Source organism: Drosophila persimilis, unplaced genomic scaffold, assembly GCF_003286085.1.
Source record: "Drosophila persimilis strain 14011-0111.01,24,50 unplaced genomic scaffold, DperRS2 tig00000124-arrow-pilon, whole genome shotgun sequence".
NCBI lineage: Eukaryota > Metazoa > Arthropoda > Insecta > Diptera > Drosophilidae > Drosophila > Drosophila persimilis.
Window position 1 is genome coordinate 7,424,597 of NW_020825294.1, and position 563,143 is coordinate 7,987,739.

The following is a 563,143-nucleotide window of genomic DNA, read 5'->3' on the forward strand; positions in this document are numbered from 1 at the left end:
AATACCCAACCAATCATTGGGCTGTATTCAATGTTGTACTTGTTTTTGCTTCTTCTTCTTCGGATGAAGATGATGATGATAAAAGCCGCAGGCAGCTGCCTTGTTTGTGTGGCACTGGCATTCAGGCCTTGGACGTGCTGTCTGGGCATTCAGTGCCGGCGTCAATAGTACAACAAGGGACAGGATCTGTTCCCCCCAGCGGCTGGCTTTCACGCCCCTGATGCTGGTGTGGCTCCTTCCCTTGCTGAAGTCACAGGTGCAGGGAATAATGCTAAGGCTTTGCTATCAGATGTTTGTATCATGTCAGAGGTGTCCAGTGCTGTATAGTGAAGACATTTTCCGTCCTGTCTTGGGCTGCACTGTCCTTCCCTGCACTATCCTTTCCTATTATGTGTCCCCTTTTGTTGTTGTCTACTAAAGTCGAGTGCCTTTTATCATTATGTGACAGATATTAACACGTTAAAGTAAATTACAACTGTCTAAAAGAAATTTTTTAATAATAGAATTTTCATGATATCATGCCATTGACGTATTAGCTAGCCAATGCTGCACCATAAATCTTCGAATCCCATTGAGGCAAATGCATTAGGCGGCATAAATAACTGCTGATGCGAACATAATTCCAGTCATGGACATGCACTAAGTACTCTCACACACACTCGCACGTACCCTCGATTCGTGCTAGGACGTATATAGTATATCCCCCAAACACTTTTGGCATTTGCCTTCCTACCATCACATCCTCTGCCTTTTTAACGGGCCAGAATTTCCGCATATAAGGAAAATGCAGCCCGCTGGCTGGTTGGCTGGGTGGCTGCCATTCAGTCTTCTTACTCGGCAGCGGAAGATGAAATTTTATTATTTTAGCTGGTTGTCATGTTACCCAGAGATAACAAATTCGTTTACGATAATTTCGGTGGGTTTACAGCCGGCAGCCCAGAGCCCCCGAATACCATTCGACAGTCGGAATATCCCTTGTCCCACTACAGATCGTTAGTGCATTATATGGGGCAGTCGTACCATCGCAAACCCGGAAAACCTTAAATACACTTATTTATGTCTCGTCTTAAAGTTGTGGGGAAATTGGGGAATATTTTGAGTCATTGACACTGAAATTTAAGCAAAAATGTTCGTCATTCCCGTTTCTGGTTTTTGTCAATTGTTCACAAATTATGCAAACATTTCGCTGCCTTGCACGTAGTTCGGCCATAAAATTTCAGTCAATTTAATTTCCGGCATTTGTTTTACATACATATTTATGTCGGGGCACGTGCCTGCCTGTCTGACTCTCTATTCGACACTCTCGGCTCTCATCTGCAGACAGTCGGGGGCAGAAAGAAACTAGGATAACACCAAGGGCGACCCTCTGACCGTATTCGAGGTTGTTGTTTGGGGTTTTTCAGTCATGTTTTGGTGGAGAAATTAAAGTAAACATGGGAAAGCCATGTTGGGAATTACAACGAACAGGAAATGGGTATTTTTCGAGTCAGAATTACACTGAGATAAATTAGAGCGGAACTAATTTACATACGTATTTAAGAAATTGTAGATATTTAAGGAATTGTCTAAATGTCTATCAGTTCTGTCTGCTTAGCTGGGAGAAACATTTCTTTCATAATTGCATTAGATTTTAGTGCTTCCTTTTCGTTATTTAAGTCCATATTCTAGTCCATATTTTGAGTATGCGTTTAATTTCATTGGCATGCCAGTTTGTTCTCTTTGGTTGTATTTCAGCAATCATGAGCCGGACTTTGTTGACAGGACGAGCAAAAATTAAGAACGACGTATGAAGGCACGTGGCCTGACTTTAAACAAACTAACGAACGAGTCTTACTAATATGCAAAAGTCACACAAGTTCTTCTGTGGACACGTACATCACCATCTCCATTTCTACATCTCTAGCTTCGGTAGGTCTTTGCCTGTACTCACTCACATATCCTATGTTTAACTTCCGAATCGCGCTTGAATAAACCCAACAAAGTTTCTCTGCTCACCAGCAGCTATTAATGAGGAGAGTGAAATATTGTCAAGGATTCCAAGAGTCCAATTTAGAAAGCGGAAATTGAAGTAGAAATTATATTGTTTGCTTATTTTGGTTAAATGCTGATTGAATAGGTTTATTTCTCTAGAAGGAATTTTAAATAATGGCGGTGTATTAATGTTAATGTTTAAATGTTACCTGACTGTTAATAGAAATTAGCTTAATAATAGACATCAGAAAGACCATCTAGTGGGGAGTGTAAGTACTTCAGTAAGCATATGCACAACGAAAATTGCAACAAAAAATAAAACCGGAAAAACGAGTGTGGAAAACTTTTTCTAGAGCTTCCACTGCAGTCACGGTACACTGGCCACGTACTTTATTAAATTTTTGCAAACATTTTTTACTGCCAGCGAAGCAGTTTTTGTTTGTCTGTTTAAGTATATATTTAAATGGATGCCAAAGTTAAGTAATGTTTAAAATAGTTTAAGTGCAATGCGTTTAAGGTACAAAATTAGTTAAAAGTCTAAGGAAATGTGATTACATAGGACGAAAGACTCACTTGCAGCTTAGAAAATACATATAATTATCGATTTATTCTACATATGCGTTTCGTAATGGAGGCACTAACTAAAAAGGGATTTTAGATATGGATGTTCCAGCCGATTTTGTGGAAAATAGTTCAAGCGAATGCCTTTCACTGAGCTGATGAGCAAATGATTAGTTGAAGGACTGACATAACAAACATATCTGACATATCTGGGTTTTTTATATTTTTAAAATTTGATCATCTCGAATTGAATGCCTGTCCAGACTTTTTGTTTTCTTTCAAAGCAGCTGTCCCTAATTGAAACAAATGAAATAATGAAGGCAATAGAACAACCAACTTTGGCTCGAATTGTTTCATAAACCAACATAGAAAAGTTGTTGTTCCTCCACGGGCTGTCTTTTCCTCCGACAATTCATTTCCGCTCTGATGGTTTCCACACCAAACCAGACCAAGCCAGGAGCAGGACCCGACCAAACCCGACCAAAACCAGAACCAGGACCAGGACCAAAGCCAAACTTAACTGCTTCCCCTCGGGGTCTTGGGTCCTGCCATCCGATCCGTTTGCCCCGTCTGCGGACCGTTGTGAAGTATGCCAAGAGCCATAGAAAGCGCAGCAGGGAGCTTTTCGCTGTTTTCCTTAGTTTTCTTTTGGGTTGTTGTTTTACTATTGCCCTTTTTGCATAATTAAAAGCAATTTAGTGTGCCGCCGCCACTTCATGACAAGCACATGGGGCCACTTGTTGACGAAGGATAGGGCAAAGATCTATCAGTCTTGGCCACTGGCATCGTCTAATTACATTATTTCTGCACAGAGAGTGAGAAGGCAGGGAGGTATAATTAATTAGTAAGAGGCCTTGAGAAGTCAAACAGATTTTGTGAGCACCGGAAACAGAAATGCATTATATAGAATCTGTAGTAATGGAAAAATCATTCTTCAGCAGATGAATATTTATTTACATACGTAACTTTTAACTTTATTTAAATTCTAAATGAAAAGTAATACATTTATCTTTATTTAATTATTAAGGCAAATGAGACATGTTCATAGACAAAGGCAAATTATTTCATGGCCGTCCCATCTGAAAAATATTCTGGCAAAGTGTCGTAAATGTCAAACTTTTGACAGTTTTATGCATTTCGCTTAAATGGAAACACAGCCTTATGGAATTCACAGACACTGCAAATTTAGGGTTAGAGTTTCATACAAGACCGTATAAATTCTGTGCCTAGAATTGCTTATCCTAGACGACCGCAACAATATGGGAATGTAACTAATTTGCAGGTGTGCAGATGACATTTCAATTGTGCTTTGGGCAGAAACACACACACGATACAGCTCTTGGGGCTTGGCCAAGGCAAATAGAAGAGGCCTACCTGCACTGGCACCCAGCCAAATGGCTGCCATAATTGCGGCTACGAAAGTCATTGACGTGCTCTCGGTTTCGTCCCAGTATTTGCTTAAACGTCGCAATATTCATGCCCAGCTGCAGTTCCACATCCACCTCCTATCGTTGCTCTAGTTCCAAATCTTTCTCTGCCTCCAACTGATTCCAACTCTCAGGTATGATTCCTCTTGAATCCTGTGGGGCTGTATGCCTATGGTTGCTGCGGGGCTTTAACAATGCGTGCAAGCCTCTAACAGTGTCCCAAGGAGAGATGAATTAAAAAATGCTGCAGCTCGCAATCGCCAGACTATTAAAAAGGCATATTCCCATGGGGCAGACCCCGCCAATGGCTGGGGAAAAGGAGGCCATCGTAACCAGACAACAGGCGACGCTTAACCATTGTCTAAGCACTGCAGGCAAATTGTCAGGAAACGGCAGCAGAAAGCATTTGCAATGGCAACAGAATGACGCCCCGAGTATTCACAGCAATTCATTGGACCCCGACGAGGGTGCGCCAAGACAAAAAAATTGGGCGGAGAAAGCATCAGAGAAACGATTCCCCGAGCCACGAAGTCTACTTCTATGAAATGATTTTTTGCTTAAAATATTTCTAAACCTGATCCGAGACCCACAATGAAATGTCGACAGCGGGCTATACCTCCAGAATGGACCCCCGTGCCGGCGCTTGTTTAGGCTTCCAATTTTAATTCTATTTGATCCCATCACTTAACAAGCTCAAGCTTCGCAGAGTTTACAGATCATCCAGGATCAGAATATCTCCTCCAATAAGATAGAGCTCTCGTCTTCCATTTGTTACCCACATTTTCCAATTTTCTATGCAATTTTCATTGGTATTTTGTATTGCTTCTCCGTTTCTTTAGACTTTGCAGCCATTTATTTCTACTGTGTTGCGGCTTTTGGTTGCACGCTTTTTTTATTGGTGCAAAAGCCGCACTCTGAAATTAAACTATGACCAACAATGGCTGCGGATACTGAAAGATGTGCAATTTGTTGTCTCGTCTCTGCCATATCCCTGGCAGAGGGTATTCTTTATCAAACTTTTTTTCCCTCAAGTTAAATGCGCTTTGGATGGCACATAAATCAAATCTGAGCGTTGCTTTACGGCATACAATCTTATGAGCCCAGACAAAAGGTAGCCCGTAGAAAACCATTCGAATTCACTTTATTAAAACGCAACCCAAAATGGGGTGCGGCTCAAAGGGAAATATGCAAAAGCAGCGTGTCATGTGTGTGCGTATGATTTGGCCAAAAGAGTGCCATAACACATGAGTTGCCAAGGCAGCACCATCACCAGCACTAGAGTTCAAGAGCTGGGATCTGGTACAACAGCAGGGAACGAAAGTGTCAGAGCCCAACTGAACTGGGCTAGAAACACCACTCTCAGGAAGGAGTTGCGTGTGGGAATCTCTGCTGGATTATCCCAAAAGTCATGGTTTAGACAAATGTTTTATGCTCCACTTGGCTGCATTAACCTCGCCTATTATGCTCAAGTGCCGCTGGCGAACGCTGCGTATGAGTTATTTATTGTTAAGAATTTGCTTAAGCGATTTTCGCTTGATTTTCTGGCTGTCGGGCAAATGCAAAACTTTACAGAAATTCAATTTTCAGCAATTAGAAGATGGGAACTTACGTTTTAAACCGAGTCTCTGTGAATATTGACTTGCATACCTACTAGCTCCGAAATCAATAAATACTCTGTCGAATCCAAAAATTATATAAAAATCGAGAAACCCATACCTTCCAAAGTGCTAACGTATCCGCAATGGTCTTATGTCAATACTGGGAACTACTTTGGCCTTCACTCATTTTTCAAAACCAAAATTTGATGGGTAAAAGCAACCACATTTCCGCCATTCGATTCTTGGGCCATGTGATTCAATTGCAACCGTCTCTGAAACCATCAATTGGATCAATCAAATTTGATGGGGCTATGGTCCATAGTCGCATCATAAGATTTCATCGTTATGGCGGAGTTCGCCATCCAAGCACAGTTGCATCCAAAGTACATCACATGAAAAGAACTTAAATTCATATTAACTGGTTAGAGGAGAAGGCTAACGGAGTGATAAAAGAAGTAGAGTAGCATCTATAGATTGTCACGGCACATAGGCCAAGGACATATCTAAAAGCAGCAGCCAGCAACCCCTACACTTTGCCTCCTCTGTGTCTCTGTGCACTTGCTTACCCAGTCAACTGTTTTGGCATTCCCTTTGGGTGGGAGTTGGGACGCTTAGTTCCCATATCCCAGTCCCAAGATCCCCTTCTCGACGCATTCATTCAAACACGGGTTGTACTTGAATTTCTCTCCTTGCGCATTCAGGCGTTTCATGACCTTCTCTCGCTTCCGCCAACGGCCAACTTTTAGCCAAAGCCTTGCAAAACACAGTGCAGAATGGAGTTTAATGACCTTTAACACTTTTGGTGGTGCCAGTTAACCTTGCCGGAGTGGCGGTGGCGTCCGCCAAAATGTGGCTTTAATATTTGCACGTTCCACCTGGATCAGGTACCGCTTCTCATATCCTTTGTCATTTCTTTTGTATTATTAACAATTCAGCTCCAAGAAATAGCAGCAGCTGCCAGTGCAGATGCAACTGCAGACAAGTTGACTGAATATATTTTTCCTGCCTTATTTATTTGTTGCCATAACTGACATCCCAGCGAGGATATTCCGGCTTTCATTTAAATTTTACCAAAGATTGTCTCCATTTGATTTGCAGATGAAAGTTTCTTTGAGTGGCTAAGCAGCTTAATTGATAGATTAACTCCATAAATATCAATTCCTTGGAATGTTACATAGCTTCTTGTCAGGACTCTTCCTTGCCACCATCCACTTTGAGGTTGAGCGAAGCGTACAACTTTTCTAATAAAATATTCCAACAGCACGGACGCACGGGCATAATCTATTTAGATACACTCGATAGAAGGCTTTATTAAATTGACAATACAAAATTGCTTTATTGGATTCGTAGTGAGAGGGGCAGGAGGGAATTCACTCTTCTGTGATGTAAACGGATGGATGCTTTGCCTAGTCAAACAACATTATCCAAGTTCCGAGAACGAGTATGAAATTACAAAGAAAGTAAGTAAATCTTTGGAAAATTTCTTGTAGCTCTAGAAAGGAGTGAGAAAAAATATTTGCACTTTAATTCACAGGGTTTCGTCCTTTAGGTTAAGTGGGTTAACCTTTAAACGCAGCTTATATTTTCTCCAAGGTAAATATTCTTTCTGCTTAAAATATATGTATGATTCGGTACATTTAGGTCACGTCCACCAGTCGTTTACGTGCTGCCCCACATGATCAATATTCAATCGACACAGTCAAGGGGAAAAAACAAGAAATAAATTACCTACCATCACCACAAAGCTTTCAGCTCATTCCGGCTACTGTAGGTCGTCTGGCAGCGGGGTTAGCATATATATCTGAAAATATATATATCGACAAATACTGTGCGCCACATTTATCTTAAGCGTGACCCATAAACAAATCTGGAAAGCAAACAAACATCAAATATTATTTCAGCAAAATTCGAAATTGATTGCTCATCTGAAGTTGTGTATCAAGAAAAACCCTAATTTAATGAAACTAATTTGAATTTTTTTCTACATTGCATTTGGCGATTCCCTTTGACAGTCTCCGGCTCATTTGCAGTGCCATCTAAGTGCCACGCCTTACGTATAGTCATACTAGTATTCGAATGCGGTTCCACCTCTCCAGCCACCGTCAATGGCACTAATGTGAAAAACGTAAGTTTTCAAAGTCGTGGCTGCGTCGAGCTGTGGCCCGCTGGCCGCTCTGCCTGTTGGCTAGTTTTTGCCACTTTCCGTAGCAGAGTTTTACTCCTAGACGAGTTAATTCACTCACATCTCACATCACACTGGTTGTTTGCATAAATCAACACTGCTTGGTAGTGGGTGGACGAGTATTCATATGAGCACCAGGTATTCCTCCTCCACATACCCACGCGACGTTGGACGTATACGGCTCCAACTTAGAGCCGCAAAAATCAGCATAACTCGTTAGGTGGCAGCGGCTGCTGCTCCTGCTATGTGAACACTTCTGTGTCACTTTCCAGGGATATCATGGATGTCAGAATCTCCACCTGGATAGAGCGTATGTTTCCGCATTTATTACACGGCTCGCTTGTGCACGACTTACAGCTTGTTTCCTGAGCGATTTAATCCTTTTAGCTTAGCAATTTTGAGTGCTACATCGCGCTCTGCTCATATTTGAAATTATAATGTGATTTGCTTTCGAGACTTGGATAAAGAGCCGAGCAAATAGGAAAAAATTAAACCTGGTTCCAAACCTTCGCAGGGATTTGCGGCTGCCTTTTTTCGACCCACTTTTAGTGGCAGCGAAAGAGAAAAGGAGTGATACAATTTGCATATTTAATTGGTAATCGTTTGTCTGTCGACATCTCGAGGGCTTTGAATAGTGGATACGGAATCTGGCGTTTAGTTGCAGATTGCGCAACAATTCTTTCGCCTGATTAGCAGAATATTTAATTTAATCCTTTGTGATTCGAGCAGGGAGAAATCGAGAAAACTATACAGAAGAAAGGAAAGAAAGCGTAACGATGGGCGAAGGACAGAGCTTCCAATAAAGAGCTGACTTTGATTAGCGCATAATCAGACGATGAGTCGAATCCAATGATTGATTAATCACATTCAATGCCTGTGATTGAGCCACGTTTTAATTGGAAATCCGCAGACAGGCAGCAGAAGTTTCTGAATTTGAATGGGGTTCCTCAACTTGATTTGGTTTGTTTTTTTTCGGCTTTCACACGCACCACCTCGGGTGCCTGCAATACTCGTATTGTAATGAAAGCATAACAAAAACGGAACAGAAACAGAACTATAACCAGAACCAGAAACAAATGAAAATCTCTGCATGGGAAATGTCTGCGAAATGGAAAGCATCCAAGGCACCCTCCTGACTCTCCATCACATTGGGGATGGGGCTGTTGTAAAATAGTTTGTAGTTTCCGTTCACGTTTTTGACATGAATAAATTGGTAAATATAACCGGGATCAATATTGTCGCACTCGTGCTCATTCTTCAAGCGAAAATCGCAGACATGGAATTGCAACTCGCGAAACCCATCAGCCGGAAAAAAACAAATAAATAAATAGACGAATACAAGGTATGTACGTAGAGTATGTACCGCAGAGGGGAGCACAAAGTCTGGTAAGAGCACGCATAATCAATGGCTTGAAAACAGCTGGAATTTTGGCCACACTCTGGGCCAATTTCTGCATCATTAAGTGGCAGCAGCATGGCGGGAATATGCTAATAGTCGAGCGCCAACACAGCAGGGGGATGCCATGTGAGATGTGGATGATATTTTGGGCACCATGAACAGCCAGAGCCCCCAACGTCCTTAATCTTCCTGCCTCTTCTGTCTGTGGCTTTGCTCTTTTTCCTTTACTCTTAGCTGTATTAAAGGATCTGTTCCATTCGGAATGCATTATGCCAAGGATTTCTCTTATACTTTAATAGTTGAGAAAAAACTTATGTAAGGCACTTGATCAGATTTTCATATTTATTTGGCGGTGGTATCCAAGAACATTAATCCGCTGGCTGCTTCGATAATTTCCAATGCAATCCGACAGACTATATCCACTCCTTGGAGATCAAAGGGAAAAAACAGGTCTGCGGGTGAACATCCGGAAAACGCAGTCATCGCGTAGTCCACATTTCCCTCTCTCTTTCTAGCTTAGGTGCTCCCGCAGAGCCACATGAGAGTGTTGATAGCCAGTATGGTGAGTATATTCCTACTTTATTCCCTCTTGTGGGAGAAATATTATGCAGCCACTGAGAGGGGCTCACTCCTCTGTGAATGTTAGAGTTTCTATGGGTATGGGTGCACAGTGTGTGGCCTGGCCCATGCTTACTGCCCGTCATTTTTATTCAAGGTGTCAGTTGTATGTGTATGGAAATACTTGCTTAAAAATACTCGTAAAAGTAGCATATGCTAATTAAATATATATTGCATTTTTTCAATCTTAAATTGCTTTGAACATTGGTTGATTGAGTGTACAAGGTGTGATCATAATAATGTCTATTTAGGCAGAAGAAACCCGTTTCTAATACTTATAAGTAGTTGTTGCTCCACTGACTGACTATTAGAATAAGGCCAGATGTAGACGCCCACTAAATTACCCTTGATCGCCACAGGCAAGATTAAAGGGTAAGTGTGTGCTTTCGAAGAAAATTAAAATTAAAACAAAATATGTTCTTTCATTTACTTTATAATTTTCCATGAAAAGAACAATTGTTATTACAAAAGAACAGGGGAATGTCCTGCCAGTCATATTAACAAAGGACAAAAAAAAAACACAGGCCACAAATCGGTCTTTGATGTAACAGAGCTTCTTCTGCGAACAATTTCAAACAATACTCCGGCATTGGTATTAATATTTCGAATGCGAATAAATGAATTGAAGTCCAATAAAGCCCTGCCTTTACATACTCCCGCTCGGTGCTTGACGGCAATTGGCACGGACCCAGTGCTCGATTCATTAGCGGACGGGTGCGGAGTCAAGCTGCGGTAGCCGTTGTTATGGTTTTTATTTTTTCAATTATTTGCTCTGCTTCCCCAGCAATGAGCCATCGACAGATTCCAATGAATTGCGCCACAGAGCAAGCGAAATAAGGAAAAAAACCAGGCCTCCGACCGACAATTCAAATAAAGAAATTGCCATATCCTCATCCCAGGGTCCAATCGAAAAATGTAAATTTCCATAATGCCCCCCGCTCTGGCATTCATGCACTTTTCTCTTTGGCTTCATCGCCATGACAATCTATTGTTAACTTCTGTTCTGCGTACGGCTTAAAACATTCTACACATGCAAAGTGCTGTAGTATCCCTGTAGGACACGTTTATTCATGTAGCTTCAGGATGCTCGTGGAATTATCCGTGTGGCTTTAACTAAATTGAAATTGCCCCAAGCCTCTCTCTTTAAGTGCACTTTGGTGTTTCATGAGAACATTTTGCCAAAATATATAAGTACAAATTCTGAAAATTTGTCCCTTGTTTGTAAAAAACCTTTTTGCTTAGTTACTTTCTCCATAACATACTTCGGTGCTCATAGTTCGCTGATGGCTTGGGAAAACTCCATCTTTGTAGAGTGGTTTCTAAATGTGCAATGAAATGAAAGGGTTTTCTGTCTGAATTTGAAATTTCTTTGGTTCATAAATATTTCAACAATTCACTTTATTTACTGCAAGACGTTGAGGCATGGAAAGAAGCCCTCAGACATGAATGGAGCCATCGAAAGGACTATCTTCCAGACAGTTGAGATAGGTCTGCTTCCTGCTCATGTTTGGCTACAGCACACATAAAATAGTTGTGTTCCCGGGAATTCTCGTGCAGCAACAGACACGTGTCATTTCAACTTTCCAGATGACTTCACCGTTGAATCCCTACTCGAGGAGACATAAAGGACCAAACATAAATGCATTATGATTTAGAAGTTGTTGGCTTTAGCCGTAAGGCTTCAAAGATAAAGATACATTTAAGGTACAGGATGTACCTCCCAAAATGTAGAATAAAGATTAAACAAAAGGCAAAAAGTCTGTCCAGTTTCATGACTACCACGAATCACACACTGTGTACACGACAAAATCAAATCTAATTTCTAGTACCAATTGAAAATGAATTTGTGACAAATTATACGCCGTAAAATGGTGGATAATTGTTTGGCTGTCATCCAAATTAGAAGGATCGCTTGAAAATGTGTCCGCGGCTAAACAAAAACAAATTGTCATGGCACTAGAGCCCACAATTTGCAATTTTAATTAAAACCAAACGATTTAGTGTACGAAAACAACTATTCCACATAGGCCCATTACTAATCTACGCCTCCCACACAGGTCGTCCGTTTTGGTTTCCAAAATTTCACAATATTTCTTTCAACACAGCAGTCTGTAGCAGGGTCACCATATGACCTCATTGGTCAGAACTCTCAATTAGTTGGTCTGGTGGCAGTGGTTGTTCTTGTTGTGTATCGGTTTTGTGGTGCAATGTGGTTTCATTAGTTGTTGTCTGCTCCACGTATATTTGTATCCTCTGGTGTCAACGTTTTGTCTCTCAGTTTCGCTGTTCTTAATTCCTTTGACTAATGATGACGAATGATTCTTGGCGATGGTAGAAGTAGAATGGTTGTAGCCATCTTTATACCATCCCAAAATTGGTGAGCTTTAAGTACCAACCATTACCCAATAGTGCTTCGGGATGGAGTGGTAGATGAACTACACCCATATTCTATTTAAATCCTTTATTTCTTTGTAGTATCCCACTTCCTTGTCTAATTTTCTATCCAGTTTACAAACTTGCATTCCATATCTCTGGGTTTTTGTTGCATTTTCCTTCCAGTCTAATGGCGTACAGAGGCGGCAAAACACTTTGAAAAGTGTTGGGATCAGTACAAAACGAGAGTGCCAACTCGTTTTCAAACGCGTGTCCCTTCTCCTCGAACTAGTATTCGTACTCGTTTTGTGTTCATTTGAATTTCGCCAACTGTCGATGTCTGCGGGTGTACGCGATGGAATATTGGCACAGTCGCCAAAAAGGGCAGCAGTAAGGGCTGCTGTTTTTCGCCTCGTTGCTGAAGGACACAGGCCCGATGATGGTAGTTTCCATGTATTCAGGGAATGCCTTTTGTGGTGAGTTTTTCACTTTGAAAGCTCTCGTTTTTTTTGGGTGGGATAACAACCCTGACCATTGGGCAGTTGTCAAACAACTTGGAAAGAGATAACTGTTGAATGTGGGGCAATTAGTGAGCTATCGCCACACCTCAGAGCCGGCCAATTAGCGCTGTTTATGATCACGGAATCAACAAACCTGAGGACGTCAACCATTGGAACACGCGCTGTATGCCACAGGAGGCTACAGAACACCCTCGAGACGGCCAAACCATATGTAAATGGGTAATTGACGTTTTAGTAAGTGCCACTTGACAGGGTGCAGACGCCACGTGCCTCCTGTCGCACACCGCATACTCGTACTCGGACTCATACACCGTTCGTCATATCGCCCAAGTCTCACTCCAAGAGAAAAGCCTGGCAGTCGGAGAATATGGGTATAAATCCCCCCATATGGACGCAAAGGTGTACAACCACAATTTTATATCTTGGCATTGTCAGCTGGCGTTGCTGGCAAATGAAATTAGGTTGATGCAATATAAAGGCTGGGTATACGTATACGCATTGTTGCACTGTCTCACTTCGCGTATGCGTATACGTAATTTAATAATATAAATGTTGATTCTCTGCTGACAATGCTGCGGCGACGAGCTCATCTCCTGCTATTAGCTGTCCTTCCAGATGGAGGTGTCTCCCGAAGAGAAGCCTTTAAAAATGTATACCGCTTAGCAGAGTGACAGGTCCGTCAACTTTGAGTGACTGACAGTGGCAGTGGCAGTGAGTCAGGGACTTACCCCAGTTGACGATGTGTACAGAAGAACTTGAGAAGATTAAAGACAAGCAAACCTTCAAATAAATCTGCATTGAATCAGTTTTATTGATAGCTTACAAGAGTTCATAGAGCAATCAATAATAATCCCAGAAGCTAGGCATACATTAAAACAGAACTAAAAGGCATCTTAATACCAACATCAAAGAACAATAACCATGATAGAACTTTATTTCAAGTCCACAAATACAATAACTCTACTTTTACAATCAGAATTGAATTTCCATCTACCAATATTTGCAAAATTTCCATAAACATCATTGCATTTTCATTTTAATTAGCCCCAAAACAAATACAAAATTTTTGTTGGCAAACCGTGACCGAGACATTTGTTTGCCAAGTGCCATGCAACGAAAACAACATCATTTTATTAGCAGAGAAACACGCAAATAATAAGCGACATGGTTCTATTTATTCTGACACATTTCCTCAAGTTGGAGCTCATCGATATGGAATGTTTTTGGCAGAGAATCAAAACATATTTGACAGATATTCCGGTTTTGAAAGCACAGATATAGACAGACATCTATGAATGTTCCCATTCATATACAGAGTCCTCGTCGCACTTCAGTAAACTCCTATGGAAACCATAATTTGTTGCTTGCACGGTGGCTATGAGTGGATTCCAAGTAGGCACTGGGAATTAATTGCATATCTTTGATAATTTACTTGGATGAGGAATACGAGCAGGCAGCACACGGCAGTCATCGTACGGCCTGGAAAGAGAGCACAGCATTGTCCTACTGCATCATGGAAATCCATTGTGTGACTCACGGGAGCACCTACTACAGAAGCCTCTGGCATTGTCAACTGGCTTTGGAGTTTTGCCATTTCCACAGCAAGCATCAGTCGGAGATGGAGGAGGAATGAAACCAGGAACAGGACAAGCCTGTGAACAAACAGAAACACGGCCTAACAGGGGATTGCATAAACATTGTTTTAGCCCGAAGTACATTTGTTTGCCATACGAATACCAGTGGGTGCTCCAGGGCAAAGCACAGATGCCTGACACGGTATCGAATTTATTTATTTCTTTCGGAAAGCTCGAGGGAAACAGACCTTTCGAACGTTCCAGCTCGGCGTAGCTGCAGTCAAAAATATGTATTAAAATGCAATTGAACTTTTCCAGAGACGCAGGGCGAGTGGAAGTTGAATTCGAATTTCAATTACTTTAATGCCACCTGGGGAAAAGGCGCCGTCGTATTAAAGTCCGCTCTTATCCCTGTACCCCATAGTATTCGCCAAAACTTGTCACGTTTCGTTGCGGACAGATTGAATGATGATTCTGTGGCCATATGGATGGAATTTTCGTGGCTGGCCAATTGCTCTTTTATAACTTTACGGGGTTGGTTTAATGACTTTGAAATTCTTAGACAACCAACCAGCCATGTGTTTCTGAGATGGAGCGAAAATAATACGTGGCAAGGATGCCGCAATGTTCTGGAAACTACCGCAACAGACACGTGTTCTGTTATTGTTCTCCCCCGCAATGATCTCAATTTACGCGATGGTGACCTTTTCAATACTTTTGTATCGTCTGCTTGATTGCAACAGAGTTTCCTTAACTTTTCTCCATTCAGAGTTCAGCATTACTCAACGGCATTCACACACCGAAGAAACCGCACAAAATGTAGAAGGTGATAGATACGAGCACTCGCGCCCGGATGTGGAAAAGCTTTTGGTGCACCCAAATGACATACATTGAGGCTGAATCTTCATTAGAGCTCCATCTCCCCGATGTGTCGTGTATAACGCATACGCAGTGTGTTACACACTCCTGTAAAAACCCATCAAATCATAATTGAGGCACACAGACTGTCCATCAATAAAGTCACCTTTATGGCTACAAAAAAACAGTAAGAGTACTCGGGAAGCCCAATAAAAACAATTAATGACATCTTTAAAGGAACATCGTCATTGCAAGTATATAGGTTTTCCTTTTCAGGAAAAAATAACGCATCCTAATAAGTGGCTTTAAATTAAATATTTTCTTTCCTATTCGCTTAATTTTGAAGATTGCCTAAAATAATTGTGACTTTATTAATATTTTCATATTGATTTATAATTTTTGTTATACTCATTTTCCTTTGCGAGCATTTTCCCACCAAATGAGCTCCTTCATGTCCTCTGGTCACAATTCACAAGTCTTGTACATGTCTCTTCAGTATTTAATTAAAAATTCCGGATACTGAAAGGCAAAGCCATAATTTTTGTAATAACAAGGAATAAATCGACTTAACAAAGGACTAAGCAACGAAAAAAGATACGAATTTAGGAAATGTTTGGGATAACTTTTGGAAAATGAAATCCGATATATGAAGAATCGTAAAAACCGGAAATTGTATTAGAATGCAGATGAGAGAAGCATTTCACAACATAATTTAAGGTGCGACTGTAAATTCTCGTTAATGAGAGGTTAACGAAACAATTGTTTCGTAAATTCCACCAAAACTACCACCTTCAATCTCCTGAAAGTGTAAAGGCACTTGAAGTAATACTGCTCGTAGGGCACTTAAAGGGCAGCTTGTGTAACTAGAAACCCCAAACAAGCAGAGCAACCTACAGCCACATTGTTCTTAGCAACTGATTCAAGGATACTGCCACTTAGCCACTTGTTTGTGGATTCGCAGGAGAATGTGCTGACAGGAAAATGGTGTCTGCGGCTTCTGAGTAAACATAGCTATCAGTTACAGTAGGGATTCAGTGCGGGGACAGTCCCAGTCTCTGGGCTATTCTTTAGGCATAATGGGATGCGTAATTTGTATTACCTTGAGGCCCCATTTGTGTGTGAAAGGACGGTAGACACCCTCTGGGTGGGTTTCGTAAGGCATTTCTAATTATGCAAAACTTAGCAGCTTTGCGATGCGTTAATGGGACCCTCATAAAACTCACACAAAAAGGGAACACGTGCGAGGGTTACAAGTGGGGAAAAGGGTTAATATTTCCCAATTACATACAATTTTGCTTACTCTAATTAACGTCAAGACTTTAAGGCCGCTCCATATGCGAAATGGAAGCCATTTGCTCTAACGGCTACCAGATTCGTCATTACGCATATTTAATATTTTCTGTTTACTTTCAAAGCCCATCAAATGGTTTGTCTTTCCGAGTATTGCTATGCTGCAGGGATTCAAGGGCCCTCGAGCGGCAAACGGAACATGTTTGATGAGACATCAAATGTTTTTAAGGCTCGAACATGTATGAAGCCTCGAATAGCTCGAATGGCGTACTAAATTAATATTGTTTCCCGAAAATCCTAAGCTGGGGATATTTTATTTAACAGTTCATTGCCCTGCGGGCTGAGGCACGCCACTCAAATTAATGCCAGATTTGAAAAATTGCTTTTCTTATTTGATTAATAACCTCGGAACAATGCCTAGCCCCATGTCTCGCAGAGCCAACGACTTTTCGCAAAAGTGCTCATAATAGTCTTGGCCTTAGGGCTAGTCCTGCGGTGGTGGCAACGAGTTAGGTGGAATGTGAGTGCCGCACTTTAATTGGGGAAAACGCAATAAGAAATTCCCATGCATATACCCGAAAAGGGAGATCTAACTTTAAATTATAAATTTGCACTAGAAAATGTTCCAGTAAACAAGAATTTGAAAAACCAAATCCAGGCGACCTCCTGTCCTACGGCTGGCTCTTGCTTCGAGCTCGTTCTGCTGTGGGTTTCCCAAGGACACGCCACTTTACGTGACTTCCTTAGTGTAAACAATTTGTTTGTTGATCTTCTCTGAATTTCAGCTCAATGCGATGTAGAGGTGGAGGAGTTATACGGCATGTCCCTGTTTAGTTTAAGCCACAGCACACAGGACAACAGCTGACTTCCTGTCCGCCAATGCCGGAGACAACTGAACAATGCCGGAGTTCGGCAAAAAACGAATGAGACCGTTGACAGCTGACGGCCCAATGACAGGGCCGTCTGTGCCTTTGCCGCCCAACAAGCTGATAAAGTTTGGGAATATGTTTCCCCTACTTGGGCACTTGTTACTTGGCCCCGGTCTGGGGTGGGTGATTGGGTAGTAGTGATACTCACAGTACTCGCACTCTGCCACAAAAAACGTTTAAAGCGGAATGTTCGCCGAATGTTGCTGCCGAGCTTGAAGCTTATTAACCCTTGAAGTTATTTGTGCCACTTCCGGCTGGAAGCTTCCGTATTAAGATAACATAGCAACGAGCCAGGCCAGAGAACGCTAGTATCTTTTGTGCATTCTTGGTTCTCAAGGACAAGTTCCACTTAACATTTCCTTTTTGCCACCCAGCACACAGGGCGAAACGCCAATGGCAGATCCTCTTGTCTATAAATGTATCCACGTTAGATGGACTCTCGCTCTTTTAGTTTTTCCCTGCCCTGCCCTGCAGCCATCGTTGTATTTGCCACTAGAACTAACGTCATAATCAAAGTGCCTAAAACTTGAAACAGTCGCACCATAAAAGTAAATGTCTCAAGGTACAAGAACAAGGTATAAAAACCAAGCCAAGCAAGAAAGTAAGCATAGATTCTAAAAGATTCTACTGTAGAACAAAAACGTCGCAAAACAATGTCCTGCCTGGTCGAGAGGAATTGTTTAACTGTGTGACATGCCGCAGCTCGTGTGCTCATAAAAAGAGTATAAACATTTTTATGACTTTTGCCCCTTTTCTGGGGCATGCATGTCCTGCACCATTGAACTGGGGCACCAAAGAGCAGGGATCCATCCAAACATATTAGAGGGCTCTCAAATGTTTGCAAATTATATGTGCCTAATGGAAATCATTAAATGCGCCTTTGATTCCACTTCTAGATTATTGTTTTCAGCAGAGCTCGCTCCTATTTAAGACTTGAAAATGCCGCTGGCTAGTAGTTCAACAAGTAATGTACTACATTAAATAAATATTTTTCTTTTCATGGGAAATGGGGAAAATGCCCCCAGCAAATTCTATCATCAACTTTTCTTTCAAGCAACGAATGGGAGCTTTAAAGATTTCGTTCAGGATTTTATCTGATATAATAACCATTTGATAGAGTTATAGCGAGGCACATCTTTTACCCCGAATGTGTACGTGCCTTTGGATAAATCACATTTTTTCGTTACCCATTTTTGTGGCCATTTTCTTGGCGGGTAATAAATCATATTTTTTGCCATTTTGGATTTGTCTTCATATACAAATAGCAACAAAAGTTTCCTTTATGACAGAGATAGAGAGAGATATCCACTGGATACACAATGACTAAAGCTAACTGAGTGACGGGAAGGAAATTTGGTGTAAGCTTATTAATGTTACGCGAAATAGAACCCAAATAGAACATTACTTATCTGGGGATTTATTCGGATAAGCAAATAACATTAAATTCAGAGTTCAGATAAATGTGTGGTATCAGTGTTCATATCTTTAAGCGTACGCCGGATGCCATAACATTTTATTTGGGAATTTATATTAATATACCTTAAAATTAATAAAATAATGCTGAAGAATCTGTGAAGTGGAGCAGGAACAATCAGCAAATATTTTGTGCTAATGTCTCGGGGATTCATATCCAAGATTCAAAGGAAATACCCAGATATGCTGGTTATCCATTAACCTATCCATCAATTAAGTTAGTTCGTATCATTTAGGTACGACACCTTATGCAATTTGATGGTTGACTCGCCTGGTTTGACCACGCCCAGGAGCCGGAATGACGAATGTGTAACGTTGGCAACTGGCTGAGCCTGAGGAAAGCCCTCGATTCCTGGGCCCTTGATTGATGATTACTCTGTACAAATGCACGCCAAGGGCCAATAATCATACGCACTGGAGCACAATCCTGCGTGTATTTGATTAATAATCATCATATTACCGGGCGCTCTTTCTTCAATATTCAGGAGCTGCCAACTGGGAATCCAGCACATTCGAATGTTCAACATGCATGAAGTTGTCGTTTTCGAGGATATTTAAAGATCATCAAAATAAACACGAAATACTCAGGACCTCAGGACCTAAATAAATTGAAAACCAAACCGAACATGAAATCTTTGTCTTCATGGTGACCACACTAACGTGTCCCATAACCATAGAGAGGGCTTTCCTTGCAAAGAGTGCTGGTAGCTCGCTTGGCATAGTACAAATTGCAATGACCTTAATGGACCTGCGTCATAATGACAATTGTGTCTATTGGCTCACACAACTTCATTTGAATGGCAGCAAATGTATTTTAATAACATCAGTGTCGACGGGAGACACTGGATTGCATTACATTCAATATAAATTTGCATTGAAAATAATGAGTATTACGTATTTACCGGACGCTTTGTGAAAAAAATTTAAAAACATATGGAACATTTTTTACACTACTGCAGTTTACCCATTTAAAAATTGTAATACATCTCAGTCCCCTTCACTGCACCACCTGTACTCCAATTGGATTTCATGAGCCTCAATTGAAGTATGCAAATATTGATTTCTTTCGTTACTATATTTCCGCATATGGAAGCATTTTCACTTTAACTGTTGGGTCTTGTGGCAAAACACGCCCGAAGAAATTACAATAACAAATGTTCAACTATTTTTTAAAGTTCAACAGAATGTCTGAATACGTAGCTCGGCGTTTTTTCATTTCAATCAGTTTTGCTTATCTGCTGGTCGTCGTTTGTGGTTGTAATAACAGACATCAACGCCAGGAAGCGCCAGTGGGTTGGTTGGCCATTCAGCCGAAAAATGAGAGCGATTTTTAAAAATCGGAATCGTTTATGTACTCTGCCTCGACCAGAAGCAGAGCCGGGAGAGCCAAAGCCATCGCCAAGCCTATCTGAGGACATTTTTAGGTCCTATCCTATTCTATCCCTAACTTCCTATCCCTGAAATAGTTTTTAGATCCTCCGTTTCCGTCTCTGTATCTGCAATGAGGCCAAAAATCAATGTGGGTTTTCCCAAACTGCAGTAACATTCTTTCTCTTGTATATTGCTCTTGCTGTTTTTTATCCCCTAATCCCCCCCGTTGTAGTAAAGGTCGATTTTTAAATAAAACTTTCAATTAGTAAATGTATTTTTTTTTCTCTTGTGCCCCCGACAATAAGTTTTGATATATCGCACTGTGCGGCTTTGGTTTTATATATAAAAAAAAAAACCCATTAAAGGGTTCTCCAAAGAGCGTTTGCACTGGTCTCCAAATTCGTGGATGACCAGAGCTATGAGTAAACAAATAGTTAATTAATATTTATAAATTTTAATCCAGAATTTAATAAACCACTTTGTATATTATTAAAAGTTCAAGTGTAAATTATGGTACATCATAATTGAATTTGAATTTTAAATGAAATTAGTTGATTGAATAATTTTATAAATGTACGAATTTATTATGTTTTCATTTCATAAATGAAAAAGAGGAGTGAAAATAAAAGAGGAGTGGACGTATTTTTTTAGCCTCAATAGAGGCATTCTTAAAACACATTCACACCAAAGGATTAAATAAAATAATGCAAAATGTATGTAGGAAGTCAAACAATAGTCTGACTTAATAGTATAAAGCCAAGTATAAATCTGAAAAAATGTTTGCCATATACATACAGACAGACAGATTCGCTCTCCGTCAACAAACACTTTTTAAACTTAACTTCAGAGAAGAGGAAAAGCAGAGAAGTATTGCACAGTGGAATATATTTTCTTGCTAATACTTAGGAGCTCTTCAAATTGATGAAAGATTACACTCCTAATGAGGCTCAACTCAAGACTCAAGGAATAAGAACGGAAGAACGAATGATTCTTGCAAGTAAAGACAGAATTTGCTCTGTGACTCTCATCAAGGGACACAGTTGATGGCAGCCCTCTTGGAATTTGATAGCGTCGCACGTCCCTTTCCGGAAACAATTGTGGGCGGGTTTCCCTTTGTCATTCAGCTGAGTGGAATCCGCAGGACACATTGAATATCCAACTGGAAATGTACTTTTTCAGCCAACACAATGCCGTCAAAGGGTTCCAGCTTCACCACTTTCATTACCAGAAATACAAAACTTCTTTGTGACCAGTCACAGTTCGTCTGGTTTTAAGCTGTCATTGGACCCAAAGAGTTTGGTGTGTGACGCTGCGATCTGCATTGAATAAAGTTGAACAATTTTTGGGCAAACTTTGGCACAGAGTAATCAATTTGTCATAAGATGTCAGGTCAGGAGTGTTTGACCATTTGGACCGATGAAAACAGACCCGCATTTGGCACGTGCTATTGCCGCACTGCCAAACCAAACTCTGATTTCAATGGACCTCGTGGCTGAATGTAAAACTAAAATTGAATTTTTATTTATTTTGGGACCCGACGGCAGGACCCTTCTATTCAGGTGTTTCTTAACACAGACACACACACTCACCTAAGCGCTTATAAAATATTTTGTGACAAGCTCAGCACAAACATAAAAGTTGCTAAAGGGAAGCCGGATGCCTTCCGAAATACGTTCAAACAACGGCCGGAGAGTGTGTCAACACAATCAGCATAATAACCTAGGGTACGTATGGTCGTGACCCCAAAGGGCTTCAATAAAAGTGGATTAAATGTAAACATGTGTGAGATTGCCTCTGCCATGGCAGGTTCTTGAGCCCTCACGCAATTTCCTCAAGAGGGACTCGACCTCGAACTGATCCCTAACCCCATATCCTACCCGTCCCATATCCCATTGGATATGGCCAAGTCAATGCCTAATGACTTTGGTTACATGCCGTATTAGGCAGGACAAATGACAGCCAAGCTCTAGCAATCTCGGGTTCGAAGTTTAAGTGCACATTTATCCATCCTCGACCTTTTGTATGAACAAATGGGCCGCCCCTGAATGGCCTGACTTGGTATTGGTCTATCCTTCTGTGTTGCCGCAAATTAAGTGGAATTAAAATGAATTATTTAAATCTTAATTTAGCGAAGGAAGAAAATAGTTTTATTGAGTGCGGATAAGGGATTCAGAAATCACTTGGGCATTACTTGATTAAATCGAATTTGAATTTCGAAGTATTTGGTGAATATAGTTTATAAGTATCCTCTTCAGTACTTTCCAAAGATACAAAATTTGCCTAAATTCGATAAAAGGCAATATGATCTTTAGCTGCTTCAATCTCAAACAATTAAGTGGAAAAATATAACTTCAAGTGATTATCCATAGCCCATCCAATCGATAATATCAGCCGCAAATAACTTTCATTGCGTTACAGACTATCATGCGGTGCCCAAATATATTGGCAATCATTTGGTGGTAAGCCAGAAGGAGCTCCCTTTTCATCGATTCGATTTTCGTGATTATGTGCCACTGCCACCACCCGAAGGCAATTTTGCCCTAATTTAATTAACACGTCTTTTGTTTTATTCGGTTGTACGAGTATTCATATACCATTCCCTTGCGCACAGCCTTTTTGCCCAGCAAAAAAATGAACAGCCAGCCCACAAAATTCCATGTCAGAGGCAAACGCTAAAGCGCTTTTTATGGCTCTTTTGAATACTTCGCTTAAAGACATTAAAAAGTCTTCAAGATTCTGAAGTTTTTCGTTTGTTCATTGGGATTTCCGTTCTTTGTTTCTGCTTTTCTTCTGCGAATGGAGAAGAAGAGTCGCCAGTTTTTGACTTGAACTCGTCATAAATAATGGTAATTATGGATTGGACTTTGGTCATGACTCAGACACTTGTCCATAATCCGTCGTGGGAAATTCCGTTGCTTAAAACGTTGCTTGCTTAAAAGTTTGCCCACTTAAATTCTCACAACAGGAAATACACACAGTCCAAGGAAGCTTCTTTTTCCATCCTTTTCATTATTGGCGCCATTTGGCGGCCATCTGCGGTTCTCTGGCACTCGTCTGACAGCCACCAGAAATTCCAGCAAAACTTTCTCTTCGTACTTATTCATATACAAATTTTAAGAGTGTACAAAACCTCGTTCTTGAGGCGTGAAATGACTGTCAAAGATGTCAACGGAGGAGTTTGCCGTCGGGCCCCAGTCAAAACTTGAGTGTTTCCCTCACACAGTCGCGGAAGAAATTACTTAATTAAAGTTTTGAGAGTTGAGTAAAATATTGCCGTCTCGTTGAAAATTAAATTTTAATTTGCCCCTCATTATACCTGCCTTGGTTTGCTTTTCGGCCTTTGGAATATCATGTTTCACTAATTAATAAATTTGGTTCAAATTGAAAGTCAGTTTGATTGTATCGCAATATTATTATTTGTTATTAAAAAAGTATCGATTTTATGATTACCTCTAAATAAATAAATTCAAATTTGTGTGGCAATTCTGTCTATGTAAATATGTTGAGCATTTGAAACTATTATTTCAAAAGAAGAAAAAAAAACGATACTCCCATTATTCTGTTTAAGCGGGTTCTTAGAACAAATTAGAAGAATTTTCTTTTCAAAGCAAAATTATATATTTTTCTGTCTTGCAATATCAATTTTTTTTTTGTCTCCTGACTTCTTTTTTCTTGGGGCCCATGCAAAAGTAATTTAGAAAACAATTTTGTCAAGGAGCACACAAACTGTCAGAGAAACTTTCCACTTATCCAATAAAGCGGAAATAAATTCAAATAAATTGTACATTTAATTTAAATGTATAGCAAAATTGTATGCTGTAATTAAACAGAGAAATCGCGACCACATAATGGGGCTTTGTGCCTCTCATTGATTTACTTAAATTGTTTAACAAATTGTAGTGGTAGATATCACATGTGAGGAGGGCTAGGGCAATAACACGGCACAAATTTAATTAAAACAGAACTGGAATGAGAGGCAAGCGTTGTGAGTCGAAGTTTTGATACTCTTGCAGATCTTATGTCCCTGAGGAGCGCTCTACATACGCCTTTTGGTCTAATATGATATAATCAAGCATCATTCATGATATATACTGTAATGATGCACTCCTGACCTTTTTGAGGGACGAATTGTAAGTATGGAAAAAGTACTTTTTGGTTTTGGAAATGAGTACATCATTTTATGCATTGCATAACATCTGATCAGAATAATCATACCCTCTGCAAGAGTACAAAGAATGAACAACTCCACGCACTAGATTCTACTGTCAGTTCGGTCTGCCCTCCCACTCATCCTTTGGGATTAGAAATTCATTTAGACAGTGGGTTAGGCTTTAGAAAAGTGTAGGCCTGAGAGCGTAAATTTTCGAGGCAAACTAAAATGCAATTTTGTGGACGACACGAACTGCATTTTGGGCAACCCGATGGCCGCGCCAGTCGACTCCGCTGTGCCGTTGATGTTTGTTTATGGGCAGCGCCTTTCATTAGTGGCCAACTTGATGGCTGGCTGGCAGGAATAGCTGTCAGTTTAATGTCATTTATATGCCACGATTTGCTGAAGCCAGAAAACTTTCCTGAATCACGACGATTCAGTGCACGTTCTTTGTCTCCTGGGCTACCATTTAGTGGTTGGTTAAAGAGCGTTCCATTCCGATGATTTCCATTTTCTCGGTATTTTATTTTAAGTGATATTTTTGCAATCATTTTCTCAGGGGAAAATAGGAACTGAAACAAAAAAAAAGCTTGTGAATAGAATCGTATTGTTTTGGCCTCAATGAGCCATAGATATCTCCCACAAGGAACTCCCCAAAAATATCCTGCCGCATCGGTTTCTTTTTATAAAAACTGTGACAAACTGTCTTGCCATCTGCATCCATCTGGATGGCTCACTTTGTCCAATCATTTATCTGTCTGAAGATTTTTTTTGCCGTTGAGGGCAATTTCGTGTACAAAATATGGTTTTCATTCATTTTTCCCATGATTTTAAGTTGTCCGTTTATTCATTTCATTTATTTTGTTGGCCAACTTAATGCTTGAAGTGATCTAAAAAGTTCTTAAGGTATGGTTGATGAATAAATTATGGAGCATTTCAGATTGCATTCTTTCAAATGTTGTGTGATTTAAGTAAATATGTAGTTTAATTTAAATATTTTTGTTTTTTCAGATAAGACTCTATCTGCCTACAATATCAGGTAAGAGCATAAGTCATTTCCCTTTGATAAAGTTGCACCTCCTATCCTCACCACCATTCTGATCAATCCCCACCATTCCATTTCCCCGTTTAATTGATTTCGATTGTTTCGTGTCCCATTCATCTTTTTTCCTCGCCATCGACATTACTGAGCATCGGACAAAACTCATAACTGTCATTGTTATTGCTTTCGAGGTGGTCCTATTGTCCGGCAATACTTCGGCTCAAATGAGGCGTAGGCCTCGCCGCCTGATGAACTGCACACAAATGTACCAGAATGCCGGGAAAACCGAAAGAGACGACCGGAAGGAAAAACTGTTTGCAAAAACTATGGTTTTCCGTCTGGCGGTTGCCAGGAAGCCCATTTATCAGGCTGTGCGAAGTCGTTGAATGAAACTGTTTTGCTGGTGAATGCAATTTAGCGTAAAATAATAGTTTTTTTTCTCATTCCTTCTAACAGCTCTAGCCCAGAGCTATATGGGTGCTCCATGAATGCAATTCTTTATGGGAGAGCTCTATGAGTGGAGTGAAGCCAGATAATTGCGGCTTTCTGTGCAATGGAAATTAACTTTCAATTGGGAAAGCTTTACAGTAGAGTAAATAACATGAAAGGAGTCCGGGGCAGGCCCGTTTGGATCCATCACAATGAAATCAGCGAGAATGCCCAAAAGCCTATGCAACAGAAAGTGTTTTTCCGGCCCGGTAAAAAGAAGAAATCCCTGCAAAAAAAGAAGCCGAAACACTAACAGAAATTGGGTCTAATAACAGTATTGAGTAGAAATGGCAGAAGGAAAAAAAGTGGTAGACTGCCGGGAGGAATTAGAAACCAATTTACTTGTGTGTGTGTACGTTCCTATAGAGAAAAAAATAGTCAAAATAAACTGAAATGCTTTCACTGGGATAAAGAGACACCATTCAAACAGAACTCTGAACTCGCACGGTTTTAGTTAAAAATAAATCTTTGTTTTTAATTGGCAGCACCTTTAATGCTTGACTTCCCCGTAAACGGGAGAGCGGGCCGCAAAGGTTGCTACGAGTGACCTTCTCCTTAAAGACCATTCCGATTGGCATCTGTCAAATTAAATTGCATTTAAAGAGCTTAAAGGTCGAGCCGACATCAACAGAATCAGCTCCAGACCAAGGCCCATCTGTCAATGGCAATGATGATGAGGGTTTTACCCCTTTATCGACGTAAATTTATAAGGACTGACAGCTCCCAGGGAGAAATGGGAATTTTTTGTATGGCCAAGTGTGCAAGTTGATTCGCTACCAGACGTCAGATATCCTTGATTATTAGCAACAGATTTTTCACTATATACATATGTACATATTAATATATAGGGAGATAAATACATACTTCGGGCTCAAAGAAAAAAAATTATTGTAAAGTGCCATTTCATACACATTTTCCTTGAAATAATTGTCTGTGCACTTTTATTATGATCATTCAAAGTTTAATTTAAAAGTTTTTTAACGAACAAAGTTCATCCTGTTGATGTCATGTGGGTTGGTTATACTTTACATCCATAGGGATGTATAATTCCATGTAAATGTATAAATTTGTTAATTAATTGTGTTGATGAGAATATATATCTGATAGCTGACCGTTCGAGGATACACTCGGACATTGTGCTCCCGTCATTGGTAGTTCTCCTGTCAGTTTATCTCCTGCATTATTCAAATGAGCCCGCGACAAATTCTATATGAAACTACAACAATCAACATGCTTTATTACATTACACCCTTTCACCTTTCACACCTGTTCCAATAAATTTCGCAATTGCAAAGTACGTGTCAGTATGAATTATTTATACAATTAACGTTGCCTATTTGAAATGCAATTTAATTCCTCGAAAGAGCAATGACAGAGCCCATTCGCACGCACTTTCCTCCACACAGAGGTATCCCGAGATACATTGGTAACAGGCAGAGGGCAAAAGAAAGCACTGGAAAAGATAGAACAGAAAAAGGATTCAAAGAACAGGAGCAAATTATACGGCGTTCTGTGCCGATGCCGTGGCCAAGGATAGTACTGGACCGGACCTGCTGAACATTGCAACGAGAGTCGCATTGCAATTGAATTAATTAATATTTAAATGCTTCCCATTCACCATTTTGCGCCCTTTCGCCTGTCTCTTAAATGCAAATTTATTGGTTTTTTGACGGTGTGGACAGGGCCACAAAAAAAAGAAAGAAAATGGAATAAGGATAAGGAATTACACATTTTGCCACGCAGGTCCGCAAAAGAAGTACTCAAGTAGACTAGGGTTTGGACACACCTGCTGTTACGTATCGAAAGTTTCCAGGGGGATATTAACAGGTTTCCAAGATGTCACCGAACGAAAGTGGTGGCATTAACTGGGATAATGAAAAACTGACTGGATCCCAGGCAAACTTAATGCAAATAGTGGAAAAGACCAAATACAACGAACGTGAAGATAGTTTTAATAGAAACCCAACATTTAAGCTAATCGATTAAATTATTTATTTATTTCGTTAAGTGACAGATTAATTGATCTCGATTTGGGCAATTAGCTTAAATATTTTCCAAAAATTAAGCTGCCAATTAAGGTGTATTAATCACCCAAGGCAAGTCACAAAAAGTGACAGAAATGTTTCTGTGAAATTGAAATTGTAACTCCGGGCGATATTAATGTTTTCTCTCGCTCTCAGTCTCCCCATCTATCCATCAACCTGTAATGTTGGTCTCTGATTTATTTATGAGGCAAACACACAGCTTGAAGCACTCAATCTGAATCTCTGGTGCTCTCTGGCAAAATCTGTGCCTGAGAAATTCCATCTCAGGTGGGTGACGAGGATAATGGGTATTTGCTTGAATACCAAATTTGGAGTGGGTCAATAATATGTTTAATACTTATGCTATACGATACTTAAAGAACATACATATGTATATCAACAAATTTCCATGGATTTCAGCAATGAATAAATAACATTAAGCAGAAATTTTAATGGTAAAAAAATAACCAAATTTAATATTCTGTCTCGTTTCTATTGGAGAGACAAATGTTTATCAAATACATGAAACGACACTCACTAAACTTGTCCAACAGAAATTAATTAAATGTATTTAACAGAGAAAGGGATGTCATATTGAGATGCTCCATAAGTGTCTGGCTCTGGCTGTGGCCCTGGCTTTGGCTCTGTCGAAACTGCGAGTGCAATGCAGATAAACGAAGCTAATTACCAAAAATGTAAAAGTTCTCAAAACGCTGTTCAGCTGCGTTTCCCCACGTTCCAGTGCAGGCGAAACAAACTTTGTATAGTCTACTGCTATTAGACAACGATTGCCTCCCCGGTGTGGGGCTCCATCTCCATCCTTTCACATCCTCGACGGCGCGACAGCACTTAGGGGGGGGGGGGGGGGGTGGGGGGGGGGGAAGTTGTCTATAGAAGGTGATCTTCCCTATCAAGAGAACCCGAATTTTTCACAAATATGCTGAATGTTACGACACCTGTTGAGTTCCGCAAAAGTTTATCAACTCTATTCGAGACATGCAATTTGTATTTTTCATACATCTCAATCCGCACTAATTATGGTCAAAACTTTTGACTCAAGGAAAAGCTCATTAAAATCACCCAAGACTGGCGTTAAGCGGACCTGCTGTTGAAGCCAAAAACTTTCGCACACCTTCTGACGTGACAGGCCTGCTGACATAGAGAAGGGATCAAAACCAGGGCAGGTAAAAAAAGGGACTTGGGCCGATCGGCGACGCGCAGGTAGGAGGCTGGGCTACTGCGTCGACTGCCTGGCTTCCACGCACAGTCTTCAGCAGAGGGAGTCGAAGAAAAGAGAGGCTCGCAGCGGCGACAAGGCCAAGAGCAGCCAGAGCCGATCGAGGACGAGGGAGCTCCACGGAGCTCATCGCCAGACCGTCCGCTGACATGCCTTCCGGAGGCCATACGCAGCTTGGCACGCCTTCAAGCCGTGCTCAAGCCGTAAAAGCCAGTTGGCAAGGGGGTAAACGTAACAAAAGAATTATTTATTCATGTAACCAGTTCTTACAATGTTTTCTAAATAAATGGTTTTTCATCGTCAATTAGCCAAAAATTAAAAAGAACAAAAGTAAAGATTCGATGGAAATTTTACACGAGGCAAACGGACGACCGAACGCTTTTCAGGCATATTTTCTTCAGTTTAACTTAACTTGTGAGTCGCTTTTCTTTTCAGCAACTCCAGCTTCTGGCAGCACCCTCGCCTGATTATTACAAACGTGTCTCTGAGGCCCAGACTTTAGCCTACAATTTTTTTTGCATTGAGGGCAATGGTAACGACCCTCGCCAGTGTGGACACCAGTGTGCCTTAGCAGGTTATCCATGCGAGTAAATTTCTTCACGCAATACGTGCACTGGAAAGGACGTTCGCCAGTGTGAGACCGAACGTGTCTCTCCAGGCTTCTTTTCAACGAAAATACTTTACCGCACTCCTGGCACGGAAAATTCAGATTTCTGGTTTGGGATAAAATACAGGTTAAGAAGAAACCCCATTAGGTGAAAGGATGAACTTACTTTGACAATGATTTGGTCTTCTTGGTGTGACTTGAGATATTAGTGTCAAGGTCGTTGCTGTTGTGAATAAAAAACTATTTAATGTCTATTTAATCATTCGATATGATTGAAAACGTACATCTTTGGCAACGGTGGACTTCTTGAGCGACTAGAGGTATCATGGCTGGAAAGCACTTCCAAATCACTCTCCACCGACTCTGGCTTCCTCTTTTTCGGTAACGGACTACGATCAATTGTGTTCCTAATTCCAAGAGGTTTCGTGTTGCTGATTTGTTGGAAAAACTAGCATTGATTCGGGTTCGCAGGCATATTATGTACTTACAGTTCGGACGTCTGCTTGTTCTTGTGACTGGTTTCACGTCTATTTAGATGGCTCTCAGACATGACTCCTTTGCCACACACATCAGGGAACAGCAACTTGCCACAGTGACGACTGGGGGACAATATTAATTATAGATTATGTATAAGCTCTGCTCAATAATACTTACCTCTGCCTCTTATTGGCTTGTAAATTGTTGTGCATGTGAGCCTCTGCTTTTGCCACCTGGGCCAGCTTGTGCATCTGCTCCATTTTGTTAATGGCATGGGTAAGCATTGAAACGCTCATCTGCGGACGAGTCTGGTCATCAGCGAAGTTCCTTAGAGAATTCCTCAATGTGTAAGTGCCTTCTTCTTCGCTGTCATTTTCAACCGCCTCGTCCGCCGTCTCTTGCAACATAGCATTATTGAGCACCGCCTCAATGGCATGCATTTCCCTTGCACGTATGCGATCCTCCTCTTCATCGCTGCTTTCGATGGTGTACGTTTCTTCATTGATAACATTGTTTGATAACAAGCGTTGTTGATAATTTGCAAAGCTTTTGTCCAATAACAACTTATATCCATATGCAGTCTGGACTCCATGAATGCAGTAGGGACAAATAAACTGCGGCATAGAGTCCCCGCGTACCACAGAATGCTCAGGTGCGAGCTTGCTGATGACACAGGCGGGGCTGCTTTCAGATATGTTCAATCTGAGATCGCAAATTTCGGCGAATATGTCCACCAGAGGAGCGGAACCATCCAGGCACACGCGGCACACGTACTCCATTTTTCACGTTTTTTTAAGTCGCCTCAATCTAATTCTTTGTAAACTTCGGCGTCCATCCACGCGTCGATTTCCGATAAAAAGCCATGTACTTAGCTGTGAGCTTTAAAGGGTTAATCGGCGGTATGTACATTGCAAAAACCTAATGTCACATTTAAGGGGTCAAAGTCTGCAGATTTTGTCCATTCAAATTGTGTAAAGCAACAATTAAGTCTTGTTGATTTTTTTATTAAAGCATAAACTAAGTAACATTTCTGCGCGTTGTTTTATAGTTTTTTGTGGATGATTTTTGTGCCGCTCAAAATCCACGCGCACTTTTCCAACGAAAACCAAACAGGTTGGCAGCACCACGGGAGTCAGCTGATTATAATAATAATAATAGATAGGCGAGTGGAAATGATCTGTCTCATTATTTTGCTGGTCTCAATCGATTTTCGAATCAGTAATTGCATTGCGCTCAAAAAACTTCCCAACGCGGCGGATATTTTCAGCTCATCTGTCAGTCGTCGCCACCAGGTGGAAAATAAATTAGGCGACACTTCAGCCAAGCCTTGTGCTCTGTTGTCGGTTGGAGTGACAGATAGGCTGTGTTGCCGTTGCCGTAGAATTGCCTACTTTCCCATAAATTCACGCAAAACAGGCAACAAGACGTGTTTGTTGGCCCTCTCTTCGCACCGTACCCGGGTTCAGGCCATTTGTCCACTCATTATTGGTTGCCGCTTGCTGCTGCCAAGAAAGTGCTGCTTATTGGAAACGTGTTTCAAGTCCAATCCTCTTTAAGTTTGCCAAAATTGTCTCTCATTATTTTTGGCGGGGGATCACAACCCTGACCGCAGCTTTCTGGTCCATGGTCCATGTCCCTGACCTGTCAGTTTCACTAATTAAACCGCAATGAGCTTCACTCAGCAGGCCCTACAGCGTCCTTTATTGGTGAAAGTGAGCGGAAATACAAAAAACGTGTAACGTAAATGTTCGAATGCTCTGTAAAAATATCAGCTACAATTTTATTAGTATTGTTATTAGTGTTGACTTTCCTCGATTTTCCTATTTTTATTCTCACTGATTTTATGAGAAGAACCCACTCCGGGTCGCGAGAGAACAATGTACATAAAGGGTGCAATTTCATTTAAAATGCATAATCGCACAGATTGATAAGGACCCAACCACAGTTCAGAGACCACTAGGCATGGTGTTCAACTTATCAACTTTATCAGTATCAACTTTCCCTCCTCCTAAATTTGAAATTTCAAATTTCTGTTGGCGCTCAACTCCTACCCGGTTGACCGAACTCCAACAGTCTGGCAGCCCCGGTTCATTTAAGGCGGTCCGGCAGCACAGTCCGCGAAGAAACTCTGCGCGATCACCTGTCTGGCAGCTTTGTGATCAGCTGCTAGAAACGGAGAGCAGAAAAGTTGTTTAACATTTTTTTTCTTCCACAATCAATGGCGCCAAAGCAGAGGTTCACACCTTTCCCATTCCTGCGTGGAGCGCACTGTCTATGCCCCTACAACCGGGCGGGATATCGTCGAGGCCAGCTTTCACACACAGTATGTACCGACGCGGTAGTAACCTGCTCTCAACAGCTTTCCTTTTAGTTTCAGGAGTGGCACGGATTCAGTATACGGAAAACTTGGAGTTTGCAATGAAACACAACCGCAGTTGATAAACCGATCATCTCTCCCTGCATAGGTGTGTACCTGTGTGTGTTCACGAGTTCATATGTGGGTGAGTGCGTAAATTAAAAGCAATTCTAAGTTCTTTGGTGCGTAAAGATGCTGGGCCAACACTCCCCACACAAATTGTATTCCCACAGACAAACCATTCGTCTGCATCCATCTCTTAATTTTGCTCTTAGCATCATTCATGGTAGATTAAGCAATTGGAATTGGATTAGACATAGAATACCCCGCACTACAACTCGAACAACTTTAATTAGCATTTTCTGGAAGTCCTGCAATCTGAGCCAACCCTCTGTAAAGTCCAAGGATTATACAGCTGTAAGCCCCTTTCTGCGGCCCCACCTCAAGTGCATCACTTGGGGTGGAGGGTTAAGTAAATACTCAATCTTTAAACTTTCTTTGGCAGCTGGCAAATAAATGAATGTTGCCTCTTAAGTTCACTTCTCTAAATTACGGCCCATCTCGAAAGTATTTCCAGCTGCAACTGCAACAGCATTCTTTAGAGAGGAGATTCGTATGTATCATACATTTATTCCAAGATGTTGCCGTCCGCAGAAAGAAAAATAAAAAATGTGAGTCAAAACTTGTGCACATCGATTTAGCCGTGGGTATTCCTTACCCTACTGAAACCTAAAACATTCCCAGCCCCTTGAAAGCATTTAAAAAGTTGTGGAACATTTAACTTTTGAACCAAGGAAAAGTAAAAGAAAGAAAAGTTTTTGAAACTGAATTTGAAATGGTAGCCAGCCCACGTATCGATTGCAACCAGAGAGCAAACATTATCGCTGAAGAAGGAGTAGCAATTGGGGAAACTGACTTAGTATTGGGACTGCTTTCTGTTTAAGTTAACAAGAAGCAGAGCAAAGAAAGAACGGTTTAATTTCGGAGGCGAAATGGTATCGAAATAGAAACAATTAAAATGTCCTTTCTTAACAGCACCCCTTCTGTTACTTAGGTTAAAAATGGATGTGCCTCATACTCATGATGGAGAAGTTTAATATCGTCTACAGCCTCATCCATCCGGACAGGCTAAACGCCTATCCGAGGATTTGTCTCAGCTCAACAAGTGCGTGGAAAAATCCATAATTTAGTACATCGATTCACAAATCTATCAAGTTTTTTAGTTTAAAGTTAAAATAGAGAGTAATTCCACTAGATCGAGCCACTTCTGTGTAAATATTTTCCATCATATATCGCACTCATCCGCAACTTTGCAGACTGTTACTTGAACACAGTCTACTAATTGGTGTAGAGACAGGACGCTTACGCCTAACATACACTTGACACGGCAACAGAGGGCCAGTCGGAGCACGAGTATATTTTATAGAAGAATTAAATTTCCGAATTTCTCTCCAAACATTTTAACTTGCCAAACTGCAGCAAAAACAGGCTAAGGCAGCAACCGCTGGATCTAATAAAATTGGGTAGACATAGAAAATTGAAGCTAATACTTAAAACTTTTGCCTTTTGCATGAAAAGTTTTGTTCCAGTCGAAATTCCGAATGACTTCATAAATGCTTGGCCAAGGACCGCTGTGTATGTGGGTCCTTTATGATTGTGCTTTAAATGCTGCTGACCCAAAGGCAAAGTTTCAGAAAGAGCTCAATGAAAATTTTGAATTGATTTCGTTAATTTGTTGTGGGGAGTTTTTCTCCTGACCCTTATTTTTGCATTTAAATACAGATTTTTCGAGCTCGAACCCAAGCACGGGTGTCATTTTCCCAAACATCTAACACAACCCGCAGTCATCAACATTTTTCACAGCGAAAAGGAAAACAAAGGCCGGGCGAGACATTTGACAACGCTACTGGGTAAACAAACATATCTGTTGCCATGGGATAGGGGGTCATTTACCATTCTGAACCTGATATTCCGGCACTCCCCCACATACCCATCAACCAGATGAGCTCTCATTTGTTTGGCATACTTCTAGGTGTCACCCAGCATATGAGGCTGGGTCATTAAAGCAATGCGATGGCGGGGTGCTGTTAACGTGGCAGCAAATTTTTTACGACGCACCCAAAAAGAGTGGTAAACAAGACTTTTTGGCAGATACATCTATGTACGTTGAAGTAGAACGACGTAAGTCGGAACTCTTGTGGAGAATGGGCTGTCTAGTGGTAAACTAATGACAAATGGTTTGGTTTTCGGGGGCACAACTCTCAGCCATTTTAATAGACCGAATTTAATAAAGTTGTAGGAAAAAATATTGTATGTCTGTGTGAAAGTGAAGAATGAGGTTGAGTGGAACGGAGAGTGTAGACTGGCGACATGTCCAATTCACACCATGAGCCCATTAAAATTGTACAATGTTTGGGGAAGCAGCCTCGTTTGGCCGGCGCTTTCGGTCAACAGATGTGCGCTTGACTTGCACACAAAGTGGCATGCCTCTGCAGGCCATCCTCTGTCCTGTGCCCTCTATCCCTGCCTCCCAGTGTGTTTATAGGATTTGTGTTCACATACAGTCCGTATGCTTTGGCACAAAAAAACTAAAAAAAACATCCGCCTGTAACATGCTCCGAAAATTCTCTGCAACTTCTGCCCACAGCACCCCCTACAATGGAACAAATGTTGCCTCTGGTTGTGGAACAAAAACCATGGCTCTGCTTGGAATCAACTTTTTTCCCTTCGCCCATTTTCCCCTTGTTTTGTTTTAATGGAGTCGTGTGTGTCGTGTAAATATTTTCCCTTTTTCTGGGGGCTTAAAGATTTGTGAGGCGGCTCGGTTCAGTTCGGTTCAGTTTTGGAACTTGTTTTTACGGTCTACAAACATCGTGGGGTACCACACCATACCATAGCTGGTAGTGTCTAACGAGCGGTAAAAAGCCTGGGAGCCTAAAAAATATGAGAAATTTAACCTCAAGCTGATTGCAGTTCATGTAGTGTATATACTGGAGAAATTGAACCTTTGGTTTTAAATGTTTGATTGCAGTGGGAATCAAGAAAAAAAAGGATTTCGTTTCTGATACCCTAGCAGATCGATATTTTCCCTATGAAGGATGGAAGGATACCCAAAGGTAATGAAAATATTTCTCTGAAAACGTATGAGAATGTGTTTCGAATATTCTACTATATTTTGCAAATCTATGATTATAAATTTCTTTTTAATCACATAGGGTAAAAATGTTTCCTCCAGCTTATTTTTAGAAATATCATTTTTTCTTAGGTCTCGAGATACAATACATTTTATTTTCTTGCTCAGTGCCACAGCATCCTTCCAAGCACCAAGAACAACAGCCGGCAGCCGTAACTACTGTAAAATTGTTGTTACTCAAAAACAGAATGGAAAGGAACGGGGAAGTGGGAGTGGTGTGTCCGAGAAGAATGACAGACCAGACAGGTGATAGATAACAAGGACAGTCTATGGTCATTTTTCAACACCCACACCCGGGGACACAGTCTCCTTCTCTGAGGCAAGAAAATAAAATGAAATTTGCCCCCAGCTGGCCAATAGCGTGCCGGTGTCAGTCGGCTTTGGGGGTTGATGGTACGAGTAATGGGGCATGCCGTGGGTAGTCACTAAATGCTGCTTATTCGTATATATATGTCTCGACCCAAATGGAATGTCTGAACTGTCGGCCTACTTTTCAGAGCCTTGCCGACGACAATGGCTAAAGCAATAGATATCTGCAGAGTTTCAGGTGCTCAATGGCAACTGTTTGAAAAGGCTTAGAACAATAGAAGTACTGGAAATGGAAGGCGTTGTTTCCAATATCCAATTTGGTTTCAACACATTTGACTGACAATATACGTTGATGTCTTGTTGAATCCCTTAAACTAACTAGGCAAATTGATTGATATTTTTTCCAAGAACAGGATGAAGTTTTTTTACTTAAATTTGCTATAGATCTGAAAACGAGGTATGCGCGTGAGGACTCCAGATGTCGGGTAGATTAAAGTTGTTGGATCGAAGTAAAAACACGCTTTCTCGGTTTCAATCCTGATGTTGATCAATCAGAATTCCTTTTCGGTTGTACGAGGGCTTCCATATTTCAAGAAACCCGCCCGCAGGTTAGATCTACGTAGTATAATCGTACTCAGTATACTCGTACTGTGCTAAGAGGTCTTACGATTTACTCCAGTGAATTTGATTATATATTATTCGTCGATCCAGAAGCTTGTTTCATTCATTAATATTCATTTATATTATTCGAGAGTAATCGAATTTCGAAAATGTGCTTGCGTCTGCCCTTATAACTAATAGAATCACTGCTTGAATTTCCCATGGTTACGGAATTTATAATTTGGTTTTGCAATTAAGTAATGCACACAAAATACTCAGTGCTAGCCAAAGGAGTCTCCCAAGGATGATGTTGTTAATTAGTCAATGCTTCTGCACTGCAATGGAGCTAAAGATAGCTACCCGCTTTTTGTCCAGGCGGAAGTATTCACCTTAATGAATAGTGCATTTGGTTTGACTTCCACTCATTGGATGCTGCCCTAATTACCATATCTAAAGCCTAATGAGCAAAATTGAAATAACACACAGATGCAACGAGCAGACCCACACAAACGGCTGTAAATTATATGCATTTAAATTCCCCATGCCAAGGATCTCTTCAAGGTTTGTGCTAGTGTTGCAGAAGCTTGTGGGAAATTCTTGGGACTTGTTGGCCTTTGCACCGATAGAAGTCGGGTCGTGCATTCAGGCCATTAGCAATTAATGGTAGATGTGAATATAACTTTAGCTCCGTTTTGTGGTCCCAAAACTTGACACTAGGTATGACGATGATTTTACGAGAATCTTTAAAATACTTTAACATCTTCATTTCGAAATTCCCTCAAAAGCAAATATTATCTTTAGCAATTTTCTTCGCACATCTAAATGCAATTTCTGCTCTCAAGTTCTTGTGTCATGCCGGAGCAGACGTGCTCCATCCAATAGGCATGGCTGCGTCGACATGTCGCCCCTTGTAGAGGCGGGGAAGGAAGGACCCCAGCCGGCGCAGGACGAGGCTATTCCCATAGAGACGGGCCGCAATGTCGCCGTCAAGTGGGTGCAGGATTTTCCTTTTTTTCGGATGCATTGCTTCTCCTTTTTTTATTTTCCTTTATTTTTCTACTTTTGCCAGTCATATCATATACTCGCAAAAAGCGAAAGAGGCTGGAGTGTATGGTGTATGGTAGGATTTTCAAAGCAAAATAAATGATATAAAGTGAAAATAAGATGAATAAAACAGAGCAAGAAATATGCAAAGCGAAACGGAAAAACAATTAAATTCTTTCGTGATCCTTTGAGGCGACTTTGAAAGCATTTTTGTTGTGCCTTTAGCCTTTGCTAAATTGTTTGGCAGGGTTTTCAAAGTTTTTGTTTGGCCTTAGTAAGTTCTTATAGTGTTAGATATTTTAAGCTTGAAAAGTCATATAGTCTTAATTCTGCTTTTTGTGAGCCTTGGGAGGACAGTAATTTTTGATGGACTTTGGGGAACATTTTTTGTGAATCCTTTGGCAGGGCGTTTACATTAAACTTACAGCCAATATCAAAATACAACACATTTAGTATCGACATAATCTGCTGTGAAAAAGAGCTATTCTTCACCAAAATAAACACACACATTCCTAAGAGCAAATAAGGCTTCCATCTACGTACGGTTCGCTTTTCAAGAAGTATGCATACCACCAGGGTAAGCAGAGAGACCAGGACAAGCAGCTGTATTAAGGGTTTGTTATTAAAAAATTCCTGCCATGGCGGACGTATTTCTCGGCACAAGTGAGGTTATAACAAAACGAAGAGAAGTGTACATAATTCACCAGGAAGATGTTGCTTTTCGCTTCTTTTATGTCAGGGAAAACGTTCAAGAATACGACCATAAAGGGTACGCGCATAAAAACCAAGAGAAACTGAGAATAAGAACTAGTTTGGTTGTTGATGGGAAAATAGAAACACGAAAGGCTTAAATCAACTGAAAATGCTGTACAAGTGGTCCACCCGGGGCCAAAGGATAACAGACAAAGGAAAAGCAAAGTACAGCGACCGATTATAAAGCCAACATGATGAAGTCCAGCAAGTTGATTGAAGCTCTTAAAGCTGTGCCATTCTTCTTTTCTTTCTGTGGCTCGCTCTCTGTGGGAGTCCGAGCTTATCTATGAGTAGACGTATCTCCTTCTGCTCCTTTTGCGTCTACTAGTGTACATATATCCTTATAGTTCTCAACCAAAGAGCCCTCGGTTTGTTTCCTTTTCCTGCCATGTCCCCAATGGCAGCTACAAGGATTCTCTGTCTGTTGCCAGCAGGTGGCGCTTTGCTACACTTCCGTTTCCGCTGGCTGCTTATAAACATTCTTATGTCAGAGTGGTGTGGTGAGTGAAGTAAAACTTGATAAATAACTCTACTCGCTGAACCGTTGGGGGTTATTCCAGGGTCTCAATTCTGCCAGTATTCATTGCATTAGGAGTAGTTTTGAAAACACTAAAGCTGCTGATACACGAAACGTGTTCAACCGACGACGCGTCCTTATAAAACACCGACGTGAAAACATCGTGAAAATCAATGCAAGTTTTCGGAAACATAACACAGGTTCCAAAAATATTTAATGAAATGAACAATGATAAACCAGTGATAATGTAGCTCTAATAAAAACACACATAGTGAAGCTGCAGCTTCCCAAGGATCAAACTAAGTCTTCCTTCTGAAAGCCCCATTTCTATTGGTCAATATGTTGGCTCAACTGAACATGCATTTACCATAAACCAACATCCAATGGCTTCGAGTGTGGGTGAGCGAGAAGGACTTAGGGGGTACAACGACTGCCGAAAAAGACGAGGACCTAACATTTATTTATACAGTTTTCGAAAGTGCATCAAAACTTTGAAATAAACTTTTATTCGTATCTTTCGCAGGGGCTTCGTTTGCATTTACGTTGCTGACGTTGGCTTAAAGTTCAGCTAAACTTTTCTGAGCTGCTGGACAGTATTTTTCTTTGGCAATATGCTGAGGAAACTGAGTTAGAAGATGCTCGGTTGACTTAGCTAAACAACTACACTAACTGCAAGAGAATGGATGAAAAACGTGAAAAACGTATTTGGCTTTTGTGTGGAAGACACTGAGAAAAACAAGTTTGTCATCGATGCGGCATACAAAACAAATATAACCACAATAAGAGAAACTTTCAACTAAATCTTGGCACAGTCCTAAAACCGTAAACAAATACAATCGGGGACACACCGCAGGTATAGTATTCTTATTTATATTTCTACAATCTTAAAAGCACAATCCCGACCCTGAAATTGATTTCTGGGGTATTTTCTTCATCAAAAATATTATATAAATTAAATCATGATTCCTTAGGGGAACGTTATACCCGTAATTAACACACATGAAGTATACCAGTTATATAGCACAAAAGTTCAAGTCCCTGCTCAGGTGAAATATCCTGCCCATATGAGAAAAAAAGGTTCCCCCAACGAATGTGGTATTCTAAAGGTTTGAATGCCTATTTACGAAGGAATAAGATTCCCCTATTTATGAATATACGGTTGAAATCTTACCAAGGCGTAATGTTCTTAGAAGGAGCATCGTTTTTCCACTAAAAAGTAAATGGGGATTTGCATGGCTTGCATTAAAAATGTTGTCAAGGACCTGGTTTCCTTAAGGGAGTTATATTCCCTCCAAATTTAATTGTGGGCGCTTACTGCATTCTTTCTAGATATGTTTTTCCACTAATTAAATACTTTCCATAAACATTCCCCCCACAAAAGATTGCTCAGAGTAAAAATATTCGTATAGAAGAGCCTTCTCTCCTAAACCAATTTCCCTTACTCCACACTGGTCTTGTGTTTTTTTCCTTGTAAATCTCATTTGCTTGCAACATTATGCATGACATCAGGCACTCAACGATAAAGTTTTCCCGCCTGGGGCTCCGGCCTAGGCTGTGGATGAGGATGCGGCTGCTGAATTACCAGGAATGAAAACACACCACAAAAAATGCTCTCCTCCGGAAGTTTTCATTCATTTTTTTTTTGCTTGCTTCCGGGGCTGTCGATGCGTTTTGCCGCAACACCCAAAGACAACTTCTTCATATGCTTCAGATGTGGGTTTTATACCCTAGCAGAGGGTATTTTGAGTTCGAGAAGATATTCGACCATCATTTATGGAGGATTTCTGGATCATCATTAAAATTCGATTTCACCTCTTTTTCCTGAAGCGCCAATGCATAATACCTAATTTTTGTATAAACCATTAAAAACGATGCTTCAATCTTAGGAAACATAGCTCTGACAGGGTATCTATGGATTCGGCTAACAACCCCAATCTTCTCTATGCTTCTGGATGTTGTTTTTTGTCAGTAGCAAGAGCCTTCAAAAGTTGCCATGCACTGCCTGGGTTTATAATGAGTTCGTGGGTCTCTATGTGTGCTGGGGCCTTTCATCTCTGCACTTTCTTGTTCCTTTTTGGTGTCTTTGCTGCTTTCATGCAACATTTTTCCCCTACTTGACACAACCCCTTCCTTCCTCCTTCTCCCTTTCTGTCTTTAGATATGTTCAGGTCTTTTTGTCATGTGCACATTCCGTGAAAAATATATCAACTTGCTGGGCACTGCTGACAGCTCCAAGACGGATTTAAAAAGGAACAAAATGAGCGAAAGAACTTTTTACATTCTCCGGCAACACAATACGTGGTGCACCTTGTGGCCATTTTTGTTGCATTTGCAACGTAGTTTTTGTTGAATGTTGCCTGTTTTCTGGAGCTGTTTCATTTCTTTGTAGTGCCGTCTGGTGCCTGGAGATATGTGGAGTTTTCCAGCTTATATTTACTCTGCGAATAAAGTCTGTTTTATCTTGGAGGTTGCGAATGCGCGGATTAATTGAAGTTTATGTTGGAGTTTTTCCTGGCCTTTTGGTGGAGAAATTCTTTTTAAATTTCATCCGCCTGTTGCATACTAATTGAAATGAAATTTCGTAAGTTTCTGTTTTCTTGGAAATTTCATGTATGTCTTTCCACGTGTTTTATTAATTTATTTGTAAGAAAAACTGTACATTTTTCATATCGTCATTAACTTTCACTCATACATTTTTCCAGCCAAATTATTCCATGAATTCTACGTGTTTTTAAATATATTATAAAGTTTTTGTTGTTTTTTTTTACATTTTCCAATCAAATATTCAAATTTCTTGGCTAACTTTTTAGACGTCATTTATTAATTTTGCATGCATCAACATTTTTTTCGAAACATAGAAGACTTACAAAATTGCAGGAGCAAAATTTCTACAAATTTATACTAAATAAAAACCATATTTTCTTGTTATTCTACAGACAATAAATAGTAAACGCTAAGGAGCGCAACAGCCCGGAAGTGAATTGTTATAAGTAAGAAGAAGGTTTCCTTGAGGGTTTTGCTATGGAGAGAGGTGGGGCTGGTGATTTTATTCAAGTTGAGGAACAATTTGTGGTCATAAAGTGTCTGCCTGAGGTTTTATTGCGGTTGTTAATTTGAATTAATTAGCGACAAATCTGTGGGAGAAGGGGATTGTGGAAGTCGAATGAGAACGGATGGGTGTTAGACTTTAGGCTGTGATAAATGGAAAGGTCTTCCAGAATTCTAAGATTTGAATAAATGTTACACGAAGAAGAGATACGATGGAAAGGCGGAAACAACTTCGATTTCTTGCCCTTATTTTGTTTTGGCTTTGTCATATTTTTCCTATATATTCCATCGCTAGTTTGCATTTTCCTCTGGCTTATATTTCAGTTGCCGCTCTGGTACAATTACGCTAAAATTGTTCTGTGCTGGTGGCAATGAATTCATTTAATGTTTCCCTCAGGCACTTAAACAATTTAACCAGCCCGCGTACACACTTAAAACAGAGGCGGTTACATGTTCTCCCTCGTTCCCCTCCAGCCAGCAGCCCACTGCACTTAAACTTTACACAAAACTGAGAAAAGCTAGAAAAAACAAGAAACTAAAGCTTGTTGCCGAAGACCGCTGCTGGAAATACACTTTACTGAGGGTAGAGCTGAATATAGAAAATAGTTTTCAAATTAAAAAATATATCTTCTTCTTTGGAGAAAAAAAAGGCTTTTAAAATAGGCTACGAATTTAAGAGTACAACTTTTCCAAAATTCAAGTGAGATTCAAGAGAAGATTCCAAATCGTATATCTAAACATAGTTTAAATGAGTTGAAATAATTAGGGTAAACAGTAATGGTCTTAAGTTAGTATTCTAAATATTACTTTCATACGTTTATAGATGCAAATTTGGGTGGGACTCTATTAGAAATCTCCTGATGAAAAATTAAAATACATATACATGCTCATATGCCTTTAAGTTTACAAGTTCTCCTTTCTATCCATTATAAAACTTGTGCTCAAAATGACCCACATGTAGTGGTATCAAAACTCTTGGCGGCACCGAGTGCCAGTGAAAATGGAAAAATCCAAACACACAACACACACACAAAAGGCAGAGGAGGAGGCCAAAGAAAGTTTTCGACTTTTGCAAACATTACTTACCCGTTTCGCCGAGTGTTGTATTTTGCTGCATATGCTGCAAAGTGCTCGTACTCCCCACTGGATAACGCCTGGGTCGCTTTCATCGGTTGCATGTGCCTCGTGAACGCGCCGACAATGGCCGCCATCCGATCGAAGGCCGCCATATTGATGTGGCCTTTTTTAAAGCTGCACAAACAAAATAAAGAGGAGGGAGAAGGACCGAATTTATAAGTGGAAAGAAGGTTAGAATGAAAGAGTGGAGAAAAGTGTGTTTTGTTCGATGATTAAAAGTCATGGTCCTTAAATGCGATGCAACATGGTGCAGAGCTCAAATGGCAAAGGGGTTATGGGTGGAGGTGGCTTTTAAAGGGAAAGAGGATTGAGAGAGGCTTTTGGGGTACGGGTAGCTGTGCAACTAATCCAGCGACGGCCCCGTTTAATTATCGTATTGAAAAGTCACTGTGAAACTCATTGCGGCATTGAAAATTGCTGAATGATGGGAAAAACTTTATTTCTGTTTTTGTGCGAGGTGTTCGTAAAGCTCAAGGGTATATGGTGTTCGTTTAGATGTTGGTCCCATAAAGTCTATGTCTCTGATATCACGGATATCTTTGAGCGAAGACTTATTTTTTGGCTTTGGGGCCAACACTTTGGACAGGACCTTGATGAAGGCACAAAATCTTTAGGTTCATATCACTCACTTAATATTGTTTCCAGGTTAATCTTGTGCACGAGCTTGTTAAATTTGGAAAGGAAAAGAAGCTCGATCATGGAGAGAATGTCGATTAAATACAGGTTCATATCAAAGCCAACATATCATGGTTCAATGGCGGGCCCAAACGTTCTTCTGCCAGTGGTATCCTTGAGCAACGATTGCTCCGTCCGCATGTAGGATGTATCCCATCTTCATAACGTAATTTAATTAAAATGTTGGTATATCTTAGTCGAAATGCATTTCCAAGCTTTCTTCTTTCTGCGCACAGATTATAATTCAGTATAAATTGCCCATACTACTCTATGGCTGTATAATTACGTCATATGCACATACATAAATACATATATACTATTACTGGTTTGAATGTTTGTGAGAGCTGACTGGTGTGCATGTGTGCCTAATGAGGTCAATTGTGACCACTGTGCCCTGGTTGCCGATGCATACTTTATTGTTTGTTTCTGCTCGGCATCGTTTGGCCCAAAGGACTAATTCATATGGCGGGACTACGGGGGGAATACGAGTATGCGTTGTTTTAGTGGGCATTTACGTGGTTAAGGGCGTCCAGGACAGGAAAACTGCATTTTAATTTAGTTTTCAATAAAATTTCTCTTTTACAGAAAAGTAGCTAAATCGAGAAAAAATATAATAAAAATAAAACCAATAGAATATTTAATTGGAAACTTCAACTTTTACATTATTTTCTCCCAATAATTTCCGATCGAAAGCTTAAAATAAAATATTTACCAAACAAAAAACAAATAGTCGAAGCATTATAATTTTAAGCAAATTAAAAACAGCATTTAGCTGGGATAAAACTTTTTTTTTTTTTTGCATCACACACTTTAAAGTCATTTGACTACAAAAAAAATGTATATGTGTGCAAATTAATGCCAGAGATTCCACTCTTCAACGCGTCCATTAAATTATATAAAAATAAATAATGGTTAAAAGCAAAAACCTATTTATAGTCCCTTTTTTACGAGTTGAGCTGCCATGGAAATGATTTTTATTCTCTTCGTTTGGCTCGTAATCATTTATTTAGCCCCTCTGTAGTTAATTAAATTTAAAACAAACATAATAAAATATAAATATAAATGAGTGCATGAATATATATTTTCAAACGAAACCCGAATGCGAAATCCAATTGCTTATAGAGCAATATATTAACCATAGAAACTTTGCCGAAGATATTAATTTGGTACTGGATTTGAAGCGGCTTCTGTGTTTTATAACTACTGTTAAACTCTGACACCGTTGGTGACATTTTAATCACTCTTTTTATATAAAAGCCAATCGATTAAATGGGATTAGCTATATTAGATTTTTGCATTGGTGTTATATTTTTTAAGCTTATACGATTACGTTCCCTTGTTTATTTCTCTTCGGTAGAAAAGGCATCGTATAGCATCAGGATGAGTAATGATGTAATATCAATCAAATTGGGAGGGTTCCAGGCAAATTCAACTTACCGCTGCAAACAGTTCTCCCTTTCGCCCAATGCCAATTTAACCATATCCGCAAACACAGGAATAACAACCCAATCATTGGGTTTGCCCAGTGCCGCTCCCGTTAATGGTGTGGCATGGAATGATGTTGGTGGCTGCTCCGCATTGCTGTTGCCAGCCACAGGCACTGTCGCTGTTTCCGGTGCCGACTTTGCATTCATACCGGAAGTGCCTGCTATGTCAACTGCTCGCCCACTCGTACTCGCACTTGTCGACGGTCTCTCATCTAAGTCCATTGATGTGGTAGGTTCTCCTCCAGATCAGATGACTTGTACTTGGCCTGCTTATCAGTCTTGAGACTTTGTGGTTGACCCTGTTCATTTAAGACGATTGCCTGTTTCTGCCACAAATGACCATGTCCCTCGGAATGTCGCTGCCTGCAATCCAATTGTTGGCACGTCACTTGCAATTTGCCCCACTGTAATCAAATCGAAATCCATAAAGGAACAAGCTGTAATCTTGATAGGTAATAGCTGTAATCTCCCCTGACTTTCCCACCATTTTATTTGCTTTGTATTTGTTTGTTTACTCCGTCTTTTCTGGTGTACGTTGGTGTGTGTTGTACAAGTTAATGGTTGTTCTTTTTGTGTGAGAAAAGATTTTGATCGAATTTTATGTGCGACATTTGGTCTCTCGCTGATAACATATCAATTAGGATTTCTAAAGCCATCATGGGCCTTATGCAAGGGAACCTTTCCGTGAACCAAAGGCATCCCTTTGGAGTTAAGAAGCAAATTTGTTTTATTTTCTGCAGCATACTTACAAATTTCCCTTGTGGGCAACCACCTTTGTTTGTGGCGGCAGTCAGCAACACTCATAAACATTTCAGCAGCCACTATAGAAATGTATATTTAGATATACATACATCTCTCTCTGGAACACAATGTGCACGGCACAAACTATCCACAGCTATCATTTTGCATAGTTCTGTAAATTTATGCAATTCCCTTGAATTTTTTTCCGCTGCGCATTGTCCGGGGCAGTGCACAGGGCGTTGTACAATTTATGACCAACGAAATGCAACAACAATGAGGACTATAAATAAAAGTCGGGAAAGTTTTTCGAAAACCTGAAGAACATTTAAAGTATTCAAGGTAGGTGTGATAAAAATTTTTAAAGCTAATGATGGAATTCGGTTTGGAAAGACACTTCGCCCTGCTGCCATCTTCCAGCTAATCCAATATAATCGCCACAAAAGTTACTAAGCGTAAAACAGTCCGTGCCAAATCCAATAATACCAGTGCCGTAACAAATATGAAACTGAAAGCCAAAAGCTTCGAAACATCAAAAAGAGCCATTAAGTATTTTTTAACTTCATTTTTTTTCGTCCACATTTTTAAATGGTAAAATGAAGGCAGTGCCTGGCGCGAAAATGTGCCGGCAACAAAGGTAAAAAGTGCGAGAAAAAAGTGTAGGGAAAAAGCGTGGAATCCATTTAATAATTAAAAAGTTTTTTAATGAAAACTAGCTTCATTTGCCGCTGAATGCACGGCAACACGCTGCGTTCTTTTGAAGGAGGGCTGGAAAGATGGCAGCCAGGCAAAAGGTGCGGGCGATGTGCCAAATAAGTGAGTAAATATACTACATAAAACTGATGAAATTGGGCCAACTGCAGCGAAACTGTGGTTGTTTGGGCGTGGTCATCCCCCTTTTCGTCCACCACTCTTCCTTTTTTCGAGAGGTAAACCTTTGTTTAAACAAAAGTAGGGAGAAGGCCATAGAACTTTCGTTTTTATGCCAACATGGAACAGAAAATGTTGCAGAGATAGAGGCCACACTGAATGGCTAATTCAAACTTTTTTAAATTTAATAAAGAACTCCCAAGTGAACCTAACTTTAAGAGCCTTAAACAAAGCCTCAACTTTAATTTCATTCCGAAAAAATACCATTTAGGCAGAGTATATCCATTAAATTTTTCAATATTTGATTAGAAACCGAAGTACCAAAACGCGAAAATGGCACTAAAATGCATTAGGCATCATAAATATCTGCTGACACGAAAAAATATCCTAGGCATCGGGTCCAGCGTCGAGGCAAAAAGATTTCCCACAAACTCACATACACACAGACACACATACATGTGAGAAGACTAAGAGAAAATGATGGCGCAAAAAGGAAAAGCAAAGTTTCTTAAGGCAAAGGACTCTTTTGGCCTGCATTGGATGAGGTGGGTGTGGCAGAATCTTTATGGTTATGTCCTTGCTAAGGAAAGCATGATTTGGGGTGGATGTTTGTAGTCCATAGAAGGAGTATTCCATGATTCTGCTATCAGAAGTACAGTAGGTCAACAGATTCATCCGAAAGGAATGCAAGGGTATTTACATGTTCCACCAGTACAAGCAAACCTTTGATTCTTTATGCATCTAAAATGGCGTCAAGCACTGCTGTCTAACTTTTTACAAAATGCAATGACACTGCATATAGGGACACAGACCCACGCACAAAAGTAGATGCACATGGCATAAGATGCAGTATCGTTATTTCTGGCTTTTGCCATGTCTTCTTTGAGAAAATTATAATACCACGAATATGTACAATGTACATAGATTCCATTACGATAACTTCAGCTGAGTTTCGGTCTTATAATTTTGAGTTGATGGAATGCTAACTTTAAATCATTTATTGAAATGCATTCTTGCCGCTCTATGGAAATGTAATTTGAATTAATGTTTTGCTCATCTGATTTTCCATTTGCCTTGGGGACGAATATTACCCAGAAATCTCAGTGCTGTGCTTCAACTCCAATTAAAGTTTCACAACGCCATTTTCTAGCGAAATTATGAACGAACCGATTTGCCACGTTATTTGCCTATAAAATTGTAGTCTATTTTAATTTCTAGCATTTATTCCCCAAAATAATGTTGGCGCACGTTCCTCTGATTGTTGTTCCTCGACGTCGTTGGGTTTTGTCTCGGTTTGGAACTCAGCGAACTAAATTCTTGCTTTCGCCTTGGTGTGGATTTAATTGGACCTCTGCGCTTGGAAAGTTAAAACTCACCGTGATTTTCAGTCTCGCTATCGCGGGTGATTCCAGAATGGCTGTGGCGGTACTCCACTACGCCACGCCACTCCACCGCTCAACAGTGGAACTTCGGTCCTCGATGGCTCCACACTGGCATGGTGACAGTCCAGGCACAGCGAAGGGATTCGAAATGAACGATTTATTTGATTACGGAAGTTAGTTAGACGTTGCCAATGGTTGGGATGGGATGGTTAGAAGGAGAGATGGATGCATGGACCCACGTGACTTGGCTGAAATTTTAACGAGGCGCCAGCACGGCCAACTGGCAAACCGTCAATGAAATAGTTACGAACGGTATAAATTATAAGCCATCTTGCTGGCTGCCCGTCCGACTGCCTGCCTGGCTCGCTTCCCGCCTCCTGATTTCCCATGCAAAGTCATATGAGGACGCGGACCTGGACACGTAGTGCTCTGCATATTTAGCATGCATGGGAACTTTCATTCAATCCACAGGGTCTAAGGACTCATGCGCTACGTTTAACTTGAGCAACGTGCCCGGTCTGACCCGCCGGTTCGGGCCAGCAATGGACTGGAGCGGATTGGTGAGAGTCCTATACCTAAGTCGGACCAGGAAGATACTATAGCAGATTTTCATAAAGATCTGGATTGCATATATTTTTTTGCGGCCAAAAGTCCTACACTCTGAAGGTTGCATACATTGTCAGTGGGAGGTTACAAGTACAGTAAACAAAATTCAACAACAAAAATCGAGTGAAGCGGAGTGGAGTGGGTGGAGTGGGCGAGGTCCTACGAGTGGGAACATTGTTAATTAAGCTGCTTGTCGTCGTTTTAATTGCATGTCCTTGTAAGTGAGTATAAATATGAGTGTTGGGGTGTTTGACGAAGTGTTTATGAGTGTTCTCCACATAATTTATACAAAAGTGTAGATTGTTCATATGGTAAATGTGGACTTATGAAAATGGAAAATTAACAACTCATTTAAGTTCAAGAATTTTGTATGGCACAAACTGTGCCATAAACACGCAGAGAAAAAGAATACCAATCTCTCAATTTAGCTCGCACATGCTATGAGGAAAACAAAAAGCATGGAGAGAACGAGAGTTCCACGACCTTTACTTCGTTTATCTGCTTACCACCTAAAGAATCTTTTCCGCTACTGTTTTTCATTCCGCTTCATGTGTCTCTCTCTCTCCCTCATCTCACACCAACACGAGCCGTTACATCTTTCGTCGGAGAAAGAGATAGAATTTAGTTGCTCTAACTCTTATAATCTTATAATTTTTTCAAAAAAGGCAGACAGATCGACTCCGCTATTGTTGCTGATGCCCCAAATAAGTGCCATCAATGGTTTGCATAATCCCGATATACGAACTCCTCAACATTTTGTTAGGACCGAAACCGCACTCTTAAAGGGAAATCTCAGAGATACACTCAACCCGAGATGCATGATGGTCGTCAGCTGGGACCCGAAGGGAACTGGGAGCTGAATGGCCCTGGAGCTGTCTCTGGAGCTTAAGCAGAGGATTTGATAGTATAAAAAACAATATTAAATTTTCTTTTTCTTTTATTAAATTATAATTATCTCTGGTAACAAATGTGGACGTCATCCGAGTCGACAACGAGTCGAGCGGTCTAAGAGCATGTTTATGTTGATGTGGATGTATGGCGTCTATACTATATGTGTGTGTGTGTGGAAAGAGTGCCTCGTGGTGATCGTGGTGCTCGTGCTCCTCGTTTTTCTCCTGCTGGTTGCGGATCCATCACATCCGGTGATCAGGTGCTCGCCCTGAGGCTGGAAGCCAAATTCCTGCAAACAAATAAAAGAAAAATAAAACTCTACACAGCATAATAAAAATGAGAGGGAATAATACGTGTAGTTGAGTGAATCAACAATAAGTATGATACCCTGAAATTAGTACTGAATATTAAACTATAGTTAGGCCTTCATTTACTCAGCAACGGTCGATGTTTTGTACGGCCCTTCTCCTCCTCCGACCATTCCTACGACCTTCGTATCGGCCATGGTTATTAGCTATGACTACTTTATATAGCCCAAGTACGTTCCCTTTTATAGCTACTACATCATTGACCTTAAACTTATTTTCTTCCTTTTTTTGGAGCCAAAAACTCTCTTGTTCTCAGCTTGTATATTCTGAATATTCTCTCTTGCCTCTCAAGTTAATTCTTTCATCATCTGAAATAACACATTTCTGAAGGAATTCCTTGAGCTACATAGCACCTGAAATACGCAGTGAGCAGTTTAAATGGCTTACAACAGCATCCTGGACTTTCATAACTAATTTAAGACAACATTGCGACAACTATCTTATGCATACTTTCGACTAGTCCATTTCCCCTAGGTACGCCTTAAACAGATGCGATGTGAAAGCAGCTCCGCCATCGGAAAAGTCGCTCATAACAACTGACAACTTCTTCAACTCTTGTGCTTTGAAAAGGCATCTACAATCACGAAAATGTGAGTATAACGTTTTTGGTCAACCCCATCGGGTTACCATGATCAACATAGATTGTAACCAGCGGATCATCGCGTTTATCGATTGGTGTAAGAAAACCATTTATAAGGGTGCACTCTACAACTTTGTCCCTGAGCTTGGGAATATAGTATGACTTCTCAGTTAAGTCCCAAGAAAAGTGACCTGCCACAAATTATCACCGTAATTTCGCAGAAGCTTGCTCCAAATCCGAATTTTGAAGCATCAGCATGAATCTCCGTTTCAAGCGAAGATCATACATTTTTAGAACTGGTCCACAAATCTTCTTTTATATGCTGAAATATCTATTTAGGGAAAACTCGTGATTGCCCTGTCGTTTATTTGTGAAAATATTTAATTGAATTATGATTTGAAACCCTTGAAATGTGTGTTCTTGCCTGGATGTTTTCCGGTAAATAAATTGTTTCAAAAACTAAAAATAAATATTTAAAAACAAACAAAATCGATTTGATGAACATCCACAATGGCTTTCGAGTTGCTCTTGGGGTGCAGGAGCTTTCCGGAAAACCATTGAATGTCATGAATGAAAAATGATTGGGAATTCGGAATCCACTGTAGTAAACACTCACCTCGATTTGCTGAAACCATATTTTCAAGTCTTATGCACTCAACTTCTCCGCGCTGTGTCGCCGCCTGTAGCGTATTCCCAGGCCCCCGGGGCCAGCGGCAAGGAAAGCTGTCTCCGCTGTCAGATTGCCGGCATCCAGAGAGAAAATGCCACCATTTGCCGCCTCGAGAGATGCAACCGGCTCGTTCTCCAGGCAGCAGTCGTCGCGGTCGGAGTTTCTGCTGCTGCTGGAGTGGCGGCAGCATCGAGGCCGATGATGGCGACATTTGTCGTTGTGTGGGTTGGCTGCTTCGGGGGTGGTGTGTCCTTTGGACGGCCTCCTGTTCCTGCTTAATGCACGTTGGTGACAGTGGGGCTGATTTTCCTCCAATCAAAGGTCAATTTCGTGTAGGATTAGACGTTCGACTGGCGCGCACTGACCCTCGTATGGCACTCGTATTCCATTTTAATCCTTTTGGATAGGCCTAGCTATACCAGCCTGATTAGTTCTTGGGCTTTCCTCTCTTCCTGCAACAAAAAAAGGAAATCAAAAAATGGATTCGCAACCGCAACACATTACTCATACGCCGTGTGGCTCTCGCACAACTGCTAAAATCAATGGTGTCTTCCTACAACTGCGTCCAATGTCAGTGTATCTAAGTTTGTGGGGATGTGGTGGTTATGGCTACGGCAATTATCCCTTTGGGTCCACTTGCTACTCATCAGCCCATAGTCATGTGCGCATCATCAATAAGGGCGTAACCGAAAAGCCATGATGGGCAGGAAGGGGACGGTTGCCTATTGCTTGGGTCGATGGCAATCATTAAATCACTACAGTTGCGTTAAGACCAAACCAGCAACCGAAATCAGAATTGATTTATAGACGCGTTAAGACCGGAAAACCCAAAAAACAATCATCAATGATGTATAGATTGGTTCAGGGTCATCCTTGAATAATCATTTTTGGCCTGGATTTCTTCTTGCCCAGAGTAAAAAGGGCGACTATTTATATTTTGCTTTTGTGGCTATTAAAGATGAACTCTGAACTTAATCCAGAGAAAGTGTACAAATATGTAATCTTTCTGGTCTCTTTGTTTATGCACATTGATTTATGTTGGTTTTCCGTTTTGGGGTCGGAAACACTCAATTATTTTGATATTTATTAAAACAAATTAGATAACTATTGAAAGACTTTAGAGCGTTATGGCTTTTTTTTTAAATCTTAAAATCAAAATTGAGCCCGCGGGCTACTACCAATTAACAATTAACAATTGTATTCTTCCCAAACCCAAACCTTCCCTTTAAACCTTATACCAGACAGAAACGAATTCAAAGTCGACATTGAAAATACGGATATCAACAGGCTGTGCATTAAATAATAAATATATGCAGACACATAAATCGAATAAGGCAGGGTCTGAAGTACGGACGTGGGTTCTGCTTAAAAGGAAGTTCCGGAGTGGCAGCAATTAATGGCAATGCCAGAAGCAGAAATCGTTCGAAAATCAATGTTATTTACATAAGTCATGCATAATAAATCATTTCTGTGTGCAATCTCCATTTTAATGTGGCCAAATCCAGTGACAACAGAGAAGAGATTACAGGCTTAGCGGTTTAGCAAATACGAGAGTATCCTCTCGGCTGTCCGTCTATATGATTTAACGTAGTCGATTGGCAAGTAGTTAAGTGAAGTTATGAATGAGCTGTGAATAGAAATCTCCGGTGGTTGGACCAATAATACTTTAAACAAATTTTTAGGGGAAAACTATAGCTAGCTGAACAAACATATTGGACAAGCCACATTTACATTCGAAATTTCACATATGGTAATGTGTATGTTACAAGGAACCCCCAAAACAACATAATCCAGTCAACAACAGTTGTAAAATTACAATTATGGAAAAAAATAAATGCCCTAACAAGAGTTGGTACAAAAATATGGCTCATGGTGCTTTCATTTGCATTACATTTGAATTTTTATGGGATCTTTGCAGCTAAATAATAAAATCTGACCACCATTTTATATTGCTACTATAGGAAAGACATTCTTAAATTTGTCTATAAACAGATCTGTGGATTGAAGCAACAGAAGTTATAGGATATAAAATCTTTTCCCATTTTTTTTATATACGTGTGGTACATCTGTATGGCTTCTGGTTTATCTATGTGTGCCGTGCTATGTGTTTGTTTGTGTGAGACCGGTTCTTGGCTTATCTGCATGCATACATACAAATACACATTTTGTGTTGCCTACATTTTGGGGCAGCCGTACATTACGAGTACCATGCTCATGTGAGCGCAACAAAGGCGGAACACACCCAAAACTCATGGTATATAGACTCGTATTCGGCAACAACTTGTACACAGTTAACTACAAGTTATGCCTGCCACGCCCACTTCTTTCCCGACAGCCCCACATTGTTGGGTATCCAAGGCTATAGACAAAGAAGAAAAAGAAATACATCTTTCTTCCTTATTCTTTTTTTTGGCAGAGAGCTTATTATAATTCCAATCATGTCGACAGACTGCAGGATCAAATCCATACGGAAGGCTGGCCAATGAAATATTTTCAATTTTAATATTGACAACGCAAGTTTTTCTTTTTTATGAGTACATATATATTGAGTGCCTCAGGAGAAGGGTGGGACATAGTAGATGCAGAGGCAGGAAAAGTGCCTTAGTAGAAGTGAAAGATATGGTAGACAGAGAGGCAGGGAAACATCCATCAGGCTGACACATTTTATTCCGTTTGAATGCCCTTTTTATGCTCAAGAGCAAAAAATAAATGGAATATTTTTACATCACAAAAAAAATTCAATCGACTATATTGAAAACTGTAAAGATATTCGAAAAAGGTCGAGGCTGTGTCTGAGATTTGAATGCCAAAGTACGCATATTGTAAACAAATATTAAATGGAGTACAATTTAAAGGAAAATGGAATGTTCAACCAACAGCAGGGCTACTTGTTCTTATTTTCCTGAATTTGTCCTTCGTTAACTCTGTGGTATGACCGTAGCTGATTGTTGCAATTATTGGTCCTTTCATAGTTATCCTTCCTTGACCGGGCATATCGTCCCCTCCCCCATTCTCAAGCTCCAATATTCATAATATAATTTGAGTAGAATCTGCTGATGGCAGCCTGCTGTTTTTGTTAGTCCACCATAAAAGGATTCATTTGAAATGTGATTGTGTGAGTGGAATTTTAACCACAGTGCACTGTTAATAATTATTTTTAATAATCCAAAATATTTTCTGCTTGATTGTGAAACTCTCGAGTGCTTTCATATTTTAAGACCAATCTGAACTTTGGCTACATTCCAAACAAGTCCCGTTGACAGTGGGTTGGGTACAGGCAGCAGCTGCAGCAAGTGTCCTCAAATATATTAGCATAAAGCTGATAAAAAATAAACTGATGTCGTTGTCGCTGTCACTGTTGTCAACAAGCAGCAGCAACACTGGCAACGAAGGAACCTGTGGTAGGGGCAGAAGTGGAAAAAAAGTAGCCAACAAACAAACAAAGTGGCTACAAATTTCCGTTGTTCTTGGCCAAGCGTTTTTCCCCAAAAAAGTGGACCTCAAATCGAGTTGGAAGAATTTCTTGGTACATGGTATTGGATTGGTTAAAGCTTAAATAATATTTTCTTTGTCAGAAAAATGTATAGCTCTTTTTTGCAATATACCTTTGATATGTATGTTGGTTTTCTCTGCGCTATAAATCATATAAATATATATGAATATTTTCTGATTAATTTTAGATTCCAAAACTCAAGTCAGTGTAAATCCAATAAATCTCCTTCCTGCTCTTTTATTCAACATATTTCCACACATTCTGTGATTAAAGTTCTCTTTAGTTAATCAGATACTTTATGCTCTATTATCAAAAAAAATGTATTCTAATTTATAATTTCGATTCCTCCACTTCACTTCGAATAGATTTGATTGTTTTTCCCGTTTTCCATTAGCATTTAATTTTATCGGCTTGCAGTTTGTTTGCTTTCACTTTGCTCGCTTTTGTGTTTTCTGCAGCTGTTTTCCCTCATTTTCCCCCATCGGATTTAAAAAAAATTTTATTTTTGCTTTTAATTCTACTCTGCAGTTATTTATTGGCGGGGTTTTTCCACTATCAAAAGATATTTACAACAAAATCATTGATTTTTCATATTTATCACTTTATTGCATTTGTCGGGAGGTCGTAAGTTTTATCCAGTAAATGCTGTGTCGGGTATTTATATATTTACTTATAAAAATTGATTTTTTGGGCATTATTTGATGATGAGGGTTGTTAAGAGATGTGCAAAGGGAAACTGATGAGAAAAGTAAAGATCGGTTCGTTTTTGTGTCGAGAGATGGTTCATCGGAATTATTTAATTATTTTTTTATATAACGAACTTTTTCATTGGATTTTCTGTTGTAGGATTTACCGATGTAAAGGAAATGTTTTTACTAGTAGTGTTATATTCCAGTTATCATATACTTTATTTTATAAACAAAACCACTCTTCATTGGCGTGTCTACACATGAGGGAAAAATGTTTGAAGGTATAGGATAGCAAGAGACTAAATGTTTTTTGACCTGTTGATTGTGTATCCGATATGACAGACATTTATAGTTAGAATTTTTTGACGGGGCACCGTTTGACAAAGCCACTACAGAGAGGTGAGGCGAGTGCCGTACTTTGTGTCAAAGATGGGGAAAGAGTTAAGGGAAATGCTAAGGAAATGATTTTTCATTCAAATGTTTGATCTTCAAGCCATGGACTCCAGTAAACTTTTACCAAGTAAACTGCTTGGGACACTAAAAATGTATACAAAAGAAATGAAATAATGCAGAATATCAGCCTTTCTTCTAGCGAAACAATTTATTCCATCATTTCAACACTTTGCACTGTCAAAGTGCTCAAATTAAATACAACTTTTGTGTAATTTTCCTCACTTTCAGTAGATTTTCCTCCTGCTGCGTTGGACAATCAGCATTTACATTAGATTTAATTAGCATTTTTTACGCTTTTGTCTGCGAACTGAGCTGGGGGAAAGTGCGCTAATAAAAGTCCCTTTCAAATTACATTGAAATTGTCTCTGGGCTTGTTAACTTGCCGCCATTTGTAAGGTTTTAATGAAGGCAAAGTTAAAAAAGCACTTTTCACTCGATTTTTCTCCGGCCACCAAGCTCTGGACTCTCGCAGGAGGACACCGACCTATCTATGGCACATTTTCCAGCATGGCTGTCAACTTTTCTGCCTGGCTGACGATTTGTACCAGAAACAGCTTAAAAGTACAACAGAATTGCAGAAAAACGCAAAAGTTGTGGTGAAGTGACTCGACAAAGAGATACTTAATGTTCAGATCCTATTGGGGAACCTGGGAACATGACTTCCTTATTCTGCCTTGTAATGATTATCCGCCATCACATAAAAGCATACCTATTCTTTCTGCCTGTTACATAGACATTCAGAACTACAGTATACCTTTTCAGACCACAAATATAGGGTAAAAAAGTGGAAAAATGAAATAAAAAAGCGCCAAGAAAACTGTCAACGCCATGGCTCTGCGTGTGCCATAAAAGTGGCGCAAAAGAGAAACCAAAATTAAATTACTTTGACTTTCGATTCTGGACCATAAAAAAATGCATTTGGGTCAGCTCTAAATTGTGTGAGCGAGATGTCCGCTTCCTCCAGTATCCCACCCACCCATGAAAGTGAGTCCTCTCGAAATTAATACAATGCCAGCGACAACAAAATTTATTTAATGACTTTTAAATTGTTGTTGTATCAGATAATTTATTAGAATCACCGCATCGAACAGGCCCACGACCAGGCAACCGCAATGAAACCCAAGCCCAAGCCATGCAAATTTCTTATCCGTCACTTTTTATGGCAGCCGTAAAAAAAGTCTAGAAAATCGGCTCAAAGTCTGAAAGTATTTTGGCATCATCATCAATCTCTTTGGCCAGAATGTTGGCAACTGCATTGCCAAGACAATTGACAAATTGATGGTGGGGTTTTTCCGCTCTGGCGGATGTCTTTATGCAAATACATATGGGATCGGTGCAGATGGCTTTCGTGTATGGAAAATAGCTTGTGCTGAGGCACATTTTTTTTATGTTTGCATATCAGCGGCTATTGAGGGTAATCCATGAATAGATTGAGAATTGGGGGTAGAAGGATTATATATAGATATATATATATATTTTTTGATTGTATGAGTTTCAGGGATTTTTTATAAGGTGAAAATGGGTAATTTTATGTTTAGTATTAGTATCTTTTTATATTTTCTTATCTGAAATTTAAACCTCTTGTGATAATACAGATGATTTCCTTCCTCGGAATCTCGCTTGAGAAACATGCCTTTAGGAATTCATTGAAACACTAATTATTCTGCCGCAAATTACATTATCATAAGTCTATTGTCAATCACTCATTGTCTTTAAACAATAGTCTGAGTGACCAAACAATCGAATTATGATTAAGTAAACCATTTAGGCCCTGCAGACACTCCTCCAGTTAGTACTCGAACGTAACTGTATTTCATCAATTATTAATATTCCGTGGCACATTTGTACATGTTATCCAACAACATTTTACTGGAGACACTCGGGCAAATAAACCAATTGAATTCAACTTAATTGATTTCATTAATTGAAAATGCTTTATTGTTTAACAGCCACAAGTAAATGAGACCCAATGTTCGTGTGGCAAATAGACTTCATTGACTCTACCTTATTGGTCGTTATATCCCTTCCAAAAATACTTACAAGATAATCGTTTCATACGCACTGGCGAGTCAGTCAGGTGGCACATGCGATACTAACATTTTCAGTAATTTAAATTTGAATTCATATTTATTATTTTGTTTGTGAAGAATTTGCCGAACTCCGCTACGGCTACTACTTCTGCAATACAAATAGCACTCAAAGGAAATATTCTTGGACAGAACTTTGGGTGTCGTATGCTTGCACATATCCATTGTTTTGCGGGTCATTAGCATTTAAAACTCATTTTCCATTAATATAATGGAGGGAACTCATTGAGATCCAAACAAATCCGATTTTGTGATCATTTCTCTTTCACATTTTGTCACACATAACATATAATTCTCACTTATGGATGCTGTTAAATCATTATTATTTTAGTGTATTTTACGTAAATTTGTTTAATCTACTGAATTAATATTTAATTTCCTATAAAAAGGTTTGCCCATGTATGTTTATTACTACAGCAATTGACGTTTGAAATATTTCACGTAACAAAACCGTTCTGATATATCCGGTCCCTAAGCCGCACTCTTGCAGAATCAACGACAAACTGAAGTACGGACCCTCTTTGGCGGACATGGCAAAAACTGTTTGAATGCTCCAAAGCCGAACAGAGCTCTACAAATGTTATAACAGAGGGAATTTAATTGTGTGTCCTGTTAAAACGAGTTGCCATCGAACATGCTCGAGGCTCCAACAGAAGTTGGCGTTCGGTGGTTCGCTTGTGTGGAACTAACACAACTTCCACATTCCGTTTGTTGATGTATGTATTAAAAAAGGTAATCATAGACAATTCAATTATAGATAATGTGGGCTCCTATTCTATTTCTTACTTAATCTAACTTATCCTTCTGATGCAGGGCGCCACCATATACATACATATGTAAAATATGTTCTCCATTCAGAGCAATATATTTTGACGATACTGATAGATAAACGAGAGTGCCGATATAAAAAATATAAATTTCCATGCACCCTGCTTGGGTAGCCCTTTAAAACCACAGCAAATTTTTGGAAAATAATACCTCACTACGCCTTTCATCTGCCAGAGTACGTACCTGTACCTGCTAGTGGTTTTCTTTTTTCTACTCGCACCCACATTCCTGGTTAGTCGGCGCAACAAATTGGCTGCCACGCTAACAGCACCCCGCCATCGCATTGCTTTAATTAACCAGCCTCATATGCTGGGTGACACCTAGAAGTATGCCAAACAAATGAGAGCTCATCTGGTTGGTGGGTATGTGGGGGAGTACCGGAATAACAGAGCCAGAATGGTAAATGACCCCCCTAGTTTATCTCAGTCCCCGCAATATCCCATGGCAACAAATATGTTTGTTTACCCAGCAGCGTTGTCAAATGTCTGGCAATGCACTCGCCCTGCCTTTGTTTTTCCTTTTCGCTGTGAAAAATATTTATGATTGCGGGTTGTGTTAGATGTTTGGGAAAATGACACCCGTGCTTGGGTTGGAGCTCGAAAAATCTGTATTTAAATGCAAAAATAATGTCAGGAGAAAAAGTCCGCACAACAAATTAACGAAATCAATTTGAAATTTTCATTGAGCTCTTTCTTCAACTTTGCCTTTGGGTCAGCAGCATTTAAAGCACTAGCATAAAGGAGCCACATACACATCGGTCCTTGGCCAATCATTTATGAAGACATTCGGAATTTCGACTGGAAAAAACTTTTCATGCAAAAGGCAAAAGTTTTAAGTATTAGCTTCAATTTTCTATGTCTACCCAATTTTATTAGATCCAGCGGTTGCTGCCTTAGCCTGTTTTTGCTGCAGTTTGGCAAGTTAAAATGTTTGGAGAGAAATTCGGAAATTTAATTCTTCTATAAAATGTACTCTTGCTCCGACTGACCCTCTGTTGCCGTGTCAAGTGTATGTTAGCCGTAAGCGTTCTGTCTCTACACCAATTAGTAGACTATGATGATATATGATGGAAAATATTTACACAGAAGTGGCTCGATCTAGTGGAATTACTCTCTATTCTAACTTTAAACTAAAAACCTTGATAGATTTGTTAACCGATGTACTAAATTATGGATTTTTCCACGCACTCGTTGAGCTGAGACAAATCCTCGGATAGGCGTTTAGCCTGTCCGGATGGATGAGGCTGTAGACGATATTCTCCATCATGAGTATGAGGCACATCCGTTTTTAACCTAAATAACAGAAGGGGTGCTGTTAAGAAAGGATATATTAATTGTTTCTATTTTGATACCATTTTGCCCCCGAAATTGAACCGTTCTTTCTTTGATCTGCTTCTTGTTAACTTAAACAGAATGCAGTCCCAATACTAAGTCAGTTTCCCCAATTGCTACTCCTTCTTCAGCGATAATGTTTGCTCTCTGGTTGCAATCGATACGTGGGCTGGCTACCATTTCAAATTCAGTTTCAAAAACTTTTCTTTCTTTTACTTTTCCTTGGTTCAAAAGTTAAATGTTCCACAACTTTTTAAATGCTTTCAAGGGGCTGGGAATGTTTTAGGTTTCAGTAGGGTAAGGAATACCCACGGCTAAATCGATGTGCACAAGTTTTGACTCACATTTTTTATTTTTCTTTCTGCGGACGGCAACATCTTGGAATAAATGTATGATACATACGAATCTCCTCACTAAAGAATGTGGTTGCAGTTGCAGCTGGAAATACTTTCGAGATGGGCCGTAATTTAGAGAACTGAACTTAAGAGGCAGCTTTAATTTATTTGCCAGCTGCCAAGGAGAGTTGAAAGAGCGAGTATTTACTTAACCCTCCACCCCAAGTGATGCACTTGAGGTGGGGCCGCAGAAAGGGGCTTACAGCTGTATAATCCTTGGAAATGACATGTCAGTGGGATGGCTCAGATACCGGGATTACCAGCACATGCAAATTGAAGTTCTTTGACGGAGGGCGAGCGGTAGTGCGGGTTAGTCTATGTCTAATCCAATTTCAATTGCTTAAGCCACCATGACTGACACTAAGAGCGAGGTTGAAAGATGGATGCAGACGAAGGGCTGGGCTGTGGGAAGTACAATTTGTGTCGGGAGTGTTGGCCCAGCATCTTTACGCACCAGAGCACCTCAAATACTTAGGATTGCTATTAAATTACGCACTCAGCCACACATGACCCGGGAACACAGATACACAACCATTCAAGTGAACATATCATGTTTCACTTCACTTTGTGTGTGTGTGTGTGCTCTTCTGCGCTAAGTAAGATGTAGTTCGATGACCGGAAAGGCAAGTGTAATCAAACGGCTTCCAGGGTTCGACTCCGTTCTTAAAATCACAATGTTGACCCTTTTATTTCGACTGGAAATTTTGATAGCCAAAAAATAAACCATCTTTAGCTGCGTTTGCTCGAGTTTTATGTGTACACCGGGGGAGAACAACAGCTCGTCGAGTACTGGTACATAACTACTCAAGTAACGGCTTAGTTGGCTCTGAACTTTGGTTGGGTCACTCTTGGCGATTGTGGATTACATTTTAAATGACATTCCACCCTTTATGTACATTTCTCTGTAAAGGCAAAAAAAAGAATTTCTTCTTGACAAGCTCGATTTAAAAAAAGAAGAATAAATTAAATTAAATTAAATTCATTAAGAGTCATTTAACGGATAATGGTTTTTCATACCCTTGCTTGGGAATAATGTAGATATCACATTCAGTTCTGGGTACCTAAGGGAGTTCTTGTCATGAAATGAATGAGAACTAAAAAAGGAAAATCGAGGTAAAATAAGCAACGTGAGAAGCTAATTGGTCACATATAAACACTGTTAATGCCTATAAAATATTTTAATAATAATGCAACTCAGAGGACGAGGGCACTCACGGCTGCGGTCAGTAATTTGATCTCCCGCCAAAAAATGAGTTTAAAAATTGGTAAACTTAAAGAGGATTGGTCTTGAAACACGTTTTCACTTTAGCAGCACTTTCTCGACAGGAGCAGCCAGGGACAGTAATGAGTTGACAAATGGATTCTGTCAAGCAAGGGCCGCGTAGAACAAACAAACAAACAAGCCAGATCCGGGACAAAATGCGATGAGAGGGCCAAAAAACACGTCTTGTTGCCCGTTGTGCGTGACTTTGTGGGAATGTAGGCAATTCTACGGCAACGTTAAAACAGCCTATCTGTCACTCCTACCCACACTCCAAAACCACAACAGAATTTTCAACTTACGAGCACAAGGCTTGGCTAAAGTGTCGCGTAATTTATTTTCCACCTTGTGGCGTCGACTGACATGAGCTGATAATTTCCGCTGCGTCCTGCCATTGTCAAGGACTACACCTAAAACAGGCGCCCCTGCGAATTCATGGCCTAGCCACCGAAAAGGTTGTGTCTAGCCGTTGACAGCTGAAATTAATTTGTGTTTGTCTGCGTGTTTGACACGTCCCGACCTATTGATGGGAAGTTCTACGATCTATGATCAATGGGAAGGTGGTGTACTTGTAGATAAACTCATTTTCAATGCTATAGATAGGGTTTACAAAAGAGATTAGCAGACTAAGGATAAATATGAAGTTCAAATAAAGCAAGAGAAAAACGCTAATGGTGTCTAAACAAAAACTGTTCGAGGAGTTTAACGTGTTTGACTACACTAAGTGCTATAATTTAATTATTTTGATAAAGAAATTGATGTAAAAATCCGTAAATAGAGAAAAATTCATAAGCAATGTGCATTAAAAAATTTTAATTTCTAAAAATAAAAGTATTTCCCACTGCGCGTTTCTTCTCCATTTCATTGAAATGTTTTCCCCATAGGAGAAATGTTTACCATGAGGAATATGTTCGTCATGATATTATATTCCAAGGGTCTTTCCCAATAAGTAACTCAACGGATTTATAATTATCTCAAGCCTTCAACGTGTGGTAAGCTTTTAAATGAATATTAATGATAGTCAGACTACGAACGTGGTCCTCATAGCCCCCCACGATGCCGCTGTTAATGGATGTCACTCACAAGATACAAGACGTAGACTACCCCTACATGTACATATGTAAATATATCAAGAGAGTTATAAAAACTTTTTTTTATGTGAATTTATATGACAGTGCGTTTTAGGAGTGTAAGTCAGTGGAGTTGGTATATTGAAATGAATCAATGACCGCTTTTAGTTATAAAGCTTTCGAAATTGTTGTTCATAAAAAATGTCCAATTCGGAGATACATTATACATTGAGTGTAACTCAACGGGTGTATAATTATTCGTTTCATTGCATTACTTTCGAATGATATTTAGAAACCAAGCGTTAAGTCTAGTTTTAATTGATTACTGAAGCCAATCAATAACAACCATTCTCTAAAAACAGTTTAATGTATTTCTTGAAGTAATTCATAATTGTATTATGCTTCGACGTTTGACATATAGAAATATGCCAATGCCAGCTCGACGCTGTGTTAGCGATTTGAAAAAATTGATTTGAATTTGAAAAAACTAAACTTACATCTCTGACACGCACTGTCAATACGAGAAGGTACCATATAAAAATGTATGTATGTTTGCAGCACTGCAATTTGAGTTTAATGCATTTTTAATTTGAGCATGCGTATGTCTGTGCCTTAATCAGTGTCTGTGTGAGTGAGTGTGCAGCTGTGTAGGTGTGAGTGTATGTATGCAAATAGAAAATGAAATTACCGATGCGCTACTTTGTAGCCTCCACCATGGCCAACGGTATCCGGAAGCACCATGCAGCTACAGGCAGTGGCAGAATGCAGAACGTAGAATTGAGCAGGCACCAGAAGGCTGAGCGGATTCCGTTTATGATTATTTTATGCCAACTGAAAATTCTTTTGCACTTTATTTTCGGCGCAGCTTAACATACAAATTATTATTTGCTCTGTCTGTGCCGTGGGGCAACATTGTGAGGGAATTATTTATGTGCTGGCGCCCTACAAAACGGGTTCCGTGTGGCTTCTGCAGCGCCTTTTTATAGTCTACTCGATTCGGCCTCCCATTCCGTTTCCGTTTTTGTTTCTGTAGGTCCCTCTGTTGCACACCTCAATTTTAAATTTCTCTTACGTTTCTTATTTCATTTCCATTCTCACTGCTAATTATTTTACACATTTGTTTGCTGTTACCCCGTCTCCCTGTGTGGCTAATGAAAACCCGTTTGTAACCGACCAAAAAAAGATAGTTGGACAAAAGTTGAGTCCTGCAATTAGAAGATTGTAGACAGAATTCTTTACCAAGGGAAATCCTTTAGATTTGGAAAAATATGAAAGAAATAAAATATAAAATAAAAAATTATGGGCAAAAAAGGTAGCCTCTTATAGCTTCTCATTCAAGCGTTTCTATGTGCGTTTTGGCCTGCTAAATGTCCACTTTGATGGTGGTTATTAGTGCCTCCAGCGAATCGAAACTTTTCTCCGGTCGCAGATAACCATCTATACAGATCTTAAGTAACTGGCCATACAGATCTTAGTTGATTTCATGTAGCATATGCGTCTCCACAATCTTTTCTGCGTTGTAGAGGCGGTTTCGGTGTCAGTCGTCCACATTCTCCCATCCGTAGTAGACGGCCGTGAGTAAGTATCCGGAAGAAGATCCCAGCAAGAAGTTACCTAAAATTTATAGTTGGTTGGGTGTATATTGGAAGCGACTTTCGCAGTCATGGTACTATTCACATCTGCCTGGGTAAAGTCCCCTTACAATCTTGAAGAGAAAGTAGGTGTAGTATTTGATTTCTCTGGCGACCAGCAAAATAATGAAACATTGATCACTGTATCGATCCCTTTGATTGCCGCAACGACACCCGCAAAACTATTATATTATTATAATTAGTTAGTAATTATTCTATGCAAAGCTAGATTTCATATATTTCAATTCATATTTGTTTATTTACCAGCACTTTTTACAACATTTTAAGAGGCATACATTACCGACATCGTCTTCCCTCCTGCTCCAGGCTTTACCTTATAGGCTATGACCGTGTAAGTTTTCCTTGTTCCCCCCCACTCCTATTCTTCTTTTCCATTGACTATTTTTTCTTGGTTCTTCTTTTTTTCAGACTGACCGGCTGACATCGCAAACTCCCTGCCGGCTCCAGCGCACGGGTCCACGATGAAGTGCGACCCTCGGGACATGTATCCTGTCGCGATGAACTGGGGTCCCACGCTCCAGTCCGCTCGCCGCCGGTACCTCCTCCGTGGGTGATTCCACCGTAGCTCCTCGTCCTCGCGGGAAGTCAGGGGCACTGACTGCTGTGTCGCTGCGTCGACAATGTAGCGTCCCATCCGCAGCAGCAGGAACCACTGATCAACGGCGGAATGATTGGTTCACGCCCAACAAGGACTTTGACTATTTCAACCAAGGCAGGGGCTACGCGAGCTACTGGACTCTAGATAGATTTTGTTGTTGTTAGGTTTAAGGATATATGCATCCATATATTTAGATAGTAGCTACAAATATTTTTCACTTGTTTATTTCTTTACACTAAGCTAAGTTATGATGAATAAAACTATTGAAAAATCATCCTTGCTGTATCCTGTAACGGGAAAACTGTCTCGATTACAAAAAGGCGTGGCAGGCCCAGATCGGGTCACGAATAGCGGAGAAAACAAAAAATTTTTGTTGGGGAAAAAGTCCTTGATCGTTGATAAGGACTTCATTAGATCAAGGATGTTGTTCCAAACACAGGAAGCTGCCGCGCTTCCCGATCGCGAAAAAATAGCCAAGGAAAAAAACCGATCCTTGATATCCTTGGTCCTTGAAAAGGACGTCATAAAATCAGGGACATTTTGCCGATCACAGGAAGCCGTCGCACGCCCTGATCGGCCCATAAATATTGGAGAAAATGAATATTTTTGATCCTTGATATCCTTGGTCCTTAATAAGGACTCCACCAAATCAGGGACATTTTGCCGATCACAGGAAGCCGTCGCACGCCCTGATCAGCCCGTAAATGAATATTTGCTCTCCTTGATATCCTTGGTCCTTGGAAAGGACATCATAAAATCAGGGACATTTTACCGATCACAGGAAGCCATCGCACGCCCAGATCGGCCCGTAAAGAGCGGAGAAAATGAATGTTTGCTCTCCTTGATATCCTTTGTCCTTGAAAAGGACTTAATAAAATAAGGGACATTTTACCGATCACACGAAGCCGTCGCACGAACAAATCGGCCCGCAAATAACGGAGAAAACAAAATTGGCTTATAACTGTCTTTAAAAATGTAGTTCCAGTAATCACCGATAGGGGCGCCACCGTACAACACAAAAAAACTCGCGTCAAATGACTAAAATCTGGATGGGATACCAGGCGAACAGAAATCAGCAGAAGGTAACTGAATTTTTTTAAAAAAATTTTTGGTCCCCCAAAAGTATGCACCAATTTTTTGTTGCAATTGCTACAGTTGCTTGCTGCTGATTTCTGTTCGCCTGGTATCCCATCCAGATTTTAGTCATTTGACGCGAGTTTTTTTGTGTTGTACGGTGGCGCCCCTATCGGTGATTACTGGAACTACATTTTTAAAGACAGTTATAAGCCAATTTTGTTTTCTCCGTTATTTGCGGGCCGATTTGTTCGTGCGACGGCTTCGTGTGATCGGTAAAATGTCCCTTATTTTATTAAGTCCTTTTCAAGGACAAAGGATATCAAGGAGAGCAAACATTCATTTTCTCCGCTCTTTACGGGCCGATCTGGGCGTGCGATGGCTTCCTGTGATCGGTAAAATGTCCCTGATTTTATGAAGTCCTTTTCAAGGACAAAGGATATCAAGGAGAGCAAACATTCATTTTCTCCGCTCTTTATTTGCCGATCTGGGCTTGCGATGGCTTCGTGTGATCGGTAAAATGTCCCTTATTTTATGAAGTCCTTTTCAAGGACAAAGGATATCAAGGAGAGCAAACATTCATTTTCTCCGCTCTTTATGGGCCGATCTGGGCTTGCGATGGCTTCCTGTGATCGGTAAAATGTCCCTGATTTGGTGGAGTCCTTATTAAGGACCAAGGATATCAAGGAGAGCAAATATTCATTTTCTCCGCTATTTACGGGCTGATCTGGGCGTGCGACGGCTTCCTATGATCGGCAAAATGTCCCTGATTTTATGAAGTCCTTTCCAAGGACCAAGGATTTCAAGGATCAAAAATATTCATTTTCTACGCTATTTATGGGCCGATCTTCTCATGCAATGGCTTCCTTTGATTGGCGAAATGCTCCTGATTTTATAAAGTCCATTTCAAGGACCAAGGATATCAAGGATCAATAGAATTTATTTTCTCCGCTATTTATCCTCCGATCTGTGCGTCTGACGGCTTCCTGTGATCAGCAATACGTACCTGATTTGATGGAGTCTTTATCAAGGACCAAGGAGTTTTTCCCCCATCAAAAATATGCGCCTTTTTGTAGTCGGGATAGTTTCCCCAATACAGGATACAGCAAAGATTATTATGCAATACTTTTATTCATCATAACTTAGCTTAGTTATATATAGTATATCCTTAAAGCTAACAAGAACGATATCTATCTAGAGTCTAGAAGCCCGCGTATCCCCTCGCATTGGTTAAAATAGTCAAAGTCCTTGTTGTGGATGGCCAGTTCGAAGGATGACGATTGCTTGTTAGGTTCCGTTCTGGCAAGTCGTGCGCATTTGTCCTGATGTCTGTCCTGTTCGTCTGGGATAGGACTCGTTCTGTCTCGAATAGCCTCGATAATGCATGGACAGAACTCCGTCTGGCAGAGCGAAATCGGATACGACTCGGCTTGTGGCGTAGCGTAGTGTAAATAAGTCCTCTGTGGAGGAAGATATATTTTAAAATATATTCAAAATCATTTACTGATCTACTTACGCATCTCGCAGCTGAAGCACAGCGTTTAATTTAGCGGCGTACAGTGGGACATCACCCGAAAAGAGGTGTCAAAAGTTTAACGTTTTTATGAGCGTTCAGGAGCGCGTTTAAAAGCGCATACTGATCTATTTAAGAGACCATGAAAAACAGACAAGTAAGGCCTATCGCAGGTGTAAAGTTCCATATAAAATCATATATCACTTAGAAGCTGAACGTTCAGAAGTTAGTAACTTAGCTAGCTAAAAAGGCTTAATGTCCCACTGGACGCCGTTCGCTGCCCCTTGTCCTCGATCGGCTCAGGAGGCTCTTGGTCTTGTTGTCGTCGCTGCGAGCCTCCATTTTCCTCGACTCCCTCTGGGATGCGGTTGGCCGAGGCTTTGGTTTTGGTGTTGGCTGCTGTTTCTGGTTCGGCACTGGCTTCCTTTTAGGCAAGTTCCGGCTGTGGATGGTCGCAAACTTGTGGCACATGATTTTCGAGTCCTACTAGTGAAGACTGTGCTTGGAAGTAAGGCAGTTGACGCAGTAGCCGCCTCACTGAGCGTGGTAGATCGGGGTTCCCCAGGCTGAGAACCTTCTGGCAGTAGAATCACATTTAGTACTTAAGTCCCATCTGTGGAAAAAAAAAACGAAACTAGTCAATTACTGAAAACTTTTTGGCTGGATGAAAGAGATAGAGGCCGGGATAATTAAATGGAATAAGATGGTTTGCTAGGTACTGGTTAGTAGGACAATGAGCTTGACAATGAGACGAACCAAGGGCCTTGTTTTTAATCTACCGAGATGCCAATAAGTGGGAGAACAGGAGTCGTCCCGGATGAGGAGTACGTCAGATCTTGTATATATGTATTTGTAGCGCAATCTTCTGATAAACTCCTTTTTTTGAGAGTTGTGTTTGCCTCTGCCAACAATTTGTGAGAAGGAGAATCCGTGGGGCCACTGGAAGCGCTCATAAAGGGGCGCGACGTAGGAAATGCCCAGGCGTTAGAGGAAGAAGTTGGTCTTCGGCATAGTCTAAAATACAGAACAGCTTTGTTCTTGGTCAAAATGGTGGAAAATTCACCAATAATAATGTAGTTTTGTCTTAGACTATTTTTTTTATTTCCGCGGCGGCTTACAAATTTTTTCTAGGAAAGCTTTCGAACTGAATTCCGGGTTCCGCTTTATCTAAATTACCTTTACTAATTTACACAAAATTCATATAACTTGACCTGATTAGTCAAAACCATTTAATTTATTAGAAATAAATTAAAGGATATCGAAGATGGAAATTATTTGATCATAAATATTGTTTTTTGTAAACTCAGACATTGGTTGTCAATGAGAAATTGTCCTGTTTTTTGTTTTAGTCGTAACCGAATCCGCACTTCTGCGGAGGTCTCTCAGAACGTAATTAAATTGTAATTGAGAGGAGCAACCTCTTGAAATGAGCGCCTAATACCATCACTACAATTTATTACTGGTTTAATTCACCATTTTCCAAATCTATAAAAAGTGAATACAAGGCATTGCAGTCGGGTCGGCTTTCTTCCTTCCTCAAGCAACATTTCCATTGTATGAAGTTTTAGGTACAGCTTTTACAAGGCAGCTGTAGTGTAGTGCCTGTGAACGGTACCACTTTCGGCGACATCTTGGAAACTTGTGCATATCCCCCTAAAAGCTTAGGATAAGAAAAGCATCGGGTAACAGCAGAATAAGGTGCGTTCAACCCGTAGTCTACTTGAGCACTTCGCTAGCGGACCTGCGTAGCACAATGTGCAATTCCTTATCCATTATCCTTTTTTTTTTTAATTCAATTTGTGTGTGGCCCTGTCCACACGGGCAAAAAACCAATAAATTTGCATGTAAAATACAGAGATAGTGCGCAAAATGGAGAATGGGAAGCATTTAAAAATTAATTCAATTGCCATGCGGCTCTACTTGCAATGTTCAGCAGGTCCAGTCCGGTACGGGAATTGGCCATGGCATCGGCACAGAGCGCCGTATAATTTGGTCCTGTTCTTCGAATCCCTTTTCTGTTCTTTCTTTTTCAGTGCTATCTTTTAGCCTCTGCCTGTTACCAATCTGTCCCCGGATTCCTGTGAGTGGGGGAAAGTGCGTGCAAGGGGCTCTGTTATTGTCCTTGCGAGGAATTAAATTGCATTTTAAATGGGAAACGTTAATTTTATAAATAACTTATACGGACACGTAATTCGCAATTGCGAATTGTGTCGGAACAGGTGTAAAAGGTGAATGGATGTAGAGCTGTATGTAGCGGGGCGTATTTGCGGGATTCGAACGATACTTAAGTCGTAATTTGACGTCAGTGCGATGATTTTTCCAATAATCCAATATACATATATGGCTTCTTGTGTTGTCGTATGTACGTTTGAAATGGAAATATGTTGCAAGGGAATTAAACATTTAAGTTATAGTTTACAAGCGAAGGCCGGCCAGGAGTGGAGTGTGAGAAGAAGTGTGAGCCCGCTCTCAGAGCGCTGTCTGAGGGTGCTGTAACTGGCTGTTAACTGATATTGGAACCCGGAGATGATTACAGTCTTTTAAGCAGCAGCAGCACCTACAGTGGAGAGGGCCAGAGGGGGCGGTAATGGCCCCCTACGTTTCGCAGGACGGGAGGACCGCGGTCCGCCAAGGCACTGTGTGGCACCACCAGACTCTGCACATCACGTGAGCGTCGGGTTCAGCGCCAGGTAAAATTGAGTCGATGGCGGGGGCACGTGTGTGGGAGGAGGCCGTCAGCGGCAGCAACGCACGAGATTTTTTATGCTGCAGCAAAAGCAAGGCTGTAAATAATTTTGACACTATTGCGCATAAATGGATTTATAATTAAGTGTCTGCCGCGTAATGACAGTCATTATTCCAAAGAGAAGGTCGACCAATGAAATTTTTGAATATGTGAGCCAAAAGAATTCATGACATTTAAGTTTTCAAATTATATTTTTTGATTGGAAGTGGGAGTGCTGTCTGTGATTGAAAAAAGAAGAAAGGTCAACCAATCAAGCTGAGATAATTTGTAGTCACATGGCTGACATCAATTTCTGGCTGCCTCCCATCAATCATAGAAGAGGCAGGGCACTGAGGATGGGAAGAACCTTGGGGTGACAGTTTTTTATGGCACGTTTGGGCAGATCAATTGAGCAGTAATTGTGCGGGCGAAATCAGACTGATGTGAAGTCCTTTAAGTGCGATTTTTAGTGAGAAAATGTTATACAGAATATGGCCGGGAACGTTTATTTTGAAATTCCTCAAGGAACTCCATTCAAATGCGTTAATTACCCAGATAATTGATGGTGAGCCTCAAGGCTACCCATGGGGCTCTGGATAACCCGACATTACTGCCGGCAAAGCCTGTCATATGGTATCAAGAATTAGCAGGGGCCTAGGGTGTTTTCGTATGGTAGAATAATAGCATAAGACCGGGGGCTCATTTGCAAAGTGCTGGGGATAAACTGATAGGAGAACTACCAATGACAGGAGCACAATGTACGAATGTATCCTCGAGCGGATAGATATCATATACGATTATGTATATGTATTCGCATAAACGCAATTTAATTAACAAATTCATCCATTTACATGGAAAATATTTATTTAAAGTGACAACATCGACAGGATTAACTTTATTCGTTGAAAAACTTTTAAATTAAACTTTGAATGGTGTATTTTTCCATTGTTTCCTGGGAGCTGTCAGTAACCTTATAAGTTCACATCGATAAAGGGGTTAAACCATCATCATCATTGCCATTGACAGGGAGATGGGCCTTGGTCTGCAGCTGATTCTGTGAACATCGGCTCGACCTTTGAACTGTTTAAATGCACTTTAATTTGACAGATGCCAAGCGTAATGGTCTTCAAGGGGAAGGTTTCTGTTAGCAACCTTTGCGGCCTGCTTTCCCGTTTACGGGGAAGTCAAGCATTAAAAGTGCTGCCAATTAAGCACTGATTTCGGGGATCGAAAGTGAGGAAAGTAATCGGAGGGAAAAACAAAGTTTTCGTTTCTAATTAAAATCGTATTTAAGTGGAAAATAAGGAAATGAAACGTTGCTAAGCCTAAAAGTTCTGGTCGAATGGCTTCTCTTTATTCCAGTGAAAGCAACACAATTGATTTTGATTATTTCTTTCTCCTCCTGCATAGCTCTCTCCATGAACGTACACACACACGAGTAAATTGGGTTCTAATGCCTTCCGGCAGTCGACCACTTTTTTCCCGTCTGCCATTTCTACTCAATAATGTTATTAGTGGGGCCAATATCTGTGAGTGTTTCGGCTCCCTTTGTGGCAGGGCTTTCTCCTTTTTCCCGGGGAAAAATACTTTCTGTTACTTAGGCTTTTGGGCATTCTCGCTGATTTCATTGTGATGGTTCCAATCGGGCTTATCCCGAGACTCTTTTCAAGTCATTTACTCTACTGTAAAGAGGTTTTCCAGATTGAGAGGTAATTTCCATTGCCCAGAGAGCCGCAATTATCTGGCTTCGCTCCACTCATAGAGATCTGCCATAAAGAATTGCATTCATGGAGCACCCATATAGCTCTGGGCTAGAGCTGTTGAAAAAAAAACGAGAGAAAAACTATTATTTTACGCCAAATTGCATTCAGCAGCAAAACAGTTCCATTCAACGACTTCGAACAGCCTGATAAATGGGCTTTCCGACAATCGTCAGACGGATAACCATAGTTTTGGAAAAAAGTTTTTCCTTCCGGTCGTCTCTTTTGGTTTTCCCGGCATTCTCGTAAATTTGTGTTTAGTTCATCAGGCGGCGAGGCCTACGCCTCATTTGAGCCAAAGTATTGCCGGACAATAGGACCACCTCGAAAGCAATAACAATGACAGTTATGAGTTTTGTCCGATGCTCAGGAATGTCGATGCCGAGGAAAAAAGTTGAATGGATGCAATCCGCGGGACACGAAACAATCGAAATCAATTAAACGGGGAAGTGGAATGGTGGGGATTTGTCAGAATGGTGGTGAAGATAGGAGGTGTAACTTTATAGATGGGAAATGACTGATGCTCTTAGCTGATATTGTATGCAGATAGACTCTCATCTGAAAATTAGAATGAAACTTTAAATTAAACATTCGAAAGAACGTAATCCACACCATCTGAAATGTTCAATCATTCATTTGTCAATCACTGAGGGTAATTTAAAATCTGTAAATACTTCAAGCATAAGGGTGGCCACAAAATCAACGCAATGAAAAAATAGCCAACAAAAAACCAAATATGGGATTCCCAGACAAATAAAAAACATTCGCACAGATAAACGATTGGACAGAGTGAACAAACAAGATGGATACGGATAGTGCAATAGTTTGTCTATAGAATTTTTATAATGCGAAACCGAGTTCATTGTGGGAGAGGTCTATGGCTCATTGAGGCCAAAACAATACGACGACAGTGACGAGCCTTTTTTTTGGTATGAGGAATCAGGAAAAAGGAATGACGAATGAATGAAACGCAAAATGGTAGCAAAGGAGATAGAGAACTTGCACTGAATCGTACTCTTGTACTCTTGCAGAGGGAACATAATATCTGTAAGAGTATCTAACACTTCTTCGACCCACAAAGTATTCTCCTAATTTTAATTCAGCACTCATGGTATATTTAGTATTACAATTTGTTAAACACTTCAAGTAATTCAATGTGAGGCGCATAGCACCATTTTGTGGTCGCGATTGCTCCGTTTAATTAAAACATACAATTCTACGAAATATTTAAGTTTAATGTACAATTTATTTGAATTTTTTTCCGTTTTACAAGTGCCTCTTGGAGAAGTTGAAAGTTTCTCTGACAGTTTGTGTGCTCCTTGAAGGAATTGTCTTGTAAATTACTTTTGCATACATTTGCTGAGGTCGAAAAAAAGTGCAGGGACAATTTACACAATTGCATGCTAAAGTTCGTTGGAAGATTTAAAAATTTGCTTGGATATGGTAATATTTATTTGGTCGTTTGTTACATTTACATTCAAATTGTTGTATTTGCCTTAAATTTATTTCATTTATAATCATGATTGAGGTACGATGCCACTTTAGGTTTCTTAACATTTTATTTTGTAGTATACATAAAATGTATTTAAATCGGACACAACAAATAAAATCCCAAAAAATAAAGCAAAGTTCTAGAGTCAGGAATCGCAAAGAGAAATGAAATGGCAAGACAATTGCCATTTGTGGATTGGAGTCCTTAGACTATAGGAATTTTTTTTTTAAAGGTATCCTTTGCTCTAAAAAGAAAACTATTCTGATTTGTTCTAAAAGCTTATTCCCTTTTTATCGTGAGCTGAAAGGAATAAGTTTTATAAGGAGCTTTTATATAAGAAGGCGCTTAAACAGAATAATGAGAGTTTCGTTTATTTTTCTTTTATAAAAAAAGTAAAAGTTAAGTTAGTTTTTAAATAACGAGGATTGCTACACAAATTGTAGTTTATTTATGTAGAGGCAATCATAAAATCGATTCTTATTTAATAGATAATAATTTACCTGTTTTCTGCTAGAAAGAATCCCATTATACTTGTGAATAATTTATATTTTGCGGTTTTCATTTCGGACTACCACAAAATGGCGCTAAATTTGAATCAAATTTAGTACCCAGTGAAACGCTTTATACCAAAGGCGCAGAGGCCAAAAACTTCTTCGACAAAAACAATTAGGGAGAAATAAAAATTTTATTTCAACGAGACAGGGCAATTTTTTACTCAACTCTCAAAACTTGAATTGAGTCCTTTCTCCTGCGGCTGTGTGGGGGAAACACTCAAGTTTCGACTGGGGGGGCCCCAAATGGCAAACTCCTCCTGTGGCAGCTTTGACATGCATTTCGCGCCTCAAGAACGAGGGTTCAGACAGAGTCAGGCCTTTGTACATTAATAAATTTTATATACATATATATGAATAAGTGGGAAGCGGAAAAAGTTTTCCTGATATTTCCGGTGGCTGTCAGAGTGCCAGAGGACCGAAGATGGCCACAGAATGGCGACAATAATGAGGATGATGGGAAAACTCTCAGCGATGCGGAGCCCCCTTGGACTGTGTGTATTTCCTGGTGTGAGAAATTGAGAGGCTACACTGGCTTTAAGCATCGGAATTTCCAACAAGTTCACTGCACCCGACGGATTATGGACAAGTGTCTGAGGCATGACCAAAGTCCAATTCCATTATTACCATTATTCATGACGATTTCAAGCCAAAAAACAGACAACTTCCCTCTGCATTCACAGCAGAAAGACAACTAACAAACGCCAAACTTTTTTACCAACTTGAAGTCTTTTTACTGTCTTAGAACGAAACATTTAAAAGAGCCATAAAAAAGCGTTTTATTGTCTCGACTTGACCGATTTTCCACAGCCATTGTCCCAGTGCATTCGCTTGTGGGCCGAATAAAAAAATGCGTGTTTATTGAATTAGGACCAATTCAGCTTCAGGCGGTGGCACATAATCACAAAAATCAAAAAATGGAGCTACTTCTGGCCACCACCAATTATTTCCAATGATTCCAAAGTAATTAATATACTTGTTGATCCTTACTATCGATTGGATATGCTATGGATAACAATTTGAAGTTCGAAGGTTGAAGATTATTTCGCTCTCGAATTAACATTTATCAACTATCTGTAAGCCAAATAATAAAGAAAAACAAGCCTGAGGAAACTATATTCACCAAGTCAGTAAATACTTAATCAAGTCATGCCTAAGTGTTTTCTGAACCCATGAACTGCTCACGCATGCTGAAACTATTTTATGCCTTGTAAAAATAAAGGTTTAAATTATTTCTTGTAAGTCCATTTAATTTTCTGGCAACACAGGCCAAGTCCAAGCCTTTGCGGAGCGACCCATTTATGCATACAAAAGGTCGAGGATGAATAAATGTGCACTTAAAAATCTAACCCGAAATTTCCAGGCCAGGCTGTCATTTGTGCTGCCTAATTCGGCATGTAACCGAAGTCATTAGGCATTGACAGGGCCACATCCAAAGGTTTATGGAGGGGTAGGATCTGGGGACAAGGCCAATGGCACAGGGATCAATTCGAACCACCCATGGCAGAGGCAATCTCACAAATGTTTACATTTAATCCACTTTTATTGTAGCCCTTAGGAGTCACGGCCTCGGTTATTATGGTGATTGTGTTGACACACTCTCCGTCCGTTGTTTGTACGTACATATTTCAGGAGGGATCCGGCCTGCTCACAGAAATTTGTATGTTTTTACTGAGCTTGTCACTAAATATTCTATTACCTCTAAGGTGAGAGTGAGTGTGTGTGTCTGTCCAAACAACTGGATAAAGAGGTGCTCAAATAAATAAAAGTTCAATTTTAGTTTTACACTCAGCTACGAAGCCCATTGAAATCAGGGCTTGTCTTAGTGTGGCAATAGCACGTGCCAAGTGCGGTCGAACACTACTGACCTGACATCTTATGACAAATTGATTACCCGTGGCAAAGTTTGACCAAAAAGTTTTGAACTTATCCCTACCGACAGCTGTCAAGTGATGGATAGCCAGAAATTATCTCATCCTTTGTGACTTTTTTTTAAATTTAATCAATGCAGATCGCAACGTCACGCAACAAACTCGTTGGGTCCAATGACAGTTTAAAACCAGCCGAGCTGTGAATGGCCACAAAAATAGTTTTGTATGTGTGGTAATGGAAGAGGAGACATTAAACTTCGACCCTTTGACGGCATTGAGTTGACTGAAAGGTGGGTTATCAATTCAGATGAATGTCACAGGGAATGGGGCACTGTTGTTGCCGGAAAGGGTCGTACACAGCTGTCAAATTCAAAAAGGGCTGTCAAAACAATACATCAACTGTGGGAGGCAGACAGTCCAGGGATGAGAGATTGCAAGAGTCATTTCTTCAGTTCTTCTTCCTAGTCATTAGTTGAGCCTCATTAGGAGTACTCTGCTTGCATTGTAACCCACCATCTTCATCAATTTGAAGAGCTCCTCAAACAAAAATAGAAAAGTATATTTATGCTTCAAAGCTGTAATTCTCTGATTTTCCTCTTCTCTGAAGTTAATTTGTACAAAATGTTCTGCTCAATCGCAACAAATATGAACAGTCAATCTGTTTGTCTTTTGCAATATTTATCTGACAACAATTTATTCCGATTTTTAATTCTTTTTATTTTCTTTTTCTTGCCATTCGACTTGTTAGCTTTCGTTTCCGTTTTATGCTTGTTCACAGATGCATTTGAAAGTATTCATACATATATTCACATAATCTTATGCAGATGTATTTGCGATATGCTGTTAAAGTCACATTGTCTTCATTGTGTTAACAAGTCACGAAAATTACAGCTACTATTATGTCAGACTATTATTTTAAAGAGTACTCCAAAAAGGTTAAGATAGTTCTGACAAGCCATTTGTGGTGTAAAGATGTAAAAAAAATTGGCAAATAGTAGTGAATAGGGAGAGTGGGGAATAGAGAGGAAGGAATCAGATCCACAGACCTTATAAACACGCCCTATGATAGGATTTCGAATGGTTCAAAGTAAAATATACTCTTCAAAAATGACATAGGACAACATAACAATAATATAACATAAAGACGGTGAGAGTTTTTGTCCCTTTTTACACTTCTTTTCATATTCAACCTCTAAAGGATATAAAAACTTCAGTGTCCAATTGTATTTACATTTTACTCTCACAAATAACTTTCCTATGCATAGGATAGATACATACAATAGCTATAGTAAAAAAAAACATACTTGATGTTGTCAATTGTTTATTATGCAGAATCCCAAGTCCCGTATTTATTCTGCTGTGCTTTTACTGGCCAAACAATGTAGCAACTATGCCAATACAAAAATGTGAACATTTATTGAATTGATATTCGAATTTAAGCAGAATATCGTAATCTAGTTAATAGTGCGCTATCAAAACGTTTACCTTATTAAATTTACACTTAACAAGACTATCATAGCTACACGAATTAATAACTATTGATTAATAACAAAATAGAGGGCTAATGTCGCCTGCAAATTAAATCATTCCATTATTTTCACCAAATTAAACACAGATGGATGGTCACTGAGCACTTTAGCAAAGTAAAATGGAAACCTCCTCTTAATGGATGTGATAATTTGCACTATTTTAATTAACTGCTTATGTATGGCCCACATAACTAATTAAAGCCAGGAATTTTTCAGAGTCTGAATATACATACCCAATATATGAGAATTAAATCTAATAAATGCGATTAATTATTTGTGTAATTTTTTCAAATCTCAATTCAAATAATTCGTAAATCTTTCAGTACCATTTTTAAATCGCATTAAAAGCATAAAAAATAATAGAATAGTTTGAGGAACTCTAGTACTACTCTTCGGCCTTTAAAGATTTAATTCGATTGTTTTACGCCCATCGATTTTTATGATTATTTTCCTTCAAAGAACTTTGTTATGAAACGATTGAATATTTATAATATAAAAGCCTGAAGCACACGCAGCGACAAAGATTATTTGCAGTGGGCGGATTTAAAATATTTTGGCTATATTTTACATGCAACATTATTTTATTTCATCCTTTGGTGTGAAAGAAGAATTTAAAGAATGTTTTATATAGCACGAGTAAAATTTTTTCTATTGAAGTTCAAAAAATGCGTCCACTCTTCTTTTTTGAAATGAACACATAAAAAATTCGTTGAATTTAAAATTATATTATGATGTACAATTTGTAACACTTGAGCTTTTTACAATATACAGAAGTGTTTTATTAATTGCTGGATTACAATTTATAAATACTAATTAGCTATTTATTTGCTCATAGCTCCGGTCAGCCACGAATCCGAAGACCAGTGAAAACGCCATTTGATTAATGACACCAAAGCCGTAAAATGCGATGTATCCAAAGTTATTGTCGGGGGACACAAGAGAAAAAAAAATCCATTTGCTAACAGCAATTTTTAATTAAAAATCGACCTTTGATGCGATGGAAGAGGCCCAGCGATAGACCCAAAGCCAATTTCTCCAACGCGGACTGACAATTCCTGCAAATGGAATGTCCACGGATAGGTTTGGCGTTGGCGTTGGCTGTGGCTCTTCCGGTTCTGGATCTGGTCGAGGCAGAGTACACAAACATTTCCGCTTTTCAAAAATTGCTCTCATTTTTCGGCTGAACGGCCGAGCGACCCACCGGCGTTTCCTGGCGTTGATGTCTGGCGACCGACGACCAGCTGATAAGCAAAACTGGAAAAAATGCGGTGCTACACCCTCAGACATTCTGTTGAACTATAAAAAATTGTTACAAAGTTTTTGTTGCCATTTTTTCGGGCATGTTTTGTTACAAGTACAACAACAGTTATATAGTAGCGAAAGAAACCAATATTTGCATACTTAAATGGACGCGCATTAAATCCAATAAGAGTACAATGTCTGTCCAGGTGGTGCAATGAAGGGCATTGAGATGTATTCAAATTCTTATCAGGGATTCGATCTGGCGGACTCTATATTTTTTATGATTTTTCTTTATTAATGATTCTACCTTAATTCTGACAGATATTTTGTTCCATTGCTAACCTTAATCCATATGTGCTTTGTTTTGACATCTCACATGGTTTTGACACATTACAGCAGCCACATTTCAAACAAACGAGAAAAGAAGGCGCAAACTGCCGTAGTGTAAAAACAATTCCCATACGTTTTCGCATTTTTTTAACAAAGCGACTGTCCGGTCCGGTAAATATATCTCATTATTTTTAATGCAAATTTATATTGAATGTAATGCAATCAAGTGTCTCACGTTGACATTGATGTAATTAAAAAACTTTCGCGGCCATTAAAATGCAATTTTGTGGGCTTCATATTATTATGCCTCAGGGCCATTAAATTCGTTAAAATTTTGACTTGGCAAGGGACCTACCAGCACTCTCTGTACGTAATGCTGTCTGTATGGTTTCAAGTTCAGTTTGGCTCTCAATTTATCTCAGTCTCAATTGCTGATGTGATAGCAAAATTGATGGCAGCAGCAACAGAAGTCGCAACAGAGGAGAGGCTCCCGACACCCCAGAAACCCCAGTACTGCTAAATCTTGATACTCGTTGGTTTTACGTTTTCAGCTTTTTTCCTTTTTTTGCTCTGGCAATTCAGTTGGAACGCACAGACACTGACAGAGACAGCGACAAAGACAGAGAGAGAGAGAGAGACATATATGTAGCGCCAATCATACAGGCAGCCTTTTGCTGCAATTTGTTCTTCGCTGCCTTTATCCTTTATGCAATTTGTCTTTATGAGCCACGCTTTTTGCTCACTTTGTTCGGTTTTGCTCTCTGCTCTGGAGCTCCGTGGCACGCGGCTTGCAACTTTGAGTGGTTGGCGGCCATGAGATATGCCCGACTTTACATACGTTGCCTGTCTTTTAAGTCTCCACTCTCGTCTTAATTTTGATGGTCTTTAAATTTCCCCGAAACAGAAAGCTTCATGGATGGCTTCATGGATTCGGATGCTCAGTTTCTCATTCGGCAGTTCCTGAATATTGAAAAGACAACGCCCAGTAATTTGAAGATTATAAATCCCAAACATACTCGTGCACCCCCTAGGGGGTGCATTTACCCAAATTATTCATCACTCAAGGGCCCAGGGATCCGGGGCTGTCCTAGCGGCCCTCAGTCAGTTGCCAACGTTACACATTCATCATCCAGTTGGCTGCTCGGATCCGTTGTCATTGTCCTAAATGCAGGTAGCCATCGCCGCGGCAGCTTGGGGTGTGAAAACAATTTCAAGCGGCTTAGCGAGTCAATCATCAAATTGCATACAGGGTCCCACCTGACTTGATGATAACTTAATTGATGGATACGTTAATTGGTCTTCTACTGGTATCCCAGCATATCTGGGTATTTTCTTTGTTAAGTAAAATACATCCCTTCATAGAGACTCTAATTTACTCTCGCGCTACATTTGCTTATCCAAATAGATCCCCAAATAAACAATGTTTTATTTGGGTTACTATTTTCGCGTAACATTCATAATTTTCTTCCCGTCACTCATTTGGCCTTCGTCATTGTGCGTCCCATAGATACATTTTTTTTCTTTTTCTCTTTCATAAAGGAAACTTTTGTTGGCTATTTGTATATGAAGACAAATCGAAAATGGCAAAAAATATGATTTATTACCCGCCAAGAAAATGGCCACGAAAAGGGCAACAGAAATTGGTAACAAAAAAACGTGGTTTATCCAAAGGCACGTAGACATTCGGAATAAAAGATTTGCCTCGCTACAACTCTATTAAATGGTTATTATAAATATGTGAATGACATTCGGAATAAAAGATTTGCCTCGCTACAACTCTATTAAATGGTTAATATAAATATGTGAATGACTTTAAGCCGACCTAATTTATTTTTCAGGAATTACGTCAAATATTTGCTGAGCACTTTCGTTCCTTACAGCCCCCTTCAGTTCCTTGAAACAAAAGTTCATGAAAGTCAATTGCTAGGGGCCGTTTAAAAGTTCCCATGAAAAGGTGAACATTTCTTAACGTTGTAACTACTTGTTGGACTGTTGGCCAGCGGCATTTTCAAGTGTAATATAGGTCGCCCCTGCAGAAATAAATAATCTAGATGTGGAATAAAAAGCTCATTTAATGATTTCCATTAGGCCACTCGTTTTCTAAGCACATCTAATTTGGAACAATTCGAGAGGATCCCTGCTCTTTGGCTCCCCAGTCCAAGGGTGCAGGACATGCATGTCCCTGAAAAAGGGGCAAAAGTTATGCTTTTCTTATGAGCACACAAGCTGCGGCATGTCTCACAGTTAAACAGTTGCTCTCGACCAGCCAGGACATTGTTTTGCCACGCTTTTATTATACACTTTCAGAGGGTATTGCGATTATGCCTAGACTCTAGACTCTGTGGAACGCAGATAACTTAATAGAATTAACAAAAGACTCAATTAAGGCAAATCCTTCTTCTAGTATCTGTGGAGAGGAGGATCCACGTTTTAAGGATCTCCCTCTGAAGTCTCGCAAAGTATATGAAATCGTAAGAAATTCTAGTTCTGAAAGTGTGTTATAAATTTCGGCCAATCCATATACTATGTTTTCGTTGTTGTTGGGCTTGGTTTTTATCCCTTGTGGCTCCTTGGGACATTTACTTTTATTGTGCGACTGGTTCAAGGTTCAGGCACTTTGACTATGACGTTAGTTCTAGTGGCAAATACAACGATGGCTGCAGGCCAGGCCCGGCCAGGCCAGGGCAGAACGAGAGTCCTTCTAACGTGGCTACATTTATGAGCAGAAGGATCTGCAATTGTCGTTTCGCCCTGTGTGCTGGCTGGCAATGGCAGCCAGAAAGGAGATGTTAAGTGGAACCTGTACTACTTGCAAGATACTAGCGCTCTCTAGCCCGGCTCGTTGTTATGTTATCTTAATGCGGAAGCTTCCCAGCCCGGAAGTGGCACAAAGAACTTCAAGCAAGTAGTCGGAGTATTAATTCTTCGTTTTATTCGAATACTACATTCGGCGAACATTCAGCTTTAAACGTTTTATGTGGTAGAGTGCCACCCAACCACCTACCCCAGACCGGAGCCAAGTAAGAAGTGCCCAAGTGGGGGAAACACGTGCCCAAAGTTTATCAGCTTGTAAGGCGGCAAAGGCACAGACGGCCCTGTCATTGGGCCGTCAGCTGTCAACGGTCTCATTCGTTTTTTGCCGAACTCCGCCATTGTTCAGTTGTCTCCGGCATTAGCGGACAGGAAGTCAGCTGTTGGCCTGTGCGCTGTGGCATAAACTAAACAAAGACATGCCGCATGACTCCTCCTCATCGCACTCATTCTAGAAGATGGAGAGTTGCAGGATTTGAGCTGAAATTCAGGGATGACCAACAAACAAACTGTTTATGTTAAGGAAGTCACGTAAAGTGTCGCGTTCCTATGAAACCCACAGGAGAACTAGCTCGAAAAAAAGCCAAGCCGAATAACGACAACCAGCCGTAGGACAGGAGGTCGTCTGTTCCCAACTTAATCATCATCATCTGCCTTTGGCCTTTAAGATTCTTTGTTAGTGGCAGATTTTCTAACCTTAATTTACAATTTAAAGTTAGATTTGATCGTAAATCTCCACTCGACCCTTTCCTGGTATATTCATGGGAATTTCTAATTGCGTTTCCCTAATTAAAGTGCGGCTCTCACACTCCACCTAACTCGTTGGTAACCACCGCGGGACTAAGCCTAAGACCAAGACTATTATGAGCACTTTTGGGAAAAGTCCTCGGCTCGGCGAGGCATGGGGCTTTGGTTCTCCGGCTGGGCATTGTTCCAGGGTTATTTATCAAATGAGAAGAGCCATTTTTGAGACGCTGGCATTATGTTGATTGGCTTGCCTCAGGCCACAGGGCAATGAACTGCTGAAAAAATGGAAATGCGGATAAGGATTTGCGTGAAGCAATACAAAAATCGTACCCTGTGGGTTTTCATTTCTAGCTTAGTAGTTTTTTACTATTTTCCATTAGTACTCCATAATAAAAGTCCATAATCGTCACGGATAACAGCCTTAACGGCCTTAACAGTCTCATCAAACATGTTTTGTTTGTCACTAGAGGGGTCCTCAATCATTGAAGCATAGCAATAGTCGAAAGAAAGGCTTTGAAAGTAAACATAAAATATTAAACATGCATAATGACAAATTTGGTAGCCATTAGGGCAAATGGCTTCCATCTCGCATATGGAGGGCCTTAAAGTCTTGCCGTTAATTAGGGAAAGTAAAATTGTAAGTCACTGGGAAAATGATAACCCCTTATCCACCTTTAACCCTCGCACGTGTTCCCTTTTTTGTGTGGGTTTTACGAGTGTCCCATTAACGCATCGCAAAGCTGCTAAGTTTTGCATAATTAGAAATGTCTTACGACACACACCCTCATAAGTAAATGGTGTCTCTGTCTACCGTCCTTTCACGCACAAAGGTAATACAAATTACACATACCATTATGCCGAAAGAATAGCCCTGGGACTGGGACTGTCCCCGCACTGAATCCCTACTGTAACTGATAGCTATGTTTACTCAGATGCCGCAGACACCATTTCCCTGTCCGGACACTCTCTGGGGCATCCACAAACAAGTGGCTAAGTGGCTGAACCTTGAATCACGTGCTAAGAGCAGTGTGGCTGAAGGTTGCTCTACTTGTTTGGGGTTTTTAGTTACACAAAAGTTGGAACCTTTGTGTAGCTGCCCGGTAATTAAAAGTATTTCAAGTGCCCTTTACACTTTAAGGAGAATAAAGGTTAGTATGTTTATTCGAATTTTTTGAATAATACTTTGATATTTTCCTTCATTAAATTGTTTTCCTAACATCTAATTAACGAGAATTTACAGTGTAACCTTAATTTATTTTGGAAAATGCTTTTCTTCTCTGCATTTGTGTAAAATTTCCTCTTTATACATTTTTTTTTGTTTTTCACAAATTAGCCCAATTATTTCCTACATTCGATTCTTTTTTCGTTGCTAAGCCCGCAGGCAAGTCGATTTTTTTCCCATTATTACGAAAATTATTGTGGCCATAATTTGTTTGCAATTTGTTTGCCAAATTTATTTGTTCTAATTTGCATTTTGGGGAGTATTTACATATTGTTCATTTTTATTACACAAATCGAATTAAATCGGAAGGGCCTGTCTGGAATGGCTATGTCTATGCCTAATGGCTAGCCGTCTTTGTCTGTAAGCCAATATTTGTGGAGTGCGTGTGGGGTAAAGCTCTTAGGAGTGTCTGATGGCGTCTGCCACGACAAAAAGATAATATTTATCCAAGCCCCAGTCTGGCCTTGGCCGTTATTGGCTGGCTGTTTCTATTTGTGTGTTGACCTTGTTAAATCCCAATTTTGCTTGCACATTTTGGAATTGATAATATTTGTATTCTTAATTCGAAGGACAAGGTATGTAATAAGATTATTTTAAGCATTGCTATCAAATGGAATCCTTTTTTTGGGTGGACATTTTCACCCTCCTTTAATGGGACAAGCCATTTTCAGCACAGTCAAATATGTGGCTGGGATTTTAATTAAAATTTATATTAAAATTCTGATTACGTGTCCTCTATGTATGTAAGTACATACATCTATGTATATCTGTGTTTCCAGCTGTCGGCTATATCTAAATGTGTGCCCTGAAAAAGATGACAGCTTTGGGGCTGGTTTCATTTTGTTTTTGCCATGATTTTTTCTATTTTACGTCACTATTTTCCCAGAACCATTTTTAGTAGGTTTTTCATATCCATAACAATTTTCGGCTCATAATGAGAGGTGGGTTTTGTGTAGCTTTTCGCGCAACTAAGTCTTTAATTTTTGGGAACATTTTTATGGAAACAGTCTTACTCTGATGTTCGTTCTTTGACAGAACCTAATAATTTGCCATCCCTGTCTCTGCGTTTTCCTGCCAGTTAAGTTTCGAGCTGCTCTGTGACCTCTTTGGCGCCTATCTGGAATTTGTGTGTTCCTTCTGGTTGCTGTAGTGTTTTTGCCGTTTCCTTTCCGTATCCGGAATCGATTTAAGTTTTGTAGGAAAATTTTTAATTAAATACTGAAGAGACATGTACAAGGCTTGACAACTCTTGTGCGTTATTGAAGCCACCCCTTGTATGAACACTTGAATATTCATACGCCACGTTGACCAGACCACGTCCTGACGCAAAACACCAGACACGCACAGACATCGGTTAAATGTTGTAAAAATAAATAAATAAATGAATGAGTGAGAGGTGGGGAATGCGCGACAGAGAAGGGAGTGTGAAAGTGCCATCGACAGAGATAACGAGAGGGAGAGAGAGGGAGAGAGATAAAACATGGCACGAAGTATTTGTTTTGTGCGCAAATAAACGGAAAGAATAAAATCTCAGAGTGAAACAATAAGCGGAGACAGTGCCATGTGCTGTTTCGTCCCGAATTATATACTCGTAAGTGGGTATTATAATGTGACAATAACGAACCACTTCATATATGTACCATATAATACTTGGCAGAAGGTTCACGCGAAAATCTCTTGAAATTGCGAGCCGAGCGTCAATTAACTCTGACAGATGCCACAGCACAGACATCTGCTCGGACTGGTGTTTGTTTATGAATTATGAAGGAGGTCTTTTGGTGGGGAAAAAGCAAAGAAGAAATATTAAAAGGGAAAATGTGGAAAAATATCAATATAATATAATGTACAATTCTATGGAAAAATATGCATAAAATCAATTGTTTTGAGATTTCTCAATAATGAAATTAAAGAAAATTGGGAAGAAAATGTTAAATTTAAAGCCATTTTTTTGAATGCCGTTCGCGTACTTATGTTCCCAGAAATGTAAGAATTTAAAGATCCTTTTTGTTTATAGGGGGAACTTAAATTTATTTTTACTAAGAATCATGTTTTTTGATATATTTGCAATGCAGATGTTTCTGTAAAAATGTCTTTAAAAGCTTTCATTGCGTCACAAGGAAGATGCCCCACTTTTTGTTGCAGAGATTCACGAGTACTCGTACTATCTGCTTGCCGGCGTAAAGGTGTGTCTGTTGGTTAGGTTTCATCGTTGCCTACTCAATCTCACTTTATTGATGGACAGTCTGTGCGCCTCCATTATGATTTGATGGGTTTTCACTGGTCTGTGTCACACACTGCGTATGCGTATTACTTGACACATGGGGCAGATGGAGCCCTAATGAAGTTTCAGGCTCAATGCATGTCATTTGGGTGCACTAAAAGCTTTTCCACTTCTGGGTAGAAGTGCTCATATCTATCACCCTGACACCACTCCTTGTGTGGTCTCTTCGGTGTGTGAATGCAGTCGAGTAATACTGAACGCTGAATGGTGAATGGTGAGAAGTAAAATGAGAAGTTAATCAAGCAGAACATACCAATATTTCAAAGTGGTAACATAAGACGTGTCTGTTGTCTTATGGCATCCATGCCACGTAGTATTTTCCCTCCACCTCAGACACATATGGCTGGTTGGCCAAGAATTTCAAAGTCATAAGGACAACCCGGTAAAGTTTTAAAGGAAGCATTGGCCTACCCCCTTTTATGGCGGGATCAAACCCACAAAAATTCCTTTGGCAAATACGATGGAGATGGTGGAGATGCAGGAGCGGACTTTAACACGATTTGGTCCCTTTGCCCCATGTGTCGTTGAAGTAATTGAAATGCGAATGCAACTTCCACTCGTCATGCGTCTCTGGAAAAGTTCAATTGCATTTTAATGAACATTTTCGGCTGTCGCTACGCTGCTGTCCGAGCTGGAAAGTTCGAAAGTTCTGTTTCCCTCGAGTTTTCAGAAAGAAATAAATAAATACGATGCCATGTCCGTAACTTTGTCTGTCTAGGCCTCTGTGCTGTGCCCTGGAGTACTGAGTACTTTCTGGCATTGGTATGGCAAACAAATGCACTTCGGGCTAAACCAGTGTTTATGCAAGCCCCCGATAGGCTGTGTGTCAGTTTGTCCACGGGTTAGTCCTATTCCTGACCTCATTCCTCCTCCATCTCCGACTGGTACTTGCTGTGGCAACGGGAAAAATACAAGCCAGTTGACATTGCCAGAGGCTTCTGGAGTAGGTCGTGGTCCTCTGGGTCACATAATGGATTTCCATGCTGCTTCCTACTGTCTGCCGTATGCTGTCTGCCGTCTGCTCGTATGCCTTATCCAAGTCAAGATTGTCCATTATTTCCAAATGCCATTTGGGCAATCAATTTGTGTTAGAACCAATAAACACAATTTAAGCCAGACCAGGTCGAAGGTTGCTTGAAAGGTTTTGCCTGGGGAAAATTAGCTATCTCGTTTTGATCAAATATTCTCTTGCTGGACATGGACAGAATTGTTCATAAATATTTCACACTCAAACTTGGCAAAACTAGAGGTGACAAGAATATTTATTCCACGTAATCGACATTGAAGAGGGAATGGTAGGTTCGATGTGAAATATGTAAGGAGCGTAGAAATACTTGCAATTATAGCGATAATCAAAAGATATCTTCTCAAAGTTGGTGCTAAGAGGCCGTAATAAATTCCCCATGAATATTTCCGAAGGTATGTGGAATTCGAGTCATCTCAACAGCAGTATTTCCTCATGTTTCGTTTATGTCTTCCTGGACAAACTTTCGAGTTAAAGTGAGAATGGTAATTGAATTTGAATTGCATGTATGCAAAGCTACCACAGAAGCCAATGCCAATTAGGAAATTTGCATGACAATCGAAGGCATTCTTTAAATCAAGTCAACATTTTCCTATAGTTTGCGGATATGCAACGGTTTTGCATTGCGGTCCATTAAATATTTCTTTTTGAGAATTCAATGAACTGAAACGATGGCAAACATTGGCAGGTTTATCCAAATTATGAAATATTTTCCAGAAGAGTTGATTTGATGCAATTTTCATCGAAAATTCACAGAGAATGATCCGCCCGAGGCGTTGAAATTACCTCAATTTGCTGTTATTGATGTTTGATTTAGAAGAAATTTTTTATTTTGTTTCGTTTCAAAACTATTTGGCATGGAGTGCGTGTGCAATAGGTAGGACCCCGCCATAGGGGATATGCGTCTATGTGCAGGCGTTGATTTCCCTATATTCTGACATTTTGATATCTCAAATTTGACGCTTTAAACATTGGGTGGAACTAAAATGGCACTTGCCAAAACCTATCATTGTATGCACCTCTCAAATATTGCACCTGCATTTTACAGTTTTATCCGAGCTTCCCAAAATTCGTTGATAGAGTTGTGCTCCCCCATTGTTTCAAGGAAGTTTCAAGTTTCAAAGGAAGTTTTTAAACTGAGCTTGATAAAAAGATCTGTATAGAATCACATTCCGATTATTTCACTTTATCAGGCAGCTGTGTCGATAGTTGTCCCTTAGAACATTAACCAGTTCAACAATCTTATCAGTAAACAAATAAACAAAACTTAGCTCCAATACCCAGTACAACCTTTTATGTTTTCTAAATTATTTAAAAAGTGAAATTAGCCTGCACAAGCTGCTCATAAAATGGCAGGTGGCGGTCATTATTGGCACGGCCATCGGTATTCAAATATAAATTGTCAAGAAATGTACCATCTCCAAGGGGAAGGTCAGCAGTTGCCTCCAAACGAGGGACCCTGGAAATCTGCCAATATTAGTAAGAAAATGTGTGGCATCTGTAGAGCAGGGCGAGGAAGTGGCTCCAAACAAAGAACTGGAGGCATCTGTGGCGACATTTGCGAACCACGACAGCGCCGGTGATAACATAGACATGGAGTATCAACGTTTTGTCGATGTTACCGCTGACTGTGGCATGGAAAAGGAGATCGGGAAACATCACAGGGGTGTGTCCGTCTTCTATCAGAATCGCGGTGTCTTTCACGTGGTGCACAATTGGCCAAAGGTCGAGGAGAACTTTGTCAAGGCGCTGGAGTTCGATTGTCCCAATGGCATGCCCTATTTGAGTCGGGGTCGTGCTCACACCGCCACCGTGGTCCTGAAGGAATTCTTGATCCCCCCATACCATAATCCTTATCAGAGATAAAATAAACATGTCATGCTTAAATATAGGTATTTATACAAATATTCCAGACTGCTGATTTGTCTGAAACATTTTTAAAAGACATTTCCCAGAAGGAACCAACCCACAGAAAAAATACAATATTTTTAAAATTTCAAAATGAAACATTTTCTTATCGCTTTCATTTTGTTGTTTCTATGGTTCGCAATGCCAGACATCGTGGAGATGGTCTTACCATCGTGCAAATGATAATAAATAAGTGCGAAGAGAACTCTGTTTATGAATGGTATATAAATATGAATGAGCTCCTGCATCCAGCATGTCGTATCTAGTTTTCCCCTAAACCGATACGATTCGATTCATTGCATTGGCAAACAAATTTTACTGCCACACTTTGTGACACAATAATTTGTATTTGTTTTGGGGCGCATTAACAAGAAACTGTGTTAAATGTGCCAATGCTTCTGCAATGATGTTTATGGAAATTTTGTAAATTCGGATTATTTAAGTGGATTTTAAATATAATTCTCTCATGGTTATTGTTCTATGAAGTTGCTATTAAGATGCCTTTTAATTTTGTTTTAATACATGCCTACTTTCTAAGCTTATAATGTTATAGATATGGAAAACTAATTGCTTTGTGCGATATATCGTACTATAAATTAAACTGATTCAATGATTTTTGCCTTCAATCATCCTAATTTAGTCTATACAAATCGTTCCTGATTCACTGCCACTGTCAGTCACTCAAAGTTGGCGGACCTGTCACTCTGCTAAGCGGTATACATTTTTAAAGGCTTCTCATCAGGAGACACCTGTATTTGGAAGGACAGCTGAAAGCAGGAGATGAGCTCTTCGCCGCAGCATTGTCAGCAGAGAATCAACATTTATATTAATAAATTACGTATACGCGAAGTGAGACACTGCAAAATGAAATTGAAATTGCATCAACTTTATTTAATTTGCCAGCACCGCCAGCTGGCAATGCCAAGATATAAAATTGTGGCTGTACACCTTTGCGTCCATATGGGGGGACTTATACCCATATTCTCCGACTGCCAGGCTTTTCTCATGGAGTGAGACTTGGGCCATATGACGAACGGTGTGCGAGTACGAGTACGAGTATGCGGTGGGAGACAGGAGGCACGTGGCGCCTGCACCCTGTCAAGTGGCACTTATTAAAACGTCAATTACTCATTCACATATTGTTTGCCCGTCTCGAGAGTGTTCTGCAGCCTCCTGCTCTAGCCAGCGCGTGCCCCAGAGGTTGACAATGGGAGCGCGTGTGTAAAAAGACGTCAACAGGTTTGCTAATTGCGTGAGCATAAACAGCGCTAATTGGCCGGCTTCCAGGCGAGTGACGATAGCTCCCTAATTGCCCCACATTCAACAGTTATCTCAATCCAAGTTGTTTTTGTCAACTGCTCAATGGTTCTCCCACCCAAAAAAAACGAGAGCTTTCAAAGTGAAAAACTCACCACAAAAGGCATTTCCTGAATACATGGGAACTGCAATCGTCCGACCAGTGTCCTCCAGCAACGAGGCTACAAATAGTAGCCATGACAGAAGCCCACTTTGCTGGCGATGCAAATATTCCATCGCGCACATCCACAGACATCGACAGTTGGTAGAAACGAATACAAAACCAATATCAGTCCGAATTCAAGGAGAAAGGACACGCGTTTGAAAACGAGTTGGCACTTTTGTTTTTTACTGATCCCAACAATGTTCAAATCGAATTCAGCGATGTGTTTCGCACTTGCTTAGTTTTCTGCGGCCTCTCCATTTGGTGCTGGCTGTAGGCGGGTTTGTGTCGTGGGCACTACGCCATTGGACTGGAAGGAAAATTCAACAAAAATACAGAGACTTGTTAGCTGAATAGAAAAGAAGAACAGGAAGTCGCATAGTACAAACAGATTTGGAAATCAAGTATTTAAATACAATATGGGTATACTTCATCTACCACTCCATCCTGAAGTACTAATAAAATTGGCTATTTGTACTACCTCCAAGAATCACTCTTCATCGCTTCTGCACTTGCATGCAGTGCAAAGCTCCCTACACATTCCCACAGACCATGCATCGAAGGCAAAACAATCGTTAATCAAAAGTAATTAGAACAGCGAAATGGAGGCACAAAATGTTGACAGTAAAGCCAAGAAAATATACCTAGAGCAGACGACAGATAGCAGACGGAAGCACTCACAAACTCAACCATTAATTAAGGAACAACAGCAAGTAAAACGATACAGAGCAAGAACAACCATAGCTGCATCTCAAAAAACGAAAAAAATTGACAAGAGACCAACTAATTGAGAATTCTGACCAAAATGCGAATGAGGTCACATGGTGACCCTGCCACAGACCCAGTGCTAAGGGACAGCATTGCTCCCACACAAAGACCTGGGTGGCAGGACTAGATTGGGAGTGGGTCTATGTGGAACAGTTGTTTTTGTGCTCCAAATCGTTTAGTTTTAATTAAATTTTCAAAATTTCGCAATGTAATTTGTGGGCTCTTGTGCCGTGACAATTTGTTTTTGTTTAGCTGTGGACACATTTTCAAATGTCTCTTCTAATTTGGATGATAGCCAAGCAATTATCCAGCATTTTACGGCGGATTATTTGCCACAAATTAATTTTGATTTGGCACTGAAATTGTGTACGGAGTGTGTGGTAATCTATCTTTTTGTCTTTTGTTTATATATTATGGTACATTTCAGGAGTGCAGAATGAACTTTGAATACAACAAAATATGATGAATTATATTATCAATGCATCCATGTCTTGTTGTAATGAATTGTTTAAACATTTATGACCCAACAAAATGTCAAATTCAGACGTAAAATCAATTTCATTTAATTTCTAGAACCCATTCTCCAAAGATAGAATCTCCTCAGGCCATCAGCGAACAAGGAGCGCCGAAATCTGTTCTTGAGAAAGTAACTAAAAAAAATGTACATACATATATCTGAAGGCAACATTTTTCAGAATACTTATTCATATATTTTGGAAAAATGTTCTCATGAAACACCAAAGTGCACTTACGGAGAGAGGCTTGTGGCAATATTAATTACATATTTACAGTCACATGGATAATTCCACGAGCATCCAGAAGCCACTAGAATGGGCGTGAATCAGGATCCAACAGCCCTCTGCATTGTAGATTGTCATGGCAATGAAGCCAAAGAGAGAAGTGCATGAATGCCAATGATTCATGGACATTTACAATTTTGATTGGACCCTGGGATGGGTATATGGCAATTTCTTTATTTGATCCGTTGGTTGGAGGCCTGATTTATTCTGGTTTTTTCCTTCATTTTGCTTGCCTCTGTAGCGCAATTTATATGAATCTGTCGATAGCTCATTGCTAGGGAAGCAAATATTTAAAAAAAAAACGAGGCGGAACGTTGTGAGTTGCTGCGGACACCGCAACTCTAAGGTTATACCCGATACTAAGTCAGTATGGCTCTCCTCCGGCAGACGCCGCTAATATTTAACGACACGACAAAGAGTGCGTGCGAGAGAGACAGAAAATCAGTCTGAGCGTGACGTCGGGCGCTGCGTAGCCACTGCAAATTGATTTGTTCCTTTTGGCTATAAAAATGATCTGATCTGATCCAGATTCAGCAATCTAATAGATATGGTCATTATCTATGATTCTGCGTTTTTAGTTTTCTCAAATCTGCAATATTGTGGATGCAACAGATTTTCGTCCTTTGTGGGGGCGGATGGGGGTGGGGCGAAATTCTGAGATATACGTTTTATAGTGACATCTTAAAGGAGTGTGTGCACCAAATTTGGTTACTCTAGCCTTAATAGTCTCTGAGATTTGTGGTTGCCTCAGATTTTCGTCCTTTGCGGGGGCGGAAGGGGGTGTGGCGAAATTTGGACAGGAAACGGTCAAGGTCCGATATCACAGGAGTGTGGATACCAAATTTGGTTGCTCTGGCTTTTATAGGTTCTGAGATCCTTGAACTCATATTTTGCAATTGGCAAAACCGACCATGAAACCTGTGTGTTAGAGTGAGACAGAGCGAGAAAGAGTGAAATTGTTTTCGTGATTCTGGCTGTAATAATTATACGATCTGGTTCAGATTTTGCACTCTGGAAGATATAGTCATCTTCTACGATTCTGCGTTTTTAGTTTTCTCGTATCGTCAAAATTGTGGATGCCACAGATTTTCGCCTTTTGTGGGGGCGGAAGTGGGCGGGGCAAAGTTTTGAAATATTTTTGGAGCAGTGACATATCACAGAAGTCTGGATCCAAAACATCGTTGCTCTAGCTCTTATAGTCTTTGAGCATTAGGCGCTGAAGGGGACGGACAGACGGACAGACGGACGGACGGACAGACGGACAGACGGACAGACAGACATGGCTCAATCGACTCGGCTATTGATGCTGATCAAGAATATATATACTTTATGGGGTCGGAAACGATTCCTTCTGGACGTTACACACATCCACTTTTACCACAAATCTAATATACCCCAATACTCATTTTGAGTATCGGGTATAATTAAAAACCATAGCTACGGCTATAGCAGAAACAAAAACTTGACTCCTCATCCGTCCACTAACGAATCGAGGATTGTGCCGTGCCAATTGCCATCAAGCATCGTCGTCCTTATGATTTTTGGACGGTGTGTTATTATCCGTTAGTAATACGGCTAGCATGACCGCCACCTGTTCTTTTGTAATAAATATTCATTATTCAATGCTAATAAACGAAATGACGCTGTTCATGCACATTTTGTTTCACCTCTAAATTTCACTTCGTATATAATCCTCTCTTCAGTTCTGATTTTACCAATAAACTCCCAAGAGCGAACACTTACCACAGATTTCCATATCACAGAATTAAAAAAAAGTTAAGGAACATATTGTGTGTTTGTTGCTCTTCCTTCGAAGTTCTATTAAGAGGGCTTCTAAGTCTGGCCCTCTTCTTTTTTATCCGCTTTCTTATATAGTCAATCAGTAGAGCCACTACTAATTAAAAGTATTAAAAAGGCATAATTATTCTCATTCCTGGACACTCAATCTAACAATGTTCAAACATTAAATTAAACCCTGAACAAATTCAATATGTATTTAATTAGCATATACATATGTACTCGTAAGCCACCTATTTATTATTTACGAATATCAACATGTCCGTGGCATTTAGGCCACGCCCATTAAACTGTCAAGCTTCGCAATAATTTCAAGGGGTATCGATTTCGCTGGAAGGCAAGCGTTTCCGGTTTTCCTTTGCCTCATTCAGATTTTCCGCTCAATTGCTGATTTAAAAACCAAATGAATTGCAATTGCACTCGACTGAAGGCAGGAGACTGAAACGCTGTCAGTCTCTCATTATTCGCTCTCTGATATTTTTGTCATGGAGTTTTTTTCGACTGTTGAAAATATTTTCTCCAATCAATTTGCAATCAACAAAGATGGAGAAATAAAATTTGAGGTTGAAGATTGTGAACCATAATATGCAATATCTAGTTTAGAGATGAGAAAGTGGGCGTAGTGTAAATTGGAAGAATCATATTAAATGGATCTGTAATATGTTATATATGTATGTAATACAAGTTATTGAAAAAGAATTTTCGAAATTGAACAGATTTCTGGAATTTATGAAAATATAATGAAAGTCTCATTTTTTTTTTAAGGAGTATCATACCGATAATATCCTGCGAAAATTATGGATAAATAATAATAACATATATTCCTGAAAATTATATTAGCCAAGGTAGTAAACATTATTGAAAGACCCAAACGACACTTTTGAAAATTGAAAATTTACAAATTTACAGTTCTTTGAAAATAGAGTTCAAGTCAGAACTGTGTGACCCCGTCATATTTTCTTTGGGACCTGTGAGCGTCTTTCATCTGTCCTTCATATATTTTTAAGCTCTTTCCATTTGTTATACTAAACGTAAAGAAATAATACATCGTAAATATAATGTTTATTCGAATTTGTACTACCTATTTACAAATTCGGTAGCTCTATCAACGGCTGGACTGTTTTACGACTCCTATCAGTGGACACCTTGCCTAACAAAACCTGGCAGTAATTTCTTGGCGCATTGGCCAAAGCACGGGCGGAGCCACATACTGTGCACCCACACCCATACAAACTCTTACATTCACAGAGAAGGGAGTCTGCATCAGAGGGTCTATAATAATTCTATAATAAACTGGCCGTACTTACAGCCACATAAATTTCTGGCTATCAACACTCGCACGTGGCTATGCGGGAGAGAAAGAGAGACTAAACCTTAGGCACACCACATCTATTTCTATAGGTCTTCCAGGTGTTCACCGCACGACCTGTTTTTCTTAGTTGATGTTCAAAGAGTGCGCAGTTGGTGAAGTTGCTTTAGGAATTATCGCAGCAGCCAGGGGAAGAATGTTCTTGGATATTTATAACATTTCCATGAATGCTTTTAAAAAGCCACCTCAGAAAAATATGTATGTAAATCAGCTCAACAAAATGCCAGTATAATATTTTTTGCCAACTATTAAAGCATATTCCAAATCCTTCGCATAAAAATGTAACGCATGCCGAATCTGGCGCAGTGAAATGGAGACCGAACTCAGATCCTTTAATACGGCTAAAGGAAAGTAAAGAAAATAGAGTAAAGTCAGAGAAAGTACAGGCAGGACGATAAAGGACGTTGGCATTGTCTTGCGAAACCTATGTGGGGGTTCATGGTGCACAAAATATCATCCACATCTCATATGGATTCCCCTGCTGCGTTGGGGCTCGACTATTAGCATATTCCCGCCATGCTGCTGCCACTTAATGGTGCAGAAATGTGGCCCGGAGTGTGGCCAAGATCCCGGCTGCTTTCAAGCCATTGGTTATGCGGGCTTGTGTCAGATTTTGTACTCCCCTCTGCGATATATACTGCCTACCTTGCATCTATCTACTCCTATTTATTTATTTTTTCCGGTTTTCAAGAGTTTTAAGTCCATGTCTGCGATTTTCGCTTAACGAATGAACACGAGCATGATCACTAGTGGGAGCATATTGACCATAGTTATATTTACCAATTTATTCATGCCAAAAACGTGACCAAAAACTGGAAACTATTGTACAGCAGCCCCATCCCTGTTCCGGAGGGTGCTTTGGATGCTGTCGATTTTGCTGACATTTCCCATGCAGAGATTTGTTTGCTTCTGGCTTCTGTTTCTGTTTCGTTTTCATTACAATATGAGTATTGAAAGCACCCGCGGTAGTGTGAGATTATGCACATAAATTTCCTTCCTTCAAAACACTAACTCATCCAAAAGGGGCAAAAGTCGAACAAAAAAAAACCGAATCACGTTGAGGAACCAAATTCAGAAACTTCTGCTGCCTGTCTGTAGATTTCCAATTAATACGCGGCTTAATAACAGGAATTGAATGTGATTAATCAATCATTGGATTCGACTATTCGACAAATTATGCGCTAATCAAAGCCAGCACTTTATTGAAAGATTTGTGCTTCGCCCATCATTACGCCTTCTTTCTTTAGTTTTTCTAGATTTTCGAATGCTCAAATTACAAAGAATTATATTGAATTAAGTTTTCTGCTAATCAGGCGAAATAATTGTTGCGCAATCTCCAACTAAACGCCGGATTCCAATTAAATATGCAAATGAATCAGGTTTAATTTGTTCTCTTTTTCTCCAATTCCTTATCGAGGACAGCACTTTTCACATTGAAATTTAATTAGCGCTGGGATTTTGGCTTGAGGCGTTGCATAAACGCAAAGAAAAGGATTTCCGACAGCTGCTTAAATTCGCAGCCAAGTTTTTCTGGATTTTCTGATAATTATACTTAAGCAAAGCGGAAAAAAAGTGTACCAATTATGAGTAATTAAATTCCCGTTTAAAGCCTTAAACGGGGAATTCAGGAAAATTTCTAGTTGGATCTGGAAGGAATATACCCACTGCTTGAGGCTGCCAGCAGTCAGACTTAATCCAAGTTCTAGCCACAAAACGCGTCCTGTTTCTTCCCAACCAGTTGACACACAAGCCCGCACACAGCGAAAGTTTGGTTTGGCCGCACGAATGGCAAGCTGCCTGGAGATACAATTCCTTTGTATCCGCCACCAACCCAACTTCTGAACACTTATTTGGCAACTCGCTTTAGGTGGGGGGATTTTTGGAGGGTTTTTGGGGGAACTACTGGAGAAGGTTACCGTGAATTGAATTGAGTTCTGGCAGTGACCACAAGCCGAGGATACAGCAGATGCTTCAAATTATTGATCCCATCTAAAGTCTTGGTAGCAAAACTCATTATAATTATACAAATAAACAGAGCGTGCCGTAGCACTCAGGACTGCTGAGCTAAAAGGATTAAGACGCTAAGGAAACAAGCTGTGAATCCCGCACAGGCGAGCCGTGTAATAAATGCGGAAACATACGCTCCATCCAGGTGGAGATTCTGCCATCCATGCTATCGCTTAAAAGTGGCACAGAAGGGTTCACATAGCAGGAGCAGCAGCCGCTGCCAAGTAACGAGTTATGCTGATTTTTGCTTTAAGTTGGAGCCTCATACTCATACTGTACTGCCTGGCACTCATACTCGTCCACCCAGTACCAGGCAGCCTTGATTTATGCAAACAGCCAGCGTGATGTGAAATGTGAGTGAATTAACGCGTCTGGGAGTAAAAATCTGCTAATGGGAGTGGCAACAGTTAGCAGCCACCCAACAGCCAGCAGGCAGAGCGGCCAGCGGGCCACAGGGCGAAGCAGCAACTTTTTTCCCATTAATGCTTGTGGCGGCGTCTGGAGTGGCGGAACCACATACGAGTTCCAGTTTTACTATGCATTAGGCGTGGCGTCTGGCGGCACTGGGAATAACGGGGCGTATGCGCAACGCTTTGAGTCAGCTGTAAATGAGCCGGAGACTGTCAAAGGGAATCGCCAGGGACAACTCAAATGCAATGTGGAAACAAATTCAAATTAGTCAAATCATTATAATAAACGAACAGCAATTTGCATGAGTATTTGTTTATAATATTCTATATAACAAGAGTCAAGGCTATAGACGATTGGCTCGAGAATATAATATCGCATTAGTGTTGGAGGGCATTGCAAATTTTCGCCATCTTGTAGTTCACTTTGAGAGTGCAAGAGGTTAGAAAAGAGCTGCTCTTGGGACTCGTTAGTGATTGTAAGTAAATGGTAGCAATAATTTCGATGATAATTTGGAAATTTACTTTAATAGCTCATTGACTTTTTTGATATACAACTCCAGCTACCAGCTTGGATAATTTTGTTCGACTACATTTCCTCCTGCCCCTCTCACTTACTCCGAATCCAATAAAGCAATTTTGTATTGTCAATTTAATAAAGCCTTTTATCAAGTGTACATAACTGGATTATGCCTCTGCCTCCGAGCTGGTGGAATAATTTATTAAAAAAGTTGTACGCTTCGCTCAACCTCAAATTGGATTATTGTGAGGGAACGTCCAGATAAGGGACTATGAAACCATCCATGGATAGGATATCTATGTGGATTATCTATCAATCAAGCTGCTTAGCGTCTGAAAAGTACCTTCAGCTGTAAGTCAAACGGAGACAATGACTGGTTAAATTTAGATTGAAGTCGGACGCCACCAGTGTCCATTATCCTCCTCCGACTCCTGTCGCTGGGATGTCAGTTATGGCAACAATTTTCATCACGTCAACAAGAGAATGTCTTGGCTTTCATCACAGCACAAAGAATAACAAGGCAGTCATAATATTTGCAGACAACTTGTCTGCAGTTGCAGTGGCACTGGCAGCTGCTGCTCCTTCTTACAACTGAATTGTGGACAATACAATGGAAATGATAAAGAATTCGAAAAACAGTCCTTTTTCAGTTTGCAAGCATCCAAACTACCATCCTCCTCTGCAGAACAGATCTAATTGGAACGTGCAATTATGTTACCCACTTTGCGGCGCGCCACCGCCACTCCGGCAATGTTAACTGGCTCCACCAAAAGTGTTAAAGGCCATGGCATGGGCGTAGGCCATCACTGCATTCTGCACTGTGTTTTGCCAAGGCATTGGCTAAAAGTTGGCCGTTGACGGCAGCGAAAGAGGGTCATGAAACGCCTGAATGCGCAATGGGGAAAATTCAAATACAAACCGCGTTTGAATGAATGCGTCGAGAGGTGGAGCTTGGTACTGGGATGTGGGAACTAACCGAACAGTTGACAGGGTAAACAAGTGCAATGAGGCACAGAGGAGGCAAAGTGTAGGGGTTGCTGGCTGCTGCTTTTAGATATGTCCTTGGCCTATGCGCCGTGCCTATTGATAAATGCTTCGACACAAGACTATCCCACTCCCTCCTTCTCACACTCTGTTAGTCTTTTCCTCTATCCAGTTAATGTGAACTTATGTTCTGTTCATTTAATGTACTTTGGATGCAACTGTGCATGGATGGCGAACTCCGCCATAACGATGAAAGCTTATGATGCGACTATGGACCGTAGCCCCATCAAATTTGATGCCAACGCTGCGGAATAGAAGACACTTCTCATAGACTTCCGATTCACTCCATGACGGTTGCAATTGAATTACATGGCCCAAGAATCGATTGGCAAAATGTGGTTGCTTTTACCCATCAAATTTTAGTTTTGCAGCTTCACGAAAACACATTTCGAAAACACATAATTTAATGTTGCAGATTCAAAAAAATTGGTGAAATCTAAAATTAAATCATGATAAAAGGATTTCAGTAGTAAATTAAAGACTTTGGGAGCTATAAGACTTTCTCAATTTGTATATACCACGTTTCTTTAAGTTTATGGATTCGAGAGAGAGTATTTATTGATTTCGGAGCTGGTATGTATGAGACGCAATAATCACTCGGTTAAAAATCTTCTTATTGCTGAAAATTGAGGTTGTGTAAAGTTGTGCATAGTCATGGATTGTATTTTCCTGCAAACATCCAAAAGAATCAACGGAAAATCGCTCAACAATAAATAACTCATACGCAGCGTGTGCCAACGGCACTTGAGCAAAATGCGCGAGGCTAATGCAGCCAAGTGGAGCATAAAACATTTGTCTAAGCCATGACTTTTAGGATAAACCAGCAGAGATTTCGCACAAACAACCCCTCCCTGGGAGTGGTATTTCTACCACAGTTCAGTTGGAAATCCTCTGACACTTTCATTCCCTGTTGTACCAGGACCCAGCTCCTCAACTCTAGTGCTGGTGCTAGTGCTGCCTTGGCAACTCATGTGTTATGGCATTCTTTTGTCTTGCGACAGGCCAAATCATACGCTGACACAGCGGGGACACGCTTTTGCATATTTCCCTTTGAGCCGCACCCCATCGGGGGTTGCGTTTTAATAAAGTGAATTCGAATGGTTTTCTACGGGGCAACCTTTTGTCTGGGTTCTTAAGAGGGTATTCCGTAACGCAACGCTAGGATTTCATTCAAGTACTATCCAAATTGCAATTAATTTAGGGGGAATAGAAATGTTGGTAAAATGCCACTGTTAGGGATATGGCAAAGACGAGACAACAAATTGCACAACGTGCACTAACAGCAGCAATTGTTGGTCGTACTTCAATTTCAGAGTGCGGTTTTGCACCAATAACAAAAAGTGTGCAAACAAAAACCGCAACAAAGTAGAGATAAATGGCTGCAAAATCAAAAGAAACGGAAAAGCAATACAAAATACCAATGAAAATTGCATAGAAAATTTGATAAAAGTGGGAGCTAAAAGGAAGACGAGAGTAATATTTTATTGGAGGAGGAATGGACTTCCTGAATGATCTGTAATCTCTTCGTAATTAGTGCTGTTACGATACATTCTGCGGAACTTAAGTTTGACTTTATCAATGGAATATAAGAACACGATTTGAATATAAAAGGAATGATCCATTACTGCTTAGAGGTTTGTATTTTGGACATACACTGAGCCTTTTTTACAGTTTGAGGGGTAAATATTATATTACTGCCCATCTACCATTTATACATTCGAATGGATAGTCACTGGATGCTGCTGCCACCTTTGAACTGCCTATGGTGTTATGATATACCCAGTTGGAATTTTTCGGACTGGCACTAAAGTTAGGGGTCCGCACACACATGAGTTGAAAAGTTTTGAGACTTTGCAACGCTGATTCACGGTATTCATTAGCATGCAAATTTGACAATTAATCAGATTGACGGTGGCAATCCTTTTTTTTCCCCCCGTGCAAACAGCCGCCGTTGTATAATCCGCACAGATACGCACGTATACGTAAGAATATATGCAAAGTTCGTCACACACTCCCACAGAGCTACAGGCAGGATGAAATGTTTGTACTTTGATCGGAACCATATTTGGCTGGCACTACCCAGAAGTATCCAATTTTAAGTATCTTTTATTGCGGCAGTTTCGAAATAATTCCAGTTAAAGCTAAGTGACACACTTGGAAATAAGAGGCAGTCCAGAGACGTCTATACAAAGTTCACATAACCTCGTACTCGAGCGGACACTCAATCTCTCACTGCAGAAATGTGCGCAACTAATAAACTTAAGGAATAATTCCTCAGAGCACCCCATATCAAGCTTGCCGTACCTTTCCCTTCTACCAATATTTATCTGCCCCAGACAGAACATCAAAGGTGAATCAGGAGGACCCAGAGTAGTGGCTGCAATCAACTGCTGTGACATTACCCGGGGTTTGCTCGGAATGGGAAAGGTGAGATGGGCCTGGTATCTCACTCACATATTTACACAGTGTGGCCAAATAGCATCGGCTAGGAGAGGGTAAATAAATGTGGCCACAACTGCAATCCAATAAGGCACAAGGGGCAGATGCGGGACAGACTCTGACCGCAGGCCGCTGCTGGCTCCATTCCTCCATCCATCCATCCATCCATCCATCCATCCATCCATCCATCCATCCATCCATCTAGCCGAACTGTCAGCTGCACTGTCATTCACCGGCCCGGGGCCCCATACTAGAGGTAGGACCCAACTGTTGACATTTCATTGTTTATGGGTCTCGGATCAGCCTTAAAAATATTTGAAGCAAAAAATCATTTAACAAGAGTAGTTTTCATGGGTTGGGGAATCGTTTCTCTGATGTTTTCTCCGCCCATTTCTTTTGTCTTTGTCGCACCCTCGTCGGGGTCCAATGAATTGCTGTAAACACTCGAGGCGCCATTCTGTTGCCATTGCAAATGCTTTCTGCTGCTGCTTCCTGACATTTTGCCTGCAGTGCTTAGACAATGGTTAAACGTCGCCTGTTGTCTGTTTAGGATGCCCTCCTTTTCCCCAGCCATTTGCGGGATCTGCCCTATGGGAATATGCCTTTTTAATAGTCGGCCGATTGCGAGCTGCAGCCTTTTTTAATTCATCTCTCCTGGGGAACTGCGAAAGACTTGTACGCATTGTTAAGGGCCCTCAGCAACCAGACGCATATACTCCCGCACCAGACAAGAGGAATCGGAGAAAAAGTAAGAATGACAGGTGGAGAAGGAGGTTGAACTGAAGCAACGATATGAGGTGGATGCGGAACTGCAGCTGCGGATGGATACTACGACAAAACCCAAACCACGTCCATGACTTTCGGGGCCGCAATTATGGCATCCTTTTGGCTGTCCACCATTGCAGCCCCAAGAGCCGTATCGTGTGTGTGTTTATGTCCAAAGGTAAGCCTCTAGAGACCCAAGGCACAATTGAAATGTCATCTGCCCGCTTGCACTTGCACTTTATGCACTAGCATAAACATATGTAAGCCCAAAATGTATAAGGTCTTTAATAAAAATCTATCCCTAAAGTTGCAATGTCTGTGAATTCCATGGGATGTCTTTCCATTTGCATGAAATGCATAAAACTGTCAAAAGTCTGACATTATGCAAAATTTACGACACTTTGGCAGATTATATTATGGGGCGGACATCAAAATAATTTTCTTTTGTCTATGGATATTTCTCTTTTTAAATTATGCTTATTACTGAACATATTTTATTGGACGCAAAAATGTTGTTTTAATAAATAAATAAAGATAAATATATTACTTTTGATTTCGAATTTAAATGAATTTAAAGTTGATTTTTCCATTACTACAGATTCTATTAATTGCATTTTCATTTAACCCGTTTACAAACTTTTTTTGACTTCTCTGTCGCACTTATTAATTAACTGTACCTCCCCGGTATTCCAGAAATAATTTCATTAGACGATTCCAGGGGGCAGAACTGACAGATCTTTGCCCTATCCTTCCTCAACAAGTGGCCCCATGTGCTTGTCATCAAATGGCGGCGGCACACTAAATTGCTTTTAATTATGCAAAAAAGTCACAAAATAGAACAAAACCGAAAAGAAAACTAAGGAAAACAGTGAAAAGCTCCCCGCTGTGCGCTCTGTATGGCTTCTGCCATACTTCACAACAGGCCGCAGACGGGGCAGACGGATCGGATGGCAAGACCCCCAGGGCAAGCAGTTAAGTTTGGTTTAGGCCCTGGTTCTGGCTCTGTTTTTTTGTCAGGACTGGTCTGGTGTGGAAAGCATCAGACCGGATATGCATTGTCATAAGAGAAGACAGGGGGTTTCGAGGAGCAACAACTTTTCTTTGTTGGATTATGAAAGAATTCGAGACAAAGTTGGTTGTTCTTGCCGTTATTAAATCATTTGTTTCAATTAGCGACTGCAGTTTAGGGAAAAATGTCAGGGAAGGGATTTAATTAGAGATAATCAAAGTGTGAAAAAATAATAAACCAAACAGAAGTAGTTTTGAATCGATGGTATCGAGACTTAGAAACTGAAATAAAAAAATTAAAATCTAATACAATTTCAATTTTAAGGAAATATTTTTCTCAGCTAAGCGGACAGACCTGATTGATACTTAAATGTCTATAATTTCTTAAATATATGTGTGAATGAGTTCCGTCCTAACTTCTCTCGATGTTATTCAGACTCAATAAATATCCGTTTCCCTTTCGTTGCAATTCCTAACATGATTTTCTCATGTTTACTTTAATTTCTGCAGAGGCTGGTCAGAGGCTCATAGTTTCTTACCCTCGTCTGTATGCCAGATGACAGCCGAAACTGTCGAATAGAGAGACAGACAGGCAGGCACGTGCCCCGACATAAATATGTATGTAAAACAAATGCTGGAAATTAAATTGACTGAAATTTTATCGCCGCACTACGTGCAAGGCAGCGAAATGTTTGCAAAATTTGTGAACAATTGACAGAAACAGAGACAAACATTTTTGCTTAAATTTCAGTGTCACTGATTCAAAATATTCCCCAATTTCCACACAACTTTAAGACGAGACACAAATAAGTGTATTTAAGGTTTTCCGAGTACTCGAGTATGCAGTGGTACGACTGGCCCATAAAATGCACTAACGATCTGTAGTCGGATAAAGGATATTCCGACTGTCGAATGGTATTCGGGGGCTCTGGGCTGCCGGCTGTAAACCCACCGAAATTATCGTAAACGAATTTGTATCTCTGGGTAACATGACAACCAGCTAAAATAATAAAATTTCATCTTCCGCTGCCGAGTAAGAAGACTGAATGGCAGCCACCCAACCAACCAGCCAGCGGGCTGCATTTTCCTTTTATGCGGAAATTTCTGGTGCGCCAAAAAGGCAGAGGATGTGATGGCAGGAAGGCAAAAGCCAAAAGTGTTTGGGGGATATACTATATACGTACTAGCACGAATCGAGGGTACGTGCGAGTGTGTGTGAGAGTACTTAGTGCATGTCCATGACTGGAATTATGTTCGCATCAGCAGTTATTTATGCAGCCTAATGCATTTGGCTCAATGCGATTCGAAGATTTATGGCCGCGTGTGTGTGAATTTTGATGCAGCACTGGCTGGCTAATACGAGAAGTAATACCATTGCCAATCCCATTATTATAAGCTTGTAATTTAGCTTAACGTGTTAATAACTGAATGGCAAACCTCCTATCACATAATGCTAATAGGCACGCGCCTTAATAGACAACAAAAATACAAAAGTGGAAACATAATAGGAAAGGATAGTGCAGGGAAGGACAGTGCAGCCCAAGACAGGACGCAAAATGTCTTCACTATACAGCACTGGACACCTCTGACATGATACAAACATCTGATAGCAAAGCCTTAGCAGTGTTCCCTGCACCTGTGACTTCAGCATGAGAAGGAGCCACATCAGCATCAGGGGCGTGAAAGCCAGCCGCTGCAGCTGCAGGTCCTTGTTGCTCAAATGAAGGTGGCACTGAATGTCCACAGGCCATTTCAAAATCCTGAAAGCCTGTGCTTCACAAGAAAGGCAGCTGCCTGCTGCTTCCATCATTATCATCATCATCATCAGAAGCAATGGAGGAAGCAATGAATGGAGGGAGCCTAATGATTGGTTGGGTATTCCTGTATTTGCAGACATTGTATGAGCATTCCGGAATAACCCAGCCAATCAATAAGAAAATTCCATAACTAACAAAGCCTTGTATAGTTTTCAGTTACCTAACTCAAGATTCCAGTCTTATTCCGACCTGCATATCATGATAGTAGCTTACGTTTCCAATTACCACCATGAGCTAGGAGAAAATTCAGTTTGGGAAACCATTTTCCCAGCATTTTCGTGTCATGTCTTTTGGCTGTGAGGTCCCGCTGACCTCGCGGACCTTTGGCTCAGGAAGTACAGAAGAATGTGTCACGTTCAGGGCTCACATGAGTGGGCGGTGTTTTGTGTGGATGCGGTGTCACCTGGCGACAAGGTGTTGGCTTTCATCTGGATTTTAGTTACCGCGCCGAGCCGCAACGAGCTCATCACATGTCTCCTCCACCCGACGGCACTCCACGGTGGCAGATTAGACCGCCAGCACGTAGAGAGGACTTGGCATCCAGCCAGATGCTGCTCCTCCAATCATATGTCAATTACATGCAGATTACCGGGGAATTGTGGCTCCTTTGTTCCGTCTTTTTACTTTGAGCCTAAGGATTATGAGTGCTTTGGAACCTCTGTTTCTCCATCTATCTTTAGTTTGGAATATACATACACATTTGGTCCTGTCAACAAGTCAATTGCTTAGCATAAATTACTCATACGCCTCGTTGAAACGGTCGCATGCTATCATCCTAATTATGCCATGGGGACCACTTTCCACGGGGCTCAATAAAAGCGTATACATTTCTATGTGCAAGATATATAAGGACACCCGTGGAGGCGACCTTCGAAATGACTCAACATTCGTTATTCTTGGATCGATAAAATCTGCTGACATTGTCCCCAACAAACAAAGTGTTTCTGGAATAATGAGAAACAATTTATTAAATTGCACGCATAAATTCTTTCTGGATTTCCATAGTTTCCCTTCGAACTGTACACATCGCTTTCAAAATGTATTCCCATTATCATACAGCGCAAACAGGACTAGCAACAGCCTGCTGTTTAAAAATCATTGGAAAAAAGATCCCCTTGCAATGAAAATACAATCAATGTTCATAGTCGTATAAATTTCACAGAATATAGACAGCAGCAGGTGGCTTAAATGGAGCTGATCCACATCAATATCCGCTAGCGGAAAGATGCAATCATTTTTGCGTTTCCCTTTGTAAGTATTGATAAATATGTGATCGTCTGTCTATGTGTGTGCTCTGCGATACTCGTATATGGGAGATATATTGACATTTTGCACCTCTTTTTTCGTACCTGCACCTGCTGGCTGCCGGCAAATGTAAATAAGCATAAAATCCAATTTTCCTTTAGCTCCCTGCATGTTTGCCAGGCTTCTTTGCGTTTTTCCTGGTTTTTCCATTCTTGGAGTCTTGTCAGTTTTTTTCGGGGGGCGCTGTCAGGACCACTTAAAGATTCGCAATCAACGCCATCAGCAGAAGGCGGCGGGGAGGTAGGCAGGTGATGGCACTGCTCTTTTCATCGGCTCTACGTTCATTCGGCCTGACAGCCGAAAGCTCACCGAAATTTACCCAATTTCGGTCGCACCATCACGTGTGCTGGTTGGCTTCAACCTTAAAGCGGATGTGGCACATTGCGTAAGGGTTTATGATTGGGACACGACAAATGGGGTCCAACTGCAGACTTTTGCGGCTAATCTGAATAACATAATCAGTTGTGTCGGGCAAAACAAAAACCAGCACAGAACTGACCACCACTCGCATATGTTACACATTTCAAACATCATTTACATATTTGTTTTGACAAAAAAAGGGTTCCAAGAAAGTTGGTAAGCTCGTTTGAGAACAGCTGTGAAAAAATGATACGAAAATATCCGTGAATCTTGAAACTTAATTTTAAAACAAGTTTCAGTGGATAAAATAGTGGTTTCAAAAAGCTAAATGTATATATGTTTATTACCCTCCTGAAAATAAATATTTAGATGGCATATTTTCAAGCTTCCATTGCTGAATTTCGATTAGCCTAAAACTGATAATAAACTAAACTTCTGTTGAGGCTGTTGCTGCTTGTCAACCGGCAGCAGCAGTAGGTACAATTCTATCGGATCTGCTAGAGTTGAACGAATGCCGGCGAAAATTTAACTGCGTGAAAAACAAAAGATAACTGGGGGGACTCGAACAAAAGCAAGCCACCTTTTTTGGTTGTTGCCAGTCAAGGACACTTTCGCCTGTCAAAGTTTATCAGTTCTACTCAAATTATTATGATGGCAATACGGCTGTCAGCCCTCGAGTCCGCCCAGCAAATAACGGCTTGTCCTTGAACAGAGTAGGGAAATGGGGACCAAACGAAAATGAGGACATGGAAATACGTGACTCTATGGTTAACCTTTTGGACACCCTTACAGACCCATTGTTTCTATTACAAGTGGAAATAAGATTTGTAATTAATGTGTATACAAAATAATCTTCAATAAGCTTTCGATTTTTTTCGTAGAAAAAGTTTAAATGAGAGCTACGTAAATGTATGAAATTGTTTAGAAAAATAATCGTCTGTTCCAAGTTTCTGGCAGATAGTTATGGTAATAAAGATTTCAATGCTGATCAGAAAAGCATACTCGTACACACTGTAAAGAATCAGCAAACATCGTCTCATAATCGTCATCAAATATTCTCTGAAAGGGTGTTTCAAAAGGGGGCGTATATAAATTTGCTGTTTCCTCTTCCGCGCTTATCTTCGTATTTGGTTCAATATGGTTCGGGTGTTAGGTTTATGGTCAATTTTAGATTTTCCTTTACTCAGTTTTGGCTTTCTTATTGTTTTTTCTTCTCTTTCACCCTCGCAGTGTTTTCTTTTGCATTTTTTCCCATTTTCCGTCTGATTTTATCCGCTGTGCAAACAACTTGTTTGCTTTCGTCTTGCACCGCCTTTGTTGCAGTTTTATTGGTTGAATTTAAAATCAATTGGGGTTTGTATTTTTGGCATTTCACATCAAATTTCACATCCCCGTACCAGTACGATTTTACTGAGTTCACTGATTCACTCCTTTTGTTACCTTTCAAAATCCTAATTTATACTTGCTTAATTATATACTCGTATCACAGCAGATTGATGATAGCTGATAATTTAAGCTTATTTTTTTCTAGGTTAAGCTTTTTTTGGGTTTGTAAATTTGCAAATGGGTAGCATTTGTCTCTATGGCTATAAATAAGCATCGGTGATTGCGGCTGCCCTACCTATGCGGTAAAAATTAAACAAATTAAATTTTAAAATAATATTAAAAAATTTAATGGTATGCTCATGGGAAGAAATTACCTACAAAAGGATTCGCAAACATATAAAGGGACCTGTTGCCACCTTAAAAGATTAAAGAACCAGCTTTAATTTGTTTTAATTTTCCCTATAAGTAAATATCCATTTTTATAGATCGCTTAAGCAAAATCCCTTCATACTGAAGGTTGCAAATATGCAAATAAAGACGGTTAATTTTAGATGGGGATGGCCCCCACTCAGAGCTAGGTGTCGGAAACATACTATAAAGTTCAATAAACGTAACGATGCCTGATTTTATGGGTCTGGGGATATGGATTGTGGCATTTATGAGGGTATAGTATAATTTATGCGTGCTCTTATACCCCTTTAGCATTCCTGTAAACACGTCTTTGGGCGTTTTGTGTGGTTCCTATAGCCTTTTGCTAGGCGAAACGTTCTTGTGCTGAATGCGTATTCCGCGCACACAATTCAAAAAGTAAATCGCACGTGGCATAAATTCTGGGGCGAAAATAACAGCGTGGTACTCAACAAACTTAGCGCCAAGTGGTAGGCGTAAAGGATTCCTTGGCAGACCATTAAATTCCTTTAAAATCAAGGCTCTACTTTATAGTCAGTATTATTTTTCATCTATTTTAAAAACACATGACAAACTATTGTACACTTTAAAAGTGTGAACAAATTAAGTAAGAGTTGGCAAAAAATAACATAAATATCTATGGATAGTTGAAAAGAACTATCTATGGGTTGAAATTAAATAACTAAGTTCTTAAAGTTCCAACTTTAATCTCTGAGACTCTGTGGATATATATCTTTAAATATAACTTAGATATAACTGTTAGTCACTCAAATTGCTCAACATTCTATGGAGCTGGTCACGCAGCATAAATTAAATCAATTAGTGCGAGACAGGAAGAGCTGCACAGTGTTTCATTGGGCCCAAATTTGTAAATGTCTGGCTGACAATATTCTGGTGGTATCTGTGGCCAGGGCCAAGAGGTCGATAAATTGAGTCGGGCATTTGACATGTCTGAGCAGTTGCCTGTCGTTGCCCGTCCAATCAAAACATTATGCCAGAGGATTACGATTCAATGATGAGCTATTTCCCTTGGCTAAGCGCAGTGTGCTTTGTTGTTGGAGAGTAAGCTCAAATATTACTTTGTTGGGGTGGATGTTCCGATATTCAAAGACCTTATTATTATTATTTATTTAAACAAATTCCCCAATCTGTAAGCGAGTAAGCTAGAGCTAGAAATGGCCAAGTGGCTATTATGTGGAACAAGGAACATGGTGGCACTTAACAGCTCACAAGTCACAGACATAAGCTGTCACCTGGACGAATATGAGAATCCCGGCTCATCAATGCACCGGTTTGGCCAGGACTCGCCATTCTGGTGCAGCCATTAGGGCCACAGCCAGCAGCCTAGAGATGTTCTGGTGAATGCAAACTGTGCTGTAAGCACACATTTCAAATGTGGACAGTATTCTGCTTTCACATGCATTCTTATGTATATATATCGTAAGTGTATATTCCATTCTTATCTTTTCCGGCAATTCGATTCGATTTCCATGGTCCCTGTGTGACGTAAGTAATTTTATTGCTGCCTTTTGACTGCTCACAAAGGCACTTCCCGTACCGTACCCGTTCCCTGCCCTCAAAATGCTTGTCGATTGCATTTTCCATTTAAAAGCTGAACACTGAACCGAGCCAATTTACCCTTACGCAAAAGTTTTTCTCTCCCAATGCAAATCGGAGTTGTGGCAGTTTCATTTTCCTTAGATCTACATAGATAGGCATTTCATTTGACTCGAGGCCAATACTGGCAGCAATTGAATTTCGAGCCAATTGAGCCTTTGATGGAAGTATGAGGCACAGCATGTAAAGTATTTTGGGTGGTTTGTTTACAAGTACTTATATGACTTATGTCATTCATATCCTTTTTGGGGCGGTTGCATTTCCTGCTGCGGTCAAAATCTAATTGAAATCATCCGCTTTCCATGGCTTTAAGGTGTGTCCGAGCCACTACGGTTTTTGTTCAACAGCAAGAGAGCATTGTGTATGTACACAATTAATCAAACAGCAGCCAAACAACGAGATGACAAAAAACCAGAAATATTAAATTATTCATACGCAATTTTGACCAAAATGTGTGGCATAAAACCACAAACAGCCGTCGCCCAATATAATGTTGATAAATTTAAATGTTGGACATGCGAAACAAATAGGAAAAAATAAATCGCTAGAGCGTTGTGACATCAAAATTGAGTGGCAGCGGCCCTGCTGGCCCTGCTTCCGTTGCTCCGAACGATCTCATTTGGAATCATTGGAATTGGGACATTCTTTGTCCACAGTACCAATCAGCAATTTCGGATGGGCGCGTACTCGAATGCAAGATGAATAAACGAATCGTATGTAAGAGCTCGATGTACTTGTTGGCGTTGTCTGACATTTTCTGTGTGAGTGTCAATTACTTACTGGCGTTTGTTCAACACTTGCGTCTTGTGATTAAAATTCTGCTTAACTATTTCGGATGATTCTTGCATTATGCTTTATAGATAGCTGTTGAAAGGTGAAACAGCATTGATAACATTTTCTTATTGTATATTTAATAGAAATTAAACTTTCAAATATTTTAACAATATTTGTTTTACGAGTTGGGTCGTCAAATACTGTTTGGTGAGTCAAATAATTTACGAATGCTAGTCCCAGCAGCCTTTGTAATATCAAAAGTCAACACTAAAACAATTCACACTTTCATACAAATCGTACAAATTGTTGCAAATGTAATTATATTTCTGTAAATTTAAAATGAACCACATCAGCCCCAACCGCTTTGCATCGGTGCTGCCCCATATAATCGGCATATTGCATTCAGAGCCGCATCAGAGTGAGTAAGCTAAGGGAACAGTCCGAGTGGTATATGGGGAAACTGTAATTGACTACTCCTATTACTCGTAGGCGCCACTGTGGATGATCTGTGCCACGCAGTGGAAGCGTGTGCTCTGATGGATGAGGCCATGATGCGCCACATATGTTCCTTCGACACCCTTACGGACGCCGTGTACTATGGGATGGAGCTGGGCAAGAATATGGGCCTACTTGCCCATTCGAATGGGATAATCCGTATTCCTTTCAAATTGGCCAAACGTAGTCCTGGGGACGAGAACCAACGCCATGTCGAGGTTGAGTACGTGGATCTACGGAGCAGTGTCGAGCAGCGGAAGCTTCCGTGCAACAGCGAGGAGTCTGTGTGCAACGCCTCGGATGAAGAGCTTCAGTTCAGCGACGAGAATGGGGAGCCTTGCTACAGCGTCGATGAGCCTCGCATCCCAGGCCGTGTACTCCGATCGGCAATGAATCCAGTGACGGGAACGGTAAGCCTGCTGATTCAACCCACTGACCATGGACCCACTAACAACCATCCATCGTAGAAGGTGGGTAATTCCAGTACCCATGGGGCCAAACACCCTGGCTAAGATCACTCCAGGACACCGGTGGCAAGGAGTGGCGTCGAAACCATGAAATTAAATCGAAAACAATCCACCAACGATATTTAATTTAATCCCAAAATATATCAGTTCAATCATTGACTTCCCGGTTAAATTGATTTATATTTTTCTCTCTCTCCGTATTATAAAACGTAAGATAAAACTTGATTCGTCCTACAGAAAGTGGACCGTGCCTTAAAAGCGTTGATAAAGGATCAGTTTATTAAATGATTTAAGCTATACAAACTATAGTTAATTGTACAGAATAGGACCATTTACTCATGTAGCTGAAATGAATATAATTTACTACTCAGTACCACTTTAATTTTTGCACATATGTTGTTTATTCACTAAATATGAATCGAATACCAAAGGTAGAGCCCTAAACAATATTCAGTGAAATTGCTTCAAACGATTGTATGTGGACTTAAACATTTTCCGCGAAAAAATCCTAATAAATTCACAAATATTTCAAAGAGGATAATTCCATCTCGCCATTCACTGAGTATACAACTGCCTTGGTCACTGTTCCATTTAAAGCCTAAACTTTTCTCGTACAAGAACAATCCAGCTCATTTAAAATTCTATTAACTTTTTGTCTGGCAACGGCACAGAGCATCCAACCTGCACACCAGGCATATGTATGATAGGAAAAAACACTAATGGCACATCTGGGAGGTAGAGGGAATAGATAGCACACCTCGTTGGTGTGCCACAAAAGCAGTACTAGGCGAAAGTGGCGAAAATTTGTTAGTCCTGTGGGCAAAGAAGAAAGTTAATTACTTGCAGAAGCGCCAAATTTGATAGCTATGGGAAAAGTATTTGAATTGAAAGAGCGCCAAATATAATAGACAATTTGATAGCTTTCGAATAAGCATCATAAGCATCATCATCATAAGGGCGTGAAACATCAGATACTGCAGCTCTGGCTGCTCCATAAGCTGAAGCAGCCGGAAATATTACGTACCTTCACTATATACATATTTATAACCAGATATTGAAACTTTACAGATCATTGTTCACTCATCCTTTAAACATTTGTGGTGTTTGCGATGAAATCATTTGTCTTTTTGTGTCAGTTTTCGAAATCAAAGGGCCATTTACCAAATAAATCTTCTAGAGTGACCTATAAAAGGTTCACATTTCCATCTGGCCCATCCATTGTGTACGTGATGCGACCCTTCCATCAAATGTCCATCATTTAATTGCATGGTTTCGCTATCACATCCCCATGAGGTCACAAAGATACAAAAACCCATGCTAGACTAAAACTAAAAGCGTTTTTGGGTTTTTGCATAAATATTTTACCGCTGTTCTCGCTACATTTATCTACAAAAAGAACTTCAGCGAACAACTGACACAAAAATGAGTTATTTCACTTGATTTGTGTGCATCCGTGAATTGTTTAGTTTTCCTTTGATGCCACATAAAATTTATAAGTGATAGGGGCTAGAGTGGATTTTCGCCTGTGGTCAAAGTATATTTTACCGTCATTATTATCTAAGCCTACGAAATTGTTGTTTTATTAGAGTGCTCTCACTATGAAAATAAAAGATAGTGCGTTTCATTATTCATATCGATATTCGAGATTCAGGTAGACTATCCTGCTGTGCAATCGTCCATTCCCCATGTGTCGCACGGAACAAATAAAAATCCGTGACAATGATTGACAGCTTTGCGCATTTCTCGCATCGCAATTGAATAGGCTTGGGAGGAGAACCCATAAAACATTCGTAAAATATGGATACAAAAAATTGCAGTAAATGCAGGTGTGCAGGTCAAAAAAATTGTATATGATATGCTCAAAATCGAAGAAATTGTATCTTTCATTCGTCGCGAAAATAAATTATAAATTCAAGAGTGACCAAATAGGATTGGCGAATTCTCTTGTACATATATCATAAAGTAATGCTAAGCAATGTAAGGCGATTACTGAAGCTTAAGCTGATGTGATTTTTAGCTCAATAATAATAATAATCTGTAGTAATTTTTCGGAATGAAGAAATAAGAAAAAAAACTGTCTCAAAACAGGATGGAATTAAAATTGAAATAGCAAAACTCAGAAATAAATATGCCCTTGATCTTTTTTTTCGAATTTCACCAATGAGTTCTCTAATATTTCTTTATCGAAGCATTCTGATTCTGATCAGTACTTTTCCTCTGATCCAGTAAGGACCACCAACTGTTGACTTCCTTAAATGAAGGGGTTAATTGTTTTGCTCGACTGTCTTTATCCAACCATGTATGTACGCCGCATACTTATTTCGGTTTTAAAAACAGCAGACCGGGGAGTACAGCACTCACGGTCTACCAGGAACACGTTTTGTTTCATTTGTTTCATCAAATCCTATTTATAATCCGCTATGCCGGAAATTAATTTCTTTAAAAATAGAAATTAAATCATAACATAAATCAACATCAAAACAACAGCAAAGCGGATCTTGTCACAACTGAGGAAATATTTCCTTTTGCTGGCGGAAAATTAAATTGGATTGAGCCCAGAGTCAAGAGTCCTCCTCTGGCGCTTGGAAATTTACATTGAATGCAATTTGCTGCTCTCTGGCATTTGGCTGAAAAACAGCAACCACGACCCAACACAAAAACACCACAAATTATAAAAATCTGTATGGGGAGCACTGGGAATGTTGACTCTAAAATATCGTATTATGAGACCCTCTATAATTTTCATAATGTTTAATTTTCTAGTGACTGTTGGGATTACAGTTACCCTGGCGAATGGCAAGAGAAATTGTTGACAGATTGTTGGGTCTGATATAGAATAGATTTATTTTTAATTTAAGCTGCTGCATATTATGAAATTGTAGTGACAGTTGCAAAAGTATTATCTGTGTCCTTCAGTGAATTAAATTCGATTGTTTTTACTCTCTCAAAGAGTTGACAAAGATTTATGACATTTTTCAGTCGTCCTCTAGCAAACAGAACCTCCAACAGAGCATCATCAATTTTAATCAAATCTACTTTGTCTTTCGTTCCAGACCCAGCATCACATGTGCTGTGTGCATTTCAACTTCAAGGAGGAAAAGCGAAGTAGTTTTCTTTGGTCGATATGCTGTTTTTATGGGTGGGCTGTAAAAAAGTACTTAAATTAAATTCCTCATATATTGCTCTTAAAGGGGAATCTAAAAACTATCAAGAAATGATGCCGATATATGGCCAATATGACCGATACCGGAAAAAAACGAAAATCGGAAAATAGCAACATGAAAATTGATGCCCATCTTTGGATTTTCGCAACCAATATTTTTTAATTTTTCCAGCATAGAATGAGATTTCTGGCCCCAACAATGGCTGCAATTATAACCTAACCGCTTTAGTATTTTATGGCCATTCTAAAAGAGTACAACACACACACAAAGTGAAACAAAGGCACTGACAGCTCCAAAACAATTGCACAACTAATCAATGACTGCCATCAATGAACGCCAATAAGAAGAGAGAAGAGTGCAATGAAAGTGGAAGAACGTAAAAACAAAAAAAAAACAAAACAATTAAACTAATTGTCGGCCATTTATACGCAACAAAGACACAGACACACTGTGCAAAAAGGGAAACCAAACACAAAATAAAACGGAAAAGTTCATACAGAAAAACGAAAAAGTTTTAAAGAAAAAATTGGAGCAGCTGGAAAGTTTTGCACAGCATCGAAAAGTAAACCGCTGAAATTACGGCAGTCGGAGGAAATACTCGGTTAGAGCAGGCATCCATTAACTTGTCCACTAATGAAACCACATTGAAAGACTAACCGGCAGCAGCACCACCAACATTTCTACCGCTGGCAACATCTAACTAATTGACACTGTCTTGTCGGTTATAAAATGCGAATTAGTTCGCTGCACAGCAAAATTCTGATTGCATTGCTCATACGACACGCGTGACAGACGTACTCCAATCGTAATTGAATGTACAGATTGCACACATTTGTCAGAAAGTTACAGCCTTTAAAGCTGATTTTGATTAAGATCAAGTTTAGTTGAAGTACACTCCCCGACACTTGAATACGACATACTAAAATGTACACTTTAGGCACCAATATTTCCGGCACAAGCCAAAGAAAACGGTGAATTTGAATTTTCCTCAAATCTCTATTCAATTTAGCATAAATTAAAAAAAAAATAATAGCAATATTCATCAAAGTAGATTGAGAAAAAAAATTTAATTGACATAACTCAAATTTCCGCTCCCAAAAAATGCGACACTTGAATACGACATTCGCATTGAAAAATTTTTTATTTTGGATGTGGTCGCGACCGGACATTGAATAAATTCTCAAAAATCAATTAGGGTGTCCTTATTACGAGAAAAAAATGTGGGTTATGGTAAGTCCGTTTCAAAGGACGAAAGCTCCACAATAAAAGCCTCGAAGGAAGTAGGTCCATCAATAATGAAAATAAGTGATGAAATTGGTAAAACTAGGTGTGTTCTGAGTGATTTCATAAAGAACGGGTCAAATTATGGCAAAAACATAAAAAACCGAACCAAAATTGCTACTTCCGAGACCTCCATAAGATCTCATCTGCGTGCCGCATCTAAAAAACACGACTAAAACTCGATTTAAAAATCGAAAACTGTACTTTTAGCTAGTGCTAAAATAATAAAACATGTTTTTTGGAGGACTCCACACCATAAGGGACTGTAATTAATAAAAAACCCCTCAACTTTGTTGCATATTTGATAAACTCGACTTAATGAAAAATCAACTGGTCCACGCCGTTTTAGGATCTTGCTCACCACAGAATAATAGCGCTCACACTGCTGTGAAAACTATCCAATTGTAATTCTTCTTTACTCCTCACTTCCTTTACTTCCTTGAGTCCTTATAAATATAAAAAAGAAACCCTTATGACTCTTCAAATTAAAATTTTTCTCCCTTTGAAAATGCTATATAGCGACAGTCTCTACTCCACGCCATATGAATATGCAAAAGTACGGGAGTATTCTAAGTTTTCGTCCGTTGGCTGAGGTTTTTTATTAATTACAGTCCCTTATGGTGTGGAGTCCTCCAAAAAACATGTTTTATTATTTTAGCACTAGCTAAAAGTACAGTTTTCGATTTTTAAATCGAGTTTTAGTCGTGTTTTTTAGATGCGGCACGCAGATGAGATCTTATGGAGGTCTCGGAAGTAGCAATTTTGGTTCGGTTTTTTATGTTTTTGCCATAATTTGACCCGTTCTTTATGAAATCACTCAGAACACACCTAGTTTTACCAATTTCATCACTTATTTTCATTATTGATGGACCTACTTCCTTCGAGGCTTTTATTGTGGAGCTTTCGTCCTTTGAAACGGACTTACCATAACCCACATTTTTTTCTCGTAATAAGGACACCCCAATTTATTTTTGAGAATTTATTCAATGTCCGGTCGCGACCACATCCAAAATAAAAAATTTTTCAATGCGAATGTCGTATTCAAGTGTCGCATTTTTTGGGAGCGGAAATTTGAGTTATGTCAATTAAATTTTTTTTCTCAATCTACTTTGATGAATATTGCTATTATTTTTTTTTTAATTTATACTAAATTGAATAGAGATTTGAGGAAAATTCAAATTCGCCGTTTTTATTTGGCTTGTGCCGGAAATATTGGTGCCTAAAGTGTACATTTTAGTATGTCGTATTCAAGTGTCGGGGAGTGTATAGGGTCATTTTATGTTTTAAACTTTAAAAATTAAATTTATGTATCCTTTTAATTAAATTATAGTTAAGAGCAATGTGAAATATTTTGTGGAAGGATAAGTTAAGATAAAAAGAGCTTTAAAATCCTCTCGTTTCTCCTGAGGTATTTGCAATCCCTTGTCAGCAAACAAAAACACAAGTCAAAGTCTTGACCTCCCTGCATCCTTTGTAGTCTTGGCAAAGACAATTTGTACTTTGCAATTTTTCAAGAGGACAAGATAAAGGACAAGTCGTGAGATAAAGTTTAGTAGAGTAAAATGTGCAGGTTCCAATCATTCCTTTCAAATCTTTAGTTAATTAAAAAATTTCTTTAATTTCTGCCAGAAAGAGATCCTTTGTCTCTCTCGTTTCATTTTCCATCATTAAGCGTTAAGTCCAAAGAGAAATGCATTGATTTCGCCATAATTGATTGCAGCAGCAAGCAATGCGAAAAATCTTTTTCATTTCTGACTCATCGCCGACTCAATTGTCAGTCGTTCTGCCTTTTTCATATTTTTTTGATGCACGCTCGGATATTAACATTTGATTACATTTTTAATGCTGTACCATGCCAGAGCTGTTAAATTTCCAATCAAATATGAATATAATACTGTCAAAGATCCCTATCATCATTAAAGTCTTTGGCCTCATCAGACTTATGATTGAGTTGTTAAATTGGGTACTAAAATAGTTAGAGCTAAACGAGAGTCTTGCTTGGGGGAATTTTGTCATTTAACTCTGAATTGGTTGGTGAAACTTCTAAGAGCTGGATAAACATAAGAAGGTCCTGCACTTTCATTCCATCTCTAAAGTAATTCAGACATAAATTCCGACAAACAGCACTCGAGGAGGTCACAAGAAAAAGTCCTTCTCATCTTATGGCAAAAACCCATAACCGACCATTACACTGAGAAAGCTGTTTGCCGTCCGCATTGCGGTTCCCAATTGCATTAGGGAATTTTATAAATACATATATATACAGCATATAATATTTATTACAATTTTGTTTACCGTGCAGCGGGTGTGAAATTTAATACATTTTTAAATCCGTCTTGCCTGCTGTGCGGGATTTATTCTCTTTTCCAAAATTTATGCGGCCATAATAGTTGACTACAAGAGAAAGTATTTCAACAAGATGTGGCAGCCTTAAAGCCATGTGTCTTATCTGCTTATCCCTCCAGAGCCTGGAAATTTATCCACTTAGACCCTGGCCACTGCCGTTGACAACGTGGCGTATGCGCTATGTCCTGCGCCCTGCTGTTTGCTTTATGGCCCCCGAACCCCGAATAACTGCTGACTACCACACATCTATACATTTATTAGCCTTTATGTCGAGTCAAGCAGAGAGAAGGTGCCATATAGAGATTTTGGTGTTCTGCGTGATGCACGATGATGTCGAACACTTTAGAATGCGTATCCGTGCTGACATAAAACGATTATTTACTAATCAAGAACCTACCAGAGGCTAATCTGAAGAGCTCCTCAAAACCTCGTCAAACAGTTTGGATAATATTTCAATTATTTTCCCCATTGAATGGATATCCAAAGCAACAATCCATGCTAACAAGCAGTGTATCGTACGCTTTCTGCTGGAGATACTGCGCGAATTTCCCGGACCCAATTTCTCTGGCTGGCCTGCCACATTCAAGATTGATTTTACAGATTTGTTCGCATTGTTTTTGCATCTCCCGGCAGTATGCATAAATTGCAACTCGCCCACGTGAAATCCCTCTCCAGTTAGGGCACCATCTCCTGTCAAAACACGTTCAGTCATGCAAGGGATTGCACTGAGAGTGAGGCGCTTTACTCCAGCAAGCAGCTGAGTACCAAAACTTTTTCCTCGAACTTTCCTGGACCTGGAGTGGCCAAAGTCTAAAAGCTGAAGCTCCTTCAATAGCTGCATCTCGCTGTTTGTCTGACGCTAAATTGTTTGGCGTGGAGAGAAGCCAGCTCAAATATTTTCGTTTGCCAATAAATATAGAACCAAAAGGATCTTCCAGACCTGTGCTCAACAACTAATCGAATATTTGAATAAAGTTAGTAGAAAGTAGACAGAAAGGTGGACCTTCTCAAGCATCCTTAAGCCTGCCAATGTTACAGTATTAAGTTCCCATTCTATATTATAGCCAATAATTCAATCATAAAGAAACATTCAGACCGAACGTGATTGGTTTTCTGCCCTGTTCCTTGAGCTTTTGAAAGGAAAGCCAAAATGAAGTCAATATATGCGTTTACTTTGGCAAATCCAATTATATCAAATGGGCTTAAGTCTACATACATATAAAAGGCAAATTGAATCCCATATATAGGCTAAAAGAAGAAGAGGCAAGTAAGTAAAGGCATATTCCGTGTTGCAAGCATCTGCTTCCAAAAGCAGTATGTCTATCTTGAAAATTCTTGATACAATGAATATTTCACACCATCAAAATGACAGACGTCTAGGAAAAACTAAATAAACCTGCTCTACTTCTCAACTGTCGCGAACTTTCTTGGGTTGAATAATTGTTTAAATTATCATTCCTCATTTTCTCTTCCCCTGTCAGCTGCATCGCCTTCGATCAGGGTCTGTCCGCGTTCATTAACAAAATTAACGTCTTATTCCAACGGCGGCGTGGGCATAATAAATTAGAAAACTTCATAATGGCCATATGGCCGGAAGGTTTGCACTGCAGCTGCCCTTGCAATGCAGACAAAGTCTCCAGCTAAAAGGTCTCGTCATGGAGTGGAATGCATGAATGCACTCCGAGTGAAACTCAAATAGAATACCATCTGAATGGATGCGTCCTGGAGGGCCACTGGAATGGCGAATGGAGGCCAAAGTAAGTGCGTGAACGGTTGACTGATTCAATGAGTGCTTGAAATACTCAGCGCATAGGCCGTGGCCTCTTGAAATCCCTTTCAGAATATCCCCGGATAAATGCAAAACTGTCACTGCAAAAAAAGACAGATGGGGTTCAGAAGTTCTGTTTCAATAAAATTTACCACCAGCTGGAAAATCCCTACCAAGTAATCTTGCCAAAAGTGTTTGACATCTTTTTGTACACCCCCTAAATGCTGATACGCAATGTGGGGTCTCCTCTGGTGGCCCTATTTGGCACACGTCTGACACTTTCATTAGCCATGGCTCTATTTTGGCAGGTTACCACCGACCAAAGTGGTTCTGGCGTTTTTAGGTCTCTGTGGATTGAATTTTTAAGCTAATGAAGAAAATATAACATCTCTATTAGCTGGCTTGGCAGCAAGCACTTCGTTCCTTGCTTCTGGGCCCATGATGGAAGCCACTCAAAGTTCGACGTGCAATTAATGCATCTCAGCCGGAGAAGGATGCCACATCAACATTTCCATGTCAATGCTTCGGGCCCTGGGATAAATCTCTTTGCATGTTCTACGTGGACAGTAGAGAGTCCACCTACTAACACTCGGCAGCGTTTCAGAGTACTCCTCCACAAGCAAAAGTTAAGAACTTTGCAGCAACAGTTCCATGCCATCCATTAGCATGCAAATTTGAAAATTTATTAGCTCGTGGTCTCTGGCCAGGGTCCTGGATCTAGTTCAGGTCTTGCTCCCGGTTCTATTTTGCGGCAGGACCGCAGCTGGTAGAAGCTTTACTAACTGCCAGAGCTCGCATGACAAAGTTTTGTTGCACAAATTATACACAGATAGAAATCGAGGAGAGCTGCCAAAACCTCCAGAAGTTTGTATGTTGGACGGCTTGGTAGCGCTACCATATGGTCTGGGAACAGTAACTTTATCGCCATGACCTCAAAAAATGCTGGAGTGTGTCGTTTTCCTTGGCAGATGGCTCTGTACAAGGTTGCGATAATTACATTAAGTACGAGGAGTTCGACGAATTGAACTTTTTGAACCCCTCAATGATACATAGGTCTTCATCAATTGAATATTTTCAAGATCTAATCATTTTATAGCCTGGCTGAAAACATATCTCTTTAGTGGTCTTTTAAACGTAGCCCATAGGTATATGTATTGCCATTTTTATACCCGATACTCAAAATGAGTATTGGGGTATATTAGATTTGTGGTAAAAGTGGATGTGTGTAACGTCCAGAAGGAATCGTTTCCGACCCTATAAAGTATATATATTCTTGATCAGCATCAATAGCCGAGTCGATTGAGCCCTGTCTGTCTGTCCGTCCGTCCGTCTGTCCGTCTGTCCGTCCCCTTCAGCGCCTAATGCTCAAAGACTATAAGAGCTAGAGCAACGATGTTTTGGATCCAGACTTCTGTGATATGTCACTGCTCCAAAAATATTTCAAAACTTTGCCCCGCCCACTTCCGCCCCCACCAAGGGCGAAAACCTGTGGCATCCACAATTTCGACGATACGAGAAAACTAAAAGCGCAGAATCGTAGAAGATGACTATATCTTCTAGAGTGCAAAATCTGAACCAGATCGTATAATTATTACAGCCAGAATCACGAAAACAATTTCACTCTTTCTCGCTCTGTCTCACTCTAACACACAGGTTTCATGGTCGGTTTTGCAAATTGCAAAATATGAGTTCAAGGATCTCAGAACCTATAAAAGCCAGAGCAACCAAATTTGGTATCCACACTCCTGTGATATCGGACCTTGACCGTTTCCTGTCCAAATTTCGCCACACCCCCTTCCGCCCCCGCAAAGGACGAAAATCTGAGGCAACCACAAATCTCAGAGACTATTAAGGCTATAGTAACCAAATTTGGTGCACACACTCCTTTAAGATGTCACTATAAAACGTATATCTCAGAATTTCGCCCCACCTCCATCCGCCCCCACAAAGGACGAAAATCTGTTGCATCCACAATATTGCAGATTTGAGAAAACTAAAAACGCAGAATCATAGATAATGACCATATCTATTAGATTGCTGAATCTGGATCAGATCAGATCATTTTTATAGCCAAAAGGAACAAATCAATTTGCAGTGGCTACGCAGCGCCCGACGTCACGCTCAGACTGATTTTCTGTCTCTCTCGCACGCACTCTTTGTCGTGTCGTTAAATATTAGCGGCGTCTGCCGGAGGAGAGCCATACTGACTTAGTATCGGGTATAACCTTAGAGTTGCGGTGTCCGCAGCAACTCACAACGTTCCCCCTCGTTTGTTTGTGTTGAATGTTTTCTTCTCGGCTATCTTGCTTCCAATCTGTTGCCAAAACGCAATCAGCAAAGAACAAAAAAAATACTTTTTGTATTTATTTTACAGACATTCTGAGCTTTCCAAAAAGAGTGGACACCAACCAAAGCCGCTGTCTGTCAGTTTTCTATTTCCTGGTAAAAAATGCTTCTTAGATTACTGCGCCGGAAAGAGATAGTTTCCTGTCACTGTTCACCGATAGCAATCAGGGTAGGAAAGCATAGAAATGGATATTTATGCCCAAACAAATCCCCATCTTTGAACTTTGTTCCACGTATAATAATCTGATGACACACTTCTTCCAACTATCTTCCAATTACCGGGCACTTTTATTTTGGTATAAATGATGAACTTGCCCCCGGACTCTCATTGCTGTCTGGTGATATCTATATATGTATAAAGACAGAGCCGATAAAAATAAGAATGCTTACGAGTACACAAATATTGACAGAAATAATTGATTACAAGCGTAAACAGAAGCGCCGTTTGATATTACTGAACTGATTTTAATGTACTGATACGAGTAGTTCCAATATTTATTCTTCAAAGCATTCTGAGCAAGTGCTTCAGCTAACAATCAGGGCCGGAATGGGGTACTCCACGAACGACAAGGCAACAAAAGGTGTGTGCCTTCAGTCCACACCTGTGCAGGCCAGTGGCTGTGGTTGTCCAACTGTAACCCTTGCTAATATCTGGGCATTAACTAGCCACCAAATTACGTGTACAAGGGCGTGGTCTATGTGTATGTTTGTATTATAAATATTTGGGAGACACCAACAAAGTCTCGCGATAAGAATCGAAGTCTGGTTTCGGCTTCAGTTTTTCGAGAACTGTGTTACCATCTGCACAACATTATTCGAGGGTGCTGTAATTGAGTACTAAATTTAAAATAATGAGTAATCAAGGACAATTTCCAGATTAAATATAGCATATACTGTATAAACATAGTTATATCCGTCAGTATATTTAGAAAAGTGTGCAAAAGAGATACTTGACAATTGAGTGACAAAATTAATGGTGGAACGTAATAGTGCAATTGAATACCAAAGAATGCCTACGGTTACATTCAGGTAAAGATACTCAATTCATTTCATAATTATAATGATAAAATATTGGTAATAAATAAAATTAATAAAAAAAATGTGTTTTAAATGCAACTATAATTTTGTAATAACCTTTATACTATATTACGTGATAAATCGTGTGGAATGTATTTAGAATTTATCGCTTTTAGTTGTTAATCACCTGCACGAGCTGCCTTTCAAACCTAATTTGTACATCGAAACTGTCAAGCAGTTTTTTTCAAGTGTTTGTCGCCCCTGACGAAAGTGCCCTTAAGCATTCTCTATTAAAAATATTCCGGAATATTCTCCCTATTACTATTACTAATAACTTTCACTATACATCTCCGCTCAATCATCGCATGAGTCATTTACCTAGTTTTCCCTTATAATAATCACAAAAGTAATGTTAACAAATCAAAGCAAATAATTTTGTGACGTCACATGAGGCGGATCTTCTGCCAATTAACGCACTCCCAGCAATGGTTGAAAGAGTATTCCATTGACACATGTAGAAAGGCAAATATATGTACCTCCTGAGATCTGCAAGCCAAATTGACCTAGTAAATAGATAATTGTAAAGAACGCCACTCTAGACTGGTCGGGAGAGCCACTTCTATAGAGTATCAGATATCATACATATTACAGTTGTTTACGGCACTCTTTACATGTTAATTAAGAGTATTAACAAGCGGTTGTAATGACGTAAAAGTGTAGCTGGCGGATCGCAATGGAAACAGAGGCAATGCTAATATACAAATAGAGCGCGAAACTGAAGATCTCTATACATAAGATTTGCGTACACACGAGACTTGTATATATACGAGTACTACATATATTCTGCATATATATTCGTACATATGCTTCAAGCCCGGCTGATGATGTGCAAATAGGCTAATAAATTAAGCCAATAATATGAAATAATATGACTGCAATAGATTTATATACACATGCACAAGATCGTAGTCGCTTTGGTAAAAATAGCAAGCTAATGACAACGCTAATCAGTTACTCAAATATCGTCTCGCCGATAGCTTCTCCGGCAATTGAAATAACTGCCTCAAACGGCTGGGAGTCAGTCTCCGAAGTGATACGGGTCTGCTAGGCTGTGAAAAAGCATCCCAGTAGTCGCCAAAATTCGCAGTCTAGTTCCGCCACTAAACGGTTTAAATAGCGCCTGATCTTCTGACCTTTTCGTCAGCAGCAGTCCCCTCTCTGATCTGATCTCGCGGGTGTTTCTGTTTGTTTGTGTTGATCGAATAGAACTGCGCAGCGGCTGAGATATGTCATTATCCAATTTAAAATCAAGCGCCATGTATGATGAGCCCATTAATCTGTGGAAAACCAAGCAGCGCGTTCACTACCACGATGATGTTGTGGCCAAGAAAAAGAAGTGCGTTTCGGCGATACTATTTACTCGTAAAAACAACTGCAGTGGCACATACACTCCTACATATATGGAAAGCTCTCGTTCACTGATACCATTGTGCATTTTTGCTATCATTTTGTCAGTGTGGTGGTCGAATAATCTACTTGGGCTACAGTTTTGGGTGAGACTGTATGTCTTGGTTGATTGCAGAGATTAGATAACATTGCCGTACACATATATCTTATTGGTTTTAAGCGAAAACGAATATATTTTAAAGGGGTATCCCTCATTTAAGTGAGAATACATACTTGAAATGAAAAAGTGTTGAAAAACAACAGTTCAAATATGTCTGCAAAGTTCAAAGTGTTTGCTCCAAAACCATTATCAAATCAAATTTATGGAACTATTTCTGAAGTCAAGTCGAAAAAGGTTAATGTACAGCACTTTTTCTTTTCGTGACACAAAGTCTCGACTTAAAATCCAGACACTGATTGTGGAAAGAAAAGAAAACGTGATCGCTTCATATTTATGTAAACACTAATGGATCGCTTATCTGGCTTTTGATTGATGAGACAACCGTCCTGGGTTCTATCAGAATAAATAGAGGCATTTTGGAGGAAACACGCGCTGCACCGATACCACCCACAGTGATAATATCACAATTTGTGGACAGAAATCGATCAAAAAGCAATCAGAGGCGGAAACCCATCAAAGTCTTGGCTTTCTTCAGGGTCGGGCCAACGACATCAAATCGTTGACCATAGTCAAATGTCCGTGGTAGAATCAGTTGATCGGGGAACATTGAACTTGTCGCAGCTTTTCGCGAGTATTTCAGATCATGTACATGTGCCACTGCAGGAGTTGTCGGTCCTGAATTGCTTCCTAACTGGTTTTTCAATCCTGCGACAGCCGCCAGATACCCACCGATGTCTGTGAATACATATCTATAAGTGCGCCCAAGAAATCGGATTCCTTTTCACGTCTACCGCCCAATTCGTTGCCGTCTTCGGTGCCGGGCACACCGCCGCACTCTGTAGGCACCACCTCGAACCAAGTTATCCGCTACGCCCGCACCTCCTGCGACCATTGTGGTCATCACAGCATACCAGTCATGTCTCCCCATCCGATCTCGCCGCTGGCGAAGTCCCAGACGAATCTGGACGTGGTCGAGCACTCCAGTCAACGGCATGCCCTACTGCCAATGCCCACCATTGGCTTCCACCGCGATGACTCGGCCTGTACCCTACAAGTGTCGCGAAGACCATCGCTGCTGCTCCAGGAGATCCTCACGCAGCGACCACCTATGTTTGGGCGCAAAGATGGCAATGGATTCCTCTCACCGCGTGCCGCCAAAGGGTACAAATTTGATCTACCTTACGATAGTTCCTTCCCTTCTGTAGCGCTCTTTCATCGTTGAAATCGCAGATTATCAATTTATTCTGTCTTTCCAGGAATCTGCAAAGCACTGCCAGTGGAAGTACAGCGACAATTAATCTGCAGAGCGGCACTGCGAGCGCCAGGAATGGATCTACAGCGTTCTTTGACAATGGAGCAAAAAGCTATCAGGCCAAGCAACAAAAGGAAAAGAATCGACGCACGGGAAAGTAATGATCCACTGCAATTTATCTAAATAGAGCGAAAATTATCAAAGTTTTTCCACAGCGATGCCATAAGTTCAGCTCTGTCGGCCACTTACTGCAAACTACTGGTTCTGCTGGGAGTGTGCCTGCCCATCACGGAAGTTATTTCGGAACAGATACCCACCTATGTGTATCAGGGCTTCTACGTCTATCTCTACGTGGGCAGCATACTCTTTGTCATCTTCCTATACATCAGCGCCTTTCGAAATCGATCACTCTTCAATGCTCTCAAAGACTTTCGTAAGCCTAATCATAGTTCTATCTCAAGCCAAGGATAATTTTTCTCATATCTTGATTATTTTCTCAGATGAGAAGAACAGCAATGTACACCTCAAACACAAAGTCACTCACTTTGGGAGCTTTTACCTGCGAGTCGGAGCCATTGCTTTCGCCATAGGCACAATGGTCTACTCAGGCCTGGAGTTCGGTCAGTTCTTCGAACTAAACGGTCATCCAGGCTGCCGTGACGTGTTTGTGGCCATCACACCCATCTGTCGCATGGTTCTGTGCATTGCTCAGGTGCAGTTCATCTTCCTGAACACAACCTACATGGATATGGCTCGCCACAAAGTGACCTCCCGGTTCGGACTTATGCACATGGTGGCCACAAATCTCTGCGAGTGGCTGTACGTCCTGGTTGAGGAAACCAAGCACGAGATCTTTCATATTAGCCACCACGATGTGGACCCAGACAATGACCCCATAATGCACAATGGGACCCATGGCTTACCCAATTGGTCGGCGATGAACGAATCTCTGAATCACCACAAAGCGCATTTGACTGTCAAGGATCCGCTCAACCATACTATTTTGGCCAATGTGAGCTCCATAATAGCCAACGTCACAGCGACTCCATCGTCCACACCTGCGTCCTTCACTGGCTGCTCTCGCACCACAATCATGGGGGCATTGGTGCAACAGCTGTCACCGTTTTTGTTTCCCTGCACGATCGAGTACTCATTGATCTGCGCTGTGATCCTCTACGAGATGTGGAAGACTGTCAAGTCCATACCGGACATCGACAAGACGCGCAAGAACTCAGTCAAGCCTGTGGCCCAGAAGCCGGCCCATCACTTCTCCGTCGATTGCTCGCAGTCGCACAAGGGTCTCTTCTTCGGCATACTGATCATAGTGATGACAATTATCTCCATGATCATGTACTTTGTGCTGTACACCCAGCCTGGCTATGAACTGGTTGCCACCCAGGAGGTTACTCTCTGGGAGACTTTTATGTACTTCATGTGCGCTGCGGCTGTGATTACGGGTAAGGAATTAAACATATGCGCTTTAGGAAAAAGTGATACAACTTCGTCTCTTGCATGTACCTTCAGGCATGTTCCTCATGCGCGATCTGAGATATATTAAGGATACCAGCGACGAGCACCACTCCATGGACCTGGACAATCTGCTCCTAATCGTGGCCCAAACAGGTGTTTACCTGTACGGATTGTTCAGCATATTGGGCAGCTATTTTGCCAAATGGGATACGGTACCCGATCGCGTTGAGGGTATCATCGCTGAGGTGTTCGGGGTGGTCCAGACCTCCCTGCAGACGATGTTCATCCTCCATGCCAGCCATCGACGGTGCAAGGGCGCTAAGCAGGTGCGCCGAAAGCCAGGGCGGGAGATCATTACGTTTCTGCTGGTGGCCAATATTGCCATCTGGTTCGTAAATACCCTCATCAAGGGGCGTGCCGTGTTCCGAGAGTCCCATCTGGAGTTCTTTGGCGTCTGGGGCTGGACGATCATTACGCATATATCCATGCCGCTGGCTATTTTCTATCGCTTCCACTCAACGATCTGCCTCTTCGAGGTTTGGAAAATCACCTACAAAGCCAAGGCTCATTAGTTTTTTATCCAACCCGTTGATCGGTTTCCATTAGCTTTCTCTTTTTAGTTAATTTAAAACTTTAGGTGTTTATTCCTTAATTTATGAGTAAGTGCGAATTTCTGGATCATTTTTCATTGTTAGCACAAATAAAGATTTAATTTATTCAGCGATATAGATGTTATTTTTTTAATTGACGCTAAAGTTTTTATTAATGGATCGTCTACGACTTCTGTATGCATTTTAAACTATTTTATTAGACACAACAAATTAATGTGCAAGTTTTCGAAATTATTTATTGCCAAGTTACGGTTTGTTTTTGCCCCATAAAATGTATCACTTCTGAAATGTTGACAACTGTAAAAACCAAACCAAACTTGAGAAAATAGAGCTGTCTGTCCGGTTTTACGCCTTGGATCTCCGTCCAATTTTGTACACAATTTATTATTATGATGACATAATGTCATAGAAAATAAAGGTTTTTGTTGGAGTGCTTATAAAATCAAATCCCTTTGAAGTACCAGTATCACGTGGCCACAAAGCAAATGGACTTCTATGTATTGCTTCTGATAGATAGTCGGCTTTCTTCAAGCGAACTCTTTGATAAGCCACTACCACTTTCTGTTATCAATGGCACAACAAATGAAATAAAATATTACATATTCTGCAGACTGTTCGTCGACAAAACCTGAACCTTTGGTTCGTTTTCCCTTCGCCAGAAAGTGATGATATGAATAAAATGACGAACAAACTTATTAACTGTGTCTAAGCATTCGGATTGAGCGGAATAGGTATAGAAACAATAAAACCAAACCTAAGCCAAAAAATGCTTCCATTCAAATTGACTTAATCAATAAACAACACAAGTAATCGTGGGCTCCAAAAATGAAATCAGTATTCGTGTATTTGCGTTATCGTGGCTGACGTAAATCTTATGCCAGAAAACGTTGACGCAGACAATTGACAAATCGTCGTTTCCGTTTCCTGTTGCTTATGCTCTCTCCTATAAGGATGTACAGATGGTGGAGCTGGCAGGGGGAGTCGGGAAATAACTGTCACATGGGCATAAATTTGACATGCTCCACGAACACTCGTATTCATGAGGGTGTATGTTTAAGGACTGCGTGTGTGTTTTCAAATAGAAACATTAATGTAAATAAAAAAGTATTGAGCCATGAAGTTGATGAATTGGCGCATATAAATTATGCCCTTTTTTGTGATGCCGGCAATTGTTATTCAGGTGGCACAGCCAACGATAATAAACTGGCAATTTGGGGTTAACAAATCTCATGATGTATGGCCTTATCACATCCATCCGATGAACACATGTGCCGCATATGTAATCAGGTGACAGAAAAACAATCAATTGACTTTGTCAACTTTAAGAAATTTATATCCGTGCATGAAATTGGTCTCCATAATTTAAATTAAAAATCTCCATTCCAGAGTCAATATATTTAATAAATATAAATATAATATATCAAAAATATAATCCACATTTTGTTGGTACCACCATATTACATTCGCGTCACACGCGGCGTATGCGTATTTCAGATGAAATTACCGGCCCAGTAACAGGCTCCTGATACGGGAAGTTCGTGCGTCATTGTTTTGTTTTCATGGCCATGAAATTTGGTTTCTCTCCGATTGAGTGAATTTTTAATACACCAGTATATTTTCTTCACCAAATGTAGCCTCTAAAAATGAATAATCGAAGAAAATATACATAAACAACTATGACTAAGTACCCTCAAAATCTCTTTAATAAGTTTTTACATATATTTTGCGAATTAGTTTCTTATTTAAGCACCACTCCCACTCGATTTCCCCCCAAAATAAAACGTTAACTGCAATTACCAACGAACTGCCGAATTACTTTCGAAAGGATAAGGAAAATGGCATCCTAATTAACGCATTGAAAAGCAAATCCAGAAAGATGCCAGGCATGCAGAAAAGTAATTGTAAATATGGCTTCAGTTGAGTCTAAAAATGAATCAAAAAACTCAATTAAAATGGGTTTATTAAATATAGGAAAAAAATGGCAGTCGATATCAGTTTTTATGAAGCCATCATCAACGTGGCCACCAAGCCAGATGTCAACTGGTGCACAGAGGAGCAAAATTGGAAAAAAAAAAAGCCAGAGAAGCCCTAGAGTTGTAAATGGAAATGACGCGGAAGCGCTAAGGACAATGACGGACGTTGACGATGACAAGGAAGCGTTTGTGTTGCTGTCTGACTCGGGCGAGGTGACTACATGGAGGTGACAGCGACGGCAGCCAAGAGCTTCGAGCGGAAACGGAAATTTAAAGTCCAAGCAAATGGCCGATAAAAATGGACAAACAGCTGACGAATGCTATCCTTGATGGCAAGATGGGAAGTGAGCAAAGTGTGGACCTCTTAAAGCATGACCAAGAAACAGTAAAGCAGCTCTCACTCATAAAACTAGGACAGGTGTTGGTCCCTCAATTATTAAGGAAAAACTCATTACTTTCATCAGAATGATAGTGAAAGAGAAGGAGCCAGCAAATTTATTTGAATCTCAACCAGAAAGTATTTCGAATTGCAAATTTAGCACTTCCATTCCCACAAAACATAAAAATTGCATACAAATCTTACATTTATCATAATTATTTTATTCCATTAATTGCTTTCCCAGATTGTTGTATACCTTTTTTGCACTTCTGTAAACAGTATTACAATGAAACAAAAATTTGCATCGAAATTTCCAACAAAATTAGGTTTTGAGAAATAAAAAATGAAAAAGATAAAGTAGTTATCTTAAACAAATTAAAGGCTTGGAAAATCGGAGAGTACGGGAAGTATACCTCCAATTCTTTAAAGCATTACCCGCTAAAAACTTTTCCAGCTGCATCAAAAAGTAAATAGAAATAAAACAATTTACTCCCCATTAGGTGGAACACTGCCACCGAAGAGGGACGCATTTTTCCTGTCCAGAAAACAGAAAATAAAACAAAACGTGTTCCTGGTGGAAAATCTTTGGTGGCTGTTGTCCTCCACGGTCTGCTGATTTGGCAAACAAAACACGTAATCCACGCACATGGCTGGCCAAAGACATTAGAGTGACACAATTAATCTTTTTAAAGGAAGACGTCAACAGTTGATGGCCCGTGCTGGAGCAGAGTAAAAGTACGGATGCAAATACTAGATGTATTCGGAAGAGGAAAACTTTGGACAGGATGCTATAGTTCGACAGAAAAATTTTAGAGAAAATAGAGGATTATCGGCAATCAATTTCTGAGTTCGACCTGCATTTACTGCATTTTTTTGTATCCATATTTTACGAATATTTTTATGGGTTCTCCCCCAAAGCCTATTCAATTGCGATACAAGAAATGCGCAAAGCTGTCCATCATTGTCACGGATTTTTATTTGTTCCGTGCGACACATGGGGAATGGACGATTGCACAGCAGGTAGACTATATCGATATGAATAATGAAAGGCACTATCTTTTATTTTCATAGTAGGAGCGCTCTAATAAAACAACAGTTTCGTAGGCCTCGAAGAAATAATAAATAACGATAAAATATACTTTGGCTACCGGGGAAAATCCACTCTTGGCCCTGTCGTTTATAAATTTTATGTGGCATCAAAGGAAAACTAAACAATTTGCTTGGCTCCAGCGAAAACCTGTGAAAAATCGACAGCCCCAAGCCCCACACAAATCAAGCGAAATAACTAATTTTTGTGGCAGTTGTTCGCTGAAGTTCTTTTTGTAGATAAATGTAGCGAGAACAGCGGTAAAATATTTATGCAAAAACCCAAAAACGCTTTTAGTTTTAGTCTAGCATGGGTTTTTGTATCTTTGTGACCTCATGGGGATGTGATAGCGAAACCATGCAATTAAATGATGGACATTTGATGGAAGGGTCGCATCACGTACACAATGGATGGGCCAGATGGAAATGTGAACCTTTTGCAGGTCACTCTAAAAGATTTATTCGGTAAATGGCCCTTTGATTTCAAAAACTGACACGAAAAGACAAATGATTTCATCGCAAACACCACAAATGTTTAAAGGATGAGTGAACAATGATCTGTAAAGTTTCAATATCTGGTTATAAATATGTATATAGTGAAGGTACGTAATATTTCCGGCTGCTTCAGCTTATGGAGCAGCCAGAGCTGCAGTATCTGATGTTTCACGCCCTTATGATGATGATGCTTATGATGCTTATTCGAAAGCTATCAAATTGTCTATTATATTTGGCGCTCTTTCAATTCAAATACTTTTCCCATAGCTATCAAATTTGGCGCTTCTGCAAGTAATTAACTTTCTTTTTTTCCCACAGGACTAACAAATTTTCGCCACTTTCGCCTAGTACTGCTTTTGTGGCACACCAACGAGGTGTGCTATCTATTCCCTTACCTCCCAGATGTGCCATTAGTGTTTTTTCCTATCATACATATGCCTGGTGTGCAGTTTGGATTCTCTGTGCCGTTGCCAGACAAAAAGTTAATAGAATTTTAAATGAGCTGGATTGTTCTTGTACGAGAAAAGTTTAAGCTTTAAATTGAACAGTGACCAATGCAATGGAAATATCTACACATTTATTACGATTTTTTCTATTTGCACAAAATATTCAAGTCTATTAATTGTTTTTTTTAGTATTTTCACTTAACGTTTAGTGCACTACTTTGTGTATTAAATTCATAGTTAGTAAGTATATACTATTCTGTATACATCAGAATGATGAAGAAATTTATCTGGTCGTCAACATTGATTAAATTTTAAATTACATTAATTTTAGCTACCTGAGAAAATGGTGATATTCTGTTTAAATAACTATAATTTGTGTAGTTTTAATCATGTAATACTTATTGGACGTTGACATGCAATGACTGCATCTATCAAGAGGCGATGCAATTACTGCACCGTCAAGTGGCCCGTGTGACACCAGCAGAAGGCTGTTACGCGCGGATCCCAGGCAAAACGCAGCCCTCCTCCCGCCCAACCGACCGAGGGGCGCTGCCGCATGACGCGCGGTGCGTAGCCGAACCAAACGCGAGCATGCAAGAAAGATAGATATTAGACTAACATTCGAGGAAAATTAGCACTAAACTTATTAAGAAATTAAGCATGCAATAAAATACAAAATACAAATACCACTACAATTACTAATTACTAGAAAGGTGTGTAAGGATTAGTAATTTAATAAGAGGAAGAGAATTAGTGGAGGATATAATATGGTAGAGGGAATTATAATCCGAGCATAAGACCCTAAACGGTTCATGCAAGGAATAATTCGATCTACAAAGTGGGAGGAACAACGGTATAAAGTTTCTAGTCAGTCTAATAGGAATCGTGAAGTTTATGCGGCTCAACAGATCAGGGCTGTCTATGTCACCCCTGATCAAGTTGTGCATAAATATCACACCAAGCATTTTTCTACGGTTAACTAAGGATGGGAGGTTTACTAATAATAGTCTACTAGAGTACGATGGGAGTCTTACACCCGCATCCCAGTTAAGGCCCCGCAGAGCAAAGAGTAAAAAGTTTTTCTGTACTGATTCTATACGGTCCTGGTGTACTTTGTACTGAGGGCACCATACACAGGAGCCGTATTCTAAGATCGGACGAACAAGCGAGGTATAGAGAGTCTTTGTTATATAGGGGTCGTCAAATTCCTTTGACCACCTCTTTATAAACCCAAGCACGCCCATGGCCTTATTTACCATGGTAGAAATGTGTTCGGAGAACTTTAACTTGGGATCTAACATAACACCCAGATCATCCACCAGGGTAATTCTCTCAAGAGAACCCCCAAATAGGGTGTAGGGAGCCAACAAAGGGTTAGAACGATGAAATGTCATAACTTTGCATTTCGAGGCATTAAGGTGTAACAAGTTTGCACAACACCATGACTGAAAGCTATTGAGATCGGATTGCAAGCGAGAATGAAATGAAATGTCCTTGTACTGGACACAGAGTTTAACATCATCCGCATACATAAGTACTCGAGAGTATGTTATTACTGAAGGCAAGTCATTAATAAAGAGTGTGAAGAGTAAGGGGCCTAGATGGCTGCCCTGTGGTACTCCCGAAGAAACCTTTACTGGTAAAGAGAGGGAGTTTTTGAAGAGGACTCTTTGAGACCTAGAACAAAGATAGCTAGAAATCCATCTCAGGAAGTTGGGCGGAAACCCTAAAAGGTCAAGTTTATGTGCTAAAAGGGAATGGTTTACAGAGTCGAATGCTTTACTAAAGTCGATGTAAATAACATCCGTCTGTAAGTTACCTTGAAAGCCTTTAATAATGAGAGAGGTAAACTCTAACAAGATCGTGGTGGTTGATCGCCGCCTTATAAATCCATGCTGAGTTGGAGATATAAGTGACTTGCAGAGATGTTGCAAGTGCGGAGTTAAAACCTTCTCAAACAATTTGGGAATAGCGGATAACTTTGCTCTATAATTTTTTGCATCAGACTTGCTACCTTTTTTATGGAGAGGAATTATAAACGATTCCTTCCAGATTGGGGGGAAGCAAGAGGAATCAATGGACATGGTGAATAGTTTAAGCAATGGTCCACACAGAGCCTCGGCGCAGTACCTGAGTACACAACCTGGAACCCCGTCTGGACCCGGTGAAAACACCGGCTTAACTAGTCGAAGATCTTGAAGTAGGGAATATTCATTTAACAAGGGACTGAAAATGCCGTTCGACCTCGGTAATCCGTATGGGTACGGTTGACCAGAGTAGCGTTCCTCAGAATAGGTGGTTTGGAAAAACTGGGCAAAAAGATCGGCAATTGCCTGATCATTATTTGCCGACGTATTACAAAATGATAGCGAGGATGGGTGTGCGGACGTTCTACGCTTACTGTTTACGAAGCAGTAAAACTGTTTAGGATCCTGAGAAAAACGTATCCTGCAACGAGATAGGTAGTTCTTATAGCATTGAGCATTAAGAACTGAAAAGTTTGACCGAGCTATTACATAACGAGAGTGAGAAGTAGGAGAACCCACTTCTTGAAATTTTTTATAAAGTCTTGATTTTAAGTTTTTTAGACTGGATAACTCTTTGGTAAACCAAGGGGGTTTTCCAGATCTAATCGGACAAGAAAGCGGGACACAAGAATCAAACGAGGGGGAACGTTGTGAGTTGCTGCGGACACCGCAACTCTACAGTTATACCCGATACTAAGTCAGTATGGCTCTCCTCCGGCAGACGCCGCTAATATTAAACGACACGACAAAGAGTGCGTGCGAGAGAGACAGAAAATCAGTCTGAGCGTGACGTCGGGCGCTGCGTAGCCACTAAAAATTGATTTCTTGCTTTTGGCTACAAAAATGATCCGATCTGATCCAGATTCGGCAACCGGATAGATATGGTCATTCTCTATGATTCTGCGTTTTTAGTTTACTCGAATTTGCAATATTGTGGATGCAACAGATTTTCGTCCTTTGTGTGGGCGGAAGGGGGTGGGGCGAAATTTTGAGATATACGTTTTATAGTGAGATCTAACAGGAGTGCGGATACCAAATTTGGTTACTCTAGCCTTAATAGTCTCTGAGATCTATGAATATCCCCAGATCTGCATCCTTTGCGGGGGCGGAAGGGGGTGTGGCGAAATGTTGAAACAAACTCGTCTCGGTCCGATATATTAGGAGTGTGGATACCAAATTTGGTTGCTCTAGCTTTTATAGTCTCTGAGATCTAGGCGCTAATGTTTTACTCTAAGCAAAGCCGCCTATGCTACGTGTGTGTTAGAGAGAGACAGGGCGAAAAAAAATTAAATTGTTTTCGTGATGCTGGCTATAATAATAATACGATCCAATTCAGATTCTGCAGTCTAAAGGATATGGTCATTCTCTACGATTCTGCGTTTTTGGTTTTCTTGTATCTTTAAATGTGTGGATGCCACAGATTTTCGCCCTTTGTGGGGGCGGAAGTGGGCGGGGCAAAGTTTTGAAATATTTTTGGAGCAGTGACATATCACAGAAGTCTGGATCCAAAACATCGTTGCTCTAGCTCTTATAGTCTTTGAGCATTAGGCGCTGAAGGGGACGGACAGACGGACAGACGGACAGACGGACGGACGGACAGACGGACAGACGGACAGACGGACGGACGGACAGACAGACATGGCTCAATCGACTCGGCTATTGATGCTGATCAAGAATATATATACTTTATGGGGTCGGAAACGATTCCTTCTGGACGTTACACACATACACTTTTACCACAAATCTAATATACCCCAATACTCATTTTGAGTATCGGGTATAAAAATGTGCCAAGAGCATTGTAAAAAATGTTTGTGCCTTTTGTGACATCAGTGCACAAGTACAAAGCGGACCAATCAAAATCCCTAATTAGGTTATTAAGCTTCGCAAACTCGGCTTTACGAAAGCAGCGGACACGTTCAGGTAGTCTACTCGACCGATCCAATACAGTTGGTCCTATGTCTAGCGACACCTCGAAAGTAGGGTGGTAGGCGTCTTCAGGTATAGTGAGCGGAAGGGCTCGGGTTAACAACACTATGGTCGGATCCGATACAAAGCATAGATCAAGCAATCGACCCAAGGAATTTTTCACATGATTGACTTGAGACAGGGACAGGTCAAGCAAGCCGTCAACAAAGTCATGTCGTGACATGGGCACTAGGATACTAGACTCGTTTACCGAAGACCAAACAGTTCCTGGCAATTTGAAGTCACCAAGAACTATCATACGATCTTTATCAGATAGCGAGGAAGCAACAGCGGTTAAAGCGGACAAGTGCTGCTCATAAATTGAAATATCCGAAGAAGGTGGGATATACGAGCAAGTAATGAATATAGCGAAAGCGGGAAGAATCAGTTTTACACACAGGAATTCCAGTTCCTGTTGAACTTGGACTGTGAAGTGTTCTGACGTGAAGTAAGAGTCCACTGCAATTAGAACCCCTCCTGCACGTCGAGACGAACGGTCCTTTCTAAAAGTTGTGTACCGACCTGCCAAAACCTCGGAACTAAGAATGTCCGGCTTTAACCAGGTTTCAGTAAACACAATAACGTGGGAAGCAAATGCAACACTATCCCCACTTAAGCTGAAAAGATTGTTAGGGCACCTGCCACCTGCTGTAGATCGAATCAAGTTGTATCCCATCCATCGCTGTTGCGATGTACAATTTTTCGTAATACGTATATATGTTACTCCCGTCAATTTTGATGTCACAACTGCTCCAACGATTCATTTTTTTACTTTCTGAATTCGGCAGGAAACCCAACGCATGTCCAACATTTGCATGGCCAACATTTACACCTATCAACATTATATTGGGCGACAGCTGTTTGTGGTTGTGTGCCACACATTATGGTTAACGTTGCGTATGAATAATTTAATATTTCTGGTTTTTTGTCCCCTCGTTTTTTGGCTGCTGTTTCAATAATTGTGTACACACACAATGCTCTCTTGCTGTAGTGGCTTTGAAACCATGGACAGCAGATGATTTCAATTGGATTTCGACCGCAGCATGACAGGCAACCGACCCGAAAATGGTGTGACATGGATATCGAATATAAGGACTTGGAAATATACCATCCCAAGTATTGCACATGTGGTAGCTCATGCACGAGCATCAAAGCCACAAATGGCTTGAAAGTCAAGCGCCGCCAATGTTGGCTTCGAGTCAAATGAAATGCCTATCTATGTAGATCTAAGGAAAATGCAGCTGCCACAACTCCGATTTGCATTGGGAGAGAAAAACTTTTCCGTAAAGGCAAATTGGCTCGGTTCAACGTACAATCGACAAGCATTTTGAGGGCAGGGAACAGGTACGGTACGGAAAGTGCCTTTGTGAGCAGTCAAAAGGCTGCAATAAAAACTTACGTCGCACAGGGACCATGGAAATCGAATCGAATTGCAGAAAAATATAAAAAAGGGAGAATACACAAACGATATGCATGTTGCGAAAAAACTATACACTATTAATTTTAACGTTTATAACCAATATTTTCAATATTAAGGGAAATCAGGGAAAAATGTTTGTCTTTTCATATCATATACTGGTAGACGATGCCAATACAGGAAAACAACAATATACATACACCCCGATTGATAACCAACCAATTTGGTGGCTCGATTCTGATTACCTGTAGTTCTACCTCTTTTCAATCTATTTTAATGTTGCCAGATAATGTGTCGACAATAATAGAAATCTTAAAAGAGCGATTTTTTGCCTCTAGTCCTATCATGAGACAACTTATTGTTAAAACTAAGAAAATAAAAGGGGATAAATATAGTGTGATAAATAATTTAGTTCCTACCTTGTTGTCCATCGAAGACTTAGATCATATTCGTAGTCCGTTGTTAGTTGATGAAATGTTTACAAGCGATTCGAGAAGAGGTCTTGTGTATATCTTATCTGCAATGCCAAATAAATAATTTATGTTATAAACATACCAATTTTTTACGCAAAGACAAAACTAACCAGCAAGATAATTATCCGAACTATAATTATCAGTGCAAAATAAACATAGAAAGCAATTGTAATATTCAATTATATATTCATTTCTTCACGAAAATTATTTGTGATGAAAGGACGAGCACGATGAACCCACTATTATAGACCATGGAAAGTCTCTGTCAACGATTTCGGGTCGAAGCGATGATGGGTGACTTTTGTTAGTTTCTTACTAGAGACTAAACATAAAAAAGAAACTCAGTGCCATCTTCTGGGTAACCCCTGGAAAAAGGGAAAGAAAAAAAGACAAAATATATGCAATTTATTAGTTCTTTAACAAAAGATTATTACTAGAACATTGGCTCAGAAAATTATTCATTTGTCTTAACTTTCCCCAAACAACCTGCGTATATTCCACAAGAGATGCATAAACTGTGATTGTCATAAACTGGTTTTACGACCACAAGTGATGGAAGCGCAGTGTGTGAAAGATACATCCCTGCAGATGGGACACACGAGAGTCGGAAAAGTCCCCTTTAGCAAAGTCCCTAACTCTCTAAGTGCAGCAGTAAAACATGAAGTACTCAACGTACCAGGCAAATTTATTCAGCTTTTGAAAGTGTAAAAAATGAATAAAAAATAGTTGCTAGTAAAAAAGTTACAAAGTTATAGTTATATAACGGATAGAATGATTTCCATTATTAATACAACTAAATTTCATTATAAATGTATGCTGAATGCTTAAATATACATATACCACGAGTGGGTCAACATATTTGGATCTTAATTAAACAAATTTCAAATATATTTCCCTTTGTTTGCATTTGTGAAGTGTATTTAATTCAATTAAAATACAGTTTAATGAATAAATTGCGTTCATGTAAATATATCTGACATTTTTTGTTAATGAATTAAGCTATTAAAATGTTCTCGCCTTTATTCCAGTAGCACTTCATTTAAATTTTATTTATTACAAATAGCCTCACATTTTTCGAATTCAAAATGAATGATATAAAATGTTTTTATTGGATTTAAATGATATTCCGAAAGCGTGGTTGGCGAAAAGGAAACCATAAAGATTGACTATTTCCTACTGATTGAAATGCATTTGGTAAATTAAATCATAAAAATACCAATGTATATTTCCTTAGCCATAAAAAGCCAATCAAAATCGAAATAAAGGACTTATGAATAATCAATTTCCCATAAAATGAAGATCTCCATTTGGAAGTCGTATTAAAAATGCTGGAGAAAATGTAACAACAATAAATAATATGTAAATTTTAATGTAAAGCTAATCTGCAAATGTGATCATCATCATCAGCTGCAGGGCGGCTAAGTTCCGTCAATCCTATATCCTTCCTGTAGAGTTCTTTGCAAAATGACACAGACCCTGAGAGATTGGAAAAGATTTTCTTGATCGTATTTTACTTTTTCCTACTTTCTTCCTCAATCCAAGACGTCTGTCAGTCAGCATGAGAATTTTTCCAGATAACTTTTTATTAGTTTCCACCACTTTTCTCCCACGTTTGGAATCGTTCAAGTGCCTGTTGAATTGTTTAATTCCCAATGAAACACTGTGCAGCTCTCATCCTGTCTCGCACTAATTGATTTAATTGATGCTGCGGGACCAGCTCCATAGAATGATGAGGAATTTGAGTGACTTAAAGTTATATCTAAGTTATATTTAAAGATCCATTTCTATATGTGTATAATGCTACAGACACTCAGAGATTAAAGTGGGAAGCTTGAACACTTATTTCAATTTCAATCCATAGATAGTTTTTTTAACTATCCATAGATATTTATTTTAATTTTCGCCAATTCTTACTTAATTTGTTCACACTTTCAGAGAGTTGAATGACTTCGAAGGTGTTTTTAAGAGGACAAATAAAACTGATTCTTTAAAGTATAAAACATGATCAGCCTTGCTTTTAAAGGAATTTAATGGTCTGCCAAACAGTCTATTAATCTTACCACTTTGGGCTAATAGCCTTGACTAAGCGTGAACAATGTTTTGGGTGCCGAATTTGTTGAGTGCCCCGCTGTTATTTTCATGGAAACTTTTCTTTTGACACATGAAAACTGAATTTAAGTCTGCATCGCTCGATGTTTTTCCCGGCACTTAATTAAAGCTGTAGAAAAGTGAGATGGATATGCAGTCAAAAGATTATTTCCATTTTAGGCAGTAGCAAATTTCAAGCACTACTCGTAGAAAGTTGTGAATGGCATGACCTCTTCTCTGGAGACGCAGCGGTAATTTCACTCTACTCACACACACACACTGTTATATTAAATTTCAGTGCCTGCCACATAAGTGGGCCTTCTGCTTTTCCCCACTTAGTTGCACTCTGAGGGCAATGAAAAAGTTTTGCTTAGAAAATGTGCCCGGGCTGGAAGGCTGCTGCTTGTGTGTCAGAGTCATTACCAGCTGGGTTTCTCAGTATCGCCATACCCGTAGGTACATCAAACTAAGGATAGATGCTGGGAGTGCGTCACATTTGAGCAGTCAACACACTTATGCACTAGGTCGGGGATAGTAATTTGCACATCATTTTTAATTTAAAACTTGACGATACAATGACCTAATTGTGGCCTGGTTGGAAAATTTGGATTGTTTTGGGGGCATTTCTTTGAAGATATTTGATAGAGTTGATTTTAGATAATATTGTCGTATACATTTTTTTGTTTTTGGATTTTTTCTTTCCCCCTTGAAGTAACACCCATCCCATCCTTTCAGAAACAGCAAAAGGCTATACAAAACACACAAAACGCCGAAAGCCGTGTTTTCAGGAATGGTAAAGGGGTATAAAAGCACGCATAAATTATACTATACCCTCATAAATGCCACAACCCATATCCCCAGCCATAAAATCAGGCATCGTTAGGTTTATTGAACTTGATAGTATGTTCCCGACACCTAGCCCTGGGTGGGGGCCATCCCCATCTAAAATTAACCGTCTTTATTTTCATATTAAACCTTCATTATGAATGGATTTTGCTTAAGCTATCTTTAAAAAGGGATATTTACATGTAGAAAAAAATATAAAAACGGAGAACAAATTAAAGTTGGTTCTTTAATCTTTGAACATACAATTTGTAAATTTTGAATTAAAAATTAAAAGCAATTTTTTTCCATTCTTATCCCATTATATTTCTGTACTCAATCCCTTATTAAAACTTTACTCGTATTAATAAATAAATAAAACCAATAATAATATATGTATAACACATTTTTGTTAATGAAAAACCGTCATATGCTTTATGCCGAAGCCAAGAACAACAAACTCTTCTATGTACGTATAACGACCTAAGCAATGCCACAAATAAAGACCCCAATTGATTGTAAATCCAACCAATAAAAAAAACCAAACGGAACAAGGTGAAATAAAAGAAGTTGTTTGAACAATGGATAAAATCAGACAAAAAATGGAAAAAAGTGCAAAAAATAAAAGCGTGATTCCACTCAATTGCACGGGGGAAAAGACTGCGAGGGTGAAAGACAAGAAAAAACAATAAGAAAGCAAAAGCTAAAAAAATATAAAATCGAAAATTGACCATAAACCCGAACCAGGGTGCTCCAGATACGTAGATAAGCTCGAAGGAGAAAACAACAATGGGTATAAACTCCCCTTTTGAAACACCCTTTGAGAGATTATTTTATATGTATTATGAGAAGACGTTTGTTACAAAGCAAGGGAATCATATCTGATTCTTTATAGTGTGTACGAGTATGCATTTCTTATGAGAATTTAAATCTTTATGTCCCTAACTATCGGCCTACAACTTGGAGCAGCATCTTCCTGTTCTAGACAATTACATACATTTACGTAGCTCTCATTGAAACTTTCTGTCCGATAAAACGAGACCTCATTTAAGATGATTCTGTATGCACAATCAAACAAAAATGTTATTTCTACCTGTAATAGAAACAATGGAACTGTAAGAGTATCCAAAAACCAGCTATACAGTCACGTTTTTCTCCCTTTCGCTTGGTCCCTACTTCCCTACTCATCTCAATGACAAGCCGGTCTGAATCGAGGGGTGACATTTGTCATCATAATAATTTAAAGTAGAACTGATAATCTTTGACAGGCGAAAGTGTCCTTGACAGGCAACACCCCAAAAAGGTGGCCTGCTTTTGTTCGAGTTCCACAGTTATCTTTTGTTTTTCCCGCAGTTCAATTTTCGCCGGCATTCGTTCAACTCGTGCAGAACCGACAGAATTCATGTCATTTGTGTTTGTTCCTCCTGCCGCTGCCACTGTAAAATCAGCAACAGCCTCAACATAAGTAAAGTTTATTATCCATTTTATGCTAATCGATTTTGAAACACTTGCAACAGATGCTTCAACAATGGAAGCTAGAAAAATCCATTCTGAATTTTTTTTTGCAGGATTGTGGTAAAATTAAGATAAATTAGGCATTTAAACATCATATATCCTATTTTATCCATCAAATCTGTCCTTTAAAATAAATTTTAAGATTCAATATTTTTTACAGCTGTTTCCAAACGAGCTTCCCCTACTGCCTCGAAACCCTTTTCTTTTGTGAATTCAAATATGTAAATGATGTTCGAAATGTGTAACATATGCGATTTCTGGTCATATAGTCAGTTCTGTGCTAGTTTTTTGTTTTGTCCGACACAACTGATTATGTTAGCCAACCTACACACGTGGTGGGGCAAGCCGAATTGGATAGATTTCAGTGCCATCCATTGCCCAGGCTGTTGCTACTCCTGTTGGCGCTGTATGAAATGGGAATACATTTTGAAAGCGATGTGTACAGCTCGAAGGGAAACTATGGAAATCCAGAAACACATTTTTTCAAGAATTTATGCGTGCAATTTAATAAATTGTTTCTCATTACTCCAGAAACACTTTGTTTATTGGGGACAATGTCAGCAGATTTTATCGATCCAAGAATAACGAATGTTGAGTCATTTCGAAGGTCGCCTCTACGGGTGTTCTTATTTATCTTGCACATAGAAATGTACACACTTTTATTGAGACCAGGCTAAAGTGGTCCCCATGGGATAATTAGTATAATACCAGGCCGTTTCAACGAGGCGTATGAGTAATTTATGCTAAGCAATTGACTTGTTGACAGGACCAGATGTACATGTATATTCCAAACTAAAGATAGATGGAGATACAGAGGTTCCAAAGCACTCATAATCCTTAGGCTCAAAGTAAAAAGACGGAACAAAGGAGCCACAAATCCCCGGTAATCTGCATGTAATTGACATATGATTCGAGGAGCAGCATCTGGCTGGATGCCAAGTCCTCTCTACGTGCTGGCGGTCTAATCTGCCACCGTGGAGTGCCGTCGGGCGGAGGAGACATGTGATGAGCTCGTTGCGGCTCGGCGCGGTAACTAAAATCCAGATGAAAGCCAACACCTTGTCGCCAGGTGAGACCGCATCCACACAAAACACCGCCCAATCACGTGAGCCCCGAACGTGACACATTCTGGTGTACTTTCTGACGAGCGAAAAGTCCGCGAGGTCAGCGGGACCTCACAGCCGAAAGAACATGACAAGAAAATTCTAGGAAAATGGTTTCCCAAACTGAATTTTCTCCTAGCGGATGGTCGTAATTGGAAACGTAAGCTACTATCAAGATATGCAGGTCGGAATAAGACTGGAATCTTGAGAAGGAATATAAGGAATCTATTCAAGGCACTGGTAATTATAGAATTTCCTTATTGATTAGTTGGTATTCCGGAATGCTCATACAATTCTCACGTTCCAAGTGCCAGGCACAACAATGTCCGCAAATACAGGAATACCCAACCAATCATTGGGCTCCCTGCATTCAATGTTGTACTTGTTTTTGCTTCTTCGGATGATGAAGATGATGATGATAAAAGCCGCCGGCAGCCTTGTTTGTGTGGCACTGGCATTCAGGCTTTGGACATAGTCTCTGGACATTCAGTGCCGCCGTCAATAGTGCAACAAGGGACAGGATCTGTTTCCCCCAGCGGCTGGCATTCACGCCCCTGATGCTGATGTGGCTCCTTCCGTTGCAGAAGTCACAGGTGCATTGAATAATACTAAGGCTTTGCTATCAGATGTTTGTATCATGTCAGAGGTGTCCAGTGCTGTATACATTTTCCGTCCTGTCTTAGGCTGCACTGCCCTTCCCTGCACTATCCTTTCTTATTATGTTTCCCCTTTTGTATTTTTGTTGTCTATTAAGGCGCGTGCCTATTAGCATTATGTGATAGGAGGTTTGCCATTCAGTTATTAACACGTTAAGCTAAATTACAAGCTTATAATAATGGGATTGGCAATGGTATTACTTCTTGTATTAGCCAGCCAGTGCTGCATCAAAATTCACACACACGCAGCCATAAATCTTCGAATCCCATTGAGCCAAATGCATTAGGCTGCATAAATAACTGCTGATGCGAATATAATTCCAGTCATGGACATGCACTAAGTACTCTCACACACACTCGCACGTACCCTCGATTCGTGCTAGTACGTATATAGTATATCCCCCAAACACTTTTGGCTTTTGCCTTCCTGCCATCACATCCTCTGCCTTTTTGGCGGACCAGAAATTTCCACATAAAAGGAAAATGCAGCCCGCTGGCTGGTTGGTTGGGTGGCTGCCATTCAGTCTTCTTACTCGGCAGCGGAAGATGAAATTTTATTATTTTAGCTGGTTGTCATGTTACCCAGAGATAACAAATTCGTTTACGATAATTTCGGTGGGTTTACAGCCGGCAGCCCAGAACCCCCGAATACCATTCAACAGTCGGAATATCCTTTGTCCGACTACAGATCGTTAGTGCATTTTATGGGCCAGTCGTACGACTGCATACACGAGTACCCGGAAAACCTTAAATACACTTATTTGTGTCTCGTCTTAAAGTTGTGGGGAAATTGGGGAATATTTTGAATCATTGACACTGCAATTTAAGCAAAAATGTTTGTCTCTGTTTCTGTCAATTGTTCACAAATTTTGCAAACATTTCGGTGCCCTGCACGTAGTTCGGCCATAAAAATTCAGTCGATTTAATTTCCAGCATTTGTTTTACATACATATGTATTTATGTCGGGGCACATGCCTGCCTGTCTGTCTCTCTATTCGACACTTTCGGCTGTCATCTGGCATGCAGACGAGGGTAAGAAACTATGAGCCTCTGACCATATTCGCGGTTTTTGTTTACGGATTTTCAGTCATGTTTCTTGGTGGAGAGATTAAAGTTAACATGAGAAAACCATGTTGGGAATTACATCGAAAAGGATATGGATATTTTTTGAATCAGAATACACTGCGATAAATTAGGTCGGAACTAATTTGCATACATATGTATATGTTTAAGAAATTGTAAATATTTAAAGTATATGTCTAAATATCTATCAGTTCTGTCTGCTTAACTGGGAGAATATTTGGTGAATTCTTTTGATTACTTTGGCATGCCAGTTGGCTCTGATTAGTTATATTTCTTGCAATAATGAAACCGGACTCCAGCAACATATTCGTGCGTTGACAGAACGAACAAAAATTAAGTAAGGCGCGTGACCTGACTAAAGACTTAAAACAAACTAACCAACTAGTCTTACTAATATGCAAAAGTCATACAAGTCCTTCTGTGGACACGTACATCTCCATAACCACTTCTACATATTCAGCTTTGGTAGGTCTTTGCCTTCTCTCACTGGTATATACATATCCTATGTTTAACTTCAGAATCGCGCTTGAATAAACCCAACCAAGTTGCTCTTCTATCTTCAGTAGCTCATGAGGTGAGTGAAGTGGAGTCATGGAGTCCAAGAGTCCACTTTAGAAAGCGGAAAACAAATTGTTGTTGACATGAAGAACTATGGCAGCTGTTTGTACTGTTAATGAAGTAGTTTGTGGACCGTAGCATAGCATGTTCTATTGTTTGCTTACTTGAGAGAAGCATGATTAAAAACAGATTGAATAAGTTTATTTCTCTAGAAGGAATTTTAAATAAGTGCAGTGTACTCATGTCCCTATCAATGTTAATGGAATAATAATTTATTTGTGTAATATCGGTGTGCCAATAAGAATGTTCTGAGAAACAAGCAGTCTGCTTCGTCGAATGGTTTGTACTTAGATCACCTCTTCCACTAATATAAAGCGTACTCACCATCCAATACCAGGCCCAAGACCCCTCTGATTTAACATCAGAATGTCCGTCTAGTGGCGAATGGCAGTACTTCAGTAAGCAGTCACCGTGCACTGAAAACTAAAATGAGATATAAGATATGGATGTTCCAGCCTATTATGCTCAAACGGTTTACTTTACAAACAACAAATATCTTAGAAATTATATAATTATCAAAAAATTATTTGGAAGCCTAAATTCATAAAAAACTTTAATTTCAAAAAAAATTAATTCAAAGCTACTTGTGTTTTTTTTATATTTTCGCACGTTGATTATCTCTAATTAAATCCCTTCCCTGACATTTTATTTTCTCTTTAAAGTTTAAACTGCTGTCGCTAATTGAAACGAATGAAATAATGAAGGCAATAAAACAACCAACTTTGACTCGAATTGTTTCACAAGACAACATAGAAAAGTTGTTGCTCCTCGACGGGGCATCTTCTCTGGCGACAAATCACGTCTGATAATTTCCACACCAGACCAGACAAACCAGGGGCAGGATCAGACCAAGGCCGACCAAAACCAGAACCAGGAACAGGACCAGGACAAAAGCCAAAATTAACTGCTTCCCCTCGGGGTCTTGGGTCCTGCCATCCGATCCGTCTGCCCCGTCTGCGGCCTGTTCTGAAGTATGCCAGAAGCCATAGAGAGCACAGCTGGAAGCTTTTCACTGTTGTCCATAGTTTTCTTTTTGGGTTTTGTTTTATTTTTATCTTTTTCATAATTAAAAGCAATTTATTATGCCGCCGCCACTTCATGTTGTTCAGATCTGACAGTACTGGCCCCTGGAATCTTCTAAAAAAATATTTCTACATACTAAAGGTGGAATAGCTGGGAGGAAGACTTAATTAGCAACAGGCCGTGACAAGTAAAACAGATTTTATAATCAGGGGAAACTAAAATTCATTATATACTATCTGTAGTAGGTTAATATTCAGCAAGTGCACTTTTACTTATGGGCGTAATTTATAGGTCTGTTTCAATTGTGAAACATAAGTAAGATTTGAATGGGAAATTATTTATATTAAATAAAACAAATTAATATTTTGACTAATAAATTATGTTCAGTAATATGTATAATATGAAAGATATATAACATTCATTTCATAGACAAAAGCAAAATATTTCATGGCCGTCCCATAAAATAATCTGGCAAAGTGTCGTAAATTTTGACAGGCGTTCTCCACACTTTCTGACAATTTTATTCATTTCATTTAAATGAAAAGACAGCCGGATGGAGTTTCACAAACACTGCAATTTTAGGTTCCGCTTTTCATTAAATACCTTATCGGCCTTATGGGCCTTAAATTGTTTATGCTAGACAACCGCAACGATATGGGAATTGAATGTAACTAATTTGCAGGTGTGCAGATGACATTTTCATTGTGCCTTGGGTCTCCGGAGGCTGACCTCTGGACACACACACACACACCACAGAGCTCTACGGGCTTGGCCAAGGCAAATAGAAGAGGCCTACCTTTCGCCCAGCCAAATGGTTGCCATAATTGTGGATACGAAAAGTCATTAGGGGGTTTAGGGTTCGTCCCAGTATTTGCTGAAATCCTTAGCTTCAGTTCCACATCTACCCCCAATCGTTCTCTAGCTTAAACTCCTTCTCTGACTCCCAGTCATACTCTCATATCCGATTCCTCTTGTATGCTGACTGGTTGCTGCGGGGCTTTAGCAATGCGTACATGTCTTTCGCAGTTTCCCAAGGAGAGATGAATTAAAAAAGGCTGCAGCTTGCAATCGGCCGACTATTAAAAAGGCATATTCCCAAGGGGCAGATCCCGCAAATGGCTGGGGAAAAGGAGAGCATCCTAACCAGACAACAGGCGACGTTTAACCATTGTCTAAGCCCCTGCAGGCAAAATGTCAGGCAGAAAGCATTTGCAATGGCAACAGAATGACGCCCCGAGAGTTCACAGTCATTCATTGGACCCCGACGAGGGGGCGAAAGAAAAAATCACAGAAACAATTCACCGACCCATGGAGAATGCACTTACGAAATTATTTTTTGCTTTAAATATTCTTAAAGCTGATCCGAGACCCATAAACAATGAATGTCAACAGCTTGGCCATACCTCCAGGATGGGTCCCCGTGCCGGAGGATGACAGAGCAGTTGACAGTTCGACAGCCGTTGGATGGATGGATGGTTGTCCCGCATCTGGCCCTTGGCCCTTATTGGATTTCAGTTGTGGCCACATTTATTTACCCTCTTCTAGCCGATGCTATTTGGCCACACTGTGTAAATATGTGAGTGAGATACCAGGCCCATCTCACCTGTCCCATTCCGAGCATCCCCCGAGTCGGCCTCCCGACCACTAGAGTAATGTCCCAGCAGTTGATTGCAGCCACTACTCTGGGTCCTCCTGATTCACCTTTGATGTTCTGTCTGGAGCAGATAAATATTGGTAGAAGGAAAGGTCTGACAAGTTCGATGTGGGGTGCTCTGAGGAATTATTCCTTAAGTTTATTAGTTGTGCACAATTCTGCAGTGCAGTCTAAAAAAAAGAGATTGAGTGTCCGTTCTTTAAATTATAAAAATAATATTTTCAAATAACAAAATACCAAAAGAGGAAGAGGTGGAAATGACTTCTTCTTAGCTAATGTATCACTTCAACTAAACTCGATTTTTCGAAACTGTTTTCAAAATATTTCCATTTTACTCGATATAAAAGATTCTTCAAATTAAATACTTATGGGAAGTGCCTGCCACGTATATTTATCATGGCTCCTAAATACCAAATTGATCCTGTCTGTGGCTGTGTGTGTGTTGTTTCCACTATTTACATATGTATCCTACAACTGCGGTTGTGTGCACGGGAAAACAGTGAAAAGTTCTATTCGTTTGCAAATTTTAATAATTACTATGGAAAATAAAGTTTATGAAACGATGAATAATACATAAAATGTGTTAACAGAAAAAAGTTTTCAGAATCGCTCAGCATAAAAAAGGATTGTTTGCTTGAAATATTTTAGCAATATGCGAAATTAGTTATCAACTATAAGCTGAGAATTAATTTAGTTAAGTGAATATAATTATACATTTTATATTCACTTCGTAGTGAGTGGAATCATAAAGTCAAACCATTAGTCAAACTCAAGTTTCGCAAAATGTTTGCATTGTTTCCATTGTTTTTGTTGTCCGTTGCAATTTTAATTCTATTTTTTCATGACGTTTTCTCTCGTCCCAAAAAAATCACTTAACAAGCTCAAGCTTCGCAGAGTTAACAGATCATCCAGGACCACATTTCCTCCTCCCATTAGTTGTAACTCTCGTCCGCCTTTTGGCTCTTACTTTTTCCAATTTTCTATGCATTGCAATTTTCATTGGTATTTTGTATTGCTTTTCCGTTTCTTTTGATTTTGCAGCCATTTATCTCTACTTTGTTGCGGTTTTTGTTTGCACACTTTTTGTTATTGGTGCAAAACCGCACTCTGAAATTGAAGTACGACCAACAATTGCTGCTGTTAGTGCACGTTGTGCAATTTGTTGTCTCGTCTTTGCCATATCCCTGGCAGTGGGTTTTTACCAACATTTTCACCTCTAAATTAATTGCAATTTGGATAGTACTTGAATAAAATCCTAGCGTTGCGTTACGGAATACCCTCTTAAGAATCCAGACAAAAGGTTGCCCCGTAGAAAACCATTCGAATTCACTTTATTAAAACGCAACCCCCTATGGGGTGCGGCTCAAAGGGAAATATGCAAAAGCAGCGTGTCCCCGCTGTGTCAGCGTATGATTTGGCCTGTCGCAAGACAAAAGAATGCCATAACACATGAGTTGCCAAGGCAGCACTAGCACCAGCACTAGAGTTGAGGAGCTGGGACCTGGTACAACAGGGAATGAAAGTGTCAGAGGATTTCCAACTGAACTGTGGTAGAAATACCACTCCCAGGGAGGTGTTGTTTGTGCGAAATCTCTGCTGGTTTATCCTAAAAGTCATGGCTTAGACAAATGTTTTATGCTCCACTTGGCTGCATTAGCCTCGCGCATTTTGCTCAAGTGCCGTTGGCACACGCTGCGTATGAGTTATTTATTGTTGAGCGATTTTCCGTTGATTCTTTTGGATGTTTGCAGGAAAATACAATCCATGACTATGCACAACTTTACACAACCTCAATTTTCAGCAATAAGAAGATTTTTAACCGAGTGATTATTGCGCCTCATACATACCAGCTCCGAAATCAATAAATACTCTCTCTCGAATCCATAAACTTAAAGAAACGTGGGATATACAAATTGAGAAAGTCTTATAGCTCCCAAAGTCTTTAATTTACTACTGAAATCCTTTTATCATGATTTAATTTTAGATTTCACCAATTTTTTTGAATCTGCAACATTAAATTATGTGTTTTCGAAATGTGTTTTCGAGAAGCTGCAAAACTAAAATTTGATGGGTAAAAGCAACCACATTTTGCCAATCGATTCTTGGGCCATGTAATTCAATTGCAACCGTCATGGAGTGAATCGGAAGTCTATGAGAAGTGTCTTCTATTCCGCAGCGTTGGCATCAAATTTGATGGGGCTACGGTCCATAGTCGCATCATAAGCTTTCATCGTTATGGCGGAGTTCGCCATCTATGCACAGTTGCATCCAAAGTACATTAAATGAACAGAACATAAGTTCACATTAACTGGATAGAGGAAAAGACTAACAGAGTGTGAGAAGGAGGGAGTGGGATAGTCTTGTGTCGAAGCATTTATCAATAGGCACGGCGCATAGGCCAAGGACATATCTAAAAGCAGCAGCCAGCAACTTGTACACTTTACCTCATCTGTGCCTCGTTGCACTTGTTTACCTTGTCAACTGTTCGGTTAGTTCCCCATTCCAGTACCAAGTTCCACCTCTCGACACATTAATTCATACACGGTTTGTATTTGAATTTTCCTCATTGCGCATTCAGGCGTTTCATGACCCTCTCTCCCTTCCGCCAACGGCCAACTTTTAGCGAAAGCCAAGGCAAAACACACTGCAGAGTGCTGAAGGGGAAACAGGGTGGCCTAGGACTGGCCTACGCCCATTCCATGACCTTTGGAGCCACTTAACCTTGCCGGAGTGGCGGTGGCGGCCGCAATGTGGCTTAAATATGTTCATGTTCCAATTGGCTCTATTTGCAGAGAAGGATGGTTTTGTGGATGCTAGGCAACTGGAACAGGTACCGCTTGTCATAGACATTTCTTTTGCGTTGTCAACAATTCAGTTGTAAGAAGGAGCAGCAGCTGCCAGTGCAGATGCAACTGCAGACAAGTTGACTGCAAATATTATGACTGCCTTGTCGTTCTCTATTTTGTGATGAAAGCCAAGACATTCTCTTGTTGACGTGATGAAAATTGTTGCCATAACTGACATCCCAGCGACGAGAGTCGTCAGAGGGTAATGGACACTGTTGGCGTCCGACTTTCATTTAAATTTTACCAACCATTGTCTCCATTTGACTTGCAGCTGAAGGTATCTTTCAGTGACTAAGCAACTTATTTGAAAGATAATCCTCATAGATAGCAATTCATTGGATGGTTTCATAGCTTATTATTAGCACTTTCCCTTGCCACCATCCACTTTGAGGTTGAGCGAAGCGTAAAACTTTTCTAATAAAATATTCCACCAGCACGGAGGCACAGGCATAATCCATTTATGTACACTTGATAAAAGGCTCTATTAAATTGACAATACAAAATTGCTTTATTGGATTCGGAGTAAGTGAGAGGGGCAGGAGGAAATTTACTTTACTTTGATGTAAAAGGATGGATGCTTTGCCTAGTCAAACAAAATTATCCCAGAGCCAAGAATGAGTCTGAATTACAAAAGAAAGTAAGTAATTCTATGGAAAATTCCGTGTAGCTCTTGTGGCAACAATTTTAAAAATGTATACACTTTAATTCACAGGTGTTCGTCCTGAGGGATAAGTGGGTTAACCTTTAAGCACAGTTTATATTTTTTTTCTGCTTAAAATCTGTGATTCGGTAATCCCACCAACATGATCAATATTCAATCGACACAAGCGAGGCGAAAAAAGAAGAAATAAATTACCTACCGTCACCACAAGGAAAAATTCGAAACACCAAAATTATTGCTATCATATAATCACGATCAACTCTTTTATAACTTCTTGAACTCCCAAAGTGAATTTCAGACTACAAGATCGCCAATCGACTATAGCCTTGTCTCTTCTTATATAGAATATTATAAACAAATACTCATGCAAATTGCTGTTCGTTTATTATAATGATTTGACTAATTTGAATTTGTTTCCACATTGCATTTGAGTTGTCCCTGGCGATTCCCTTTGACAGTCTCCGGCTCATTTACAGCTGACTCAAAGCGTTGCGCATACGCCCCGTTATTCCCAGTGCCGCCAGACGCCACGCCTAATGCATAGTAAAACTGGTACTCGTATGTGGTTCCGTCACTCCAGACGCCGCCACTGGCATTAATGGGAAAAAAGTTGCTGCTTCACCCTGTGGCCCGCTGGCCGCTCCGCCTGCTGGCTGTTGGGTGGCTGCTAACTGTTGCCACTCCCATTAGCAGATTTTTACTCCCAGACGCGTTAATTCACTCACATTTCACATCACGCTGGCTGTTTGCATAAATCAAGGCTGCCTGGCACTGGGTGGACGAGTATGAGTGCCAGGCAGTACAGTATGAGTATGAGGCTAAAACTTAAAGCCGCAAAAATCAGCATAGCTCGTTAGGTGGCAGTGGCTGCTGCTCCTGCTATGTGAACCCTTCTGTGCCACTTTCCAGCGATAGCATGGATGGCAGAATCTCCACCTGGATGGAGCGTATGTTTCCGCATTTATTACACGGCTCGCTTGTGCACGACTTACAGCTTGTTTCCTGAGCGATTTAATCTTTTGGGCTTAGAAATTTTGAGTGCTAAGGCCGCTCTCTCATTTGTTAAAATATAATGAGATTTGCTGGTGAGGCTTTAGAAGGGATCAATAATTTGAAGCATCTGCTGTATCCTCGGCTTGTGGTCACTGCCAGAACTCAATTCAATTCACGGTAACCTTCTCCAGTAGTTCCCCCAAAAACACACCTAAAGTGAGTTGCCAAATAAGTGTTCAGAAGTTGGGTTGGTGGCGGATACAAAGGAATTGTATCTCCAGGCAGCTTGCCATTCGTGCGGCCAAACAAAACTTTCGCTGTGTGCGGGCTTATGTGTCAACTGGTTGGGAAGAAACAGGACGAGTTTTGTGGATAGAACTTGGATTAAGTCTGACTGCTGACACCCTCAAGCAGTGGGTATATTCCTTCCAGATCCAACTAGAAATTTTCCTGAATTCCCGTTTAAGGCTTTAAACGGGAATTTAATTACTCATAATTGGTACACTTTTTTTCCGCTTTGCTAAAGTATAATTATCAGAAAATCCAGAAAAACTTGGCTGCGAATTTAAGCAGCTGCCGCAAATCCTTTTCTTTGCGTTTATGCAACGCTTCAAGGCAAAATCCCAGCGCTAATTAAATTTCAATGTGAAAAGTGCTGTCCTCGATTACGAATTGGATAAGAGCCGAGAAAAAGAGAACAAATTGAACCTGATTCAACATCTCCGAGGGGATTTTCAGCTGCCTTTTTTTCGACCCAGTTTTAATGGCAGCGGGAGAGAAAAAGAGACACAATTTGCATATTTAATTGGTAATCATTTGACTGGCGACAGCTCGAGGGCTTTGAAAAGTGGTAACGGAATCCGGCGTTTAGTTGCCGATTGCGCAACAATTCTTTCGCCTGATTAGCAGAACTTTTAATTTAATATAATCCTTTGTGATTCAAACAGGGAAAAATCAAGAAAAACTAAAGGGAACAAAGGAAAGAAAGCGTACCGATGGCAGAAAGAGAGGGTGCATGCAAAGCACCCTCCTGAACCATCATCTCATGGGAGTTTCTGTTCACGTTTTTGACATGAATAAATTGGTAAATATAACCGGGATCAATAAGCGCGAGCTCTCACGCAGACATGGAATTGCAAGTCACAAAAACCGAGAAAAAACATATAAATAAATGGATGGATACAAGGTAGCTGGTATGTATCGGAGAGGAGAGTACCAATGGCTTAAAGTAACCAGGGATTTGGTCACACTCTGAGCCACATTTCTGCATCATTAAGCGGCTTCCGCATGTTGGAAATATGCTAATAAGTAGTCGAGCCCCAACGCAGCAGGGGATTGCCATGTGAGATGTGGATTATGTGGTGTGCACCATGAACCCCCAGACCCCTCAACGTCCTTAATCTTCCAGCCTCTACTGTCTACTGTCTCTGGCTTTGCTCTTTTTCCTTTACTGGCAACCGTATTAAAGGATCTGACTCTGCTTTCCATTTCCCTGCCAGACATTCGGAATGCGTGCCATTTTTATGAGAAGGATTTGGCAAATACTTAAATGTTGACAAAGGATATTCTGTTGGCATAAGTGATTTTGTTGAGCTGATTTTTATATTTCTTTGGCGGTGGCTTTTTAAGCTCATTGCATACTCATAGGAATGCAGCTAGTATACAAAAACTTTCATTCGCTGGCTGCTACGATAATTTCTAATGCTTCCACTCTTTGGACATCAAAGGGGAAAAACAGGTTTTCCGGTGAACACCCGGAAAATCTGGAAAATTAGATGTGGTCCACCTTTCTCTCTCTCTTTCTAGCTTAGGTGCTCCCGCATAGCCACGTGCGAGTGTTGATAGCCAGAAATTTATGTGGCTGTAAGTACGGCCAGTTTATTCCTACTTTATGCCCTCTTGTGGGAGAATTATTATAGACCCTCTGATGCAGTCTCCCTCCTCTGTGAATGTATGAGTTTGTATGGGTGTGAGTGCACAGTATGTGGCCTGGCCCATGCTTTGGCCAATGCGCCAAGAAATTACTGCCCGGTTTTGTTGGCCAAGGTGTCCACTGATAGGGGTCGTAAATAGTCCAGCCGTTGAATTTGTAAATAGGTAGTAATAATTCGAATAAACATTATATTTACGATGTATTATCACGTTATGTTTAGTATAACAAATGGAAAGAGCTTAAAAATATATGAAGGACAGATGAAAGACTCTCACAGGTCCCAAAGAAAATATGACGGGGTCATACAGTTCTGACTTGAACTCTATTTTCATAGAACTGTATGATGTATTGGATTAAATATGGAAATTTTAAATTTTCAAAAGTGTCGTTTGGGTCTTTCAATAATGTTTACTACCTTGAGTAATATAATTTTTACGAATATATGCTATTATTATTTATCCATAATTTTCACAGGATTTTATCGGTATTATTATCTTATCTTATCTTATTATATTTTCATAAATTCTAGAAATCTGTTCAATTTCGAATATAAATGTCTTTTTCAATAATTTGTATTACATACATATGTAAATAGATCCATTTAATATGATTCTTCCCAATTTATACTACAGCCAAGTTATCATATTTTTATACACTCTCTAAACTAGATAGGTAACTAGGTAATATACAATACCTCTGACCCAAATTTTATTTCTCCATCTTTGTTGATTGCAAATTGATTGGAGAAAACATTTCCAACAGTCGGAATGAACTCCATGACAAAAATATCGGAGAGCGAATAATGAGAGACTGACGGCGTTTCAGTCTCCTGCCTTCAGTCGAGTGCAATTGCAATTCATTTGGTTTTTAAATCAGCAATTGAGCGGAAAATCTGAATGAGGCAAAGGAAAAGCGGAAGCGATGATTGAACGTTTGCCTTCCAGCGAAATCGATACCCCTTGAAATTATTGCGAAGCTTGACAGATTAATGGGCGTGGCCTGAATGCCACGGACATGGTGATATTCGTAAATGATAAATATGTGGCTTACGAGTATATGCTAATTAAAAACATATTGAATTTGTTCAGGGTTTAATTTAATGTTTGAAAATTGTTAGATTAGATTAAGTGTCTAAGGTGTGAGAATAATTATAGCTTTTTAAAATTTTTAATTAGTAGTGGCTCTACTGATTGACTATATAAGAAAGCGGATAAAAAAGAAGACGGCCAGACTTAGACGCACACTTAATATAACTTCGAAGGAAGTTTTCAACAAATACAAAATATGTTCCTTAACTGTTTTTTAATTCTGTGATATGGAAAACTGTGGTAAGTGTTCGCTCTTGGGAGTTTATTGGTAAAATCAGAACTGAAGAGAGGATTATATACGAAGTGAAATTTAGAGGTGAAACAAGGAGGCTCACGCTGTTCATGCACATTTTGTTTATTAGCATTGAATAATGAATATTTATTACAAAGGAACAGGTGGCGGTCCTGCCAGCCGTATTACTAACGGATAATATCACACCGACCAAAAATCGTTCTTTGATAGAACAGAGAGGCTTCTCCGAACAAACTCAAACAATACACCTCTGTTGGTATTGAGATTTGCAGTGCGAACGTATTAATCGAATGTCAATAAAGACCTTGCCTTACACACTCCCGCTCGCTCCACATGAGTCCCATAAGGACGACGATGCTTGATGGCAATTGGCACGGCACAATCCTCGAATCGTTAGTGGACGGATGCGGAGTCAAAATTTTGTTTCTGCTATAGCCGTAGCTATGGTTTTTAATTTTTTTTTAAATATTTCCTTCCCTAGCAATGAGCTATCGACAGATTCATATAAATTGCACTACAGAGGCAAGCAAAATAAAGTAAAAAACCAGAATAAATCAGGCCTCCAACCGACGAATCAAATAAAGAAATTGCCATATACCCATCCCAGTTTCCAATCAAAATTGTAAATTTCCATGAATCATTGGCATTCATGCACTTCTCTCTTTGGCTTCATTGCCATGACAATCTACAATTGTTCTGCATACGGCTTCGAATTATCCCACTCATGCAGAGGGCTGTTGGATCCTGATTCACGCCCATTCTAGTGGCTTCTGGCTGCTCGTGGAATTATCCATGTGACTGTAAAAATGTAATTAATATTGCCACAAGCCTCTCTCCGTAAGTGCACTTTGGTGTTTTATGAGAAATTTTTCCAAAATATATAAAAACATATTCTGAAAGGTCATAAATGTTTAAAGAATTCACGTCTATTACAACAAGACATGGAAGCATTGATAATAGATTTCATCATATTTTGTTATATTCAAAGTTCATTCTGCACTCCTGAAATGTACCATAATAAATAAACAAAAGACAAAAAGATAGATTACCACGAATCACACACTCCGTACACATTTTCAGTGCCAAATCAAAATGAATTTGTGGCAAATAATTCGCCGTAAAATGCTGGATAATTGCTTGGATATCATCCAAATTAGAAGAAACATTTGAAAATGTGTCCACAGCTAAACAAAAACAAATTGTCACGGCACAAGAGCCCACAAATTACATTGCGAAATTTTGAAAATTTAATTAAAACTAAACGATTTGGAGCACAAAAACAACTGTTCCACATAGACCCACTCCCAATCTAGTCCTGCCACCATGGTCGTTGTGTGGGAGCAATGCTGTCCCTTAGCACTGGGTCTGTGGCAGGGTCACCATGTGACCACATTCGCATGTTAGTCAGAATTCTCAATTAGTTGGTCTCTTGTCTATTTTTTTCGTGTTTGAGATGCAGCTATGGTTGTTCTTGTTCTGTTTCGTTTTAGTTGCTGTTGTACCTTAATTAGTGGTTGAGTTTGTGAGTGGTTCTGTCTGCTATCTGTGGTCTGCTCTACGTATATTTTCTTGGCTTTACTGTCAACATTTTGTGTCTCCATTTCGCTGTTCTAATTACTTTTGATTAACGATTGTTTTGCCTTCGATTGATTGTCTGTGAAGGGAGCTTTGCACTGCATGCAAGTGTAGAAGCGATGAAGAGTGATTCTTGGAGGTAGTACAAATAGCCAATTTGATTAGTACTTCAGGATGGAGTGGTAGATGAAGTACACCCAAATTGTATTTAAATACTTGATTTCCAAATCAGTTTGTACTATGCCACTTTCTTTTCTTCTTTTCTATTCAGCTAACAAGTCTCTGAATTTTTGTCGAATTTTCCTTCCAGTCGAATGGCGTAGTGCCCACGACACAGAACCCGCCTACAGCCAGCACCAAATGGAGAGGCCGCAGAAAACTAAGCAAGTGCGAAACACATCGCTGAATTCGATTTGAAACTTGTTGGGATCAGTAAAAAACAAAAGTGCCAACTCGTTTTCAAACGCGTGTCCTTTCTCCTTGAACTCGGACTGATATTGGTTTTGTATTCGTTTCTACCAACTGTCGATGTCTGTGGATGTGCGCGATGGAATATTTGCATCGCCAGCAAAGTGGGCTTCTGTCATGGCTACTATTTGTCGCCTCGTTGCTGGAGGACACTGGCCGGACGATTGCAGCTCCCATGTATTCAGGAAATGCCTTTTGTGGTGAGTTTTTCACTTTGAAAGCTCTCGTTTTTTTTGGGTGGGAGAACCATGCTGGCCATTGAGCAGTTGACAAAAACAACTTGGATTGAGATAACTGTTGAATGTGGGGCAATTAGGGAGCTATCGTCACTCTCCTGGAAGCCGGCCAATTAGCGCTGTTTATGCTCACGCAATTAACAAACCTGTTGACGTCTCTTTACACACGCGCTCCCATTGTCAACCTCTGGGGCACGCGCTGGCTAGAGCAGGAGGCTGCAGAACACTCTCGAGACGGGCAAACAATATGTGAATGAGTAATTGACGTTTTAATAAGTGCCACTTGACAGGGTGCAGGCGCCACGTGCCTCCTGTCTCCCACCGCATACCCGTACTCGTACTTGCACACCGTTCGTCATATCGCCCAAGTCTCACTCCATGAGAAAAGCCTGGCAGTCGGAGAATATGGGTATAAATCCCCCCATATGGACGCAAAGGTATACAACCACAATTTTATATCTTGGCATTGTCAGCTGGTGGTGCTGGCAAATTAAATAAAGTTGATGCAATTTCAATGCTGGGTATACGTATACGCATTGTTGCAGTGTCTCACTTCGCGTATACGTAATTTATTAATATAAATGTTGATTCTCTGCTGACAAGGCTGTGGCAAAGAGCTCATCTCCTGCTTTTAGCTGTCCTTCCAGATGGAGGTGTCTCCCGAAGAGAAGCCTTTAAAAATGTATACCGCTTAGCAGAGTGACAGATCCGCCAACTTTGAGTGACAGACAGTGGCAGTGGCAGTGAGTCAGGGACAATTTGTATAGACTAAATTGGGATGATTGAAGGCAAAAATCATTGAATCAGTTTAATTTATTATACGTTAAAGCTCACAGAGCAATTAGTTTTCCATAACTATAACATTATAAGCTCAGAAGCTAGGCATGTATGAAAACAAAATTAAAAGGCATCTTAATAGCAACTTCATAGAACAATAAACATGAGAGAATTATATTTCAAATCCATTTAAATAATCAGAATTTACAAAATTTCCATAAACATCATTGCAGAAGCATTGGCACATTTAACACAGTTTCTTGTTAATGCGCCCCAAAACAAATACAAATTATTGTTTCACAAAGTGTGGCAGTAAAATTTGTTTGCCAATGCAATGAATCGAATCGTATCGGTTTAGGGGAAAACTAGATACGACATGCTGGATGCAGGAGCTCATTCATATTTATATACCATTTATAAACAGAGTTCTCTTCGCACTTATTTATTATCATTTGCACGATGGTAAGACCATCTCCACGCTGTCTGGCATTGCGAACCATAGAAACAACAAAATGAAAGCGATAAGAAAATGTTTCATTTTGAAATTGTAAAAATATTGTATTTTTTCTGTGGGTTGGTTCCTTCTGGGAAATGTCTTTTAAAAATGTTTCAGACAAATCAGCAGTCTGGAATATTTGTATAAATACCTATATTTAAGCATGACATGTTTATTTTATCTCTGATAAGGATTATGGTATGGGGGGATCAAGAATTCCTTCAGGACCACGGTGGCGGTGTGAGCACGACCCCGACTCAAATAGGGCATGCCATTGGGACAATCGAACTCCAGCGCCTTAACAAAGTTCTCCTCGACCTTTGGCCAATTGTGCACCACGTGAAAGACACCGCGATTCTGATAGAAGACGGACACACCCCTGTGATGCTTCTTGATCTCCTTTTCCATGTCACAGTCAGCGGTAACATCGACAAAACGTTGATACTCCATGTCTATGTTATCACCGGCACTGTCGTGGTTCGCAAATGTCGCCTCAGATGCCTCCAGTTCTTTGTTTGGAGCCACTTCCTCGCCCTGCTCTACAGATGCCACACATTTTCTTACTAATATTGGCAGATTTCCAGGGTCCCTCGTCTAAAGGCGTCTGAAGCTCTCCTTCCCCTTGGAGTTGGTACATTTCTTGACAATTTATATTTGAATACCGATGGCCGTGCCAATAATGACCGCCACCTGCCATTTTATGAGCAGCTTGTGCAGCTAATTTCACTTTTTAAATAATTTAGAAAACATAAAAGGTTGTACTGGGTATTGGAGCTAAGTTTTGTTTATTTGTTTACTGATAAGATTGTTGAACTGGTTAATGTTCTAAGGGACAACTATCGACACAGCTGCCTGATAAAGTGAAATAATCGGAATGTGATTCTATACAGATCTTTTTATCTAGCTCAGTTTAAAAACTTCTTTGAAACTTCAAACAGAAAAAATCGTTTATTACAATGAGGGAGCACAATTCTATCAACGAATTTTGGGAAGCTCGGATAAAACTGTAAAATGCAGGTGCAATATTTGATAGGTGCATACAATGATAGGTTTTGGCAAATACCATTTTAGTTCCACCCAATGGGTTGTTTAAAACGTCAAATTAGTGATATCAAAATGAGTGTCAGAATATAGGGAAATCAACGCCTGCACATATCCCCTATGGCGGGGTCCTACCTATTGCACACGCACTCCAAGCCAAATAGTTTTGACACGAAACAAAATAAAAAAATTTCTTCTAAATCAAACATCAATAACAGCAAATTGAGGTAATTTCAACGCCTCGGGCGGATCATTCTCTGTGAATTTTCGATGAAAATTGCATCAAATCAACTCTTCTGGAAAATGGTTTCATAATTTTGATAAACCCGTCAATGTTTGCCATCGTTTCAGTTCATTGAACTCTCAAAAAGAAATATTTAATGGACCGCAATGCAAAACCGTTGCATATCTGCAAGCTATAGGAAAATGTTGACTTGATTTAAAGAATGCCTTCGATTGTCATGGAAAATTCCTAATTGGCATTGGCTTCTGTGGTAGCTTTGCATACATGCAATTAAAATTCAATTACCATTCTCACTTCAACTTGAATGTTTATAAAGTTTGTCCAGGAAGACATAAACGAAACATGAGGGAATACTGCTGTTGAGATGACTCGAATTCCACATACCTTCGGAAATATTCATGGGGAATTTATTACGGCCTTTTAGCACCAACTTTGAGAAGATATCTTTTGATTATCGCTATAATTGCAAGTATTTCTTCGCCCCTCACATATTTCACATCGAACCTACCATCCCCTCTTCAATGTCGATTACGTGGAATATATATTCTTGTCACCTCTAGTTTTGCCAAGTTTGAGTGTGAAATATTTATGAACAATTCTGTCCATGTCCAGCAAGAGAATATTTGATCAAAACGAGATAGCTAATTTTCCCCAGGCAAAAACTTTCAAGCAACCTTCGACCTGGTCTGGCTTAAATTGTGTTTATTGGTTCTAACACAAATTGATTGCCCAAATGGCATTTGGAAATAATGGACAATCTTGACTTGGATAAGGCATACGAGCAGACGGCAGACAGCATACAGTAGACAGTAGGAAGCAGCATGGAAATCCATTATGTGACTCAGAGGACCACGACCTACTCCAGAAGCCTCTGGCAATGTCAACTGGCTTGTATTTTTCCCGTTGCCACAGCAAGTACCAGTCGGAGATGGAGGAGGAATGAGGTCAGATACAGGACTAACCCGTGGACAAACAGACACACAGCCTTTTGGGGGCTTGCATAAACACTGGTTTAGCCCGAAGTGCATTTGTTTGCCATACCAATGCCAGAAAGTACTCAGTACTCCAGGGCACAGCACAGAGGCCTAGACAGACAAAGTTACGGACATGGCATCGTATTTATTTATTTCTTTCTGAAAACTCGAGGGAAACAGAACTTTCGAACTTTCCAGCCTGGACAGCAGCGTAGCGACAGCCGAAAATGTTCATTAAAATGCAATTGAACTTTTCCAGAGACGCATGACGAGTGGAAGTTGCATTCGCATTTCAATTACTTCAACGACACATGGGGCAAAGGGACCAAATCGTGTTAAAGTCCGCTCCTGCATCTCCACCATCTCCATCGTATTCGCCAAAGGACTTTTTGTGGGTTTGATCTCGCCATAAAAGGGGGTAGGCCACTGCTTCTTTTAAAACTTTACCGGGTTGTCCTTATGACTTTGAAATTCTTAGCCAACCAGCCATATGTGTCTGAGGTGGAGGGAAAATACTACGTGGCAAGGATGCCATAAGACAACAGACACGTCTTATGTTACCACTTTGAAACATTGGTATCCTCTGCTTGATTAACTTCTCATTTTACTTCTCACCATTCACCATTCAGCGTTCAGCAGTACTCGACTGCATTCACACACCGAAGAGACCACACAAGGAGTGGTGTCAAGGTGATAGATATGAGCACTTCTACCCAGAAGTGGAAAAGCTTTTAGTGCACCCAAATGACATGCATTGAGCCTGAAACTTCATTTGGGCTCCATCTGCCCCATGTGTCAAGAATAACGCATACGCAGTGTGTGACACACACCAATGAAAACCCATCAAATCATAATTGAGGCGCACAGACTGTCCATCAATAAAGTGAGATTGAGTAGGCAACGATGAAACCCAACCAACAGACACACCTTTACGCCGGCAAGCAGATAGTACGAGTACTCGTGAATCTCTGCAACAAAAAGTGGGGCATCTCCCATGTGACCCAATGAAAACTTTTAAAGACATTTTTACAGAAACATCTGCATTGCAAATATATCAAAAGATGATTCATAGTAATATAAATCTAATTTCTCCCTATAAACAAAAAGGATCTTTAAATTCTTACATTTTTGGGAACATAAGTAGGCGAACGGCATTCAAAAAAGTGGCTTTAACTTTAACATTTTCTTCCCAATTTTCTTTAATTTCATTATTGAGAATTCTCAAAACAATTGATTTTATGCCTATTTTTCCATAGAATTGTACCTTATATTTTATATAGATATTTTTCCCCATTTTCCCTTTTTATATTTCTTCTTTGTTTTTTCCCACCAAAAGACCTCCTTCATAATTCATAAACAAACACCAGTCCGAGCAGATGTGCTGTGGCATCTGTCAGAGTTAATTGACGATCGGCTCGCAATTTCAAGAGATTTTCGCGTGAACCTTCTGGCAAGTATTATATGGTACATATATGAAGTGGTTCGTTATTGTCACATTATAATACCCACTTACGAGTATATGATTCGGGACGAAACAGCACATGGCACTGTCTCCGCTTATTGTTTCACTCTGAGATTTTATTCTTTCCGTTTATTTGAGCACAAAACAAATACTTCATGGCATGTTTTATCTCTCTCCCTCTCGTTATCTCTGTCGATGGCACTTTCACACTCCCTTCTCTGTCGCGCATTTCCCACCTCTCACTCATTCATTTATTTATATATTTTTACAACATTTAACCGATGTCTGCGCGAGTCTGCTGTTTTGCGTCAGGACGTGGTCTGGTCAAAGTGGCGTATGAATATTCAAGTGTTCATACACAGGATATTTCAATCCTTTCAAGCCTTGTACATGTCTCTTCAGCATTTAATTAAAAATATTCCTACAAAACTTAAATCAATTCCGGATACGGAAGGAAAACGGCAAAGAAACAAAAGCTCCCAGTTCTCTTTTGAGTAGGAAAATCATACCAAAAGATAACAGGAAAACTCAGAGACATTTAAGGCAAATTTTCAAACCAACATCCGAGAAAGAAAATGTTCCACATAATTAAAGACTTAGTTGCACGAAAGCTATCCAAACCCCAGCTCTGATGATAAGCCGAAAATTTTTATGAAAATGACACTCGCACAAAAAAGCGGCTGTGGAAAAATAGTGACCTAAAATAGAAAAAAGCATGGCAAAAACGAAGTGAAACCAGCACCAAAGCTGTCATCTTTTTCAGGACACACATTTAGATTTAGCCGCCAGCTGGAAACACAGATATAAATATATGTATACCCACATGCTTAGAATATGCACGTTTGGCGGAGGACACGTAATCAGGATTACAACATAAATTTTAATTAAAATCCCGGCCACAATCCTATGCCAAAAATGGCTTGTTCCATAAAAAGAGAGCGAAAATGTCGACCCAAAAAAGGATTCCACTAACATAAAATATACATTTTGATGGCAATTATTAAGAACATATTTAAGGTAATCTCATTGCACATCCTGTTATTCGGATTACAAATAACAATATTAATAATTCCAAAATCTGCAAGCCAAATCGGGATTAAACAAAAAAATAATCAAACAGGGGAAAAAAGGCCAAGGCCAGACTGGTTCTTGGATAAATATTATCTTTTTGTCGTGGAAGGAGCCGTCAGACGCTCCTAAGAGCTTGGCCCCATACGCACTCCATAAATATTGGTTTACTTACGTAGACGGCTAGCCAAAAGGCATAGACATAGCCATTCCAGACCGGCGCTCCCGATTTAATTCGATTTGTGTAATAAAAAAGAAATATATGTAAATATTCCCCAAAATGCAAATTAGAACAAATAAATTTGGCAAACAAATTGCAAACAAATTATGGCCACAATCATTTTTGTAATAATGCGAAAAAGAATCGATTTGCGAAACGAAAAATAAAAGGAATTTACGAAATGATAGGACTAATTTGTGGAAAAAAGACAACAGTTTCATAAAGAAGCGTATAAAAAGGAAATTGTATACAAATGTATTTCCCACAAAAATGTAGGGTTCTACTGTACTTAACTAAAGGTTAGGAAAACAATTACCAAAAATGGAAATCCAAGAAAATATGAAAGTATCGTTCAATAAATTCCAACAAAAACACCAACCTCTAATCTCCTCAAAGTGTTAAGGCAATTGAAACAATACAACATTTAATTTCAGGCCAGATAAAAAAAGGTTACAAGCTCGCTTTTGTGTAACTAAAAACCCCAAACAAGCAGAGCAACCTCCGGCCACATTGCTCCTAGCACGTGATCCAAGGATACTGCCACTTAGCCACTTGTTTGTGGAATGCCAGGAGAGTGGCCGGACAGGAGAATGGTGTCTGCGGCATCTGAGTAAACATAGCTATCAGTTACAGTAGGGATTCAGTACGGGGACAGTCCCAGTCCCTGGGCTATTTTTTAGGCATAATGGGATGCGTAATTTGTATTACCTTGAGGCCCCATTTGTGCGTGAAAGGACGGTAGACACCCTCTGGGTGGGTTTCGCAAGGCATTTCTAATTATGCAAAACTTAGCAGCTTTGCGATGCGTTAATGGGACACTCGTAAAACCCACACAAAAAGGTTACACGTGCGAGGGTTAAAAGTAGATAAAGGGTTAACATTTTCCCAGTGACTTACAATTTTGCTTTCTCTAATTAACGGCGAGACTTTAAGGCCCTCCATATGCGAGATGGAAGCCATTTGCCCTAATGGCTACCAAATTTGTCATTATGCATATTTAATATTTTATGTTTACCTTTAAAGCCCATCAAATGGTTTGTCTTTGCGACTATTGCTGTGCTTCAAGGAAGGACAAGGACTTCAAGGGCCCTCAAGTGGCAAACGGAACATGTTTGATGAAACACCACATGCTGTTAAGGCTCGAACATGTTTGAGAGACGTGTTAGCTCTGTTATCCGTGACTTTTATTATGGAGTACTTATGGAAAATAGTAAAAAACTACTAAGCTAGAAATGAGAACCCACAGGGTACGATTTTTGTATTGCTTCACGCAAATCCTTATCCTTATTTCCATTTGTTCAGCAGTTCATTGCCCTGTGGCCTGAGGCAAGCCAATCAAATTAATGCCAGCGTCTCAAAAATGGCTCTTCTCATTTGATTAATAACCCTGGAACAATGCCCAGCCGGAGAACCAAAGTCCCAAGCCTCGCCGAGCCGAGGACTTTTCCCAAAAGTGCTCATAATAGTCTTGGTCTTAGGCTTAGTCCCGAGGTGCTTACCAACGAGTTAGGTGGAATGTGAGTGCCGCACTTTAATTAGGGAAACGCAATTAGAAATTCCCATGAATATACCCGGAAAGGGTCGAGTAGAGATTTACGATCAAATCTAACTTTAAATTGTAAATTAAGGTTAGAAAATCTGCCACTAACAAAGAATCTTAAAGGCCAAAGGCAGATGATGAAGATTAAGTTGGGGACAGACGACCTGCTGTCCTGCGGCTGGCTGTTGTTATTCGGCTTGGCTTTTTTTCGAGATAGTTCTCCTGTGGGTTTCATAGGAACACGACACTTTACGTGACTTCCTTAACATAAACAATTTGTTTGTTGGTCATCCCTGAACTTCAGCTCAAATGTGCGATGAGGATGAGTCGTGCGGCATGTCTTTGTTTAGTTTATGTCACAGCGCACAGGACAACAGCTGACTTCCTGTCCGCTAATTCCGTAGACAACTGAACAATGCCGGAGTTCGGCAAAAAACGAATGAGACCGTTGACAGCTGACGGCCCAATGACAGGGCCGTCTGTGCCTTTGCCGCCTTACAAGCTGATAAACTTTGGGCACATGTTTCCCCCACTGGGCACTTGTTACTTGGCTCCGGTCTGGGGTAGGTGGTTGGGTGGCACTCTACCACATAAAACGTTTAAAGCTGAATGTTCGCCGAATGTAGTATTCGAATAAAACGAAGAATTAATACTCCGACTACTTGCTTGAAGTTCTTTGTGCCACTTCCGGGCTGGGAAGCTTCCGCATTAAGATAACATAACAACGAGCCGGGCTAGAGACCGCTAGTATCTTACAAGTAGTACAGGTTCCACTTAACATCTCCTTTCTGGCTGCCATTGCCAGCCAGCACACAGGGCGAAACGACAATTGCAGATCCTTCTGCTCATAAATGTAGCCACGTTAGAAGGACTCTCGTTCTGCCCTGGCCTGGCCGGGCCTGGCCTGCAGCCATCGTTGTATTTGCCACTAGAACTAACGTCATAGTCAAAGTGCCTGAACCTTGAACCAGTCGCACAATAAAAGTAAATGTCCCAAGGAGCCACAAGGGATAAAAACCAAGCCCAACAACAACGAAAACATACATTGGTTGGCCGAAATTTGTAACACACTTTCAGAACTGGAATTTCTTACGATTTCATACACTTTGCGAGACTTCAGACAGAAATCCTTAAAACGTGGAACCTCCTCTCCACAGATACTAGAAGAAGGATTTGCCTTAATTGAGTCTTTTGTTAATTCTATTAAGTTCTCTACGTTGCACAGAGTCTAGAGTCTAGGCATAATCGCAATACCCTCTGAAAGTGTATAATAAAAGCGTGGCAAAACAATGTCCTGGCTGGTCGAGAGCAATTGTTTAACTGTGAGACATGCCGCAGCTTGTGTGCTCATAAGAAAAGCATAAACATTTTTATGACTTTTGCCCTTTTTCTGGGGCATGCATGTCCTGCACCGTTGGAATGGGGGAGCCAAAGAGCAGGGATCCATCCAACCATATTAGAGGGCTCTCGAATTGTTCCAAATTAGATGTGCTTAAAAAACGAGTGGCCTAATGGAAATCATTAAATGAGCTTTTTATTCCACAACTAGATTATTTATTTCAGCAGGGGCGACCTATTTTACACTTGAAAATGCCGCTGGCCAGCAGTCCAACAAGTGGGTACAATGTTAAGAAATGTTTACCTTTTCATGGGAAATTTTAAACGGCCCCCAGCAATTGACTTTTATTTCAAGGAACTGAAGGGGGCTGTAAGGAACGAAAGTGCTCAGCAAATATTTGACGTAATTCGTGAAAAATAAATTAGGGCACCTTAAAGTCATTCACATATTTATAATAACCATTTAATAGAGTTGTAGCGAGGCAAATCTTTTATTCCGAATGTCTACGTGCCTTTTTTCGTTACCAATTTCTGTTGCCCTTTTCGTGGCCATTTTCTTGGCGGGTAATAAATCATATTTTTTGCCATTTTCGATTTGTCTTCATATACAAATATCAAACAAAAGTTTCCTTTATGAAAGTGAAAAAGAAAAAAATGTATCTATTGGGAGTGACGGGAAGAAAATTATGAATGTTACGCGAAAATAGTAACCCAAATAAAACATTTTTTATCTGTGGATCAATTTGGATAAGCAAATGTAGGGCGAGAGTAAATTAGAGTCTCTATGAAAGGATGTATTTTACTTAACAAAGAAAATACCCAGATATGCTGGGATACCAGTACAAGACCAATTAACGTATCCATCAATTCAGTTATCATCAAGTCAGGTGGGACCCTGTATGCAATTTGATGATGGACTCGCTAAGCCGCTTGAAACTGTTTTCACACCCCAAGCTGCCGCGGCGATGGCTACCTGCATTTAGGACAATGACAACGGATCCGGGCAGCCAACTGGATGATGAATGTGTAACGTTGGCAACTGACTGAGCCCCGGATCCCTGGGCCCTTGAGTGATGAATAATCTGTGCAAATGCACGCCCGAGGGCCAATTATCATACGCACTGGAGCAGCATGTACATCTGCGAGTACATCATGTATGCGTATGATTTATAATCTTCATATTACCAGGCGCTGTTTGTTCAATATTCAGCCATCTGAGAAACTAGCACAGTCGAATTGTGTCGGGGATGTTTAAAGTTTAAAGACCATCAGAATGAAGTCGAGAGTGCAGACTTAAAATGCAGGCAACGCGAGTAGAGTCGGGCACATCTCATGGCCGCCAACCACTCAAAGTTGCAAGCCGCGTGCCACGGAGCTCCAGAGCAGAGAGCAAAACCGAAAAAAGTGAGCAAAAAGCGTGGCTCATAAAGACAAATTGCATAAAGGATAAGGGCAGCGAAGGAACAAACTGCTGCAAAGGATGCCTGTCTCCCGATACGAGTATGATTGGCACTACATACATATATGTACCTCTCTCTCTCTCTCTCTCTGTGTCTGTGGCTGTCTCTCTCAGTGCCTCTATGTCTGTGTCTGTGTATGCCAACTGATTTTCCCAGGGCAAAAAGGCAAAAACGCTGAAAACGTAAAACCAACGAGCGCCAAGATTTAGCGGTACTGGAATTCTGGGCTCTGGCTTCTGGGGTGTCGGGATCCTCGGTAAGCCCAGGCCTCTGCTCTGTTGCGGCTGCTGTTGCTGTTGCCATCAATTTTGGTATCCGCAGCGTAATTGACATTTGATTAACGCATAGCTCAGCTTTGCAGAGAGACAAAAGCGCAAAGGGCAACGTTAATCACATCAGCAATTGAGACTGGGATAAATTGAAACCCAAACCGAACATGAAATCTTTTTCTGTATGCTGACCACACTAACGTGTCCCACGTACCATACAGAGGGCTTTACTTACAGAGAGCCCTGGTAGGTCCCTGGCCAAGTCAAAATGTTAATGACTTTAATGGCCCTGCGGCATAATTATATAAAGCCCACAAAATTTCATTTTAATGGGCGTAAATGTTTTTTTAATTGCATCAACATGGGATATTTGATGGCATTACATTCAATATAAATTTGCATTGAAAATAATGACATGTATTTAGCGGACAGTTGCTTTGTTGGAAAAATGTTAAAATATATGTTTATACAAGCCCGCTAAAATGGTGGCCAGACTTCGTTCTCTTCAAGCAGCACATCAAAAGTGTTTCTTTAAAGCACCTTCAAGTTTTCCCATTTAAAACTATATTCCACCTCAGTTCCCCACATTGCACCTGGACAGACATTGCACTCTTTTTGGGATTTCATGCGCCTCAATTTAAGAATGCAAATATTTGTTTCGTAACTCTTGTTTTTTGCGTTGCCATATTTTTGCATATGGCAACCTTTTCACTTGAACTGTGTTGTTCTTGCGGCAAAACATGACCGAAAAAAGGGCAACAAAAAATGTGTAACTATTATTTATAGTTCAACAGAATGTCTGAGGGTGTAGGAACGCGTTTTTTTCACTGTTGCTTATCTGCTGGTCGTCGGTTGTGGTTGCAATAACAAACAACAACGCCAGGAAGCGCCAGTGGGTCGCTCGGCCGTTCAGCCAAAAAATGAGAGCAATTTTTCAAAAGCGGAAACGTTTGTTTACTCTGTCTCGACCAGAAGCAGAGCCGGAAGAGCCAACGCCAACGCCAAACCCATCCGTGGACATTGCATTTGCAGGAATTGTCTGTCCGTGTTGGCGAAAGTGTCTTTGGGTCCTATCCCATTCTATCCCTAGCTTCCTATCTCTGAAACAGTCTTTAGGTCCTGCTTTTGTGTCTCTGTATCTGCTACGATGCCAAAAATCAATGTGGTTTTTCCCAAACTGCGGTAACATGCCTTCTCCTCTGTGTTTTCTCGTCCATTGCATTAAAGGTCGATTTTTAATTAAAACTTGCAATTAGTAAATGGAGTTTTTTTTCTCTTGTGCCATCTGACAAAAAGTTTTGATATATGGTGTTGTGTGGCTTCGGTGTTATAAATCACAAAAAAACATTCAAAAGTTCTCTAGGGATTGTTTGGACGAGTCTCCCAATTCGTGGATGACCAGAGCTCTGAGTAAATAAATAGCTAATTAATATTTATAAACTTTAATCCACAAATTAATAAACCACTTCTATTATAAACAGTTCAAGTGTAAATAATGGCTCATCATAATTAAATTTTAACTTTTACATTTTAATTAAATTTAGTTGATTGAATAATTTTATAAATCCACGATTTTATTATGTTTTCATTTCGTTCATTTACGAGGAACAAAAGACAGAGTGGACTTATTTTTGTAGCTTCAATAGAAAAAATTTTTGCTCATGCTAAATCAAACATTGTATATATAATTTCACCACAAAAGCAAAGAATAAATGTATATGGGACAATGTCCATATGTTGCATGTAAAATATAGCCAAAATATTGGAAAATCGCGCTCTGCAAATAAACTTCGTCCCTCTGCGTCTGCTGAAGGTTTTTATATTTTTTTGAAATATTCAGTCGTTTCTAGTTTCATAACAAAATAGTAAAAATCGATAAGCCTAAAACAATCGAGTTATATTATTTAAAAGCCGAACAGTAGTACTAGAGTTCTTTAAATTATTATGTTATTTTGTGTGCTTTTATAAAATATATAAAATTCTACTGAAAGACTTGCGAATTATTTAAAAGATGGTTTAAAAAAGGAACATAATAATTAAGCGCAAGTATTAGATTTGAATCAAACTCGTTAAAATATTTATTCATATATTCACTCTGAAATATTTCTGGCTTTAATTAGTCATGTGGGCCACACATGAGCAGTTAATTAGAATAAAGCAATTTATCACATCCACTAAGAGGTTTTCATTTTACTTTGCTAAAGTGCTCATTGACTATCCATCTGTGTTTAATTTGGTGAAAATAATGGAATGATTTGCTTTGCAGGAGGCGTTAGCCCTCTATTTGGTTTGTAATCAATAGTTAATTATTCGTGTAGCTATGATGTATAAATTTAATTAGTTAAACGTTTTGATAGAGCACTCTTAACTGGATTATGATATCCAGTTTAAGTTCGATTATTAATTCAATAAATGTTCACATTTTTGTATTGGCATAGTTACATATTTGCTACATTATTTTTCCAGCACAGCAGAATAAATACGGTACTTGGCATTCTGCATAATAAACAATTGACAGCAAATATGTATTGATTTTCTATACGAAAAATATTTGTGAAATTAAAATGTAAATACAATTGGACACAGAAGTATTTATATCCTTATAGGTTGAATATCTAAGAAAAAAAAGTGTAAAAAGGAACACAACGAAGACAATGTAAAGCTAACTGCATGTCAAATATCCATCCATCCATATATAGCCGTATGCCACTTGCAACTTCAACTGTGCGACGTGCACAAAAGGAAGCAAACAAGTGGAATGGCAAAACAAAGCAAATAAGAAGTAAAAGCCAAAATAGATTTCTGTCTGATTGCAGCAGACAGACAGATTGATTGCTCATATTTGTTGCGATTCAACAGAACATTTTGTTTAGCTTAACTTCAGAGAAGAGGAAAAGCAGATAATTACTGCACGGAAGAACACGGGACATTTGAGGGGTTCTTCAAATTGATGATGGGTTACAATGCAAACAGAGTCCTCTTAATGAGGCTCAACTAATGACAAGAAGGAAAACTGACTCTCATCTAGGGACTCACACTTTTTGGCCCCACCGTTGATGTATTGCATTGACAGCCCTTTTGGAATTTGAAAGCTTTGCACGTCCACTGTGGGCGCCTTTCCCTGAGACATTCATCTCAATGGATAACCCGAACCCGAACACGAACCCTACCACACAACACTTGATTAACCCACTGAAAATGTGCTTGACTTTCACTTTTTCAGCCAACTGAATGCCGTTAAAGGGTCCCAGTTTCATTTCCCCGTTTCCATTACAGTAAAATACAAAACTTTGTGGCCAGTCACAGTTCGCCTGATTTTAAACTGCCATGGAACCCAAAGAGCTTGCGATCTGCATTGATTACATTTCAAGAAAAAAGTCACAAAGGTTGAGATAATTTCTGTCGATCCGGCACTTGACAGCTGTCGGTTTAGCCGCGGGGTAATCAATTTGTCATAAGAAGCCAGGTCAGTAGTCGTTGACCATTTGGACCGATGAAAACAGTCTCGCATTTGGCGCGTGATATTTCCGCGCTAAGCCAAACCCCGATTTCAATGGCCGTTGTGGCTGAGTGTAAAACTAAAATGTAATTTGTATTTATTTTGGGACCTGGCGGCAGGAGCCTTTTATCCAGGTGTTTGGTCAACACAGACACACACTCACACTCACCTGAGCGATTATCAAAGAAGTTTGAGCTTTTTTTCCAATGCGGTTGCGTCCAACACGAGCTTCAAGATTTCCGGTTATAAATCCGTGCCATGCCTGGAAAATAGAAGGAAAGCTGTTTATATCAGATTACTGATGCACTGGTACGTACTGTGTACGAAATCCGGCCTTGCAGACATCCCGCCAGGTTGCAGGGGCCAAATCAGTGCGTCCCGCGCGGGATATCCAAAAATATTCACATTGATAGCGAAAGAAAAACAATTTTCACACAACTTTTCTGCTTTCTGTTTTCGACTGGAGCTTCCCGCCTAGCAGCTGATCACAGAGACAGGTGATCGCGCAGAGTTGCTTCACTGACAGTGCTGCCGGACAGCCTAAAAATGACCTAAGGTTGCCAGACTGTTGGGGTTCGGTTACCCGAGTAGGAGTTGAGCGCCAACGAAATTTGAAATTTAAAATTTAAATCGAGAAGGAGGAAAAGCTGGTATTCAGGAGGGGCTACAAGCCCCGATCGTCGGTACTCGCTTCAACTGCAGCAATATCGGGACCGAGCCCCTGACTGGCGACAATATCGTGCGCACTCGAGCATCAACGAAGCGAGCCGAGCAGCCGCAACGAGCAGAAGCGGCAGGCAGGAAAGCTCCGACGTTGAAGTCCTCTGCTCGAATTGCTTACAGAGCACTCAGAGCGCAGAAAAGGTGCGGCAGAGAACTACCGTCTGCAAGAAGTATGCCGCAGCGCAAACGTTACCGTGCCGTACCAATAAAATCAACACCTCTTCGACTGCCATAGGTTCGACCACGAGCGACATACACTAGGTGCAGTGTATGCCCACCGAAGAGAAGGCGGTCCAAAAAGACGGAATAGCCGCGACTCACTATATATGTAGGTAAATCTATTTAATACATGTATTTACTAAACATATTTACACCTTTTTCGTTTTTTAGTTAATAAACCAGTGTCAAGTATTCTGTGTGTTTTACGACATTCTAGTACACTTCGGATTTGTGATGGGTATACACATAGACTATTTTTGATCCCCTATCCACTATGTGGGAGGGATCGGGACCATTTCCCTAAGCTCTATCTCGATCTTATTGCCCGTCTGTTCAAACAATAGCTGTTCATCGGAAAAATTACGCTGCACTTCTTCCAGTAAGTTCGCCAAGTATCTTTATCTACCGAATCCCGTTTCTGAGCTCTCCCCAACAGTCACAGCATCCGAGATGGACAGCGTTCGAGACCGAGATGGTAGCTTCTTCCGACCAATCACTTGAACTGAAAGATTTCGAAATTTATTGTTTTCATAGCCCAACAATGAGTCCAGAACGTGCTGCTTTGTGAGACTATTCAGCGTTTGTAATTGCTCTTCCTTGCGATTAAAGAAGTACTCAGTAGCTACGATCTCACTCCAATTCCGCATTACTTCTTTTCCCGGCCACTGACCAGCGTTTCGCGCAAATCATTTAACTCTCACTGAGCCGCGCTAAGCCACACGTCCTCTTCGACTGCCATAGTTACATAGTAGCAAGGTCTAAGGTCAGCACCGAAAGTACAAACAACAGACGCACAGTGTGTCAACACAATCAGCATAATAACCTAGAGTACATATGGCCGTGACCTCCAAGGGCTACAATAAAAGTGGATTAAATGTAAATATGTGTGAGATTGCCTCTGCCGTGGCAGATTCTGAAGCCCTATCGACATGTCCTCAGGAGGGACTCAAACTCGAATTGATCCCTGTGCCATTGGTCTTGTCACCAGGTCCTGTCCCTCCCATATCCCTTTGGATAAGGCCAATCAATGCCTAATGACTTTGGTTACATGCCGAGTTAAGCAGGACAAATGACAACCAGCAATCTCTGGTTAAAAGTTGATCCACTCTCGACGTCCTGGAATGGCTTAAGCTTAGGACCAACACCCTTCAGTGTTGCCAGCAAATTAAATGGACTAAATTAAATTATTTTAAGCCTAATTTTGACATGGGATACAAAAGCTTAAGTATGCGTGAGCAGATAAAGGATTCAGTAATAACTTGGGTATTACTTGGTTCAGGCAATCATTTGGTGGTAAGCCAGAAGGAGCTTCCTTTTCAATGATTAGATTTTCGTGGTTATCTGCAACTGCCACCGCCTGAAAGGTGAATTGGCCCTAATTTTATTAGCACGCCTTTTTTTATTCGGCTGTCAGCCTTTTGGGCCATCAAAGAAATGAACAGCCAACACACAAAGGACATGTCAGAGGCAAACTAAACAAAAATCGAAAGGAGACGGAATGCTCTGGGGCATTGACTGTGGAAAAAGAAGAAAGTCGAGTCTAGACAATAAAACGCTTTTTATGACTCTTTCAAATGCTTTGCTCGAAGACATTAAAAAGTCTTCAAGTTGGTAAAAAAAAGTTTGGCCCTTTTTGGTTGGTATTCCCGTTCCTTGGAGAGGAAAGTCGTCAGCTTTTGACTTGAACTCGTCATAAAAAATGATAATTATGGAATTGGACTTTGGTCGTGACTCAGACACTTGTCCATAATCCGTCGAGTGCAGAGAACTTGTTGGAAATTCCGATGCTTAAAGCCAGTGTAGCCACTCAATTTCTCACACCAGGAAATACACACAGTCCAAGGAGCTCCGCATCGCTGAGAGTTTGGTTTTCCCATCATCCTCATTATTGTCGCCATTCTGTGGCCATCTTCGGTCCTCTGGCACTCTGACAGCCACCGGAAATATCAGGAAAACTTTTGCCGCTTCCTACTTATTCATATATATGTATATAAATTTTAATAATGTACAAAGGCCTGACTCTGTCTGAACCCTCGTTCTTGAGGCGCGAAATGCATGTCAAAGCTGCCACAGGAGGAGTTTGCCATCGGGCCCCAGTCGAAACTTGAGTGTTTCCCCCACACAGCCGCAGGAGAAAGCACTCAATTCAAGTTTTGAGAGTTGAGTAAAAAATTGCCCTGTCTCGTTGAAATTAAATTTTTATTTCTCCCTAATTGTTTCTGTCGAAGAAGTTTTTGGCCTCTGCGCCTTTGGTATAAAGCGTTTCACTGGGCGCTAAATTTGATTCAAATTTAGCGCCATTTTGTGGTAGTCCGAAATGAAAACCGCAAAATATAAATTATTCACAAGTATAATGGGATTCTTTCTAGCAGAAAACAGGTAAATTATTATCTATTAAATAAGAATCGATTTTATGATTGCCTCTACATAAAAAAAACTACATTTTGTGTAGCAATCCTCGTTATTTAAAAACTAACTTAACTTTTACTTTTTTTATAAAAGAAAAATAAACGAAACTCTCATTATTTTTTTTTGTTTAAGCGCCTTCTTATATAAAAGCTCCTTATAAAACTTATTCCTTTCAGCTCACGATAAAAAGGGAATAAGCTTTTAGAACATATCAGAATAGTTTTCTTTTTAGAGCAAAGGATACCTTTAAAAAAATTCCTATAGTCTAAGGACTCCAATCCACAAATGGCAATTGTCTTGCCATTTCATTTATCTTTGCGATTCCTGACTCTAGAACTTTTCTTTATTTTTTGGGATTTTATTTGTTGTGTCCGATTTAAATACATTTTGTGTATACTACAAAATAAAATGTTAAGAAACCTAAAGTGGCGTCGTACCTCAATCTTGATTATAAATGAAATAAATTTAAGGAAAATACAACAATTTGAATGTAATTGTAACAGACGACCAAATAAACATTACCATAGCTAAGCAAATTTTTAAATCTGACAACGAACTTTGGCATGCAATTGTGTAAATTGTCCCTGCACTTTTTTTCGACCTCAGCAAATGTATGCAAAAGTAATTTGCAAGACAATTCTTTCAAGGAGCACACAAACTGTCAGAGAAACTTTCAACTTCTCCAAGAAGCACTTGTAAAACGGAAATAAATTCAAATAAATTGTACATTAAACTTAAATATATCGTAGAATTGTATGTTTTAATTATACAGAGCAATCGCGACCACAAAATGGTGACATGCGCCCCACATTGAATTACTTGAAGTGTTTAACAAATTGTAGTACTAAATATACCATGAGTGCTGAGGACGACAGTTAGGACAATAATTAAACTGAAGTAAAATTAGGAGAAAATTGTGGGTCGAAGAAGTGTTAGATACTCTTGCAGATCTTATGCAAGAGTACAAAGAGAACAGCTCCACGCACTAGATTCAACTGTATGTTTCCCTCTGCCCTCCCACTCATCCTTTGGGGCTAGAAATTCAGTTAGACAGTGCAATAGGCTTCAGAGGGGTGTAGGACTGAGAGCGTAAATTTTCGAGACAAACTAAAATGCAATTTTGTGGCCGGCACGAACTGTATTTTGGGCAACCCGATAGCCGCGGCTGTCGACTCCGCTATGCCGTTGATGTTTTTTTATGGGCAGCGCCGTTCATTAGTGGACAACTTGATGGCTGGCTGACAGGAATAACTGCGTGTGTTTTGTCATTTGTAGCCCACGCTCTGACAGCGGCGAAATGTAATTCAATGAAACCAGAAAACTTGCCTGAATCTGGGCTACCATTTTGCGTTTGGTTAAAGGGCGTTCCATTCCGGTCATGATTTCCATTTTCTCAGTATTTAAATTACAAAAGATATCAATATCATTCGTCATTCATTTTTCCCAATTGCAATTTTTGTTTTTTGGTGAAAATGGGAACTAAAACGAGGGGGAACGTTGTGAGTTGCTGCGGACACCGCAACTCTACGGTTATACCCGATACTAAGTCAGTATGGCTCTCCTCCGGCAGACGCCGCTAATATTTAACGACACGACAAAGAGTGCGTGCGAGAGAGACAGAAAATCAGTCTGAGCGTGACGTCGGGCGCTGCGTAGCCACTGCAAATTGATTTGTTCCTTTTGGCTATAAAAATGATCTGATCTGATCCAGATTCAGCAATCTAATAGATATGGTCATTATCTATGATTCTGCGTTTTTAGTTTTCTCAAATCTGCAATATTGTGGATGCAACAGATTTTCGTCCTTTGTGGGGGCGGATGGGGGTGGGGCGAAATTCTGAGATATAAGTTTTATAGTGACATCTTAAAGGAGTGTGTGCACCAAATTTGGTTACTCTAGCCTTAATAGTCTCTGAGATTTGTGGTTGCCTCAGATTTTCGTCCTTTGCGGGGGCGGAAGGGGGTGTGGCGAAATTTGGACAGGAAACGGTCAAGGTCCGATATCACAGGAGTGTGGATACCAAATTTGGTTGCTCTGGCTTTTATAGGTTCTGAGATCCTTGAACTCATATTTTGCAATTGGCAAAACCGACCATGAAACCTGTGTGTTAGAGTGAGACAGAGCGAGAAAGAGTGAAATTGTTTTCGTGATTCTGGCTGTAATAATTATACGATCTGGTTCAGATTTGGCACTCTAGAAGATATAGTCATCTTCTACGATTCTGCGTTTTTAGTTTTCTCGTATCGTCGAAATTGTGGATGCCACAGATTTTCGCCCTTTGTGGGGGCGGAAGTGGGCGGGGCAAAGTTTTGAAATATTTTTGAAGCAGTGACATATCACAGAAGTCTGGATCCAAAACATCGTTGCTCTAGATCTTATAGTCTTTGAGCATTAGGCGCTGAAGGGGACGGACAGACGGACAGACGGACGGACGGACAGACAGACAGGGCTCAATCGACTCGGCTATTGATGCTGATCAAGAATATATATACTTTATAGGGTCGGAAACGATTCCTTCTGGACGTTACACACATCCACTTTTACCACAAATCTAATATACCCCAATACTCATTTTGAGTATCGGGTATAAAAACAAAAAAAGCTCTTATCTGTCATCGTATTGTTTTGGCCTCAATGAGCCATAGACCTCTCCCACAATGAACTCAATATCCTGCCGCATCCATTTCTTTTTATAAAAACTGCAACAAACTGTCCTGCTATCAGCATTCATTTGGTTGGTTCACTCTGTCACTATGATTTTAGTTGGCTATTTTTTTAATTTCATTGATTTTGTTGAAGTGTTTCAAGATCTAAATAGACCTAAATGGAAGGTACGATTGGTAAATGAATGATGGCGCATTGCAGAATTTGTAGATAACATTCCTTTAAATGCTGTGTGGTTTAAGAAAATATTTAATTTGATTTAAACAGTACTTTCTAACTTTCATATAAGACTATCCACATACAATATCAGGTAAGAGCATCAGTCTTTACCCATCGATAAAGTTGCACCTTTCTCACCACCATTCTGATCAATCCCCACCATTCCATTTCCCCCGATTAATTGATTTCGATTGTTTCGTGTCCCGCGGATGGCATCGCAAACTCTCATTTCCATTCAACTTTTTTCCTCGGAATCGACTCAGCATCGCACAAAACTCATAACTGTCATTGTTATTGCTTTCGAGGTGGTCCTATTGTCCGGCAATACTTTGGCTCAAATGAGGCGTAGGCCTCGCCGCCTGATGAACTCCACACAAATTTACGAGAATGCCGGGAAAACCGAAAGAGACGACCGGAAGGAAAAACTTTTTTTCCACAACTATGGTTATCCGTCTGACGATTGTCGGGAAGCCCATTTATCAGGCTGTGCGAAGTCGTTGAATGAAACTGTTTTGCCGCTGAATGAAATTTAGCGTGAAATAATAGTTTTCTCTCGTTTTTTTGCAACAGCTCTAGCCCAGAGCTATATGGGTTTTCCATGAATGCAATTCTTTATGGCAGATCTCTATGAGTGGAGCGAAGCCAGGAAATTGCGGCTCTCTGGGCAATGGAAATTACCTCTCAATCTGGAAAACCTCTTTAAAGTAGAGTAAGTGACTTGAAAAGGGTCTCGGGATAAGCCCGATTGGAACCATCACAATGAAATCAGCGAGAATGCCCAAAAGCCTAAGTAACGGAAAGTGTTTTTCCCCGGGAAAAAGGAGAAAGCCCTGCCACAAAGGGAGCCGAAACACTCACAGATATTGGCCCGGCTAATAACATTATTGAGTAGAAATGGCAGACGGGAAAAAAGTGGTCGACTGCCGGAAGGCATTAGAAACCAATTTACTTGTGTGTGTGTACGTTCCTGGAGAGAGCTATGCAGGACGAGAAAGAAATAATCAAAATCAATTGTGTTGCTTTCACTGGAATAAAGAGAAACCATTCGACCAGAACTTTTAGGCTTAGCAACGTTTCATTTCCTTATTTCCCACTTAAATACGATTTTAATTAGAAACGAAAACTTTGTTTTTCCCTCCGATTACTTTCCTCACTTTCGATCCCCGAAATCAGTGCTTAATTGGCAGCACTTTTAATGCTTGACTTCCCCGTAAACGGGAAAGCAGGCCGCAAAGGTTGCCAACAGAAACCTTCCCCTTGAAGACCATTCCGCTTGGCATCTGTCAAATTAAAGTGCATTTAAACAGTTCAAAGGTCGAGCCGATTCACAGAATCAGCTGCAGACCAAGGCCCATCAGCCTGTCAATGGCAATGATGATGATGGTTTAACCCCTTTATCGATGTGAACTTATAAGGATACTGACAGCTCCCAGGAAACAATGGAAATGCATTTCTGTAAATATGAAAAAACGACCATTCAAAGTTTCATTTAAAAGTTTTTCAACGAATAAAGTTAATCCGGTCGATGTTGTCACTTTAAATCAATATTTTCCATGTAAATGGATGAATTTGTTAATTAACTTGCGTTTATGAGAATTCATATACATAATCGTACATGATAACTATCCGCTCGAGGATACATTCGTACATTGTGCTCCTGTCATTGGTAGTTCTCCTATCAGCGTATCCCCAGCATTTTGCAAATGAGCCCCCGGTCTTATGCTATTATTCTACCATACGAAAACACCCTAGGCTCCTGCTAATTCTTGATACCATATGACAGGCTTTGCCGGCAGTAATGTCAGGTTATCCAGAGCCCCATGGGTAGTCTTGAGGCTCACCGTCAATTATCTGGGTAATTAACGCATTTGAATGGAGTTCCTTGAGGAATTTCAAAATAAACGTTCCCGGCCACATTCTGTATAACATTTTCTCACAAAAAATCGCACTTAAAGGACTTCACATCAGTCTGATTTCGCCCGCACAATTACTGCTCAATTGAACTGCTCAAAACGCGTCATAAAAAACTGTCACCCCAAGGTTCTTCCCATCCTCAGTGCCCTGCCTCTTCTATGATTGATGGGAGGCTGTGGCTGCAAATTATCTCCGCTTTATTGGTTGACCTTTCTACTTTTTTCAAACACAGAGAGCACTCCCACTCCCAACAAAAAATATACTTTGAAAACTTAAATGTCATGAATTCTTTTGGTTCACAAATTAAAAACATTTCATTGGTTGACCTTCTCTTTGGAATAATGACTGTAATTACGCGGCAGACACTTAATTACAAAACCATTTATGCGCAATAGTGTCAAAATTATTTACAGCCTTGCTTTTGCTGCAGCATAAATAATACCATTAATGAGGCGCATAAATAATGCGGTAGATAATTCAAATGTCAAGGAATTTGTTAAGCAAATAAATTACATTTAAGTGGGGAGTTCGCTTCAAACTCTTAAAGGATATATTCAACGAAATTTATTTATTTTCTACAATTAAAAACACTGAATCAGGAGGCCCATTCTGGAAGACCTATTTGCTCGGAGATATATTTTTACACCTCTCTCCCCAAATCCAGATCACTTTCAAGACAATATTTTGCAGCTCCCAAGTCGCCACCAATTTCCAGCACATAAGGCGCCGACAATTTCCATCCGGAATAATTAATGCAATCAAATTACATGCCTTTATTACATTACACCCTTTTACCTTTCACACCTGTTCCAATACATTTCGCCATTGCAAATTATGTGTCTGTATTTACAAAATTAACGTTGGCTATTTAAAATGCAATTTAATTTCTCACAAGGACAATAACAGAGCACGCGTTCAAAGAACAGGACCAAATTATACGGCGTTCTGTGCCGATGCCGTGGCCAAGGCCCCTACCGGAACTGCTGAACATTGCAACGAGAGTCGCATTGCAAATGAATTAAACTTTTTTAGTGCTTCCCATTCTCCATTTTGGGCACTTTTTCTTACATGCAAATTTATTGGTTTTTTTGCCCGTGTGAACTGGGCCACACTTAAATTGAATAAAAATACAAAATAAAATGAATTGGATAAGGGAAAAGAATTGCACATTTTGCCTCGGAATTGGACACATATTACCCTGCTGTTACCCGATCCACACTTTTCGAGGGAAAATATTACAGTTTCCAAGAATTCCCCGAATAAAAGTAGTACCGTTTTCTGAGACAATATTCCCACGAAAACCCAATGCAAATTGTGGTAATGATTAAACATAACGAGAGTGGAAGATTTTAATAGAAACCTGACGAGGAACTCATTTCCCATATCCTAAATCCTAATTATTCATTTATTTTGTTAGCTGACAAATGGATGCACCTCAATTAAGGCAATTAGCTTACATATTTTCCAAGAATTAAGCTGAAAATTAACCTGCATAAATCACAAAAAGTCACAGATATGTTTCTGTGAAATTGCAATTGTAACTCCATGCGGAATTTATGTTTTCTCATCCTCTCAGTGTCCGTATATCCATCAACCTCTAGTACAGGTCTTTGACTTCTTTATGAGGCAAACATGCAGCTTAAAGCACTCAATCGGAATCCCTGGAGCTCTCTGGCAAAAAGCTGTGTCCCAGAAATTCTATCCCAGGTGTATGGAGACGAATATGGGGATTGCTTGCATATCATATGCCAAGTGTGTCAATTAAGTGATCAATAGCATAGACCTATACGATACTTAAGGGGCATACATATATCAAAAAATGTTCTAGGATATTAGCAATGAATCTTATTCACTTAGAAGAAATTTTAACAGTGGAAAAATAGCCACATTTAATATTCTGTTTATGTTTATGCGTGACGCGACATTCTAAATGAAAAATAAATTGCATTCTAAAACTGAAAATAAACTCTTATTGAGTTTACCAATCAAATTGCTCAAAAAACTTGACCAACAGAAATTTATAAAATAAAAGGGGACTTCATTTTCAGCTGCTCCAGAACTGTCTGGCTCTGGCTGTGCCCCCAGCTTTGGCTCGGTCCAAGCTGCCAGTGCAATGCAGATAAACGAAGCTAATTACCAAAAATGTAAAAGTTCTCAAGACACTCTTCAGCTGCATTTCGCCACGTTCCAGTACAGGCGAAACAAACTTTGTCTAGGCTCCTGCTATTAGACAACGATTGGCTCACTGGTATAGGGCTCCATCCTCTCACAATCATAACCATCCTCGACGGCGCGACGCTATTTGTTAATTTTTGTCGGAAACTGGTCGGAAAGTTTTTCGGGGCCAAGCTTGTTTTCGAAATCTCTGTGATATGACCTGCTCATGGCAGCATTTCAGAAAAAAGCTCTTTGAATGGTAGTGATTTGTCTATAGCAGGTTCTCTTCCCTAGCCATATGAAAAAGTGGGATGATTTGCTATTAAAAGATCCTGAATGTTTTCCAAATATGTCGAAGGTGGCAGCTATTCTTCAGTTCCTCAAAAGTTTATCCCCGCTATTCGAGACATGCAATTTGGATTTTTCATGCATCCCAGTCCACACTAATTATAGTCAAAACTTTTTTTCTTTCGGGCTCAAGGAAAAGCTCATTAAAATCACCCAAGACTGGCGTTAAGCGGACCTGCATTACTTTTTTGTCTCTGTCAAACGACAAAGTTGAAGCGCCAAAAACTTTCGCACACCTTCTGACGTGGCAGGCCTGCTGCTACAGCGAAGGGATAAAAACCAGGACGGGTAAAAAACGGACATTTCCACATGACTAGGGCCATACAGAGATGCAAGCAGCAGCTGTGCAGGATACTAAGGCGAAGAAGGGCGAAAAGTTTTAAACGCAGTTTGATGTCTTACACAAGCCGGAGTAGTCGAGTGATTCGACAATAATATACCTATTACCCAGTTGAAGGTTTTGAGGATCTATAAAAATAAACGTTTTGGTGGTATGGCCTAAGCTCCCCTGGTGGAGGGGCTCCGCAGTTACCACGGCACTAATATTTCTAAATTTCTGTATTTTTAATATTTCTGTATATAGTATATAGTGTATTGCAGCTGTTGCATCATAGATCTATTCAAAAGTATATGTTAAGTGTGATTTATTGATCATGAATATACAATATAGTGTGTATGGAATCGGGGGTCCTTTCTTTGCACAAATACAATACGATACATACCTTTTAGTAGCTGTTTCAAATGTTGAGTACCGGATATAAAAATGTGCAACATTTTGTTGTGCATACTTCAGCAAGGGCCCCAGCCGGTGTTGTATCCTCCACTCAAAGCTGCTTTCGTTTAGCCTGCTGTCCTCAATCTGTTAGTCCTCTTATGGCTGACACTGTGTTCCTTTGGTCGAAAAAGTTTCGAAGGTTCCTTGCTTTTGCCATGTAAAGTACAGAACGTGTCTTTGGCACGTGACAGTGCGGTTGGTCAAAGAAACTGATGGACTTGACTGCCCCCGGACTTGAGTGCACATAAGCTTTAAAGCTGTCCATATTCCTATGGCCAACAAGATGCGGACACAATAAACTAAGTGGCTTAAATATTTTGGTGTCCCTGGTGTCAGGGCGAAGACCAACTAGTTATGGCAACAGTTGGAAGCTCCTTCTGCTGTTTGGGAGGAATACTTATCCCTAACATCTCAATAGCCTTTTGTGCTTTGGCACTTCGTTGTAATTTCGACTGCATAAGAAGAAATTTTCGAAACAAACTTTTGCCATATCCCCACACAGAAGAACACCCTCAGCTGCTTAGGGCGAACAAAATGTTTGTTGAATTTTTTCCCTTACCGGGTGCTGGCTGTGGCTGCTGCTTTTGCTACTAAGGAAAATTGCTTGTTGCAAGAGCTTTTTGCATTTTCATTAATTTATTGGGAAAACTCATCGCCTGCCACAGCCTTGGTTCCGTTCGCTCCTTTCGTCCGCAACGACAGGACTAAGCAACACCCAAAGTGCGGCAAGCAATACAATCTGGCGATTGCCCGACACCATGGAAATGTGTATCCTTCTAGCTATTAGCATTAATATTTCAGTGCCTTCGGTTGCTGTTGCTCTCTGCGCCTTCCAGTGCCCTCTAGTCTCTGTACCCCAGCCCCGTGGTCTGCCCATTTTTGAGCTATGCGATGGCATTTTTTGGTATCGTAACAACCCAAATTTCCTTGCTGTCAGCTGCTGCCAGATTTACGTGTTGTTATTGTGGCAGGACCAGCAGCAGCAGAAGACGGAGAAGGAAAAAAAACGTACTCCTCGGACTCATGTACACACTCATCTTCTCGCCTGGACTTTTTTCATAAACAAGTTTCGGATCGGTAAGAGGAAGGGTACGAAAGAACGAAGCACCAAGCAGGAGACTATAATACCCCTAATGATCACAATCGGACAACTTGAACAGGTAGCTTGATGGCAAACAAGATAGAAATTCTAGCCTCAGAGGCTATTAATAAGACATATCATACCATATGGTTTTATAATAAAGAAACTCAATATCCCTGTAGTTTTTTTGGGTTCTCCAAAGGATCCAATAAACAATAAACTGATTACCGGGTATCCCATAGTCCAAATATCACACTTAACGTTGCTGCTTTATTTTTCCAGCATCCCATGGAGGTGTGTAGGTGTGGAATAGGACTCGACTGGGTCGGGGTTATAAATTTACTTGAATAGTTATAGTAGTGATTTCTCTCCCCCTGCCCCAGTGGCACAGCTGATGAGAATTGCCGAGCTGCCTGTACGGCTTCAAATGCAACTTACTTTCCATTGTTGTTTTCGCAATTGCTGTTGCTGAGTATGTACAAAAGTTGTTCTGAATTTATTATGAGTGCTGTAGTTGCTGCTGCATAAATTATTGTTTTTCATTTATAAAACTGCTCCTAGCCCTCCTCAAGTACAATTGACATATGCTCGCCCCACCATGAAACCCTCCATGAAGCTGTTTTTGTGCCCCTTGATATAATTTGAGCCTGTTGTTCTTTAAGCGTAAAGCTTTACTATTTTTCTTCAAGAGTAAATGTTCGTTTGCGTTCATTTCCGTTTCAATTTGAACTTAATTGAAACTCATGTGTCAGTTTTCAGGGGAAATCTAATCTATTGTACAGATTTCTGCAGTAAGCAGACGAACTCTTGCTGCATTATACATTGTACATGCATATAGACAGCTACTTCCATATAAAGGAAAAGTTTCTGGATGAAGGAAGAGGAGCAACCTGGAAAATTGTTAACCCTCTTGCGATTCCCTGACTCTTACTTGCAATTTGCATAAACCAAACAGTAAGAAATTGTAGTGCTGGCATCAAGCCCCCAGTTGATGGAGTTGCTCCAATCAATTACAAGTTAATTACTTTCCGAGAGACCACCGCAGAAGTGGATGCAGTAGCCAAAGAGATTTTCTCATTTCCGTTGGGAATATTAAACACTTTTTTTAATGGAAAACGTTCGACTAAAACGAAAGACAAGACATTTTTCAATCAAAACCAGTTTAGTCTGAGTCTTTCATAGTACAAAAAGTACAGTCAGATGCTTACCTGTCAGCTTTAAAGCTGCAAAATTCGAATGTCAGGTTGGCAGCACCACTACTACGGGTGGGCGAATGCGGACGACGGAAATTCTCAGCGTCGGTTGGAATCCCGTCATGGAATGTAGGTATTTTTATCTTAAACATAGTTCGCTTCGAATACTTAATGAGTAGGTCTTCTCATCTGCTCATTTATTCATCATCATTCGTTCAACAAAACAACATGATTCTGTGAGTGGTTTTACGTTTCACCTTTCAAAGCAGGACTCAACTTTTGTCCAACTTTTTTTGTTTACAGGAGTGAGAAACTGTTTTTCATTAAGCAAAACCAAAAAGGGGCAACGGCAAACAAATGAATAACACAATTAGCAGTGGGAATGAAAATGAAGTAAGAAAAGTAAGCCAAATTAAAAATTGAAGTGTGCAACAAAGGAACCCACAGCAACAGAAACAGAATGGGAGGCCGACTCGAGTAGACCACAAAAAAGAGGCGTCTCCCGTTTTGTAGGGCGCCAGCACATATAAAATTCCCTCACAATGTTACCCCACGGCACGATACACACAGTGCAAATAATAATTTGCATGTTAAGCTGCGCCGAAAATAAAGTGCAAACGAACTTGCAGTTGGCATAAAATAGTCATAAACGGAATCCACTCAGCCTTCTGGGGCCTGCTCCATTCTCCATTCTCGATTCTCGATTCTGCCACTGCCTGTAGCTGCTGCATGGTGCTTCCGGATACCGCCGGCCATGGTGGAGGCAACAAAGTATCGCATCGGTAATTTCATTTTCTATTTGCATACATACACACACCAGCACACACAGCTGCACACTCACTCACACAGATACTGATTGAGGCACAGGCATACGCATGCACAAATTAAAAATGCATTAAAGTCAAATTGCAGTGCAGCAAACGGGCATACATATATGGTACCTACTCGTATGGACAGTGTGTGTCAGGGATGTAAGTACCGCTTTCTCATATTCATGAGAAAATATCAGTAACACAGTGTCGAGCTTGCATTAACCTATTTCTATATATCAAATATCGTATTATTTAAAAAATACTAGCATTTATAGATACTTCATCTTCAAATTGTACATTTTTTCTTTCACCAGAAAGGTTTTAAAGGTTTGAGTGAATATAGATTCTGCTTTATAACTAATTGCGGAATTCATTAATTTCAATATACCAACTCCACTGCCTTACAATTCTGAAACGCACTGCCAAATGCCATTAAGTTGCATGTCAAAAAGTTTTTACAGCTCTTTTGATATATTTACGTACATTTAGGGGAAGCCTACGACTTGTATCTTGAGAGTGACATCCATTAACAGAGGCATCATCTGGGTGGTTGGGACCATGGTCGTAACTTGCCTGGTTGTTATTTTTTCATTAATATTCATTTAAAAGCTTAGCAGTCGTTGGATGATGATAAATCCGTGGAGTGGCTTTTTGGGCAAGACCCCTAGAATACAATATTTATTTTACCACATTTACGGATTTCTACAGAAATTTCTTTATCAAAATAATTAAACATGAAGTGTTATCAAACACGTTAAACTAATTTAAAAATTTGTTGAATATTTTTTATTTGAAAACCATTAACGTTGTTTTCCTGTCTTCGAGCTTCATATTTATACGTATCCATCTACAAGTACTCCACCATTCCCGCAGTTTCCAAATCGCTCGGTTATCCATTCCATATACTAGCATATCTCCCATCAAAGCTCAGAAAGTGAAGTGAAAAGTGAAACAGGCAGACAAAAACAGACACAAATTAATTTCAGCTGTCAACGGCTAGATAGAACATTTTCGGTGACTAGGCCAGGAACTCGGAGGGGCACCTGTTTAAGTTGTAGTCCTTGACGTGGTGGAAATTATCAACTCATTTGTCAGTCGTCGCACCAAAGTGGAAAATGAATTGCGCGGCCTTGTGCTTGTGAGTTGATTATTCTGTTGTGGTTTCGAGTGTGTGTGTCAGAAGACCACTTAAAGTTATAACTAGGCTGGGGTGCCTTTGCCGTGGAATTGCCAACATTGCCACAAAGTCACGCACAACGGGCAACAAGACGTGTTTGTTGGCCCTTTTATCGTATCGTAGCCGGAGTCTGGTTTGTTTGTTTGTTTGTTTGCTCTACGCGGCCCTTGTTTGACACAAGCCATTTGTCAACTCATTATTGGCCCTGCCTGCCGCTGCTACAGCCGCGAAGGTACTGCTAATTGAAAACGTGTTTCAAGGTTAATTCTCTTGAAGTTTTCCCTTTTTTTTTGCGGGGAATCACAACCCTGACTGAAGCAATGAGAGCATTGCTCTATTGTCCTCGTTCTGTTAGTTGCAATATTTAAGCCGCATTGCGCTTCTGTTAGAATGAACAATTTCTTAGGAGTATTCAGCATTTCAATTCATTGAAGTTAATATATTATAAATTACTATTGTAGTATTTAATGGGCATTAATCATGACAAGAATTCCCTTAGGTACCCAGAACTGAATCTGATATCGACATAGTCCCCCAAGGCAAGAGTTTTAAAAACAACTATCCGTTGAATTATTTTTAATGGATTTTATTCGGAGGTTTATTCTTCGTTTCTTTTTTTGCAACCCGGCTTTTTCAGCTGATGGTTTCTTTTTTTGCCTTCACTTGAAAACAATGTATATAAAGGGTGCCATTTCATTTAAAATGCAATCCACAATCGCCAAGAATGACCCAACCAAAGTTCAGAGCCAACTAAGCCGAACCTTGACGACGAACTGTTGTTCTCCCCGAGTCCTAAAATCTGTGCACACATAAAACTCGAGCAAACACAGCTTGAGATTCTTTATTTTTGGGCTATAAAACTTCCAGTCGAAATAAAAGGGTCAACATTGTGATTTTATGTACGGAGACGAGCCCTGGAAGCCGTTTCCGTTTCTTTCTGCACTTGCCTTTCCGGACGGATGAGGGCTTTTGGCCAACGAACTACATCTTACTTAGCGCAGAGACACACACACACACACACAGTGAAGTGTAACATGATATGTTGACATGAGTGGGTGTGTATCTGTGTGAGTGTGAGTTCATGTGTGGGTGAGTGCGTAATTCAATAGCAATCCCAAGTATTTGAAGTTCTTTGGTGCGTAAAGATGCTGGGCCAACACTCCCTACACACAGCCCAGCCCTTCGTCTGCATCCATCTTTCAACCTCGCTCTTAGTGTCAGTCATGGTGGATTAAGCAATTGAAATTGGATTAGACATAGACCACCCCGCACTGCCGCTCGCCCTCTGTCAAACAACTTCAATTTGCATGTGCTGGTAATCCCGGTATCTGAGCCATCCCACTGACAAGTATTTTCCAAGGATTATACAGCTGTTAACCCCACTCTGTGGCCGCACTGCAACTACATCACTTTGGATGCACGGTTAGGTAAATACTCGCTCTTCACACGCTCTTTGGCAGCTGGAAAATAAATTAATGCTGCCTCTTAAGTTCAATTCTTTAAATAATGCAACAGCATTCATCGATTTGTCTTCAGAGGGATGACTCCAGGTGGACGTTACTCCAAGATGTTGACAAAGTTAGGAAAGTAAGTCAAAATTTGTGCACTTTGCTTTAGCCTTGGGCACTCCGTACCTTACTGAAAACTGAAACCATTCCCAGCCCCTTGAACGCGTTTAAAAAGTTCTGGAACAAAAACATTTAACTTTTCAACCTAAAAAAGTAAAAGTACGAAAACTTTTCGAAACTGCATTTGCTGGCTATCATCAGCCCACGTATCGATAGCCACAAGAGAGCAAACATTATCGCAGACAAAGACAAAGATTGGAGCTGATTGAGGTCCCTGTATTCCCTTCTTGAGAAAACAGTTATAATAGGACTTTACTCGGGCAAAGAAAGGGAAATTTCAATGGGAACTTAGTAGTTTAGAAATTTAGACAGGAACCGAAAACACATTTCGAAACCTCCACATTTTTTGGAATCTACAAAATTATAGATAATGTGCGCCTGCTGCCATAGTAGCTGTTATGGCTGCTGCTTTCCTCCCCGCTGCAGGGATACCAAGTTGATAGTTATCAGCAAGCACCGCATCTGCACTCCCAAGAAGAAAGAAAAATGTAATTGTCATCGGCATCGTTGCCTCCTGGTGGCACTGGCGTACCTCTTCCGCTGCTCCCATGTCTCCATGCTGTCCATGCTCTGGCGAATGGCGTGCAACGCGGGCCAGCCACTGAGAGGATTCTCGCGAGACGCGGCCTGGAGTGTGATGCAGGGGGTGAGGGCGCCATTTACCGAAGTGAATGACCAAGAGATCTACGACAGTTTCTACGATCGCTGCGGAATGACCATCGATCCATTTGACCCGGACAACACCTACAAGCTGCTGCGCCTGATGTTCATCAACACGGCCCTAGGCCCGGATCAGCGGATGGGTCTCATGCGCATGCTGGAAAAGCTGAATGAGTGCTCCTTCCGGCAGGTCAATCTGGACCTGCTTCTGCAAACGCTCGCCTCCATCAGCATTGACGAATTCGTCTACAGCCTCATCCATCAGCACAAGCTAAACGCCGGCAATGCCAAGCTATCCAAGGATCTGTCGCAGCTCTACGAACGCGTGGGCACCACCAATAAGAACGCCATCATACGAAACCGCAATCGCCGTGACAGAGGGAAGGTCGACGTGGCTATGGGTGTCGACCCTGTGAAGGGGGCATCCGACATGTCTCGCAACACCATAGTATACTGCATCCCTGGCTCAAGGGATACCAGCGCTGAACAATCGCCTTCAAATCCCAGTGGCTGCCTGCGGTACGCCCCAAGGGGGAAGGACAAGCGGCGGAAAAATAACAGCAACGGACGAATGCTAAGTGGCCGCACGGGCACAGATCCATAATTTTGTATAATCCATAATCGTATATATAAAAATGGAGTGCAAAATTTATGTGATTTGGCTCAAATTTTGTTTCAGTGTTGGAAAACCCACCGGGATAGAGGGTACGAATGAGAGCATATGTACGTTCACTAGAGCGAGCAAATTCAGCACAAATACTTTCCATCATATACCACACTCATCCACAACTTTGCAGTCTACAGATTTTATAGAGTCTGCTAATTGGTGTACTGCCTGTACACCTTAAGGGCTAACTTACACCTGAAACACACAGAATTTCATTAATTTAAAAGTCGGCCAGGCGTTGCACATATCCCACACTGCAACAGATGGCCGGTCAGAGCCAGAGCATATTTTATAAATAAGTAAAATGAATTCTCTCCAAACATTTAAACTTACCAAACATCAGCAGCAGCAGCAGCAGCAAAAGGCAAAAGGCAAAGGCGGCCACCGCTGGACATAATAAAATTGTGTAGAAATATAAAATTTAAGCTACTACTTAAAACTTTTGCCTTTTGCATGAAAACTTTTTCCGGCACAAAATTCCGAATGACCTCAAAAATTCTTGGCCAAGACCGATATATATGTGTGTGGGTCCTTTCTGCTTGAGCGTTAAGTTCTGCTGACCCAACGGCAAAGTTGGAGGGCGGGCTCAATGAAATTTTCAAATTGATTTCGTTAATTTGTTGTGGGAACTTTTTCTCGTGGCCCAGACATTAATTTCGCATTTAAATACGAATTTCTCCAGCTTCAACCCAAGCACGGGTGCTATTTTCCCAAACATCTAACACAAACCGCTGTCATAAACATTTTTCACAGCCAAAAGGAGACAAACAAAGGCCAGACGAGAGCATTGCCAGACATTTGACAACGCCGCTGAACAAACAAAGATATCAGTTGCCATGGGATATTGCGGGGACTGAGATACGCTAGGGGGTCATTTACCATACTGGCACTCCCCCACATACCCATCAACCAGATGAGTTCTCATTTGTACGTATGGCATACTTCTAGGTGTCACCCAGCATATGAGGCTGGGTAATTAAAGCAATGCAATGTGAAATTTTGAATGGTTTCCCTGTACATCTCTACAGCTCCTGCCTTTTATTTATATTATATATGGCTGTTGTGCTAGTTCCACACAAGCGAACCACCGGCAAACATGTTCTGTTGGAACATCGAGCATGTTCGATGGTAGCTTGCTCTAACAGAATACACAAGAAATTTCCCGCTATTATTATATTTTGGGAGCTCTGTTCGCTGTTAGGGCTTCGGAGCCTTTAAACAGCTTTTAATATGTCCCCCGAAGAGGGTCCGCACTTCAGTTCGTCGTGGATTCTGTGAGAGTGCGGTTTAGGGAGCGGATATATCAGAACGGTTTTGTTAAGTTAAATATTTGAATCGGCAATTGATGTAGCAATATTTAAGAATACGTTTTAGAAAAACAAATTAAATATTACCAACAAAATTTTAAAAATTTACGAAAAATTCACTAAAGGAATAATAATGATTTAACATCATCCAAAAGTGAGAATTAAATGTTATGTGACCCAAAACATCAATGAGGAATGATCTCAAAATCGAAATTATTGAAGTCTCTATCAGTTCCCTCCATTATCTTAATGGAAAGTGAGTTTGAAATCCTAATTCTCCGCACAACAATTGATGTATGCAAAGAATACCACACCCAAAGCCCTGCCCGTGCGGATTTCTATTTGTATTTATTGAATATCGAATACAGCTGTCAGCGGCAGCAGCGGAGCTGAGTTTGGCGATTTCTTAACAAAAAATCAATATATATGAATTTCAATTGCTGAAAATGTTCCTCAACTGGCATAAATAAGTAGTATCGCATATGGTTCCGCCCGACTTACTGCGCCAGTAAGTATGCAACGTTCGATTAACTTGTAATTTCCGAATTCCCACACACTCTCCCAAATGAGGAAGATGTTTCTTTCTTTATACACTTTGCAGAGGGTATTGCAATAATATTGCAACGAATATAAGTCCGATGTGTAACTATTTATTTATTTTTTCTATGGCCTTTCCCGCAAAGTCGAACCTATCCCAAGACAATTTTGTATAAAGACTTCCATTCTAAATAGGAAGCTGTTTTTTAGGAATCGAACAATAGGAATCAGTAAATGTTTTGTTTTAAGTCTGATAACTTTATAATAACTTTGCAATATTATCGTCAATACAATGCCACTTTCGGCCCTTTGCAGAATGTTTAAACATAAATATATTATTGTACACTCATTCACTCATGTAACAAAACCGATCTCTAAAGAAATCACATAAAGTAGACAAGTTATGACTGTACGGGTGTAAACAGAGATCTGTAACCCATAAATACGACAACAAAACACAAGTGGAGAAAAGACTTAACAAATGCGGTCCTAAAATAAAACTAATGTAAGCATGTACTCAAATAGACAACCTCAGTAAAGTGTATCCTCTGCGTACGAGGTCGTAGGTAGGTCCAACGATAATTATAGACTACCAAATTGTACCTCCTACCTCAAAAGTCTAGACTTTTCTTTTAAGGTCTTAACAACGATTTCGTTTATTGTATCTGAAAGAGTGTCTACGCAATCGGTTAACCAATCATCTTGTTTTTGGTTGAAATTCACGCGATAAAAGAACCCAAAAATTTCCAATCGACAAACAAAAGCAGTGCACCCTATCTGGGAAACCAGCTCTCCTGCTGTGCCTCTCGAAAACGATGCATAATTTATGACTTTCTGTCGACTTTCCACGTAGCCGTTACCGTTAACCGGTAATGTCGATAATGTTGGGTGCCTCATTGCCTCCGATTGCCAATATGTGCCCGATACTTGTTCGCCGCGTCACTACAGGCTTTTTCGTATATATCCCTGAGCGTTTATTTGCAGTTTTCGGTGTTGTTGCTCGACCGTATTAAATCTTTTTCCTGTTGTTGCGATTGCCGTTGGCTTATAGTGTCCACTTCCGCTCGCAAAATGAAGCTCGGACATTGGATCTCATTTACTTATGGCTGTTAAACAATAATTCATTTTCAATTAATGCAATGAATTAAGTTGAGTTGAGTGCGAGTACTTCTTTGTTTGTGTCCAGGATTGTGTCACATTTGAGTACATGTACAAATGTCCCACGGAAAGTAATTAATTGATTAAACTCAGTTAAGTTCGACTACCAACTGGAGGAGTCTCGGATACAAAAGATACAGCCCAAATAAAACCATCATCAGTTTTTCAAGTTTCATTTGATACCTTGGATTAATTTTGATACCATTTTAGTAGACGATGGATCTTCTCCCTATAAAAATCACTGAAACTCATACGATCAAAAACAAATATAATAATCCTTCTACCCCCAATGCTCAATCTATTCCATGGATTGCCTACCCTCAATAACCCTCAAAAAAGATGTGCCCCAGCGAAAACTAATTTCCATATGCCAAAGCCATCTGCACCGATCCCAGATGCATTTGCATAAACACATCCGCCAGAGCGGAAAAACCCATCATCAATTTGACAATTGTCTTGGCAATGCAGTTGGCAAATTTCTGGCCAAAGAGATTGATGATGATGCCAAAATACTTTCAGACTTTGAGCCGATTTTCTAGACTTTTTTTACGGCTGCCATAAAAAGTGACGGATAAGAAATTTGCATGGCTTGGGCTTGGGTTTCATTGCGGTTGCCTGGTCGTGGGCCTGGTCGATGCGGTGATTCTAATAAATTATCTGATACAACAACAATTTAAAAGTCATTAAATAAATTTTGTTGTCGCTGGCATTGTATTAATTTCGAGAGGACTCACTTTCATGGGTGGGTGGGATGCTGGAGGAAGCGGACATCTCGCTCACACAATTTAGAGCTGACCCAAATGCATTTTTTTATGGTCTAGAATCGAAAGTCAAAGTAATTTAATTTCGGTTTCTCTTTTGCGCCACTTTTATAGCACACGCAGAGCCATGGCGTTGACAGTTTTCTTGGCGCTTTTTTATTTCATTTTTCCACTTTTTTACCCTATATTTGTGGTCTGAAAAGGTATACTGTAGTTCTGAATGTGTATGTAACAGGCAGAAAGAATAGGTATGCTTTTATGTGATGGCGGATAATCATTACAAGGCAGAATAAGGAAGGCATGTTCCCAGGTGATCCTCTTTCGATAAGGACCTGTCGTCCGTGTGCCCAGTAATAAAAACTGAGAATGGAACCTAGAGTTTTATAGAAGCATATCATTTTGGAAGCTCATGTAAATCCTCAATAGGATCTAAACAGCAAGTATCTCTTTGTCGAGTCACTTCACCACAACTTTTGCGTTTTTGTGCAATTCTGTTGTACTTTTAAGCTGTTTCTAGTACAAATCGTCAGCCAGGCAGAAAAGTTGACAGCCATGCTGGAAAATGTACCATAGATGGGTCGGTGTCCTCCTGCGAGGGTCCAGAGCTTAGGGGCCAGAAAAAAATCGAGTGAAAAGTGCTTTTTTAACTTTGCCTTCATTAAAACCTTACAAATGGCGGCAAGTTAACAAGCCCAGAGACAATTTCAATGTAATTTGAAAGGCACTTTTATTAGCGCACTTTCCCCCAGTTCAAATCGCAGACAAAAGCGTAAAAAATGCTAATTAAATCTAATGTAAATGCTGATTGTCCAACGCAGCAGGAGGAAAATCTACTGAAAGTGAGGAAAATTACACAAAAGTTGTATTTAATTTGAGCACTTTGACAGTGCAAAGAGTTGAAATGATGGAATAAATTGCTTCGCTGGAAGAAAGGCTGATAACTTTGCATTATTTCATTTCTTTTGTATACATTTTTAGTGTCCCAAGCAGGTTACTTAGTACAAGTTTACTGGAGTCCATGGCTTGAAGATTAAACATTTGAATGAAAAATCATTTCCCTAGAATTTCCCTTAACTCTTTCATCTTTGACACACAGTACGTGGCTTTTTCAAACGTTGCCCCGTCAAATAATTCTAACTCATAAATGTCTGTCATATCGGATACACAATCAACAGGTCAACAAACATTAGTCTCTTGCTATCCTATACCTTCAAACATTTTTCCCTCATGTATAGCCATCCCAATGAAAAGGAATATAACACTACTCCTAAAAACATTTCATTTACATCGGATTTATCCTACAACAGAAAATCCAGAAAAATAATACATATGAACCATCTCTCGACACAAAAACAAACCGATCTTTAGATTTCTTATCAGTTTCCGTTTCCACATCTCCTAACATCAAATAATGCCCAAATAAATCCGTTTTCATAAGTAAATATATAAATATCCCACACATCATTTACTGGATAAAACTTACGACCCTCCGCCAAATGCAATAAAGTGATAAATATGAAAAATCAATGATTTTGTTGTAAATATCTTTAGATAGTGGAAGAACCGCGCCAATAAATAACTGCAGAGTAGAATAAAAAGCAAAAATATAATTGATTTTAAATCCGATGGGGGAAAAAGAGGGGAAAACAGCTGCAGAAAACACAAATGCGAGCAAAGTGAAAGCAAACAAACTGCAAGCCGATAAAATCAAATGCTAATGGAAAACGGGAAAAACAATCAAATCCATTCGAATTGGAGGAATTGAAATTATAAATTTGAATAAATTTAACTTTATAGTAGAACCTAAAGTATCTGATTAACAAACGAGAACTTTAATCACAGAAAATGTGGAAATATTTTAAATTAAAGAGCAGGAAGGAGATTTTTTGGATTTCCAGTTACAATGACTCCAGTTTCCGTATTTAATACTAATCAGAAAATATTAGAAAAGAATCATAATTTTCCTGTAGCATACTAATCAACTAAAACGCAACAAAAAAATATATCAAAAGCTATATTGAAAGTGAGAGCTATGTAGGCAAAGAAAATATTATTTAAGCTTTAATCAAGCTGAAGGTGATAGAATTTTAAAGAAATTCTTCCAACCCGATTTGCGGTCCCCGTTTTGTTGGAACAACGCTTAGCCAAGAACAACGGAAATTCGTAGCCACTTTGCTGTTTGCTGGTTTTTGTTGTTTGTTTGTTGGCTACATTTTTCCAACTTCTGCCCCTACCACAGCTTCCTTTGTTGCCAGTGTTGCTGCTGCTTGTTGACAACAGCGACAACGACAGCGACATCAGTTTATTTTTTATCAGCTTTATGCTAATAGATTTGAGGACACTTGCAGCAGCTGCTGCCTGTACCCAACCCACTGTCGACCGGGACTTGTTTGGAATGTAGCCAAAGTTCGGATTGGTCTTAAAATATGCAAAGCATTCGAGAGTTTCACAACCAAGCTGAAAATATTTTAGATTATTGAAGATGATTATTAACAGTGGTTAAAATTCCATTCACTCAATCGCATGCCATGGCACACTGTGACCAATTGAAACCTTTTGTGGTGGACTAACACAGCAGGCTGCCATCTGCAACTGCATCTGTATCTCTCTAATTCTACTATTAATAATGGAGCTTGTCGAGGGGGAAGGAGGAAATGCCCAGCCAAGGAGCGATGGCTATGAAAGGAACAACAAGTGCAGCAATCAGCAATTTTTGCGGTCATGCCATTGAGTAAAAAAAAACAAAATTATGGAAAACAAAAACAAACAACCATGGGGTTGATTGAGGGAATTTGAACTTTCCTAGTAATTGAACTTCATTTAATATTCGTTTACAGTATGCGTATGCCATTCAAACCCCTCTCACGGGCTCGACCTTTTTCGAATATCTTTATCGTTTTCAATATAATTGATTGCCTTTTTTCTCAGTATATACTTATGAGTATTGCTTTTATTTTTCCGCTCTTGAGCATAAAAGTGAAGACAAGGCATCAGTAATGGGCATTAAAACGGAACAAAATGTGTCAGCCTGATGGATATTTCCCTGCCTCTCTGTCTACCATATCTTTCACTTCCACTAAGGCACTTTTCCTGCCTCTACATCTACTATGTCCCACCCTTCTCCTGAGGCACTCAATATCGTCCATAAAAAAAGAAGAACTTGCGTTGTCAATATTAAAATTGAAAATATTTCATTGCCAGGCTTCCGCATAGATTTGATCCTACAGTCTGTCGACATGATTGGAATTATAATAAGCTTCTCTGCCAAAAAAAAGAATAAGAAAGAAAGATTTATTTCTTTCTCTTCTTTGTCTATAGCCTTGGATACCCAACAATGTGGGGCTGTCCAGAAAGATGTGGGCGGGGCAGGCATAACATGTAGTTAACTTCGTACAAGTTTTTGTCGAATACGAGTATGTGTTCCTATCATAAGTTTTGTGTGTGTTCCGCCTTTGTTGCGCTCACTTGAGCTTGAAACTCGTCATGTACGGCTGCCCCAAAAAGTAGGCAACACAAAATGTATATATGTACGTATGCATGCAGATAAGGCAAGAGCCGGTCTCACACAAACAAACACATAGCACTGCACACATAGATACACCAGAAACCATGCAGATATACCACACAAATAGACCACACACAAATTTATGTTTATGTAAAAGAAAAGCAGGAAAGATGAACAAGTTTAATATGCCGAAGTTTGTATATCCTATCAAATCTGTGCCTTAAGTCCATAAATCTCTTTACTGATGTCTTGCGCAACTGATTGCTAAAAAATCAACAAAATATACATATACACATATATGTATAAGATATATTCCTTCAGCAGAAACATGCTAAAGTATTCTAATTCTGATACCAGTTTTCCAGATTAAATAGTCTTGAATATACAATCAATGGCAGAAATGTGATTTGGTAATCAGATCATATTATCGATGTTTTAAAAACCGTTTACAAATGTATAATACTGTTTTATTGACATCTTAAAAAAAAACAGAGAAAGTATTTACTACATTCAGAGCGGAATAGATTCGGGTCTTGTGTTGAATATACTCTGAGTGTTAAGCTCGTTTTGAACATGCTTTTTGATAGATTGTCCAATGTGACCCAATCTTGCCGAGTTTTCTGAAGAAAAGATAGCCATCAAAAATACCCAAATTAAAATTATTTAATTTTGAAAATACTTTCTATTCGTTGCAAATATTTAATCAAAATCACATTACCTTCTTTAAGGGTATTCAAATGTAATGCAAATGAAAGCAGCATGAGATATATTTTTGTGCCAATTCTTGTTTGAGCATTTTTTTGGCACATTCCCCCTTTCAGATTTCCTCTTGAATTGTAATTTCACAACTGTTGACTGGATTATGTAGTTTTGGGGGTTCCTTGTAACATATACATTACCATATGTGAAATTTGGGATGTAAATGTGGCTTGTCCAACATGCGTTTTCCCCTAAAAATTATTTTAAACGATTATTGGCGAATGATTCCTATTTTAAGCTCATTCGTGATTCACTTTGACTATTTGCCAATCGACTATATTCATTCCATATAGATGGACAGCCGAAAGGATACTCTCGTATTTGTTGAACCACTAAGCCTGTAATCCCTTTTCTGTTTCGACTGGGATTGTAAATTATGTAAATAACAAATCCAAACAAAAATCCAAATACAAATAGTAGGTATGCAAAAGGTAAGGAGACTCTCATCAACAGATGAAGCACCCATGAATCTGGTCTCCTTAATTGGCAATTTGTGACTGACGCAACATGCGACGCCTTGGTATGGGTCTGTAACTGAAGTTGGAATGAAGCTGAGGCTGTGAAAGAAAATACTTCTTAAGGAGATGAAAAGAGCATTGTGTAAAGCACCAGTCCCTGACATGGCATTGATTTCTGCTTCTGGCATTGCCATCAATTGATGCCACTTCGGTTGGGAAATTCGAAAGTTCGAGTGAATGGGGGGCACGGCAACTGTTGAATTTTGGCTGACAAAAGCCATGACTCAAAGATGATGACGAGCCGGAATTAGGTTAATATAAATTGGATTTGCTTGCTTATTTCCATAAGCAGTTGCCAGACAGGTGCTGGAGTGCACTCTCAACAGCAACTTCCTTTTAATCACAATCCACGTCCGTATTTCAGGCGCTGCCTTGTGCGTTTCATGTACATATTTGCATATATTTATTATTTAATGGATATTTCATACGTATCAAGCTGCAATCTGCCTCTGCCGAGCTATTGTTATCTTTTGTACTTGGCAAATCTCCTTTCAAGCCGCCTGCCACAGTTTTCTTATTTCCTTAACGGACTGCCTTGAAAAATCCGCGCACGTGGAAATCCCTTCATAATATGGGAAAAAGTTTTTTCGACACAGCCTGCAGAGAATACACGAATTCTTAATACCGTTTTTGGATTTGGGTCTGTCTGCTTTAAGGCTTTTTCAGGGAAGGATAAATCTGTTCATTTGATGCCATGATTGAACAAAAAAACGAAGGTGTAAAGATCAAAAATTTAATGCAAGAAATTATTATTTTCAAGCTAATGAGACTCTTTATTGAATTCGTGAATGCGTGGAGAAATCCATTAAATTCATGAAAAATAATGTATTTTTTTGAATTTATATTCATGAGTATCAACATTATTGAATGCTTTCGACACCTAACCGGAAGGCCACCATAAATCAATATGCATACGCAGCCAATATGGATATATTATTACATACTTACAGCAAATGTACATTTGCTCTCGATTAAGTTCAGAGTTCATCTTTAATAGCCACAAAACCAAAGAACAAAGGTCCATTCGCCTCTTTTACTCTATACAAGAAGAAATCCAGGCCAAAAATGTTTATTCATGGATAACCTTGAACCAATCTATACATCATTGATGATTTTTTTGGTATTTGGGGGTCTGAACGCGTCTATACATCAATTCTGATTTCGGTTGCTGGTTGGGTCTTAACGCATCTGCAGTGATTTAATGATTGCCATCGACCCAAGTAATGGGCAACCGTCCTTTTCCTTCCCATCCGGACGTTTCGGTTACGCCCTTATTGACGATGCGCACATGTCTATGGGCTGATGAGTAGCAAGTGGGAAGTGGGCCCAAAGGGATAATAACCGTAACCATAACGCCCACACATAGACACACTTTCACTGAGGCAGCTATAGGAGGAGGCCAGTGATTTAAGCACTTGTTCGAGAGCAACACGGCGTATGAGTAATGTGCTGCGATGGACCGAAAAGTTAACTTGTTGACGCTGCTTGTGCCTAGAGTATTAGCCCGACGCAATTTCTGATTTGCCTCTTTTTTCTGTTGCAGGCATTGAAAAAGCCCCAAGAGCCGGTGTGGAAATTGGAAAATCGAGAAACGATATACGGAATGAAGTGTCAACTAAGCCTACCCCAAAGGACTAAAACGGAATACGAGAGTCGTTTGGTCAGTGCGCGCCAGCCGAGCCTCTAATCCCAAACGAAATTGACGTTTGATTGGAGGAAAATCAACCGCACTGTCACCTACGTGTCCAGCCATGAGGAAGGGTAACTTTTCACCTGCCCGATCCATGCTCATGCATTAAACGAGGACAGGAGTCCGTCCGAAGGACACACCACCCCAGAAGCAGCCAACCCACACAGCCCCCACACACATGACCGCGTCAGGAGCGGCTGCCCGAACGTGACACATGGCGATGTACTTTTATGCCAGTAAGATATCTGCCATCGCCTGCGGCATGCGCTGCAAGCAGACTGTGCTGCAAAAATCGCGCGGCCAGCGGGATCGCGACAAATGCCGCCATCGTCGGCGTCGTCGCTGCCGCCACCCCAGCAGCAGCAGCAGCTCCGACAGCGACGACTGCTGCCTGGAGAACGAGCCGGTTGCATCTCTCGAGGCGGCAAATGGTGGCATTTTCTCTCTGGATGCCGGCAATCTGACAGCGGAGACAGCTTTCCTTGCCGCTGGCCCCGGGGGCCTGGGCATACGCTACAGGCGGCGACACAGCGCGGAGCAGTTGAGTGCATATGACTTGGAAATGGGGTTTCAGCAAATCGAGGTGAGTGATTACTACAGTGCATTCCGCATACTCGTATCCAATCATTTTTCATTCATGACATTCGATTGTGTTCCGGAAAGCTCTTGCACCCCAACAGCAACTCGCAAGCAGTTGTGGAAGCTCTTTAAATCTATTTTGTTAGTTTTTTACATTAAAGCATACATTTCAAGTGTTTCAAAGCATAACTCATTAATTTATTCCCCCAAATAAACGACAGGACCTCTGGTTTGCCCCCCATAGATATATTACAATTTTAGCTATAAACTCTGCAATAGAGTGTGTGTTCTGCATCTCACGTAGTTGTTTTCCAAGTAAAATACACACACAATTTCTGTATATTGCGAACTCTGGAGCACCTATGAACCTACATATATCCACATTTTGAGGACGGACCCTTTATTATCCATTAATTTGCACTTTGTTTGTCCGCAGCTTGCCGCAAAATCGGTTGGGCACAACCGTGTGGGTGTCGGGGACGATGTCGTCCAGTACGATGTGCCCAAAAATCCGCACAAACGCAGCCAATGTGATATTAATTTTGAGGTACGCTCAGCGGTAATTAAGCAAAATGTTTTGCCAAATGGCAATTTAATAATAATTTTCAGTTTTTTCTGTGCCAGACCCAGCATTTGATTAGCCATGTAAATTGGTTTGATTTTAATTTACATTTACCCTGGCTTTTCCCGTACCCCTCCCTATTACCCCTCGAGAGAGTAATTAGTTTCAAATAAAAATATATATTTACTGTTTGCATATCTTTTGACAGAGCTCGGTTTTGGGTTCCGGTGGCATTATGTACATAAACGGTAGAATAGTTTCTGGGCCATTGGACTCTCTCGTCGAGGCGCTAATACCCAAGAATGTCATCGACTTAGATAAGGTAAGAATCATCATTTTTACTCTGGAATGTTTCAACTATGTACATATTTCCAATTAAAAAGAAATCAGAAAATAAATGGGAAATGAAAACTGAATCTCAATTTGCTCGTAAATATTGCAATTTTGTCCGCTTCCATGTTAAATGTTTAATGAAATTCTTGCCATAAAATAAATAAATCATATTATTTGGAATTATTTTTTGGCAATTTGTACAAAATAAAAAGAATTGTAAATGGAAATTCATTTGGCCTATTCTAAATTGCAAATGAACAAATATCTTTTGCATATTTTTCTATTTAAATACAAATAAAATGATTCCGAAATTAAATATTATTTGGAGTATGTGTTTTTTTAAACCTTAAACATATTTTAGCAAAAATCAACATACAAAATTTGTATTTTTGGCAAACTTTAAAGACTTTTCCTTATGGAAAAACTTCTCCCCTAAATGCAACTCTCCAAAAATCGTAAATGTATCTCGTATATTTCAAACGCCAAATGGAATACAAATCAGTTCCTACTTAGTCGCTAGGACCAGCCAAACTCTTAAACAGTTGCCAAGTTGAATTTTCTGGCACGAGCCGAAAAACCACAAACCAAAAGGCAGCCAACAGACCAACGTGGCCCTTTCCCAGAGCCAGGCCCGAACCCAGATCCAAGCACAGCCAAAGGGCAAGCACAACAAGAGACTGGGTACAGGATACAAGGACAATCCCGTATGCGAGAGAGAGCGGACTTGGGACCACAAGGACCAAGTGCAAAAATAATTAAATCGTTGCAAACAAATCCGGAGATTAGCGCTAATTTGATGGAGCTGATGTGCTCTGGCCTTCGGCAAAAGAAAAGTTGGCTAAGCCCAGCAATAACGACAAGGAATAAAGCTAATTGCTGACATGTTCCAACTATGGGAACTACATTTGGAATGCCCTATGCTCAAGGGTACTATGATTGTGACTAGATGCTTGCAACACGAATAGGATATCTCCAGATTCTCGGTCAGCATCAAAGGCAATACTCAATAAAACCTAAATATCCGAATCTATCAGATTACTCCCAGCATATTATTGACTATAGTTTTATATTCAAAACTAGTTACAGCGTATCACACTGTCGATCCACTCTACTGTATAATTCCCTCTCGTTTTTATTATGCTGTGTAGATAAAGCTTAATTGAGTTTTATTTTTCTTTTATTCGTTTGCAGGAATTTATATTCTCGTTTTTATTATCGTCACGCCTATTTCTGCGTCCCCATGAACTGCTGGGTAAACTATTGGACTCGGTACCTGATAGCGAATGTTTAGAATCATTAGTAGCCCTCTTGGCCGAGTGGACGATGAAGTTCCCCTACGACTATCGGGATGAGCGCATGATGAGCCATGTCAAACATATCGTTGCCAGGTGAGCAGCAGAAAATTCCATTTCCCTCTTCAGGAACTTAGCAAGAACAACACTTGAACCCAATCTCCCCCATGCAGATGTTCCAATTCGCATTTAGAAGCCGTTGTCTCCCAAACACTGAGTGCCTTACTAAAACGATTGACTGATTTAGAGAGACATGAGGCCGACCTCCGTGCCTGCCAACAGACCAACAGCACTACCGACAAGGTAAGTGGATGCGGAGCTCTGGAAGAGCAATCTGCCTAATCCCCACTTTAAATCATTGTCTTGTTTTGCATCCTTTGGGCTTTTTTGGGTGCTGGCTGCAGACCGTAGTCGAAACAACATTCAACTGTCCGACTGCCACGCAATACGCACAAATCGTATGCCGACTGGAGAAGAAATTGGCCAAGCACATTGGCGGCGAGGAGTTCCTGCAGTGCAGCAGCATGATTCTGTTGGATAAACAGGTAAGTACTGGCAAAATTTCCAGGTTTAAGAGGGAGCATGAAATTTTGCAGATTTTCTGAAGAGATTGATAGCAGAATCGTAGCTGCTATCATGTTTATCAACGAAAAGAGAAATTACCTTTGGCATTCTTTTTCTGTTGGTTTTTATGGCACAACTTTGATAGTCGAACTCTCTAACTCTAACAGAATTTATACATATATTTAATAGTTCGCTCAGCGTCAACCAAGGTTTTAATTGAACTGTCCAAGAAAACCGCACATTATTCTCTGTCTTAATTAAATTATACGCGTATTCTTGAACTCTCTCAATTGCAAAAGTTTTCCTTGCACAAGTCAACATTTACCATTAAATTACACAGAGAATACTCATACACACTCAGACAAACACAAAAAAATACAGTCACACTTATACTCACTTACAAGGACATGCAATTAAAATGATGACAAGCAGCTTCATTAACAATGCTCCCCCTGTAGGGTCTCGCTTCAGTCCACTCCTCTGCAGTTCCCATCTCATTTCCACAGAAATTTTTTATAACTGGATTTAACCTTCTACCCTGTACTCGTAGGCGGGTTTGTTGGACTACTTCGAATGGATGCAAACTTCAGAGAGAAGTGCTTGTGACTGCATAAAGAATATGCCATCTAGATCTTTATAAATAGTATCTTTTGTAGTACCTTCCTAATCCGTATTAATAATAGTGCTAGTATCTGCTGATGCTTGGCTTATCATTGCCGACAGAGTGAAGAAAATAAGTTTCCAGTCATCAAATGTAGGGCGGTTTTCACTCTATATCATTCTATATCTAAGAAAATTATTATTCCCAACGCTTGCGTATACCCGTAACAATTTCCGATATTAGTAATGGATATCTCATTACCGAAACCCTCCACTGTAGCACTCTCTTTTTTTTTTTATGCAGAAGAAATGGGACCAACCATCAACATCGGGCGGACCGCCCGGCGCACAGGATCCAAAGAAGACATGCAACCTGGAAACGTATCTGGATTGGTCAGCACGTCTGCGTCTGTTTGTTTGCAATGAGATACTGCAGGTGAGTGGGGTAATGCGGAAGGAGCCGAGGAAGATGGGTTCATAACCATGTCGGAGTCTCACCAATCCGCTCCAGTCCAGTCCTGGCCCAAACCAGCGGGTCAGACCAGGCACGGTGCTCAAGTTAAACGTAGCGCATGAGTCCTTAGACCCTGTGGATTGAATTAAAATTCCCATGCATGCTAAATATGCAGAGCAGTACGTGTCCAGGTACGAGTCCACGGACTCACATGACTTTACTTGGGAATTCGGGAGACAGGCAGGCAGGCAGGCAGGCAGTCGGACGGGCAGCCAGGCAAGATGGCTTATAATTTATGCCGTTCGTAACTGTCCCATTGACAGTTTGCCAGTTGGCCGTGTAAGCGACTCATTGAAACTTCGGCCAAGTCACGTGGGTCCATCCATGTCCGTGTGTCGTCGCTCGTCTTCTCTCACTCTAACCATCCATTGGCAACGTCTAACTAACTTCCGTAATCAAATAAATCTTTCATTTCAAATGCTGCACCCTCTGCCGGGAACATCACCATGACAGTGTGGCGGCATCGAGGACCGGAGTCGCACCGTGGAGCGTTGGAGTGGCGTGGCCCAGTATTGCCTGCTTGTGGGCAACTACAATAGCGCCACAGCCATTCTGGAATCTCTGGAATCACCCGCGATAGCGAGGCTGAAAATCACGGTGAGTCGAGACCCAAATCAACTGTCAAAGGTTATGGTCGATGATTAGCACAGTTTGCTGAATAAATAAATAAAATCTGTAGTTAATCACGCCCTCAATGCTAATTGAAAAAACTCCTAATTTATTTTAGCATGCCAGAAAAAATGTATAATTAATGTGGAATTTGTTTTATTTATGCAATACAAAATGCAGAAACCAATTTCACTAGCAGTTTATGGCCAAAGATAATTAAGTAACCACAACGAATCTGTTGGGCAATAAAGTATACGCGAGTATATTATAATTTAGAATTCAATCATTAAAGTTCGGTATAATCGGATCGATTTTAGCTGGTTTTAGAAGAGAGCAAAAGAGAGACATAGTATGGAGACGATAATTCAATTTACTGAATATTTTCTTTAAATTACAAACATTTCCTTTCATTCATATATATATAGTAATTATGTACTTGTTAATTATCTCCTTCTACGTTCCCCCAAATATCTATACATCACTTCTGCTTTACAACATTTCTGCTTCAATTAAATTCCTAAAACTTGAAAACTCTCTCTTCAAGACTTTTATGGCTTCAGCATTACAACAAATTTCTTCATTTAAACAAAATTAATATTCAGAGAAACTAAGACTTCATCGCTCAAAGTAAATTAACCTTAGTTCCTAACTTGTTAACTTCCCAAGTTCTGTTTAAACCTACAACAAGCAAAACTTAATTTCGCTCAGTTCCAAACCGAGACAAAAACCAAGGACAGACAGCACCGACAATCAGGGGAACGTGCGCGACATAAATTTGGCGAATAAATGCTAGAAATTAAAATAGACTACAATTTTATAGGTATATTACGTGGCAGGCCACCTTGCAAATGGCGCTGTGAAATTTTAATTGGCGCTGGGACATGGCACTGAGATACTTTTGAATAATGGTTGTCCCCAAGGCAAATGGAAAATCATTGGAAAAATACCTTAATTCAAATTACATTTCCATAGAACGGGAAGAGTAAATTTCAATATAGGATTTACATTTTTAAGACCGAAACTCAGCTAAATTTATCTTAACAGAATCTATGTACATTGTGCATATTCGTAGTATTATAATCTTCTCAAAGAAGAAGGCAGAAATAACACTACTGCATCTTGTGCCATGTGCATCTATTTTGTGTGTGGGTCTGTGCCCCTATATGCAGTGTCATTGCATTTTGTAAAAAGTTAGACAGCAGCGCTGGAGGCCATTTAAAATGCATAAGGAAAAAAGGTTTGCTTGCACTGGTCGAACATGTAAATACCCTTGCATTCCCCAACTACTATACTCCTTCTATGGACTACAAACATCTATCCCAAATCATGCTTCCCTTGGCAAGGACAAAACCATAAAGATTCTGCCTCATCCTCAATGCAGGCCAAAAGAGTCCTTTGCCTTAAGAAACTTTGCTTTTCCTTTTTGGTGCCATCATTTTCTCTTAGTCTTCTTATATGTATGTGTGTGTGTGTATGTGAGTCTGATGGAAATCTTTTCGACTCGACTCTGGACCCGATGCGGAGGATATTTGTTCGTGTCAGCAGATATTTATGCAGCCTAATGCATTTTAGTGCCATGTTCGGGCCTTAGTCCGTCGGTTTCTAGTTAAATATTGAACGATGTAATGGATGTACTCCTCCCAAATGGTATTTGTTCGCAATGCGATTTCTCCCATTGTTTAAGGCTCTTTAAGTAAACTTGGCAAACTTAAAAGTTAAGTAAAAGCTTGGGAATATATTATTTTATAAAATATTTTAGAAAATGTTATTTTATATATATAAAAAAAATGTTAATTAGCCACTCAGTGTGGCCGTCATCTCTGTGCCACATTTTCTGTGCCATGTTTTCATAACAACGAAATGTTTTTGACTTTCTCCCTACTTTTTTTGCACAAAGGTTAACCTCTCGAAAAAAGGAAGAAAGGTAACCACAGTTTCGTTGCAGATGGCCCAATTTCGTCAGTTTTACATATATATGGTATATTTAGTTATTTGGCACATCACCCACACCTCTTGACTTGTGGCCATCTTTCCAGCACTCCTTCAATAGAACGCAGCGTGTTGCCGTGCATTCAGCGGCAAATGAAGCTAGTTGGCGTTAAAAAACTTTTTAATTAGTTAATGGATTCCACGCTTTTCCCCTTCACTTTCTATCTCGCGCTTTTCCCCTTTGTTGCCAAAACATTTTCACATTAGGCGTTGCGTTCTTTTTGCCATTTATAAATATGGACAAACAAAAAACCATGTTAAAAGTTACTTTATGCTTCTTTCTGGTGCCTTAAATGACTTTGGCTTGTATTTTATTCATTATGAAGTTGCATGTTTGGTACTAAAGAGATGTTCTTTAGTATATAGCATCATCGGGTTAGCTGGAAGATGGCAGCATAGTGAAGTGTCTTTTACACAAAACTCTAGAAGTAGCTTTCAACGTTCTGATCTCACCTTCTTTTGGAAGCTCGAATGCTTTAAATGTACTTCAGGTTTTCACCAAAATTTTCCTATTTTTATTTATAATCCTCATTGTTGTTGCATTCCGTTGGTCATAAATTGTACAACACCCTGTGCACTGCCCTGGACAATGCTGGTCGCTGAAAAGTGTGCAATGCGCAGCGGGACAAAGGAAAGGAGAGAAATCCCTACTCCTCATAAAAAAATTCAAGGGAATAGCATAAATTTACAGAACTATGCAAAAAAGTAGCCATGGTTGGGCGGATGGGCGTCTCGGGATGTCTGCATTGTGCTCCAGTGATAGATGAATGTATATCCAAATACATATTTCTATAGTTGCTGCTGAAATGTTTATGAGTGTCCATTGGGCAATGGCAAAAGTGTTGCTGACTGTAGCCACAAATAAAGGTGGAAAAGCAAATTTTTAAATTATCAGCAGAAAATAAAATAGATTTGTTTCTTTGGTTCACAAAAGAAGGTCCTTTTTCAATGAAATCCAAATAAATAACAGAGATGTTTTAAGCTTTCCCTGTCCTTTGGGTCCTCACCATTTATTTGGCTTTCGAAATCCTAATTGATATGTTATCAGCGGGAGACCAAATGTCGCTCATAAAATTCGATCTAAATCTTTCCGGCGCAAATTACAAACATAAAACCCACACAAACAGAACAACCATAAACTTTTACCACAAACATACATACACCAGAAAACAAGAAGGAAACAAACAAATACAAAGCAAATAAAATGGTGGGAAAGTCATGGGAGCGCAGAGTCAGGTCCTTTCAAGATTACAACTACAAATGATGTTCATTTATGGATTTCGATTTGATTACAGTGGAGCAAATTGCAAGTGACGTGCCAACAATTGGATTGCATGCAGCGACATGCCGAGGGACATGGTCATTTGTGGCAGAAACAGGCAATCGTCTTAAATGAACAGGGCCAACCGCAAAGTCTCAAGACTGATAAGCAGGCTAAGGACAAGTCATTTTCATCAATAGGAGGAGAAGGAGCATCAACAGCATCTGGAGCATCTGGAGCAGGACCTACCACATCAATGGACTTAGATGAGAGACCATCGACAAGTGCGAGTACGAGTGGGCGAGCAGTTGGCATAACAGGCACTTCCGGTATGAATGCAAAGTCGGCACCGGAAACAGCGACAGTGCCTGCGGCTGGCAACAGCAATGCGGAGCAGCCACCGACATCGTCGCCTGCCACACCATTAACGGGAACGGCATTGGGCAAACCCAATGATTGGGTTGTTATTCCTGTGTTTGCAGATATTGTTAAATTGGCATTGGGCGAAAGGGAGAACTGTTTGCAGCGGTAAGTCGAATTTGCCTAGAACCCTCCCAATTTGATTGATGTTACATCATTACTTATCCTGATGTTATACGATGCCTTTTCTACCGACGAGAAACAAACAAGGGCACGTAATCGTATAAGCTCATCAAATAAAACTCCAATGCAAAAATCTAATAAGTTAATCCCATTTAATCGACTGGCTCTTACTATATACAAAAAATGATTTTAAGCTTCACCAATGGTGTCAGAGTTTCCGTGTAGAACCGATTCTTGTTTAAACTCACCATAAATAAACCAATAGTAAAGTAGCATCGGCAGAAAGCCTACCGTTTAACAGCAGTTATAAAATAAAAAGGGCGCACCAAATCCAGTGCCAAACAAATCGCCAAAGGGTCGTATGATTAATATATTACTCATCCGCATACGCATCCGCATCAGCATCCACAAGCAATTGGATTTCGTACTCGGTTTTCGTTTGAGAAATATATATTCATGCACTCATTTATATTTATATTTATATTTATTTATGTTTCAAATTTAATTAACCGCAGAGTGGCCAAATAAATGATTACGTGCCAAGCGACGAGAATAAAAATCATTTCCATGGCAGCTCAACTCGTAAAAAAGGGACTATAAATAGGTTTTCTCCTTTACCATAATTTATTTTTATATTATTTAATGGACGCATTGAAGAGTGGAATCTCTGGCAATAAATATATGTATTTTGTTTTCCTTATTTTGGGGCATTTATTTTCAATTGACTTTAAAGTCTGTGATGGAATTATCAGATGCTAAAAAAAAGAACAAATATTCGAGCTATATGTTGTTTTTAATTTGCTTAAAATTATAATGCTTCGACTGTTTGTTTTTTTGGTACATAATATATTTTATTTGGTTGGTAGAAAATAGTATTAAAGTTTGAGTTTCCTATTAATTATTTTATTGGTGTCAGAACTTTTTATAACAAATTGATTCACTTTTCCGTAATTGAGAAATTTCATTGAAAACTAAATTAAAATGCCGCGAAACGACATAGGTTGCTGTGCAGTTTCCTATCAATTAGTTCATCTGACTGACTCTCATTGCTCTCATTGCTCTTGGGTGAAAATTTATCATCAAATGCATCCCATGGATGTCCTTAACCACGAGAATGCCCATTAAAATAGCCCACTATTCCTCCTATAGTCCCTTTGGGAAAAACGATACCGAGCAGAGACAAACAATACAGAATGCATCGGCAACCAGGGCACAGTGGTCACAGTAGACCTCATTAGGCACACATGCACACCAGTCAAGCTCTCTCAAACATTCAAGCGAGTACGAGTAAATATGCCGTAATTATAGAGCCACAGAGTAGTATGGGCAATTTATACTAAATTATAATCTGTGCGCAGAAAGCAGAAAACTTAGAAATGCATTTCGACTAAGATATACCAATATTTTATTCTTCTTTGCTGATTTATAAGTATTTATAAGTAGATCTGATCATGCCAGATGATAAATCTTTCTGACTTTCTAACTTTTTGAGACCCATATTCAAACGAATAACAGGGTATACCCTGAGTGGATATACGACTGCATCGCACAAAAATAGAAATCAGCCTGTTCTCAATCATTCAGCAATTTTCAATGTCGCATTGAGTTTTACGGTGACTTTTCAATTTACCAATTAAACGGGGCCGTCGCTGAATTAATTGCATACCCCGAAAGCCACTCTCAATTCTCGTTCCCCTTCAAAGCTACCTCCCCCCATAGCCCCTTTACCCATTGAGTCCTGCACCATTTTGCATTGCAAATAAAGCCCATGATTTTTTATCATCGAGAAATGCATACTTTTCTCACTCGCTGCCACTCTTTCCACTCACTCATAAGTTCGGTCTTTCTCCCTCCTCTTTGTTTTGTGTGTGCAGCTTACAAAATGGCCACATCAATATGGCGGCCTTCGATCGGATGGCGGCCATTGTCGGCGCGTTCACGAAGCACATGCAGGCAATGAAAGCTGGCCAGGCACCATCCAGCGGGGAGTACGAGCACTTTGGCCAGCATATGCAGCAAACTACAAAACTCGGCGAAGCGGGTAAGTAATGTTCGCAAAAGTCGAAAACTTTCCTTTGCCTTTGCCTCCTCTGCCTTTTTGTGTGTGTGTGTGTGTGCGTGTACTTGTGTGAGCGCTTGGATTTTTCAATTTTCTTTTTTTCTCGTTTCTACTCTGCGGATTTTATCGCATTTTTCCACATTTTTCACTGGCAGTCGGTGCCGCCAAGTGTTTTGATACCCCTACAAGTGGGTCATTTTGACCAGAAGCTCTGTAATGGATGCAAAGGGGTACATGTGATCCTTTAAAGCCTACGAGTGTGTGAATATTTGCATTATAAGAGTTCTAATAGAGTCCTGTCCATCTTTGTAAGGAATATTCAGAATACTAACTTTATACAATACGCAATGCTTGATTGATTCCCGATAATTTCAATTAATTTAAATTATGTTGAGATATTCAATTCGGAATCCAGTGAAATAAAACTTTGAAAGATTTTACTTCTTTGCTGTATTTTATTCAGCTCTGCCATCAGTAAAGTGTATCTGCAGCCTCGGTCTGTCGCCAGAAGCTTTAGTTCCTTGTTTTTGTTTGCTTTTTTCAGTTTTGTGTAAAGTTGCTGGCTGAGGGTGAACGAGGGGGACAATGTAACCCTCTGTTCTTCTGTTCTCTGTTTTCCAAAATTTTCGTTTTTTATTTGTAGGCTAAGTACTTATCAGACCATCCTCGTATGTGTGTACACGTGCTAGTTAAATTGTTTCAATGCCTGAGTAAAAAATTAAATCTATACATTGCAAATCTAGAATAGAACAGAGAGTGGCCATTGATATATGTATAAGCCACAGAAATATGCAAACTAGCAAACGAATTTTCGAAGGAAAAATATGAAAAAGTTTAAACAATCTAAGGGCAAGCAGATCATATGCAGAAATTTAAATTCTTTCCGCATTTCCACCGTACCCTCCCGCTTCATGTAGATATTTAAATCTGAGCATCCTTTCCATTTATCACCGCCCATTGTCTAACACCCATCCGTTCTCATTCATCCTTCTACAACCTCCTTCTGCCACAGATTTGTCGCTAATTAATTCAAATGAATAGCCGCAATAAAACCGCAGACAAAGACTTTATGACCACAAATTGTTCATGAACTTGAATGAAACTTCCTGCAAGACTATCTCCCCTTCTTAACCACCAGGCCCCACCTCTCTCCATAGCAATAACCCCAAGGAAGCCTTATTCTTATAACAATTCACTTCCAGGCTGTTGCGCTCCTTAGCCTTTACTATTTATTGTCTGAGACGATGTTAAAAGTATGAGAGCCGGGGGGAAAAGTCACAAAATAAAATTAAAGTATTGCTTTTATTTATGATAAATTAGTAGAAATTCTCCTCCTGCAATTATTTTAGTATTCAATGTTTTAAAAAACATATTTTTATATGTATAATTCTAATGACGGCTAAAACGCCTAAAAAGTTAGTCAAGAAATTTGAATATTTGATTGCATCAAAAATCAAACCACCAAATAAGATTTTAAAAATTACAAAAACATGAATAAAGTTGTATGGAAAATGTACAAAAACAACAGAAACAAAAGTTCATAATAAATTTAAAAACACATAGAATTCATGGAATAGTTTGGCTGGACAAATATATGAGTAAAAGTTAAGGAAGATCTAAAAATCTAAGCAAGAATTCTAATAGGTTTAAGATTGGGAACTTTGGACTGACAAAAAACAATATAAAATCAGGAAAAACTATAGTTTTTCTTACAAAAAATTAATAAAACACTTGGAAAAAACATACATAAAATTCCCAAAAAAAACCGAAAGTCACGAAATTTCATTTGAATTAGTATGCCACAGGCGGATGAAATTTTAAAATAAATTCTCCACGAAAAGGCCAGGAAAAACTCCAACAAGAAGTTCAATTAATCCGCACATCCGCGACTTTATTTGCCAAGTAAATATAAACTGGAAAGCTGCACATATCCCCCAGGGCCCAGACGGCTGAACAAAGATATGAAACAACTCCAGAGAAAAGGCAACATTCAACAAAAACTACGTTGCAAATACAACAAAAATTGCAACAAGGAACACCACGTGTTGTGTTGTCGGAGAGTGTAAAATGTTTTGTTTTCTCATTTTGTTATTTTTCAAATCCTTCTTGGGGCTGTCAGCAATGCCCAGCTATCAACTTACTTTTCACGGAATGCGCACATGACCTGAAAAAATCACCCAACTAAAGACAAAAGGGGAGAAGGCAGAGGTGGTGATAAGTAGGAGAAACATGTTGCATGAAAGCTGGCAAAGACATCAAAAAGGAACAAGAAAGTGCAGAAATGAAAGACCCCAGCACACATAGAGACCTAAGAACTCATTATAAACCCAGGCAGTGCATGGCAACTTTTGAAGGCTCTTTCTACTGACAAAAAACAGCAACCAGAAGCACAAAAAAAGATTGGACTTGTGAGCCGAATCAATAGATACCCTGTCAGAACTGTTTCCTAAGATTGAAGCAATCGTTTATAATTCTTTGTACAAAAATATTATACACTGATTATTTATGAGCGCTTCCGTGAAAAGAGGTACAATTGAAAGGTTTGACGTTAAGGTTAATAACGTAAAGAAACGGACGACTGCCAGACACTCGAACTTGGAGGCCTAGATATATAGATAAATATATATAAATTATGTATTAAAATAATACCTCGAACTTATTACACCCTTTATTAAAGTATGAAAACCACATCTAAAGCATAGAAAGAAGCTTTTTTGGGTGTTGGGGCAAAACGCATCGATACTATAAAATTAATTAAAACTTACGGAGAAGAGCATTTTGTGTGGTAATTCAGCAGCCTCATCCTCATCCACAGCTTAGGGTTCAGCCTCAATCGGGAGACAACGAGATTGACGAAGAAAATAAAACACAAAACGAGCGAGCACTAGGGCGATTTCCAACTAATAATTTCGAAATAAATAAAGACCCGGCACACAAATAAAATTGCAATAAACCACAGTTTATTGCGCGACAGACAAATTGCAAGTGTAGCTTTCCTGCCCTTTACATTGCCGCTCCGATCGCTAAGCGCTGCTGCGCTCGGCAGACGTGCGTAGGCAGACGCAAAGCGTAGATAACGAAGAGCGAGCTTTGAGAGAACGCTTATCAGAGCAAGCAAGCGCGAAGCTTTGGCAAACATACGAGTGACATAGAAATTAGTAACAAACAAAATAAGCGGCTGAGGGCCAGTAAATCGCTGCTAATAGGCTGGGCTCTGCTCCGCACACCTAGTAAATGCAACTTACCTTTGAGAGGGAGGAGCTACGGTTCTTCAATAAGAATATTCTCTCTCTAAGCAATCTCTTTCTTGCAATAATGTGGAGAATATGTTTGTGGAAAGTATTTAATTGGTGGAAAAAACATATTTGGAAAGAATGCACTAAGTGCCCAGCCAGATTTTGAAGATCTTTTAATCGTATCACTATTAAATTTGTAACTATTAAGGAAACCAATGACTATGCAAATCCCTATTGACTTTTGATTGAACAAACAATGCAGGGAATGCTTCTTTTCAGAATATTTCGCCTTAATATGTTTTCAACCGTATATTCATGAATATAACACTTTTAGGGGATTCAAACCTTTAGAAAGTATTTTTTCCCCGAGCAAGCTCTTAAGAAGATGAACCCACCCGTATAATCAATTTCATGTTCGAGATTGTGTGACATGCTTACAATAGAGCAGAAATAAAATAAAATATAAACAAGAATATTAAGAACTAAAAATCTATTTAAACCTGTGGTGTGTCCCCAATTGCTTTTGTTTACGGCTTTAGGATTGTGCCAAGTTTTAGTGGAAAGTTACTCTTGTTATTGTGATAATATTTGTTTTTGATGTCGCATCGTTGACAAACTTGTTTTTCTCACGGTCTGCCACACAAAAAGCCGAATGAATTTCCCACTTCTTTTCCAGGATCCATTATTTTGTGTAGCTGTTTAGCTAAGTCAGAGCATCTTCTAAATCAGTTTCCTCAGCATATAAGCAAAGAAAGAAACTGTCCAGCAGCTCAGAAAAGTTTAGCTAAACTTCAAGCCAACGTCAGCAACGGAAATGCAAACGAAGTCCCTGCGAAAAATACGAATAAAAGTTAATTTCCAAGTTTTGATGCACTTTCGTAAACTGCATATCTAAATAAATGTTGGATATCTCGTCTTTTTTAGCAGTCGATGTATCCTAAGTCCTTCACGCTCACACAAATTCCAAGACATTGAATGTTGGCTTAAGCCAAATGCATTTTCAGTTAAGCCAACATATTGACCAATAGAAATGGGGTTTTTAGAAGGAAGTTTTGGGTTGATCCTTTGGAAGCTGTAACTTCACGATGTGTTTTTTATTGGAGCTACATTATCATTGGTATATTTTGACATTCTCATAGGGAATCTCACCTAAATATTGTAGGTTTCTGGTATCATGGTAAGGTAGGGTTTTATGGTATCCCTAAATCATCCTTAGATTTTTTTTCGCTTGCTTATATTTCCCCGATGTAAGGAACCTATTGAAAATGTTTAACTTTCGCAAAGTCTCCCATTTCCCTGATAAAAGAATTGCATTTATTTGCACGATGACGTCGGATTTTCGACATTACTCTTGGCTGAATCGAGACCCTGGAGTAACCCGCTGCTTTTCAACTAGTAGCGTTATTTATCAAGTGGTACTTTAACCACCATACCACTTGGACATAATAATGTTTATAAGCAGCCAGCGGAAACGGAAACGAAGTGTAGAAAAGCGCCACCTGCTGGCAACAGACAGAGAATCCTTGCAGCTGTCATTGGGGACGTGGCAGGAAAAGGAAACCGACTGAGGGCTCTTTGGTTGAGAATTATAAAGAGATGTATACTCGTAGATGAATATCCTGGCTCCAATCAACTTGCTTGACTTCATCATGTTGGCTTTATAATCGGTCGCTGTACTTTGTTTTTCCAGTCTTTCATCCTTTGTCTATTATCCCTTGGCCCCGGATGGACCACTTGTACAGCATTTTCAGTTGATTTAAGCCTTTCGTGTTTCCATTTTCCCTCCGACAACCAAACAAGTTTCTCTCATTTTGTACTCGCTTAATCTTTGTGGACGCATTCTTGAAATATTTACCTGACATAACAAAAGAGAAAAGCATTAACATGACCCGAGTGGAGCTCTCTGGCAAATGATGTACACTCTTCGTTTTTTGTAACCCGCTCACTTGTGCCATGGCAGGAATTTTTTAATAACAGCCCCTTAATACAGAGGTAATTGTCTGCTAGCCTCTTTTGTCGGGTCTCGTTTACCCTGGTGGTTTACCCTGTTAAGACCCTTAGAGAAAAGTATGTCGGATTAAGGAAAAACAAAATGTTGGCGGGATGCGTACTCCGTAAGTAGTTGGAATCCTCATTAACTCTTAGGAATGTGTGTGTTTTTTTTAAATCAAGGAATGAGGTAGTTCGCTTTTATTGTTAACTGAAGAATGACTGGGAGCGTCGCTCAGCAGAATATATTTTACTGTAATATAATCTCTACTGAATCTGTGTAATTAAGCGTCAAAAGAGTCACACAAATACGTACCAAAATACATCAAACATGAGTGTGCTTTCAACACTGACAAGAAACAGAATTAGGATTATATATATATTATATATGCTTTTCCCAGCTTGAAATATCTAAACATCTTAACACCAGCTAAAGCCAAAGGAAAACTATGAAAACAATTTAGCAACGACTAAACGCACGACAAAAACGCTTTCAAATTCCCCTCAAAGGATCATAAAAAGCATTTATTTGTATTTCCTTTTCGCTTTGCATATTTCTTGCTCAATTTTATTCTCTTTGTTTTCACTTTATATAATTTATTTTGCTTTGAAAATCTAGCCATACACTAGACGTACTCGTGCACCCTTGGCTATGAAGATATGATCATTGTTATGTCAGGGACACATTCCAGGCCCACTCGCTTTATGCTGGTGCAAGATATGACTGACAAAGTAGAAAAATAAAGAAAATAAAAAAGGACAAGTGATGCATCCGAAAAAAGGATGCGAATGCGAAATTGAGGCCCGTCTCTATGGGAACAGCCTCGTCCTCTGGTGTCTGCCAGGTCCCTCCTTCCTTGCCTCTTCAAGGGGCGGCATGTCAGCACAGCTATGCCTATTGGGTGGAGCACGTCTGCTTCGGCATGACACAAAAACTCGAAAGGCATTTCACGAAATTCCAAAGCGAACAGCATGCAGAAATTGCATTTAGATGTGCGAAGAAAATTGCTTAAAATAATATTTGCCTCTGAGGGAATTCCGAAATGAAAATGTTTATCCGTAAAATGCATTTTCAAGCTTTACGTAAAATAATAATCATATCCAGTTTCAAATGTCAGGACCACAAAACGAAGCCATATATACATTTAAATCTACAATTAAATGTTAATGGCTTAAATACAGGAATCAGCCTCTCTGGATGGAAAGGCCAACAAGTCCCAGGAATTTCCCACAAGCATCTACAACACTAGCACAAGCCTCGAAGAGATCCTTGGCAGGGGGAATTTAAATGCAACTAATTTACAGCCGTTTGTGTGGGTCTGCTCGTTGCATCTGTGTGTTATTTCAATTTTGCTCATTAGGCCTAAGATGTGGTAATCAGGACAGCACCCAATGAGTGGAAATTAAACCAAATGCGTATGAACTATGTATTCATTTAGGTGAATCATTCGGCCTGGCCACACAGCTGGCACAATTATCCTCAGTTCAATGGCAATGCAAAATCATTGACTAATTCTCAACATTATCACTATCATAATTGTTGGGAGACTCCTTTGGCTAGCTCGTGGTCTTTTGTGTCCGTTGTTAAATTGCAAAATTAAATTATAAATTGTGTAACCATGGGAAATTCGTTCAGTATTTCTATTAGTGATAATTGGCATACATTTGCACATTTGTGAAATTTCATTCCACTCAAATATTATACCTGCAAATTAATTATGAATTAAATTATCAATGAATCTTGAATCGGAGAGAAGGAATTTCCAAAGCAAACTTTGGGATCGGCGAATAATATAAATTAATATAATATAATTACGAGTATACTTCGATTTCAAATCTGGAGTAATTTTTCGTGAGACAATCTTTTTCTGTTCTAGGATAAATATCATTAATTTTTCATAGTAACCTTAAAGGACACAACAAGCCATCAGCGAACGTATCATCGCATTGTCAGTCTGTGTGTTGAATAAAAATTGGATTTCCAAAAACAATGCCTTCCATTTTCAGTATTTCTATTGTTCTAACGCCTTTGAAACAGTTTCTATTGATCAGTTGAAACTGTGCGGATTTATATTGTTTTAGTCACTGTCGTCGGCAAGGCTCTGGCAGGCCGGCCGACAGTTCAGACATTCCAGATACATACATATAGATAAGCGGAAACTGCAGTTAGGAACTGTCCTCGGCGTGCCTCAACACTCGTACCATCTACCCTCCTAAGCCGACTGACAGCAGCACGTTATTGGTATTCAGCTGCGGGCAGATTTCATTTTATTTTCTTCCCTCAGAGAAGGAGACTGTGTCCCGGGTGTGGGTGTAGAAAAATGACCATAGACTGTCCTTGTTATCTATCACCTGTCTGGTCTGTCATTCTTCTCGGACACACCACTCCCACTCCCCCGTTCCACTCCTTTCTGTTTTTGAGTCAAAACAATTTTACAGTAGTTACGGCTGTCGGCTGTCGGCTGTTGTTTGTTCTCGGTGCTCGGGAGGATGCTGTGAGCGCCGGAGGCAAGTAATAGATGTCTCTCTGAGCCAGGAAATAAAATGTATTGTATCTCGTGCCCTGAGAAAAAACGATTTTTCTGAAAACTAGCTGGAGGATTCATAGTTTTGGCCTGATGTTTGATAAGGAATGATTTTGTACCCTATAAGGAACATGAAAGGTGATGCGATAAGAATGGATTTATCATCAAATATTTTACAAATATATTAGAATATTCAATGATTATAGGTTTTCGAAAAAATATAATTAAATATAGCCCCTTTCACCCTACGAACCCTTGCCATAGGAGAAATGGCGATCTGCTAGGGTATCAAACACGCAATCCTTCTTTGGTCTTGATTCCCTCTCGTGTCAATTCCCACTGCAATCAAACAATCAAAACCCAAGGTTCAATTTCTCCAGCATACATACGTACTACACATATGAACTGCAATCAGCCTGAGGTTTAATATCTCATATTTTTAGGCTCCCAGGCTTTTAGCCGCTCGTTGGACACTACCAGTTATGGTGTGGTATGGTAGCCCACCATGCTTGCAGGCCGTAAAAACAAGTTCCAAAACTAAACCGAGCCGCCTCACAAATCTTTAAGCCCCCAGAAAAGGGGAAAATATTTACACGCCACACACGACTCCATTAAAACAAAACAAGGGAAAAAAGGGCTAAGGGAAAAAAGTTGATGCCAAGCAGAGCCATGGCTTTTGCTGTTCCATAGCCAGAGGCAACATTTCTTTCATTGTAAGGGGTGCTGAGTGGGTAGATATTCATGTGGCAGGGGCAGGGGCTTTGCTGTTAGCAGAACTTGGAGAGAATTTTCAGACGATGTTCCAGGCGGATGCTTTTTAGTTTTTTTTTCCCAAGCATACGGAGAGTATGTGAACACAAATCCTATAAACACACTGGGAGGCAGGGATAGAGGACACAGGACAGAGGATGGCCTGCAGAGGCATGCCACATTTTGTGGCAAGTCAAGCGCACATCTGTTGACCGAAAGCGCTGACCAAACGAGACTGCTTCCCCAAACATTGTAAAATTTTAATGGGCTCATGGTGTGAATTGGACACCGCACCATTCCCAACTCCTGTCCGTCCCACTCAACCTCCTTTTCTCACACTTTCACACAGATTTTCATACAATATTTTTTCGTACAACTTTATTAAGTTTCCTTCTATTAAAACGGCAGAGAGTAGTGCCCTGAAAAAACACACCCCCACTTGTCAGCACTTGACCGCTGGCTAACCCATTCCCCACAAGATTTCCCGTTCAAGTTGTTCTACTTAAACGGTTTTCGGGATTATGACGATGTATGGGGAGGGGCCTGACTTTCAAGAGGTGCAAACAAATCTCGGTTGAAAGTTCCACTCCATACATTTATCCCTCTCTGTGCCCGAGAATATGCAAATCAAATTCCTTAAAGCGAAAAATCCCCTTGAATAAATTAAAATGATAATTGAAGTTCCGGCTGGTGGGCGAGCCGAATCGTTTCGCACAATTGTGAACATCTAATTTAAATATTGCTACTTTCTGGCTTCATAAATTTTAACTGTGTTGGCCCAAAAGTCTCTAAGCAAATGACGGGCCCTCAAGGCTCCATCGCACACCATCGAACACGTGCCGGACTGGAAGCATAGCCGACAAAAAACATGGAAAAGGAATGCTATTTGTAGATAGTCGTAGTCTTAAACACTCTTCGATTTTTCAAATATTTTTCTGTGCAAAGAATAAGCGATCAACAGTTTTTAGTTCTATGTTTAGCCTTGAAGGTATAGCCGTTTAGCCATTTTTAGAGAGTCTGTTCAACAATTCCATTTATGATAGTGTCGAAGGAAGTGCCATTCTTCCCCTAAATCACGATACCTCTTTTGAGGGTATACAAATATCAAACATTTCGGCACGCATCACTGAGATTTTTTCGGACAATTTGGATTATGTGTGTACTGTGTGTGGGTATTCCTATGTCCGCTAGAGTGTCCATTTCAATCAAGTGGACACAGAAACTTAAATAACACTTTTGTTATTTTGTTGATTTTTCGTTGGCCCACAATCATAAGCAGTAACGAAACTTGTGCCATTGCTGATACTATTTTGAGACAAATAATATTGATAATTTCCACTAACGACTGTATGTTTTGTCTTGTTGCAGAACTAATGATGGCCTCATTCGACTGCGAGGAACCCAATAATGCTGAAAAGCTAATGTATGATCTAAACTAGTCCTAAGCCTAATGATAGTTGTAGTTTCAACTAAGCTGTATAAACCAATAACAAAACATTTAATGTTAACTAAATCGACTAGTGTACATTCATTTGTACATACATACGTGTTAGGCAAAGCACTCACAGACATTAATCAGTAGTCCATAAGTAGCTAACATCTAAAATATTAGTTGTAAGAACTATTGAAACTAAACATACTTATGTGTGTGCATGAACCTTGAATATACGCAAACTAAATAAATAAATAATACATTTGGAATACAAGACTAACACTTATCTAGTCTAGTCAAGGAATTGCAAAGGAGTCTACTTGAAGGATCTAACGGACGGTAAAGTATGAAAACATCTAGAACATTCGTTATTATGTCGAAATTGCCTAGACGGAGTCTGGAATATATTGGTAAATTGCATATAAGAGTATAATCGAAGAAACTGGCTACCAGTCCCAGTACGTTTATAGCGTTTATTTGCATTTATTTATCGATCAATGCACAAGTTGTCAAAAAAACATCTGTTAATTGTTGATTAAATTTTTCAAGGTCAAGGGCACAAGCGCACATCTGTACAAATAAAGTTGTAGTCCAGTCCATGCCATCAACCGAGAAGGAATGGTTATCTTTAGGATAGGCAGGTCTTGGAATCCTTACAGATCAATCCAAGGTTAAACGCACCATTGAGCAAACAAACCTAGCAGCAACATCTGTACAAAAAAGTTGTAGTCCAGTCCATGCCAATATTACACTTGATCAAACCTCAACAGAGAAGGAATGGTTATCTTCAGGATACGCAGCTCTTGGAATCCGTACAGATCAATCCTTGCTCTAGTAGCTTTATGATCTCCAATCTCAATGGACTTTCTTTTCTGGACTACAAATATCTAGTTCAGGCCCCAACACCCAGTGCTGGAACACCATGTTATTCAAACAATTCAATTAATATTCATGAATTGCAGGAAGTACGAGTACTTATGTTTTCGAATATGAAATCACTCATCTAAGTATAACTATTCTTTGAATAGAAGTTCGGTTCTCAAAATATTCGGTTTCTCAAACTTTAATAAGTAGTAATAAGTAGTAGAGCTAGACTCCAGTATATTCTTTGAAATGAAGGGAATAGAATAACGCTCTACAGAAAAATATCTCAACATTTTGGGGAGCAACAGTGCCCCAGTGCACAGTAATCCTACAGGCCTATACAAAATATCAATAAATGATCGAAGTGCAATAATAATAATAATAATTTGTAACATTTGACATGCCCCATTCAACGTCATCAAATACTTTAAATACTTTAAACAATTTATTTAGAAACAGACATCTTTGCAATTCAATTGGCAGAACTTGTCACAACAATTGGAGTTCTTATTTGTCAGGATATTAATGTCCAGGCACTGCTTATGGCTGCGATTGGGTAGTCCAAAAACAGCTGAAATAGAAATTAATGATTATATAAATATACATATATATATTATCAAAGATGCATTTTAAGGATGAACTTACGTAGCTTGTTCTTTTGATTGCGAACCGCGTTGATACTTTGGATCTCCGCCGGACAAGTGAGACACCAATTGCAGGGCTTGTCCCACTCGGAGCAGGTGAAGTCGCAGACGCATTGATAGCGCAGCGTTCCGCTACACAGGGAATTCGTATTTGTGACCTCCGGGCAGAGGCTGTTTGTGCAGGCGAATGCCACCTCGGTGGCAATGTGCAGGAGCAGCAGACCCAACAGAACCTTCACAGCCATTCCGATCACGTCTTAGGTTGATTGGATGAGTACAAGCCGCTTTTATAGCGGTTCGTGCCATTTCTCGGTCTATTTTTGACCGACAACATTTGTGCAAACACCAGAGAAACCAGTGATTGGGAGGGTATAAAAGCGAGCGATATACCACGATCGACTGACTGTTCTTTATCCAACATGGAGGCCACACGCATTTGTATGCTGCTCCAAATTTTGGCGACTCTTCTTTTGGTCGAGGTCTCGGGCTGCTCGCAGGCCTGCCAAGCCTTTGTCGGCCTAAATGGCTGCTCCGACAATGGCAGGGTGGAACCGAAACTTCCGCCCCGTGATAATACCTGTTGCGGCCCCCACTGCGTTTATACGGCACCCAATGCTGGGACTGTTTGCTCCAATACCGCGACGGACCGCTGTCTCCTTGACACCAGTTGTTCGAACGGACAGCGCTTCAACATGGAGTGCATCAGCGAATGTACCCTCCAAACGAGAAACCAGGGAAGAATCGCAAACGGTTTGGCACGTAAGTCCATCTAGACATTATATGTACATTTTTAACTATATACGATTTATCCTGGCAGCTTTGCTTAGTTTTAACTTCGAAAAGGACTATTGCGAAGGACTCAACACCAAGTGTGGCCAAAACTGTTGCTGCCGAGAAACCTGTCCGACACAGTTTTGTAAATTTTGATATCTTAATAAATTTTAATTAAATCAAATCTTCAGTATATTTTTAATGAAATATTAAAAAAAAAAAGGAATGAAAAACATCCGACGAAACGCAGCCGGTAGGATTCGAACCTACGCTCCCAGAGGGAATCTGATTTCTAGTCAGACGCCTTAACCGCTCGGCCACGGCTGCTTGTTGATGGGGTGGCGCAAAATGCCTATTTTCCGCATAAAAAAGAAACCCACAATAAAATTACTAAATAACATAGATATGTTAACATAACATTATGTTAATACTGTAGAAATAGTTTAGGAAAAAAATAATCGTATCCTGTAGATATTTAAAGTTATCTAATCTGTATGAGACGCAGAAAAATAGATGCACTAATAGGTAGCTAATTTGTGAGTGAAGCTAGAACTAATGAAGTGATCGCAAAAAGTTTGCTGATATTAAAATATATGCATATGTGGTAAAAATGGCATAAATAGCGATGCACATATGTGCATATATATACACATATAGTTTAAATGTTCCATTGAAATATTCCACTCGTTTAAAAGCTTTACTGTTTAGTCAACTGTTATTTATTCATAAATTTACATACCCATTTATAAATACACATTTACAAATACATTTATAAATACACTCATATACTTACATATGTATTTTTCATTGCTCACACACTTTTTGCAAACACTGTAACACAAACAAATCTTGTCTGCGACTAACAACTGGTAAAGATCAGAAAAAGTACACAAAATCGTAGCCATCGTTGGGCGAACTTTCTTTTTGGTTTCTTTCTTTGACTCGAAATGCATCGTAGTACAAAATGATATAAAATTATTCAAAAATCATATACACTTATATAAAACGAAGTCTACAATAAGGCATTTGGTTGTTCTATTTTATATGGTGCGAGTGTTTGTGCGTTTTCGACTGGGGACTTATAATTTATAATTACTGGCATCAAATATATGAATATCGTGTGTGTCTGGTATGTGGTATGTGTATGTGTCTTGTGTACAGTCGCCATATAAAAAATATTTTACACCCTGCGGGATTAGAAATTAGAATGCTAATAAATAGGAATTTCGCTTATAAGTACATGGGTACATACGTATTACATCAATAAACTAACTAAAATATAAGTTGGGGTGACACATTATATGCTTGGCTTTTCGAAATTTCATAAAACGTTAATGTTGACCCATAAACTGTTCAAAACATTCTGGTAATAAATTATTCTCATTTTTAAATGCACTTTACAAAAGTATACATCAATTTTGGTTTTCCTGTTTCCATTGGTGATAATTTAAGTTGCTTCACATCAATTATTATATGTAAGTTCTATTTGTTTCCGTTCGGTTTCTCCCTTTGATTAAGATTCATTTAGATAGCGGCATCCGATTTTCACGCAAAAACTTTTTATAGTTTTGTGTTGCCCTTGCCCAGATCAGCGTGCATCATCACCAGCGATCCCACCATGGCCACCAGTGTGCGATCCAGCCAGGTGACGGGATTCGGGTAAAGGAAACCGCCCTCGTAGAAGCCCAGATGTCCGCCATGGGCCACCTCTACGTAGGCTGTATTCTGTCGTGTGACTGTAATAATTAAAAAAAAAAACAACAAAAATTAGTATTATAAACATAGAAACATTAAAACGAAAAAAAGTCGGGCCCTAAAAAATGTTCCCAATACGCAGCCGGTAGGATTCGAACCTACGCTCCCAGAGGGAATCTGATTTCTAGTCAGACGCCTTAACCGCTCGGCCACGGCTGCTTGTTGATGGGGTGGCGCAGAATGCCAACTTATGGCAGATAGAGCACACACACAACCTTGTTTTAGCTATCTTTAGCTATCATATGTTACACAACACTGAATTGACAGTTATATTTAAAGTTGGGCGCCAAAGAGTTGTAGGCCCACTTTTTCGTTGTATCTGATAAGCCGATTAAGATGTTAGATATATATGTTCTAATGGATAACGAACTACGAATCAAAAAGATTCCATACAATGTTCTTCATATTCATACACTATTTCTGGTACTCACTTGCATACTCCTTGATGGGCAGCAACAACTCCTCTGGTATCAATGGATCATCCCTAGCATTTATAAATATCATCGGCTTCTCTATTGTATCAAAGTAGAACAGCGAGGAGCTCCATTTGTACAGTTCCTGGATGGAGCCAAAATTATAGACCTTCCTTGTGTAGGCCTCATCCAGTTCTGGCAAAGTTGCCGCTGCAATTATTTCGCGCTCGTTCAGATTATGACGTGTCTTGACCTCATCGGAGAGCAGGATGTGGCGATGTCGCAGGATAATACTCTTCACATTCTCCGTCATAATGTATAGGTAGAAGCGTCGGAAGTTTTGCCAATTCAGCAACCATTTGGTTCCCCTAAAAAAGGGAATTAAAGATTAGATTCGTTTAGTTCTATAATCGTAATTTCACCCCCACTCACTCTACAGCATTGTAGCCCTGGCATATGGATATGCCACCGATGACGCTGAGTGGCTTGAGCTTCTGCATCTCGCCCATGTATTTGGTGACCAGATTTCCGCCCAAACTAAATCCGACCGCTACAATTCGACTCTGACAATATTTCTGATGCAAATTTTCCACCATGGCGGCGAAATCCTCGGTGTGGCCATAAGTAAAGATGCGTGTCGATGTAACCTGGACACTGCGCAGAGCTCCAATGTGATTCAGTACCGCACAGCGATAGCCATTGCATTGAGCCAAGTGAACAAAGGTTCGTATGTAAACCGATTCCGAGCTGTTAGCTATGCCGGGACAAATGGCCACGGTTATATCGTCTAGAAAGGGTAACCAGAGTTTAAGATATGAAAAGAAAATTGATTGATGGTTATGCTTACCCTCTTGCTCGTGGAGGGGCTGGTAAAGGTCGTAGGTTAATGTGGAGCCATCACGCAGGGAGAGATAGACCCGCTCTCCCAAGGGCCACGGGCAACGTACTCGTCCAACAATGCTGTGCAAAACCGTTTGCACATGACCACTAAAGCCCCAGAGTCGCGGAGGTACATAGCTGGAAAAATCGGAAAAAAATACATACATTTTCTATCTGCTTCGTTGGCCATTTTTCTAAGTTCACATTTGGCCTTCAAACCTACACAAGCATCGGTGGTTCAGTGGTAGAATGCTCGCCTGCCACGCGGGCGGCCCGGGTTCGATTCCCGGCCGATGCATCATGCTTTTTTGGATTTTTTGCTGTTTTTGGTTTCATTTTTTGGACCTTGACTTTGTGCAATGAATGAATGCAATTTATTTCCAGGCTATTTGCCAAATTTGATTATTTATAATCATCTTTTGATTTGTGGCCAGAATCTAGAATCATGGGGGATTTATATACTAAAGCTAAAGAGACAAAAATAAAGCTACAAAAGATAGAATTCTAAAGCCCAAACCGCATTAGAATCAATTGAACCTAATTGAGCGACAGAGAGAGATAGAGGCGAGAGAAAGAGACGACCTGAAATCAGGGCCATTGTTGTCAGGCGTGCAAAAACGTGCAACAATTTGTGTTTCCATTGTGTGTGCCATCTATTTCAAGTAACGCTTACCATTCAATTATTATCAATCAAAATGAAATTTTAGAGAGAGCGGTAGGGTCGGCGGATGGGGGCGTAGCTACTCTGGGAACATGCACAAATGTGCTCGACTCGCAATACATTTTTAATCATTTTCTATCCTGCATTTTCCCCAACTCTAATCAATTTTCATCAAATATTCATCATTTAATTAAAAGCACATTTACATACGTTAGCACATACATACATTATTTACGGTGTCGTAAAGTATCGTAATGTTCTGGTAAAATGTCTTTGCTAGAAACAGCTGCAATTATTTCCAGAGCTGGCAAGTTTAATGTCATCACTTCGCGACGACAGTAAAAAATAAAAGCATATGTACATGCCAAAAGAAATAAACAACTAGAACAGAAAAGATAAGGTAGTTTTAGGGGACCGACACCTTAGACACCCTTGGCCTGGTTTATGATTGATTTGATTTTGATTCATTTTTCCAACATTTTTACATTTACCTTTGGCAGAAAAAATAAACGTTTAGACCATGTCTCAGTCAGATAAAAATTCTCTGCCTAGCCAAAACACTGGCAAAACCCAGAATTCCCTCTATACAAGGGTATAAAAGCGCATATGACTCATCATGTCGCACCCCTTTCAGTATTATTCAGCAATTGTTGTTGTTATTTTTGCAACCCACTGTGCCAAGGCAGCAGTTAATCAGGAGAGAGAGGGAAAGAGTGTCCGAGTGGCAGAGACACCCGAGCTTTGTACCTGAAATCATCTTCCAACCCGTTTATTCTTTTGAAAATAGAACGTGAGAATTATAATGGTGTAGAGAAAGAGAGAGGGCAGGGAGACCGGTGACCAACCCATCAGTATTCTGCTTACGTAATCTTTGTTGTTAAACAAAAGTCTGGGCAATGCGCCAAAGCGGGAAAAACAGGTAGCACCCGGCATCCCGCCGGCATTTGAAAAACAATCTACATTGTACGTTCTATATATAAATGTTCAAGGGGAACTGAGAAAATTCATAGTGCATAGCCGGCATTTTTGTTATCAGAAATAAATCATACCAAAATGATTTTGTTCGTATTTCGACTATGGGCTATCGGCTCTATCCCTTAATAAAAATAAAAAAAAAACTTGGGAACAAATTAACAAGAAAGCAATTTAATGGCAGTTCAACAGGTGCGAACAGGTCCAGACCTCACTCATAAAGAAACGATAATTTTGTTTCCATTTCTGTTAACTTCTCATTCATATTCATATATACATATGTACATACAAATATGTATGTGCCATCTTTACAAATCTTTGAAGGGTGATACTAATATGCCTTGCGCGATATTTAAAACTTAAAATATTATTTTTAACAATTTTCTGTATGCGCAAAGGTTCATATGTACTCAAATTCTATACAAAAGTGGAACGAAGAGTACTCGGAAATTCCCAAATGAAATAAAAACAAACTACACACATGTACACTCAAATTTTAGAAAAGCCATTCTACCACTCATAATCCTCAAAGTTTCAGGTGTTCATAAGGACAGACAAGGATATTAAGCTAATGATTTTTTCCGTATATTTGATAGATACGAGCGCACATTTGTACATTTCCAGTTACTCTATTCCATGGGTATTTTCCTGATGGAAAACTCCCACGCGATACCCCGCCCCACGTTGGTTGATTGATGCGGGTCATAGCGCTACGCGGAATACTCCTCGTATCGTACCGTATGCGGTTGCTAGGCGTTAGTCGTCGCTATTTTCTTAGCCCACTGCGTAATTATGGATGTGGACTTTGGTAGAGAGCTCAAGCTTATCGCGATTTCTGGCAGACACAGAGCAAATAAAAGCAAAAAATTGTCCGAAAAAGATTAAACAAAATTCCATTTACTTTTTCCGATTGGACAGCGACAGGGAAAAAGAAATGCCAAAAACATTTACGGATTTACCAGAGATAAAACACGGCGTGAAATTTTCAGGCGTACGCCCAAAACAACCAACGGAAAATGTTAGTCTTTAAGATACCGTTTGCAAGAAAAATTACCTTAAAATAATATTTTATAAAAATGTTTAATATTGATAACCTATTGGCACATTTCTATGTACACTATTCTTAGTACATATGTACTTATACATACAGATGTACATACATACATATGTATGTAAGACTGAATCTTGACTCTTCTGAGTCAGGGGTTATTATTCAAGCGATAACGTAAACCTCAAGAAGTCTATAATTATCCGGCCGTACCATATAAGCGCACATGCCTACAATGACATTTCTCGCACACAGTTGTGGTTACAATATTGAATACTGAAATCTGATAGTGAAAATATCTGTCAATAAAAGCAAATGCAGACAATCAATAAAACCGCAAAAGCAGTTGATTACATGACAGATATGTACATATATACTATCGACTATCGCCAAAAACTTATCAGTAGAGATACTGAAAAGATTCATTAAATATTTAAGCGGCAAGGAACGTCAACATGTTAAATTGAGTAATTACTTTTAATGATTCATTTACAATGTGAAAATGTTTGCCTGGGAAAGTGATGTGTTTTGTGCATTGAATAATACAGTGATGGCTTAACTTAAAAAATTGGCAATTTTCAATGAATTGTGAAATAAGAAAAAAAAAATGTTGAATATATAATTTGATACATCTCCATAAACCAAGCACTTTTAGTTTCTGGTTGAAATTGGCTTGGGCTTTTATTGCTCTTAGTTGACTCAAAGCAATTCGGCAGACTTAATGAATAAAAGTAAAATAAAACACCGAAGAAATTTCCATTTTTTCCATTTCCAAGCGCACTTAGAAAGTATTTTACAACATTCTATAACTAGGGTTGAGGCCAAGGGAGACCACTGTACAGGTTTTTAGCATTCCCATATTTTAAAAAATTGTCTTTCGCTTAACCAAATGATGAATGTAGTAATTTGTAATAATTGCAGATAGTTTATTAACAATTCGCTGAAGTGCTGGCCGCACGACAGTCGAGAGATAATTATGCTTTCCAGTTTTCCAACATTTTGGCCTGGCTGTAAGACCGATGAGGGGGTGGCACAGTTAACAGCTGAGCGGAGCGGCGGTGGCGTGAGTCAGTGGATATTTATGTTGGTACCCTTTCGGAGGATGTGACGATTTTCGAAAGATTTGGCAAAAGATTGGTGAGCAGCAGGATTGAAGCACTATCACATATGTTAAGAAAAAACGTTCGTACGAAAAGTCTTTTCAAGAATAACTTCTTTCTGTTTGCTTCTGATTAAATCTCAACCACATTCATGTTACCAATAAAGAACAGACTATATCATACGGCTATCATAAGAAAAATGCATCTGCAAGGGTACCAAATGCTTCGGTCCCATAAGATAGCTTTCATTTGATGTTATGTTTTGATTCCGCACTCAAGAAGTGTGTATGTACATACATAAGTGGGGAGGAAATGAGGCCTGCGTGGGCCTGTTTGACGCCCAAAGGGGGTGTATGAATATGGCGCGCTGGTATACGGTGTGCTGCTGGAAGTATCTCGACTTGTACTTACGGCTCTTTTAATACAGGCGCTATTTTGTAGAGGCAATCGAGGAACTGCTCGTCCAGGCACCAGACACTCGGCTTTAGGGGCTGGCTGTGCACGTTCAGGATGCGAAACAGTATGCACACGACAACGGCGACCAACGTCAGAAAGGCGGGGGACATCGTTGGTACGGAGAAGAGTTCACTTTTCCCGGAACCTGGCGGCGGCACGCCTGCCTTATCATCCAATCTCCAATTATCCGTTTGGCCTTCGTTTATGCCTCCTTGTATGTGTGTTCGTTTTTATATTGTCTAAAACTTTGTTGTATTAATTTTTATTCGGCGTTGAAAGTCAACACTTAGCTGTAAACTGAATTTGATTTGAATTGTAGGGGCCCAAAATTATAATATTTTTGTTTCTTGTGTGCAGTGTGACCGATGACTTATAGATAAAAAATAACGTCAGACCATCAGAAATATACCAAAATATACCATCTCATTTAAAAAATATATCGTAAATATACTGACGAATTGGACTGTTTATTTAAACTAAATGAATTGCTTGGATGCTTTTGTCTAATGCACCAGCGTAGAAACGGTGTAGAAATGCCATTTAGAGCCATAACCCGAATTCCGCGTTCCTGGAACATACAAGAAAATAATTTGAAGAGTATAAAATTAGCAAGGTGTGTGAGCTAGACATGGTTTTTAAACTGGCAGTGTAACCGCTTCTCTCGCTAGTGTATTTCATATAAGAGAGATAGTAGTTATCGGCAGAACTTATCGGCGCTTTATTTTGAAAATAAAATTAGGTGAGCGTGGTTCAAAAATCATTTTTCCTGCATAAAATCTAAAATAATCTTAAAGGTCTAAAAATATATACATTATATAGGAATGCGAAGTTTCTTCCTCCTCCTATTGAGCCGCCGGATCTTCTATTCACTCTCTTTGTGGAGTTCTCCATGATCCTTAAATTCCATAACTTATCTTGAAGTAAAAATTCTCCCCCTTTTTGGACCATCTATCTCTCTTATTTCTTGAAAATATCATTTTAGTTCAAAGGGCATAGTTTAATAAAGAATAATAATATATGCTATGTTTTCGGTATATATATATATCATGAAAAAAAAGTCTTATCCTATGTATAAGCTATGTCTTAAGCTCACGCTGGTACAAAATATAGAAACGGAAATTCTGTTATTGGGAATCCAATGAACCAATACTTTTAATTGCAGAAATTCAAACAGAAGTTCCGGCTATAAACCTTATCCTTGTAGGTAATCCATCAAAAATGGTTTATCATCGGGCAAGTAAGGCGTGAGAGGTACATCATAAGGCAATGGAAAGGCTGGCACCCCCTCACGATTATTTCCCAAAGGAAAAGTATCCTCGCCAGTCTGAAAAATACAATCAATTAATGAAGAGCCTGCCATTTTACAGGGCTAAGCACGGACTGACCACAAATCTTGGGAGGAAAAGAACACCCGCCTCATAATTGGCAATTCGCAGGCAAGGCTGTAGATTCGTATTCTTGTTAAAGGAGCCCCAGGCCGCCTTAGAGAGATTCGCCGAGGTCAACACGAACCAATAGATCGACTGATCGGTTAAATTATAGCGCGAATAAGTCTTGATGTGTGGCATGGCCCGCGAGCGATGACGATCTGAGGACTTCCACTGCTGTAAATGGGCTTTGAGCCACGGCTGCTTGTCGTTGGTGTTTTTTCCATACGGCAGGCAACCGCCTCCGATCATTCCATCGTGACTGCCGGAAACGTTGTTGAAGCTCGGGTAAATCATCTTGAAGGGTGGCATCTGGCGGAGCTTTCCACCAGGAGAGGAATCCTTGCGCAGACTGTTGACAAAGTCCTGCTGTATCCAGGCCTGCACATTTGCGCCCAGGCTGCCAATGCTAGAGCTCTGGCAAACGACTGGAATGCGATCATCTATGGGTGTCGCGTGCTTGGCCAGCAGCGAGCCCAGACGGGCATGGCCCCAGGGATGACCACGGACCGAACCCTCGCGATGGCCGCCAGGTACGGAGCCCACAAAAAAGACACTGAAGAAAGAGGAAATTTGAAAGTTAATTTAGATCCTTTTTCAAATACGATCGCTCTTTCGAATCCGCGCTATCCATGGCTGCAGTTGGCTGATCTTGTACTCTACCAGATACAGCATGAGATCCTGCCTGAAACCAGTCAGACTTTCTCCTGCTGCCGTATCTGCATCCTCGGACAATGCTGGAAGAAGCGGACTTATCCACCACCTGGGGCTTGAATTTTCCAATACCTAAAAGCTCCGGCGATTCGTCTCCATACAGAACCAACAGGGGTTTGTCCCTAAAGTATAAACCAATGATTATTTAATGGATTAAATGGTTTCAAGTAGATCTTACAGTATTCCTGCAAAGTAATAGTGTCCGAGGAGCCAGCCAATGTCCACCATAAAATTGATTTGGACGCTGCTCTCGATCTCGCCCAGGCTTTCGTCGAGTATCTCCTGGAGGGTCACGCTCAGCGGCTCCTGGTGCGTGGGCTTCGAGTCCGTGATGGCCGTGAGGAACATATTGTAGGGAGCGGCACGCTCCAGCTTCTTTGCCATTCCTCCCTTCTCCACGACGACGGGAATGTAATCCCGGATGTTGCGCTCTGCCAGTTTCTGTTTTTTGGCCAAATTCGAGGTGTCCCTAGCAGCAGCTGAAGAGGTACTTGCATGACTGTTAAAGGAGCTAGATGACGCAGTGTCACTGGTAGATGGAGCATTTCTATGTGCTTGAGGCACTGCAGCAGAGGATTCCTTGGCTTTGCCAGTCGCCGGCTTGGGTAGGACCTTCTCCAGGAGTTTTAACTGTGTGTGAATCAGTTCTGAAGAGTACTTGTCGGGTATATCATAGTCCCCGCCTCCATTTCCCTTTTCATAAATGGCATCCACTGCAGAAAAAACGAGCCGGAACGTTGTGAGTTGCTGCGGACACCGCAACTCTAGAGTTATACCCGATACTAAGTCAGTATGGCTCTCCTCCGGCAGACGCCGCTAATATTTAACGACACGACAAAGAGTACGTGCGAGAGAGACAGAAAATCAGTCTGAGCGTGACGTCGGGCGCTGCGTAGCCACTGCAAATTGATTTGTTCCTTTTGGCTATAAAAATGATCTGATCTGATCCAGATTCAGCAATCTAATAGATATGGTCATTATCTATGATTCTGCGTTTTTAGTTTTCTCAAATCTGCAATATTGTGGATGCAACAGATTTTCGTCCTTTGTGGGAGCGGATGGGGGTGGGGCGAAATTCTGAGATATACGTTTTATAGTGACATCTTAAAGGAGTGTGTGTACCAAATTTGGTTACTCTAGCCTTAATAGTCTCTGAGATTTGTGGTTGCCTCAGATTTTCGTCCTTTGCGGGGGCGGAAGGGGGTGTGGCGAAATTTGGACATGAAACGGTCAAGGTTCGATATCACAGGAGTGTGGATACCAAATTTGGTTGCTCTGGCTTTTATAGGTTCTGAGATCCTTGAACTCATATTTTGCAATTGGCAAAACCGACCATGAAACCTGTGTGTTAGAGTGAGACAGAGCGAGAAAGAGTGAAATTGTTTTCGTGATTCTGGCTGTAATAATTATACGATCTGGTTCAGATTTTGCACTCTGGAAGATATAGTCATCTTCTACGATTCTGCGTTTTTAGTTTTCTCGTATCGTCGAAATTGTGGATGCCACAGATTTTCGCCCTTTGTGGGGGCGGAAGTGGGCGGGGCAAAGTTTTGAAATATTTTTGGAGCAGTGACATATCACAGAAGTCTGGATCCAAAACATCGTTGCTCTAGCTCTTATAGTCTTTGAGCATTAGGCGCTGAAGGGGACGGACAGACGGACAGACGGACGGACGGACAGACAGACAGGGCTCAATCGACTCGGCTATTGATGCTGATCAAGAATATATATTCTTTATAGGGTCGGAAACGATTCCTTCTGGACGTTACACACATCCACTTTTACCACAAATCTAATATACCCCAATACTCATTTTGAGTATCGGGTATAAAAAAACATTTATAGGAATTCGAAGTCGCCAGAAATTGGGATATTCTTACAATGCGACCACTGTGCAGGTTTTTAGCATTCCCATATTTTAAAAAATTGTCTTTCGCTTAACCAAATGATGAATGTAGTAATTTGTAATAATTGCAGATAGTTTATTAACAATTCGCTGAAGTGCTGGCCGCACGACAGTCGAGAGATAATTATGCTTTCCAGTTTTCCAACATTTTGGCCTGGCTGTAAGACCGATGAGGGGGTGGCACAGTTAACAGCTGAGCGGAGCGGCGGTGGCGTGAGTCAGTGGATATTTATGTTGGTACCCTTTCGGAGGATGTGACGATTTTCGAAAGATTTGGCAAAAGATTGGTGAGCAGCAGGATTGAAGCACTATCACATATGTTAAGAAAAAACGTTCGTACGAAAAGTCTTTTCAAGAATAACTTCTTTCTGTTTGCTTCTGATTAAATCTCAACCACATTCATGTTACCAATAAAGAACAGACTATATCATACGGCTATCATAAGAAAAATGCATCTGCAAGGGTACCAAATGCTTCGGTCCCATAAGATAGCTTTCATTTGATGTTATGTTTTGATTCCGCACTCAAGAAGTGTGTATGTACATACATAAGTGGGGAGGAAATGAGGCCTGCGTGGGCCTGTTTGACGCCCAAAGGGGGTGTATGAATATGGCGCGCTGGTATACGGTGTGCTGCTGGAAGTATCTCGACTTGTACTTACGGCTCTTTTAATACAGGCGCTATTTTGTAGAGGCAATCGAGGAACTGCTCGTCCAGGCACCAGACACTCGGCTTTAGGGGCTGGCTGTGCACGTTCAGGATGCGAAACAGTATGCACACGACAACGGCGACCAACGTCAGAAAGGCGGGGGACATCGTTGGTACGGAGAAGAGTTCACTTTTCCCGGAACCTGGCGGCGGCACGCCTGCCTTATCATCCAATCTCCAATTATCCGTTTGGCCTTCGTTTATGCCTCCTTGTATGTGTGTTCGTTTTTATATTGTCTAAAACTTTGTTGTATTAATTTTTATTCGGCGTTGAAAGTCAACACTTAGCTGTAAACTGAATTTGATTTGAATTGTAGGGGCCCAAAATTATAATATTTTTGTTTCTTGTGTGCAGTGTGACCGATGACTTATAGATAAAAAATAACGTCAGACCATCAGAAATATACCAAAATATACCATCTCATTTAAAAAATATATCGTAAATATACTGACGAATTGGACTGTTTATTTAAACTAAATGAATTGCTTGGATGCTTTTGTCTAATGCACCAGCGTAGAAACGGTGTAGAAATGCCATTTAGAGCCATAACCCGAATTCCGCGTTCCTGGAACATACAAGAAAATAATTTGAAGAGTATAAAATTAGCAAGGTGTGTGAGCTAGACATGGTTTTTAAACTGGCAGTGTAACCGCTTCTCTCGCTAGTGTATTTCATATAAGAGAGATAGTAGTTATCGGCAGAACTTATCGGCGCTTTATTTTGAAAATAAAATTAGGTGAGCGTGGTTCAAAAATCATTTTTCCTGCATAAAATCTAAAATAATCTTAAAGGTCTAAAAATATATACATTATATAGGAATGCGAAGTTTCTTCCTCCTCCTATTGAGCCGCCGGATCTTCTATTCACTCTCTTTGTGGAGTTCTCCATGATCCTTAAATTCCATAACTTATCTTGAAGTAAAAATTCTCCCCCTTTTTGGACCATCTATCTCTCTTATTTCTTGAAAATATCATTTTAGTTCAAAGGGCATAGTTTAATAAAGAATAATAATATATGCTATGTTTTCGGTATATATATATATCATGAAAAAAAAGTCTTATCCTATGTATAAGCTATGTCTTAAGCTCACGCTGGTACAAAATATAGAAACGGAAATTCTGTTATTGGGAATCCAATGAACCAATACTTTTAATTGCAGAAATTCAAACAGAAGTTCCGGCTATAAACCTTATCCTTGTAGGTAATCCATCAAAAATGGTTTATCATCGGGCAAGTAAGGCGTGAGAGGTACATCATAAGGCAATGGAAAGGCTGGCACCCCCTCACGATTATTTCCCAAAGGAAAAGTATCCTCGCCAGTCTGAAAAATACAATCAATTAATGAAGAGCCTGCCATTTTACAGGGCTAAGCACGGACTGACCACAAATCTTGGGAGGAAAAGAACACCCGCCTCATAATTGGCAATTCGCAGGCAAGGCTGTAGATTCGTATTCTTGTTAAAGGAGCCCCAGGCCGCCTTAGAGAGATTCGCCGAGGTCAACACGAACCAATAGATCGACTGATCGGTTAAATTATAGCGCGAATAAGTCTTGATGTGTGGCATGGCCCGCGAGCGATGACGATCTGAGGACTTCCACTGCTGTAAATGGGCTTTGAGCCACGGCTGCTTGTCGTTGGTGTTTTTTCCATACGGCAGGCAACCGCCTCCGATCATTCCATCGTGACTGCCGGAAACGTTGTTGAAGCTCGGGTAAATCATCTTGAAGGGTGGCATCTGGCGGAGCTTTCCACCAGGAGAGGAATCCTTGCGCAGACTGTTGACAAAGTCCTGCTGTATCCAGGCCTGCACATTTGCGCCCAGGCTGCCAATGCTAGAGCTCTGGCAAACGACTGGAATGCGATCATCTATGGGTGTCGCGTGCTTGGCCAGCAGCGAGCCCAGACGGGCATGGCCCCAGGGATGACCACGGACCGAACCCTCGCGATGGCCGCCAGGTACGGAGCCCACAAAAAAGACACTGAAGAAAGAGGAAATTTGAAAGTTAATTTAGATCCTTTTTCAAATACGATCCCTCACTTGATGGCACTGAAATCGCTCTTTCGAATCCGCGCTATCCATGGCTGCAGTTGGCTGATCTTGTACTCTACCAGATACAGCATGAGATCCTGCCTGAAACCAGTCAGACTTTCTCCTGCTGCCGTATCTGCATCCTCGGACAATGCTGGAAGAAGCGGACTTATCCAGAGGCCCTGGGTGCGATTATGCCAATCGTCCTCGTAGAGATTTGCCGTGGAGATGACCACCCGCATCGAGCCATCAGCATAACCTAGCAGCATCATCTTGGTATGGGATGTGGCAAAGGGTGTGGGCATTTTCACACCTATGGCCGTCACCTGGGGCTTGAATTTTCCAATACCTAAAAGCTCCGGCGATTCGTCTCCATACAGAACCAACAGGGGTTTGTCCCTAAAGTATAAACCAATGATTATTTAATGGATTAAATGGTTTCAAGTAGATCTTACAGTATTCCTGCAAAGTAATAGTGTCCGAGGAGCCAGCCAATGTCCACCATAAAATTGATTTGGACGCTGCTCTCGATCTCGCCCAGGCTTTCGTCGAGTATCTCCTGGAGGGTCACGCTCAGCGGCTCCTGGTGCGTGGGCTTCGAGTCCGTGATGGCCGTGAGGAACATATTGTAGGGAGCGGCACGCTCCAGCTTCTTTGCCATTCCTCCCTTCTCCACGACGACGGGAATGTAATCCCGGATGTTGCGCTCTGCCAGTTTCTGTTTTTTGGCCAAATTCGAGGTGTCCCTAGCAGCAGCTGAAGAGGTACTTGCATGACTGTTAAAGGAGCTAGATGAGGCAGTATCACTGGTAGATGGAGCATTTCTATGTGCTTGAGGCACTGCAGCAGAGGATTCCTTGGCTTTGCCAGTCGCCGGCTTGGGTAGGACCTTCTCCAGGAGTTTTAACTGTGTGTGAATCAGTTCTGAAGAGTACTTGTCGGGTATATCATAGTCCCCGCCTCCATTTCCCTTTTCATAAATGGCATCCACTGCAGAAAAAAAAAACATTTATAGGAATTCGAAGTCGCCAGAAATTGGGATATTCTTACAATGCGCATGGGAGAACTCGCCGAAGTGTATGGGATTCTTTCTGTAGCACTTCTCGCCATATGGACATTCCTTCATGTTGCCTAGTCTGATTTTAAAAAATGGACAAATCGAATGAAAATGGATGGAAAAAACCAATTAAACGAAGCACCAATTTCCAAATTCTTAAGAAAACAAGCGCGCTCAGCTGTCGATACAAAGAAACCATACAGTATACTGTATGGTTAGTGGTCTTATACTTTGACCTTTTTTGTTAAAATCTTATTTTGCAATAGAAGAGAGTCCTTACAAATTTCGTAGAAATTTGATCTATCAATCGAATAAAATTCCGTGTTCAGGGCTGAGGTTCTTAGCTAACTGGTAATTTACAAACGAATATCAAAATCGAGGAATATGATTTCAGAGCACGATTAACCCATTGTAGACCAGTGGGTATTAAAAAAAACTCCACGAAAATGAAAAGGTATATATCCTCGTGGTCAATGAATCAGGTGAGAGGCATCTTCGTTGTTTTAAGTAAAGAGGAAGGATTGGATGGATATACAAGAATTTAAAAACAGTATTATTTTCCACGGCTCGGCGCAAGTAGTTGCCCAGTATAAATAGAGGGAGGTTAAGTGGGTTAAATTCGTTTTTCTTCGGTATACTTACGGTATATTTCGAACATGAGACGGTATATTTCTGAGGGTCAGACGGTATATTTTATAGATAAATCCGCGGTCACACTGGCTGTGTGTTGTGTGTGCATTTTCGTGATAAACAATTTTTAAAAACAATTTACCCCCATTTGCAGTGCACAAATCTGATAAAAATGACGAAATAAATCTGCCGGAAGTGTTCGATTTTACGCGTGAGTAGCATTCGCAAAGTTTTCTATGATTTTTCCCAGCCAAAAACAACATCAGTGCAATTACGTTTGGACCTGGTGAAAGAAAAAGAAGAAAAAATTTTTTCTACGCTTCTTCTTCGCTGCGACCGCGCGCTGCTTCTGCTGCTGCTCTGGTGTTGTTGTCCTTGTTGTTGGTGTTAGTATTATATAGTGCCATGCTCCTCTGGCACCCGCTATCTCTCTCTCTTTTTCCTTCACTCTGAAGCAGCAGGGACGATTACAGTTTTATTCTCGACTGCAGAGTCGTGCGCCGTTTTTATGCTGCAATTGTGTTCGTGTGTGTGTGTGATTGTGTATGTATAAATATGTGTGCGCGCCATTAATTGAACAAAAAAAAGAGCAGAGAAAACGGAATTTTTCGGGGGGAAAACAAGTATAAATACACACAATAAAACTATATTTTTATTATGTTTTGAAAATACTTGAATGTCCGCTTATCTTGGGAACAAAAATTTGCTGCCATTTCCCCAATTTCCTAGACAGAAATCCACTTGAATGCTACCTCTGCTCAGTCCCCCGCCCCGCCACTGCCTCTGCCTTTCAGTGTTCTGCTGCTGCTCAGCCTGTTTCCTCTCACGGCGTCTCAGTCTACAGCACAGGTTCGGATTCTAATGCATTTCAAGTGCATTCCCCTCCACACAAAACTTACAACTAAACAAATTTTTGGATGATTAATCGAATTAGAGCTTACCTTTACCTGCGCCACATATTGTATATGACTCAGGTGTATGTGTCGCCTTCGCGAATCGTTGGGGCTTTATTGATAATTGTGGTCTGGGACTGGGCCACGGTGACGCTGGTAAACAGAGTCTTATCGAAAGTTGGACAGAGATGTAAACCAGTTCCAAATAGTGAATCGTTTTGTTTATAGGTAAACGGAATTCGCAGTAAATATTGACTCAGTATTTATACTATTTTCCTATTCATATTTTTCCCTTGAATTATGTTTTCCTAGTGCCTAATATGCCCATGTGCCAAGATGCAAATTACTTTCTAAGAGTGCACTGATTTTATTGAATTCATTGATGTATAAATTAAGTACATATAAACTAATTACCTCTAAAATGTTCTCAATAATTCGCATAGCATAACATGGGTAGCCATTTAGCACAATTTCTTATCTAAGATTTTTGAAATTGTTTGATGAATGAATGAATGCAACGAATAGCCTATCCGTAAAATCATTCACATTTCATATATATTAATCAAAATGTTGGGAATTTATTAGTATGTATGTATTTGTACGTCTTATTCCTAAGAAACCAATGGTTCAGTTATCTCAGATATTCTTAGAGTACACTGCCAGTACTCCACCTGCGAAGGAGGTGTAAAATCTCCTTTATTTTTTATTCCTTTTCCGAGTTCTCCCATTTTCCCTCCCTCTGGTTATCTCTTGCTCATTCACAAATGTCGCAGTTTCTCTGATTTTGTATTTGCTTTATTGTCCATGCACCTACTGCATACATTCATATGGATACGTATGTGGGTTTGTTCATGTGTGCGTATGCTTATCTACGCTACGCTGCTGCTCTTTTTTGTTGCGCTTCTTGGTTGTTATCAGCAGCAGCGCTGGCATCGGCGGCGTCAGCGGCAGCGCGCGCAAACCTTTCCGCCATTCCCATAGGCCCACCTTCCCCCTATCGCCGCCTGACGTTTTCCCGTAGTGACGACTGAGGGGCGCCGTGTGCAGTTGCACTCGCAGTAGTCGCAGCAGCAGCGTCAGCAGAATCAATTGCAGTCGGTTACGCTGTTAGGCAGTTGATGACGACCGCTGCCCGTCGGCTGCTGCTCGTCTGTGTACAGTCGGGGTCAATGCAGTAGCGGCACTGCCGATTCAGCACTTTTATATACCCTTTTATAAGGGAATGAAGACTTTAAAAAGATAAATGCAACGCACATATGCAGTATCACATATGAATGTTATAGATACATATATGCGGTTAAATCAGCTCAAATGTACCTCCCATTTAATAGAAGAATAGAAATCTGCAAAGGTGTCATAAGCTTCTGCTCCCGAATATACCCATCTATTCCACTTTTCCTTTGTCGAAGGTAACTGAAGCGCAACCCAAGACGCTGCTTTACGATGCTATGTGTGTCTGCCTGTGTTGGTGCACTCGATTCCACTTGGCGGACCCTGTAGTGGGGGTGGAGGTGGGAGATGGAGGCGTAGGTGTGTTTGATTTTTCTAGTGGCTCCGATCTAGGTTCTGTCTCGTTTCATTTTATTTCAAAGTTGCGGTTTGGCTCGCTGATTTACTACAGTGAGCACTGGCTAAGTGCGGGCAGGGGAAAGCCCAATTGAGATGATGAAGAGGATGAAAGAGATCAAAAGATCTGAAATGTTGTATAACTGCATAATTTTATCGTTACCGTACTAAAGAAGGAAATTTAAGCAATCTGGTCTGTCTTGCTCTTCTTGATACTCCTGTGTCTAAGTATGTAAGACATAAAAGAATGGTATAAAAAATGTTATCCGTCTTAGAGTTAAAAACTGGAAAAAAAAAAATGCATTTCTCTTACTTATGATTCTATCTCTATATTAATTTCAAACATAAAATAATTTCCCATCAGTTGTTGGTGAAAGATCTTGGGTTATTTTGTCCTTTGTTCCCATTTTTGAAGTGGGGGGTTAATTCCCGTAGCAGCATAATAAATCATTCCAAGAAACGCCGCAAGAAGTTCCACAACTCAAGAAATTATGGTCTCTCTAAAGGTACGCCCCCGATCAGAGGTTTCCATGGGTTCTACACCCACTCACAGCTCACAGGTAGATAGACACTGCAGCAGACCCCACCTACAAATGTGGTAGGTTTTTGTCTTATGTTTTAACTATTATTCTAATTTACGATGCATATTGTTTAGTTAAAATTCCCCCCTTTGCCAGCAGAATTGATTGGCAATTCAAATTTGCCAGCCCGAAAATTAAGTGCGCAAAGTCAATATTTCAATTTGTGCATAAACCGAGGAGAAATATCAACTGCAATTCGTATGGAAAATTTGCATATGGTTGGGTTTTCCATATGTAACTGGCTCTCCGAAGAGGCAGACATCATCCTACGCACTCCACAAAAAAAAAGATAAGTTGCAAATGCAAACGTGCAAATTTAGAGACTGTTTTTAAAATGAGCCCCCAAATGGATTTGTCTTTTGGGGAACTGCTTTTGCTGCGTTTCGCTGCTTGCCACATAATTATGTTATTAATTGGATTTATGCGCAGTTTGTGCAGCATGCAACATGCAAATTTTCATGTCAGTAACTCAACCAACTATTCAGCCACTGAGCAAGGCAATTTCGATCCCCTTCTACATCTCCATTCAGCAAGTCAGACGGCATTGAAATACAGTGCGCTGCGATAGCTATAAGTCTAATTGTCAGGATAAAACCACTTGAAGAATCAATGAAAAACTTAATTTACCATATTCCAAGAGAAAAGGGTAATTTAGATGATGGTAGATGATATAAAGGTATGCAGGTCGCTTGAGGAATACTAATGTTTATAATTCCTGTATCGTATTGGCGCTTTACGAAGTTTCCTTACCTACAATACGAGTCCCCAAAACAGTACTCGTAATTACAGCTGTGCAACGCACTGTCCCATGCATATCTGGCTATGGCTTATCGCTGCCAACTAATTTTAGATCTATCGAAAGCGTGATTTACGCTTTTCAGTTTTCAGTATCCCCCAGTATCTTTTTGTTCAGCCAGTCAGTGGGCGGCCCCTTCTTGTTATTTTTTGATATCCATATAAATATTTTTGTTTCCGTCCGCTGGGCTCTCCGCAGACCCCGGGTCTGCCCTCCTGCTCTTGATCTTCTTGTCGCGATAATCCGTTCGCGCAATGGTAATAAAACGCCAAAGAAACACACAAAAAGCAAAAAAAAAAAATTGTCAACACGAATTTGAACTTATTTTTAGACCCTGGCGCAATAGGATTTTCTCTTTTATTGTTATATTGCCGACAACAACTTTATTAAGAAGTGCTTGGGAGCAGATTTCTATCATCGTTCATGGAGTTGGCTTTTGAGACAAACACCGAACATTGGCTTAAATCAAAGATCAAAAGGAGTTTTAATTTTTAGAGAAAGTCGAGTCGAGTTGTACTCTGCAAAATGATAAATGAAGTTGAATTTATCGGAATATACAAAAAAATTTTATTCTGTACTGAAAGCTACTCGTATATAATCAAAATGTATATTCAATTATTTTTAATGGTATTAATGATTTTTATTGACTTGATTATTGGGTTTTAATTAACCGTTTATGCAATGAATTCATCAATTAAATTACTTATTTATTGAAATTGATTTAATAAGCTTTATAAAATTGAACAAGAATCTTCATTCAATCGCAAACGTTTTATATAGTACATATGTATGTATATCAGAACTAATACGAAGAGCTCGATAGAATAAATTGATATGCAAAGATTTGTAGTCTTGTTTGTAGGAGAATATACACAGATAGATAGAAGATGTATATGGGTAGAATAAGAAAGAGCTAATAAGTATCGGTAGGAATCTTGTTGAGATTTTCTAAAAAAATTAAATAGATTTATAGCATAAAATACATATAGAAATAAAAAAAGGCCGCTGTAAATAATTAAATAGTCAAACAAAATACAACATTTCACTTTTCGACTCAAAGAAACTTCAGATAGTACTTTTCCAAGACTTTACCCTTATAAGCAACTCAATTTGTAATCCTCAAACAGGAAAACTCCCTCTGGATTTGTCTATAAACCAGCAAAAGTGCCACATTCAGTGCACAAAATCGATGCAAATGGCAGCTTTAAGAGACAAACTGCGCCAAAACTTATGAAAACGCAACTTTAAACTGTAATAAAGTGGGAAATTACAGCGCATAAATCTCTGTCGCTAAACTGTCAGTGAAGTGCAGTGCAGTGGGGGAATCGGAATGGTTATAAGTGGGGAGAGGGGGGAAGAGCCAGGACTGGGAGCCAAGTCATGCAACAGGCTGGCAGGCAAGCAGCCAGCCAACACCCACACAGAGCTGCGGGATCGTCTTGAATGAAAATAGCCAGTAACTATAGTTTTACAGTTGTGGAGCTACTGTCGATCGATTCGCATTCGCATTCGTGGTCGTAGTCGTTCTCCCTGAATATTAAGCACCCATTCAGCCACACACAGTGCTCCCGGTTCCCTCTCTGGGGGCTGCTCAGGCATTCTGCTCCCATCGCATCGGCTTGGCGCTTCATTGTCCATATAAAACTAATAATTATTGCATTTAAAATCTAATAAATTTTTGCATTGACAATGCGGAGTTTACAAAAGTCGTGTGCGCGTAGACGAAGATGATGGGGTGGGGAGTATTGGAGGCAACACCAACTCTACACTTAGCCGCTCCTATTTTAATGGTATAGATATCCATCAAAGTAGTAAACAATTACAGCAACAATTCTGGGTGTATACCAAATTGATACCCTTTAGATGTACCTGATGACATGATAAGATAGTATGTTTAGTGCAGGTAGCACATACCTTAGAACTGTTTCTAAATATATTCCATAAATATTCTATTTCTATAAAAAAATATCTGGAAACTATGCTTTAAACGTATTTTATTTGTATTACCCTATGAAGATGGAATTTTAGCAATGAAAAGAAACATTCTAGTACACAAAATTCGTTTTAAAATACAAATTAATTAAGGCATATGATCATTTCAACATTAATTACACATACATTTTTGCATACCTATTTAGTTTGAATGAAGGACGATCGCTATATATATAAGTAGAAGCCGTCATTAAATGTAGAATCTTAAGAAGGAATAGTGAAAAAAAACACTCTTGTAGCCGAAGTTTAGAGCTGGTAAAAAATCTATTCCGTTTTATATGATGGCAGCCCTTTCTGCAAAAGATTTCCCTCCAGCCCCAAACACAGTTCTTAAGTTTAGCCCCTATCTAAACACTTCTTAGTATTTTCTTGTGTCTGATTCTATTCAATCATTCCAGCTTATCCTTAATGATCATCAATCAAGTCGTTATCTTCTACTTCTTGAGCTTCTTCTGGTTTTTCTAGCTCCTCTTCGGTCCTCTGCTTCTTGTGGCGCTAGTGTCTACAGTGGACAGTGTTGCGATTTGAGCTTTTGACCATAATTGTTGTACTTGTCATTGTTTTGTGTCGCGTTGCCAACTTAAGTACAGCCTGCACACACACACATACACATAAACACATAAACAGACATATGTGTGTGTGCGTGTTAAATACATGTAATTAGCCATGTTTGTGCCATTTAATCCACTCGATTGTGCAACTCCCTCTCTCTCGACCTCCTGCTTTGGATCTAAAGAGCTCGCTGCTCATCGCGGCGACGCTTTTCTAAGAATTCTTTTACGTTTTGTTTTGGCGCACGCATTAGGCGCCACACAGCAACAGCACGTTTAACCCGCCAGCCAGGAGGAGCTGCATCGCGCAGGAACAGGAGACGAAGGGGAGAATGCTACACAGCAAGAAAAGATGCAGATCGAGAAAGATCTATTGAAATTGGGGGATAAATGTGTTTGTCAAATACAAAATTTTAATTTAATATACCTTTTAAGGAAAAATCTGTTTATGTGTGGTAAAGAATATATCCTTTAAATTAAAAATAAAACTTTAAAGGGATTCTTACTTAAGAATAGTGAAAGGTTTTAAGACTACTTTTTTTGTTTTTTCAAAAACCTAACTTTCAGAATGTCAGAACTCTTAAAACCAGATTCAAAAACTCGTTTCTATTTGGTATTGTTTTTCTCTAAGTGCAGCTAAGGGAACTTGGCGCATACTCCACATATTTATGGCTATTTAAGCGAACCGAACGAATCGTGGATGCCGCCGATGACGAAGATGATGATCGTGGCGGAGGCTGTTCCTGGTTGCAGGTTGCAGTTGCTGCTACTTTTGTGGTCGTCCAGTCATTGGCATTGATTGGCAGTTGAACACGCAACAATTGTTGCATGTACAGGCGTCGACAATGACGGTGCAGCAGCCACCAACCACCACAATCTCTGTTTGTGGCAGTTGAAGTTGCCTTTTGTCACATGTTTGGCGTGCATTTTGTTGCTTATTTAATTGGCTGCAAGTTCACATACAAATTGTGTAGATTTCTTGTATTTTGAGACGCTTGACCACCCAGCAATAGAAAATACAGTACATATTGGTTTCAACTCAGAAAGACTTTTCTAAAATTAGCGTTTAAATAGGGTCTTAGGTTACTGGAAAATCCAGTGAGGAAGGAACCAAGCAGCCATACGAATATGCCAGATCTTGGCTTTTTGGGGTAATATTTTTATATTCAAATAATTATGTTATTTGTTTGTTGTTTCTGCAAACAATTTTCAGTAAAGTTTATTCACTTTTTAGTATTTTACCAGAATAATCTGCTCTTTTCCAACCATTTTCATTCGTCTGCCAGGAAAGCTCTTCAACAATGAGTTCTAAACGAACCATCTTAAAAAAAAAATATCCGTATTAAATAATTTACAAAGGAATAGTATATATAAATATTAGATATGATTTTTTTGACTTTCCTAAAATACAATTTTCATTACTAAACAATAGATTGCATGTTTGCATTATTGATTGCAAGCAAATGAAAAGCAAATATCGCCAATTTTCTGGTTCTCCTATAACGTCATTTGCCCATCAAAAAGTCTATTTTCTATTGATGAAACATTTAATTTTTTGAATTTTCGACGACTTTTTAGTATTTTTAGAAGAATACTATAAATAATCTGTGCAAAGGTTTTCGGTGATGTCTTTTAAGTTTAAATTCGGCATTTTCTTAGGGTATAGAACCACTAAATAATGTGTTCACCCTGCGATTCGTTCTACAATTTGCATATAACCGATATCCACTGTACCTTTCATCCCTTACCAGCCTCAACATTTAGGTGGTAGGTGGTACGGCCAGTGTTGACAGCTCAATTACATGACAAAGCCCGAGCAGAGTTGCGCGTGCTACCCTGCAATTATCGCAGCAATTATTTGCAATTTGAATGAAGTTAATTTACTTAAAAAAAGGATTTTTCCTGCTTTCCAGTGTGTTGTCCGCATTTTTCCCCCATTGAAGTTTCCACTTTGGCACGTGGCAGTGGATCGAGCGAGAGGGTTCCATATGTGTGTATAATTTGTGTGCATACATTTTTATTGTTTTTTTTTTGTTTGTTGTTTTTGCTGTACTACATAATTATGGTACTGAAAGTTTTATGTACGCTGTTTTTTTTTTGTGCCATTCGAGGGGTGCACGCGCCTCATGACTATTTTCGATTTTTACGACGAATGTGTAATGTTACCCATGTTGGCAATAAATTCGCGTTTAGTAGTGTTAAACACGCTATAAAAACAACACTGTGAAATATGAGGAGGGGCAGTTTGACCCCTTATAATGAAAACGAATACATTTTAGGCAAAAAGATTAAAACAAATGTAACATTTTTATTAGTAAACACTTCAAGTTTTTGGCATATCTGAGAAATTACCGGTGGATGTATTTTATGCTATGGTTTATTTGGCAACAATTGACTAAGATTTTCGGCACGCCCATCAGCTGTTCCACGCTCCCCCCAATTTACCCCTCCCACCGAAAATAGTTGGCAACGCATTGCTTTTGTTCTTACAGTTATTTTTGTAATGCGCGCCCTGCAAACAAATACACAAATACGTACACATATGTTCATGTACAGAATGTACACCCTGCCATCAGAGAGATCCATAGAATTTTTGATTCCTCGCCTGTCGTTCCGTCCATCCGTCGTCCCACGCACGACGCTCCCGCACCCGCTGCCTCTGCCCAATGCCCCCCACCCCTCCGTTCACTTGTTGTGGATGCGGTTGGGGTGTTTACAGTTTGATTGTGGGCCGACGCCGCCGCCACCGCCGCCGCCTGCACACAAACACGTTTGCGTTCACGTGCAGGCGCCCCTTGCCCCCCATTGCCGATAGAGCATTTGATTTGTTTAAAAACTAAACTTTATTCGTGTGTGTGTGTGTTGTTGTGTGCACTTGGCTGTTGCTGTTGCTGCGCTGCCTTTGGCTGTGGCTTTGCTACAAAAACACAAACACACACAGTCTCGCGTCAATCAAAGCAGCACCAACACACGTAAGCTTTCGAGGCAGCGAAAAGAATACGTCACTCAGCGGTGATTGGGTATCGAGGGCCGGGCAATAATACTTGGAAACGCGTTTGGGAAGGGTTTAATGTTGGGGCTTTTTTTTTCTTTTATGACTTTTTTTTCATTCAACAAAGGCTTTGTATTTGACTATAAAATAATAATACAATTTGTTGTTTGCTGTTACTCACTGTTGGGTAAAGTTTGCTTTGTAAATATAAATTTAATAAATAAATATAAATTAAAGCTCTGTCAATAGTAATTTTTATGCTCCGCATATTTACGCCATCCCTGGCACACCTCCACACTCAAGTCACAGTCGCACTCACACAGGGACGACGCACACCCAATGCAGTGCATTTTTTTGTTCGTCAAGAGTCAGTCAACACTTTCCGGACTCGCTGTTTAGGCTCGTTTGGGGCATTCGTCGTTGATCGTTCGTGTCGTGCAGTTGATTTTTTTGACTCGCGGTTCCGCTCTCGCTGCCACTCTCCCGCGGATCGCGATCTTTGAATATTTGCGTAATTTCCCGCAAAAAAATATTGAAATAGCATTAATAAATTATATTCTCAAAAAGTTAAATGAAAAGATCACATTTGGCTTGTGATTGAAATTCGGTTTTACAGAGTCGGAAATGCAGATCGTAACAAATCGGTCGTCGTGGAGGGTCGTCGTATTTACATACAAATAACATTTTGATTCCAACTTTGATTTGTGCATCTCGTTCTGTCGTATCGCTATCGCGTGTGCCTCCCTCCCCATCACTCGCACGCCTGTGTGCGTGACTGCGTGTGCGTGTGTGTGTGTGCGTGCAATATAAATAAATATTATATCTGCAATCTTTCATTTTAAAAGTTAAACAACAACAACAGAACCAACAACGATACTCAACATGTGTACGTTTCCTTTGCAATACCTTTTGGGGAGACAGTGTTATGCGTCGGATCAGGTGTTGGGTAGCGCTAAGAAAGAAGGAGTTTCAGACCTTAAGATTATATGCAGGAAAATATGTCTTTTGGGGGGACAATATAGATATTCCTTTAGAGATGAGGTCCACACCTGCGGCATTCGTGTCTACACAAGAAAACCAATCATCTAAGATATATGAGATTGTTAAGGAAATAAATACAGTGATCTAAAAGATCTACAAGAATTAATTGCGAGACCTAAAATAGAGTTTCAACATTTAGCCCTTATAGGTATTATTCGCTAATAATTTCCTTGAGCACAACATTAAGCAAGACGAGTATATCCATCTTTATCTAAGCGGTATAGCAATTTGTATGAAATAAGACACCATATTCGTCTTTCAAGTGTCCCAAAGGTGTTTTTAGGAAAAGGAAAAAGTACTATACCCGGTTTTTGTATGATTTAGTTTTTTTCCTAGAATCTGATTTATTTTGCCACTGGAACTGAACATTATCTAAGGTCTAATCTTTTGGCCATTTCTTAAGAAATTTACCAAAATTAAATGAATATGTTAGGAAGTTGCAATAAAATTTGACACCTACTAATATTTTTCTAGTTTCTGTGATAATGGATTTTGGTTCGATAGGAGATTACCAGTGTAAATTCATATATTTTACCGTATCATATATTTACCATACTGCTAAGGGTATCTAAGCTTCGATGAAAAAACCTGAACTTTTCCTGAATTTTCCTTAATTTAAAACATTTTCTGGTTGGGATTTCGTTGGTACGTCTTCTGCTCTCCCGTTCTTTATCTGTTTCGTTTGTCTGCCTTTCCGATTGTGTGTGTTGCATTGTTTGTTTATTTTTAAACAGCCATGTCCAAGTCCCTATATCTTTTTTTGTCTGTCGATTCTTCTGCTCTTCTCGTCTCCTTTTTTTTTGCCCGTTTTTCAATGGCAAGCAGCGGAAGTGCTGCGATAAGTTGGCTACTGTATCCCCCTCTCACTGTCCACTGCCACTGCATTTTCCCCCATCTACCGCGACTGGTTCGCTACCTGGCTGGGGGGATGATTTACGCTTTATTGTCATTGCAGCATTTATGATTGATTATTGATTGGAATTATATGATACTCTCGGTCGTACGCATGCGCGAATGCGTGCCTACCATACAGGAGATCTCCCTGGCGTCGCTGGGACTTGGTCGCAGTCTCGCACTTGAGTTATGATCGGGTGATCGCTGATCACTGATCGGTGGGGCTTCTTGGAAGAGAGGAGCCACAGAGAGTGCGCTAGTTTTGGGTGGGGCTGAGTGCGCAAGAGTGGACGTGCTCAGGTGATATGCAATTGAGAATTACGATTATTGGACTTTAATTGATTGGGGAATGTCCCCCAGCGGACAATGGATCACAAAGTAGCTGAAATAACAAGAAATAACCATTTCTGTTGTCCAAAGAAGAACTTGTCTTATTTATAAAGTTGATTCCTTGTTAAATACCAAAAAGCCACTTAAATCTATTAAAATTTATGTGAAATCCAATGAATCAACATCTTATGTGGTTTCTAAGAACTCCTGTATAGGATCCCTTGTTAGAGAACTGCCAGAAAAGCGGCGCCCCCTTTCGTTGGAACCCCAACCTGCAATCAATTGCGTCAAATGCTTTGCACAAACATGCCAAAGGCATTATCAAAATTTGTATGCTTACCCCCACAATCAATCGAATTCCACAATCCACAAGACACCATTGCCACTAAAAACCACACGAAACAAGCCATTCAGCTGGACAAATATACACATATGTACATTGCCCCCTCCCCTTCGTGATAAGTCCGAGTCCCCGGACACCCTGCCAAGTGTCACTCTTGTGGTATCTCTTTGGGTTTCTACAAAACGAAACGCAGGAAAAATATTGCTGCGAAGTGAAACGGTGGTTAAATGCTCTGACATGAAGTTTGGGGAAGTGAAGGATGGTCTCGAGACGAAGTTTTCATCACAGATGGGTTTTTAATACTACGTTATATATTATTCTGATATATGGAATCGATCTGAACAGAATTAATCTAAGAATTCACTAAAGATACAGAGAATATGTACTTATAGATACTTTGATGGGTTTATGTTTATATGTTTTTCCTGTATATTCAAGAGATATTCTCAGATAAATCCCTACATAGAACCTTTGTTTTTTTTTTTTTACATTACTTTATCCAAGAATTTATGAATTCTTTATATAAATCTTGAATCCTTTTACTAATTTCTAACAATCTACTGGTAGATAGTTTCTTTGATCGAAAAATATCTTCTTTTGTCTACCATGGGCTTCCACTTTTACTATATTTTTCTTTCAACTTTCTGACACACCTTCTCTTATTCGATCACCATTCTACAATGGCCAAACTTCTTCATCTTCAGAATGGAACCAATCCAATCTAGAGTATTTTTCTACACGTTTAACGCCTCGGGCTCTGGGTGACTTTGGGCAATTAAAAAATTGGGGTCCCGCCCAATCTCGTCGAACGGCCTGCATCGCACTGAAACACTTGCCCAGAACCGAAGTTTCAGTCCCAGAGATCTTGAATCGAACCGTAGCCCCCCAGTACCGGAGATTTTGCCACCAGTCCCTGCTCGTTCTATCAGTAGCAAATTGTCAATGCAGCAAAAGTCGGGCAACGCCCCGAGTATTAGGCCGCAGTCAAGAAAAATCGAAATTAATTCACGCAACGGCTAATTTGGCCAGAAATATGCGCCATTTGGTCTGGTAGCCATAGAGAGAGGAGAAGAGAGGTATGGGAGGTGGTGGTAGAGGTGTTTTCTTGTTGTCCGAAGTGCTCTGCACTTGTTGATTTATAGACGGCATTTAATTGCTTTTGAAATTGGATTTACTTGCCACTGCCTGCTTGCTTGCCTCTAGCCGCTGACTGCCTGCCACATGCCCCACAAAAAGATACAGAGAATAGAGTTGAGAGTCAGAGGCGCCTCGTGTGTGGTGGCTAACATTTTTTTTTTGTGCTCCAACCTGCACAAATTAATTGCTACTACAAATTTTCATTCAATTAGATTTTGTCACTTTTAAATTTAATTAAAATCTTTTGACACCTCGAGGAGAAATCCGAGATTGCATCGGTGGGGCAGACACACAGATCAGATCAGATCAGACCAGACCAGACCTTCCTTCATGCAAATGGGAGGAGGGAGACCTACCTGCTGCCTCTGCCGCCGCTGCTGCTGCTGCTGAAACCTGGGGCGAAAAAATCTCTTCGGAAATGCTGTTAACATTGAAATGTCATAATTGAAATTGAATTGTTGTCTTTACCGTTGCCCATAATGACGTATCAAGGGTGGAAAAGCCACACACATAGAGAAGGTAGTAGAAGGCAGAAAATAGCAACAGCCAGACCCACATTTGTGGTGCTGACAAGTTGTAAACCATTTGGTTATCATTTGTGCTAATTATGAGATGCCAGTGCCAGTGTCAGTGCCAGCTCTCAACGGGGTACAGTGAAGCGAATCACATGTGGGATGCTGTACAAGTGGTAATTGTATAGGGCATACTCGTATGCAATGGGTGGGGCTTGGGAATGCTAAAGATATTGAGTTTGAAATAAATGATCGTTGAATTTCTTAGCTAATCAGCATTTCTATGGCTGAAATTGTTACGATTTAATGGAATGTTGGGAAATATTAGGAATGTAAAACAGAAGAAAAGGCAATGCGATTATTACAATCCATAGAAACTCTTTTATACAAATTTTTCTTTATTTTTACCAACTGACAGGGTTTCATTTTGGATGTCGGTTGATGTTTGATTGGATATAGAGCATTTATATCGATATGAATACCTTTATCGACGACTGGGAATGGAATAATTTTAAAAATGTTTTCGGAAACTATTTTTCCCTCCCAAAAAACTATTTTCAGTAATAGATATTTGTACTATCTTTCATCTTTCCATTTATATTGCTACAGAAATAGAATTGACAACAGAAAATCAATCTCTCTGAACTTTTAGAAAAAGTTATATCAATGTTATCTATGACATTTCCTAAAAAAAAAAAAACTATTAATTAAAGTCATTGGGGAAGTGGAAGGAATTGGAACTCGACCATGAATAGAACAAAATACATTCCCTATCGTTAACCATAATTAAATTGATTCATTGTTGTCCTTGTGTGGATTTCGGCTCTTTGTTGGTTAGAAAAAGCTCATAGATCCCAGAGAACGTCCTTAGGGATAGGGATCTTTGGATTTTTAACTATTCCCTCTATCATGGACTTTATTATACCCCTCATAATTCCACCTAAAACGCTCTGCCCTCCGCCATAAAAGTGACGTCAATGGACAAACGATCATCAGTATTTTATAGAAACACGTAATTTTCTGTCGAAACAGAGTTCCCATTAATACATTAACGAGTGCCCGTAGATCAAACAATACTCTAGGGGCAACACACAATAATAATTCTCAATAAAAAAAAATAAAAAAAAATGTTGCAAGTAATTTGCATGCAATTGGCTGCTCGGAACGAACGAAAGGTGGGAGGAGTCGAATCGACTCTCGGGCATGATCGAAACCACCTCCCAGCAGCGACTTCATTCATGATGCAGCAGCAGTCTCTGGGCACATGGCCAAGAGTCGTTAGATTTTTGCATGCGTTGGGGGCGTTTCCGCGCACCAATCTTAACTCAATGATGAATGTATAATAGTTAATTTCTTTATTTATTACTCTTTTTACAGACTATCCGCCCGCTGATAGCTATACCGGTTATCGGGTGACTCCACCCCAAGGCAACATCAGCAACAACAACAACAACAATAACAATAATAATATCCATAACCATAATCACACAAACAACATTAGCAGCAGCAGCAACAACAACAACAGCCACAGCCACAGCCACAGAATGGACACCGACGATGTGGAATCGAATACCAGCAGCGCCATGTCCACCCTGGGGACACTCTTCTCGTTCACATCGCCGGCTGTAAAGAAGCTACTGGGCTGGAAACAGGGCGACGAGGAGGAAAAATGGGCCGAGAAGGCTGTAGACAGTCTCGTGAAGAAGCTAAAGAAACGCAAGGGAGCCATCGAGGAGCTGGAGCGGGCACTGTCCTGTCCCGGCCAGCCTTCCAAATGTGTGACCATTCCACGATCATTGGATGGCCGATTGCAGGTTAGTGCCGCCAAATAAATTATTTCAGAGATTTCCATTAAACCTGCTTTGTTACTCTGTAGGTTTCACATCGCAAAGGCCTGCCACATGTTATTTATTGCCGCGTATGGCGCTGGCCTGATCTTCAGTCGCATCATGAACTGAAACCGCTCGAACTTTGCCAATATCCATTTAGCGCCAAACAGAAAGAGGTCTGCATCAACCCGTACCACTACAAGCGGGTGGAGAGTCCCGTCTTGCCGCCCGTTCTAGTGCCGCGCCACTCTGAATTCGCCCCAGGACACTCGATGCTGCAGTTCAATCACGTGGCCGAGCCTAGTATGCCGCACAATGTGAGCTACTCGAACACCGGCTTCAACTCGCACAGTCTCAGCAACAGCAACACATCCGTGGGAAGTCCCAGCTCCGTCAACTCCAATCCGAACTCGCCATACGACAGCCTGGCCGGCACACCGCCACCTGCTTACAGTCCCTCGGAGGATGGCAATTCCAACAATCCGAACGATGGCAATCAGCTGCTCGACGCCCAGATGGGGGATGTGGCGCAGGTTAGCTACTCGGAGCCGGCCTTCTGGGCTTCCATTGCCTACTATGAGCTCAATTGTCGAGTGGGCGAGGTGTTCCACTGCAACAACAACTCCGTCATTGTCGATGGCTTCACGAATCCATCCAACAATTCGGATCGCTGCTGTCTCGGCCAGTTGAGCAATGTGAATCGGAACAGTACCATAGAGAATACGCGACGTCATATAGGTGAGTTTAATTTATGGGATATTTAAGAAGGTTCGATTTTAAGCTGTTTCAGGAATAGAGAGAGACACATAAAAGAACCTGTGATATAAATACTATTAAGATATTAATGAATATTCAGTATGTAGCTATTTTATAATGTTCTGCTTATGTTTATGTTCCCCGGAAGTTCCTAAGCATTTAAGTTTTCAATTTATAATCATTCTTTACCGAAACTTAACAAAAGTTCGCTTTTTCATAAGAATTTCCGATATGAAAAACTGATTGCGGTGCTACCATAACTCATTTAGATTATTATTTGAATGGTCTTAAATTAGAATCTACAAATGGTTCTATAATTAAACACTCATCGAATGCTATTATCAGCTCCTTCAGAGATGGGTTCGATAGGAAGATGGCACAGAATGAAATAGGTCAAGTTTTTCTTTAGAGAATGATAAGTAATTGTTGATATAATTAGATATTAAACAACGAAAGGAAATAATGTATATTTAATGCAAGCTTGCGCTGGAATTGATCAATATATTCATTGCCTGAGTGGATCAGCACAAAGAGGATACTACTTTTTTGCTGTCTTAAATCATAGATGCACTTTATTATTCGTATATTTAAAGATTATATTGGAATTATAGTTTTAAATCGGAATCTATAAATATTTTCTATATCGAACCATAACTCAAGAGTATTATATAGAACGAATTCATTTAGGTAGTGTTTTGTATAAGATAAAACAGGGGAATAGCACGTATCAAAAATCCTTAAAAGTTAAAACAGATAAACATATTTTTTAAGACTTTTGACTATCAGTTGTTTGTTGTTGTTCGTATTTATTCTTCTAATGATATTTTCTACTTAAAGATTTATTTAAATGCTATAGATTATGAATCAACATATCTCAAAGTTGTTGATGTTGTATAATCTTTATTTATTTTTCAAATATTTTACGAATTCAAAAGTAAATTTTTGCTCCATCAAACGCTTAGGTATATTATAAAACATTATACATTTTATGAAATTAAGTTAACAATCAATACATTTATTATATTATAAAATCGATCAATGTATTTTAAAATAATTTAAACTCATTTCTGTATTTTCATCTTCAGGTAAAGGCGTTCATTTGTACTATGTGACCGGCGAGGTGTATGCCGAGTGTCTCTCCGATTCCGCCATATTCGTGCAGTCCCGGAACTGCAACTACCACCATGGGTTCCATCCGAGCACCGTGTGCAAAATACCACCCGGATGCTCGCTCAAGATCTTCAACAATCAGGAATTTGCTCAACTCCTCTCACAGTCGGTGAACAATGGCTTCGAGGCCGTCTACGAGCTGACGAAAATGTGCACTATTCGTATGTCGTTCGTCAAGGGCTGGGGAGCGGAATACCATCGCCAGGATGTGACGTCGACACCCTGCTGGATCGAGATCCACTTACACGGGCCACTGCAATGGTTGGACAAGGTGCTCACACAGATGGGGTCTCCGCATAATGCAATTAGTTCGGTATCCTAAATTTAAGACACAAAACATAACACAGAAAAAATACAAAACCAGTAGCTAAAGTGGAGTAGCAAGAGTAAAGTATGTAAAAGACGTAGAAACAGGACAGAAAAGAGATCCCATCTAAAGGGATAAAAGTATATTTAGTGCCTGAAGATGATCATAAGAATTGACATTTGTATGTCTATATAATGTGTATGTGTAAGCATAGATCTATGCCTCTTATAAACTATCCAGATCTATCCAGATGTTTGTGGATATATAGTTGTATATCGAAAGCTACTCAAAAACCCGCCCCTTGTCTGTATTTTATAGTTTATCGTATGATTTTCTATGCGAATGTCATTCCTAACGCTAAAACAAACAAAACACGAAAAACGCAAAAAAATGAACAAAAATTTTAGTAGAAACCAACTACAAAATGGTAATACTATACACACATGATCTATATAAAATAATGATCTACAATATATGCAATGCTGTATGCCCATTGGCAAAAACGTTGTTGTTAAAGTCTATTTCAAGTGCTACTTATGTGTCATTGCAAAAGCTGCTTTAAATATAAAAAATATATATATATGAAGCACCTAATTAAACCTATTCACTTTAATTACATAAACTAAAGAAAGTGTTTAAATAAGAATACGACGACGAAAACTTTTTGCAATACATTTCTTAAAATGATTTTTTATTGAAGAAACCCCCATTTATGTTCTCATTATTTGCGGTTGGCTTTTGATCAACGAATTCAATGTTTTACAAAAGTTGATTTAAATTTATGGTTTAACTAATTTTAAGTTGAAAATACTATAGAAAAACAAAAAAAATACACACTGCAATTAAAAAATGTTTAATTTTAATTAATTACTTTTTGCAAACAATGATCTTTTGTTATCTTACGTACATAATTACGATTAATTGAGAAAAAAATATCTTTTAAATCTATAAATATGTATAATTTTTTTATAAACTTAAAAGTACATTTAGAATTTGGTTAGCTTATATGATTTTTTTAGCCATTCTTGTTTAGATCCTTTAAATTTGTGTGTTCCAAACCATCATCAGTAGTTGATAAAAAAGAAAAACTATACAAAAAATCAAACAAAACCCACAAGAAATGCTTAATTTTGAAATAAAAACGTTTTTTGACCTATGAATTTAGTTTATCATTTATTTATTGGATTACTCCAACAGTTATAGAAATTTTACTATGATACTATATAAATATCTAAATATGAAAATGTAAATTTAGCTGTAAATTAGAGGCTTGAGCAGGACACGGCCTTATATAAACTATGTAATAATTGTGCCTATTTGAAATTTTACTTGCGCCTTTGATGTTTGTACCACATATAGTCAGTTTTTACTGAATAATCGGAATAATACAAGGGGTTGCTTACCGTAACCTCGAACTACATAAAATACTCGAGCAGAAATATACAAACAGCCTTAAAGTTTACAAATTTTAGCAGCCAACACTATACAAAATACTATATGAATTGCCTTAAACACATTCTATTGAAAATGCCTTGCTTGCCATTTAATGTATGTAATATTGTAAAACTATAAAAAATATTAAAGAATAAACTGTTTGTTTTATTTCAAATTTTTAAACGATGGTCCAAACCGCTTGATTTGAATTTCGATATACCTGTACATGTCATCGAAAAGCAACCCTCCTAATCAGCTGCTAATAGCTTATCGCACAAAATCATCGATATATATTTGTACCGCGAAAATAAGTATTTCTTAGCGATAGTCCATCACTATTGTCTTTTCTGTCAACATGAACGTCTCGCCCGTAAACGATCCACTGGAATTATTGACGAATAAGGGCAATCGCCAGGCTTCTTTCCTGTCGCCCATATGGAATCCCTTTGCCTGCACCCTGGCCGGCTTCGGTCTGGCCATTTTCGTCAACTGGGGCTTCCGTAAGCCCGTAATGTCGGGTAAGTGTTGCGCTGTCTCCATGTGACGTAACATTGTTTTTGTGCTTTAAATCTAGTAGTTTAATGCATTATGAACGTTCTCCGATAGGCATCCAGAAACATATTGCCTTTGCGGCCATTGGCGGTGGTGCCGGCTACTATTTCGACCAGAAAAGAAACGAGTATCTGGCCAAACGCGATGCCGTGCTGCGGCACTACATCGAGCTGCATCCCGAGGACTTTCCCGTGAAGGGTAAGTGGACTAGAAGTTTCAATTACTCCCGAGCGATAACTCAATTTCCTTCTGGTGTTCTCACTTCAGATCGCAAGAAGTACGCCGATGTCTTGGAGAGCTGGGTTCCAGTCCGTTAAGGTGCGTGCAGACAGCAGGCAGATATGTTGTGAATCAAACGATGCCCTGCAGCGCATTGTCCATATAGTTAATAAAGAAGCTTTAATTGTAATAATGAATACGAAAATGTATGAGATTCGAGCAAATCTTTACATATTTATTGAAACAAACATTTGGTTGGAATATTGTCGATTGGTGTTCTTATATATGCACATGCATGGGCTATTGTGAGTGCGCCGCGCCAGAAGAAATTTGAAAGGCTGCAACTGATAAAGTAACGCGGAACTCGACCTTGGTGGACATGGGTATGTTCTTGATAAATAACTCTTCATCGAATGATGGGTCAAACCAGAATAGCCAAAACCTTCATGTTGATGTCAGAACTTACCTTAGATCTTTCCTGCGGCCTGGCCGCCTCTCTGCTCGAAACTACACTCCTCTCCTCTATCTAATCAGTGTCTATAGTTTTGTTTAGTATATAAATATATATATAATCTGAAACAAGGTTATAAAAAAAACAACAAAAAAATTGTCAATTTAAATATACAATAAGTAAACCGAGTACTCGAGTACTCCACTTGAGATAAATTTCGCACCTGGTCATTGTATCTATTGATTGATAATGCTTGGGCCTGCTTCGTTGGAAAGATACGAAGAAATACATTTTGCATAGATTTGGAATATATATGTATGATTAAGCTAAAATTATGGAATGGTTTAAAGTGCAAAAGATTTCCAATATATTTTGAAGATGCGCAATTAAAGTGGCACGGCACATTATCAAAAGTCAAAGTAAACAAATCCCTCATATTCGTATTGAAAATATGGTAGATACGGGATTCCTTACTAACTACAAAGAGCCTGTATTCCCAGCCGATAAGGCGGCAGCGTCTAGGCAAACGACGTCTGCTGTCACGCAGAAACTAATTTAATCAAAAGTGAAAAGGAAACAAAACTTTTACGGGGTGCTACGACTTATTTATTTCAAGAACAAAATAATTTAGTAGGAGATGCCGGTGTGGTCGCGGATCCAGTCCAGGTAGCTGGTGACACGGGTGAAACCATCAGGAAGACCGGAGGTGCATCCGTTGGAGGCCACGAAGGAGGTGACACCAACCAGTTTGCTGCCTTCGTGGAGGACCAGAGGGCCACCAGAGTCGCCGGAACAGGTTGACTTGCCATCGGGAGTCGAGGTGCAAATGACGTGGTCGGTGATCACATCAGTACCGTACACGCTCGAGCAGGCAGAACGGTCAATGATCTGGGAGTCGACGCAGTTCAAGTAGTCAGACACGCCGCTGTTGTCGGATGTCCTGCCCCAGCCGGAGGCCAGAGCCCACCATCCGGAGTAGGTGTTGTAGCGGTCGTTGTAGCTGGGCAGCTCCACCTTGTTGACCAGGTGCCAGAAGTCCACGTGTGGGGTGTTGATCAGTGAGATGTCGTTGTTCAGGTTGTTGGTGTTGTAGTTAGAGTGCTGTCTGAAGCTGCCGCTGTGCACGGTGTGGGTGTACTGGGCCTGCAGGCGCCACAGGGCGCCGTAGTAGATGGTCACGGAGTCGGCACCGTGGGTGCAGTGAGCGGCCGTAACCACCCAGGTGTTGCCGATGATGGATCCACCGCACCACCAGCCGCTGCCGCTTTTGCTGAAGCCCAGGCCAACGACGTAGGGCACCTTTCCTTCGTAGGCAGGATAACCATTGGTAATACGACCTTCAATGGAGCCAGGGGACGAGCCGAGGACTGCGTCCTTCAGTGGCACAGGTTCGGCCTTCTGCGGCAAAGCAGAAGCGCAGGCAAAGGCCAGGGCCAGGACAGCGAGGAACAGTTTCATGTTGGACAATTTAGCACAACTGAATAATGGCAGTCCCGACAATGATTTATATAGGGGCATTCGGGGTATCGAATTTGAGATGGAAAATAAATACTTGAAAGTTCAATCCACTTACACCGGCAATCTTATCTTCTAGTTCCTGTGGCTCATGCCAGTCCACTCTACTCAAACCCACTCTTTTCATTCATTAACAGATTGTGCGCTTCAATCACAGTCGTCGTGCAGACCTTTCGAGTTGATACCATGATAAGTCTTGATTGCCAGCCCATTCAGGGCGTACTCCACAACAGATTCCTATAAGCCAACTCGAGGCGAAAGAAGATACGACCAAATGAAATGCGAATGAACTGATTTGCATAGTAATATTTCAGATAAAGCAGAAAAATTTCCCAAGTTATATAATTGAAAAAATTTCAATTAATCCTTGACCCTTAAAACGAAGCGGATGTAAATACTCGATGTACTTCTTGACGTTGCCTGCGATTTTCTCTGTAATTGTGATTAAGATGAGATATGCTTACACGCAAATTTTCTCGGATTCTTTCTGCTCTACTATTTTGCAAGTTTGTTGCATTATTTGTTTGACGGCGCAACTTGGTCCCTGCGTATTTCTGCCATTGTTCACTGGAATATACACACATATTGGCCAAATTTCTGTTCTTCCAGACAAAAATCGTTATGCCAAAAATTCTAAAATCCAGATTAAAAAGTGGTGGGTGGTGGTAGGAAGACTAAAAATACTCTACCACCAATTCGCATACCTACTAAATATACAAAAAAAGTTTCTTAAAAATCGATGGAGCCTATTGGGAGGAGTTTAACCACAAATACCGTGACGCAAGATTTTTATACATATAGAATAACTTATGGCTGATATAAACCCAACTCAAGAGGAACATATGTATGTATAAAGAGGTGTAAAGGTGAATATTGTAATAATAACAATATAACAAAAACTTATCTGTACACAGTATTTAAACCCAATAACATTTTCATTTAGTATACATGTCGGAAAATCTTCTATCCAAGATCGAACTGAGGGACCATTGAATAAACGATTTTAAAAGAAAATTTTTGAACAGTTCAATATGTGAATTAAGTGTGGACGTCATATTTGTGTTGATAACTACCTCTTTAATATTAAAATTCAAACAAATGGTTTCTTTGTTAATGCATTTATTTTATTGAAATTTTAAACCGGACTTATTAGTACGAAACACCAGAGTTGTCCCGGATCCAATCCAATTGGTTGGTGACGCGAGTGAAGCCAGATGGAAGGCCAGCGGTACAACCGTTGCCAGCGACCCAGGAGGTGACACCAACCAGTCTGCCGCCGTCGTGGAGGACCAGAGGGCCGCCAGAGTCGCCCGAGCAGGTGGACTTGCCGCCAGAGGTGGAGACGCAGAGAATGCCGTCGGGCTGGGAGCCATAGGTCTTGGAGCACTCAGAGTTGCTGATGATCTGCAGATCGACACACTCCATCCAGTCGGGCTGAGAGCCGGCGGTGGTCAGACCCCAGCCGCAGGCCACGGCCCAGGATCCATCGTACATGTTGTAACGGTCGTTATAGCTTGGCAGCTCGACCTTGTTGACCATGTGCCAGAAGTCCACGTGTGGAGTGCGGATCAAAGCGATGTCGTTGCCGTTGTTGTTTGGCCAGTTGTGGTTCTGGATGAAGTTACCGCTGCCAATGGTGTGGGTGAACTGGGCGTTGGTGCGCCAGGTTGCGCCGTAGTAGACGGTCACCTGGCTGGCTCCGTTGGTGCAGTGAGCAGCAGTCAGAACCCAGTCGTGGGCAATGATGGAACCGCCGCACCACCAGCCGCCGTTGCCGCTGAAGCCGAGCCCAACAGTGTAGGGGGCCTTGCCCTCGTAGGCAGGGTAGCCGTTGACAATACGGCCATTGATCTTGGTGTCCTTCGGCAGGTCCTTGGGGTGAACCTGCTGGATAGTCTCTGCGGAGACGGCGGCCAAAGCCAGAGCCAATACTACGAACACTTTCATGGTGACTGAGTAACTCATGACCAATTTCCAGCATACAGACGCTTTTATACAAACTCCTTATCAAAGTCCCTTCTTATGCTTGAGTGCACCCACTTGATGTTATCCTATACTAAAGAGTACATTGCTAGTTCTTAAATTAATAGATAACGTATTGGCGTATTTGACTCTTAAAGATCTAGATAAAGGCTTTTATTTCCAAAATTCTTCGTTTTGGGAAATCCTACATGCCGGTTTAAACTTGATAATAGAAATGGAAGTTGATAACTCTTCCTAATCAAAACGGTAAGAGCAAACTTAAAGAACTTTATTGATAATTCTCATTCATTGTGCTTAGGATCCGGTCACAAATCGTACTTACGTGTATCATTTATTCCAATAGATTGCATTTAAATTATTTTCGCTCATTCACATTCAAACAATTTCGTTTTGGCGCTTAAGTTTGGTGGGACTTTTTTGGGATTTCCTCTGAACGATTAACCCATTGTAAGCCAAGGGGGTATTTCAATTTTCCCTCGAAAATAATGCAAATTTAATAATGTTAGCGCAGTTCAGGTGAAATATTGTGTGGTTTTTTAAGTTCAGATGAAAGATGGCATGGAGCGACAAGAAGAACTTACAATCTTTAATATTCTCCGCCATTTACCTCAAGTTGAACTATTTAAATAGAGGGGGCTTAAGTGGGCTAAGTCCGGTTTTTGATGATACGAGACGCTACAAGTTTATTTTACTTAAGCTGTTTTTAGCTATTTTGGTTTAGTATGTCCACTTGTAGCATTGCTGAAATAGCAGAAAAGAAGCGCGCTGCCTTGGCCAAGCTGCAAGCCAAAAAGTCACAGCTCGTCAACTCTAAGGCGCCGCCGACAAAAATCGCGCAGCAACAAGTACCAAATCCCTCCCAGCTGGCCTTAAAGTCTCCAGTTAACTTCTACAGATCGCCACCAGCGACGGAAAATAACAGCAGAGCAGCTTCCACGTCCAGCGCCGCGGCCGGCGACAACAGGAGCTCATCTTTTTTTAATGCCCTTAAAGCCATCAAGCAAACCTCTGCGCGGGAACAGGGCCGCGCAGACGCCCATCCTTATCAGCGTCCTAAGGGGGACAGCAAACAACAGCAGCCAACGTTGTCCCTCGCTGAGGAGAAGGATAAGCCATTGGCGGCTGTTTTCGTTAACTGCATAACCTGTAGTGTTTATATGATAAGTGTGCGCCGTTTTGCCGCAAAAACTTCGGCCTATCACGAACAATTGATTGCAGTGTTCAAGAACATACCTACCAGATCCTATGACAGTACCACCCGGCTCTGGAACTTTGATGTCAAGGATTATCAATTGTTCGAGACACATGTTGCGGACTTAAAGCCCCATGTGACCATTAAAACCATACCTAAAAAGATCCTTGACCTCTGTCGGCAGCCACCTAAGACTCTGGAGCGTAGCGTGCTAGCATCCATCGAACCCAAGCTGGCGGACAGATTGATGCCCTTTCAACAGGACGGAGTATGGTTAGTGTGTCAGATTGCGTGGAAACATACAAAGAAAAATTCTGATTTAATTTAATTTTAGCTTCGCGATTGCACAAAAAGGACGGATTATGATCTGTGATGAAATGGGTTTAGGCAAGACCTATCAAGCTTTGGCTGTAGCTGATTACTTCAAGGAGGATTGGCCCTTGCTAGTGTGTACCACGGCCTCAACGCGGGATAGTTGGGCTGTGCACATAACAGAGCTGCTTCCCAAAGTTCCACTCCACTACATCCAGGTGCTCAACAATAATCAGCAGTATGTAGGCGATGCCCAAGTGTTAATCACCAGCTACAACATGATGGAACGCCACATTGACAAGTTGTATCAGCGTAAATACGGCTTCATCATCTTTGACGAATCCCATACCCTTAAGAATAGCAAGGCTAAGTGTACGGCGGTGGCAAAGAGGCTCACGGATCAGGCGAAACGAGTTGTCCTGTTGTCGGGCACTCCAGCTCTCTCACGGCCTGTGGAGCTTTTCACACAGCTGCAGCTAATTGATAGCAAGTTCCTGAATTTTAAGGAGTTCTGTAAGTCCTATAGTCTGTTTTCTTTGACTATATCTCGTCTAAAATGCTACATTATTCTTCAGCTACGCGCTACTGTGATGGAAAGCAATCACAGTTCGGCTGGGATGCCAATGGACAATCAAATTTAGAAGAACTCAAGGTTATACTCACACTAAAGTACATGATCCGACGCACGAAATCTGAGGTGCTACCACAGCTGGCTGAAAAGAATCGGTGCGTAAATCTTTTGCCTTTATTACGAACTATACAGTTGTTATTCCGTAAATGCGTTTACTTATCCTCAGTGAAACTGTTGTCCTAGACCCCTCTTTAATTTGGACCAACGACGAAACGAAGACCACTTTGGATGCCATGAACAAAGAGCTTCGAAACAGCAAAGGCAAGATCATGGAAGAGATTCTACTGCGTTTCTATGCGCGCACCGCGGAGGTCAAAGCCCGGGCTGTTTGGTAACTTCTTTTGGAATACAAGAGTGAAGGATTGATACAGCTTTTTTTTTTTTTAGTGCCTACCTCAAATCGCTTGTCAAGGAGCAAAAAAAATTTATTGTGTTTGCCCATCATCGCGTCATGATGGATGCCATTAGCGATTGCCTCAGCGCACTCAATGTGCACCACATACGGATCGATGGGCAAACGCGCAGCGATCTCCGGGCGGACATGGTGTCCGCGTTCCAGAATAAAAGCAGCTGCCGGGTGGCTGTGCTCTCACTAAAGGCATGCAACGCGGGCATCACCCTGACCGCAGCCGAGCTTATAGTCTTTGCAGAGCTGGACTGGAACCCAAGTGTTGGTTATGATCGCAGGTTAAATAACGAATCATTTCGGTATTTCTTTATGATTTTCAGACGCTTGCCCAGGCCGAAAGTCGTGCCCATCGTATTGGGCAGACAAAGACGGTGATTTGTCGTTACCTGTTGGCCAATGAAACGGCCGACGACACCATTTGGAAAATGCTAATAAACAAACAGAAGGTCCTAAGCAAAGTGGGAATCTTTGCGGAGAACCTGCAGCAGGGCACACATACATCGGCCCCCACCTCGGTGAATTTACAGCATATTTTACTTAATTCTAGAAAATATAATTTGTAACTTTTGTAGTCCAACAAAATTGAGCAGTACTTTTCGCCTGCCAAATCTACTGTGCCTATAAAGGGCACAATCAAACAGTTCCTATCGCCAGCTCCAACGAGAACTCCTAGCGAAACCAAAAACAATCTCTTAGATAAACCAAAAGAAGACAATGAAGAGGCTGGTTTCGCAGATTTCTTTAAAGATGATGAAGATGATGAAGCGTTTATGAATTTAGATATTTAGTGAATAGAGTGCATTTATTTGTCAACTGTTGAATTATACGAATAAATTATAGTCTTGAATGAACGGATCTGCGCATGCTCCACGTCGCTCAATATTTTTCCAAGCGCCCCTGGCAACAATCAAACAAAAAACAAAAATGGTGAAGCAAACTTTTTAAAGTTGATCAAAAATAAAGAACTGTTCAGTTTATCAGCTAAAGAAAAATGGATAGTTCACAAGGAAATGACGAAGACTTCGATCTTCTGGGCGAGGAGGAGGGACTTCTGGACGAACAGGATATATCTTTCCAGCAGGACATCATCAGTTTGGAGTGAGAGAGAGACTTCCGCATAAAACTCATCTAATAATGATATCTATCTTCTTTTGCCAGGCACTCCTTCGGATACAACTGCAAGCGATTATTTAACCTGGTGCTGGTCGACCCGGATACCCTAATATTTGCATCCGGAAATTATCTCCACACCTTCAGCATCTCACGCCAGGAGGTAACATTCCAGGAAACCGTATCAGGGTGCGGCATTGGCTTCATAACAGTGAGTTTCTGGGCATCTCAACGTTGCATTCAAATATATATTGTGGTATATGTGGCTTGCAGAAAAATGAACATCCCGACTACCAGAATCTCTACACAGTGGGCGAGAATGGACCCAAGCCCACGATATATATATACGAGCATCCCTCACAAAATGTGCGCGTCAAGCTCTTAAATGCGGCCAAGGCCTGCTTTACGGCGGGATCATACAATTCCACAGGCGATCTGTTCGCTTCCCAGGCGGGATATCCCGATTTTATCATCACCATCTGGCGCTGGGAAAAGGCTGAAGTAATACTTCGGGCAAAATCCTTTCAGAGCGATATCCTGTTCGTGCACTTTTCCGTATACAATCCCATACTGCTCTGCTCCTCCGGTCTGAGCCACATCAAGTTCTGGAAGATGGCCAACACCTTCACGGGTCTCAAGCTGAAGGGCGATCTGGGCCGGTTCGGAAAGACGGACTTCAGTGACATATACGCCATGTACATGTTGCCAGACGAGAACGTGATCTCCGGCTGCGACTGGGGCAACATGCTGCTGTGGCAGGCAGGTCTGATCAAGTTCGAGGTGTGCCGCAAGGGTCGCAAGCCTTGCCACACCAGACCCATCACCCGAATAACGATGAAGAACGGCGAGGTGACCACAGTGGGTATGGATGGATATGTGCGTGTCTGGTACTGGGAAACAGTCGATTTGGCAGATCCCCCGGAAGACGATCTCTTTGTGGAAATCGATCCCATCTACGAGTTCAAGATCGCCGAAGTGGAGCTGCGCTGCATGCAGAAGATCAAGCCCTTCGACGAGATGGACTTCACTCACTACGCCCAGGATGGCAAGGGTGGCATATGGTTCTGCGACATAAACACCTACGACGTGCCCCAGAAACCCCGCCAGCTGTACTCCTGCATTGGCGGTCGGGTTCTGGCCGCCCAAATGTCCCCCGTATCGCCTCATTTCCTCGCCCTCTCGGAGTGCGGCAAGATCTTCGTATACGACTACGAACAGCGGCGTCTGCTGCTGGAAAAGCAGTTCGCTTCCGGCGGCGTGGACTTTCTCTGGTTTGACACCCAGATCTCTGAGTATGGCACAGAGCTGGTGGCAGGATTCGAGGACGGCATTCTTCGCCAACTCTTTCTCGACCTGAGCAAACCCGGCCACCCAACCCTGAAACGGGTGCGCGCAATTAAGGCCCACACTTCGCGCATCACTCGGCTGACCATCAATCGGAGCAGCTCTCTTCTTCTGAGCGGGGCCGCCGACAAAAGCATCTTCATCTACCAGTTGGGCCGGGATGAGTGGAATTTGGTGAGCCTCAGGCCGCTGGGATTCGTGGAGCTCACGGCGGTTCCTAACTGCTTCTACTGGCACAATGTGGAGCCGAACGTAGTACTCATTGGCTGCAAGACGGGCGAGGTGTTCGAGTACGACATACGCATAGCGATCACCGAAGAAGAGACCTATCTGAGCTACAATATTTCGGAGCCGTCGCGAATGCGCAGCACCCGCTTCGTGTCTGTAAAGAGCCGCATACGCCGGGACATACGCCGGGAAAAGATTAAGAAACGCAAGGAACGCAAGCGGGAGAGAAAAATGTTGGAGATCGAGAAGTTGAAGAAGGCTAATCCGGGGCTGCAGATCGATATGGAATCGGCCTTGGCCGACTCCGAGCCGGACGAGGAGGAGGAGCCACTACACATACCCAGTGTTCCCAACCCCATCATATGGCTGCGCTACACGGTTCGCGACACCATCTGGGTGTCCATGGCGGGCTATGATGCGGGCTACATATACGAGCTCGAGTTCGGGGCCGCCGAACCCACCCATAGCACCATGATAGAGGATGCGGATGACCTGGAGATACATTCGTACTGCATTATGTGAGTTTATCATCGCAGGATCAAAGAGAACTCCTCTTAACTGTCCAATTTCGCCCACAGCGATGAGTACCTTATCTTTGGGCTGATCAACGGACGCCTGCGCATCAATCGCATGAATCCGGAAAATTTTACCGACCTAACCGAGTATCGCATTTATCCCATGCACGATGCTTTAAAGGGCATCATTCCCAGCATCCAGACAAGCTACAACGGGGAGCACATGCTGACCATTGGCCACGACGGCAATATATTTCTTTACAAGTGGAAAGGGGAAAATCGAATTGTCAAAAACGAACTGTTTGCGGATCTGCCTGCACTGCCCGCGGGAGTGGAGGTGCCCGAGGACATCATAGATCCGGAGACACCATCTCTGGAGCAAGAGAAAATCAATGCTGAGCTTAAGCGCCAACAGGAGGCGGCTCAGGCGCACGACAACGCTGTTCTGGCAAAGATTGGATCCTTGCAGAGCGAATACTTCGAAATCGTCAGACGCAACGAGGATGTCCCACTCGGGCTGCGGGCTAAGGACTCTGATTTACTCCTAGATAATCGCATTACGCAGCAGATACGCGAGGAGCTCCAGGCAGAGCTCGATGATGTGCGCGAGGATTTGGCCTACGACTTGGAGTTCGCTCAGGTGGGCCACTCCAAGTTGTACACTCACTTCTTAAAGGAGCTCGACCATGTCCCTTTCACAGTTTCCTCTTTGCGGTGAGTTCAGTGCTCTGGGATTGCGTGACCTCATGATTGTTCCCTTGACAGCTCCCGTGTTTCGGGCATTTCCACCTTTCGGCTGCAAGCCCTCGGCGAGGAGTTCGAGCAGATCAAGCGGGACATCGAAGAGCGTCTAAAACAGGAGCACGATCTGGGGTAAGTGTGTTCCAGCACATTCCAACGAGGACCTGCCACACTTGACATTCGGCTACACAAACATGAATCTCTTGCTATGTCCGACAAGCAGCCTACACAGACAGGATCGTATCGCAGAACAGCCGGAAGTGTAAGCCAGCTATCCCCTATACCACCTGCACTTGTCAGTTCTTTCTTGTGTGTCCTTTATGATCACCGGAACCTCAGTTCCATATTTTTTTTTTCCTATAGCACGTAACCGATTCAAGCACCCTTTAGTTTAGTTTTATAAGACACACTTACACAGAATTTTCGTAGATCAAGTATATCCCTGTTGAAATATATCCACTGATTGACATCAATTTTCCAATAGTCTTCAAGAACTGGTCGTGGCCGAAGAGAAGGAAGATTCAATTGGGGAACCACCGCCGGAAAGCTTCTTCTTTGGACGCGATCCTCGTAGCATAACGCCACGCTTTAGCAAGAAAATGATGCGCCTTCTGCTGCGCTATCGCAAGCGGCAGATATACGAAATCCGACGCATCTTCGACTGGGACAAGCTGGAGCGGCAGAAGCCCGACCCAAACCGGAACCATCCCGATGACGATGCCCAGATCGAGGAGGCGATGCGCAATCTGGGCGATTACAAGCTAAAGATCGGGGCAGACTACGAGCCCAAGTCGACCGAGACGCTGACCTACAAGTACATAGAAGTCGTAGAGTGTCGAGAACGACACTTTGAGCTGGTGGACAGCTTCAACCAACAAGTGATGGCGATGAGAGACCGCAAGAAAGTGCTGATAGAGTCAATCCACAAGAAGAGGGAACGCCTCGATGCCATTCATAAATATCTGCCGGCGAAGGATCGCCTTCACGTGGAACCTATCCATGAAGTGGATATGGACTCGGAGTATCCGGAGTTGAATCTAATCGAGCACTTCCAACCGGGCTGCGGGGTGAACATTGATGATATCCTGCACTTGGAGCGCACCGTGGAGGAAGTGATGGCCTCCCTGAAATCGGAGAAATTCTCCCTGACCTGTAGCAGTCAGAGCCTGGCCGACAGAAATACGACAGATTTAAAAGAATCAATCATGTTCGCTTCGCTACAGATATCTAAGGTGGGGCAGACATTATCGAATACCGAGCTGAGCGAGGAGCTGCAGCAGTTACCCCCGCCCAGCGATGCCGCCTACTTTGAGAGGAACGAGGCGGGCGATTCCCCGATGATGCTGGAATTGCGCCACCGTTGGCTGAGGGAAATGCTGCTCGAGCAAGCTTTTATCTGTGGGGAGATCAACGAGGAGGTCCGATTGTTCGACAAGGAACTCGAGAAGTTGCATGTCAAGCGCTTTCACGTGAAAATGGAGGCCGAATTCATGGCCTCCTTCTTGATCAGTCTCAACCAGGAGCTCTACATCCTGCGTGACAGCGAGGAGATCGAGACACAGCTGCTTCAGAACGCCAAAATAGCCATGAATACCCGCAACGAGCTTCAGCAGGTGATCAACGACACCAACCGGCAGCTGGACGACCTGCGCAAGAGCATTGACAAGCTGGGCGAGCAGATCGCTGCGCTTCAGTTGACTTTTATGAGCACTGTCAAGGGCCACAAATTCTTCGATTTCCTGCGGCGCATCTTCAAGAAGAAATGGCGCCCGCCCAAGCGGATAAGAGGCGACGACGAGTCATCCTCGTCTTCCTCCGAGTCGTCATCCTCCAGCGAGGACGAAGAGGCCGACACGAAGAGTCTTGACTCGCTGGACATGACCACCATTCGGCTGGATGAGACCACCTGTCCCAGTGGCCTGGAACGTCCTCTCTACGAACTGGCCTTCGCCATGCGGGCCGATCGCCACGAGCTTGAGCGCGAAGTCCTGGATCTGCAGCGTGATGTGGACATGAAACGCAAACAGATCTCCGAGATGCAGATCAATATGAAGTACCACGAGGAAGTATACCAGCGCGAAAAGAATGCCCTCCTAGACTTCAGGGTAGGTTCTCTATACATGTTCCTGTGTAGCTACCGGTTACTATTTTTGTCTTCTCCAGCGACAACGGCAGCAAGAGATCAACAAGGTGAAGCTTAGTGCCATCCTGCGCATGGATCAGTTACAGCACTTTTACGAGGGCGACGACTACCGCGACTTGTCCAAGGCCATACTCTTCGATGCTGACATGCTGATAGACCTACGCCGTCGTGCGGACAAGCTAAACGAGGAGACATTGGCCACGCGCCGCTGGCACCGCATCAACATTGTCCACCTTCGACGCATGAACACAGATATTAAGTTCATGAAGTATGAGATTACACGTCTCGAGGAGGAGATCAGGCAGGCCATGATGAAGAAGTTCGGCCTAATTGTCAATCTTGACGAATTGGAGGAGGAGGTACTGAGGCGCTACGTCTTCGAACTGGAGACCACGGCTGAGGATGAGCTAAGGGCTCTCGAACTTGAGCTCTTGGAAAGACAGGTGAGTTCTGACTTGACTCGATCTCACGTCCCTTGAATATCCATTTCCTTCGCAGCGAGAGCTCTGTCGGTGCGAGGAAGAGCTAATCCAGGAGACTCAGAACAACACTGAAAAGCTCAACATACTCACTGTTCTGCGCGAGGAGAAGAATATCCTTGGGATTATTCTGGACACCCAGGAGCGCAACTACGCTAAATGGACAAAGCCTCAAGTGCTCAATCTCTCCTACGACATCGAGAAGCTGATGGGTATTGAGAAGTCGCTACTTCAGCAAATTGAGGTATGCCGTGGTATTCCTCTACTCAAAGCATCCTATCCAGGCTCCCCTCCGCTTCGCCCAACAGTGCCTAGAACGGGAGATCTGTGCCCTGCGACTCAAGTCAAAGCCGCTGCAGATCAACAATGAGACGGATTCGTCTCAGGAGCCGCAGGTGACCAGCGAGCTCCTGCCGAACGACGATGCTCTCGTGTGTCCAGCCATACTAAATGTGGATGCCTATATGCTGCCCCCCATGCCAGATGATTTCATAATGGACCGGGTGCACACCATCGTGCAGAAGAGCTTCAATCGCTTTTTTGGCCGTAGCACAACACCTGAAAATGTGAGGAAATTCTCGCATCGAGCCTCCCTGTACCTCTGTCAAGCGGCCTACAGCTTCCAGGTAAGATCTGTCTTCGATTAAATATTCACTAAAAATTGGGGTGCGATTCCACTTTCAGGGAAGGTACACTGATCGGATTGCCGAGTGCATCACGGAGCACCTACAGACGATTGTCCCCAAAAAGTATTTCATACACATCAGCGCCGATGAGCTGCGAAAACTGTTCAGCGAGGTGGTGGCCGTCTTTGACTACGAGCGGAGCGATGTGAACACCGAGGAGCTGATCTCGGGCATATTTGATCATGCCAAGGACTCGCTGTGCGCCCATGTTCATTTGGGGGATGCGGACGTGGTTAATCGCACTCACTTTATTGTGACCCACATGTTTAAGGAGCTGATCGAGGTGCTGCCCTTGGAAGAGTTTCTGTCGGACGAGACGCTGCGCATCATTGTGGACATACTAGAGCGTGAGCCGATGGTGGATCCGCGTGCAATCAGCGTGGAGAAATTGATCACGAGCACCCTGAAGCATGCCAAAGAGAATCTGCTGGACGGCATCACGGCCGTTCCCGTCCGCAAGCTGGGCAGCAATATCCAGCGTGACCTGATCAAGCGGCGCCAGTACAAGCCGTCCAGCTGCGAGTCGCCCATGTCAGTGCGCATCGCGAGCAAGAAATCGTCGGGAAGTGGGCTACCCTTTTAGTGCAAGCGTTTTATTGTATTATAAAGCTTTTGGAAATGCAGTTTGTTGGAAATTGTCTTAAAATCGTATATTTACGACAACCTCGCCTTGACCGTGGTCATCTTGAGAGGAAGCAGCTCTAGCATTTCGCGCACCACACCAATCTCCCCATGCAGCGGTTCGGCCGCCTCCTTGTACAGCTCACAGCCGGAGATAAAGCGCTTGTAGTAGGTGTGGCAGCTGTTGAGGTGCTCCAGCTGCTGGAGAGGATGTGCGCTGATCAGTTTGTAGTAGATTCTGCCAATGTGAAAATGGGCGTATAGCATGGTGCGCTGCTCTTCCACATCCATGCTGGTGCGCCACTCCTCGCTGTTGGGGGCGGCCAGGTAGGACTTCACATAGCTCTCGAAGTGTTTGATAGCCCTCATGCAGCTCTGATTGACCTTTTTAATTTCGTCTGCGGAAGGGGTCGGCTTCTCCCTGATTATGTCTAGGCGGACGTCCAGGACAGCAGCGTGTGCCGTGCCGGCTCCGTACCAGCACTCCCTGCAGATCTTCATGTAGAAGATGGGGTCGAGCAGGTCGATGAGGTCCTCTAGATACTTGGCGCGCCTTTTCTGCATCTTAGCCTGATTGTCAGGATTCTCTTCGAAGAATGCTATGTGCTCGTAGGCCTCCGCGTAGTCCTGCATAATCTTGGAGTACTCTGTAGCCTCTGTCTCTGCCTTATAGTAGTCCTTTGCTATGTCCAGCCATTCGTTTACAAAGTGAAACACCAGCTTGGCATCGTCAAAAGTCAGGCAATAATCACAGCTAATGCGGTTCTCGCAGGCAGTCAAATCCAGATCCGGGAACCTGAAATCCTCCTCTGTCAGCCGCAGATGCTGGGCGGCCTTGTCCAGTTTTTGAGCCTCTTCATCGTCGTCTTTTAGCAGCCGACTCTTTGATGTCTGCAGTAAATACAAGCCGTACTTGGCCCAGCAGCGAGCCACATCGGCATAGCGATGCTTGAAGGTCTCAGTGGCATCCTGCCGCTGCTGCTCACTCATGTCCGGCGTCAGCATGGTAACCTCATACTCGGCCATGACGAGCGTGGCTGCGGCCAGGTGATGCCGTGCCTCCTTGAAGCGCTCCTCCCCAATGTAGAACTGCGAGAGAGTGGCCGTGTTTAAGGCAAAGTCGATGGCGTCGTATGACTTGTACTGAAGCTGCCGACGTAGTGTGCGATGACAGCAACTGGCGGACTTCTCTGGCTCGCCCAGATGACCATACATTTGGGCTAAATAGAAGCAACAGAGGGTGTACAGCTTTTCCAGCTCTGTCGGACCAGAGGCTGCATCCGCTTCATCCGGCGGACTGAACAGATCCGTTATGGCCAACGCCCCAACGCCATTGGCCTTGAAATCCTCGTAGTTCTTCTCCGCCTTAATCAGCATGTCCGCAGCCTTTCTGTACTCCTGTCGCGTGGCAAAGACAAGGCTGAGCTCGTTGATCGCTCCCAGATAAGGTATAATTCCTTCTGCACACTGCTTTACCGGGTCTGTGAGTTCTATGCAACGGTTCAGCAGGGTTTCACCCTCAGACAGCTCCTCCGTGTACACGTAGATTCGCCCCAGATCTCGACAGATGAATGCCAGCATAGACTTGTAGCACAGGTCATCCTTGCCGCCATCCTCCTCGCTGGCCTGGATGGAAACGAGCTGATCTTCCAGCTGCTTTTTTAAATCTTTCAGCACATCGCGCGCTTTGTAGTGGGAACGGAATGGATCTGTGGGCGGATCGCCACGACTCTCCTCCTCCACCAGCTTGTTTGCCTTCTCGTAGAGCTCCTTGTAGTCACTCAGTGTCTCCTTTGCAATGCCCATTTTGAGTATAACCTCCTATAACCAATGTACCTTTGCCTTTTAACTAAATTTGGCCCAATATTTACTTTTCTTAGTTGCCTGGTTATCGTAGAGTAGCAACCCTGTCTATCGGTTTTCTGAAGTCGGTAAGTGTGACCGTCCTACGGATAGCACACCTTTTTATTATGCTGAAGAAAAATTGATATTTTTTCCTATCAATATACAGCCACTCTTTTTTCACTTTAGTTTTATGTCGCAAATATACCAGAAAATTCCACAAAAAAGTTGCATTTTTTGGCGCCGCGCAGCCCACATTTAAAAGAAATATCGCAAATATACTTTAATATCATTATTGACGCAATCTAAATCATTGAAATCTAAACAATGAAAGGAATTAAGACCGAACGCGGTGCCCCCTTCAACACAAGCAAAGTGAAGAGACTGTACCACCAAAGATATCGCGCCGAGTGGGAAAGAATTCCTTCGTTTTCACTCTGGTTGCGTCCAAGCAATGACGGTTATTCAGCTCAATGTCAAATTTGCGACGCTACTGTTTTGGCTAGATTGGCGTCTGTCAAGCAGCATCACAACACCAGGAAGCACCAGGAAAGCATGAAGTGCAACGAGTTCCTATCTATGGTGAGCATAAACTAACACAAACAACGAGAAAAAGACAAAGGCACGCTAATACAAAAAATTATTTTAGAATATGATTAAAGCTGAAGACGGCATCATTCCAAACGAACCGAAGCCGAAGCCCAAGCCTAAGGCCAAAGCCAAGCCAAAAATGAAAATTGAAAAGATAGAGGCCGTGGAAGATCATGAAATGGCATCTAACGATGATTCCATATTAGATGATTTGCTGGGGAACGAGTCGCTGGAGAGGGCATACCTGTCCGAAGGGGAAAACGTGGACGAACGGGAAGAGCAGCACATCGGCGAGCCTGAAACCGAGGAGTTGGAAACCGAGATGATACAAATGAAGCACGACGATGTTAACGGTGTACAACTGGAGGATATGCACGAAGTGTCCATACCCGAGGAAAACATAATGAGCGAATTCGATTTGTTTGGCAAGAGCGTGTCGCTGCAGTTGAATCACATGGATCTGGAAGATGCTTTGATGTGCCAAGAGCGCCTGCAGGTGGTGCTCACCGAATACCGTTTGAAAATACTGAAGCGCAATAGGGAAGCCAAACGCAGTACTTAAGCTTACATATGTTTATATCGTTTTTTCTTATGTACATAGAATAATTAACTCTGGAACGGCTAATCTAAATAATAACTATTCCGCTTCTATTTCGTCTATAAAGGCCCTGCATTTCTTTTTAAGGACTTTAACTGCTTCCAGAAAGATCACGTCTGGTTTGAGAGACCCTACAGACTCGACGGTGAATATATAATGATCTCTCACACGCCCCAGGGTCACAGAGTCCTCAAGCTGGGGATAGCGATAGACGTTGCGACTGCAGCTATCATATCGGGCGTCTTTCACATAGGCACACTCATTTTCATCGATTCCAATTACACCGGGTGAGAAGCAGCTCTGCAGCAAGTAGGCATCCTTGCCATAAACTTCGCGGTTCAGCTTAATCTGTGGCAACAGACGATAATAAGCAGTTGCCACCGGCGAGAACTTGGCATGATCTTTGCCGAGTCCCTTGACAGCTACCAAACGCAAGTCCAGCTCGTGTCCTGGTCGCAGTTGAGCGATGAGTATATCCTCGTGAATGCAATTGACCATGCTCTCACTGTAAATTTGTGCCTGCTTTCCCTTGGGCAGCCATTTTAAATGGCCCGAATAGACCTTGTGGTTCTTGTAGATGTCATCAAAGTTGGATTGATCTTTGCTGGCATCCTTGCGGCGGGTACACTTCACTTTCAGCTCGTACTCCAAAGTATCCTGCTCGGTTCCAGCCTCGCCGCTCTCTTCAGTGCGATAGGCAAACAGCCTGGGGTCGGCCTTCAAGGGTAGAAGTCCCATACGATGCGCCAGCACTTCGTCTTGTATAATGGAGGTGTTATTATAGATGTACACCTTTTCAATGGCCATGCTGGGTACCTCGCTAAGCATCAAGCGGCGAAAAGCGTTAGCTATGGCGGGATACACGCCTATCATGTCAAACTCCAAGCCGTCTTCATCGTTTCTGCAAAATATGTATGAATATATATATAGTATTCTATCATAAGGAACCTATAATCTAAAGATTATATTCTTACCGGACGATTGCTACTTGCAGTTTCTTTTTAAAGACTTCCATGTTAAACACATCGTCGGCCAGTCCATAGTCCTGTGGATCCTCTTTGACTCTGTGCTCCTCCATGTATAGCAACGGCTCCTTTCTTATGGGACTGGACATCTTAGTTAATATTTTATTTAGGACACAATTTCCTGCACGTGTTAGTTCAAAAATAATGCTAAGATTATCCTAGGTTGGCAGCACCCATTTACAAACAGCTGAGATTCCGTTGCGAATGTCAGTTTAATAAGAATAAGAAACGGACCGGCGAGATTTATTCTCCAGCCGATTTACGTAAAAGTTGAAAAATCCTGAAATAGTCAGATAAGATGTCACGCTCCTTGCAACGTTTGCTAGGCAGCTGTAGGCGCTTGGCCCACCAGCCAGTCCTCCGGCCGCAACGTAGTTTGGCCGCGGCGCCAGATCCTGTTAAGGGAAAGGGGCCGATATCGTGGAAGGGCTTGGCTGTTGTCGGAGTACTGGGCGCCGGCGGATTGGGATTTATGCTCTATGTGAAGAGCGAGAAGGATGAGGCACGAATGAAGGAGCGCAAGAGGCAGCTCGGCAAGGCAGCTATCGGCGGGCGATGGGACTTAGTCGACTCCCAAGGACAAGTACGGAAATCTGAAGAATTTCTAGGAAAATGGCTGCTCATATATTTTGGCTTCACTCATTGTCCAGACATTTGTCCCGATGAGCTGGAGAAGATGGCTGCTGTCGTCGATGAAGTCGGTGTGTAGAAAGACAAAATTAAAACACGCTGAATTTGAATCATCCTGGTTACATTACATTACAGAAAAATCTCCACAGACGCCAGCAGTGCAGCCTATATTCATCACAGTGGACCCAGAACGTGACTCCAAGGAAGTGGTCGGAAAATATGTCAAGGAGTTTTCACCAAAGCTGCTGGGACTAACTGGAACTGTGGACCAGATACGAAATGTTTGCAAGGCCTTTCGTGTTTACTTTAGTGCCGGTCCACGCGACGAGGATAACGACTATATTGTCGATCACACCATTATCATGTACCTAGTCAACCCGGACGGAGAATTTGTGGATTACTACGGCCAGAACAGGGATAAGGAACAGTGTGTGGCGTCGATTCTGGTCAACATAGCCAAATGGAATTCGCTAAACAAAAAGGGATGGTTCACATAGGCTAGGCAACACCTTGCGTATTTCATGTTACATAGAAATTGCTGTCAAAATTCGACCTAAAATATAATAGATTGGCAGCGTAGCTGCGTTGCATTTTCATTTACGCTAGGTTGGCAGCTCTTTTCGACTTGTAGTGCTGCGTGGATGTGCAGAAATTATTGTTTTCTCGCGATAAATTAATAAGAAATACAAAATGGTGCGTGATAAGTGAAAAAACACCTTGAATTCTTAAATCTAACAACTATTATCATTGGGATTGCAAGAATGGCGACCTTTGTGAAAAGTAGCCAACCTTTTGTGATTCGGTGGAAAACATAACCTTAAAAGGCGGTTCATTGTTGGCTAAAATTTGCAAATATATTCTCTTTACAGCGTCCGTTGATGCTGCAAGGTCACGAGCGTTCCATAACGCAAATCAAATACAATCGCGAGGGAGATTTGCTGTTCTCCTGCTCTAAGGATCAGAAGCCCAATGTATGGTACTCGTTGAACGGCGAACGCCTGGGTACATACGATGGGCATCAGGGAGCCGTCTGGTGCCTCGATGTGGACTGGGAAAGCAGGAAGCTGATCACTGGTGCTGGTGACATGACAACCAAACTCTGGGACGTGGAATATGGCACTATCATTGCCTCCATCCCCACCAAGTCGTCGGTGCGTACCAGTAATTTCAGTTTTTCTGGCAACCAGGCTGCATATTCCACGGACAAAGCCATGGGACAGAACTGTGAGCTGTTCATCATCGATGTGCGCAATGCCGACTCGACTTTGGCCGACCAGACGCCCACTCTGCGTATACCCATGACTGAATCGAAGATAACTTCCATGCAGTGGGGTCCCTTGGATGAGACCATCATTACAGGTAAGACAGGATAGGTCTCCTAAAAAGAGATTCCAAAATATATAAAATAATATAAATTTCTGTATAGGTCACGACAATGGCAATATTGCCATCTGGGACGTTCGGAAGGGTCAGAAGGTTGTCGACTCTGGGAGCGATCACGCTGCCGGAATCAACGACATGCAGTTGAGCAAGGATGGCACCATGTTCGTGACCGCCTCCAGGGACACCACGGCCAAATTGTTCGACTCTGAGTCCCTGATGTGCCTGAAAACCTACAAGACGGAACGTCCCGTTAACTCGGCAGCCATAAGCCCAATTCTGGATCACGTTGTGCTGGGCGGAGGCCAGGACGCCATGGAGGTGACCACAACGTCGACAAAGGCGGGAAAATTCGATTCGCGATTTTTCCATCTGATCTATGAGGAGGAGTTCGCCCGTCTCAAGGGACATTTCGGTCCCATCAACAGTTTGGCCTTCCATCCGGACGGCAAGAGTTACGCCTCGGGCGGTGAAGACGGTTTCGTGCGTGTTCAAACATTCGATAGTACATACTTTGAGAACATTTTCGAGTAATCCACCCAGTAGTCTGTAGTATTTATGTGGAGGGAAGACATAGCCAGTGAAGACGGGACCTAATCCTTACCTCATTCACTGGTGCCATGTTCATGTGCATAGCGAATTGTCAAATATACGCGAGAACGAAGAGAAATACGCATCGTTTATTAAGTAACATTAAGGATTAACATCAGATTACATTCGTGTGAATAGTTTTTGGATATTCAAAAAAAGGAACGCTTCTTTTGCTTCAGGACCACCGGCTGGCCCTGCATGGCCGCCCATTGTGCTGGTGTTGGCAGGCAGCCAGGCGGTGGCGGCGGAATAACTACAGAGCCCGATGGAGTGGTCCTGACCTCAGCTCGGGAATCCAACTGAAGAACCTGTGCGGCTGCAGCTCCAGCTGAAGTGCTCGGCCCTGCCAGTCCATAGCCAGTGCCGTGATGAACGGGCACACCCATACCCTGGCTCGGCTGTGTATTGAATGGTACCTGCTGATTATGACTAATCATGCCATAATACTGATTTTGTCCAGGTGCCGAAGAGTATGATGCTTGATGCCCAAAGCCTCCACTGTTCCGCTGACTCTCCTCATACGTGGGAGGAGGTGCGCGCTGCAAAGAAATTATATGAAAACGTATACATAGATCAGGGGTGGAATGTCTTGTCTTGTGTACCATTGCAACGGAGTCCGCGGCATTGCAGTATTTGTAAGACGGAGCAGTGGCCTCACTTAATGGATTACCTTTCGGAGGATTCGACATGGTTATTTCTTTGTCTGTTTACTTTTAAGTTTTGTAAATCAGAAAGCAATTGGAAGGGTAGGGTTGCCAGGTCTATTGCAAAATATGGCTTGGCATTCACAGCGAAACCATCGTGGAACAGCTGTTCCTCTGGTTTCAATCGGGAAGAGGAAGCGAACCGTGGTCTGGCCAAAATCAGGGAATTCTAGACAAATTTCATCATTAAGACTGTTGATCGTTGTTTTTAGTACACAAAAACTGCCGCCGACTATCCGTATACTGTAAACCATGGCTCACGCCACACCGCAGGTAAGAGGAAATTTCGAATTTCCAAGCCAATCCTGCGCCTGCCTCCCACATTTTTGTGACGCAATAGATTCGTAAACTTTGATGCCTAACAATTGTTTTACCTTCGTAGGGCTTAAAGCTGTTGAATGGCTGGAAGCGTCCAGGTCGCTTTGACAAGGGTCTAGGAGCCCAGCTCCCCGAAGCCTATAAGAAATTTTGGCGTGAATGGAAGCTAACGAAGCCAGCCGCAGTTCATTATATACCCAAGGAGAGCGAATGGGAGCGCGACGAAGTCACAAATGTAATTAAGCCGGTGCAAAATATCCCTTTGCCACTCATTGATACCCCTGAATCGCACCAAGGGATCTGGGGTGGAGAGGCCGTGATTAAGGGCTTCCAGAAGCGTCAGCAGACGAAGCGTCGCGTTCCACACTTTTGGGTGCCGCAGCTTCGTCGCTCCGTAGTACACAGCCAGGTGCTGAACGAGTACATTTCCGTAATTGTTACGGAGCGCGCACTTGAGCAGATTCATGAATGCCATGGCTTTGATCATTATTTGCTGAAAAATTTGGCCTGCGACTTGCGTTCGGCATTGGCCCTAAAACTGAAGCGTCAACTCCTGCTGTCGCTTCAGGCGGGTTGTCCCGCATTAGCAGACGATCCTCAGCACCAGCAGGAGGTCCTCAAGGAATACAGCCGGTACTTAGAGCCATATACACCTGAAGAAATCGATTGGTATGGTCACACGTACCTGGAGGCAATACGTAAGCTCCAGGGGCAACTGCGCGATGCGGAAAAAGTACAGCCGCACAAGGTGGAGTTTCGTAGTAAATTGATTGAACAGCTCAGGGAAGCGGGCATCAGAGAAGCGGGAAAGTTAGAGAAGCCAGATATACTGGCAGCTTCTAGCGAACACAAGGATGCAGATATTGAGGCGTTGACCAAGCTGTTAGTACAAAGAAATGTCCTAGATGTATGTATTATATATATTATCTCATATATTATATTTTTAATTACAGGGAATCGTCGCCCTCGTCCTCCAATTGGCTGTCGAAGATCAATCCTTTTGGTAAGAAGGAGACCTAAGGCTGTCCACATTCTGTTTGTTTTTGATCTGTGTTTAGCTCGGAAAGAATAAAAGTTATTTTGGAAGTTCCGTTTTCCAAATCCATAACCTCATCCTTGATTTAAACTTATTTATTGCAAATATTCGTTAGATTTGGTAAAAAAAAATACATATAATCACAAACAGAACAAAACGAAAAAGGAATGATTGCGAATCCCACAGAGAACACAGAACAAGTTACAAATCCAATACATTGATCACTTGCCATTGCCTAAGACTATTTGTTGTATATGTAATTTATAGATCCGCAAGGACGGGGCAGAGAGCTTTGTGCCATTTGCAGTCCTAGTCCAGGGAGGAATGGGCGCTGCTTTATGAAATGGGATTCTTCTTCATGAGCTCAATGCTCTATGCAATGGGATTCTTCTTCATGAGCTCGATGTCGGCATTCATCATGTCGCTGACCAACTGCAGAAAACTCCACTTTGGCGTCCAATTAAGCTCCCGCTTGGCCTTCGAGGCATCACCCAACAGAAGGTCCACCTCCGTGGGCCGGAAATACTTTGGATTTATGCGAACGCGAACAGTGTCAGTACTGCGTTCTATGCCTACCTCTTCTACACCGCTGCCTTGCCACGTTATCTCGCGTCCAATATGCTTGAAGGCAGCCTCAACAAACTCACGTACACTGTGCGTCTCTCCGGTGGCAATCACATAGTCCGATGGGCTGTCACGCTGCAACATCATCCACATTGCCTCCACGTAGTCACTGGCGTGGCCCCAATCCCGCTTCGAATCTAAGTTTCCGAGCTCAAAGTATTCCATTTGGTTCAGGAGAATCTTTGCCACGCTTCGCGTTATCTTTCTGGTAACAAAATTCTCTCCGCGCCTCGGACTCTCGTGGTTAAAGAGGATTCCATTGCAGGCGTACATATTGTAGGCCTCCCTGTAGTTGATGACTATCCAAAAACCATACATCTTGGCGCAGGCTGTAAGAACAAGAGTTTAGAATATTCCTCGTCTCAAATGGACTTATTTTGATTTCTCACCATACGGCGACCTTGGATAAAATGGGGTCTGCTCATTCTGTGGCGTCTCCACGACTTTACCATACAGCTCCGATGTGGAAGCCTGATAGAACCGCACAAGTTTCTCGATACCACAGGTGCGAATGGCATCGAGTATGCGTAGAGTACCCACGGCATCCACTTCGGCCGTGTATTCACTCAAATCGAAGGATACTTTCACGTGTGATTGTGCTGCCAAGTTATATATCTCTGTGGGCTTTACCATGTTGATAATCTTCACAAGGCTACTGCTATCCGTCATGTCACCATAGTGAAGTTTCATCTTTCCGCCCTTGTGCGCCTTCGGATCAGCATAGAGGTGCTCAATGCGTGTAGTATTGAAGGTGCTGGCCCGTCTGATAATCCCATGGACCTCATAGTCCTTCTTGAGCAGGAACTCTGCCAAGTATGAGCCATCCTGGGGAGATAAGGAAAGCGCAAAATGTTTTTAACACGTAAGCATTAGCTGTTCGCAGAACTCTGACGAATAACTTGAAAATTTGTTGCACACCTGCCCCGTTATGCCGGTTATCAGCGCGACTTTGTCACGAGATACGCCTACATCTCCGGTGCCGTCCGCCGAACCATTTAAGTCCTTGCTGCAGTTGCTGTTGCTGTCCGACCGCGGTTTCTTGCTTCCACTGGCCCCATCGCACCTCGACATGTTAATTGAAAATACTTTTAACTGTTTTACTAAGCCTAATACTTGCTTTTCACGTCGACTCGACTCGATGCAGCGTAGCAGTGTAGTGTAAACAATTCTGTTTTATCTATTGTGCACAGCGCTGCCACCCGCTTGAAGCGTAGCCAGACTGGTTTGGGCTTGACACGCACAGTGATTCAAGATGCGTCTGCAGTGGACTACGTTGATATGAGAATACCTAAGCAAAAAATTCCCTTTTTCCACACAAAATATTTGTTCTCGTATCATAAAATAATATTCGAAAACTACAGCTCAATAAGATAATTAAAATTTGGTTAGGACGCATTTAGCCTTAAAAGAAAGAAAGAAAGTTTAAAAGAAGTCGGTGAATTCATGATATTTCATTATATTTGTTAAGAAGTTTAGTTTACTAAACTAAGCTTACGGTCGGAGTTTTAAGTAAATTGTTTGACCATTGAGTCAATTTTAAAGTTACATGTTAGTGTATTTTATAAAATTCCAATTTTCGAATATTTCCTTACCACGGTGCAACAGGGTTGCTTAGTCACTAGACCCACGTAGCGATTTCGCCGGATCCACTGATACCACATTAATTCTGCAGAAAGGTCGCTCCCAACGCACAGTGGAAGTAATATCTTATCAGCGCCGATTCCGTTCGATTCGCAACCGGGTGCACATTTACTTCTTTCGTAGCTCTTGGCATATGCGGGTGTCTTTTATCGTTACGTGTGCGTGTGCTGCTGGCTTTCCATTTCATTTTTCGACTGCAAACAATCGGCGACTAGCGGCTTGATAAGACGCCACCAAACACTCACCGCACCAAAGTACATCGTTTCGTCCGTGATAAAAGACAAATTAAAAAAAAAATAGAAAAATGACGGATCTTATCAGGAAAGGAGCTCTGTTCCTAATGAGCCAGAAGTGTTACGATAACTACTTCCTGGAGCACGACTTCTTGGACAGTGAGTGGACAGGGCTGTTACCATAACTTGAGTATCTCTTGAATTAAACTATTTTTGCAGTTCCCTGCTTCAAGGCTCTGCTGAGCAAGGGACTTGGGCTGGCTATCATTGCCGGGTCGGTGCTTGTGAAGGTCCCCCAGGTTTTAAAAATCCTTAATAACAAGTCCGGCGAAGGCATCAACATAGTGGGCGTCATGCTGGATCTGCTGGCTATCACGTTTCACATGTCCTACAGCTTTATGAATGGTTATCCCTTCAGTGCCTGGGGCGATAGTACCTTCCTGGCGTTTCAAACAGTGGCGATTGCGGTCTTGGTCTTGTATTTCAGCGGGCGCAAGGTTCAGTCAGTGATATTCCTCCTGGCATATGCAGTATTTCTTTACGTGCTCAACTCTGGCTTAACACCAATGAAGGCATTGATCACCATCCAGAGCTGCAATATTCCCATTCTGCTGGTGGGCAAGCTGTCGCAGGCGTTCACCAACTACAAGGCTGGATCTACCGGCCAATTGTCAGCCGCCACATGCTTCATGATGTTTGCCGGATCAGTGGCTCGAATCTTTACCTCCATACAGGAGACGGGCGATCAAATGATGATTATTACCTTCTGCTTCTCCACATTTGCCAATGGAGTTATTGTGGCACAGCTGCTTTACTACTGGAACAAACCCTCTGGCGCACAGGACGCCAAGGCGAAGGCAAAGAAGCCAAAGAGCAAGAAGGTCGATTAGAGATTAGAATTAAAGTACCTCGACTCTCTTCAGTTGGAACATTTTCTCGACATTGTAGAACAAATATTCAAATATTAAATAAATTCATTCTTATTTTATAGAAAGCGCGGTCTTAACTGTCTTCGGCCTCGAAATGCTTCTGCAACAATTCCAAAGCCCGATAACGGTGCGAAATGGTGTTTTTCTCCGACTTGGGCAATTCAGCATATGTTTTTTCATAGCCCTTTGGCTGGAACACAGGGTCCCTGTATCAAAAGAGTTTACCATTATTCATATTCATATTAACTCGTGCAAGTGACTCACCATCCAAAGTCCCTGGGCCCACGCGGCTCCACGATCACACCCTCTGTAACGCCCTTAAACAACTGCGGCTCTGCATCGGCGCCTTCGCAATAGCCAAAGGTGCACACTGCTTGCGCGGACTTATCTTCCCATCCAGCAAGTAGCCTGTATAGCCCCTCTGGCTTCAGCTTCTCCAAGAACCACTTAATGTATGGCCCTGGCAAGCCCTCTAGAGCGTTGAAACACAGGCTGGTGTCCTCCACCAGCACAGGACCATTGACTTGACGCGCTGCCTCCTTGCATTTCTTAATAGCTATCTCATCAATGTCACCTGTAAATGATACTCTTTAGAGTATCAAATAATGGAAAAAAATATTGAATGCGAACCTTGCAACTCCGGCAAATCTACTTTCTTGGACACAATGGTGCGGGGGAAATTAGGGCCCAAGATTGCCACTAGTTCCTCCAACTTTTTGGCGTTGCCCGTAACAAAGGTAATTGGCTTCGACATGACGCGCCTATTGTTGGAGTCAATTGAAACAATTTATAATTTTTGAGATGAAGAATAGAATCCAGAGCGAGTGCGGGCCACCAGTGTGTGGCGTGCTGTGCAGATACAGCTGATTTCGGTTTGGCGCCAAAGCAAAGGCAGGGTGGTTATGCATTCAAAGTTTCTTCAGATTTAGACTCTTTCAACATTAAAAACAAATTTAGGTAGCTTTCCTAGTAGATTTTATTCAATGTATTGTTTCCTTAAACTTAATACAGCATTTTAGTTCGTGTGGAGCTTTGGGATAGGAGGGTACGGGGCGAGACCAAATTGTAAATAATTATATGAAGAATGCGTTGCGCTGTTTAATTTGGACAGACCTAGACCAAGTGTGTGCCACCAGCTTAGTCGTCTAGAGTGAGATGCACATTAGCAGAGGGATGCAGTCCGAGCTCCTTCAGCGAGCTGTGGTTGTGTTCGGCCTCGAGCGACTTGCGCGGAAAGGCGCAGATGAGCTTGTAGCCCTCTTGAGGGATGTGCTTGTGCGTTTGGCGAATGTACAGACGCAGGGTCTGCAGCTTGGTGTCCGAGGGCCAGCGTAGCTGGACGACTTCATCGGCGCCCAAGGCATTCAGCAGACGCAGCTTTAATGTGGTCACCTCGTCATTGGCTTTGCCCAGCTCAGTTTCGTAGGAGGTGGCGGTCGCGGTGGCGGTGGCAGCAGCTGCAACTGCAGTCACTTTAAGCTCGTCATCGTCGAATTCCTCAAGGCTCTCCGCATCGCTCGCCTGACCATCTACCTTGATGGCGTCTCCATTTTCATTCATCGAATTCTTGATGGCTAGCTCGAGCTGCTCTTCCTCGGTGAGCTCCAGCAGCTTGGCTCGCTTCTTTGGCGTTCCGCGGGAACTGGCCGACGAGCACGAGGCCTCGGCATCCACGTCCACGTCCTCGATCTCATCGTCTTCGAGGTGCTTGGCGGCTCGTTTAGAAGTGCTAGGAGCATCTTCGTGAGTAAAGTCACGGTGCTCTCGCAGAAATTGCCTCAAATCTGGCAAAACATTTTCCTGAGTGGGTTCCGGGCTTCGCCAAACCTCCTCGCCGGTGCGGGGATCAATTATGCAAAGATACGGTAGCTTCGCGCAGTGATAAAAGGCCACAAAGCGGCGTCCCTCGGAGGTGTCGTTGTCCACCTGCCAGAACGTAAATTGACGCCTAACCAACTTCTTTAGATCTTTGTTTGACCAGACATCGCGGTTCATGGTCTGCGACTGAAAATTGTCGCCTTGTACGTTAACCAGCAGCCATCGTTGTCTCTTGGTGGCGAACTCCCGGGCCGCCGTCAAAGTTCCAGAATAGAGTATGTCTGTGGGGGGGCGGAATAGATCACCAAGGCGGGATGTGGCGGTGGCTGTGGCCGCACCGACGCGTGAATTTAGCGCGATGGCCTGACCGGCGACAACCATTTGGGCGGAGCGTTCACGACGCCTTCGATGGGCGCCAGGGTCCGAGTAGGCACCCGTGGCCTGCAGTTGCTCCTCCATCAGAGCTGCCTCTCGGGCAAAGTCGCGGAGAGGACAGACCTTCTGTCGCTGTGTGACGCGCGACAGCCGGTTGCTGCTGCTCCCACCGGACGCAAAGAAGTTGTCATCTTCTGGCAGTATTAGCTGTTCCCTAATTGGAGCTATGGGAGCACGAACCTCGTCCTCATCGTCCAGCACCGGCAATGAAGGACCCGCGCTCGTCGATGATGTTGAGGCTGCACCCTGCTCGAAGAACAGGGCCACCGCAGCAGCCACATCGTTTTCACAGGCTCCCAAATAGTGTTTGGCTTCATCCGCATTGCACGCCGTGATTTCCACTACCTGCTTCACCAGCTCGTCTGGTGAATTCGCGCTGCGGGACATTTTTTGTTCTTCGCAATTTAATTTTTTAAGTTGTTTGTTTCATCCAGTGTGACGTTAAAATATACCGTCCGACCCTCAGAAACATTCCAAAATATACGGTCTCATTTTAAAAATACCGTAAATATACTGACGAATTCAAGTACCATCATACATATTCCTCGTTTTTGATACAGCTATTTATTCCGTCGAATATTACTATATAGATAGAATCCAGCCCACATAATTGTATCCCGAATGCGCGCAGCGCTGCATAATTCCCGCATAATCGCAATAATAATACCAGCAGCGCCACAGCGAGTCCGATACTGGGCCAACAACCACGAACTCTAACTTTGAGTTTTAGTTCGCATTCTATCTCTCTCTCCCTCTTCACAGCAAAGAAGGCAAAGCCTAGTGTCGTACCACCGTAAGGGCTTCAAAAACAAATGTTCCCCTCAAACGATATATCGCACAATGGGAATGCGCATTTCAGCACTTTGTGGAGTGCGACTGTGCAACCCTGCTTGGAAATTGCACTGTCCCATTTTCCAATTTTTCAAACATGACTAATTTTTGCATAGTCTGACCAACTGACATCTCTCGAAGTGCACGTGAATATGTGAGGCCCACAGCTGGGACAAGTTAAGCACACTCGCGAGTTTTCCAATTGATCTCCGTGCCGGTGCACCAAAGATTCTGAGATACAGTCGACAGTGGAGAAAAAAAATTGATAGTGAACCACATTTGCTTCCGCAGAGTGCCTCCAAGATCCCAACTAACGAAGTTATGGTGCGCGGACGTTGAATTTTCTGTGCGAGCGATTCTAAGGTGGAAGCGTCTCTGCTCGTTTGTTTATTTGGTTACACCGCCGTCTTCCATTTGCATTCACTGCTGACGTTGCTAAAATGGTCTCGCTGATAAAGAACCAATTGCTCAAGCATTTGTCCATGTAAGTGTTGGCTCTGCCCCAGCCGAGTTTGGTTTGCAATAAAGCGAATTATAAAACTATGTTTATTTGCTGCAGTTGCTGGAGCACAGTAATCTGAATCTCTCGGGGTCAGCGGGCGGACGCCAGAGCTACTGGAAACTAAATTGATTTTTCCCAGTGTTCTGGCGGTGCTGATTCTGTACATACACTTGCTCTCATATCTCTGCGTACACATAGAAAAAGAACTACATTTGTATGTTCAGTTGCGGATAACTTTTAATATAAGGCACTTGGGGCAACGATTTTTTTTTTATAATATTCTTTGCTTATTTCTAAACTTAACTACATTTTTTTTTTATTCTATACAACAAACTTAAAAGGAAAAAAAAATCATTCAAAAAAACATAAGGAAAATTTGACGCCTCAAAAGTCTGCGTACACTCTAACAATTCTGCGTACAATGCCGGAATTCGCGATTACCGTTAGTTTTTTCACTTTGCTTTATCGTTTTTCGTTGATGTGCGTTCTTTCCCATTGCGTTGAAAGAATATTTGCACGCGGTTGATAATGGAGCAAAAAGGAAAAGAAATTTCTGTCGAAGTCCGAAAACTTATTTTAAAATATAAGTTGGAGGGCAAATCCTACCGGGAAATTGGTCGATTAATTGGCAGAACGCATTCCTCGTGCCAAAGAGTTTATGAAAATTATGTGTTTTCGGGCTCCATACTGTCAAAGCCCCGGTCTGGCCGACCCCCGTTGTTGACAGAACGGGAGAAAAAGCGTATTGAGCAACTGGTACCACTTAATCCAAGGATTACTGCTCACCAAGGACAACTGGAAGTTGCAGAACGTTTCTCCAAAGTGGTTTCTGAAGAAACTGTCCGACGCACTTGGAGAAAGGCAGGGTTTCATGGCCGAGTTGCTCGCAGGAAACCGCATGTATCAGAGGTCAATAGGAAAAAGCGTATGGATTTCGCCAATGAATACATTTCTAAGGATCCCAGCTTCTGGAAAAGGGTCATTTTTTCAGATGAGAGCAAATTCTGCATATTTGGCATAAAGGGGAAAAAAATTGTTTGGAGAAAAAGCGGAACAGCCATGGATAAAGAAAATTTACTGCCGACTATAAAACATGGAGGTGGTGGTGTAATGGTGTGGGGTTGTATGGCGGCCAATGGTGTTGGGAATCTCGTCTTTATAGAATCCACAATGGACCACAAAGCGTATATTCAAATTCTGAAAGAAAACCTTCAGCAGAGTGCCCGAAAATTGGACCTTGAAGACGACTTTTGCTTCCAACAAGACAATGATCCGAAGCATACTGCCCAGAATGCGAAGCTCTGGCTGCTTTATAATGTTAAAAATCAGCTTCGATCGCCTCCTCAGTCCCCAGACCTGAATCCCATAGAACATCTATGGGATTTACTCGAGCGCAGGATTCGTGAGCACACCATAACTTCCAAAAACATGTTGAAGGACGTCATCATGGAGGAATGGGGAAAAATAACTACCGAGGATACCAGGAATCTGGTTGAATCAATGCCTAGACGTCTGGCAGATGTTTTAAAACAAAATGGATATCCCACCAAATATTAACAGTTTCGAATTCCGGCATTGTACGCAGAATTGTTAGAGTGTACGCAGACTTTTGAGGCGTCAAATTTTCCTTATGTTTTTTTGAATGATTTTTTTTTCCTTTTAAGTTTGTTGTATAGAATAAAAAAAAAATGTAGTTAAGTTTAGAAATAAGCAAAGAATATTATAAAAAAAAAATCGTTGCCCCAAGTGCCTTATATTAAAAGTTATCCGCAACTGAACATACAAATGTAGTTCTTTTTCTATGTGTACGCAGAGATATGTGAGCAAGTGTATATTTTTTGCAGCTTCCCACCCCTTCTCATTTTCGTCACCTGTCGGCCAATTTTTTTACCGCTTTTATGTGTTCTTTATCGCTTATGGCTAAGTTACCACCGCCTCCCGCAATAATTTCGTGCTTCAGCCAGCACACGTAGTGCCACCCACCCATGCCCACACGCCCTAGAATAGAGGTAGAGCGCCGCCAGCTCCTGGTGTAACAAGTGGATTGTCAATTTTCCCCGACGCACTTTTAGTTTCGTTCTCTGTCTCCTATTTTTTTTGCACCGTCTTGAAATTGAGTCGCCGTCCTCCTCCGCCGCCGGCAATCGCATGCGAAATTAAATTTTCAAGCTGTTTCCCGCAATATGGCTTACTTGATGGGTTATCCGATAACCAGGTCGAGGGCACTTGTGACTATGCCATCAAACTTTTGCCTTAAAATAACATGTATTCTAATAAGAATAATTATTCAATATTCTCTGTCATTTTCAATATTATTTCAATATGGTAGATATTTATGTATTTTGAGTACGCGGGTGTCATGCACGCTTTTTGAATTTTGAATTCGATTCATCAATGTAATGATGTAATGAAAACGACATGTATTTTGTTGTTGGAGTCTCCGACATTATCTTCTTTCCATCTGGCTGGTGTCGATGGTAGCAGTTGGGAAGGACTTTCATGTGGGCACGCTGGTGGTACTACGTGTGTAGCAACATTACAATGAGAAAAAGGAAACCTTTCACAATCTAATATATGTATGCATGTTTATTGTAAAACAGGTCATACATATTATTATGTTCATATATATGTACATATGTAAATACGTGCATTGTCTTGCCATCTCTCTTAATAATAGCTTTTTTGTCTTATAACTAAGTACATATTTATGGATGCTATATATAAAAAATATGTACATACACACAAAGGCACACACACAACCTTAGAGTTTGGGGTTGGCATTGTCTTGGTCTAATGCTCGAATCCTTTGTTTGCCATCTTTCCATCTTATTTTCCACGCAATTAAGCTGCAAACAAGCCAAGTTTATAACCCAACAAGGCCAAAAGTGTAAATGCAGAGCAAACTTGTTGTCCTCTCCCCACCCTCATCCTATGCCACGATTCTCACGTAATCCCCCCAACCCGTCACGTAAAAGGTCGCAAAGAAAACTTACTCAAAGTTGTTAAGTAACAAGTTGCCTTTTAATAGAATCAACTTTTCATTGAGTGCCTCCGCAACCCGCTCGCCTGCGGATGCGCTCTTGCCAGCTATAGGAACCCTTCGCAAGTTTAACCCAATCAATGTTTCGATTTCGACTTCAATTATGCTCAGCCATATGCGGGAAGTGGGTCAATTGGTGGCAACTGACTGAGTGGCCCCATATGGTGCCGATAGTTCCGCACGAACCACGACCCCCTGCAAATGCGATGAGACATGTTCGACAAGGCAGAAATAATTGCTGAGACAAGGCAGACGACTCGACTCACATTGGTTCTCTTTCCCTTATCTCTGGCCCACACACAGCTACACAAAGAACCTCTCCTCGGACAAAATCAACCTGAGCACATTCCGCGGCGAGGGGGAGCTTTCGAACCTGGAGCTGGACGAGCGGGTGCTCACCGAGCTGCTGGAGTTACCAAGCTGGCTGCGACTGACATCGGCCTGGTGCAACCATGTCTCCTTCCGCATTAGCTGGACAAAGCTGAAGAGCGTACCCATCACACTGGTGAGTGCTTGCAGGCCGAGCTTTCCCTTCCCAACTCTGACGTATGTTACCTTTTCGCAACAAACAGACGCTGGATGAGGTGCGCATCACAATCGAAACCTGCAATCCCATGACACGCGATGCAGGAGGCGGAGGATCGGGATCTCCTGCGGCCGCTGCCGCTACCCTGCCACAAGTGCCTCAGGGGAAGTACAGTTTCATACATAAGGTAGTCGACGGCATCACCATCGTGGTCAACACTGTGAATGTGAACTTTGTGAGCGCCGCCTTCACCGCCTCGGTGCAAATGTCGCGCATTCGAGTCGAGTCAAAGACTCCCAAGTGGGCCAATGCTGACCTCCGCATGACACGCCTCAAGGACGCCCAGAAGGGTATCATACTGATCTTCAAGGAGCTCTCCTGGCAGACCGTCCGCATCGAGGCCAGCTCTACTCAGGACAAATCGCTGACCCCTCTGCGTCTGCTCACGAACCATGCCCGCTGCCGAATAACCATTCGCAAGCGTTTGGCGGACTGTTCGCTGCTCGCTTCCCGCCTGGTCCTCATCCTGGACGATCTTCTCTGGGTGCTAACCGACTCGCAGCTGAAGGCGGCTCTGCATTTTGTGGACTCCCTGTCGGGCCTCATCAAGGCGGCCACGCATGCCACGCAAAAGACAAAGGCGGCTCGCAAAATGCAGGTAGTAGCTCATACTGCCACGTTGATTCCCTGATATTATCCAATTTGTTGTTTGATTGTTTCAGACTCTGCCCGAGTACAAGGCCCAGGTGGAGCAGCAGCAGAACCGTCTGTCCGAATCGGCTCACACGACAACGGCACAGCGCATGTTCAATGCGTTCGATGTGCGCGAAACCTCGTACCATTTCTTCAGCCAACGCATCGATTTGCATCTGTGCGACGACGAGGGGGACGGGCGTTCTAGTTACCCCGAGCTGGACAAGGGTGGCGCCCTGCAGGTCTCGGTAACGGCCTTTCAGGTCGACTACTATCCGTACCATCTGGCCAAATCGGATCGATCCCACTGGGCCAAGTACAAGGAGGCCTCGGTGGCACCGGCGCTGTGGTTGAAGGAGTCCCTGAATGCCTTCCGCGAGGCAGTACTCAATTTGAGCCAGCCCAATCGGCCGGCCACGCATGCCCCGCTCGAGCGGAGCACCCCGGCCTCACCCATTATGCTGAACGCAAGCATGCTAAGCTCCCAGCACGGGGGTAGCGTCTCCAATGGCAGCAGCACCCCCACTGCGGCAGCTGCATCTGCTGCTGCTGGCTCTGGCGGATCCGGCTCCGGCTCTGCCTCTGCCAGCAGCCAAATGTCGCAGGCAGCTCAGCAGCGCCACACCTTGGAGAACCTGGCCAAGTTGATGAGCTCGTGCGTTATCCTGAGGATCGAGGACTTTACCCTGTATCGCGTGACTACTTCGGGCAAGAAGTCCATGCCAAAGGAATTCGTCTCAGGTATGACGCTGGACAGTCGAGACACAGCAATCAAAAATTAACATGCCACGCCCACTGACACACACACACACGCACACACCCACCACTACTTTAGCATCTCTGACTAATGTAAATTTTGGCATATCTCTTTTTCTCTCTTTGCTTTTGTCTGATTTATAATGCATTGCCTCATTACCATTGCCACTGCCATTGACATGATCATGATTTACGTAAAATGCTTGTGTTGTTCTTGTTCCTTGTTGTTGTTATTATCGGTTGCCGTTGTAGCACAACATAAAAGGAAGAGCAAATCCTCAGGTGAATATCACAGAGCGCAATCGAATGGGGTTGCCTGCCACAGAGCTACCATTCTGCATTCCAACTAATCGGCGAAAAGTCCCCCCCCGTTCAGATCTGACAGATTTCCCACCCTTTACTCCATATTTGCAGGCGACAAGGATAGGTATTCGTTTCCCGCCGAGATGCCCATTATCCATGCCGAGTATACGTACTTCTACTACCCTGGAGACTTTGTCTTTCCACGTGAGTACTGAAAGGCATTCCATTCCCATTCATCTTCCACTGACTCCTCCTGTCTCCGTTCTCCTGCAGTGCCACCTTCGAAGATATTTATGCATGTGAATCCGATTCAGGTGCACTTCGATCTCGGCTCCATTCTCTGGCTCAACTCCTTTGGCCTGAACCTGCACGAGAGTCTGCTGCGCACGAGTGTTGGCTCCCAGAATACACTGCAGCAGCAGCAGTCGCAACAGCAGCAACGAAGTGCACGCGGCTCGATTGCCTCCAATGGCTCCTATGGCACACAGATGGCCGCACTGAATGTGGACCAGGAGCCCAATCTGATGTACATGGATGTCAAGGTGGAGGCGATTATGCCGCGTGTCGTTATGGAGGCGGCCCTGGATGCGCCCAACCAAAAGGACCGGCCAAAGACGATGCAGATCCAAGTGTCGCGTTTTGCCTTAACCAACATCCGCGAAATGGGAAGCTCTCGGGCGGACTTGGCCCAAGCGCTGCACTCTCTGCAGGAGGGTTCGCTGGTCTTCGGCTCGGGTTTCCCGTCGGTCGAGGGTGACATGTGCATTGTCACGGATCGCATACTGTCCCATGTGGCGGCCTCGGATGTCAGCATGATGTCGCCCATGTCGCCGGCGGGTACCGGTGGCCAGCAGCTGCCGCGCTCCGCCTCCAATCAGTACCTGTCCCGCTATGTTATGTGGCTGGAGCCCAGGGACGTGTGGTGCATTAAGCTGGATCCCGTGTGGGTGGATTTCCTGGGCGCTCGCTCGCTGGGCCCCAACAAATCTATTCCCTTTGTGGATGCTGTGCCCGTCACGCTCTGGTTGCATGCGGGATCTGCCCAGGCACAACTGGATTTGGGAAAGAGCGCCACAGCCAGCATGGAGAGTATGGGACTGGCCCCACTGGCACCACTGCCCCCGCTTCAGCCCTGTAATCCCTTCCTGAGCGACGAGGATGTGCGTGTCGGCGCCAACCCTCCTGCTGCAGCTGCTCCTGCTCTCGATCTCACTGCGGATGTGCATGCCATAGCGCACATCTCGAATCTGGTCAGCCTGCAAATCGATCATTACCAGCTGCTCTTCTTGCTGCGACTCGCCGAGGAGCTCAATGAGATGTCTACCTTCCTCAATCTGGATGCCGATCGCATCCTGCAAAAAGTATGTCCGTGATGCCTTACTCCAGTTGAACCGTTTCTAATTTATCTTTTATTCTTTTGGGTCCTCCCTCAGCAAAATGAACAAAAGTCGATTATTTTTGGCTGCGTTGTGCCGCAGATCGAGGTGACGCTCGTGATGCCATCGCCAACACCTGGTAAGGAATCAAGTGGTGGTGATGCTGAAAGTGTCGTACCCGATTCAGCTAGTTTGGGTGACGATTTACACATGAATAGTAAGAATTTATATCTCTTTTGTTGTCTCTCCCTTCACTCTCTTTAGTTTTATGATTAAGTGACTCTCACAAAACCTCCCACTAACCAATCAGAGCGATACACATCGCCCTGAAGTCTACTCTATGTCTAGCTCACTAGTAGTTGTCACCGAATTCGTGTAACCCCCTGCCCTTCCAACTAACAAGCTCAAATTCCTAGCTAGGAGCGGTTCGGTTCCCCTCACACTTTCCACTTTTCGATTTGTGCTGTAATTTTGCTTAAAACTACTCATTTTATTAGTGTAGGCAGTGGGCACTTAGGACTTCTAGACACTTATACTAGGAGCTGTTTAGTTGAAGCTCAATGGATACGGATGCGTTTATGTACCTTTGACTTTCCATGTACATGTAATTATGTGTAAACAAAACATATACTAAATCCATTTGGCTTCGAGTAAACGCTTCCCATAAATATCTCGCATGTTTCTTTGTACTAAACTAACCCAAACGGCAATTCAAGTGCATCTCTAATAATGTAAAGTGAACGTAAAACTGTAATTCGAAAAAAATTGTTTTAAAACAAATTATCAATAATATGGATAACATCTTCACAGGCGGAAACATAACCTGGCCTACACCACCGCCGTTGGATCAGCTGAAGAGCAATACCTTTGGCAGTGTTGAGTCACCATCGCCTGTCACCAACGATCCGCCGCTTTTTGACGGCAATATTCATACATCTAATCCCAATACTCATGGGTAAGACAATCGTGTTCGTTCCAGCGCTCAAGTATGACTCAAAGTTTATTTCTTTACAGATACAATGTTCAGATACAGAGCACCCCCACGCTGGCCTCTTCCACGCCAAGCCAGGGATCACGTCCCGATACGGGCATCTCAACGCAATCCGCTTCGTCTGCGTCGAAGAGCGGAAAGAGTACCGCAGGCCGCTCTGCTGGTGGTGGTACGGACACTGTGCCTAGTTTGACGAAGGAGATCAACTCGGGCCTGCTCTCCATGAAGAAGGGCTTCTCCAGTTTTATGACTTCCATTGACTCGGCTATCAAGTCGGGCACACCTAACGATGATGCCAGTGATACCTTCTCCATTCAGAGCGACATAAGCTCTGATTCGGAGAACTTTGCCATTGTCATGGGCGACGACAAGACCATGGACTGCATGGACGTTATGTTCCGCCTAAATCCCTTCACCACCGACAACAATATGAAGGCCTCCCCGGTGGAGGTGGCCAGTGAGGTGTACGAGGAACCGAGCAGCTACAAGACCAACATGTCATCGCCTTCGGAACCATCGGAGGGCAGTACCTGGCGACGCCGCGATCTTGTCTCCATGGCTACATTTAGGTTGAATCAATCACCATCTCCCCCCTCCTGTGCTCATATGAAATTTGAACTAATTTGTTGTTCTTTCCCTCAGATTAACCACAGTAGAACTGATACGACAGCAGGAAGGACCCAAGTCTTCGGTGCGTTTGCAGGTGGCTGCGGTTTCCTGTGACGAGTGCGGTGCCATACCATGGGATGAGCTGCAGGTAGACTTCTTTGACACTCTTAGTGCTTTCGCTGGAGTTTCTCATTTGTTTTTGTTTTGTCAAATTTATTTTTTTGTGTTTCGTTGTAAATACCCACAGATGAGAAAATTTCTTGTCGATTTTCAGTTCATTTGACGATTTTGCTCAATTAAGTGTTTTGCTAAACTTTCTTAACTTTTTGCATGTTTCGATATCTTTTATCTGAACATCTACAAAATTTAACACCTTCAAAGTTGTGATATTTTCAAATTGTGGGCAAAACGGCCACATATGAATATTTGAAAAACAGCTTTCTGTAAGATAACATCTCATATAATCATTTTCTTATTATATTTTCTCTCTTCTCTCTTAAAACAAATATTAAATATACTCGAAATCAATCTCAATGTGTGCTAAAAAAAACCAAACAAAACCAATTATTGTGCCAACTCTATATAATCAACATCAAACGAATACACTTGTAAATTGATCTCTGACAACCTCTACATGACATTCAACACGACTTTAAACAATTACAACAACAACCAACACTTCTAAAACTACAAAAAATAGATCGCGCATCAAGCCAACAAGGTATAAACAATACTAAAATTGAAATTTCTTACTTAATTAAATGCCTAAGATTTACATTTTAAGTTTTACCGCTTTGTATATACGAGTATTTACCCAAAGTATTGTATTCATTTTTATATTTTCAATGATTTAACTATTTTATGACTCGGTTGCTGGTTTTTTTTTTTGTATATTGTAGTTGCAGTTTGATACCGCTCTCTGTTGATAAACGCTCTAGTTGAGTAGTGGAAAGCTTGCTGGGTCGGCTTTACGTTGCTCAAGAATTCTAAGTTTGTAGTACTTGAAGTCAAAGGAGCTCTTTTGGAACGAATTTGGAAATGTTTTTTCATTCGAATGTAATTTGAGCATGCGGAGCAGGAGGAGTAGCTACTCATATCTCCAACCGTTTGCTAGCCTGAGCTCTTTCCATACAGTTGTTACATACATGGACCCATCCCGTCTTATCCCCAGTTTCTGGTCGATTTTATAGTTTCTTTATTTGTTATCTGGCCTTATTGATGGTCTATGATTTGCAACTACAGAATTGGTTTGTTTGGATATACATAGTTAATTGACAGCGTACACAGGTTAAAGGAACAAGGATTTAAGCAACAGCAACAATAACTACAGTAGAAAAACATACAATGGCACCAGCCTACAACAGAACTTCGACTAACAAAATTGTACCAGTAAAACTAACTACGAGTAGATAACTAAACCCACTCTCTGCTTAAACAAAAAAACATTTCCCATCAGTGCCATAACACCCACAAACAACAAACCACCAAACACCACTGACATACACCTATTGCATGCGAGTGCCTGTAGCTTTGCATGTCGTTCCTTAGATGTTTAAAATCCTAACCCCTTCACAGATCCTATAGAGTTTATTTAAATTTGTGTGTCAAATTTTACTACAGACCAAATTCGGAGCGCGTTGTAAGGCCTGGAACCTGGCCCCATACAACCCAGAGGCTCCGCCATGCATACGTCTACGCCTGGATGAGACGCTAAACATGCCGAACAAAATTGAAGGCATCATTGATCGTAAACGTATTCAGAGGTACGACGCAATGTCAATTTAATCACCTAATATTTTATGAACATTACGATTATTTTTAGCTGGATCACTCATCATGCCGAGATTCGTGTGAAAGACATAGACATGGATCTTTCAATAAGCACAGTAATTGGATTGGGCGATCTGGCTGAGGATGAGGTCATCTCCTCGCCCATGCCCCTTACGGTGAGCTTTTCAATCTTTATCTTTCAAATGCATTTATTTCTTGACTTGAATTGCTTTAGATAAATCTCGAAAATGTTCGCATTAACTTGCTTGAGGACCGTCCACCTGTCAATATTACCTCACCTGGTCCAGTGCCCATCAATCTGTGCATCGGACGCATGCGTTTGGAGCGTGATCAGAGCGGCCTGCTCAATATTCAGCCCATAGGCAAGACATTTAGTTAAACAAATTGTGAATTGTCCTTCTATTATAGTTGTTTAAATTGCAGATACTAATATGAGTGCCGGCCAACATCAGACTCTGGGCAACGCCTTGTTTAGGGCCCCACGTGAACGCGAACGGGAAGTGCTCTCCATGCAGCTGGTGATGCAGCAGATGAAGCTGGACAACGATCAGCTGCGCAGGCAGCTTGGGGACTCCAAAGTGAACACAGAAAGTTATAGGTATGACTGATATTTTGATCATCTTGGGAACTAACTCACATATCCATTGCGTCATTGACAGACAAAAGACCAAGCAGGAAACGGATGTGCTGCGTTCCTATTTGAAGGCCGCCCAGGATGACATAAGCATACTGCTGGAGGAGAAGAAGGCGTTGTTGGACACCATACGAGCCTTGCAGGTAATTTTATTTTATCTTTGTTTCAGTTTCTATACTAGCTTCTCTCACCTTTTCACACTGTCTCTAACTCTCTCTTTGTACACCTCGTTGACTCGTTCATTGTATGTTCCTTGACACCTTCTCTGATTAATATACCTGTTGTTGTTGTTGATGTTGTTGTTGTGCGTGAAGTTAAGACACGTTAAGCTTAAGAACACCACAAATAATAATGCAAGGACTAAAGGTCAGTTACTTCCTAGCACGCTTGAGCTTGTCTTGCACGCTTCTTGAGCTTTTCACACTCGTTTCCGCAACTGGCACGCTTCCTTCTTTGCCAAATGCAAATATTTGATCTTGCCTAACGCATTTTCTCCTTCTATCTTTGTATCTATAGCTACAACTGACCTCATCGAATATGAGCCGAAAGAATGATGGGAATAGGTAGCATAACTGCATGGACTGCATACAATGCTGCGGTGAAAACAACAATGCCTAACGCTAGCGTATGCCGACAGTCAAAGAAACCACATGACGTCCTCAACATCATCGCCATTCGATTTTGAGTTTTGCAGAAGACTGAGCCGTACTGAACGCGGACACTTTTCACGTTGCCGTTCGTCATACTTACTTATAGAACAAACTATACGTATACTTTTACATATATTTATATTTTATCGTTTTGAAGCTGCAGCCAGCTTTTGCTATGTTCCAAAGAATGTTTTTACTATTAATATTTTAGTTTTTGAAACGTTTTTATGTTGATCTATTGTGTAGCCATGTTTTAAGCTGCAACCTTTTAACGAAGCACCATTGTTAATTATTTTAAAAGAGGATAATCAAAGCTAATCGCGAGCCACTCGAACTATGTACAGTCGTGTCATTGATATTGCTCCTAACCGAGATATTGTACATTATAATTCCATAGATATTGGATAGAAAATATTGTTGTGATTTATGATCATATCAAAAAAAACTGAACTCTATTAACTGTATGCATTGCTGTTGTAATCGTGTGCTAGCAAGACAATTGGCCAAATATATTATTATATCGAACTTAATAGTATTCCCCCGGATGTGATGTGCATGTGTATAACTATATACACACAACTACGCATGCATAGGCACGTCTATTAGCTCTTCAACTTTATATTCGCGTTCCCATTGCATTCCAATCAAATTGATCATCGTTTTTGCTACAATTGCTAATCAAACTAGCCCCACAGTGCAGTACTAAACTAATCAAAAGTGTTATAGATATACTCGTATACTACTAATACCCACATTCATATACATATGTAAATCAAAAACAACTTAAATCAAGTGTACCATGTTAAATGAATCAAAAATAACTCAAGTCATAACGCAGCGCGTTTACAAATTTTAAATTAAAAGTTTTCATATTTCAAATTGAAGTCATAAATGTTATACAATATGTACATATACATACATACCTGCATATACACTATATACATGGTGTATTGTATGCATATAACGTTTGCTTATCAAATTGTAAATTAAAAATTAACAAGTGTTTGTATTTGTAAAGATTAAAATTAAACTAAAGCGATTATTGATTGTTATACATACATTATACGAAAGTTTTCATCTGTAGCTAGGCGAAAAGAAAGAAGAAATTGAAGTCATATTAAATATTACAAATAAATTCAAATGTAAATGTTTTCCATCTGTGTTGTTAATCGGGTGTTATTAGTCGGAATCGGATAGATCCTTATCAAAAGTGATCTAGAGAAAGTAAAAACTCTATGGATTCCTAGATTAACAATTAATTTCCTTTCATACAAGTACATTCACTTTCCAAATGAAAATATATCACTGAAGGAAATCTTTTTATTGGAATTTGAAACCAACCTTAATAGACTGGAATAAATAAACTTTATAGAGAAATCAAAACTAACAAGTTGTTTTATTTTTTTTTCGAGAATTATATACGCATAAACACCAATTAAAAGAAATGTTGGGAGTGATGACACCAGAAGCTTGAATGTCCTGCCACATCTGAAAAAATGTAAAGGTTTAATAATCTACGACAACGAAAATATTAAAACCTCAATTTGGGTAATTTTATAAGAGTTTATTTTTATTGAAACTTTACGATCATATCCAACTGCTGTTGCTGTTGCCTCCTTTAAAGAATTAAATACGACTTAGAGCGTGTTTTCTGGTTGTTGTCTCGATTCTCTATTCTTAGCAAACTTACGGCACATATTTGTGTGTTTGGTTTTTTGCGATTACATATTTATGTAACGTTGCACTAAACTAAAGAAAAACCCTCGAAAAGTTGTTGCACTTAGAAATTTCAATCTCTTTTCAGACGATGACTCTTTTCTGATTTTCTTTTTCTCACTTACATACATTCTGTATATATGTATCTATATATACTCGTAATTATACATATTTAAAGTGTATTAATTTGCAAAAATATCTATTGTTATACATATATGTAGTCTGGTTTAGAAGAACACCTAACGTACAGTTGAAGGATAAACTGTACCTTCGATACACATGCACTTATCTGGGTATGTCTCTCTTTCTAAACGAGCACGAGTACGAGTATGTGGGGAGGCTTCCATCGACATAAGCAATTCAAACGTAAAGTTTGTTCAACAATCGAGCAACAAAGAGTCACAATTATAATAGTAATGAACATTTAAGCAACAATTGCAATGACTGGCCGCAGCCTTAAATAAATTTGCATTAAATATTTGATTTAATTTTATGTAAAATGCTTACAAATTAATTGTACAATGTGAAACAAGGCCAAGTACGAGTGTGTAAATGAAGCGGTAAAGCTGCTCGAAATGGTTCTTTATAATATTTAGAGTATGATGATTTACGACCATGTTCGTATTCCACATTGAGGTCCTGTGACAAGCGTGTATGTTATCTTGGTCCAAACTTTTGGCCACGTTTACGAAGATGCGTTGCAGCGGTCGGACGCCAATTTGTGTATTTAATGACTTACGGATCAGCTTACTTATAGGTATTATATATATTTTATTAAAAATGCTAGAAAACACAAAATCATTAGTTGTGGATTTTTTTACTTCATTTTTATTTTGATTTTTTCTTGTTTGTTTTATTTTTAGAGTAATCTTAGTTCTTCTTGTTGGTTTTATACAAAATATCAACAAAAAATGGTCAAATTATAGCTAAAGCAAAAATTTTATTAAAAAAGGATCAACTAAAAGAATCGAATTGATTTGAAAATTACTAAAACTCAGAAAACTGATAATTGCATTGCTGCGTCTATATGTATATATTTTGTTTGTTTTCAAATTCCTCCACTTTTCACTCTTATTTCTTTGTTTCGTTCGTTAAAAACTTAAAGACACTTGGACAATGTTTGAAACTTTTAAAAGTTACTGTTTCTTTTCTGTTGCTGGTTGATAAGTTGCTTGGGTTTCTCTAACTTTGATTTACAATTATCGATTGATGTAGATTGCAATTATACAATTAATATGTAAACGTTGCTGGTAGCTTTGTTATTTATTTATGCCTGGATGAATATTAAAACCATTCAAATAATGCTTAGTAAATAAATAAACATGCTGTCGCTGCTCCTGCTCCTGTTGTGGGTGTTGCTATTGCGGTTCGTTTACTTGTCCTTGTCAGACTCGGCAGCAGCCACGGGCTTCTTGTTGCCAATGGGGATGGCCACTCGGATCCTACGGAAAGGAAAGAGATTTTGTTATATTTTCTGTTCTCCCTGGGGGCTCACTCCACACTCACTTGTCGGTGATCTCTGTCAATTTGCTGCGCACCAGGTCCAAGTAGGTGTCAATCGATTGTTTGTTGTTCTCGTAGACCTTGGGCAAGGTAAACAGCGAGACGAAGGCTGTGGAAATGGAAGAAAAATAACTAGTTAGTAACTTCACAAATAGATCATTTTTAAAGATGAACCTACCCAAAATGACCAGAGTCATGCCATTGAACCAGGCACCGATATAGGTGAAGACCCACAGGATGACGCCGAACTTGATCGAATCGATCAGATCCTCAACAAGAAACAGACGCCTCAGCTCAGCGGTGAAGCCATTGATATGTGCCACAGCAACGCCTGCAATGTTCTGTACCTTCTCCTGCGACAGCGTCAGGTCCAGTTCGAGGTATTCCCTGCAAAAATCAATAATAACATAAGTAAGTGACAGTCCACTCCCAGGACTCAACTCTACTCACTTGAAGGGATGTCCATCGCTGGTCTTTTGTACGGCCTGTGTCACCGATTTGTAGATTCTGAAGGCGACGGTGCCGAAGAGGGCCAGGAGCGACAAGTAGGCGAACACGCTGATCACGGAGAAGCTGGATATGGCCACTAATGTAATCAGGCCGGCGCCGAACACAATGCCGGATTTTTTCACATCGCGCCAGTAGATGAGGGATTCCACTGCAAATGCACAGAAATTTAAGAACGTGTTAGTCACAGTCATAAATAATTGCAGAGAATAATTGCTCTTTAATGTACATTTATGTACATATGTTTGTATATGCGTTGGGTGTTGAGGATCGCTTGTCAGGGAAATATTTTCCGTTAAATATACTTAGATAAGCACATTTTGGCTAAATTAGCTTTGGATCTATGGATAGTTAGGAAGTTTGATATTAGCCGAACGATGACATTGTCTGCAATAGTATTTACACTTTTTGATCAACCTAAGGTGGATAGAGGATATAGTTCACGGAACTACAAAGGTTCGCCAATGGACTTTTCACTGTCTTGAAAATAGTTTCTAAAATATTATCTAGTTCTTTTCCCATTCTCCCATACAAAAATGAAAAAAAATGAGCGATAAAATGGACAAAGTGGACTGAAAAATCTAAAATACATAGATCCACGCACACATACACACTAACACACACATATTTTCATTCTATATCTTTTCGGCAATTATGCAATCTCTGAGACACTCGTAAATATACGATTGTCTGCACTTGTAGCGCACCTCTCGGGGCCCCCAACTGTCTAGGTGGTAATTGTTAGTATTTGCTCGACAGCATGCAACTAAGCTCCCTTCCCTCCACCCACTGCACCCCCTTCGCATCCTCCTCCTTTGCCAACCCTCTCCGTGGTTCACTCACAAAATTTCTTCGACATTTCGTTTTCGTTTATTCTTTGGGATTTTTCTGCGGATCGTTTGTGGTGCGCGTTCGACGTTCGTTGCCAAGTTTTGAACACTAGGGAAATATTATTTGGTGGCTCCGAATAAGAACAAGAGGCCCCTCAAAGAAGAAGAAAATTGTCCGGACCCAGCCGGAAAACACAAAAGAGAAATAGCAGAAGCAGAAGCAGACAGCCAAAATGAGAGCGTGTGTACGAAGAGTGGAAGAGAGAGTAGAGTGTGTGGAACGGAAATGAAATGGAACGCTGAGGAATCTCATGGATCTCATGCTGTATCTGCGTATCTTCTCCATTCGTTTTCATTGTTGATATTGGCATTCTTGATTTTATTTTACCGATAAGAAGTCCTGCCCACTTTCGGCGTCTGAACCAAACCCAATTTAGATATCCAATAAAAAATGTTTCCATAAACAAAGAAAATAGAAGAAATAGCAAGTAAAAGAAATTGACCTCGCTGGAAATATTGCTGATTTTTATTTATATTTTTTGTATGTCAACAGTCATAAGCAATTTGTTTTCTTTCCATATTAGATACAAGTATGTCAAAAACGATCCAGTAAAATGAGAGCCTTAGGATCTAATGGTGGATCTGTGTTTTTTGGGTATCCCTAATTATCTGAAAATTATGAGTAATTTTTTGATTATTCCATAGATTAAAGCGGACGAAGATACAAACACTCGACCATACATTCCTTTCTTCTGACATATATTACTAGTCAGAAATGGTAAATGATTAAATATCAGAGAAACATCCCACAACAATCCAACAACAATACTTTCCTTGAAATTCTCATTAGGTTTCAATATACATATCTAATTAAAATACTTGGGAACGCCAGACAGCTCCCTGCCTAGCTTAAATCCACTATTTATAAATGTCTCTATAGAATACAGCTAAGTAAATATGTAAAAACATTGTTGAAGAGCAACAAAAAAAGTTAAGAAAACTAGTTTTAGGCTCACGGTAGATCTAGAATTGATTATGCAAATATGTTGGAAACAAATTAGAAAGGAGACAACGATGAGATGGCAACCAATACCTATCAACCACATGTAGACCTTAAATTGGGTTAAGCTCTCTGAGAAAGCTCTCTCCCTCATGGGAGAAAGTAACATATCTCCTTATGAACTGCGTTCAGCTATCAATTGAATAAAAAAATGTTCGTTACAATTGCAACAAATATTCCCAGTTTCAAAGAGATCGAAGCCCCGGAGAACTGGTTTAGGTCGCCTTGAAACGGGTTTGCGCCGAAAGTGAAGTGCGGCCCACGATCATGATGATGCAGTCACAGCCGCAGTTCCTCTTCTTTTGTATGGATATAAAAAACAAGTTGGAACCGCCTATAGCGGCTATAATTCGACTGTGGAATACCCACTAAACACATGTTGTGTATATAATTGGAATAGGAATAGAGAATAGATTGTGTTAATCTGCTAGATATTTATTTATGCTGGAATTAAAACGTTTGCTATTTGGGTAGACAATAGATAGATTGGGAAGAGGAAGAAAGCCTTGTATCAAACATGAAAATTCTTGTACCGCTTACGGTATTTCAGACCCAAAACGGATATAGGATTCTGAGCTGCATAGATAGGGTTTTCTCCATGGCATTAAAAAGTCAAAATTTGTATATTAAAATATTTGTTCTATGTGTATTGAAAAGTGCAATTGCAAGCTTGGATTATTTTGATGATGAGCACAAAATTGTTCGCTGCCAGGGAAGTACACAACGTGGCAGATAAATGAAAATACAGCAACAACATGTATATATAAAATATTTTCGCTGACAAATAAATTATGCAAAAGTTTGGGACTGGAGCTGAACTTTTGATGAAAGGAATATTCACAAATATTCCTATATTCACTCTATAAGTCGGAAACGATCGACCTACCATGAAGTACATATGTATGTATATCATATCTGCAGCTGCCATAGAAACAATCAATCTTCAAGAGTAACTATCGATTCGGTCTCTTAAGTTGGCCTTTCATTCATGTTATATTCGAATTTCATTTCATTTCATTTTTTTTTTTTGTTTAGCCACGTTGGCGACTGCGCTGTCGCTGTGCTACTGCTGACGTAGCCAGCAATCTCAGCGCCTACTCAATAAATATTTCATTCAGCGCCTCGCGCAGATAAGACCCTCCTCCTCTGATCGTTGTTGTAGTTGTCTCTGGTATATCGTGTGCCAAAAGTGGACAACGTGGACCAGACCAGACACAAGGCGCATGATAAGGTGCCTCTGCCGGGGAGGAGGGGAGAGGAGGGAACTCTTATTACCTGGTCCGCGCTCGGGCAGCGACTGGAAGTTGCCGTTGGAATTGTTGCGTGAGTAGCGTTTGCTGCCGCCTGCCATTTTCCGCTGTTACAGTTACAAACGCCTGGCGCCAAAATGTATGCAAAGGTTGGGGTTTGGGATTCGGGTTTTCGCGTGTCTAGCTTTAATTATAGCTAAAAACACTTAGTTAGTGCAAACTTCACACACGAACAAGCACACAATCACACACGTACACGACGATGCTGCCGACCGTCTGACACGAGCTCCGTTAAAGAACTGGAAGAAGTTGGAGCAGAAAACAAACCAACAAGCGCCCAATTAGCCAGGCAGAGGCAGGCGACGTATGCAGAGAGAGAAAGAGAGAGCGCAACAGAGGCGGCGGCAAACAGGTTTTCTGAAATGGCAGAGAGAGACAGTGCACAGCAAAGCTTCTCCAGACAGGGAGAGAGCGACGATCCGCATTGAAAGTAAAAGATAACGCGCATTAACAATAGCAACAATAAAACGCGAATGCGGGCGCATCGAAGGCAGTGACAGCAACAGCGACAGAGCACAAGCAGAGAAATATGTCAGCAACGTGTCAACGTCAACCTCCACCGCGAACTTGGGGCCTCTTCGGCTCCGGCATTCGTATGTCACCGAAGTTGGCCTGCCTGCCGGCTGCCCTTACGTTGCCTTACGTTCTACGTCTGCTTTGCGATTTAATATGAATCATGGATCCGAAGCGTGACCAGCAATGGTGAAATGGTAAAAAATGCCGTGGCAACTTCCCTCAGCTTTAATACGAAATCAAAAGTTAGCCAGGGGCGGCAGTTCAATGCACTGCCAGATGAAAACGGAACTACGTTTTATGGAACTATTATCTTTCATTCAAGTCAGAAGCATTTAGTGCACAGCTTGTCTGGCGGCAAGAGTTCCATGTGCAATGTGAGTGGATTTCCACATTGCAGAAATCGGCTTAGAACGCAATAGAAAATGAAACTGCGTTTGTTTTTTTAGTTTATAGAAAACGGTAAGAGTGACATCATTGTAGAAACACCACCTTTGTCCCTGTCCGTATTTTTCCGCAAAAACCCCACCCCAACATTCCGTTCTAACGCCATCTGACATTTATTTTGCGTTTTTGGCGCGTTCGAATGAGTAAGCTATGCTTACATGATATCATGCCTGCCCCCAAACAAAGAGCCTGAGAGCGAGAGAAAGAGATGAAAGCAGAAAGATAGGGTGAACAAAATTAAGGGGGAAGGGAAACGGGAACTGTGTCTCTGACATAATTCGCTAATGTTGTTAAATAAACAAAAATACAATAATTTGCTGCACCTGACATTGTCAGAAAGGCTGCGAAATTGCATAAGCAGCGATAATCATAATAATTAAAAGAAATTTGAACAAAGAAAATCTTAAAGGAAAATCAGCAAAAAACGAAAAGGAAACATGACATAGAACAAGAAAACCAACCTCATAGAGGAAACCCAAAAATACCCATTTAATTGTACCCACTTCTAGGGTGGTATACAAAGAAGCAACATGACAAGTCGCTATACTCATGGTTCCCTTATCATTGTGGAGGCTTAATCAGGAGGGGGGACATGAGTTGTCAGGAGGAAATATCCCCTTCTAAATGCGGCAACGGGGATTATAATATTTTTATGACTCCAAGCAAGCACCTTCAAAGTATAGACGTAAAAGTTAATCATAGTTAAAGGAAGAATTGATTATTCTCTATTTCTCCAACAGAGTTGAAGGGCTAAAGATATTTGGAGATTTGTAGGATTCGACTGAGTAAAGCTCCGATAAAAGCAGAAACTAAGCAGAATTTAATTGAGAATCAAGTACGATTGGACTGATAGATACGAAAGAGCTTTGAACATAATCAGATAGTGGAGAAAAGAGGAGGGAAAGTTATCTATTGGTTTTTTAAATGGAAGCTCCTATACGTAATACTATTATCGTTTCAAGAGGCTTTCGCCTATCAGAGAGGCCGAACCAACACAGTTTCCCATACTTTTGATTCTATACGTTTCTTTCTACACGTTTCAAAGTTCTCAACAGTTTCCCTTAGACACGAAAAAGAATATTTATAAATAAATTATAGCTGCAATTAGAAACAACGCACAGGCGGACTGAAAAAAATAGTGAAAGAGAGAGAGATCGAGAGAGAGAGGGAAAAGCGCGAGAATAAAGAAGAAATAAAAGAAATTTCCTCACGGGAAATTCCTTATTTTTCGGCTAGCCATGCGGTGACGAGGGGCCACGCGATAGCCCTATCCACTTGGTGGGAGTATGGGTAAATATTTCTGGCATACTTACACGACTCACGATTGAGAGGCAATTCTTTAAGTTCGCCGAGCGTCTGCAGCAGACCTTGCAGCGTTTCCAGAGCAGATGCCATTTCTTGTGTGTATTATTTGAAAATATCTCTGTATATACTCAGTATATGGTAAATATTCTATCACTAAAGCTTTCCTACTGACTGCAATAGAGAAGACAAGGAAAGACAATAAAGCGAAAGTTCCCTCAAAACACAAATACACACAGACAAGAGCGGTTCACGGATCGAGGAAATGCGAATGCAACGGCGGGCATTAACATTAACCGTAGAATGGCAACTAAACGACTCGCGACGATCCAATCCGAACCGAACCGAACCGACAATCGATCGACCTAGACAAAACCGCCACCGAAAGTACCTCGCACTCGGAACTGATATGAGAATAATATAGCGACGAAACGCGAAAGACGGCGACGGCGGACGGTGGACGACCGCAGTGACTGGCAAACATAATGAGATTAGATTTATATTAATATATCATTTCTACAGGATTTATGTACTACAGTAAACCTTCTCTAACTCGAAACAGCCTATATCCCAATATAAAATTACTTCTTAAACCGAATCAGCGTAAAGAACTGCTAAAGAAAGGAAAAATCTATTAATCTATCTATTGCTTGCCACATGAACAGACAGACAGACAGATATTAACATGGCTAGATAATAACACCGCGTGCAAGGCTATCAAAAGATGTTACCCATATAAGGGAAACACCAAATTTGTCTAGTTCTCTCCTTGTAGACTTTAGTTAGGTGCTAAAACGGCTCCTCGAACAATAAACGACACTTTCGTATGAATTTGTACAGGTCAACTGGAGTTTCACGATCACTTTTTGTCCATTTAGGCTTTTGGGGATGTTCGCGTTAGAGAAGTTTGACTTTATTTGGCGATAAATGCACTTAAGAGATAATGCGTGCCCGTCTCGATATGCGTTCGTACATACATACATACATATGTCGCCAGAGCGTTCTGGCAGAGCGTTAGGGCACCTATCCAAGTTATATAATTAGAAAAGACCGAGAAATTCCGCGGAGCTTCGCGCGCGTCAGAGAGGGGTGAAGAAGACACAAAGGGAAGAACTTCCACGGCAATGACAAAGACAAAGTTGCGGATCGGTGTTTCTGTCAGCTGCAAGTGCAGGTCAGCATGCCGAGGAGTTCAAGATATTCGGTATAAAGCAGCGTTTACGCGTCTCACACTCGTACTGGGTCTCGATCTCGTTGCCGTCTCTGGGGCAATGTGACGTTGTCAAAGTCCGTACAACAACTAAATACAATTAATTTCAGATGCGCTGAGCTCAGGGCAGGGCGCACATAGATACACTCATACACACTACACAGACAAACGCACCACAGCAGCCAGCAGGCGGCATAGGGGCTGAGACTGTGATTGGGTACCGTCCCTCTCCCTCTGCCAGAGTATATTGCATATAGAACGGGTCGGAAAAGGCCGTCCACAAGTGAGCGGGAGAGAGAGAGGGTGCACAAGGTGTGCTTATGCATAAAAGGTGAGGCAAATCCACTCTCCGAATCGCACATTAAGAACTATAAATGAACCAAAACCAATCCAGTCGAAACGTTTGAGTCAATTCAGCGGCCAAACGACACTAAGATATCCGATAATCAGTTTCTATATAAATAAATATATAATATAAAATGAGCTGGACAGCTATTTATATCGAATGGCTATTGATACTGATGTAGAGTATAAGTATACTTATACATACTTTATCGGGTTAAAAAAAACCCTCCCTTAAAAATATATCTTTTTGGTCTTGGAGTAACAGGTAACGTATTCCGTCTGAGCGTTTCCCTGCGAGTGTCTCACCTCATAGTCCATACACTTTGGGTCCAACGCTTGGTTGCGTGTGTTTATTCTCAAGCAGCTCACATTTGCTGTAGCTGTTAATGTAGTTGTCGCCTCTCACACACATACATACTCAGTCCACAATGCAATTTAGGTAGCGACTGCTTGGACGGATTTGAACATGTCACTGCATGCAGCGCCAACAGGTACCAGGAAAGGGAAAGGAGGGAGAGTATTAAGACGTACACGTGATGCCCCGACATAAGGTCTCTGCCAGGGCTGCGGCTCTAAATTTCCGATTCTGTCTACCTGACACGTCGCAACTGGTTTTTTTTCAAGTACGGTGAAGGTTCTTCGGCAGGACTATGTTGAGCACAGTCGAATTTCACTAACCGCAAAGAATTTCACACTAAAGCCATCTAGCTAACAAAAAATGTATGAAAGATACGGTAAACATTCGTTAGATATGTTTTAATATTTGTATTGAGTTCACAAAATATATTTTAGTTACTTTGTTGTTTTTAAGGTATTTTCAATACCATTTTCAACAAACGATATCTAGATCCAAGAAGTTTCAATCCAAGGGACGAATTTCCCTGATATTGGGGAAACGATTCTATATCTAAAAAATTTGCATTTTATTTCACGTAATGTTCAATTTACCGCCTTCATAGTCAAGCTCCACTTTAAGAGTTCAACTGCTTGACGGCCCAGACGTCGTAATCTTTAAACGTTAAACCGCACAACAACAACAGAACTACAACAACGACAACAACAGGCACAACAACAATAGACCTACAACAACGACAATGAATGGCTGAGATACTTAGCTAAAAAGCTAAAATTAGCAGGGAACTGTGAACCAGTCGTAGACGCTAACGCTGATGCCGGCCGGGAGACAGCTGGTGCAGGGGGTGCTCTTGGCCGGCTGGCACACTGCTTGCAAACGGTTGGGGCCAACTGCTTGCACATTAAATAGAACTGCTTTTGCGAGCAGTGCGCACTGCTTATCTTAAAGCACACGAATTAAATTTAAATTTAAATTGAAAAGTTTCTTTTTGCAGTCGTGACACATTTGCCTGATAAAATCTGACGTCAGAGGCGAAGGAAAGCGAAAGCTTTTGGGAATATGTACATATGACTTGCACTCTTTTATCTTTTATTCTTTGTTTTTCAGGCTAGTTATCAAGCTACGAACGTTAAGTCATTTCAAGCTTATCATTCCTATGCGCATTGTTGCTAATTCTGTTTTTGCACTTGAATGCAAATTTTTCGCACATGGAATGAAATTCCGTCTTCTTTTTGGCACAAAATTAGCAAAGCTAGAAAAATATCTTTGATGATCTAATCGGTTCGCCTGGAACTTTAGATATTGAATATATACATACATATGCACATACATATATTTTGTATGCCAGTAGACATACAAAAAGAGAACTTGCTTTATTGATGTCGTCCGCGGCACGTAAGCATTTCACTTTGGCCGCTTTCTCATTCTCCATTCAACAAGAATTTTGCTACAAAGAACTAAAGCCCGTTGTATTAGATTGTTATTATTCATTTTAGTTTGTCGGTCTACCTTTATGACTCACTGTGCAGTGAAAGCTCTTTCAGTTATGATGGATGTACTTTTAAATTGCTACAATAGTATTCTTTTACTGAAATTTACAAATCTATTCGTTGAAAAGAGAGCCCACTGTATTTATGTGTACATTTTCCATGTAGCATATATTTTAATGCCCAAAAAGAGAACTGAACTAGCAGATATTAATCATTATTCTTAACGCTACACTAATTATGAGAAAATAAATCGCTTATATATAGTTTCATATTCACCCGCCAGACGCTTGCTTGGCTGGCTTTCCTTCACGCCCAAGAATGCCAATGTGGGCCGCCGCCTCTTGGAACGGCTCGAGTGCCCAGAGTGGGCAGTCCACCGCGAAAAGCACTCAAGATCCGGCCAAGCCCAAATTAGGTATTGTACTCCAGTCTGAGCCGGGCGGGTGGTGGCCATGAAGCCACAGGTTCATGCTTTGCCCACTCGAAGAAATTATTTCTCGCCAATAAGAAGTGAGAAGTGAAGAGAACATTTTTGCAAAGTCTGATATGGTTGGGGGCCAATAAAAGTACATACTCTTCAAATATGGATTTCTTTTACTTAGTGTATAAAAAAATGAATGTGCATAAGACTCAAGCCGCCAAGACCTCTTTTCGGTCGGGTGGGCAGAGAAATTTGCCTTTAAAGAGTTATAGGTTATAATCGAAATCGAAATATTTAAGATTCTATAACGATTAAGATAGGCGATCTCTGAAGTGCTTTGAAGTTTATCGTCCCTATTAGCTTCATCCTTTGGCGTTTGAACTTTCATAGCTCTTTCTTAGCGTAGGCCTACAACGAATCTGGGATACAAAGTGACTAGTTTCAAAAAATGTATATACAGACCAATCTGTGTTTAGGATAACAAGATTTTATAACGATTTACTCGTAAATAAGATGGTAGCGTAAGCACTCCACATAAGAACGGCTTAAGTTTTTCATTTAAAAGAATCTTAGTCAAATTTTGTGCCTTATATGGTATTAATATAATCTGATAAATGCAGAGAGATAAATGCTCAACAATCTCTAATATTCCTCATTGAAAAGCGTATCAATTAATTCGAAACAATTTTCTTAATTGTGTTCAGGAATTTCAAATGGAATCAACTACGTCTTCTTATTCTTTGTGACTAACAGATCAACAAAGATCGAAGTGCACGATTATGGTGTTGTCTGTTCATGATTAACATTTTGCCGACAAGTCCAAAGCTCAACGAAAGCCTACAGACAGAGACAGACTGAGGCGCGAATTAGTCACAACAAGAGTTTAAAAAGGTATACTAAACATATGTATAGTACATATGTATGCTTGTATGTACGCCCATATATTTATAGGGAAAGTGCATGTTTAGAGCGTTGCTTAGACGAAGCTCCGATTGCATGCGGCGCCCCATCCTGTCCCCTTCTTCTGCTCCAACCATGCCAACAACAGACGCCCCATATCAGCTTGCAATTTATAGTCGGGGAAAAGTTTTTTGTATACGGAGTGGGGTTCGCTTAGCATGCGATCCGATTACGGTTAGAGCTCTCGTTCGCCGCTCCAGTGCCAGTCGTTTGCATGGAAGGTAACTGAACTATATCAAAGCGACGACTAATTACAACGCGACTGGACAGGAAGGGACCTCTGGGTAGCTACCCCTTAAATGCAAATGCAAACTATTTTATAGTAGCCCTTAAAGCGAAAGCAAAGTAAAACGAAAAACGCATAAAAAGCAATCACAGAGGTTCCAGAAATCTCTCATGGAAAAAGCTCGGTATTCCTGAAATCTTAATGATTTCATTTTAATTAGTGCTAAATCCCTGTACAAATATATTTATATAAATAATGTCCTTGAATGCATTAAGGCTTACGAGCCATTGTTTTTCGGTTGCCCATGGGTAGATGGATATTTCAGGAAAACTGTCGAGAATGCAATATTTAATATTAAAAGCACACACTCGCATCGACAACGACGCACTCGACAGGATATGTTGAATAATGTGGCATACTTTCGGGCGTACTACTTCCCCATACCCCAAGGCGACAGCAAGTGGTGCACAACAACAACAAAAACAACACCAAGAACTTCCAGCACAATAAGCGCTCAAAGCCTGCCGCATACTTGTCGGTGGGCTTAACAAAAAAAAAAAGCCGGAAAAACAAAGCACAGCGAGCAACTAAAAAAAAAAACGGAAGGAAACGAAAATGGCAACGGAGTGGGGGTTGGTCGGATGACATCATAACGCATATTGACAGACAGTCGGACATGGGCGCCATAAACGCGATGCCGCTTGTACAGTCGTCACATTACCCATTACCCCTCAGCCATCATCCGTTTTACCCAGTACTATTTCTGGTCAAGCGGCGAGGGTGGGGTGCACACAGTTTGAGAGCCACTTGTACCACTTACCTTGCGGGTGCAGACGTTCGGGCTTGAACCAGGCATCTGAAAATAAGCGATTGATATATTGATTTTCGTTAGTTAGCGGTTAGTTAGTGGGGTGCAGAAATAAGGACGGAATGATATACACAGATATGTATAAGGCGTGCAGGGCGTAAGGCGTGTGTTACATTCAAAGAGCGCTCTAGGAGATATTAGATGGAATAGATTATCAAAAGAATAGCAAGCAGTTTAAGCAGAGCAAGCACATTAAAGCAGTCACCAATTTATAACGGTTTTTTCATACAATTTCCCAATAGAAGTAGCTAGATATAAACCTACATATGTATTTGTATTGAAAGCTCTATTGGGCGGACACAGGCCTAAGAATGTCTCGTCCGCCCAGCAGAGATAGTCGATGGATTGAATATGTACACATATATAGTATATGACTACGAAATGAGGTCCCCTCCACAAGGAAGCTTTCACTGCATACACCCATTATACAATCCATAATTCAGATCTACCCCATACGCCATACCACAGTTGTCAGAGGTTAGTTTTGTTTTTGCCGTTTTTCCACCTTTTTGGGGTGAGTTTTTCTATTAATGCTAATGGAAGAACTTACTCGGATCAAGAATGGAGCAAATGAATGGGCGCTGCTTGCACACGCCATTCTGTCCGGTTTCACCAATTGCAGACATTATTTATCTACTAAAATGCAGTGTTTATTTTTTTATTTAAAAATCGTTCTTTTTTATGCACCCACGAAAGGAATTCAGTTCGTTCCTTTAACTTCTGTATACAAAAATGTCCGGTTTTATTTGATTGTTGTTGTTGATTGACACGAATAGCACTACGCAGAAAACGAGAGAGGGATATTACGACGTTACGATATTACGCTATAAGTATTTCTTCACTTCCGTGTGACGGCCTCACGACGCGTATAGAGACTGAAACGTAGAACGGAGAGAGTTTCATCCCAAAGCATGCCGAGGCCCGAAAAGGACAACCCTACTCGAATGCCCAAAGCGCTCGCGCCGTGAGAGTGCCTGCTCAGGCCCCCGCCGTGCCCATTTTCCACCTTATTAAACCTGCTCTGCTGCAATGCAAAATCAATGACTGGGACAACCCTAGGGTTGAGCAACCCCGCATAGCCCTGAACTCTGCTCCGCCTCTGGCTATAGCTTTAGCTTCATCTTTGGCTCTGGCTTTGGCGGAAAAAGCTCCGACTTGAGGAAAAAGTTTTCCCGTTCATCGATTTCACCCACTGCAGCTGACCCTTGGAGACTTTTCCTGGTGTAGACTTAGCTCAAAGACATTGGATCTGGCGCATGCGCCGCCCCCACCGAAACTTTTGTTTTTGCGGTTGTTTTTGTTGGGCCGGAAATTACCAGACGGCGACAGCTATGGGGGTGCGGTATGTGTATGGTGCACCCAAATTGCAGATGCTGTTGCTCCACCCACCCCCAAATCCCACTACTCTGCCCCGCCCTTGGCATGTTATTGCGTGCAGTGTGAAAATTAGAAAGGAAATCAATCAGCGCACACGGATACGGGCAACGCACTATTGGGACACATTTGTACATATATTTCCCCGGGGGTTGTTATGGTCTCTAATGGATTGTCCTTGTTCTGGCTGATAAATATCTCACGTTGGCTGCTGACCAACTTATGTCACAAGAACTTGACGCATTCCGTATGGGATGCCAAGCGTGGAAAAAGAGTTTTTTCTACCTCATGGCCCAGTTCTAAGAGAATCAATATGGGGTATAAGAGGAAGTTTCCAGGTTCGTTGGATGCAATGCAAAACTATACAAGATGATTCCGTATTTAGAATAGATTTATACTTAAGATATAATAGTTAATTTAAATTTCAGCCAGAAGTTCTGCCCATCTATTGATACCTCCAGAACGAGTATCGATCAAAATAAATCTATCAATTAAACAGTTCCCCTGAAGAACAGTTCCAAAGTTTCTTTGAGGTTAGGTCTGTTTGAGGCATAGTATGTATGTGCATTTGTTTAATAAAGCGACTTTTTTTTGTTGTTCAACTCGATCGTGATCATGCATGATCTCTCTTGTCCCTCCCCCATCGCGGGAGATGCAATTAACCAAAAATACTTAAAAAATCGAATAGAAACAAAAGAAACTTTGTTTACACAATCCTCGGCACCGGCGACGCGACTCACAATTTATTTAATTTGCGTCCGATATGTGTACATATGTACTATGCACGTACATATTTACAATTTCTGTTCCACCAAAACAAAATAAAATAAAACTTATGTTTCCCTTTCTGGATTGGGATATTATTCAAGATTAAACAGGCATGGTACCACATGTGAAGAAAATGAATTACCAGGGGATGTGGGCTGCCAATGAACTACAGTTAAGAAGAATGCGCCGATAAAGCAGAGAAGATAAGAGAAGAGAGAGGGAGTGGATCCTAAGCTTCAGTCAAGCTGCAGTTACAGAAAGAAAGAGAAAAATAGTGACGAAGGAAGATGGAACAAAGGAAACAAGTAAAAGCGGAAGTACGAGTATGGCACCATGCAATACCCATTACACAGAATTGTTTCTAGTGCACTTGTGCTGTCCTGGAAAACAGTTCCTGCATTTGTCTTTGACATTTATCCCATGGGAATGATTTTACTTAGATTGATTTAACATTCCGACCGCTTATAGATTATTCTTATTAATATTTAGAGTTACCCCAACGGGATGATTTTCTGCAAAATTAACTAAATTAAATGAAAAGGGCTATTTTACTACATATGTATCCTGAACTGTATGTAACCAAAGTCTTAACGTTAACAATATGCCCTCGTAGACATCAAGTACTGGGTATGCAAATAAACCAAATCCCAAACGAAATCAATGGCCAATTGGAAAACAAAAGAAAAAGTATAATAAGTGGGGGGGATAGTAAAGAGAAAAGAGCAAGAACAAATGTACATACATATGCATTTAAATTGTAATAAAAATAGCCGCATAATCATTCCACAAAAGGGATGCACAGACTGCAGCCAGATCAGAGCAGAGCCCCAGGGCGTCGATGGAAATTGCTAATTGGAAAAATGTTTTTCTGTAGACAGGAGCATGTATAGTATACATATATGTACATACATATTTGCGCAGTGAGGCGCACTACAAAGAGGAGACCAGAGTGGACCATGACTGGGATGAGGGAACACGAATAGTAGTAGAAAAATATTAGTAAATAGTAGCAGAATTTGCGATGCAAGAAACCATTCTCTGTTGCGCTGCGAGTGGCGCAAATTGCTTTAATGGACAGCAAAGCCAAAGCGTAATACAAAAACTAAAACAATAAAAAAAAAACACTTAAATAATGTGAAATATGAGCGGGCATACGTCAATGAACGCAGAGAGCGGGAGGCGAGCCATTTAAAGAGGTGAAATGTAGGTGGAGGAGGGGAGGTCGGGTGTATGACTCCGACAAAGCAGCTGATTCATGCCGGTGGAGCATCTAGAAAAATTGTGAAACTATTTGCGAGAGTGTCCCAGTGTTCATACCAGGTATAGACCTCGTATATGTGTAGTTTTATCGTCTATAAACCAAATTATCATATTTTTGTATCTAAGTCATTTAAAAGTAGGTTGGGTTAGGTTTATGGGGCTGCTTGTGTGATGGTGATGAAACCATCCCGAAGCCCCAATAAAGAATGCTAGTTTCCCCAGAGGTATGGTCGCCAGGCTGTCCAGGTCCTCGAAGAAGGCTCCTCCGAGTATACGGTGTCGCCTTCCCTTAAGTGCGGGATAGCTAAAGAGGAGGTGCCGGACAAGGTGTTGCTTTACAAGTAAATGTCATGCAGTTTTATTACCCGTATTACCAGGTTTTTCTTCTGATTTACTGTGTCATAGCGTGCAAAATCTATTTGCTACCAATCTATCAATCTGATTCCGATAATTCTGGTTAAAGAGTACTCTCCACTTCGACGAACATTCATTTATTTTGTCCACATTTTCTACATATGAAAATATACAGTATAGAATAAGCGTGAATCACGCGCCCCAGATGACGATCGACCATGGTAAGGTCGCCGGAGCGGATGAAATGCTGCTTCCAGGCAGACAGGGATTAGCTTAAGCCTATATTAACTTAGTAATTGCACGTTATCCACTCACACTCCAGTGGGAATCTTTAGCTATCAAATATCTAACTTTGCGGCGCGATATAAAATACATTACTCGTAGGCGATGACATCATGAGCAGAGTGAGCAGGGAGAATGACACGCCAAAGCAAAAGCCGCAAAGAGAGCGGCGAATGACTAACAAAACGCACAAGTTGGGAGAGGAGAGGGTCAGGAGATGGGGGCAGGGCCAACTGGGATGCAAGGTGCGGTCGCAGGATACAAAAAACAACAACAGCACCAGCAAAACAATACTCTACTAAAATACGGTGGCGCACAAATTAATTAAAAAGTGGAAAATTTAAACTGTGGAAAAGTTCCAATAGGTGCTGAGACTTACCCAGTCCATATTTGTAGAAGATCTCCTCCACGGACACAATCTTTGGCTGAGGCTGCGACTTGGATGTTGGTGTGGGCACAGCAGGTGCTGGCCTTGGCTTCGGCGTCTCCACTTTGGGTGCGGGTACGGCAACGGGCTTGGGCGGCTCCGGTTTCGGTTCTGCTTTGGGCGCAACTGTCACACTGGATTTGAAATCCTCTTCGTCGTCAAGATCGGTTACCAGAGCGGCTGCTGATACAGCTGCTGGAACCGGGACAGGTGCTGGTGCTGGAGCTGGGGTTACAGCGTGGGGTGGCACTGGAGGAGGAACCACCACGGGCGGGGTGACTGTGCGCTCCTCCCGGAAATCGCTCAGCAAATCCTCGGAGGAGATGAACTTCTCGTTATCCTGCTCCTTAAGAGCATCCACAATGGGCTTCTTAGCCGGCGACGGTGTGTACGAAACGGACGGCGATTCTGTATCGGAATCCTGGTTACCCACGGCGGCGGCGGCGGTGGTGGCGGATGTCAGGGGTGCAGCTGGCATGCCCAGGAAGTCATCATCGTCATAGAAATTGGTGTTCGCCGGGGCCGTGGGCTCAAAAGGTTGGAGAGGAGCCGCGGGCTTCTCACTGAAGCTGCCCAGCAAGTCCTCCTCATGGACAGCCGCTTCCGGTGCTGAAGTCGTGGGTGCGACGTCCGTAGCAGGAGCAAGAGCCGGAGCAGATGTGGCTGCAACTGGGACACCACCAAAGAATCCTCTCTCGGCGTTCATAAAGTCGCTGGTCAGGTCGCTGATGCCCTGCTTGGCACTCTGGCCGGCACCCTTGAGAAAATCGTCGAATTCGTCTGTCTTCTGGGCGAACTTGGCATCAAGCTGCTCCTGCGCCTCCTTGGCCCCGGCGGACATGCGCTGGACGAAGGCCTGGGGGTCACCAAAGTCCAGATTCTTTTGCTCGTTGGCGAAGTAGTGCTCGGTGTGCGCATTGTCGTCCTGCGCGCCGCTGCTGACGTTGCCAACGTCCCCGCCTTCCCCGCCCACCAGGTCCTCGTAGGCCTGGCCAGCCTTCTGCGTGGCCTTGTTAAAAATGTCCTCGGTGGTGGCCGCGGCCTCCTTCTTCAGGTCAGCAAAGTTGAAGTCCATCTTTGTGGTCGTTCAGATGCGCTTTCCGGCAGAAATTATTTTTCGCAGATATCCTTGTTCCGATTAGACTCACGAATACACACACACGCGCACAAACCCGCAGCTGATTCCTTCTATTAAATTAGCAAGCAAAAATATTGGGTGCGAAAGGGAAGACTTTTATCTTTTTTTCGGTTACACGTTAAATTTTGTTTATACGGCTTTCGCGTTTGAAATGTTGACAAAACGAGTGGAAATCGAAATATGTAACATAAGCAGCGCTGCCAAGGAGGATCCAACTGGAAATTTTGAGTAAGAGCGGAGAGCTCATTTTGAGTGCTGTGAGAGAGCGACAAATGCGCAAAAGCCGCAAAAAGCGACAGCGAAGCTTTTACCATAGAAATGATTTTTTGCAAAGCTAAGCTAACGTGATGTATGTAATATATTACAAGATGCATGAAATATACCATTATATACCAATAAATCATGAATATATCTTCACATAAATTACGACCTCACACTATCGATGGCACTATCGATAGTATCGTTGGTTTTGAAATTGTGCGATAGATGGTTTTGCAGCCCGAATGGCACAGGGCTACGGACTTTTTGATCGCCAAATTTTTTTCTGGGAAATAGAAATTCATTCTTATTTATATTTTTAACAGACTATAAGAAAGAATAACGGGCGTTGCGACATAAGGACTATTTTTTCATGTACAATAGATCTAATCCTATACTTTATTGCCGAGGTACTACTAAAACAACCAAGTTTAGGCGGTCCACTTGAGACAGCGTGTGTCCTGGTGCGTGCGCAGGCACTTCACTCGGCAGTAGCGCGTCCCGCAGGCTGTGCAAGAATATTGCGAGAAGTTACCGCAGACCGCACAGAAGTGGCGCACTGGTTTATTGGGAGCTGGCGCTGCTGCACTTTCATAATTGGGCTTTTGTTTGTCCTCCTCGAGGAGTTGCTGGAAGTTTTTGCGGTATTTGGCCCTGAAGTACTCTGCGCCCTTGCGCTTGCCCTTCTTCTCCTTGGCGTTTTTGACACTGTCCTGGAATTTAGGCAGCTTTTTGGACATGACCAGATCGGCGTGTGGGTCATCGTGAAAGTTGTCCTGCTCCAAAGCCTCGAGTGCTTTGCGTACGCGCCTCTGCCGAGCGGCGGCATCCAACACACGTTTCTTCTCTGCATCCTTAATGCGATTCGATTCTCGTCCCGTCATGTCAAAAATTTCAGTTTGGAATTGGATTTAGTTGGAGGTCGAGGGTGGTATAGTGTTGTATCGGGAGGAGTTGAATTTAGGCGTCTTTGTCGTGGAGTGGAAAACTGATACGGTCCATTAAATCGTCTACACGCGCCTGCAGCACTTCCACAATGTCCGTGGAGATGAATAGGTGACTCTCGTCCAGATCTTGAATGATGAATTTGCGACCCAATGCCAGCTTCTCGTCCAAATGCAGAAGAAATTGTTTCATGGCCGGATCACTGCAAACATAAGATTGGAAAATATTACCACTTGGACGGATTTTATTATAGTTTTTTTACCATTCCACAAGAACTCCTTTCATGACATTTACCATTTCAAGTATATACTTGCCAAAAAGCGGCAGAAATTGTTTTTCCACGAAATTTGACGTGGTGATGGTAATTTTTCGATAGAAATATCAAACTAACCATGGATGCATACAAAACCATTTAGAGCTATCGAATGAAGCGGCAATAGCAATCTATCGGTTTTTTTTGCCGCCAAAAGTGTATTTCTAAAAAAAATTCTATAAAACAACACGCGAAACAAAATAAAAATGGACACGGAAATAAAGCAGCAATTCGACGAGATAGGCGGCACAATTTGTGAATATTGGAAAAATAATATGACAGGAATGCGCGTGCATTCCCTCTCTACGTCACACACCTTGCAACGTTCTTAGAAATATATATATCGATAGATCTAAAAATCGATAGATATATATCGATATTTTTCTATAGTTGTAACATCCCTAGAATAATATTATATTCAGATTTGGAAAAAAAAGAACTCAGCAAAACGACGAAATGGACAATTTAAATGGAAGAAATCTGGCGCTCCTGGTCCTCTGTCTATGTGCTTGTTACGCGCTGGCCACCGAGGAAGGCAAGGAAATACCGGCAACTAAATTCAGCCAGAACATTGCGCCGACGATGACTTTTCTTTATTGGTATGGCCGGAGGGCAATTAACATAAATACGTGCGGGCGATTGATAGCGCTTAAGGAATATTTTGTTTTTTTTCAGCTACTCATGCGGCTACCGTAAGGCCTTTGAGGACTACGTGGGCGTTCTCGCCGAGAAGTATCCACAAATGCAGGTGCACGGGGCCCACTACGATCCGCCGGGTATGAATTACTACCTGTCAAAGCTCATATTCGCGCTGAAGATCATGATCATCGTGTTGGTGGTTAGCGCCGTCAGCCCCTTCACCTTTCTGGGTCTAAATACGCCCAGTTGGTGGGGCCACTTGCAGGCGAATAAAATATACGCCTGTATGATGATATTCTTTCTGGGCAACATGCTGGAGGCACAACTTATATCATCGGGTGCCTTCGAGATAGCGCTGAACGATGTGCCGGTGTGGTCGAAAATTCAGACGGGTCGCTTTCCGGCCCGCGAGGTGCTTTTCCAAATCATCGACAACCAGCTGCAGTTCACCGAGAAAGTTCAGGAAAATCCTGACTTTGTTAAATAATAGGAGCCTCTTCAGCTCGGGGACAGGAGTAAAACAACACCAAAAAGCGAACGAGCTTGTCAAATTCTTGCTCGGACACTACCCTAAAGTAAGCTCCCGTCTTAAATTAACATAAATAGTTATATCTTTGTTTCACCTTAACGTAAACCTATGTACTACTCCTGTAACTCTGTCGTTCCCATCGACGGTATTCCGTTCAATTGATTATCCTACGTGTGTCTGTAGCCACAGTGTGTGGCATCAATTTGTTTTGAGAGAGATCAATGATTAGACAGCACACACCACAGCCGGGTCGGGTCCAGGGTACATATTGACGAAACTTATGTGAAAAGTAGTATGTACCTTGTTTATAGTCCTTATGAAAAAAAACGTGTATCATTACTTGTTAGTGGGGGAGCAAACATAGTTACATATGTGCTTGCGGAGATGTAAAATCTTTTTCAAATTGTAATACATAAATACACTCGACAGAATCAAACCGAAAATAGTGTGTTGTGTTTTAATACCCCGCTCGAGAGTCTGAGGATGAGTCTGAGTCTCACTGAGGAGCGTATTGAAATCTTATGAATGTTTCCTGCAATAGATAAAAATTAGTTTAAAGTTTAAGACTTGGAATTTGCAATATAGTCACTTTGCGTACGCTTATAAATTTTCCTGGGTATTCGCAGAGCTGATATCTTAAAAAATGAATTGCTTGAAAAGATAATTGTATGAACTTTCATAGGATTTTCTAGTCGTGTCAATACAGAGGACATTCCTGAAGATATACATGTATTGAGCAAAAGTTGAAGTTCTCTCCCATATTTTCAGACATTATTTCTTTAATGGCACTGATTTCCAACAAAATAAGCTACTAATATGTAATTAAAATTGCCCAATGTACAAAGGTACGTTTTTTTCTTGTAAATAAACCCTTTTTTTTAGGCGCTAATCAAGATACTTATAGGAAGATAAAGAGAAAAAGACAGAAGGTTAAATTATGCACGAGATAAATGGTTTTTGAATGTCCCTTTAATGCCCAAAGATGCCTCTACCTCATGGTGCCATATGACGATATTGCAGTAGCCAATTTCTATTAAGCTTGAATCATTTCCCAGATACGAAAGGTCTGCAAAGGTGTTCGAAACATTTTGTTTGCATTTGTTTTATGTTGTGTAAATTTTATTTATCAAAAACTGGGTTTTGTTTTTGGTTTTTGTTATTGTTACAATAGTTCCTGCAAAGATTGCAGGTGGATCATTTAATGGCAAGTCGAGGGCAGTGGAAATTATCTTCTCTTCCCTTTTTTTTTTGGTGGTTTCGTTTGGTACTTTGTATATTATTATGGTTTGTCCACGTAATTAGATTACACAACTCCTCAGAGGATACTCGACAAAAGATGGCACTGCTCGTGGTTGGTTGATTAACAGAAGCATCGGCTTGATAGCAATAGACTTAAAACGAAATTTAACTGCTACTTAGTACGTAAACTGTTCTCGAACTGCGGCCTGCCTTTAGGGAGCGGTGGTGTCCTCACGCGGACGCCGACGGTACTGTCGGGGATTCGCGTGCTGGGCGTACTGGTTGCTGAAACTTTGCTGTGGGCTGTAGTTCGGACGACGGTTGTTGTACCTCATGTTGTATATGTTGGCCGGTGGCGGCACTGGCGGTTGTGGGACTGGTGCGGACCGATAGTCGGGCGCTGTTGGGCCACCCGACCAGCTGGTCGGGGATCCCCAGGATGAACCTGAACCCGATCTAGATCCCGTACCAGCTCCTGATCCCGATCCGGTGGCCCATCCTGAGCCAGAACCAGTTCCTGATCCCGATCCGCTAGCCCATCCTAAGCCAGAACCAGTTCCTGATCCTGATCCTGATCCCGATCCGGTTGCCCATTGCGATCTAGTTCCTGATCCTGCGTTCCATCCCGATCGCGATGCTCCTGATGGGGTCCTTGCACCAGCTCCGGATGACGAAGACCACGACGAGGAGGATGTCGTTCGGGTCACATAGCTATCGCTACGACGACGGCAGACCGTGCACCTTGAATAAGTCAAATTTGGTAATATGAATATCTAATCAATACTTGAGTCCACTGCAACACACCTGCTAATCTTGCTGGTCGGATCCGACTTGAGGGTCAGCTGACGTGGCTGGGTAAACTGGTCCTGCTCCTCGATGACCGCCAGCCAGAAGGAGGCCAGAGCATCGTAGTAGTTGCAGCGTCCATGTCCATGGCACTCAATGACAGGATTGGAACGGAACTCCTCCAAACAGGAGCCAGGTGAGACCAGGTTCTGGCCAATGCCTCCAGTGTTGTCCATAGTTGTCTGCAAAAGGGAGATTTAAGCGATGCAATTCACTCCACAATTGAATTATCAGTGCTACCTACCATATAGTAACTGAAACCGGTCCACATTTCCTCCCAGCCGCCAGGACAGTTTGGTATGGACATGGACTGAGAGTGTAGGGCAATGATCCTGGTCGATGTCTCGCACACAACGCATCTAAATAGGGAGAGTGGTTAGTGGGGTAAGCTTGGGGGTTCGAAGTTCGAAGGGTAGATAAGCACTCACCGGGAGATGTACTTCATGAGATCCCTGGACTGAATGGGCGTCATAGTCATGGGCATCTGCTCGGCAGTGGACAGCCAGAGGCTGTCGTCGTTGTTCTGGGCATAGTTGCAGACATTGTTCAGGTCGCAGAGCATGTAGGGCATGGTGGTGAAGCGCATCAGGCAGGATCCGGATTGACCCAAGTCTTGGCCGACGGCCCGGCTGGCAGCCACGTTGCCGGACAAGGAATAGCCCTCCCACAGCATGTTTGTGTTTGCCGGGCACTGAGGCACAACTACCGACTGCGAATGACGAGTAAATATGAAGCCGCGGCTCTTGGGCTTCGGTGGCGGAGGAGCTGGGTCGCCAGGGGGACCCGGCTGACCACGGAGGCCAGGACGTCCCGTCAAGCCAATCTCACCGATGTCACCGCGTGGTCCCGGGGGTCCATCGGCGCCGGCATAGCCCATCTCACCCTGGTCACCATGATAGCCGGCCATACCTTGTAGGCCGAAGGCGCCCTCCAGACCAGGCTGGCCCTCATCGCCTTGCTCACCCTTGAAGCCATCCAGACCGGGCTCGCCACGATCTCCTTTCTGGGCATGGATGTAAGAGTAGGTCTCGCCCACTTCACCCTTCCTGCCGAAGAGACCGTCTATTCCGTCAATGCCACTCCAGCCAGCATCGCCGGTAAGGCCACGTGGTCCAGGGGCACCCATAGTTCCGTAGCGGCCAGGACGGCCCTGGAAGCCTCTCTCTCCCTTGGCGCCATCACGGCCAGGCGCTCCTTGGAAGCCCACGTCACCGACGTCACCTTGACGACCATAGATGGCGAATCCTGGCTCGCCAACGTTTCCTTGACGTCCCAGATTGCCGCGCTGTCCCTTTTCACCGGTCAGCCCGTATTGACCATTGCGTCCTGGAGCTCCTGGGTAGCCGATGTCACCTTGGGGACCTGGCGGGCCTTGGATTTCGGGGCCACGATGTCCAATATCACCGTTTAGACCGTACTCGCCCTGCTCGCCAGGTGCACCCTTCTGACCCATGCGGCCTGGACGACCAGGCAGTCCATCGTAGCCCATTACACCATCCTCTCCGCGTTCCGCTGTAAGGGCCAATCCAAGTGGACCTCTCAGACCCTTGTCACCGGGCAATCCATTGGCTCCGGGTAGGCCATCTAAGCCGGACAGGCCAGCCAGACCGATGTCGCCCACTATGCCCTTGGCTCCTTGGACGCCAGGATATCCAATCAGACCTTGCTCTCCCTTCTGTCCCTGCTCGCCTTGTGCGCCACGAGATCCAGGGAAGCCACGGTATAGGTATCGGTCACCGAAACCCTCGAGTCGGCCGGGATAACCCACCTCACCTTCGTCTCCAATCTGTCCCTGGGGTCCGGTAGGACCCGGCTCACCCTGACGACCTTGGTCTCCGATCTGTCCCATTTGGCCCGGGTAGCCGTCATCGCCCCTCTCTCCTTGCGGACCCAGAGAGCCAGTGAGACCTCTTTCTCCAACTGATCCTTTGAGACCGGGAGCTCCATTGCGCCCACGGTAACCGGCCAATCCCTGCTCGCCGTCTTGTCCTTGTAAGCCCGACATTCCAATAAAGCCACGATCGCCGCGAACGCCTTTCTGTCCATGCAGACCAGGCAGTCCGTTGTATCCCGGATTGCCAGTTTCACCCTTTCGTCCCTGGCTTCCATCAACGGCAATCGGAGAGTCGCCGATAGCTCCTCGGACTCCCTTCAAGCCGATAGCACCCTTGTAACCAGGTGGACCGGTCCAGCCGGGTTCTCCTCCGTCGCCCTTGATGCCGCTATAGGAGGCCACGCCCTTGGCACCCTGCCTTCCGGGGAAGCCGCGGTCACCCTGTTCTCCTTTCCGGCCTGGTAAACCGCTAGCTCCAGGATAACCGAACTTCCCATCATCACCAGTAACACCTAAAAGGAAACCAAGTTTGAAACGACATTTGGTTGGAATGTTGTTCAAGGCGAACTCACCTTTCAGTCCCATGTCTCCAACTGATCCACGAGGGCCAATGTCACCAGGACGTCCGTCGAAGCCGATGTCGCCGCGATCTCCCATGTCGCCAATCATACCCGGTAGGCCTCCAATGCCTGCACTACCAGGCACACCTTGGGGTCCGGGATTGCCGAGAGCACCGCGGTTGCCAGAGTAGCCAATATTGCCCTTGGCCCCATTCTGGCCGCTCTGTCCAGAGAAGCCAACCTCGCCCTTTTGTCCTTTGACGCCGTGCGCTGCCAGTCGACCGGTTCGACCAGGATTACCCTTGGGTCCGGGCGGGCCGACTACGTAGTCACCACGCTGGCCCTTGTTTCCGGGAAGTCCTGTGAATCCAGTAGCTCCATCCGGTCCCAATTCACCCTTAGCTCCTTTGCGTCCACTTATGCCGGGGGGTCCGAAAGCTCCGGCCGGGCCATCGTCACCTGGTAATCCGTCGATGCCGGGCCGTCCAGGTACACCGATGTCACCGGGTAAGATATATGGGCCAGGCTCACCACGCTGTCCCTTGTAGCCGACCACACCGTCAAGGCCGGGCGCACCATCAAGTCCAGGCAGACCAGATGCGCCATGGAGTCCGTAGTCGCCAGGTATGCCAGGATAGCCCTTGGCTCCAATGGGACCCTCAATGGTATCACCAATCGGTCCAGCGTCTCCAACATCGCCAGCCAAGCCCGGCTCTCCCATCTCGCCCTTGGGTCCACGAAAACCAGGTAGGCCAGGCTCACCAAGATCTCCAGGTTCACCTCGATTATCGTAGATCTCACCGGGATGGGGCTCACCCTTGTCACCCTTTAGACCGCGGCTGCCCTCATCGCCGCGATCTCCACGGCGTCCATTGTAACCGGGCTCTCCGACCAGGTATATCTTTGGGATGTTGGGCTGGAGGCCAGGCTTTCCATTTCGGCCGGGACGACCGGGCCGTCCATCTATGCCAGAACGTCCTGCATCACCGTAGTCACCGCGTTGTCCGGGCTCTCCTCGGGCACCGGGAGCACCATGGAAACCGGGCAGACCCTTGTCACCTTCTAGTCCCTGATCGCCGCGGCGACCGTAATCGCCATCATCGCCTCGGTCGGGGACTCTCCGACTACCGATTTCTGTGATCAGGCCGTCGGGACCAGGCCTGCCTGTCTGGCCGGGCTCTCCGGGACTGCCTTGCGTGCCGCGAATACCCTTGAATCCCGGTTTTCCTGGCCTTCCCTGCACGCCCTTGGGACCGCGCGCACCAGTTATACCGATGAGGCCTCGATCTCCATGCTGGCCCGGGTATCCAGTGTCGCCCTCGTGTCCTCGGGGCCCACGTGGTCCGGCATGACAGATGCCACAGTCGTCGCCCCGTATACCCTTGTCGCCAATCCATCCCCGGAAACCTGGAAGGCCATCTTCGCCTGGACGACCCCGTACTCCGGGTGGTCCCTGGGAGCCGGGGGGTCCCACAATATTGTATCCAACGCCAGGCAAGCCCTTGTCACCGGGCAATCCTACCTCGCCGCGTTCTCCGCGATATCCATCGCCTCCGGGCAGACCATTGAGTCCGGCCTGACCCTTGGGGCCCTGAATATTGAAGCCAGGATCGCCATGGATGCCAATACGGCCGGGAGGACCGGCCTCGCCAGCTGGTCCCTGCTGTCCAGGAGGTCCTATGAATCCGTAGTCACCTTCTTCGCCCTTGACGCTACGGCCAGGCGGTCCACGGTTGCCACTCAAACCCTGTTCTCCGGGCGATCCGGACGGGCCAGGGGTACCGCGACGACCCGGCTTGCCGGGAACTCCATTTAGGCCAGGATTTCCAACGGGTCCGATGTCACCCTGGGGTCCAATGGGTCCAGGCAAGGACTGACTTAAGCTGGGGTCGTAGATACCGGGAGGTCCGTGAGGTCCTTGAATACCAGGCATGCCGTCGAAGCCATCCTCACCCAACTCTCCCTTGGGACCGTCCAGTCCGTCCTCACCGTTGTAGCCGGGAGCACCTTTAGCACCCTTGTCGCCGGGCACACCCGCCTCTCCATCCTTTCCGGGCTTGCCACGTTCGCCGGGCTCACCGGTGTCGCCTCTGCCACCGGGCAGACCAGCGCGTCCGTACAGTCCCTGCTCGCCAGAGGGCCCTTTCGGACCCGCATCACCGGTCTCACCAATATATCCCTTGTAGCCCTTCAGTGAGTCATCATAGATCAAGGCGCCGGGCTCACCCTCGCCAGGCTCACCCTTGAGGCCGGGAATACCCTGCAGCGTGTAGGGCAGGTCAGATGGCTCTCCCGTCTCACCCTTGAATCCCGCGGGTCCCTGGTCTCCCTTCTCGCCCGTAATGCCGGCGAAGCCCGTGTCTCCCTTCTGACCACGATCGCCATCGAACCCGGGTGGGCCGTCGTATCCAGCGGGTCCGTGCTCACCACGACTGCCCTTCGTGCCTTTGGAATTGATGCCACCTTCGCCAGCGTCGCCGGGAGCACCATTAACGCCCTGCTTACCCATGGGTCCACGTAGGCCGTTATCGCCGGGGGGTCCGGCAATACCCTGCTGTCCCGGGCGACCGTCGCAGCCGTCAATGCCTCGGGGTCCGGCCGTACCATCTTCGCCATGCGGGCCCTAAACGTTGAGACGAATACATATATTATGCTCTTTCATCACTCCATTATCCAACCTTAGAATACTTACCCTTGCTCCTGGGTAACCTGTTCGACCCTGGAGTCCAACGTCTCCCTAGGTATTTAAATTGGTCAATATTTATTGCGGGATAAAAAAAGCTATCCACTCACCCGATGTCCTTTCTCGCCTATTTCCCCGTACTCGCCCACATCACCCTTCTCTCCGAGAGGGCCGGGCGGTCCAAACGGTCCCGTGTCTCCGGGCGGACCCTCCATACCGGGTACACCTGCCGGTCCAATGGCACCCATGCGTCCTTTGATGCCCTTGCAGTCACACAGCGTTGTATTGCATTCCTAATATTGATAATTAGAGAATCGTAGAGTCCATCAGTTAGCATTGACAGACGACCCGAATTGGGTTTCAATAATTCGAGAACAAGTCTTGATTGTCTCTGATTAGAAGTTTTGATTTGCGGAATCGAAGATGTCAGCATCAATTCACTCGCTATTGTTATGCAAGTCTTTCTAGTTTATTGCTTAGGAACTGTTCCAATATCATTAATATTTATGCTCCCTATTGGCCTCAACAGATGTCATAGTCAATATATTCCTGATCAGCTTTAACATTCTTTATGAGGACGAGATCCTTGTCAGACGACTGTAACAGATAGCACTGGATTTATCATCGCTATTCAGAGTTGGACTACGTAACAAATTCCCAACTAGCAGTTTCCGAATGCGTTGAAATCTACTAGAAGATAAAGTAATATCCGTACAATATTACTATTTAGTAATAGCCATAATAATCCGATCGCAAGAATTTTTTGGTGTTTTAACATACATATATAGGACAGACAGACAGTCTTGGCTATATCGACTCGGCTATTGAATATTAGAGGTGCTCAAAGAACCTCTTCCAACCAAACTCCAACCGAATGTCAAATTTTGGTGTCCCAGAGGTTTTCTCCAATTTCTTTTATATCTCTAGTACTTTCTCTAAATATGTTATAAAAATAATCCAATCTCAAATCAAAAGCTGATTATATTAGGTAGGATATGCATGCACAAGTGCATTTAGTTTCATTTGATTTTTTACTTTTTCGTTCTTCACAAATCTCTTCTCTATGTCGTAATCTTTCGTCATTTTACAAAAAAGAATTCACCTTTGCTTTTTAGAATGACTTACTATATTATGGCTTTGTATGTCGAAAAATCCCTCCTCATAAAAAGTGGTGAAAAAAGTATCACTTGCATTACAAAAAATTAATAGCGAGGATAATTAAGCTCATTGGAAAAAGTGCGGGTGCAACTGAGAAGTGTTCTACTCTTAGCCTTAATTGCAGTATTTCCGCTTGCAATGAGATAATCTTCTATATACGTACGTACGACGAGTGTCCGTACGGCTGCTTAGTCAATTGAGCGAGTGCATAGATCACGCTCACTGGAGCTCGCACTGGAGCAGCTGCTGGAGGAGGTTGGAGGAGCTTCTCCTCCAGATGCATCGCATTTTTAGAACACTTAATGTGCATTTTTTTTTATAAACAACTAAAGAACGCTGCTGTTTTGGTAAAAATCAACTATCTGGAATGTTTCAGATTTGCGAAACCCCCTTTAAAATTCATTTTTGAGGTAGGTTGAAGCAAAACACCTTCCAACCAGCCGCAACAAGTGCATATTTGGCTTCCTCATTGCGTTGATGTCAGCATAAACATCCTTAGTTTCCATTGTATTAATAGAATTGACATAATTTCATTTGGTTAAAAATCAAAATTTATTGCCGCCTTCATTCAGCCAAAATTCTCTTTTATTCTGCCAGTCCCCCATCCAAAGCGTTTAGAACTGCACACATGTTGCACGCATGTTTCGTGGTTTTTTTCTAATTTTTTTTTCTTTCTGATTTTCTCTTTTTGCATAACAGTATGAAAATGTGTATTAAATGTTTGGTGGCTGGAAAAATTTGTGTCAAATGTTTGGCAAAGAAATTTATGATTTACATCTACCCCGAAAATTGTTTAGATGACTAATAGGGATTCCATTCTAGCAGTGCAGTAAACGAAGCCAATCCGAAAGTTCAAAGCCCGAGCGAGAGGGAGCGACATCCTCCACGCGAGTTCCCAGAACTAGAGCCAGAGCCCAACCTGCTCACAGGAGATCAAACCATCTGTTAACTAAATATTCACATCACCAAATCGAAATCCAAAAAAACGAGAACACAAAGCGTAAACAACACGGAAAGCGAAAAAAATCCAAAAAATCGGAAAGGAAAAAATTCTACTCAATGTGGTGAACCAAAAGATGTTGTTGTTTCGAGCGAACGAACAAATGAAAAATACGAGAAAATGCAGATACGATGTGAACGAAAATAAAACCACAGCACTACTCCCACTCCCCCAAATGCATCTGCAGGTGCACAGACAAATCCAAAATATATCTGGGGTGTGTGTTGCCAGCAACAATTGCACTCAATTTCTGGAAATCCAACTGTGTGAAATATCCATTGCTCTGAATCAGCGTCAAAGTTTCAGATCTGAAGCTGTAGCATATTTAGACACGATTTAGATTGCTGGTGGATACATCCACTTTATTTTGAGTTAATACATTACCAGTTAAGATCGGCATAAAACCTTTTACTTTGATTGACATTTTGTCAAAGTTCAACTTAAAAATAAATTATCGGAGTTCTTAATTTCATTCAAGTCTTTTGTTTCACACATTCCTTCAATTGAAATGACAGAAAAAGAAACCAAGTAAAAGCGAAAAAACCAAACGAGACACCTTCAAATTTCATTCAATCAATTGCAACATCTGAAATTTAAGGAATTCTTTCAAGCATACATATGTAAGTATAGTATGTAATATGTGGGCTTATATGCAGATGCAGATATGTACATACATGCATGTATTAAATCAAGAAAATAAAAATTGTTGCGGTAACACGCTTAAAAGTGACAGCACTGCAATTTCCTTGAACTTGACACTCGGCAAGGCAACTCAGATATATTGTATGTCTGTCTGTATCGTACATATCCCCATCTATACGGGTACGAGTGTATGGACTACTACCCCTCATGCATGTACGAGTGTGCTCGTATTTTTTGGATAGCACAGCCCAGACAACGCACCACCTAAGTGGCGTCGTCGAGTGACCAGCTCTGGAGAGACCGTGGCACTCAACTTGGGGAAGGGTGCGGCGCCGAGAGCTCTTTGATTGCCCCAACAACACTGCAGTACTGTTGCATATTCTTTATATATTACATATACATATATACGCTCGATCCCGCCGACGTCAGCAAAGGAGACAGGGGCAGTGGCCAAGGGCCCGAGCTGGGAATATTTTTCCTGAGATACTCCCTGAGATATGTAAATAAAATACCTCAATGGGCACGCGTGTCTGTGGAAAAGAAGTCGGGCAGGTGTTGGGTATCCTCTTCCCATAGCGTATTCGGACAGGATTTTGAAAGTTTTTCACTACTTTTTACCTTGAAAAAAATATAATTGTTGAAGTAAATTAAACATTAGCTTCGGAAACGAAGCTTCTATTTGGATTTAAAGATCGAAAATTCATTATCCACATCCCTCTGCACCTTGTGCACCCTTTCGAAAGCTACCTGTTGCGCCACTGTACCTGCCACAGCTTGCAGCCCGAAAATCTGCCCCGGTATACATAGGTTTTATCCTAACCCACATAAAGACAGAGGCTAAGTCACGGCAGATGTGTGTCAGTGGCGCGCACTTAAGCGCATTTACACATGTTTAAGCCAATTGTCCCAGTTGCCGATATTCCCATTCGCTCGGACACACGGTGCACGAACCGAGCCGGAGACCGAGACACAGTTGTGCATCAGATGCGAATGCGAATGAGAATGCATAGTTTAAGGTCAAACTGGGGCCTCCACACAGATCCATATCCCCATAACCATCTCCGTGTATATCATCTAGCAGATGTACATACATATATCCAACGCGACAATTGGGCACACCCACCCACGCTAATCGCTGGAAACACAGACAGATATAGGCATAGAGATATGAGTAGATCTCGAGGTAGAGAGAGGAACAACCACCAGTACGAGTCCATTGGCCCGAGACGTTTATCCAGTACGAGTATGGGGTCCTGAGTACGAGTATCTAATGACAGTCCTCGGCTGGAAACTTTTTGTGTTTCCGTTGAACTGTAAGCGATACCTAAAAAAACTTAAACTGCAATTATTCAGGGAATGCAAAGCGCAGCGAAATGTCTTAGAGTTGGACACAACTACAAAGCACAGAGAGTGAGTCCGAGGGAGGGACTTGACTCTGTCCGATAATCTTCGCCACACTCAAACTTGGTGGCCTGCCCTGCCCGGATGTGGCATACAAAAAAAATAAGACATACTCGTAATAATAATAAGAAGAATGTCATCTTATAGTATATACATGTGTTCGTACGAGTATGTTTTTATGTATAAATCACTGACGATAAGCCTGGACAGATTCTTGAGCCCGCGGCGAGCGGCTCCTCTTAATTAATACATTATAATTTGGCATTAAATTATATTTTATATATACTTTGATTTCCTTCTGTTGCCATTTCGAACTCCACGCGGCGGACAAAGGGGTTATCTGTTGGGGACGGACACCAGTCAATGTGGGTTCTTTGTTGCCATGGGAAAGTCGCCAGTGACAGAAAGACTTGGATACAGTGGAGACTGTGAACGGATGGATTCTCGATCCTGCTGCTGTTCGACGCGCGTCACAATTGACCCAATTCACCAATGCTGGCAAGTCCGACAACACGCGCCATCAATCAACAGCAACAGTTTGTTTAATGTGCATCACGAAATAGAGTGAGAACTTGAAGCAAAAACAATAACGGCAACAAATCCGAGGAGAATGTGCATCATAAACGTTTAGAGAAACGGCGTACAACAATGAAAGCAGGGATGTTGAAGAGGTAATCGAATTGAAAATTCCATGTAACATGCTTCCATGCTTGGATCAGAAGAATAGGTTTTGATCTACTATATCTTATATTTCTTCAGCTCCACATAACAAGGAATTAGCTAATTTCAATATAAAACAAAATATGAAATATCGAACATGCTTTTATTCAATGAATACTTCACATTAATCTAGAACTTGTTGCGTGACCTCAATTGAAGAATTACTAGGAAGCTAGCATAATGATAAGAGTCTGACTAACCGTCAGGTCTTACAATCAAGGAACCCCATTTTGTATTCCACACAAAGTATTACATTGATTCATCACATCAGTCGAAGTTCCATCGGCATGAGTCCAGACGTACACAGGAAACCCCTTTCCAGCTCATAAATACAGGGTAGCAATATTAAAATTGTATATGGAGCAACATATGTACATATGAACAGCGTGTGATTGACATGAAAAAGCATGCCCCACACACACGCACACAGACACACAGCCAGAGCTACAGACACACATGCAGATGCAGAGAGCATAATGAATGCACATCTGGACAAGCGCACTTGCAGCATGACATCATTTTCCTTAGTTTTGACATCAAAAACAACAAGACGAAGCGTCAATTCAAGAAATCTGCACATGCACATGGATATGTGTACGAAATATGGCTGTGGATCTGTGCGTGTGGATGTGGGTGTGGAGAACACCCACGCACTCCGCTCTCAGAGGGACGGAACAGAGTCGGGTCAGGGCAGTAGTTGGTAATTTGAGCGCACGGTTATGGCATCATTGCGCATAATTGTTTAGACACACGCCTGACAGATGATAACTAATTGCCGTGCACTCAAATTAACATTGAAATTGATGGACAGAAAGCTGTCAAAACTTAATATTCACAATATAATGGCGATAAGGAAGCGCTAGCTGATTAAATTGATTGACCTTTGCACCTTTCTTCCGTACTGCTTAGCCAAACTGCACATTTAGTCAGCTGTCAGCTTAAACTGTCACTTATAGTATGGGAATGGAAATACTAGAAGTAGGAAAAATGCTGATCTAAACTATTGTGTTTAAATCATATTTGCTTGATTAAATTTAATTAAAAGGGTTTTTCATGGAACAGCCAATTGAAAACACTAAAAATCTATCAAAAATATCTCCTTTTTAATTTTAATCCATTAAAGTACATCAGTTATGTGTCGCCTTAAAGCCATAAACTACGATTCATAAAAAGTCATACATAGCATGTTCCCGATGTACATACAGACATGTATGTATTTCATTCTCAATCAAAGCACCACACTTCTGTATATGTGCACTGCGATCCCATTGTTAACCCTTTGGGTAATTTCTTCAATATGATGCCAATAATTTAGGCAATCAACACCAAGCCTGTGCAAAAAGCCGTGCAAAGTTAACGGCGAATGTCGCCTGGCAAATTAAGGAATATTTATTTTTAGCCATGACGCTAGATGCTTGGTGTTTGAAATGGAATCACAGTCGCGGACTGAAATTCTTGTACATATACTCGTATGGACTTATACGGGCATGTACACTATCACACTCGTATGTACTATGTAGAATTCATCTGGTCTGATGAATATCAATTCCATAAGCCAGCCTAGCGAAGCGCTGATAACGGGCAAAAGGAGAACAACGGTCTGATGAGACAGATGACTGATAACCCAGTTTCCCGAGATCTCTCCTCCCATAAATAATCGTTTCAATTTTCAGCTACTAAGTGGCCAGTCCATCCATCCTCCCTGCCCTGCCCGCAACTACCACCTTCCTATTCTCATAAGTGGCATTCATACACCAAGAAACAGGGGCCAGTCAAAAGGGTCGCTTCTTTGATACCGTTGCAGAGATCGTATCCATGCCATCTAAATAATATAGATAGTTCCATTTTTATGAAGGATTTTTAATTATTTGATCATCCGATTTGATAAAAAAAATTATAGGTGCTCAGGTTTCGTTGAGAAAACTTTAAAACTTTAAAATCAATATACCTTTCGAAGGGGTATAGCAAGCAGTCCATACATATATCATACAGACACACTCACAGACTCATACAAGACAGTCTTCGCATAATTTCCGCATTCAGTTGCAGATAAATAAATAATTGAGTCAAATTGAAATGCAACTCGCCAAACAATTCCGCTCAAGCACGCAAATAAACTTCCATTTCACAAAAGAGCGCAAGAATAAGATGATCTAGAAAAATGGAGGAGATGGAGAGACCGACGAAGAAGAGGCAGTCTCATTGTTGGGGCTCTTGGGCGGTCCACATGCACTGGCCATTGGCCACTGGCCCCTGGCCCCGCACTGTCTGCCCTGGTCAGTGATTTATGCAGCAACGAAGGGTCAGATGCCCAGAACTCCAGATTCCTCACATCCCCAGAACAGGGATAAACAAAACTCGAAAGCATTTGAAACTAAAGCATTGAAATGGAATGAATGGAAAACAGTTGAAAGTAGAGAGAGATAGAGGGGTCTCGATGGAAAGACAGAAGCATCAACAAACAACGAAAACTTTCAATTCCAATTGGAAATGTTGCAGAACGTCAAACGATTGCCGCCCTGTTCTCCCTCCCCTCAGCACTAAGAACCCTTCACCGATCACTTGAACTGCAGCTAATTGTCAGCAACGGGATCGAACAGCGCTCACTTCCTCACAGCCACCCCCGACAGACGGCTATAAAATTTCCATATACTGTACATACAGATACACCACATACATAGAGAGAACTGCTGCACTGCTAGTGAAGCAAATGTGGCAGCTAACAGGGAATACGAAAGAGAGAGAGAGCTCAGGGCACGCAGCCGCCGCTGATAAAGACAAATTATCAAAATCCATTCATAGAATGTGCCTCTGTCTCCACTGCAGTCGACGCAGCCACAGTTCGTATCGAAAGAGCGATGCTATGTGCATGTGTGCAGGCACACAGATTGTTGATACTTGGAAGGTGAGCCACTCCCAGAGAGCGCGCTCGAGATGGACTCAGATACGGTTTAATTTGCCTTGTTGTGGGTCTAAACGTCAGTGACAAAAGAGAGCGACCCACCTTGTATAAATACATCTTGCAGTGCGCTCACTTGTTGCTTGCGAGTTGCTACTCTTAAATGGGTTCGATCTCTTTGACTGCTTCAGTGTCAGTGCAGAGCGGACCCAGCGGAAAAGGAAATAGCTGTGCAATGTACCGGCAACTGCTTGCAAATCCCATTGGTTGGGCGGTTTTAAAGTCTCTGCTCAAATGTGGCATTACTTTAGCTGAAAGTTAAACATTCTAGGGCAGCGTGCTTCCATTGAGGATTAAATAAGTAGTTAGGTAATGAACTAATTTTTCCTGTACTAAATATTTTGTGCACACTTCGGGCTTGTTCAATTTGAACTTAGACAAGAAAAAATGCTGAACAGATGGAAAAATTGATTAAACGTCTGTAATTCAGCTGTCGTTTAGAAAAATGTGATTCCCCTAAGGTTTTGTTTGATTAAACCTTGTTACCTTTTCGAAAGAGTAACTCGAGCGACAGTAGCAAATAAAATCAAGTTTTTGCTTAGCGTTTTGCGGTTAAGCTCCAGCTTGAGCTCCAGGCCGTGTTCAGGCCTCTAACCCACAAGACTTTGACGCTCTCACCCGGTTAAAGGCGGGAGCTGGGGCTGCAGCTGGAGCCCATGGCATTGACCACGTAACCGAGTGCGAAAAGAAGTGCGAATCAAATTACTGGAGTTGTCAAACGAGCTGCACTGAACCCATTACGGGGCCGAACACGTGAGCGCAGAAGACAAAACCCTTTTTAAATCGAGTGCAAAATGCGACACAGAAACGGCTGGAATCATTATTATACTTAATTTGTGCACATGTATGTATATTCAATGGCTACTTGGAGACTGGGCAAAAGTCAGGCCCAGCCGATAGCCTTTGGCTGCGCCTGTGGCTGCGCTTATGGCTGTGTCTGTGCCTGTGCCTGTGCCTGTGCTAAAGCCAGTGCCTGTGGCTATGGCTGTGTTGGCGACATTTGATTTAGTTCTATTTTCTGAATTTGACTCTAGATTTCGATTCATGTCGCAATCAGCGGAACATGCTATCAATGGCGTCAATGTCGGCAACATAGCAATAGGTCTAATTAAATTTGTAGATCGGCGGGCAGCGGCCGAGTCCAGTCGAAGCTTGATAAGGTTTGAATGCCATCGAGAAGAAGGCGCCGGCTTCATGGCATGTGCTCCACTTCTGTTCTCATCACGAAATATGTGCGATCATCCACTAAACCACGCAGATCATTCAGTTTATCAACGCAAAGAGTCCGAAAAGAAAACGGAAGCAATTCAATTATAATTAATTTGCTGAATGATTATCAATTTCCATTTCCATTTCTATTTTCTATTTTTATTTTAATTTGTGTTTTACGGCCTAAATCCTGTATGGAAGTGTCTAAAATTGTATTTAAAGAAAATGTTGCATATTTCTGGGAGCTGCCGTGGCTTGTTATAATTTTCGACGAGCTACAAAATAGTGAATTATTCGAACTTTCCATTTATTGATATTTATGCATACATTTGTTTAGGCCTTGAAGTGTAGCCGCTTAAAGTGGACAAAAATGTATCAAAGGATTTACCCACAACCATCCAATTTAATACAATGAAACACCTTTTCCGCTCTGCACTTAATCCCGTTTTCATTCAGTTTCCATATCAATCGAAATTCAAATAAAACTTGAATTGCCAACCGGAAATGTTCAATGGCAAATCCTATTTAGCTATGCCAAAAATCAAGCTTAGATTACGGGGAAGGTTATCAACGTGTGCTCTCGCTAACCTTTCACCCTATACTATTTTGCCAAAAAATAATAAATAAATGGATGACATAATCCATGCCTGATTGTGGCTGGACTCTATTGAACCCCAGACCCAGAGACTGGATCCCCAGACTTATCTGCAGAAGGCAAAGAGTTGCACGATCTGCCTGCCGGAAATGTACGAGTATGTGGGGGTCTGGGAGAGTAGGGTGCAATGTTACAAGCAAATAATAACAATAACAGTAGCCACAGAGTGATTAAGGGAAGAGTTGACCCAATTTTCTCGCTTGTGGATGATAAAGTTTGGTTGCTCCTAATAGCGCAGTTTTACAAGCACTGTCTATATATTTCCTAGAATTTTTCTTTCGTTTGATAAGCACTGCCAGTGCGCACGTTTACAGTTTTAGAGTAACTTTAAATCTAATCAATTCTGTTAAACGCTTGAGCAACGCTATTAATGATGATTGTTATCTGAAACCCCATTTACGGATCTGTTCTAATAGCATTTAAATAGAATTATAGACAGTTTTTCCGAATACTTGATGTATTCTTGGGTTGCCACTTACCTTTGCCGCCTCCGCAAAGGACACAACGCCAGCCAGCAGATACACCGCTCCCAGAAGACCCGAGAGATGCCGTAGATCTCTGGGTAACATCTTCGATGGGTCCTTTGGTCCTACGCGCAAACTATATATGTCTCACTCTTGCAATCTCTCTCTGTATTTCGGTCTCTCTCTCTCTCAAAACACACACGAAACTGCGAACGAAATAAGCATTAAGAATTTGGGTGTTTAATTAACATTTTTGTGGAACCGAACAAAATTCGATATTAACGTGAACTCCCATATATAAATTTCGCTGGATTTGGGAAAATAGTGAAACAGAACTAACAGAATACGCTGATTTGCTGCTGCTGCGGTCGTCGGGCACAGCACTCTCCCCACATGTGGAGATCGTCAAGCGTTCGAAGTGTTACTAAACACGAAGCCCGCGGAAGAAATCCGAATTCGCGGCCGCACTCGCTTTGGATGATCGGACGATCGTCGTGCCGCGGTTCGGATGGCGCTCGGCTCCCGCACCACGCACACTAGTGTAAATGGATGGTGCATTGGTGTTGGGGGATAGATGGATGAATGGATGGACGGCTGGATGGCTGGCAAAGCATTCTCTGGTCGTAGTAGTAGTCACGGGCCAGGGCCAGGCCAGGCCCGGGTGGATGTGGATTTAGCACTTTGCCGCCTTGAAATGAGGAAATGAGCCAGCCCCCGAACAGTTTCGAGATGCTTTTTACTAAAAGTCGTAGTCAATCCATCCAGATTTCGTATTACTAAAATCTATTTCCATTTCCCATTTGGTTCCATTTCGTTGCTGTTTGCTTGTCGCCTCTCGTGATTAGGTTAAGGCTTTTTCATTTAGTATGTTCATAAGCCCGGGGTGTGGGCATGGGTATGGTACGGGCAGCTGATAAGACGGATATGGCTGCGTATTTCCTGTTAGAAAAATCTCAACTCGACTTCGAGTCCGAATCCGTGCTGTGGTCGGGACCGGAGCTGGGGCTCCAGCTCTGTGCTCGGCACTCAAGTTAATTTATACGCAGATTTAGCAGCATTACGAAAATAGAATATTTGGAATTTCCAAATCGGTTTTAGGTTTTGGGGTCACAGCATTTTGAAATATCTCTTGATACGCTGTTCCTAGTCAAGCCACACTTTGGTTGGGCAAGAGACCTCGTATATTAGGGTATACGGAAGACCGATATGACCTATTGGCCTCAATAGATATCAGGCTAAGAACTTTCTAATTGATTATTAGATGAAAATGCTTCAGCCTTAATTTCAAATGTGGATTGGTTGACAAAAAGCGACTGAAAATTGTACCTGGAAATTCTGTCCAGATTTAGGTTAAGGTATTTACATCGACTCAGAAGGATTTGGTTGATTATTGTTGATTGTTTTACAAAATCGTCAATCAAGCTATAAAGTACATTTTTGGTAAAATTCGTGAAGACCAATCGGTCGATTAATTCATGTTCACCTGTCCGTTATAACACCTTGGCTTCGGAGAATAAAAGTTGACGAAAATCTATGACTCTAATGACTCTAGACTCTCGTAATAGTACAATTTTGAAGATAAAATGGTATAATAATTATTTTCTATTTCTAAATGTACCATATTTATTGATAGGCTTCCGGAATGTAGTAAAATTCAGCATAAAATGGAACTTAAATCGGATATTTGCCTTAGGAACGATCGGTGCAAAGATTCAAAGGTCTTTGAATCTTTTTTAGCTGCTATAGAAATGCTCGGGCTGCATCAGTACCTAGAGGTAGTGGAATCGTTAAATAATTTACTTGGTTTGAGTTTGACAGAATTTTCTGTATATTATATAAATAAATATTAATATTATATTAGTAAATATTTATATTTATTTTTTTAATGATCGTTTTTATTATAGGGCTTGTTCCCATTTTGTTTCGGATGATCCATGCCGATATCGTTTCAATATAGCGTAAACATATAAGAGTGGAAGGAGCCGACCGAGGTTGACTACAATATCTGACTACAATATGTAAATTTCCAGCTTCGAATGTAGTCAAAGAAAAATTTCTTCTCCGACACTTACAGGAGTATTATAAAGATTCGTCTACATAAAGTATACGTACAAGCAACTGCAGGGATATAATAACCATTCGCACAAATATACGTGATATTGGACGCCAATATTGGATTTTGGAAATCTTAAAACATAGCTGTGTCCGAAAACGAGGAACAGACGATATCATTTGAACGATCTTGGGGTGTGTGGGCTATCAGCTAATGCTAAAGCCTAAGCTGGAGCCGAATAGTACCTTCCTCCAAGGGAAGTACGAGTATAGGCGAAGTAGAAGAATCGTTCCAAAGCCAATGCTTTATTGAGCAACTTAAGTCGCATATCGCCAGATGCCCCAACAACAGCAATAAGCATATGACAAGGGAGCAGGGGGTAAAGGGGGGGTATATTATCGCCAAGTTTCATTCATTCCAAAGCGACTATGTTAGCTGTTGGGATTAGTGTTGCTACATAGTCGTCATCCCATCCGTTCCATATGGACTCCGCCTCCCATTCCCCCAGACACACTCACACACACAACCGCAAAGAAATGCTCTGATCACACGGACGACACGGATAGTGTACATGAGCTATTTCGGCACAAAAAACCGAAGCGCATTCGGGTTGGAGCTCGGGCTCCGACGGCTGCTTCGGCCAGACGATCGTGGCATTGCCGTTTGCTTTTGGGATCGCTTAAACTTATACTATAATTAGTCGTGTTCCGTCTTCTCGAGTAAGTAGTAGACTGGGTGGGCAGAGCTCTGGCCTGGGAGCACCAGTTGCCTGTGCGCTTTTGGTCTTGTGTGTGGTGTGCGCGGCTCGGCGCTCGGTTTAGTACGCTCCCGTCAATTCCCACAGTTAGATCGGTTTTCAGTAAGGAAGTTTCACAAAAAAATAAAAAAAAGCAAGAAAATACGAACGAAGGAGCGATACCGCGATCCCAGCTGCAATAAAAGCTCGAAATATCTAAAATACAAATAAAAAAGAAACATTTTCTCTAGAGAAAAGATATTTGAAAGAAACTTGTTTAACGTCACAGTGCTTTTAAAACTGTAAAGTGCGCCTGGGCATCAGTGAAACTCAAAGTTCCCGAATGAAAGCCATTCTAAAAATTTAAATAAAATATACGCCTTAGAATAATACTGTACCAAGAATATAACAAATAAAATATAAAAATATATTATATATATAAAATATTTTGGACACAAATATGAAATAAAAGTTTAAAAATTAACAATTCTGAAACCATTTTGGCAAGTGCAGCAAAATATAAATGACCCACTTTTCTGGCTCATCTTTCAGGCCCAACGACGGCAACACATTTACAACTCGACGAGGACAGAGAAAATAATTGTGCAGTTTTAAGTGAATAGGGCATGATGTTGCCCTTCTGGAAGCGGTAAGTAAAAAAAAAATGTCTTGAAAAATACCAAAAAGAAAAGAGTATCCCAATATATCTTGAATTTACACCGATGTAAAGGGAAAAGAGACTGAAATTCTGTTAGAATTTCATTTAAACCCCAATTGTATTGTTATTAATTGTACATAAAAAAGTTTAAAATTTAGACAAAAAAATTGAAAAAGTTACTTTTCCATTGATTTGATCTTGTAATATACGCTAAAAGCTCAAATTGAAATAAGCACTAGCAGAATATTTAAACCTTACTTCAATCATTTTTTTTTAATTCTTATGAGAATTCGTCTGATCAGATTTCATAGCTCTCTTAAAAAAATCCCCTCTCTCTTGAATGAACTGATTCTCTTACGTTCGCACTCTGTTACTCAAATCACACACACACATTGATCGCTAAAAAGAGAAACCACGCAGTCACACACATAGCTAACGATTGATAAGCCTGATGGTGCTTACTATACACACATACATACGAGTGTATGTAATTTTTAACTAAATAAAAATAGATACCCTACAAATATATTTAAAAAAAAAACTAAAAAATATTGCAGGCTGCTGTACGCCGCTGTCATCGCTGGAGCGTTGGTTGGTGCAAACGCTGTAAGAGACCCTTGACCTTTGCTAATTGATGGGTATCAACAGAGCTTAACTTTCGTATCGTTGCAGCAATTCTGGAAGACCGCTGGCACCTCTGGTTCTATTCAGGACTCAGTCAGACACCAAAGCAGAGAAGACCCCCGGGACTCATTTCCCATTGATGATAGCTATGACATTGTAGACTCGGCGTCAATTCAGCGCGGCGGACAGCCACCCAAAAACTGTACAGCCGGATACGCCGGCTGTGTGCCCAAATGCATTGCCGAGAAGGGTAACCGCGGTCTGCCAGGTCCATTGGGTCCCACCGGACCCAAGGGTGTCTCGGGCTTTCCGGGTCAGGACGGACCACTGGGCGACAAAGGCCAGAAGGGTGACCCCGGACCATATGGACTGCGTGGCGACAAGGGCGAGCGTGGATCGCAGGGCATTCCCGGTCTGCCAGGCGTGGGAGGTGTTCAGGGATCGTCTGGCAATCCCGGCTTACCCGGTATAAACGGCAAGGATGGCTGTGATGGATCCGATGGTTTGCCCGGCTTGCAGGGTCTCTCGGGTATGGCAGGACCACGTGGCTTCCCGGGCAGTCCGGGTGGCAAGGGTGAGAAAGGTGAACCGGCAAAGGAGAACGGAAACTACGCAAAGGGTGAGAAAGGTGAGCCCGGCTTCACAGGACGTTCAGGGTACGCAGGACCCCAAGGCAATCCTGGTGACAAAGGCGAACGTGGTGACACCGGACCGTATGGCTCCAAAGGTCTGCGTGGAGATCGTGGCATTAAGGGAGAGAAAGGCGACTCTTGCTTTGGACCTCTGATGCCAGGAAAGCAGGGAGAGAAGGGCGAGAAGGGTGATCCAGCCGTTCCTATCCCCGTCACCGGTAGTGAACGTGTGTCCGGCCCACGTGGTGATCCCGGGCAGAAGGGAGAGGTTGGACCCTATGGCGAGAAAGGTGAGCTCGGTCCCGGCGGTGAGCCTGGACAGGATGGGCAGAAGGGCGAGAAGGGCTTACCCGGCGGCTCTGGAGATAGAGTAAGTGATAAACGGAAGAATGTAAAGGGTTGCGCTCATGTGAGTTCTACTGATCCTGCTCCATTTTAGGGTCGTCAAGGTAACTTTGGACCACCAGGACCTTCTGGACAGAAGGGAGACCGTGGTGAAACTGGTCTAAACGGTTTGCCTGGAAGTTTCGGTCAGAAGGGAGAGCCAGGACGTCCTGGTCAATCCGGTCAGCGAGGTTTGGTCGGTCCTCCAGGACCACCAGGTGGCGGTCGCGGACAGCCAGGTGCTCCAGGACCGAAAGGACCACGCGGTTATACTGGCACGCCCGGTCCCCAGGGCTTGAACGGCGCTGATGGACAGCCAGGACCCCAGGGATACGTTGGCCAGAAGGGAGGTAGTGGCATGCCCGGCCGTCCGGGTGGCGAGGGCCCTCCGGGACAAAAGGGTGAGAAAGGTATTGGAGGACGCGTCGGACCCCAGGGCCCCGTCGGACCCATCGGCCACACTGGACCTCCAGGCCCCGAAGGTCAAAAGGGCGATGCCGGCACCCCTGGCTATGGCATTGAAGGTCCGAAAGGAGACGATGGAAATCCTGGGTAAGTCTTTGACATCGATGACGATGCGGTTCCATGATTTACCTCTCATATTGTCCGACCCCTCAGCTATCCTGGCCAGAAGGGCGGAAAAGGTGAACGAGGTTTCAAAGGAAATTCTGGTGTTCCTGGCGATTCGAAATTAGGCAGACCTGGCACGCCCGGTACCGCTGGTGCTCCCGGACAGAAGGGTGACGCTGGCCGTCCCGGTACTCCTGGCGCTAAGGGAGACATGGGCATTAAGGGAGACATTGGCGGCAAGTGTTCCTCTTGCCCACCCGGTCTGAAGGGAGATAAGGGTACGCGAGGTTTAGATGGTATTCCCGGCAATCCCGGCGTTCGAGGACCACCTGGAGAGCCTGGACACCAAGGCGAACGAGGCCACGATGGAATCAACGGACAGACGGGTGCTCCAGGAGAAAAGGGAGAGGATGGTTTGACTGGTGCCCCTGGTGCCACTGGAGCTCCTGGTAAGGGAGCAATTATCAACTATAGCCAAATAAAGACCGAAAAGGGAGAAAAGGGACAGCCAGGCCTTCCCGGAGCTGCGGGTGTAAAGGGAGACCGCGGAGAAAGCGGCGTTCCTGGTCTTGCTGGAGTCAAGGGAGAAATGGGCTTTAAAGGAGACAAAGGCTACACCGGACAAGCTGGCACAGATGGTATCCCTGGAGCCCCAGGGCGCGATGGATACGATGGTGCTCCCGGTCTCAGCATTAAGGGAGAATCAGGCAGTCGCGGCATGGACGGTCTTAAGGGTGACAAGGGTACAGCCGGATACGTCGGACCGAAGGGAGAACCCGGCACATGCGAGGCCAGCGAGCTGAAGATCCCAGCAAAGGGAAATAAGGGCGACCGTGGTGCCACTGGGATGCCCGGAGTCGATGGACCAATCGGACAGAAAGGCGAGATCGGATACCGCGGTGAGAAGGGTTCAACCGGTCCTCAAGGCCCAGTTGGTCCCGTTGGCCCACGTGGAATGACTGGACCCCGTGGCGAGAAAGGTAACATCGGACCCATCGGTGCTGCTGGCAATCCTGGAAAAGACGGTACTCGTGGCTTGCCTGGTCGTAACGGAGATCGCGGTCAAAAGGGAGAAGAGGGAATACCGATGCCTGGACCACCCGGCCCACAGGGTCGCGAAGGCTTGCAAGGTCTAAAAGGAACTCGTGGCCTACCCGGACCCCAGGGTCTGCCTGGACAAGAAGGAAATGCTGGCTATCCCGGTGATAAGGGAGATGCTGGAGTACCAGGAATACCTGGTCGTGTTGGCGCTGTTGGCGAGAAGGGAGACCTTGGCCCATTGGGTCCAATTGGACAGCCCGGACCCCCTGGTATTCCTGGTATTGATGGAGTGCAAGGCCGCGACGGATCCAAGGGTGAACCCGGTAATCCTGGTTTGGTTGGTATGCCCGGCAATAAGGGCGATCGCGGAGCACCTGGCAACGACGGACCTAAAGGCTTTAACGGAATCACCGGCTCACCCGGAAAGCGTGGACCAGCTGGAATTCCCGGAATTTCAGGTAAGATTTCCCAAGCCCAAAAATTAGTTCTTTATTTAGCATCCTCTTTTGCAATTTGCTTTTTTGTAGGCATGAAGGGCGACAAAGGAGCTCGTGGCTTGACTGGAAACGACGGACCGATGGGTGGACGAGGACCCCCGGGACCACCTGGCCTGCTGGGTGTTAAGGGTGAGCCCGGACTTCTCGGTGCTCCGGGACAGAGAGGACTGGACGGCTTGAATGGTGAAAAGGGTAACCAAGGTCTGCCTGGCTATGACGGACCTCAGGGCCTGCCTGGAGATGCTTCCGAAAAGGGACAGAAGGGTGAACCCGGTCTGTCTGGACTGCGCGGTGATCCTGGAGTATCCGGTGAGCCTGGACTGCCTGGAGAAAAGGGATTGCCCGGTATGGCTGTATACGGACGACCTGGACCCCAAGGAGAAAAGGGTGACACTGGACGTAGTGGCGCGGACGGCATAAATGGATTAAATGGAGAAAAGGGTGACATTGGCTTGCCTGGCTTCTCTGGAAGGAATGGCGAAAAAGGATCCGTTGGACTTCCTGGCCTTCCCGGAGCTCCCGGAATTGATGGTCAGCCTGGACTGCAGGGTGCTCCCGGACCAGTCGGCTATCCAGGCGCCCAAGGATACAAGGGACAGGCTGGCCTGCCCGGTCTGTCCGGCATCAAGGGTGACACTGGCCCCATTGGTCCTCAGGGCTACATTGGAAACGCTGGCATCAAGGGCGAGAGAGGTCCACGTGGTCAGCCTGGCCTCCCAGCTACTGTCAATGTCGATATGCTCCGAGGCGAGAAAGGCTCTGTGGGAGAGCGCGGCCTGACCGGAGAAAAGGGAGATCAGGGAGAGAGAGGAGAGCAAGGTCTGGCTGGATATCCAGGAGTAAAGGGAGACCAGGGACTGGAAGGTCCCCGTGGCTTGAATGGACTGAACGGAGCTCCTGGACTGAAGGGAGATGCGGGTCTTGTAGGTGAGCCTGGTTACCCTGGACCCGTTGTCAAGGGTGAGAAGGGTCTGCCCGGGCGCGCCGGAAAGTACGGACGTGAAGGTGAGTTCTCCCAACCATAAGTTCAAATCGAATAACAACTAACCCATAATCATTTCATATAGGCCTTCCCGGAGCACCTGGCATCAAGGGCGAGCGTGGTTTGCCTGGCCTGGCCGGTACACCTGGCTTAGTAGGTCTGCCCGGACCCATTGGACCCGCAGGCGACAAGGGAGAGCGTGGTCTGGCTGGTACACCTGGTCAGCCCGGACTCGACGGATTAAGTGGCGCTCCAGGTCTTAAGGGCGACCAAGGCTATCCCGGACCGAAGGGAGATCGTGGATTGGCTGGCTTTGAAGGACAGAAGGGTGATAAGGGTGACCAGGGACACGCCGGCCTGCCCGGTCTGGCTGGATTAGCTGGAGCCAAGGGCGACACTGGATACCCCGGCTTAGACGGACCAGAAGGACCACAGGGCTCCCCAGGTGAGAAGGGCTTCACCGGACCCAAGGGACGCGACGGCCGCGACGGAATTCCAGGTCTGCAAGGACAAAAGGGTGAACCTGGCATGGTGCCGCCGCCAGGACCCAAGGGCGAACCTGGCAAGCCTGGGCGTGAAGGTCAAAAGGGCGAACCAGGCCAGCCCGGTGCCCGTGGCCTGACCGGAATCCAAGGACAGCGTGGAGAAAAGGGTGATCGCGGTCTGATCGGTCCAAGCGGAGCTATCGGACGTCCCGGACCTAAGGGCGACCGTGGAGAGCAAGGTCCGGTTGGACGAGAGGGTGCCGTCGGCGCCATGGGTCTGAAGGGTGATGCAGGTCTAGCCTGTAGTGGCGCCCAGGACTACCTCACCGGCATTCTTGTGACACGCCACAGTCAGAACGACCAAGTGCCGCAATGCGCTGCGGGTCACTCGCAGCTCTGGACTGGCTATTCTCTACTCTACGTGGATGGCAATGACTACGCCCACAACCAAGATCTCGGGTCCCCGGGCTCCTGTGTGCAACGCTTCTCCACTTTACCGGTACTGTCCTGTGGACAGAACAATATCTGCAACTACGCGTCGCGCAACGATAAGACCTTCTGGCTGTCAACATCGGCCCCCATTCCCATGATGCCGGTGGAGAACTACGAGATTAGCAAATACATCTCGCGCTGTGTGGTCTGCGAGGCGCCTGCCAACGTCATTGCCATGCACAGCCAGTCTCTTGAAATACCCGAATGCCCCTCAGGTTGGGAGGGTCTCTGGATTGGCTACAGTTTCCTCATGGTGAGTACTCAGCCCATTCAGAAGCGGAATCGGAAGCTTGATTTCATATATTTTATTTTCCCCACAGCACACGGCCGTGGGCAATGGAGGCGGTGGCCAGGCTCTGCAATCGCCTGGCTCATGCCTAGAGGACTTCCGTGCAACACCGTTCATCGAGTGCAACGGCGCCAAGGGCACCTGTCACTTCTACGAGACAATGACCAGCTTCTGGATGGTCACTCTGGAGTCAAACGACCAGTTTGAGAAGCCCCAGCAGCAGACGATCAAGTCCGGCAACCTGCTGTCCCGCGTCTCCAGGTGTCAAGTCTGTATGAAGAACTCGTCATAGGCGGTCGTGGGGCCCTGCCCCACTTGCCTCCACACAGACACAAGCACAGCATAAGTTTAATCTAATGTTAAAGCCCCTAAATATACCAACGAACAGTGCACACACCACACACAGAACAGGAGACACACTCTCAGACGAACCAACACTGCTACCAATTCCTTAAACTAACCAAATCGAAGCGACAGGCCCCGTCTAAGTGCTAGAACGGACCTGGACCAAATGCCATTTTTGTATCTGCCATTTAATGTTCTAAACAAATGTAAACTGCTTCTTAGTTACGTGTAAGTTAAGTAAATCAAAACAAATAAATAAACTAGCCTCGGTCGTATGTCCAAAACCACCTAAATATCTATCTAAACCTAAGTAGAGAGAGTGCTGCATGTTCCATTTTGATTAAATGCGAAAGAATGCATATGGGGACAATGAAAACATATCGAATGGTTGACAAGACATAGGACCTCCTCCACTACATATATGCTATACAAAACTGCTATTTTTTCGCCAATCATTTATGTTTATGAAACAAAAAAAACGGTAAAATAAAGAAAATTTATAAATACGATATACATGATTTAGATAGTTTGAAAATCTGAGAAGAAGGATTGTCTGAACCATGATAAGCGATCGTCCATCTTATTTCTACTAATCCCTCGCCAACCAGATTTAAATCATTTTACACCACACAAACATCCAAATCTGGTTATTCTTTTATGTCAAGGCTTTGTTGCCATAAAAGCAGGTAAGCCTATATTTCCTGTTCACGTCTCAGAGATATTTCTCTTCCTATAAAACATCACTGAAAATACTTTGGTAATAAATTACTAGAAGTATAATTTGTGGAAAATTAGCATGGCGAGGATTGGATGACATGGTATAACATACAGTAAAGTTTCTGGAGTCGAAAAATATTATTATATTATTTTATCACACGTATACACTTTTCATATTTGCTCAATTCTTCACATATGATTATGGTTGCATCTTTCATCTTTCTATAATTTATTCCTTTCTATTCAAAGAATATAAGGGTATATATTGTTCGTGTAAATGTTCATTTTTCTTGCATGAAGAAAAACAGGTTTTTACAAACATAAAAATTATTTGATTAAAACGGATCACTGTACGATTATCGTATAGCTGCAGATAAAAATATAATTGTATTGGATGTTGAACTCCAAGGATATATAAATTAAATCGCTGAAGATGTCAACTTCAATAAATAAAACGAGGGGGAACGTTGTGAGTTGCTGCGTAAACCGCAACTCTACAGTTATACCCGATACTAAGTCAGTATGGCTCTCCTCCGTCAGACGCCGCTAATATTAAACGACACGACAAAGAGTGCGAGAGAGACAGAAAATCAGTCTGAGCGTGACGTCGGGCGCTGCGTAGCCACTGAAAATTGTTTTGTTCCTTTTGGGTATAAAAACGATCTGATCTCATTCAGATTCAGCAATCTGATTGATATGATCATTATCTATGATGCTGCGTTTTTAGTTTTCATGTATCCTCAATATTATGGATGCAACAGTTTTTCGTTCTTTGTGGGGGCGGAAGGGGGTGGGGCGAAATTTTGAGATATACGTTTTATAGTGAGATCTAACAGAAGTGCGGATACCAAATTTGGTTACTCTAGCCTTAATAGTCTCTGAGATTTGAGGTTGCCCCAGATTTTCGTCCTTTGCGGGGGCGGAAGCGGGTGTGGCGAAATTTGGACACGAAACGGTCAAGGTCCGATATCACAGGAGTGTGGATAACAAATTTGGTTGCTCTAGCTTTTATAGGTTCTGAGATCCTTGAACTCATATTTTGCAATTGGCAAAACCGACCATGAAACCTGTGTGTTAGAGAGAGACAGAGCGAGAAAGAATGAAATGGTTTTCTTAATTCTGACTATAATAATTATACGATCTGATTTAGATTTTACACTCTAGAACATATAGTTATCCCCTACGATTCTTTGTTTTTTGTTTTCTTGTATCGTCGAAATTGTGGATGCCACAGATTTTCGCTCTTTGTGGGGGCGGAAGTGGGCGGGGCAAAGTTTTGAAATATTCTTGTAGCAGTGACATATCACAAAAGTCTGGATCCAAAACATCGTTGCTCTAGCTCTTATAGTCTTTGAGCACTAGGCGCTGAAGGGGACGGACAGACGGACAGACGGACGGACGGACAGACGGACAGGCTCAATCGACTCGGCTATTGATGCTGATCAAGAATATATATACTTTATGGGATCGGAAACGATTCCTTCTGGACGTTACACACATCCACTTTTTCCACAAATCGAATATACCCCAATACTCATTTTGAGTATCGGGTATAAAAATCTCTATGGTGCTCCAGATTTGCATCTGTAACTTTAAGTTTCAGAGCAAGTATTTTTTTACATTTTTTAGTTTTTGTGATATAACACAATATTCTTCTTAACAGTAAGGTGGTGCAGAAATTTTTTTTTAAACAAGGGTTCAGACAGTCAGATTTTGTGGTGGATATTATTTTCCCTCTTTAAGTAAGCCCAGGGAGAGCAACGAAAATCTCACCACTTGCCGCCTCCAGAAGCCAGGCACTTGTGCGCATGCCCCTGGCTGAGAGGCCGAACGCGTGGGGGTTTGGGTAGCTGTGGGGTGGTTGGGGTTGGATGGGGATGGAGGGTTGGGAAGCGCCAGAGGGGTGGCATACGATACCATATGATAATGATATGCAGACACATATATTCCAATTGGTGGTTGGAAGAGTTTCCTTCCAGCTGTGGCCGCACGAAAATAGGGGTAGGCTTTCTGGGTTCGAATTGGAAAAGTAAACGGCACACATCAGTCGTCGGTGGGAGTTCGAATACATACGTCAGCAGATAAGACGTGCTCAGTCGCACGAGTGGGACTGAAAAATGTATACTCAAGAGGAAAAACTGGAGAAGAAGTAGGGAAAAATGTAATCCATTGCAGGTTTTGCAAGAACTTTGAGAAACCCCAAAAGAGAAAGGTGCCAGTGCCAGTGCCAGTAACAATAACAGTGCCAGCCGGAAGCCCCGAACAAAGGCAACCCACTTACAACACGAGTAAGTGGAACCTAGTCGAAGCAGCAGCAGCAACCCCCAAAACGGACAAAAGGAACAACCCCCCAAAACCCCAACTCCAACTACAACCGCTATATGATTATCGTGCTGTTGTTGCTGTTCCAATCGCTCTGCCTCTACTGCCAACGTCTGGTGCTGCACATCCACGATCGATGTTTCCCCCGCAACGTACGCCTCTTGCAGGAGGTGGCCGAAACGGTCGGCGATCGTAAAGCCCAACAGCATCTGGAGCAGCAGGAGCTGGAGCAGACCAAGCGCCGCCAGAAGCGCCGCATCCTCGAGCCCATCCTCCCCCTTGGAGCTGGCGTTAACTCCGAAGCCTGTCGCTTCTGTGCCCATAGCCCACAGGGCTACTGCCGTCATCACTTCCACCTGCAGGAGCTGCAGCTCCACCAGCAGCGGAACTCGTCCCGAATTGGCGGCGACCAGGACTACAAGCAGCTGCGTCGCATCAAGCGCGAGCTAAAGCGGAGTCTGGGACAAAGGCAGCCACAGCTGAGGAGCTATCGACCACTGCTGTCCGGCAGTCCCAGCTGCAGCTCCCTAAGCAGTGGCTACGGTTCGATCAGCACCTGCAGTACCTACGCCGACGAGGAGGAGGAGGCGGAGGAGGAGGAGCAACACGACGAGTCAGTCGAAGTGCCAGGTAACCTGGTAACTACTCACTTGTAGCCCTCTCCAGCAGATCTTGGGAAAAGTAAAAGCCACTCCATCCCATTCAATTTCATCTCAAAAGCCGTTTAACAGAAGGCCTTTGGAAAGTCCTCAGACATTTATAAGTGGCTTGATTTTCTATTGTCGTTTCAAAAATTGAAGTAGTTACAACAATGTCGGACGTGGAGATTGAACAGCAACCGGATCCGGCGCACTTGGCTGTGGTGATGACGCCTCGACGACGCCGTCACAGTGGACGCCGTGGAATCGGGCCCACAGCCCAAGATGCCAAAGTGTCAAAGACACCGACATCCGCATCGCCCTCGCGAAGCTGTCCACTGGCACACGGCACTAAAGACAATTGGACCTGGAGCAATCGCAATCGTTCCAATGAGGTGGTGCTAAGCGGCCCCAATTTTCGCACTGTTCACTTCCATCCCAACTGGAGCAAGGGCACCGCCGGAGTCCAGGGCAAGCGGCCACTCAACAATGGTCGCTACTACTGGGAGCTGCATGTGTCACAGAGGGTCTTCGGGACCTCGATAATGTTTGGGATTGGCACCCGGTCGGCTCGGCTACATGCCAATGCCTTCCGCAATATGCTGGGGGAGAACGAGCACGGATGGGGACTCTCACACAAGGGCGTGCTCTGGCACAACGGCGTGGCCCTACTGTATACGAAGCGTTTCCGCGAGAATCATTCCACCCAGATTGGTGTGCTTTTCGACGGTATTGAGGGCACGCTGACTTACTATAAGGATGGAAAGTGTCTAGGCGTGGCCTTCAGGGGATTGGATAAAATTGAGGAACCTCTCTATCCCATCGTATGCTCGACAGCCGCCAAAACGGAGATGACTCTAAAGAGTGCTCGGCGTGAGTTTGTCAATCTCCAGGATCGTTGTCGGGCCGTGATTATGCGGCGAGTCCGAAGCTCCTCTCAACTGGAGAAGCTCAAGCTTCCGCTGCCGATCCGTGCCTACTTGAGTGAAGTCATTGATGACAAAGAGCCGCTGCGTCAGGTCGACAACTATGATATACTATGTGATTTCTAGAGTTTGGAACATCTGTACCGCATCTCCCAAATAATCTCCCAATAATCCGCATCTCTATTATAACCGTTGGATTTTGGAAGGAGAGAAGTGGAACAGTCCCAAACCATACAAAATAATATCTAAGCTGCGACCCGTGAAACTGTTGTTGTGCCATCAAGTGGGTCTGAAAAGAAACAAGAGGGAAAACGTTTCTAGAAAATACTATTGTACATTTTCAAGTAATTCTAAATTGTATTTTACGTTTTGCTATAATACTTTCTTGGTTTTGTTTATATCTTTCTGTTGAGATTTCTAGCTAAAATGTGGGGAAATAGGCCAAATTCGGTGCAATATTTGTGATATAAGGAATGGAGGAATAACATGAATATTCAATTTGTATTTGTGGATCAAACTGCATAAAGCTATCCGCAAAATAAGATAAAGTCATAGGCCATAGAGCTAAGCATATTTTTTGGTACAGACGAGTGTGAAATCTAGTCAAAGGAACACGCTGCTAACCTAACTTTGTATTAATGGCCAGCAAATATTCATAAGTAACCTAATCTATCGATTGAAAAACTCAATTCTAGTCATACAAGCAGAATTAAACGATGTTTCCCTTGATCTAACAACATTTATGGCACTTGTAAATGTATTATACAGCTTTGGTCACATAAATATTTTAGTAAAAATGATTTATTACATTATTCTTATTATGATTATTGTAGATTTGGTGTCTGTATAAATTACTACACATAATTTAATTGGTATTCATAGATGGCAAGCAAGACATGTACATGAAATTCTTAAAAAAAAAAACGCTCAAAACAAATTAGCGATATTGATTTTTGCGTCATTTGGGGGAAACTTGGATTTACATGAATAAAACATACATTTCCTAACTATACAAATGGGAAGAAGTACACAAGTGTAGAATGCGCTACACAATTTCAATATCTGTCTAAAGCAGAGTTAATTCGTTATACATATTATAGCTCATCGGCCAAGTGATTTATGTTTTGCAGGTGGTCTCCATAATCGGTAGCCTCGCTGCCCACAAAAGTCTCATAGTTGTTGAGAATCTCCAGATAGGAGAGACGATCATCGTGATCCTCGTCGGTAGAGACAAACAGATGGTCGACCTCATCGCTAGCAATGGCAGTATTGCTGGGCACTATCCAGGAGAGCACCTCGTTTCCCGTGAGCACACCGTCCCCGTTGATATCGTGATCCTTGTCGAAGCGCTCCTTCTCTGTTAGCAGCCATTCCTTGTCGTGATGTGAGGCAGCCTCACCCACAAACTCCTGGAAATTAATCTTGCCATCGTGATTCAAGTCCTTGTCCTGCATGGTATGCTCCAGGAGTATGGGCAGCATCTGGGGATGTTCCTCGGGATTGTGGAAGTACACAAACTCCTCAAGACTCAGGACGCCGTCCTTGTTTATATCAGCTGCATTAAACATCTCCTTATCCTGCTTGATCATTTTCTGCTCCTCTTCGTAATTGTCAAAGTCGATTGTCTCTTTCTTGAAATTCTCATCTTCCATGGAATAGGTGTCCTGTAAGTACTCTTTCCATGTGATTCTCTCATCCGTTTCCTGGTCGATTTCGTCAAAGCGATCAGCTGCCTCTTCTTCGGACAGCTTTCTGCAATATTAGGATTAGTTTTAACAACGACAGTTTGACACACATTTGTTTTCATTTGTCAGTTTGGCGAGCAGAAGCAGTCACTAGCCGATAAGGGTTAGCAGCTTGGCGACACTGATTGGGGGTATTAATCAACAGACAACACTCACTTAAAAGACCTTAATATCCATGCTTTTAGTTCATGCCGGTCAACAAACTCGTCCTTGTTGAGATCCATTAGTTTAACCAGCACCAACAGGCGCCGTTTCGACTCCTCCGGCGACAGCGTGTCGAATTCCTGCGCCTCTTTCGTATTGCCTGGTATAATTAAATAAATACTTTAATACTTTAGTCTAAGCGTGAAGGGCGGAACGGCATGTGCACGTGTACAAAGTAGAAACACAGATCTTTGTCTGACGTGTTTCTGTCAGAATACCGAGTTTATGGATTTCGATGAGCAATTCACACAAATAAACAAATCGAGGGAAAGAAATGGGCTATTTAGAAGATGTGACTCACCAATGATGGCCTCGTGGTCGAACTCCACATTGTGCTCGCCATCCTCGCCATGATGGTGAGCATCCCTCGGGGCATAGATTCCATCCTTTACCCGCTCCTTACTCAAGTGATTCTCGTGTGCCGAATGCTTATGCGTGGCAACGGCTCCGAAGGCAGGCATTGGGCCGACAGCAGCGAACACGGCCACTGTGCACAGCACCAGCGGGAACGTGCGCATATTATTTCTAGGCATATTAATTGATTATGCCGAACGGTGTACTCTCTGTTCTGTTCGCTTTGTTTCTTTTTTTGGCAGCGCAGCTTCTTAAAACCTCACACACGCACAGTCAAATACAACACACATATGGGCTATGGGACTGGGGCCACTTGTGGTCTCTTCGACTCCCGGCGGCTAAAGAGCGCACACGTAATAGCAGAATACTGAATGAACTCTATTCACCTTTAGCTCTGGCTGAAATATGCAAATGCCATGTCTAACCATTCCTGCTGAAATTATTTCGAGTTAAAATTCTTACCCAGAACAGCGACAGCTGCTTGCTGCAATTTTCGTTCCTTAATTACGCCCAACTTCGCATTTTTGGGTTTGGGATAGCCTTAAGTAAATAGACTATGTATTCTACTAATTATTATTATTATTTTTTCAAACAATTTCCGTTTATTTATTTACGCAGAAAAAGGGGTAGTAGCAGTGTGACCGTGGATTTATCGTTAAAATATACCGTCCGACCCTAAGAAATATAACCAAAATATACCGTACTTTTACCGTACTTTTTTTACCGTACTCTATAATATTAAAAAAACATCGGAAACATCGATGTTTCATCGATGGTCGCTAACACCGATGTTTCTCCAGCCCTGCTTCCTCAGGTTGGTTGCGAAAATTGTTGGAGTTCATTGTTTTGTTGTTAAGAACAGGTGAAAACAATCGGTTAATAACAACAACAAATGTGCTGTAAGCGAAAGTTATTTCAACGCTTCTGTGGCTCAGAGACTTGATCAGTAAGTAAGTTACCAAATCGTGAATAAAAGCAGTGTCAGCGCCTCAAAAATGACATCATTGCAGCACCTTTTTTGCGACAGCTGTGTGGCATAAACCGCGTTTAGACTTGCGCGTTTATTTAGTTAGAAATGTGATCATAATTTACTTCCATTTGTGGGCCCAAAACACGCAAAGGACAAAATCTCTATAAGAAGTTAGGCAAAAGCTTTTGTGTATGTGGCTGTGTGTGTATGGTGGCAAGGGTGTTTTTGACCGGCTTATGGAGGAGAGTTTTGTTATTTTTGGTCTGAACCATGGAAACACTCATTAACTTTCCCGGAGCGGTGATGGTAGGTCAGTGTAATTATAGCTCCTGACCAGAGCTTGGCATGCAACTGGTCGTGCGGTCAAAGTGTGTGTGTATGCGAGTGAGTGTGTTTGATTATTATCCTGGGACCGCGCACTTGGGTGGGTCCTATGCGTCACTTTGTCATTTGGTGTCTGCACACATTGCTTGTACAGTATAGGCTAATCCAATAAAACGCTGCTAACCATTTCAGCCTAAGCAGCGTGACGCGACGCCTATTAATATTAAAAAAAACAGCAGAGACACAGACAGCGATTCGTCGTTGGCATTGGGAAAACCTCTTGAACACGTCGAAGCCAATTTCGGTTTTAGTTGTGAGCCAACCTTCAGATAGAAAAGCGAGCTTTTGTCGTCGTCTGCGTCTCGATTTCTTTCCCGTGCTTGCATTTGATTTGTACCATTATTCGACCACTCTGACTTCGACTCCGCCCGGCCTCGCTAATTAATTAGCAAAAGCATACCAAATGCCGTACATTATCATACGCGGAAATCTAGCCTCCTACAGTCACAAATATCCATGGCGTGTGCTCGTCTCTGGATTGAAAGGTAAACCCAGCCACGGCTATTCAGTTCAGTTCGAGTAGTAGATTTCCCATTTTCGACTTTGGTTAACATTTTGTATCGTTTAGTTTTTGGCTGTTTTGTGCGTTTATTATTGCGACACAATTCATGTGAAGATTGCTTGGCAAACAAATACACATATGCATATCTACATATATATATCTACAGATGCACGCACACATCGAAAACACGCAAGCTTAAAGCGCTAGTTACGGTTATTTCTACTTTACATTATAAACAAAACTTTTTTTGAATGAGCATACAGTGATGGTCAAAAAAATATGCATGCCAGAGCTGTAGGAAAGCTGGAAGCTGATTCTGCTTAGGTGATTGTGGTTTAGCTAAGCGAGTAACCTCAAACTGGCTGTTAAAAAATACGTACATTTGTATCTGCATTTTTACAGAACCCAGTAAAATTTGCTGAAGCTTATTATTATTATTATAGTTTATTGTAATATTACAAAAAGATGATTTAATTCTAGTATACAAGGCCTTCAAGCATGAAGCTTGTGGATATTGGTTACATAATGACACATTTTTAAACATATTCCTTTGTTTTAGGTAGATAAACAAAGCTCTACTGCTATAGCACATATTGAACATTCGTTTAGCACTATAACATATTACATATTTATATATTAATCAACAAATCAACAGCTGTACCTTAATTGCATGCCATTGGCACCGCCCAATCCCACCCTTCCGCTTTTTACGACCGCCACTGTTAGAAGCTTTTCTCTCTACGAACTTCTCTCGTCGTCAATTTCGTTTTGTTGGCCAGCCGTGCAGTTCGCATCCCAGAAATCGCTTCTGAAGTAACTATATTCACTTCTGTGTGTATCTAATACATATGTATGTATCAGAATATTTTGTTTTGGAATATTTATAGCACTTTTATGTATGCCCAGCATGGCAGAAGTCAATACCCTTTGCAATTTTCTAAGAACTCGGAGAGAAATAGCTCCATTTTTGTTCATATCATAAAGCGAACAATACGTTTTTGCTTTTTGCTAAATTAGCGCACTCACACAGCCAACGACACAGACCTGTCCGGCGGCCCTGGGCTGACATCATCTGTGTCGTTCGGGCAGTGTTATCTTTTGTTTGTTCTGTTTAAACAAAGCTCCCTTCACGATAAACGAAAAGGAAAGCGATTTCCACAGAAAAGTGCCCAAACTAATCACTTGCACCCATACCTTACAGCTGACGACATCGAGCAGTTGAATAAATTCTCATGTGGCGGCTACAGTGATGAGTCCACCATCGTCTACTTAGTGCATCCTTGTCGTATTTTATCGGCGCTCGAAGTGAGTAAAATGAGTTGGAATAAAGCATGACTTTTACACAATAACAACATGTACACAACTTACTTTCAGATATTGGGATTTCGCGTTGTGGCCAGCTCATCGACAGCCGTGAAGCAGGACTATAACGAGTATATGTGGACAATGCGCAAGGAGTTCGACGAACCAGAACCCTTGGAGGCCGAGTCGGTTGTGCGCGAGAATCTGTCGAATATTGGCAGGGAGGCAGCCAGCTTAGGCAACTATCATAAGGTGGATTCGCCCGAATAGGCAAAATCATTTCTACCAAAACACAATCTAAAATCAGAAAACAATTCAAAATAGTTGTATAATATCGTGTGTGCGTGACTGTAACTTGTGTGCGTGTATGATTAGATGTATGTGAAGAAAACTATAGCAACGTAGGGAAACTTGTTCCACAACACATTCTGAAGCCTTCCGCACCACAATAAGTGAGTGGAAAAGTGATTATTCCAATCCGAGACCCAAACAAAACTATGAGTGACAGCCAGCCCACGGCAAAGGAGTCGAATTTGAACTGCGAGTGTCCTGCTGCGACATCGACTACATCGGTGAACGCTGCTGCTGCTGCTGCCGCTTGTCCCGCCAATGTTGTGACCATTCCTGTTCCCATACTCCAATCGGAGGGCACTTTCGTATACATCACCGTCAAGGGATCGCTCCACGACTACACCTGTACCATATTCGGGTTGAACCAGGCCGAGGTACAGGCTCTTTCCAAGCGCTTTGACAGCGGCGTCAAGCAGTGTGTGAATGGTATTATGGTGGCAGTGCCGCCCATGGTCATGTTGAATACCTTGGCGCAGCTAAGCTACAAAGTCATCTGCAGTTGCGGTGAGGCCGAGATCTGCTGGACCATGCAACGTGAGGTCTAATCATTTCGCATATCACCCCAATTCGTCATCATCCGCCATCATTCAAGCAAATCATATAAGCAAGGAACTTGACATCGATACTGAACAAACTCCCAAAAGGATTAGGCAAAAATGGATCAGCACAGTGCGGACAACTGCAGATGCCACAAGCAATCGCAACCGGCACAGCAGACGCTTAGCGACATGGACTTTGATCGGGGCATTTGGAATGCAGGTAGGATATATTTGTACTCATTAAATCCAATTACTTAACTCTTCTCCCTAAAGCCATCTATAATGAAGTGGATCGTGTAAGGGACTTCATCAAGAAGGGTCAAGCCATGGCACGAGATGACTGCGACTATACGGCTCTGCATTATGCAGCACGCAGTGGCAACGCACAAATCTGCAAGCTCCTCATTGACGAGGGCAACGTTGATGTGAATGCGGTTACCAAGGCGGGTGCCACAGCCCTTCATCGGGCAGCCATGATGGGTATGATGAATATTATTTTTTAACATCCAATATCCTTTATAATAACCCTGCTTGCATCTAAGGTCATCTGGATATAGTTAAGCTCTTGACTGAACACAAGGCTAATCTTCTGCTGCAGGACGAGTGCGGCCAGAGCGCCCTGCATCGTGCAGCATTGCGTGGGCACCTGGACGTCTGTCGCTACCTACTGGAGCAGCAGTCGACCCTGAAACAGCTCAAGGACAAGAAGGATAAATTTGCATTTGAGTACATCATGGAGAATGCAAATGATGATTTTAAGCTTCTGCTAAAACCCTAAGGGGCGTCATTTCTTTTCCATGAGCTTCAGCACTAGCATCAATGTATTATGTTTTTAGTTTAAGAACAAACAACAAAAGTTAACATTTTCTTTAAAACTCTGTTCTGTTTATTTAGATTTTCCTAAAATTGCATCCGATGTTTGAATTTCTTAAATTAGAATTTTTGTTGGCTAATTTACAATTGCATATGTAATGCCTCTTCTGTCTGTTTTGTTCTGTCAGAGATACAATAGATTGTATTTGGGTGAAAAGTAATCTTAACTTTGGCATAGATAAAAAAATAACCTAGTGCATACATCATATAAATATCTATATAGTCTATATACATACATGCCTAATAAATATGAAATGTGCAATTAATTTAATGTATGTATCTCTCGCAAACAGATACAAGAAGCGAACATTCGTGGGGGGGGGGGGGGGGGGGGGGGATGACACAGTACCAACCATGTAATTCATTGTAAGAAAATATTATCACATTAGAGTTGTGCAAAGAATGTGTTGGTATCTCTGATCGAACTCAGTTAGAAATTTTGCAGAGCCCTAAAATTCTCCTATACAAAAATATAAGACATTGAGAGATAGGCCATATATATATGTATATTTTCCAATATACAAAACTAAAAGCTACATACCCACAAATTTCAAACCTACATCATCTGAAGAAATACTTAATCCCATGACTCTGCCGATCTGTAGACGCGCATGGGTTCACGATCCGCGTCTATGGACCTCACCTTGGCCAACTCATCAAAGTCGCTGAGATATTTCTTTAATATCTCTGGTATATCAAACTCGTCGATGATTATGCCTAGCGTGGATCGATGCGGTCTCGGGAGATATTTCTGCTCCAACGAGTGCCGTATCTGGAGATTCGAAAGAATATTTTTGCGTATCGCCAGACGAGCGGTGGACTTAAGGGAGCGCGGGTTGGTTACATGCAGGGACATTTCCCTTTCAAGTTGCTGTCGAGGCGCTGACCAATTGTTGGGTGGCAATCGCTTATTGAATGGCAGCTGGAATCCGGCGTTGTCTTGGGGGTAAAAGTCTTGGTTAAACACAAAATCGAAAAAAATTGTGCTCCAGATTAAAACTTACACAGCAATCGTCCGAAGGCCACGCTCCGTTGAGAGCAGTTGGAGCGCAGTTCGCTGACCACATGCTCCGGACAAATCTGTGCAAGATTGCAGCCCTCGTGAATGAGGAGCTCGGCCAGGTCCAGACGGTGGAGGTTAATGGCTCGCGACAGCGGAGTCTGACAATAGATTAGACCGCAGACTATGGTCGGAGCACACGAGCCATACAGATCTGTACGGGCGCTGGCCAGCCTAGCCAACAGCACTCTAAGGACGGCTCGCAGATCGTCGACGTGGAGGGCATGCTGTACGGCGAATAAGACTAAGCCCTCGTCCTGGGCATTCATGTACAGGCCCTGACGACGATGTTGCTCGGCCACGTCCAGCAGATAGCCCAGCATCTCCGACTGCTGATTATAGATGGCCACCATGATGGGTGTGTGGTTGTCGCTGTCCCGCACTGAGAGACTGTCTCCATAGTGCAGCAGAATCTCCACCAACTTCCGATTATTGTGTCCAACGGCGAGATGCAGGAGATGCTGTGAGGCCAGACGCCGAGCTCCACGTTCGAGGAGAAGCTTCGCCATATCAGTGTGGCGTCCCCTGACTGCAAGCATCAGAGCCGTTTGGTTTTCCTTATCCTGAATATTGATGTGAGCGCCCCGCTCGAGCATTTCTTTGGCCAGTACTGTCATGCTGCAGGCAATGGCCGTCATCAGGGGCGTCTCGCCCAAGTCGTCGGTTTCGTTGATGTTGATGTTCGTCTGGAGCAGCAGCTGGGCAGACTCCTTCGACTTGCTTTCGATGGCCAAGTGAAGCGCCGTCTTGCCGTCGCTCAGGGTCTTAGCATTGACCGGAGCTCCGTGCTGGATGAGCAGCCGGGTGACCTTGGGGAATCCGGCACCCAAATGAAGGGGACCGTAGCCATCGCTATTCACCACATTGATCGGCGCATTGTGTTCCAGCAGTATCCGGACGCACTTATCGTGCCCCCAAAAGGCTGCATAGTGCAGGGGCGAGGTCAGACAGGCATCGCACACATGTGGATCCTGCTCGCGGCAACTGGCGCAGCATTGGGCCACAAACTCCCCCATGCTCTCCAAGGTCTTGGCATAATACTGATATAGCACACTGTCCTCGCCTCCTGCTCCAGCAGCCGACTGTCCACTATTCTCCGCGCAGCTCTCGAACTCGTCCACCCACTCAAGCTTCTCCATGCCTTCGGGTGTGCTCTCGATCTCCAGGCTATCCGTATGTGCTGCAATCGTGGAAACAATTCTTTGTTTAATTGAATGCCGAAATACGTGAAATACCAGCACCACTGGTGCTTGCCAACACATCAGCTACTCTGTTCTGTTATGTATGTTCTTATCTGAGGCTAGAGAACCGGTTTGGTTCTAGATATTTCATGTCAGGCACGTCTTTGCGCTGCGCATGCATTTCGTTTACCATTCGAAATGGGTTGGGTCGCCCTACTGCATGTGGGTCAATGGCAAGCGTGATGCCACACTAAGTAGGTAATTTAGGTAGCCGGAAGGAACTGTAGTGCTAGCTGCTTTGGTAGCAACCAATGTGAGGAGGGGACAGCTGGATATTCTTCCAATCATCCCTATGATTCGGATAACAATGCATTCTCAAACTGGTTTTCCACAAATTCCACCTTCCCATATACAGCACCTATCGATTTTCTGTGTTGGCCAGCTGTTTACCTGAGGACAAGTTCATGGCGGGGCAGAAAACTCACTCTGACGGAACACATCCAGTTCCGGCTGCTCGCAGGACTGCACCAGGAGCTCCAGCAGCTCGGCATCGCCCAGCAGAGCAGCCGTGCCGACGGCCGTGCGTCCGCAGTTTGGTGATACATACGAGGCCTGCGCCCCATGCATGATACAGTTAAGGGCCTGCTCAATGTCCCCGCTTTGGACAGCACTCAGCAGCCGCTCGTTGATGTCGTAGGATAGCATATTCCCATTGGTTTTTATGTGAAATTAGTAGTTAGTTTTAGTTATAAACTAATAGAAAGCGGCTGAGCCAAGCAAAACGCGAAGCGAAAAAAGAACAAACCAAAATAAGCTGCCGTGAGTATGTGTGAAAAATGCGTTTCCGCCGTCAACAGCTGCAACACTCCCCCGGAAAAGCGCACGAAAAACTAAATCCAAACAATCCAAGTGCGCACGTGCGAGGTCCACGTCAAGGCAGCCGAAACGCAAACACACCCCCATAACGAGTGCCATGGGAGAGAATAAAAGAGAACTCAGCTGGGGTTCGCTTTCACGCAGATACAATGCTGGAAAGAGTGTATGGATTTATTTTGGTTATCAGTAGTGTATGCATACATCTCTACGGCTGCCGTCGGTGACTCGACTCGCTTTATGTCTAAAACGTATTTTAATCTACTTGATTTCCTTGGCTTCCTTGGCATTCTGCAGCGATTCGGTGATGAATAGTTTGGCCAGCGACTGAGAACAGAATTGGGCAATGTGCTGCGAGTGTGTGTTGATCTGTCCAGAAGTGATTGTGGCCGTAAGCCTGGCCGGCACGGGCATGGGGCGGAACTGCTTGATGACCTCCTCCTCGGCCACCGTCGGCTCACCCTTGGAAGTGCGCACAGCGTTTTCGGCGGCCAGTTTAGCCAGAGCACGGTTTTTGTCCTGGAAAATAAAGTACGAATATAATAACACAACACCTTTTCTTGCTTTTTGCTGGTGAAATTCCTTACCGAATCCTGCTTGAACACCACTTGCTGGTACTTGTTATAGCGCACGGCCTCCTGGTACAGTTCATCGACGCGCTCAATCAAGCTCCGCATGTGATTCTCCAGCACTGAGGCGGTGCCCAGATCCAAGAAATTGTGCCCTTTGTCCTCGGGAAGCAGCTCATTTAGCTCGCTCATCATGATGTTAGTCAATGGTGAGTTCTTGATCACGATTGGAATCTCTGCAAACAGACTTTCGTAGCCCACCTTCAGCGTACGGAATGCCTCGGGAGTGAAGTCGCCATCCTTGTACATCTGTATGGCCTGAGGCGTGAGCCGGTAGGCCTTCAGGCAGAGGAAGCCCCGCGCGGACTTCTGCGTATCGTAGACCACGACCACGGACTCCTCGATGCTGGTCTGATAGTGATACTGGGACTCGAGAAGAGCCAGCGACAGACTGTTTCCCACGTCCGAGCTCTGATACCAGCCCACATGCAAGTGATCAACGTTCACGCGGCGCAGGCGTCGCATCACGGTCAGCTGGTACATCTCCTCGTCCATAGTCTCGTCGCCGCTCTTGGGGAACGGGAAGCAGTTTGTGATTTCGAGGCACTTGTCCACCACCAAGCCGAGCAGGGCGCCCTGGGCCAGATCCATATTGCTGGACTCCTCATGGCAGTGCTTCACCATTTTCATGACGGCCTGTGCGGAGAATTTCTCTTATTAATTGCAAAAACCATGAATTTGTCACTCTCCCACACACACCCAGAAACGCGCTCACACATACACACGCTTAGCCAGCGCGTGGCATCAAATTATGCCTTTCCTTAAGCACGTTTCTGGGAGTCTTTTCAGGCGAACATTTGCCGAAGTTATTATTTTTCATTTAACTCACCAAACCGTCGCATTGTACATAGTTTATGGTATTATCTGAATCCTCTGTGCGAGCATGACGACCACCGCGATTTGCCATTTTGACGACGAGAAGCGAAAAGACCAGGGCAGAGCTGTGAAAAAAATATTGTCTTATCAATATACCGATATATACCAATATATCGGTATATGTATGAAAATATATTTGCAGGTGATGTTTTTGGGACTTCGAAAATATTAATATGGGTATTTTTGGATATGGCTATCCGAACCACTTTACTTTTTTGAATTTCAAGCCAACTGACACTATTTTCCTGTTGCTTAACGTCGTTAGATCAGATAGCCGTCTTCTGATTCCCCTCATCGATGCACAGCATAGGGCTTAGCTTTCTAGATTCCTCTTTCCTCCCCCACCGTGTCAAAATAACGCTTTGCTAGATCTGAAAATCGAAAAATCTCGGTTTTGAGTTTTGAAAGTAGTTGATGTTCTTGTAATCGGAATCCCTATCAAGGATCAAGGTTATTTTCTCCAGTCATATATATCCGGTTTTCTCAGTTATTTGTGGTTTTATCTGGCCATAGGTACCTTTAATTCAGAAAAATATCCTTATCTTTGATTTTGTTGGAGTTAGTTTGTTTTTTTTTTTTACATAATTTTTGAATCCGCTTAAATAGTTTTCGAGATTTGAAAATCTACGTTTTCTCTCAAACGATATATAGATGGTACAAAAAAACATCAATCTATCGCACAATTTCAAAACAGTCGATATTATCGATGGTTTTGCAGCCCTATTGTAAGTTGTTTATCACACAAAAAACTAAAAAAGTATTTCCTAATAATCAAAAGTACTACGCTCGTCACGAAGCGGTGCTGATAGCAGCTGCGAGCGTCAGTTCACTTAAAGTATAGCACCGAAGTTTCTGTTCTGAGGTAGTAGTAGTAATTAGCAACGCAACGCTGGCAAGCCCAAGACGTCGAAGATGTCGACTAATTGGCGTGAATTGTTCCCCACTCGACTTACATTCATCATATTTCTGCTGTATATGTCACTGTTCATAGGACAGGGTACGTGGCCAAATTGCCTATCTCAGCCAAAGCCACGCTCAAGTTTCTGCATCTCTCTTCTCAGGCATCTTTGTCACAGCATCCCAGGAGTCTAACAACTCGTACGGCTATAACACTGTAACCGTTGTACTGCTCACGGAAGTGTTCAAGTTAATAGTTTCCACATGCCTGTATTGCAGAGAGTGAGTAGTGTGTGATAAGCGGCTGGAAGCCAACGTAAATTTATCGTGTTCCTTCCGCAGCAACAATCTGCGGTCTCTGGTGCGCGATGTGCACAAAGACAGGAATGTGCTGGCCTTGTACATGGTGCCCGCATTCCTATACTGCCTCTACAACAATCTCGCGTTCGTCAATCTAGCCACATTCGATCCCACAACGTATTATCTACTACTCCAACTGCGCGTTGTCGTAACGGGCATTCTATTTCAAATCATATTCAAGAAGTATTTATCTCAACGCCAATGGATATCGCTGATACTGCTCACCCTCGGCTGCATGCTCAAGCAGGTCGATTTTAGTGGCTTTTACAGCGATGCCAACGACGACAGCGAGTCTGCTGCCATACAGGCCATACCGTCCAATAGCAACCACAGCCTCACCGTTGACCATAACCAAGTGCGTGGCAAAAATATGTCTGGCTTTGATTTTAGCCTAAGTGCTGTGTTCATACTGGCCCAGACCATATTCTCATGTCTTGCGGGGGTCTACAACGAATACCTACTAAAGGACAAAGGTGCAGATGTCAACATTTTCGTCCAGAATGTGTTTATGTACCTTGACTCGATTGTTTGCAATGCGGGTATCCTTCTCCTGCGCGGCGAGTTGATGGACGCCTTCAGCCCACACAACTTGGGTACCATTATGCGCTTCGGTGTTATCATCATCATTGTGAACAATGCAGCCATTGGCATTGTGACAAGCTTCTTCTTGAAGTACATGAACTCTATTCTGAAGACTTTTGCAAGCGCCCTGGAACTGCTTTTCACAGCTGTGCTGTGCTACTTTCTGTTCTCCATACCCATCTACATGAACACCGCACTGGCCATAGCGGTTGTCTCCTATGCCATCTATTTGTATACCCAAAGTCCGGTTGTAAATCTGGGCAAGGTTCGTCCATTGTCAAGTCTGAGCGAGGCATCCTCCAAATCTACAGCCTATGACAAACGAAAGCTTCTCGACGAGGAGGGTGACACCGATCTGGAAATGGACATGGTGTAGTGCTAATTGCTAGTCCTAGACATAGACTCAAATTGTAAATATCGTCATCTAACTATACTTCTTGTGGAAAAGTGCCTATAACTCTTTTGAAAAGACGCGAGCATGCATTTGACTCTAGGCTTCGTGCAATCGACGCAGATTCAATCATCGACGGACAGACAAATGTCTTGTAAATACCAAAGCATTTGCTTTATTGAGTTAGGTTCATAATAAACATATATTTTTTAAATCGTAATGTGATTCTCTCTTATCGAATATGGTGGTTCTTCATACACAGTATGTTCCTTTTATTTTTAATTATGACATTAGAAATTTTTTTGATGAAAAAGAATATACTAATATTGGTGCACATTAGCTGTTCATCGATAATTTGTACATGGATTGTACGTTTGTTTCTTAAATAATGAAATATTAACAATATTCGTTCACATAATGCTCTCCATATAGCTTAAATAGTGCACAAAAGGCAAATCATAGAAAGATTAAAGTTACAACAATAAGACATTTTGTCTATACAGTATCTTCATCTGTAAGAACCGATGTCCCGTGAATCGTATTGGCTATACAGTATGAATCAGCTATGTATGAATTAGTCTCAGTAAACTTCATGTAGTCCTCACATTCTTTCAGATGCTCTTCCATGTCGAGCACGCGGTGTGTGGCATTGTATTTGCATGTGTGCAATGGCGGACCGCGGTAATTTTGCATACATTTTACAATGTGTCCTGGCATGCGGAAGAGCATAATGCGATGGTTTTTATTATACGGGCAAGTGCCGAATAAATAGTTAGACATTTTGAACTCTGAAAGTTACAAAAATAAGAGGTATTTGACGTAATTATAGATAAACTAATCTCTGTCTACCAAAAGTTTAAAGTTCCGCTATACTTGTGGTAGAGATGACAAAGCTAAACTGAGTATTATGTTATCGCTACTACTGGATGCTTGTGCCGTTACTTGCTGAAATATCAATGGTATTCTTCCACTGAATATAATATATATATATAATATATATATATATATATATATATATATATATAATATTTCTATGATGGAATAAGATGGAACTTGAATACAAATAAGTCGTCAGTATTTTAACGGTATATTTGGCAATTCGTGATATATGGTATATTTTACCAATGGGTCCGCGGTCACACTCTTTGTATCATTCATCCACAATTTTCGTACAGTTGTTTTTTTCGATCAGGAAAGAAAAGTCTTTTGAATTATAAAAATAATTCCACTTTCGATACTTTAATTTAAAATGGCTCGTACTAAGCAAACAGCTCGCAAGTCCACTGGTGGAAAGGCTCCACGCAAGCAGCTGGCCACCAAGGCTGCCCGTAAATCCGCCCCATCCACTGGTGGCGTAAAGAAGCCACATCGCTACCGTCCAGGTACTGTGGCGCTGCGTGAGATCCGTCGCTACCAAAAGAGCACAGAGCTGCTCATTCGCAAGCTTCCATTCCAGCGCTTGGTGCGTGAAATAGCCCAGGATTTCAAGACTGATTTGCGTTTCCAGTCTGCCGCCATTGGCGCTTTGCAGGTAAGAGGATTTCTGGGCGGGTGTGTGGGGTATTTCAGGATAATCTTGTAACACCGCCATTTGCAATTGCAGGAGGCTTCTGAAGCGTATTTGGTGGGTTTGTTCGAAGACACCAACTTGTGCGCCATTCACGCTAAGCGAGTTACAATCATGCCAAAAGATATCCAGCTGGCTAGGCGTATCCGCGGCGAGCGCGCCTAAATGCGTCATCCGCCATTTTTGATTATAAAAGCGGTGACGGCGGCGACGAAGGTAAAAGAATCAGTCCTGGAGCCGACAGCCGCCGATGCCGCATAGTTTGTCTAAGATATGTCAATACTTATCTATAAGTAAAGATCGGAAGGAGAAATAATAAGAAATGTACTTCTTTTTTTTTTTGAAAAACTGCTCCACTTTTAAATCAGTTTATTTCTTTGTTATTACGATAGCTTAGTTGGTTGGGGTGGGGGAGAAGATAAGAAGAGACAAATGGAACATTTATTTAAAGACTATGGTATCCAGCATGGCTCCTAGGCACTGCACAATATTGTTCTGCATGACCTTGTCCACCTTCTCCTCCAAATGCCGTTTGGGATCCTGTTTGCCAACGTTTTTGATTGCCAGCTGTTCCGGAGTCATTTTCTCCTCGTCTTCAAGGGACTGAAAGCGATAGAAAGACAATTGATACAATACAAACGGAATGATACATTGGTCTCAAAATAAAAGCAACCTTGTTGTAGTTCTTGGCCAGATCGAGCATCTCTGCGACAGTATCCTCGTTTATGGAGCAATGATCGTTGTAGTCTGAAAGTGTCAGACCATCCTTCCACGACTTTTTATGCAAGTTTAAGAGCATCTTCTGCTCCAGCTCGTTCTTGCGATAGTTGATGCTAATTGAGTAGTAGTGACGGTTGAGTCCGTGTATCAGTGCCTGCACGGAAGGCTTCTGCAAATGTCCAAGGTTGGAGGTAGTCTGGCGCGGCTCCTGGCCCAGCACCAGCATATTCGGGTTTATTAGGCGGAATGCATCAATGACCACTTTGCCCTTAACGGACTGTATGGGATCGACGACAACGGCCACGGCGCGCTCGGAGAGCGCCTCGAAGGACTGCTGGGTATTTATGTCCACGCCGGACAACCAGCAGCCGAAGCCAGGATGCGAGTGATACCAGCCCACAACCATCTCCGGGCGACCTGTCTGTTTCAGCATGTCCAGCATCTTGGCCTGGAAAACGGGATCCACAGCCTCCACGGACACTCCGGTGCCAGTCTGGGGCATGGCAAACACATCAATGACCTGCACAGTGTAGTCATCCACGAACTCGCCCAGCATCAGACCCATCACTTCCATGGGGACACCGGCACGCCCGTGCTTCAGCATTTTCAACAGCGCCAGCGAAGAGATGTAGACCTGTTCGGCGGTGTCCACCACGGGAGCATCTGTTGGTGGGGCGGCTTGTGGCATAGCGCCACCGAGACGAAGCAAACGGTCCATAATACGGCTGTCGATTCGACAAAAAGTGAGTGTAATAACAGCACATTTATGATGATTCACGTCGCTTACCTTTGAGGTTTGAGGATAGCGTATACTTTAAGGGTTACTTTAAGTTATTTGTTTTATTTCTACGTGAAATTTGCTTTCCCACAACAACAAAATTCAAAGCAACTCGTTCTGTAAAAATGCAAGTAATCTAGAGCTCAGTGTGACCGCGAATTTATCGTTAAAATATACCGTCCGACACTCAGAATATACCGTCTCATTTCAAAAATATACTGACGACTTCAAAGGGGCTCACCCTGATTGGTATACCATCGAAGCTCCAATTTTGCCGAATAACATTCTGAATCTGCTCCATCTACTGAACATAACATCACGTACATTTCCCGTTGGCTCATATGTCGATCCAAGTACAGTAATTTAAGTACATGGAATGAAACTCGTTGTTGCCTACCGGTTCAAAGAGAGCCTTACCCGATTCAAGTTCGGTTATCGATACTATCGACTGGAAACGGGTGGTGCACGTCAAATATAAATTTTTCAAAAGTGATTAGGTTTACACTAGAAGCATCTCATAGGATATTACTGACCTCTTCCATCGCCAGCCGGCCTCCACTGGTAGCTTACATTCTTGCCTTTCATACAAATTTTAGGTTTTTACTGACTTTATTTGTATATGAACACTAAACAGTGTACCCGTAGTGCATGTACATCTGGTCTTACTCTGCCGCTAGCAAATATGTGACATTTTAGACGGTGCAAAATTTATTTTTTCTAAGTACTAGGCTGTTATTAAAAAGAATAACGTTAAATAATTGCAATACGACCGTTGAGTGCATGCAGGCGTTGCCACTTGAGTGATTCGTTGCGAGCAAACTTTCCGCAACGCAAGACCAAACACATCAAAATTTATGCACCATCGTGGCTGCCCGTCAAATGCCATGAGAAATACCCGGGTAATGAGGTCGCCGGCAAGACAACGATTTAAAGTTAGTACAATGCATTTTGCCGTCTTTATTGTGCCAATTAATTGCACAAAACATTTTGATTTTCCGTTGCCTTTCACCCAGGGCCGAGCCCCATTCATAGAGCTCGACTGGAGATTCCCAGACGCCCGAAAAATCATTTAAAATGCCATCACCGGGCGGCAAAGTCAAAGGTGGCCGCAGATCAGGCACTGGCCCAGGCACAGCCTCATCCCGCTCTAGGTTTGCTTTATAATTGCAACATTTGCTACTCCATTTTCCGTCTCGCTTTGGTAACAATAGCTTTTCCATCTGCCGACAACATTTTCCATTTGCCTCTGAGCTGATCTGCTCCGTGGCGGCTTTTCAGTTGCATTTTGTCGCTCAGCGTCAGCACGCGGATGGCTTTACATTTAACTATTTCGATTTGGGTTTACTTAGCCAACAGTTCTGTGTTGTATTTGAAAAGTTGTTAAGAGTTTATGTAACTATTTGTATGTAAATTGCGTGTAAATATTTAAGTTTCAAGCGAATCGAAATAAGGTATATTAACGTACAAGTTCTGCCCTCTGAAAGGTGGCAAATTTCAGCTGGGTTGTTATTTCGTATTCGTGTTGATTTCGTTGGTGGTTCCTTATCAGAATAGAAACACGGCCGCAAATTGTTTTTGTTGATAAGTGAACGGCAGAAAACTACGGGTAGTCGGGAGCTTTTTAGGGGGAATATTTCGGGTGTGAAACGTGACATATGATTACAGTCGAGCTTCCCTAGAACAAACTGTGTATCTATGTATATGCTCGGGACAATACATGAACAATGCAAAGCTACTCAGAAAATACTAGCTTTAAATATTAAGTTTTACGTTTAAGATCAGATGCAGATCAGGTACAGATATACATATTAATCAGTTCAGGTTAACTTGAGCTATATAGATTTGATTTGGAATGTAGAGTTAACGAATTTCGACAGTTTTTCGAGTGGAAACGTGACATTTGCTGACTTGGCGCTGACTTGAGGGTATTGCCATTCACAGTGATCAAAAGAAATAAACTCGCACCGTTTATCATTCAATAAATAAGTTCATATCTCACAACTGAAACGCTATCATTGACCTTGTCATCATAAAAATTAATCCAGTTGAAAGAAATGCTGTTAAATGCATTCAATCTCATTAATGGCATGCCACTACAAAAAACTAAAAACAAATTGAAGCTGAAAAAGAGAAAAAAACACGTTTGTTCAGCTGTGAAATTGACCTTTTATGGCCCCAGACTACCAAAGCCTCCAAAACAGAAAAGTTTGCTTTGGGCTGCCTCCACACTTGTCTTGTTGCCGCTGAAGCTATTTTTAAAAGCAATGAGCGGAAATACTTTACAATGATAGTGGCTCTAATTGCCAGAGAAAGACAAAGACCGGGACAGAGAAGAGGCAATAATAAGGGTCAACTGGGTAAAACATTTGTTTGGTGTTTTTGGTGGTTTTGTGGAACACTTTAATGTAACTTACATCTTTGATCTTTTGGGATCATTGTAAAGACCTCAATTTAAAGGTGGGAATAAGGGACATAAATTAAATTTATTTTTATTTTTTATTGTCGAACTGGAAAAAGCTTGAAGTATTCTCAGATTGCCTACCGGTCCGGCAAGGCGTTTTATAGTCCTAAAATTACTATATTTAAGGATGACCTGGCGGTCCTATAGTTAGATCATCATCGGGACCTATAAGTTTTACGAGCAGTAAATATGTGGTCGCTCTGTTTCAGTTTTCGGCTAACTCGAAAGCTCTGGTTGCATGGTGTAACTAGAACGGGGCAAGTCAGACCCAGCCAGGTGCACAACCACAACCACAACCAAAGATCTTCAAAACGAATTTCGTAATTATTTCCAGAAAAATAATGCATTATTGCTTAGATGGGAACGCCGAACTTCATATACCTTTAAATAAAAGCCGATTTAGCTATTTTATAAAGACATCGGTTCAAAGTATCAAACATGACATAATTATTGAAATTTCTAAATTGGGTTTTTTAATGTCCCCGTTTGGGGGTGCCTGTTGATAAAGGAACATGGATGATATGGTGGATCAAATGCAACAGAAGTGTTTGGTAGGTTTGAGTGCATTACAAACATCAAAGCTAAACTTGAATACCCTCTGGAAGGGAACAGAAACCGAAACAAAAACTGAGAGTTGCATGTCTGGGAAACTGCTTTAATTTCACTTTTCATTTTAGATCTGCCCAGCAAATCAGTGCAATTGCTGGATGGATAGGTACGAAAGGTGCACAGAAAGAGCAAATAATAATTATTTGTTGGCTAAAGAAAGTTTTAATTAGCGGACGAGCATTTAACATAATGAAGTCGTTTATGTGAAGCATTCAATTATAAAATTGCTCAATTTTCGAAAGTGCAACAAATCAGGGGGAATTAACTCAAGCTCGATTTGCATTCGGTTAATTTTTGCATTTCACTTTCAGATTATGACGTCACTACTGTCCATGGAGACGTCATCGCCAGCATCCGAGCAGCGGGAGCCAGAGGAGGAAGACTCCCACTCGACATCTACAACCCCCACACGAATCCCCCATCCTGCGGTTTCATTCCATCGTTCCGCCTCACTGCGCCTGCGCGGAACCAAAGAGCAGCTTGGCGTGGATGCCATGCGGCCTGCCGGCGGAGGTGGATTCAGTACGCGCGCCAAGCTCGGAGCCAGTCCATCAACCACGTTCGGCTCGCGCTCCGGTCCTATCCACTTGAGGCGTAATCGCAGCTGGAGCAATTTAGGCCACAAAACGTCGTCCAAGCAGGAAGCGGATGCAGTCCATGCATTATGCAGCGCAACCCAGAGTATGTCCCTAGCCCAGGAGGCGTCCACTGACGTCCCGGACGGCTTGGAAATGGCCAACAACATGACCAGCAGCAGCAGGTCGCGTAATATGGTAAGTTGTGGGTGGTTCGGTTTTATATTGATTTTCGCTTTCCGCTGCTGACCTATGTACCGCACTGAGAACCTCCCGGTGAGGACGGTGTATCACGCACTCGTAGTTGAAAGTAAAATAGATATTGCGAAGCTACTTTGGGGAAGAGCCTTTGTGGTAATTGAAGTAAGACGCAATAGGCTTACGTATGCATTCAACCGTTTTACAATTTTATGATTAGTTTACCTGTCGACTGAGGGATCGTCCTGTGCTCCGAGCACTTCTGGGTTTGACTTACAGTTGTATGAGTACTGCATGAAGTCTATTGAGCAATGCGGGCTGAGCATTTACACAGAGCGATAGAAAGGTCATTCGCATAGATGTCAAAGAAGAAGGTAGCAAGGTAGCTGTTCTGACAGTTTTATTATACATAGTCCTATTATTCAAGGATGTTTGACTTCTACTACTCCTACTATTCAAGGATGTTGGACTTCTAGTGGTCAAAGTACCGCTCACAGTTATTAATAGCTTTCAGTTTATTATTTTCCAAGTGTAATAAGAATTGATTTCCGAGTAAGACTTTGCTTAGACTTTCGAGGGCCATTGAAGTGGACTGTCTCCCTTTGTATGCCAATTCAAGTTTTAGATAACTATCTACTTTCTTAACATGATTCCTTGATCTCAGTTGTACAGAAGCGCCCTTGAGATAATAAACAATGGTTAACTTTCAGTTCTAATGGTTCTTCTAAAATTGTATATTATTTTGTTGAATTTTCAAACTCTTGAATCTTCAGAGATTAAAGGAGCGACCAATGGCATTACGGTGACAAGCTGGACTTTGGCAATGACGTGCAGCTTACAGTTGGCGAACCAGTGCTTGGCCAACACTTCCTCCCTCCTTCCTTCTCCTGTAATCCGTAGCGCAAGCGAACGAACGAACCAAACGCAAACCCCCCTCAAGCTGGCTTTGCATAATGCTTGGGGGAGAACAAAAAAGCAAACAAACAGTGGACTCATCTCACCACACCACCACTCACCTATTGGGTGGAGGCGGGCATATGTTTCGTTTCCACTTCCGCCTGTTCCGTTGCCAAAGTGTACCGAGGAAACAGCTGATACTCTGGGGTTTGTTTGTGCTTGTGCTGCTTATGCGGCGGGGGTTGAGAAAGGGAAATGCAAGTGCGCAGCCCCACTCTCTCTCTCCCTCTTGCACTCTTAAGCGGCTGGTACTGCTGCTCCCAGGGTTGTTGTTGCTGCTGTTTGCTTTTCTGCCTCTTTTTGGTGTCTTCTTCGTCTGCGTTTTTTGTTGCTTTTCGTGTTTCGTTCCCCTTTTGCCATGTGCCCAAGTGATTTGCGTTTCAGTTGAATTTTTCGACCGGACGCGTGCACAAGATTCGCGGTTGGCAGAGCTCTTTCTCTCTCCCCCTCTGCCCCTCGGCCCCTCAGCCCTGTTACTGTATAAAGTTTAAACATTTACAACGCGTGCAAGTGAGGCCTTCAGGTTATTGCTTCTCTGCTCAAAATCGAAGAACCCCAAAGTACAGTGGAAACCCCTTTAATTGAAGACAACACCAATAATTAAGCGTCGCGGCCATGGCTTATAAATGGTAATTACCTGCATGAAGGCTCTCTGTGTGGTTTTAGCCACAATTAGAGTGGCAGTTCGTTGGCCCTTTGGCGTTTTGCATTAATAATTTCTATTGATTTGACCTCTAATTATGTGTGTGCACCAGAACTGTTCTGGTGTAATATGTGTTATTAAAGGAAAGGACGGAAATATGGGAAAACGGGTGGAAAACCAGTTACCTATCCATAGAGATAGAATGGTACAATGTGGACAATTAATTTAAATATCTACCTGAAGAGAATACTGGTGCTGTTCTCAAAATACACAACTTCAACACGTCATGTACATATTTGTATAGTGAAACTTCCGCCACAGCATTCAGGGACGATTTTCGGGGAAGGTATGTGTGGGAGGTATACATTTTTCAGAACGGAGCGCAAAAGAAAATAGAACACTTCATAACGTTCCTCCCTCCTTGCTGACCCTGAAAAGTATGCCAAACTTTTGGATCCTTTTGTATTGCACCGAAAACATTGCCAAAAAAGTGTCAGATTCTTGTATACACTTTTGAGGCACAGAAAAGAATTTATTTAAAAGTTGAAACAAAAATTTAAAAAATGAACTTTTTACAATACTGATCTGAACAGCGATCGAATCGAAGCGGGTTGTAGAGGACTCTAGTTCCCAAACAATCTATAAAAACTGGGTGGTTGGTTTAGTTTTTTTCTCTCAGTGTAACCGAAAAGTGATTGTCAGCACGTGACCAGTACAAACCGACTTGGCTGACAGCCAAGTGGGCTAGAATGGCCATTACATGGCACAGGCCTGGCACTCACCTGCATTTTCAAATCTCTCCATTCCCATCACCCTCTTAGTTTCAATCAAAGTCATTGATTTTTCATAGTCAGCAGCTTAATTGATGGCACCTGTGTACCATATAAGCCTAGATAGATGCTTGGACGTGACTGTGGAAGATTCTTAAATTTATATTAGGTAGAAAGACGTCCAGAGCCGGCTCGAGTGCGTAATGTAACCGCTTCTGGCTGGAGGCTTGTTATGACATGGCCACAAACAACACCCGTTTGTTAGCCCATTGCACAGACAGCCCTCTCTTTCTTTCCCTTTTAGTCTTTCTTAAACTATTGTGTAGCCGTGCGTAAAAAGTTTCTTTGCTTAAAGTTTCAGAAATCTTTCCCAGAACTAGAGCCACTAAATGGAGCAAAAAACTCATTAATGGTTAGGTAATATATGCTGTACGAGCATTGTATATATGTACCTAAGTATGCTTATATGTTTAGCCCCCCCTCCAATCTGCAACTAGAAACAGAGGAGGAAAGTTAAACTGATTTGTCAGATTCTTTTCCCCATTTCGTTTTGCATTCAAAATCGCTGTCACCGGCTCGATTTCAGTCAACCAATTGATGAGTTGGTTTGGCCATTGCAAATGGGTCAGTGGTTCTTGAATCACTTTACATCGGGGACAACCAAAGAAACATTGCAGTGAAGGGTCAATGAACTGCAGGCTCTAATCGCAGGTAGATTGAAGTTGGTTTAAACTGTTTAGTTACACATACATATATAAAATGTCCACACGTCGAGTCTTCACACAAATGTTCAACTATATTGTAATTTTAATTATTGTTGGTATTCGTACAAAGATACAAAGATTATAAGAGGATACCTTGATCAAACTAATCACAAACTTAAAAAACGCAGACTTTCTTTCTTCTTAAATTACGATCTTTTTTAACCAACAAAAGTCATTTAGATATACATATCTTTGAAGATAGTCTTTCTTTACTCTCTTTTTGCCAAAGTGTTTAGAATTTAACGAGCTCAGGAAAGCCAGAGAAATGTATGCATTTTTGCATAATTTGTCAGACCTAGTGGGTTACTCGGGCAACCGCGACTGAAGTTAGCATGGTAGTCAGACTAGGGCCCAGGGGCCAACTAGCTAAATCCAAACGCTAAATACCCCCTTGGAGCCGGACTAATGAGCGGTTAATTGACCACAAAAATGCCGCTGACCAAATGGAGAACTTGAGAGGGAGCTGAAAATCAGAGCTCCGCAATGAAAGTAAGCAAAGCGAATACGAGCAGAAAATGTTTTGTTAAATGTCTGGCAACAAATTGGTTTTAGAGGCGTTAAAAATTCGAATTGGTTTCCATGCTTTTCTGCGCTTTATTGCAAAAATGTATGAAATCCATGCACGACTAAGCAGCAGCCGCGCAACATAAATAGAAAATACCTAAAGAAAAAATCTGAAGAAAAGGTGAAAGAAATAGTGTAAGAAAAAGATTAAGCGATTGAGAAGGCAGCCACCACAACGAGCAGTGCGAAGAGTAATCTGTGCGAAAGATCTCTGCCAATCTAGTCCAGATCGGTCTCTACATCTCAATCTAATCATCCATCTTGCAGTCTCTCAAGTTGAACGGCGGCAGTGACAGCAGCAGTAGGACCAACCCCAAGACGACGCCACTGAACACACCATCACCAGCTGGAGCGGCGGCGGCACACAACTGCATTCGCCAGGGGAATTGCATCAAGGCAACGGGCGGCACTGGCACTGCACCTTCATCGAAGTTGTCCACGCTGCATGAGAGCAAGGTGTCCCCAAAGACGCCACCAGTGACACCGGACTCGCCAAGCACCTATCTGGATGATGATCTAGACTCGATGTACTCCTTTGCCACCACCACCTCGGGGCGTTCGACAATGTCCTGCGAACACCCCTATGTGGCCAGGTAGGTGTATTATCTTAATTATCGTAATGGGCGCCTAATCTCTCCGGCTCTTTTCAGGAATGGGACCACTTTTAGCGGTCGCAAGATGAAGTATGTGGTGCACTGCTCCAACTACGCGGGGCAGGTGGGTCCCGACTATCTGACGCCCACGCAGCGGGCGCAGCGGCAAGTACGTCGCCTCAAGGAGCTTCTGTGCATAGCGCGCCAGGATCTTGAACAGAAGGACACTGAGATCTTGCGTCTGACACGGGAAGTGGTCGAGCTGCGTCTGTTCAAGGCGTCTCTGAGTTCACCCGAAGAACGTTCCGCTTCTTCCGATGCGGTGACTGTGCGCGAAGCGGAGCTTAAGACCTCCCAGGACGTGTCGCCCATTGTGGATATGGTGGACGACGGCAACGACAAGCATCTGGTGCGCCAACAGCAGCAGCAACTCTCGGCTATGCAGATGTCCGCTGAGATGCAAAGCTCGTACGCGGACTCGGGCCACTTCGAGGACCTCACCATGTCCTCAGTTCACTCCAAGGACTCGCAGACCCAGAGTGAGGTCTGTGGCACTGCCACGCCCGATGCGGAGCCGGAGGCAGCCTGTGGGGGCGAAGATGCGACCAGTAGTGTCGAGAACTACGAGATGCAGCGGCAAGAGTTGATTCGCATGTACGAGCACCGGATCGAGGAACTGATACGCAGCCAGGACGGAGCCACCAGCGACCTGAAGCGCAGCCACAACGACAAGGTGGAGGCACTGCTACAGAAGCTGGCCGAATGCAACACACGATACTCGGATATGGTGCCCGACTACGAGCAGGCGAAACAGCGCATCCGGGAGCTCGAAAAGCAGCTAGAGGATCTGCAGCGGAAGCTGGTAGAGCACGAAGACAAGCAGAACAAGATGTACCTGCACATGTACCAGCAGGGACAGGAAGCAGAGCGCATATCTCGCGCCGATCAGGTACAGTTGTGCTTGTTAAATCTCCGTGAAATAGTGTCTCATTCCACCCGTTGCGTTTCAGGCACTCGAACTGGCCCAGAGGAAACCGGAGAGCAAGGTGTCGATCAACGAACTGCTGCACCAGCTCCAGAGCACCCAGGACGAATTGGAGAACATACGCGTAAGATTCTTCAATATTTTCCTCATCCTATTTTCGGTTTTGTTTTGTGTGTTGCATTTTGTTGCATCGTGAGCCGCCACAACACCACAACACATCAAAACAGCATTCGCTTCACTTCTCCACATCTGTATGTCTGTGTGCGCATTGGGTTGGGGCGTGGCACTTCAATTTGGCGCTTTGCCTGGCTGTAAAAGCTGCAACTAATTGAAATGTCCGCCAATCAATTAAGCAATAAACAACATAAGCAACAATTTCAATTGATTTCGTTTTTAGCCATTAAGTACCATTTGCATAATTAAATAACTTTTATCCACAACACATTTAAACACATTACATTAAACGCAACGTTTATTTTCAATTCGTTTCTTTTGTTTCATTTCAATTCCGTTGCGAGTTCAATTACCGTAGAATAAGTACAGTTCACGTAGATCGGAGTGGAGAACATAATTTGCATGGCAGTAAAAGTACAGTTAACCGTTCGTTTTTTGTTCAATTTTAAGTCCAAATCGTTCCAATTATTGCATACCTTCTTGCCGGTCCTACAAATGTATACCTTCGTAGTTATCCTTTATTAAATTATCAACTTTGTTTTTATCCTTACAAAAAAAACATTAAAATTCTAAATATTTTGTCGTATAACCATAAACAAAACCAAAAACCAAACTATTTTTGTAGGCATCAGAGTGTAGAATGAGGGAGTGCGGCAGTAATCATGCTCTCCTTACGGCAAAGGAGGCGATTTCTTTGTGGGTTCTTGGCGCGCGTAAGGTTTGTAATAACAAAAAAACAATTTCCCCCTTCCTAAAATTCCTGTACAATCTACCTAACTGTTTTTTTTTGGTTTTGCAAAATTCCATTAAAATTACACACATCCACATCCACCATAAAAATAATATGTCCCAAGACTCTTCGAATACCGCGCTTAAAAACGGTATTCTTAGTTGCAACTTATAATTTAATCAATCACATTGGCTATATCGAACATTGGGTTTTATCATCCACGAACCCCTTCCATCCAAAACGTCTCGAAACTAACCCACATTCATTTGTCAACATTTGCGCTGTCATTTCTGGGCAAGGGTAAGGTTTTTGGGTTCGTAACTTCAAATCTGTTTCCGCGGGAACATTTTGATAATTTCCTAAAATGATTTGTTTTGTAAGTACATTTTGTTCATTCCAAAACCAAACCAAACAAATCTGTTCTATACTCGTAGAGGTATCGACTAGAGGTATGTTCAACATCATTAATACATCATGACACACAAGGCTAGATCACTTTCTATAACAGAACGAACACACACAAATAAAGAAATTCTCTAAATTAGCTCCATTTAGCATGTGGTCCATCCAACGTGTTCTCTTCAGTAATCTCGTATAACCAGTAAAAGAAACTATAATTCCCTTTCAACTTTTGCCCAAAAGAAACATTATCCCCTCAACTATATGTTCAGTGTTACATACATAACATAACCTAAATGTTCATATGGCATAGCACCATCAATATCGAAATAAACCAATTAATTGTAAATACATTTCTTCATACCTTACCTTACAAATAGTCTTATCAACAACAAACTTATTTCATCTTCTTCTTGCACTCTCTCTTTCTGACTAACCAAATTTATCCGAAACATGAAAAACGAAATGAAATTTACACAGACCATTTATCGGCGCTTGCTGGATGCTCAGAAGAATCGCACCCATGTGGACCCGGAGGTCACGCTGCAGTTCCTGAAGAGCGCCGTATTCTACTTCCTCACGGACAAGGAGAACTCTCAGGGCCACCTGCAGGCCATCGAGAGCATACTCGAGTTCACCGACGAGGAGAAACAGAAAATCGGTCTGGCACGACTTGCCTAAGCACTTATTATTATAATTATGGTAGAGATAACTGGCACGAGAAAGTCTCTAAAACTATGTTTAAATTTTTAGTCCCCGGCTAAATTTCATTGTTTTGTTTTGATTGTTTAACGAATTTATTTGCAATTTTATTTATTTAACTAAATAATTTTGTTAAATTAAGGGGTACAACAATATATTCTTTTCGGCAACGATGTCAAATTTGTCTTATAAGTTAGTTCTATTTAGATAATTTTCTATATAAGGCTTCAGGCATACCAAAACGTCCTTTATTAAAAGAGATAACAGAAATGATGTAGAAAATATAATTTTACAAAATCTAGGTACTTTTTGTAGCTGTAGTTAATCAAATGAGAGTAAGTACTAATCAACACCACATAGTCGTACAATAGCTTTCGTCGTGTTTCAGCGGAATTTTAATGGCAAATAAATGCAATAGTTTAAAATTTGAATTATTCCATGCGTTTAAAAATGGTTTAAAAATTCCGTTAGATTTCATATCATTCCAGATGGCATATTGCATGATGCTTGTCCTATGCTGCCGGTCCTTTGCCGATGAAGTGTGGGTAAAACGGCTTATAAAAACTAATACCATCGAAAGTAAACAAGAAAGACAATATTCCGTTGTTTCGTATGTTTATGGTGTAAACCACGAATTTTTGATTTTTAATTAATAAATAAAACGAGCGGGAACGTGTTGTCTTTTATACCCGGTACTCATTCAGTATATATGTACATACATACATACATACATATGTAAACTTTTGACTTATGTAACCCTTATAATATATAATATAATTGGTATGGGAGCTGACGAAGGCCGCATGCTTTCTCTCTCTCTCATCTCATCTCTTATCATCGCTCAGACTTGATTTACATTATTAATGATAATGGGCTAGAACAGTTTCCAAATACTGAAAGCATAAAAATCCAAACATCAGACACACTTTTTCTAATAGATTTTGGCCTCCAAAAATGTACGTCAATTAAATTAAGCCTAACCAGTCAGTCTCTGTTTTTAAGCTTTTTAAATTTAATCTAAAAAAGGTCAATATTAATTACGTTTGAAATCAGCACGAAAGACATTTTAATATTAATTAAATGAAATAGGGTATAAAAATGTCCATACTCATAGCATAAACCTGTTGAATAGCAACAATAACGTGACATTCCAAATACACTTACGTCGTATTAGATCACACTTACGTTTTTACCCAAATATATGGCTTAGATGTACCAAATATGTAGTTACTGTGTAGTTACCATGTACAAAAATACTTTTTTGTTTCAACCTTATTTTATAAACAAACCAGTAAAATTGGGTCGTTAAAATTAGACAATCTTGTAGGAATATTGATTCGAGAATCGGATAAAATTATGTATTCAGTGCTGAGGGTTCTAGTTAGCTAGTAAAGTTAGACCGAATATCAAAATCGGGAGATATGGTTTCCAATCTGTGACGGAAACAATTAACCCATTGTTAGCCAGGGGTATTTTAATATTCTACCAAGAATTATGAAAATTAAATCAGCGCAATTTAGAGCAGTTCAGGTGAAAGATATCAGGGTTTTAAGTGCAGAGGAAAGCATTGAATGGATCTACAAGAAGAATTTACAATCAGTAATATATTCTGCCATTTACCTAAAGTGGTTGCACTGTTTTAATAGAGGGGGCTTAAGTGGGCTAAGTAACTTTTTACATTGGTATATTTTATTGATTTTATTGCCACCTTGTCTAGCTTACACACCTTGCAACACCTTGTTGACCATTTTCGCTAAAACCTCTTCTTACGCAAAATGCAATAAAAGCAAGTGCTAAAAATAAACCAGTCAAGTAGGAAATTGATTCAGTAATCGGATAAAATTATATGGGCATTGCTAAACTATTTATATAGCTAGTAATATTCCACGGAATATCAAAATCGAGGAATATGTAAAATAGATCTTGAATTCGTCAGTATATTTACGGTATTTTTTAAAATGAGACGGCATATTGTGGTATATTTCTGAGCGTGGGATGGTATATTATAACGATAAACCCGCGGTCACACTGCATACATTGAATCGAGCGGTTGGTGCGGCGCGCGGGTCTTTGGAAAACAACAACATTCGCTAGAAGTTTACGTTAAAACCAAACTAAAAATTGTATAAAAATAAATTATATATTGGTGGTTTCGGGAGCCTTAAAAACAAAAATATGGCCAAAGGCCGGTAAAATAGGCCTATATTTATCCTTCATAAATATCCGAAATACAATTGTTTACCGGAAGGTCTCCCGAGCAAATGCTTCGTAGAGAAATCCATGTGAATCAAGTTAGAACCCGTGCGCGCGGTGTGTTGTTTACGCGGCGTCCGTGTGTAAAAATCGAAGCCACATCGAAACAATAATTACGCAAAGAAGTGGTAAATAATCAAATAGAAGAGTGACCCGCCAGGCAGGGGAAACAGTGATTAAAAGAGAGTTCTGAAAGTTAAAACAGATTCTCCTCCAAGTAAAAGTGCGAAGTTTTGGTGTGTTTTGTTGTTCATGTTTTTTTGGAAAACCGGAAACCCGTCGGAGTGTTTGTTGTGGTCGGTCTCCGGCAGCGGCAGCGGGCAGAGCTTATGCAAATGTGGAACTGGTATGATTATCGTAAAATAAAAAACTAGCATAAGGGTATGATAAACACAGCAATAAACAAGTATATTTCTTTGCTTTGTTGCCTTTCCGCGTGCCCTAGCAACTGCTGGGAAGGGTACCGTGCTCTACTTGGCTGGATTGTGTATTTTTAACAGTTTCTAAAGTTTTAGTAAATTGTAGTTGGCTTAACAGATTTCGAGCTACCACTCTTCGCTGACTGGCCTTCGTTGTGGGAGGGGTGTGAAGAGCAAACAGCAATAACAACACGAGACAACATTTGTGGTACCCAGCATTTAGCGGAGTGCACCGGTAGTGTGCCAATCTGGACGTGCGGAAGGAGTTGTTTGATCAAACATGGCCATTTTGCCATGTACTATTTGATTGTTATTCAGTCTGATTGCATTAACCTCCTTTGGCAAGGAATAGTCCAGTAGTCCAGTCATTACGGCATAGAATTTTGTCTACTATAATACTCGACTCAAAACAAATCCCGAGCAATGGGTATCATTCAGTCGGTCGAGCTCGTATGTTATTCAAATTTCTCATGTTCGGATTCCTCTCTCTCGCTCTCTTTCTCTCTGACTGTCGCATTTTTGTTTGCTTTGGTTTAACTTTCGGGCTACACTTACCCACACACACAAACACTCGCACTCTCGCACACCCTCTTGTCTGTCTGTCCTCATCTTCTATCTCGCTTGCAGTGTATTTAGCTGTTGAGCTATTTATACATTCATTAACGCATTCAGATCAATCCGAGCACGCCTCCTGCTCCCCCTTGGTTCGTCCATATCAATTGGTTTTGGGAATTAGCACAGAAATAAAACAAAGCAACAACACAAATCAGCGTAAATGACTTTCATTTATTTGCCTTGCAGCGTAATAAGGGAAGCCCTACGCCTTTCCGCGGTGCATCAATCAGTCATTCATTGTTTTTATTTGTTCTTTGATAAGGACTAGTTCGAACAGAATGTGAAGCTGACCCAGTAGCAGCTCCTCGCCCTTCAAAATCATATATTTTCATAGCTGCCGTCTTTCACGTGGGAGAAAATAAAACAGTGGCAGATACAAGAGAACAAGAAAACCGCTCTTATCAACACAAACTGCACTTTCACTCTCCCAACATATGGTCACGGACTCACGGGTCTGTTGTTGTCTGTTGCCTGAGTAATGAAATTCTTTTCTATTGTTAAATATTTACATACTTGATATTAATACGGAGGAGGCGGTTGAAAATGGGAAACTTGGGAACTGAGTCAGTACACGGGATAGGGACACATCCTATATGATGGTTTTTAGCTACAGTCAAACATCTCTTGGAGCTAAGAATCAATGGAAGGCTCCTAACGACCATACCCCAGTGGAGTGACGGCATGGGGAGGAGTGACTGAGTTATAGCGAGATTTCATTAGGCGTTTGATTTATCATCCCTTTTAATGATATACACATGCATGCTATGCGATTATGAAGTATGATATTTTCTTCCGGTCGATTTCGTGGATAGTTAGTACTTAATTCGAATTATATAATCGTCACTTTGGATTCTCTCATTTACGGAATCTGCCTCGAATCTGGTGGCCGTCTGTCTCGACTCTCACTCTCACGATTGCGGTATTTAATTTTTACATATGTATTTGCTGCTTTTGTTTTTCTAATGAAACACAATCTTTGATATGTCAGAGATGACTTCATGCATATTTTTAAGAGTACAACCTGAATGTAGGTCGGATCGAATCTGTTTGATGGCTTTATTTGATTTTATTGAAATTGATTTTTGATCCGATCAAAGAATTTGAACTTTGATTTCGGCACTCTGGTCGTATTTTCTTTTCTATTTTATACAATTGTTTAAAGAATTTTTGTTTGGATTTGCGGATATTCGCCTTTGAGTTGATTTTTGATTGTGAAGAATTTTAATGGGCATTTTAAGCATAATGGAATTTCTGTTCAAAGAATTTCCACAGGTTCAAATTAGTTCTATAACCTTTAAGGTGGGAATTATTCTCATCATACATCTGGGATGGATACAAATATATGGGTTGTTTGGTACACCCCAGCATTCTGGTCTTACAAGAGAGATATTTGGGGGATTTCCTTCAAACAAGCATTCAATTACGACACACAATTGATACGAAATCCTCACAGGACATCAGGCATCATAGCAGCACCTAGCCCACAGCCAACTGCTTTCAGATCGATTAATTGGACAGAATGAGTGCAAAAGCCATTTAAGCTACCATTTCCAACTGTCCTTACTTCCCATTTTCATTTATCAGAGTATCTTTTCTGATTATTTTTGTTGGCTATAAAACGAACAGAGCAGAAACGTTGTTGCAATTAGTTTATGTTGTGTCTTGTGCAACCTCGAAAAAGTTCCTCCAAAACTTTTTCACTGTCAGTGCTTAAAAGTCGTTTACCTCCCCAAGCGGCCCCGCTCCACGTAGTTCCCCACAAATTTGGCACGAGAAAATTTCACTTGTGGAGGAGAGCCACTCGCCAACCCAAGCGACAACACTCCCCACTCCTCCCAGCACCCGCACAGTAAACATATGGGTGAGTATGTATATATTCCCAGATAGAATAGTTAGGCTTTGGATAGCTGGGCTATAGAGGTTGACCCATGCCCCCCCTCCTGCCAATGCCCATGCCCATGCGGCAACCGCATTTATAAAACTGCAACAGCTGCAGTTATTTTTCAGCTTGTTTTGTTTGTCGCCCGACGATGCCACTGCAATTTTTCTTTTGTGCTCACCATCGCCTCCTTTTGTCTCTTTCTGTTAACGTATTGGGCGAACCCAAAAAAGGAAGAATGAAAGATCGAATCCATGTAAAATATATTCGAATGCCATATGGAAAAAGTGAATTTCCATGCGAGGTGGTAGCTGAAAAATGTGTTTGTCTGTTCAGTGAAGCGAAGCGAAATAGTGGCATTAGGATTGTCCTCTGGAACTAGTTCTGTTCAGTTAAAGAATTTCCCTAAACCCTAACCCGATACTGACAAAAAATACATATATAAGAGACTATGGATAATAGTTAACTTTTTTAATGCAAATTTAGCTCAAGAATCATTCTTTAAATTGAGTTCAACAGTAGATAGTTTTATAAAAAACAAGACGAGTAATTCAAGTAATTCTCAACAGAACTGGTCCCCCCTCCGCCACATAAAAGACATGTCTAGATTGTGACTGTGGCTATTTCTTGTCTCGTCTCCGAGCATCCGGCTGCCGCGAGCCCACACCTGCTGGTGAAACGGGGATGGAATGCACTTTGAGACGCTAAGATAGTGGTAGCCGGAGAGCAGCAGCTGGCATTGTTTCATGTTGCTAGTAGTTTGGCCTACCTGTTCAGCCTTTGCCTTGCCGGAGCCTTTTCCGCCAGGGGCAAACGAGAAACGAAACAAAAATGGTATAGAACAAACGAATTCCTCAAAAATTTGTGCGTTGTTGCGTCATCGCACATGGAAAAGTATTGGTATTCCTACACATAGATATATACATATGTATATACATGTAGCTATGTATAGGAACAATAAAAAAAAAAAAAAATGTTACAGTCTCTGAGTCCGGGGCTGGTTTTCTAGTTAGTCATTTGCCGGTCTCGGGAACCACAGAACTAGTTTTTGCCTCAATTTATATGATTTTTAGCCTCTTGAGCGTCTAACTACAGAAATATTTTATAATTTTATTTATGTGCGAATGTTTTCATTTGTTGTATTTTAGGATTGGTGCTGTCCCACCTTTTGAATGACTTAATTAAATTTCAGTTTTATCGTTATAATTAAATTTGCCACAATTTTCCCCACACTGCTTATCGTCGCACCGTGGCGGTGTGGCTGAGTGTCTGTCTGTGTGGGCAATCAAAGTATGAAAGAGAAATATTTGCAACGAAATATATATTCCACAATATACATATGTAAAGCCTAAAGGCCCATTCTAAGTGGTTCGTACAGACGTTGCTTATAGACGACTTCTCTGACTTCTCATGCGTGAATGCCATATTATTTGCACTGTTTCGGCGGGGGCGGGGTCGTGAGAATATGACTGATTCTGGGCTTTCGATTGTGTTCTCTTCCAATTGATTAGTTGCTATCGTAAACACTCATACATATATCGTATATCGTGTGGGGGGGAGGCTCATCTGCTTCGATCTTGAACTATATGACTCGAAAACTGTGTATGCCTCTGCCTCTGTCACGGTTCGCTGCCTGCCAGACATTTGCATACGAGTATTTGGCAAACAGATTCTCAAATAAGCGGAGAGGGCAAACATTTGAAAACTTTATTTACCAAAACAAAAACCCAATAATTCTCTTGAAAATTAAGAATAGTAGTATATATAAAATATACTTTCTGTAGACTATAAAATCTACACGATTCAAGTCGAGTCGATTTCTCATTAAAAAAATATCAAGCCAGATGTGGTCCATACTGTTTTCGTAGTGGAGCACATAGAATGTTAAATTTGGCTACATTTTAGGGTTTCTTTAGCTTCATGCGAGTATGTTTAACAGTATGTTTCCATGGAACGGATTTAATCGGTACTATGGATCGGTATATGTACATCTATTATCCTTTCGGTTGCCAATCGCATAGTCTTTGGGGTTGGGGTCCATGGTTGTTGAAATGATTATATACGATTGTTCGGATACTTGATAGCAGAGTGAAAGAAGAGCCTTCAGTGTTTCAACCGATATTTCTGGAAGAGAATCTTAATCTCACACACACAACTCACAACGTTCCCCCTCGTTTTTTTTTAAATTTTTTAGTTTCATTTTAAGCAAAAACAATACAAATCAAAAATAATAATTATATAATAAATGTTTTGACCCAAAAATAATAAATAAATTATTCAATAAAAATCAAGAATAATAATTATAATAATTATAATAATAATTATTCAATAAAAATCAAGAATAACAATTATAATAAAAATCAAGAATAACGATTATAATAACAATTATTCAATAAAAATCAAGAATAACAATTATAATAACAATTATTTAATATAAATCAAGAATAACAATTATAATAACAATTATTTAATATAAATCAAGAATAACAATTATAATAAAAATCAAGAATAACGATTATAATAACAATTATTTAATATAAATCAAGAATAACAATTATAATAACAATTATTTAATATAAATCAAGAATAACAATTATAATAAAAATCAAGAATAACGATTATAATAACAATTATTCAATAAAAATCAAGAATAACAATTATAATAACAATTATTTAATATAAATCAAGAATAACAATTATAATAACAATTATTTAATATAAATCAAGAATAACAATTATAATAAAAATCAAGAATAACGATTATAATAACAATTATTTAATATAAATCAAGAATAACAATTATAATAACAATTATTTAATATAAATCAAGAATAAAAATTATAATAAAAATCAAGAATAACGATTATAATAACAATTATTCAATAAAAATCAAGAATAACGATTATAATAACAATTATTCAATAAAAATCAAGGATAACAATTATAATAACAATTATTTAATATAAATCAAGAATAACAATTATAATAAAAATCAAGAATAACGATTATAATAACAATTATTCAATAAAAATCAAGAATAACAATTATAATAACAATTATTCAAGAAAAATCAATAATAACAATTATAATAACAGTTATAATAACAATTATAATAACAATTATAATAACAATTATTCAATAAAAATCAAGAATAACAATTATAATATCAGTTATAATAACAATTATAATAACAATTATTCAATAAAACTCAAGAATAACAATTATAATAACAATTATTAAAGAAAAATCAAGAATAACAATTATAATAACAATTATTCAATAATAATTATAATAACAATTATTCAATAAAAATCAAGAATAACAATTATTATAACAATTATTCAATAATAATTATAATAACAATTATTCAATAATAATTATAATAACAATTATTCAATAAAAATCAAGAATAACAATTATAATAACAATTATTTATGAAAAAATCAAGAATAACGATTATAATAACAATTATTCAATAAAAATCAAGAATAAAAATTGATTTTTATTGTGTAATTATTATGTTATTTATTTATTTTGGATTCTTTTTGTATAATTATTATTTTTTTACAGTAAGTTTTATCGTGTCAGAATAGCTGATTTCTGAAGATCTGAATTTCAATATTTTGATACTTATTTTAACTACTTCCCACCTAAAACTTTTTGCAAAGGTTTTCCCCAAAGGAAAAAAAATGTAAAATCTTGAATCATATGTTATACTTTATATTGTTTATTGTACGTATAAATATTGTATTGTCCCGCGTGATTCCAATGAAACAACGGAATGCTTATAGAAATATGGTATAAAACAAATAGAAGACGTACACATTAATATAAAAAAGTAGTTTTATTAAGAAAGTACATTTTCGGGTGCACTACTTCCTCATTCCCTAGTGTTGGCCATAACCTGTTGACACGAATGTACGAGTACGACGAACATATAAATATATCAAGTCAAGTTGAGTCAACCATTTCGGGGGAAATGTTAATGTCGGGTCATAATCCTGGGGACCGTCTGCGAGGAGGACACTCATTTGACAGGTGACCCGCCCGCCATCCGCCCCCCGCCACCCGCCTACGGTTGGTGGAAGCTACGAACAGAAAAGTGGAAACTGTTGCGTGTTCTTTCTGTGGAAAACTGAAGGAAAGCCAAAGCCAAAGGAAAAGCGGGAGAGAAAGACATGACAAACTATCCCCGCGATGTATGATGATGAATGGATGGAAAATGACATTTTGCCCACTTAAATGGGCCTTTCAGCCGAATAAAAGTCACTTTTTTTTAAAAAGAGCTGAAATGATGATGAAATTAGCACGTAAAAGGGAGGCAGAACTCATAAAGTGGCGGAAAGGAGGCTTTTATAACACCCAAAAATGAAATGGAAAGCTCTCACATGAAGAGGAGTGCGATCTGGAATAGGATAAGGTCATGTCCAGTCCCGTCCCGTCCATTACCATTCCGCCACATTTGTCACTATTAACGTGGCGACAATTTTCAGGGCGGAGTAATGGCACACATGGCTCCGTGTCCGAGTCCGTGTCCGAGTCCGTGTCCGAGTCCGTGTCCGTGTACGTGCACGGGTACGTGTCCGGTACGTGTAAGGGCACGGCTTTCGGTCGCTTTCAAATAAATTAAAAAATACAAAAACGGAATGAAACAAACCCCGAGACTGGTGACTAACGTTACAAACTGTTTCGCTCGCTTAAATGCATCAGCAAAATTGTTTGTTAATGGACAACCTGCCAGGAGCTGTGCTCCGCCTCCGTTTTGGACACACACGGCACACATGTCGCATGGGTAATATCCTCCGACAGGTCAAACAAAGAGCGCACTATGCATAAAACGATATTTGCCCGTTGCCGCGACTCCCCGGAAAGCTGAACCCCCCCACCGGACCGCACATTGTTGGGGATGCTCTTGTGGCCCAGCTGGCGTGTTCTACAATGGGCCGAAATGAATTAACTGCTAGTTAAAAATTTAAGGGTCGTTGGAGAGCAGAAGTTTATGTTTATTGGTTGACAGTAAAACTAGTGTAACTACCCTACTCTACAGTGTTTTTAAACCCGGTACTTGAAGCGTATAGGGCTTTATGCGATTTGTGGTGCCCTGGATGAGTGTAACACCCCGAAGGAAGCGTTTTCGACTCCATAAAGTAGATATATTCTTGCCCAGCATCAATACCCCTGATCGCCTGTCCGTCCGTCTTGTTTGACGACTAGTTCTCAGAGTACAGACTCCTGTAATCTTCTCCTCTAATCCTTGATGAATCAAGGTTGTTTCCTCGTGCAGTGTGCCAGCTTTGGCGAAGGGGAGTGGGATAAAACGGCTGGTATTCTTGTGAGAATGGAGACAGATGTAAAAAAAGCTCACACATACTCCTACATATCGGGTATACAAATAGAGCCGCGACTCTTTCGTTGCCACTCGTTCCTGCTCGTCCCCGCTCGTTCCTGCTCGTTCCCGATTGTTCCAGCACTTGGAACCGAATTTGGAATACAAATTTGTGGATATTATATTTCATTTATCCATCTCTATATTCTAAAAAAGTGAAAGTCATAGAGAAGCAAAAGAACTCTTGTTCTCCACTTAAACTGCAGTGCAAACTCCTCCTCTATAGCACCTGCCTCAAGACCTATGGCCCTGAACCATGAGGAAACTTTTTTAGTCTATTCTCAACTTATTAAATTCTTTTTTAAGCTGAGTTTCTGCTTTTCGCTGTACACACATATGTCCCACAATTAGTGTATTGTATTCATGCACTGGTGAAAAATCGTACATGCACGTAAGTGTCGATTAGCATATTTCGAGCCAAAGTTCCCAATACACTACACAGTATATCCATTTGTTGTAGCTATTGCCTACCTACCGGTGGAGTCGTTCTATAAATAATTCGTGCTGAGTGAATTCCACAGTGCATCTCAGCGGGAATCGTTGGGGGCTCGGTCGAAAAGATAAATGTAGGCCAAGACCAGAGGCGAATATGCATTTTGGTGTTTCCCGCCCCGCTTCTGCCCTTCCCTTCCTGTCACTTTGAGTGAAACGAAGGCGTTGGCCACAGCTTGTTGGACCATTAGCCCCCGTGTGTCTGTGTGTGTGTGTAGGGGAGGCGAGGAGCGCTCGGGTTGTGTGATATGTGGCGCGGTTGCAACTTTGAAATTAATTTCCCTTGTGAAATTTACGTATACGTAATTGTTGAAGCAAGCTGCTGCCCTTTTCCATGCCCTCCACTTGGGGAGGACCAATAAAACTGTTGGAAGAGGCGGAGGGGGTCACTGTCAGTGACCCACTTCTCGTCCAGATGGGGGTAAACAGCTCCCTGTGCATATAAAATTAATAATGCCAGTCGGATTTATTGTACATTAACGACAATTTGTGTAATTCAATTGACCCCGCTCGATTAATGCGGGATGAAAACCCAATCTATTTTATTTCTGTCAGCTACAACGCCATAAAGTATTTCGTGACACTTTCAACTGTGGGCCATTGACCGCCTTTCCTATGGAAACAAATTTTGAGGGCTGATCGGAACGTTTCACATGAAAAGAGGCGACTTCCTCGACATAACGTTGCCCGGTGGCAAGTTTCTGCATTTCATATGTTCTGGTTCTCAATCATATTTTTTGTGACTCTCCCGAGTCTCTCGCGATTACTCATTGAACTTCCGATAGGAAGAACAGCCAGCCGAGAAACAGAGACAAGGCACATAAGAAAAGGGTATACACAGCCTCCAGAAGATCATAAACTGAGAACAATCTCTTAGTCAATTCAGGCACAACCAAATGACCAAAAGGCACTCAGAAGAATCTTCAGTATGATTTTCCTCTTTAATATAATCTGGTCTGATTTGATTCCATTTCAGCATTTAATTATTCTCTCAATTAATGTGACATTACCCCATACATGTTTTTATGTTTCGAGATTGTTCATTGTGTTGTTAGCTACGAGCATTTACCACGTTTACTTTTTAAGTGCCTCCTAGTAAGCATCGTTCTTATCAGTACGAGTATCTCGGCATGGCCTTCACCCAGTATGAACTAGTAAGCAGCTCTCGAAGATTATATCTAAGTGCAGAGGGGCCATGAGAATGTGTGTATGTAGAGCGATGGATATGTCTACCTTGGAGCTCACCCCCAAAAGGGTAATTATTCGCATTTAAGGGAAGTTACATACATATATGTAACCCCGAGAATCTAGAAAATTGTTCATCGATCAGATATGTATGTATGCTCCCCTTGCGTGTCCTTTGTTACTGTCTCCATTGTAAACGGAACTTATATTGGCAAAATAGCTATGCAACGGTTATACTAGAGTTCTGGGGATTGAGTTTGGATTAATGGCTACGGGGCGATTCCTTCACAAATTGGATTTTACAGTGCATTGACTTGCAAGACCTAGAATTCTTTTACTAAGAGACTTCATTGACTTTTAAAATGTTAGAGCTCCGAGATTGTTGGCCAGAGGTCAATGAACTACCGTCAACATATGACTGTCTTAGCCCATTATCAGTCACTGTACCCAAGCAGGTACAGAAAAACAGCCAAATTTAAAGAATTTTAGCGCCGAACTGGTGAAAGATATCGCAATAAATATTTTTTTTAAATAAAGAAGAAGGATAAAGCTTTAAGTAGAATTTTTAAAGAACATAATTTCCCGGGGTTTACTTACAAAAATTAACCAGTGAAAATAAAAGGTTCAAATAGAAAACATAATGGGTTATCGCCGAAATTCGTTCTTAGTGGGTATCTCCTAGTCGCAATACTTTGTTTCGAGCCACTTTCCAGCTCTTTTTCAGCACAATTTTGTAAGAAAATTGCATGTGAAGTTTTCCGCTGCCTGCCTGCTCTTTATCGTTGAGCTTTTCTGTCAAACGCACACGAAGAATGTCAAATGAAATGTTTTCATCATTTTCCTCGCTCTCAATATTTTTAGTACTGCGTGCTTTCGAGCAATTATTATGTTATGTTTTGCTTTGCTTTTGAGTTTATTTTTTGTATTTTTAAAGCATTAAATGGGGCGCGGACTTCCCTTCCACAAGGGGCTAACAATTGGCCAAGTATTGACATTGACAGTCATCCAACGACGGATAGTGTGACGTCACCAGCTGGAGTACAAAAAGAGTAGACTAGCAAGCAAAGCGTGTGACATGCACACACATCATACAGATTACGTGGTTGTCGAGCATTGCAGAGCATTCCGACTGCAGCATACCTTCTAGCCGTAGTATACGTAGGAAGTCGTGAAAGTCGGGAAGTCAAGACTCCCTTTTCCGGAAAGCCAATACACCCTTGCACTCCACGAGTACGGGGCATAGAAACGAAGTCCACAAGTGGACACTGAAAAGAGTGGAGGCTAAGAATGGAATCTAGGGTAATTTGTAATTAATGTAAAATGAATGGTCAACGAACACGCGGACTGCGGCTAAGAGAGGGGGGTGGCCAGAGAGTGGGTGACTTTGTCAACGTTTTGCCTCAAGAAAATAAAACTGCAAAGACGACTTCTAGTAGTGTGTATAATTGCAAGAGTTGTCTGTGGAATGGGGCAGTGTCCGGAGATGGCAACGCCCGGACAAAGTTCAAGTGCCAGCCAGCCGCCAGACTTGGCAATGAAGCTGCTAATGAACGTAGCGGGGGCACCGAGGGCGGGGGACCTAGTGCGGAATGAGATGATAGCAAACTTGGAATTGAGTTCTCTCTTCAAGAAGCTCTATTTTATTATTCATGTAAGGCGATTAAGATCGGGCAATTCGTTTAGATCCCAGAAACTTCGAGAAAGTCAAGGGGAGGACTTTTACTTGTATCAACAGCACTACGATACGTTAGTTATACGATAGTTGACAGTCAAACCAGATATGGTAATGGTTATGGCAGAGCAGAAAGACCTTCTAAACGAAAGAATGCTTCGATTTGAATGGGAAATTTCATTCCATTGAGGAATTTACTAATTAAAATTGTTAATTTTGTTTTCCTTATCGATAATCGAGTGTATGGAGTATGCAATATCTAGTCAAGATGATCACAATTCCCACGACACATTCCATGTATGTGCCCCATGGACCACACCCAGTAAATTTTCAACCATCAGCTGCTTGTCGTCTATCGCAGCAAATGGTAATGTTTGTTTTCAAGTGCCAGAACATGCGTTTCATTCGCAATAACCATGACAACAATGGCAACATTGAAATTTGCAATATGATGGAACCGATGGAACCCAGAGACGACGGCATTGAAGTCGAATACGAGAACGAATACAAACACGATAATGTGTGCCAAGTTAACGCAAGAAAAGCAAATGCTACTTGATGGAACAAATGCAGAGACAATAAACATTTGGAGTCAAATGGAAACCCAAATCGAAATCGAAATGGAAAACAAAATAAGTAGCAGCAGCAACAGGCCGCCAAGAGCTGCTCCCAGTTCGTGCCCCTCTCAGAGTCGACCCCATATGGCTGTCAGGCAACAGCTGCAGAGCTCCCCCATCGGACATATGTACATATTGTATCCATATATCGATAGACAATCCGAATTATAATGCCAGGCAGCAGCCATTACCGATGCGTGCATGGCCCATGAATTAGTGGCAAGCGACACGCGGGTTAAACCCCTTGTGTCTCTTCTTCTGGCCATTTCATATTCATAGGCAACGGGGGATTGCCGGGGGTACGGCGTAACTGAGCCGCAGAATCAACACGTGTCTCGTGGCGGGGGCTCGGACGGAGCTGAATGAATCGATGGGACGTACGCCGGGCTCTGGAGGGAAGCTCCAGTAAATATATTTCGTATTATTCATATAATATAATAAATAAAGAGGAGAAAAGAAGACATATATTCTGTGCAATCTGTGACTTCGTCATCTATGTGGCTTTTATTTCCCCTGTAGGCACTGTAGGGGCACTGTGCATTAAATTCCCATACAATACAGACGCGTTTCCATCAGCATTATTACGCCATTCGACATCTGCTCCGACAAGCATTTACTGTTCTACAAAATAGTAAAGTACTTTCCTTTCCTGATGCTCCCACTTCTACTATTTTTTTGTTATCGTCATTAGAAGGCTCTGTTATCGGGCGGATGTACATACATATACCCTTTGGGGGGGGATATAGTAATTTTATCCGCGTGCCTGCAACGTTTCCCTTGGATGTAGCTTGTGCCACGGAATCTTCTGGCTATATAAAAGGGTCTGCCCGAAGGACCAGGAAGTGTATGCAAAGCTGCGCCCTCGTCGTGCTCTTGTTTTGCTTTGCTGTCTGTTTGCCAGAGGAGGGAGACGGGGATTGAGTGGGGAGGAGGATGCTGTGTTTTGTGGGGTAGGTGTGGCCGGACCCACTTGAGGCTGTCGGCCTCAGTGGCACAGCTGTCCGTCCGTTTATCGTTCCATAGCTCTCAGCTCTCTTTTTCTGGCATACTGGCAAGCATCTCCTGTCTCTTATTAGCCCACATTCTGTCCGGATGTGTTTTCCGTTGGAGGCATAATATTTTCGCATGCTTTCTTTTCCTCTCCCACGCTCTCTGTCTCTCTCTCTCTCTCTCCGTACACTCTTTGCCCTCTGTTCTGTGCCTTGTTTTTGGCAAAGAGAGGAAGAATTAAAAAACTTTGTTCATGCCAAATTACGTCATTACTGCTGATCTTTTTTCTGTGTGTGTTGTTGTTGGCTGTTGTGCGCGAAATTAGCAGTTTTTTTTTTTATTTTCGAGTTTGTTGCTTTTTGTTATATTTTGCATTAGTAATACCCTTGAATACGAGTCGAGTATGTGCGGATTAGATCAGAAGTCCGCCATCAGAGCTTACTTAAAATAGGTATTGTGTTTTACCTATGACATAGATCCCAGGCAAAACATATGTACATAAGTAGAAGGAAAATTAAAACTACTTAGAACTTTTGAAGCTCATTGTAAATTTTCTTGCCTCAGAGAACACTCCAACAGAGATCTCCTGCTGGAGTTGGAGCTGCTTGCCGTGTCCCAGAATTGGATTCCAGATACATATTGACTTCAGGTTGGTCTTGTGTCATATAGGGACTCAAGAGTACAGGAAATTGTATTCTGTGTCATTTCATAGTTTTTTTTTATTCCAGATGTAGGATTATGTGGAAGATCCCTGTTGTCCCAGATCGTGTCGGAGTGAGCTGTGCCGCCCCTCAAATGTTGAGATGTAGAAATGTAGAAAAGCTTATTAAATTTGATTAAAAAAGAGATTTTAAACGCCTTAGTGGTGTCGAAGTGCCTTTAGCTTCCATCGTTTATCAGTATTCGATTTCCGTTCTCCCTAAACGTTCTCTATTGTTTCCTTTCCTCTGGCCCCAACGATTTCTAGACCATTAGCTTAAACTGAATTCGAATAAATGCCACATTATGTGCCATTGAATGTGAATTACACATTTATCCATAAGCCAACTTGTCCAACGGTGCCGACGCCCTCTTCTCCACTCTCCCTCTCCCTCTCTCTCTCTCTCTTATCGCCTTAAAGCCACTCCTTGCAGCAGGAAAATACGGAAAAGCGGAAAGGCGGATAGGCTAAATTGAAACTAACCCAACCCAAGGAAGTATAGCGTGCGGCGCTACCAGTTGCCACGCCCACACCATAACCCCATAACCCCGTTGGGCGGGAGGGGGACACTGTGGACCGAGTGGGGGAAGAGTCAGAGTTTGATTTCATTACTTTTCAGTGCTCGTTTTTCCAGTGCTAATTAAAAGTGTGTCAATGTTTATATCCGTAAATTGCTTTTTTCGAGTAAGCTTAATTAAGGACTAACAACTTTGGCGGCGAAAAGTTGGTGGGAGGAGGAGCAGGAGTTTGGCGCAGCTTTAACTTTAATTTCCAATCTATTTATCCTCTATCCTTCGCCTTTTTGTGCTTCCAGCTGCCCTGCACTGCTTGTGGCACACAAATTGCAATCGAAGCGGAAACTTTTATGAATGAGTCGTCTGCCAGGAGGAGCAGCAGCTACGTGAGCGCCACGCGGGAGTGGGAGAGTGGAGCATCCAGGCCCATATCCATATCCATCCAAGATGGCCTTCAGCTATGCGTGCATGGTGCTGCAGCGCGTCGTCGTTCCGGCGGTGCTGGTTCTGGGTGAGTAACGATCTTTAATATGTACATATATATTTAATCCCACGATCCAGACTGACATCACCATTTTGTTGTTCTTATAGCTTCGCTGATGCGACCGGTGGGCATATCATTTGTGTACCTTCTCATGTTCTTCATGTCACCGTTTGTACCCCTGGCCACGCGACGCAACTTCAAGGGATCAGTCACCGCCTTCTTCATCATTCTGCTGTCGCTGAGCACTCTAGTCCTGCTGGGGCACATCGCCCTCCAGATAGTGGCCGTCAGCACAGCGCTGCCCATCTACAACTGCTCCTTCAGCGAGCGCCTGCTTAGGCACATAGGCTTCGTGAGCTTCATCGATCTGAAGTGGGTAGCCCCCGAGATTCAAGCCCACATATATCACTCATCCCGCTCTCTCCCCTTCAGGCCCCTGGCCATCATTGAGTGGCTGGCCCCGGAGGTCCTGGTGTTTGCCACCTCCCTTGGCTCCTACCTCACCGTAAAGCGACTGGCCGTACAGCCCATCACCGCCGAGCAGCTGGAGAACGGCGAGCTGATCGAAGCCCAGTCCGCGGACCACGCCCAGTCGACCCAGCCCCCCTGCCCCACAGATGCCAATGGCGGAGATGTGCAACAGGCCACGGCAACGACGCCACTGCAGCAGCAGCAGCAGCAGCTGCGGAAGCGGGTCTCCATGATCAGTCAGCATATCCACTTCGAGGGATTGATCAAGATCTGTGAGTAAATCAGAATGTGAACCTGTAACCAGGAAGAAGATCCTGTAACCGGATCCCAGAGACCATGCAATGAGTCACTAATAATGGGGCCCTAAAGTTGAATAAGTATGTAGATATATAACTACCGCAAAAACCATAGTGCGTTAAATACGATTAGGCAACCATTTACTAGGATGTTGACGGGCAATGACTATAAGTTCAACCGAGCGGAGCTGGAGCAAATGGAATCACAATTCGATAATAATGGTGCAAAGAGTCTAGTGGATATATTGGGAGCTGCGGTTCAACAAGTCAGGCTGATTCTATACGGTTCTGGATTCAGAATTAGAAGAGTTCTGATAAGAGTGGTATAAGAGTATCTTTATGAACTTTAATCAGCGGTGGAGAGCTGAGAGCTATCCATTATACTTGTATTTAACAGAAATCGTACGAATTGCAAAAGAAATGCAATCGAAGTGGTTTCAGATTCCCATTTATAACAATCAATTTCAGAGAAAATACTTTATCGTTCCACACTTTTCTATCTTTGCATCTACAGCGCCTCTCTTCTGCCTTGCCACACTGTTCTTTGCGGCCGCGCTGCGTCCCTCGGTGCCGGGTGGATTCTATTTTCTCATCTTCCTGCTGGCCGGCACTTACTGGGCAACCTGCCGGACGCTGCAACGGTGCGTGCCACAATCAATTTCGGACGGACACACGGACCCACGGACGCACGGACGGACTTTTCTCATTTTACCTTTACGTTTTCACACCTCTTTGCAGTGGCTTCGCCTTGCTGTTGCGCTGCGTAATGGTCGTCCTTGTGCTCCACTCGCTGTCCATTGTGTCCTACCAGACGCCCTGGATGCAGGGCCACCTCAATCACACCAGCCTGACGGCGCGGTAAGTGAATGGAGAGGTTTCTCCGTGAACTTGCAACTCATCTGCCACTGCCTTTGGTCCACAGTCTGATTGGTCTGGAGCCGCTCATTGAATCCTACTGCTCGCCGGATATACGGGTCCTCCTGTACAATAATACCCTCTATCTGGACTCGTACCTGAACCCGTTTGCCCTGTTCTTTGCCTACTTCGCTTTGGCTCTGACCACCAAGCATCTGATCAAGCCCAGGGTGAGTGTCCAAGTTCCAGCTGGGGGACCACTAGCATTCCTTTCGATGGATAAAGAGCAACAGCTCCTACTACGGCCTGGGGCCACTAACACAAATCTAGTTACCAGCTCTTTGCTCTGATTTTCCGCTCTTCTCCCGCTGCCATTTACATTCGGACAATCTGCTCAATCTCCAACCCCGTAACACACTTTCCCTGCACGCAAACAAAAATCTACACTAAACATTCTTAACAACAAACTCGTCACTAACCACACCACACCACTACACACCACACACCACACGAAAACTCCACTCGAAACCGAACCACTGTACCACTGTACCACTCGACCACCGCCTCGCAGCTGGAGGCAAAGCCTGCCACCGCCTTTGGGCAGCAGCTTGACTGCAACAGCAGCAGCCTCAACACCACCGGCAACAAAGCAAGCCGCCAGCTGACGCTCCGCACCTCACAGGCCTCGCGGGGCAGCAGTCGCAAGGACAACTCGGGTCCCGGCGCAGGATCCAGCACCGCCACCACCTCCACCGCAAATCGAACACAGCGTCTGAGTGTAAGCGAGCGGATTGATACCAGAAGGGATTGGGATTAGGTTTGGGGTATTGCGGTTTTCCTGGTTCGATTCGGGTTTCTGTTGTGCGAATGTGGAGCACTTAAGGATTGGCAGAATAGATAGTAAATATATCAATATCAGAGGATAAAGTGTCTTGTGCATTCCCAGAAAAAGAAAATACCTGTAATTGTTATGGAAAATTACTTAAAGAGCAAAAGGCTCTTCAGAAGCGGTTTATCCGAAGACGCTGCAAGTTATTTGTTAAACATTTGACGCTTGAGATGTGCATTGACTGTACACTCTCGTAGATTGCCCGATATTGAAATTAATTCAAATCTATCAGTATGTGGAAACTAGTTTATTTACGACCCAATCCTAGTAAATTGCTGACAAAGATGATCCTGTTTGCAGAAATCGTGGCATACTTATATCACAGCTCCAGCAGATTCACTTTGGTTCCACTGGGAGGTCGTTCTTTTAAAAATAGTGGAACAAGGAACCTAGTTTTAAAACTTAAACTGTGGGCTTGGAGACATTCTCAAAAGAGAACCGCCTGAACCCGATTAGCGAATGGAGCAGTTTAATTGTCAATACAACAAGCTTTACTTTAATCTACTGGCTATCTGTACCATATACTCGATTCACCGAATATTGTGCGAAAACTAACTCAACTGAATGTTGTGTCTGTGCTGTAACCCAAAGATAACCCAAAGACCTCAACATATCTTGAGATGACGTTCGCTATAAATATGAATGTAAATCTGTATGCCTTTTGCCGAAATCTTACAATTTGTTTTGCGCTTTTTCCCGAATTTTCCTTTATGTTTTGGTTTTCTTTTGATTTTTGTTTATGCTCTCTCTTTTATTACTTCCGCTTTAGGTTTCTCTGCGCCGTGATCAGCGCGCAGCGTTGAATGAACCGACTGAGACGACGCCTGTACGTAAACTAACTCCACTATTCGCCAAATACTCTACTCGCTAACCTAACCTAATCATTAGACTAAAGATAGACTCTGTATCTATATATCTATCTTTTGGTTTCCGCATCTGTCATTTGTTGATGTAAAAATGTTCTCGTCTAACATCTATATTCTATAGTATTCGATTGTACTAATACCTTAGTAATCCCCAAGTCATACTCGTACTCGTCCTTAACCCGAAACTAACCGCGAAAGTGTGTGAGACTGTGTGTAGCTGATCTGTCTGTTCTGGGCCATACAGCACCGTAAATCAATCAATAGCAACTCTCACCCAGATCTAGTGACCTCCTATCACCCGTAGCTGCCCTAGAACTCTAGTATCTCTCTGTATGTACATACAATACTTACCCTATATGTATAGTAATCGAAATATCTCCTCAATTGTACGTCTACACGGGCACATAGTGCAATTCCAAACTAATTCGCTAATCATTCTGTGCAGCTGGTGCGTCAGAGTACGCGGAAGGGGCGCACAGCCCAGCCCCTGGAGAGCGGATCTTCAGTGGCAATGGGCGGCACTCAACGCGGCAATGAAATACCGCTGGACTCGCTGGAGCAGCGATCGGAGCAGGAGAACACGACCACCTCGATACTGGATCAGATATCGTATGGCTTTGTCAGTGTGGGTGGCTTCATCTACCAGAACAGCTATATATTCACCAATATTCTAATGATGGTAAGTCAATTACAGAACTAAAGCTATAATTCCATATTCTGCTGGGAGCATTGGGAGCAAAGGGATCAAGGATAACCCACCGCTTGATAAATAAACTGATCACTACTGAATAGAACCCACAAGTTGAAAGAACAGGGGTTATTTATGCTGTCTATGCTGTTGGCCTTTGTTAAGAAATTTTGTATTTCTGTTCTTCTTTAGGCCTGGTCCATAGTATACCACAGTTGGCTGACGTTCGTCCTCCTGCTGTGGGCCAATGTGCTGTGGATGATCCCCAACCAGCGGAAGGCGATGATGCGGTCCAGTCCGTTCATCGTGCTCTACGCGGAGGTGCTGCTGGTGGCCCAGTACATATACGGCATGGACCTGAACAACAACGAGCTTCCCACGAAGGTCACCGTAAGTTTAAGGTGTCCAATGCGAATGATATCCTATCGAATGATCTACTTGCAGACGGCGGGCATCAATCTGCAGCAGATTGGGTTCGAGCGGCCCATCGAGAACCACATGCGTCCATGTGTGCCGCTGATCGTGAAGACAGCCTTCGTCCTGATGTTCTGGGTGACGTCGCGGCAGTTCTTCAAGGAGAAGCGCGACCGGCGAAGGGACACCATGGCGGACATCATCGCTCCGCTGCAGATCACCGTGGGCTCGGCGGGGTCCAGCTACCTCATCAACGACGGCAAGAAGACCTCAAAGTTCCTAAAGAAGGCCGGCGATGTGATCAAAAACCTGCTGGTGCGCCTGTGGATCTGGCTACTGGTGCTGGTGATCTTCCTCTGCGCGATCACCGGAGAGAATATGACGGGCTTCCGCATCTGCTACATGGCCCTGTTCCTGTTCTTCTTGCTAGTATTTCAGTCCTCGTCCAAGGCATGGGTGAAGATCATGTACGGCTTCTGGCTGTTCCTCATTTTCTACGCCATGTCCATACTGATTCTGATCTACACATATCAATTCGACAAGTTCGATACGTACTGGAACGACTATCTTAATGTGTCCAAGACGCTGTAGGTTGTTCTTTGCTAAAAAAGAAGTCCCATCTCTGAAGATGTTTCTTCTCTTTCAGACAAAACGACATTGGTCTGAAGCGCTACCAAACGAAGGATCTTTTCCTGCACCTGGTCTCGCCCACGATCATTGTGATCCTGACTGTGATCCAAGTGCATTACTTCCACAAGCGCTTCATTGCCTCGCTGCAACAGCAGCCAGCAACTGCTGGTGCTGCCGGAGCTGGCGGCTCTGCACAGCAGAAACCCACCGAGACAACGGCTCTGGAAGCGGCGCCCTCAAAGCGTCGTGGCAGTGCCGGCTCCCTGCGGCGCTCCCAGGGTCCCTCAGGCGAGGCGGCGCCCGGCGGCGCCACCACAGACTTTGAGACCTCTGTGCGGGATCTGGTGCGGATTTCCTTCCGCAAGATCAAGAACAAGTCAGAGTACATCTTCAAGAACTTCAAGGACGTTTTCTGGCGCTTCCTGGAGCTGCACATCATGAAGGCCGTCTACATCACCGCCTTTGTGTGCAGCGTGAGCGAGGTCTGCGTCCTGCACATTGTCTTTGTGGGCTTCTGTGTGCTGGGTGCCACTTCACGGAAGGCCATCCAAGTGATAATCAGCCGCGTGATATCGTTTATTGTCACCATTATCGTCCTGTCTAAGATGATCTATCAGATTGAGTACCTGAGCCACACCCAGTACACCGTCTTCTGCGTGAGTTGATTAGTAATTTCTCCTACGCTGACGTTCTCTTTCTAATCCCTTACCTGTTCCTGCTCACAGTCCGACAACCGCACGGCCAACAACGCCGAGTGGGTGGGCCTCACGAAGGCTGAGAAGATGGAGGGTGGTTTGATGAGTCTGCTGCGCACGTACATCATCTACATGGTCACTGTGACCATGCACGCCGTGATCACGTTGCGCCAGCTGCAGATGAGAGTGAAGATTGGAGCCGTGAATGCTCCGCCCACCAAGCTGCTGTTCCCAAATATCATCCGCGCCGATGCTGAGAAGGATCTAGTGGGTTTGGTCAAGTACCTCCTGAACTATGCCTTCTACAAGTTTGGCATCGAGATATCGCTGATTGCCCTGGTCTCCACCATCACGTACCGCCAGGACATTGTGGCCGTGGCCTATGCGCTCTGGCTGGTCGTCCTCTTGCTACTAAGGCGGTCGCAGTGCGCCAAGATCTGGGGAGTTTTCCAGGCCTTCTTTGCCATCTCGATATTGACGCAATATATCATCTTGGTGGGACTGCCGCCAAGCTCATGTCTGGGTAGGAGCTAATAGAGGTCCTTATATAGAGCGTATGATATTGATTGATATTGTTTCTTTTCGGACAGTTTATCCCTGGGACGAGGGCGCCTTTGGGGAGAGCATCCAGCGCTGGACGATGCTTCCCGGGGCCCTGCACTTCAACCATGTGCCTAAGCTGATCTTCGACTTCATCGTCCTGGTCATCCTGAACCGTCAGAAGAGCATCTTCTGCATAGAGCAGCGCTACGCCAGCAAAGACGACTATCCCGGAGGCAGCAATCGTAGCGTTATCTCGGACATTGCCCAGCTGGGGAGGACGCCCTTCGACAATCCCACCCACGACTTCTGCTCGTACATTCGCAACTACTCGGACATCCTGAAGAACGGGGTGCTGTGCGGCTTCTACTGGTTCACCCTGGCCGTGGTATTCTTGGCCGGGACCAACATTGCTGATCTGCTGGCCCTGGGCTACCTCATTGGGGCGTTCGTCTTCCTCTGGCAGGGCTCCGACTTCTATCTGCGGCCGATCAACACCATCATCAGTCGCTGGAAGTGGCTGCTGGCCTTCAACGTGGCCAACATCCTCATCAAGACGAGCTTCCAAATGGCCGGCTGCTTGTTCATGACGCCCCTGACCACCCACTGCTGCTGGCTGGTGCACATGCTGGGCATCACCTGCACGAGCAACGTGCTCAAGGAGCCACTGATGCTGACCGAAGAGACGGACCTTATATTGGCGCCCGGTGAATGCCCCAAGATCACGCATCAGGTGGTCCTGCTGTGGGACACGATCTGCTTTGCTTTCATCATCTTCCAGCTGCGCATCTTTAAGTCTCACTACTTCTGCCACATCATCACGGACACGAAGGCCAACAATATTCTGGCTTCCAGGTGGGTTCTTATCTAGTTTTAGGTCATATCTATTGTACTTACGAGCCACGAGTATTGTTATCCACAATAGAGGAGCTGATATCATTGAGGGATTGCGCCAGAACCAGATTGCCCATCGCCACGGCCATGAGAAGCAGGTCCTGCTCAAGATCAAGCGGAAGATGGAGCGGATTCGGGCCACGCAGCAGAAAATGCTGCGACCCCTGGACAAGCAGACACATTTTGATGGTAAGTTGGCCTGGAAATCGCCTCCAAAGGAGTGTTTCCTACGTTAAGTTCTGTTTTCCGCGTCGCGCTTTCCGTTGCAATTCCCCTTTTTGAATTTTGATCGTGGGAAATTGTCGCGTGTGTTCCCCCACTAATCTCTGGCTTGGCCTTGCCTCCGAAAGGGCAACGCACGCCCTCGGATCAGACAATGTCGGAGGTGGCGCCCCTGGCCCACAACAGCAGCTTCACCTCCTGCCAGGGGTCCGGCTATCTGACACCTGACGAGCAGAGCTCCTCGAGCTCAGCCACCTCATCGCCGGCCCGGGCCTCGCTCCTGTCCAGCTGCGAGAGCAGCGACGAGAGCGCGGACAGTGCCGATGCTTGTGTGGTCATTGAGCCGGAGATCAATGTGATGCCCTGCGAGGAGCTTACGGAGTACGCGGACGTGCAGTCGGCCAGTGAGGAGGAGGCCACTGTGGCAGCGGCCCTGCCACGACTGGAACCCATCGCCCCGACGACAGCTGTAAGTTTTGGGGATGTCCACACACAGGAGACTCCCACTAAATGCATCCATTCTTCGAAGCCCACGACGCCCAGCACAGACGCTCTATCTGCCCTGCTCACCGAAGGGTTCTTAGAGCCGAAAAGGATCTCCCTGGGTCTGGCCTCCTCTGATATCAGTGCTTCGGGTACCACGCATAGCCTTGCGCCTCCCATGGTGGCCTATGCCAACGCCATGGCCAACAGTGGGACCAGCTCAGTGCTGTCCTCGAATCTGACCCCGAATCTGCGGAGGGAACACCGTCGGCAGTCTTCGACAAATGCAGCTGTCTCCTGGAACGAGACCGTGTCCATCAAGCGATCCCCGCTGAGCAAAGAAATGGTAAAGCGGCCGAAGAAACCTCTTTGCCAGAAACCGACCAGCGCTTCATTTCTCCCACCCAAACAGTCGGCAGAGCGGGATGAGGAGGTGACCATGCGCCAGAAGTCACTGCACCGTCGCCACCAGAGCATGGGCAACGCCAGCTACTCCCTGGACGAGGCCGCCCAGTCCTCCCAGCGCATGCGCCACTCCAGCAACCAGTCTGGGGCCAGGGATGAGGCTGCCCTGCGCTCCACCCAGCGGCCGCACAGCTGGGGACCCGTGGGTACGGTCTACTATATGGAGTCGCTGATGTGCGCGTTCTATGAGCCCGCACTGCTGCATGGACCATGTATTGGATGAATCTTTGATCTAATTGAATCTAATAACCTCTGCTAGCATTAGTAAACTCTGTACAAAGAAACCGTTTTTCGATGTGCGTGCTCAAGTTATTGACAATAAAACCATTGGGTTGGAGTCTTGTTTAGAAGCATCTCCAAACAACTGCCTCTCTGAGTCTGCCCTGTAAATAGCACTTGTCTACTTAGATGAATTTTTTCCAAATAAAATACTTCTTCACGGATGAATTCTCGCGCAATCAAAAAGTGTATAAATAAAATTCTTGAATGGTCTCAATGCCACTTTCAGAATGACCAAAGCTTGTTTTATTTCCTATTCAGGGGCTGTAAAATATTTACTTACTTTTTACCAGCATGAGGAATATAAAAGCGTCTAAAAACTGCTTAAAGATGATATGGAATCTACAATTATTTTTAATATTCATTTCTGAAAACAAGTTTCTCATAATTCTTATAATAATGATATGGCATCTGATATCTTTATAATATTCAAAATCATTTTTACTACCCTTTTAAAATTGCTCAAATTGATAGTTTTTATTGATTGAAAATGATATGGAATCAAAATTACAAAAATTGCTAACACTTAAAAAAAAGTTTATTTCTATACAACATTATATTTAAATTATTATACATTTTCAAGTTTCGCGTTATTTTTATAACATTTAAAGATCCATCTGCTATAAGCATATTGAATGCCCCTGGGATCGGTTCAGAAATATACAATGTACAACATCCTCGGCTGGCCGAGGATACAGCTACGAGTACGATCGTATATCCTTAGTTTGATTCAAAAGAATCGTACATTTCCTCGTTTTTTATGAATTCTTTTAATTTACTTTTGTTTTATATTTGATTTGGTTTTTTTTTAGAACATGGTTATCCACTTCCTGCACCAACAGTACGCAGAAGGAAGGAAATCAAATTACATCCACATGGTAAAGTTTTCGTTTGTTGTGCCTCATTTTTTCCATACGAATATCCGTTCGTACCTATGTACCATGTACCTATACCATGTATATAAAGTATATCCAGTTAACTGCATGACTGTATGCTGCTCTGTAAATTGAATGCGAAAAGAAAATAACCTAAAAACCTTTCCCTAGCAACTATTGTATTTGATCTCTCTGAATGTTGTTGAACACCATTATGGAATGTACCCGCATATGTGTATGAAAACGTGTTCTGATTATGTTTTATGGCATTCCCAATAAAGCTACCCGGGCTGGCGACTACTACATGTTCGAGGAGATGGATGACAAGTTCGAGCTGGACCTGATACACGACGAGATTGACTTTCTGGAGGAGGAGAACATGACCGAGAGCGAGATGAAGATGCAGCGCCGCAAAACCCTCTATGATGTGAGTTCCCCTACAGTAATCCAGATGGAAATCAGACCTACCAAACTATTGCATTCATCCTGTCGCATGCCGATTATCGCATGTATTTTGAAATCTATATAATTTCTTGTGAATTCCCCCAAAATTCCGCCAAAAATTGCCCCCTGACTTGTGCCCGCGAAGGTGTGGAAGGACCTGAACGATGCCGAGTATCGTCGTCATTTCTATATGCGCGAGCGATCCTACGCCTCTGAGCCGGGCTCTCGCATAGCTCTTAAGCTAGACGACGACCAGGACAAGGCGCCCGCTCATGACCTAGGCCTGACCGATGGCGCGGACGACGACGACGACACCATTGAGTGCGACCTGGGCATGCGCACGTCGACGCTGTCCGAGCCGCTCGACTTCGGGCGCCGTAGCCAGACGCTGCTCGAGGATGGCCTTCCGGCGAGGGTTGTGAGTCTGAATGTGATTGTGATGGGCAACCAGAGCTCCTCTTCTTTAATTGGCGCACCTCCTCGCATTACCGTACATTATTTACTCACCAGTTCTGCTCAGTTTCAAGTATTCAAGTATTCCAACTGCGCCTGCAAGCCAACCGACAGACAGTTGGCGCACCCACCTCAAATTGTACAAATATATCTATCTATATCAATATATACACTCGTATATGCCTACTCGTATACATATGTATATAAGCTTCGTTTTTGTTAAATCGTGTAAATGTAAAAACTCCTTAGGGAAGAAAGTCTGAAGTCGTCTAAAAGAATCTTTTTCTGTGCATCCCTCTGCAGAAATCAAAGGATGCTCCCGGTGCCGACTTTCCCTCCACCAGCAAGGGCATATCCAAGGAGCGGGATGAAGCAGGCACGGAAGTTCCGGCGGCTCCAACCCGCGATGTGGCTGATCTGCCAGTGATTCCACCGCCCCCGACCAGCTTGGGACGTGAGGCCACCTACAAGGAGACTTCGGAAAGCAAATCCAAGATGGAAGTCGACAGCGGCGAGGTGACGGCCAAGGACTCGGACGAGGACTTCGACACGAATCCCATCATCAGGCTGCTCGAGGGCTTCTTGGTCACCCTGACCATAAGACTGAACCGCTTCTCGCGCAACTACCGCTACGTCAATCGCATCTTGGCTGGCGAGAAGAAGACTCTGAAGGTGAGGATTATCCATATCTGAGATATTGAACTTTAACCGAACTTTCCCCATTTCTCCCCGACAGGAATCGAGCTCCCTGAATCGTCTGGGCCTGTCGAGTGCTGCTGCCATGTTCCACTTCCTCAAGTCCAACCTCGAGAGGTATTTACAACGTGACTCTGGCCCCGGTCCAGTGTGCGTCGCTTGCGTTACCTTTAGTTGAAGTTCTTTGTTTTTTAATTTTTGGTTTTTGAAACTGGAAACCATGCGTCCATAGAGTAGGGTGTTTTTGACGCGTTGCCCATAGTTATACTATTTCCCTAATGAATTTTTAAAATCCTTTTTGCGTTTTTTAAGAGCTGTGTTCAATTTCGATTCAATATTTATTTTGTATTCTTTCTCTTCTTTTTATTTGCATATCCGTTTACCTTTTGTGTTCCGTGTGTTTGAATTCTGTACCTGCTTTCACAACATACTTTGATACTCTCTCGAATCCAACAACTACACACCTGCAACAATGTCTCACCACCTCACCACTTCCATCATGTTACGTCTGTCACGCCAGCAATGAGAGTGGTGGCGAGCAGCCCGCCTCATCGTCCACGCCGCGGCGGCTCCTGGCCCCGGCAATCGTTACTCCACCAACTGCAACAGAACACACAACCACAAGCACCCCACTAAACACGAATACAACAACCACACCGCTATCACCACAAGTTCCACCGACACCACCAACAACCAGTACACCAGTACAACAGAATCAGCCACAGAATCAGCCTCAGCACAGTCGACTCAGTGCTGTGGACGACATCATCGAACTGCCCGTAGATACCGTTGATGCAGCCATTTCTAGGTAACCAAAGCCACATTTGAAAGACCATTAAACTCGTGGGTGCGTGGGGTACATAACTATATAGCAAAGTGGATGATAAACTATGGATCCTATAGAAAGATAGAAAATATCTGGAACTTTTTTCTAGGATTAGTATTAAAGATGCTCTTCAAGTATCTTTGAATATTGATTTAAATATAATGCCTGCATAATGTTTCTTAGAAAACTGAAAGCTTCATAGTCTGTTAACGTTTTGAAAGATATCTCGGCCTTAATTATGTGAAATCCTATAAAAACGTAAAGCTTTAAGTATTTGTGTAGTTTTGGCGTTTATACGTTGACTCTATCGAGCGTGCCCTGTACATTAAAAAACTCCAAAATTTTCCTTTTGGAACTTTTACACATTAAAAGCTGCATTCTATTATCCTGCACCTTTTCCATATATTTTCCAGTATAAATATATTTCTTCATTTATATATTTATTTAAAAAATCAGAAAATCAGTTTCCGGATTTCTATTTGGCTTGAGATAAACTATATCGATATCTTCCATCGAATATATGCTTAAAAACTATATTAATTCTAAATCCTTACTAATTTCTTTTTCTTACAATTTACATTTTTGTGCGCGCATTTCGATCATCCGAATACATTTATGTTTTGTTAGAAAACAATCGATCAATTCATCGCCGCCAGCCAAGGGGTAAGTAGATCGAACCATACTACGTACAAGCAATCCAAAAGCAAGATCATTAAGTACCAAGAACAAAGACTAACAAAACCATACAACTACATATGTGTGATCTCGTGTCTGCTCTCCAAGACTGAGACTCTCTTATTAAAATCTCCTAATATTACTTGAGTAATTTCTTCTATATGTAAACCTCACCTACATCTCATTCCATTCCATTCCTCTCCTCCCCCTCCCATTCACGCATCGCCTAAAATATGTACGCGTCGTACACTATATAGCACGATGCTCAGTCGCAAATCGGACTGTGGCCTGCCCGAGATCCGCATTAAAGCGCCTTCCATCGAGCGCGGCGCACACTATTATAATCATCATAGTGCCGGCGGTGGCGGTGGCTCGGGATCGCTGAGCAAGCACTGGTCCTACGAGCAGGTGGACAGGTACTGCCCTCGCCCACTAACTAAGCGTTGTCCCCATATCCCTTAGAGTTGATGTGCCCTTACCCCCTTTAATGTGTTGGTGTGTGTTCGGTTTGTGTTTGTAACTCTCTGGATCTGTATCTCTATCTCTATCTGTATCTGTATCTGAATCTCTTTCATACTCCACTCATGAAGATCATGATCTGTCTGTCATATCTGTGTATATCTTTCCCGAATCTTTCCCTTGGTAATTGTAATTGCATCTAACTCTGTCTCTGTCTGCCTTCCCACAAAGTTGTCTTTGCTGCTATGATTTAAACCTATCCCTATGTGTTCTTTGCTAGTATGTATTGTTGTTTGGCTTGGATTAACCCTAGTTTTAGCGTTTTTTGTTCACGTTCCACAATGAGTTCAATCCCACGACGCACTCGCATGTACGTAGCATGCAGAGCACACATCCCAAAAACCGAGCACCGAGCACCGAGCATGCCGAATTGCTAGTCCTGTTCAGAGATATCAGGTATCTGAATGAAGAGCTCTGTAGTAATGTTTCTTGGTGCCCTTGCAGCGCCGGAGACTTCAACTTGGAGGAGGAGAACTTTGCCCAGCGGGATCATCACATTATAGTGGAGGTGCTGATCTCCTCGTGGTATGCCTTGCTTGCCAACACAGATCTGATTTGCTACATAGTAGTGTTCATCAATCAGGTGAGTGGCTATCATATTCCCCACAGGACTTCCCACTAAATTGATCATTCACCATTGCAGGTCGTCAATGCCAGTCTCATCTCGTTGCCGCTGCCCATAATGGTCTTTCTCTGGGGCACTCTGTCACTGCCTCGTCCAACGAAAACCTTCTGGGTCACCCTAATTGCCTACACCCAGGCCATCGTTCTGATCAAGTGTATCTTCCAGTTCAAGCTAATTTGGGCGAACTATCACAACCTGCCCAATCAGCCCTTGACGGCCGCCAAGATCTTTGGCGTGGAGATGAAGACCCACTATGCAGTGTACGACTTGATGCTGTTGCTAGTGCTCTTCTTGCACCGCTATCTGCTCAAGTCGCAAGGTCTGTGGAAGTCAGGCTACAAGGACACAGATCAGCAGTTTGCCAAACCCACCGCCAGCATGTACGCCAAGTGAGTCCACAGCAACTTGAACTTCCTTTTGAAACTGTTTTCTTCTTTAAGCAGCGATGACCGAGACGACAGCGACAACCTATCTCAACCCGACTCTCGCCAGCTAAACGATGATGCAGCCCAGAAGTTGAGCCTGCAAGTGAGCCAGGCATCGTTGCCGGGCTCCCCCGAGTACAGCAAGTCGGGCATTAATCAGCTAGAGTAAGGATACTCAAGAAACCTACAGGTTTTCCTTTTGTAACCCCCTCCATTGCAGACGAACCAAGTACACCTCCTCGCTGCACAAGTTCTTTTTTAGTCTGGTGCATAAATCTCGATTGGCCACAGACGTGTATGCCCTAATGTTCCTGTGCGATTTTATAAACTTTTTTGTGCTGCTCTTTGGCTTCACAGCATTTGGAGTGAGTAAAGTCACACGACAGGCATTGCGACATTAATTAACTGAACTTGTTCCTTCCTCAGACCCAGCAAACAGAAAGCGATGAAGGCGTGCAAACATATCTGGCAGAGAATAAAGTGCCCATACCTTTCCTGATTATGCTGCTGGTCCAGTTCCTGCTCATTGTCATCGATCGGGCGCTGTATCTGCGCAAGGCCCTGGTGAACAAGATAATTTTCCATTTCTTCTCGGTGATCGGCATACATATCTGGATGTTCTTCGTGGTGCCGGCGGTGACGGAGCGTACCTTCAACTCGCTGGCGCCACCGATCATCTTCTATGTGATCAAGTGCTTTTACATGCTGCTGAGCTCCTATCAAATCAAGTCGGGCTATCCCAAGCGCATTCTCGGCAACTTTTTCACCAAGGGCTTCTCGATGGTCAACATGATCGCCTTTAAGGTATACATGCAGATCCCGTTCCTGTACGAGCTGCGCACCATCCTCGACTGGGTCTGCATCGACAGCACCATGACCATCTTCGACTGGCTCAAGATGGAGGATATCTTCTCTAACATATATCTCATACGATGCACCAGGCAGTCGGAAACCGACTTCCCAGCCATGCGCGCCCAAAAAAAGGCTTCCATCTCGAAGCTGATTATGGGCGGCACTATTGTCCTGCTGATTGTCATATGCATCTGGGGTCCGTTATGTCTGTTTGCCTTAGGCAATGCTGTGGGCACCTCCAATGTGCCCTTCCAGGTGTCGCTCTCCATCCGAATTGGACCCTACGACCCCATTTATACCACCAACAACTACGATAGCATTTTCGAAATTGATCCCACGATGTACTCGCAAATGACTAATGCTTATATCAAGGATAAACAGGCTCTGACCTTTATCACTGGCTACGATGCCACGGATGTAGCGGCGGTCAAGTTGGCTGGGAACTCGCCCTCCCTGTGGAATATAGCACCGCCAGATAGGCAGCGTTTGCTGAATGATTTGAGAAATAGTAAGATCGATGACACGTGCTTGCGGTGGAAACATCAATAAACTCATACTCTTTTCAGATCATACTTTAAAGGCCCGCTTCTCCTACACCCTTACACGGAAGGCTCCGGCCAAGGGTCTGAAAGAAATTGTGGGCGATGAGCATGCCATCTCCCTCGACGAGACATTTGAAGGACGTGCAGCTCTCATCAATATGCTTAACGAAACCCACGACTTAGAGCCAACGGGTAATGACACCAGTACCAATGGAACCTCTAGCTTTGAAGAAGCAGTAGTGCTGCCTGCCATGATACCAAAATTCATCAAGGTGCTCAACTCAGGCGATGCCGCTGTGGTCACTGTGCTGAGTCCCAAGAACGAGGAATACCGTCCTCTGGTCATCAAAATGCATCGAGACAAGGAGACAAACGGTCTGTGGTGGGAAATACGAGACTTCTGCAATGACACCTTCTACAATACCACTCTGAAGGAGTTTGCCTACAGCAACTGCACTTCCGGTATTGTGATGTATACCTTCAACGACAAGAAGTTCCCATCGACATTCAGCTTCCTCACAGCTGGCGGGTGAGTTGACAGACATCTTCTCCCCGAAAGAAGGTTTTAAATGTACATCTTCTTCTTTCAGCATAATTGGGCTGTACACCACATTCGTGTTATTGGCCTCGCGCTTCATGAAGTCCTTCATTGGGGGACAAAATCGAAAGATTATGTTCGAGGATCTACCCTATGTAGATAGGGTATTGCAGCTGTGTCTGGATATATACCTGGTAATGATCCCATCATTCCATACAAAATTATAAAAATATCACGCTGACTAATGTCAACTATTTAAGGTACGCGAGGCCTTGGAATTCGCCTTGGAGGAAGATCTGTTTGCCAAATTACTCTTCCTGTACCGTTCGCCCGAGACGCTCATCAAGTGGACCCGTCCCAAGGAGGAGTACGTGGACGATGATGCCGACACCGACTCAATGAGCGTGCGGCGTTCAGAGCAGCTGCAGCAGCACCAACAACACCAGCAGCAACAATAACATAGGCCCAACCCAAGCGCTTAAGTAATCTAGAACTGGTCTACGTATATAGTACGTATGGGGTTACCGTAGGTTTCATAGTCTTTTTTTAAACATTTTTTGTATGAAAACGTTTGTAAAAGTAAGAATATAGTTAGAACTAGACATAGAGCTAGGTACAGACGAACACAAATCAAAACACAAAGTACACATCACCCATTTATACGGCCTACAGATAGTTCGATTTATTGTCACAAGTACTGCCCATGTGTAAAACTGAAAAGTTCTAAGGTGTACACCAACTATTTTTAACATACATAGAAAATGTATGTACATATTGTATGTATGTGTTACGAATACCGACCATATACGCTAGTGTCTATAGTTGTAAGTAAGCGAAAAGTGTTGCTGTTTGATAGTTAAACAAATGAAAATACTAGTGAATTATAATTGTCTAAAGAGAGAAAATAATTTATTTAAGTTAATACTAAATTATGTGTACATCAATGAAGAAGAAGAAAGATAAACTAATAATAATCATGAAAACTCATATTCAGGGAATTTTAGCATTTTACAAAAACCGTATGTGTAAAGAATTAACCAAAACTGAAGCATCCAACAATGAATGTTTTATATATTGATACGAAACAATAATAACTTGTAATTACCAATATCGCTTCGAATCGCTACGTTGCCTCTGTGTGACCTTTACAAAATGGATTAAAGATATTATGTATATGTTGAACTGTTTGTTAAAGATTGTAAATTGTATAGTATGAATCTGTTGCAAATACTATATAGAGCGTTGACTTTAGTTATAGGCATATCACATCACATATATATTTTTATATTGAACGCAAATATCGTTTGCTTCAGCGACCATTTACTAGGCAAATTCATATCAAATTCGTATATGCTAGCGCGCGTAGGCTTTGAATCGAAATTTATCAACCACATATGTATGTATGTGTATATCTCTAGCAGGCAATCTCTTATACATACATAATTGTAACTATACAACACGCCAACTAAATCTGTATGTGCTATTTTATATATACTAAATCGAATTCGAATTGTGAATCTTAAAATCTAATTAGCGACGTAAACCGAAAAAACCAATTAATTTTTGTACCAAGAATTGAACGACATAAATCGTATATGTGTAGTATATAAAGTGTACCTATTTTTTTAGTGTTTAATTTTTCATTATAAACTTAACGAATACAAGAAATACTTACGAACTAAAAAAAAAGAATGCAAATTTATTGTAATAACTGAAAATACGAATACTAAGGCAATTATTGTCAAAGTGAAAAGTGGAAGACTTAAAGATATATACATATGCTTACATATGTATGTACTCGTATCATCTGCATATGTATTTTACATATGTATTAGATAGGCATAAAGAGAAACGCATATAAAGGGCTGGTACTAACAATAATTATCTTACTTTATTTTTCAGTTTATGGAAGACATCAGTGTCTGGTACGTACCATTAAATACTCTTTATTTTTTGCTCCTGGTGGTGAAGGTAGATGTGCGTAACACCCAGAAGGAAGCGTTTACATCTTATTCGGTATTTAATTGGAAGCTTTAGCGGGCTTGAATATGCCGTACCCATCCTTGAAAGGTGTCTGCTTCTACTATTGCGGATGCGCTTTCTTCTGGCAGTTATTGCCATCGTTACCAGTGAAATAAATATTGAGGGTTTCGGTTAATAAAAGCAAATATCCTCGTATTATTTGTTAATTATAATTAATTTATTTCTTAAAGCAGCAGAAAGTACAAATTCACAAATATTGCAAAATAAAACCAAAGTCCTAATTCTCCTTTAGGGAATCCGTGTTGAACAATTCCGGTAGTGCGTGAACTTGAGCTCACTGTCCAGGCTGCTGGCACTCTCTGTGCTCTGCTGACGACACAACTTGACGGCAGGATACACCTCCTCCCACTCGGAATTGCTGCGACTAAGTACTCCACGTCGACGAGGGGTTGTGAAGGAACTATCCTGCGGCGATCTGGTGGTGGAAGCGGCAGGCACGACGGGCAACGGATTGTTCAGCATTTGAGTAACGCTCTGGGACAGGCGGATAGACTGGATGCGATTATAGCCACTGCCCACGGGCTTATACCGTTCCAATTTCAATGTCAGAAGTGCCATTTCTTTGCTCATCCACTCTGGAGCGCGCATAATGTTCCACGGCAAAGACTTTTTCAGAAATCAACCGAGCGTGGACGCGGCCAAGCGCTTTTATAGCCAAGGGTGCGTGACATAAGGCCCAATCGATAGGGCTTGCATAAAGCAAGCTCAGGGCTGAGGGCCTAGAGCAGCCAGCTGCCACATTTGCACGGGTTTCCACCCCCAGTGCTATTGACCTATTAACTAGTACTCAAACACTCGGCCATGTAACAATTTCTATTATTGCAACAAAGTATACATAACATTTAATTAAGAACTAGGCGAATGGGCGAGGGACACAGAGAGACGAGTTAAATAAGAGAACAGATTTGAATTAGCCACAAAATTCGAGCTAGTGGTGGGTCAGTGTAACGGAGATATGCAAAATTGTGTGTCATTTAGGACACTTTGCAGTTGTCGTCGTGCAGGCGATCGCCATCGAGTTGAACATCTTCATCGTTGGTAGAGAATATTCCGCCCTGGAGAACTTTGTTGACAGCAGCGCGTGCCAGGTAGCCTGTAGTCTCCGAATAGGGCAGCGAGTAGAACGTAACTAGATCCTCGTGCTTGGCCTGCTGTGGTTGAGGCTGGGGATGATGTATGTTGTTGTCCTTGCAGTACATGGCGAAAGCCTCGGCAACTATGCCATCCAAGTCGAGTGCTTGTTTGAAGTGCAGCTCAGGATTGCTGAAAATTATATAAAATTGATCAATCCGGCATGAAGTGATCAGGAAATGCAGTTCATTGTGATGACTGCCACTTACCGATTGAGTATGGTGGCCACGATACACAGCAGCTCCACAGTTATCTGACGCCGCTCCGGACGGTCAATGCAAATTAGGGTCTCCTCAACCAGCAAATTGAAGGTCAACTCGCCCCGGCTCATGTTGGTCAGTGTGGGCGTCGCTGGCAAGTGATGACCCTGCGTCAGAATGCCCTGAGGAGTCCGTTGAAGAATCTCCCAAATTTTGTTATAGAAATGTTTGGGTACACGGCAAAGGCAGCCCTCCAGCTGACGACGTTGTAGCGTGGTAAGCCTGTTATGCAAATAGATGTGATGAATGTCCTGAGGGATAAATTAGAGTTTTCCACTTACTTTTCTTCCACAGCCCATTCGCTGACTGTAAGTACTTTCTGCAGAAGGATGCGCACCTGGAACGGCGACAGGTTGTCCACGTCGATGCTCTGCTGTCCGGATATTTGCAAGTAGATTCTCATGGCCTCCAGCACCCAGCCAATGCGGATTTTAAGAATACCTCGGAACATGGATGGATTGGTGGCTATCAGACGACCACAATACAAAACAACTTCCTGTTGCAGCACCGCCTGAATGACATCGTAGGGCTGGACACTAGTGTACATGACATTTTGAATCTCCGCCGGAGTCATGGGCTTATCGAACACCGTCTCCTTTTGGCCAATGATGCCCACTGTGAGTTCTTTTCCATTCACCAGGACAGTGGTGATGAACGGACTGATGGAGTCCACAATATGGTGGAGTAGGGAGGAGCAGTAACGCACAGCTCGCCAGTACCGGAGTGAACCAGCGCGATGATAGAGTTGGGTAAGGGCTGTGCTAACATTTAGGCCATTCACTTCAAAGTTAGGACCCTCGCGGTTGAGCAGTATGCCCCACAGTTGGCACAGGCAGTAAATGGAATCGGTGTTGCGCAGGGCATGGATGATGTCCGGGGTGGGTTTACTGTCAAAGTGCTGAAAGGACCAAAATGGTTACTCAGAAAATTCTACTTGTGAAAAGGAAAATCGCCTACCGCCACGGAAATCTTTTCCTCAACATAGGTCAATGCCTTGGGCACGTCCGTCAACGACTGGTAGCCAATGTACTCGTGGTTTATTTGCGAGAAAGCATTCTCGTTGTCCGTCAGATCGCTCTGGTTCATAAAGTCCAGATGCTCAATGCAAGAGCTGCTGATCAGGTTCTGTAGTCGTCCGATACGCACTTTCATGCCATCGCAGTAGCCTTTCTTCAGCATAGCCAGCAAGTCGAGCATCTCCTTGAACTGTGGATCGCGCATGTGCTCTTCGCGAATCAGCAGGCACACGGTGGGTCTGCCCGACAATCGCCAGTACTTGCCCACAAACTGCAGCTCCGTCTTGATATCGTCGATAAGCAACGCCATATCCCGGTACAGATAGAAGTCGGAGACCTCAAAAATCAAGGGGTAGCAGAGCACTGTCATGCCGCAGATGCGATACACTTTGCTGGTACCTAGCGAGCCCACTGGACGTGAGGGGCGTCCGGACAAGCCAACTTTGTTGTTGACTCCCAGATGCTGGTACACTTTGATGAGCTCCGTAGAGCTCCAGATCTGCACCGGCTCCACCTGGAAATAATAAAGTTAATGATTTTTCACCTGTAGGATGAGATTGTAATCGACTTACTTCGTGTGGCGTCTGTGTTTGAATGCCGTAGGTGGCCATCATGGCCTGCAGTCGCATGGATTCTGCAATCAAGACAATCTGCACCACTAGATCTGTGGCAGTGCCCTATAGGGGTTACGGAAAAATGATTAGAAAACGCACGACCTTAGCATTAGATTAAATAACATGTTACGATGCATGAGGCCAATTAAAAGTTCTTGGGTTTTAATCACATTCAAATAAAATTTTCCATAATCAAATGCCAAAATGCGAAAACACACAAAATGGGAAGAGTTCAGGAAGTGAAGAGTGGAAAGGAGTGGAGGGAAAATAAGTGCAAGTCAATGGGTATAGGATTTGACATGCCAAGAATAATTTAGATTACAATTTTAGAAGTATTCATTATACAATACGAGGAGAAGTAGAAGACAGATCTCTTAAGTGAACATTTCTTGTCAAAATTTTTGGAGCTTTCTTTCAGTTAAATCAATTCCAGTACAATTAACAATGCCAATTGTTGACCCTAAAGAGGGCCCAGACTAGACCTCGTACACATTTTAACCACAAATTACCTTCTTGTCATCCAATATAATAGGAATGCGTGGTTTCTTTGGGCATATAGTATGTTTATTGTTTAGTAGAGGAATACATGGATATTTAACAAGGACAATTAATTAGTAGCGAACGTTTCTAAGGGGCTCAAGCAATGCAGCTGTTTTTTGTGCAACTTATTTTCCAGCGCTGCCCCCGAACATAATTTTAATTAAAAGATCTTTACACTGCAAGAAATGGCCCAAGAATTGGGCGCTCATCCTTCCAAGTGTAAACACCTTCAGAACAAAATGAAACCAAATCAAGCTTGATCGTACTAGTGATCGTAGGTTAAACACAAGAGTTAGGAACTGCAAAATATGTAAAGAAACCCAACGTTCTGGTGATAAATTACTTACAGTGCCCGGTTTAGCCTATAGAGCGTGTATTTATGTTGGTTTTTAAATAATATATATTTATAGAAAGGGAAAAGAAACCGAAAAGAGTAAAGAGAAAAACTTTTGATTTAGATACCGAAGAGGAAGTTGTTTGCTATATACATACAAAACAAAAGTACAGAAACATATTACAATACTAAAATAGTAATTAGGCAAATCAATAATCATTAATGTGTGTGTTTGTGTGTGCGTGTTGATCGTTAGACGTGTCGTAGTTATGCCTTTTCGATCAGGTGTCTTGCCGTACATGTTACATTTGGATAAGAAAGCCACAAGAAATAAACTAGGTGTTGGAATTGTGGTGTGAAGTGTCTTTAATCTAAAAAGCATAATTTAATCATACACATAGGAGTAATTTAGTGGAATATAATTTTGAATTTATCTATAATTTTGAGTGATATTAAGCAGACACATCTACTTACTTTGTGTTTATCATCGATTGCTTTGCCCTGTTATTACAGAACCAATATTATGAGTACGATTTGGATTTATGGGCGATTTTGTTGGTTTTGTTGGAGTGTATATATTGGGGTAGCAGTAGTATTTAGTAGTAGAGAATGAACAAAATGTAGATAGTGATCAAATTAAATAGTAATTAAGTATCAAGAGCCAATTAACCCATACTGAGGAGAAGTACTGAGGGAGTAAAACAAAACCGTGTACTAAGATTCCCATTGGAGGGGGCGAACGCAAAAACAAGCGGCAGACACACAAAACTCATCACTGGCAGCAGCGAGGATCCCCGCCGTTGGGGGAAATCGGAAACCCAATAGCCCGACGCTATGAAATATGTTTCCAAAATAATAATTTATGGTGGAAATTCAAGAAATCTCTTTCTTTGTTATAATTAATTTAATTAATATTTCATAGCGTACAATTTTACCCCACCACTCTCCGATTCCAACTCACCTGAAAGGCTGAATATCGACCCGCTCGCCTGGGCCGATTATAGCTGGGCAAGTAGCGACGAATGGGATCCAATTCATTGATGTGCAAGAGGCCAGCGGTGAGCAGCTGTGCAATGATGAAGAAGGACTGGCCCCAAAGGAAGAGCGACTGTGATGGGGCCCGCATATAGGAGCCGTCCCCATCGGGGGCGTAGTACATTGTCACCACAGGATCTCCGTTGGCATCCGTGCGTAGACAGCGGCGCAGATCATTTTGGAACTCTTCGATCTGTTCGTTGTTGTTTTTGAACACGCCATCGATGATCATGGCTATGAAGAAGAGAGGCCATTCGCATTCAAGGCCCTCAAACTCCTTTAGCTCACCGGAGTGATAGTAGCGACGCGTCTTGTCCTCGTTCTTGCTAAGGAAACCGTCGCGGGTGAAGCGTTTAAAGCCCATTTTGCTCCGCAGTCGATTGACCACATTCAGCTTAGTCTGTTCCACGAGCCGATCTTCGTGTGAGGCAAAGGCTGGGAAGGAGAGGGTCAGAAGCAGAGAGGCATCCACGCCCTGACCAGGAGGTAAGTTATGAGAACAGAAATCGATAATGCCTGCATCCACTTACCTTTGAGCTGGACTCACGGGGCAGCATGGTCTCGAAAATACTGCGGTTGCGATTGTGAGCATCGATGTCTACATACACAACGCTCCAGGAAGCTCCCTTCTCGCCAAACAAGTTGCATCCGTTAATGGCCTCCAAGGCAGACTTGGCCATTCCAATGGAGGAGGCATGAATCTCGGGCGTGCCATTGTTATACTTGGAGCCCCTCTCCCACATGCCAAAGTCTGGCGTGCGATAGGCACGCTCCACATAGTAAACCAGATTCTGGACAAAGGCCACCTCGTCGTGGGTGTAGATGATCTGCAGGCCAGAGGTTATCATCTGGACTAGGAACAGTAGATAGAGAGACACCTAAACGTAGAGATATAATTGTTTAATCCTCTGTTCCAGGGTAAATCATTTATTCGACTCACGCAATCGATTTGCAGATGGTTATAAAACTCGTCCGGATAGATCTTCTCGCCTGTATGCAGCTGGAACTTGCTGTGTAGGGCATGTGTGTTGGATTGGCGCTGCTTGAACAGCTCCACTCGGGAGGCTTGCTTCACCCAACACTCCAATATGCCGCGCATGCACTTTACAGTGCTCTGGCCCAGCTCGTAGGACTTTCCGCGGTCATCGTCGATGCGTCTGTATGCCTGATACAAGCTCCACACAGCGGAGGCGCAATATACACTGTCACGCACTGAGCCCACCACCTGATCGGTGCTCATCACTGGGAACAGGCCAGTGATGGGGCTCTGATAGCGCAATAGCTGCCGTTTTACTGTGGAGAGAGAGTGTTACATTCCGATGTTATCTCTTATTACAAAATGTCAGTGGCAGTGGTAGCGTCTTTGCGTTTGTCTGATAGCAAATGCAAATAAACAAACGATTCTGTTTACAATTGAGGAGCGAAGGCATTTCGCGATGCTTATTAATAGACGTGTCAGCATAGCGTCGTTTGGTGGTATTAATTGATGCTCAATTGGCTGCCCTACAGCCAGCTCCAAGGTTATATAAATAATGTCTTTTCCTGTCAAAGTGCTTACCGATGCCATAGTAAATGTCTAGCTGCTTTACAGTGTCCTCGTAGTTAGATGTCTTCAGGAACTGGTCCAGATTTATATCCTCCAAACTATTGTGGCGTCCACTTGTAGATATGCCACTGTCCGGAGCCCCCAAGCTGCCGCCTGGTGTTGTGACGGAGAGACCGAGTCTGGGACAGGAATATTCAACATCTATCAGTTGTTTTGTTTAATTATCTAGTCGCTACTCACGAATTCGGCACATTCCGCATCGTAACTTTCTTCAGTTCCGTTCCGCAGAATAGAATCAAAGTCAAAAAAAAGTCATTTGCCTCCCTAACAGCTGATTTCATTCACCATCTGGCAGCGCTGTGGTATTTAAAATGTATCAAGAGTCAGAGCAAAAAACATAAAATTCTTCATGAGCACTTGTACCGGAATATACAAGCTAAAACAAATAGAGATATTCGCATCACACAGTTTTGTTTGGCGTTTAATACAATCAATTTAAATGCAAATACATGGCTTAGTATCGCCACCTTCACTGCCGAGTTTGCGTAATGGAAAATACCATGCTACCAGCTGATTAGAAGAAAACGAGGGGGAACGTTGTGAGTTGCTGCGGACACCGCAACTCTACGGTTATACCCGATACTAAGTCAGTATGGCTCTCCTCCGGCAGACGCCGCTAATATTAAACGACACGACAAAGAGTGCGTGCGAGAGAGACAGAAAATCAGTCTGAGCGTGACGTCGGGCGCTGCGTAGCCACTGCAAATTGATTTGTTCCTTTTGGCTATAAAAATGATCTGATCTGATCCAGATTCAGCAATCTAATAGATATGGTCATTATCTATGATTCTGCGTTTTTAGTTTTCTCAAATCTGCAATATTGTGGATGCAACAGATTTTCGTCCTTTGTGGGGGCGGATGGGGGTGGGGCGAAATTTGGACAGGAAACGGTCAAGGTCCGATATCACAGGAGTGTGGATACCAAATTTGGTTGCTCTGGCTTTTATAGGTTCTGAGATCCTTGAACTCATATTTTGCAATTGGCAAAACCGACCATGAAACCTGTGTGTTAGAGTGAGACAGAGCGAGAAAGAGTGAAATTGTTTTCGTGATTCTGGCTGTAATAATTATACGATCTGGTTCAGATTTTGCACTCTAGAAGATATAGTCATCTTCTACGATTTTGCGTTTTTAGTTTTCTCGTATCTTTAAAATTGTGGATGCCACAGATTTTCGCCCTTTGTGGGGGCGGAAGTGGGCGGGGCAAAGTTTTGAAATATTTTTGGAGCAGTGACATATCACAGAAGTCTGGATCCAAAACATCGTTGCTCTAGCTCTTATAGTCTTTGAGCATTAGGCGCTGAAGGGGACGGACAGACGGACAGACGGACGGACGGACAGACGGACAGACAGACAGGGCTCAATCGACTCGGCTATTGATGCTGATCAAGAATATATATACTTTATAGGGTCGGAAACGATTCCTTCTGGACGTTACACACATCCACTTTTACCACAAATCTAATATACCCCAATACTCATTTTGAGTATCGGGTTTAAATAGCTGTTTTTTTGAGAAAACATGAAAAATAGAAAAAATAAATAAAATAATTGTAATAATAGTGAGCTAATATAATATAGCTTCCTCTCCTTCTTCCCCCGGGTACATCCTTGAAAATAAATATAAGAACATTTTCAAAAAGAAGAACTAGCTTTAAAATACTGACATATTGCACTAGATCTGGCAACTCTAATTGTTTTGTTGTTTTGGTCTAAGAGCAGGTTTTCGGCCGTGTTCTTCATCACAATGATGGACAGCGGCGGCTGCTGTTGAATTAACTTAATCATAATCATCTTATCCATTAACGGACGCTGCGCAGCCGCCACGAAGCTGCTGCCGAGTGAGATCATCACACCGAGCCGCTGCCATTGTTGGCCGTGAAATGCAGTTTAAGATGCTCTCGATGTGGCACTGGCTGTGAAATCGAGTCGCGAAAGTGTGCGATTAGAAATCGAAACCTGCAACGAAGTACTTAAAGTTATGCTGCTCCTGCTAATACTCAACGGGCTGCTGTCTCTGGCCGTGGCCCAAACGACTCCGGACGCAAAGCACACGTTGTCTTTGCCGAATTTGCCGTCCGATCATCTCATACGCTACCTCAACACATTTCCAAAACTGAAACACCAGCTGCCGTCGAACGCCACGACCAGATCGACCTCGTCCGCCTGCTGGGGCCACGAGCGAGATTGTAGTGCTGAAGCACGTTTTCAGAATCCCCACTGTGCCGGGGATCACACTGGATGGGCGCGAAGCAAAGAGGCTCAGGTGCAGACCTTCTACTACCAGGCTGACTTCGGCTACATACAGCAACAGTTGATGGAGCTCACTCCGATGTGCATGCCCAAATACCTAACAGACTCTTCCTTGGAATGCACACGATATCTCCGCTTCTGCCGGGGACGAAATCTGCTCTTCGATCTCCGCGACGTGGCACAGCGAGAGGAGCGTATTCGTTACCACATGGATGTGCTGAGTCCAGGCCAGCTGCTAGGTCACTGTGATTTGAATCGAACACGTCTCTCGGCAGAAATGGAACACATTGGATCTGCCCTGCAGTCGTGGGGTCCTGAGCTGCGGAACTTTGCAGTCTTGCCGAAGCCCGTGCTGGAGAGTGGCTTGTGTGACCTGGTCGTGAATACGCCCACTTTCATTATGAAAATTGACGCTACGTACAATATGTATCACCATTTCTGCGACTTTTTCAACTTGTATGCTTCGCTCTTTGTCAACCAGTCCCACCCAGCCGCCTTTAACACCGATGTTCAGATCCTAATTTGGGAGACCTATCCATATGACTCGCCGTTCCGGGATACGTTCAAAGCCTTCTCCCAGCGACCAGTTTGGACCTTGAGTGATTTGGAGGGGAAGCGAGTGTGCTTTCGGAACGTTGTGCTGCCGCTGCTGCCACGCATGATCTTTGGGCTGTTCTACAATACGCCCATAGTAAAAACAGAAGTTTATTGATGTGGATGTACCTACTGATATTCTGCTTCTTACAGATCCAGGGCTGCTCAAATAGCGGATTGTTTCGCGCCTTCTCCGAGTTCATTTTGCATCGCCTTCAGATTCCTTTCAAACCGCCTCAACGCAGACTACGAATAACATATCTTTCGCGTCGCACAAAGTATCGTCAAGTGCTCAATGAGCAGGATCTACTGTCTCAGCTGGAAGAAAACGATGATTATTTGGTCCAGCGCGTCTCCTATGAGCGGTAACAATTTTTGAAATATAATTTATGCTTTTGTTGACAGCTGTGCACTCTTTGCAGGCTTTCCTTCACCGAACAGTTGGCCATCACACGAAATACAGACATTCTGATTGGAATGCATGGCGCCGGTCTGACACATTTACTCTTCCTGCCCAACTGGGCATGCATTTTTGAGCTGTACAACTGTGAGGATCCCAATTGCTACAAGGATCTGGCTCGGTTGCGGGGCGTTCGCTATCGTACCTGGGAGCAGAGGGAACTGGTCTACCCCCAAGACGAGGGTCATCATCCAGAAGGCGGCGCACATGCAAAATTCACAAACTATCGCTTTGATGTAGAGGAATTTTTGCACTTGGTTTCCCAAGCGGCCAGCGAAGTACGCACTCACAAGGACTTTCCCCAAGATATATTAGATACGCTAGAGAATCGTATGCCGCAGCACAACGAGCTGTAGTTCCTTTTTGTGATCCAAATGCATTTATTTGAATTATTTGCTCGACCCAAAAAATAAAACGGTATTATTTAAATTACAAGTGTGACCAAGTGGCGCAAACGCTCAAAAGCTGACTGCTTCGATTATAGGCTGATATAAATTCCAAGTGAAGATCAAAAAAAGGTGTAAGTCCACAGAATTTGGTTTAATTAGTTAGGAATTGTGATTAAATATATTTTCTTTCAGAAAGTGTTCACATTTCTGTGTCCTGCGCCAATCTGGTGATTTTCCCACTTTAAATCAGTTTACCAGCGCGGCCTTACCCGTTTGGGTGTTGCCGGATCGGAGCAAAGAGCATGCGTGAGGTCCCAGGGCTGCTCAGCTTCTATCCATTTAATTTATGGAAGCTTTCGCGATCTGATTTGCCTGCACTTTTTGCGACGTATGACCTACGACATTCGTAGGTGCATACATTACCGATATTGTCTTCGCTCCAGCACCATACTTTACTTCATCGGCTTTGACCGGGTAAGTTTTTCTTGCTTCCCCCCTTATTCATCTTTGCCATTGACTTTTGTTACCTTCATTTAAGCAGGTAGCCCTTTCCGGTGGCCAAGAATACCTCTTGCGTGCCGCGTGCCCGCTCCCATTGCCTATCAGGGACTTAACCTTTGGGTTTGAACACTGCCAAAGCTCTCTTCTCCGTCTTTCCATTCCGCTTGCCGTAGGTACCTCATCAGCGGGTGATTCCGCCGTAGATAGTCCTCTCGGAAGGTGCAAGGGATGTGCGTCTGGCTGGAATGCTGCGGGCCATAGCTATACTGTATCGCTAAGTCTTCAATGTGGCGTCCAGTCCGCTGCAGGGACATAATGTCAGCAGCCCCCTCATTCATATGCGCCGAATCAAACGCTGGGCTTCAGCTTCGACACACGTAAGTGAATCATTATATAATTGTGTATATATTTTAAAATATATCTTTCTTCACAGAAGTCTTATGCACCCTACGCTACGCTGCCGCAAGCTGAGTCCTATCAGATTTGTTCACGCCAGACGGAATCCTATTTAAGCATTACCGAGGCGTATTCGAGGCAGACCGAGTGCTACCCCAGCAAGACAGAATAGTTTCCCAGAAGGACAGAAGCGCATCCCTTGCAATCGCCATCGACAACTATCTGAAGGACTTTGGCTATGGCAAACAAGGGAGTGGCTACGCGGACTACTAGACTCTGGATAGATCTCGTTGTTGTTAGGTTTAAGGATATACAAGTCTAAATATACATACATATGTATATTGTAGTTATATATGATATATACAAATATACATATATAGATATAAATGTTGTCCACTTGTTTATTTATTTATACTAAGTTAATTTATTCTTAATACAATTATTGAATAATCATCCTTGCTGTATCCTTGTTTTGGAGAAATTATCCCGATTTCAAAAAGGCGTGGGACGCTCAGATCGGTTCCGAAATAGCGGAGAAACTAAATATTTTTTATTGGGGAAAATGTCCTGGATCCTTGATAAGGACTCTACCAATTCAAGGACATTTTTCCGATCACAGGAAGCCATCTCACGTTCCGATCGGGTCCCAAATAGCCGAGAAAACTAAATATGTATGGTTGGGGTCGTTGACATCCATACCGAAGGATCAAGGACATTTTTCTGATTTCGGGGGGCCACGGCAATTCCCCGATCAGGCCACAAATAAGGGAGAAAACCAGATATATATGTCTGGAGAAAATATCCTTGACCCTTGGTCCTTGATAAGGACTCCACCAGATTAAGGATGTTATTCCGAACACAGGAAGCCGTCGCACGTTCCGATCAGGCCATCAATAGCCGAGAAAACTAAATATGTATAGTTCGGGTCGTTGGAGTCCTTTCCGAAGGAACAAGGACATTTTTCTGATCACGGGGGGCCATGGCACGCCCCGATCGGGTCACAAATAAGAGAGAAAACAAGATATATGTATATGACTTGTTCCTAGATCCTTGTTCCTTGATAAGGACTCCATCAAAACAGGGACATTTTTCCGAACACAGGAAGCTGTCGCACGTCCTGATCGACATCCTTGATATCCTTGGTCCTTGATAAGGACTTCATAAAATCAGCGACATTTTTTCGATCACAGGAAGCCGTCGCATGTCCCGATCGGTCCACAAATAACGGAGAAAACATAACGGGTTTGTAATTTGTTATTTTTGAAAATGTAGTTCAAGAAATCACCGATATGGGCGCCACCGTACAAAACAAAAAAACTCGCGTCAAATGGCCAAAATATGGATGGGATACCAGGCGAACAGAAATCAGCAGAAGGTAACTGATTTTTTAAAATTTGTGGTCCCCCAAAAGTATGCACCGTTTTTTGCATTTGCTACAGTTGCTTGCTGCTGATTTCTGTTTGCCTGGTATCCCATCCAGATTTTGGCCATTTGACTCGAGTTTTTTTGTTTTGTACGGTGGCGCCCCTTTCGGTGATTTCTTGAACTACATATTCAAAAATAACAAATTACAAACCCGTTATGTTTTCTTCGTTGTTTGAGGCCCGATCGAGACATGCGACGGCTTCCTGTGATTGAAAAAATGTCCCTGTTTTGACGGAGTCCTTATCAAGGACCAAGGATCAACGATATTTACTCCGGACATATATATCTTGTTTTCTCGCTTATTTATGGCCCAATCGGGGCATGTCGTGGTCCTCCGTGATCAGAAAAATATCCTTGATTTGATGGAGTCCTTATCAAGGACCAAGGATCAAGGGTATTTTCTATTGACATTTATATCTTGTGACGGCCTCCAGTGATCGGAAAAATTTCGCTGATTTTATGGAGTCCTTATCCAAGGATCAAGGACATTTTCCCAATCAATAAAATGTCGCTTTCTCCGTTATTTGTGAACCTGTCTGGGCATACCACGCCTTTTTGTTGTTGGGATAGTTTCCCCAATACAGGATACAGCAAGGATGATTTTTCAGTAGTTTTATTTATAATAACTTTACTTAGTATAAATAAATAAACAAGTTGATTACATTTATTTCTATTAGCTAAATGTATAGACTTGTGTATCCTTAAACCTAACAGCAACGAGATCTGTCTATTGTCCCTCCCTTGGTTGCCATAGCCAAAGTCCTTGAGATAGTTGTCGATAGCCAGGTCGGAAGTTGACAGCTGCTGTTAGGATCGGGATCTTGCAAGGGATGCGCTTCTGTCCTTCTGGGAAACTATTCTGTCTTGCTGGGGTAGCACTCGGTCTGCCTCGAATACGTCTCGGTAATGCTTAAATAGGATTCCGTCTGGCGTGAACAAATCTGATAGGACTCAGCTTGTGGCAGCGTAGCGTAGGGTGCATAAGACTTCTGTGAAGAAAGATATATTTTAAAATATATACACAATTATATAATGATTCACTTACGTGTGTCGAAGCTGAAGCCCAGCGTTTGAATCCGCGCATATGAATGAGGGGGCTCCTGACATTATGTCCCTGCAGCTTACTGGACGCCACATTGTCTACTTTGCGATACAGTATAGCTATGGCCCGCAGCATTCCAGCCAGACGCACATCCCTTGCCCCTTCCGAGAGGACTATCTACGGCGGAATCACCCGCTGATGAGGTACCTACGGCAAGCGGAATGGAAAGGCGAGAAGAGAGCTTTGGCAGTGGCCAAACCCAAAGGTTAAGTCCCTGATAGGCAATGGGAGCGGGCACGCGGCACGCAAGAGGTATTCTTGGCCACCGGAAAGGGCTACCTGCTTAAATAAAGGTAACGAAAGTCAATGGAAAAGATGAATAAGGGGGGAAGCAAGAAAAACTTACCCGGTCAAAGCCGATGAAGTAAAGTATGGTGCTGGAGCGAAGACAATATCGGTAATGTATGCACCTACGAATGTCGTAGGTCATAAAAATAAATAAGGTAGCGGCTGTTGGCGCGTTCTCACGCATGCTCATTGTTCCGATCCGGCACCACCGAAACGGGTAAGGGGGCGCCGAGGTTCAGACGGTCACACTGCTGCTCTCTCCTGCAACGAAAAAATGAGTCGTAATTTTGAATGGACTATTGAAAGGTATGGACAACAGGCGAAAAGACCAAGACAAATTTCAGGGTTCGTTCTGGTCCTAACCTTGGCGTGTTTTGGCGAGCAATATACCTTGACGACAAATCGAATTTGTTTTCCAAGGTATATTAAGCAAAAGGGGTGGATTTGAAATGTATAGTTACAGTGTAGTTGCCATGTAATAAACTGAGCAGATGTCAAAGCAAAAACAAGTAAACAAGAGAAATAATCGAAACACCCACAAAACAAGTCAAACCCGGCAATATCCTAGCGGAAGATTTCTGTGCATTTATTTCACCGATAAGAAGACTCTGGATGTAATCAAAGATTATATTCAGCTGCCACAGCGACAGAAGCAGAAGTTTATAAAACCAGAAACAAATTTTGTGTAAATGTGATAATTGTTTGTAAGTTTGCCCTTATAATCAATCTTATTACGTTTATAGTATAATGAGCTGGTCTAGCTCATCGTCGCCTGCCGGTGCCTCTGATTCTCACTATTTCTATGACGCCTGTAACACATCTACCAAGTGCTACTTGTCAGCGCCCCTTCACATATTCCAAATATACTTGGGACAAGACACATGCAGGGCATTGGGACCAATGGAACAATATTTAAGCGTGGATCAAGAGGTATCAGTACTGAATAAAAAGTCATGGAATTCCATAATAGAAAGTGTGGATAGCCTTATTACAACGCTCCCGGTGATGATCGGGTTCGTACTTTCCCGCATGCTTTGCGGGCATCTACCGAGGCTGTCGACGCGCAGATTCCTTCTGGAGTACATGCTTGTTGCTATACCAGCTGTTATTGTGTTCACGGTTGGAAGTGATTTCTTTCACATGTACTCCATAGTATCTTTCCTGGCACTCGTATGGTATCTCCGTCCACGGCGAGAGCTTGAGTTGAGAAACACGAAGTATGAGGTGGGAAAGCGCCCTCTGGTCTTCACCCTATTAAGGGCCATCTGCAACTGTGGAACGAGTGTTGCTATCCTGATGGTGGACTTCCCAGTCTTTCCAGTCCGGTTCCGCAAGAGTCGAACGTTTGGGGCCTCTGCGATGGACATGGGCATTGGCATTTTTGTAGTCACAATGGGCTTGGTGTCGCATCGTGCCCGCAATTTAACCGATCTGAAAAAGCTGCCCAGGGCGGTGGTTCCTCTGCTGCTTTTGGGTCTGGGCCGCACCACCGTAATATCGATGATCAACTATAACCACGATGTGCACGAGTATGGTATACATATGAACGCATTCTTCATTCTGGGACTGACCAAACTATTTGGCAGCCTATGCAGCCTTCTGGCTAACTCTGATCTACAGCTTTTAGGACTGGCTATGGGTAGGTACGATTGAGAATGTTCTTAGCAAATCTCCAATAATTTTCTCCTCTCCCTTAGGCATTCTCTCTATGCACGAGCTTGTGCTGCAGTTGGGTCTATGCGACTATGTGATGTCGGATACTGTGCCGCGCCTTGGCTTCCTAAGCTCCAATCGAGAAGGCCTAAGCTCACTACCCGGCTGCGTTGCCCTTTACCTGTTCAGCATTTACTTCGGCAAGTGGTACACCTCTCAGGATCATCTTACCTACACACAATTGTGCTCAAAGCTGAAGCGAGTCCTCCTGATCGCGGTTGTTCTCTGGGTTATGGTAATCCTTAGTGCCTTCCTCTCGGGCATAGCTCGGGTCACATTCAACTTTGGATATGTGATATGGATTTTGTTCATCTCGGTGGTAATCATCCTTAACTGTGCGTTCTTCTTTGAGCTGGCTTTTGTGCAGACGCGGCCCACATTTGGAGATTGTCATAAAGAAACAGCCAATTCCCTGCCCACCTTTGTGGAGAGCCTAAACATGAATGGTCTGAGCTACTTCCTGCTGTCCAACTTCTTCACGGGAATGGTCAACATATTTTTCGACCCCAATAACCGCTCCAATTCTGAGTCCGTCCTTATACTGCTCGCTTATGTGCTGATCTGTTCTATGATGGTCTTTATTATGCATAAAAAGCGTATTAGGATCGCTTAGAAGTCTGTTAATAAATATAAATTTGCCAATTGTTTTGCAAAAAGTTTAACGTAGAATGCTGCTGGATGCGCCACAGCATAACAGACGGATGTGACGTGCCAATTAACTAATCCGTGGAGATTGACTCAAACGGCATAATATACCCATTGGGCAAGACCAGGAATACTATGACGGGTGATCCCTTGCCTACGATCTGGGAAGGGTCTTGCTCGGCATTAGACTCCTTGAATACCTCGTACACCTTGTAGCCATCCCTTGCGCTGACCAGTTTCGTCCACAGCCACTTGTTCTTATTGGACGGCGCAGAGCTGGCTCTTGTCGAGAGCTTCAACTTCAGTCGCGCACAAGTTAAGGCGCAGGTTGACAGCGATTCCTTAATGCGCTCGCCAAGAAGACATTCGCCGCCTATTTTTCGCGGCTCGAAGTCATCCACGGGATTGCAAAAGTCCACTCGCGGAGACCGTCGGCGCGGTAAAGAGGAGGTGGACCGATTGCAGCATGATGATGGCTTTTTGCTGGCTCTCTTGATGCAGGACGGCTTCTGCTTGCAAGGAGTTGACGGAACTTTCCGATAACTACAGTTGCTGGGAGGCCAAGAACAGCAGGTCACGGCCGAGGTAGATGGACAAACTAGACTTGGAACGGAGCCGCAGCTGGTCGCGGCGCGTTCTTTGTCGGGCGTGTCGCCTTCTGGGGCTTTAAATGCATGATTAATACTCAAAAGGGAATTGTTAAAGAAATGTCACCTACCACAAACAGACATTGCCAGCATTCGAATGACCTTAGTAGCCCCTGAATAGTATAGAATACGATCCAACGTCGCCATGATGATCTCATCTGGATAGGGTCCCAGCAAATCGTAGAGCGGCGCCTGTAGTGTCTTCTGGAACCTCAAGACTGAACCAAAATCGCTGCCGGTGCTCGTCGGGGATAGATAGTTCATAGTGCTCATCGATTTCTTCTTGTCTATTGTAATAAAAAATTTACTTCATTATTTCCCAAAATACTTTTTCTGAATGGCAGTTGTGTAGAATGATTGACTGGGCCCGGCCTGCTCCGTCAGGTGGCAAAGGGCAGATGTCAAAGGTGCGATATCCGGCTTAGGCGCAGGACCAGTTCAAGAACACGACGAGGGCGTCACAAAAGATAAGATTTCTATTAAGGAAATGACAGAAATTGCTTGCATTGAGCCAAGGATGGGATGAGCATACAGTCAAAGGTCGAGCTACTGGGCAGGGATATTTAATTTAATGGCGCAAACAAAGGCCAAATCAAGGCTGAGCCTTGGGGGGAACTTGCCCGAGCAGCAGCCGCTGAGTGGGCGCAAATGACCAGGAAAGAGCTTCTTATTTTAGGCGGAAATGGCAATTGAGGGTGTTTCGGTTTTGTCACATAACTTATGTGGACGCAACTGTCGTGGGACACGACGCTACAGCCTTAATCAGAGGATCAGAAGATATATTTACAAAACAAGAAATAGACCCGAAAAACCTATCCTCAAAACCTAAAATCTATCAACAATTGTAAAATCTTTAAAATATGTTCTATTAAAATCAGGTGGAGCGTTTTTAAGAATAGTGATGCTCGCTTAGAGTATCTCTTCTTCGGCCTGACAAAACTCGTATCAAATTTCTTCTGGTTTTTCCTGCCTCGAATGTAATTACGGCAACAGTTTCCGACCCTGAAGCGCCTGGATGAGTAACCTCTTCGTGGAATCAGTCCTGGCTTTGATGCGCTTTTAATGTCATATCCTGGCGGAGGACGTCGTCGCTGAATCTTATCTGATTTGGACCCGCACAAATGCAATTTCCGTCCAGCAATCGTGGACCCTCTCCCAGTCTCAACCCTTCTTTCACACGCCCACAATTTATGCTGAGTTAATAGTTGGCAGTCACTGTAATCATGTGTATATATCAGGGAACGCGGCCAGGCAGAGGTTAGGCAGGGGGTAGGCAGGGGGCAGTGGGCCCACCTGTTCGCACATAGGGTGGCTTTTCGGCTTTGATGACAGATTATTTTCATTAGCAAAACGGGGGAGCGGAGGCAGGAGCTAACAATGATGTCCATTTTGAGCATTCACGTGCCGAGCAGACAAGAATTATGACCGTTAATTATTATTTTCATGTTTTCCGCTCATTTTCGGTTGTATGTAAAACATGACAGGCATTAGGAGGGGATGGCTCCATCTGATTGATGTGGCCAACAATCAGGCCGAGAATTGGTTTTCCTGCTTTTCGTTCATTTTTCGGCCTGCCAATTTGCTGACAAGTAATTTTTTTGCACTGCCTCAAATCGGATTCCATTCAAAAGGGCTTTCATAAAAAAGTATATATAAAACTGGAGGAAATGTATCTGTGCATATGCATGAGTGTCTCCATGCGAGTGTATGTGGGGGTGGTCTTCGGAGTGGGTTTCGGTTTGGATGGGAGCTGCAATCACTGTGAAGAGGCTTAGCATGGGCCCAGGGGAAATCGCTTAAGCCGTTCATAATGAATATTATGACTGTGTGCATGTGTGTATTTGAAAGAATGTTAGTGGAGGGCGTGTGGGTCGGACTAAGCCAGGATCCAGGCATTCAAATGGCAGTCCACACTCGACAAAACAGAAATCATACTTTGACGGGCATTCATTGGGAACAAAGAAGCAAGTTTTTGAATGAATTATAGAAGTGTAGAATGAGCTTGCAATATAACGAATAAGAACTAGACTTTCTTCTAGTTTATTATTCAAAGGCACTTTAACATAGGGAACCTCTGGTACGATTAATACAGTCAGTACTCTACTAGAATATTAACTATCGTCAAACCAGCAGCATAAAATTCTTCTTGTATACTCGTATTAGGTCTGTAGAGCCTTGTCATTTCCCCCCAAACAGTAAGCACATTCGTACAATTGTTAGCATTTCCATAGAACTTTACAAAGTTATTGATTTGATATGGCTTCCCCTTCCTGACTGAGCTCTCTCCCTGAATTACCACAAGAGCTCATGACTTGCGATGGGCAACAGACTCCATAACAACTCCCATCTTAGGGCAAACAAAATGCTTATCGAACAACAGTTTTTATCGCAGCTTATGCGTCATGGCAGCGGGCCACAGACGCACCCTCCGACCCGCCATTCGAATACCAGTGTGCAATACTTCTGAAATGCTTTTAGTGAGCGAAATTGCGCAATTGTCAAGCAATCAATACGAGGCCAAAAAAGTGTTGAGAAAAACGAAGTATGACAAGTTGAAACGCGGCAGTCGACTACTCCGGCTATGGGATACCCGGTACTCACTTATAGAATTCCTTTTATCTCAATTTAGGGATACTCCATGACCGCTAGAGAGATATATACCGGAACAGACCATTGTTTGGACACTACGGCTGACCCCTTAGGCACAGAGCTTTGGAACAGATCCCAATTTCATAAGGGACTAGAGCTGTAGGGGAACTAGGTTTGTTCCTTAGCATAGAAGATGGTTCAATAGACCTTACATGTAGCAGTGAACAGATCTTAATTTCTTTAGAACGTACAGCATTGTGTCGGACAGTGCGTCCTACAGACACCACTTATGAATGCACAAACAGAATATCGTATGTATGTACATTGTATCCACGAATACCGTGTAGTAAAAGTGTGAGCTGGAGATGGACATGCAGGGGCAGACAATCGGTTGCCATATGAACGGACACGGTCGCCGTCTTGTTCTCGTCAAAATTGCGTTGCTGTTAAATCGTGCGGAAGCTGATGTGATTATCCCGCCCAGAGTGCATTGGGTCTCGTCTCCTAGATACGAGTACCCATGCCCGTCGTCAAGGTGCATACAGTAAGAGTGCTGCAATTAGCGACCCGCTGTTGAAGCTCCCCCGTATAAGGCCTTGAGGCAATCGCATTAAGTGATTTCAAGGTCTAAGCATTCTACTTAGTACTCGGGGCTACGAGGCCCAAACATTAAGAAGATTAATTCTCGAAATCTGATTTTGTTGTGGGTGATGTTGTTTTTTAGTCGGCAAATCTCAGATAACGTTATGCATCATTGTGTCAAAGAATTGACAAATCTTTGGCCATGCGAGCAGGGCGGAAGAAGGAAAAAATAAGGAATTGGAACAATTTCACATTTCTCAAGCTGAAATGCGAAACCAGGCCTGGTTTCCCCCTCGATTGTGCTCTCTAAAAGCAATCATTAAATAAGAAAAGTTTGCTGTCGGCCGAGGCAGGGCGGCACTTCCCCCATTTTGCAGGAAAACAAATGTAAGGAGTTTGATAAACTCACACAAAGACCCAAAACATTGCGAAAAAATCGCAATAAAAAAATCCGAGACAGGACATTGCCCCAACGTTGCCTAACCTAAGACCGCCTCTTGCCTCCTGCCTCTCCCCTCCCCTGTGACGCATTTAATAAAGCCGCACAAATGGAATGACTTGCCTCAGCTCTTCTTGCCTCGTTTTCTTCTGTGTGCTCTGATTTTGTGTGTGTCCCTTTTTGCCACACGACAGAGTCAGCACCGTAACCGCAACACGTTAACGGTTTCGGTTTCACTTTGTGATTTACAACAACAGCCTTCGGGGAGGAGAGACCCAGCAGCCCTCATTCACCCATCCACCAACGTCTGTTGTATTCTCTCCAGCTCAGCTCTGTTCTGCCTCTGCGCGCTCATGTGTGAAAAGGTACTTGGGGAGTTCCCCGAGTCCTAGCCGGCTCACTGGCAATTGTTTCTGCCAGGTCTCTGAGGCTTGCGTCTGTTGCATTTGTCTAACGCCTTGAACGCCACCGGAGAGGTAAGATATAGGAAGATGTATATCGTTGCGCTGATATCCCTACCCGATTCGGATACATATTCTCTACGAACGACTTTGCCAAGGGAAACGATGGTAGTTCTGATAACAATAGTATCAATAGTAAAGTAAACAGTAAAAAGATTATATCTCCTTTCCTAAAAGACGGACTTTCACAGTGGTTTGATTTCCTTAAAATTCAGTTAACTCACACTTAAATGTTATTTTGAATGAAGTGAATAGTACGCATGGTATCTAAAGCACTCTATACACCAAACTATACCATCTTATTTACGAATTCTGTCTTAGTAGAGTCTTAATGAAAGTTCCCAAGCCGTCACCATTTCCAAGTCATTAAATTCATTTAGAGCTAAATACCAAAGTTAAAAGACAAAAGTTTTCCTCGTGGCGCACCCAGATAGAGATGCACAGATACAGAGATATCAACAGGGGCGACGGCGTTGTCCCAACAACCTGGGACCGCAGCCAACCCTCCCACCCGTGGCATTCTTCAAGTGTTATCGGGCGGACAGCATCATGCATATATTAAGCGTAAATTGCCTCGGCATTCATTCCGAAGAGCTAATAGAAATATCTGCCAGTTAATTTAGCGTCATGAAGTTGCCCGAAAATTGGGCAGTGGAAATCATTTCTCCCTTCTGGTTGTCCGGGAGATGATCAGACTACCAAGTGGCCACGCCTGCTGTGGTCGGAGGGATGGAAATATTGAGCTCGCTTGATTCTCTCGCATAAATGTACCTTTTAAGAAATGGTGAGTTTTCTATATCAATATAAAACATTTTTCTGATAAAAAAGAGGATACGGTATGAATATTTGGTAGAGAGTGGTAATATATAGTTCCATTTAATCGAAGTATTTAAAAAATCTATCCATAGCTTTTGACTGATCTGATACTAATTTGGGAATGGGTACATTAAGTTACAGAAAACAGAATATTTTTCAACTGTCAGTAGAGTACATAGTCTAATAAGTACAATACTTAGCTGGACAAGAATCTTTGGATTTTATCCTATATTTTGAAGGACTAGCTTATAAATCAATTTAAATATTAATTGTAATTTTTAAATAAATATCTGATGAAAATCTCTATGCGCTATATCTATTCAACAGACATCTTCTTTTCAGATCATCAATGCTGATAAATAAATATTTATCTGAAGTTATCACTCCCAACTTCTTTCTTCGAGACCAGAAGTTTCTCTACAGATGTTTTTCCCCAGTTGTAGCAGGTTCGAATTGCTCCGAAAGGTCATCAGGAAAGCTTCGCTTCAACAAGATATCCGGGATATCCATCGGGACTTTGAAATATGGTCATGGTTTTGGTTTTTGGATCAACTCCATCCCGTTCCTTCTTCTTTTCCAATCAAATTAATTCCTCTTGAAAATCGGTAGCACCCTCTTTGGAATCTGCGTCTGGGCATTGACTGTCCTGATTGTTCTCGCTTGTTTTCTTCATAACCCTTAACTATATGATTGTGTATCAGTGAAGATCTTTTCTTCTATAATAGGTGGCGTTGTTTCCTGAACATTTGCTTTAACCTCTTCTATATGTGGCAAATCTTGCCCGCTAAGATGTGTAAAGGTCAGTAGCCTCTCCCCTCGTTAATGCCGGCTCATTGATGCTGAAATTTTATATTATTATAGGTTTAATATTCGCATTCGTATCACATTTCCCATTTCTTCCTTAGTTTTCTAAAATAACCTCATGTCATACTCTCTTAATTTTGATTAATTGTTTTACTTAGTCCGCTACTCGACCATACGCTGGCGTACTTTTTTTGATTTCTTTGACCTTTCACATCTTTGGGTCAGTTTCGTGAGAGAATGGTACTCATTTTTTACAACGCAAGTTGACAGTCCGACATTCCAAATGGTGAAAAATGCAGCATTTGATATGAGGCCCACACAAAAAAGGAAAAAATGCCAAAAAGCTCAAAAAAACGATATCCTTGGTGACGGCAACTACAGAGCCCGGAATAGATGGAATGGGAGGGCAGGGCTATGTGGGGGGTATTGACGTAAGCAATGGGGAATCGGCATAAAAAATATAGTGTTCAGAAAAAGATAAAGAAACGAAATGACAAATCTGAAAGCATTCCCGCTCCTTTCCATTCAGCAGCCCTTTCCAGGTTCTGGTCCTGCCAATGTGGTTGGGTTGGGGTTACGTAGAAGAGCAGCCACCCCTTTTCAGCGAGCGAGCGAGCGAGCGACGTCGCCACTCCATTAATTGAAGCCCCTGGATTACGGTAAATTGCATTGTCTTCCAGCCAGGAGCACCCGCTGCGATGGGGTTCCGTTTCCGGTCCATCAAAACGGGAACAAATCTTTATAATCCCTGATAATTTCGTTAATGGCTTTAATCACTTACTCGCAGGCATGAAAGGATTAGACCAAGGAACGGGTCAGAGACAGAGAGAGAATAATTTAAATTTCATTTAATTTTATGCGAAGCTCAGAGACATTTTTGGGCAGCCATTGCGATGTCAAGTCGTGGCTCCTCCTTTTCAGTGCTATCCTTGTGTGCATAAGGTCACACACACACACACACGAATGCCCGAAGAGCTATGTACATATATACCGTACTACCGTACAGCGACAGCTGTTTACCTATGCTGCACATGGACACATATAAACATATATACACCCAATTAGGCAGCTACAATTGTTGCCGTTCGCCGTTGCGTGGGGGGAACTCAACACTCGGCGAATGAAACTCAACACGAAAGTCTCGGGCGAGGGGATGCGTTGAGGTGGGTGAGCTGGAAAGCTCCGTCGCGGTGGCGACGACTATAAAAGCCCGGGCCCATCCACTGGCGCCACACACAAACCACAAGCGACGCCCAGGCACCAGACGGGAAGAGGAGATACCACCACAAAAATACCGAGAACCAGAAGGACACAAGGACACCCACATCCATTGAGATGGGACCACGTTCCTTGTGGCAGCTTTGCCGACGGAGCTGGCGGAGGTGTGGCACCAGCCAGAGACTCCAGATACCCGTTGCCTGGAGTGTGGAGCTGGCATGCTATCGCCGATATCAGCGTATTCTTTAGATCAATTCGGACTATCTCTATATATATCCAACAATGAACCTAAAGAATATCATAGCAACATCATATCAATCCATATCGATTTACGAGTACACACTATGAATAGCCAATTGTTTTAATGATTACAACGGTATTGTTTTGAATTTTAATTGGAAAGAAATGTGATTTTTTATCAATAAACGAAATAAGTTATAACTTAAGCAATATATTTGAAAATCATTTTAAAATCAAAAGTTTTGGAAAACGATATACCAATTCCTCCGGAAGTCTGTCGAGCACCTCCTTCTTAAAAGATATAAATACATATATAGACGAGGACTTTTAGATTTCGCAAAGTGAGTGTTCCCAGTTTTGAAAGAATCATTCTAACAAGTGTTTCATTATATTATCATAGGAAGTATAAAGACATATTAGTTTTCTGTTGAATGTGGATGTGTGTAACACCCAGAAGAAAGTCTTACCGACCCCATAAAGTTACCTACTTATGTATAATGATATATTTAGCATTCTTGATAAGCCGTGATAACCGTCTTTCTATCTGTACTTCCCGATGAGCGTCTAGATCTCAGAGACTATAAAAGATGGAGAAACCATACTCCTGTGATATTACAAACGACCAAAATCTGTGGCATTCACAATTTGGAAGATACAGGAAAAACGAAGACGCAGAATCGTAGAGAATCGTCGTCATTATTATAGCCAGAATGAACAAATCAATTTTCAGTGACATCGATACCCCATTCTCTCTCTCACACACTCTTTCACGTAGTAGTAATCTAATGTATAGGTTACATAAATTATAATATTATCTATAAGATAATCTATAAGATCTATAAGATATACCTACTGAGTGAGGATCGGGCATAAAAGTAGAGCCACAACTCTTGCCAATCTCTTGTGATGGGGTATATATAATGAGAATAATGTACGTAATGGTACTGTAGTATATTTTTTAGTTCCTTGCCGGGAAAAGCGGAAATGTCGGGGACTAAACGAAACTACACTGAAGATTCCTTCAAGTAGAGACTGTCTGCTCTCATGGTTAGCCACGATCCAATGCCGCTAGCTAAGCAAGAAAGTAATAAGGCCAGAAGAGAGCAAACAATCGATGAGATTGAAACGTCTACAAAGTAACCATTAATCTGGCAAATAACCAGGCCTATTCCGCCTTTCATGATGCTCAAAAGTAATCAAAAATTTTGTTGGTCCTGTGCAAGTGGGCCGGCCAAAAATTTGCATATGTCAACACGGAACAGCAGCAGCAATTGCCCTGAAACACGATTTATCTACGGGTACTTCGGTGGTTGGAGGCGGGAACGCACTGAAGCACAAGAGATACATTTGCCTGATGAACAAAATTGAAATGTTAATTACATGCCTGGCCAAGTGAGTGGCAGAAGGGGGTTGTTCTGCCATTCAGAAACGCACTGCAAACAGTTTAAAAAACAGTCGAAAGCGTTGTTTAGACACTGGCTAAGCAAACAGGAGAACAGCCTCGGCTGGCTTCTGATTTGTTTGCTCAGCCCTTAATCAGACCGAGTTCTGAGCACTTTCCATTGAGCTGAAGGCGAGGCCGAGACCGGAACGGCAAAAGTTTAATATGGCATCGATAACCCCGGGCTGGGGCTAAGCGCTGGAAAACACACACAAACACAGCTTCTACCTTGGACCAGGGGATGATCTGGCAAGGCCTCACTCCCTGCAACTCCCACTCCACGCAGATACTGTTGACGCTGATGAGGTGTGAATGCCACCGCAGCTTTTTGCTTTTGTCTTATGCCTTCATCACTGTGCATGCCTCTGCTGTGGCATCCACTTGAGGTTAATTGAATTTCAATGCCTCCTTGCTAAAATGAAAACGTTTTTCCGGTTTTAAGCTGGTTAGGCTAACTCGGACAGATGGCAAAATCCAGGTCTCTACAATATACTACAATATATATGTAGGTGTTGGTATGAAACGATGATGGCATCATTAATTGAATCTGATTCTAATTGAAATGTGTTTGGCCTATGAATGTAATTTGATTTGGCTGAAGTCTTCGGTTTAGTGGTTAGACAATGTTTGAAGATTTTTAAAAGAAGCATCAGAAAGGGCGAGTACTACACTATACATAATCTTTAATACAAAAAAATTGGAAAAGAATACCTATAACGATATCAAATACCTCGGCAAAACATGGCCAAACATAGATAAGAAGCGCACCTCCATGCTCTGCAAGCTCCGCAGAAAAATGTGCAGCACAGTCGTACGTTCCCTCACAGGACATTGGCTAATAGGAAACCACGCAAACAGGCTGGGAGTCCCATATAATGATTTTTGGCGTAGCTGTAGAGACGAGGAAGACGAGGAGGAGACGCTGGAACGTAGATTCTGCTCCTGCCCTTCTTAACTGAAATTTCAGAAATGTCCACACTCCGGTTGGGACAAGTGCTGACATTATAAAGGGAAGATCCCAAGCGGTGCCACAACTATGTGTGACGGGCTCTAGCGGGCCTGACAGCCGCCTCTGCCTAACCTAAGCTTCACAAACTCTCGAACTGGATACCAAAATAAGTAAGTTCATAATATTCTGATGTTTCTGAATTGCCTTCGATTCCAGAAAAATCTTTTCCACTCAAGCACATGTGATTACGTTAAGCCCAGAGAAGTGTAAAGCAACCAATCCAAGATATTTTTTCCGTTGTTCAACAACTTATATATATCGTATTTCCAAACTTTGGCGACACATTAAAAGGATTTTCCTTGGCACGTGCCGACCGAATTGGAGGGGAAATCGCTCTCAACAATTCGGAGTGGAAACATGAAGAAAAGCTCGAAATTAGCATTCACTTTCAAAGAGCGTGTTTATTTAGCTATTTATTCAATTTTAATTTCCATTTTTTTCTGCGTTCTCCGTTAGAACAATCAGTCATGGAAGCAGAAGAAAAAAAAGATGCGATTACATTTAATTGAATTTTTTCCCGCGTTCTGTTTGCGCGAAGAAAGCCAAAAACTGAATTGAATGTATTATATTACCAATAAAAAAAGAAAAGAAAAATAATAAAAATGCGCAACGCGATTGGGAGTACAAAGGGAGAAGAAAAGTAGGAAAACGTGATGACGGAAAATGCTAGAGTACGAGAGTATTCAAATTTCTTCCGGGGGAAGATGTTCCAACAAAAGCTTTCCTGAAACCGAGACAAGCTCGTTAGGATATCGTGTCGAAAGTTAAAGCTTCCTTATGAATTATTTATCCGAGCTACGACTAACAAGCCGCAAGTTGTCATAAAAATCCCGCACTGAAATTACCTGTTGATGAGGCATACGTTAGTTTAGCCCTCAATTACCAGGTCTCTGGGGTGAAATGGATACAGAAATATACTCGTTCCTGCGGGGGGTGAGGCTAAGGGTGTGCTACCCCCGGAGGAGGCATTAAAATTTTATCAACTCGGGTTCTGGCAGTTGTTGCTGTTGAATTAAGAAACACTTGGCACGTTAAATCAATTTGCCATTTTATAAATCTTCATTTCGCACCTGAGACGTGATGGCGGTCCCCTGGAGAGGCGCCACAGGTGGCCTTGCCCCCAGACAGTGGAGCCACCGGCGAGAGCTTTAAGTTAAGCCATCGCCGGATACGTGACTGCCTCGAGCTCCCAAGGATTTGCACTCGTATTCCTATTTATTTTTTGCCAGCATTTCGCTTAGTTGCCGCTCGTATTTGCATTGGCAACTCGTTTCAATTAGCTAAAATGTCCTGTTCACACCATTTGCCTGATTGTCCTGCCCGGCCACGGCCACTGACCAAATGTGCCTTAGTGTTCGGGGTTCATTGCCCATTTGGGGGGCATTTTTAATTTCTGTAATGCCTTTTGTGATCTTTGAATGGTTAAAGTGCACTCGAGCATCATTGTTATTTTCAGAGACTGTTTTGAGCTTTTAAGAAAATTATGCAATTGCATTACGACGCCGCACTGACCACTCTCGGACTCTTTATATCTGAACGGTCCTCGATTGTCCTTTCCTGTACAAGTTTAAAATTCCGATTGTATATCACACGCATCGGAAAACGGAGGGCGGTCCTTTGGGCCCCGCATCGCGCTCAAAAGCGCAATCCGAAGAGAGTTTGGGAGCTGTGTATTACAAATAGCTCAACGGGCGGGCCACAGGCACGGAGGCAGGACGACTGTCAATGCTTTGCCTTTTCTGTCGGTGGGTGGCATAATTTATGGACATCCCACATCTGCCCACTCCCCCTAGCGCTTCCAACTTCTCCACTGCGGTTATTAAAATGCTTCAATGCTCTTACCCATACTCTAGCCCTCGCACACACTCTCAAGCAGACTCGGCTTTCATTGTCGTCAGACAACTGGAAAAAAGTGTAGCATACTCGCCGGCGCCGACTAATGGCAACTGAAGTAGCAGTCAAGCACAGTGGGATGGAAACCATTTGATTAGGACACCAACCTGTATATTAGAATTGAATATGTTATAGAGATTATTAAATGAATGCCATCTAAATGTATTATGTGTACTTGTACAGAGAGAGAGATAAGGTCGAAGTGGGACTAATGAGAAATGTAGAAATGAGGTTGGGTTGTTACCTGTTCGAAAGATATTCATTAAAGGTTTAAAGAGCGGTACTAAAGGTTGTATAGGTTTCGGCGAGCTTTCTAACTTGTGCTATAATATTTCATCCCGAAAACATGTGCCCCGCACCACAGTGCTCGGTGTTGTCTCAGCTTCCTTTCTGCCTGATAATCAATAAAATGTTTTGGCATTTACTTTCATTGTTTGCTGCTGCAACGCCCCTGCAGCCGCGCCTCTGCCCAAGGACTTTATTTGCATATTTTGAGTGGGAACTGGCGAGGCATATTGCGGGGCTTTATATCCTTCCGTTGGCGATGCCGTGCTCAAGTCCTTTGCACCGGGCGTGCCTCGTGAATTGTTTTACTGTCGACGTTCATTTGGGTTGATGCTGATGTCCCAAAGACTCAGGACACAACATGAAAGTCGCTTAATCTACTTAAATGTCTTTGAGTTTGAATTTCCCTCGGCCCTCCCTTAGAAACTTGCGAGTCTCAGCACATTATAACAGCCTTGTGTCCTCCTCGAGACTCGAGACGGAGTAGATCTTCCGTGGCGTTATTAACATGGATTTATGGCGTATCGTTGGGCGACTTAGGGCCGCTATTAGCGTACAAGGATGCAAACAAGCTGAGACCGGAGGAAACTTCCTCAGAACCGGCTCACATGTCAATCAAATCGAATTCAAGGTAACAAAGCAGAAAAACGTAGAATTCATCCAATGATTTGCGGGGACCGAAAGGTAGCATCAGATAATTTCAATTAAAAATGCCTTTGAAAAGGCATTTGTTCGCTGAATGGACGGGGGATGGACGGGCGATAGACGGGGTCTGGCTACCATGACAAAGCGTCCTCCTTGATGTCCTTGTTGTTGTCGTCAACTGCCGTATCAGCAGTTTCAAATCCGGGGGTGACGGTAGTCAGGCCGGGATGGGGTCTGACTGCAGCTTAATTGAGTTTCGCTTTGACGGCAACCGCATAAAAGGCAACAACTTTTAAGTATTCACATTCACAGCAATTAAAGCCCCTGTCCTGCCAGGTCCTTTGGCTGCTCTCCAGCTCTCGCTGCGAAGGAAATTTAATATTTTTCTAATGATGCAAAGCCTCACCGAAAGAAACACACATTTTATGGTTTCTTCACACAGCTGACCAAAGGTTCGACAGACCTTAAACGAGGGTTGGACTTTAAATATAAAAATCTATGATGCTCAAAAAAATATTAAAGATGTGAACTAAGTTCATTTCTCTCAAAACTTTGCCCTGCCTTTAGTATTTCTTTAAGATATATTTATCTGTTATATTTGCTTAAAGTAAAAACTTTAACATGAATTTAAACAGAATAAAGAATGACTGAAGATGAAGAGTTAATCTTAAGTGGATTATTTAAAATCCTTTTTCTGCTGATTGTTATGGATAACTAACATAAAGGTGAATATTTCACTGACTCTACTGTCCTCTACCTATCCTCTCCCTGTACTTTAGTGACCCCTACCCAAATCTGATGGAAATTTGCAGCTCCGCATTGCTCAGATTTGCACATTTTCAATGGCCATTTTTGGGGGTGACTACATACATATGTACATATCTATATACAACCATATATGTATATATATTGTCATAAAGTTATCATCTTGATGCTGACGAGCTTGTTGTTGCGATGACGTAGCAAACAAATTTCCACTGTTAACAATAGGCACGTCGTCGCTTCTGTTGTTCTCGCCACTCGCCACGCCTGTCAGACCCCACTGGGAGTCGGTCCCGGAGTCATTTTGTCAGCCTGTCTGCCTCGTCCTGCTGCCTCCTCATGATGCTTGATGGCAGCATAATTGATGCACTCGAGCGTAAGTGATTAGATTCATTATGATGCCTGGCAGGCAATGGCAACCAACGGCCTGAATTTGACTATGGAGAGGGCTGGAGGGTATCAGGTGTCCACTTCGAATTGAAATGTTTGAAAATTTAAAATTATTTATAAAACGTTCAGACAGGATAGATGAGTACTCATGGTCGCAGTCCTGACTGCCCGCTGATGTTAAATGATGCGTGACAGAATTTTTATTACCCTTCCCCTGTCCAAAATCCCGTATCCTATATGATGGTAGGGGTAAAAGCCAACGTGCGCCAACATTAATCAAGACATTCTAAAGATTTAGATATACATACATTTATATTTATGCATTTTGAGGGTAAAACACAAAAAACAGCACTGGAAAGCAGTAACAATGCTCGACACACGCCGGGCGACAAAAGTATTTGCTTCCGGTATGCCGCCTGTGGCAGGACTCTACAGGGTACGGGATGAAACAGTCGGAGGACTGTGCATTCTAGCTTGAAATAAAGTTGCACTGGCGGCCGCCTCTGCTTTTGGCTTTTGTGTTTTCCGCTTTTTGTTGTGGGTAGAAAAGCGGGGAGAAAAATGTGTTTCATATGAATAAATATTCTTTCTATGACCCTAATGGATTTCGTTGTTGTGGGAGCTTCTCTGTCTGTCAAAGGGTTTGGGACACACTCATAAATGGGAGCATATGCTAATTAGGAAGAGGCATTTCGTTGCCCCGAAGAGAAACTATTGAGTAAGCATACCAGGAAGTCGTATTTTTTCTTTAGGGCCTCATATATTGATATATTGTACGGTTCACAAGGATATTATAAGGGAATTATACTACGGTAAAGGCTCTAAATAAAGGCAGAGATTTTTTAAAGAAGATTTTGTAAATCATACATGGCGGTATATGTGATACATGTGTTTTCCAAGTAAGTGTCTTTAAAATATCATTGATGATGTATTGATTAGTCGACGGCTTGTATAAGCTGAGAGATCCTCAGCTGTTGGTCATCAGGAACAATACGAGTGCAAATATCCAAGAAAAATTTAAGGAAAAATCTATTTCATAAAGTCCATACCAAACACAAGGAAATCTCTCCAAGTATAGTCATCCCCTGCAGCCTCTTGTACACTTTTCCCCATCTCATACCAGACTTACTTCATATCTCTCACGCTTCCAGCTATTTGCACACAAACAAAAATAAATATTAAATCTCAGACTGACGGAAGCGAAATCGTTTTGTGCCAGAGACACCCCCGAACCACACCCCACACTCAGTGGCACCCCCCCACATCGGATTTCATTTCACCGATGTGGCACTTTACTCGTACTACTGCACGGAGCGGACTGTGTGGCACGCTTATCGACTGGAGCAGCGTTTAGTTTTGTGATTGAGTGGGTGGACATGTGGATTGACAGGATGAGTCTGCTAGATCAACAGTCGAGCGGAGCTCATCAATTTCGCTCATCGTGACTTTCCGTGTGGGAAAAATCTCTCCTCCGGCATACTTGTGGGCGTTCCGCCTTGTGGACCAACTTTTAAAGTCGTCACATTCTGGTCTGGTAATTAAAAACGTGTGAAGCTGTACCCGGAAAACCCTTTGCTCGGTGTAATCCGCGCCCCATCCCTCATAAATCAGACAACGAAAAGCCATACATCATAGACACTGCGGGGAATCCCCATAGAATTACAGAGAGTCGACACAGCACAGCAAGAGCCAAAAGCCTCAAAAGTTATTTTGTAATTAGAGCAAAAGGCAGACACACCCAGAGATGGAGGGACATCAGCAGGCAACAGCAGAACAACTGGATAATGATGATTACGCTGGCGCAATGAAATTGAAGACGACTTTTAGTCGAAGCTGCACTAATTACCGCTGACGGGCGACGGGAAGCGCACTCCGGACAGTTCGCTCGATCTTCCGCTCTGTCTACGGCTACGGCCACGGCCACAGCGCGGGCTCAGGCTTGAGGCCTGTCAACTCAAGTTTGACACTTTTTTGCTCACAATTTATGAGGGCGGGTGCTCGGCTAAGCCCACAGATTGGGGCACAGTGGAATTGAAGGGAATATTGCTATCTAACCGTAATATTTTAAGTAAAATTGGGAAAAATATGATAAAGGTATTGGACAGTTTCTTTCATTTCCCAGATTAAATAACTATTCCAAGCCATCGAAAGAAGTGCAACAAGTTTTAATGTTAAATGGGGTTCGACTTTCGGAGATCTATCATTACTATCGAAAATGTAATCGATTGGAATTGCGATATGTGATGAATATTTTTCGATGTGTCCAAAGAACAACGATATTTTTTAATAACATGGCTTAATAAACGCAGAATAAATATTCAATTGGCATCCCACTGTGCACTGTGGTCCTTCGGCTGACACTCGAGCCGTTGACAAGGCTGCCACTTAGTTTAGAGTTTTATGAGCGCAATTCGATTATTCTTCATTTGCGTCAATCAATGCGGAGGCCGCTGCCTACTGCTTGCTTTTAGGCGCTCCCCCGCTAATCGCTTTGTTTAAATAGTAAACGTTGCAGGAAACAAGGATTTTTCGAAATTTAATATCACAGATGATGTGTCTGAGGCTTCTGCTTTATTGTTGTTTGTTGTTGGTTGTTGGTTGCTGGGCCTGCCGCCGTCCTGTCTATGGAGCTGTCTGCCCAAATGTCTGCTCTCACTTCTCTGTGTCGCCCTCGTCCTGAAAGCGTATCCTTTCGAATACGAAAATCCTTTGCGGCTATGACTGCCGAAGCTGGCGCTGTTTTGTTGATTTTCATTTCATTTCCCAGCTCGGTTTTTCCCTCGCTCTCGTTCTACCTCCTGTTTATTTCGCTTTGCTGTTTGCTTCCGCAACTTTATTATAGCTTTTGGCTGAGTTGCAACTGTTTGGCTGTTTGCTTTATGCTTATGAGGGTAAGACCAATGCGTCGTATTAGCCTTGCCGCCAGCCGAGCCGTGGGAGGCGGGGACGCTATAGGCTGGGGCTAGAGCGGAAGCTGGGCTCTCTGTGAGGCATAGCTTTTGTGGATTATGAGTTGGTCGTGCCGGGTGTGTGAGAATCGGGGCACTTGCACAAACTGTTGACTAAGATTATTGGCTACTTTAAGTGGCCAGCTCAAATGGGCATAGGAAAGGAATTATACATACACCATACATTTGTAGGGTTTATGAATGTTTGAAGAACCATTCATGGATTTCCTAAATAGCAGCGATGGAAAATAAAACCCCGGTTCCGCACAAATGACGCGGATGCAACTGATTCGCTGTATAAAATTCCCATAAACAAAGGGACTCAGTCGATACGAATTCGGAATTCGGATAGACATTATATTTTTAATAATTACAATGTTCCCTGCTTTACTTTCAGATAATCTTCATAAATCTTACGGCTATATCATTGGAACAAATTAAACTTCGTTTATAAAATGTTGCTAATCATTAATCGTAAATGTTTTGTTTTATGTTTTTAATAATTGAGTACTATAATTAATAATAACAAAGACTACATGTGGAATAAACGGCAAGATTATTTGTTGTAAATGCCATAATTATGTATCTACTAGAGGACGCAATTGTGCGCCAACCCCCGGCTCACTCGCTTCGATCGCTTACGCCGATGTGAGTAAAGTATCGGACGACTACGATTGCCCACAACTTTTGTATATAATAGAGAGTATTTCACGGTACTTGAAAGAGAGAGTACTTGAAAAGTGGATTATCTTTTAATTTAAAATAAATAAAAAGATATCATTCCTCCGAATTATTGAATTTAATTAATAAATCAATAATTCATTTAAATGGTACTAAAATGTTTTTCCCACCATAACAACCTCATTTACTTTACGTTGTCAATTTACATGTTTTGAATACTTATGATATTCTTATTAAACATTGACAAAGGCTAAAGAATAAAATAAAATAAAAAAATAAATACAAATTTGGACACGAATATTTTTAATATAGTTTGGAAATTAATTGAAACCTGAATGTATCCTTGCTAAAACAGTGTAGTGGGTAGGAAGGAATAATTTTCCGAGACTAATAAATAATGTCCATAAAGTTCTTATATGAATGGTGATACTACCACAACTTTTCATTTATTCCGCATCGTGAAGATAAATTATTCAGGAAGAATGGCACAAGTGTTTTTAATTATTTCGACACAGAACTTTAATAAATGTTTCAAAAGGGAAATACAAAATATTTGTTATTTTTAAAGAACAAAGAATTTAGAATAGTTGCATTATTACTGTTTTCCAGTCGCTTTTATCATTCTTGTCTGTCAATAACTGTCAATGAATATCCATTTCTTGCACATCAACTCCTCTACAAGTCCAACAACTTTAGAACATTTAATTTTAAAGTCTCACGTAGAAATCAAATCTATCAAATCCTTGATAGACTGGACACTCATCAATGAGTTTGCTGCGGCGGTGCTCATTCATAAATCACTCCTTTTTCGAGCATCGAGTTTGGAGTTTGGAGCAATCAAGCCAGCGGAGCAGACAGGGAAAATATTCAAAATGGCTGACATTTTGTGTACGGGACCGAGAAGTAGAGCCAGAGCCGGAGCCGGAGCCAGCGCCAGACAGGAGGAGAATGTATATGCTCGAGTATATGGCAGGGCGCGGAAATAATGGAAAATGGCCTGGCAACATGATAATAGCATTTCACGCACGACTGAGATTCGCATGCCAGCCCGCGACGCATTCCCATGCCGCCCACTCACATCAGGCCATGTACTGGAGGTGGGAAATCCCGGCTCCTGATTGGTTTGGCCCAGCCAGGTGGCTCGTCCGCCCCGACTCCCGGTCAGGACGCGGCTTGCTACTGTTGCCAGCAACCCTCGACCAATGCTGGGTACGGCATTCCGGCACAGCCCGTCCGCATTCCTGGGCCTGCGCAGCTCCCGGCCGGAGAGCTTTTCACCACACGGAGGCCAGTGGGAGCGAGCGAGACGGGCGGGTCGATTATGCTCTGCCAGAGCATAATCTGGACCAGGGCATCCATCTGGGCAGACAAGAAAGGCGAATGCGAATGATGTTAGTTTCACTTCGTGCGTTGTCCTGCTGAGGCCAAAGCGAGCTCGGAGCTGCGTTAGTGCTGCATCTGGTATATAACCCCGTGTGTGAAGAGAGAGGGGAATGTGTGTGTATATATATAGTGAAAATATTCTGAATAATACTACGCAATTATTGAGTGATAATCAGATTGCTGCAATATACGCAAATGTTAATAATTTCCCCTTGGTGACCCCGAAAAACTCCTTCGTAATACCCTTGAAAGGGAAAATTCTTTTCATGCGTTCCCACGCTTCCAGTTTCCAGTGGTCGGAAAATTCCAGTGTATATACTACGCTCCTCCCCCATACCCCTACCCTTCTGCCGTCATTCAACCCTCCAGTTCAGGACGCGACTGAGATAGCTGCTTATATACCCAGCCCACAGCCCACAGCCCTCAGCCATCCCCATCCCAATCCTCCCACGCCACCTGTCCTGGTCGTGGGACCTTGTATGATCCTCTGCGAGGTCTACGACGCCGCTGAATGTGACCTGCCTATCACACAGTCTTCAGACAGAGTTGAATTCGGATCGCCATCATCCTCGTCGTCGTAGCCTGCCGCCGGTCTCGTGGTCAACTCTGTCTGAATGTTGTCGTCCCACTTTTTAAGTTTTTAATTAGTTTATTGAAAGTTTTTACTCCCAATTATTTTTTCCCGGGGCGTGTGTTGCTAGAAAATGTGAGAATGTAGTCCAGTGATACAACTTAAACCCAAAAATCAAATCGGTTATGTAATCGTTACTTGTATTTTTCCATTCCATTCCATTCCGTTCCATTTCATTCGCAGCGTATCGTGTTGAGTGTCAAGCTAAAGAATCTGTTATCTGTGTACCTTATTTGTGATATCATAACCAACCGCAACAAATAGTTTATAATAATCAACCAATTTTGTTGCCTAATAATAATCATTTAACATAAACGCGACTAACGGAAACTGTGGAACAAGAGGCGATTACATAAGCACGACCAGCGGCGAAATGGATTACGTAACACTCGTGTGGCATGTAAGTAGGCGGAATTCGGAAAGGTCATGAGTACAGAGGGAAAATACCGAGGAAAAAGCAGAGATCACAGATAAGAGTTATGGGCTTACAAAAATGAATGACCAGAAAATGGACCTAGGTGTACACTATTTTATCTAGAGGTGTCCTGGAACAGGATAAACTTTTATTACATATTTTTGAGGAAAAAAAAAAACTGAATTGGTCGGCACCACATTAACACTATTTTTTCTGCCGAACACTGATCTAAACTAAACGCAAGGCCTAATTTCTTGAAATTCCTCAAATGGTTTAGACATAAGAGACTTCACGTCCCTGAGATAATTTTCAAGCAATGTGCCCCCCAATTTCATGTTAATGCAATCAGTTTTATCACTTTCTAGACCCTTTTGAAAAGGATTCGTTCCAAAAAATTGTCTCAAAATTCGGGCCCACATTTAATGAAGCATAAATTGCAATCAAAATATCTATCAAAGCAAGAAATGCGAACAAAATAATTTTCCGGCTTACCACCACCCCCACATCACCTTCCCACCACCAGGCCCCACTCTCACATAAAAACACAAATAAATTTATGAACATAAGCAGCTTACAACAAATGTGGAAAATGGTGAAGCTCTGCAAGGGCTTTCCTTATCGGCAGCAGCACACAAATTGGCGAACAAATTAATAACTGGTACAAATCTCTTTTGCAGGCACTGTGAATGAAGAAGCAACAGCCCACTGCTGAGAACGGCATCTTCGTACTAGCCAATACGGCGGAAAATCAAAATTAGATGGCGGCCAAGTGAAAATCCCCCCTTTTTAGCCGAAAGTTAAGTCGTAAAATTATTGCTGGCTTCACAGAAATTAATCGCCAGCCAATTCGCCACGCCCATCGGCACGGTAAGCCGCCGTGAAGTTGCAAGCAAAGTACGGGCATATTTATGCGCACAAGTGATAACCACGGCACGGTCAACGGAGCAGAGCATTCGCTGCGCTAGGAACGGTACGGCACGGGCACCACAGTGAGCCAAGTGGGAGATCCATAACCGGAGTCAGAACTAGAGTGAGAGCCGGGAGGTTTCGGCCACTGCCACAGCATCACCATGAAGGGCTTGACGGCGTTTAAGGAGAAGGCATCGGGCGTGTTTGGCGGGTGAGTGCAGAACGAATCGAATCGAATATGATATGATATGACACTAAACAGCAGGGTTGTGGTACTTATAAACGATAAGGCAATTTTTAGTTTAATATAGATTTTTTTGGTAAGAATTTCTAGAACATGTTTCTATGGAATTTTGTAACACTCTGGAGATAACATAGCTATAGTAGATAGATTTAGAAAAAGAATTCGATTGTATGATACTTTACTTATGGTAGTATGAAATTTTCCAGTAACAAGAATTTTTACTATCTCATACAAAAAAAATATAGTAGCTACAGAAAAAAGTAAGAACAAATTTTGTTCTGGCACTTCACTTTTGTTGACCAGTGTAGAAAGATGACGATGGGCAATATGCCGAGAATGAAATATGATTGCAATCAAATGGACTTTAGAGGGAGAACAAAAATATAAGAATTTAATTTAACGCAACGCTGATCTCGGTAGAGGTTGGATGAACTTGACCTGGCAGTCCGGGAATGTGCAGTATACAATACGGGTATATTCTCGGATTGGTGCATACTGGCGACTAGCCGGCGTCGCGAAACTTTGGCACGTGTCTGCCCCCGGAAAGTTGTAAAATTATTGGCATGCTTAACAAGTCATTAAAGGGGAGTGACGACTTTCCAGGAGTACCAAGAGTTCCACGAGTTCCAGGAGCGGTGACAACAAACGCCTCGGCATGCCGGGCCGCTCACCGGCGCCTCAGGAATTCCGTGCACGTTGCCAGCACGTGCCCACACGGAAGCCGTTGACAGCGACGATGACTCCATCACCTTGGTCTCCTCGAATACAATAAAGTAGTGAAGCATATTGGGCCAACACTCGCACACCATTCAGCCGTTCATTCATTCATGTGAGGCGTTGGTATGCAATTTTATGGGCACGCCAGGACGGGATAACTGATTTCTCAAGGACCTTGGGCGCAAATTAGAAATTGGAACAATAGGTGGAGTCGCTTTCATTAAGGAATGTGTTGCATGCCAACGAAAGGCTGCAGATGAAATTGATTTTTACGAGCGTTTTATTCATCCGTTGCCGGGATCTGTGGCTGAAGCCCTCAAGGGGCACTCGAGGCGCGCGCGGCGCGAAGAAATTGGAATGCCTCAAGAGGCAAGGGAAAGCTGAATGAGTTCCTTCTCATTGCCAGCGAAAATGAAATTAGAATTGTCATTGAAGACGCGGTCGTGTCGCTGACGTGCCCCCGTCCAAAGACCTCCACCACCATTAGCACCACGAGCACCATAGTATCTCAGTTGTCAAGGCAAACAGAATTCTATACGAGTATGTACGAGTGTGTACATCTACCCTATTTTTATCTAATGGCTGCTTAATGGGCGCGCACTTGTGGCCAAGTTAAAGTCAGAAGCGAGTTTCCATCAAATGCTGAAAATCCTTCAGCTTTCCGCTCTCCCATTCTCGTCCCTGGCGCCAGTTAGCAGTAATCTATGCGGCGCCAAAAAGTCTACAACATTTTTACTGATAATCAAACCCGCCAAACAAGTGGCTGGAAGAACTTTAGCGCCATGGATAGTTTTGGCGAGACAGCAAAAAATAAGTCAATGATATATGTACGTAAGGATAGACGACGACAGGATGCTCTAACGATAGAGGCAGGGAAACTGGAGAGGGTAATGGATTGGTCGTCGAATGATTGTATACATTGTAGATTAGCTCTTGGGTATTTATACAAGTTTTTTAAATAACCCATTTAAATAAAATATTGATGCAAATTGAAGCAGCTGTGGAATTCCACAGATTTTTGGCTGGGGAAGACCTAAACTGATTCCCAGATAGTCTCTGGCATACCTTAGGAGGGCTTTTGAATATCAGCCGCAGCTAAAATGGTAATCGAAACAGCTTTCGTTTCGGCACATAACAAACCTAATGACGGGCATTACACAGCGCTCTCCCTTTCAAAGGGCAGATAAAGATTGCCGCATAAAATTGGCGTCGGACGAGGCTTCCTTAAAGTCGGTCAACGCACAAGACATCGGAAGGACTTCTCGGCCTCTCTGTGGGGCGGGCTTCCCGGTCCTGCGTGACCAGACGAGGGTAGCTTTAGCGGCAGACAGTTGAGTTATGTGACAGGCGGCGACGACGACGACGACGAGAAAGTTACCCACTGTAGTGGCTTGTTTTTGGCTGGTGCCTGCTTATTAGTTTGTAAAGCATACTGCTCGGGAGTTTGTCTGGATATGTAAGGAGAAAAATGCCAATAGAGAGGGGAGATCCCGAGGTTATCATTCTGGATGTGTCACTTAACCAGTGTTAATGGGAGGGTGGGCTAGACCACCACTATATCATCTAACAACTGCCATCAATCAGTGAGCGACAAGGTCTTGCACGGTGTTTAAACTGTTCGCGACCCACAAAAGGTCTCGGCGGGGAAATCAAATCGGAAAATACGATTTCAGATTGTCACCTGGTCGAATCAACTTTAAATACTTGAGCCCGCAGACCAGCTATCACCACTTAATAAAATTGAATTTCTTTCAAACTGAGGGGGCATGCCTCCCTCTGGCAATGCCTTCCCCATTCCCACATTCAATGGAATTCCTTGGGGACGGGACTGAGACGCAGAACAACCACCTTGATCGGGGAGGGTGTCAACCGCTGCCCTAACAAGCAGAGAATGTTTGTCTTTTCACACCCTCTTCCTGACCTGTTGATATGGCCTGTTCCAGTTCTAATTGGCATGAATTATGTCCATCTTTTCGCACGCCCTTTTCCTCTTGCAGCCTCAAGCCGAACATGGAGAAGTTCGAGATATCTCAGAGCTACCACACCGGACACGGCGGGTACGAGGAGATGGAGGGCGGCGAGCGCGAGGGCCACGGACCCGGCGGCGGCCACGCCTACGACGACGACGACGACCGGCCCGACTCGCCCGCCTCGTTTGAGGAGATAGAACGTCCGCCGCTCCGGAAGATCGACAAGTACTGCAAGGCGGAGTGCCCATGCATGCCAGCCCGCTACACTATCGCCACCATGGCCTGCGTGGGTTTCATGATCGCCTTCGGCATGCGCTGCAATATGTCCGCGGCGAAGCTAAAGGGCGAGCACAACGGGGTAAGTAATGCTGGGAATAATTGAGGGACAGCTATACTTTCGTATTCCCCGAAATCCCTCTGGGCCACACTTCTGTAAGTATTTTTGTGCGCCCGAAGAAACAGGTGGTCGTGGCACTGGAGGCTGGTCTTTGAGCAGAGTTTTGATTAGATTATTTCGATGTTGATATCCAGTTTTGAAGAACTGAAATTCCGAAAAGCCAATAAATGGAGCTACTCGTTTCAGTCGCTTCCAAAAACTTTGTAGCTTAAACTTACCGTCTGGAAAAAAATTGAAATTGATGCCTGGAAAGAAAGTAAAATTTTGTGGTTTAGTGTAATCGAATGGTGGAATTTTCAACATAAAAGATGCCAAACAATACATTTATGGGAATGAGAGGAAAATTTGCTTCATTTAGCAAAAAGCTGCTGTCAATTAGGGTGTGTGGATGGATACTCAAAATCACTCAAAAGTCATACAGGAAAAGCCACGCCCCCACACACACACACAGGGAGAAACGCCAAGCTTGTGTGCCCTGTATGCCATCCGGCCTGACGCTCGTTAATAAAGGCCCGCGGCACTTTTTAATGAATGCTGCTTTCCCGCTCATAGCTCATATTTTGATTCTTTCGCGTTATTGCAGACGGTTTTCATGAACTGGACGGTTGCCGTGGAGAGCCATGTGGACTCGTCCTTCTTCTGGGGCTATCTGGTGACGCAGATTCCCGGCGGCTTCATTGCATCCAAGTTTCCGGCCAACAAGATATTCGGCCTGTCCATCGTCAGCTCGGCCACGCTGCATCTGTTCGTGCCCTTTGCCATGACGCTGATGCACGGCCACGTGGTGATTGGTGTGCGCGTGCTGCAAGGACTCTTCGAGGTAAGTAACCAGATTCGATTTTGCCACAGATCAAAGCCAAGGATTACGATTGCGTGACGTTGCGAAAAGGGAGGGATTGGTCCGGGGATGGGTCTAGATTTTGCCCTATGATAAAGCAAATACATATGTGAAATGAAAACACGTCCTAAGCCCTTAAGAGGCGATATGGGTGGAAGAAAGGGAGAATAACAAAAGAATTTATTTTAATGCGATTTCTTTGTGCCGAAGTCTATCATTTTTCTTTCTGGTTACTCAATTAGAGATGTGGCTGAGGAAAGATTGTTGACGATACGAACGGGAGAAAAGGCTTTTCTACTACTATTGTACCATTATTTTTACTATTAGATATTATGGGAAATTCATCGAATAGAATGTTGTACTGTGGGACTCGGCCATTTCAGCTTGCTAAATCATTAATTTTTGAAGGAATATAAATATATATTTTTATACTATTTTGATTTGTATATTACCAGAATATATACAACACCCAGAAAAAAGCTTTTGCGACCGCATAAATTATGTACATATATATATAACGCTCTCTTCGTGGTGTCACACATCCACATCCTCCACAAAATGAATATATCCCTATACTCTTTTTAGTATCGGGTATAAAAATAGTGTAGTTTTCATAAAACTTAAGTCCGTGTTAAAAAAGATCCCAAAATAGATTTTTCTTTAGGATACAACAGATAATTTTTTTAAATATTGATAAAAAAAGATCAAAAGTATTATCATACAAAAAAGGGTTTACTTTAAGTTCTCTCTTTAAGATGAGTAGATTGTTGCTCACTGAAAAAATGGTCATGAAGAAGGCTCATATTTCCTTAACTACTCGTAAAATTTTCTTTTTGAGGCCCCACACAGTGTGTATAATCTATAAACTGATTCCAAAACAACCAGACTTTATATGACGTAGGCCAATGGCAAAAATACAGATTTTCGTATCAATGTAAAATACAATATAAGTCCATTGACTTCCGAGTCCCATACAAAAGATGGACCAAGTCCTATCAGACTGGTGTTCGTTTAGTCTATCCTAGCCAGTCTATTCTCTTGCGAAAACTTTGCCTTTACATCCAAATAAATCCATTTCCTATTTAATTACCTAGGGTGTAACGTATCCGGCCTGTCACGGCATCTGGCGGTTCTGGGCGCCACCCATGGAACGCTCTCGTTTGGCCACCCTAGCCTTTTCGGGATCCTATGCTGGCGTCGTGGTGGGGCTGCCCCTGTCCGGGCTGCTGGCCGATACCGTGGGCTATCAGGCGCCGTTCTATGCCTACGGGGTGTTTGGGATCATTTGGTACATGTTCTGGATATGGCTGTGCTTTGAGAACCCGCGAAAGCATCCGGCCATCAGCATTCCCGAGCTGAAGTACATCGAAAAGTCGCTGGGAGAGTCCGCCCATCCGACGATGCCATCGCTGAAGACGACGCCCTGGCGGGAAATAATGCACTCGATGCCGGTCTATGCCATCATAGTGGCCAACTTCTGTCGATCCTGGAACTTCTACCTGCTGGTCTTGTTCCAATCCTCGTTCCTCAAGCACAAGTTCGGCTTCAAGGTGGAGGAGGCTGGCTTTGTGGGATCCCTGCCGCATCTGATCATGACAACGATTGTGCCGTTCGGCGGTATGCTGGCGGATCATCTGCGAAAGAATGGCATCCTGTCCACCACGAATGTGAGAAAGCTGTTCAACTGCGGCGGGTTCGGGATGGAGGGCCTGTTCTTCCTATTCGTGGCACATTCCTCGACGGCGGTGAGTAATGGGGGCTGTGGATTTTCCGGCTGTGTTCTAAGATATTGATTCCAGACGGGAGCCATGTTTGCCTTGACTTGCGGCGTGGCCTTCAGCGGGTTTGCCATATCAGGCTACAATGTCAACCATTTGGATATTGCTCCACGCTATGCGAGTATCTTAATGGGTCTCTCGAACGGTATTGGCACGCTGGCAGGGATCATAGTGCCATACGCACTGGATGGTCTCATACAGGCCAATGTAAGTAGCACGCTCTAAAATCGACATAATCCAGGTTATACATATGGGAATCGTTGCAGCCCACTGGCTGCTGGACCACTGTGTTCACCCTGGCCGCCTGTGTTCATCTGGTGGGCTGCACTTTCTACGGCATCTTCGCCTCTGGAGAGCTGCAGCCCTGGGCCGAGCCGCCGGCCGAGGAGCAGCAGGTGTGGGCCCCGCCGGCGGGAGCCATCACCAACACGGATCCCAGCCAGGCAGGCATGATGGGCAACTACATGAAGGAGACCTCATTCGTAAGTCGCACGCAGGACTCTAGTGATCTCTAACCCCGACTGCTTTTGTTCTACCTCTTCCGTGTAGGGTGCACCCGAGTACAATGAGCAGAGCCAAATGCAGCAATCAAGTGCCATTAGCTATGGCGCCACCGGGCACGTGGCCAACAATCCATTTGCCATGGCCGCCAGTGCACCCATTGCCGAGGAACCCGCCCCGCCGCCGTACGACGACGTGGCCTACAACTACGACTACACGCAAGGACAACCCCAGCCGGGACAGCCAGGCCAGCCAGGACAGCCAGGACAGCCGTCGTACGACCCGCAGTCCTACCAGCAGCAATAAAGGAATCACTTTAGTCACTGATATATATCATAGCTCTTAGTTGTAGTTGGAAATTGTTTACCGTTTATCGTTTGTTCTTGGTGTGTCGTTAAAGTTATTCTATCGCATTATACGTTCGGTTTTATTCCAAGAACTGGGGTCGCTAGTCACATATGTAGTTATAAATACGAGACACTACAGCTGAGTAAAGTACTATAAAGGAAACACGTTCAATCGAATTTTCAGCAAGGAACGCCACAAGCCACACTAACACAAAGAAACTATGTACCTAACAGAGAAACTACATATGCATACATGACATTACATAACACTGGAAGGCACTCTCGATCCGTAACTGTAACTGTAACGATCTATAGGTCTTAAGGCACCATCGCTTCCGCGAATTTCTATTTACAAGCTCCAACCGAAAAAACAAAGCAAAAGCAAAAGGAAAAGGAAACATTTGTGTATATCATAAACTACATGCATTATCCAGACATGCACCAGGTCTCAAAGAATATTACTATATATAAACCGATATATATGTATTATGTATATTACTACACTTAATTATAGCTACAAATTGTTGTTAACTATGCAAATATGAAAACTGCAAGTTTTATTACCGTTGACGATATTATCTCTGTGTGTATCCAGGCCTGAGAACATTTTAATCTTAAAATACAAGAGAAAAACTAAGCAATTGTTGATGTTCGGCACGAATGATATCCATAGTACATACTAACTAATCCGATATTCATATATGGTTATTGTTTCATTGTTTGTTTAACTTACATACTTATAAACACACATGTATATGCATTTGAATTTGGAAAACATGAGCAAGGCACGATGTAGGTACTAAAATATATATTCGAGTAGATAGCAGTACGCACATATAACCTCAGACTTGGTCTTCATATACTCGTCACACACTAGCACAGACACAGGATCGATTTCTTATGGTCCAAATAAACAGTATAATAGATGTCGCACCATTTTCTGGCGACTAATCTTTCGTAACTGCCGTACTATTGTTTTCTTACAATTTAAAAAACTTGTCATTTTTTTATAGCTGCACTTTTTGTTTAAAAATTGAAATATACTTAGAGCAAATCCGTTGGCAATGTCATACATCACTTAATTTTGTACAAGAAAAAAATGACTGCATAAATAAATTACATAAAAATGTTTGACTCCATTTTGGCGCTAAGAAATCGACCCTAAAACTGTTTATATAAATTATTAAACTTTTAAGAGTTTATTTGGGCTTTATTCACAGAAAATCATTATCAATAAACATGTTTGTATTTTTCAATATTCTGCATTGCATAACCTTTCACAGCATTTTTTGTGAAATTTAACTGCTGAAAGAAAAGTCCAAATAAACCCTCAAAACATCACTAATATTAAATAATTAAATCATGCTATATGGATTATCATATACAAACTACACATATTTAGAAAATTGTTTGTTGTAAATATGTATTATTATAATAGAAAAATTCAAAAAACTTGCTTTATCATTTAATTTAAAAAAAATGCACCATTTAAATTAATTAATTTTTTTGTTTTTTTTTTTTTGATTTTATGTGTTCTTTTAACTAATGCACTTTCTAATTTTAATGCACTATTTTAATAGCACTATTTATATATTTTTAATTCATTTATTCAATGCACCAATATTAATTTTTTGTTCTACTCAAAACCTCCTTTAGATGCACTCACTTTCCAATATCCTTTTCATAACCCTTTATATATTACTATCTAATCGGGTGTGCAATACTTTAACAACAAATTTACCTAGCAATTAGTATCAAAATATATATATATATACCTATATTTAAATGTAACTTAATCAATTTATTCACAATTAAATCACTATGTAATAAATATGTGAAAATTTTCTAACTAAAAGAGTCAATTCTTATACCGTAATTTGTACAGCGCAGCGAATATATATAAACGTATATAATCAAACAAAATTAAACTAAATAAGTAGCATGTAATTATGGAATTTTTAAATCGAACATGGGGAGAAATACTTCGTGTTTGATCCATGGAAATGACAACCCCAACTGCTTGTGAAAGTGACAATACCTAGTGAAGTAAGCCTAGTTTATAGTTCTATTAGCTATTATTTAAAATTAATTGATGTTCAGTTCTCTTCTGTTTAGATTCGGGCACAAGTTTTGAATGCTTCTCAAAATGTTGGCCCCTTGGGCATATGTGTAATATTAGAGTAATTGCGAACCCATTATGTACATAAAAGCATAGAGAAATGCTATATACTAGCGTAGATATCTTGTCACAGTTTGTCACAGGAGAGATGAACACTTACGAGGCTCTCACTAGTCATGTGCTCATCTAATCGCATTGAGTTCTGTATCTCATTTTCTGTTTGAGAGATACTCAAGCTCTCGGGGCTGTGTGGACAATAATAGCAGGAGTATGTTAGCCGAAAAGCCACATATGAAAACACTTAATCACATCAACAGACATGACAGTTTGTATATAATACAACCTATACTCGTATGCATGCATATGTATCTTATTAGCTAAGAGCACTATTAAATGCTTCAGTGAGCAAAATATCCAAGTGTATATAATGCCAAATTTATAAGGAAACCATATTAAACCAATTAACCAATAACTAAATGTTATAGGGGTAAACTATGAATGATAACTATAGCCACGTCTTGCCAGAACCGGCTAAGTACTTATAGGGCATTTTAACTCCCAGCCGAACATAAATGTTGTATGCGAAAGCAGACCTAGGAAACGCTGAGCAGCCATATAAATAAACCATACACTCTCATCGGAAGGGAACAACAATTGACGGACAAGTACCATACATATGTATATTCCAAAGCAGACGTCATATATACGAGTATTATGCATATAAAATATCCATACTATAGATGTAAAAAAAGAAGTCACATTATTTCATGTTAAACAATATACAAGAATTGTTCGGATGGGATAGGCTATCAATACTGGAACTGTGTATATATTAAACAAAATAAAACAATGTATTCTTTGTGTTTATTGAGCGTTCTGTATGCAAATTGCTAAAAATTAAATCAAAATAAAAATATTTAGGAAACGAATGGAGATCCCTTTTCTGGCAACACCCGCCCATGTTGTATAATTTTAATGGTCGATAAACCGAATTAATATACATATACTTATATACGTACATACATATATACTTCGATGTATGCTCATAACAGCTCAAAACACTTTAATAATACTCATAAAATGTAACTAAAAGGATTACACAAGACTCGAGCACAATAAAAAAGATTTTCCTTTAAGATCCAGCTTCGCAAAATAATTTACCAAATTACCATGTTACTCAAATTTATTTAAAAAACTTATGACACTGATAACGAGAAAGAGAAAGAAAGAAACCCCCTGAATGACATCTGGCTATACGAATTACCATATTTAAACGTCTAAACGAAATCGAAACAAAACAAAACAAAACAAAATTATACCTTAACAAATGTATTTGGAACTCAATAAAACGAACTTGTTAAGAATTATGCCAACAAACATTGAGTTGAGTGTATTGTGCGTTTATTTCAAACAACTTTCAGCCTACGACTTAATGATTAGATGCATTGATTTGTACAGGGCCCGAAATATTTGGGACTGGATGTCGCCTCTCTCCCTTCCCAACTCCCAGCAAACATGGCGGTGGTCTAAGACTAACAACAAAAATATATAAAATAAATATGATTCGTATATATATAGAAAACAAACTATAATCACATGAGTGCTACGGTATAAGAGATGGAAGATGGAAAATGGAAGGAAACTAGGCAGAATCGATCTTCGATCCATTGTTTCCAAAATATGGAGATTGCGAACAAAAGGCAACAGACGATTTTCACTATCGCCGTACACCCTGGTACTCGCCATTGGAACGCCCCTTGCCTGGAAAACCACGGGCAAATGGTGCTTTTCCATTAGTGGTAACATAGTAATTGCCTCGAGCTCTGAAAAGTAGTAATACAATTTCTATAAAGATGTTTGGGATAACGACGACATGGTTCAGTACTCACTTATGTGAGCAGTGCTCGCCCATCAGAACGTACTCGGAATCCTTGGGCTCGCACCAGCCTATCAGGTAGGTGAACAAGTTGGGGCACGGACCCGCATAGAAGCCCCGAGTCGTGGTTATGGACTCTATGAAGTAGGGGGTGACTTTGGTGTGGTCGCAGGCCAAGGTCTCTGGAAAATCAAATGAAATAAAGGGTTGGGTTGGGTGGGGCTATCCTTATGGTCTTTGATACTCACGAAACAGTGTGGCAGAGCCCACACAGGCTGGCTGCCTGGTGCCGCCATTCACATAAAAGTCTGCGTGGCCACTGGAGTGCCATTGACCGAGTATCCCCGCTCCAGTGTGCATAACATCCACAAAGTTGGCATCCGTCGTATCCAGATCCCTGGAGTTGTTGGCCCCAGCATAGAAGAATATCGTTGGATCCAGGGCTGTGATGCGTCCCAGCTTTCCCTCCTCGGGCTTCAGATAGTTGGCCACCAGTCCGGCTATGTGGGCACCCACGCTGTAGCCGATGAAGTGAAGGTCATCTGGCTGGACCCCGCGCGGATGTCGGGCCAGATACTTGACCAACTGGGAGATGCAGAGGCCGCCGAAGCGGGGAGACCAGTCCATCTGGCTGAGGCAGGGCTCCTTCACCGCGTCGGCGTAGTCCACGATGATGATGTTGTACTCGCCCACGCTGAAGTAGGCCTCCCGCAAGTCTGGACTGGGACTCAGATCGCGACCTCCTCCGAAGCCGTGGATGATTATCTTCGTCGGATGCCGCGGATTGAAGTGGGTGTAGTACAGGGCGTTGGCGTCGAGCACATCGATGAACTCGGGCTGCTCCTGGGTGCGGCGCGTGTACAGGTAGAACTGAATCTTCGGATGCGGACAGCGGTACGGCTTCTGCAGGCAGGATTCCGTCACGTAGACTTGGGTTTGGTTTTGCCCCGCCGCCACCGCCGCGGCCACCACGCCGGCATTTTGGGCATCTGTGAGGATGTGAGATGGGAGAAATGGAGTTGAAGTTGCATCTGATGTGGATGTTGGCAAACGGGTTTCACTCTCCGCTACAGCCAGCTTGGGTATTACACTTAATTGCATAAGCCGCTGGCTGCGACATTGAATGTTTGCAATTCGGCACGCTGCAAATGTCATGCGATTGCGTTTCTGCCACAGTTGCAGTTGAAGTTGCTGTGGCACTCCACGAGCAATGCAATCCACGCCACACTATTGCCTCGCAGCCCGCCAGCAGAAAGTAAAAGTCAGTCCAGCCAGCCAGCCAGCCAGTCGGACAGAAACGGAAGTAACGATGCCTGCCCCTTGCCTGTTTGCTCTTTGTTTGCATTTGCGTTTGCTCTTTGCTGGGTTTATTTTTGACAAAACGTGCTGCCCATGATATAACTGGAGCTGTCGACTGGATACGGAATGAATATGCGTAATTTATGCGACTGATTCATGGGCGGTCATAAGGAAAACCCAGGAATGATAAGGTGTGGATAATTTATATAGAATTATGGTTATATACATATAATATTTTCAACTGAAATGGCTCATCACTAAGGAAAGTACCTCTCATTTAAGTAATCCTAATCGAATACTCAGGAAAATATTGAACTGAAATCAAATATGATCTAGCTAAATGCCAAACCCCGAACTAGTTCCCATGACGAGCACCTCATTGGAAGCCCCCATATGAGCCCCCACCTGAGCTCACGGCATGCGTAAGAAGCCCCAGCACTGCGCACTGCATTCAAATGGCCAAATTAAAAATCTAACCAAACTGTTGGAGAATCGACCTTCAGCTGGCGCCGCGGGCTCAGTGGGCGGCAGGCAATTGGCACACTTGTGGTTCGAGAGATAACCAAGAGGCAGAGCCAGGCCATGTAACCGGTCTCGGGGACTGTTACAGATGCAGAGTCTTGCGGCTTGGCTGAGCACTGGATAGACCCGAACATATCATAGCTGCCTTATAGGGCACATACCCCATAGACACAGTGAGTGAGCCGCGGAGTTGTTGTTACCATTTCACTTCGATTTCGGTTGCGATGACATGTCTGTGGCCGGGCAGATGAATTAAGCATGCAATAGGCGGTGGTTTTACATCAGAGACCGCAGCATAAATCCAATGAACCGCCCACCACCGGACTCCGCCACTTTTCCACATTTCCACACTAGCAATGGTCTGTACTGCGGTCGTGGTCATGCCTCAATTGTCTTCAACTTTTCTGTTTTCATTTGCTTTTCACAATCGTGTATCTGCAGCTTCGTGAGTTGCTTTTCAAGTGTTATGTAAGCCAAAGACCGACTCCACTGCGTTTTCTTCCCCTATCCTAACCGCTTCTGTCCTTTTTCCCATTTTAAAATTACGCATTCCAATTAAATGACTTTTTTGGGCTTTATTTACATCTATTGTTTGGAGAAAACTCGTGTGCAATTGGGCTGGGATTGTGGTCGAGGGTGTCCAACTAACACAAATCAAGCCAGTGCCAAAACGGAAGCCGGCGCCAAAGGCGGAAGACGAAAACCACAACACGAACTCCTCATCGGCCGCTAAGTGAAAGATGATTTCGGTTTGTTTTGGGGCTCGTCTCTGGGTCTCTCTCTCTCTCTTTTTACTGGTTTGTTTATGGGTTTTTATGTTTCGCTTGCCATGAGTCACATGCATTGTTTGTCTTGGAGTGTTTTTTCGTGGAGATTATTGGCCAATTGGCTTGAAACCGATACTGGAATTGGGATTTGTGTGTCATAACCTTAAGATTTTAAATTGATTGCTTCGACTGGGTAATCATACAAGTATACTCGTGTTAAAAATTCTTGAAAAATTAGCCAACTTTCAATTATACGTTGGCTTCTTTGACCTACTTTATGAATGTGGCCAGTGCTCGGAGTGTGTTCATTAACCTGCAATCTTGAATGATAATTGCCCCAGCATTAACCTGCCTAAAATCCTTCATCCCCTGCCCCTGACCATGGCAATGACACGCACTCCGGCACTTCGGCACGTCGGCACTCCGGCAATGCGCATACGCCTCATAGGCCGGCCCCAGCAAGACCCTAGCCGGCCAGGGCTGGGAATGTATGGCTATGACACCTTCATCAGCAGCCATATAACTTGGCTGAGTAGTAAATATTGCAACAGCAGTGAAACAGAAACAAACAGCAACCAAGAGTGTCAAGGTGCAGGGCATATAAATATGAATATAAATTAGAGACACGAATTGTGAGAAATTCCAGAGCATTCGGCCAGCAGCATAAACGGTAGCCAATGCCATTAATTAACTTGGCATGAGATTACCAGAGTCAAGCCGTGATAAACAAAGGCAACATTTGTGCGCGGGATGAGCCGTGACAAAATATGCGTGACGTGACCAATATCATCGGCCGGCAAAGGCAGTAAAAACTTTCAAGTAGTTGTCAGAGCAACAGCATTACAAGTGCTTATAAAAAGTGCTTTTGGAAATATTTATGCTTTTATATAAACAGTATTTGAGGCAAGGTCAACACGGGATGACTCCGCGGAAAACCAAAAGAAACTCATAGGCATTGTGCAACTACCCGTGTTTAAAAATAAAAATGAAATTTATGCCCACTGTTTAGGCGGTTGACGCAAATTTTAAGTGTCAACAGCCGCAGCCCCGGCAGCCCCAGCAGCCACAACAGACAACAGCCAACAAATCTACAATGACAGGCCCAAAAGAAAGGCCAGGGCACAAACCAATTCAGGCATGGCCAAAAAATATAGGTTCCAACCAGCACCAGGGCGAAAGTAAAAGTTTAACGTAAATGTCTCTCTCTTTTGGCTGTTTCTTTTCAGATTTCGGATTTCAGTTTCTTTTAGCACTCGTTGCACATACGAACCGGCGAATTCCAGGCGGCAGAGTGTAGCACTAATCAGGAGGAGGAACTGCAGCAGGCCAGATGAACCCACGAGTGCTCTTGGTTTCTTGAACTGCATTTTCTTGGGCTCCTTAGTATTCACTTTGCGTTTGGGCTAATCGCAATTCGCAATTCGCAATTTGATTATATAAGCGAACTGAGACGCGGTTCAACTCTTTACAGGCTATGGGTCAAGGCCTGCAGTATGGTTTCTTGGCTAGCCAAAGGTGTACACTCTTTCACAGGCACCAGCTTGAGAGCTGGTCATTGGACTCGATTTCGATTTCAGTGCACGGCGAGACGACGAAGCTGGCGAGGCATAATTCCGGCTGCCCCAGCAGAAACTGAATCAATTTTTTCTTCACTTCTTTTATATTTTTTGCGGGCACGCGCGGGTGTTTCCGAAGTGATACGAACACTATCTTGGTGCGGTGCGGTCGCCGAGTCCGTGCGTGTGCGCTCTGCTGGAGCTCTCTCGAGTGATTGCAGCCTGAGTTCGTGTCTTCAGTCTTTCGTGTTAGAGCTTTCCCCGAAAAAAGTTGGCCGAAGCTCGCTCTGGAATGAAAGCTTTTTCTGGTATTTTGTGTGGTATTTTTAACGCTTTTTTATTTTAAGCTGGCTGTGAACTGTGAAGCTCTGCCACATCCATTTCCACATCCACCAAAGGTCCCTTGGCGAAGGGGGAAACCTCATGGGTCATGAGGAAATACGAACCGATGGCGCTGAAAGGGATGCATAAGAGAGAACTTAAAGGGAAAGTCGGAAGGGAAATTGTGTGCACATACTTCTCCGAGACAAAGTAGCCCATCTGAGTGTTGGGCATGTTCGAGTATTGGTTGCAGCGCTGGGAGAAGAAGTCGAGCCACCCGCCGCAATGCTGGGCCCAAAAGCCCTTGCTGGTGGTGATGGACTCCGCGTAGTAGACGGCCGCGCGGTAGTGATTGCAGTTGTAGAAGCGCCAAGAGCTCACGTAGCTGCAGCCCCGCTGGTTCAGCTGATCCAGGTTGGGGTAGAAGTCCGCATGCCCCATCGGCGGCAGCATGGAGAAGAAGAAGGGGTCGGTGTGTATGATGTCCACAAAGTCTGCGTCGCTGGGGTCGAGTTTCTGGCGCAGCGAGGCCTGCATCATGAAACCAGGCCCAGCTGGGTCCAGGCCAGTGATCCTAGCCAGGGGCTCGTCCACATGGTTGGCCACCATGCCCGCCACCTGAGCCCCCAGACTGAACCCAATCAAGTGTATGTCCTCCCGTTTGTAGATGCCGGCTGTCAAGAGATTGCCTATTAGCTGAGCCAGGCACTCGGACACAATGGGAGCATTGGTGACAGCCCAGGGAAAGTAGCACGGAAAACGCACCAGACTCCCATACTCCACGGAAATGACATGGACGGGCTGGGTTTGCAGCAGGACATCTCGCACCTCCAGATTGGGCGTCAGATCCCGACTGCCGATGAAGCCGTGTATGAGTATTTTTAGGGGTAGACTGGGCTCAAACAGCTCCGCCTGGGGATCTAGGGGATCTATTTCCACGGGCTGATCGCGGGTGTGGCTGGGAACAGTCTGGCTTGATTATACTTCCTCCAATGAGAAACCGCAACTCACTTTGTGTAGAGCCAAAAGCTAATGCGAGGATTCGGACACTTGTTCTCCGCAAAGACGCACAGCTCGGGCAATAGTCCACGCAGCTCCGTCTCCGCTCCGGTGTATCCCAAGAGTAGAAGTGCCAGGAGGAGGTGGCACCCATTCCAGCGATATTCGCTCATTGCAAGTGTCTAAACTACTCTACGCCCACGCTCTAACGCCAATTCTATTAAATTTGCCAGGCCTAACATTGAAAATTGCATAGGAAATGAGGGCCCATATATTGTGCAGGTTTGCTGATAAAAGAGTCAAGGTTTCCAAAGGGGGCTAGGGTTAGCCAGTAGGTCAAGGTGGGTGCCGGTGCCGGTGCCGGGCTGGATTCGGTGGGGTTGGGAGCTTTCTGCGGGCAGGGTTAAGCATTAGAAGCTGACATTGAAGTTCCGAGAACGTGATAGATCAACGAGATGCACAGAGAATATACATGGCTTTAGTGTATAGGCTGTATAGGCTATGTATATTCGCAGGTACGGAAGGTATTTTTGGGAAAAGAAACGACAATAGATTTATAATAATTATTTGAAATAAATTATATTTAACACTATCCGAGTTTACTTGAGTAATCACAAATGATCCTATGACAAAGGTTCGTCTTCTGCTTGATCCGTCCAGATCAGTTGCTTCTCGAGATCATCCACATCTGTCTTCAGATGGTTCTCGGGATCCTCCAACTCGAGGAAGGCCTCCAGCAGCTGTGGTTCAAAGTCATGGTCGACTTCGTTGTGCTCTGGACTCAGCCGAAACTTGGCCAGATGCCTGCTGTTGTCCACGTCCTCCATTTTTCCCAGGGCATAGGGTGTATTGCTGCCTGTCTTAAGGAAGAACGAGCCTTTCACGTCCTCCGCTACGTGGTAGCCCATCAGGGCCTGGGGGGCGCGGGTAGAACAGAGTCCGATGAGGTGGACCAACCAACTGGAGCACTGGCGACCCCAGAAACCTACGGTGGAGTTAATGGACTCGGCATAAAAGCGCGGAGCTCTCTCATGATTGCAGCTCCCGGGATCGGTGGGGTTCTCCTCCATGCAGCCCGGCTGCTGGGGTCCGAAATTGGGGTAGAAGTCTACATGGCCCATTGAACGGAGCATTCCTCGACCCAGAACATCCGTGTGGATGACATCCACGAACTCTGCGTCGCCAGCATCTAAGCGGCGCGTATCACTGCCCAGGATGAAGAGCGGCTTGGCCGGGTCCAGTCCCGTAATCCGCTTCAACTTTCGCTTCAGATGATTGGTGGCCTGACCCGCCACCTGGCCGCCAAGACTGAAGCCAATCAGGTGGATCATCTCATTTCGAACTATGCCCCGGTCCACCAGGTTGTTGATGAGCTGCGCCAGACATTTGCTGACTAGAGGAACGTTTTGCACCGCCTGAACATAGCAGGGATAGCGCACCAGGGGTCCATAGTCAATGGAGATCACATAGACATCCTCGTGGTCGAGCAGCACTGGCCGGATGAAGGAATTCGGGGCAAAGTCTCGATAGCCCGTGTATCCATGGATGAGTATCTTCAGAGGGCGCGGAGGCTGAAAGTCCCAGGGATTGAGATCGAGAGGATCCAGCAGGATAGGATTATCCCGAGTTGATCTAAAGTAGACGTCTGTGAGTGGGCGCAGAAATAGCGGCAGTGACAGCTACTTACTTGGAGTACAGCCAGAAGGTAACATTTTTATTGGGACACTCTCCACGCATCACAAAGCAGGCCGGGTCGAACAGTCCGACCAGAGGATTGCCTTCCCCCAACCAAACGAATGCTGTTCAAGGAATCCTAATGAATGGAGGTTCATCCGAGTCCGATCGCTCGACTTACCCAGCAGGGAGAGCCACGCCATAAGCAGCATTGCGCCAAAATTTCTAAGACCGACTGTGTTCCGGCCATCGAAAGTTGGTGCTATTTAAAGGCAACCGATTATCTAGTTCCGCGATCTGGCTAGAGCCAATTGATTCCGGCGGCAGCATATATAAGCACCCACACAGGTGGAAAGCAGTAGGCGTGTGCCGAACCAACTACAATTGGTGTCAAATGAGAACGAAAGTAGTCGGCACTCGCGTGGACTTCGAGACGGCTCAATTAGAAAATTCGAGCCAAAAATGTACTTTTCGCATAAAATAACAAAATATATACAAGAAAATGAAGTCACTAATGTTTGGCTTCCCACTCTTTAGCAGTTAGACTCTTTTTCTAGTTCTTGACCGCCGTCCAATGGCTTGTATCGAGCTCCACGTGTAAGCTGACTCACACTGCGTTCCTCGATAGCTGGTTCTTGTGTGGGGGCACCAGCTCTAGTGGCAGTTTTCTGAAAACATTTCAGTATGTCTGACTGCCAGCCCTGGGACAAGAGGATTGCGGAGGCAACGGCGAAGGCCAGAAGGAAGCGGGCCAGGTAGAAGGCCTGACAACGCAGCCAGTAGGCGAAATGTGGGGTATTCCGCACCAGGTATTGATTGTTGGACATCAGGAGGTCGTGGGAAATGTAACCGCACACAGTATTGAGCGCGATGAGCATCGGAACCCAGATCTGCACCATCATCAACTCCACCAAACCCATGATGACGATCAGCTCCAGCAGCAGTAGGAACATTTGTTGCGACCGAGTCGATGCCACCAAGCGGATCCCGACAGGCCGCCATTGAGTTACCAAGGCGAGCAAGGACACAGCCACCAGCAAGGAAGCTGCGTTCGGCACGAGCACCGTGACTTTGTTGTTGAGGTTCGAAATGACGCTCAGATTGCTCAAGTGCATAATCGCCCCGACGCCAACAATGCACAAGTTCTCCACTCGATGGCTTTCCATGGCTTAGAATTTGGAATCTTTAAAATTTCGAAAACACTTTTTATGATTTTGTGTTTTGTATACTTTTTCTAGCGTGTGAGTCTAAATGGGAAATGAGGTAGCTCATCGAAAATGGGAAACTCCCAGCCTACTCAACAAATGTTGGATCTTCTAGAAAAGGGTCTGTCTCCTGTCAGTTGGATTACGGGGTTACAGGATGAACCTTGGAGCCGGTGTATATTTATTGGCAGTGGAACCAGCGGCGTCTTTGCAGGTGAAAGACGGTAAAAACAGATCGGCTGTTCCACTGTAGACAGGCTACGATACAAACTTTAACAATCGAAGCTGGCTATGCATATTCCGTAGTTAATAGTGTGCTCTTTATTAGTTTTGTAAATTGTACATTTGTAAATTTCTTCACTGCGAATCCACCAACAGCTCGATGTCAGTGCCGAACTGAACGAGGAATACAAGTTCAATGTGACCTGCTCCTTTGGAACTGTATCAGGAACAGTTCTTTGATCTGTTCTCGCCGAAAGAGCGAGATCGGCCGCCGGGGACATTCGCGAGATGCAGAAGCACAATGTGATGACCGGTCCCACCGAATTAGAGGTCAAATCTGCCCGTGAGGTTACCGGTCATCTATTGCGTAACTCTGCCGGTCGGCCAACGCACGAAACATCATCCCGTTCTCATGCATTTTCACGCTCACCGTGCTTTTCAGCAAGCTGAAAGGCCCACAGTTCTGTGGAATTGCATTCTCCCCTTCATCCATTGCAATCTTCAGCCTTCCTGCCACCTTCAAGTTTAGCCTAGGGGATATGGCCGCGCGGAGGGGGGCCAACGCCTATTACGATGGGGGATCATAATAATTTGTTTGTTTTACTTATGATCCACAATCAATACCATACCCAAACACCAACAAGAGTGGAACTGGAGAATGCCTCGTTCCGTAGAATGAGGCTCGCATGAACTTGTGTCCGACAAAGAGAAGACGAATTATGACGCGCCGTCTGAGAATTTCATCTCTACTTAAATTTTGACTAACTAAAATTTGAAAAGTAAATTTTTTGTAAAATTTGGGAATTAAATTTTTTTTTTAAATTTTAAAATATAAAACAAACGATGTTATCGGGTTGAAGTTCCAAAAAGTTATGAGACCTGACTGCCTAAAAACGTATGTTTTTATAACTAAGCCAATACAAATAAATGAAATCCTACTAAGATTCACAAGTTTATGTTGTTTTGTTGCTTGAAATTTTGGCAGAAATTCAAAAGCCGCCGCCACCCTTTTGTATGTCCCTTTCACAATGTAGTTGTGGGAGTTCTTCTCCCATATATCCTCAGTGGTTCACAAAAAAGACTTATCTAATGATCGAATTGTTTTAAGGAACTTTTGTAAATTTTTTTTACCTATTATAATAATAAAAAAAAAAAAAACTTCGTCTCGCCAAGCCGTATAAATGGCTTTTCTACACGATTTCTACATAGGGGTATTAGCACAACGAGGTGAGTCATAGGAAAATACTGGATACATTAAAATACTGCAAACGTGGTGAGTCCAAAACGCGTCATAAGAAAATACTGACAGAGTAAAATACTGGAAATAAGGTGAGTCCATAACGCGTCATAAGAATATACTGGATACTGTACTGGAAAATGCTAGAAAATGCCAAAAAAATACTAAAAGTTTAAAAATATGTAAGGTGTGGGTGTGTGACAACCCTACATCCATTGATCCATTCCACCCCGCACGCCCCTGCACTGCACGACAACTGTTTGCAAAAATGATAAGTAAAACTAGATTTTTAGCATCGCTGATTATCATCCGTGCTGACAATAACGGGTTACATAATGGCCAAACGACAAACATGGGAGCACATGCGACAGGTCTTTGCACAGGCGGTGAACGCTGTGCATCCGGAGAAGATTTTCGCCGATTTCCAGAGCTTCGACTTGCGGCCGCAGCGGATTGAGAATTGCGGAGGAATCTGCATCAAACTGAACGGAGAACAACATGACATTAGCGGGAAGAAATGTCACATAGTGGGATTCGGCAAGGCCGTGCTAGGCATGGCCAACAAAGTTCATATAGACTTGGGCAAGTACTCTGCCGGCGGCGTTCTTAGCGTGCCTGTGAATACCCTGAGGCAGTTTCAGGAGCTCATCCAGACTGCAGACGGACTGCGCACGGACTGCGGACGGACTGACCAACACATCGGCAAGGGTTTGGCCGTCTACGAGGGAGCACCCAATAATTTGCCCGATGAAACGGCCTTAAGGGCAGCTGAAGCTATCAAGGAGTTGGCCCAGAAGATGACTCCCCAAGATGTGCTCTTTGTGTTTGTCTCAGGAGGCGGATCTGCGTTGCTGCCGCTGCCTAGAGCTCCCCTAAACCTCACCGACAAGCGAAATATAGCAGACAAGCTGATGAGGTGTGGAGCCAGCATACAGGAGCTCAACACGGTGCGCATTGCCTGCTCGGACATCAAGGGAGGCCGCTTGGCAAGGTTTGCCGGCAATGCGGGACTGCTGGTTACTTTTGTCCTGAGCGATATAATAGGAGATCCTCTGGAGCTGATCGCCTGTGGCCCCACCATCCAACCAGTCAGTGGAGAATCCGCAGTTGCGGTACTGAAGAGGCACCAAGTGTGGGAAGAGCTCTCTGCGGAAGTTCAAAATGTCTTTGAGGTGTCGGACAAGCAAGACAACCCTTTGCTACCCAAGCACAAAGTCTATGTGGTGGGTAGCAATGCCATAGCTACCTCAACGGCAGCCCAACAGGCTGCCAAACTAGGATACATTCCCTGCGTCCTAAGCTGTTCTGTACAGGGTGATGTAGGCCAAGTGGCAGACGACTATCAACGTCTGCTGAAGGGCATACAGGAGGCCAGGCAGTATGGCCCCTGTGAGGAGCAGCTGAAGAAGAAGTACGCCTTCGGAGAAGACAGCTTCCAGGGATTCAAGGCGGCCTTAGAACAGCACTTGAGCAGTAAGATGCCGTTGCTGCTCATTTGTGGTGGCGAGCCAGTCATTAAAGTTTGTAGAAAGATTTCTAAAATCCAGTTTGAAATCCCATTAATGTTATGTTTTTCAGGTCACGGGTCAAGGTGTGGGTGGCCGTAGTCAGCACTTGGCCTTGCTGATGTCACAGACTCTACATCGCGATAAAACTCTGCCTGACTGCACCTTCCTGAGTGCCGGGACAGATGGCATTGATGGACCCACAGATGCGGCTGGCGCCTTTGGAGACAGCAGCGTCATTGATTCATTTCTGGCCAATCACACCCTGGATGAGCTGGCCGAGATCCTGCGCAACTGCGACAGCTACAACTTCTATAGGAATCTCTCGGGTGGCCAGTACCACGTGCACACTGGCCACACAGGAACCAATGTGATGGATCTACACTTGCTCGTCGTCCCATAGTGGAGTGGGATGTATGTAGGGCAATTCGTTAATAGAGCTGCTCTTGAACTGCAGACGGGCAATAGTCGTTTAAATTTGTTTTTACGATTTTCCTCTTTAATTTTTGTCTATCAAATTTTACGACTTTTTTCATTAACATTTTTAATATTCACTCAAATTTAAATAGTTTCGAGATCTTTATGCTCCGAGACCGAGACCAAGACCCTCCGGAGTGACAGCATAAATGGCAATTAGCTATCCACTTAGTCATTCCTCTGTTACGAGATCAGCAAGGCATTTAGACATTTTCGGCATCAATTGTCTTGATTATAATTATCCGGCAGTGGCAGATGTGATAAATCAATTTGTATGTACGATTATTATAAAGCATAAATATATTTGTGCAATGCCCGGGCACCAAACCGCTCCATTCCGCTCCTTTGTACTGCGTCTCATAAAAATGCGCTGCTAATAAATCATCTTAATTGTTCGAAACGCCAAAGGCAAACAGTAGCAACAGTCGCAGCAGCTCCAGCAGCAACTACAACAATAGCCAGCGATAATTGCAATTAAAAATGTAAATTTATTTGTTGTTGTTTTTTTTTTTGTGTTTATTTTTAGCATCTAGAAAACTAAAACGCGACGCGCGCCCAGTCGGAATATAGCAATTTTCGCTAACCTAACTAACACTTTGAGTGCATAGTTTTATAATTGCTTGATTTTTTCTGTTTCTAATTCTGATTCGTTTCTGTTACTGTTTCGTTTCCCTCTATCTTTCAGCGCTTTTCATTGTTTACGCGGAGCTCTGCTGTCTATAGTATAATTACTTTGCCGCACATTTGCCACCATTATTAAATAATCACATTCGCCTGTCCCTCTTGTGCTATTTTTGCTCGATTAGACTTGTTATTAGCTGCACTCGCCTGTACAGAGATGACTAACTTCTGATTCCCTTAAATCTATATTATTCTTTGTGATGATGCATACAAACAAGATATCAGTGTCATTTGCGCAGATAAACGGCGAAGTTCCCATTAGGGAATGGAATGTATTGGCTATATTAGTCGATGATCGATAACATATAGTCACGTATCTCAAGTACGATTAATCATTGGCACAAAGTCTCTCCCATAACCATTTGTCTTAGTTATACTCAATAATTATAATAATTAATATACATAAATGTTTATAAAATAATTTAAAATGATGAGCTCGTGGAAAGGTTTGGAGATTTTCAATCCATAGGATCTTGTCCTGTTGGGTTTGAAAATCAGTTGGACTTATTCAGGATTTATATTGGGGCTTTCCCTATTTTGATAGCTTGTTTTACTCTCACCCTTTGGGGTCGGTTAGGGATTGTACTGCATCCCATCCCATTCATTTTTCTCATGGGAACATTCTACTGGGTGTATATATAGCGGCACACTGTAAATATCTTTACAAAATATTCGAATTTACAGCACGACCAGTTTTAAAAGTTGTATAGCATCTAGCTTAATGTTTCATACTAGCCACCCTTACAAGATTCATAGCTGGTAGCTTATTGTGCGGTACTAGCCAACACACTAGAAACAGTTTCATAGTAGCCAGCTTTAAGACGTGTAGTTTCATAGCAGACAGGCACGTGACCATACAAATAATATGCTCGTAAAAGATGAAATAATGAAATATATCAAGAAATGGATATTTTAGAGGAAGAAACTATGTATGATTGTTAATTAAGGCTAATTCCGCCCGAATTTAAATAGATTATCGTATCTTTAATCGTAAATCTTTACACTCCTCTTCAGAAGCATTTTGAATTGAAGTAGTCGTCATCTGTGCCCCCGATTTGACGTTCACATTACAAGTACATTAATTAAGCGCTGCCTACTTGTCGGGCGGCTCCGCCCACTCTCAGATCCACATATGGCGATTAGAAACACTTCCGCTTCCGTTTTCTTCCACTTACATGCCATCATCATCGTCATCATCATCATCGCGATCATCAGCAGCAGCTATATTTAACATTATTATTAGCCAGTGACCACCATCAACTCCGCCTCATCCTCCCACATGGCCGGAGCTGGAGCTGGGGCAGCAGCAGCAGCAGTCGCAGTCGCAGCTGTGGAATGTCGCGTCAATTTGTCTGCCTGTGCATATGGCATGGCAACAATCTCAGTGTAGAGAATCGTCTGGTACCCATCTTCCCATCGAGTAGCAGCAGCACGCCGAGGCAGCGACAGCAACAGCAACAGCAACAGATACGGCCATGGAGTGCAAGTGTCGCGTTGATTTATTAATTAAGCATTGGAGCGCGGCAAGGCGGCAAGGCGGCAAGGCGGTACGGCGGTAAGGCGGCAGCTGAGATACCCGGCAACGCGTGGCAACCGATCCGATGCTGGCGATGATGCTAATGAAGTACTCGCTGGAAATTTTAATTAACGATCCCCGATTCGATTGCCATCGCAATCGCGTTCCCCAGCATAGACTCCACCATAGAAGTGTTGACTTATGACATCACACCCAAGCCCCAGCAGCCGCAGCAGCCCCAGCAGCGGCAGTAGCGGCAGCTGCTGCCTCTCTCTGATCATTGCCAGACAAACTGACGACGCTTATCACAGACACACGCGTAGAGCATACCATACATCACGCCGAACATTGCGCATACGCCAAGTGGCCCCAAAGCGGGCAATTAAACAATGTTCGCACTGTGTAGCGACATGCATAAATTTCGTTGTTCTGTTCTTAATTTGTCTAGACAATGGCAAAGTTCACTCCGAGCAAATATAATATAGGCAAAGTTCAATTAGCGCTTTGTGGCCTGCCTTAGTTGAGGGCACAAAAGACACAGAAAACCGAATGGCAAGCAAGATCGCAATTTGCATATTACTTCGAAATCGGCTTGACTAACCCCCCATGAATCATCGGCAGAGATCTTCAGATGGAATCTCTTAATTTGAAGCACATGCTGGTGCAAGTTTTTGTGTTTCTTTTCGAAAATTCGACAGTTGCAGTACAGCGAACTCTGCCCGACAATGAAACTCTCAGTGAGATCAACAAGGACAGAGAAGATGGAGAGTTGGTAATTGACAGATCTTGGAATTGGCAATGTTTTCATTTAAGATTTATAACTTTTGTAGCTGAATCATCCACAGAAGGAAGAGGATCAAGCAATATAGTAGTTATAGGAGAAGACCTATTGGTATAAACTGGTATAAAATGATACTAGTCATAGATTTAGAGGGATAGGCAAGCTCCAGGGGTGTATAAACTCTAATCGTGCAGCAGTACAACATGAACGTGTGTACACTGAAACGATTATCCATGGCAAGTAATGGGGATGGCAATAATAATTTCATCCTCCCACCTGGCATTTATCACGGGTATTGATCTATTCATATACCGAATGGGCAGCTTAATGTCAATCTGCTCTTTGGCTGGCCGGCTCTGAGCACTCAGTTGGCTGCCTCCCGGCTCGAGACCATTAGTGCATTACAAATAGGTGCGGCAGACCACGGCTGCAACAACAGCAACAGCGAGAAGGGTCTTGGCCACAGACGCCGCGGTGCCGTTGACCAACGTGACTGAGATGGTCTGCGCTCTGCGCCTCAGCAGCCCAGCAGACGACCTCAAGTGGCAGGCCTCGCATTCAAGTTGCTGCCTCTGCCTCTGCCTCAACGCTTGGGCACAATACGCGAGGCTGCCACAAACACAGCGTGCTGTGGCAGCAACTGGCCAGAGCTGTAACGAAGGCAGCATCCACAATCCACAATCCAGAAGCAGTTCAAGTTTGCGCCGAGGAATTCCTTGCCGCTGAAATAATTAAGCATTGCAACATTGTTTATTGTTGCTGTTGTGGCTGCCGCTGCCGCTGCTGCTGCTGCTGCTGGGTGTTGCAGGCTCGTTTAACAAGGCAGCCAAGTTCTCAACAAGTGCCTCCTCCTGTTCTACAAGTTTTTTTTTTTTCTCTTTCTTGGTGCCTCTTTCTGGTGGCACTCAAAGGAATTTCCATTTTATTTACATTTAGAATGTGCCGAACGGACTCGTCGCATGTAAAGCGGGCCAAATCGAAAGCTATTAGAACTTATTAGCATATCAAGCTGGAACATGGAAAATTTAGTGGCAACAATGTTGCCCCGGCGATACGAACAAACGGAGAAAATCAGCCAGAACAATTTCTCTTTTGTTTCGTTTATTAACGCATCTAAATGGTGTAATATTCTATAGAGGATCTATAAGAAACAGCACTATAAAGGTGAGGAGTCATAGGCACAATAATATCTACCTGGATGATCCTTGGATCCTGGATAAATTGAGTTAAGAATCTGTCGCCCTTTATAGAGACTAACAGTATTGTAACCCAACGATTTATGGGCACTTTGATTGATTGTTTCTGGCTAATTGTGCACTTCCCATTCGCTTTATTTACGGAACTGCCAGTCGCCAAACTGCATTACAATTACGGGAAAGTGTCAATGCTGCTGCTGCTGCTGTTGCCTGGCCATAGCCTACAATCTCGATTGAGTTGGAAAGGAAAAACAAAAAGAAATACTCGTAACAACAAAAATTTTCCATAACCTCAAAAAAATGCGTCGGCTATTTTTAAAATGCGCAATCTGCGAGATGCGTGCCCCTGTCCATCCGTCTGTCCCCCTGTCCCCCTGTCCGTCCGACTGCCCGACTGTCCGTCCGTCTGTTGATGCCGCCAGCTGTGTGCCAAGACAACGCAGCAGCAGCCTCCCTCCCCGCCCCAGCCCCAGCCCTCTCTCCCGGGGGCCCCTCCACTTACAATGTGTTGTCTGCGTTTATTGATTTATTAGAAAATTCCAATGAACAAGTTTTAATACACGACACAGCGACCGATGGAGTCGATGTTGTCAGCATGCTTGTTGTGCTTTTTCTCCTCGCTGTGGTTTTTGCTATTTTCTCGTGTTGTTGCAGCAGCAAAAACAATGTAAGAGCGAGAGAGTGCTCGCGAGAGGCATCCGGAGAAGGGGCACGAGTGGCAGCAACTGGGAAAAGTAACAAGTGCAATATTTTAATTACGTTGCAACAACAACGGCCACAAGATCAGCCAGTTGCCAGTTGCCAGTTGCAGCATGTTGCATTGATTTGGCCAGCCAGTGCTGCCAGACAGTTGAACATTTGTGTGTGTGTGCCAACGTGGCGGATGGTTAATGTGCCGAACCCACTGAGAGGGGAAAAACTTAACCCTATGTAGGTGGTATTGTATCCATCTGCTTTACAGAGTTTTTCGTGGAGATAAGGTTCTATGATTGCCTATGAAAAGCTTCTCCAAAACTGCCATATCTTCCTGTTAGAAACTATTACTATGATTGTTCCAGTATCTCTGGAAAAACAGTCTGGCAGCCCCGCGAATAACCGATCTACTCCGTCTCTAAGCATTTTGCAATCAACTTAGATTTGCATTAGCAACGCTGCACTCTTGAAGAGCCCGTCCAGAGACAAAAATAAACCGAACCAGTTGAGACGGCAACAGGCAGCCGAAAAGTTAAATATGTAACAGCTCTGCCAGAGAGACCAAAGAAAGTCGAGCCGAGATCTGTGCCTGAGATGGCGACGGAGACGTTGACTGGGGATTGGGACTGAGACTGAGATGGAGATGGAGCTGGTGCTGGAGACTGAGAGAGTTGAAATATTGTAATTGTCTTCAGCTGTCCGACTGACTCTGACTCTGACTCGGACTTGTTTGTTATTGTTTCTTGGGCTGGTGTTGTTTTTATTTTTTTTGTTTGGCTTGATTAATAATTAATCGCACACACATACAGGCACACACACACACGCACGAGGCATCACTCGTATCTGTGTGAGCACATACAGACACATGCAAATGTGCCGCTTGTTTTAATTACTCAACTTAAATGGCGCTTTGAGCGACTTAAGCAACTTGATACTGTGCGACTTTTGTGATGGTGTGCGTAGGGCTAATATACATATATATTCAGGAGAGTGTGCGTGTGTGTGCGTGTGTGTGAGTCTGCCGATCGACTCTCACTACTACGAGCTCGAAACTAACTAACTAGCTCGCCACGGTTGCTGGCACTGGGACTGGGGCTGGGGCTGGTGTTGCTGCTCGGCTCGGCTCCGGCTCCGGATCGCTTTTGCCTCGCGCTGCCTCGCGCTGCCTCGCGCTGCCTGTTCGCCTTGCCTCGGCGCCGCTGAGGCCGCTCATTCAGTTTTTTGCGCTCAACGCTCGTTGTACGGAACCGAAAAACGTTCGTCGCCTCCGATTTGGGCTTGTCGCCAAATCAAAAAAATTTGTTTACTCCAGCCTCTCAGGCCTCATCACTCGAATATTCTAATAATTTTTTTTTTTTGGATATCCCCAACGGAGCAAAGTCGCGGAAAATAAGAGCTAAGACTGCTGCAGCAGGCCCCAAAGAGAACGACAACGACAGCAGCAGCAACAGCAACAGCAATAGCAACAAGTGTCACAGATAGCAGCTTGTGCCCTAAGAACAGTAAACAGCTCTTAAAGTTCTCTCCGATCCAATCCAATCCAATCCGATACGATACGATCCGTTGTGCGCCCCTCCTCTCCGGTCCTCTCCTCTGCGCCTCAGAGCTCGCCTCGAGTTGGGTTCCGCGATTGTTCGTCGTCGTCGTCGTCGATTTTGATTCGTATGAAATACAAATTTGTATTCATGTGTCTGTGGCTGTGCCTGTGCCTGTGTGTGTGTGTGTGCGATGGTGTGTAAAAGCCAAAAGCTAATAGCCAAAGTCTGAGCTTTGCCTGAGCCATGTGAAGTGAAGCCAGTGATTTCCATACCGAAAAAAAAGCGCAAAGAAATCGAAAATCGAAGAAAAAAAAAATCTTGTGTATATCCATCCCATGCTGCCCCCCCTGCGCGCACCCGTACGAATATAATGTATGCAACGTTCGTGAACTGCCAGAATTGGTTGTTGTTGCAGTTTCAGCCAAAGGATTTGTGGATTTTGGAGCGTAACTGAGCGAAGTGCAGCAGGTGCACCAGGTAAGTGACAGGCCTCAGCTGGATAACGCGCATACGCCACGGTGGCTGCGTGTCCAATTCGAGAAACTAAACCATTTCTGGAGAGAGACAGAGAGAGAGAAAGAGAGCTCTAGAAACAGCCAGTGGCAGTACAAAGTATATTTAATGGCCTGGTAAAACATGGCACTAAGAAAGGCCTACACGATGAGGGTATAAACGGGGAGGGAATGAGCCAACAAGACAAATGTTCGAATACGAATACAAATCATTATTAGGGATATGATTATTCATACTGCAGCAAAGCCCAGATCTATTGAGAGTACAAATCTGTTTAGAAAAATCTCCCAACAATTTTATAAGACTCCTCTTTGTGCGGCGGCAAGAGTGCACTGCCATCGTTATGCGCCCTCATCTTGGGCGAGTGAGTTTCGAATGCATATCGAGTGTCAATTGAATATTCATCGCCACAAATGATGAACTAAATCAACGGCATTCCACACAAATCACAATTAGCGGCTGACACTGACATTGGCCGTGGCAGGAACCCTTTGACCATGCCTCCTAGGCGCTAATTTATAACGCCATTTGGTTAATTGAATAATTAAATGAGACTGGGCTGGCTGGGCCGGCTGGGCGTGGCTACACTTTACTTTGTTATTTTGTTATGGATTCGACATCGATCACGATTGCATAAGCCCTACGGCGAGAACGAGAGACGCGATCCCACACAAGTCATGGTCCACATTTGTAACTGAATCGAAATCTGTGCCTCGGCCTGTATCTATCGTTTCGACTATCGTTTTAATGCCGTCAGCTGATTTGCTTTGCTAATCAATTGACGTTTTATTGGAGCCCCGAGGGGGCTTACCAGAGCAGCCCACCGAAACAGAGTTAAAGTCTGACTACACAATGCTCAATTAGATTGTTAATTGCATTTGTGCATTTGTGCATTTGTGAAACGCAAAAACAAAGTACGATATCTCGCTGAAAACACGTTGGCTAGGTGTGAAATTGATAGCACTGAAAATAAAACCCGATAACAAAACTAAACAGCAGCCCCAGCAGCAGCAGCAGCAGCAGCAACAGCTGACGAAGAGACCATGAAGGTCTACCACTTTCGGAAATTCGACAAAAAAGCGAAATAAAAATCGTGAGCACGCAATGAAGCAGCAAAGTTGAGGCTGGCTTCCATCTCCATCTCCATCTCGAGCTCCATCTCCATCTCCTCTGGGCCCGGCCTGGCAAATCACGTTGCTGATAACAACAACTAAGCAATGCGGCAATAATTTGCTGCCCAGCACCCCGCCCCCTGCCCCTGCCATCCCCCCTTACCGCCACCATCTGCGGGCAAAGTGGCTACTGGTCATCAGCATCCGAGGCGGACGCAACCAGTAACTGGCTTAGGCCAACATTTTTATCAAAAGTGGTGGCATTAGTTGGTCTCCGCCACCGCCGCCAAGGCTTACATGCAAACGAAACTGGTCACACTGGACATGGGTGTCGGTGGGGAAAGGATGAGGCCAGAGCGAGAGCGAGAGAGAGAGAGAGACGGGACGAGACTCCCAATAGTTTCACTTATTTTACACGCATTTCTTAACGATAAATAAATTCCACAAGCAGATGCGACCAGCAACAGGCAGCAGCCCAACAACCAACAAACAACAACCAACAAGCAGAGCCTGGCCCGGTCAGCAACAACTTTTGCTATCACGTTTCCATGCAAACAACCCAGCAACAAAAATATTTTCATTGGTATTCGCTTGTACTTGAATTGCTCCATGGAGTACGGAGAGCAGAGCAGCGGAGTGCGAGGGTGGTGACTGGTGGCTGGAGGCCGGAGTCTGTGGCTGTGGCATGCACCAGAGGAGACAGGTGGCAACTGCAACTAATGCCAGCTCTAGTCAGGTGCTTGGTTGGACTGCTCGGCTGCTCGTGGACTTTGCACCGATCTGTCTGCCGTTTGGGCAATTCTCAGTCGGAATATTTCCGCCTGATGTGGCGCCCCAAGGCAATTGAGAATGATATCCGATACTGCAGGCTGCCGTTCGACGGGGCCTTATGCATAGAATCAAATCATTCACATTGCGTAAGTTAGTGGGGACTGATGTGCCAGATACCCCAGGCCCTCCCTCCCCCGCAGTGCTTAACTTTTATCTAAGCTAAGATGAATGAACTCGCATTCAAGGTGGTCCCACAAAACGTTTTGGCAACTCTTTCTGCCTGTCAAATCGAAAACTGATCAATTTTGCTTTTATTTTATTTCTTCTCTCAAATATATTGTATAAGGTCATCTTCTTGAGAACCTTGTCATACAGGTTTGCCCAGAAGATGCTAAAAATGTGTAGTTTCGCCAGATCCACGACTATGACTACGACTATACAGAGTATTTGGTATCCCATTCTGTGGGTGGACCACACGGCGTATACCCAATGTGCCACTTTTCCAATTCACTTTTGCTCGGGGCCTTTCTCCGCATCGGGCCTTTCCTAAGCATCATATCAATTTCGTAGATATATATATGCCAGTATTTATTGCATATGATTTATCATGTCTGACACTTGGGCCAAACCACTTGTCAAATGGGAAACAACAGCAGCGGTACAAGAACAACACCCAAGTAACAGCGACATCGACAGCATGCTGTGATTTTAGATAAATTCATAACTCAAACTCAACTTGTCTTGCCTTCAAAGTTCAAATCACTTGGCACTCACTCACACACACACAGACACTCATACATTCCCGTCAATGCATGATCGTTCGTGTTTGCATTTGTGTTTCATTTTAATTATTTATTTATGCGTTATTTTTGCGCGCGTTCATTTCGATAAGCTTCAAATGGAGAGACACCATTTACATTTACAGTTATATTTCGATGCTGAAGCCGAATCGGGCTGGGTCTTAACTGTTGTCGTGGTAAAAGGGTACCATAAGGGTACCATAATTGTCAGCACACGCTGGCAACGCATAGTAGGACGTACTTCTTGGTCTAAAGTAGTCCCCAGGGCCTGGATCTACCTTTTCTTCAGAGGTTTCCAGACCTTTTTAGTAGTAGTGATCCCAAAGAAGAGCATTCCAGGCGTTGGACTGTCAAAAGTAGTTTATCTTCCTGGTTTTTGTTTGTTTTTTACTCTTGGTTTCTGTGCTCTTGCCTCCAGCACTCCGCAGCTACAAATCAGCTGTTGAGCTGTTGCTTCTGGCGAAATTTGTATTCAACGAACTTGAAAACGAAACGATAACAAACCGCAAATCTTGTATTTTCATTTTCCTTCTGTTTCGTATTTGTTGTATCGTTTTTCAATGGAAGCGCGACATTTATCAAGGGAGGCCTTTGCTCATTCTCTAAAAGTAGTTCTTTGATAGTTTTAAATGTAGAACAGACCTATGTATATATATATACAGTACTCGTATTTGGTTTAGTGATTACTGGGGTACGTAACAGGAAATTCCCAGAACATTTTGATATAATCGTACACAAGAATGTGGAATTTTTCCCATTTTTTTTTCGTAGGAGTATTGCTTATATTACTATAGAACTTGGATACATACATACCTTCCAGACCAATCCCAACTATTATGTAGAGATTTCCTACAGATTATATAATAATTAAATAGTTTTTTCTTTGGTTGGCCCACGTAATGAATGGCCCAAATAAATGGAATTTCCAATGCCTCGAATTCGAATTCGGTCAGAGTTTTCCGATCAAAAGTTCTAGCCAGTTTTCGTCGCTGAACCAATTAGCACAAATTAGAAACCCAAGAAAATCACATCTTCTGCTCTTCATTGGCCTCTACTCGGATATTGGATTACAGAACACGTTCTCTGTCCACACTCGGATTTGTTTACTGTTTGTTTGTTTGTTTGTCGTCACAATCAGCGTCGTCGTTATGATCATGATCAGTGATCACTGGCAACAGACAAGGGGTAGCCACGAACGTGGGCTTCACAGTTAGTTCCGTCAGCTGAAACCACTTTCGGTTGGATTCGAAGAGCTCAAACCAGATTCGAGTTCCACATCCAGATCCAGATCCAGATCTTTACGACCTTTCAATAACATAATTTACATGTGCACTACTAAAACGGCAACCACAAATAATCAAGGAAACCATAACAATAAACCAAATTGCATCGTCCACAAATAATAATTAAAATCTATTGGCATACATTTTTATATAGTCTAAACCGCAACAAAATGCTTAGGACCCGCTCGCTTCATGGGTAATTTACATTTTTATGTAACAACTATGTTCGCGTAATATATTTTTATGAGTAAACTATATACTTGGGTAATTTGCACAGTGCCAAGGCAGGGCAGGGGAGAACAGCAGGGAGACAGAAGCATTAGTCAGAGGGGAAGTGGAGTCAACATCCTGCGGTGCATTCACACTCCGCGAGTGTATACGGAAAACATTTGTGCGGGGCCCTGCCACTAAAATGCTCCATTTTCACTGATGCAAATCGGTTATCAGGACAAGAAAGTGCCAGCCCCACGCACACATTGGTTTTATTGGAAGTTTATTCGTGGTACAGGGTGGTCCTGCCTTGAAAGAAGATAAACGAATACGAATAATGGTACTACTATCACTATCGGCGGGTATCTAAGGAAGTATGCTGATACCTGAGGCGTATCTTATGGAACAGACAGCCATCCAACCCATCAGAACTATCCTGTGATCTTTCTATATCCCCTCCTGGAGCGGGACACCCTGTATCTGAGTGGCGTCTGAGTGTGACACGCGTTCCGTTCTCAGCATCGAGTCCATTCCAGCCGGGCAGAGCGGCTTCTCTGCTGGCTCCGGCTATCACTTCACTTGACTTCACTTCAATGGATCGGCAGCGGCAGCAGCAGCAGCAGCGGCAGCGGCAGCGGTAGCCGTAGCCTCGCAGTCTCCGCTGGTCTCCGGCGCCCCTCCTCGATCGTGGCTGCCCCTGATAAGCCAGAGTCTGAATGCTGCCGCTCGGCATCATTGCGAAAGGTCTTCTTTGTTGCCGAGATGGAAAAATAATAATAAGAAGAGGAAGAGGAAGAAGATCAGCAAGAAGAGGAGCAAGAGGCATACGACCAAGAGTAAGAAGTAAGAAGCTGAGAAAACAGCACGAGGCTTGCTGAGGCGGCAACGGCAACGGCAGCGACAGCGGCAGCGGCAACGGCGCTTCGCTGTAGCAATTTACAATAACATCAACATCCAAAGTGGCAGCACTAACAACTACACTACGCGACACATTATAGTACATTCACTAGGCATATAGTAAAAGCCAACCACAATCACAAGAAAAACTTTACCTAGGGCTATACCCTTGATGATCCATCCATCTACTATGAGTATATCAGCCGAACCCAATTGAAACAAAAAGGATTCCCAATTTGAGACCTGCCTGGATCATGCTATTCAGGAAACTGCCCAAAAAAGGCCTCGATCAGAGCTCAGGTTGCTCTTGTATCTTTAGGATATATTTTGGCCTAATTTGTCTAATAATTGTCCCAAAATGGTCTCCCTTTCCAAAAAAAAAAAATCATAACTTATGGGGTCGAAAACGTTTCGTTTTTGTCACTGAAAACCCAAATACCCTTTGGTAGTGTATTGAAACGACAACGACGACTACTCCACCAACTGGCAGTGAGACGTTGATTGCCACGGAATGCCGTCAAACAGGTTAAAAATGTAGGTAGAAATTCAATTAAAAATTGGTTATTTATTTATTTTGGCATGCACAGAGATCGGCGCGTATATCCACCGACTACGACTATATATACAAATATATTTATTTAATATATATAAATATTGGCCAAATATAGCTGCTAATTCATACACAGCAATTCATATATAAATAACTGTTTAATGGGTATGAATTATTTAATTTAATTGTGCCTTATTAGTGTGGCACGCAACGTTTTCCAGGGAGATCTCAAACTCTCGACTGTCAATCAAATGGCGTCAAATGGCGTGCCCGATTTGAAAGTGAAAACTCCGAAAAGTGCAATAAACACTAAAATAGATGAGGATTTGCATGCGAATCAATCAGGGGATGCAGTAACTTGGCCAGTAGTCGGCTGGTTTATACCCTGTAGCACACCTAGAAGTAGCCCTTTTGATAACACAGTACCAAATAAAGTCTAATTAATTAATTTCCATCGAAAGATAGACCTTGACATTGTTAGTTAATATATGATATAATCTTAAAATTTCCATATACATATATGTATACCTATTTTTGAATACTATATTAAAAGAACAACAACATTTGCACTGGCTAGAACCCCAAAGTACCAATGATAGAGACCAATACCTTTAAATCATATGGTTTCAATATACGATCGATGTATAGCGCACACATTTCCCTACATCTCTCTTTAGAAATATCCACCTGCATCACCTTCAAACGCATAGAGCTTTCAACAATCGCGAAAATCATACTGGAATTCTTGCACTCAGTCCCAGCGAACCCTAACAAAGCACACTCTCGGTTCGACAAGGTAATAAAAATACCAGCACCTAGCTAAAACCGATCGCATTTGATTTTATTAATGCAAACCGCAAAGAGTTAATTTTAGACGGGCTATTTATAAATCTCCAAGTTTTGCGGCCCACTGACAGCCGATCAAGTCATGTGCGATCTACCCATATACGTAAGCAGAGATATAGTTACGGTCGCAGAGCCCCTAACTGGTTGCAAATATTACGATCGCTACTATCGCAGGGCGGGGCGTGGGGCGTGAGGCGAGGGGCGAGAGACCCCGCCAAGAGACGGGAGCGCTCAGATCTCGAAATTTTCGTCTGATGGATCGTTTCAATTTGTGACTGTGACATGCATGATTAAGATACTAATGCGATCGATTTGGAGATCGGTTAGGGCTGCGGCCGTCCCAGCTGGAAGCTGCCTGGTCCGATCTTTTTCCGCCCTCCGATTCTGACTGATCGAGGCGAAAAACGTACGCTAAAATTCGCTTGAATCGCTCCGGTGCTTTTGGCCGCCGACGTGTCGAAATGAGAACTTTGACTTCCAGGAAGTAGCCGCCCATAGATACGTACTCGTGTAGCAGGTATTTGTATAGGTATAGGTGGCCCAGACACCGCGACCCGATCTCTGTTCGCTTGGGCGATAGTGATTGCGATCGCAAACCGCTCTGTTTGATATATAATGGAAAAGTTTCGCCCGTGGCCTTGTGGGGAAAAATCTCTGCTTATACGAAATGGTGGCGTGCCGCCTCCCTCTTTGCAATCACTTTTTATTCTTCGAATTTACGAGGGCATACTTGTACTTGTTTTGGGGAATTTTCGGCATTTCCCAAGCCATAAAATTTCAACTAAAAATGCGAAATACTAAATTTCAATGAACTTGCATGACATGCAAATTCTAGAATACAAATGCTCTCACAGGCTCTCGGGAAATTGTGAAATTGTGTGGGCCGCAGGGGATGCCGCCACAGGTGGATTCGAAAAATTAAAATAATAGTTTCGTTGAAATATCACTATGGGCATTTGAGTGCTGAGAGATTTAGGTGATCTCTTTGAAAACAGCTCAGCAAGTCCGTATCTTTATTTAATTTATAGGGGAAAAACTATGAGACCAAAGATCGTAAAGTTGATGGATGATGATGCCGAATACTAACCAGAGATCTAATATATTATAATGTTAAACAAGTCCGTATTTTCACGGCCTTCTATGGACTTGTAGTATACCTTCCTCGGATCCTTATCTGTATTACGTACTGAAAGATGAATGTTTCGATGGTAAAATACGATTGTACAAATAAGACTGCTAATTTATAGATCTCCAGACTTGATCCGCTATTTATAAAAGAGTATTTCCATCGAAATCATCTCCATCATTGCCAAACTGAGATCTTTGATCCTTCCACACGGCCAGCCTCCAAGTACTATTCCTATCAACAAATCTGCGCAATAGTTTCCGCAAGGCTTCCGTCGGGTAAATGAACTATCGGCTCCGATGCCACAGCCATGACCACAAACTTTGGCCTCCCCAGCCGGTGATAAGGTGGGGAGCCGAATTATTTACCTTGGAAATTCCCATGCAACTTTCAGGGTGTAAATAATTAAGCCATAAAAGTCAATTGAGAGTCGAATGAAAATGTTCCGAGGGAATGCTCAGTAAAAATCATTTATGGCTGGGGGCTGGGGGCTGGGGTGGTACAAGGCAAAACATACAGATTTATGGATAGCCAAATTCACGGATAAATTAAAATAATTGAAATACTTTGAAAAGTTAATTGCGCTAGGAGAGGCGTGCTTGTTGATGCTAATGACCAAACATAAATTTCAGTGGCCAAGAGCACGACTGAAGCAGAGAGAGAGAGAGAGAGAGCAGAAGATAGCAGACATAGATATAGATACATTTCTGTATATTCGACCGGCCGGTGAGGCGCGCATATGTATGCAATATGTTTTATTCTCTCTTTTTGAGATTTTTCGCCGGCCTCGAAATCCCTCGCCCCATTTCCATGAACGCATTTTCATGGCGCGGCCACAAATCATAAACGTTGCTCTGCCGCTCTCCTGCTCTCCCAGCTGCAAAATATTTAGACAGATTTTGTTGCCAAAAGCCGTTTACAGGTGGCTTCGGATGGGGACTGGGGACTGGGCCTGGGCCTGCTACCAGGGTGGGGGCAGAAGCCGGCGAATCTCTGGCGAAAATCAACTTTGCAGCATTATCATCATCCCAGCTGGGCGGCGTGGTCAAGGTTATGCCAATGAGGGGATACTCCAGCTACAGATGTCTGTATATCTGTATCTGCGTATCTGCTGGCCTGGCACTGCAGGACATCATCATCATCGACAGGCGTGCGCTTCTTTTAACGATTTCAACAAAAATATTTCGCTTTCTGCGCTGCTCATTAATTCGTTTCGATTAAAAATTGTTTTTTGCTGCCTCTCTCTCTCTTTTTTTCATCTGCTCATCTGCAGCTTGTTATGCATAAAAATCACAGCAAGACACCTCTGGGAGAGACTGCGGCCATACCCGGTACTCGCTGGCGGTGCAAAGGTATGCTGCATTCTCGAAAATGTGGCATAAAAGGAAGAACTTCTAGATTGGGATCAATGACTAAATCAAGAGTTTTACCAGGGAGATACTATCAAATTTTGATCACCTATCTTTACATGGGAGTATATTCAAATTTAGACAAACTTCACAGCGATGAAATTTTTGGAACTTTGGGTTATTATAAGATAATGTTGAGTAAATCCATTCGGTATGGATTTTTAAGTTTTTAATACCTCACATTGCATAAATTACATTTATCTTTCCCTAGTTTCCCCAGAAATAAATCCCAGCATCGGGTATGTGAAAGTCGGCATATGGAATACCTATATCGATCGCACTTGTTCCGTGTCGGATGGGCTTTGGTTTTGGCATTTTGTCTAGCGGTGAAAAAACAAGTTGCCGCTGACTCGAGTGCCTCTGAAATTTTTATTGCCAGCGTTTTTTGTTTTTCGGGGGGATTTGTGTTCTTTGGTTTTTGGCCTTAGCTTTTTCTTTGCTTTGGTTTGTTTATGTTTAAATCGTACGCTATGTACGCTATGTACAGACCATTTGTTTATGGCAGGGTTTGCCTCTGACTTGCCGCAGACTTCCCATGCGTGCCACTTGCTCTCACTTGGGGCTTTGTTTAAGTTGCCTCCGGCCACTTAATTTACCAAAATACTATATATTCAATTATGGTTGCACTTGGTTTATCGCCTCCCTTTTGGCATATACTTGTTCTCCTTTTTTTTTGGGCTTAAAAGACTCTGGTCTGCGCCTTCTCTCTCACGTAATCATTGCAAATATTTCGCACTGATTTGAAATCGCTGTTTTGTTGCTTTGTTTTGTTTTGTTTTGTTTGGTTTATTTGTGTGTTTGTGTTAGCGGGAAATAATAATTGAAAGTGTATTTCTGGGAATAGAATTTCAGCAATTTGTAAGTGTTTTAGCCATTTTTTTGGCGAATGCAGAAACGAGGAACAAAAACCCAAAATCGTTCGACGTTTTCCATCGAAGTTTGTACGAAAAATAATTGTTTGTTTTCAATCTGAGTTTCACTGATGAATGTTTGGCAGGTTTCGCGGTAATATCGGAACGGAGGAGGAAAACCCGAAAACTAATGGAATAAATATACGAGTATTTGAGCCACATGAAGTGAAATGTTAACATTATGTGGGTTAAAAACGTGAAATAAATTTCTGGAATTTAACGCAATTTTTCTTAAGGAATTTCTTTGAGGAATTTCATTAATTTCTATGAATAGAAGAGCGGCCAAATGTACTTCCACTGCAATTTATGAACTCATTAAAAAATATGAATTGCTTTGTTTACTAACGGTGTGGGGTATAAGATATATTTTTCAAATAAGGAACTGTTCCTAAAACAGAATGAAACGAAAGCAATTCCCCTAAATCTTATTTTTCCTATTTTTTCTGCTCAAAACCATTTCACTGGCACCGCCCAAAAGAAAGTTCAGGCCCACCCCAGACAAACAATCACAACTCGACCGAATTTCTCGGCAAACACTCGTATCACGCATAGGATCGATTGAGGCCCGTTAAACGCTTTCCACAAACACGGCCCCAGTCGGAGAAGTATTAAAATCTCATTACCAGTGCTAATCATACCATAGCAGGGAAGAGCCCAACAGTTTCGATCCAACTGAGTAAAAATCACAATTTTCCTTTACACTTTTCCGAAATAGAGAGAGAGAAATGCAGATGCATATGAATATTTGTTATTTTCCAAGTGCCCACACGCTCTTACATAAATTATTAACAGCTAAAAGCAAATAAATAAACAAACATTGGATCAGCTACTGCAGCCTCCGACTCTGCCCCCGACTCTGCCTCCGACTCTGCTTCTGCTTCTGCCTGCCCCGTCGTTGATCATCGCCAACGCTAAAGCTGTCATCATTCATACCTGACGATTGTCGGTCCGAGCAAAGTTCATCCCGGATGGCCCTGTCCATGAAACTGGCCCATGTCCCTGGCATTGTGGATGCCCACAAAATTTGCCTGCCGACCGCCCGACCAAACAATTAAATTGCCCCGCTACACACGATCCTCTGGCACTGCTCGTGTGCATTACCGACTACTTAACAGCAAATCACTAAACTTGTTTAAATATTTTAACTTGTCCGGTAGCTGGCAGCCTGTTTGCCGGCCAGCCACATTTGCAGAGCGGCAATATCTAAAAAATCTCGGACATGCAAAGCCTTGCCTTGCCTTGCCTTGCCTTGCCTTGACAAAAGAAATGAACTGTTTTAAAGTACTCCATTCCATGGCAGTGCCAGAGGCAGAGCCGATGCTCCTCTGTAGCTGACGGTCGTCCCAGCGGAAAACTACAAACCCCAAATTGAAAAATCATCAACCTCGTCAGCTCTGGATGTTCTTACTTGCTTGGCCCTGGTCAATATTTGACTAAGAAATTTTTCACATTACCAGCGAACGGCTAAGGTCCAGGAGAGTTATCTTTTTGATACCCAGCATAAGGCTGGGGTGTGTTGGACTAGAAATGAGTTGGAGAAAGGCAAAAAAAAAAGAATATACGATCAATACATAAACAAAGTCCGACTATAAAATCAATAAATATCATTAATACTATATAAGGATATATAGAAATTTAAAATATTCACTGTTTTAGTGCTCGAAAAATGAGTATTTCAAGATCTCAGATATCTCAGACCTCGGATCTCTCTTTGGCGGGTATTTTCGCATCGAATACTTTCTGAGAAACAGCTCTTTGGTTCTTGTTAAGCTGCGCCGTGGTCTCCGGCCTTTTGAGTGAAATGTTAGCAACACACATACACCTGCAGACACACACACACAGAGGCACAGGCCTGTGGTTGTTGCCTAGGAATTGTTTACATAGCAGTGAAGCCCAGCCTCGAGATCTTAGTCGGCCTCTGCTCTGGTCAACGTTTTGTTTGATGTCGGCCTCGTTAAGAGCCAACGAAGCCAACGAGTTGTGGCCATGTACCATGTTGTAGCCGCTGCAGAGGCTGTGAGGCAGTGAGGCAGAGGCAGTGGCAGAGGCACAGCCTGTTGTTTGCTCATGAACTGTTGAACAGTTGAACGTTGTCGTTGTCGTCGCTGGCTCTCTGCCGCTTACTTTGCATTAAGTTATTTTCATTTTCAATAGGCCGTGGCTAGGAATCATCGCCATCGACATGGACTTGAGCTGAACTGAGGCTGAGGCTGAGACCTGTGGCGGAGGCCCGAGGCGGGGGCTAAGCCGCCTTCGAGTCCGAGTCATCTGCGATTCCTGGCCATGGAGTGTTTTTCTTTCGACGGCGCTCTCAAGTGCTCTCCAAACTGTTGAACTTCACTTGTTTTCTCCAAGCTATTAAGCCACTTGATCGAACATCTTTACCCCCGACTCTCGGGCCGTCTCATTTTCGGCACGATGACGCTGCCTTCCAGGAATTATGCAAATTTTCTGTCCAACATTACGCTCGCCGTAATGCCGGACCCGACTGCGACGACTGCGGCGACTACGGCTGTGATGAGCGTGTGATTTATGCTCATAAATCGCTCTAGCCGCTACTTCTGATTGCATAATTAATGAAGTTCGGCTCGAGTGTCTGACGAGTAACAATTTTTTGGTGGGAAACGCTCCGCTCCGCTCCGATCCATCCTACCTACATTCGTTCCCACTCTGCGTGGCTATGTGTGTCTCTCAGATACAAGATACAAATCGCATTCATCTTCGGATTTGTTTACTTTCATTCCGCGCGTTCGCTCTCATCGGCCGTCCCTCTCTACTCTGCATGCAGGCACAAAGTTGCAGAAATGGACTTGCCAAAAGCTTGCCAGGAGCCGCAACAAATCAGCGCAATTATCAAGAATGTTTCGCAAAGACCTCGCTACCGGTGCCCGGACTTGCCCCTTTCACTCGGGAACGGAGCAGTTCAGACCATAAATTAGCAATTAAATGAGCTAGTGCGAAGAAACACACACATTTTTAAACTAAATATTGAAACGCAATAAGTACTCAAAATCTCCATGGGCCCCGGCACACACACACACACACACACACGCACACCTCGGTGCCACACCTGGGGACAGTGGGGCGGCAAACGTCTTGAGTACACGATACAAAATATATACCCACAGATATACCATCTAAGTATTTTATGAAACTCATGCCGATCAATGAAATATTTAATTGGAAAGTGAGAAATGAAATATGCCCAGACTTTTCAGACTTACTAGACTTACTAGACTTTTTAGTTCCAGAACCCCAATTTTGATAGTTTCTTTCAACATTGATCTTGCACACAATATTTTGTGTTAAGGGTTGTCCTATGTCAATCTTTGTGAATGATATTCCTCCATATTTCGGTTATATTCAGCCCACTGTATCGCCTTTCCACTGCTATCTGCGAAATCTCGATAAAACTCTTAGAAACCTCGGACGTCGCTCGCTCTCTCGCTCTCTCTCTCTCTCTCTCTATGTCGCTGTAGCGCTCCCGAGAAATGGTCGCGGCACACTCTGGGAATATTGGAATATCGCTGCTCGTTTTTGGCGCGTTTGCGCTTTGCGATTAATGCGCTTGTGTAAATAAACAATAAATATTAAGTGCGCTCCACGCCGTGGGCCAACTGGGAAGAGGCTGAACAGTCCGGCCGGCAGGGACTGGGGTGGGCTTCGGCGCGCAATTAAATGTAGCACTTTATGCTGGGCACGATCTCTGGGAAGATCTCTCAGCGCCTCCATGGTGGGTGGCATGCGTGTAGTCTCCCCAGCGCCTGGAGGCCTCCCTAGCCATCGTCCACCCGCGTCCATCCTGCTGTGGGCTGCGCACGAGCTGCATTTGGCTGCCATGCTCGGTGGGGCTGATCGAGTCCCGCTCCCTCCTTGGTGCCCCGGTCCGGATCTGGCCTCCCTTCTCCACTCAAGGCGTAACGCACAAATTGTATGGATTATGCGCCTGCCACTGCCATGCACTTTTCTTGGGGCGAGCACAGGTATCGCTGGCTGACTTTTGCCTCTTCTTTCATTTTGGCATGCCCCGTAAATTTTCATTTGATTTGCAAAGCAATCTGTTTGTTGTGTAATAAATTAATGCACTTGGTTTGGTTTCAACGCTTCGAGAGGATCTTGTAAATGGCTAGGCGCTGGGCTGGTGGCAGGGGGGGGGGGACGAAGGGAGGCGCACCCACTCAAGCAGTCGACGGCAGCAGCTGTTGAACTATTGCCATTCGAGCATGTGCTCTGAAAAGGTGATCGCAGAGGTCAAAGGGCAACCAATTGACGCCATTCGTAACGCTGCGGCGTAACAAATATAGATCTTAAACCGATAAAAAGGTATACCCTATATTAAGGAAAACATCTTTAGGGTCTTCCAGTACTTCGTGGAACAATAAAATAGGATTGCAGAATCTTTGAGGTAGATCTTTGAACTTGCTTAGGTTTGTAGGATCTATCTTGACTCAAGATTGGCGCCTTTTGGTTACATTTCATAGTCGACTTATAAGTACATACGCCATTCATCAGAATTATTATTCTGTGTGGTGTAATAAACACTTACTCTAGTTCCTACGACCTTGACTTAGTCTTATAGTCATAGTCGTGCCATATAGCCGCCACGCAGAACGTGCAGATGGATATTCGATGGAAACTCCGCTCCAATTGTTTACAGATACATTTAAATGCAATCCGTTCTACCTGGAATCAACCATAAGATAATAATTTTCATTTGCTTACATATCGCTTATATAACGCGGGCGAGCGTGTGCGCCGCGATACCGGGAATGGAATGGAATGGCGAAAGGTCGGGCAACAAATTAAAAACGCAGAAAAGCGTGGCGGCGGCTACTTGTTCCTGTTGTACTTACTGAGCCAATTTAAGGGGCATGTAGTTGTAGCCGTATCTGCATACATATATCTAAATCTGTATAGGCCCGAGTATCTGTATCTGTATCTGTAGCTGCCGGAGAGCAGGGCAGGTGCTGCCTGGGGCCGCAGCGCTTTGCTTTTGATGTTGATTAATTGCAAAAGCTGTTGATTGATTTTTATTGCAAATATTGATAAAAAGTTCTGTATTAATTAACGTGAAAAACACGCGTTGTGTGTTAATTGGAAAATAGTTATTGAAACTAAACAGAACCCGGAGCTAAGTGAGCGTACGAGCAGAAAACGGCAGCCACAACGAACGGACGAACAAACAAACAGACCGTGAGATACAAGATACAAGTTGCATTTTGTAGAACGTACAAATTAACACGGCCAAAAAAAAGGAGAGAAAAAGAATAGTTTCGACACAAGAGCGACTACTGCTGCGGCCAGAGTATCTACGGGCTGTACGAGATGTATCTCTGTATCGGTGTATCTCTGTATCGGTGTATCTGAGATATGTACCAGCTAGCATTTGATTTATGCTCAACTTTGATATTTACCGCCTAATAAACAAAAAATTAACGCAAACGCAGATAGAGCAGGCCGGATTATAGTTGTATCTGTGTATCTGTATATCTGTACATCTATGTATCTATTTGTGAGCCCGATACGATTCGATTTTCGCTTTGATTTGTACTTGACATGCGTGTGTCTGTCAGAGGGGCAATTAAACAACATCAGACAGAGTGCCAGCGAGGGCTTACCATCCACCATAGACGGCCGCTGGGTCGAGCGCCCTCTAAGCGCCAGGGACCACGAGCGTTGAAAGGCCAAGCGCTAATATTTTGTATTTGTTTGGGCCTCGGCACCGCACCCGAGAAGGCAGCCACAGTCCGGGGCTGTAGAGGGCCACCAACGTAGCCGGTAGCTTGGGAACGGGCTAGATCTGTTGATCTGTGAATGATCCCCGAAAAGATCGGGGAGTTGTCAACAGACAACTTTGTACGTACTCGAATCTCTGAATCATTTTGGTATCGCCTTGGTAATTAGTCAACTGAAGTGGCCAAAGGGTACGTCACTCGTCAGAGGAATGCGGTGCGCCTTGAAGTCATTGTGGATACTCGGCAGGACCAAGGAACCTAAGCGATAAGTCGCCCGACAGTCTCTCTCTCTCTCTCTCTCTCTGTTGGACTCTAGCGAGTCATAAATCAACGAAGAACACGGCAATGAGGCAACATTGCCCCGAGCCAGACAATTGGCATGGCTAATGCGAATGGCAACTCATAAATTTATTAATTTTTAATTAAACTTACAACGATTTGTAATTCCAACGTGGTAGCTCCATTTATGGCCACAACTCGGTGACCAACCAGTTGGCCAACTGAATGAATCTCTGCCGGGGCCGGGGCTGGGGCCGGGGCCGGGCTCTGCTCCTCCTGGCTGGGCTGGGCCGACTCCAGCCCGGAAACAACTCATTATCCTAATTAAAACGTGCGCCATGCGCGCCCCGTTGCCATATATGAGCAATGCACGCGATCTGGCAATCGAGGCGAGTCCGCGTCTGCGGCTGCATGCGAAATTAGAAGATTGCTTCGATTGGAGATGGGAGATGCACGCCCGATAAGCTGGAATGCATGTGGTCAAGACCATGCTTTTGAAATGGAGAGAAACATTCTATAACCGTAATGGATCTTTGAACCAACTTTTCCGATATCGTGGTTACCAATACTTAGACTTAATCGTATCTCTTATCTTCCGAATTCTACAGAAGTAGAGTGGCTTATACTCCGATGATCCACTCACGATCACGCTCCCACCTCCAAAAGCATAGCTGATGACGAGCGCCTGTCTTCCATTCATACGCACTGTGGACAGTCAGTCAGTCAGTCAGTCGGCGCAGAGTCCAGAGCCATTCACCAGACCAGGCTAGAACAGAGCTGGACAGCTTCTCCGACTTGTCCTGCCCAAAACGGGATGAAGATGGGACAGGGACAGGGGGTGCGGTGCGGGGCGGGGCGGTGCAGCTTTCGTTCATTGTCATGCGTTGCATTTACAAGATGCCAGCTGGCAATGGCAACATTTCGCAGCAATTGCCCAGAATTGTTGCGGCAACATTGCGGCTGCTCAACATGTTGCTGTCCCATGTTGCATACTGATCGAGTGCGGCTTCTTTGGCTGCTGCCTGACATGAATGGCTTTAACCATTTTTGGTCCTACAGTTAAATACTGGAGAGCAGAGCCACATCTGTGGCTACGGGGGGACCCGTACAATGCATTCATAATGAGTCAAATGTGCCGCGGCTTCCCTATGAATGAACCTCGTAAATAGCTCGCCCCGCTCTCCGTCGGAGCGCAGGAGCGGTGGAGTTTATAAATTGTGCTGGCAAAGTTTATAAATTATTTTCAATGTCAAACATAAGCCTTACGAGTATAAATAAACACGTTACACGTACCCACTAAAAATAGATCAATAGCGAGTGGATCGCTGGTGGATTCGAGGCGAATCCCCCCCTCCCTCTCATTGGGTCAATTTGTGAGATCCACAACAGCCCCAGCCAAAGCAACAACAATAACCACAACTGGTTAAACAAACAAACAGAATTGCATTTTGCAAAAATTGAATTTCATCTTGCGGTTGCACTTAATTTGGCAATCGTTGCAATAATTTTGTTTACAATTTACGAGTACGCGTACGAAAGAGAGACTAGTACGAGTATGGGTGTGTAAACTGTGTTGTGCCTTCTCCAAAAGATCTTCACTTCTTCTCTTCTCGATTCCCATGGTGTGGTTGTTGTTCCGGTTGTTGCCTCATCGCTCTCATCGCCGCCTCGTGTTGCGTTTGCTTTGTGGTTTCTCTGCGGTTGGGCGGCGAATTTATGGCGACAAGGTGACAGATTCTCAAACGATTTTATCATCTTGGCAACAAAACTTGGCCCGAATCAAATGTTGTTTGCTTTGGAGATGCGTAGACGCTTAGTTCGATTATTTTATGGCTTTTGGATTTTTGATTTGGCTCTAAAGTAGCCAGAGCTATTGCCGGAGCATGGAAAATGTAACGTACCTTTATGGCCGTGCCGATGTTTACTTTCCGAATTGAGGTCTGACTGTTGAGATCCCAAAAAATTGGGTGGGCGAAGAGGAAACATTGTATTTATGGGCAGCAAATATGGATATCAAACGTTGACTCTAAGTATGGATCTCTTTGGATCCTTCCAGCACCTGTAACATTCGCCCATTCCTAACCCATTCTGCCTCTGGTCACACTCTATCCGAATAGTATGCGTCCGATTCAAGAGTTCATTTAAAGTAATAACTAAAATAAAGTATTGATATACTCTAAGTATGGATCCTTTTGGATCCTTCCAGCACCTGTAAAATTCGCCCATTACTAACCCTTTCTGCCTCTGGCCACACTCTATCCGATTAGTATGCGTCCGATTCAAGACTTCATTTAAAGTAATAACTAAACTAAAGTATTGATGCATAAAAATCAGCCATAAATATGAGGCAATATTTATGTAAGTGGCGATTATTGCGCCATTACGATTAGTTAATGTATTAACAGCCCCCGAGTACGTTCAAGAACGGGCCAGCCACAAATGGAAAAGTGAGTGTTTACAGCCGGCGAAGCGGAGAAGACAAAGTAAATTAATGTGTTCTCTGTTGCGGGTTCCGAAATAGTTTGTATAAACACCAAGGTTCTCCTCACCGTGCCAGATAGATCTGCCACTCGAGAGGGGCAATCGGAGGGTGGGGGGGCATAGATCTGAGAATTACGGGGGCTTCGACAGGAGATTGAGACGTCTGCTTAAATATTTATGAAATCATAAAATTTTATGTTTCCCTTCCGCGTGGCACTTGACACTAATGCCGCCATTTGGGGAATTTGTCGAGCCCAAAATCGAGCTCTGAAGTTGCTGGTGCTGCGGTGCTAATGATGATTTTGATGTGCAGCGAATGGATTGGCTGCAGGCTAACGGGGCCATTTTCACGGCGATTACGTGAAGTACTCCCCATCGTCCAGATACCGTTTCCCCCCCCCCCACCTTCCCACCGGGCCGTTGTTTGTTTTATGCCCGAATTGTTGTTTTACAATTGCTGTAAATAAATAGAGGCCGCCAGATCAAAGACCTATCAATTAGCACCAGCTTCGATTATGTTGCATGCTGCACTTGCCTGCCCCCGGCCCTTATTTTGTTGCAATTCACACCCAATTAGTAATAAATTTGAATGCATGCTGCAATATTCCCTCGTCTCGTCTCGTCCCGTCTCGTTTCGGATCCACGCTGCCATTCGCCACAACAGTTATGGGTGCCATTAAGTTTTATCGATGGCGCTCCGCTCTGCTCCGTCTTGGAGCGGATTTGATTTGTGGCCCACTCGAGAGGGCTGGCGAGCCCATTCACCTTTGATATTCTCACACGTTCCGATACAGAAACCAACCAAACTTAATTGCAATTGACTTTTAATGCTCATGCGGGCTGCCCGCTGTGTTAATTCGAATTCAAACTGTTTCCATAAAGTGGAGTGGCCAAGTGGCCAAGTGGCCAAGTGGGAGCCATGTGGCCATGTCCCAGCTCTAGGCAAACGTATTGCTCCACCCCGAGGATGACGGGCACGGGCAGGATGATGAGACGGCAGTCTATATTACATATAAGTAATACCCAGCCCCCCTCCACCACTCTACACTGGGAATAATATATGAATCCAATGGAACGGCATTGAAAATGACTAAGAACTTTCAAAGAACATTTATTCTATGCCATTCGTGATTTTAGCAAAGGTTCAACACAATAAAAGACATTCATCTGAGTCTGATATCATTCTAAAATAGAGCCTTGGGAATTGGGACTAATCTGAAACTGAGATTCTCCGAAAAAACTATCTTTAAAGTTCTACGATCGTCCTCCCTGGGCAGAGACCTGTAAAATGTCCCAAAAATATGCAAAATTACATAAATAATCCACGAAGAAGGCTCTCCCCTCACAAATGTATAAAGAAACAACCCATAAACCAAGTCGTCAAATCATTCCCTATAAATCCCTAGGAAATCAAGCTCATAATTTTCTCCAGTGCATTTGAAAGACTCTCCTTGGAGGAAATTATTAGCTGGCGCTAATAAAATGCCTCACAGTATTAATTTTGTCCGCTTTCGGTGTTGGGTTACCATCAAGAATGCATAAATCAAGCCTTGCCAGGCATCGATCCCGATGGGTAATGGCCGGGCGATTGGAGGAGGCGGCGGCATTGTTACCAATTTATAAACAAACAAACGATTCGGTGGAACACAAAAGAAGGGACATCGATGAGCAGGCATCAAATTACTACAAGATCGGAGCCCAGAGCTCAGTCCATACCGTCTTACAAAACGTTTTCCGAAGCGGGGCACACAAGGATCAGCTTTCACGAGATGCAACTTAGACTGTGGGTCCCCAGTCGCACTGCAGTTGCAGTTTACAGCCAGTTTGTCATTCATCAAACAACGAAACACACAATAATAACGTTTTAATTGAACAAAAGACAAAGCCAACAAGAATCCAGATCCAGTTGAGCAACAATTGACAATTGTCCGTCGGAGATGTCGTAGGAATCAGCCTCGGATCGGATCGCAGTCTTTCCTTTATTCTGTCTGTCCCTCTGTTTGTCTGCAGTTTTGCGGCTGCCTCTTCTTTTGTGCCCCTGTCTCTTCAAGTCTGTATCTGTATCTGTATCCGTAACTACCACTGCCTCCCTGTCTTGTTTTTCTGAAGTGACTGTGACTGTCACCTTTCCATCAAGTTGAAGGCAGGCGGCAGTGAAAGGCTCTACGCTGATGTCCACGTGCCAAGCGGCATTGTTAAGCAACTTTTGTTCAGGTTGCTCGAAGTTAATTGATTAGCTCTCCATCCAAGCAAATACTGCGAAACAAAGCGAATAAACGTATAAAGGATCCCCTAATGAGGTTTACTTGTGGATGAAAACCATTGAAATCCAATAGCAAAACACATCTAATGAGTGGATTATATTTCTGGATGGACTGAGGAAGATACAATACAATAGTGTCTGCCTTGGCTTCCCTCCTTCGCTTCTTACCGCCTGCCAAAGCTTGACTCTGAGAAAATATCCTTTCTCTCCACCCACTACGTGTCCCCGTGAGAGCCCTCATAGTTCAGGCCTGCCTTTGCGTCCAGGACAATTAGGACTCACTCCCCCGTTGCGTGTTAGGGGCAACAGAATGCAAAAAGGGATCATGATGATCCTGCTGCGTTGCAGGTCCAGGTCCAGGCAAAGGGAAAGGCCATGGCAATGGCAATGGCAATGGCCTGGCATGTGGTCGGTAGACAGCCGTCTCCTTCCCCGTCTCGTGCCCCTCCGAACAGTGTCAAGGAGTTTTTGCGCTGTAAGATGTTTTTGCCAAGCACTTGCCGCTGCGGGCCAAGTCGTTTACAAATGACACACGAGCCGAGAGGGGCAGGAGGTTGATAAATGAACTGCAGCTGATAATGGATTTCGTGTTTCGGGCGGGATGGCCAGTGAAAGTAGCGCCGATGGTGAAGGTTCCATGGCGGGCTCGAGTTCCAGGGATGGCAAAATATGAGATAAGCCTACCAGATAGCGGGCCATGGACTCGATTTGAGGTGGTCCAGGCCGAAGAGCCGGAGAGCCGAAGAGCCGGGCCTAGGCCCCGATAAGCAGTGCCGTACGAAAGGTAATTAAATGCCATTAAAGTTGAGTGAAGAGAATGCCAGCATTCCATCGAGCAAATGTATCTGTATCTGTTTATCTGCTGGATGCAGTGAGAGTGGAGTTGCTGAGCAGAACGAGCAGCAAAAGAAACCAAACAAAACGAAGGAGGAGCTCAGAACACACACACACACAGAGAGTCAGAGTCAGAGACAGAGACAGATAAAGATGGGACTGGGACTGGGACTGGGACGGGGACTGGGCGACGGACAAATCAGACGGCGGCGCTCGACGATTAACATACAAAAGGATTTCGAAGAACTTTGGATCCCGCCTTCTTCTCATTGTGTCTGTGCGAGTGTCTGGGTGTGTTTCTGTTTTTTTTTTTTGTTTTTGTATCTCTGCAGTCCGTCGCTTCTTGTGGTTCGTTTTTCGTTCCCTCTGCGCCAATGGGCATGAATCACTTTGGGGCTGCAGAGCAGCAGAGCACCAGCAGAGGGCTGGGCATGTTTCGGTGAGGCAGCCAAAGCGACGACAGGGATTCAGGTTCGGCTTTGAACCAACTGCATCCTAAGCTAGACTCTAAAGTGCTTACTAACAGTTTCTTCCGGCTAGGGATAACTGACAAATTGCCTGGAAATATGATGCTCACAGTTGGACTGGGCAGGGGAGGGGAAGGCAGGGGCGGGCAGGGGAGGAGGAAATGCCAAGGGCCGGTCAGACGGCGGCAAGTGAAGTGAAGAACAGGGACAAAGGCTACTTAAGAAGCCTTGGCGCCAGTTCCATATGGTGTATGTGTGTGTGTGTGTGTGTGTGTACCAGAGAAAAGCCGCACTGTCTGGCAACGCTTAATTTGGCCAGCCTCCGGTCCAGACGTCGCGACCAAGCACCGACGCCACTGAGTAGGGATCTGAGATACTTTCTAGAGTCGAATACTACCATCTTTTGGGATTCATAGTGTCTTTATACACTATATTGAGTGGCTTCCAGTAGGAGAAACAGACAAGGATATCAAGGCGTCAAAGCTCTGACACGTGGTAGTCAGATATTAGAACTCCCCAGGAGGAAAGCTTCCAAAGATAGAATATACATACAAAAGAATAGAGAGATATATTTATTTGTTATCCAAAGTGTTAGATATTACCCCTTCTTCTAGCCCTCTTGTACGCCTTCTCGTACCCCTTTTGTAACCCTTTTGTACCCCTTCTTATACCCCCTCTTGTACCCCTTCTCGAACCCCTTCTTATACTCCCGCTTCAGAGCCCTTTTTTTAGAATCTTTCCTGCCTTCTTCTGCAGTTCAAGGCAGTCGCTGAGAGCCAAGTTAGTCAGCCAGGCGGCTCCACCTACCGCGATTCGAGCGCCGGCGTCGTCGTCGTCGTCGACTTGGCTGGCTTGCAGCACCTGCTGTCTTGGCAACAACTGCAAAAGTCGCAGCAGCAGGAGCAGGCGCAGCAACAACAACCACAATCTTTTGTGGCAGAGTCACGTTGGCTGCGCATGCGCGGGTGTTTTCAGGTTGAGTCGACTAAAGTAAAGAGTCATCTCTGGGAGCGGGAGCGGGGGCAGCGGCAGGGGGAGAAGCAGAGGAACAGCTAAAAAAGAAGGCAGTTAAAATGCATTTAGCTGCTGTGCGCTGGTATTGGTGCGGCTCTGTGCTAGCGAGAGTATCTGTGTGCGCGAGTGTGAAAGAGCCAGCAAGTGTCATTCCTATGGCGGCCGCTGCCCTTTTTTTTACTTCTTGCCAACCAATAAAATTATACTAATTCCTGACTTTTTGATTTCATTTTCTGTTTGTGCAACGCCCGTGTATCTGTGTATCTGTGTGTGTCTGTGTATCTGTGTATCTGTGTGGTTGCTAAGGATTTCGTTACCTAAACACGAACACACGTACAGACACCCGCCGAGTCATAGATACAAACACAGACACAGAGTCTTGAAAAGAAAACAGCTCGACTCGGGGGCTCTCGCTCACTCCTGTGGCCCCTGTGCTGTACGGCCCCTGGGCCCAGGCGATCTGGCTGCCTTTCTGGCTGGCAGCTTCAGACTCCAGCTCCAGGAATGCGTGATCGCGACCGGGCGAGACAGTTCGGTTTCATACTTGGCTCATTGCGCTCGTGCAACACCCCGAAAAGAGTAGCGAGGTTCTCAAATGTGCCCCTCTCTACTGGCTGAACTCGGCAGGAAAACGGTTTAAGGCTTTCGTAGTCGCTTTCTTGGACACTCTGGAAATACAAAAGTAAGTCAAGAAGATATTGGTGGCCAGAGGAAACTGTAGGATTCCGATATCCATACCCATAAGGCAAAGAATATATATTCTCAATGATATTCTAAATTGTTGCCGTTTGGGGAACTTTTGTTCCTTTCTTGCTAAAAAAAAAATATTTTTAAGTTTATAATTCATTGAAAAATTCGATTTTCAAAAGTATTCATCGGTAAAATAGTTACTTCAGTTAGAAAGTGTCCTCAAAGAGTGTCGAAAAGTGGCAGATAAATTCCTGAGAGAAAGCTACGAATATTACTCAACGTTTCCGGTGTTTCCTTTCTTATAAGCCACCCTCAACGAATCAGAAAAAAGTAGGGAATGAAATTTGAGTGCGCTCAAATGATGAAATCCCGAGTAATATCCGGAGAGTATTTTACATTCGACATTCTACATTTTATCCCGCCGTATATGTGGGTCGGTACGATCTGTAAGATAGCATATATTCGGCATATTTATTACTAAAATTATTTATGATATGGGTCTCGTTTTGTACGAAATTCTGACTTAAAACTCCACTTTTGTATGATAAATTGCGACGAGCGAGCCATCCGACTTGACTGTTGGTGTGAGTGAGAATGTGAGTGGAGTGGAGTGAAAGAGAGAGAGAGGCAGAGAGAACGAAACGAAGAAGATTTTTGACGTCGTGCTGGCTGGCTGGGAAACTGAAAAGTGGCGCTAGACGAGGTGCGTGATCATGATCATTGCCCCGATAATGATCATCCCAAAGAGGATGATGATGATGTGCAGGAGGAGGCGGAAGCGGCGGAGGAGGAGGAGGAGGGGGCAAGAACCAAAACTTTGAGAGGGCGCGCTCTCGTGTGTCTCAACGTCTGTCTCTCTCTTTCAAGTATTGCTCTCAAAGTGGAGCTGCCCGAAGACGAGAAACGAGCGGCGCGAACAGCGAACGCTCGAAAGCCGAACACGAGCGAGCCGAAGAGGCTTCGGTCGGCTGTTACTGTATCTGTATCTGAGTATCTGAATCAGGTAGAGGTAGACAGAAAGGCGTTAGTCGTTCCACAGCGCTGATCGAGTTTAAAACTATCCCGCTGCACGGAGAGCACAGAGCGGAAGCCAAAGTAAAAACTTAACATTACGAAAAACACACACAGCCGAAAGCTTTAAAGAAAATCCGTACTGCGGCGCGTTCAAACCCAAAGCGATAAATGTTCCAAAATTTGATGCAGAAACAAAGAAATCGATGAGTGTGTGCTGCCAAGTGGTGCGTGTGTGCGGTGTGTGCGGTGTGTGTGGTGTGGTGTGGAATGGAATGCCAACCGACAAGTTGTAAAGGGAAACCCTGAAATCTGAACAGCCGCCAGCCAGCGGCAAACAAAACTGTGAATACGAAACAAATACACGCAGCAGATACTGCCAAAGAGATACAGATACATCTCTTGTCTCTCGCGTGTGAAGTGCGCATCGAATAAAGCAACAACAAACAAAAACAAAAACCTAGCAAAAACAACAATAAATCTGCATAAACAATTGAGTCTCTCCTTGGAAAATATGTGGATTACAGCTACGACACGGCCCCGATGCCGCGGCGAGTGCTCGGACAAATGGCAAACGGGAAGAAAGTAACTGAATCCGAATGACAAGTGTATCTGCCAGATACTCACTGGGGAGAGTGTCATGTGCCGCGGCATTCCGACCGCAGCAACAACACGAAGCACAAACACCCAGCGCCTGGAGTGCGGCAATACAATTTTCAACAAGAACTCGATCTACTTCATCTACAATTATCGCAAGCGAAAAACCAAAACCAAACCAAACGGAGATACAGTAGCCGAAACACGCACGCCACCAAAACCGAAACCGAAACAGCAACAGCAACAGAAACAGCAACAGATACACAGTTACAGGTACAGATGCAGATGCAGATACAGATACAGATACATATACAGAGCGAGTGAGAGTGAGAGAAGTCCCTATCAGATATTTACACAAACGTGATTTATTTGAAAAGCGAAACGAGAGGCACAACAACAGTACTGAACGGAAGCCTCAAGTGCCATAAACATCTGTAAATTGTGCAAATATATCGGAGTGTAACCAAAAGCCGCACGGCGCGATAACGCACTCGCAGTGGCAGTGGCAGTAACCGTCGCAGACGTCATAAATTCAGTGGAACGAAAGGTGTCAGCCCAGCCTATAGACAGACCACGACAAGACCCCCGACCGACGAGACAGTTGGTCGCTTTTATTTTGCTTGCTTTTCGGGCAATCCATCAATATCTCTCTCTCTCTCTCTCTCTCTATATACAAACGGCGCTCAAATTAACGACTAAACACATGTCGTATAAATACCCACAGAAACGGGCCCACAAAGATCCAATATCAAGCGATATCATTCAACCATAGGAAACTTTATAAGACTGAGGTGAGTCCCGAACCAGATCTCGTTGGGGTTTTTCTTCTCGATATGCATTATTTTCACCCGCTTTTCCAAACCCTTCCCCCAGCTCGGACGGAGCCTAAGCTTATGTAAATGTGTCCCCAAAAAATCTGAACTTGGACAAGCTGTGAGAACCGCACACAAAACTGAACCATTGCATAACCAGAGTGGCATTCGATACGGAAAATTTGATATTGTTTGGGGAATGTTTGCTGGGAGGGGGCGGGGGGTAATGCATGTGGCTTCCAAGGGAGAGGGGATATCATTTCAAGTTGTTCTTTGACTCCAAAGCTGGAGAATAATTATTCGTAATGGGGAGATTACTCCAGATACATTAGATTTAATATCCTTCAAATCAACCAATCCCCATCCCTATAGAGAGGGCGTGATTACCAGCTCGAATCTTGATTTCCTTGCAACCCCTAGGCCTCCTCCGCCAGAGTTAATCAAAATATTTCTCCACGTACATCATAATTGTATTGAGGACTGTCTATCAGTGTTCTGGGAACTCGCTTGACCTTTGTTGGCCCGCACAATAAAGTACCGTACTTTCCGAAGATGAGACCCTCTTAAAAGGTGGAGAATAAAAAAAAAAAGAGAGATGGTCACATAAAAAGCGGCGGCAAAGACAAAACAAAAACGTCAATATCCTGGGGACATAAATTATATACAAAAATATAGATTTCGGTGCAGTTTACTTCTATTGTATCTGTATCTGTATCTGTATCTTTGGCCCAGCGAGGGTTTTGCTAATTGCTGACGTTGTGCGGCACAGATACAAATGTATCTGTAATTGTGTGCGTGTGTGTGTGTGTGTGTGTGCGATGATATTGGGTAACCGGAATGAAACGTTAATAAAAAATGTGTCAATTTGCGAAACATTTCGAAGTTTCTTTATTTATATTTTTATTTGTATTTTTTTGGTCTTTGAAATTTGAACTTTAGCATGGGCTTGCGACATTTCACAGTTCGAATAGAGAGGCAAGTCCGTGCCATAATTCATTGAGTGGACGAATGGCCGAGCTTGAAAATCCCCGAAAACCCCCGGGCGGGCAGGTAGAGCCGCTAGCATGTGGGAAATGTTGGAAAACAAAAAGTAAATAGAGGAGAAAATCAAGCTGAAACTCAAGCCACACGCTTGGCCACAGAACCTGGCGAGTTCTGGGAACGTATTTAAGACAAACAACAAATTATGAACAAATCATAAACATATTTATGAAATTCACCCATTTCATTCACCCTTCCCCCGCCGCCGGCCCGCTCCACACTGGCTCTCTCTCTCACTGCCGCTTAAGATTTCCCAATTTTCAATCCGTCTTATCAGAGCTGGAAGATCTTTTTCAGCCCTCACCGCCGGATGAGGACTGGAGGGCTCTCTACGGGTCTGGGGACTGGGACCGGGACCGGGACTGCACCCCCCAGCGTGTGCCATCTTCCATTCTTCTTCCCAATTTAACAATTTTCGAAAATTCCTTTTGCGCCCAAGCGCCCTGTCATATAACAAATTTTTTTTAGTACAAGATAAGATGCGTATCTTTATGTGAAGAACAACATGTAATTTGTTCTAGGTGTGTGTTTCTGTGCCTGTACCTTTTGGGCGCATCTTGAGATAAAATCTTGGAAATTTATTGCCTATAACCAAAATATATAGAATACTTCTAATAATTTTCATAAATTTTCCAGATAATTCCAGTGGGTTTTTAGTTTTGATTCTCTGTGAATTGCCGCCTGTTTATAAATCAAAGCCCGTGCGATAAGAACGCGGATTGAAACCTCTCTAATAACCGAAAACTTGCATCGAACCCCACATTGGATTGACCAGGGGGGCCTGTGACAGGGCAGGGGGGTGCCCTGGGGGCAGGGGCTGCATGGGACTATATTGAATTTCTAAGCGTAGACATAAAACGGGGCACAGCGAATGCTTTTGGTATGCCGATATGGCCCAGAAGATCGCGTGTCAGTCCGAAAGGTGCAATGTCCGCCCGGATTGCAACACTTGTACATAGGTAGGGGGGAGGGAGGGGGGCCGGGTTGGATATGAGTGTTTTAGAGAGAGAGAGAGAGAGAGGAGAGCCAGCCATTTTTTAGTTGCACCTTTCACCCTTGTGGGCCATAAAAGTTTCGTGGCAGGGCAGGGCAGGGCAGACCAGAGCAGGCGCTTCTTGAAATGTGCCAAGAAGAGTGCCCGGAGTGCCAAAGGAAGCGGCAGCAGCAGCAGCGGCAGCGGCAGCGACGGCGAGTCGCAGTCGGCGTCTCCCACGCAGCGACGCTGGCCGCAGCAGCGCTGCCTCTACCTGTGGTACCTGCCGAAAGAGCCCGATCGTGTGCCTCTCAGTCGAGCATCGCACGTCGTCGGGCACACACAGGCGCACACACACACACACACGCACGCACGAACAGAGGCAAGCAGAGTGAGCGAAAGAGCTGGGCCCGGCCCGTATAGTCGTCTCGCTCCAGCTCGGGGCCACACTCAAACACCGAAGCGCTCAAACGCTTGAGTGAAAGAGCGGAGGACCGATCGATCCGAAGAGTAACCCTTTTCGACAAATGCTAAACCATTTCTCCCATGTTTCTGTATCGTTCCAGAGTTGCAAGCGACCATGCGCGCATGGATTCTACTCCTCGCAGTGCTGGCGACTTCTCAACCGATCGTTCAAGTTGCTAGCACCGAGGATACGAGTATATCCCAGAGATTCATCGCAGCCATAGCGCCTACCCGCACTGAGCCATCAGCAGCATCAGCAGCGGCTGCGGCAGCAACGGCCACGGCAACAGCAACAACAGCATTAGCAAAAGCATTTAATCCCTTTAACGAATTGCTCTACAAAAGCAGTGATAGTGATAGTGATAACAACAACAACAACTACAAAAACCGCAACAACAACAACCTAAATAAAGGCCCAAGGAATAACAAAAACAAGGGCAATAAACATAGCAAAAGTGACGCGAATCGACAGTTCAACGAAGTGCATAAGCCAAGAACAGACCAATTAGAAAATTCCAAAAATAAACCTAAACAATTAGTTAATAAATCCAACAAAATGGCTGTCAAGGATCAGAAGCATCATCAGCCGCAACAGCAGCCGCAACAGCAGCAGCAGCAACATCACAAGCCAGCGACTACGACTGCGCTAACATCCACAGAATCTCATCAATCCCCGATTGAAACAATCTTCGTGGATGATCCCGCCCTGGCCCTGGAGGAGGAGGTGGCCTCCATCAATGTCCCCGCCAACGCAGGGGCCATCATCGAGGAGCAGGAGCCGTCGACCTATAGCAAAAAAGAACTCATTAAGGATAAACTGAAACCAGATCCCTCAACTCTAGTCGAGATCGAGAACAGCCTTCTGTCGCTGTTCAACATGAAGCGGCCGCCCAAGATCGATCGCTCCAAGATCATCATACCCGAGGCCATGAAGAAGCTCTACGCGGAGATCATGGGCCACGAACTGGACTCGGTGAACATACCCAGGCCAGGACTGCTGACCAAATCAGCAAACACAGTGAGGAGTTTTACACACAAAGGTGAGTTTTCAGTTTTCTCAACCAACTTTCGATCTTATATATAATTCGGTGGTATCTAAAACGAGGTCTATTCTTTTCGTATTTGTAAGAGGATCAAGGCAGGGTTGGGACATAATTTCGAGGCATTACAGTCACAGGAAACCGATTTGAACACCGATTTTTAAGCGACGTCCTAGAGGCTCTTAAGATCTAAGCTAAGATCCTTCAGTCCCCTTTGGTTTCCATTCTTCATATCGTAGTCTCAATTAATTTTCAAATACTTTCAATACATTTTAAGAGTGGTGTCTGTTGCATGGATTTGTGGCAATGAGTTCCAACATTGCAAATGGATATCTGGCCGATTTCTTAAGGATTATTTTATGATGAACTCAAGCTTGTCTCGTATCGATTATGATAGCAAATACTTTACTTTGTACGTACATGAATACATAGCTGAGGAATACATAGATTTCCACTCAAAAAAAAGGTCGATACTATCGCTATCACACACTAAAACCTTGATAGTTTTGTTATGCGATGACCTACATTTTTCACCTGCTCTCTGGTTGCCCTGGCTCTCTGGCAAAGGATTCCATACATCTTTTGGATTGATTTCCCCCTTTTTTCCACTCATGGGAAACGCGTACTTTCCGCTACTAAAATGCGAATGAAGAGCGTATCTGGATTTTCCCTGAAATACTGTTTCATCTAAGCGATTTGCATACCTGGCCGAGTGCATCATTCAAGCAGGCGCGAAGAACTGTGGAATCACGCGGAAATTCCGCAGCTTTTCAAAATGAACAGAACGCCGGAGAGGGTAGCAGGCGAAAAGGACAGACAGTGGACAGGTCCTTTTACCTGCCGGGCCGTTAGCCGTGCCCAAAAGTGACCTTGAGAATTTTCAACGGAATTACACCCGGAATGTTTAGCGCATGCGCTAAATGGCTTTTATATTGTATTTGTAGAAATAACAATTATTATTAAAACGTATTTCGCATTATTTTCCGCAGGATTAGAGGGACGGACAATAAAGCAGTTAGAACAGGGCAGGCTAGGCCGGTAACAGCAAACAGGTAACCAATCCAGTCCAGTCCAGTCCAAGCCAACAAACCGGCATGGCTAAGTGTCTAGGGCCAAGTGTCTAAGCCTCAGTTCGGTTTGCCTTGGCTACGCTTCAGTTTTGGTTACGGATTCGGATTCGGGTGCGGCTGCGGGTGTAGGGTTTCGGTTCTTGATTCTCAAAAGAATTTACGACTATTTTCCTTTTGTATGTCCTGTGTGCAGCACTCGAGAGTGGTAAGATGGTAGCTGCTGCGGCATCGACAGCGGCATCGATTCAAATTAAGATTTTTCAGCAAGCGTGCAGAGTTTGCACCTTGCCGGATCGGATCGGATCGGATCCTCAAAGGTAGGCCAGGGTGGGCCAGAGTCTTTAGCACAGGCGCCAGTCGTAAAAAGGCGGCTGGACAGCGGCAACTGGAACGTGCGATTTTCGACCTGTTTTCCCGTTTTCTCTGAGGAAACTCAAGTAGTGGGAGTTTTTAAGCAGGGGCTACTTACGATCGCAGGTAGAAGCCAGGAGAACATGCTCGAATGTCTGTCCGATCACCTGCCGTGGTACGTGGTACGCAAATTCTGTCAGTTTTTATGTCCCCTTCCCCCCCCCTGATCGAGAATCTAGCGGATTATCATAGTTGATTCCCTGATCCGCACTTACAATATCGAAACCACTTTTTCCTGATCCGGATATCGGAGTCTCTCGGGCACTTTGAACCGTTCGCTGATCGCAGAGAAGGGGCTTTGATGCCACATCCTATATGTATGATTCTTACTCAAATCGAAACTCTCCTTCTTTTGCTTTCAATTGCAGATAGTAAAATCGACGACAGATTTCCTCATCATCATCGGTTTCGGTTGCACTTCGACGTGAAGAGCATACCCGCCGAGGAGAAGCTGAAGGCCGCCGAGCTGCAGCTGACCCGGGACGCGCTTGCGCAGGCGGCGGTGGCTTCCACGTCGGCGAACCGGACACGGTACCAAGTGCTCGTCTACGACATCACCCGCGTGGGTGTCCGGGGACAGCGGGAGCCGAGCTATCTGCTGCTCGACACGAAGACAGTGCGTCTGAACAGCACCGACACGGTGAGCTTGGACGTGCAACCTGCCGTGGATCGGTGGCTGGCTACACCGCAAAAGAACTACGGCCTGCTGGTGGAGGTGCGGACGATGCGCTCGCTCAAGCCGGCGCCCCACCATCATGTTCGCTTGCGCCGCAGCGCGGACGAAGCGCACGAGCAGTGGCAGCACAAGCAGCCGCTACTGTTCGCCTACACGGACGATGGGCGGCACAAGGCGCGCTCGATACGGGACGTGAGTGGGGGCGGCGGTGGCGGTGGCGGGGAGGGTGGCAAGGGCAACGGAGGCGGCAGGAATCGGCGGCACCAACGGAGGCCGGCGAGGCGCAAGAACCACGAGGAGACCTGCCGTCGGCACTCGCTCTACGTGGACTTTGCGGACGTGGGCTGGGACGATTGGATCGTGGCGCCACCGGGGTACGATGCGTACTACTGCCACGGCAAGTGCCCCTTCCCGCTGGCCGATCACTTCAACTCGACGAACCACGCGGTGGTGCAAACCTTAGTCAATAATCTCAATCCAGGGAAGGTACCAAAGGCCTGCTGCGTGCCCACGCAGCTGGACAGCGTCGCCATGCTCTATCTCAATGACCAAAGTACAGTTGTGCTCAAGAACTATCAGGAGATGACAGTGGTGGGCTGTGGCTGTCGATAGATTCGATCGAGCCACTGTAGACAGAGCCGAGTGTAAAAAGAGAGACCAATCGAATGAATCGAATGATTCGAATGAATCGAGTGTCGAGAGATCGCGAGCGAGAGAGCATCAAATGCTGTTTGGTTCCAAGCCGTCAATGCTTTAAACACAACGCAAACAAAATGGACTGAATATTTGAATTTTAAGTGTAAATCGTTAGACTTTAATTGTACGAGTATATACATATGGATGCAGCCGATACCCCACAACCCACGCCCCCCTGCCCCCTGCCCCCCGCCCTATCGCGCCACCTTGGAGAGGAGCCTCTGTCAGTTTCCACAGCTAGGCTTTGGAAAACCCTTGATCAGAGCAGATCCCAGCGAGAGAGCAGAGTCAACTGTAAATAGCCGCCATGCCCAGCCACCAGCCACCAGCCACCGACCACCGACCACCAGATAGCCATCGAGGATACACAGGAGCTGCTGAGGAGAAAAACAAAGTGAACAAATTGTATAAAAATGCTAAAATATAACTATTATCTGTACGAGTACGAGAACGAGGAGGAGGAGGAGAACTTTTCTACTAGCCTTTTTTTGTTAATAATTTTATAATGAAAAAAATCACTTGTAAATTTACTAGAGCACTCAAGCGATAATATAATCGATGGAAAATTACTTGAAATTATTTAGGAAATACCAACCCGATATGCACCCACACCCACACACATACAATAACTGTCTCTTGTATATGTTCTGTTCGAAATCCTTATATATCACACTCACCCACACACAAAAAAAAAACATAAATCTACGAAACGGTATTCAAACTTCGTTCCGAAACCAACCTAAACGTAACTGTAAAATAAAAACAAAACAAGATGGAAAATTCTAAACTAAAATAAACTATGCTCTATGAATATACATATAAATATTTACATCGTTATGCGTTCTAAGCTAAGCTCGAATAAATCCGTAAACGTTAATTAATGTAGCCATATAAGATTGAACAGTTAAGCTCAGCATGTTGGATAAATTAGTAGAAACGAAACGGAAAACCACAAAAAAAAACAAACAAAAAAAAACACCAGAAAACTCGAAATGAAAATATCGATTCGTGCCTGATGTTGCAGAGCACGATTTGTATATGTATTTTTTCATATAAACTTTATTATTTTATTTATTTAAAACAAACACACACACACACACATATTTTTGATGATGCAATGAATGCAATGGAGCGACGAGGAAAAAGAAAGAAAGAAAAAAAAAATATAAGAGAAAAAAAATTTATTAAAAACTATTTACATTGAAGTTTATTTTTATTTATTTTATTGTATTTTAGGTGGGGAGGAAAAAAAGGCATGCCAAGAACTTGGAGTAAAAGGCTAAAAAAAATGAATTTAAAAAATAATTATATTCGAAATTTGCCAAAATTATCCATAAAATGTAAACATTTTGGATAGACGGTGTAGCCATGGAGCCAGATGGAAGTATCTCGAGTCCACTATTTCTAAAAAATAAAAAAAATATTATGCATATTGTCGTTTATGAATAAACAGATCATGTTTCGGCTTGCTTCGAGATCGGACCACTATATGGCATAGATGCCATAGAGACGATGGTTCGAAAAACAAGTTTTTGTAAGAAAAGCTTTTACACAAGTCTGAAGATCTTGTCAAAATCTGACCACTTTATGCTACCTATATATTGGAGCTCCCACTAGTGGCATGGTCACTGATGGGTCGTCTACATACTGGCTATAAAGAACAAATTCAATCTCTCAAAGTTCAGTAGTAAAATTCCACAAAAAGAAACACTCCAAAAGAGACGCCATTATCCTTCGAGCCGGATTTGAACCAGCGACCTATGGATGACTGCTCCATAGCTCCATAGGATCTACGAGCCCAATCACTTCTACAGTCCACCGCTCTACCAACTGAGCTATCGAAGGCGTTGTCGAACCAGGTGCCAATTCGAAATTTCCCCCGCTTATCAGACGTCGACAGAAAACAATTGCAAACTGCTTATCGCAGCATAACGTAAGCCCACAAGAAACAGTCAGAGACACGCCCCACGGGAGCAGGCGCGCAGATAAGCAGACAAGAGGCGCAAGAGCACCTTAAGCAGTCTATAGATTACAAATAAAACACATGATGATGTATGCAAATAAATCGGTAGGGTGAAAAACCCGCTACTAGCCCGTGCCACAGCGGGTGCGGGTAATTTGTGGTGCGCCCCAACCTAAATGACATTAAATAAGCCAGATCCAAACGGGTGATAACGATCGGCATCTGTAGACGACTGTGGACGGCTGGCATATCAACTTTCCATCGAGCTGTCTAGAGCTTAACAAATTGCCGGCCAACGGACTGACAGAAATGTGTATGGAAAAACTATTCAAACAGCTGAATGAACTTTGATGCTGATAAGACTGGGCAATAAATTTGAATTATAATAAGTTGATTTCTGTCCAACAGAATTCCAGTAAACTGGTCGTCCAACGCAAAGTCTAGTAGGGAATATTGTCTGAAGAAATTGTGCCTTTTAAAGGCTGCAAACGTTTAAATATAGATAAATTAAATACATTTCCAATATATATAATATTTAATTAAACATAGTGTAGGTGTTTTTGAGAATTAAATAAAACTTGTCATAGTTATTTTGCATTTAAAAAAAAGTCCAGTATTTAAAGCTTTAAAACGTTAGAAGATGAGTTACAATTTTATCCAATATTTCATATAAAAATCACTTATTTTTTTCGGTTTGCATTGAAAAAAAAAACCAAATAGTAGGGAATACTGTCTGAAGAAATATAGCTTTTTAAAGGCTGCGATCGCTGAAATTTTGATAAGTAAAATATATTAAAAATAAATTTTACATTTAATTAAACATTGAGTTGGTGTTTTTAAGTGTTTAATAACACTTAATAAGTGTTGTTTGTCTGCATTAAAAAAAAGTCCGGTATATAAACATTTAAAACCCTAGAACAGACCTTCGATAAATTAGTTTTTTTTTCAAAAATTACAAAAAATATTTTTTTCTAAAATTCTCTAATTTTTAAACTTTTAAAAGAAGCGAACGTCGATGAGTAAAAATTTTTATCAAAATTTAAAAAAAAAGTCTTATATTTAAACTCTAGAAGACACCATCGATGAGTTATAATTTTGTTGGATATATTTTATGAATGAGTACTCAATCAGTCGCATCAATCAAAATCACGCTGCTGAGTGTAATAATCGAGATTGCATTGGGGCTTGCCCTAGACTCAGTTACACTACGAGACCTAGAAACGACCTACATACTCGTACATATAGCTATTTTTAGTCCCAATCAAACCGTTTCAAAACTACAGTGGAACCAGCGTTGAAATCGAGAGGCAATTGCACTAAAAGTTCGAGCCTGAGGGAGCCAAGGAACGAGCCAGCGAATGGGTCAGATGGTTAGATGAGTCACGCGGGGATTGTGTGCTGGCTTATCGGGGAGTAAATTAATTTACCCATCCCCTGGACGACTGCAGCGGCTGCACACTGCACTGTGGCAAAGTGAAATTTTTCGGCTCAATTAAATGACTCATCAGGCGGCAGAGTAGTGATGCTGCCCTGCCACACACAATGTGAGCCACGATAAGGTGTGCCTCGGTCGGGATCCGGGATCTTTGCTAAAACAGTTCCTAGGGGTTTCCTAGGAACTTGGCAATTTTTCGTTGGTTCTGTTAGATTTGAAGAGCCGATAGGGCAGCGCCCACATATAGAGAGAGGAAATTCTGCTGTGGAAATTCATTCAATCATAGCAGAAATTGATACCTAGATCAAGAGGGCCCGGCGACCAGGAGATCTCAAATCGCTGATAAACAAAATTGGGCAAGAAATGTTAAAACGGAGAAACTAAGCGGAGAAACGACTCGAGTCATTCTTAAAAATTATGAGAATTTGTTGTAACATACCTGAGCAAATTACAAATAACTAACCCAGAGGTTACTCGGACCTCGGGACCTCGGGACTCGAGCCCTCGCCGCGGGAATCATTTTTCGTTATCTAACAAGGCATTTTGAGCAATCGATCCACACGCACACAGGGACCGGGTACGGCACGGCACTCTTCTAACCTTACTCAATGGATCACAAACAAATTGCCGCTCATGGCGCTTGGACCGCCATCTCAGCTGTCCCTCATTTCCTCCAACCCATCTGTCGCTCTCTCTCTCTCTGCTGGATGGGTTTTTGGTCGGTAATTATCCGTAAGCTGTCAGTTTTTTCGCTCCGCTTCATCCAATGCACCTTTTTCTGGAGATGGGAACTAAACGATACTCGGACACGAATAGATGTTAAGATATGTTATTCCCACAGCTTTTAGCCCAAGCCAAGAAGGCCTGGAGATTTCGTGAATCACGCTCTCATCCCTAATTTATATACATATATAGATTAACTGATATTGGTCGGCTGGTCGGCATTCGGTTGTGTGTGTGTGTTTTTTATGACTTTCCGCATTTTTGGCATCCTAATTGGTTTGTTAAGTATTTCTCTCGTTTCACCTTTTGGACCCGTCAAAAATTGCCCCTTTGGCTTATCAGGAACACACTTTGTCCGTGGCAGAAGCGGCTCCTAGGCCCAGAAGCGGACCCTGGCGGCCCACCACTTGACTGATAAGCCCGATCGTGTCTTGTGCGCGTCTCGGGCATGAATCACCTGGGCTTCACTTTGGCCCACAGGCGATGCTGCGATGACTCACGGCCGGGCGTTTCCTAGGTGGCCGCACTAATTGTCGCCCCCGATGGCCACCTTCTTTGTTTACACTAGGCGCCTTCCTTTCATCTCACCGAACCACCGAACCACCGAGCCACTCCAGGCAGCGCCGAACCGAAGCGAAGACAAATCGAGTTTTACATTCGTTACTCCCCAAAAACGATCGCCTCACCGCTCTTCTTTCGCCGCCTCTCTCTCACTGATAAGTCGCCATTAATCCAATTGGCTTTTGACTTCGTTTTGCGGCCTCCGAATATAGACCTTCGATAGCTCAGTTGGTAGAGCGGTGGACTGTAGAAAGAGTTTCCTAGTGTAGACATCCATAGGTCGCTGGTTCAAATCCGGCTCGAAGGATTCCAACTTTTTTTTTTAATTCAGTTTCTTCTTTTTTGGGATTTGTTTAGTCATATTAGAGCAAAAAATATTAAAAAATTTGTTTAGTAATTGTTGTAGACCCTTGTAACTAGTTATGTATAGTTTTAATTGGTTTTCCATATGGAAAATATATTTTAAGGGCCTGTGATTAAATTTCCTATGATATGAACTATAGTTTCTTTTATTTTTATTCGGTTTTATTAGCTTTTGTTAACTTTCATAAGATATTTTAGATTTTTTGACTAATATTTTAATACAAACTTTAGTTTAAAATGCTTTCTAATCTAATTCTGTGAAGCCAAAGTCTTGCCAGATGGACTGAAAATCATAAATAGCTTTATCGAATAAAATCAAGAATATCTCCTCCACTTTTTAGCCTCCAACTCCAAATCAGAAAAGCACCTTCAAGGCTTCAACAGTCAATAGATTCTGGTTTACTCTGCTGTAACAAAAATATTAAAAATCTCCTCATTGGTCATCATTTTCAGGAATATTTCAAATCAAAAAATGTAATAAAGTAACATCCCAACAAAAAATAAACAAAAACTAGACCAAAGCAAAGTAAATTATAATTATTAACACATCAAACCATATGGAAATCAACTCAAGAGGCTGCCAACTCGATCGAAATAAACCCCTGAAGAAGCTCAAAAAGAATCATTAAAGAGAATACAAATTGTAACGAGAATTACAGGCCTCAATTTGCATTTGTCCAATTACAAAGGAACGAACATTCAATGGGACAACAATACCGGCCAACTGGTAGCCAAAAAGGCAACAAAGGCCACAAATATAAAAGTCCATTTCAGAGTCAGAGTCGGAGTACGAGTCTCAGACTTTTCGACTCAAAAACGATGAATTGTTGCAGACGTCCTGCCGCTTTGGCTGCCGTTTCTGTGGACCGTTGTGGCTGGCACTGGCCTCCTGCTCCCAAAACAGATGCTATCAATACATCATTTGCCTTTGTGCGGCTGTCACAAATTCATTCACCTGTTCTCGGGCCACGACTTCATCATCAGGGGCACCAGCAGCAGAAGCAGCAGAAGCAGCAGCTCGGACAGACCATTATACTGCGTTGATCTCCAATTAGGCTGTCGAAACTCCATTTACACGGATCGAGACTGGCCTTTCATATGAAAGGAAATATGTATATAAAAGAAAAAGAAAACAAGAAACAGATTCAGCTCTCGTTAAGGTGCAAGTCATGTTCGCATCTCCTTCCCATCATCGTCGTCATCATCCGCCACTCAGCGGCGAGTTGGGTAAATACAAATATGAATGAATTGCTCACCGCTGGTACGAGTAGATCTGGATCTGCATCTGGATCTTGGCAGATCATCATCCGGCATTGTTTCAACCGTCATTTGGCCCCCTTCCATGGCAGCTTCCACGAGTCCGATTCGAGTGAAGTTCATGCATGAATCTCAAGAGTGTTTGCCCTTTCAGCGATCTCCATCTTTTAGCCATATAACAGTTGCACTTTGAAATTCGTGTAATTTCTTAATGGGTCTGATACAGACCTACAGAGTCTGTATACATATACATATATGTTCTCTGAAGCCCTACATATGTGAGTGGTGTCTGCCTGACCTTAATTAGTTCCACACTCGTTAGACCACAGGAATTTGGCCAATCGAGCTTATGGCTACACCTTCGAGGAAATTAATACGAGCCGAACAGCTGCCTTCCCATAGAAAACACACACGTTTGTATGTCTCTTAATCATTAGTTCTTGTACTTGTAGTACTCCTATCTATCGATTAATGGGTACCCAAATACCCATTGAAACACTCTCCCTTGCTTCGAGACTCTTCGAGTTTCCATCGTCTTTGTGGCTGCACCACGCTTTGTGCTCAGTGCATAAAACAGATTTCTGTTGGCATTTTAATAACCACACAAGCAAACACACACACTGGGGCCTGGGCCCACGGGTGTTAAATGGGGCGCCACCGAGAAACCCCCAGCCATGTGACTGCGGCGCGTCGCTTTGTCTGCAGCTCTAGTGGCGGCTTCGTGGGTTGCCTGCTTGGCTGCTGCATGCAACGTCGAGGCCTCCCAGCTTTCTCCGCGCGAGGAGCATCGGCGGGAGCAAGAAATCTTATTAAAGCGTAACTAAATGCCACGGATTAATGTCTAACAGGCGGTGGCACCCAACAGGTGCTGCGCATAAATGTCAGTTTAGTGGCCGGGCTGACAGCAGGACATGCAGGCGGCAGAAGGCAGGCTCTGGGCGCAGAGAGTGGCAGACCCCACATGCGACAGCCGGTGGGGCATTAGCATATAAGCCGAGGCAGGCTAATGAAGCCAAGGAAGCCACTGCAACAAGTTCGTTCTCCAAGTCTTTCGTTGGAATCTAGCGGAAATGAGGGCCTTTCAATTGCTGATTCGAATGCAATCCCAGCAAAAACAAAACAATTAATCAGCACTGGCTATGAATCGCATATATTCATATCTAATGCCCGATTAGCATATCCGAGCGTGTGCCCTGCTATTCAAATGAGCCGCGTACCTAATTGAATGTGAATCAATTGCAACAGGCCCCATCCGTGTGAACTCAGCTGGAGTTTGTCTTCAGTCTTCAGTCCTCAGTCCCATACAGTAGTCAATCCGTACGAAATTTGTTTGTCACATCAGTTGATGCCTCGCGTCGCTGGCGGGGGACATTTATGGGCTTGTTTCACAAGCTCTAATGACTCAGGCCCAACCAGACTGTAAAATATCAATTCTATTTCCTGCTCCAACTGCCATTAGAATTAAATTGAAATTTATCTTTACACTGGCACATAAATAACCACTTAATTGTTAGCTTTATTTGAGAAATTTACAATAAAACGCTGGCCACCGAACGCACACAGAAAACACATGCAAATGTATTTATCAGGCTTAAATGGAATACTTTATGGAACAGTTGGTGCAAGTACAGTTATGGTTAATCCGGCGGATTTATTCGAAGAAGATCTGAAACGGATGTTTCTATTAGCTGTGGTAATTTTTCGCTATAAATATTTGATATTTCCCCAGCAAAACCCTCTTAAGATTATTACTCAAAGAGCTGATATGCAATGCTCGAGGTGAACGATAACAAACGATATCCCATGTCCTCTAGATATTGTATAGAATTTAAATAATTATAAATAATAAGCTGGACAAAAACAAGCTCTTTTTATGCCAAATATTCCAGAACCATATTAATCTATGCATTCTATATACATATATATATGAATCATTGACCCTCCCATGCATTTTCCGCCTCCAGAAAAACCCCCTTAACACCCATTACACCCACCATGCTCCACGTATTAAATATATGTCAACATTTAAGCCGTGTCGAACATTTGTTCAACTTCACAGTTGAGTGAAATTTTCCCAGTAATCCCCCTGGTCGGCTCGTCACTACAAGTTCTCCCTTCGACCATTAATTGCATTAAGTAAGCAAAATAGTTGCTTATATGCGTAATTATGAATCGCATAGTCTCCGGCAATTAATAAACTAAAGACTGCATTTGAATTTTCAATTTGACACAAGTTTCCCCCGGAGTCGCAGCGGCCGTTGAGTGTTGGTTTGATTTATCATTTGCTAATTGAAAAATTATACTGTTTTGTATTTGTCAGGCAGTTAGTTAAAATGTTGTCATGCGGGGAGATGGGGGAGTTGGGGGGACACTGACAGTGCCAATTTATTGAATGATCAGACTCGGAATCACAGGCGCAATTGTAAACGATACGACTGAGGAATTTTTCCTAGGAATTTTGATTGAGTGGAATAAGCAATGGCAATCGCAATCGCAATCGAATTGTTTGTTTGTTTGTGATTTTCGTAATCGTATTTAATATGTAAACGAATTGTGTAAGTGCCCTGCCCTGTCCTGCCCTGCCCTGCCCTGCAAAACCAATTTCAATTCCAATCAAAAGACTTGGGCAATGAACTTGTAGTATGTGGGGATATTCGGGCCGGCTCATTGTTGTCCTTTTGGGGGGTGGCCGGGGCGAGGATAAATTTATAAGCTCCCCAGCGAATTAATGCACATAAATAAACAAAATGTGACGTTGAGCGAAAGACAAGCACTTGAAGTATTTTAATTGTCTAAATGCCAGCGCTGATGATCAGCCCCGAAAGCCGACAACAGCCACCAGCCACCAGCAGCCACAATTGCACTGATCTTTAAGGCGGCACTGTGCAACAAAATCGGGTATTGGGGAAATTAACTAAAGATTTTTTTGAATATATCTTTAAAGACCTCGGCGATTTCCTGCTGGGCCTGGGCGCAACGGGGATTTTGAAAGCCCCTCCGCTGTCGCAGGCCCATTTTCCCATTTCCCTGCTGTTTAGTGAAGCCAAAGAACGGCTCGCCAGATGAGTTGGGAAACTGTGGAAGCTGTGAAGCTGTGTCAGCTTCAGGAACGAGGAACGAGGAACGATCGTTTCGCCCGCTTGCGCCTACGACAATTTATGTGTTGGTTTGAAATTTCTCACAGAAAACAAAAGAAATTCCAGTTGGGTCAAAGGAATGTTTCGGCCGAGTGAGTGGCAAGTCCTCTCTTTGCCTCTCTCTCTCTCTCTCTCTCGCTCTCGCGCTGTGGAGAGTCTCTGCCATTCGATTGGGCCGCCGCTGCTGACATTTTGCATTTCGTGCAACGCATTCCTTGGGGCGCTGCTGGGCGCATGCGTACCACACACCAAGGAGGCGAAACCGACAACGACGACCGTTGCCAGCATTGACACTGATGAGCCCGGCGTACCACGTTGCAAGGAGGAACTGAAACAACAGCAGAACAGCGATTGTCGTTGCCAGAGGCAGATCGGCGAGGTCTGTGCTGGAGTTGGAGTCTGTGTTGGAGTCGGAGTCTGACCAGCATCTGGCAGTCAAGGTGGTCACCCCAAAAGCAACACGCAACAACAACTGCGGCGTGATTGTTATGGCTGTGTTGGCCATGCCTGGCTGTGCCTTGTTTCCCCACAGTTGCATTGTAAATTCGTAAAACAATAAAGAAATAAATTACTTTCGGCCCCGAGTCCAAGTCCAAGTCCAAGCTCAAGAACTCTTGTACTTAGGAGGCAGTCCCGGGGGGAGCCCGGGGAGGAGACACGGCCAGACAGTCGGACAGTCGGACAGCATCGCACAAAGAACACGACAAAGCGTTGAAATCGTCGTGGCTTTTGTCTGTGCCCCTGTACCCCCCCCCCCCCTCCACCCCCCTCCTCCCAGCAGCCACTCCAAACAAACAGCAAAGCAAAAAAAAAAATGGCCGTTCCCTCAAATCGCCAGCCAGTGTGGCCCCGGACGAGTAGTGGCCGTCTCTCTGTGAATCCCAGGCCAGGTCCGCACCGTCCTCCCACAATTCCCAGTCCCCAGTCCCAGTCCCCAGTCCCCAATCCCCAGTCCCCAGCCCCAGTCCCAGCCAAAGCAAACATAATGTCTGACATGAACTTTGCGCGCTGCTGAAATTGCAATTTTAATGCAATTCGTGAGCGGCAATCGGTCCGCGGCCAGCCAATCGTTCAAGTCCAAGTACAATTGGACCACCCCGATGGCAGGCCGAAACCCGAGAACTGGATAGGGCAGTGGCATTGGCTCTGGCTCTGGAGATGGTACTGGAACTGGTACTGGGCCTGTGCCAGGGATTGGCAAGCAACATTTTTGAAAAGAAAAGAAAAAAAGAAACACCCGCAACATGCTGGCCAAATGATGATGAGGCCGAACCACTCGAACAGGCATTCTATTGGCGAGGGCTGATTGAGTCAAAGAGTAAGCCTTTGGCCACATTTGTCCAGCAATTTACTTTTAAGGCCGCACTCTTTCCGCTCGATCCACCCTCGTATTTATGAGATTCTACCCCGAAGGCATAAAGAAACACAAAATCATTTGGCGTTGCCAACATGTCTGCCATGACAAAAGCTCCACTCCGCCGGGCGCGGCTCGGCTCGGATCGAGTAGAGTGGGGAGACTCCGACCGAGTCTGGGGCCTCGAACCCCGCCACTGAGATACTGTCATGAAATGCCAAAATGTCTAGCTGCGATCGCTACACATATCCCCAAGAGATCCACATCAACACAATGATTTCAATAATCAACGTTGCGGCTCTCCCCCCTCCCCCTCTCTCTCTGTTTTTGCCTCAAGGGTTTAATCTAGATATACATACGGTACACGATCGAATGAAGACTCAACAAAACCATCGACAAACAACACAAAAAATTGCTTCAAAACTCGAAATAAAGGTAAATTGAGGTTTCAACTTTTTATACCCGATACTCAAAATGAGTATTGGGGTATATTAGATTTGTGGTAAAAGTGGATGTGTGTAACGTCCAGAAGGAATCGTTTCCGACCCCATAAAGTATATATATTCTTGATCAGCATCAATAGCCGAGTCGATTGAGCCATGTCTGTCTGTCCGTCTGTCCGTCTGTCCGTCCGTCCGTCTGTCCGTCTGTCCGTCTGTCCGTCCCCTTCAGCGCCTAATGCTCAAAGACTACAAGAGCTAGAGCAACGATGTTTTGGATCCAGACTTCTGTGATATGTCACTGCTCCAAAAATATTTCAAAACTTTGCCCCGCCCACTTCCGCCCCCACAAAGGGCGAAAATCTGCGGCATCCACAATTTTGACGATACGAGAAAACTAAAAACGCAGAATCGTAGAAGATGACTATATCTTCTAGAGTGCAAAATCTGAACCAGATCGTATAATTATTACAGCCAGAATCACGAAAACAATTTCACTCTTTCTCGCTCTGTCTCACTCTAACACACAGGTTTCATGGTCGGTTTTGCCAATTGCAAAATATGAGTTCAAGGATCTCAGAACCTATAAAAGCCAGAGCAACCAAATTTGGTATCCACACTCCTGTGATATCGGACCTTGACCGTTTCCTGTCCAAATTTCGCCACACCCCCTTCCGCCCCCGCAAAGGACGAAAATCTGAGGCAACCACAAATCTCAGAGACTATTAAGGCTAGAGTAACCAAATTTGGTACACACACTCCTTTAAGATGTCACTATAAAACGTATATCTCAGAATTTCGCCCCACCCCCATCCGCCCCCACAAAGGACGAAAATCTGTTGCATCCACAATATTGCAGATTTGAGAAAACTAAAAACGCAGAATCATAGATAATGACCATATCTATTAGATTGTTGAATCTGGATCAGATCAGACCATTTTTTTAGCCAAAAGGAACAAATCAATTTGCAGTGGCTACGCAGCGCCCGACGTCACGCTCAGACTGATTTTCTGTCTCTCTCGCACGCACTCTTTGTCGTGTCGTTTAATATAAGCGGCGTCTGCCGGAGGAAAGCCATACTGACTTAGTATCGGGTATAACCTTAGAGTTGCGGTGTCCGCAGCAACTCACAACGTTCCCCCTCGTTTGTTTTTTTGTTGTTGTTTTTTTGAGGGGCTCTGTTGCCACACCTCCCCCCTGGCAAACGCTGAGCGATCGAGCAACTGTTCAATACATTTTACGTATTTAATGGAATTCTTATCGTGCAGCAAATTATTGTTATTAATTATTTTCAATTCAATGGTTCGGGCACGAGGAGCAGCAATTGCTCAAGGGTTGGGAGCGACACGCTGTCTGTGACGGCCCCAGAGAGACCCCAGCATAAATATTGAAAATTTCATTAAAAGTTTATTAGTTGCCCGGGCCGTAGCCGTGGCTCCGTCTCTGGCTGGGATTTTGTTTGTGTTGCTGATCGAGTGGAATGGCGGGCACACCTTTTGGTGCAAATTAGAAATCGCCGCCGACTGCGGATTGCGGATTGCGGATTAGCCTCAAGTTAAATGATGTTTGACTGATGTGGCTGCTGCTGCTGCTGAGGAGATAGAGCTGTCTAGGGGTGGGTCTCTATAGCATTGAACTTCAACTCGTATTTCATCAGCCTTTGTATAATTAAGGGGCTTGAATCTAGCGGGATAGAAAGCCTATGACTAAAAACCAGGAATATTCCAAAAAAGAGCAGTCTTAAAGAGGCTTTCGGATGGGCAGTCTAGCCAGGAAGGCCCAAAAACCATTCAGTATTGTCTAAAATATAACCTAAAATACAAATCTTTATTTAAAATATTTTTAAAAATATATAGGTAATTTTTGTAGATTATTTTTCATATGGAAACTCTCAAGATAATAGTCCGTTTTTACCAGAAAATAACAACAAATTCCCTCAGTTCTGCCACCCGCCTCCAGACCCGTAACCCCATCCGGGTACATAGACCTAACCTTCTCATGAATACATGAGAGACCCCCCACCCCCCGTCTGAATACAATGTTCACTATTCATTGGCCATCAACGTTGGCGGCATTTAAGCCTTTGGGAACTTTTTTTTTTATTTTTTTGCACCCCATGGCGTGCCAAAAAGTAGCCAAGCGTGTGTCGATCGCTGATCTTTTGGCTTACAAATTAGAAAAGCCAACAGCGGCAGTTGGCAGTCGGCAGCTTACAGGATGAAGATGAAGCTCTCACAGCGGCAGGTCGATCATGATGATCATTCATCATTATCATTTATCATGTCCAATATTCAATGCGTTTTGCGTGCAAAGAAAATAACAAATAAAAATGTCTGTTTTCTGGCCTTATGACAGGCAAAAATGCCATAAATGTGTTATACGACCGAATGGGCAGCAACACAGGCACAAATTCAACATTACTTTAATGATTTGTAATGCTTGTCAGAATTTTCGGAGGCTGTGCCGGGCCGTATGGGAGTGCCTGCGTTGTTGAACTTTAAACGTTCGGTCGTTGGGAATTCCTCGGGTGCTCGGGTGGTGCCCGGGACCCTGCAGATCCACCACAGTGTCGTGCATGGCCAAAAGCAATGGCCATTAACTGATTTAAGTTGGTTCAACTGTTTAGCCATAAAGATTTTTAGGGTGGTAATGGTTCATTGTTTTCCACTCTACACAAAAAAGTACTTGACCGAATTTCATCATCAAGGAAGCCCTGCCTGGGAGTACACCGATTTGGTGGTCATAAACCTTATAAATATTATATTTAAGTACAGTTCTTAGTCACGTTTTTAGCGGCCATAGCTAGGCCATAAAGATCCCTGAGCTCCTGCCAATCTGTAACAATCTCCTGCCAAGAGTAACGGCCGCTTAGCTGAGGAGAAAGAGAGATCTATGGGCGGAGAGAGAGAGATTAGCAACGATCGAAGAGCACAGTTGTAATGGAATTCTGTTAACCAGAAGCAATTACAATGATTTATCATCGTCTAGTCCGAGCACAACCCAATACTCAAAGATTTGCCTCTCTTTCCAGGAGGTTTCGAAGCTTCTCTTTGAAGATTTTTTTCCCCAAAATGTAGAGTTCTTTGCTATGTTTACGGATGAACCGATTAATAACTTCCTTTTCGAGCAAAACTCAATTAATTTGTGGCCATTTTTGAAGGGTGTCAGAGTCTGTGTGGTCCCTGCAGCAGCATATCCTTTGGCGGGCAAATTTAAGCAGCTGATTAGCGCTCATCAAACATTTTTTTTAGCTGGGAAACAAATTAGCTCCACTTAGGCTGCCTGCGGTGGGGCCTTCGGAAATTATTCCATCAAAGGCCGAGAGCTTGCCAATGAAAAAGCGAAACCTGGCCAACACCCGAAGTGTCTATGCGAACACCTCGACTACATCCCTATGCACGGTCCATACGAAAACTGCCAGAATCGAAACAAAGATAATAAAATAACAAAAACAAAACAAAACAAAACAAAAATCATATACAAAATCGTTAATAAATTTCACAGACGGACAAAGGTGCGGACTGGGGCTGCGGCTGGGACTGGGACTCAGTCTCGGATCTCGGGATTGGGATTGGAAATGGAATGGGTATTGGGATTGGGTTTGGGACGGCAGCAGCTGCAGAGTGGATGGGAATGGGTTGGGGAATGGGAATGGGAAGAGCTACCCTTTTATATGGCCAGCTTTTGGGCCCGCAGCCAGATAATCTAAAGTAAAACTCGTGGAGCATAAATAAAAAAGAAATTACTTAATTTCTTAATAATGTTCGGTTTGTGTGGCTGTCGTTGTTGCTGTGTTGCTCTGTTGCTGTGTTGCTCTGTGGTTGGCTTGTTTCGACAACTTTTTTATAATCCTTTTAGGGGGCTCTCCCAGGCTGTGCACAGCTGCACTGTGAGAAATGCCTGTGCGGTCCGGTGTGTGTGTGTGTGTGTGTGTGTTTTCAGGTTTTTGTTTTACATTCTGTTGAAATGAAATCTTTATTTCCTTTCGTGACTATAATTAATAATTTTCGGTCTCTTCGGAGCGGAGTGGGGGGGGGGGGGGGGGGGACCACCGATCACACCGCACACGCAGATTATCATCATCTACTCGGCACAAAATGATCGTCAGGCTATGGTCTTATTTTCCTTGTTCGCAGTCTCTTTCTCTCCCATATGCACATGTATGTATAGCCCTCTCTTTCTCTATCTCTCTTTCGCAGAAATTGTTTTATGTCTGAAAATTATTGGGTTGCCTTTGGTTTTGGTTTTTGTTTTTGGTTTTAGTGGTTCCCTGGTTCCCTGGTGGTCAGCATGTCTCCTGCGGCTTGACCGTGTGTCTCTGCCAGCTTTTTGGGTGGTTACCTCACGCACACATCCACAATTGTGCTCCAGTGTGTGTGTGTGTGTGTGTGTTTGGTAGTAAATCATTTGCTAATTAGCCGGCCAACAGAAGATGTACGAGTTGTGGGGGAGAAGCAGCGCTAATTTGAATATAATTGGACTCGGTTTAGGTTCTAGGGAGATGGAAAGACAGCTTAGGCACCACTCATAGGGCATACGACGGCCATAACCCTTTTGGAATAAATTACAGACAATATTTGAGGGTTTTCTGCCTAAATATCTATGGGTGCAAGTGTCGGGTTATTAGCCAAAAAAATATTCGGATATATGGGAAATATTTGTGATGTCCTTCTTTACTTCTAGATCCAGCGATGTCAAGTAGGTTCATACTCATATATTTGTACACCCTGTATTGTATAGCAATGCCTATCCTTCCGTCCTTCCATCATAATCGATCTTGGACTATGAGAGCTAGAGGAACCGTCTTTTTTCTTGGGAGACTCTTGGGATATCGAATAAGCCCCCTTTTCACCTCCTTCAACCTAGAATTCTAAGGGAATCCACGACTTTGAAGATATGGCAGAAGAGCAGACTCCAAAGTCATTTCAGATTAAGGCCAGAAAGGCCTCTCCTTTTAGGAAAGACAAGAATGCCTATATAGAATCTGAAAATTGGCCGTAAAACACTATGAGAATTGAGAGAAATATAATAACCAATGGCGGGTATTAAATAGTTACACATTTAACAGCTCCTTTTTTTGCTCCCAAACACCTGTTAAACAATTAATATGGAATTCTAAACCTATTCAAATAAGATATATATAAATAGCACTGCAAAAAATCGTAGCAAATCTCCTAAATGATATCAGTAATACTTATCCACCGACTATAATTGCCAAAAATGATATTCCATATGGTAATTTCAGTAGATTAAAATTAATTGAATAAATTGAACGAAATGCCTGATGCAATAATTTATTGAACTTCAATTTGTTGGGGAATTCCCCAGCCATAGATCCCAGCCGAATAACTCTTTCAGCTCCGGCAGTTTGTGGCCCAAGTCTTTTGTTTTGCCCCCCAGCAGCCAGCAGAGCTTCACTTTCAACCGGGCCAGACATTCCTTTCCTTTCGATTTGTTGCCGTTGCTCAGCCGAGAAATAATGTCTTGCGATAGCAAATTTAATTTATTGCGATAATTTTTCATTTTTATTTTTGTCAACGGCCACGGCCACGGCCAGAACCCGACCGCAGGCAAAACAAAACAAAACAAAAAAAAAAGATACTGAAATTTGAGAGGGTACCGAAGAAGAGACGGCCAAATCGGCTGCGTGTGTCGGAGTAGCCCCCGATAAGCGGTACTAATAATGGCTAATAAGCCCATTAAAAAGGTATAAATTGTTTCGTTAGCACTCTTCATAAATTCAACAGAAAACTGTGTGTTTCAGCCAGTGCCAGTGCCAGTGCTGGCTGCCAGGCTGCATCCATCAGCTGCTGCTGGAGCTCTGCTCTGCGGCAAATGGGGCTTCGTTAATTTATGTTAATGGAGAGCTGGCTACAAATTGCAATGTCTCTGTTTGCTGGCCCTTTGTCTGTCTTATTATTTGCATATCACAGCCGGCAAGATTTTTAATAAATTAAAATCTTCGCTGCCGCTTCTGGCGCTTCCCTTTCAATTACTGTTGTCGCGGGACTCCGGCATTATCTCGGCCCTCTATCCCGGCCATGTCCATGTCCCAGCCTGGCCATCTTGTCGGCACTTTTAGTCTTTGTTCTGTGGCTGCTGTTGCATTTTTGGTTCGTATTTTTTGTTGTATTCTTATTTTTTGTATTTAATCGATTGTTCATTGTTTGGGCTGCTCTTGTCGCCGTGCCCGCTGGGGGTCTTAATGTGGCAGCCGCATTTATTATTTCGACATTCTTAACGAACTTCGAATTTATGAGTTAATACAAAATAATACGAGTGAGGATCAGAATCCGACTGCGGTCTCAATTTGTAACCGGTCTGCCGACTGCCGTCTGCCGCGAGCTCATCCTTAGCTGGTGAAATTTCATTACATAAATTACTCACTTAATTGCCAATTTGCACTTAATTTTTGCTCCATTCTTCGCCAAGTTAATAAAGTCGCCCCAGTCGCATTGCGTATACGCAGCGTGTGCCTGACCTTGTCCAAAGCCGCGCCTCGCACACCGTCTCTGCGGCTAAAGCCACCAGATAAGTGCCTGAAAGAACAGCCAATCCTTAAGGGAATCTACAGGCTAAACCCTTGATCGGAAGATATAGGAAAATTGTTATAGACTGACCGACCAAAAAGGGAACCAAAGTACGGCTTTGATCGCCAAAACATGTTTAACATTTTGCCTGCTTAATAGGCACCCATACACCCATTCCTATCTAATATTTCTGCCTCTGCCTGGGTGGAGACGTGTTGTCTACGCAAAATCTAGGCAAAGGCAAACTGATTGGCAAAATCAACACAAAAACAGCGCCAAAAGGGGCGCAGAGCAGGGGGAAAAAAAGCAGCTTTGAAGCAGCTGCCGATCGACTGGGGATCTCTTTCATTTGTTCGAAATGGAAACCTGTCTTGTGGTCTTTTGACAAATGTTCAACATGCGACAGCTGTTTACCCAATAAATCCATTAGCTGTACAAACAGAACAAAAAAAAAAAAACAACAAAAAAGAAACAGCCATAAATTTAGCTATTGACAAACAAAAGCGCTGCCTGGGTGTGACCAATAATCGATAATTGTAGCTTAATTTATCATCAATAAATTGAGAAATTCCAGCAATGAAATAGGTAAAAAAAAGCCAGCAATTGGTAGGGTTAAACTAATCAAAGGGTAGACATGCGCAGAGTGTGGAGCCCTCATGGAACCCGCCAATACTCATTTGTAAAGGTCAAAGGAAATTGTCTCAACAGTTCCATTTCCTCACTAACCCCAACCGCACCCCCCCGTCGAATGTAATTAGCAAATGCCTGGCATAAACACATCAAATAGTGGCTGTTATGGCCGTTTATCTAGATGGGGCTGCGGGGCTGCTGCTGTCGTAGACAGGCCAGCGCCAGCGCCAGCGATGGAGCGACGTTGGCAACAGATTGCCGGGCCAGTGCCAGTGCCAGTGCCAAACAAAAGACTCAGGCGGCAAACTCGAAAACGTACGAGCCACACGCACACCTTCGCACACACGGTTCTGGCACATTTCTTTGATAAGCAGATGGGCCTCTCTATGCCTCTGTGTCTCTGTGTGTGTGTGTGGCGAAGCGTAGTTGTATCTTATCTGGCCAATCAATCTTTTGTTGTTTGTTTTAAACACGTTTCATAAAAATTAATTTTTTTATTTATTAACCAAAGGCATTTGATGGCGTGCTGGGAATGATCCACTCCGAGAGATACGTACGATCGTTGTGTGCTACACAAAACTCACCAAGAGAAAGGGGAGAGAGCGAGAGAGAGAGACAGTAAAAGCACCTGCTGTGTAACCCTACCTCTGATTCTGCCCATCCCCTGTCCCTGCCCCTGCCCCTGTCCTGCCCCCTGACTCTTTGTTGTTGCGTTATTATCATATGATATCATCACCCGAAATTCCTCGCTCGCAAATAAATCCTACATCTAAATAAATTTCAAATTCTTGGCTCAACCAAAAGATCTCCCGCTGTTGTGTTTGCATACCGTCGGCAGCGCTGGTCAACATCATAAAATATTAATTAATTAGTCAACGAAAGAAAAAAGGTCTCGCGCTTAGAAAGCGTCTCCCAGTCCGAGAGCCCCAGTCCGAGTCCCCCAACGAATTGGGTAGTTAACCCTTTCAGATAAACTCAATCATTAATTTCTTTTGTATTTGCTCAGCCCGAAACTAAACAAGTTCAAGTTTATGGCCCGCTATCTGTCTCTCTATATCTCTCTGCACCTCTGCACACTTGCTCTTGAAGAAGTTGTTCCAAGCTCTGTTTATGGACTCGAAAACGATGAGAAAATCAGCCAAAAAATTGTGTCTGTGTCTCTCTCTTCGTCTCTCATTCGATTCGGTCGATAAGCAATTTTATTTTTATGCCATGATTAAATGATTCTTTATGTGCTTCAAACGGAGCTGGAAACTTGTTTCAAATCATATTAACCCATTAACGGTATTTTTTTCGGTACATTAAAACTGTTTGGAGTACAATAAGAGGAGAATTTCGTTATTTCAAATAAATTTTTGTGACATTTTTTGGGCAGTCAGTGGGTTAACGCCGTCACAGGGCGTATGCGCAATAAGGAAATGCAAGCCCAGTTAAAAGGCTTTTAACGGCCACCCACACCAACACAGCGCCAAAACAAGTTCAAGATCAGACAGAAAGACAGACGAGGAGGAGAAGGAGAGCTTAAACAGAAATCTGATCAGCAAACTTTATTGTTCCGCACTCGAAAGAGGGAGATCAGAGCCGAGCAGCTCCACAGAAGGCTGCCCCTAAATCAGTCTGCGACAATTAATGTTAATGCTTAATAAAATTATGAATAAATTGTATTGCTAGTCGGACTGTGGCCTGATCACTTATTGTTCCTATTCATGGCGCGCACGTTTCTGTAATATGTCACATCAGCCGCTGCGCACACGTTGCATTGGCAATTAGCTGGCAGCAGAATCTGTACTCCACAACAACAGCAAGTGGCAACAACATCGACTGTCGAACCGCGAAATAAATCGACAACAAATTACAAAACTATTTAGAAGGCATTCCAAAAATGGCAACCCACGAGCAAGAGCCGCGATGCGGCAGGCATTTTAATCAACAAAATTAAGTCCTAAGCGACGGCATAATACACTTTTTAGAACTCTGTACAGAAGGTATAGGCCATCAGATAAGATTAACCTTTTTAATTGTAAAGGATTGGGTATTTTTATAATTTAATTTCAATAAAAAACTTTAATCCAAGTTTACAAAAAGATTTATTTTGATTTTACAAACTCCAATAATATAAATAAGTATAATTTCTTATTTATTTATTTATTATTTATTTTTTAATTTATTTTCTACAATCCATCGCCTTCCCAAACCACAGCGGCCCCCTCCTTATACCCTTTCCCATTTTTTTTTTGAGCTTGTGATAACATCACAGAAAACTATTTGCGGCATTTGTCGACAAGATTTCCACTGTGTAAAAATGTTCCTCTGACAGGCACAACATGTGCATTAGGCCGGCAAGAATTTTCGAGACTCTTTGGGCTCCAAAAAATACAAAAATTTCCAACGATTTCCCCCCCTCGGTGGGGCATGGTCACGTTGGTGGTCTCACGTTTTCCGACTCATGGTGGAAGCTTTTCGGTCTACCGAATCACTTGAGCCGAGCCACTGCTGCCGCTGCGTGGAAATATTTTAAATAGTTTTCTAATAGCCAACACGTAGGAAATTGCTTGGACTGTATGGAGCTCTCGAAAAAACGCATCTCATGGCCATAAGTGATTTAAGTAGCGATCACAGCTGCCCAAAGCGGGCTGTGCTGTCGGTTGGTCGGTTCTCAGAAACAACTGTGATTAGCAGCACTGAGAAAAAAAAGGGAATGGAAATATTTGTGTCGCAGATTCAGTACTAAAAAATATAATTGTATTCCTCCAAAGTCTAGAGCAATGGATACGATACTATTTCGCTTACTGATTTTCGGTTTCGGTTTCCTCCAAGAAATAATAAAACCCAGCCAGCTCAGAGCCAGTCGCAGATCATTCTTATTTATAGAGCACTCGGGGGCCTTTGATGAAGCGCCGTCTCAGACGATGCGTAAACAGGCGTCTCCAATTTCCCCCATAAAAAACTCAATTGCAGACAAATTGTCGCCAAAAAAAAGAGCTACATATTTACTCGATCCCACAACCGATCGTATGAATGGGAATGTGAGAGTATCGATTACAATTTCAGTGAAAACTTTCGATCGAAGGCACCGCCAAGTCTGGCCAAAACTTGATTGGTCCGCGGGGCGTTGGTGAGTGCCAGAGATTTTTGACTCAATAATTCTTTTTTTAATATTAATAAATAAGGGGCTTGGAGGGGCTGTTTGTTGTAGTTGTGATTATTCCGATTGTGCCGCTGCCATTCGGTCTGCTTATATTTTATTTTATTGCCGGCTTTGTTGCTGTTGTCGGCCGGCCGTGTGCGGCTGCTGAATAAACAAAAGGCGTGTGGCCGGCCAAGGTTTTGGCTTTGAAAAGCGTTTAAGCGGCTCCGAGCTGCCACATCTGTCGCCTCTTGGGCTGCTGTCATCGCTTAAAAATTTCGCCAGCCTCTCGGCCCAGCCTCTCTCGCTTGTTGTTTGTATTTCACGTTATTAATATTATTATCTGTTTTGGTTGTTGGCATTTTTTATGTATGTATACATTTTCTGTAAGGTGCTGCCTGCAGGGTGTGACAAATTAACGTCGCAGCCACAAAAATCCTCAACAAAAAAGCGCGCGACGTGCAAAACATTTGGAGCCAAATTGTCTGGTTAGCTGTTTGTTGTTAAGCCGATTTGTTGCTGCCTTTGTGGAATTGTGGCATTGTCTGACACTCGCTCGGGGTAGAAAGTCAACTCTTAATGAGCTTAACTTTATTTATTTGGTAATATTTTACGTAGAATTATTTCTCTAAATTCTATTTCTATTTATAGACTGAATGGCGACAATTGACACACTTGTCTTTTGAAATACAAATTGTATTTGCATTGTATTTTGAACAATACTAAGTGTCCATGAGGATATGATTTTTTTTGTTAAGGAAAATAAATGTTAAATTTAATCCAATAGAATCTATAGAAAAATATTTATGATGGACCACGATTTATCAAGAATTTAAACCATAATCCATGGGTATGCCTTTGCTTAAAATTTCCAACAAAGCAACTTATTATTTTTAAGTTTTATTTTAAAATACAAAAAAAGAGACAAATTAAAATTAAATACAAAAAAAAATAAATAAATAATGTCTGCTTTTACTGATAAAATTACTGATAAATTGCAATCCTTCATCGCCTTCTTTTTTTTAGTTTTAGGCCCGTATATCGAAAGTTAATCAAACGAAGAATATTTGATTGTTGCTAAAAATCAACAGATATTAGTTTGATATGTATATATTTATATATATTATATTTATATTATATTTAATTATTATATTTTATTATATTTATATTAAATTGTATATTTATTATATATTTTACTTTATTTATTTATTTATTTATTATATTTTTATTATATTAAATTATAATATTTTTTTCATTATTTTATTATATTTATATTAAATTATATATTTTATTTTATTATATATTTAACAAATATAAATAAATATTTGCTTTATTCCGAAGTTCTAAAAATCCATTTTCGAATAAATGTTCTTAAATTGTCTCCCTAAACTTTGGCCATACATTCCACCTCATCAATGATCACAGATATTTATGTATTTCAAGCTTTTTCAAGCTTGTTTCCGGCCATAAATATATTTAGAAACAAATGTATGTATGTGGTGTGATCTTCATAGTCCAAATGCTGCTCGAAACACGTCAAAGTCAAGTTTTACGATTTGCGTAAGACATAAATTACCATCCACTTATGGACTAGGATTAAATTTAATGGTTTATGCCTTGAGTAATTTATGAAATTTTTATTTATGAAATGCGCAATTTTGAGATAAATATGCGAGTGGTTTCGGACACTCCGTCTAAATGGGTCACTAATCCCGACAGTTATGGGCCAATATCCCACCAAGTCGAGTCCCCTCCCAGAGCCAGAACAAAAGACTTTGGCCACGAACTCCGGTCCCGGGTGGGTGTTTCTTAACGGCACGGCCTTTCGAGTGCCACTCATAATTAGTCATGCAAATCAATGTTGTCAACGTAATTAAAACGAAATCACTGCCGGCCGGGCCAGGCCAGCTAACGGTCCCAGATGCCATAAACAATCCCCGTCTAGTTAGAGACATCGCGAGACTGAGGTATGGACCTTGTCAGAGCCAAGACCCACCAAGAGTAAACAATATCTTAATAGCAAATTAAAGCCGCAAGCTGCAGTCCCCACCAGTTGACAATTTATTTTATTGTACTTACCTTTTCTTTTTTTTTGTATCTTTATTATTTCAGGAAAATAAAAATCCAAGTCTATCCACTGGCCATTGGCCAGCACTATTTTCTATACGATTATTTATGCGCTGGTCGGGGTGTGAGAGCGTGGGCTGGGCCTCGGTCTGTCTCTGGCTCTGGCTCTGGTCTCCCCAGGTGACACTTCCACGAGGTGTTGGTACTGAAAATCGAGGGTTAGACATGAATATTGTATGTAGATTAATATGGATCGAAACCGCCAAAGGCAAAAGGCGGTAATGTAGGATAAATCGTAGTGGATGTAGCCATCAAACCTTTAAAATTTGTTCTCGAGTTTTCGCATAAATTCTGGGATTTAAAATTGAATCAATTTAAATTAATTTTTTAGGAAATAAGAAACAAGATATTAACTATTGTTTTTGTTATTATAAAAGTATTGCATTTAAACGTAAATTTTTATATAAGAAACCAACTAAAAATCCTCTTGAAATTGCTCCACCACTAATGTCCCCCCAGTAGCATTTCTTTAGCTCTCAAATCTAACCAAAGTCCAATACATTTGATATAAATAACAGGATCTAGTCGATGAACTGCAGACAGACTTTGGCGACAGGTTGGCTCTGTCTCTGGCTCTGATTTTCGTCAATAATTCATGATTAAAAATGACTTCATAAGAAATATATTACTCATACGCAACGGTGCACCTGCAGCAAGTCAGTTTAAATTGAACAAAACTTAATTACTAAGCAGGAAATATTAAAGCAAATAAACTAATGAACAAGAAATATTAATTTCACCAAAATAAGAAACACGCAAGGCAGCGGCGTCAGCGCCAGCAAAAATCAACAACTTTCAAGTGCTGCCTGCCTGAGACTTGGCCGGGCCAACACTTTGCCACGAAAAACCTGAACATGCATTTTAATTGCATTGGGCCAGGCCAGGCCAGGCTCTGGCTCTGGCATAGGCAAACAAAACGCTCTGGCACAATTTGTTTGAAGCGCAGCAGTCGACGCGAAATGGAAAGTCGATGAATTTTTGGCTCAATGAATTCTGGTTACACTTTTGCCTGATTCTGACTGGCCTAGGGGTCTGAGAGGTCTAGGGGGGTACGCAGTACACCTTTCCTTGGATAAACAGTGGACAAGCACGAAAAAACTCTAAAAATGCCTCAATACTTGTTTTTCTTTTTTGTCAATAATTCTTTAAATTATTTAAATTCAAAGAGATTTTTTTTCTCAAGAGATTTTAATTTTAAAAAAAGTCCTTGTATTTTGTACGTTTAAAATGTTGTTCTTTTTTCTAAATTTTTTTGTAATAATAATTTTTTTAAATATTTTTCCAAAGGGCCTTAACTTTTATCACATTTTACTAAAATATTAAAATATAATATAATTAAAAAAATATAAAATATAAATTAATTTTTTTTTAATTTTTATCCTCTGCATAAAATTTCCAATTCAGGCCCCAAGTTGACTCCTAGGACTACAATATATTTTGTACTATAATTTACAAATTGAGCTACCAATTGGCTTAGCAAATCGGCACAACTTCGAATGAGCGCCACAGACTTGTCTAGTCGTCATCGTCATCGTCGTAGTCGTCGTCGTCTCTGCTCTGGTTTTGTTTATGTCTTTGATATTATTTTCGTTAGTATTTGATGCAATTGTTGAGTTTGTTGCACGAAGCGCTGCTAACGATGCCTGGGCCCAGACCTCAGACCACGACGGCAACAGCCAGAGCCAGAGTTGAGCAATCGCTAAGCAACCAAAAAAAACCAAAAAAAAACGAGGGGGAAAAACATTGTCACGTCAAATTCATGTCATTTAATTAATTTTGTTTACTTGCTGCAACATTAATTTGTTTTTGCCGCCGTTTCAGTGGCAACTAGTTGTCTTTGAGAAAATTTTCCATCGTCCAAATGCCAGCCACAGACAGCGACTCGGGCATACTCGTACGATCTTGTACGTACGTAGTCCACTTGAATAGCTAGCCGAAAAAAATTGTTCCCACATGACTGCACTTTAGACTTTATGCAAATAAAACAAGGCAAGAAATTCGCCTGAAATCAAAGCTCTCGTTTCTTGTTCGGTTCAAAGATTTGCCGCCGGACTCTTGACGGGCTGTCAAATAAATGTCGCTTTATTCAAATTTCACATTCGCACTAATTGTCTGCTGAACGGAAAGACAAAAGGAGCTGCTAACAAGCCGGGCTCTCAGCTCTCAGCTCTGCGCGGATTAGCCCCTGGCTGGGGCAGACTTTGTGTCGCAGGCCGATGCCGGGATCTGTGGCTCCTCAATCAACTTTCGATCAAAACGCGCCGCGATTTCGCATCGCTTTTGTTTCGTTGAACGTTGAAAGAAGCTTGGAGTGGTACCTTTTTGGGGGCCTTTTGCATGGCTCATTTGATTTTTGTTTTAGATGCGTTCTGATAGAACAAAAAAAGATGGTTTCAAGACCAGCACAGTGGTTTGAGGGGTATCGTACTTTTCCAAAAAGCTGTGTGGGAATTGTCTATAGGATACGTTCTTACTACCAGTTCTATCTTTAAGCTGCTTTGTGGCTTAATATAGTTATTTGGAAGTCTTTCCATTAAAACTTCTTTTAAAAATATGATCATATTCCGCTCCACTGTCCAAAAGATGCCACCAAGACGTTTATTCATGTTGAAAAACGGAAATTATCAAACGAAACGAAACGAAACGAAAGAGATACGAGTGCTGGGAAACATACGACACCGGATGTCTGGCCGAGCCGATCGGGGCCGTGTACGAGTATAAGGACCAACCGGCAGTTGGCCGGCCTGGCCGGTAGATACGGCTTAGCCGACTAACTGCCTACAAAATGTCTGCTTAACCTGCGGATGAGTTAATTAAATCTGTCAATACTGGCTGGCGCACACAAGCAAGGCCCCAAAGGAGAAGGGACAGGCCATCAAACGACCATATCCATATCCATGTCCATGTCCCTGTCCATGTCGTCGTCCATTCAAGCGGCCCATCATCATCAACGGCAACAGCAGCAGGAGCAGGAGCAGCAGCAGGAGCAGCAGTGGCCATAAAAAATGTAGCACGCCATGTGCGGGCGCACAGAGATAGGGATTCGAGGATCGCAGGAGGGGTCCGGGAAAGGGGGGACAACGGGGATCGGAATCGGGAACTAAAACTGGGCTCCTTGCCTGGAATGTAACTCGATTCCTATTAACTCATCAAGTTGGGCGCTGGGGCGTTATTTCGTATCCCCCCTCCCCTCCCCTCCCCTCCCCACCCCCTTGCCGCTGCCACCCCTCTGATATATGGTCGCCCCTGGTGGCCCGGCCAGCAGCGGATTGAGAAATGAGGCAAAAATTAAATCAGTTTCGGTTAAGCAAAAAGGAAAAAGGCCTCAAAACGGCCACGGCTTAAGGCAATTTGTAGCCCTGTGCGGTCCTTTTTTTGCACCACCACCGCCAGCACCGCCACCAGCCGAATCTAAGAGTGAAGAGTGTACCCGTACGTGTGTGTTGGCTTTATAAAAGCAAATATGTTCACACACTGGGCTAATAGCTTCATAAATAATAACCAAAGAGGCCAAAATGTACGCCAAAAATGCACTGACAGAAATGGGGGCATCATTAAAGGGGGAGAGCAGAGGGAAATATAGATTCTAGGGGTGTTAAAATTAAGCACGTTAAGCTAGCTCTTAACTAAAAATATATAGGTCTTTGTTTTGCTTCAATAAGACCTGAATGAAAATCATATCTTAAGTTTAAACCCTAGAAAATTGGTAGAAAAAAATCTTGCAGGCTCATAAAATATTATTCTTAATTCTTGTCTTGAGGCATGTGAATATATGAATATTTGGCATATATTTTTTGTGGTTTATTCCCAGCTGAATCGAATTTTGGCTTATTAAATCCAGAAGATCTTATATTTTCTATCTTCAACCCTTTTGACCAAAAATCAGAGCTTTCCAGCACCCTTAAAGGACCTAAAACTGAATACCAGACTTTTTTTTCGACTGTAGACATCAACAGCGAGAGAGAGAGAGAGGGGGAGCAACGAAGGGGGGGAGGCCTTGCCGCACTGTCAGCCAGTCAGTCGCACGTCCAGTCCCTGTGAGCCTCTTCATCTCTCCTTCAGCCGTGGATCCCTCAGTGCCCCACACATCGCAAAGCGAGCCCTATGTGTGTGTGTGGTGCTGCACCGTTTGTCTCAGGTTTTCAACAACAAGATATAAGCCAATAAAGAAGGAACAACACCGAAAGGGATGAGCGGCCAGCGAGCAAAAATAAAAGAAAGCGCAGGCAAGGAGAATACCTTAATTACGGTTAATGGAGCGTTCGAAAAAAAAGACACTGAATATATGTGTGTGTGTGTGTGTGTGTGTGTGATGTCTTGAAAGCTCTAACCTGATGCTGGATCTTTGCCTGAGTGCCACAGCGAAATAACTTAATCACATTTCGAGCCGACATGGCCGAGAGACGACCACAAAAATCTGCGAGCCATGTTCGTAATTTTGTATATAAATGAGATGCGGCCACCTAATGAGCCTGATTAACCGAGCCGAGCCGAGCCGAGCCGAGTCGAGCCGTGCCCGTAGGAGCGAGCAGGCGCGAGCACCGCAGATCCACACGGGCGGTCCGACGGATTCCCGTCCCATGCCGTCCCCACAGAAACATCTTTTTCTCCTTGCCGCAACTATATTGCGGTGCTGCGGTGTTTCATTTAACTGCTTTCATGCCACAGATCGCGTCGAATGGGACGCGTCCTTTTGACCTCGAGCTGGGGTTCCAGTTGGGGTTCGAGTTCGGTCTGTTCCGCGATCTGTGGATCTGTGGATCTGGCGGTGCTGCGATTTTATGATCTGACTCTGAGACGCTTTTAATTTGCATACGATGTGTCAATGATGTGGACGATGACAACGGCAACGTCGCGTGTGGTTTTCCTGTGTTTCTCTCCTTGTTTCTGTGGCAATAAAAATCGGCTTTGCCTTAAATGCCATAAACAAAACGCCTGAACATTTGTGCTGACAGATGTCTTCATTGAAAATTATACAAAGCCGGGAACCAGGGGGTGCCTGGGACTGTGACTGGGCCTGAACCTGGGTCTGGGACCAGACGTCAGGTGGCTCAAGCGTGAGAAAGTTTCAGCAAGCATTTTGCAGTGCCTGTGGTTGCTTTTTTTTTGAGGAGAATGAAGGCTAAGGATAGGTATTGGCTCTGAAAACAATAAGTAGTTGGTACCACCAATCAACCTAGACAATCCTTTGACTTAAAGGTACCTTTGATCCACATCAAAGCCCCTGGGAAACCTTATTCCACATACACCTCCTCCCTGTACCCACAGGGTATCCCCTTTGTTCATCATCGCCTGTCGTATCCTGTTCTTTTTTTTTGGCCACCGCTTAGTCATGTTTTGGCTATTTGGAGTTTCTGCTTTGACTCATGGACTGGATCCCCTGGTTTCGGGCTGGTCCACAACATAACTTAATCATAACTTTTTGGGTGGCCCTCCAGTGGCCAAAACAATGCTGAATTGTTCTCCACTCGAACAGTTCCGAGAGGGAGAGAGAGAGAGAGAGACCCGCTTTGATTTCAATCTGATGCTGGGGCAGCATAATAATATTGTATCATTGTACCTCAGGAGCCGCAGACGCACCATCGTGATCGTGGGGGTTTTTTGTGTGATTGTGGGGCATGCAGCAGCAGCGGCAGCAGCAGCAGCGGCTTCAGCGGCACATCATCATCTCCATCATCAATGGCAGGTCTTGGCCTACCGTACAAAAGGCTGTCTTGCCAACAATTTCTTTCTCCCTGTCTCGGTCTCCCCCTCTCCTTTTTGTTATTTGGGTTGTTCTTCGACTTTGGCACGCTGAAAATTTTATGACTTCATTTGCTGACCACCAAGCGAGCGCAGAAGCCCCCCAAAACGAGCCAAAAACACTGTTCAGCCCGGCCCGCTCGCTGGCCTTTTGATGCCCAGTTTAGAGCTTAGTTTTTTTTGCTGCAATACGAGGAATTTCGTGCAGAGCCAACACAATAGCCCAAAGGATTCTTTGAATTTTGATCAACTCTGCGATTGGGTGGCAGCTACTCAGACTTGCAGAAATTAACTAGCTCGGCCAGAACTGGCTCTAAGGAATTTTGCCAAGGACTACTTGCTGGAGAGCCCAAATATCAGACGACAAAGAGACCCAAAAGCTATTCCATTTAAGCACTCAAGACCAGTGCTATACTCAAAGCTATACTCAATGATCCCTCAAGGGTCCAGTTTGGTCTGCCTAAGAGACCGATATGTCTCTGTGCCCAATCAGAGGTCATAGATTGGCCTAAGAAACGTCTCCTTCATTGATAGAAGCCCTCTAAGAAATGAAGCCTCGTTTATCGTATTTCTTTCCATTTTCCAGTGCACAAAAATTCCAAATAATATTTTCTTCAACCAAAAAAATCCTTCCTCCCGAGTCCCATTCGCATGCCCTCTCCCCACCCCTTCCAGCACCAGCAGCTTCCACAGTGGAGAGGAAAAAGGAAAAAGAACAACCATCCTATCGTATCGTTATCTGTAATTTATGCACTTGTACTTTGAATCACTTAGTTGCTCTTAGCTCTTGTTCAGGGGCCTGTTTGGCCTGCTGTCAGAGACTCTTTATTGTTGCTGTTGTCACACACATAGAGAGCGATTAAGGCGATACGACTGTGATCTTATCAACGATGCGCAACGATCGGTGGCAGCCACAACAACAGGAGCACACACACAGAGTGGCAGGGGCAGTGGCAGGGGCACGGGCAGGGGCACGGGCAGGGAGGACACACACGCAGTTGGAGGATGGAGGATGGAGGATGGTTGCCGGTTGCAAGGGTTACCCGGCTACGGGTTACGGGTGTTTAACGTGAACAAGTCACAAGTCCCGGGGTGCGTGCGTAGAACAGCTTTATAAATGTAAATTAGATCTCGTTTAGCATCGACTATGGGCCTCGTAAATAAATGCCAAATGACATCATTATCATCCATGCCTTTGTATGGGTCCTGCTCGCTACCTTTTGGGAGTACAGTGTATCGGGAAATATGAAAATGTGCGCCATAAAGTAGGTATTCTTTTTAATTTTAAAGGAATCTCATAGCTCTTATCGCATTTATTTCCATTAAATTTAAAGTTTGGTAAAGCATTTCCCAGTGTAGAAAAACATTAAATAATAATATTGTTATTTTTGGTTCACTTTTCCCAGGGGCTGTCACGTCTCTTGAAATTTTGGTAGTTTTTTTTTAACTTTTGGAGATACATATAAAACCCTTTTTAAAAAATACTTTCGAAATGTTCTTCCTTTTTAAACGTTATATTTCGAGTTTTAAAAATGATTAAAAAATTAAATAATAATAAATTCATAAATTCTATTATAATAAATTCATAAATTAAATAATAATAAATTAATAAGTTAAATAATAGTAAATAGTAAATTAATAAATTAAATAACAATAAATTCATAAATTAATTAATAATAAATTAATAAGTTAAATAATAATAAATTAATAAGTTAAATAATAATCAATTCATAAATTAAATAATAATAAATTGATAAGTTAAATAATAGTAAATAGTAAATTAATAAATTAATAAGTTAAATAATAGTAAATAGTAAATTAATAAATTAAATAATAATTAAATTAATAAAATATTAATAAATAAATAAAAGAAAATTAATGTTAAATTTCAAAAACCCTACAATATCGATGTATTTTCTTTATAAATGTCTTCCATGGGCCCAAAATATATTTCGAATTAGCGACAAATCTCCTCTTTGGTTTGACTTTGAGCTGTGAGAATATTGAGGAACAATCTTTTTAGAAGGAACTAACAAAGAGTCAAACCCTTGACTACTCTACCAGTATATCTTTGGGAAATCGAAGAGATAGAAGACATTAATGAGCATCCACAAGTATTTCTTTGTTTCACAAACCGAAAAGGAACCCTCAAAAATGTAGCTATATTTTAAGGCAATTTTTGGTCCAAATATCCCAGACTTATCGACCACTGTGCCACGTTTTCTTGGGTCTTTGGCTTTTGGTTCCCTTGCCTTTTGCGGGGCTGCTGCTGCTCCCGTTTCGAATGTCTCTGTTGGTCGTTATCTTTTGTTGTTGCTGCCTTTGATGCTGTTGATGGCAGCGCTGATAAGTGGGAGGAGGAGCAAGGGGGCTATAAGGATATCTGTCTACCGCCGGGTACCGGTACCGACCCTTATCGGTCGCCGGACATCGGACATCGGCAATCGGCCATCGCCAATCGACAATCGGCTCTCGGCTGGTGATAATGACTTGTAAGTACAAAATGCCTTGTCAGCTTTTGTTGGGGACTGCCTTCTGCGGATGTTGTGGCCATTCGGATTGTCTCTTCTCAGCCCCGTTCCCGTCTCCTTCCTGCACTCCTCTGGTTGTTGTTTTTAGCTTAACAATTTTGCCTGCACATCACTTCAATTAATTTCGCTGCTTTAATTTGCGTTCTGTTCGGAGTTGTTCCAGTCTTCGACGCGACTGCGACTGCCACTGCGGTTGTCTCTCGGGTTTTACAAGCAAATCGTGTTCCACGGCGTCCGTTCGTCTATGCCAGCTTCATTATTTTTTCTTTATTTGTTTTTTGTACCGATGCCAGCGACATCATGAAAAATGCATTTTCAATGAGAGCCGGGTACGAGGAGGCACCAGGAGGCACCAGGAGGAGTACAACCCTTCCCTCTGCCTCCTATCGCAGAGTCAGAGGTAGACTGTCTGTCTCTCCAGCCTCAAACTCACTTAAAATTCTTGGACCTTGTCTCCCAGCGGGTGCGGGGAGGAGAGAACGCGGTGCACTTACAGCCAACGATGGCGAAACTTTTGTCGAGTATTGTAAAATTGTTGGGACCGGGCGGCGGCGCTTGAGCCTTAAAAACAAAAGACGCTGATGGCAATGAGTGTGTGGCCAGGACGCCAGGCAACCAGAACCTACACTGGACCACAAAAGCATCGGCCACAAGTGCCTCAGAGGAGTCTAATGGGCTTCGAATGGTGCCAAAGATTCCTAAAGTGTAAAAAATCATCTTTGAAATGGACTTGCAATCCTCTCTGATCCCACCATCGATTACCCATCACTGCCTTCACTTTGTTGGCGAGTGTCAGTCGATGTTCAAGTTAATGACTCTCTATGCTCAACATGGTCAAGAGTCGGCGGCCAGTTGCTTCGCCATCTCGGGGGCTGCGTGTGTCTTTTCCTGGAAAAACGTCGCCCACATAATTTTCAATTTCTTTTTTGACCACCGGATGTAGGCGATTGCTGCTGCGGCTTCTAATTGCCGCACAGTCTGTGGAGGGGAGGCGGGAGGCGGGGAGGTCAGAGTGCACTCGAGTGCGGCGCAAGGTGCAGCTGGACATCTGCCGCAGAGTCCCAGAGGAAGGAGATGGAGAAGGGCAACAAATTTTCAGGCAATTAGTGAAAATGTTTCAATTTACAAAACATCCAAATGATAAGCGGGAAATTAGTAAATAAAGACATCAAAGCGCACAAGGGCCCAAAAAGAAGCCGGCGCTAATGGCGCTAGAGAAGGAGATGGAGAAGGAGAAGGGGAAAGGGGAAGGAGAACGACAGGTATGGGGATGCCTACAACAGGTGATTAATTATAAACACTGACAAAACATAAAAATAAACGAAAGCAGGAGCATTAGGAGAGTATAACTCATAAAGAGGGATCGTGGTAGGGGTGGGGGTTGTGGAGAGTGCATCGGGGCTCGAGTGTGGGCAGTCTCAACATTTTTATGTTCCTGCATTTCGGGATCTACTGTCTGTGTCTTTAATGTCTTTCTGTGTGTGTGTGCGCCCATTAATCGCTGGTTAATTGCCTTCAAAGCGGCAGGCTAATTGCCGATACTTTCGGCCACCATTTTTTGTATGGCAAATGGAAATGCCGACCACATCGATTGTGGGAAAGCACAGACTTTGGAACGACTTCAACTAGTTTTATCGAATATTCTAGATCAATAAAGGCCTTAAGAAAGAAATTTCCAAATTAATTTTAAGCTCAAGCATTTGTTTTCCTATTTTTTCTTACCTTCACTTTAGGTACTTTTGGTAAAACCATGGAAGGAAACCGAAGACATGACAGAAATCAAATACCGACTCATTTTTGAGTAAGGATCCACTTTAAAAGATCACTGGAGCTAAAGATTATCAGAGTCCTGTAAAAATATACCATATTAATAATTAGACTGGAAATTATAGCTCTTAAGGACATTGTCAGGTTTTGAGTGCTGTTAAACGCTGAAAATAAAGCAGGGCTTCCCCTGAAGCCTCTTATAGACACAGTGACGGACCTACAGTGCTGGCACAGCCATCATTTTTCAGTTTAGTGCTGTTTTAAGAGAAAAATAATTTAATTCCATAAATAAATCAATTTTCTATAAGATTGGCTATTTTTTCTAAGCCCAACTTGAATGCTTTATTTTATACAATTTTTAAACGAAAAATGGTAAGCTCTTAGTATTAAATAAATAAATAAAATTCGATTTTCGTTTAAAAATCAGTAAAAATCAAAAGAAAAGGATATTTTTGAAATGTCGTGGGGCACTCCTCCGCCTTCAGAGAGACCACTCAATCCCTCTAAACCGCATCCCTGACCGCATGTTAGCTTAATTTTATTATGCAAGCGACTAAAACAACTAAAACAAAGAAAAACACAAGAAACGCAGACCCCAAACCAAAAGGAAGAGCAGCAAAAACTACTTATAACCAATGCGAGATCAGGTTGTATACGGTTTTCGGTTTTCGGTTTTCGGTTTTGGTTTCTTTGGGTTCCCAAGGCACACGACCGTGGAAGAGCATATATATTCTCTATGCTCAGTGCTCTGTGCTCTGTGCTCTGTGCTCTCTGCTGGGCCAGACAAAGCGGTGCGTGTGCAATTGCCAGCTCCAGCCAGAGCAGCGTCAGGCCCCCAGACGTGGCCCAAGACAGGGCCAAGAAGGAGGCGCAGGGAGAGCGGTCTGCGGCTCTGCGGCTCTGCGGCATAAATTGCGCATAAAACATGAAAATGAAGCGATAAACTTGAGATACGCGATCGTAAAGCAAAGGCAAAGGCAAAGACAGCCTGGTCCTCTCCTTCGAATTGGTGGGGTCCGCGTCCTCGTCTGCGTCTGAGTCTGCTCTGGCCTGACCCGAGGATCAATCTGGTGGGGCCGGGGCAGAGCAGCGTGTGGGGTAACCCATGCCCAGGGTAACATATTTGTTTAGGTTTGATGAAGCTGTTGGCTGCTGTTTGTTGGTGGCCACGAGAAAACCGCCTCGGGGCAGGATAATGAAGACCCAGCAAAGAGGGATCCATCAGGGTCGTGTCTCGTCCCGCTCACATTTTCTTGTCATTTATTTGGATTTCTTTTCTTAATGATTCCTGACTGCCGGGTCCGGGTCATGCGATGCGTCACGCAATAATATTTTTTTTGTTTAAATCAATTTACGGCCGAATCTTTTATTACTAAATTATTTCACTTTAATTTTCTCCACTCTTTTTTTTTTGGGCCGTTTCTGTTTGCCAGTTTTGGTAGCCCGGCTAACAAGCCGCTAACAAGCCCGGTCGACTCCTGATCCCGGCTGATCCATTCGTCGCTTGCTCTTTTATGGCCGGCAAATATTTGGGCCCTCGTTTCGGCTCGTTTCTTGTTGCTGTATTATTATTGGGTTGAGTAATTAGCAGGCCGCTCCTGATTCCCGATTCCCGCGTGGACCACCGAAGCAGGCGGCAGGCCCTACAAAATGCTGCCAAGGATAAATAGAAGTACAATCAATAGGAATCCGAATCTCAAATAAACCCAACAAAAATATCCCATGGGAGAGCGAACACAGTTTGACAAGCGTTGAAGGCAGTTTGGAAGCCATTGAGGGAGTTTCTCGGTTTCTCTCGCTTTTTTGGTCGTTTGGTGGGGAGAAATGAAAGACCTTCGCCTGAAGACCTTTTACACTAGGATATTCTTTAGTATTTTTTGGGAATTATTTGTAAATACGATTAAGATACAATATTAGTCCAAAGACCTTAGCATACCGCCCCAGAACAATATTAGTTATAATATATTAATCCAAATTAGGACTTAATGATTGATGGAATCGATTTGGAGGGGAGTATCTTCAGGAATTATTCCATGGACTATTCGCCATTCTTATTAAACAAATATTTAAACCCTAACAGAACCCCTTTTACAGAACCTTTCCAAGGAGATCAAAGGCTTTTAAATACAAATTTAAGAAGGGTTAATGGATTGGCAAATTCCTTCAACTTAAAAAATCATTAAAAGTTCTCCAAAACTGCTCATAGCCCCATATATAATATAAACTTATATAGAAATGCTTAATTAAACACTAATTCGAGTGGAAAATCTATAAAAGAAGATCTTAAGCAGACAACTCCCCCAAGTGCGAGCAGATCCGTGGTACGATTGAGGTTTATGACTGCTCATAGGCATGGCTTGGCTGCACTGCCTCCACAGATCTCCAGACTCCAGGCCAGTCATCGACCATTCATGGGGTCTGCTCTCTCCCTCTCTTTCTTTCTGCCTGACTTCCACTTCCACTTCATTTTGTTGCACTGGCCTGGGATCGCGTCCGACCGCCTGACTGGCTGTTTCTGGCTGGCTGGGTTGGGGCTTCTCGAATTTTGGAATTTGTTCTGCCTTGTTAAGAGTTGTTAAGATTATGATATATGTATGGGATGTACATATGTGTGTGCCCAGACCCGGAGAACCAAGCCGAACCAAGACGACGACAGCGGCAGCCATTATGATTCACAGCAGGAATGTGGGAAACGGCTGCCTGACCATTTTTTCTTTTTCTTTCTTTTTCTTTGGTGGAGTATCTGCTCCCCAGTGGGGACAGGAGCACGCTCACACACACACACACACACACACAGGGGGCACACGCACACGCGGACAGTGCATTTACCACATAATCGATTCATGCATGTGGCAGGCTAAGAATTTCTTTCATGTTGCGTTTTCGTTGTTAGTTTCTGTAGTCGTTTTTCTCTCAGTTTTTTTCTTCTTCTCTTCTCGTTTTTTTTTCTTTATGATTTGTTTGAGCCGCATCTTTTTCGGACCACCCGTGAAATCACTTTGGGTTACCAGTTTTTGGGCCAGAGTTTGACTTGGTTTTTTCTTCTTTTTTTTTGGTATTTTGGTTCTTTTTTTTCTCTCTTTCGTGTGGTTGGTGGGGTCTCTTGGCCTTTGTTAAATTGCTCTTGTTTATGTTAACATTTAAATTGTGGCCACGGGTAGTCGGGATAGTAACCAAACCCAACCCAAGTTCCCCCCCTTCGCCTTCGCCCTTCGCCCTGGGTTCCAACCCAACCAAAACCAATATTTAAGCTCAACGCTCCATGAATAATCGTCGTCATCGTCATCGTCAGCGTCATCATCTCTTCTGCGGCCTTTCAGCAGGGCCATCAATTCTGATTTACCAAAAGTGTTAATTAGGCTACGGATCGAAACGGATCGGATCGACTCGGTTCGGTACGGTTTTTTCTCCTCAATCTTGTTTGCTTCCTCAGCTCGGGAAACTGTTTAACAGTGGGGCCTCGCTTTAAACGAAGCTTTTTAGCCATCGATTTTTGCTTGAGGGTTCAACAGGTCAAAGGTAAAAGTTTGGAATTAGTGTGATATGGAGAGTTTATGTTCTGGATTTTGATATGCAATGGACTGAACCATCAAGTGGTCTGCGAGACACCAGCAGAAGGCTGTTACGCGTCCTAACCCAGCCCAAGCGACCGAGGGGCACTGCTGCATGACGCGCGGCGTATTAATCACTAATATTCGAGTATATTACAACTAAACTTGCTACAAAAACTAAGCTTCCACTCAAAATATAATTACTAATTCGAACTAAATTAAGTTTTTATTAATTTAATATACTATCGGGGCATATCCAATCGATTTCCATATCAGCCATATTTGTTAGCCATTAAGTCCACAGATTTACAGTTTAGACCATATTTTGATGAGCATTTCAAACGATTTACTGATTGGCTCATTCGAAATTTGTTTGCAGAGCGTTTTAAACGTGCAATTCCTGTTCATATGTTACTCCTTTTTGGCACCAGTAACCATTCCTTTAGGGATGATAGACATCTCATTACTTTAGGCTTCTATCTGGATCACTCTCTTGAACTATTTAAAGGTAGTTCTTTCCTAGTTTAATGACCGTTTTCCAACATTTTCTAATCACTTTCGTGGCCATCAATTCACCTTTGTCATAGCTATTATTTTCGGTGTACCTTTTCCACGGGTTTTCCATGTTTTACCCGTATCGCTTTAAACGATTTAGCCATCTATTTGTAGACTAACCCGAATACACACTTTATGTGTCTGATTTCGTATGATTGTCAGCTCGAACCATAAGGCCTAGCCAGGTATCCACATCCACATCGTTCGCGAACTCCAGTTAGATGGATAATTTGATGGTGCTTGGTGACAGCCTCTCCACAATCCGCACAATCCACACCAGTCACCAGTCCAGTCCAGTCAACCCAGCGACTTTCAATCAGTTCAGTGCTCCATTCTGCTCCATTCATAGATCGCCAGGGATAGTGCTAATTGCTAAGGCCTGTCCCTACAACCCTATCCCTGTGCTGTGCCTGTGCCTATGCCTGTCCCCAAGTGCCGCGCATAGTTGTCGCCCCATAATTGTAGCCGAGGCCGCCGCCGTCAGCGTCACCATGAAGGGCATTGAGAAGCAAGCGTCAGGCATCAGGCGTCAGGCAGGGCCCATCATCGCCTCAGTCGTTGACTGGCTGTCTGTCAGCTGTCCATCAAAGCGTTGCCAAGTTGGTGTTAATGGGTGCCTAGAATGCGAGTGCCCGCGTCGCACCGCGCCGCCCCTCCCCGGGCTTGTTGTACACGGGACTACGCGTGTTTTTGCTTGTTGTCCTTCGGGGATTAAGCGTCAGGTTGGAGTAATTGCCGAGTGTGGAGTTCCTCATCTTCGTCGTTTTTTTTTTGTTTTGCCTTGCATTTAATTTATTTTTGGATATTCTTAAAGTAAAAAGAAAGAAGCCCAGCCCAGTCCAGCCCAGCCCAGTCCTGTCCTGTCCTGCCCTCCCAGTCCCTGTCCAGTTGCTCGCTCAGCAGCAATGGAATCGGAGCAGCCGCTCCTAACTAGTCGTCGCGGGGGATTGGATCTCGCCGCCCAGGGCTGAGAGCTCCTTGAGGAACTGCCTCGCGTTGGTCAGCGTGGAGGCGCCGTAGATGATGCGCCTCTGCACGTTGGACGTCTGCTTCTGCTTGATAAAGTCCACCAGATTCTGGTACTCGATGTAGTTGCCGCCGCCGACCATGAAGACGACGGCGTCCTGGAATGGGGCACGGTTCTTGGGCAGGACATCGCCGCCCTTCAGCAGCTTGGGGTCCAGATACAGATAGTCATCTGTTTCGGCATTGCTGCGGCACTCCATCACCTGCTCCGTGATCTTGGTGACCGGCAGGTTCTGCAGAAGCAACAAGACAGCTGGAAATTAACGCTTTCGAGGAGATTTTGTGGCTTTACTCACGTGCCGCTTCACAACCAGATTCTTGACGCCCTCCATGACGAAGGAGCTGCCCTGCGAGACAAGTTTGGTGAACATGGAAACGGTTTTGGTGCCGCCGCCCTCGTACTGGGTGGCTTGGCTGATGCCCGGCGAGCGATTCATGAGCGCCTTCCAGCGCTGCACGTAGGCCAGGGCGGTCAGGTCACAGCCGGCGGCCTGCAGGGCCTCCTTGAGCCGCTCCACCTCGGACTCGGGCAGCTGCTGGGCGCAGATGTAGTAGATGATGTACAGCCGCAGCTTGTCCTCCGGCTGGCCAAACTCCGGGTCGCGCAGCAGCTCCAGCAGCGGCTTGTCCAGCGTCTGCTTCGACATGACCTTCTCCTCGATCTCAAAGTACGAGTCCAGGCGGCGCGCCTTGATGTAGTTAAGGATGGCTGTGGCAATCTTGGTGTGCATGTCGATCAGCCGCTTCTTCTCCATCAGCTGCGGCAGCGAGTTGACGGCGTTGGTGAGGCGCGTCGTCGTGTCGTTGACCAGCGAGAAGGCAATGTCCGACTCCCCCTCCATGCCCATCGAGGTCTTGAGACGCTTGATCTCCTCCTCCGAGTTCCGGTAGGACTCCAGCTCCTCCTGGATGGCCTCGGCCACCGTGGGGAAGGGACTGCCCTTGTGGGTCATCCAGAAGCGATCGTTGCGGTCCAGATCACAGGCCTTCGGCTTCTTTCGGGCCCCTGCAAACATTTCATAGATGTAATTCGATTAAAGAAGCAAAGCTGCGGAAAGCTACCTCCCGACGCCTCGTCCTCGACGTAGACCAGGTTCAGGCCCAGGTCGAGAACATCGTGGACCAGCGCCTGGTACGACCATGTGTGGTGCAGCGGCGTGGCCAGGTCCACATTCCGGTCCAGCAGCAGCAGCACGGGCCGCTGGAAGCTGAACACTCCGCCGCCGGCCTGGGTGGCGTCCATGTGGAACAGATTGGCGCGCGCGTCCCAGAGGTTCTCGCGCAGCTTCTTCTCCAGCTTCCGGGCCACCATCTCGGCGGCACTGTTCCGCGGACAGCGGATGATGGGCACGTTGCCCAGAGTGACGAACAGTGCGAAGAGGGAGTCCACGATGGAGTCCATCAGCGCCACCATCTCCTCGTCGCGCGTGTTGGCCCGGTTGATGGCGTAGTAAGACAGCTGGTCGCTCTGCTGGTGCTTCAGCACGAAAAAGTCGTCCTCCAGGCTGATGAAATTCACGTACTGGTCGTACATCCGGTGGATGTTGGCCACGCAGCCGGCGTGCAGGGCGGCGGCGGCCAGGTTCTCGATCTTGGTGCGCGTAATGGGCGCCAGGAAGTTCAGGTGATAGATGTCGTACAGGCCGTTGGAGAAGTCCTGCTGGATGCGATCGAGATTCTCGTCGGTGGGCAGGCAGAAGTAGATGGCCGGCACGTCCGGTATGGAGTCGCGATCCGAATGGAGTTGTCTATGTAGAGGGAATCATGCTTATTTGAGTATACTGTGACTAATGGACCCACGGGTCCGCGCCACTCACACATGCAGTGTCACGCCCAGTTCGCGCAGCTCCTTGATGGAGATGACCGGCGAGATGATGTCCTGTCCCACGCGGTCGTAGATGAGGATCTTCCAAACGGGCTCCGCGGCCAGGGCCTTGGGCTGCTGCGAATTTAAATTAAGCATTTGCTTAATGGCATCTGCGTGAGGAGGCAAATTAGTCAATTGATATTCTGCACAGCCACAATTCTAGTTTATTTACTTATTTGGCGCTCCCTTAGGGTCAACATGGTGTTTGGTGCGTGGGTCCCGGTGAAAATTGGCAATAGCAGCGACTGGTTTATCAATTATTTCTCTTTCAATGGATAGAAAACATATTTTACAAAAAACAACACGTCACACGCAGTGGTGCCAGTTTAGCATGTTTCAGGCTAGATCTGGCATTTTTAATGCTAGCTTTGGCTTTTTTTCGCCTATAGCCTATGGTTACACTGATCATCTGGCAGCACTGCCCACAAGCGTTTGGGCAAAGTTAGTGTGAAGAAAGTGTGCAACAGCTGTGGAAATAGTGTGCACGCAGGCGGCGATAATACCAAACACAGTATTTTCGAATATTTTAGAAATATACTATATTTCATATCAGTAACAATCACACTAAGAAAATGTCTCTAAAAATGGAGTAATTTATTTTGGTTTTTTTTTGCACAGCTGCAACATAAGTCAGCAGCATGTGTCCACGCCCAGCAACATTTCAAGGCCCACGCGAGCCTATCCACCGCTGGCAGTTTAGCATTTTTCAGGCTAGATTTAGCATTTTATTAATTATCAAATATCTTA

The 563,143-nt window shown here is 42.5% G+C and overlaps 59 protein-coding genes, 4 long non-coding RNA genes, 5 other non-coding genes and 2 pseudogenes across 93 annotated transcripts; 35 read left to right on the forward strand and 35 right to left on the reverse strand.

Annotated features, from left to right (window-relative positions):
* Positions 1–29,352: 29,352 nt before the first annotated feature.
* Positions 29,353–31,001, reverse strand: LOC6596324 (putative zinc finger protein 840). Its single transcript, XM_002021426.2, has 5 exons — positions 30,349–31,001; positions 30,183–30,293; positions 29,979–30,125; positions 29,861–29,917; positions 29,353–29,800 (listed from the first exon to the last, which is right to left on the reverse strand). Exons 1-5 carry the CDS (start codon positions 30,948–30,950, stop codon positions 29,485–29,487), a joined length of 1,233 nt encoding a protein of 410 aa, XP_002021462.2. The 5' UTR covers positions 30,951–31,001; the 3' UTR covers positions 29,353–29,484.
* A 12,068-nt stretch (positions 31,002–43,069) lies between these two features.
* On the reverse strand, positions 43,070–45,437 carry LOC6596325 (annotated as a pseudogene).
* Positions 45,438–49,805: 4,368 nt separating this feature from the next.
* On the reverse strand, positions 49,806–58,268 carry LOC113565385. Its single transcript, XR_003408573.1, has 3 exons — positions 58,071–58,268; positions 51,342–51,847; positions 49,806–50,066 (listed from the first exon to the last, which is right to left on the reverse strand). It is a non-coding gene; the product is annotated as an uncharacterized LOC113565385 (long non-coding RNA).
* Positions 58,269–111,634: 53,366 nt separating this feature from the next.
* Positions 111,635–112,456, forward strand: LOC6596329. The gene is made up of 3 exons (XM_002021431.2): positions 111,635–111,740; positions 111,812–112,227; positions 112,285–112,456. Exons 1-3 carry the CDS (start codon positions 111,662–111,664, stop codon positions 112,327–112,329), a joined length of 540 nt encoding a protein of 179 aa, XP_002021467.2. The 5' UTR covers positions 111,635–111,661; the 3' UTR covers positions 112,330–112,456.
* An 11,691-nt stretch (positions 112,457–124,147) lies between these two features.
* Positions 124,148–129,219, forward strand: LOC6596330 (proton channel OtopLc). 2 transcript variants are annotated; one of them, XM_002021432.2, is made up of 6 exons: positions 125,264–125,602; positions 126,488–126,934; positions 127,030–127,182; positions 127,241–127,458; positions 127,526–128,482; positions 128,550–129,219. In XM_002021432.2, the coding sequence occupies exons 1-6, from the start codon at positions 125,493–125,495 to the stop codon at positions 129,065–129,067; spliced, it is 2,403 nt and encodes an 800-aa protein (XP_002021468.2). In that variant the 5' UTR covers positions 125,264–125,492; the 3' UTR covers positions 129,068–129,219. The 2 variants fall into 2 exon arrangements, with proteins under 2 accessions (XP_026843664.1, XP_002021468.2); XM_026987863.1 differs by lacking the exons at positions 125,264–125,602; positions 126,488–126,934 and adding an exon at positions 124,148–124,218.
* Positions 129,220–175,554: 46,335 nt separating this feature from the next.
* Positions 175,555–175,954, forward strand: LOC113565551. The gene is made up of 2 exons (XR_003408666.1): positions 175,555–175,694; positions 175,752–175,954. It is a non-coding gene; the product is annotated as an uncharacterized LOC113565551 (long non-coding RNA).
* A 16,087-nt stretch (positions 175,955–192,041) lies between these two features.
* On the forward strand, positions 192,042–193,005 carry LOC6596332. The gene has a single exon (XM_026987743.1). It carries the CDS (start codon positions 192,064–192,066, stop codon positions 192,955–192,957), a length of 894 nt encoding a protein of 297 aa, XP_026843544.1. The 5' UTR covers positions 192,042–192,063; the 3' UTR covers positions 192,958–193,005.
* A 1,582-nt stretch (positions 193,006–194,587) lies between these two features.
* On the forward strand, positions 194,588–224,324 carry LOC6596333. Of its 2 annotated transcripts, none has more exons than XM_002021435.2 (12): positions 194,588–194,835; positions 203,109–203,838; positions 204,271–204,381; positions 204,605–204,718; positions 205,921–206,117; positions 206,195–206,324; positions 206,426–206,566; positions 207,490–207,621; positions 208,153–208,296; positions 211,593–212,086; positions 213,976–214,142; positions 224,029–224,324. In XM_002021435.2, the coding sequence occupies exons 2-12, from the start codon at positions 203,470–203,472 to the stop codon at positions 224,097–224,099; spliced, it is 2,070 nt and encodes a 689-aa protein (XP_002021471.2). In that variant the 5' UTR covers positions 194,588–194,835; positions 203,109–203,469; the 3' UTR covers positions 224,100–224,324. The 2 variants fall into 2 exon arrangements, with proteins under 2 accessions (XP_002021471.2, XP_026843402.1); XM_026987601.1 differs by having other exon boundaries at positions 207,493–207,621.
* A 1,081-nt stretch (positions 224,325–225,405) lies between these two features.
* LOC6596300 lies at positions 225,406–225,845 on the reverse strand. The gene is made up of 2 exons (XM_002021437.1): positions 225,602–225,845; positions 225,406–225,527 (listed from the first exon to the last, which is right to left on the reverse strand). The coding sequence occupies exons 1-2, from the start codon at positions 225,843–225,845 to the stop codon at positions 225,406–225,408; spliced, it is 366 nt and encodes a 121-aa protein (XP_002021473.1).
* A 174-nt stretch (positions 225,846–226,019) lies between these two features.
* LOC6596301 lies at positions 226,020–226,527 on the forward strand. The gene is made up of 2 exons (XM_002021438.1): positions 226,020–226,359; positions 226,418–226,527. The coding sequence occupies exons 1-2, from the start codon at positions 226,020–226,022 to the stop codon at positions 226,525–226,527; spliced, it is 450 nt and encodes a 149-aa protein (XP_002021474.1).
* Positions 226,528–226,616: 89 nt separating this feature from the next.
* Trnas-aga lies at positions 226,617–226,698 on the reverse strand. The gene has a single exon. It is a non-coding gene; the product is annotated as a tRNA-Ser (tRNA).
* Positions 226,699–227,288: 590 nt separating this feature from the next.
* On the reverse strand, positions 227,289–233,934 carry LOC6596303 (abhydrolase domain-containing protein 2). Of its 2 annotated transcripts, XM_002021439.2 has the most exons (5): positions 233,611–233,932; positions 229,387–229,556; positions 228,972–229,326; positions 228,558–228,907; positions 227,289–228,107 (listed from the first exon to the last, which is right to left on the reverse strand). In XM_002021439.2, the coding sequence occupies exons 1-5, from the start codon at positions 233,763–233,765 to the stop codon at positions 227,932–227,934; spliced, it is 1,206 nt and encodes a 401-aa protein (XP_002021475.1). In that variant the 5' UTR covers positions 233,766–233,932; the 3' UTR covers positions 227,289–227,931. The 2 variants fall into 2 exon arrangements, with proteins under 2 accessions (XP_002021475.1, XP_026843502.1); XM_026987701.1 differs by having other exon boundaries at positions 228,972–229,556; positions 233,611–233,934.
* Positions 228,204–228,285, reverse strand: Trnas-aga. The gene has a single exon. It is a non-coding gene; the product is annotated as a tRNA-Ser (tRNA).
* Trnag-gcc lies at positions 229,646–229,716 on the forward strand. Its single transcript has one exon. It is a non-coding gene; the product is annotated as a tRNA-Gly (tRNA).
* Positions 233,935–234,664: 730 nt separating the features above from the next.
* Positions 234,665–238,518, reverse strand: LOC113565436 (annotated as a pseudogene).
* Positions 238,519–239,419: 901 nt separating this feature from the next.
* Positions 239,420–242,161, reverse strand: LOC6603925 (probable tyrosyl-DNA phosphodiesterase). 2 transcript variants are annotated; one of them, XM_026987490.1, is made up of 6 exons: positions 242,141–242,161; positions 241,492–241,577; positions 240,897–241,431; positions 240,451–240,840; positions 239,794–240,391; positions 239,420–239,732 (listed from the first exon to the last, which is right to left on the reverse strand). In XM_026987490.1, exons 2-6 carry the CDS (start codon positions 241,565–241,567, stop codon positions 239,601–239,603), a joined length of 1,731 nt encoding a protein of 576 aa, XP_026843291.1. In that variant the 5' UTR covers positions 241,568–241,577; positions 242,141–242,161; the 3' UTR covers positions 239,420–239,600. The 2 variants fall into 2 exon arrangements, with proteins under 2 accessions (XP_026843291.1, XP_026843290.1); XM_026987489.1 differs by lacking the exon at positions 242,141–242,161 and adding an exon at positions 241,779–241,825.
* Positions 242,162–242,267: 106 nt separating this feature from the next.
* Positions 242,268–260,982, forward strand: LOC6596307 (protein mothers against dpp). 2 transcript variants are annotated; one of them, XM_002021441.2, is made up of 4 exons: positions 242,268–242,339; positions 257,134–257,570; positions 257,633–258,323; positions 259,427–260,982. In XM_002021441.2, the coding sequence occupies exons 2-4, from the start codon at positions 257,301–257,303 to the stop codon at positions 259,831–259,833; spliced, it is 1,368 nt and encodes a 455-aa protein (XP_002021477.1). In that variant the 5' UTR covers positions 242,268–242,339; positions 257,134–257,300; the 3' UTR covers positions 259,834–260,982. The 2 variants fall into 2 exon arrangements, with proteins under 2 accessions (XP_002021477.1, XP_026843431.1); XM_026987630.1 differs by lacking the exon at positions 242,268–242,339 and adding an exon at positions 252,098–252,385.
* A 616-nt stretch (positions 260,983–261,598) lies between these two features.
* On the forward strand, positions 261,599–262,271 carry LOC6596308 (NADH dehydrogenase [ubiquinone] 1 subunit C2). Its single transcript, XM_002021442.2, has 3 exons — positions 261,599–261,770; positions 261,859–262,002; positions 262,072–262,271. Exons 1-3 carry the CDS (start codon positions 261,608–261,610, stop codon positions 262,119–262,121), a joined length of 357 nt encoding a protein of 118 aa, XP_002021478.1. The 5' UTR covers positions 261,599–261,607; the 3' UTR covers positions 262,122–262,271.
* A 786-nt stretch (positions 262,272–263,057) lies between these two features.
* LOC6596309 (serine protease 1) lies at positions 263,058–263,938 on the reverse strand. Its single transcript, XM_002021443.2, has one exon. It carries the CDS (start codon positions 263,930–263,932, stop codon positions 263,102–263,104), a length of 831 nt encoding a protein of 276 aa, XP_002021479.1. The 5' UTR covers positions 263,933–263,938; the 3' UTR covers positions 263,058–263,101.
* Positions 263,939–265,091: 1,153 nt separating this feature from the next.
* LOC6596310 (serine protease 1) lies at positions 265,092–265,954 on the reverse strand. Its single transcript, XM_002021444.2, has one exon. The coding sequence runs from the start codon at positions 265,952–265,954 to the stop codon at positions 265,139–265,141; it is 816 nt and encodes a 271-aa protein (XP_002021480.2). The 3' UTR covers positions 265,092–265,138.
* Positions 265,955–266,686: 732 nt separating this feature from the next.
* LOC6596311 (SWI/SNF-related matrix-associated actin-dependent regulator of chromatin subfamily A-like protein 1) lies at positions 266,687–269,367 on the forward strand. Its single transcript, XM_002021445.2, has 7 exons — positions 266,687–267,437; positions 267,499–267,989; positions 268,052–268,202; positions 268,274–268,438; positions 268,495–268,777; positions 268,837–269,031; positions 269,089–269,367. The coding sequence occupies exons 1-7, from the start codon at positions 266,695–266,697 to the stop codon at positions 269,302–269,304; spliced, it is 2,244 nt and encodes a 747-aa protein (XP_002021481.1). The 5' UTR covers positions 266,687–266,694; the 3' UTR covers positions 269,305–269,367.
* A 140-nt stretch (positions 269,368–269,507) lies between these two features.
* On the forward strand, positions 269,508–276,408 carry LOC6596312 (cilia- and flagella-associated protein 44). The gene is made up of 10 exons (XM_026987809.1): positions 269,508–269,614; positions 269,675–269,837; positions 269,900–271,716; positions 271,777–272,427; positions 272,479–272,586; positions 272,939–274,559; positions 274,618–275,040; positions 275,096–275,320; positions 275,385–275,702; positions 275,761–276,408. The coding sequence occupies exons 1-10, from the start codon at positions 269,508–269,510 to the stop codon at positions 276,343–276,345; spliced, it is 6,018 nt and encodes a 2,005-aa protein (XP_026843610.1). The 3' UTR covers positions 276,346–276,408.
* LOC6596314 (protein KBP homolog) lies at positions 276,330–278,269 on the reverse strand. Its single transcript, XM_002021448.2, has one exon. The coding sequence runs from the start codon at positions 278,187–278,189 to the stop codon at positions 276,417–276,419; it is 1,773 nt and encodes a 590-aa protein (XP_002021484.2). The 5' UTR covers positions 278,190–278,269; the 3' UTR covers positions 276,330–276,416.
* Positions 278,270–278,504: 235 nt separating this feature from the next.
* On the forward strand, positions 278,505–279,480 carry LOC6596315. Its single transcript, XM_026987199.1, has 2 exons — positions 278,505–278,807; positions 278,875–279,480. The coding sequence occupies exons 1-2, from the start codon at positions 278,553–278,555 to the stop codon at positions 279,376–279,378; spliced, it is 759 nt and encodes a 252-aa protein (XP_026843000.1). The 5' UTR covers positions 278,505–278,552; the 3' UTR covers positions 279,379–279,480.
* On the reverse strand, positions 279,375–280,643 carry LOC113565388 (DNA-directed RNA polymerases I and III subunit RPAC1). Its single transcript, XM_026987198.1, has 2 exons — positions 280,389–280,643; positions 279,375–280,315 (listed from the first exon to the last, which is right to left on the reverse strand). Exons 1-2 carry the CDS (start codon positions 280,526–280,528, stop codon positions 279,454–279,456), a joined length of 1,002 nt encoding a protein of 333 aa, XP_026842999.1. The 5' UTR covers positions 280,529–280,643; the 3' UTR covers positions 279,375–279,453.
* Positions 280,644–280,687: 44 nt separating this feature from the next.
* LOC6596316 (protein SCO1 homolog, mitochondrial) lies at positions 280,688–281,648 on the forward strand. Its single transcript, XM_002021450.2, has 2 exons — positions 280,688–281,140; positions 281,205–281,648. Exons 1-2 carry the CDS (start codon positions 280,738–280,740, stop codon positions 281,564–281,566), a joined length of 765 nt encoding a protein of 254 aa, XP_002021486.1. The 5' UTR covers positions 280,688–280,737; the 3' UTR covers positions 281,567–281,648.
* Positions 281,649–281,709: 61 nt separating this feature from the next.
* On the forward strand, positions 281,710–283,119 carry LOC6596349 (eukaryotic translation initiation factor 3 subunit I). Its single transcript, XM_002021451.2, has 3 exons — positions 281,710–281,762; positions 281,939–282,428; positions 282,496–283,119. The coding sequence occupies exons 1-3, from the start codon at positions 281,760–281,762 to the stop codon at positions 282,981–282,983; spliced, it is 981 nt and encodes a 326-aa protein (XP_002021487.1). The 5' UTR covers positions 281,710–281,759; the 3' UTR covers positions 282,984–283,119.
* LOC6596350 (DAZ-associated protein 2) lies at positions 283,112–283,760 on the reverse strand. Its single transcript, XM_002021452.2, has 2 exons — positions 283,643–283,760; positions 283,112–283,579 (listed from the first exon to the last, which is right to left on the reverse strand). The coding sequence occupies exons 1-2, from the start codon at positions 283,727–283,729 to the stop codon at positions 283,190–283,192; spliced, it is 477 nt and encodes a 158-aa protein (XP_002021488.1). The 5' UTR covers positions 283,730–283,760; the 3' UTR covers positions 283,112–283,189.
* Positions 283,761–283,883: 123 nt separating this feature from the next.
* Positions 283,884–285,170, forward strand: LOC6596351 (39S ribosomal protein L28, mitochondrial). Its single transcript, XM_002021453.2, has 3 exons — positions 283,884–284,017; positions 284,127–284,944; positions 285,016–285,170. Exons 1-3 carry the CDS (start codon positions 283,997–283,999, stop codon positions 285,080–285,082), a joined length of 906 nt encoding a protein of 301 aa, XP_002021489.1. The 5' UTR covers positions 283,884–283,996; the 3' UTR covers positions 285,083–285,170.
* Positions 285,171–285,178: 8 nt separating this feature from the next.
* Positions 285,179–286,870, reverse strand: LOC6596352 (GDP-mannose 4,6 dehydratase). Its single transcript, XM_002021454.2, has 3 exons — positions 286,641–286,870; positions 286,112–286,547; positions 285,179–286,051 (listed from the first exon to the last, which is right to left on the reverse strand). Exons 1-3 carry the CDS (start codon positions 286,791–286,793, stop codon positions 285,471–285,473), a joined length of 1,170 nt encoding a protein of 389 aa, XP_002021490.1. The 5' UTR covers positions 286,794–286,870; the 3' UTR covers positions 285,179–285,470.
* Positions 286,871–287,408: 538 nt separating this feature from the next.
* LOC6596353 (mannose-P-dolichol utilization defect 1 protein homolog) lies at positions 287,409–288,584 on the forward strand. Its single transcript, XM_002021455.2, has 2 exons — positions 287,409–287,755; positions 287,816–288,584. Exons 1-2 carry the CDS (start codon positions 287,668–287,670, stop codon positions 288,484–288,486), a joined length of 759 nt encoding a protein of 252 aa, XP_002021491.2. The 5' UTR covers positions 287,409–287,667; the 3' UTR covers positions 288,487–288,584.
* Positions 288,515–289,344, reverse strand: LOC6596354 (inosine triphosphate pyrophosphatase). The gene is made up of 3 exons (XM_002021456.2): positions 289,156–289,344; positions 288,790–289,099; positions 288,515–288,731 (listed from the first exon to the last, which is right to left on the reverse strand). The coding sequence occupies exons 1-3, from the start codon at positions 289,277–289,279 to the stop codon at positions 288,599–288,601; spliced, it is 567 nt and encodes a 188-aa protein (XP_002021492.1). The 5' UTR covers positions 289,280–289,344; the 3' UTR covers positions 288,515–288,598.
* Positions 289,345–289,483: 139 nt separating this feature from the next.
* On the reverse strand, positions 289,484–291,206 carry LOC6596355 (UBX domain-containing protein 7). The gene has a single exon (XM_002021457.2). The coding sequence runs from the start codon at positions 291,163–291,165 to the stop codon at positions 289,663–289,665; it is 1,503 nt and encodes a 500-aa protein (XP_002021493.1). The 5' UTR covers positions 291,166–291,206; the 3' UTR covers positions 289,484–289,662.
* Positions 291,207–291,688: 482 nt separating this feature from the next.
* On the forward strand, positions 291,689–304,005 carry LOC6596357 (UHRF1-binding protein 1). Of its 2 annotated transcripts, none has more exons than XM_026987259.1 (17): positions 291,689–292,093; positions 295,455–295,656; positions 295,724–296,335; positions 296,400–297,111; positions 297,379–297,408; positions 297,541–297,633; positions 297,703–298,790; positions 298,863–299,022; positions 299,616–299,760; positions 299,820–300,365; positions 300,439–300,553; positions 302,026–302,168; positions 302,228–302,351; positions 302,411–302,558; positions 302,620–302,794; positions 302,856–302,973; positions 303,347–304,005. In XM_026987259.1, the coding sequence occupies exons 1-17, from the start codon at positions 292,050–292,052 to the stop codon at positions 303,395–303,397; spliced, it is 4,506 nt and encodes a 1,501-aa protein (XP_026843060.1). In that variant the 5' UTR covers positions 291,689–292,049; the 3' UTR covers positions 303,398–304,005. The 2 variants fall into 2 exon arrangements, with proteins under 2 accessions (XP_026843060.1, XP_026843061.1); XM_026987260.1 differs by lacking the exon at positions 297,379–297,408 and adding an exon at positions 301,106–301,126.
* Positions 304,006–306,426: 2,421 nt separating this feature from the next.
* Positions 306,427–324,231, reverse strand: LOC6596358 (reticulon-1-A). Of its 5 annotated transcripts, none has more exons than XM_026987137.1 (6): positions 322,961–324,231; positions 318,496–318,531; positions 307,150–307,357; positions 306,878–307,086; positions 306,703–306,808; positions 306,427–306,638 (listed from the first exon to the last, which is right to left on the reverse strand). In XM_026987137.1, exons 1-6 carry the CDS (start codon positions 324,081–324,083, stop codon positions 306,569–306,571), a joined length of 1,752 nt encoding a protein of 583 aa, XP_026842938.1. In that variant the 5' UTR covers positions 324,084–324,231; the 3' UTR covers positions 306,427–306,568. The 5 variants fall into 5 exon arrangements, with proteins under 5 accessions (XP_026842938.1, XP_026842939.1, XP_002021496.1 ...); XM_026987138.1 differs by lacking the exon at positions 322,961–324,231 and adding an exon at positions 319,094–319,169; XM_002021460.2 differs by lacking the exon at positions 318,496–318,531.
* A 510-nt stretch (positions 324,232–324,741) lies between these two features.
* On the reverse strand, positions 324,742–325,360 carry LOC6596359 (zinc finger HIT domain-containing protein 1). The gene has a single exon (XM_002021461.2). The coding sequence runs from the start codon at positions 325,286–325,288 to the stop codon at positions 324,836–324,838; it is 453 nt and encodes a 150-aa protein (XP_002021497.1). The 5' UTR covers positions 325,289–325,360; the 3' UTR covers positions 324,742–324,835.
* Positions 325,290–325,672, reverse strand: LOC6596360 (general transcription factor IIH subunit 5). The gene is made up of 2 exons (XM_002021462.2): positions 325,612–325,672; positions 325,290–325,551 (listed from the first exon to the last, which is right to left on the reverse strand). The coding sequence occupies exons 1-2, from the start codon at positions 325,644–325,646 to the stop codon at positions 325,365–325,367; spliced, it is 222 nt and encodes a 73-aa protein (XP_002021498.1). The 5' UTR covers positions 325,647–325,672; the 3' UTR covers positions 325,290–325,364.
* Positions 325,673–326,095: 423 nt separating this feature from the next.
* Positions 326,096–327,273, forward strand: LOC6596361 (thioredoxin reductase-like selenoprotein T homolog CG3887). Its single transcript, XM_002021463.2, has 2 exons — positions 326,096–326,261; positions 326,338–327,273. Exons 1-2 carry the CDS (start codon positions 326,119–326,121, stop codon positions 326,786–326,788), a joined length of 594 nt encoding a protein of 197 aa, XP_002021499.1. The 5' UTR covers positions 326,096–326,118; the 3' UTR covers positions 326,789–327,273.
* Positions 327,274–327,920: 647 nt separating this feature from the next.
* Positions 327,921–344,406, reverse strand: LOC6596362 (collagen alpha-1(IV) chain). The gene is made up of 8 exons (XM_026988030.1): positions 344,216–344,406; positions 334,103–334,285; positions 334,002–334,046; positions 331,322–333,932; positions 329,344–331,261; positions 329,160–329,274; positions 328,874–329,097; positions 327,921–328,810 (listed from the first exon to the last, which is right to left on the reverse strand). The coding sequence occupies exons 1-8, from the start codon at positions 344,303–344,305 to the stop codon at positions 328,282–328,284; spliced, it is 5,715 nt and encodes a 1,904-aa protein (XP_026843831.1). The 5' UTR covers positions 344,306–344,406; the 3' UTR covers positions 327,921–328,281.
* A 2,640-nt stretch (positions 344,407–347,046) lies between these two features.
* Positions 347,047–353,935, forward strand: LOC6596363 (collagen alpha-1(IV) chain). The gene is made up of 9 exons (XM_026987395.1): positions 347,047–347,112; positions 347,542–347,638; positions 348,205–348,253; positions 348,320–349,273; positions 349,343–349,839; positions 349,906–351,356; positions 351,426–352,400; positions 352,463–353,607; positions 353,675–353,935. The coding sequence occupies exons 2-9, from the start codon at positions 347,616–347,618 to the stop codon at positions 353,933–353,935; spliced, it is 5,355 nt and encodes a 1,784-aa protein (XP_026843196.1). The 5' UTR covers positions 347,047–347,112; positions 347,542–347,615.
* A 2,832-nt stretch (positions 353,936–356,767) lies between these two features.
* Positions 356,768–357,707, forward strand: LOC6596364. The gene has a single exon (XM_002021466.2). It carries the CDS (start codon positions 357,087–357,089, stop codon positions 357,681–357,683), a length of 597 nt encoding a protein of 198 aa, XP_002021502.1. The 5' UTR covers positions 356,768–357,086; the 3' UTR covers positions 357,684–357,707.
* Positions 357,708–357,825: 118 nt separating this feature from the next.
* On the forward strand, positions 357,826–358,989 carry LOC6596508 (SPRY domain-containing SOCS box protein 3). Its single transcript, XM_002021467.2, has one exon. The coding sequence runs from the start codon at positions 357,839–357,841 to the stop codon at positions 358,715–358,717; it is 879 nt and encodes a 292-aa protein (XP_002021503.1). The 5' UTR covers positions 357,826–357,838; the 3' UTR covers positions 358,718–358,989.
* Positions 358,990–359,619: 630 nt separating this feature from the next.
* LOC6596509 (reticulocalbin-2) lies at positions 359,620–361,445 on the reverse strand. The gene is made up of 4 exons (XM_002021468.2): positions 361,357–361,445; positions 360,842–361,292; positions 360,493–360,640; positions 359,620–360,343 (listed from the first exon to the last, which is right to left on the reverse strand). The coding sequence occupies exons 2-4, from the start codon at positions 361,071–361,073 to the stop codon at positions 359,686–359,688; spliced, it is 1,038 nt and encodes a 345-aa protein (XP_002021504.1). The 5' UTR covers positions 361,074–361,292; positions 361,357–361,445; the 3' UTR covers positions 359,620–359,685.
* Positions 361,446–361,785: 340 nt separating this feature from the next.
* Positions 361,786–364,332, forward strand: LOC6596510. Of its 2 annotated transcripts, XM_002021469.2 has the most exons (4): positions 361,786–361,844; positions 362,381–362,733; positions 363,952–364,055; positions 364,125–364,332. In XM_002021469.2, exons 2-4 carry the CDS (start codon positions 362,652–362,654, stop codon positions 364,320–364,322), a joined length of 384 nt encoding a protein of 127 aa, XP_002021505.1. In that variant the 5' UTR covers positions 361,786–361,844; positions 362,381–362,651; the 3' UTR covers positions 364,323–364,332. The 2 variants fall into 2 exon arrangements, with proteins under 2 accessions (XP_002021505.1, XP_026843415.1); XM_026987614.1 differs by lacking the exons at positions 361,786–361,844; positions 362,381–362,733 and adding an exon at positions 362,114–362,174.
* Positions 364,333–364,531: 199 nt separating this feature from the next.
* On the forward strand, positions 364,532–364,948 carry LOC113565479. Its single transcript, XM_026987613.1, has one exon. The coding sequence runs from the start codon at positions 364,550–364,552 to the stop codon at positions 364,946–364,948; it is 399 nt and encodes a 132-aa protein (XP_026843414.1). The 5' UTR covers positions 364,532–364,549.
* Positions 364,949–365,039: 91 nt separating this feature from the next.
* LOC6596511 (ankyrin repeat domain-containing protein 39) lies at positions 365,040–366,081 on the forward strand. Its single transcript, XM_026987612.1, has 3 exons — positions 365,040–365,162; positions 365,216–365,422; positions 365,485–366,081. The coding sequence occupies exons 1-3, from the start codon at positions 365,060–365,062 to the stop codon at positions 365,718–365,720; spliced, it is 546 nt and encodes a 181-aa protein (XP_026843413.1). The 5' UTR covers positions 365,040–365,059; the 3' UTR covers positions 365,721–366,081.
* A 222-nt stretch (positions 366,082–366,303) lies between these two features.
* LOC6596512 (receptor-interacting serine/threonine-protein kinase 4) lies at positions 366,304–368,835 on the reverse strand. The gene is made up of 3 exons (XM_002021471.2): positions 368,542–368,835; positions 366,820–368,055; positions 366,304–366,754 (listed from the first exon to the last, which is right to left on the reverse strand). Exons 1-3 carry the CDS (start codon positions 368,759–368,761, stop codon positions 366,393–366,395), a joined length of 1,818 nt encoding a protein of 605 aa, XP_002021507.1. The 5' UTR covers positions 368,762–368,835; the 3' UTR covers positions 366,304–366,392.
* Positions 368,836–369,056: 221 nt separating this feature from the next.
* LOC6596513 (eukaryotic translation initiation factor 3 subunit H) lies at positions 369,057–370,503 on the reverse strand. The gene is made up of 3 exons (XM_026987948.1): positions 370,388–370,503; positions 369,517–370,194; positions 369,057–369,448 (listed from the first exon to the last, which is right to left on the reverse strand). The coding sequence occupies exons 1-3, from the start codon at positions 370,463–370,465 to the stop codon at positions 369,191–369,193; spliced, it is 1,014 nt and encodes a 337-aa protein (XP_026843749.1). The 5' UTR covers positions 370,466–370,503; the 3' UTR covers positions 369,057–369,190.
* Positions 370,504–371,187: 684 nt separating this feature from the next.
* On the forward strand, positions 371,188–372,884 carry LOC6596514 (UDP-galactose transporter senju). The gene is made up of 3 exons (XM_026987947.1): positions 371,188–371,431; positions 371,496–371,613; positions 371,674–372,884. The coding sequence occupies exons 1-3, from the start codon at positions 371,347–371,349 to the stop codon at positions 372,647–372,649; spliced, it is 1,179 nt and encodes a 392-aa protein (XP_026843748.1). The 5' UTR covers positions 371,188–371,346; the 3' UTR covers positions 372,650–372,884.
* LOC6596515 (gametocyte-specific factor 1) lies at positions 372,839–373,538 on the reverse strand. The gene is made up of 2 exons (XM_002021474.2): positions 373,514–373,538; positions 372,839–373,452 (listed from the first exon to the last, which is right to left on the reverse strand). Exon 2 carries the CDS (start codon positions 373,442–373,444, stop codon positions 373,160–373,162), a length of 285 nt encoding a protein of 94 aa, XP_002021510.1. The 5' UTR covers positions 373,445–373,452; positions 373,514–373,538; the 3' UTR covers positions 372,839–373,159.
* Positions 373,539–373,871: 333 nt separating this feature from the next.
* LOC6596516 (histone H3.3) lies at positions 373,872–374,595 on the forward strand. The gene is made up of 2 exons (XM_002021475.2): positions 373,872–374,195; positions 374,268–374,595. The coding sequence occupies exons 1-2, from the start codon at positions 373,914–373,916 to the stop codon at positions 374,394–374,396; spliced, it is 411 nt and encodes a 136-aa protein (XP_002021511.1). The 5' UTR covers positions 373,872–373,913; the 3' UTR covers positions 374,397–374,595.
* Positions 374,586–375,819, reverse strand: LOC6596517 (26S proteasome non-ATPase regulatory subunit 14). The gene is made up of 3 exons (XM_002021476.2): positions 375,739–375,819; positions 374,905–375,676; positions 374,586–374,834 (listed from the first exon to the last, which is right to left on the reverse strand). Exons 2-3 carry the CDS (start codon positions 375,667–375,669, stop codon positions 374,673–374,675), a joined length of 927 nt encoding a protein of 308 aa, XP_002021512.2. The 5' UTR covers positions 375,670–375,676; positions 375,739–375,819; the 3' UTR covers positions 374,586–374,672.
* A 750-nt stretch (positions 375,820–376,569) lies between these two features.
* LOC6596518 (protein Hook homolog 1) lies at positions 376,570–387,284 on the forward strand. 5 transcript variants are annotated; one of them, XM_026987631.1, is made up of 7 exons: positions 376,570–376,661; positions 379,111–379,572; positions 383,538–383,863; positions 383,921–384,812; positions 384,874–384,972; positions 385,648–385,740; positions 386,632–387,284. In XM_026987631.1, the coding sequence occupies exons 1-7, from the start codon at positions 376,584–376,586 to the stop codon at positions 386,830–386,832; spliced, it is 2,151 nt and encodes a 716-aa protein (XP_026843432.1). In that variant the 5' UTR covers positions 376,570–376,583; the 3' UTR covers positions 386,833–387,284. The 5 variants fall into 5 exon arrangements, with proteins under 5 accessions (XP_026843432.1, XP_026843435.1, XP_026843433.1 ...); XM_026987632.1 differs by lacking the exon at positions 376,570–376,661 and adding an exon at positions 377,131–377,180; XM_002021477.2 differs by lacking the exon at positions 376,570–376,661 and adding an exon at positions 378,736–378,741.
* Positions 387,285–388,932: 1,648 nt separating this feature from the next.
* LOC6596519 (piezo-type mechanosensitive ion channel component) lies at positions 388,933–421,355 on the forward strand. The gene is made up of 31 exons (XM_026987152.1): positions 388,933–389,452; positions 403,876–404,087; positions 404,168–404,432; positions 404,493–404,803; positions 405,342–405,468; positions 405,566–405,685; positions 405,750–405,912; positions 407,883–408,116; positions 408,318–408,515; positions 408,570–409,126; positions 409,186–409,825; positions 409,895–410,387; positions 410,455–411,259; positions 411,330–411,487; positions 411,649–412,349; positions 412,416–412,680; positions 413,904–414,049; positions 414,212–414,484; positions 414,823–415,191; positions 415,256–415,332; positions 415,736–416,023; positions 416,669–416,704; positions 416,974–417,132; positions 417,680–417,818; positions 417,879–418,240; positions 418,304–418,450; positions 418,506–418,650; positions 418,712–419,645; positions 419,704–420,208; positions 420,270–420,411; positions 420,478–421,355. Exons 2-31 carry the CDS (start codon positions 404,024–404,026, stop codon positions 420,673–420,675), a joined length of 9,021 nt encoding a protein of 3,006 aa, XP_026842953.1. The 5' UTR covers positions 388,933–389,452; positions 403,876–404,023; the 3' UTR covers positions 420,676–421,355.
* Positions 421,356–422,393: 1,038 nt separating this feature from the next.
* LOC6596520 lies at positions 422,394–422,867 on the reverse strand. The gene has a single exon (XM_002021479.2). The coding sequence runs from the start codon at positions 422,846–422,848 to the stop codon at positions 422,489–422,491; it is 360 nt and encodes a 119-aa protein (XP_002021515.2). The 5' UTR covers positions 422,849–422,867; the 3' UTR covers positions 422,394–422,488.
* Positions 422,868–423,055: 188 nt separating this feature from the next.
* On the reverse strand, positions 423,056–429,053 carry LOC6596521 (probable phosphorylase b kinase regulatory subunit beta). 4 transcript variants are annotated; one of them, XM_026988066.1, is made up of 11 exons: positions 428,977–429,053; positions 428,749–428,915; positions 428,131–428,483; positions 427,721–428,068; positions 427,117–427,665; positions 425,791–425,826; positions 425,240–425,344; positions 424,609–425,181; positions 423,933–424,549; positions 423,601–423,873; positions 423,056–423,523 (listed from the first exon to the last, which is right to left on the reverse strand). In XM_026988066.1, exons 1-11 carry the CDS (start codon positions 428,994–428,996, stop codon positions 423,235–423,237), a joined length of 3,330 nt encoding a protein of 1,109 aa, XP_026843867.1. In that variant the 5' UTR covers positions 428,997–429,053; the 3' UTR covers positions 423,056–423,234. The 4 variants fall into 4 exon arrangements, with proteins under 4 accessions (XP_026843867.1, XP_026843868.1, XP_026843869.1 ...); XM_026988067.1 differs by lacking the exon at positions 425,791–425,826 and adding an exon at positions 426,630–426,656; XM_026988068.1 differs by lacking the exon at positions 425,791–425,826 and adding an exon at positions 426,169–426,183 and having other exon boundaries at positions 423,235–423,523.
* Positions 429,054–430,534: 1,481 nt separating this feature from the next.
* Positions 430,535–432,539, forward strand: LOC6596522 (EGF domain-specific O-linked N-acetylglucosamine transferase). Of its 2 annotated transcripts, none has more exons than XM_026987280.1 (3): positions 430,535–431,740; positions 431,797–432,008; positions 432,085–432,190. In XM_026987280.1, exons 1-3 carry the CDS (start codon positions 430,778–430,780, stop codon positions 432,113–432,115), a joined length of 1,206 nt encoding a protein of 401 aa, XP_026843081.1. In that variant the 5' UTR covers positions 430,535–430,777; the 3' UTR covers positions 432,116–432,190. The 2 variants fall into 2 exon arrangements, with proteins under 2 accessions (XP_026843081.1, XP_026843080.1); XM_026987279.1 differs by having other exon boundaries at positions 430,538–431,740; positions 432,066–432,539.
* Positions 432,540–432,719: 180 nt separating this feature from the next.
* Positions 432,720–433,715, forward strand: LOC113565399. 2 transcript variants are annotated; one of them, XR_003408581.1, is made up of 3 exons: positions 432,720–432,966; positions 433,031–433,370; positions 433,427–433,715. It is a non-coding gene; the product is annotated as an uncharacterized LOC113565399 (long non-coding RNA). The 2 variants fall into 2 exon arrangements; XR_003408580.1 differs by having other exon boundaries at positions 432,722–432,966; positions 433,034–433,370.
* Positions 433,716–436,719: 3,004 nt separating this feature from the next.
* On the forward strand, positions 436,720–438,541 carry LOC6596476 (uncharacterized protein At4g17910). Its single transcript, XM_026987462.1, has 3 exons — positions 436,720–436,889; positions 436,948–437,843; positions 437,902–438,541. Exons 2-3 carry the CDS (start codon positions 436,952–436,954, stop codon positions 438,528–438,530), a joined length of 1,521 nt encoding a protein of 506 aa, XP_026843263.1. The 5' UTR covers positions 436,720–436,889; positions 436,948–436,951; the 3' UTR covers positions 438,531–438,541.
* An 82-nt stretch (positions 438,542–438,623) lies between these two features.
* On the reverse strand, positions 438,624–439,513 carry LOC6596477. Its single transcript, XM_002021485.2, has 2 exons — positions 439,281–439,513; positions 438,624–439,226 (listed from the first exon to the last, which is right to left on the reverse strand). Exons 1-2 carry the CDS (start codon positions 439,480–439,482, stop codon positions 438,637–438,639), a joined length of 792 nt encoding a protein of 263 aa, XP_002021521.2. The 5' UTR covers positions 439,483–439,513; the 3' UTR covers positions 438,624–438,636.
* Positions 439,514–457,856: 18,343 nt separating this feature from the next.
* Positions 457,857–468,021, forward strand: LOC6596478 (vesicular glutamate transporter 1). 3 transcript variants are annotated; one of them, XM_026987876.1, is made up of 9 exons: positions 457,857–457,873; positions 458,610–458,826; positions 459,519–459,961; positions 462,709–463,039; positions 463,662–463,898; positions 465,011–465,661; positions 465,716–465,901; positions 465,961–466,176; positions 466,244–468,021. In XM_026987876.1, the coding sequence occupies exons 3-9, from the start codon at positions 459,912–459,914 to the stop codon at positions 466,499–466,501; spliced, it is 1,929 nt and encodes a 642-aa protein (XP_026843677.1). In that variant the 5' UTR covers positions 457,857–457,873; positions 458,610–458,826; positions 459,519–459,911; the 3' UTR covers positions 466,502–468,021. The 3 variants fall into 3 exon arrangements, with proteins under 3 accessions (XP_026843677.1, XP_026843676.1, XP_002021522.1); XM_026987875.1 differs by lacking the exon at positions 457,857–457,873 and adding an exon at positions 458,344–458,501; XM_002021486.2 differs by lacking the exon at positions 457,857–457,873 and having other exon boundaries at positions 458,344–458,826.
* A 2,255-nt stretch (positions 468,022–470,276) lies between these two features.
* On the reverse strand, positions 470,277–474,537 carry LOC6596479 (pancreatic triacylglycerol lipase). The gene is made up of 4 exons (XM_026987820.1): positions 474,396–474,537; positions 470,786–471,526; positions 470,551–470,719; positions 470,277–470,484 (listed from the first exon to the last, which is right to left on the reverse strand). The coding sequence occupies exons 1-4, from the start codon at positions 474,490–474,492 to the stop codon at positions 470,379–470,381; spliced, it is 1,113 nt and encodes a 370-aa protein (XP_026843621.1). The 5' UTR covers positions 474,493–474,537; the 3' UTR covers positions 470,277–470,378.
* Positions 474,538–475,023: 486 nt separating this feature from the next.
* On the reverse strand, positions 475,024–476,174 carry LOC113565437 (pancreatic triacylglycerol lipase). The gene is made up of 3 exons (XM_026987396.1): positions 476,014–476,174; positions 475,199–475,960; positions 475,024–475,135 (listed from the first exon to the last, which is right to left on the reverse strand). Exons 1-3 carry the CDS (start codon positions 476,172–476,174, stop codon positions 475,024–475,026), a joined length of 1,035 nt encoding a protein of 344 aa, XP_026843197.1.
* Positions 476,175–476,593: 419 nt separating this feature from the next.
* Positions 476,594–478,027, reverse strand: LOC6596480 (pancreatic triacylglycerol lipase). Its single transcript, XM_002021488.2, has 3 exons — positions 477,857–478,027; positions 477,689–477,800; positions 476,594–477,633 (listed from the first exon to the last, which is right to left on the reverse strand). Exons 1-3 carry the CDS (start codon positions 477,885–477,887, stop codon positions 476,625–476,627), a joined length of 1,152 nt encoding a protein of 383 aa, XP_002021524.1. The 5' UTR covers positions 477,888–478,027; the 3' UTR covers positions 476,594–476,624.
* Positions 478,028–479,178: 1,151 nt separating this feature from the next.
* Positions 479,179–479,872, reverse strand: LOC113565512. Its single transcript, XR_003408639.1, has 2 exons — positions 479,732–479,872; positions 479,179–479,667 (listed from the first exon to the last, which is right to left on the reverse strand). It is a non-coding gene; the product is annotated as an uncharacterized LOC113565512 (long non-coding RNA).
* A 742-nt stretch (positions 479,873–480,614) lies between these two features.
* LOC6596482 (glycerate kinase) lies at positions 480,615–482,648 on the forward strand. The gene is made up of 2 exons (XM_002021490.2): positions 480,615–481,859; positions 481,918–482,648. Exons 1-2 carry the CDS (start codon positions 480,675–480,677, stop codon positions 482,245–482,247), a joined length of 1,515 nt encoding a protein of 504 aa, XP_002021526.1. The 5' UTR covers positions 480,615–480,674; the 3' UTR covers positions 482,248–482,648.
* A 5,794-nt stretch (positions 482,649–488,442) lies between these two features.
* Positions 488,443–522,845, forward strand: LOC6596485 (protein decapentaplegic). Of its 4 annotated transcripts, XM_026987768.1 has the most exons (4): positions 513,993–514,798; positions 515,250–515,316; positions 517,918–518,856; positions 520,706–522,844. In XM_026987768.1, exons 3-4 carry the CDS (start codon positions 517,932–517,934, stop codon positions 521,623–521,625), a joined length of 1,845 nt encoding a protein of 614 aa, XP_026843569.1. In that variant the 5' UTR covers positions 513,993–514,798; positions 515,250–515,316; positions 517,918–517,931; the 3' UTR covers positions 521,626–522,844. The 4 variants fall into 4 exon arrangements, with proteins under 4 accessions (XP_026843570.1, XP_026843569.1, XP_026843571.1 ...); XM_026987769.1 differs by lacking the exons at positions 513,993–514,798; positions 515,250–515,316 and adding an exon at positions 488,443–489,203 and having other exon boundaries at positions 520,706–522,845; XM_026987770.1 differs by lacking the exon at positions 515,250–515,316 and having other exon boundaries at positions 514,003–514,012; positions 520,706–522,845.
* Positions 522,846–523,439: 594 nt separating this feature from the next.
* Trnay-gua lies at positions 523,440–523,554 on the reverse strand. Its single transcript has 2 exons — positions 523,518–523,554; positions 523,440–523,475 (listed from the first exon to the last, which is right to left on the reverse strand). It is a non-coding gene; the product is annotated as a tRNA-Tyr (tRNA).
* Positions 523,555–526,604: 3,050 nt separating this feature from the next.
* On the forward strand, positions 526,605–526,698 carry Trnay-gua. Its single transcript has 2 exons — positions 526,605–526,641; positions 526,663–526,698. It is a non-coding gene; the product is annotated as a tRNA-Tyr (tRNA).
* A 33,574-nt stretch (positions 526,699–560,272) lies between these two features.
* On the reverse strand, positions 560,273–562,692 carry LOC6596488 (protein sly1 homolog). Its single transcript, XM_002021494.2, has 5 exons — positions 562,569–562,692; positions 562,347–562,506; positions 561,592–562,277; positions 560,826–561,535; positions 560,273–560,762 (listed from the first exon to the last, which is right to left on the reverse strand). Exons 1-5 carry the CDS (start codon positions 562,594–562,596, stop codon positions 560,430–560,432), a joined length of 1,917 nt encoding a protein of 638 aa, XP_002021530.1. The 5' UTR covers positions 562,597–562,692; the 3' UTR covers positions 560,273–560,429.
* Positions 562,693–563,143: the final 451 nt, after the last annotated feature.

Bases quoted from the DNA above. Each gene is read 5' to 3' on its own strand.
- LOC6596515 (XM_002021474.2), bottom strand. From the start codon at position 373,444: ATGTCTAACTATTTATTCGGCACTTGCCCGTATAATAAAAACCATCGC.
- LOC6596482 (XM_002021490.2), top strand. From the start codon at position 480,675: ATGGCCAAACGACAAACATGGGAGCACATGCGACAGGTCTTTGCACAG. The intron at 481,860-481,917 runs GTTTGTAGAAAG...TATGTTTTTCAG, and splicing joins GTGGCGAGCCAGTCATTAAA to GTCACGGGTCAAGGTGTGGG.
- LOC6596364 (XM_002021466.2), top strand. From the start codon at position 357,087: ATGATTATCGTGCTGTTGTTGCTGTTCCAATCGCTCTGCCTCTACTGC.
- LOC6596476 (XM_026987462.1), top strand. From the start codon at position 436,952: ATGAGCTGGTCTAGCTCATCGTCGCCTGCCGGTGCCTCTGATTCTCAC. The intron at 437,844-437,901 runs GTAGGTACGATT...CCTCTCCCTTAG, and splicing joins GCTTTTAGGACTGGCTATGG to GCATTCTCTCTATGCACGAG.
- LOC6603925 (XM_026987490.1), bottom strand. From the start codon at position 241,567: ATGAAGGAATGTCCATATGGCGAGAAGTGCTACAGAAAGAATCCCATA. The intron at 241,432-241,491 runs GTAAGAATATCC...TTTTTTCTGCAG, and splicing joins CGAGTTCTCCCATGCGCATT to TGGATGCCATTTATGAAAAG. The intron at 239,733-239,793 runs GTCAGTCCGTGC...TGTATTTTTCAG, and splicing joins TTTTCCTCCCAAGATTTGTG to ACTGGCGAGGATACTTTTCC.
- LOC6596485 (XM_026987769.1), top strand. From the start codon at position 517,932: ATGCGCGCATGGATTCTACTCCTCGCAGTGCTGGCGACTTCTCAACCG. The intron at 518,857-520,705 runs GTGAGTTTTCAG...TTTCAATTGCAG, and splicing joins GAGGAGTTTTACACACAAAG to ATAGTAAAATCGACGACAGA.
- LOC6596358 (XM_026987137.1), bottom strand. From the start codon at position 324,083: ATGGACTTCAACTTTGCTGACCTGAAGAAGGAGGCCGCGGCCACCACC. The intron at 307,358-318,495 runs GTAAGTGGTACA...GTGCATTTGCAG, and splicing joins CGAACGTCTGCACCCGCAAG to TGGAATCCCTCATCTACTGG. The intron at 306,639-306,702 runs GTGAGTGTGGAG...TCCTTTCCGTAG, and splicing joins TTGACAGAGATCACCGACAA to GATCCGAGTGGCCATCCCCA.
- LOC6596361 (XM_002021463.2), top strand. From the start codon at position 326,119: ATGGACAATTTAAATGGAAGAAATCTGGCGCTCCTGGTCCTCTGTCTA. The intron at 326,262-326,337 runs GTATGGCCGGAG...GTTTTTTTTCAG, and splicing joins ACGATGACTTTTCTTTATTG to CTACTCATGCGGCTACCGTA.
- LOC6596360 (XM_002021462.2), bottom strand. From the start codon at position 325,646: ATGGTAAATGTCATGAAAGGAGTTCTTGTGGAATG. The intron at 325,552-325,611 runs GTAAAAAAACTA...TTATGTTTGCAG, and splicing joins AAAGGAGTTCTTGTGGAATG to TGATCCGGCCATGAAACAAT.
- LOC6596351 (XM_002021453.2), top strand. From the start codon at position 283,997: ATGGCTCACGCCACACCGCAG. The intron at 284,018-284,126 runs GTAAGAGGAAAT...TTACCTTCGTAG, and splicing joins TGGCTCACGCCACACCGCAG to GGCTTAAAGCTGTTGAATGG. The intron at 284,945-285,015 runs GTTAGTACAAAG...TTTTAATTACAG, and splicing joins ATTGAGGCGTTGACCAAGCT to GGAATCGTCGCCCTCGTCCT.
- LOC6596480 (XM_002021488.2), bottom strand. From the start codon at position 477,887: ATGCTGCTTATGGCGTGGCTCTCCCTGCTGG. The intron at 477,801-477,856 runs GTAAGTCGAGCG...TTCCTTGAACAG, and splicing joins GGCGTGGCTCTCCCTGCTGG to CATTCGTTTGGTTGGGGGAA. The intron at 477,634-477,688 runs GTAAGTAGCTGT...CGTCTACTTTAG, and splicing joins ACCTTCTGGCTGTACTCCAA to ATCAACTCGGGATAATCCTA.
- LOC6596324 (XM_002021426.2), bottom strand. From the start codon at position 30,950: ATGGAGTACGTGTGCCGCGTGTGCCTGGATGGTTCCGCTCCTCTGGTG. The intron at 30,126-30,182 runs GTAAGTACATAA...CCAACAAATCAG, and splicing joins AACAAGCAGACGTCCGAACT to CAACACGAAACCTCTTGGAA. The intron at 29,801-29,860 runs GTAAGTTCATCC...ATCCCAAACCAG, and splicing joins AAGACCAAATCATTGTCAAA to AAATCTGAATTTTCCGTGCC.
- LOC6596518 (XM_026987631.1), top strand. From the start codon at position 376,584: ATGCACCATCGTGGCTGCCCGTCAAATGCCATGAGAAATACCCGGGTA. The intron at 379,573-383,537 runs GTAAGTTGTGGG...TCCATCTTGCAG, and splicing joins GCAGCAGGTCGCGTAATATG to TCTCTCAAGTTGAACGGCGG. The intron at 383,864-383,920 runs GTAGGTGTATTA...GGCTCTTTTCAG, and splicing joins GAACACCCCTATGTGGCCAG to GAATGGGACCACTTTTAGCG.
- LOC6596522 (XM_026987279.1), top strand. From the start codon at position 430,778: ATGCTGCTCCTGCTAATACTCAACGGGCTGCTGTCTCTGGCCGTGGCC. The intron at 431,741-431,796 runs GTAAAAACAGAA...TGCTTCTTACAG, and splicing joins TGTTCTACAATACGCCCATA to ATCCAGGGCTGCTCAAATAG. The intron at 432,009-432,065 runs GTAACAATTTTT...CACTCTTTGCAG, and splicing joins CAGCGCGTCTCCTATGAGCG to GCTTTCCTTCACCGAACAGT.
- LOC6596510 (XM_002021469.2), top strand. From the start codon at position 362,652: ATGCCGTACATTATCATACGCGGAAATCTAGCCTCCTACAGTCACAAA. The intron at 362,734-363,951 runs GTAAACCCAGCC...CATACCTTACAG, and splicing joins GCTCGTCTCTGGATTGAAAG to CTGACGACATCGAGCAGTTG. The intron at 364,056-364,124 runs GTGAGTAAAATG...ACTTACTTTCAG, and splicing joins GTATTTTATCGGCGCTCGAA to ATATTGGGATTTCGCGTTGT.
- LOC6596363 (XM_026987395.1), top strand. From the start codon at position 347,616: ATGATGTTGCCCTTCTGGAAGCG. The intron at 352,401-352,462 runs GTGAGTTCTCCC...CATTTCATATAG, and splicing joins CGGAAAGTACGGACGTGAAG to GCCTTCCCGGAGCACCTGGC. The intron at 353,608-353,674 runs GTGAGTACTCAG...TTTTCCCCACAG, and splicing joins TTGGCTACAGTTTCCTCATG to CACACGGCCGTGGGCAATGG.
- LOC6596511 (XM_026987612.1), top strand. From the start codon at position 365,060: ATGGATCAGCACAGTGCGGACAACTGCAGATGCCACAAGCAATCGCAA. The intron at 365,163-365,215 runs GTAGGATATATT...TTCTCCCTAAAG, and splicing joins TCGGGGCATTTGGAATGCAG to CCATCTATAATGAAGTGGAT. The intron at 365,423-365,484 runs GTATGATGAATA...CTTGCATCTAAG, and splicing joins TCATCGGGCAGCCATGATGG to GTCATCTGGATATAGTTAAG.
- LOC6596359 (XM_002021461.2), bottom strand. From the start codon at position 325,288: ATGACGGGACGAGAATCGAATCGCATTAAGGATGCAGAGAAGAAACGT.
- LOC6596301 (XM_002021438.1), top strand. From the start codon at position 226,020: ATGGAGGCCACACGCATTTGTATGCTGCTCCAAATTTTGGCGACTCTT. The intron at 226,360-226,417 runs GTAAGTCCATCT...TTATCCTGGCAG, and splicing joins AATCGCAAACGGTTTGGCAC to CTTTGCTTAGTTTTAACTTC.
- LOC113565479 (XM_026987613.1), top strand. From the start codon at position 364,550: ATGAGTGACAGCCAGCCCACGGCAAAGGAGTCGAATTTGAACTGCGAG.
- LOC6596333 (XM_002021435.2), top strand. From the start codon at position 203,470: ATGGCGATGTACTTTTATGCCAGTAAGATATCTGCCATCGCCTGCGGC. The intron at 204,719-205,920 runs GTAAGAATCATC...ATTCGTTTGCAG, and splicing joins ATGTCATCGACTTAGATAAG to GAATTTATATTCTCGTTTTT. The intron at 206,567-207,489 runs GTAAGTACTGGC...TTTTTTATGCAG, and splicing joins TGATTCTGTTGGATAAACAG to AAGAAATGGGACCAACCATC.
- LOC6596329 (XM_002021431.2), top strand. From the start codon at position 111,662: ATGAACCACATCAGCCCCAACCGCTTTGCATCGGTGCTGCCCCATATA. The intron at 111,741-111,811 runs GTGAGTAAGCTA...TATTACTCGTAG, and splicing joins GCATTCAGAGCCGCATCAGA to GCGCCACTGTGGATGATCTG. The intron at 112,228-112,284 runs GTAAGCCTGCTG...CATCCATCGTAG, and splicing joins TGAATCCAGTGACGGGAACG to AAGGTGGGTAATTCCAGTAC.
- LOC6596508 (XM_002021467.2), top strand. From the start codon at position 357,839: ATGTCGGACGTGGAGATTGAACAGCAACCGGATCCGGCGCACTTGGCT.
- LOC6596478 (XM_026987876.1), top strand. From the start codon at position 459,912: ATGAAGGGCTTGACGGCGTTTAAGGAGAAGGCATCGGGCGTGTTTGGC. The intron at 463,040-463,661 runs GTAAGTAATGCT...GCGTTATTGCAG, and splicing joins TAAAGGGCGAGCACAACGGG to ACGGTTTTCATGAACTGGAC. The intron at 465,902-465,960 runs GTAAGTAGCACG...GAATCGTTGCAG, and splicing joins ATGGTCTCATACAGGCCAAT to CCCACTGGCTGCTGGACCAC.
- LOC6596312 (XM_026987809.1), top strand. From the start codon at position 269,508: ATGGATAGTTCACAAGGAAATGACGAAGACTTCGATCTTCTGGGCGAG. The intron at 274,560-274,617 runs GTAGGTTCTCTA...TGTCTTCTCCAG, and splicing joins ATGCCCTCCTAGACTTCAGG to CGACAACGGCAGCAAGAGAT. The intron at 275,703-275,760 runs GTAAGATCTGTC...TTCCACTTTCAG, and splicing joins AAGCGGCCTACAGCTTCCAG to GGAAGGTACACTGATCGGAT.
- LOC6596316 (XM_002021450.2), top strand. From the start codon at position 280,738: ATGTCACGCTCCTTGCAACGTTTGCTAGGCAGCTGTAGGCGCTTGGCC. The intron at 281,141-281,204 runs GTGTGTAGAAAG...ATTACATTACAG, and splicing joins TGCTGTCGTCGATGAAGTCG to AAAAATCTCCACAGACGCCA.
- LOC6596349 (XM_002021451.2), top strand. The intron at 282,429-282,495 runs GTAAGACAGGAT...ATTTCTGTATAG, and splicing joins GGATGAGACCATCATTACAG to GTCACGACAATGGCAATATT.
- LOC6596315 (XM_026987199.1), top strand. From the start codon at position 278,553: ATGAAAGGAATTAAGACCGAACGCGGTGCCCCCTTCAACACAAGCAAA. The intron at 278,808-278,874 runs GTGAGCATAAAC...AAATTATTTTAG, and splicing joins GCAACGAGTTCCTATCTATG to AATATGATTAAAGCTGAAGA.
- LOC6596310 (XM_002021444.2), bottom strand. From the start codon at position 265,954: ATGAGTTACTCAGTCACCATGAAAGTGTTCGTAGTATTGGCTCTGGCT.
- LOC6596488 (XM_002021494.2), bottom strand. From the start codon at position 562,596: ATGTTGACCCTAAGGGAGCGCCAAATAA. The intron at 562,278-562,346 runs GTGAGTGGCGCG...CCCTCTACATAG, and splicing joins CTGGGCGTGACACTGCATGT to ACAACTCCATTCGGATCGCG. The intron at 561,536-561,591 runs GTAGCTTTCCGC...AAATGTTTGCAG, and splicing joins CGAGGACGAGGCGTCGGGAG to GGGCCCGAAAGAAGCCGAAG.
- LOC6596516 (XM_002021475.2), top strand. From the start codon at position 373,914: ATGGCTCGTACTAAGCAAACAGCTCGCAAGTCCACTGGTGGAAAGGCT. The intron at 374,196-374,267 runs GTAAGAGGATTT...TTGCAATTGCAG, and splicing joins CCGCCATTGGCGCTTTGCAG to GAGGCTTCTGAAGCGTATTT.
- LOC6596330 (XM_002021432.2), top strand. From the start codon at position 125,493: ATGTCATTATCCAATTTAAAATCAAGCGCCATGTATGATGAGCCCATT. The intron at 127,459-127,525 runs GTAAGCCTAATC...TTATTTTCTCAG, and splicing joins CAATGCTCTCAAAGACTTTC to ATGAGAAGAACAGCAATGTA. The intron at 128,483-128,549 runs GTAAGGAATTAA...ATGTACCTTCAG, and splicing joins CGCTGCGGCTGTGATTACGG to GCATGTTCCTCATGCGCGAT.
- LOC6596350 (XM_002021452.2), bottom strand. From the start codon at position 283,729: ATGTCGAATCCTCCGAAAGGTAATCCATTAAGTGAGGCCACTGCTCCG. The intron at 283,580-283,642 runs GTACACAAGACA...ATTTCTTTGCAG, and splicing joins CCGCGGACTCCGTTGCAATG to CGCGCACCTCCTCCCACGTA.
- LOC6596308 (XM_002021442.2), top strand. From the start codon at position 261,608: ATGAACGTCTCGCCCGTAAACGATCCACTGGAATTATTGACGAATAAG. The intron at 261,771-261,858 runs GTAAGTGTTGCG...GTTCTCCGATAG, and splicing joins CCGTAAGCCCGTAATGTCGG to GCATCCAGAAACATATTGCC. The intron at 262,003-262,071 runs GTAAGTGGACTA...TTCTCACTTCAG, and splicing joins CGAGGACTTTCCCGTGAAGG to ATCGCAAGAAGTACGCCGAT.
- LOC6596353 (XM_002021455.2), top strand. From the start codon at position 287,668: ATGACGGATCTTATCAGGAAAGGAGCTCTGTTCCTAATGAGCCAGAAG. The intron at 287,756-287,815 runs GTGAGTGGACAG...CTATTTTTGCAG, and splicing joins GGAGCACGACTTCTTGGACA to TTCCCTGCTTCAAGGCTCTG.
- LOC6596309 (XM_002021443.2), bottom strand. From the start codon at position 263,932: ATGAAACTGTTCCTCGCTGTCCTGGCCCTGGCCTTTGCCTGCGCTTCT.
- LOC6596512 (XM_002021471.2), bottom strand. From the start codon at position 368,761: ATGCTATCCTACGACATCAACGAGCGGCTGCTGAGTGCTGTCCAAAGC. The intron at 368,056-368,541 runs GTGAGTTTTCTG...CCACGATTGCAG, and splicing joins ACTGGATGTGTTCCGTCAGA to CACATACGGATAGCCTGGAG. The intron at 366,755-366,819 runs GTAAGTTTTAAT...TTTACCCCCAAG, and splicing joins GGCCTTCGGACGATTGCTGT to ACAACGCCGGATTCCAGCTG.
- LOC6596520 (XM_002021479.2), bottom strand. From the start codon at position 422,848: ATGCGCGCTCCAGAGTGGATGAGCAAAGAAATGGCACTTCTGACATTG.
- LOC6596477 (XM_002021485.2), bottom strand. From the start codon at position 439,482: ATGAGCACTATGAACTATCTATCCCCGACGAGCACCGGCAGCGATTTT. The intron at 439,227-439,280 runs GTAGGTGACATT...ATGCATTTAAAG, and splicing joins GCTGGCAATGTCTGTTTGTG to CCCCAGAAGGCGACACGCCC.
- LOC6596517 (XM_002021476.2), bottom strand. From the start codon at position 375,669: ATGGACCGTTTGCTTCGTCTCGGTGGCGCTATGCCACAAGCCGCCCCA. The intron at 374,835-374,904 runs GTTGCTTTTATT...TATCGCTTTCAG, and splicing joins TGGCCAAGAACTACAACAAG to TCCCTTGAAGACGAGGAGAA.
- LOC113565388 (XM_026987198.1), bottom strand. From the start codon at position 280,528: ATGTCCAGTCCCATAAGAAAGGAGCCGTTGCTATACATGGAGGAGCAC. The intron at 280,316-280,388 runs GTAAGAATATAA...CATATTTTGCAG, and splicing joins CTGCAAGTAGCAATCGTCCG to AAACGATGAAGACGGCTTGG.
- LOC6596479 (XM_026987820.1), bottom strand. From the start codon at position 474,492: ATGCAGTTCAAGAAACCAAGAGCACTCGTGGGTTCATCTGGCCTGCTG. The intron at 470,720-470,785 runs GTGAGTATCAAA...TTGATTTTCCAG, and splicing joins GGGCTCTGCCACACTGTTTC to AGACCTTGGCCTGCGACCAC. The intron at 470,485-470,550 runs GTGAGTACTGAA...ACTACTTTTCAG, and splicing joins GGCGAGCACTGCTCACATAA to AGCTCGAGGCAATTACTATG.
- LOC6596514 (XM_026987947.1), top strand. From the start codon at position 371,347: ATGTCGACTAATTGGCGTGAATTGTTCCCCACTCGACTTACATTCATC. The intron at 371,432-371,495 runs GTACGTGGCCAA...CTCTCTTCTCAG, and splicing joins GTCACTGTTCATAGGACAGG to GCATCTTTGTCACAGCATCC. The intron at 371,614-371,673 runs GTGAGTAGTGTG...TTCCTTCCGCAG, and splicing joins ACATGCCTGTATTGCAGAGA to CAACAATCTGCGGTCTCTGG.
- LOC6596509 (XM_002021468.2), bottom strand. From the start codon at position 361,073: ATGCCTAGAAATAATATGCGCACGTTCCCGCTGGTGCTGTGCACAGTG. The intron at 360,641-360,841 runs GTGAGTCACATC...TAATTATACCAG, and splicing joins CGACCACGAGGCCATCATTG to GCAATACGAAAGAGGCGCAG. The intron at 360,344-360,492 runs GTGAGTGTTGTC...CTAATATTGCAG, and splicing joins TGGATATTAAGGTCTTTTAA to AAAGCTGTCCGAAGAAGAGG.
- LOC6596362 (XM_026988030.1), bottom strand. From the start codon at position 344,305: ATGTTACCCAGAGATCTACGGCATCTCTCGGGTCTTCTGGGAGCGGTG. The intron at 334,286-344,215 runs GTAAGTGGCAAC...TATCAATATTAG, and splicing joins CCTTTGCGGAGGCGGCAAAG to GAATGCAATACAACGCTGTG. The intron at 328,811-328,873 runs GTGTGTTGCAGT...GACTTATTCAAG, and splicing joins CCGACCAGCAAGATTAGCAG to GTGCACGGTCTGCCGTCGTC.
- LOC6596521 (XM_026988066.1), bottom strand. From the start codon at position 428,996: ATGCGGAATGTGCCGAATTC. The intron at 428,916-428,976 runs GTGAGTAGCGAC...TTCCTGTCCCAG, and splicing joins ATGCGGAATGTGCCGAATTC to ACTCGGTCTCTCCGTCACAA. The intron at 427,666-427,720 runs GTAAGTGGATGC...CCTCCTGGTCAG, and splicing joins CCCGTGAGTCCAGCTCAAAG to GGCGTGGATGCCTCTCTGCT.
- LOC6596352 (XM_002021454.2), bottom strand. From the start codon at position 286,793: ATGTCGAGGTGCGATGGGGCCAGTGGAAGCAAGAAACCGCGGTCGGAC. The intron at 286,548-286,640 runs GTGTGCAACAAA...TTATCTCCCCAG, and splicing joins TAACCGGCATAACGGGGCAG to GATGGCTCATACTTGGCAGA. The intron at 286,052-286,111 runs GTGAGAAATCAA...TTGTTCTTACAG, and splicing joins TTATCCAAGGTCGCCGTATG to CCTGCGCCAAGATGTATGGT.
- LOC6596307 (XM_026987630.1), top strand. The intron at 257,571-257,632 runs GTTAGTGCCGCC...GTTACTCTGTAG, and splicing joins CATTGGATGGCCGATTGCAG to GTTTCACATCGCAAAGGCCT. The intron at 258,324-259,426 runs GTGAGTTTAATT...TTTCATCTTCAG, and splicing joins GAATACGCGACGTCATATAG to GTAAAGGCGTTCATTTGTAC.
- LOC6596519 (XM_026987152.1), top strand. From the start codon at position 404,024: ATGGCCTTCAGCTATGCGTGCATGGTGCTGCAGCGCGTCGTCGTTCCG. The intron at 418,651-418,711 runs GTGAGTAAAGTC...TTCCTTCCTCAG, and splicing joins TTGGCTTCACAGCATTTGGA to ACCCAGCAAACAGAAAGCGA. The intron at 419,646-419,703 runs GTAAGATCGATG...TACTCTTTTCAG, and splicing joins GCTGAATGATTTGAGAAATA to ATCATACTTTAAAGGCCCGC.
- LOC6596300 (XM_002021437.1), bottom strand. From the start codon at position 225,845: ATGGCTGTGAAGGTTCTGTTGGGTCTGCTGCTCCTGCACATTGCCACC. The intron at 225,528-225,601 runs GTAAGTTCATCC...TTTCTATTTCAG, and splicing joins CAATCAAAAGAACAAGCTAC to CTGTTTTTGGACTACCCAAT.
- LOC6596332 (XM_026987743.1), top strand. From the start codon at position 192,064: ATGTGCGCCTGCTGCCATAGTAGCTGTTATGGCTGCTGCTTTCCTCCC.
- LOC113565437 (XM_026987396.1), bottom strand. From the start codon at position 476,174: ATGAGCGAATATCGCTGGAATGGGTGCCACCTCCTCCTGGCACTTCTA. The intron at 475,961-476,013 runs GTGAGTTGCGGT...GACTGTTCCCAG, and splicing joins AGCTTTTGGCTCTACACAAA to CCACACCCGCGATCAGCCCG. The intron at 475,136-475,198 runs GTATGTGCACAC...CATCCCTTTCAG, and splicing joins GGCTACTTTGTCTCGGAGAA to CGCCATCGGTTCGTATTTCC.
- LOC6596303 (XM_026987701.1), bottom strand. From the start codon at position 233,765: ATGTCCCCCGCCTTTCTGACGTTGGTCGCCGTTGTCGTGTGCATACTG. The intron at 229,557-233,610 runs GTAAGTACAAGT...CGATTTTTCCAG, and splicing joins GCGCCTGTATTAAAAGAGCC to CTATGTACCTCCGCGACTCT. The intron at 228,108-228,557 runs GTGAGTACCAGA...TAATTATTACAG, and splicing joins GCCCATCAAGGAGTATGCAA to TCACACGACAGAATACAGCC.
- LOC6596355 (XM_002021457.2), bottom strand. From the start codon at position 291,165: ATGTCCCGCAGCGCGAATTCACCAGACGAGCTGGTGAAGCAGGTAGTG.
- LOC6596513 (XM_026987948.1), bottom strand. From the start codon at position 370,465: ATGGCAAATCGCGGTGGTCGTCATGCTCGCACAGAGGATTCAGATAAT. The intron at 370,195-370,387 runs GTGAGTTAAATG...TTCTCCGCACAG, and splicing joins ATGTACAATGCGACGGTTTG to GCCGTCATGAAAATGGTGAA. The intron at 369,449-369,516 runs GTAAGGAATTTC...TTTATTTTCCAG, and splicing joins TGGTGTTCAAGCAGGATTCG to GACAAAAACCGTGCTCTGGC.
- LOC6596311 (XM_002021445.2), top strand. From the start codon at position 266,695: ATGTCCACTTGTAGCATTGCTGAAATAGCAGAAAAGAAGCGCGCTGCC. The intron at 268,203-268,273 runs GTGCGTAAATCT...ACTTATCCTCAG, and splicing joins CAGCTGGCTGAAAAGAATCG to TGAAACTGTTGTCCTAGACC. The intron at 269,032-269,088 runs GTGAATTTACAG...TAACTTTTGTAG, and splicing joins ATACATCGGCCCCCACCTCG to TCCAACAAAATTGAGCAGTA.
- LOC6596354 (XM_002021456.2), bottom strand. From the start codon at position 289,279: ATGTCGAAGCCAATTACCTTTGTTACGGGCAACGCCAAAAAGTTGGAG. The intron at 289,100-289,155 runs GTTCGCATTCAA...TATCATTTACAG, and splicing joins AGATTTGCCGGAGTTGCAAG to GTGACATTGATGAGATAGCT. The intron at 288,732-288,789 runs GTGAGTCACTTG...CTTTTGATACAG, and splicing joins GGGCCCAGGGACTTTGGATG to GGACCCTGTGTTCCAGCCAA.
- LOC6596314 (XM_002021448.2), bottom strand. From the start codon at position 278,189: ATGGGCATTGCAAAGGAGACACTGAGTGACTACAAGGAGCTCTACGAG.
- LOC6596357 (XM_026987259.1), top strand. From the start codon at position 292,050: ATGGTCTCGCTGATAAAGAACCAATTGCTCAAGCATTTGTCCAT. The intron at 302,352-302,410 runs GTGAGCTTTTCA...GAATTGCTTTAG, and splicing joins CCTCGCCCATGCCCCTTACG to ATAAATCTCGAAAATGTTCG. The intron at 302,974-303,346 runs GTAATTTTATTT...TTGTATCTATAG, and splicing joins ACACCATACGAGCCTTGCAG to CTACAACTGACCTCATCGAA.